This window comes from Schistocerca nitens, chromosome 1 (assembly GCF_023898315.1).
Source record: "Schistocerca nitens isolate TAMUIC-IGC-003100 chromosome 1, iqSchNite1.1, whole genome shotgun sequence".
NCBI classification, from domain to species: domain Eukaryota; kingdom Metazoa; phylum Arthropoda; class Insecta; order Orthoptera; family Acrididae; genus Schistocerca; species Schistocerca nitens.
The window spans coordinates 536,618,749-537,195,464 of record NC_064614.1 but is presented as its reverse complement, the minus strand read 5'-3'; the positions used below and the strand labels follow the sequence as shown (position 1 = coordinate 537,195,464).

General features: G+C 43.2%; 1 long non-coding RNA gene and 2 other non-coding genes across 4 annotated transcripts; 2 read left to right on the top strand and 1 right to left on the bottom strand.

Moving 5' to 3' along the window:
* Nucleotides 1-96,293: 96,293 nt before the first annotated feature.
* LOC126236306 (uncharacterized) lies at nt 96,294-520,256 on the bottom strand. 2 transcript variants are annotated; one of them, XR_007544891.1, is made up of 3 exons: nt 520,188-520,256; nt 99,777-99,992; nt 96,294-96,554 (listed from the first exon to the last, which is right to left on the bottom strand). It is a non-coding gene; the product is annotated as an uncharacterized LOC126236306 (long non-coding RNA). The 2 variants fall into 2 exon arrangements; XR_007544893.1 differs by lacking the exon at nt 520,188-520,256 and adding an exon at nt 288,355-288,435.
* Trnas-cga (transfer RNA serine (anticodon CGA)) lies at nt 385,795-385,869 on the top strand. The gene has a single exon. It is a non-coding gene; the product is annotated as a tRNA-Ser (tRNA).
* Trnal-caa (transfer RNA leucine (anticodon CAA)) lies at nt 386,096-386,170 on the top strand. The gene has a single exon. It is a non-coding gene; the product is annotated as a tRNA-Leu (tRNA).
* Nucleotides 520,257-576,716: the final 56,460 nt, after the last annotated feature.

The following is a 576,716-nucleotide window of genomic DNA, read 5'->3' as shown; positions in this document are numbered from 1 at the left end:
GAAGATGATCACTATGGGATTGAAAATCGATTTTGTTGTCAACAAACCATCAAAATTACGGCGAACGCGGACCTTCCTTCTAATTTCACGTATTTGGTCATTGTGCACACAGCACTCTATGCAGTCGTCAGTCAATGGTTTAAAATTAATGGAAATGGAAAATTATGTACCTCATAAATCGCAGAAAAGATGTATTCTATGGCTTCAATGTTAATGACTGACACCTGGAATCATTCAGCTGATACAAATACCTTAGTCTAATAATTTGTGGGTATGTGAAGTGGGATGGCCATACAAATTTTGTTGTAGATAAAGCAGGGGGCAGACTGCGGTTGATTGATGGGAGACTGGGAAAATGCAATGTCTACAAAAGAGATTGCTTAGAAAATATCTAGCCTAAAGTATTACTGACGTTTGTCCGGCTGTAACATATAAGTCTAACAGTGGATACTGAACGTATGCGAAGAAGCACAGCACGAATGATGACAGTTCGTTCGACTTGCGGAAGAGTGCCATAGAAATGCTAAGAAACTTGACCTGGTTGACGCTTGAAGATTCTACATCTACATCTACATCTACATCTACATCTACATCTATACTCCGCAGGCCACCCAACGGTGTGTGGCGGAGGGCACTTCACGTGCCACTGTCATTACCTCCCTTTTCTGTTCCAGTCGCGTATGGTTCGCGGGAAGAACGACTGTCGGAAAACCTCCGTGCGCGCTTGAATCTCTCTAATTTTACATTCGTGATCTCCTCGGGAGGTATAAGTAGGGGGAAGCAATATATTCGATACCTCATCCAGAAACGCACCCTCTCGAAACCTGGACAGCAAGCTACACCGCGATGCAGAGCGCCTCTCTTGCAGAGTCTGCCACTTGAGTTTGCTAAACATCTCCGTCAACCCGATCTGGTACGGATCCCACACTGATGAGCAATACTCAAGTATAGGTCGAACGAGTGTTTTGAAAGCCATCTCCTTTGTTGATGGACTACATTTTCTAAGGACTCTCCCAATGAATGTCAACCTGGTACCCGCCTTACCAACAATTAATTTTATATGATCATTCAACTTCAAATCGTTCCGCAAGCATACTCCCAGATATTTTACAGAAGTAACTGCTACCAGTGTTTTTTCCGCTATCATATAATCATACAATAAAGGATCCTTCTTTCTATGTATTCGCAATACATTACATTTGTCTATGTTAAGGGTCAGTAGGCACTCCCTGCACCAAGTGCCTATCCGCTGCAGATCTTCCTGCATTTCGCTACAATTTTTTAAAGCTGCAACTTCTCTGTACACTACAGCATCATCCGCGAAAAGCCGCATGGAACTTCCGACACTATGTACTAGGTCATTTATATATATTGTGAAAAGCAAAGGTCCCATAACACTCCCCTGTGGCACGCCAGAGATTACTTTAACGTCTGTAGACATCTCTCCATTGAGAACAACATGCTGTGTTCTGTTTGCTAAAAACTCTTCAATCCAGCCACACAGCTGGTCTGATATTCCGTAGGCTCTTACTTTGTTTATCAGGCGATAGTGCGGAACTGTATCGAACGCCTTCCGGAAGTCAAGGAAAATAGCATCTACCTGGGATCCTGTATCTAATATTTTCTGGGTCTCATGAACAAATAAAGCGAGTTGGGTCTCACACGATCGCTGTTTCCGGAATCCATGTTGATTCCTACAGAGTAGATTCTGGGTTTCCAAAAGCGACATGATACTGGAGCAAAAAACATGTTCTAAAATTCTACAACAGATCGACGTCAGAGATATAGGTCTACAGTTTTGCGCATCTGCTCGACGACCCTTCTTGAAGACTGGGACTACCTGCGCTCTTTTCCAATCATTTGGAACCTTCCGTTCCTCTAGAGACTTGCGGTACACGGCTGTTAGAAGGGGGGCAAGTTCTTTCGCGTACTGTGTGTAGAATCGAATTGCTATCCCGTCAGGTCCAGTGGACTTTCCTCTGTTGAGTGATTGCACTTGCTTTTCTATTCCTTGGACACTTATTTCGATGTCAGCCATTTTTTCGTTTGTGCGAGGATTTAGGGAAGGAACTGCAATGCGGTCTTCCTCCGTGAAACAGCTTTAAAAAAAGGTGTTTAGTATTTCGGCTTTACGCGTGTCATCCTCTGTTTCAATGCCATCATCATCCCGGAGTGTCTGGATATGCTGTGTCGAGCCACTTACTGATTTAACGTAAGGCCAGAACTTCTAGGATTTTCTGTCAAGTCGGTACGTAGAATTTTACTTTCGAATTCACTGAACGCTTCACGCATAGCCCTCCTTGCGCTAACTTTGACATCGTTTAGCTTCTGTTTGTCTGAGAGGTTTTGGCTGCGTTTAAACTTGGAGTGAAGCTCTCTTTGCTTTCGCAGTAGTTTCCTAACTTTGTTGTTGAACCACGGTGGGTTTTTCCCGTCCCTCACAGTTTTACTCGGCACGTACCTGTCTAAAACGCATTTTACGATTGCCTTGAACGTTTTCCATAAACACTCAACATTGCCAGTGTCGGAACAGAAATTTTCGTTTTGATCTGTTAGGTAGTCTGATATCTGCCTTCTATTACTCTTGCTAAACAGATAAACCTTCCTCCCTTTTTTTATATTCATATTAACTTCCATATTCAGGGATGCTGCAACGGCCTTATGATCACTGATTCCCTGTTCTGCACTTACAGAGTCGAAAAGTTCGGGTCTGATTGTTATCAGTAGGTCCAAGATGTTATCTCCACGAGTCGGTTCTCTGTTTAATTGCTCGAGGTAATTTTCGGATAGTGCACTCAGTATAATGTCACTCGATGCTCTGTCCCTACCACCAGTCCTTAATATCTGAGTGTCCCAGTCTATATCTGGTAAATTGAAATCTCCACCTAAGACTATAACATGCTGAGAAAATTTATGTGAGATGTATTCCAAATTTTCTCTCAGTTGTTCTGCCACTAATGTTGCTGAGTCGGGAGGTCTGTAAAAGGAGCCAATTATTAACCTAGCTCGGTTGTTGAGTGTAACCTCCACCCATAATAATTCACAGGAACTATCCACTTCTACTTCACTACAGGATAAACTACTACTAACAGCGACAAACACGCCACCACCGGTTGCATGCAATCTATCCTTTCTAAACACCGTCTGTGCCTTTGTAAAAATTTCGGCAGAATTTATCTCTGGCTTCAGCCAGCTTTCTGTACCTATAACGATTTCAGTTTCGGTGCTTTCTATCAGCGCTTGAAGTTCCGGTACTTTACCAATGCAGCTTCGACAGTTTACAATTACAATACCGATTGCTGCTTGGTCCCCGCATGTCCTGACTTTGCCCCGCACCCTTTGAGGCTGTTGCCCTTTCTGTACTTCCCCGAGGCCATCTAACCTAAAAAACCGCCCAGTCCACGCCACACAACCCCTGCTACCCGTGTAGCCGCTTGCTGCGTGTAGTGGACTCCTGACCTATCCAGCGAAACCTGAAACCCCACCACCCTATGGCGCAAGTCGAGGAATCTGCAGCCCACACGGTCGCAGAACCGTCTCAGCCTCTGATTCAGACCCTCCACTCGGCTCTGTACCAAAGGTCCGCAGTCAGTCCTGTCGACGATGCTGCAGATGGTGAGCTCTGCTTTCATCCCGCTAGCGAGACTGGCAGTCTTCACCAAATCAGATAGCCGCCGGAAGTCAGAGAGGATTTCCTCCGATCCATAGCGACACACATCATTGGTGCCGACATGAGCGACCACCTGCAGATGGGTGCACCCTGTACCCTTCATGGCATCCGGAAGGACCCTTTCCACATCTGGAATGACTCCCCCCGGTATGCACACGGAGTGCACATTGGTTTTCTTCCCCTCTTTTGCTGCCATTTCCCTAAGGGGCCCCATTATGCGACTGACGTTGGAGCTCCCAACTACCAGTAAGTCCACCCTCTGCGACCGCCCGGATCTTGAAGACTGAGGGTCAGCCTCTGGAACAGGACAAGCAACCATGTCCGGCCGAAGATCAGTATCAGCCTGAGACAGAGCCTGAAACCGGTTCGTCAGACAAACTGGAGAGGCCTTCCGTTCAGCCCTCCGGAATGTCTTTCGCCTCCTGCCACACCTCGAGACGACCTCCCACTCTACCACAAGTGAGGGATCAGCCTCAATGTGGGCAGTATCCCGGGCAGCCACAGTCGTAGTCCGATCGGGGGATGCGTGGGACGAACTGGCCGTCCCCGACAAACCCCCATCCGGACCCCCACAGTGATGCCCATTGGCAACAGCCTCAAGCTGTGTGACCGAAGCCAACACTGCCTGAAGCTCGGAGCGAAGGGATGCCAACTCAGCCTGCATCCGAACACAGCAGTTGCAGTCTCTATCCATGCTAAAAACTGTTGTGCAAAGAACGTCTGAACTAATCTACAGAGAGCACAAACAAATCGACACAAAATTTAAACGGTTATTAAAATAAAAGATTACCTAGTAAATGCAGTAATGCTGCTACTTGTGCACTGCTGACACACTGCTCGGCGGCGGAATGAGACTATGCGATTTTACACTATTCAGGTACTAAAACGCGATGCTACAACTCTAAAATACTATAATACGCCCGAAATTTATGAATTAAACAAGTACCAAAAACACGCAAAGAAATTAAGAATTAAACTATGTAACAAATAAGTGAGCTAAGAGTATACGACTTGCTGCTGGCAGCTGCTTATCCAACGGCGGCAGATAGCTAATTAGTCCGTGAATTACTACTGTGTAACAAAGTTTGAAGAAGCACCATTAAGTGAGAAATCTAGAAAAGTCGGGATTAGATTAAATACAGTAGGTACAGAGGCATTTAAGCAATTATTCTTCCAGTGCTCCATACACGTCTGGAACGTTAAGGAAGTGTAACATGTGGCACAATGCTAAGAACCCAGTCCGACGCAGGTAACTGTGGTTTGCAGAGTTTGTACGTAGATAGATGTAGAATGAATCTCAATACACAAGTAGGACTGTAAAAGTAACGACTAAATTTTTTACCGCATGTATCCCGTACTATCGAGACACACAAGTATTCGTTCCTCGTTACTTTCGTACGATTGTTGACATAAACCGCACATTGTTTTATTTCCTGACTCTCAGCTCCAAAAATGAAGGAAAAAAGAAAAGATGGAAACCATTTGCTTCTTTTCCACTAAATGATGATTGCTCGCATTCGGGAGAACGACAATTCAAATCCGCGTTCGGCCATCCTGATTTAGGTTTTCCGTGTCTTCCCTAAGTCGCTTCAGGGAAATGCCGGGATGGTTCCTTCTAAAGGTCACGGCCGATATTCTTCCCCATCCTTCCCTAATCCGAGCTTCCGCTCCGTCTTTAATGACCTCGTAATCGACTGGACGTTAAATAGTAATCTCCCCCTGCTCCATGATGATTACATTACACAGAGACAAAACGTATTAAATTATTGGTAATGCAAACACATATGAATAAAAGGGATAATGAGTAATTGTAAACTAGAACTAATCTCTCCACTCAGTTCATCACAATCCAGTTTTACAATCGATCTGGACACTTTGTACGAAACGTTGGTAGTTCGAAGTAGTTGATGCCGGAGAAATACTGTTCCCGAACAAGTTATTAACGCCATTTATTGGTTACGTACGGCGTTTGAATTCACAGGACCAGTGAAACGTATCCGAGAGTAAGTAATTGAAAGCTTACTAATACTACCTACGCAGCTCGAGTCGGACACGAACTGCATGCGGGGAAGAAAACATGGCGTGTCACATAATGTACTCGCCATTTCGTATCACTACCGAGTAGGCTCGCTGATGAGAAATTGTAGGTTTTCTAAAATTGCCGAATCGGTACAAACTGCGTGCATGGAAGAAGGCATGCGAGTAAGGGAACGTTTACATGTCGAGTCCGCTGAGGATAGTGAACTGGAGGAATACGAAAGCTACTCATTCCACCGGAGTCTGACTCGATCTGCCTGCAAGGAAGGAAAACTTGGAGTGACAAAACGTTTCAGACAATAACGAAACGATGCTTACAAAGTCGTGACGCATTCTTTACTCAGTAACGAATGCAACAGCATCATACAGAAAGCAATATGATAATACATCTCACGTCACAAATACTATGATAGGCGAACAGAGTATTGTAATGGGAAGAAAACATTTTGCGACCAATAAGTCGAATTGTCGCTCTTAAATTTCAGATGCCGCTTCCAAGAATTTTGACTGGGAAAATAATCGATCGGCGCGAGTGGGCGGCTGTGGCTGGGGGTTCGCCTGTGTTAGCGGCTAACCCGCCGCACACGTAACTACCGTACTGTCGGCTCCACCGCAGCACATCAAGCGCTAACGAACTGTACCGGAAAACTTTGTAGCTTCCTGTTGACACTTTTGGAGGTGGCGAGAGGGTAAAATGGAGACTGGGATATGGTGGTTTCAGACGTACGAGCTTTCGTTTGCAGATTTCAGATGATACTCTAGATTTTTTTGTCACTTTTTTTCAAAGAGACCAACAAATGCAGGAGGCAGCGACGGCCGGAACGTGTCAGAGGGCACGTAGCAGATGAGCGGCGGAGAGCTTTTTGCGAAATTTATGGCTGCGTTTTTGGCGTCCGCGGGCGCTGCAGTTGTCAGGCGCTTGTTGGCGCTAATCTCGGCGTGTCGCGAACCGCCGTGAAATACCGGCGCGGTCGCCATCTGCCACGCGCACGCCCCTCGGGGACCCTCTGCAGAGGGCCGCGTCCAAAAAAGGCCGGGCGCAAATCTTGCAAAAAACGCGATTGCCGTGTACAGCCCGCGGCCAAGTGGTCGCCGCCGAATAGCGGCTCCGCTGGCGTGCGGGATTTTTATCACCGAGCGCGACACGGAGAGTGGCCGAGTTAACAACGCACTGTAAAGCACTGCGACAGCGACAGCGCTCCTGTGTCATTTCCAGTGCGAGGCGCGCTCGCTGATAGGGCGGGGCGGCCTGGCTCCCACCAGCCGTGGCGCCCGGCGCCAGCAGCAGCTCGAAAAATTACCGTTCCGTGACACGTGCACGTTCACTGCAATTCTGAAACAGCAGACTTAAAATTGAAATGGAGAGTAGACAGCGTAGATCCCTACCCAATTTGAGAAAGTTTGTTGCTTTGTGAGTTCTCACTCGTCACGTTATTCTGTCTTCCTTGACAGGCTCGATTATCGAAAGGTGCATCAGAGCATAGCCCTTGGGCACTTCCTGGAATGTGATAACACTCCTGTCTAATTGTTCACACAATTTAGAATTTTATTTCTGTTATTATTGTAGCTATTCTGTTAGCACGTTCATAAATACTTTGATCCAAAATTAGTTTCATCATCGCAGTGTTATCACACAAAACTTGCTGCGTCCTTTCTACCTTTTCCTGACCTTGCAATCTCTTTTTTCCATCGTTTATCCTGACGTACAAGGTCCACTGTTTTCATGATTTGAAAAATTTATTTTAATTTTGTGGTTGGACGCTCTACCTACCGCCACAGCAGTCAGTTAACCTAAGAGAAGCAAATCGTGTGCACCATCTGAAGGTGAATCGTGTAGGCTTTGTTCTGTGTGTTGTATCGTACTTTAACTGCTTGTATATTTCAGCGTAACTACTCCGTCAGGGGTTGGCACGATGGTTGAATGGCTCTGAGCACTACGGGACTTAACTTGTGAGGTCATCAGTCCACTAGAACTTTTGAAGTACTTAAACCTAACTAAGCTAAGGACATCACACACATCCATGCCCGAGGCAGGATTCGAACCTGCGACCGTAGCGGTCGCGCAGTTCCAGAGTGTAGCGCCTAGAACCGCTCGGCCACTCCGGCCGGCTGGCACGATGGCTGCGATGATATCTGTGAAGACGCCGAGAGGTGACTTCGCTGTGAAGATTTGTCACTCCACTCCCCATCACTGAGCTTTCATTCATCTTTGGCCTCCGTCTTCCGCAACGATTCTCAGCAAAGTAAATTGAAAAATCATCGCCATTAACACATGACAGAGGTACGGGGCCGGCCAGTGTGGCCGAGCGGTTCTAGGCGTGTCAGTTTGGAACCGCGAGACCTCTACGGTAGCAGGTTCGAATCCTGCCTCGGGCATGGATGTGTGTGATGTCATTAGGTTAGTTAGGTTTAAGTAGTTCTACGTTCTAGGGGACTGATGACCTAAGACGTTAAGTCCTATTGTGCTCAGAGCCATTTGAACCATTTTTGAAGGGGTACTGGGTCGCCACCAGACGTCGTCTGGAAGATTGTTACTTCGAAGTAAGTTTAGTAGGTTATCATAATAACAATTCAAAATACTTAAATAACTTGTCAATTAAACTTTATACCAGCATCTGGGGGCCTTGATGAATCGAAATCAAACAACACAAAAAGATTATTCAACTTTTATCTACATCTATATGATTTCTCAGCATTTCACAGTTAAGTGCCTAGCAGAGGGTTCATCGAACCACTTGTACACTATTTTTCTACCGTGACGCACTCGAACAGCGTGCAGGAAAAACGAACACTTAAATTTTTCCGTGCGAGCTCTGATTTCTCTTAATGTTATTACGATGATCGTTTCTCCATATTTAGATGGGTGCCAACAAAATATTTTCGCATTCAGAGGAGAAATTAGGTGGTTGAAAATTTTGTGAAAAGATCTCGCCGCAACGAAAAACACCTTTATTTATAAATGATTGTCACTCCAACTCACTTATCGTATCCGTGACAGTCTCCCCCCTGTTTCGCGATGGTACGAAACTAGTTACCTTTCTTTGGGCTTTTTCGACGTCCTCCGTCAATCCTGTGTGGTAAGAATCCCACAACGCACAGCAACAGTGTAGCAGAGGACGGACAAGTGTAGTGTATGCTTTATCGGATTGTTGCATCTCATAAGTGTTCTGCCAATAAGAGGCAATCTTTGGTTCGCTTTACCCACAACATTAACTATGTGATCGTTTCAAATTAAGTTGTTCATAACTGTAATCAGAAAATTTTTAGTTAAATCGACAGGCTGTAGATTGGTGTGATTTATCGTATTACCTAAATTTAATGGATTCGTTTTAGTACTCATGTCAGTGACCTCACACTCTTCCTTATTTACGGTCAGCTGCCGCGGCTCGTAACATACAGACATCTTGTCTAACTCATTTTTCAGTTGGTGTTGATCTTCTGATGACTGTACTAGACTTGAAATGACAGCATCAACTGCAAACAATCTGTGAGAGCTGCTTAGATTGTCTCTTAAGTAATTTATACAGACTAGGAAAAGCAGAGGAACTATAATATTGCTTTGGGGAACGCGAGATATCACTTCTCCTTTACTCGACGATTTTCTGTCAGTTACTACGAATTGTGATCTTTCTGACAGGAAATCCCGAATCCAGTCTCACAACTGAGACGGTACTCCATAGGTGCGCAATTTGAAGTCGTTTGTGAGAAACGGTGTTGGTTCAAATGGCTCTGAGTACTATGGGACTTAACTTCTGAGGTCATCAGTCCCCTAGAACTTAGAACTACTTAAACCTAACTAACCTAAGGACATCACACACATCCATGCCCGAGGCAGGATTCGAACCTGTGACCATAGCGGTCGCGCGGTTACAGACTGTAGCGCCTAGAAACTTTGTCAAAAGGCATCTGGAAATCATGTGAAATCAGTTTAAGATCTTCTTCTCGATAGTAGTCATTTCGTAATGCGAAAAGCGGTAGTTCTGTTGCACACGAGTGATATTTTCTGAATCAGTGTTGACAGTGCGTCAATAGACCATTACCTTCGAGGTAATTGATAATGTTCTAACACAGCACATGTTCCAAAATCCTACTGCAAATTTATAACAATGATATGGGTCTGTAATTCAAGGGATTACTCCTGTTTCATTTCTCGTGTATTGGTTCGATCTGTGCAATTTTCCATTCTTAAGGTCTAACACACATTACACTATACCTATGAACTAATTCTGCACTACGTGCAAGACACTTATTCTATTAATATTATTTCTATTACTGCCTGGCCCACCTGATACCACCTCATACTACCATGTGCTGCAGTGAAGCGCGGGTTATTCCCAGTTTAGTTCATCGCGAAGTGACCGATTTATGCCTCGTCTCTCCTCCTGTCCTCCTATGGTACAAAGTGGGAGATTCTGGCTAATGAGGAGCGTAGCTTCTGGGTGTTGCTTGAATTTTTTGAGAGTGGTGCCTTGCGATTCGCACAGGCGCCTACGACGGCTGAGTTCGGTCACGTGAAATCGCTAGCAGCCGTCAAAAGAACCGGACGCTTCTCTGGTCTCGCTTGGTGACAGGGGCGTGTCTCAGTGCCAACCTGGCGGGCGCGCATCGCCGACCGGTTGGAAACACCACCCCCCACCCCACACCTCTATAATGTGTAGGAGTTGTTTGTCTGGTTTCGTGTCGTAGGATATTTTGAGACTCAAAGCTCAATATGGTGTCTAGTCATCTTGCAACGACATAACGGCCCAATTTGATATCATGAAACCTACTAATCTCGATCTCTGAAAACGGTCTCTGACCACCATCCACTTACTACCTCACGACCTAACCATTTAAGAAAATTGGGTGTTCTCCTACACGCAGTTAACTAGTTAAACTTGTGTGGTATCATTAATTGAATAATCGCTCTCCTTTATAAATTACGGTCGCCTTTTTTATTGATTAGTTTATTTGAAACTACATGCTGCAGATGGAAAGGTTGTATAATCAACTATTACTGATTTGAGCCCTGCAGCTCAGCTTGCTTCGAATTTCTGGGTTCTGTCTATCCTTCGTTTTTTCGCTTCTGAGACGTTCTTAATTGGTTGGAGGCTCTCGCCTCGCGGCGGCAGTTTGATTTCAGCGATTGTGGCCGTGAGAGGGCGCGATCAGCAGTACGGCAGATGGAGTGACTGATGCAGAACAGTTGGATGGAGCGGCTCTGGCCGAACGGAAGTGGCGACCACCAGAACGGACAGTAGGAGGATCGTAGTTTTTCAAAACGAAAGGCACTGGGGTGTTTACTTTCGATTGAAGGGGATCATAGTCCGCCCGGGTGTCCGCAGCTCGTGGTCTAGTGCTAATGTTGCTACCTCTGGATCACGGGGTCCCGGGTTCGATTTCCGGACGGGTTGGGGATTTTCTCTGCCCGGAGACTGGGTGTTTGTGTTGCCCTCATGATTTCATCATCATCCTCATCATTTGTGACCGTGAAAAAATTGGGACTTTGTACAGGCGCTGGTGACCGCGCAGTCGAGCGCCCTACAAACCAAACATCATCATCATAGTCCGCCCTGGTCGCTTTCCCACTGCTTAGTGATCTTCTTTAACGTCTGTTATTTGCTGGAGAGGCTGCAGTACTGTGATCTTGGACAAGAATTTTTATTTTAGTTACAAACTCTGAATGATGGCTTAGCTGTTCGTTTGCGTGAATTCCCAAAAGAATGAGCCTGGATTGTGTAGCCTTGGTGGCAGATGTTTCGTATTTATTCAACTAATCTGAAGGCCCACCCGGTGTTCTGTTCTAGACATTTCCTGACATCTTCAGGGTAATAGGTGTGTACCATTAACCTCCCCTTGAACTGTGCAAGTTGCTCTTCTCTTCGGAGTTGGTCTAAGTTGCGCGGCTGTTTGGTTTAACCTTTGTCGGGGACCCCTTGAGCTATTCTGGGACTCTGTTACGTTTCTCTTGTGTTTTGGTGCGATACGGCCACGTGGGATTTCGGGCCTAAGTTTCTGCCCGTCGACTTTCGAGACCCTTGTAGCTCGGTGCCTCCATATTGACTGTGGTTTTAAAAAAGCACTGTGCTATTTTGCGCCAGACTTATATTCCCATCCAATGTGTGTTTATTGAAACTACTTCTCGACTAGTGGCATGAAACCAGCCGTTAACACACGCCTTGGTGTGTTCTAGTTTTACCGGCGTTAGGGCCACGCCTTGCAGAAGACGGCGCCGATCTGATGGTGTGGAGGGACGCCTGGACCTGCGACAACCGAGGGACGAAGGCTCGGCTAAAGGCTCACGCAATCAAGAGTTACGTAAAGCAGTTATACACAACTGAAAGCTTACTTCGAAGGTGTATGTTGGGGGTGTCTCTCAAATAGTTGTTTCTTTCTTAAATTGTTAGTACCTTAATAATTTTCCCGTTGTTGGTTTAACTGAAAAAAATTGTAAGATTTTATTAAATACAGTGGATTTACTAAGACCTTAATACTGTAAAGCAATCATGAATAATTGATAGTTTTCCTTGAAAGTATATGTTGAGGGTGTTTCCGAAACGCTAGAGTTTCTTATATGGGTGATACCATAATAAAAAATTCCGTTGCTTTTTAACTGAGAGAAAAATGTAAGTTTTGATGGTTATACTTCTTTTAAGAATTGGGTAACTGTGAACCTTTCTGAAGCGCTTGGGTTGGTCTGTAGTTTATGCTACGTGTTTCTTTATCTAAATTATATTTATTACAATACAGGGAATGTTTTGCTATGGAAAAATTTTGGGTCGTGTTCAAATGATGTGTGTAAACTAAAGGGTAAGAGATGTTTTCCCTGACTCTTACCTAGCCGTCCGAAGTACCCTTGGTCTTGTTTCTTAACCTGTTATTACGTTTTGTTTGAGCATGTCATTATTCTTAAATAATGAAAAGCAGGAGAGCTAATTTGGTTGTTTTTATTTGCTCACAGAATTCAAAAACTAATCACTGAAATACTTTACAGTGTTACGGTATATTGATAATTTTTATTTATGGAACGTCTGACAGCAACTGAATAAAACACAATTTTAGTGCCATACGCGTTTCGCCTTTATTTTCTACAAGGCATCATCAGTGGCAGGTTGCGTAGACAGTTTCTTACATTGCATTAAAACAAGCGTTCAGTGCATAGTGCTGTGGAATGTGGAAAAAACAGCAAATTGGCGTTCATAGGAAGAAGAACAACACCGAAAATGCAACAGGAGCGTAATATGTAAGAAACTGTCTACGCAACCTGCCACTGAGGATGCCTTGCAGAAAATAAAGGCGAAACGCGTATGGCACTAAAATTGTGTTTTATTAAGTCGCTGTCAGACGGTCCATAAATAAAAATTATCAATATACCGTAATATTACACACAACTGAGGAAGACAGGACCACAAAAGTTGAAGATGACTTTACAGTGTGTCTAGACCAAGACCTAGCTCCAACATACAGTCGGAATCCGAGGTACCCAGACTCTGTAAAGCGGCCGTTGACTAACAATCCACTTCCAACCTGTGTGACCTTCTTCTCCAGTATCTAGTCGTACGCTGGGGACAGTGCGGAACATGCATATCCAGCAAATACGAGAGCTGCTACTTACCATTAAATGTTCCACCTGAATTTTAGTGTAGCTGACATCTTAAATGTGTTCTTTGATTCGACAATTCTGACTCAAATTGTATTTAATGAAGCTAGCTTCAGCTTTTAAAGTGACTTCTAAAACTGTGTAAGGAAGCATGAGATCAGAATGCTTTATTAAAATTTAATGTGCATTGAGACATGGGAACATAGTGTCATTGTACTCTAACTGAAGTTTAATCATTTACCAAGCAAAAAGACGGTATGTACCTTGCTGAATATTTCACTATAGATTCAACAGTTCACTGTAACTATTTATGCATTGCCAAAATAAAATGCTGAAGCTACAATCACTTAAACTGCGGAGACTGTTTGATTTTTACTATTACTTGATCGCTGTCGACAAATTGATACTGACACTTTATCATTAACCTAGCGGTTTTTACTGACTCTAAAATTTGTAAAATTTTTTACTGTTTACAGTCTTAAAGCAATTGTGTTAAACTTCATTAGCAATCTGTGGGTAATTCTTTAAAGAGAAAAAAACTTAACAACTAATGAAATTTCTGCTTAGCTGCAATTTGCATGAAAATGCTGTAAGACGAAGGGGCCATTTGTATACAATTTAAAAACTTTTCTTATGTCTTGACCACACTTCTATTATTTCCTGGAAATACACCTTTTGATATTCCATCATTTTCAAAGGCTATAAAATATAACACAAAACTAGTATAAAAATGTAACATATTTTCACGTCTTCTGATAAAAGTTTTGTGTTGTATTTTATAGCCTTTGAAAACCACGGAATGTTTCGATGTGTAAGGCGTTTTTGGAAATAATAAAAGTGTGGTCAAGAGGTAAGAAAAGTTTTTAAAATTTCTGCTTACTTTTACATTGTGAAATAGCTTTGATTACATGAATTATTAATGTTACTGCGAAAGCTGTAAATTGGCAACAAATACTGCAGTAAAACTTTTCTTACTTCGCTGTCCAGCTAAATGTTTACCCAATGGAAGCAAAACATCCTATTCTGATTTAATTGATGCTATATACACATTACTATACTATTTGGCTAAAGGCCTTTGAGGTGTGAAAGCTCTGCGCTAAATTGAAATACATCCAGTCTGTAAAAATTCACTGTTACCAAGTACTGTAAGCATTACTGATTTTACTTTTACAAGCAGATAAATAACGTTCCCTATACGCAGGCATAGAGTTATTACGATTGATAGGTAGTTTTTCAGAAACAAACACTATCTTTCATTCACTTGTTATTGCAAACAAACAAATATTGTGTTTCACCCTTTTACGTACAGTTTACAAAAAAAGGAAAGTAAACGATATTTAGATCTGGCCTTATCAAGCCAATGGTAGACAACTTACTGCTCAGGTAGTGGGCATTTTTTATATGTGGCTCCATTTGCTTTCGAGCACGTACAAAAAACTGATTCCACTCCTCTTGAAGTACGTGATCTGAGATATTTATTAGAAGCTGGGAAATAATATTTGGGGCAGAACAATTTTCTTGAATACTCTGCCCTAATTTTCTTCTCGCTTCACACCTTCGAGAAGCCACACACTTACAATGACACACTTTATTAAACTTTACACACGTAAGTCATACTTTATCCAGAAATTAACATTACTTGTCACCGATCTGTGTTTCTCTAAGTCGGTGTAGGACACTTTCAACATGACACCGACTGTGTCTTTGTTCCTTTTTACATAGCAGCGCTCACGTTAAGCTCTGACGCGATCCCCATCTCCAGTGCTTTAGCGTCACAGATGTGATACAATCAATGTCGATGGAGGGAAACTTTCCATGAGCTTTTACAAAGTTATCTTCTTTGAGATATCATTCAGTAAGTTCAGTTAACAAAGCTATTACACAAACATTTGCAATATTCATTAGAGAATTGCATAGAAAAATATAAACGGAAATAATTTAAAAAAATATTAAAAAACTTTTTTGAAGATACTTTATGTTTTTTTTTTTTTTTTTGATAGCAGATTTTTATATATCATCTGTCCCTTAACGTATTCCTTCTCACTACCAAATTAAATCAGTTATGTGTAATATTTTCTGAATCAGAGGGGAGCAAACACGTAAACGAGCCTAAACCGCCCAAAATATACTCCAAGGATTATCGGCGTAGCAGATCAACATTCGTCAATCCACCGCGTAGTTCTATCCGGGTCTGGCTGAGCCTCCTGTCTCGTAAGGAAGAGCGCTGCGCGTTTGATTTTCTTCTTCTTTTTTTTATAACGATGTTTAATTAGCGCTTTAAGCCCACCTCGCAAAGGACAATAGAAAAGTAGGACTAACGCTACAGGGCACCGCCAATTGTGACGCCACCAAACAAAAATAAACCTATCCCTCTTCAGGTGTCGCCGTCCTAACTAAATCTAAACCTCCTACCCCCTCCACCTAAGAAAAGTAAGATAACTAAAAACGGCAATCGTTCGACGGCCAATCCTTAAGGGCGACAGGAATGAGTAATAGATCCCAAAGCCCACGAAACAAAGATTTTGTTTCGTTTTATTTGTTCGTTGGCGTGTACGTGTAGGTGCACATTACTGTGGAAGGTGATCATGGATGAGTCAAGAAATGGGGAGACGGGGCACACCCCAATAGGGTGTGGGGGTGAGGTGAGGGTCAAGAAAAACGCTCTGGAGGTATGCAGTAAGTTTCGTCGGCACTGGGGCGATCGGGTGAGCGTACTGTGAGCGATCACAACTCGATTCCAGAAGTCAAGGATCGTGAGTGGATCGCTGCGAAAGAGGTATTGTAAAGCCTGTTCCCGAAACCAGAAAAATGTGTGGTGTTTCGTAAGAGGGAGTGTGAGGTCTGGTGCAACAGCAGGAACTTCGGGGTAGCCGTCGTTGCCGGGGCGCGGACGTAACAGCCCACGATGCCTTTGATGAGGACTCAAACGTCTCATTTCAGGAGGTACGTCAGTTTAAGCTACACGAGCAGTCCACCGGTACCTTAGCTTGCAGCTGCCATCACTTAATCCTCTCTCCTGCACTGGAATATCACTTCCTTTGTCGCATGATTTCGGTGGGTCTTCTTCTGTTTCTTCTTTGTATTGCAACATACTAGAGGTTATAATCTTTCGGTAAGGGTTTCATCAGTATTTATAAGACTTCTTATTTTTTCGTTGATATTTCTTGCAGTATTTTTACCCAAATTACACGTCTAAGACCGTCTATTTCTAGGGCTTCTAGTTTTCTTTTCACTATTTTTCAGTCTCTAGGTCTCTGGTCCATCTGTACTACTCGCCTTACAATTTGCGTTAGTATATTAAGTTTTGTATTTACTTTTATTTTACAGAACTGAAACAACGGGAAGAGAATTTGGCTATATTTAATCGGTTATGCGATTCTGTATTGCACGTCTTTCTTGTTCCTCCTGTCTTCTGGTATAAAGATTCCAAGGTACAAATATTGCTAATGTATATTAATAACTGTGCTTTCCAATTCCGGATGTTCCGTACTTTTACTTTGAAGTATTCCATTCTTCCGACATTTAGAGCTAGACGTCATCTTGAATATTCCACAATTAACCATCGCATCAAGTAATTACATCTTTGTCGAAAGCAATCACAATCGTTAACGATCAAGGGAAGGTGTAAATAATGTTCATCGACCCCAATATTAATCTTTTCACACTTCTTTCTGTGAATCATACGAGCGTCTTAGATCTAAGTTTTAACCAAGGTTGGTGACAAAGCACATCCATATTCAAAATAATTTGTTTACTTTAAACGATTTAGATAATTTGTTGCTTGTCTCCACATAAATTACTGATTCGACTTACGTTGGACTCGTTTCAAATTTATGAAAGACTACGAATAATCTGTTAAGTGGACGTTCGTGTTTCGTTCTAATTGTTTCTCAGTTATCTGTTTTACGTAAAACATAAACCCAAGCAAGGTCTGCCAGCTTGGAAACCTGTTTGCGTCTCGTTATATTGTATTTGGTATTTTAAAAAAATATTCTGCCCTGCTATTTCCCTAAAAATTTAATGATACTAATGCCTCTGTAGCTGGAACACTGCTTCCTGTTGCCCCGTTATAAACTGAGACTCCTCTCAAAACTATTCTCGAGTGTTCCAACACTGTTATTATGGACATTCTGAATACAGATACGTCAGGAATGGTGTAGAAAAACTGTCCTATCTCGACCTCGAAGGTTTCAGCAGCAGGCACGATCACACACACGACTGAATAGGGCCATAATTGTTTTCGTAATGGATTAAGGAAAATTATGACTGTGACGTAATAGTAAGGAAGGATTTGTAGCCAACAGATACTAGTTAGGCTGTCAAATTTATTTTATTATCCTTTACCGGCCTCGAGAGTTTTCACCCCAATCAAGGAAAAAGAACTTCAATTTCACTACATACAACATATAACAATCCTGATGTTTGCTCTCGGTACTCGCAGCTTTGTCTCTACATCTACATCTACATCCATACTCCGAAAGCCACCCGTCGGTGTGTGGCGGAGGGTACTTTGAGTACCTCTATCGGTTCTCCCTTCTATTCCAGTCTCGTATTGTTCGCGGAAAGAAAGCCCGTGTGGGCTCTAATCTCTCTGATTTAATCCTCATGGTCTCTTCGCGAGGTATACGTAGGAGGGAGCAATATACTGCTTGACTCCTCAGTGAAGGTATGTTCTCGAAACTTCAACAAAAGCCCGTACCGAGCTACTGAGCGTGTCTCCTGCAAAGTCTTGCACTGGAGTTTATCTATCATCTCCGTAACGCTTTTGGGATTACTAAATGATCCTGTAACGAAGCGCGCTGCTCTCTGTTGGATCTTTTCTATCTCTTCTATCAACACTATCTGGTACGGACCCCACACTGGTGAGCAATATTCAAGCAGTGGGTGAACAAGTCGCTTCTTACAGTCGTGGCTACTGAAACGTTAACACTCTTGGAAAACAGTTTATACGTCTGATATATATGTTACACAAGTTATGGTAAAGACATGAAAGGAAAAGTTGAGAATATTGAGAACAAACACAAGGGCTCCTATTTCTTTTAAGAAACACCTTTCGTAAATGAGTGTGAAGACAGCCGAAAGCGATAAAAACTAATAAAGCAAATATGATAGCCAAGTAGTGACTGGTTGATGCAAATCCTTCCTCAGTAAATGAGGGAAGACTGAAATTGTTTTCTATGCTCGTCGATCCGGAAGGGTTCGCAGACGACATGCTTAGGAATTGCAGTAAATCTTCCAACAGCTATGTTCCGTCAGTATCTTAGTTCATTGCATAATCAGTCTAGGAATGTTACATTAAAAATCCAGATGCCCTTAAATAACGGCGATGTCGTCCTTCATACAATATGTAGTAACGTCGTGGAAGGGCTCTTTCAAAATTATGTAATTCCTGATGATGATTGCCTATCAATAGACAGCAACAAGCGAATTATCTGTCATATAAAGTGCTCAGAGCCACAGAACAAAGATGCTTAGTCGTATCGTCCGTTGCGCCATCACAGGTAGTAGAGAAGCAGAAATAACAACGAGTACCTATGAAAATATAAACTCCTACAGTACCCTTATGTCTGTCCACATTTACAAGTATGAAGGTAGTTGGTTGCTCAAAGCTATACTTGGTGGTGCGGCGTCCATCTTTACATCCTTCGATGAGGAAATTCTAGTCGATCTGTGCAGCTCTCGATATGTTGCATTCCAAAAACATTACTGGTACTGACTGTAAACTGTGATACTTGCGCTACTTGTGACTTAAGTATACTTATCTCCACTGCTGAGAGGTGATCGTAATGTTCTGGATGGCGTCCAAAATAAATTACTCAGTGTCACCATCATTGCCACACATTCTGAACATCGCATTGACCTTATCTGGCTACAAGATACAGACAGTGGTTTTTCAAGCAAAAACAAACTTATGAAGCTTAGTCTTCTGGTGTACTAAATTTACTTAAACGATTCCAAGATTCCTTATAAGACCATCTGATGAAGGTCAGAGTACAGACTCGATTAAAAAGCATGTCTCCTCTAATAAAGGTATATTACATTTCGTGTTCACCGTTGTTCTGTTACGAACTGGAAATGAACTTATTTTGTAGCTGCTCCTGAGCACTAAATGCCACCCTATAGCAGTATAGCCTGGAATGTTCTTTGTCCCGAGACTAAAAATTATCCGCCCTCTTCCCTGCGGTTCTCTTGTGATGCAAAGCGGTGACTCTGCCTTTGCAAATTAAGACGCACCGCCTTGGCGGAGCGCTTCGCGCGTATTGTTCTCCGGCCGCTGTGTGGGGGCGCACAGCGTCCTGCAGTCTGCTTGCCGTCCACGTCTACAGCTCCAGGGGTGTAGCGCTTCCATCTGGAGAAATCCCGCCGTTCAGTGCGGTAACAGAACTGCAATCTTGGTCATATTCGTAAATTGTAGGGATTTACGAGGGTGTGCTGAAATGTAATACATCCTAATTTTTTATGTGAAAATTCTTACACCTTTTTAGATAAAACAAACGTTATTAACAGTCTACATCTTTATTGTTCATGTCTACATATTTATTTCTCAATGTAGTGACCCTGTCGACGAACAAATTTCTCGAGATCAGTATGTTGATATTATCGTTGTAGAATGTTTGACTTCGTTGCCGGAGCTACAACCTCACCTCTTCTTGTTTAGTGAAATCCTCGTAGGTGTAATTTAAGTTTTGAAACAGTTGAATTTCGGACGGGGCCAAGACGAGAGTGTATGTGGGATGATCGTTGACAGTGAACCCAGGCCGTCGGATTGCAGCAAATGGCGCGGCACTCGCGCGGACTGGCGTTGTCATGCTGGTGGAGAGGGTGCGCCTTGTGTGGAGAAACTCAGCATTTGAAACTCGATTACAGCACGCTGTTTCTCAAGCGCCGACATAGTTTCGCTAAGGAACCACTTTACATCCTACAATTCGGAGCCCTTTAGAGCGCCGTGGAGAGGGCTGCAAGAATGTAGACATGAAGAATGAAGATGTATAGTGCTAACAGAATTTGTTTTGTTTAAGAACCCTTAACAGTTTTCACAGAAAAAATTCGGAGGTTCTGGTTACTCTTGTGCTTGAAGGCGTAACTGGCCTCAGCCTCTCAATTATTGTCATTATGACGTAAAACCTGTTAGCTTTTGTCTCGGGTTCTTCACCGACACCTGCTTAGTGATAAATGATTTTTATGGCATTTCGCCAGTAAGAGGTGCGAGATGGAATGTGTTCTAAGTACTGCACGAATTGCATAAATGCCGCAACACCAAGCACTCGACACGACCCTTCTGCCGTACGTCCCCAGTGTGACGGACAGAATCGGCAGTGCCATGAGCAAACATTACGTAATGACTATTTACAAACTACCAAAAAGATCAGGAATGTACTGCATAACGTGTATATGTGGAAAATCGTTGAATATAAACGGTATTGCGGGTTGGGAGAAGTGGGGAAATCGGGCGTGCCGAAGCATGCGCTCTGAATGAGTGCCCACATTTTAAAATTCGCCGACTTGCGGGTTCTTTCTCTAGAAAAGGGCTACCGCGCTAGTTTGTTCAGGAAAGCTACACAAATTCACAAACATGACAATAGTTCATCTACAGCTACATGGATACTCTGCAAATCACACTTAAGTGCCTGGCAGAGGGTTCATGAAACCACCTTCATAATACACTCCTGGAAATTGAAATAAGAACACCGAGAATTCATTGTCCCAGGAAGGGGAAACTTTATTGACACATTCCTGGGGTCAGATACATCACATGATCACACTGACAGAACCACAGGCACATAGACACAGGCAACAGAGCATGCACAATGTCGGCACTAGTACAGTGTATATCCACCTTTCGCAGCAATGCAGGCTGCTATTCTCCCATGGAGACGATCGTAGAGATGCTGGATGTAGTCCTGTGGAACGGCTTGCCATGCCATTTCCACCTGGCGCCTCAGTTGGACCAGCGTTCGTGCGGGACGTGCAGACCGCGTGAGACGACGCTTCATCCAGTCCCAAACATGCTCAATGGGGGACAGATCCGGAGATCTTGCTGGCCAGGGTAGTTGACTTACACCTTCTAGAGCACGTTGGGTGGCACGGGATACATGCGGACGTGCATTGTCCTGTTGGAACAGCAAGTTGCCTTGCCGGTCTAGGAATGGTAGAACGATGGGTTCGATGACGGTTTGGATGTACCGTGCACTATTCAGTGTCCCCTCGATGATCACCAGTGGTGTACGGCCAGTGTAGGAGATCGCTCCCCACATCATGATGCCGGGTGTTGGCCCTGTGTGCCTCGGTCGTATGCAGTCCTGATTGTGGCGCTCACCTGCACGGCGCCAAACACGCATACGACCATCATTGGCACCGAGGCAGAAGCGACTCTCATCGCTGAAGACGACACGTCTCCATTCGTCCCTCCATTCACGCCTGTCGCGACACCACTGGAGGCGGGCTGCACGATGTTGGGGCGTGAGCGGAAGACGGCCTAACGGTGTGCGGGACCGTAGCCCAGCTTCATGGAGACGGTTGCGAATGGTCCTCGCCGATACCCCAGGAGCAACAGTGTCCCTAATTTGCTGGGAAGTGGCGGTGCGGTCCCCTACGGCACTGCGTAGGATCCTACGGTCTTGGCGTGCATCCGTGCGTCGCTGCGGTCCGGTCCCAGGTCGACGGGCACGTGTACCTTCCGCCGACCACTGGCGACAACATCGATGTACTGTGGAGACCTCACGCCCCACGTGTTGAGCAATTCGGCGGTACGTCCACCCGGCCTCCCGCATGCCCACTATACGCCCTCGCTCAAAGTCCGTCAACTGCACATACGGTTCACGTCCACGCTGTCGCGGCATGCTACCAGTGTTAAAGACTGCGATGCAGCTCCGTATGCCACGGCAAACTGGCTGACACTGACGGCGGCGGTGCACAAATGCTGCGCAGCTAGCGCCATTCGACGGCCAACACCGCGGTTCCTGGTGTGTCCGCTGTGCCGTGCGTGTGATCATTGCTTGTACAGCCCTCTCGCAGTGTCCGGAGCAAGTATGGTGGGTCTGACACACCGGTGTCAATGTGTTCTTTTTTCCATTTCCAGGAGTGTGGTTCTCTATTATTCCAATCTCGAACAGTGCCCGGAAAAAACGAACACCTACATCTTCCCATGCGAGCTCTGATTTTCCTTATTTTATTATGATGATCATGTCTCGCTATGTAGGTCGGCGTCAACAAAATATTTTCGCATTCGGAGGAGAATGTTGGTGATTGAAATTTCGTGAGGAGATTCCACAGCAACGAGAAACGTCTTTGTTTTGATGATGTCCACTCCAAATCCTTTATCAGTGACACTTTCTCCCCTATTTCGCGATAATACAAAACGTACTGCTCTGCTCTGAACTTTCTCGATGTACTCCGTTAATACTATCTCGTAAGGATCCCAAACCGCGCAACAGTACTCCAAAAGAGGACGGACAAGCGTAGTGTAGGCAACCTCGTTAGTAGATCTGTTACATTTTCTGAGTGTTCTGCCAATCTGCTAAGAGTATCCTACGACTTCCACATCGCTGGCAACGGGTTATACACAATGCTGGTGACTACTCTGCAGGTCAGCATTGCTTTGAAACACGTATCTATATTGTACGAGCTGTAAATAAATAGTTGCCACTATTAAAGTTCCAACCCTAACATAAGCACAGCTGTACTCCTTACTCCCACTTCTAAATTATCTACATTAATCAAAGATAGCCGTTCTTACATTTCATTAAGCTTTCAGGTGGCGATATCTCACGATCTTCAAAGAAGCCCTATACTTTCTCTTCCCATTCCACTTTCAATGTGTTATCTTAACAGCCCGTGTTTTGCCTGCCTGCAGTTTGTTCCATAATGCCAGTTCTTCCAGACTCTGCCAAAAACGGCGGGCATCTCTTGGCTACACGCAGCTTGCTAAAAAACATTGTTGTTCTTGCACAACCTGGATATACCGAGTGATCAAAAAGTCAGTATAAATTTCAAAATTTAATAAACCTCGGAATAATGTAGATAGAGAGGTAAAAATTGACACACAGTCTTGGAATGAGTTGAGGTTTTATTAGAACAAAAAAAAAAAACAAAGTTCACTAATTGTCCGACAGATGATGGCGCTGGACAGCAAAACGTCAGTAACTGCGCATGACAATCGTGTATAAAAGGAGCTGTAATGAAAGAGAGAATCAGATGCGCCAGCAGTCGCAGCATGTTGACGTTACTTGAAAAGGCGCTTTTAGTGAACTTGTATTATCGGAATGGGGAATGTGCTAGTTCAGCGTTACGATTCTATTGTCATAGGAAGGGGATTAGAACGGGTAAAGGTCCGTTGACAAATGCAGCTGTGGCGAGAATGATTTCAAAGTTCGAAGTCACGGGTTGTTTGGACGATAGACCCCGTAGTGGCCGACCGAGCACAAGGCGTAATGCTGCTGAGACAGTTCAGGAAGAAATAGAGACTGTAGCGGGTTTGTCTATGCACGGAGAAGTCAGCGCTCGTTCAGTCGCACGTCGCACCGGCATTCCATACACTACTGTTTGATTGGCACTTAGGCGTACCCTCCGATGCTATCCGTACAAAAGTCATCGGCATCATGAACCGTTACCTGGCGATTTAGTGAAGCGGAGGGCATTTGCGGTGTGGGCGTTTCAAAAGATGGCGGAAGATGACAATTGGTTAAGTAACGTGTTGTGGACCGACGGAGCTCATTTCACGCTCCGAGGGTCTGTCAACGCCCACAACTGCAGAATTTGGGCTACCGAAAATCCTAGAACTGTCGTGGAAACTCCATTGCACGACGATAAAGTCACGGTATGGGTTGGATTTGCCACATCTACCGTTATCGGGCCTTTTTTCTTCGAGGAAATGCGTGATTCTGGTTTTGTAACTGCTACCGTGAGGGGTGAGAGGTACGCCGATATGTTACAGAATCGCATCATCCCCAGCCTGGCTGATAAACACCTGCTGGAACGTAGACGTTGCAGGATGGCGCTCCACACCATATTGCTAGACGCGTGAAAGATCTCTTGCGCGCATTGTTTGGTGATGATCGTGTGCTCAGCCGCCGCTTTCGACATGCTTGGCCTCCCAGGTCCCCAGACCTCAGTCCGTACGATTATTGGCTTTGGGGTTACCTGAAGTCGCAAGTGTATCGTGATCGACCGACATCTCTAGGGACGCTGAAAGACATCATCCGACGCCAATGCCTCACCATAACTCCGGACATGCTTTACAGAGCTGTTCACAACATTATTCCTCGACTACAGCTATTGTTGAGGAATGATGGTGGACATATTAAGCATTTCCTGTAAAGAACGTCATCTTTGCTTTGTCTTACTTTGTTATGCTAATTATTGCTATTCTGATCACATGAAGCGCCATCTGTCGGACATTTTTTGAACTTTTGTGTTTTTTTGGTTCTAATAAAACCCCATGTCATTCCAAGCATGTGAGTCAATTTGTACCTCTCTATCTATATTATTCTGTGATTTATTCAGTTTTCAAATTTATACTGACTTTTTGATCACCCGGTATAATCTGTATTGCGTGACGTAGGTGGCGTTCGTTCTTCCAACGCGCTGTCCGGCCCAACTGCCTGTTGCGGTCCTTTGCACGTGTGCGAGTGGGACTTCTGCAAATTCTGTTTTGCGGCGGGGGGGGGGGGGAGGGGGGGCGGAGGGGGGGGGGTCGCGGTGGCGGATGGGGCGGGGGCAGGTTCCCTGCCGGGTTTATTGCCCTACAGCGCATCCCCTTGTCCACAGCCAATTGTAATCTGCTTTCATAGAGGCTTCTTACTTGGGCAGACATGCAGATGGACATAGCAAATTGCAATCTAAATAGTTAAGTATTGGCAATCACTGGTATTGATTAATAATTAATTTTCTGCTGGGGATTAATTTATTACGATTTGATACAACTCTCCTTTCGGATTTTACATAAGTTGTAGGAAAGTTTAGAACTATCATACTACTTAAGACGTCCATGATTGAATTAGACTTTTATTTTTTGAAGGGTATCATCTTCACGCCAGTGACTGTTGTAAGTTTTTATTACACTATTGCAATTGCAGCCTTAGGCCACTATTAAGTGATATTATGCCAGGTACAAACGTTATGGTCGACAGTGGAGTGTGGAGAAGAGACTGTCGACCCCAGGATGACAGTGTGAGCTGCAGTGCTTAACGAGCATCCATCAGCAGGTGTGCCTGCAAGACCACTTTTCTTACAATCCTTACTGAGTGTATAAAACCGATTACTAAGATTATAACAGGGATGATCTAAAGGATGTATGAGTTTCTTTTTCACAGCAGCAATATCTTGACTCCAAATTATTATGATAGGTATGATTGCTTTCTATCATGAGAGGGAATGAGCACCTACATTCTTTTGATTTCTGACATGGAAGGCGGTGATTTCCTTCGACCGCATAAGAAATTGGTACAAAGACCAAAGTATATCATTTGTGTAGACTATGCATCCTGCTTAACGGGAACACAATGGCTGTGTTGTAAGTAAAATTGTTCAATTGCATTTTTTCAGTCTCGGGTCGCACAGTGGTATCATAATTGGTTTCGACATCTTAGAAAGTCATCAACAGATGAGTTGAATGTGTTACATAGTAACTCATCATAGTATGGTGAATATCCTACGTAGTAATTCGTCACTGTATGGTGAATACAGCAAGCGATAACTCGTATTGGTACGGTGAGTATGTTACGCAGTAGCTTGTCACAGTACTATTACGAGTTACTATGTAACATACTCACGTTGTGTGTCGATGACTTTCGAAGAATTCGAAACCGGTTATGATGCCACTATGAGACCCAACGCTGAATAAAATTTAATAAAATTTTTTTTGTGTAGTTCTTGTATTTCGGAGAAGAATCTTTCAGTTTATTGTTTACCTAAAAAAATGGCTTAACGTTTCATTAGCATCCTTCAAACTTTTCTCGAGAATGTTAAAAGGGTTCTTTCAATAGGCCACGACAGATTCCACTGCCCTGTAATTCAGGTGCTTAGCATTTCGCCATAATGCTCGTGTAATCGATAGGCCGTTAAATTATCCTGTTATTATGATTCCCTGTTAACGGACGGGTGGAAATCGCCCTCTTACAGGCGCAGACAATCGGTCTCCTCTGTAGATGTAGCACTTCACGGCGACGTGGAACAATCGGTTGTTTAGGTATTCGTAGCTTAAAGTGTGGAAGTCTTATTGGCAGGTGTCATCTGAACGAAGTAAATACTTAAATATGTTCGTATTTTCAGTAGCATGTTTCAAGTGAAAACTTATAACAAGGTAGTGCCTCATTAGTGGATCTTTTTGGGAAGTGTGATAGGACCGCTGTTGTTCTCTGTATAGGTAAATGATTTGGCTGACAAGCTGTGCAGCAATCTGCGGTCTTTGCTGATGATGCCGTGGTGTTCGGTAAGGTGTCGAAGCTGAGTGACTGTAGGAAGATACAAGACGAATCAGGCAAAATTTCCTGTTGATGTGATGAATGGCAGTTCTCCCTAAATGCGGAACAATGTAAGTTAATGCGGATGAGTACGAAGATCAAACCTTTAATGCTCGGATATAGTATCACTAGTGTCCTGCTTGACATAGTCAAGTCGTTTAAATATCTGGGCGTAGCGCTGCAAAGCGGTATGAAGTGGAACCAGCATGTGAGACCTGTGGTAGGGAAGGCCAATGGGCGACTTCAGTTTATTGGGACAATTTTAGGAAAGAGCAGCTCACCTGGAAAGGAGACTGCTTGTAGGACGCTGGTGCGACCTATTCTTAAGTACTGCTCGAGTGTTTGGGATCAGTATCAGACATCGAAGCAATACAGAAGCAGGCTGATAGATTTGTTGTAGGTTTGAACAACACGTAAGTGTTACAGAGATGTTTCGGGAACTCAAATGGGAATTCCTGGATGGAAGGTGACGGTCTTTTCGAGAAACACTATTGAGAAAATTTAGAGAACCGGCATCTGAAGCTGACTCCCGAACGATTCTGCTGTCGCCAACATACAATGTGCGTAAGGATCACAAAGATAAGATACGAGAAATTAGGGCTCATACGGAGGCAGACAGACAGTCGTTTCTCCCTCGTTCTATTTGCGAGTGGAGCAGGAAACGAAATGACAAGTGGTGACACAGGGTACCCTCCGCCATGCACCGTGCGGTGGCTTGAGGAGTATATATGTAGAGGAGTTGACGTGATGAATGCCGATCTATATATAAAAGATTGCAGGCTGCCGTAGATCATAGCCGGGAAATACTAGGGCAGCTTTTGGAATAGGTGCTATCGTAAAAGAGCCGGCAGAACTAACCAGAAGGGGAATGGTTGCTGACAGGCGCCTATAACGTACCGTTAAGTCTGAAATATGCCAGCGCCCTTTGTTATCGCCAGCAGTCAATACGGGGCTCTAGACATAGACAAATGAGGAGAGGATGACGGTACAATAGAGAGAACAACACCATTAAACCCTGCAAGCCCGACTGTTTAAGCAATTGAACTTTCACGTATGAAACAGCTTTGGAAGCTAACATCCCCAAAGATATTCGGGCTCACATGCGATTCCTATTCGGCGAAATGCCTTGGCTCAAACTCGTCTAGAGGTTGAACCGCACGTGTCGCATTACACGCCCTAAATGGGACACTTGTGACCCTTTGGTTAAATTGTCTGGCTTATGGCAAGTTTGCGAAGTTATGCAAGTTAATATAACATATAATAACAGTAATAATAATAACGGGAAGTAAATTAACGACCCATAAATGATGTAGGCCACACAGTTGCGATGTGGTTAGAATTATGTTTATTCCAATCGAGCGCGTATCCATTTGACACAGTTCGATCATCCACAATCTCATCGTGAATTAAAAGTCCAACACTCCACCTCGTTAACTACGCGAAAATTTGGAGTTCACACCAGAAGCGCGGCTGCTCACTGCTCAGAGACTAAGTCCCGCGATACTACACAATGCGAAATTTTCTAAGTCGTTTCACTTCCTAGCTACCTAGAGACCGACTGCCCGCTTTCGCGTCTCAATCCGAGCTGTACGCTTTGGTGTCTCCAGCCGAACTGTCCGCTTTCGCGTCTGCACCAGCACTCCCCCTGCCCGTCCCCTACCGCGTTTCCCACACTCCGAATATCCTCGCTCAACTGACTAGGGCAGTTCCCTTTCCTGAAGCCGCCCATTTGGTTCAAAATGGTTCAAATGGCTCTGAGCACTATGGGACTTAATTTCTGTGGTCATCAGTCCCCTAGAACTTAGAACTACTTAAACGTAACTAACCTAAGGACAGCACACACATCCATGCCCGAGGCAGGATTAGAACCTGCGACCGTAGCAGTCGCGCGGTTCCGGACTGCGCGCTTAGAACCGCTAGACCACCACGGCCGGCCCGCCCATTTGATTGGCTACAGCTTATTCTACATTATTTTAAATTTTAACATATTTAAATAATCAAAGCTTGATCTCTTTCACGTTCTAAATAAAGTAACAATAATATCCATGCCGGCCGAAGTGGCCGTGCGGTTAAAGACGCTGCAGTCTGGAACCGCAAGACCGCTACGGTCGCAGGTTCGAATCCTGCCTCGGGCATGGATGTTTGTGATGTCCTTAGGTTAGTTAGGTTTAACTAGTTCTAAGTTCTAGGGGACTAATGACCTCAGCAGTTGAGTCCCATAGTGCTCAGAGCCATTTTGAATAATATCCATTTCATAATAAAAGTTTAATTGTCTTACATAAAACCAATACAGTTTCCTTCTTAACTTTGAATGTCACGGTCAGTAGCCTTGCACAAATGTGCTTTCTGATAAATAAATTAAGAACAAAAGTAATTATTATGGATTAAACTTTACAACAAATATTCTATTACCTAATGGTTCGCCGGCCGGGGTGACCGAGCGGTTCTAGGCGCTACAGTCTGGAACCGCGCTACCGCTACCGTCGCAGATTCGAATCCTGCCTCGGGCATGGATGTGTGTGATGTCCTTAGGTTAGTTAGGTTTAAGTAGTTCTAAGTTCTAGGGGCTGATGACCTCAGAAGTTACGTCCCATAGTGCTCAGAGCCATTTGAACCTAATGTTTCAATAAGATGTCACGCTGTCATCGTTCAATGTTTTTGTGTGGAGGAAATGATGAACTGATGCTGAACTGAAACATACTGATAATTAAAATTTACTATATTTTTTAAACAAATAAAGTTACAGAGTTGACATTACAACATTTGTCATTTTAATGATGCTCTTCTATCTGAAATATCGATCTTTAAGATCAACCAAAGCGTTCAGATTTTAGCATTCATGTCTTTCTTACAAAACTTGTTAATTTCCCTTAAGAGTAAATCCTAAACTATTATAGATATGAACAATATTCAAGTTTTATCGGGATTACCATGAAAATGTATGGACGATGGCAGATTAAAATCACTGTGGCTTGATTCCCTGCACTACTACAGAATTAAATAGTTTTCATAGATGTTTCCCTTTATGGCCAATCTTAGGTCCACCATATTTAACACTGCTTCGTCTCCTTGGCCACAAACGACTTCCCTATGACATAGGTTCTCATCTGTATCACTCGCACACTACAGCGCTTAGGCCTCAATAGCAAATAGACACCTGTGAGTTTCCCCATCTCGTTGTGAATCTGCACCCTTTGTGGCACGCAGATTTGGACGACAGGGTTCGTTTCACAATTCCTGTAGGCTGACTCTTTCGGCCATATACTTAAATCAGAGCGCAATGCTCGTTAAATCAAAGCTTCAAACGTCTGATGAGTTAATGTGTTACATATTTTACTTTAAGCAAGTAAGCGAGAAAGAGGTTTAGAAATGGTAGAAATTATATTTCAAGTTTGTTGGAAGTCGCTCATTATCAAACTCTGGATGGGTATAGACTTATTAATTTGTGCTCCATTTTAAGCAAAAGTAAAAAGAGGAAGTAATGTGTCTTGCGCATCTCGCTGTTTACGTCATCATATCTCCCAAACGCTGTGCTGTGCAATGGTATAATTTTGGAGATAATGAACAAAATATTCTCAATTTACAAGCCACGTCATTTCGAATAAAAGAATTGAGCTTTCGTTGGTCACCTCCGCCATCGTCGTCAGGAGGGGCCAGCGCCACGTTTTAAACTGAAGTCCGTTGCTTTCGAAATGATGTAAACTAGGAGGATTTTATTCAGGCATGCCGATGCAAAAGGCTCTGAGTGCATATGTGAATACTGCCTGCAAAAAGTGTGGGTTTGTAGTAAAGAAGTGGTAAATCTGAATCCCATACTTTACCCTGAAGTTTTACTACATAAGCGATAAAGTTCTTCCTCTCATCATTTTGGGAGTGCCATGGAGAAAATGTGTCGTAAAGGTTTGAAATTATGTGTAAACTTTCTTACATGTTACTAGGTGCTCTCATTCTCAAATACCGGACGAATATGGTATGGGTACTTTTGCATGATGTGTTATGCTCGGGGCCAGTGCTTGGGGTGCCTCTGCTTGGGGTGCCAAGTTGACAGGGGTACCAAGGGTACGACAACTGTAAAATTTCTATGACGGATATACGCTACTGGCCATTAAAACTGCTACACCAAGAAAAAATGCAGATGATAAACGGGTATTCATTGGACAAATAAATTATACTAGAACTGATATGTGATTACATTTTCACGCAATTTGGGTGCATAGATCCTGAGAAATCAGTACCCAGAACAACCACCTCTGGCCGTAATAACGACCTTGATACGCCTGGGCATTGAGTCAAACGGAGCTTGGATGGCCCATGCAGCTTCAACACGATACCACAGTTCATCAGGAGTAGTGGCTGGCGTATTGTGACGAGCCAGTGGCTCGCCCACAATTGACCAGACGTTTTCAATTGGTGAGAGATCTGGAGAATGTGCTGGCCAGGGCAGTAGTCAAACATTTTCTGTATGCAGAAAGGCCCGCACAGGACCTGCAACATGCGGTCGTGCATTATCCTGCTGAAATGTAGGGTTTCGCAGGGATCGAATGAAGGGCAGAGCCACGGGTCGTAACACATCTGAAATGTAACGTCCATTGTTCAAAGTGCCGTCAATGCGAACAAGAGGTGACCGAGACGTGTAACCAATGGCACCCCATACCGTCACGCCGGATGATACGTCAGTACGGCGATGACGAATACACGCTTCCAATGTGCGTTCACCGCGATGTCGCCAAACACGGATGCGACCATCATGATGCTGTAAACAGAACCTGCATTCATCCGAAAAAATGACATTTTGCCATTCGTGCACCCAGGTTCGTCGTTGAGTACACCATCGCAGGCACTCCTGTCTGTGATGCAACGTCAAGAGTAACCACAGCCATGGTCTCCGAGCTGATAGTCCATGCTGCTGCAAATGTCATCGAACTGTTCGTGCAGATGGTTGTTGTCTTGCAAACATCCCCATCTGTTGACTCAGGGATCGATACGTGGCTGCACGATCCGTCACAGCCATGCGGATATGATGCCTGTCATCTCGACTGCTAGTGATATTAGGCCATTTGGATCCAGCACGGCGTTCCGTATTATTCTCCTGAACCCACCGATTCCATATTCTGCTAACAGTCATTGGATCTCGACCAACGCGAGCAGCAATGTCGCGATACGATAAACCGCAATCGCGATAGGCTACAATCCGACCTTTATCAAAGTCGGAAACGTGATGGTACGCATTTCCCCTCCTTACACGAGGCATCACAACAGCGTTTCACCAGGCAACGCCAGTCAACTGCTGTTTATGTGTGAGAAATCGGTTGGAAACTTTCCTCATGTCAGCACGTTGTAGGTGTCGCCACCGGCGCCAACCTTGTGTGAATGCTCTGGAAAGCTAATCATTTACATATCACAGCATCTTCTTTCTGTCGGTTAAATTTCGCGTCTGTAGCACGTCATCTTCGTGGTGCAGCAATTTTAATGGCCAGTAGTGTATCATAACTAGTAGCGTCCACTTTGGACGCCAAGCTGAGATGAGTGCAAGGGACGCCGAAGTGCAAGATATGTATACTGTGTATTCACTTTTAGTACCGAAGGCTGACACGGGCAAGTGTACGAATGAAAAGGGGGACGGGTGAGAGGGCACCAAATGATAAATCACTTGTGTGGAAAAATTTTCTGCAACCATCCATGGTTACGGTGCTTCAAGACATTGTGACATTGCTGTCACATATCACTAAGAGATATCATTTCATTCTTTTGCCACTATTTCATGGGTGTTTTATTGTGAGTACTGGACATATTTGCTAAGGCGGAAAGCTTTGTGTTTTTCTTGCTGGCAAGGTGCACTCCTGGCATGATCTCAAGTTCCTGTTTGTTGACAGAAGGCAGTCAGTGAATCTCCGCAAAGGTGAGCTTCCCCAGGAAGATTGACAGTTTTCGCGGAAACAGGACAGTAGCACATTTCGCGCTTTTGTGTGTAGAGCTGAAACCTGTTCATGTTGAGAGAATATTGGAGAATGACATTTTTGCCTTTTCTGCATGAACGTCAATGGACAAGAAGCGCAGTACTGCCTGGCCAACATGAGTGTATGGAGAAGCCGACCAATCGAGGAGACACTGCTGTAGGCTTCTAGGCTGGTTGTGTTTGTTAATGTACATTTTGCATACTAAGGAAAATAAATTTCTGTTGTGTTCCCCTGTTTTTTCATGAAATAAGCCACATTCTCGTCTGCGACAGCGCTGCGTCATTCGCTCCACGTAGAGTATTTCGAAAAGCAGGGAGTTGAGGAGGGAGTACTAAGATTTGTGGCTTTTCATCTCCTGGCCACCATTTCGGGCTGATGGGCGCAAACTTTCCTTATTTTGGGGAAGTGTAAGAGTCACAATCTTCAGTAGTGAGATCCATATTCTGAGAAGCTCGCTTCGAGCGTTTTCTCGTACACAACTTGAGTTGCCGATTTGAGTTTTAATTTGGGAAGTTGTCTAATCAACTCTGCTTTGCAAGCTATCCACATAAGGATATCTTGTTACATTTTAAGCATCTTGTTGCTTTCAAGTAACACAAACTTGAAGTAGATCTAGGGTGTCGCAACTTTAGAGATTATGAGTTACTACATTAAGAGCGAACCTCTATATGGCAAGTACTTGATAAAGTTCCAGAGCGCCTTAGATGACATTTGAAGCGAATTAATTGTGGACGTTAGTATAGTATCTTAATCTAACCATTGTCATTGTTTTCAAATGATCGTAAGAAATGGTGTAGGGTGTACATAAGCCCCGAGTTCCTGATACATAAACGTGAAAGAGAAGTGTAAAACTTGTGAAAGGTGCTCTTGAAAAATGTCACTGTGCCGCATATGATGGATTTCCGACGTCAGAATTAATGAATTCTGACAAATGATTTAAACATTACTTGACTTCTGAACAGGAGCGTGGAAACTGTGGCTTCTTGAAATCGCTATTGAAACTTGTAACAGTCTTTGAGCAGGAATTAAAACAAGTTTTTTGATGAACGAGGAATTTAGACGTGTTCAGAGAAAGGTAAAGCAGTTTATGCTTTATGATCTTGAAGGAATTGTCCAGTGAGATGGAGCTGCATAAGACTTTAAACATGTTCGAAGAAAGGAAAACAATTAATGATTTTACTTATGGACATGAAGGAATAATCATGCCGGACGGAGCTGTACACGGAACAAGATAGTGTAACAGCTGTTTTTTGTGACGAATGTATGCAAAGACTACGTAGAAAATGCACGAGATCAGATATAAGTTGACCAAGACTGATCTATTCATTCTCTATGGTAACACTTGCCGCGCATCAGAAGTGTAACTGAAGGCCTATGCGAACAGTACTGCCCAGCCACGAGGCATTCATGCTTCTACTTACTCAATCAATCGAGAGGTGAACTGAGATTGTACCTTCCTTGGAACAGCAAATTTTCCCGTACTTTGTATCGTTTTCACCGAGAAGGATATTGAAGGACTGTAAAGGGACACTGTAAAATAAATGGGAAAGAAAATAGACAAAAATTGTGTGCATTATTTACGAAATAATCCGTGCATGTGTTACACGCCTCAGCGGCCTAATGCTTATAATGTCAGTTATTAAAGAGGTGCTTCAATTAGATCCTGATTAGTAAATACAAAATACAACGACATTATTATAGAAGCCTTTTTATGGGCATATATCTTCGTTCACACAAATATTACTTGTTATTTTAAACCATTCAAGTAATGAACTGTCTTATGAATTTCAAGTTGTTAAATTTTTACTCTCCTACATAAATCAAATTTGTGGTTCACATGCCGGTTTTGATGTATTCTCGGTCCGCAAATCCAGAGAAAACATTGGTATAGAGAAGAAACTGCCATTAGCAATTCACTCACAATCATAGTAAATATCAACCATGAACTGCCGAGAGTTTGCAAAATAGAGATATTACTTTCTGAAGCGAAATGTCTTGTTCTGACTTCCTCGTACTCGCAGAGGGAAACGAAAACGCACTGTCTAACTGGTGGCGAGTAATTGTTTGAACTAAGTCGGCGCCGAGGAGATGAAAATTTTGGCGACGTCTATTATTAGAAACACGGAATAATCTAGGCGTGAAATGCGGCGGCATCGCGGCCGTTGCATATTCATCCCACGGGGAAGTATGCAAATGGAAAGAGCGGAGCAGACTAAGGCTGCGAACATAATGTGGAACAGATGTGCCTCGGCGGGCGGCAGCCAACTTCTTGTAAAGTTTTCACTACCAGCCGGAGCAGCGCCGGGGGGACGCGCACTTTTACACGCACAAAAGAAATTTAATATCTGTTGATTAATTAGCGAAAGCGGTTTCATCACCCCAGCGGCCCACCCTTCCGGAGCATCCCGATATTATATCTTCGGTCCTACTTTGAAAGTGTGATTTATTTTTTATGCATGCAAATGAATGCGTCTCCGCTTTTGTAATTCAATAAATTTGCTGCTCGTCACTCAGTGTGCTCCCCTCGGCGCTGTGACAGGCCGCGAACGTTGTTGATGGAAATGGCACCAGATGTCTCCGCTGCGCCGCTCCTGCGCCTCTCTTTTTTTCGCAGGGAAGCCTGCCCCCCCTCCTCCCCCCCTCCTCCACTGCTGCTGAGGACCGACGGACGTCATCGGCTGCCACCGCTTCCTCCGGTATTAATATTGGGGAGTTAATAACGGAGCCTGTGCGCTGTTTACCATCGATTGCCGACCGCCTAATGAATGTGCAATGCAATGAGAGAGTTGGCCGGCCGCTACAGGCTGCGGGCCGTCACTCAACTGCGAAGCCCTTGTTTCACTGGCTGCCACCGGCTGCATCTGGAGCTGCTACTGATTCCTGGCACGAGGTACACATGATCACCTTCACCAAGTGTTTGTGACATTCGAGAGCAGCTGTTGCTTCCGTCATAAACCCTAAGGTTGCCTAGGGCTGATAGCTATCTCCTTCATTTCAAGATAAAATGGTTCAAATGGCTCTGAGCACTATGGGACTTAACGTCTGAGGTCATCAGTCCCCTAGAACTTAGAACTACTTAAACCTAACTAACCTAAGGACATCACACACATCCATGCCCGAGGCAGGATTCGAACCTGCGACCGTAGCGGTCGCGCGGTTCCAGACTGAAGCGCCTAGAACCGCTCGGCCACCCCGGCCGGCCATTTCAAGATAATTACTGCATCCAATGCTTTATATTCTCATATCTACGTTTACCTCTTCGATTCTTTCCTCCCTGCCATGCCTTCTCCTAAAGTATTCAGCAATGACTCACGTCGTAACATGAGTCCAACCATTCTATCTCTTCCTTTCATCATGGAATACTTCTAGATAAGCTCAAGTACTGTGGTATGAATGGGACAGCGCTCAAATGGTTTAAATCATACCTAAGTGGAAGCGTGCAGAAAGTTGAAATAAGCAGTTCACATAATATGCAAAAAAACAGGTGATTTCTCAAACTGGGCAACAATCAAGAATGGGGTGCCGCAAGGTTCGGTCTATGGTCCTCTGCTGTTCTTAATATAGATTAATGACTTGCCATTCTATATTCACGAAGATGCAAAGCTATTACTTTTTGCAGATGATACAAGTATAGCTATCACACCCAACAGACAAGAATTAACTGGTGAAATCGTAAACGATGTTTTTCAGAAAATCATGAAGTGGTTCTCTGCAAATGGGCTCTCATTAAACTTTGACAAAACACAGTACATACAGTTCCACAATGTAAATGGAATGACACCATTAATAAATATAGACTTCGATCAGAAATCGGTAGCTAAGGTAGAATATTCATAATTTCTAGGTGTATGCATTGATGAGGGGTTGAACTGAAGAAAACACACTGAAGATCTGCTGAGTTCAGCAACTTATGCTATTAGGGTCATTGCAAATTTGGCGATATACATCTCAGCAAATTATCTTACCACACCTATTTTCATTCTCTACTTTCGTATGGCATCATATTCTGGAGTAACTCATCATTAAGTAAAAGAGTGTTCATTGCACAAAGGCGTGTAATCAGAATAATTGCTGGAGCTCATCCAAGATCATCCTGCAGACACTTATTTAAAGGGCTAGAGATCTTCACTGTAACCTCACAATATATATATTCAGTTATGAAATTTATTATTAACAATCCGAACGAATTCAGAAGTAATAGCAGTGTACATGGCTACAACACTAGGAGAAAGGATGATCTTCACTAATTAAGGTTAAATCTAACTTTAGCTCAGAAGGGGGTAAATTATGCTGCCACAAGTCTTTGGTCACTTACCTAATAGCATCAAAAGTCTAACAGATAGCCATATAGCATTTAAAAGGAAATTAAAAGAATTTCTTAATGGCAACTCCTTCTACTCGTTAGATGAATTTTTGGATATAGTAAGAGTAATTTCCCCAGCACCCAACAAAAATAATTAAAAATATTGTGTCATGTAATATTTTGAGTAATGTAATATCTTGTATAGACACCTTTTATTAACCTGACGCGTTCCACATGATTACGAAGTGTCGTATTCATGATCTATGGAACAAGTACTAATCTAATCTATGTTCTTCATTAGACATTTTATTATCTACATGTGGTCATCAAACATTTTTGGTCAAGAGCCAATACTGACATTGTGGGGCAGCACCTCAGGCCGCATATGTACCGATCTTAGTATTAATTACATAAATTCTTTCAAGTTTTGTTGCCTTCTTATTGGCACTTTATTAATTCGTTATACGTATATCACGACAACCTCGTTTCTGCAATTTTTCCTTCTTCGTGATCCTCGAATGACGGTACAATTTTTCCCAAAAATGTGTGATAAAAATTAATTTGCTTACGTCTATAGACGTAAGCTGGAAAGTATCAATAAAACATCAGCAAAAAATTGGAAGAATTAATATGTATAATATGTCGTTCTTCGACCTAATACGCGCTGTGGGCCCATCAGTAAAGAAACTTTTGTATTACTACTAACTCGTAATCTACATAAAACAGTATCATGTGAGTCCCATCAGACTACCTATAGTAAGTAAGCGTTAAATTGGCTGTCTTCCCCCAAATACCGGTTATTAAATGTCGGCACCACTCAGAACAATTCGTGTCGACTGTGCGCTGACATTGCTGCCACTCTCCGCAGCCTCGAAGTTGTGACACTGTAATTGCTTGACAAAGTTGTTATGTCTGTGTGAGCAGATGATTGATTAATAACAGCAACTTTACTTACATCTAAGTGTATTACGCAGCACGAGACAGGTTCATAAATATTTTTTAAATGTTTAAAATTTAATTTTCCTTCTACTCCTTGCGTTATATTACAACTGCCTTAATTTAATTTGATATTTCTTGCTACACCTATGTACTGTATTTGAAGACGACACTCTGTAATAATCCGTATTATTTCCGTTTGAGATTTGTTCCATAGCAGCTGAGCGGTGCGCGTGAGGCACAGCCGTTACAGTCACTAGACGACACGCAATAAAACATTCCCCCTCTCACATCCTCTAGCCTCGCAGTAGCTGTGCCTCCTAACCCTCTGAGCCTGAGCACGGGATAGGGTGCCAATGCGCAGTGAATAGTTTTCGTTCAAAGCACTGGGCGAATTCATTCCTTTGTTCGGAAGGGGAGGCCACCACTTGTTTTCGGCCAGTCGGCAACACACTACGATGACAGAATAGAGGCGCATGTCCTTGCAGTCTTTCTCAAATGATTTTACAGAAATCATGAGATAAAAAATTTCATTTCTGCACTTTATAGTTTTATATGTCAGCTCCATGATGGAGCGCCCATCATGTCGTTAATGGTTACAGTTATTGTGATATTTGCACTGAAGTAACACTACGCGAAGTTCGAAAAAGTTTGGAACGAAGTCGCTATGATTTTGCGTCTGGTGCATATTAGATAATAGGTTGCTGTGTATGAAATTTAGCTAACACAATGAATTTTTCTTCAGACTTGGGTGGACGTCTTGAGAAAATTTATCTGATGTAGCACATTCACTTGTGACCATGCCTGCCAGCAACAAAGCCATAATGAAATATCCACAACATTCATCATACTTCATAAATGGTTTGAGATATCGAAATGAGATTTTGGCAAATGATAGCACACATATAGGAGAGTATTTTGCCGTAGAGTTATTATGCGAAACTGCACTATCTACTGCGTTATTCCACGACCTACAGATTTTTTAGACGAAAAATGTAGTTTTTAAAGGCCATCAGTAGTTGGTGAAACGAGAAATCCTGCGCGTTTTGGAACAAAATAAGTGAAGACATTACATGTCTATTTTTGTACCGAGGACGTGCTTTTTCATAACCTTGCTTATCCTCAGTTCGTCAATAAAATTAATGAATCTCTGTTTCAGAAATCTCTGGCTATTCCGTCTGCGCCGCATGTTAGTGACGTGACATTATTTAAACTCTGTTGTGTTTTGACAAAAGAAGCAAATTTTAACGTGGCTGCAAGAGAAATGTATGTTTCACTCAAAATTCGCCAATGATGACGTTTCTCTGCAAGTTACAAATGGTTAACAAATCAGGTGAAAACAAATCGCTGTTTTGTTGCATTTTCAGCGGAATTCCTTTTAGATGCTAACCAAAGCAGTGGTGATAGTACATCTTTTTGAATGGGCATGCAGGCGCCCCTCTTAATTTTTACAAAAAATGTGAGTGTAGGCTTCCGTTCAGAACATCACTTCCCCTCCAGTGCTCGGCATTTCTCCTTCATCGCCCGCCCACAACCTCCACCACCACCACCACTCTCCCCACGCATGCTCTGCCGACTACGCATCTACCGGCCATGTTATTCTGCATCGGCTATTTTGCTTACCTCCGTATCCAGAAACGTCAGTTTAGCCTTTGTTAGTATTTTTGTTTGTTACTGAGCAATGAAAACTACACTGATAAGAAGCTCGTAACACTGACGTTTTTGGATTTTGCCGTTGGCTGCAAGGCGCATAATTATTACCATAAACTTTGGCTGAGAGCCACGGGCCGTACAATTTAGAGCTCTGCATCCGACGTTTATGCTCGCTCGAATGTAGTTCCTCGTAAGTCCGGCAGAAGTCGATACAGGTGCTTTGGGCTGGGGGAGCAGCTGTACTCGACTTTCTTGAAGCTCGTTCGAGCGTCTCACGCTCGAACTGCCCGGCTTTCTACCACAGCAATCTAAGCGTCGCTCAGTTTCCCGCTCTAGGATCACGGTACATAAGATGAAGGATATTATTAGAAATAATATATCCTGAGTGCGAAAGACGATGATCCTAACCTTATCTGCGAGAAATTTTCATTAGTGACTGATAAGGATGTCCGCTACATGTGCTTTCTCCTTACGGATCCGCCATCACACATTTGAAGCACATGTCTTCAGAACACGACGAAGTGTAAGTTGTGAAGCATTTACAGTTCCGTTGTAAGCTACGGTAATTAAAAAGGTGCGTAGAAATGTGTGTAAGGGACCTTCGAGGAAAAAGGAAAGAAGATTATGTTTCCGTCCTAGAAACGGAGCATAAGCTCAGTTGTGTCAAGGATGGGGAACAAAATAGGCCGTGCCTTTTCAAAGCAACCACCCCGGCATTTTCCTGGAGCAATTTAGGGAAACCAAGGAAATATGGATGGCCGAATGCAGGTTTGAACTTTCGTCCTCCCGAATGCGAGTCCGATGTGTTAACCAGTGCGCTGCCTCGCCCAGTAAAGAGGTCTTCGTCCATGTACATTAATATTAGTTGTAGGATTTCGCGCTTTATGTGTAGAGCTTGTAAACGCCGGTACAGAATTCGTACATGTAGGCGTCTCCAGCATTTTGGCTCATTTTACGACAGTATCAGGAAACAGTGAAAGATAAGCCAATGAAATATGGGAGAGTATTATACCCAGCATTATCCAGGCCATAGGCGCGAATACATAAGAATGTACAGCGGATATGTGACCGATACGTATAGAAAAATGTGTAATATATCTATTACTATGTATTTTGTTTATCAAGATTGGTTACTGCAAAATATGATATTGGTGACAACTCTCTTTTCTAAGAAGAAAAAAAAATGGGGAATTTATTGATAACTATGTTGAAGAAACATTACGCAAAATGTCAGGAGTAACTCCCCAGCATTTTAATACGATTTCATCTGTCACTGGCCGATACTGTAATATATGCAATACACTGTACCCCTTTAGCATTATACATACATTACACATGTTTTGAACACAGTTACGAACCAGATTTCCGATGACGATTATCTGATAAATGAGGTTACTGTAGTTAATACCGCGACTTATGCCGTTGACAGACAGTCCCTTCCATGAAGAAAACTTCGATACAGACAAGCATGAAACAAGGAACGGAGAGTAGGCGAAACTTTGTTTAGAATGCTACAATCTTTAGTTAGGCAGTACGATAAAATCATGGAAATGCTTCTGGGGGGAGAGGGGAGGGGGCAGGTGTCTCTGACAAACTTACTGGTTACGACAACAATACTGCAAAAGAACTCGTGTCATTTTTAGAGCCATCCAAAGATATAGTAGGAATGCTGGAAGGCGAGAAGTATCGAGCCGTAAAGTTTTTTTTTATCTCTTTGTGTCAGTTCGTTTGTTATGGGTGCACAAACTGAAAAGTCATTGTAGTATAGGACCCCAAGAGGAACGTTTAGTTTACTGTGACTGAGTTTTCTTGTGTCCAGCAAATGAAAAGTGCACTTACTGCAAAACGCTAGTTTCAGTGTCACCGGTATTTTGGCAGTACAGTATCGTCTATAAACTGTAGATACTATGAATTTTGAAAGAGTGCTGTCTGCGTGTCATAGAGGAGAAAGTAGAAAGTTGTACGTTGCACAGAATACTAACATTTCTGTGGTCGCCCTTCTGATTACTGAGAATTATATGTGTGACAGAGTGGAGACGTCAAAATTTAATTTTAATAATAATAATTATTTAACATAGGTAGTCAAATATGTAAAGAAACATCAGTTCCTGTGAAGCTAGGACAGATCATAACGTGCATTAGTATCTTACTGTGTTTTTGCGATGGCTGTAAATATTTATTCGGGGCTGCTGAGCGAATGTCCGCCGTGTTTAGCAACCAAAAAAGTCTCTGTTTCCGGAGTGACTAGACCGTGGCCCACACAGTGCTCAATCTGTCGATGACGTTGACTTTGATTTAACCGGAATGGACAGTGGAGACGACGACTATCGGCATGAGAGATGACAGCGTAACCGTAGTCTCTTTCCCATGCTATCTAATTTAGCGAGGAGAATGTTTTGTGTTGCAGCCTCAGCTGCGACTAGCTATAGAAATTCCAGTGCGGCATGGAAGTTTATCTCGCCCGAACGAAGCAGACTTGATCCGAAACGACTCGATTCATCGTAATTACGGTAAGAGGGAATAATTCGGAGATAATTTTTTTCCTGTCGGATATCTAAGTTCTTAGGTAATCAAGTTCACATACGTAGATTTGAATCAATAAAGCATATGGCGCCATAAAAAAACACGAATTTGATTTTAATTACCATCATTAGAACAGATGATAGTTAGATACAGTCCCTATCAACCTCCAAACAATTTCCAAATTTTCTTTATTGCATAAGGCAAGCTATTTTCTCTTATCCAATACAATCATGTCGCGATTAGACGCTATGATCCAAAAATATACTACAGCTTACCTAAACTGATGCGAGTATAGTTCCATCAGCTGCAGGCACGCAGAGCCTCCACGTTTGCAGACGTCTAGCAAGAATACTTGAATGGGACCGCAGGCGGCCCGCGGGCCGCAGTTTGACGACCGCAGCTCTAACACCTCCCGATATCCCCACAATGGATGCCATGTGCAGTTTATCCGCTACCATATTGATGAACAGACCACCGCAGTAGTAATTTCCTTTTAAGAGCGAGCCTCCAGGCGCGTTCTTGCGAAGTCACTAAGTCAAACAATCCCTTACCACCCACCGCTCGGAATTACAACGGGAGGCCACAACATTGGGATCACGGATTTACTTCAAACTTTGTACTCCTTCACTAGGCCATTAAAACGACATAACATGCAAGTTGTAAGGTGCACTACTCTGGAAATTCCGAGAAAATCGCAAGAGAAGTTTTGGGCGTCCTATTATGTGGCTTACGTATCTGTGCGTACGGGCCGGACGTTAGAGGTCATGGTGGTGAAATGATTAGCGTTAGAACTTCCTATGCCGAACGTGAGAGAAGCAACGGTTCGACTCCCACTCAGACTTAATTACTAATCCGTTTTTTTCATCACATGGTCATACTATTCAATTTATATGACGTCTGAAAGATGTTGGTGTTGAGGTCTTCAGTCCAAAGACTGATTTGATGCAGCTCTTCATGTTACTCTATCCTGTGCAGGCCTCTTCATCCCCCAGTAACTACCGCAACGTACATCCTTCTGAATCTGTTTAGTGTATTCATCTCTTGCGGTTAAAGGCGCTGCAGTCTGGAACCGCAAGACCGCTACGGTCGCAGGTTCGAATCCTGCCTCGGGCATGGATGTTTGTGATGTCCTTAGGTTAGTTAGGTTTAACTAGTTCTAAGTTCTAGGGGACTAATGACCTCAGCAGTTGAGTCCCATAGTGCTCAGAGCCATTTGAACCATCTCTTGGTATCCCTCTCCGATTTTTATCCTCCACGCTTCCCTCAAGTTCTAAATTGGTGATCCCTTGATGCCTCAGAACATGTCCCACCAATCGATCCCTTCTTCAAGTTGTGCCACGAATTCCTCTTCTCCCCAGTTCTGTTCAGTATCTTCTCATTAGTTACGTGATCTACCCATTTAATCTTCAGCAGTCTTCTGCAGCACCACATTCCCTAGCTTCTATTCTTTTCTTGTTTAAACTGTTTTTCGTCCATATTTCTCATCCGTACGTGGCTATGCTCCATACAAATACTTTCAGGAAAGACTTCCTGACACTTAAATCTGTACTCGATGTCAAAAAATTTCTCTTCTTCAGGAACGCTTTCCTTGCCGGTGCCAGTCTTCATTTTTTATCCTCTCTACTTCGAACATCCTGTTATTTGGCTACCCAAATAGCAAAACTCATCTACTACTTTACCTCATTTCCTTATCCAATTCCCTCAGTATCGCCTGATTTAATTCGACTACTTTCCATTATCCTTGTTTTGCTGTTGTTGATGTTCATCTTACAGCCTGCTTTCAATACACTGTCCATACCATTCAACTGTTTTTCGAAGTCCTTAGAGGTCTCTGGCAAAATTACAATGTCATCGGCAAACCTCAAGTTTTCGATTTCTTCTCTTTGGATTTTAATTCCTACTCGAAATTTTTCTTTGGTTTCCTTTACTGCTTCTTCAATATACAGATTGAATAACACCGGGGATAGGCTACAACCCTGCCTCACTCCCTTCTCAACCATTGCTTCCCTTTCGTATCCCTCGACTCTTATAACTGCCTTCTGGTTTCTGTACAAATTATCAATAGCATTTCGTTCCCTGTATTTTACCCTTGCCACCTTCGGAATTTGAAAGAGAGTATTCCAGTCAACATTGTCAAAAACTTTCTCTAAATCTACAAATGCTATAAACATAGGTTTGCCTTTCCTTGACCTAGCTTCAATGTCGTAGGCTCAGTATTGTCTCGCGTGTTCATACATCTCTTCGGAATTCAAACTGATCTTCCCCAAGGCAGGCTTCTACCAGTTTTTCCATTCTTCTGTAAAGGTTTCGTGTTAGCATTTTGCAGCCGTGACTTATTAAACTGATAGTTCGCTAATTTTCACACCTGTCAACACCTGTTTTCTTTGGAATTCGGATTATTACATTCTTCTTGGAGTCTGAAGGTATTTCTCATACATCCTGCCCACCAGATGGTAGAGTTTTGTCAAGACTGGCTCTCCCAAGGCTATCAGCAGTTCTAACGGAATGTCGACTACTTCTGGGGCCTTGTTTCTACTTAAGTCCTTCGGAGCTCTGTCAAATTCTTCACGCAGTGTCATATCTCTCGTCTCATCTTCATCTACGTCCTCTTCTATTTCCATAATATGGCCCTCAAGTGCATCTCCCATGCATAGACCTTCTGTACACTCCATCCACCTTTCTGCTTTCCCTTCTTTGCTTAGGACTGGTTTATCATTTGAGCTCTTGATACTCCTAAAGTGGTTCTCTTTTCTCCAAATGTTTCTTTTAATTTTTCTGTAGGCGGCATATATCTTACTCTTATAGATATATGCTTTTACATCTTACCTTTGTCCTCTAGCCATTCCTGCTTAGACGTTTTGCACTTCCTGCCGATCTCATTTTTGAAATGTTTGTATTCCTTTTCACCTGCTTCATTTACTGCATTTTTATGTTTTATCGTATCATCAATTAAATTCGATATTTTTTGTGTTACCTAAGGATTTCTACTAGCCCTCGTCTTTTTACCTACACTACTGGCCATTAAAATTGCTACACCACGAAGATGACATGCTAAAGACGCGAAATTTAACCCACAGGAAGAAGATGCTGTGATATGCAAATGATTAGCTTTTCAGAGCATTCACACAAGATTGGCGCCGGTGGCGACACCTGCAACGTGCTGACATGAGGAAAGTTCCCAACCGATTTGTCATATACAAACAGCAGTTGACCGGCGTTGCCTGGTGAAACGTTGTTGTGGTGCCTCATGTAAGGAGGAGAAATGCGTACCATCACGTTTCCGACTTTGATAAAGGTCGGATTGTAGCCTATCGCGATTGCTGTGTATCGTATCGCGATATTACTGCTCGCGTTGGTCGAGATCCAATAACTGTTAGCAGAATATGGAATCGGTGGGTTTAGGAGGGTAATGCGGAACGCCGTGCTGGATCCCAACGTCCTCGTATCACTAGCAGTCGAGACGACAGGCATCTTATCCGCATGGCTGTAACGGATCGTGCAGCCACGTCTCGATCCCTGAGTCAACAGATGGGGACGTTTGCAAGACAACAACCATCTGCACGAACAGTTCGACGACGTTTGCAGCAGCATGGACTATCAGCTCGGAGACCATAGCTGTGGTTACTCTTGACGTTGCATCACAGACAGGAGTGCCTGCGATGATGTACTCAACGACGAACCTGGGTGCACGAATGGCAAAATGTCATTTTTTCTGATGAATGCAGGTTATGTTTACAGCATCATGATGGTCGCATCCGTGTTTGGCGACATCGCGGTGAACGCACATTGGAAGCGTGTATTCGTCATCGCCGTACTGACGTATCATCGGGCGTGACGGTATGGGGTGCCATTGGTTACACGTCTCGGTCACCTCTTGTTCGCATTGACGGCACTTTGAACAATGGACGTTACATTTCAGATGTGTTACGACCCGTGGCTCTACCCTTCATGCCGGCCGCCGTGGTCTAGCGGTTCTAGGCGCTCAGTCAGGAGCCGCGCGACTGCTACGGTCGCAGGTTCGAATCCTGCCTCGGGCATGGATGTGTGTGATGTCCTTAGGTTAGTTAGGTTTAAGTAGTTCTAAGTTCTAGGGGACTTATGACCACAGATGTTGAGTCCCATAGTGCTCAGAGCCATTTGAACCAATCTACCCTTCATTCGATCCCTGCGAAACCCTACATTTCAGCAGGATAATGCACGACCGCATGTTGCAGGTCCTGTACGGGCCCTTCTGGATACAGAAAATGTTCGACTGCTGCCCTGGCCAGCACATTATCCAGATCTCTCACCAATTGAAAACATCTGGTCAATGGTGGGCGAGCCACTGGCTCGTCACAATACGCCAGTCACTACTCTTGATCAACTGTGGTATCGTGTTGTAGCTGCATGGGCAGCTATACCTGTACACGCCATCCAAGCTCTGTTTGACTCAATGCCCATGCGTATCAAGGCCGTTATTACGGCAGAGGCGGTTGTTCTGGGTACTGATTTCTCAGGATCTATGCACCCAAATTGCGTGAAAATGTAATCACATGTCAGTTCTAGTATAATATATTTGTCCAATGAATACCCGTTTATCATCTGCATTTCTTCTTGGTGTAACAATTTTAATGGCCAGTAGTGTACTTGAAACTTCCTGGCAGATTAAAACTGTGTGCCCGACCGAGACTCGAACTCGGGACCTTTGCCTTTCGCGGGCAAGTGCTCTACCAACTGAGCTACCGAAGCACGACTCACGCCCGGTACTCACAGCTTTACTTCTGCCAGTATCTCGTCTCCTACCTTCCAAACTTTACAGAAGCCCTCCTGCGAAACTTGCAGAACTAGCACTCCTGAAAGAAAGGATATAGCGGAGACATGGCTTAGCCACAGCCTGGGGGATGTTTCCAGAATGAGATTTTCACTCTGCAGCGGAGTGTGCGCTGATATGAAACTTCCTGGCAGATTAAAACTGTGTGCCCGACCGAGACTCGAACTCGGGACCTTTGCCTTTCGCGGGCAAGTGCTCTACCAACTGAGCTACCGAAGCACGACTCACGCCCGGTCCCGAGTTCGAGTCTCGGTCGGGCACACAGTTTTAATCTGCCAGGAAGTTTCATATCAGCGCACACTCCGCTGCAGAGTGAAAATCTCATTCTGGAAAGTAGTGTACTTGATTCTCTGCTGCCTTCACTATTTCATCTCTCAAAGTTACCCATTCTTCTTCTAATGCATTTCTTTCCTTTTTTCTTGTCAATCGTTCCCTAATGTCCCCTCTGAAACTCTCTACAACCTATAGTTCTGTCAGTTTGTCCAGGTCCCATCTCCTTAAATTCCTACCTTTTTGCAGTTTCGTCAATTTTAATCTACAGTTCACAACCAATACATTGTGATCAGACTCCATATCTGCCCCTGTAAATGTCTTACAATTTAAAGCCTGGTTCCTAAATCTCTGTCTTACCTTTATATAATCAATATGAAACCGTTCGGTGTCTCCAGGTCTCTTCCACATATACAACCTTCTTTCATGGTTCTTGAACTAAGTGTTAGCTATGATTAAGTTATGCTCTATGCAAAGTTCTACCGAGTGGCTTGCTCTTTCATTCCTTACCCCAGTCAGTATTCACCAACTACTTTTTCTTGTCTTCGTTTTCCTACTATTGAATTCCAGCCACAATGAATATTAAATTTTCGTCTCGCTTCAATATCTGAATGATATCTTTTATCTCATAACACATTTTTTCAGTTTCTTCGTCATTTGCGGAGCTAGTTGGCATATAAACTTGTACTACTGTGGTAGGCGTGGGCTTCGTGTCTATCTTGCTACAATAATGCGTTCCCTCTTGTGTTCGTAGTAGCTTACCCGTGCTACAATTTTTTTATTCATTATTAAATCCACTCCTGTATTACCCCTATTTGATTTTGTATTTATAGCCCTGTATTCACCTGATCAAAAGTCTTCTTCTTCCTGCCACCGAACTTCACTAATTCCCACGATATCTAACTTCAACCTATCCATTTCCCTTTTTAAATTTTCTAACCTACCTTCCCGATTAAGGGATCTGGCATTCCACGCTCCGATTCGTAGAACGCCAGTTTTGTTTCTCCTGATAACGACGTCTTCCTGATTAGTCCCCCCCCCCCCCCCCCCCCCCCCGGAGATCCGAATGGGGGACTATTTTACCTCCGAGATATTTTACCCAAGAGGATGCCATCATCAGTTAACCCTACATTAAAGCAGCATGCCCGCGGGAAAATTTACGGCTGAAGTTTTCCCTTGCTCTCAGATGTTCGCAGTACCAGCGCAGCAATGCTGTTTTGGTTTGTGTTACAAGGCCAGTTCACTCAACTGCCCTTGCAACTACTGAATAGGTTGCTGCCCCTCTTCAGGAACCATATGTTTGTTTGGCCTGTCAACAGATACCTCTCCGGTGGTTGCACCTACGGTACGGCTACCTGTATAGCTGAGGCACGCAAGCCTCCTCTCCAACGGCAAGGTCAATGGTTCATGGGGAGGATTTGAGAGATAATATAATCAAGAAAACCATGTGTATTTACATGAAGTTTCGATTTATGTTTTCCATGTTTGTGTGACAAATTCCATCCTGTAAAGTATGACGTCGAGAGCGCATCCGATGAGTAATTGTACATTTCTCTTGTGGTGTGGGACATTGTGACTTACTGTACGATGACTGATTGTGAATAACGTCATTCGCATCAGTATTTATCGAGGTTTGACTTGGACTTTCTAAGTCCATCCTTCGTCCTTGAAAATTTAATTACAAATAATAAATATTGAAATAATATGAAATTTACTACAACTTCATGAAAATGCACGTGGGTTTTTTCGTTGTATTACCTCTCAAATGTTATATAAATTAAATTATGTGATCAGTAATGAGAAAAATATAGATTAAAGAATAAGTGATAGTGGGATTCAAACCGTTTCGTCGTCCACGACCCTCTCAGAATGCACATATGCTAACCGCTTCACGACAATGACCTCTCTCGACCAGTAGCTTCGCAGAGATACATCAGTTACATAATAGACGCGTAAAACTCCTCTTGGGATTTTCTCGGATTTGTCACCTTACTACTTGCTCATTATGTTGCTTTAATGGCCTATTAAAGGCGCACGGAGTTTGAAGTAAATCCGTGATCCCAACGTCGTGACCTCCCCCTTTTAGTTCTGCAACCTGTTCATACCAACAAATACTGGTATAGATGGATTTTAATGGAAAGTGGATAAACCACAGACGACGTACTCTGTCATTAGTCCGCAGCATTTATTTGTCACTATATACCGTTCATATGTCAGTGCAAGATTTACAGTTCTCAAAAATAATGCCTTGACATCAATTTATAACATATATAATACTTGGAGACATGACAATAAACGTTGTTAAGTTACAGACCTAAACTCTTTGCACAGCTCATTCTGTTATCAATCGACCGATGCAAAAGTGTGAACAGCTACTGCAGTATGGTCGCTGCGACTTCAAACTGATGTCTGTACAATTGGCTGACAGTACGATAGCCACTTGTTCCTATTAGCCTGGTCATTTCGGCAGTGGCACTTTTAATTAAAAAGTGTACTTTCACTGAGATGTTCATCAATGTCTGTTGGCTGCTTCGGTTATGCTGTAAATTATCAAACATTTGGTTTGGCTCCTACAGTGTCGACGTGTCCACGCCTATAGCGCGACGTTTCGATTCCTACGTTTGTTCTCGCGCTGAATCATATGTCTGCCGCTGCAGCTCGTCTGCGGCTACTCTGCCGGTGACTGACCAGGTGTGATTGCGTGTAGAACAGTTCTGCTCACGTCTTTCAATGAAAATAAAAGCGCTGAGGCCGGCTTACTTCAATGTAAAATAAATTTAATAAACTAGCAGGGAAAGACTGTGCTGGTAATGAAGGAAACGTCATGTGATCTTTTTTTTTCATTTTGCATGGGGTTATTTAACCGTGCCTCAGCTGAGTTTTGGAAACATACACATGGATATTAGAGTGTTAATGTGACCACAGGAAGTACACCAAATTTGATACACATTTGTTACGATCTCGTACAAAATATGAACGGGATTATGTATTTGAGGATCTTCATGACAATAAAACGGTAGCACTTGTTGGAACAGGTACTTTCAGCTTCAGAAGGTTTCATAAAAAACTGTTTTGTGAGCCTCCAAGAAATTGCAGAAAAACAGCAAGTGGTTTACATCAATCATTTCTTATGACAGTCTCAGGTAGGGCTACACTTGTCGCCTATCCGATGTTAGTGGGGAGGAGTTTAACAATGATTAGTACGCATTTGTATCGAGGTAATTATCAGTTTCCTGCTTGTTTGAAATTTTTGAAACCAGGGAAAGCTTCTGATTGCTGGTTGAATCACAGCAAAGCATTAACCTTTGTAACAGAATGAAAAGTGCCAATCCTCTGGCCATTCTTCCTTGGTCGGTTTCCATACTCATAGCTTGAAAGCGGAGGATGATACACTGACGTTCCTTACAGGGTCAGAGACACTGGTACTGGCAGTAAATGAACAAAATGAATAAACAAGTTCCTGTTTCATATGCGATTCAGCATCTGATAGAACAAGTGGCTCAGTAACAGACAGAATTTTGGTAACTAAGGGAGCAAAAAAGGGAACAGTCACTTCCTGATACATCCATCCTTTCCACTAGTAAAACCACTGTACTGGTTACCCCATTTTCAAAAAGTTAGGGGTGGATGTGGTTGTAATATTAGACAATTTAGAGACGGATTAGGGAACTGGAATGAGGAACAACTATTGAGTGTAGGCAAGCTAAACTAATAGGAGACGCTAGGACGTATGTTATGTACCACGAAAAGTTGAGGGAAGAACAGTTATTTAATATGTTACGGGAATGATTAGTGGTGAGATCGCAGAGAAAAATTCTCTCTGAATACAACAGTGAGTAACTTAAGGATTTATTTCAAAAGCACAGAGACTCAGTAGAAGGTTTTGTAGACCTTATTCGCAAAATAAATGCCACTATATTTGAGCTCAAAAAGGATGATCATGCTAACAAACCCATTTTGCAGGAAGCCGAACAACCGGCACCAGGTGCATGTTTACGTGAGATACCCTCAGATATTTCACGTAGAGTTCGCATGAAGTTGCTGGAGACTCTTAATGAGGCAGTAGGAAGCACGGCAGCATTAGCAGAGGTAGATGTGGTCACCACGCTATGGGAGAAGAAGATAATGTGCAATGCAGATATTAATTCTTAATTGTAAGATCGTCACCAGTGTCTGTTTCTTCAGACATTGTTAAAAATATTAGAAGCCTCGACAGGCAATATGACTATCGTAATTCTAAGGTTGAATATGTCTGCCTCCTTGAAATCCTGTGGCGGGAATCCAAGTAAAGTTGAGAGCGATGGGGTTGTAGACAGTATGACATATGGAACTTAGTGTCGATCCTGGAAGTGTGCTTGGATAGCCAAAGTGGGTAACGCAATCACTCACAGGAAGAGGGAAAGCCGGTTTCGAGCCCCTGTGCAGAACAAATTTCTATGTTGATTTGCGACTCCATGTTGTCTTGTGCACTACGACCAGATAACAGGTATACTTGAAAAAAGAGACAGCATTGGTCGTATATTTTTTACTATTGCAAAATCGATTTTCTGTCACTGAGTGACCATCTTCAGTGCTATATTGTATAACTTAAATTGGGATGCACTGTTGTCACTAAGCTTACGGCAATCACATAGACTCTGTCTATACGACCAATGCTGTCTCTTTTTTCAAATTTCTATGTGTCACCAATAAGTAATACCTTCACAGTTAATATCGGAAAGAATCCGCAGTTGCAAATAATATGAATACGAAGTGTAACTATAGAAAGCGGCAATGTTGGAGGTACAAGTCTTTAAGTCACTCTGAGTGAAATTGTAATAGCACGAACTCACAGAAAGAGGGAAGATCGTCTCAGGTTGGGCCGCATCCACTTCCGTTAAATGGGGAAGAGAGTGTTGTGTCCACTGTATAGCGCTCCCAGTAACAGTTAACAAAGGTCACGTATGTGCTCGAATCAGTTTTCTGACCAGTTATATGAAAGGTAAGTGTAAATTCTTATCACATACAGGATCTCAGTTATCTATAATAACTAAGAGCGGCATAGGTGAGGTCATGCAGAGTCACTTGGTTCAACAGTGATAAGTTTCTCAGTAGGTGGAAGTAACTTCTGGGTTAATGCAGAAGTCCTACCTATAATTGGCAGTGGCTATGAAATCCTTCTTGGGTTAGATCTCCTAGTTGTGTATCACATCAAGGTTGACTTGGAATGGCGCATAGTGGAATTAGATGAAGCAATGTTTCATCGTGGCTCTGCAGCCACAAAACCATTACTGTTGCAAGGAGCACCCAAGTCGTTGGACGGGCCACCAAAACGGCGTGTAAGGCCTCTTAAAGTCAACTGGTCAGATGTAATAGGGCAAGATACTGGAAGGTTAAACTGGATTGATGTAGGAGCTGCTCTGCTGGTGAATTCTGTGTATATTGCAGAACATTTATCTGGAAATCAAGAACTGAAAGTGGAATTTTCTTTCACGGTGTAGTTTACTCAAGATATGGTAAATTGAAGGAAATAAAATAGTGCCTGTCAGTATTTACAACTTTAGAATGGAAAAAACACCCTGGTAGCTAACTTAGAAATATTAGGTGATGACAAATTGGACAGGAATTTTACATCATACTATTCAACACCTGGACAGTCTGTCAGTTTGTTTACACTAAGAGAAAAAGTAGCACATCTAGAGGGACAAGACAAGTGGAACATGGAGAAACTGTTAGATGAATTTATATGCTTATTTGATCCTCCTGAATCGTTGCATACCACACCACTAACCCAGCATTATATTCCCACTGTAAATGAAGATCTTGCCTATAAGAAACCATACAGAGCCCAGCAACAACTACAGCCTGTCATGGACGAATTTATGTCACCGACTTCAAGATGGAACCATAGAATCAAATAATAGCCCCTGGTCAGCACACATTGTCATCACTACAAAAAATCTCCAGGTAACAGCAAAGCATATAGGTTCTGTTGCAACTGCTGCTATTTCAAGCACGTCAAATATAACAGAAACCATAGATAATCTGTGTAAGTGTCGTTATTTTGCAATTATGGACCATTAAAATGGGTACCATCAGTCAGAGGTAAAGCATCAAGATCATCCAAAAACAGCATTCTCAGTGCCCTCTGGGGAAAGCGAGTGTTAGATAGTGTATTGTGAGCATTAAAACGGAAGCAATGAATGGTCTATTTTGATGATATAATTGTGTTCTCCAAAGATATCCAGGAACACATAGCGCGTTTACGCCACGTATTTGACATCTGCATGCACTAATGGGTTGGGGGATAGGATGCTGTGAGAACAGTTTGACAGAACACTGAAAACACCTAAGTGGAATCAGGGCCCCTGGAGTAGTGACATTCCTTTAGAACTACTGGTATCCTTGAGAGAGCCAGCCATAACAAAATTATCCCATCTGCTACGCAAGATGTATGAGACAGGCGAAATATCTTTAGACCTGACTAAGAATTTAATAATTCTAATTCCAAACAAAGCAGGTGCTGACAAGTGTGAATCTCACCGAACTGTCAATTTAATAAGTCATGGTTACAAAATAATGACTCGAATTACTTATAGATAAAAAAAGGAAAAATTGGTAGGAGCTGACCTCGGGGAAGATCAGTTTGGTTTCCAGAGAAATATAGGAACACACTAGGCAATTTGACAGAAATGACTTCTCTCATAAGATAGGTAAAAGAAAGTCAAACTTATTTTAACAGCATTTATAGAATTAGAGAAAGTTTTTGACAGTAATTACTGGAATAAACTCTTTGAAATTCTGAAGGTAACAGCATAAAATAAGGGGAGTGAAAGGCTATTTATTTATTTAACACGATCATCAGACCCACTCTTACATCAGACCAGGGTTTCACAGATACAGTATCATTTTTACATCATAGATACCTAAGAAATAACAGTTATCATACGACAAACAGCACTAAAATGATTTAAGTTCCTACAGAGACAATGTGAGTAATTAATACAGACTGTGAACTGATACAGTTAATACTGACAGCACTTCTACTACTACTACTGCTGCTGCTGCTGTGACTAACAATGATACTACTACTACTACAACTAATAATAATAATAATGAAAGAAGATTGTATAGGGGCGACGAGTGCCTACAGGAACAAGTGCAGTCATTATTATTGCTCCAGTAGATATGTCATTAACTAACTTCTGAAGCTGGAGGTATTATTCAGTTCTCTAATATAGCGTGCGAGGTTAATCCAGAATCAGTTTCCTGCTACTGAGAAGGACTTCGAGAAAGTGGCTGAATGATGGAGTGGTACAGAAAGGGTTGGATGTTTCTGCTATGTTGTTGAGACAAGGGCAGTAAGGTCAAGTGGAGATTTGAGGCACAGTGTACATTGATAAGACAGTAGAGAAGACATTCGCTGTATGTATGATGGTGAAGTATGATCACAGATGTAACGAACACAGGTGTTTGTAATCAGTTCCAGATGCCATGAACTTTCCTGAGAAAGACCTTGAAGGATAATGTCATGGTAATTAATCTTTGGAAGTATAAGTGTTTGTACAAGGTTTTTTTTTCAGTTCAATAGCAAAGAGGTTTTTATATTTTTTTAGGATATGGAAGATGCTGATGCCTTCTTGCACATTGCAGTTATGTGCTCAGTTCAGTTTGGTTTTCGTCTGTTATTACTGCTAGACTCTTTGTTGAGGTAGAGAACTTAAAATTTGTTCCATTTAGGATTAAAGATGGTAGGGATTTCCGACATTTCGGGCTAATGAGCGTCTAATGACCACTTAGGTTTTGGGTAGGTTACGTTTTAACCCTATATTCTGTGCCAATGTAGATAGTGCACGGAGGTCGGTAGAGAGATTCTCGATAGCTGTCTTCAGATTTCTTGGTTTTTCACTTATATACAAACAGAGGTTATCAGCGGAGATGTGGTATTTGCAGTAGGACAAAACTGATGACACAGCGTTGACATACAATGAAAACAGTATAGGACCTAATACCGAACCCTGAGGGATGCCTTATAATACCTGCCTCCATTGTGAATTTATGGTGCTGGACATGACACATTGCTGGCGAGGCGTCAGCTAGTGAGAGACACCATTGTCACTGCACATGGCGAGCAATTTAGGCAGCTAAGTTTGGCAAGTAATATGTCGAAGCCGACATTGTCAAAGGCTTTGCTGAAGTCTAAGACGCACGTATCAAGCTTCAGATCACCTGTTACTTTTATTGAGGCAGACGTTGGGCTGCGATGTTTACTGAAACCAGATGGGTCTAGCGGGTTTTTGTAGTTGGGTAGTTTGTTAGGTGGTTGTGAACTATACATTGTAAGAAGTGTAACAGAGTCAAACATCGGCAATACGAAACATCGGTAAAAGAAATGTAGGGTGCAGCCGTATACTGCGCAAACACTGCGTAAAGACTATTTATAAACCGACAAAGAAGATCAAAGACTGTCTCAGATCGGCAAAGGAGAAAAGGTACCCACTTGCTACCCATGAAACATACCGCATACCATTCGCATGCGAAAAAGTTTATGTTGGAATGACTGGACGATTAATCAGTTCCAGGATCACAGAAAATAAGCGGCATTGCAGGCCGGGGCAGGTGGAGAAATCGACCGTGGCAGAGCACGCCGTAGAGAAGAGCTTTCACAAACGCTTGTTCAGAGAATCTATAGAAATACACAAACATGAGAATAGCTTCAACAAGAAAGAAGGAAGCCTCTAGACGAACGGATCCTGGATTCCCCTACTGAAGGGAACGACCGTTGCAGGCAGCAAGAAGAGAACCATACCGGAAGTGACCACAGAAAAGCCCTTGGACGTTGGTGAGACAGGTAAAGATAACTCACGGCGCGGGCTCATCTCCAGTCCACTACCAGCAATGGAAAGTGAAGTTCTGACAATGCCAGCCACTGGCGCTGACGCAACGTCAGAAAAATCATCAAACAAACGTCGATCGAAGAACCCGAGACAGAAGCCAACAGGCAGTTCATCAACAAGTGGCCACGAAAGCCTTAACAATTTTATATAGTGTAAGGTCTGGGACAGTGCACGATGAATGCAAATAGTTTGGTAATCAAAGGGTGCTGTGGCGATGTCAATTTTAGGTAGTGGATCAACTAGTCCCTGTCAAGGAAAATATTTATGGTTAAGGACTGCTTGAAGATATCAGTTATAGTGGACGGTAATGAGTCAATAATAAGCTTCAGTTTTTGGAGTGTGATGCAGTGGTCTCCAGTGTACACTGATGTGATACACATGATGGCTTTTTCGATGGTACTGCAAGTAACATGCTTTAGACAGAATTTTTCGTGGCTACAATCGTTTACCCCGCCAGACGTAATCAACGAGTCTCTGATTCGTCAGCTGTTCAGTTCTGGCTGTCGGTAATGTGAAGTGCCGGTTCAGTTCTTCAGCCTAGACTGTGGGGTCAGCTGAAGCTTTTACAACGCCTGTACCAATACCACACAGGTTTTTCTGTGGGACAGCTGGTCTATTTCTGTTATCGATTAATAGTAGAAGTAGTAGCTTTATTTATCCGTAGATCTCTTTTTACAAGGATCTAGGACATGTCAAAGTATTTACAAATTTAGTTCAATTTAAAATAAGCTAATTCGTACACACATATACGATGGCCGTTCAGAAAGTAACCTCCGGTTGATTTAAAAAAATACACCAAGTTAAATAAAAATATTTTAATATATACATCTTACAACTACATCTTTGCACTATTTTTCTACATAGTCTCCATAGCGATTGAGGCACTTATCGTATCTCTTCACAAGCTTTGAAATTCCTTCTGCATAAAAATCACCCGCTTGTGCCTGGAGCCAGCCTGTGACCGCATCTTTGAGCTCTTCGTCGTCATCAAACCGCTGTGACCCGAGCCATTTCTTCAAATGCATGAAGAGGTGATAATCACTTGGCGCCAGGTCTGGGCTGTAAGGTGGATGGTTGATAACGTCCCACTTGAAGGACTCAAGAAGGGCCGTTGTTCTGCGAGCAGAGTGAGGACTTTTTTATTGTTTCACAGTACACGTCTTGATTAATGGTCGTACCACGTTCCATGAATTCAACCAACAACACCCCTTTGGCATCCCAAAACACCGTTGCCATCAGTTTTCTGGCAGAAAAATCTTGCGAGGCTTTTCTTGGTTTGGTAGGCGAATTTGAATGTGCCCACATCTTTGATTGTTCTTTTGTCTCAGGGTTCACGTACTTAATCCAGGTTTCGTCACCGGTCACGATTCTGTTTAACAATGGTTCTCCTTCGTCCTCATAACGTGACAGAAAGTCTAATGCAGAGGCCATTCTTTGAGTTTTGTGGTGGTCGGTAAGAATTTTGGGCACCCATCGTGCACAGAACTTACGGTAACCCAATCTTGCTGTCACTATCTCGTACAAGAGAGTCTTAGAAATCTGTGGAAAACCAGTAGACAACTCCGACATTGAGAAACGTCGATTTTCACGAACTTTTGCATCAACTGTCTGAACGAGTTCGTCAGTCACCAATGATGGTCTACCACTCCTCTCTTCATCATGAACGTTTTCTCGTCCACTTTTAAATAAACGTACCCATTCACGGACAACTCCTTCACTCATAACTCTTGGTCCGTAGACGACACAAAGCTCACGATGAATAGCTGCTGCAGAATATCCTTTGGCTGTAAAAAACCTTATGACAGCACGCACTTCACATTTGGCGGGTTTTCTATTGCAGCACACATTTCAAACTGCCACAAAAACTAAACTAGCGCAGGTACGACGTTCACTCGACCACGGCTTGATGCCGACAGACCTGTTGAGTGCGTGAACGCACAGATGGCGTCGCTACTCCCCCCACAACCCGCACTGTGACCAATCGGAGGTTACTTTCTGAACCGCCCTCGTATTTACAGACTTCTTGTTAGAGACAATCATTAGATTTACTCCTGGTATACAAGACTTTTTTACAAATAACTTATTAAATAATATAATGCCACATTGTTCACTCATATCTCACTATCAGTAACTGCACACTCTACACACACATTGTTTCATAACACTTCTCTCACTACACACACACACACACACTTACACACACACTGGTGATCTCTGGGCCCTTTTCTGTAACGCAACTTCCCATTTGCTATCCTGAAAAACTGAGTCAGCATCCCTCCATAATGAGGGATATGCTGAGATCAGAAAAAGGAAAAAGTGTTAGTATTCTGCCACAAATACCTTGGGGGTAAGTATTTCTAGAAAGGAAAAAAAGAAGGAAGAAACATAAAGTGAAGGTGTTATGTGGAATGTTGGATATTTTATAATCATTATTATTATTATTTATTTGAATAACATTTTTTATCAAACCCCTACTCTGTTTTAGCTAAGTAATCCTTCAGTGTATAAAATGTATTGAATAACAGGTACTTTTTAGCTGCCTTTTTAAATGGGTGTATTTTTGCAATTTCTTTAATCTCTTTAAGTAATTTAATGTACAGTTTTATTCCTTGGTAGAAAATGCTGTTTTGAGTTTTATGTTTATTTTTTTCTTGGTAAATTTAAGTTGAATCTATCACTTGTTGCATGGTCATGGACAAAGCTCTTTGTACAGTAATTACCAATGTTATTTTTGATGTGTACAACTGACTGGTAATTGTATTCACATGGAGCAATTAAAATCCCCAGGGTTCTGAACTGATCTTTACAATGAGCTCGACTATTTTTGGTTATTATTCTTATGGCTCTTTTCTGGAGTTTGAAAATTGTGTTTATATTTTGTGCATTTGCTCCACAAAAAAGAATGCCATAGCTAAGAATTGAGTGTACATATGAACAATACGTAACTAAAAGACACTGCATGTTACACACTGATGATAGGATTCTACGGGCATAACATCCTGATGACATTCTGTTTGCAAGTACCTTTCTGTGTTCACACCACTTCAACTGAGAATCAATATTCATTCCTAGAAATTTTGCATTTGTTATACAGTCTACAGAGGTGCCATCGACATTTAATTTAACATTGCAATTTTTCCTCTTCAAACTGAAATTCATGCCATTAGTTTTCTTTATGTTCAAAGTTACTAGACCATCAGAGGTGATGGTCCAGATTGCTGTACACACAGGTACCTCTAAAATCCACTAGCACGACCTCTTGCATTGATGCATACCTGTATTCGCCGGGGCATACTGTCCACAAGTTCATCAAGGCACTGTTGGTCCAGATTGTCCCACTCCTCAACTGCGATTCAGCGTAGATCCCTCAGAGTGGTTGGTGGGTCACCTCGTCCGTAAACATCCCTTTTCAATCTATCCCAGGCATGTTCTATAGGGTTCATGTCTGGAGAAGATGCTGGCCACTCTACTCGAGCGATGTCGATGTCCTGAAGGAAGTCATTCACAAGATGTGCACGATGGGGGAGCGAACTGTCGACCATGAAGACGAATGCCTCGCCAATATGCTGCCGATATGGTCGGAGGACGGCATTCACGTATCGTACAGCCGTTACGGCGCCTTTCATGACCACCAGCGGCGTACGTCGGCCCCACGTAATGCCACCTTAAAACAGCAGGGAACCTCCACTTTGCTGCACTTAGACAGTGTGTCTAAGGTGTTCAGCCTGACCGGATTGCCTCTACACATGTCTCCGACGATTGTCTGATTGAAGGCATATGCGACACTCATCGGTGAAGAGAATGTGATGCCAATTCTGAGCGGGCCATTCGGCATGTTGTTGGGCCCATCTGTACAGCGCTGCATGGTGTCGTGGTTGCAAAGATGGACTTCGCCATGGACGTCGAGAGTGAAGTTGCGCATCAGGCAGCCTATTGCGCACGGTTTGAGTCGTAACACGAGTCCTGTGGCTGCACGAAAAACATTATTCAACATGGTGGCGTTGCTGTCAGCGTTCCTCCGAGCCTTAATCCTTAGGTAGCGGTCATCCACTGCAACAGTAGCCCTTGGGCGGCCTGAGCGAGGCATGTCATCGACAGTTCCTGTCTCTCTGTATCTCCTCCATGTCCGAACAACATCGCTTTGGTTCACTTCGAGACGCCTGGACACTTCCGTTGTTGAGAACCCTTCCTGGCACAAATTAACAATGTGGACCCGATCGAACCGCGGTATTGACCGTCCAGGCATTGTCGAACCACAGACAATACGAACCGTGTATCTCCTTCCTGGTGGAATGACTGGAACTGATCGGCTGTCGGACCCCCTACGTCCAATAGGCGCTGCTCATGCATGATTGTATACATCTTTGGGCGGGTTTAGTGACATCTCTGAACAGTCAAAGGGACTGTGTCTGTGATGCAATATCCACAGTCAACGTCTATCTTCAGGAGTTCTGGGAACTTTTTTTGAAGTGTGTAGTTGAGTAAGTTACAGCTTGTACTGAAACAACATGGCAGTTATAAGAGTTGAAGGGCATGAGAGGGAAGCAATGGTTGAGAAGAGAGTGAGACTGGGTTGTAATCTATCCCAGGGTTATTCAGTGTGTACATTGAGCGGGCTGTGAAGGAAGCCAAGGAGAAATTTGGAGAAGAAATTAAAGTTTAGGGAGAGGGAAATTTTTTTCATGTTTGACGACATTGTAATTCTGACGGAGATGGCAAAGGACATGGAAGAGCAGTTAAGTGGAATGGACATTGTGTTAAAAGGAGGATATAATATGGATATCAACAATAGCAAAACAAGGATAATGGAATGTAGTCAAATTAAATCGGGGGAATATCAGGGAAAAAGAGTGAGAAGAAAAAGGTTAGGCAAGAACAGGAAGACAGTCCTGCTGAACAGACCGTTGTGGTCGAGTGGCTTTAGGCCCTTCAGTCCGGAACCGCGCGGTTGCTACGGTCCCAGGTTCGAATCCTGCCTTGGGCATGGATGTGTGTGATGTCCTTAGGTTACTTAGGTTTAAGTATTTCTAAGTCTAGGGGACTGATGACCTCAGATGTTAAGTCCCATAGTGCTTAGAGCCATTTGAACCATTTGAGTCCTGCTGATATCCCGACACGTTGCTATTCATTTTGGCAAACTAGCAACAATAATAAACTGACAGCAGAATTTCCTCTTCCTTTAGCGTGGGCTCTACCCCAGGATGAGAAGAAGCAGTTCCAGAGTCGGGCATCGTGCTCTAGTCGAAAAGGAAAAGGAACACGGTAAGCTTCATCATAATAAGTCTAATATCCTGTTGAAGGGTGACAAAAGGCCTCAAGGTACACTTTCTAACAAGTGGTGTCTAGTTTACACGGCAATCAGGCAGACTATTAGCGGACCCCAAGGTTAGATTGCAATATTTGGGCTCTGGGGAACGCAATACAGCGGTTAGAAGAACATACGACAAATTACATTGCATGACAAATAATCAGAGAAGTTTCAGTGATATGCAGGGAGATGCCAGTTTCCGCAATCAGCTTTTGTATGTCATCAGAAACAGCTGCATCAGACTATGGAGTTATCCTGCAAGTGCGACAAAAAAGAAGTTGGTTAGATGCAGGCGGTCGAACCTTGTAAAAAATTTTCTGAACAATGGGAGGATCTAGGCTTTACAACAGGTGCAGGTGGATTTAGATGGTGACCAGGAAACGGTGGACTAACACTCTACTCAGCTCTCTCTGGAAAAACACGTAGTAAACTATACCAGACAGCTGCGCGCTTTGCCCACAAACCAGATTCAGGAGCAACAGATACAGAGAATCACGACTTGGGCACCCTGTGGAACCGTCTGGATGACATAGGCACGCAGCTAATGGCAAAAATTACGAGGGTGTGTTGAAAAGTAGTGCCTCCGAATTTTTTATGTGAGAACTCTTAATGCTTTTTAAATAAAACAGACATTATTAACATTCAACATTTTTATTCTTCGTATCTACATATATTCTTCATATCTACGTATATCTGCCTGCTAGAGGGCTCCGAGTTGCAGCGTATGACATTGCGGTTGTTTGTAACGTTACTATGTCGATGCGTGAGAAACAGCATGCTGTAATCGGGTTTCGAATCCGAAGAGTTCGTCCACACATGGGGCACATTCTTCTTCAGCGTGACAATTGCAGACCACACACAAGAGCTGCAACATCCGCAGCATCCCGACGTTTTGGATGCACTGTCATTGAGTGTCCTCCATACAGTCCCCATCAGATTTTCATCTGTTTTCAGAATTTTATGAACATCTTCGAGGACGTCAGTTTTATTGTGATGAAGCGGTGCAACCAGAGATGATGTCGAGGCTCTGTCAACAAACATTTTAAAGCGACGGTATCAATAAACTGCTGTCTCGTTGCTAGAAATATGTTCGTTACCAGGATGACTATGTTGAGGAATCAATATATAGACACGAAGAATAGAAATGTAGAATGTTAATAACGTTTGTTTTATTTAATAAGATTTAAGAGTTTTCACATAAAAAATTCGGAGGCACTACCTTTCAGCACGCTCTCATACTTCGCAACTTTCCTAACAGTATTGTAGACGAGCTCATTAAGACCACGGAACTGCAGAAAACTCTGTTACAAGCTGATCGCGGACATTTGACACCTTTGCTGCTACAACCGGACAATTCCTAGAAAGAGTACGAAAAAACCAAACTGATGCACGTGTTACGTTGTCCATGCGCACCCCGTAGCGTGGAAAGACCTACAAAAGTTCGCCTAGTTGAAACAACACGAAATACTACTGGCGACCCCGAACAGGCAATCGCATGCCCTTCTCTCCACGCAGGAACTACGATACTGCTGGGCCGGTCTGGGCCAGTCACGATCAGCCTTGCAAAAAAGGTACATACTGTTCTCAAGTGATGTGAGCGTACCTTATTTTATTCCCGGAAATCTGGGATAGAATGCCCGACAAATTAATTACAGGCAAAACAAAATGTTTCCAAAAAGTAGGGCTATAATGGTTATACTCTGTAGCAAACCGAGCAGGCAACATTTGCACCTATTACAAGCAAGGTCGACAAAATAGCACACAACGAAGAGATTTATAACGTCAGGGGTTGATCAGTGGTATCCAATGTGATATATCAGAACTGAACTTCCCACCACCCGTCACCATAACAGGAACTATTAGCCTGAATCTAGGCGCTACAGTCTGGAACCGCGCGACCGCTACGGTCGCAGGTTCGAATCCTGCCTCGGGCATGGATGTGTGTGATGTCCTTAGGTTAGTTAGGTTTAAGTAATTCTAAGTTCTAGGGGACTGATGACCTCAGATGTTAAGTCCCATAGTGCTCAGAGCCATTACCCTGAATTTTACCCACATATCGATTTATGTACCCGACCTACGCCTCGAAATTCTACTTTCGAAAACCTAACTTATCTAAATCACACATTAGCACAGACTCTTCTTGCCTCGATAGACCAAATGTTAGCTCTGGAGACCGGTTGCATACCGATGGAGCACCTTCTAGGCCACTTACAAAAGTACCGTATTAATCATCATCAATAACTAGTAACTACAGGAGACTCAGCCTCGGCTGCGTGCATGATTTTAGCAGTAATAGGAATTATATATTACCAGTTCAAGCGAAAAGTAGCCCAAATCCCATCCCTACCAACGGCCAGTCTGCAGTTTCAAACCAGTCAGAACGACACCACCAAAAAGCAGTTTGATGAAGGACAAAGTGAAGCAAGAACAAAGATATCTGTGTATAAATAAATGCTGGTGAAGTTGGACAGAAAGCCCGTCAGCAATCGAACAGCTGGCAGTTATGTGACGTTCAATCTGTGCTGCTCAGTACCGTGCCGAAGACGCAGACGCATTTACCGCCACCGGGACACGAACCCCGTCCTGCTGCCTAAGCATCTGGACGCCAAGACAGCCCCGCATTTCGCCGCCGTCCCAGGTGTACGACCGAGGCATTCGCCAAATCCAAACCGTTCCATCAGATTGCCACAGGGTATAGCGTGAAAAAAATGGTTCAAATGGCTCTGAGCACTATGGGACTTAACATCGGAGGTCATCAGTCCCCTAGAACTTAGAACTACTTAAACCTAACTAATCTAAGGACATCACACACATCCATGCCCGAGGCAGGGTTCGAACCTGCGATTGTAGTGGTCGCGTGGTTCCAGACTGAAGCGACTAGAACCGCTCGGCTACAACGGCCGGCGGTATAGCGTGATTTATAATTCCAAATCACCTGTTTTCACTCATCTACTGCCCAGCGAAGTCGCTCTTTGCACCAGTCAAGTACCGTTCAGCATTGACCTAGACAAAATTTCAAGTTGGTGTGATGAATGGCAGCTAGCTCTAAACGTGGAAAAATTGTAAATTAATGCTGATACGAAGAACAAACCTGTAATATTCGGATCCAGTATTACTAGCGTTCTGCTTGGCACTGTCAGATCGTCAAGTATCTGGGCGTAACGTTGTAAAGCGATATGAAATGGAACGAGCATGTGAGAACTGTATTCTTCCTAAAGGCGAATGGTCAACTCTGGTATATTGAGAGAATTTTAGGAAATAGTGGCTCATCTGTAAAGGGGACCGCATATAGGACGCTTGTGTGACTTATTCTTGTGTACTGCTGGAGTGTTTGGGATCCGTATCCGTAGAAGGTCAGATTGAAGGAAGACATCGAAGCAATTCAGAGGCGGGCTGATAGATTTGTTACCGGTAAGTTCGATCAACATGTTAGTGTTACGGAGATGTTATGGGAAGTTTCTCGACCATTGTTCTCCATTCTCTAACTGTCTAGGCAGTCATTGTGCTGGCTGTACTGCTGGTAACACTTTGTAAAATGGTTCAAAAGGCTCTGAGCACTATGGGACTTAACATCTGTGGTCATCAGTCCCATAGAACGTAGAACTACTTAAACCTAACTAACCTAAGAACATCACACACATCCATGCCGGCCGAAGTGGCCGTGCGGTTAAAGGCGCTGCAGCCTGGAACCGCGTGATCGCTACGGTCGCAGGTTCGAATCCTGCCTCGGGCATGGATGTTTGTGATGTCATTAGGTTAGTTAGGTTTCGCTAGTTCTAAGTTCTAGGGGACTAATGACCTCAGCAGTTGAGTCCCATAGTGCTCAGAACCATTTGAACACATCCATGCCCGAGACAGGATTCGAACCTGCGACCGTAGCGCTCCCGCAGTTCCAGACTGAAGCGCCTAGGACCGCACGGCCACACCGGCCGGCTAACACTTTGTAACTCGCGCGCGATGTTTTTCTGCTGATTTAACGCAGTTATTTTGTAACCACTCTCTGTAATGTTCGACGGTCCCTGTCCGTCAGTACCTTTAAGCCGTCGGCACACGGACCGTGCTGTCGAACGTTAACGTTGAGCGTGCCAAGTTCAACGTGCTGCTGAACGCTCAGGAACGATGCCAGTTGTGCATAGGGTACGTGGGCCCAAGGTGGTATACGCGATCGCAACGCACTCCAGCGGCAGTTCTGGGATTTTTCTAGTTCGTAAACCACACTGTTTACTCAACAGGCTGCGTAAAATTCCCACGTTAGCTCTATTAAATCGCACATTTCCTCCATTGTTCATATCCTAGTCACGTTGTTCTATATGTAATATACACAAATAAAAACTTTAACATCGATGTACACCTTTTAAGACAAAAAGGAAAGTACCATGTCCAATCAATAAGGACAGAGGCTTGGCTCAAATGGTTCAAATGCCTCTGAGCACTATGGGACTTAGACAGAGGCTTATGAACGTTCCATTACAAACAGTGCGACCTAATTATCCAATAGTTCTTCACATAAGATAAACACTATGTTATCTTCCCCACATTTTAGTAAAACCTTAAAGTCGTTCTTACTTGATCACTGTTCCTACCCAGTACCAGAACCTTTACAACATGTAAATCACGAAACTCAAAAGAAAAAGGAACAAAAAATATCTTTATGCAAGTAGCGCAAACTGTCCTGTAGATTAAGCCAATTAAAGAAACTCACTCCTCAAAAAAAAAAAAAAAAAAAAAAAAGAGTGAACTTATACTTACATAACGTCAAATATTGTAGTATATACTTACATTAAACTAATATTGAAGCATCAGAACCTATTGTACACGCGAATATTATGATATTATGAAACATTTAGACTCAGCGAGATGCGAACCATCATCAGATTACGTATCCCGTCTTGAATCATCAACGCTACTGACTACGCTAAAGTGACAACAATTCAATTATGGCCCTCTTATAAGATCATGCCACTTGCTAAAAGCTTTAATCGTAGAAGTTACAATAATTCTTTTGTCACGAATATGTCTCTCGTTATTTTATTGCAACGAATCAAGCAGTTAACAACAGGTTTTCGAATGATTCTCAGTTTGCTGGTGCTCAGAAACGACATTTATACGTGTAGGCTTGAACTGAATGCCAATGTGGCGCCTCACAGCTCAGTGCTGAAGAGAGATGGCTTGCATGTGACGTAGGTGGCGTCGTGCCATCTGATTGGTCAACGCTCAGACGCACGCTCAGGATATCTGACGAGCTAGATACTGCTCTGCACGTTCGGAAAGACTCCCGAACGTGCTATTCCACGCTATGACGTCAGAAACTCGGCACGCTCAACGCTCAACGTTCGGATGCACGGTCCCTGCCCGTCAGTACCTTAGCTCTGCCTGGTGTTGGTCTGGCTGTGGTTGTTCCTTCGCGTTTCCAGTTCTCAGTCATGTCTCCTACAGTCGATATGGGCAGCTTTAAAAGGGTTGAAATGTTACACACGTGACATCTAATGACTAGACCACATTCGAACTCTCCTGGACGACCCAAACGCTGTTGGCGCTTCTCTGCTGACAGCAGAGTACTCCCTGCCTCCTTTTATTCTGGGGGGTCCGTCTCTCCTGGCATCTACCGCTCAATTTCGCATTTCATAGGGGTGCCCGGATACTTTTGATCATATAGTATATACGATCATAAGACGTGTTCGTACTTCTACAGCAGACTAACGTTAGTAATAGAGGACTGTTGTCAGGCGCACGCCTCCCGACTCTCCGTTAAAACTCATCGAACGATGTACTGCAACTGCAAGATTGTGGCGTCTCATTCGAGAGAACGACGGCTCATAAGCCCATCCGGCAATCCAGTTTTACGGGATGGATCCACTGAAAAGTCATAGCCAGTTTTGTTTCCCACCTTTTCGCAGTCTACGCTTGTGCTTCGTCTTTAATGTGAATCAAGAACTGATAGGTCTCTGCAGTTACCTGTGACCATGCCGAGTGCAGTGCTTCGCACCATAGACGTCTGCAGAGTGGGGCCAAGTGAGGCTGCTCGCCCCCTCCTGGGATCTGGGCTGCAGACTACTTGTTCATTACAGAATTTTCCGGAATCTCTCGATTAGACTAAATCGCAGATTTAACACTGCCAAGCACGACCGGAAATACCGTGACTTTAAGTTGCATTTACTTGTCTGTCGTTTTACTCGCGAGAAGTTGTGCCGTATTCTTGATGCGGACACAGTTTTGGCGCTGTATTGCGCTTGAGGTATGTCTGTGCATTAAAAAAGTGTGTGAGTTGACAGAGACCCTCTCGGATCTGCCCTAGTTTAAACAGAAAGTGGTTTTATGACTTTCTGACGTTTCCCACATTCATCTAATTGAATACTTGCGCTGGAATTCACTTCACGAAAGCACCCAAAAAGTAGCATTCTGTTCAACTTTAAATATGCCAATCAGTATAAAACGCGAAAGGCATAAAAATAATCCAATACAGCGAACACGTATGTTCACGCATATGTTCACTTGGGTCAAGATATGAAAAATTTAGACTCCAGAGAGGTGCCTTTATGTCTGTATCGTACTTTTCCAGTCATATGTAGACATTCTAGTTGTTTGATGACGTATGCTGTCTGGTTCAATGACAGTGACTCTGATGAAGGCTGTCTGCAACAACAACCGAAACGTCAATAGTTTTATCACACATAACGAGGTCCCACATCCACAAGAGTTTTAGTGAAGAGTACGCTGGCAGCAATCTCGTAGACCACGCTCTTGTACTTCTCTGTGGAAAACGCTTACTCATCTGAAAGCGAACTTCCGTCTTAATGATATTCGACACGGTAATGGGTTATTGATTATCATCGTATCGGATACAGCTAACTGCGGTGAGTAGATTCTGTCTGCAACGTCGTATTCAGTCTCTGACTATGCCATTTGTTTTCTTATTTTTGTGAAGCTCCTCGTTCCAGTAGCTACCCGATGTCGCAGTTACGAGCTTTCGGCGACTCACTCAAACTTCGCGTGACTCGGCAACGTTAAGTATTGCACATTTCGTAGCCCAGCGGAACTGACTGTTTATCTTTTCTTAACGTTGATAGTAATACAAAACAAGAGCGATACAGAAACAGTTACAACACATATACACCAACGAGCGCTTTGGTTGAGAACAAAACGATTTGTCACTTAGATGGAACTCATTACTTTGCTTCAGCTAAATTACATACAAGATTCTAAAACGACGTAGCACCAGAAGACTTGTGCTAGCATCAAGTTTTCCAAATAGGCGACAACACACCAGTGGAGACGTCCAGTTTAGAGCCAGCATAATTATCTTCCGCAATTCTTACAAAATCCACCGTAAGGAAACTGTTCAGGTAGGAATGCCTCAAATTATTGGAGGAAAGCAACGAATTTCTGCGACAGCATTGGCAGTACCACATCGACAACGATGAATGCGCGTAAGGCCAACGAGAATCTGGTTTAGGTACAAATCGAGAGAGAGTGAAACGAGGCAACAAATAATTTGGGATGTTCATCCTTATTTGTATGACTGAACGATCATCTGCGCCTATTTTCGTCAGCATACTTAAAAGCGTTACTAGCTTCAGTAACTTGTTCTTTCCAGTACATCCATCTACTTACATCGGGATTTCCGTGGAATTGCAAAGAATGCAGTGCCGTCAGTTAAGAAAAGTTCGGAGGGCTATTGTTTCCTGAGGAGTAGCGAACAACTTCGTGGACAGAAGGAGGGAAAAAAGTAAGGGTGGAGCATGGAGCATCCCGCTACCTCCTGGGCCACAGAAGACGGTGCACTGCCAGCGTTCGACAGGGCCGGAGTAGAGGAAGGGCCGTAGGCTTCCCGAAGAAACTGTTTCGTGATTCGCCTGAGGTGATTAGGGATATTGTGTAATACCTAACTCCAGGTATCAGGAGAGGACTCGGACTCTCGACCATGATTTTCCACAGCGCGACATGAATGCGGTAACTAGATTGCTAAACACCTTCCCCTCTCCCCCTGTCTCCTTCCTTACGCCAGAAAACAGCATCCTTAGTTTACGATGAGGAATTTCTGCATTTTTGACAGTTTTAGTCATCATTGATAGATTTTCAGTAAACCGAGGAAGTTGTTTTTCTTCTCCAAAACTAACTTTCCCATATGTTGAGTTTAGCCTGTGTGGCCAAAAATTTAAACAGAAGTACAGCGAGAGTTTGTTGTTGATACAGTGTACGTAACTATTTATTTTCTAGCAGTTGCTTCTCGTTGTTAATTTGTATCTTGACTCGTTACATACCCCTGACGATTCTTCTTTATAGTGTGACCTACGGCACAAAGTACATGAATAAATGAATGGGAATATATGGAACTGAGTTTTGTACACAACCTAGTCTGGTTTAAGTAATGTTTCGTGAATCATTTACATTTATTGGAAGTGTTTCAGAGGAAATATTTAGAAATATTTGCACCCGACTAAGCAACTTACGTTTATATCCTTTCGGTCGCAGGAAGAAATTTCAGCTGAAAGAACAATGAAAAGGAACACTGATTCGCTTTGTCTTCTTTGCAACCAATTGTGTAATCTGATGGGTATATTTAAGTTGTTTCAACAGATTTGGTGTGAAAGTATTTAGTATGTTATTTATTTTTGTGCGATTTAAAATTGCACCACATTCGCACAAAGTAGATGGCACCTACACTCATTTAGCTCATCGTGAAATAAGTCTAACTGTAACGCTGAACAGATAAAGGCCGTCGGCGTGTTATGTCAAATGAATACTGCACGGTCTAAATGGCACAGTTGTCTGAAAACATGTCGGGGACTGCTTCGCTCTCCAAAATGAATGTAATACTTATATTGTATGAATAATTTTTTCGCTTGTAGGGACAACTTTTATTTGCGGAATAAAACTTCTGCTCGGTCTACATCATGATGAAAAGTTTATCGAAATGTAATGTAATGAGATAAAAATACAAGCAATGTAAAACTAATTGAGCGCTTTGCTGCAATGAATATCTGTAAAATACTAAGCTGAATTGAAAACAAAATCTCCAAGTGAATTTAGAAACTTTGTGTACAACCGACAGTATTTCCACTGATAGTGTTGAAGTTGTTGTTGTGGTCTTCAGTGCGAAGACTCGTTTGGTGCAACTCTCCACGCAAGCCTGTTCTTCTCTGCATTTATTACTAAAATATTTATCAATTTTAATCTGCTTACTGCATTCGCCTCTTGGTTCAAAATGGCTCTGAGCACTATGGGACTTAACATCTGAGGTCATCAGTCCCCTAGAACTTAGAACTACTTAAACATAACTAACCTAAGGACATCACACATATCCATGCCAGAGGCAGGATTCGAACATGCGACAGTAGCGCTTGCGCGTTTCTAGACTGGAGCACCTAGAACCGCTCGGTCACAGAGGCCGGCCAGCCTCTTGGTCTCCTTCTACGACTTTACCCCGTCCGCGACTCCTCCCTACAATACTAAATTGATGATTCCTTGATGTCTCAGTGTCTCAGAACGTGATCAACGGTTTCCTTCTGTTAGTCAAGCTGCGGCAGAAATTTCCTTCTCTCCAGCCTTATTCAGTACTTTATTAGTTACGTGATTTAAGCATCCGATTTTCAGCATTCTTCTGTAACACCACATATCAAAGGCTTCTATTCTCTTCTTATCTGAACTGCTTACCGTCCACGTTTCACTTCCGTACAAAGCTACTCTCCAGACGAATACTTTCAGAAAAATACTTTCTAACACTTAAATTTATATTTGATGTTAATAAAGTTCACTTCTACAGAAACGCTTCTCTCGCCGTTGCAAGACAACATTTTATGTGCTCTGTACTTCGGCCATCATCAGTTATCTTGCTGCCAAAATAGTAAAACTCACCTACTACTTTTTTAAGCGTCTTGCTTCCTAATCTGATTCTCTTAGCATCGCCTGGTTCAATTCGACTGCTTTCAATTACCATCATTTTGTTTTTGTTGATGTTCGTCTTATATCCTCCTTTCAAGACAATTTCTATTCCGTTCAACTGCCCTTTCAACTCCTTTGCTGTTTCTGACAGAGTTACAATGTCATCGGCAAACTTCTAAGTTTTTAATTCTTCTGCATGGACTTTAATTCCTTATTCAATTTTTTTTTGTTTCCTGTACCGCTTGCTCCATGTACAGATAGAATTAAATCGGAGATAGGCTACAATCCAGTCTCATTTCCTTCTTCCCTTTCATGTCCTTCGACTCTTACAGCTACCGTCTGGTATCTGTACAAGTTTAATGTAACCTTTCGCTCCCTGTATTATACCTCCGTTACCATCAGAATGTCAAAGAATGTATTCGAGTCGATACTGTCAAAAGCTTTGTCTAAGTCTACGAATGTAATGGACATAGGTTTGGCTTTCTTTAACTTATCTTTTGAGTTAAGTCGTAGACTCAGTGTTGCCTCGTGTGTTTCTACATTTCTTTAGAACTTAAACTCACCTCCCCGAGGTCGGCTTCTAACAGTTTTTCCATTCACCTGTAAATAATTCATGTCAGTATTTTACAACCATGACTTTTTAAACTGACAGTTCGATAAAATTCACACCTACCAGCATTTACTTTCTTTGGAAAAGGAGTTATCATATTCTTCTTGTAATAATCTTAAGACAAGTGAATTAAAAATGACTAATATCAAAAACAGCTGAAATATGAAATGCGAATAATCAGTGAAACACGACGCGCTAAAAGCATAATTTCCACGTAACGTAAAATTGTACAGTAATTCTGTATTACATTGTATTTAAATGGTCGAATGAGATTGAAACACGAGTGTAAATAACGCTCATAGCAAAATGGTGATAAAATACATACGAAACTCGTGTACAATAATGAAAAGAACGGTATTTACTTAATTTACGAACGTTGACAGAAAAATTAAAAGAACAGACCTTTAAAAATAAGATGCAAGCAGATAATAAAGTACAATTATTTGTCGCTTTAGATTTCTAGGGAAGAAAGAATAAATGAGTTTCATAAACATGCAATTACAAGAGATCGTGCAACATTTTTTTTTCTTATTCTTAGCGTTGTGATGCCTTAAGCGTAGTATACTGTTCTTTGAGATAATAAAGCTGTCTGCATTCGTCAAAAAAGACATATGGGCGAGGACACCCTGCAACCACTTCTTGCTGGTGACGGCTGTAACCAGTCAAGTTGTATCGCTTCAAGCTACTGCCGGCCGCGCAGACATCTGATGTTCCACGTGCCTGTGTAGTTGCGTCCGTAACTGCTAGATGGCAGGAGAGGCATTGATCCGGCTCCGTACATGACGCATCGAATGACAAGCAGTGTGCCGAGTGTAATGCAAGAAACATTGAGTGCTACTACGCTGTGTCCAACTATTGATACCGGTTTTCAAATATTTGATGCAACTATTTCATCACGTCTACGAGCTATCACAGATTTATACCGACCGTATTACTATGGCGAGTGAAGTCGCGCTAGTGCGCCTTGCTATTCGTCCACCTTCAAATGTGCGGTCGTTGCGACAGTAGCAAGTTGAGGCGAAAATAGTTGATTAATTGCTGTAGACGGGATTAATAGGGGAAAAAAATCCACTACTGCCGTTATCTGAGTGTCGTATCTTCCCTGCGTACTTTCCAAAGAACAGAATGAGGTTCCAAATAATGAAAAAATAAAAACTAAGGAAAAGTAACATACAAAGGTATACTAAATTCATTCGTCATCACTAGACATTCAAAAATGTCGAGTCGGTAATGAGAGTGATAAGACGGTTTCTTGCTGACAAATATGGAACTTCATAGAACAACAAAATAAATCGTTTATATTTGACAAGATGATCTCCATGTCAATGCAAATATTATCAGTTGTGAGGTTCCGCGAATATAGTTTACAATTTCGGCTGAATTCTGAACAAAAGCAACGAAAATGATTTTTACACACGAACTGAAAAGCCCTGAAAGAAGAAAGTGCTATTAAAGATCAATCATTTGTGAGTCAAGATCATTTATATGTAATTGAGTTGGGTAATGGGAAGATACATTGTTTAAAATGGCCAGGCACACAGTTGCTAGGACTGAAATTAAACACTGGTGAATGAATTTTGAAAACACAGTCTGCCAAAGCGTTTTTTATTATTATTCAATCACTAACATTACGTTAGCTGTGTTACTGGAATTTAAAGCAGAATTTTTTTACAAAATCTATTGTTCCATTTTTTGCGGGCCATCCAATTCTTCACTAAGAAAAATAATCACAGGTCGTATTAGCGACTACGCCTTAAAAAATTCTTAAAAGCCTTTCGCCTCATGAAAATATTTCCTCATACAAAATGGCACTTGATTCCAAAATTTAAGATTACAAAATTTAACATTCTAGACTGAAAACTGTATCTCACATTTATTCACATTAATTAAAATTATTTGCCAGTCCCCAGACCGAGTCATTGCTAGATGCCCTCCAGTAAGCCGGCCGGGATGGCCGAGCGGTTCTAGGCACTACAGTTTGGAACCAAGCGACCACTCCCGCCGCAGGTTCGAATCCTGCCTCGGGCATGGATGTGTGTGATGTCCTTAGGTTAGTTAGGTTTAATTAGTTCTAAGTTCTAGGGGACTGATGACCTCAGAAGTTAAGTCCCATAGAGCTCAGAGCCATTTTTTTCCCCTCCAGTAACAAAATTTTTCTCCTCTATAGCAGATAGCAGGGAGGATTTTTACAGCTTGAAAGCTATTTGTGGATGTCATGCTATGCTTCTAGTAGCGATGAGCTTCTTTCTCAAAGGTTGTGGACAGAGATAACCGATCAGTTTTCTTCTGTTTATACTCCAGTTGTCTATTACTTTTAAGTTAATGAAACTTTCTTTCAACAGATGACAAAATTAACTGAAATTCAAAATACTCAAAGTGTTTACGCATTACAAAAATTAAGGGTGCGACTATTTCTTAGCGTGGTCATGAAACGTACCAATAATAAATGTCTTTATGGTCATAACTACTGAATTTTTGGTGCTTGTCAAGAACTATTCCTCGCTTGGTCTTCATGTTCGTATAATTTATTCAGCTATGGTTCCACCGGTTCTAAATTGAAACTAGATCTCCGATTTAATACGTCTCTACTATGCGGAAAAACATCTCTGTCTGAAAGAGACCTAACTTGCTTCTCCTCAGTTTTCGACACTGTTGTTTCTAGTACTATTTTGACTCAGACAAAACTTAAAAGTGTATGTCTATGATATAATTCTATTGAAGCCGTCACTCTTTTTCATAAATCTAAGATCAATCGTGACCATTCGATCTATTCATAATAATTACGAATGCAAACACACGATACTTATAATACTGCAGTATGTTAAACAGTGTCGTGTCCATTTTCATTCATAACGTATAAAATACTCTACCAAGAACGGACGGAATAGTCAATCAAAACTATTCTTAATCGATTTTTTCAGATGAAAACTTCTTTCTAAAGTATAACATGATGTTTTACGTAATAGAAGTTGCTTCAGATGTAACATAACAGCCTCTGTTGGCTGTTGGGTTAACATTATATGTCTTTTCCCTTATCAGCCTTTTCAGCTGTACTTCCTTTATCAACTTTATTTGTGTGTTTCAGGCTTCCGTACTTAATTTATCTTACTGACATTATCCCGAGATTTACTGACATGTACTGGAATTGAGAACCACCTCTTATTCGCTGCGCCATAGTGGATTTTCAAAGGTGGCTTCCACGGACTGATCGTGCCGAGTTAGAAACGAGAACACTCCTCATATTATCTTCGAAATTTTTTTTTTAGAAAAGACTTTTGAAGCAAATGAGGTATTTGATCGAAGCATGAAGCCATAAAACTTAGATTCTGACAATTAGTTTTACTTAAAAGAGGATGCTTTAATTACTATAGATTAATTAAAATATCTATAAGGATACAAAAATAGCTCTGGTAATTCTTTGCTTAGACAAACATCCAGTTCCAGTTTTGTTGTCCTTGAGCGTTTGATACATATCACAGTAACATTGTTTGACATCTATTTTGGAATTTTTCTAGTGATTTTTGTTTTTGTATGTCTTCAGCTATTCCAATTCTCTTTCAGCCCAATTCAGTCAATATTTTATAACGCGATTTGTGTGCAAACATAACCGGCTATTTTCAAGGGATTCCCATTGTAATTTAGATGCACTGAATTATCCACGTCATTGATCGTCAGAATAGCTTAAAACATGTGAAACTTATACTTGTACCGTAATTGTGACGTAGGGCCTGTTTGACGCTATGGGAATGTCGTCACATGTCGTCAGAATAAAAAATTTGGAAATTTGTGGTAAGGTCTTATGGGACCATACTGCTGAAGTCATCGGTCCCTAAGCTTACGCACTACTTAATCTAACTTAAAGTAACTTACGCTAAGGACAACACACACACATGCCCGAGGGAGGACTCGAACCTTCGACGGCGGAAGCCGCGCGTATCTTGTACTGAGCGCCAACGAACAAACATTACTCAAAGTTTTTTTCTTATTTATAACGTTAAGATAGCGTCAAACATAAAATGATTCTTTGGACGTGAACAACCAACGATTGCAAGATAAGTATTTCGACAGGGTTTGTGGGTTTGGGATTCTACGTACATTGATAGTGAGATCTCGTATTAATGCCATTTAAAACAAATATCGGTAAATCTCAGTAGTATCATACAGCTGGAGCCTTATGAGGATTGCAAAATAACGATGGTCATTGAGTAGAAGGAAGTTGAGAGTTTAACGTTAAGACGATCGCAAGGTCATTAAAGAGACAACACATGCTCTAGTAGGAGAAGACATTCGCGCGAATCAATTTGACCAAACATCTAGATATCTTGTCGTAGATCGCAATGCGAGTTGAACACAGGACAGACAAAGATACCTATCGCAGTAGCCACAGGGCAGATTCTTAATCTGCAGGAGAAGGTTGGGTAAAGTGGAAACAGTGGGAAAAGCGGCTATTGTATACCTGTTGCGCTGTACAATGCTGTTGCCTGCCAAAAAGTGGTCAGAGTGGTTTTAATATACACCATCTTTGATCTCAGTGAGTTGGACAGAGTAAGCTAGTTCCATTATTTCTTAGGAAAATTTTTCCTGTTTTGATGTAAGGTAAGCCATTTTCGTTATTCTCCTTAACACAGTTATACATAGAGCAATACGTTTTTACAATACTAATGTTTAAACAACAATTGTTGGCTTATGTATTTAGTTTCTTTTTGTTTCTTTCGGTTTGATAGTTGTATCTGTGAATCACAAATGCCGGTAACTTTCCTTTTTAATCCGTTTGCCCAAATGACAATTACTTAGTTCCATATATCACGCATAATGCTACAGATTGATTTCTGTATTCCGTCATTTTACCCTTTTGCGACGATTTTGAATTAATTAATTAATTTTAAAACTATCTCTGTTTTATTTGGAATAATACAAAAAAGGCTTTTGAAAAAGGTCTGCTACAATCGCTTGGTATTGTCTTAGGTACTAGGGGATCAAGATGTCCAGAAAGCAGAGCAACGAACATGGGACCCTTTTGGGACGGAATATGCGAGTGAGATGGTGAATAATGATAAGTTCCTTTTTCTTGCAGCAGCAAAGCAATGTGATGTTTCACGTAACACGCTGAGCAGAAGAGTTCTAAGAAAAAAAAAAGATGCAGTAAGTGATATAGAAAGGCGTTCAATGAAGAACAAAATATCCTTAACCATTTTTTGAAATGTAAATGTGATTTAATGAATTTACAGTGAATGGTTTAAGAAGATTATTGTTTCAGTTGGCGGAGCGGAACAAAATACATCATTTTTACAGTAATAACCTTGTACGGAAAAGCGGCCAGGGTCTGTAGCCCATGACTCCAGAACGTAGGGAACAGTAGACTCCACGTAAGCTTTCAGAAGAATGGATATAATTCCTATATAATGTTTTATTTATCACTTAGAATGTTTCTTGCGATACTTTATTACACAGATTCAAAATCTGTAAGCGACAAGCTTCTGTCAATAACCATAGCTGGGTGAAAATTCAATTTACCTTAGAGTGGCCACTTAACCGCACATTCCCCTACATGCTTTCCACTTGACAGTGCCCTCTTGTATTCTGTTGGTGATGGCTATGTGCATTAATGTATCTTTTACCATAGAGAACCAAACTAGACAGAGGCTGACCTAGAAAGGCACTGATTACATGTAGGCAAGATATCGTTGTTGTTTCTGCGTCTTTGAATGTGAAGGTGCATGTATGTTTTTATTACAGCTCTATTTACATGTTGCTAAAATAATGTAGTAATAGTCGAAGAAAGCTGAATGTCTAGGAATCGTCACCCTGCGATCTTACCTCCCTTCCTGGATCTTACAATTGTGGTCGACCTTTGCTCTCATCTCTCGCATGTTAAGTAACTCAGCTTGTCAGACGACGCGTCAATATGATCGCAGGCAGCTGGAGGCAGTGTTGCCACAACAAACACTCCGTGTAGCGACGGCGTTAACGTTATCCCGCCGGCATCGGCGAACAACATTAACATATTGATTGGTTGGCAGCTCAGGCCGAGAACCGCGCTCCCTAGGCGCCATTTTCTCGCACGCGTTTGCTGCCTGCGATAAATATTCCATTTCCCCGCCTCCTGTGTTCCTGTTATTCTTTGTGGCGAGCAGATTGCGGAATGTAGCGTGTCGTACAGAGCGTTTTATTGGAGCGTGCCATGTTTGAACACTGGCAGATTATCATACGAGTACACACCTTGTTATCCAACTTTCGACTGGTGAGTGATTGATAAGCTTGCGAAAGCGTTTTAGTTCTACTCAACCAAAATTCACCGACAATTCTAACTTCAAGCCGTCCTTTGTGCTTTGCGTCGAGAATGAAACTATTTAATCTTAAAATCGATCCTTCAAACATTTTATGTTCTAGTATATGACGGCTGTTCCTGACAAAGATCTGACTGAGAAACTGGAGAAGCCGCTTCAATCTGGGAAAGAGACTGACTGACAGTTTCTCTTGGGTGTGATGATGCCAGTGAGAGCTTTGTCCTCTTTGGCCACATTCTAGAGCCTCAGACAATGATCTCACTGAACACCTTATATTTTACTTGAATGTCTCAAATGTGGTTCGCTTACTGAATAAATGTTAGTTCTACTTTGGATAATATGTTGTTTTTAATGTCTGCGTCTACACTAACTGGTCAAAAGTATCCTGACACTGATTAGTGGATAGTAATATGGGGCGTGTCCACCCTTCGACTGTATTACGGCTTGAACTCTCTTGCGGATACTTTCAGTGAAGTATCTGAATGTCTTTGGAGGGAAGGCAACCCGTTCTTCGTTAATGTCTGAGCCAGAGAAGTTATGTACGCTGGAGCCTAGAGCGATATAGACTTTCTAACTCATCACAAAGGTGTTCTATTGGGTTCAGGTCGGCTCTATGAACAGGTCACTACGTTTCAGGAATGTTACTCTCCAAGCACTATTGCCTCAAAAGTGCTGCTTTATGGCAGCGTGCGTTGTAATGCTGATGCGAACACTCATCGACTCCGAACTGTTTCTGTCGCCGTGGCTGCAGTGCTACAGAGACAATACAGCGAGCTACAAGCGACAGGGTGCGGGTGAAAAATAAGACGCGGATACAAATAATCGGAGCCTGGGAAACAACCTTTTCTCTTATGGTACACTTCTACAATGTTAGAAAACGGGCAGTCGTACTGCCTCCGCGACTCAAACCATCATAAAGCGAAGGCATAAACAGAATAAAAGAGCATGTAGTAGTGAATCACATTTCTGCACAATTTGTGCTTAAAACAATAGGGAGAAAATAAATAATAACAATAATGTTAGGAGAAGGATACATTGCTATTCACCGTAACGACACCCCGTTGAGTTCCAGGCACAAAGGGAACACTGTCACACATCACAGCTTTCGGCCAAAGTCCTCTTCAGCAAAAAACACACACATATCCACACAAGCAAGAACACCTAATGCACACAATGACTGCTACCACCAGCAGCTTCGACTGCCTTGATTGTGTGAATGTGTCTGTGTTTGCCTTGCTGAAGAAGGCTACTGGCAACTCAACAGGTCGTCTTTACGGTGAGTAGCAATCTATCCTTTTCCTAATACTGTTGATATCTCAGCCTGAAATTCCCATTGTTTCGCACTCCGTCTTCAGGCCACGAGTGGACTACCGGGACCATCCGACCGCCGTGTCATCCTTAGTGGAGGATGCGGATAGGAGGGGCGTGGGGTCAGCACACCGCTATCCCGGTCGTTATGATGGTATTCTTGACCGAAGCCGCTACTATTCGGTCGAGTAGCTCCTCAATTGGCATCACGAGGCTGAGTGCACCCCGAAAAATGGCAGCAGCGCATGGCGGCCTGGATGGTCACCCATCCAAGTGCCGACCACGCCCGACAGCGCTTAACCTACGGTGAACTCACGGGAACCGGTGTATCCACTGCGGCAAGGCCGTTGCCCTCCATTGTTTGGAGGAAATATATTGATGTGACAAGATCTACCTATAGATAGTGCCATGCGGAAGTTGTCGTACTTGATCAACAGTCGTAACGCACATGCCGTAAGAGAGGCTGGTAGAGCTATATAGGATGATGTAAAATTCGGAGGCGGTGGTGTTATGGTGTGGTTGTGTTTTTCATGGAGGGGGCTTGCACCCCTTGTTGTTTTGCGTGGCGCTATCACAGTGCTGGCCAACATTGGTGTTTTAAGCACCTACTTGTTCCCACTGTTGAAGAACAATTCGGGGATGGCAATTGCATCTTTCAACACGATCGAGCACCCGTTCATAATGCACGGCCTGTGGGAGAGTGGTTGCACGACAATAACATCCCTGTAATGGACTGGCTCCACAGAGTCCTGACCTGAATCCAATAGAACGCCTTTGTATGTTTTGGTACGCCAACTTTGTGCGTTCTGACCTGAATCCTATAGAACACCTGTGTATGTTTTGGAACGCCGACTTCGTGCCAGGCCTCACCGACCGACATCGACACCTCTCCTCAGTGCAGCACTCCGTGAAGAATGGGCTGCCATTCCCCAAGAAACCTTCCAGCACCTGATTAAACGTGTGCCTGCGAGAGTGGATGCTGTCATCAAGGCTAAGGGTGGGCCAACACCATATTGAATTCCAGCATTACCGATGGAGGGCGCCACGAAATTGTAAGTCATTTTCAGCCAGGTTTCCGGATACTTTTGATCACATGGTCTAGCTAGTTGTTCTTACATTAGTAATAGCCAATAGGAAATGTGTAAGAAGCGCTGTGCTGGGGAAAAGATTGTAATACTGTAACTAACTTTCAGTCACTTGGTCACTATGTTATACTCCAAATTTGTAGCCTATCTTCAGAAAATTGACAGGAAAGGATTGTCAGAGGAATAATGACTCGATACAGATTTTTGCGTGCATTATTGCGGGAGTCCACGGCAATCGTTTATACAAGTGCAAATACCAGAAAAATTTTCAAAAAATGTTCCATATTGGAATCTGAATACTCACTCTTTTGGCTTTAAATACGAGCGAAGTCCAGAAAGTAATTCAACAATTTTTTTGTTAAAACAGGTTGGTTTCATCAGTATTTCAATACACCGTATTATTCCCCACTCTTTTGACTACAAAACCCTATTTTTCAACATTGTCTCCATTCAATGAGACGGCCTGACCCCACCTTTTGGAAGGGCCTGTGTGGCCGCGTGGTAGCCTTCTATTCGTCGACGTCGGAGCCAACGTCTTGCTGCCTCAATAAACTCCCCATCCATCATCCACGTACTGCTTCCTGCGGGGTGCCTCATTCATTGGGCCAAACAGGGGGAAGATCCGGGCTGTACGGTGGATGAGGAAGAACAGTTCAATGAAGTTTTGTGAAATACTCTCGGGTGCGCAGACTTCTGTGAGGCCTTGTGTTGCCAAAAGGAGAAGTTTGTTTGTAGTTTTGAGGTGACTAACAAGCTGAAGTCGTTTCCTCAATTTCCTGAGGGTATCACAGTACAGTTCAGAGTTGATAGTTGCACCACGAGTGATGGCAATAAACAGAATAGCCCTTCAGAGTCCAGGAAGACCATCGCCGTGACTTTACTGGCTGAGTGTGCAGGTTTTCTTCGGAAGAGAAGTTGTGTGGTGCCATTCCAGGGATTGCAGCTTTGTATCTGATTAGAAGTGATGAACCCATGTTTCGTCGCCTGTGATGATGTTCGACAAAAATTTGACACAATCAGCCCTGTAACGCGCAAGCAATTCCGCATAGATGGTCGGTCCTTCGTTGCTCTTTATGGTCTTCTATTACGCGGCAAGGAACCCAGAGGGCACACACTTTTGAGTACCCCAACTGGTGGACGGAGTGTGTCAGCAGTACAAACCAACAGAGTCCTCTAGTGTTGTCCGTCTATCACCTCGAATGAGAGTGTCCGCACGTTCCAACATTGCAGCAGTCACAGCTGAGTGCGGCCGGCCGGCACGCGGGAGATCGGACAGGTTCGTGCGACCTTATTGCGATGACGACAGGCACCGCACCCAGCGAATTACCGTGCCTTTGTTCACTGTCAGGTCTGCACAGACATTCTGCAAGCATCTACGAATACCTGAGATGCTTTGATTTTCCGCTAAGAGAAACTCAATGACAGCTATCGGCTTGGAACGCACCTGCCGTACAGACACCATTTTGAAGGCTACAATAGCGCCATCACCTGCTGTAACTTCTTGAAACTGTAGGGGATGAAGCAAGAATATTCCACTACGTCCCACAAAAGATTCCTCATTTTTTAAACCGAAGATGGCCGAGAAAAAAAAGTGTTTCTTTACTTATTGAATGCAATTTAGTTGGACAGATGGGATTATGTACGAGGTATGTCCACAAAGTAAGTTCCGTTTGGTTATATAAAACAAACGCGTACAGATACAGGAAAAATATTTATTGTAGAAAAATCTACAACTGCTAAACTACTTTTCTACATTCTTCCGAAATTTTGTAGGCACTTGTCATAGCGTCGCACAAGTTTTTGTATGCCTTCTTCATAGAAGGTTGCCGCCTGTGTATTCAACCATGTGGTAACATGGTCTTTCAGCTCGTCATCATCGTTGAAGTGTTGACCACCAAGGACAGATTTTAGGTGCAAGAAGAGATGAAAGTCGCTGGGAGCGTGGTCCGAGCTGTACGGAGGATGATCATACGCGTCCCAGTGAGATTCCCGTAAGAGTTGTTTGGTCACATTCGCTGTGTGAGGTCGTGCTCTTGATCACGTCCTTCATTGAACAGCATGACACATCTTCTAACCATTGAATCACTAATAACATTTTGTCCATAAACCTTGCAGATTTGCCGATGAATTTCCTTTGGTTTAACTTTCTTTGCATTTAGAAAACGAATCACGGATCTGATTTCACACGCGGCGGCATTTTCAATGACGGCTGACATTACAAAGAAGCACTACTGTTAATTATAACTGACTGTTGCAGAATGTGGCATGATTATGATGAGTCACTTCTGCAGTTGTTGTATGCTTATACGTTTAGTCAATAACATGAATTTGTTATTAGTTGTTTCAAAATGTGCGCTACAGGCCTCAGAGCGTTCTCTTAATTCACATAATTAAAGGACCGGAGAATAGCACAATGGCTGCTTTGGAATACTGTAGAGTGGTGTCGAACTGTTACGGGCGGTCACGTGGCCCACCACCGCTGATGTAAGTCCTGGCAGTGAAGTGGTGTGTATATGCCAGTCAGTGCGACGGGGTTAGCGCACTCGGTAGACGGGGAGACTTTACGAATGGCAGAGAGAAGATAATTGTGGCCGGACGTGCCTATGTCAGTAATGTTTCCAGATTTGCTGGTGAATGTACGCTGGCTGTCCAACGTATCCACAAGCATTCGTAGCCATGTGACATGACTTAAAAAGAGTGGCAGTAAAAAAAGGATTCGGAGATGCATGCCACGTCTTTTCAGTGACGATCGGTTTCAAACTCGACAGGAACTACTGCTGTCAGTGAGTGTGGGTCCACCATTGCGAAACGAACTGCATATAAAGGACGTCTGGAGTCGGATACATCACAGAAGGCCGTTGCTCACAGCGGCACATGAAGCTGTATAACGACAATTGGTCAAACAATACGGAAACTAGACAATGCCAGACTGGAGGCATGTGCTTGTATTCTGGTCCAAGTCATGATTTTGCCTCCTTTCAACCGATGCAAGAGGAATGGTTCACCACTCGCCACCATATAACATGATGTAATAACAGTGGTCATAAAAAGATTCTAAGCAAAGCGCAGTTTATGGATTTAAATTAGCTCAGAGCTGTTTCTATGTTTCTGAGTTGTTATGATGATGATGATGATGTCCCATACTCCAGGAGGTACGGAACGGGACCGATGACCGTAGCAGTCTGGTCCCTTTAATGCCACAAACCAACCAACCAGCTACGGAACGATGCGGGAGACCCGTACCGCCGACTAGGCAAGGTCCTAGCGGAGGTGGTTTGCCATTGCCTTCCTTCGACCATAATGGGGATGAATGATGATGATGAAAACAACAAGACCCAGTCACCTCGAGGCTACGAATGCTTGTGGATACGGGATGCCGTGCGCGGGAAGCGAGAACGCTACCGGAAGCCCACGAGCCGAGGACTGGGGTTGTTATAGTACTCTGAATTGGACGCCCTGATTCAGTTTACCATGAACATGAACCAGGAAGTTGATATAGCATTCCCGGTGACCAAGTGTTGCCCTTTATTCTACTTCTTCATCACGAGCATGCTGTGGACACGCCAGCCTACCACACTGACAATAATTATTCACAGAACAGCACGAACACGTTCCTGGTTTGACGAACACTCAGTCAACACATCGCACCTCGACGAATCTGCTAAATCACCCGATATTAGCCCTATGTAAAATGCCTACGACGTTTGGAACAGCGGTTCGAACGTAGCTGTCAGCACGCTTGAAATTTGTTACATGTGCAGGATCTAATCATCAATGAGTAACTTCAGCTGATCATGGTATACGGGTACTGAAGGAACTTGTGGACGCTCTTCCTCAACAAAATGAACCCATTATCAAGGTTAGAGGCAATGTTACATTGTACTGACAACATGTTTCCTGGGTGTGATTATTCTTTATCCAATGTTCTTAACTTAGAACAGCTTTGTACTTGAGATACTAAAAAAAAACGTTACGTATTCCATTTAAATATCTGACAGTTTATCGAACTTTTTTACAATCTGTGTGTGCCTCATAATTACTCAATAGGTCTAGGACTCTTCTGCCCCTTGGCCCTTCGTGAACCTTTTATTTGATTCTACTGTGTTCTTCAAGAGATGCCATCTTTGTCACTGTTTCTGTCTTTGTGACTTTACTCTCCTACCCCCATGAACCATGGACCTTGCCGTTGGTGGGGAGGCTTGCGTGCCTCAGCGATACAGATGGCCGTACCGTAGGTGCAACCACAACGGAGGGGTATCTGTTGAGAGGCCAGACAAACGTGTGGTTCCTGAAGAGGGGCAGCAGCCTTTTCAGTAGTTGCAGGGGCAACAGTCTGGATGATTGACTGATCTGGCCTTGTAACATTAACCAAAACGGCCTTGCTGTGCTGGTACTGCGAACGGCTGAAAGCAAGGGGAAACTACAGCCGTAATTTTTCCCGAGGGCATGCAGCTTTACTGTATGGTTAAATGTGATGGCGTCCTCTTGGGTAAAATATTCCGGAGGTAAAATAGTCCCCCATTCCGATCTCCGGGCGGGGACTACTCAAGAGGACGTCATTATCAGGAGAAAGAAAACTGGCGTTCTACAGATCGGAGCGTGGAATGTCAGATCCCTTAATCGGACAGGTAGGTTAGAAAATTTAAAAAGGGAAATGGATAGGTTGAAGTTAGATATAGTGGGAATTAGTGAAGTTCGGTGACAGGAGGAACAAGACTTTTGGTCAGGTGAATACAGGGTTATAAATACAAAATCAAATAGGGGTAATGCAGGAGTAGGTTTGATAATGAATAAAAAAATAGGAGTGCGGGTAAGCTACTACCAACAGCATAGTGAACGCATTATTGTGGCCAAGATAGACACGAAGCCTATGCCTACTACATAGTACAAGTTTATATGCCAACTAGCTCTGCAGATGATGAAGACATTGATGAAATTTATGATGAGATAAAAGAAATTATTCAGGTAGTGAAGGGAGACGAAAATTTAATAGTCATGGGTGACTGGAATTCGAGAGTAGGAAAAGGGAGGGAAGGAAACATAGTGGGCGAATATGGATTGGGGGAGAGAAATGAAACAGGAAGCCGTCTGGTAGAATTTTGCACAGAGCATAACTTAATCATAGCTAACACTTGGTTCAAGAATCATAAAAGAAGATTGTATACATGGAAGAATCCTGGAGATACTAGAAAGTATCAGATAGCGTATATAATGGTAAGACAGAGATTTAAGAACCAGGTTGTAAATTGTGAGACATTTCCAGGGGCAGATGTGGACTCTGACCACAATCTATTAGTTACGAACTGTAGATTAAAACTGAAGAAACTGCAAAAAGGTGGGAATTTAAGGAGATGGGACCTGGATAAACCGACTAAACCAGAGGTTGTACAGAGTTTCAGGGAGAGCATAAGGGAACAATTGACAGGAATGTGGGAAAGAAATACAGTAGAAGAAGAATGGGTAGCTCTGAGGGATGAAGTAGTGAAGGCAGCAGAGGATCAAATAGGTAAAAAGATCAGGGCTAGTAGAAATCCTTGGGTAACAGAAGAAATATTGAATTTAATTTATGAAAGGAGAAAATATAAAAACGCAGTAAATAAAGCAGGCAAAAAGGAATACAAACGTCTCGAAAATGAGATCGACAGGAAGTGTAAAATGGCTAAGCAGGGATGGCTAGAGGACAAATGTAAGGATGTAGAGGCTTATCTCACTAGGGTGGAGAAAAGAGAGCCACTTGTATGAATATCAAGAGCACAGATGGGAACCCAGTTCTAAGCAAAGAAGGGAAAGCAGAAAGGTGGAAGGAGTATATAGAGGGTCTATACAAGGGCGATGTACTTGAGGACAATATTATGGAAATTGAAGAGGATGTAGATGAAGATGAAATGGGAGATACGATATTGCGTGAAGAGTTTGACAGAGCACTGAAAGACCTGAGTCGAAACAAGGATTAGACAACATTCCGTTAGAACTACTGACTGCCTTGGGAGAGCCAGTCCTGACAAAACTCTACCATCTGGTGAGCAAGACGTATGAGACAGGCGAAATTCTCTCAGGCTTCAAGAAGAATATAATAATTCCAATCCCAAAGAAAGCAGGTGTTGACAGATGTGAAAATTACCGAACAATCAGTTTAATAAGTCACAGCTGCAAAATACTAACGCGAATTCTTTACAGACGAATGGAAAAACTGGTAGAAGTCGACCTCGGGGAAGATCAGTTTGGATTCCGCAGAAATGTTGGAACACGTGAGGCAATACTGACCCTACGGCTTATCTTAGAAGCTAGATTAAGGAAAGGCAAACCTACATTTCTGGCATTTGTAGACTTAGAGAAAGCTTTTGCCAATGTTGAATGGAATACTCTCTTTCATATTCTAAAGGTGGCAGGGGTAAAATACAGGGAGCGAAGAGCTATTTACAATTTGTACAGAAACCAGATGGCAGTTATAAGAGCCGAGGGGCATGAAAGGGAAGCAGTGGTTGGGAAAGGAGTGAGACAGGGTTGTAGCCTCTCCCCGATGTTATTCAATCTGTATATTGAGCAAGCAGTATAGGAAACAAAAGAAAAATTCGGAGTAGGTATTAAAATTCATGGAGAAGAAGTAAAAACTTTGAGGTTTGCCGATGACATTGTAATTCTGTCAGAGACAGCAAAGGACTTGGAAGAGCAGTTAAACGGAATGGACAGTGTCTTGAAAGGAGGATATAAGATGAACATCAACAAAAGCAAAACGAGGATAATGGAATGTAGTCGAATTAGGTCGGGTGATGCTGAGGGAACTAGATTAGGAAATGTGACACTTAAAGCAATAAAGGAATTTTGCTGTTTGGGGAGCAAAATAACTGATGATGGTCGAAGTAGAGAGGGTATAAAATGTAGACTGGCAATGGCAAGGAAAGCGTTTCTGAAGAAGAGAAATTTGTTAACATCGGGTATAGATTTAAGTGTGAGGAAGTCGTTTCTGAAAGTATTTGTATGGAGAATAGCCATGTATGGAAGTGAAACATGGACGATAAATAGTTTGGACAAGAAGAGAATAGAAGCTTTCGAAATGTGGTGCTACAGAAGAATGCTGAAGGTTTGATGGTTAGATCACATAACTAATGAGGAGGTACTGAATAGAATTGGGGAGGAGAGGAATTTGTGGCATAACTTGACAAGAAGAAGGGATCGTTTGGTAGGACATGTTCTGAGGCATCAAGGGATCACAAATTTAGCATTGGAGGGCAGCCTGGAGGGTAAAAATCGTAGAGGGAGACCAAGAGATGAATACACTAAGCAGATTCAGAAGGATGTAGGTTGCAGTAAGTACTGGGATGTGAAGAAGCTTGCACAGGATAGAGTAGCATGGAGAGCTGCATCAAACCAGTCTCAGGACTGAAGACAACAACAACAACAACGACTTTACTCTGGCAGTGGGCGAAGCAGAGCTCAGAAAGTTCCGTCTGACAGAAGAATCCATGCATCTAGAGGTAGACAGTGACGAAAATGGAAGATACTTCAGCGCAAACACTTCGACTGAACGCTGCCAAACTGATTCACCAATATTTTCATGCTTGTGGGATATGTTGATTAAAATTTCACTCTTCATTGATTTTGTTTTCAGTATTTTTAGTACAGAAATAGCCATGCATACGGATGGCCAGTAGTGTGAGTACATGGTGGGTATTTGACGTCTCTAACGGCCCTGAACTTATAACTTTAGCGTCTGCTACAGCTATACCATAACCTCGAAACTGGAGGCAATTTGCAAAACAGAATTATTTTGTTAGAGTAATAATGGTATAAAGCAACAGATCAGTGTTACCCTCTGAGAGGAATTTTGTTATGTTGACCGTGTTGTACCTAACGGAGGTGGCTTATCGGAAATGAAAGTTAGGATTACGTAAATGTTTGAACAGTAACAAACAAAATTTTGCCTAATTGCACTGTTTAACTGATAATGGAAAACGGTCGCCAGCCTAATTAGGCAAGAGAAAGATTAACATTCTCGTTTAAGAAAGTAGTTATTAGTATCTTTAATGGATAAATACACCCTATACTTTGTCACACGCGAGTGCAATGAACTCTGACACATACATATGTTTACGGTAAGATTGAAACTAACAGTTAGAGCAGCACAAACTATTTGCAAAATTATAACAGGTACAGAAAAACACTATCACTTTCAGGGCTTATACAAACTGAATGGTCTTTATAACGTTATTATTACTATTCACTGCAGAATCATTAATTGGATATAGGTTAAGTCTCTCTCGGTTAAATACTTTACTATTTAAAATGAAAGTTAATTGGAATGCACTAACAGGTTGCTTCTCACTATCATTTGAATAAAGAAATTATAGTTTTCATAATTAGTCGTCTTCCCATTACTTGTTACCCAGCATTAACACAATAGACAAACTGTGGATCCTGTTATATTATTAATATGCACTTCCAATACACAAGAGAGAGAAACACTTAGCAAACATGAGTATATAACTTTTCACAACTGCAGTTTTCCACTTTTACTACATTGAGAGACAAAATTAACATATGTGTAAGATACTGACTCACCTTCTGCGATTTACAACAGGCAGTAATGTGATCATTCATCAAGCAAAACTTTATAAGCCTCAATCTTAAGAACTTTTAATTTTGAAGTTGGCATCAGCACATTAATAAGCAGTTTTACTGGGAAAATTATTTTCAGCAAGCTACATTAATTTTAACTTTCTTTTTTTTACTATGTTCAAGAGGCATCGATTAGCAAAACACTGGGATTTATTGTTATTTCGGTAGGGACACTCGGTAATCACTTTAGTTCAAACGGAGAGGAACCTGAGAGGTGTTATGATGAGGAGAAAAATCAAGGTAGGTACATAAATTCAGATATAAATTACCTTATATTTGAGCACATTAGCACATCCATTAAGCTGATCCTTCACTGTACATCATTATAGTATCACGTTACAGTGATTGCGCAACGTGGTGGCAACTGCATGTTGGTAGGTGGATTCGCAGACAGAATTGCTGGACTCTGTCATTTCTTGGTGGCGACGACAGATACAAATTCCAGAATAGTTCCAGCTATTTATCTATCCATCCGAGGCATTGGAAAGTAGCAGAAAAAGCCTCTTTCGGAACCAGAACAATATGTCACTTTTACATGGCAGTGCACAGTTTGGTAGCTCGTCCCCGACTCGTAGTTCGTCCCCGACTGACTCTTGTTCCACCTTTTCTACATAAGCCAACCACAATCTGCGCGCGCTACACAGTTCCGTTCCCGAGGGGAACCACTACACCTTTTACATACGACTAACTAAGAACCCTAAGTGAGGATCAGCAGTTTACATAACAGTAAACAATCATTTTAAACAAAACAGAACATTTGCACATATAGACATTTCTACAAAAAATTATTCACACAAAATTACAATTATATACAGTAAGTTTTGTTCCCTCCAAATGGGACAAAGCATTTAGTAGACAGATACACTACTTTGCATAGAACCAAACCATGACATCAAAGTTTTAATAAAGAAAAGAGTATACAATTTTATGTTATCGATTCAAATAAACACATTTACAGATGCTCAATGTTATAACATTAAACCAAAGCAAAACGCAAAATAAATCCGTAGAGTATTAGAGCTATGGTGTTACAAACTCTTCAGGTGGAGAAGGAGTACGTGCACGTACAGCTTTCCCCCATCCATCAAACTCTGAGAAAGGTCAGTTCATTGGCATGAGGGACGCGGGAGCATCATGTTTGCTGTAATGCAGTTGGCCGGTTCTAGCGAATAGACAGATGAAGAAAGATAAATTTGGGTAGAGATTACAGGCAGAGTATCACCACGCACAATTGGGAACAGATTAGTGGAAGCTGGGTTGAAATCTGGAGTTGCTATGCGTCGTTTGACGCTGGCACCACACTATAGACAACAGAGACTTCCATACAGTGCAACCAGAATCAGCTGGGACATCGTGCCATTATGTGGCTTTTAGCGATGAATGTTAGGTTTGGGCTATCAGATCGATGGCAAAGTGCCCGTTGATGACCTTCTCTAAGGGCACAGATACAGCGGTTATCGAGGCCCATACCTTTCTACCTGTAACTCCTGGAATCATTGGTGGGCTGTTGCTTTTGGATATGATAACAAGGCTGACTTGGGAATTGTTAAAAGTGGGCTGAATGATCGTCAGTGTGTGACAAGAACGGGAATCCCTATTGTCATATCTTTAAAGACTGAGGCACAAAATGGCGTATTCCAGCAAGATAATGCAAGACCCATCATTGGCTTGTCCTGTTTCCTGATTTATTACCCACAGGGCACGTATGGGACGTGATGGAAAGTCGTATACTTTCGTACCACACCCTAAGTAAAAATCTTCACGAACTGACTCAGCATATATTTCATGCATTGCAAGAAATTGCTCAGTGTAATGTTCACAGATTGTTTGCGTCCATTTCACAATGACCACAAATGTGTATTCCTGCCCTTGTGGATTACTCCTCATATTGATGTTGACGGACATGAGTTCATAATGGAATGAAGGATTAATCATATAATATGCGTATGTGATGAACATATTCACAAAATATGATAAATAACGGACTGGTGCCTCTTTTTTCCATTTCCGTCATGTACTTTGTACTTGTGGTGCTCCTTATCATATGATGATAATAGTTTGCTCTATCAAGTTGGTATGATGGATTACGTTAACAAATACTGAGTAGAAAATGCTCATCTCTACTGGGTAAAGACGGTTGCTTGTGTTTTTATCTACCGAAATAGATTTGGTACGTATAAAGGTGTCATATTCGTGGGGGTATATTACATGTATGCAACTATTTGAAGGCAGTTTGTTTTGTTTTGTGAAGCATCTTCAGTGGCGATTTCCAGTGCTGTTAGTCCATCTGTGTGGTCCTGGAGATGAGTTCATTAGTCTCCATGCTCCAGGTGGCCGATTTATGGCGGTCATTCAACCACATCTGATTAAACAAAATGTAAAGGGCAAGCGATGTATCCGATGCGTTTAATCAGATGTGGCTGAAAGACCGCCAGAAATCGGCCAACTGGAGTATGGAAACTAATGAGCACATCTCCAGGACCACACACATGGGCTAACAGCGCTGGAAATCGCCGCTGAAGATGATTCACAAATAAAAGAAGAGAAACGCGTGTGGCAGTAAACAAACTGCCTTCAGTTAGTCGCATTGACGGAATATACCTCCACGACGTTTGAAGCAAGGCGGAAAAACGAAAAAAATGACAAAAATTTCATATTTGTGGTGATAACCACTCTATTTGTCAACAGTGCCTGGAATAATCTGAAGCCATAAAAAATAGTCGTAAGTGTCATTTTCACGTCAGTTCTCAGATTTATGTTCGATTACATACGCAAAAGGCTTCTAAATGAAAACATTCTCTTTCTAAGGATTTATCGTTAACACAATACTTTTTCCCTAGGTCTCATGATCCTATTCGGGTTAGCAACACTAGAGAAAATCATTCTGTTCACACAGAGATGACGAATTTACCCAAAGAATATTCGTTGTTTGTTCCTAACAAGATTTATTGCAGGAATTTCGTTGTTGCTCTTAATTCGTTGAGTTTGCTTAAAGTTATTTGTCTTCATCCCTAGACCGACCAACGTGGCGCGCCCGCATCTCGTGGTCGTGCGGTAGCGTTCTCGCTTCCCACGCCCGGGTTCCCGGGTTCGATTCCCGGCGGGGTCAGGGATTTTCTCTGCCTCGTGATGGCTGGGTGTTGTGTGCTGTCCCTAGGTTAGTTAGGTTTAAGTAGTTCTAAGCTCTAGGGGACTGATGACCATAGCTGTTAAGTCCCATAGTGCTCAGAGCCATTTGAACCAACGTGGCGCATTCGGAAAAACGCTATTCAGATCCCTGCTCAGTCTTCCAGATTTGGGCTTCTTAAGTCTCTTAAGGTTAAAGCCGCCATGGTTCCTTTGAAAAGGTTATGGGTGATTTCTTTCGTCATCCTTGTCCTTTTCAAGCTGGTGCTCCGTCTCTAATGACTTCATCGTCGACAGAAGGTTAAGCGCAAACCACCCTTCTTCTTTTACACAGAAACTCATGTCTAAAGTCTATCTTTTTCATCTACACCCATAGAGGAGAAATATCTATGGAGTGCATATATAGATCCGTAAAGAACACTTTTAGCCGCTAACATACTTATATTGCCTACGAAGCCCGATGACTACGGCACGGTGTAAGTTCTGCTCGCCAGCGCTCTGCGGATTTTTAATGTGGTTACGTTGGTACAGACAGATTCCGCTCTAAAATACCGTGGATTTTGTACACGCGTTTCATAGGGCTGTTAATAATTTATTTTTGATATCTGGAATAATATTGACTTACATTTTTCAACAGACAGATATGCCGTAGCCCAGATGTCGTAAACTGTAGGAAAAGAAGGGATAGCTTGAGTCTCCGTTAAAATAAATTGGTCTGTGGGACACAGCGAAGTGGCTTTCGGCTACGGTGAAGTGGTAGTGTACCGAAGCATTTCAAATTTAGGGCTATAGCATTCAAGAAATTAGTTATTTACCATACATTTAAATAATTTTAGGAACAAAATTTTTCTGGTTTTACTTTCTGATTATATATGCTTAATCTTCGTTCATCCTCAGGGAAGCTAAAATATTAATTGCGAACACTCAGTCTTTGTGTAAAGCATAATATTACTACAGTTTGCTTATGGAGACTATTTTAAAATAAGAACAATGGTTTGGAAATCGAATAATCCAGAAGTAATGACAGTCGTATATAAATCTTATCATCCCGGAATTTATAGTCATTCAGCGGATTGACTGGCAGCATTCTCCGACACTACTGATTTTATCTGGCATCTATCTCATAAATATAAGGCCCCACAGTCACATTCGTTAGTTCTACAACATTAACTCTGTTACTCTTTGTCTCTGTATTTTTAGCACATAAAGCGCCCTTTGGTAGTATAATAACTGTAATTAGACCTTTGAATTTCTTAGCTAAAAAAAAACTTTTTCTCCTTTAACGTATTTCGATTTGAATTTGCAGTAACAGATGTTCACAGTTTACGTTGGTAATAAATAAATGTGTAAAAACGTGCTTCGCAGCATTAGTGTTATGGGCCTTGCAAAAATGTAATCAAACAGCGTTATACTGAACTGGCGTAACAGTTCCGGGTTTTAGTTGGCGACTTGCACAATTATTACGATATGCGCACTCCATAGATATTCCAACAACGTGTAATATTGATATAAGCAATTATAGCTGAAATAAGGAATCTCTGCAGACTGCAAGTCAATGGTAGTACTGTGTTGTTTGTTTCTCGTGGTTGGTAATGATTCCTTGACTAAGTCGTTAGAATACCTTTTATATCTCTATTTTCTGTGTAGCTTCCATTTTTCTTCTCCGCTTAAAACCACAGTTATAATCGAAATTCAGTTCACGCTTTCCTGTACCCGCAACCGAATGGACATTCCGTTCCAAAGCTTCAAAGTGAGACTTTTTTTCCGTTGTCCTCGTTTTGTCTTTTCCTGTTTCATCAGCTGGTAAGTTGTTTCTAATACTTTTTTTTACGTTAAGTGCATGAAAAGATCTAGCTCTTATTGAACCGTTTGCTTCTGTTTAGTGGTAGGCCTGTCTTACATTTTGCTGCTCTGGTACTTTGTCTTCAACAATGTAAACCCTAGTGCTTTGTCTACCAGTAACATTGTAGTAAAAGAGTATTTTTATTTCGGAAGCTGTAACAAACTTAGGAATTTTTAGGAAACATACGTTATATTTTACCGCATTGATTGCTTATCTCCGAAACAGAGTTCTTTGTCCGTTGCCCAGTTAATTCATCTTCAAGGAAAGGTTAGGATTTCAGGGTTGTAGAGGGTTGTTTACGGAATGTGGAATAAATTATTTCACGTTTGCTTTCTTACGTTTACATACATAAATATTACCGATGTTTGATGTAGTGAAATGTTCTTAATGTGTTGTGAAATATTTTTTAGTCCGTAAACTTCGGGGCGCAACAAGTATGTGTATAATCAGCTTCAAAACATTGATCGAAATTTAAATACGAGACTACTAAAAGTCGTTAACTTTCTCCCAAGAAACGCATTTGCAGGCAAATTGTTTCAGAGGTACGTGAAAAGTTGTAACTTACTACATCAGAAATCTCAGACAACTCCATATTTGAACCATCTCGAAGTTTACCCTTTGATTTTTTTGGTTCAAGCAATAGCCTACCTGCCTATTTCCACGGAATTGTTGCAAATACGTCTCGACACTGAATGTGGGATGTATTTTGAAATGTATTGTGAAATGTATTGTGTAACGATGCATGATTCACCACTATTATAACTTTTACCAGTAGTGAAAATACTGCAATGAATGACTGTGCGAGCTTAAAAAATGTACTAAAGTTTCATGTGATAATGATGTGTTGACAGCAATAGTCTATTGAAACGAAGTATAAGGCGCAGCTGACAGTCATTAATACTGTTGTCATAGCATAAATGGTGTATAGTAGCAGAAAAAACTCAAACGACTCGCATTTCATACGACAGCCATGCGTGTTTGTATTATAAAGGAAAAAGCAACAGAATGCAGAGGGGCAAATATGAGAGTATGATAAAAAAAAGACAGCTTATACAGATCAACCCGATAATTACATTAAGTAAAGGGCACTACGGGAAATCTAAATCTGGATGGTCGGGCGCATGTCTAAATCATACTTCTCCCGTCAACTAACAAGCAGTCGAAGTTCTTCTTCAGACATCAATTACTGGTCCAGAAGGATATCTTGCTACACCTCTTTCTTCTTACATATATAAGAGGCAGACAAATGAAAGCGATACGGATGAAAAAAGTAAATAACCAGTTTATTATTTCAAAAGTAATCACCATAACTAATAATACAATTACCCCACTCTGAGAAGACGGTCAATGCCTTCTTGGAAAAACATTTGGTGTTGCCTACGGAACCACTATTGCACCCCAAACGGGCACCTCTTCGTCCGAAGCCAATCGACTGCCACTAATGTCTTTCTCCTGGGCTCCAGAAATATGGAAATCACATGGGGAGAAATTGAGACTGTTTGGAGGATGTATAAGGTCTTCCTAGCTAAAATTCTGCAGCCTAGTCGAAACAATCTTGGCATCATGTGGACGGGCATTATCTTATTACAGAATAATTCTGTCGGTCAATATTCCTGGGCGTTTGGACTTGATAGCGCGTTTCAATTTTTGCAGAGCATCCAAGCACCGCTGTGCATCAACTGTGGCACCTTGTTCCAAAAAAGTCAGTGAGCAGGGAGTTGACGGTCGGCGCCATTGTGTTACAGGATAATGTCCGCCCACATGTGCCCGCATGTTGCCAAGGTTGTTTCGAATACATTCCAGACATTTCGCTGGGAAGCACTTACACATCGTCCATACAGTCTTGATTTCTCCCCATGGGATTTCCCATATTTTTTGGAGCCCTGAATGAAGAAATTCGTAGTCGTCCATTTGCTTCTGACGAAGATGTCCACGCTTGGGTACAATCATGTTCCGTAGGCGAAGGAAAGCATTTTTCCATGAAGGCATTGGACGTTTTGTCTCACATGTGTTAAATGTATTAACAGTTATGGTGATTACTTTCGAATCGATAGTGAATTTACTTACTTTTCCATCTGTCTCCTTTCCATTTGATTGCCCCTTATACTTAAACCGTATCTCTGGACCGAGCTTGTTACTCTTTTGTATCTGCAGAATCACTGTTGTGTTTGGAATGTTGGGTTAGTCCACCAGCAGACCCTTTCAAATTCTTTATTAGTGTGAAGTATCATGTATTTTACTATCTTTAATATGTGTAAAGGCCGACGAACTGATTTCTTAGGATGTTCCTGTCCTTTGAAGTCTTCAGATTACGGGAACGTTAATACAAAAGAATGTTTTGCTGCTGCCATTTCAGAGAACATTCTCCGTTTCATTTACACAGCGACGGCTATAGGCCAGCAATTTCAGTGAGACCTGCAACAAAAAAAAACCTTGCTTAGTTTTCTGGCAGTATAGAACAAAATAACATTGTTTTATCTTACTATAAAAGCTATGAATAGAGTTTAAATTGCACGAGTTTCAAATAATTGAAAAGCTACTCGGACGTTCTGTATATTTCTTTCTTTGCTTAAGATTACAAATCATTATTGGTCTTGACGCTAATCTAAGGTTTTTTTTGTTCACTGTTACAAATCGTAACAGCCATAACTTACATGTAATAAATTTCGTTCTTGTACCTATTATAATTTTAACATATGGACTGTTCACAGTTCTGTAGCAGATACCTACATTTATTTTTGGTAACGTAGTTTTTCCTGAGAACGTAAACATATGTTCTGTATAGACAGACAGCTTCGTTGATCCTGATTTCATTCCCTAATATGTTATTTGTACGCGAGCCATTAGATACTGAATATCTCAGTTTCTGTGTATTATGCTCGCTCTCATTTTCCGTCACAAAACTTTTTTTCAGTTGTTTTATCCTTAGTTTTTTCTCGGAACACTACATGACATTAATGATAAAAACCGAGTAATAATGAGTCGTTAGCTTCTAATACTTCTTCAATTCTGCGATTTTTTGTTCTTAAACGGTGTAAAAATTTTCTTGCTGGCCACCAATTTTTAGTGTAAAATACTCTGAGAAGCCTCTATATCTAAAAGGCCACATTCTGTAAACGATAAGAATGCTGTATTCCTCTCTTCTGTTGTCGATACATGTCATTCGTTAAGCATTTAATTTCGTTTATTTGTTTACTTGCTTGCTTAGCGTGGGTTGGATTAGGACCTTAAGAAACTACTTCCAAAAATGTTTAGTCACCATTACAGAGCTTATATTGCTCTATCATATTTTAATTAACTAAACAAATAATGTTTTTATCTGTATTCGTTGTAATCGTTTCGATAATTTATATGAATATATTATAATATAAATACATAAATACACTTGATGATGGAGATTTTGTTGAAACCCGTGGTCGAAGTAAATAAATTGTGAATGGTGACAGCTATCTTCTTGATTCGTTTGATAACAACTCAGGTTAACAAATTCTTCAATTATTTCAAAATGAAATGAAGAAGAATGAAGTTATAAAGCTACGGTTAATTTAAACTGTAGAATAAATAATTTACTAAGGGCTGACGTAAGATTTAGTATTGGAACGTAATTCAAATTTGTTGCTCTCCTTTCCTTCTCGCATCATCCAGTGGGGAGTCAACGTTGTAGGGTCACAATTCTGCATGTACCTGTTTATGGTCGCGTGCGCCACAGTATTCGTGTCGTTTCGTGCTGCTTGCACGTTTGCACTCTCTTGTTTCTCGTGTCTCGTACGACGCCATTTTCACCTTGCGTGGAGATAAACTGATAAAAAATGTATGCGGTAAACTGCTTCACGTATGTTTCTGGCTTTTGAACACTTTCAAGTTTCTAGCATTGTCGTGTGTATTCCTGCAGTTGGCTGTTACTGCGTCTCTTGGTGTCTCGGCTTCCCCAGCGCCTTAAATGAAACTGATTTTGCACAAAATTTCCATACAGGATCTGTCCCAGGTGCTAGACGTTTGTCACACCATTTACGGGCGATCTATTTGCTTTTACGTGTATTTAAATCAGTACGTCTGTGTTTGCGATAGTGAGACAGCATACAATGCTACTACAAGACAGGTTGGTTACATTTAACGAAACGATACACCTCACTTACAATTCTTTAAAAATTTTAACATCCTCTGTTGTCAGATAACTGTTTAAATCGTAATGTCATTGCAAATGGATTCAGAGCGCTACATCCACTACTCAGAAGTAGTTTACTCCCTCGTTCAGCAGAAAATAACTCTGGAGACGACATACCATGGCTAATAACTAGCGAGTTAGGAAGAAGGAAATTAGTTTTACAACTCGTTTTGGCTTATTCCGTTGTGTTTATCATCTACTTGCCGATGGTCCGTGTAACAGGATGTACAGAAAGTAGTACTAAGCTCAAATGAGGAAGGGGAGGAGGAGGAGGTCAATTTGTGAGTTTAAATGATCTTCTTCTCAGTGAGAAAGCACAATATTAAACACTGCACGTTAGTACTCCATTAGGTTGTAATGCTAATTTTATAGTAGACAAGCATAATATATTCTCAAAAAGAAAGTGGGCAAATCATAATGCATAGATTTTTTATAGCTACGGTATTCCCACCTTAAATAAACTCTATGATTTAATCGGTTCTTAATGCCCTTTCACTGCATACCACCACGCTACACGACTTCTAATTTTTGTCCATGTCTTACTGTGGAAGGTCTACTATTCAAAGAATGGATATAAGGAGGTAATTAACCATACAGTTAATGTAAAGTGGAAAAACAGGAACTTGTTTAACCGAGCTACGTTTGTATCTCTCAGCTCTCAGCGAAGAGTGAACATACTGAACCCTTATGAATTGTAATCAAAGTTTCCAATCCTTTAATTTCTCATTTTAGTCAAAGCACACAGCAAACAGCTTCGAGAATCAATATTAAATACACCAAAAATGTGAAATATATAGCGCTTACGCATAAGTAAATATGTATAAAATAGGAAGCTTCTTCCTTAAAACAGTCACCATAGCTTATTGTACAAAAGCTTCCATCAGACTGAAACTACCACATAAAGTCTACGATGTTCTAGAAAATTCATTAGATCTGGAGAGTATGCAACAAACTTTGCAGTATGTTCCTAATAGAACAGACTGGGCTCAACGTCCGACTCACTTTGAGAACCAATAATAAAGTTGCGTTGAGTGTACACCAAACTCGTGCGAAGCACAAGAAAAGAAACACAGAACATCGAAGTGATCCATATAGCCCGAAAGGGACGTTTCCTGGACGTACTGAAGAGGCCTGAAATATTCGCCCACCAATTAAAAGAACCATACAACCTGAACTGCTTAACGCTGATACGAATATGCTGGGACCATACCCAACAGTGGGGGTTAAGCTGTGATCTTTACACGAACCTGACTCTCTGCCTCTCTCTCTCTTCTCTCTCTTTCTTTCTCTCTCTCTCTCTCCTCTCTCTCTCTCTCTCTCTTTCTCTCTCATTCTCTCTCTCTCTCTCTCTCTCTCTCGTCGCAAACCGATATAAATAGACACATCAAAGGCGCAGGACTGAAATGTTATTTGTAAGATTCTCCGTTATTTAATTTTGATTTTGTATACCATTCAAAATTTAATCTTAGTACCTGTTTAGTCTTAGACGGAGCGACTGTAATCTCGACGTAGGCCTACAAAATGCAGGTGGTGACACCACCAAAATTCATCGTATTATGTGTGTCTCCATCCTCTGTAAATTCTCCACTGACATTCTTTGTTCCAGCATCCGCAGCAGTTAACTGACTGGTATCAACAGGAATAAAGCATCATCCACGGCATTAGTATCTTCACCAGCAACAGCAACTCTGGAACAAAACAGAACATTACACTCATCAATTCATAGGATCAAAGACTATGATATAAACCTATCTATCAATTCGCATATCATAACCATCGAACGAATATCTTCTATTTACTTCCTTAACCTTCTAATATCATCGCAATAAATTGTATAGCTATGGCTGAAGAGCAGAAATACCTGCTGCCGGCTCGCCCCGAAAGAAGAATGGAATACCAATAGTGGACACTCCACTCAGCACTAGTTACTCCGCAACTACCATGGTGGTGAGTACGAGGTGCATTCAAGTTCTAAGGCCTCCGATTTTTTTTTCTCCGGACTGGAAAGAGATAGATACATGCGCATTGTTTTAAAATGAGGCCGCGTTCATTGTCAATACGTCCCAGAGATGGCAGCACTGTACGGAAGATGGAATTTTACCGCCAGCGGCGAGAATGAGAACTGTTTTAAATACTTAAAATGGTGACGTTTTCCTTACTTGAACAGCGTGCAATCATTCGTTTTTTGAATTTGCATGGTGTGAAACCAATTGAAATTCATCGACAGTTGAAGGAGACATGTGGTGATGGAGTTATGGATGTGTCGAAAGTGCGTTCGTGGGTGCGACAGTTTAATGAAGGCAGAACATCGTGTGACAACAAACCGAAACAACTTCGGGCTTGCACAAGCCGGTCTGACGACATGATCGAGAAAGTGGAGAGAATTGTTTTGGGGGATCGCCGAATGACTGTTGAACAGATCGCCTCCAGAGTTGGCATGTCTGTGGGTTCTGTGCAAACAATCCTGCATCACGACCTGAAAATGCGAAAAATGTCATCCAGGTGGGTGCCACAAATGCTGACAGGCGACCACATGGCTGCCCGTGTGGCATGTTGCCAAGCAACGCGCAACGACAGAATGAATGGGACTTTCTTTTCGTCGGTTGTGGCAATGGATGAGACGTGGATGCCATTTTTCAATCCTGAAACAAAGCGCCAGTCAGCTCAATGGAAGCACACAGTTCCACCGCCACCAAAAAAATTTCGGGTAACCGCCAGTGCTGAACAAATGATGTCCCATGTTCTGGGACAGCGAGGGCGTAATCCTTACCCATTGCGTTCCAAAGGGCACTACGGTAACAGGTGCATCCTACGAAAATGTTTTGAAGAACAAATTCCTTCCTGCACTGCAACAAAAACGTCCGGGAAGGGCTGTGTGTGTGCTGCTTCACCAAGGCAACGCACCCGCACATCGAGCTAACGTTACGCAACAGTTTCTTCGTGATAACAACTTTGAAGTGATTCCTCATGCTCCCTACTCACCTGACCTGGCTCCTAGTGACTTTTGGCTTTTTCCAACAATGAAAGACACTCTCCGTGGCCGCACATTCACCAGCCGTGCTGCTATTGCCTCAGCGATTTTCCAGTGGTCAAAATAGACTCCTAAAGAAGCCTTCGCCGCTGTCATGGAATCATGGCGTCAGCGTTGTGAAAAATGTGTACGTCTGCAGGGCGATTACGTCGAGAAGTAACGCCAGTTTCATCGATTTCGGGTGAGTAGTTAATTAGAAAAAAAATCGGAGGTCTTAGAACTTGAATGCACCTCGTACAATGCTGCACTTGACCAGATGTGTGTATTACTTTAGTTACTTACGATCACACTCAGCACGCCTTTTATCTATTTTCAACAGATCCGAAGATCTTCAGTAGCTGAATGAAAGCGCTAATCAGTTTAAGAAAAGTGTGACGTTAGACTGTGGTGAAAGACATTTCAGCTCTCATACCTATTATGCGTCTCTAATACAAGGCGCCGATTTCATGGTCTAAGATAATATTCTATATTATTTGACGTCTTCTTAAAGATAGCCGAAACGTTTTCGAACTAATGGTTGCGCAGTTCTTACAAGATCTTTCTGTTACCAGTTTCTAAATTTTATATCACGTTACATTCCGTTGTGTGAGATCATCAACTACCTTGTGCATGGGTACACAGCAATAATAAGTGTTCTGAATACACACGAACCCATTGTGAGGACGTTGTGATACTGAATCCATGTATATACCATTTGGGAAATGATGTGTAATCAAGTGGAATGTAAGAGGGCTGGAACTTTAATAGTGGCAACTATTTATTTACAGCGTACAAAATAGAGTGTTCAAAGTTTTACCGACCTTCAGAGTAGTCACCAGCATTGTGTATAACCCGTTGCCAGCGATGTGGAAGTCGCAGGATATTCTCAGCAGTGCCAGCTGTGTTGACAGTTCGAGCGGCGCGGTCTATTGCCCGACGAATTTGTAGCAGTTCTGAAGCGAATGCCGTGAAGTGTTTTCTTCAGTTTAGAAATCGAGTTGTACTTACGAGGGCTTAAGTCATGGAAGAGCAGTATGTGGTATAGCTCTTAACAACCTTAGCAGTCAAACAAATCAGTAACAGCTTACACTGTACGTGCTTGAGCATCGTCCTGCAAAATGATAGTCAGGTCCTGCAGAAAGTGTCATCGCTTCTGTCTCTATTGTGTTCATTTTTGGAACACAACCTACGACCAACATAGAGACAGAAGTGATGACACTTTCTGCAGGACCTGACTATCATTTTGCAGGACAATGCTCAAGCACGTACAATGCAAGCTGTTTCTGATTTGTTTCACTGATGGGGCTTCTAAGTGTTATACCACCTACTCTACTCCCCTGACTTAAGTCCTCGTGAGTTCAACTCGATTTCTAAACTGAAGGAAACACTTCAACGCATTCGTCGGGCAATATACCGCCCCGCTGGAACTGTCAACACAGCTGGCACTGCTAAGAGTATCCTACGACTTCCACCTCGCTGACAACGGGTTATACACAAAGCTGGTGACTTCTTTGAAGGTCAGTTTCCACTATTAAAGTTCCAACCCTCGTATTTATCGGTGTCTTCCGCATTAACTCGTACTCGCACCCACCTTGTATCAACCTATGTAGCTAGTGATGAGTGGTTGTTCTTTACTTTTGTTTGTACTGGCATGCTGTTGCCGTAGTCGCGAAACGTAGATGAATCTTTGAATTTTGAAGCACTGCTTGCTTGTCAAAATCTGCTAATTGTCTGCAAGTGATATAAAAATTAGAAATTTTAAACAGCCGAAGGTGACAAAATCGTTTAAACCTTCAAAAACCCTTCTGTGAAGGTTAATTTACACAGCAATGCCAGATACGTGTTAAGAAAGGGATGTGATCGAACGCGTTTGTGAATCTGTAGCGCGAGGGGATGGTCAGAGCTATTGTGCCACCAGCTTCAGTATCAAATACCGCCAGAAGAAAACTAATTTAAGATTGACGACTGTTGGAAGTCTTACTGGTTGAGATTAGCTACGCACGTTTGTCGTTCACGAAACGATAATTTTATCTCATAGCGAACAGGTCTGTTCCGTTAACGCCGTATTAAATAGGAAGTTCGAAAAGGCACGTGGCTTGATCTTGGAGAATCTGGCAGGAAGGAAAGAACGGATGGGAGGGTCGAACTGGAGGGAGGAAGAAGCCCCGTAACGACGATCCACATAAATCCGCGGCCAAATTGTGGGGTACGGCCGCCGCGTGGCAATAACTCAGGGCCGGCTGATGGCTAAATTGAATGAAGGGCGTTAGCGGCGGGGGGTACGGCACCTGTGCTTCCACGGGCTGTCTCTACTCCTGCCAGCGCTGCACCGCTGCTCCACTGTACAGCTCACTTCACTCCTACTGAGGATAAATTTGTTTGTTCGTTTGCTGCATGAAGTTCGTGTGTTGTCGTCTACATGCTATGACGGACCTGCATTAATGATATAACTAACAATAATAGTTACACTAAGAAAATCATGTACAAGTATGGTATTCAGTCACAATTCGTGTTTACATTATTGTTTTAAACTAACTGGACGAAACGTTAGAGCCAGTACAGATGCGCTCACCAAAAACTACGGTTCGGTAGTTTTGGTAAGTACATAAATGACGTCGTAAATGGTAGGACTACCAGTAGTATTGGTAGCACTGGCATGGAAAGAAACACAAATGAATGTGAGAGAGACGAACTGGGAGCCAACGACTTCTCTGTGTTTTGTTTGTTTTTTGTTTGGTTTGCACATAATTAGAACCGCACATTGTTCACTTCAGTCCATTTTGTACTTTACGTCCTTAAAAGCTATATACTGCATATTATAAGAAAAAATAGCTGCTGACATAACTTATGTGCTCTTATATAACCAAAATAATTACTTTTGATGCAAGTACTGTTTACATGCACAAACACAAAAAATCTATATAATTGTTTTTGTTATTTTGTACTCAATAGAAAGTTCTTCATCATGATCAAAGGCAAGAGTTTCCTGTTATAACTGCGAAAGTTTTTTTAGCAGTAACAGAAACGTGTTTTATATAAGCTCAATGAAGTATTGAACTGATATTTGATATGTTTCTATTTTCTATTTTTTCAATTTTATCTTTTTTAAGAAAATTTAGTTTTCCAGCACTATATCATAAATCAGTGTTTCTTTATTTTTACTACAACATCCCTCTGTTTCAAATTACAAATCAACAGTTTCGAATAAAACCCGAACTAATCAATGACAGTGTCAATTTTGCTATAAATTCAGTTTTTTAAGTAACAGGCAAGAGGATAACTATGTTGAACAAAAATGTTCTATAGGTCGAAAGGTCCTTTATATAGCCACAATCAGTTTTTAGACCGTTCTCCGATTCCGGTTTCTAGCGTAATATAGTAAGACACTCATTGCATGCACAAACGAAGTGATCGAAATGAGATAACGCCTGATAGGTATGCAAGACATCTAACATACAGGTAAAGCGGTTAAGATCTTAACTGGCCAACTCTACTAGGGAAACTACCTCAGTCTATACTTACTTACGATAGTCTACAGTAGGCTGCGGTAACTTTACGATTCTAGGCACCCACTGTGCACAGATGGATCATTAAGTCTTTACAGATGGGGCAGCGATCGAGTCTCGTGTTCAACCGCACGTACGCTGCCTCTGCGTGAACATAAGGCAGAAATGATCGTTGAGACATTTATGATACAAGCCGCATTGTGCCTAAACATGGGTCAGTGTAAGGACATGACAGTATAACGCAAAGGGGCAATCTTGTTTCGCCGTGCTCATGGCCATACGGCGTGTGAAGTAGCTGCATTCGTTGTTGTTTCTCGGCGGACTGTTCATCGCATGTACTAGCTGTGGTGCAATACATGTCGCCACGAAACCCCACGTCAGACTTATTGTCGAAATAGATCCTGACTGAGATGGACGGGAGACGCGTTTCACGGCTTGTGAATAAAAATAGCTTTCACTCAAGAGGCCATTGCTCACACAGCCACATAAAGAAGAGACGACAACAGCAAAGTTCTTCCCTCTGAAAGTGACTCGTTTTCTGAACACTTCCACAGCCTTTTACATTTCGGGTGGTCTGCATAATCACCTGACGTGAATCCAATAGAGAGCCTACGTGACAGCGGGTAAAATGCTGTTATCAGCATTCCCGCAGTTTGGTGAATGCTACGTTCCTGTATAACATTACGGACGTACTTCCTAACCCAATCAACTCGGTTATCTAGTCCAGAGGCGGAACTACGCGGTATTAAATGATTACTGTAATGATTTGTCAAGGGGTGACTAACTTTTTGTCCGGTGGTCTTACAATAATGACATGAGTGATTACAATTCAGCTTGTGGGTTTTGCAGCCTGTAACTGCTTATAATCGAAGAACTGGTGTCTGAGGGAACAGTGAAACTTGCAGTTATAATGAAGAAAGACACTGTCTGAGTCACCTGGCATGTTTTATTAAGAAAAACGGATTATAATCTGTGATACACGGCATCTTCTGATCGATACATCTAATAATTACGAAGCGAGGATTTTTAATCTTAATCGTAGCCCTGCTGATATACTCCGCTTCGCAGTAACGTGGTGTACGGATCTGAGGATGATATGTATCACAGGTGTAGACATGTTATCCTAGTAAAACATACTAAGTGGCCCAGCCTTCATTATTATTACTACTTAATCTAAAAGGTATAAACTATACCGAAAACTGAAGAAATGTAACTAAAAGATGATGACAAAAGAGAAAGAATGCAAAATAGAAGGAGATATAGCCTAAGTCCCATGGAAGATACCTTGGGTTGTGCCCTTAGGATATACTCGTACATCGTGCCTTCACTCACGGCTAGTTTCCAACATTCCATTGCCGGCCGCGGTGGTCTAGCGGTTCTAGGCGCGCAGTCCGGAACCGCGCGACTGCTACGGTCGCAGGTTCGAATCCTGCCTCGGGCATGGATGTGTGTGATGTCCTTAGGTTAGTTAGGTTTAAGTAGTTCTAAGTTCTAGGGGACTGATGACCATAGATGTTAAGTCCCATAGTGCTCAGAACCATTTGAACCAACATTCCATTACTATTACTCTTCTATGCAGGTATGGCTAAGTCTCATCTTACAGTTGTTTTAGCACTTATAAGGAGACACACGAAGTGCAGCTGTTTTCCTCCTAGATAAATTAACAGCATACAACCACCGAATGAAGACGAAACAGGGTACCACGCTGACAGCGCGCCTACAGGTAAAAAGAGTTCAGTGCACGCTGGCCGCCGTACCATTCCCATTACGGTCACCGTATCTTATAAAACATTTATTATGGGTTTGGGGTTTGCTGTTCCAATTCTAATTAACTTCTTTTCAGAGCAGTAGCGAACTTCGTCTTACGTAAAGTGATGAAACCATCTGTATCTCTTCTGTTGTGCCGGATGAGATGGCCAAGACGTTAAGACGCAACACTGTATTCGGAAGTAGCGGAATTCGAAAATCCGTACGTTTTATTGATTTAAATTTCTTCCTCAGCGACTACCACCAGGAGCGTTCCTTTAACACGACACAGGTCTATTACTCACCCCATCTTTTACAGACGAGCTAGAGCTGATTCTGCCACGACGACACCTAATAGTCTCATTTTCCTAAATCCCTCCGTCAGTGGTGGTGCTTTTCATTGGCACAGAATTGCATTTGAATTATACTGGAACACAGACTTTCGGATTATTCAGTCACACTAAAATGCTGTCATTTGGCCTTCTTGAATTCGAAATACTCTTATCTGATATCCATACTAACGTGTCAGAGATTCGAAGAACGCGCAGTTAGAAACTTAACGAGCAAAGAAATTCCTTGCTACTACTTCCGAAAGCAGCCAATATCTGCATCGTCTCCATTGCAACACGAATTTGACTAACTTAGTTACAAGGAATTAAACTGCATTTCATTTTTCAAGATTCTTAAAGGTTCAGATCATGGCCTTATCGCTCCATGCCTTTTCTAACTTATTGCGGTAAGTGCCTATCTCAGCAGATGGTGCAAATGTTGCGTTTTTTTCTGCAAAATCTGCCTCCCAAACAAACGCCATAAAATCCTTTCTTCAGACCAATTGCGTTTTTTGGGTGACTTATTTCTGATGGACCATTAGAGAATGTGACATGTAACAGTTCGTGAGTAATGCCCTTTCAAGGCCAGGGTCAGCACTCGATTTTAATGTGTCAGGCAATTACACAACAGTACACACTCCACTCTAAGGTGAAACACTCAATCTGTGACGTTAATAAGGTATCTGCATTATTGGACTCCTTCAAGTTTTCGCAGAATTCTTTGCTAGTGTTAATGTTTTCAGGTAATGAGTAATGAGCAGCTGAGAAAGCGAAATAACTTCATAATGATAAATTCTAGGTAGGCTAATCTCTCTCGGGTTGCATTTTAACTATAATTTCTTCGGCAAGATGCGTCACTCCACACATGCTATTGACTACAAGGCAAATTCTATTTAGGCGAGAAGAATGACTCAGTCTTAACGACAGCACTCACTCTGTGAGGCACACAACAGACAGGGCAGCAAGCAATGGCCTTCTGTGCAGTCCCCGTGGTTACAATTAGGCTGCTCTCAGGCATAACCAGCTCAACGTCTTGATAACGCAAGAAAAAGCAAAGATAGCGAACAATGTCGTCACCAGCAAAATTGGAACTCATAACTTCTGCTGACTTTGCAGTTTACGTTATCTATATTTACAACGATATGCAGCGGATTATGTCTAGTATTATTGACAAATCAGCTTAAACCATACACAGGCCTGGAGTTACCTTCTCACACGTGAGTCGCACCGCGTTTCATTCCACCGGGAAATATTGCTGAGCGCAGGTTGCGGCGTTACATTTGTACCAACACCGCTTTACCGATACATTGGCGAAGAAGGTGTAGATACTTCAAAGTTTTCCCCATACGACCAAAGCACCTTGACCATCGTCGAACAACATTCTCGCTACGAAATTGCCTTTTGGTATGCTGCGGTAAATGGAAGATGACTTGCAATAGGATCAGAGGAATTCATAAGAATTTATGCGTGAAGTGGGTTGAATTTTGTTAGTCTGTTATATCGATGCAATAAACTTTTAACAGTTACACAAAACGAGCTGAAATTTGAACTGAGTGATTTTAGACACCTCTTGACAGAAAATGACATGCTCATGTGACCAGTCTGCTCGATTTCAGTTTATCCGGAACAGCAAATGCAAGGAAAGCAAACTTTCAACGGTGTTGGCTAGCGCTTTGGATTCCTCTGATGAAATCAATCGGCCCTAAAATCATTAAAATTATTAGCGTTCTATGTTAGGCCATTAAAAGTTATCTGATGTATGATCGACTGAAGCTATGAAATACAACAGATCAACCTCGAAATACGACTTTTGCGTATCAAAGAAACCTTGATTTAACTCTTAATCTTTATACGTCGCGAAGAAGGGCAACATACATAACCAAACAAGAATTAGCACGAATCGAAAACAGCACATTGGTCAAGCCAAATATGATTTACACAAGGTTTTCACACTTGTCGAAGTTAGCTGTAATTTTTTATAGTCCTCAGTCTGCCTTATAATTTATCGAGAACTTTATGGCATGATCACGGAAAAATAAACCTTCTGTCCTTTCATTACTTTTCTCCTTTCTTCTTCTTACCTTGCAATTTTGGCCTCAATCACAGTCATTCATACAATTTACCAGTTGTTTTCTTTCCCTAATCGGTTATGTTCTTATATCTCTCAGTTTAATCGGTTTCCTCTGCCTTCTTCGTGCTCACCGATATCACAGCTCGTAGTCCGTATTTGCCCTTCTTAAACCTTGTACAGCTGATAAATAATAATAATAATGTCGTGTGACGATGGCCTCCCGTCGGATAGACCGCTCGCCTGGTGCAAGTCTTTCGCTTTGACCGCACTTCGGCGACTTGCGCGTCGATGGGAATGAAAATGATGATGATTAGGACAACACAACATCCAGTCCCTGAGCGGAGAAAATCTCCGCCCCAGCCGGGACTCGAACCTGGGCCCTTAGGATTGACAGTCCGTCGCGCTGACCACTCAGCTACCGGTGGCGGACCACAACTGATAATGCCAATAAACGTTAGTATTTCATCTATAATCGCACAGTGACAAATTTCTGTATGCTACCTTGTTAAATATAAGATAGGACCTGTTACACTAACTGCGTCAGGTAAAACACAAGAATGCGTGAATAATAATAATAATAAATTCATTTTATGTCTCAGTCTCTTTACTTTTGCGTCAACTGCTACCTTTAATTTGTGGTCCGTATTCCAGCTTTATATTTTCATGTAACATTTTCTCTTTAGCGATACAGGTCTCGCCATCATCCACGCAGCTAATTTCAGATGGCCTAGCAAATTCTTTAACATCTTGTCTCTTTATGGGTCTGAGTTCCTTCGGACTTCTCTAACTCTCTCTTCCCATCACCTCTCATTATTGTATTTAATATTTTTTCATCTCTTTCACATAATAATTTCCTCGATCCTGAACACCCCGCATTTTAATAAATCCGACGTCCGTACTTCCTTTACTTCACATATTCTTGTTATCTCAGATCTCTAGCAAACAGACTGCATCTTTTGGTCTCGTAGAATCTTTTTTTATTCAGCCCTCGATAACTCCTCACGTAGAAATCCAAGTGATGAATAATTTTACTTCGGAATTTCTTTAGATTTGAAGAGAGATGAGACAATTACGAGGTTACGATGAACAAAGAATTATTAATGTACTAAATGTCTTCGTTAAAAATATTTTGTTACCTTCTGTATCCCTTTGCTTTTCAGCTTATGATCACTGTTAACTCTTCCACGTTTTCAGCATTTTGCCAACCTAACGACAAATAATGCTGTTAATCTCTGTCTGCTTCTGCTGTATCTAATTTGTCTCCTGACTTGAAATTCAGAGCATCTGCTGGTTGAGGGACATGATCTTTCATGGGGCTTAATTCCAGAGCATATTTTTTCTTTCATAAGGTAATACTTCAATTTACGGTCACACATAAAACACACTCAGACACTTCATCATTGTCTGTGTGATGATGTGTGGCTCTTTTATATGTATGTAGGGACCTCTGTCTGCCAAGCTGTCAAATCCTAAACAACAACTAGGCAACGATACGTCACACTCATATAGTAGCAACAGCTAGTGTGTATATGATTCCGTGTACTTATTGGCCAAATATCCATCGAGATCACGAAGAGTAATGTTAACACTTGCTTTCAAGAACATAAAAGGAACAGTCACTTCAGATAAACTACTAAATCGGGCGCAGCAGAATATACTTTTTAAAACGCAGACTATGAAAGTGAATTTAGTGAAACTAGTGTTTTAACTAAGAAAATGCATTATCGTGCTCACCTGCATACGAAGGCAACAGATGAAGTAACTAAATAAATGAAATAGTCGTAATGCAAAGGATGAAAGAAACTGACTTACATGACTATGTACGAGGGGCGTTCAGAAAGTAAGCTCCGATCGGTCGCGAAATGGAAACGACTATGAAAATCCGATAAAGCTTTGCACAGATGTGTTGGGTAGTGTCTCTAGTATAACCCCAGTTAGCATCACGTCGCTCTTCTCATTTCTGAGCTCGCAGTGAGTGCGTAAAGATGTCTAGAAAATAGTGTCTGCCGCCAAGTACGAGGGCCTGGTGAGAAATTTCGCCTGAAGCTATGCAGCTAACATTACATAACTGTCGTGCTGTTTCTTCTTCAAGACAATTCTCAGCCGCATTCTGCAGGGGCAATGAAGATGCTCCTGCATCGTTTTCAAATGGAAATGTGAGATTACCCACAATACAGTCCGCAATTGTCTCCCCCTGAGTTTCATCTCTGGTCACATGAACCGCTGTCTTTGAAGACAACATTTTGACACAGACAACGAGGTGTAGGCCAGCGTGGAGAATTGGCGGAAAGCACTGGCGGCTGCCTTCTATGATGAGGCTATGGAAAAGTTGGTACAACGCTATGACAAAAGTCTAAGTCAGAACGGCGACTACGTAGAGAAGTAGCTTAAAGGTGTAGCTAATTGTTACAAGTAAAACATTTCTGATGTTCACTGTGGTTTCAATTTGGCAATCAATCGGAGCTTACTTTCTGAACAGGCCTCGTAACATGAGCGAAACTGGACTGAGACAGACTGATCAAGACACATATACGTTCTCTACAATAGAACTATGTTTAAATTAAATGGCTAATATTTTATACAAACAAACTCAATGTTGTCCCTTTTCACCTACGAGCCACAGATGGTTGTGTTTGGTCAATGTACACAGCGAAAACACCATCTGAGTGCAACAAATTAGGTATAGAACAGGTTATATTTGTTGTTTGTGGGTAACTAAACCAGAGAAAAGTTGTAGGACAGTTAAGAGATCTTGAAATCTAAGCCAAGTTTAATACAAAAGATTTTTATTTGTGCCCTGTTCTACTCCTTGTTATATTAGAGCGCAGTCATAGCTGGGTGACACATCAAATAGAACGCTTTTTCAAAATCTGTAAAGGCAAGGAAATAGGTAGATGGTTCTTATTTGTTCTATTAAATGTTTCATGGAGAGTGAAGATATGATCGATTGTACTAAATCTGTGCAGAACCCAGCTTGCTCAATGGGTTGAACCAGGCCAAGTGTATCGCTCAGTCTAGTAACCAAAATTACAGTGAAAATTTTGTACAGTATGGACAGAAAGCTGATAGGCTCGTAGTTCTTTTTATCTTTAGTACTGAATTTATTGCGTATTAGGATTATTTTGGCTTTGCTCCAATCTCTTGATAATATTCCACTGTAAAATCTAAATGCTTTACAGAACCCTCATCAATCACCTTTAAAATATCGACTGACAGATCATGACTTCCTGGAGCACTTCCTTTTTTCATCTTTTCTGTAGTATGTTTGACTTCTGAGGGGAGAATTTCTAAGATTTCGTAGACCGGAGCATCCAGTTCGTCTAGGATTAAGGCATCCTCATTGATTTTACTATAGTCTACAAGTTACCATAAAAATAGTCAATACAGTCAAATGTTTATTTCTTATTCGTAATTCGGCTTTCACCTGTGTTAAACGAAATTAACTAATTCTTTCCAATCATAAGCTTCCGCTTGGCCATTTTTAAATGAGATTTATTTTAAAGACTGGCTTTCAGCATATTTTCTTCATATTTCTTGACGTCCTCTATCACGCACTTTCTCAGAGCCTTGCACACTTCTATAAATTCTATCTTATCTTTGTTTGTTTCTTCTTTTATTTTTGTTCTGTTGTCCATCAGATTCGTCAGCTTCTTTTGTTAATTTTGAGATTTACACTAGCCACCCCCTTCCCCTGCTGTTGTGATTAGTACCTTCGACATGTCATATGCATTACGTTCTTTTAACTTTCTCTTAATTATTTCTTTATTTCTTGAAATTATTCTTTCCTCTTCCTCTTTTCGTTCCTCGAGATTTAAAATTTTTTCTTTAATTAGTTTCAGTCTTTCATATTTTGTATTCACTTAAAATCTTGTTCTTATTAGCGATGGTCACTCTTTCTACCGAACATTTCGAGGACTGTTGGTACGAATGAATTCTATCTCATTTTTGCTTCATAGTTAGGAGCCTTCCAAGTCAATTTGGGACTAGCATTCTGCAAACTGAACAAATCTCTCAGCTGTGTCATTTCTTTAACTCATTCCATTTTTATCAATAACTGAATCACCTTCCATATATGTTCCAACTTTGGCATTAAAGACACCAGTTATGAATCGCTCTTTATGAAAAGTTTCTTTCAGACCATCAGAAGGATTTTATCTCTTCACCGGCTTCGGATTTCGTGACAAAACAGTTCCTATCCGGAGATCTGAATGCGAGGCCAATTTAACTGCGGAACATTTTATTTTACTCTCTGAAAGGTGAGAAGCATAATCGCCACGGTCGCTTCAGAGCTGACTGGCGATCTAATTTTCTAGGCCACCCTAACACGGGGTACAGACGCCGCCCATGCTGCTAGTTTTGGTCTGCTCAGGGTATTTCATTTCCCCGGTGGCACCGATGTCTGCCCAGGTTTTTCACGATCCATCACTTGGGGAGGCACACGGTGAAGGACTAGCAACCCCACACGGGACGTTGTATTCAATAAATAAAATCTTATTACTGTAACATTCTTCCTAGTATTTTTTGACTAAAGACGCACGTTGTACATACAGTTTCATAAACCTTTCGCCTTCTAGCTACCCTGTAACGTGCGTCTTTTATGAGACTTTCTCTGTTACATCATTTCCAGCGAAGTCTTTTAATTCTCAATCTACGATGGAGACCTTCCCTCCGCGGTGGCTTCGGAGCTTCCGAGAGCGAGGTCGTGTATCGGCGCAAGAAGGAACAAATCAAAACGCCGTAAGCTTCTCTTTCTAAGTTACGACCATCGGCGTAGCCCCCCGCCCACGAAACACGGAAAGACATAAAACATCCATAAGAAGCGTACACGGTCCGGGGCTTGTTCGTAAGCCGCGGCCGGCTGTTCCCGGCGAGGGGAACAATAAAACGTGGCCGCACAGGTGCCGGTAGAGGGGGAAGGGGGGGGGGGGCAGCGGGGAGTGGACGCTGCGCTGACGCTGATCCGTCCGTGCGGCTCGTGGACCGTCCCAATGGCTTACGTGCGCCTGACGTCTAGGCTCAGCTGGTTGCTACTGTTAAACTCGCAGCACACTCAACATTACCAGGTGACATTCGTCGCTACGGGAGAACAACAATGTTTTCAGTTTGGCATGTTTCTTTAATGCCTATTTGTGAAATAGTTTTTACTGCTTCAGTAACTTTTTTACTATCATTTAATTAGCACGACGCGTTTCGGCAGCATGCTGCTATCATCTGGTACATTTCAATTAAATTTACGTTGTCTTCATCTGAAGTTCATTTGCTGTGTGTGCCAGTGATGTTATGTATCGACATCCAATCCTGTACAGAAAGATAAATTTATTTTTAGTGCGTATATTAAATGATCTTCATGTATAGAAAATTTCTTTAAAAAATTACATTTTTGTTGGACATTTAGTTGACTGGCACACACAGAATTGTGACAAGCACATGACAGTCTAACATTTTCCCATACAGATGTTTACATCTTTTCAAAGAGTCTTAACTGATAAGAGAAACTAGTTTGTATCGCCAAGATAGTGATATACAGTGAAGATGAAACCTCGTCTATCTAGTTGTATTTATGTCATGGCATATATTAGACAATATGATTAATTGGCAAAGACGACTTTTTATTGTTAAAGACAATATGTTCAATAAAATAAGCCATCAACATAGGAGAAGTTTTTGGAGAAATTAATATTGTTGCTTTCAGACTTATAATTTAGTAACACGCTGCAATGTACTGTGCCATAATGAAAATCTTTAATTCTTCGTATAACTCCATTTGGTGTTTCGTGTCCATTTTATGTAATATATATATCATTCACGATGTCATGAAGTGGGTGGCCAGTGTCCTTTAGGTTGGTGGCTGCTCCTGATTTATTGTAATTGTTTGTGTGGTGTACAATTATATGTTCGTTGTGTTATAACTTATGTGAAGAATTAGAAATTTTCATTCACGACACAGGGCATGGTACCAAGTTATTAAATGATAAGCTAGAAAGCAACAATACTAATTTTTCAAAAACTTCTGCAATTTGAATGTTTATTTTATGGAAAACATTGCGTTTAAAAATAAAAAATTGTCTTTACCACTGAATCATATTTTCTAACATGTGCCATGATATAAATACTTCTAGGTGTAAGAGGTTTCACTTTCACTGTGTATTACTATTGTCTTAACCAAGTAATCATACTGTCTAATATGTCCCATAACATTAATGCATCTGCGTAGAAAGGTTTCATCTTCACTGTATATTTCTATCTGACAAATTCAAGGTAGTTTATCTTAGCAGTTGAGAATGTTTGGAACCAAAAATACATCTGTATGTAAAAGTGTTAAGCTGTGATATGTTTATCACTGTGCTCTGTGCGTCAGACAACTACAGTCAACGGCGAATATGATTTTCTTTAAGAAAAACTAAATTTGCAATCTAAATTTACGTAAATGCGCTAAAGAAATGATCTAAACACGTGAATCAGTTAATATACGCAGTAAAAATGTATTAATCTTTCTCTAGAGAATTGTAAGTCGATACGTAATCTTACTGACACACTCACGAAATGAAGATAATCACTTCAGATTAATACAGTATAATATAAATGTAACTGGAATCCACCTGATGATGGTTTCATGTTGCTGAAATGCGTCATGGTAATTAAATATTAGTAAACAAGTGGCTGAAGCAGCACAAATTATTTCATAACTTAACAATACAATCGCAGTCATCAAAACATTCTATGTAAAATAGATAAACTGATGTTTAAGATGCCCTTTTGATATCATCAAATTATTCCAGAGTGTCTCTTCATCACAAATACGGCGCGGGATAAGGATAATCAGTCATAAATTTTCAATTATTTCCTATCACGGACCAGTGTTCGGTGTATCACTATGCCCCAGAGAGAAGGTGTAAAGCAGCAGTGAAAAGTAGATTTACCACTGACGAGAAAGGCCAGGACAAATCCCAATCGAGCAAGGTATGATGCCAGTAGATTATGCTTATAAGAGGCAAACTGTCACAGGAACATACTACCGAAATCTGCAAACGAGGCTACAGGTGGCCGTCCAGATGAAGGGGCACGGGAAGCTGTCAAGGGAAATTTGATTTCAGTACACGACAGCTCCACAACAGTTACACATGCTGCTTCTTTGGGCTATCAAATTTTGCCTCATCCCCCTCCCCCCCCCCCCCCCGCCCCCTCTTATTCTCCTGGCTTGGCGCCGAGTGACATCTTCGTCTTTCGTGGGATGTAGAAACCACTGCGTGGCAACTTTTCCAGAATGTCTGCGAGATGGAACGATTCTTGAACACCCAAAATGTAGATTTCTACAGCAAGTTCCCGCCAATCCATTTATCACTGTGAAAACTGCGTCGCACTGAAGAATGAATATGTCAAGAAGGTCTAACACCACCAAGTTTTTTGGTCGCAGTTTGATTTTTTCGAGGTGATAACAAAAATTTCATACCTAACCGTCCTGCATTGCCAAGTTCAGTTATTGACATTGAAACGTCCCCTTAGAAAAATTTATGAATTATTGTACTGATAAACCTCTACGTTATTTGATTTTCAAACAGCTGAGCAAAACTGAACGTGCACAGACATTTCTCTCTTTACTTATTCAGATCATCAATAAACTGACACACAATATTTTTAGCACAACGCAATCTGACTTTCAATAATCCCTACAAAAGAATGGCCCTGACTAACAATAACCTATACCTTTCATGAATCACTTACCTCAAAAAAATCCTCGTTACTCGAACTACTGCAATATAGCTAGCGCCAATACTGCCAACTAAATAAAAGATTCTAACAACTGAAGTCACTAACTACTGATAGGCATACTTAGCAAATGAAAGATTTTGATAGAGAACAAACAATGTATTTACCTTAATAGTGTTCAAAAGTCATCAGTTCATGACATCCAGTCTAACAAATTTACTGTCTCTGATGGACACACGTCCAGATCATCCGCTCTCAAAACTCCGCCATCTCTCTTCCCACAACCACCACTGCTGGCGGTTCACTTCCAACTGCGCAACGCTACGCGCTGTTAACAGCCAACTGCCCAACACTACAATAGCAAATTACAACAATGCAAACCAGCCACAGACTGCACACAGCACAGTCAGTGATTTTCATATAGAGCGCTACGTGGCGTTACCAACATATAAACCTAAACAGCCTACTTACAACATTCCCTGATAGCATGTAGTGTAACCACTCTCTGCGTCATTTACAGGAGGTGGACGAACAGCAACGGACTCAATCAACCTCAGTAAAAAGCTCACGAAAGTGAGCACATCGCCGGCCGCGGTGGTCTAGCGGTTCTAGGCGCTCAGTCCGGAACCGCGCGACTGCTACGGTCGCAGGTTCGAATCCTGCCTCGGGCATGGATGTGTGTGATGTCCTTAGGTTAGTTAGGTTTAAATAGTTCTAAGTTCTAGGGGACTGATGATCACAGATGTTAAGTCCCATAGTGCTCAGAGCCCAGTGAGCACATACAATGAATGTAATACAGAACTCATCTCATACAGACACTGATGTTTTCTATTCGAAGAGAAACATTGCCAAACTGACAGTGGCGAATAAGCTATCTAAGAAGCAAACGAGCAATGAAGCTGTCTAAGAAGTAAACGACAGCCGATAGGTGGCGATAGCATTGACAGTGGAAATGAAGTCATAGGGTAACTTTACAAACAACTACACATTATAGTGAACTACATGTCACAACATCGTAAACTACTTGACAAAGATATATTTATGCTAATTTTATGGCTCATATATTGACAGTAGGTAAAATTTACAAAGCACGATGTAAACATTAAACCGATATAGATCGAAAATGAAATATAATTTGTGAAAGAATAAGTTTACAGCTATCGCAAAACAAAAAGTTACACAAGTGTCACAAAATGTAGTAATATTACAATAGTCGAACATATAATAAATGACATAGAGCAGAATCATTTAGGAGAGCCTAAATGTAAGTACGAAATTTACTGAAAATTCCGTGTATGGATTATTAAGATGCATACTTATGTTGTTATGTTCTTACTTCCTATTATTAATTTCCTTGTGCACTTTATTCCACAGCTTCAGCTCAATGATGAAATTTTGACACCCTTAATGCTTAATAAAGAACTGAGCGATCAAGACCTTTCTATGTTTCGGAGTTGTGCCAAATCCGATTGGTCGCCTGCCTCATCATGGATGTATTTCTCAGTTGGTTGATTTGGGGCGGAAAGAATCGAAGAACGAGATCATATGTCCCACTGGATTACGGAAGGAAGTCGGCTGTGCCCTTTCAAAGGAACCATCCGGGTATTTGCCTGGAGCGACTTAAGGAAATCACGGGAAACCTAAATCTGGAGGGCCGGACGCGGGTTTGAACCGTCTTCGTCCCGAATCGAGTCCGTGTGCTATCCACTGCGCCACCTCATCCGCTGCTAACAGTGGAAACAGGAGTGGCACCACAATATCGTGGTTCTGTGCACAGCATCACGAGGTACATATCCGTGTGTGGTGGGCCTGGGCAGAACGAACGTGCCACACTGGATTCGTCTTCGTAATGCCGGCCCAGCGCCTGACATGATCGTAGTGGCATTGTGTATAGAAATCGATCACTCAGGTTCGCAAACCTGGTAACTGCGACAACAGCTGTTTCATTCCAAAAGTGTGAAAGCTGATGGTTGTGCCCTGTATCAGTGGTCTCCGTGACGTTATTTTTCAACAAATTAACGGAGAATCGCAATTGCCCCTGCTATCCTGACCACGTCGACTGTTAATCTGGCGAGCACATTCACCAGATCAGTCACCCATTGAAAACATCTAGTTGTGGGTTGTCTTCTGATTAGTACATCACTATCCAGCCATTACTGTTAATGATCGCTGGCATAAGGTAGAAGGCAATAACGTACACGTATGTGGCATCTAAACTCATTTTGCCTCGATGCATAGCCGGACTAGTGACGTCGTTGCTACCAAAGTTGACAGCTCTGTGTACTAAATTTCGCAACTGTTCACACTGAAATCATCTACAAATTCTATCGTGCACTGCCCCTGCTATAAACACTGCAATAAGCAAGATTTCGTTATTTTCTCTCTATACTGGTGATGAAAAAAAAAATGTTATCTACTCATCTGAAGCTAGAAAACAGTCACAAGGATGTATACTACAGCCATCAACGTTAAGAGACGGATTTCATATTGACTCTTGAAATTCACGTGCGTTATACATATTCGCTGAGTAGCACGATTCTGATGAATTTAACGTATAACATCCTAATCAAATTTTAAATTATGTCATATTTCTTTTGTGTCAAAAAATCCATTTCCTGATCTGATGTAAAATTAACATAAGAAATCAGTAACTGCAAAAGCATTGTGTGTGTGTGTGTGTGTGTGTGTGTGTGTGTGTGTGTGTGTGTGTGTGTGGGTTTGTTAAGCGTTAACAATAAATTTTTCACATGACACGACGAAACTGATTTATTTTTCTTCGTTTAGAGTTTCCCAGTCTTCATTCGTTTCCAGTCTGTCCCCGTTATTAATACCTTTAAACTCGTCCTTAGCTTTTCTTTTGGCGGAAATAGTAGTGGGATCGTACTTATGATTCTTCCTAACAATCGCACAGTCAAGATGTTAACGTTTGCATGTTTTTCCTATGTCGCAATCCACGTCGTTCCAGAAATTTCATTCAGACTATCTCAAAATCTGTTTGACGGTAACGTGTCTCCGAGATTCTCTCCACTTTTACGCGAGACTAGCTATTTCTTGTTCCGAAGTTTCAGGCCCTCTTCAATTCGGTTTATACTCTGTATTTTCTCTAGAATTCTCCTTTCTGTGTCGTCTACCTTCTCCAGCGAACAGTTGATGAGAAGGAAATCATTAACTTACCTCAATGCTGCTTTGAAAACCGCATTTCAGGTCGTGCGTTCGTCAACTTTAAAGTGTTTGGTCAATCCGTAATCTTCTATTCTTTTTGAAATCAGTCTTCCGCGAGTTTATTTCTGCTCTGTGTTTCATTAAGAATCTTGAATTTTTCCAGTGTTTCGATCCTTATTAGCCCCTTTTCTAAAAAATATTGCTACGTATATGTTGCCCATCGTGACTTTGATGTTTCATGTTGAGATCATACAGGGCTTGGATAAATATGGGAACGCCGAGAGAAGTGCACGATGAACATAAATGCAGCTGCTAGCGAAGCCTGCAGGTTGAGCTGTTGCATTTGGCTACGAACGGCACCTGTACGACGTGCTCAATTCATTGCAAATGTCAGCCGTGGTCAGAACAGTGTTCTGTGTGGCTGTGAGTGCACTATGTCGGGGCTAGGTGAAGTCGCACGTGGCCATATTATTGGTGCTGGTATGGTGGGTACTCCTATAACTAAGGTAGCCCAAGTGTTTTATGTTTCAAGAGAGGACATATCGAAGATATATACTGCATACAGGGAAATCAGGAAAGCATTATCCGCTAAGTCACAACGCGGACGACACACGATTGTTGAGTATTGTGACGAAAAACGAGAGGACAACAGCTGCAAAAGTCACTACAAAATTGAATGTCACATTCGCAAACGCTGCCAGCATCAAAACAACACGAGGGGGCTCCATAAGCGGGGAACTGCTTGACGAGCTGGGATTACAAATCCACTCATCAGTGATGCAAATGCTCGTAATGGGACAACTTGGTGCCGAAACCGTAGAACCTGGACTATGGAGTAATGGAAGAAAGTAATTTGGCCGGATGAGTCTTGTTTCACACAGTTTCCAGCTTCTGGCCGAGTTTACGTCCCTAGAGTGAAACACGGCGAGGGTTCGGCGATGATTTGGGCAGGCACGTTGTGGTGGTCCGTAGGCCCCATGGCTACTCTGCAAGGTCACCTCACTGCAGAGGATTATCAGAATTAACTGAACATTTAGTCTGATCAAGTCCATCCCGTGGTACAATTTGTTCCCCAACAGTGATGTGTTACACGACGACAGGGCTCGTCTTCACGCAGCTCGCATTGCCCAGCACAGGTTTTGTGAGCACGAGGATGAGTTGTCGCATCCCCCCCCCCCAGGCAACCATAGTCACAGGATCTAATATTATTGAGCCGTTGTGATCTAGTTTGAAGAGATTGGAGCAGGTTTACCTTACCCTGTATCATCATTACCTGAAATTACCACTATTTTGCGGAAACAATGCTATAAGATAGCCCTGAAAACTGTACAGGGCCTGTATTTATCTACTTAGAGACGATTGGAAGCTCCAGAATTAGATTTTCACGCTGCAGCGGAGTGTGCGCTGATATGAAACTTCCTGGCAGATTAAAACTGTGTGCCGGACCGAGACTCGAACTCGGGACCAACTGAGTTACCCAAGCACGACTCACAGCTTTACTTCTGCCAGTATCTCGTCTCCTACCTTCCAAACTTTACAGAAGCTCTCCTGCGCAGGAGAGCTTCTGTAAAGTTTGGAAGGTAGGAGACGAGATAATGGCAGAAGTAAAGCTGTGAGGACGGGGCGTGACTTGTGCTTGGGTAGCTCAGTTGGTAGAGAACTTGCCGCGAAAGGCAAAGGTCCCGAGTTCGAGTCTCGGTCCGGCACACAGTTTTAATCTGCCAGGAAGTTCGATTGAAAGCTCTTTTGAATGCCAGTGGGTTTCCTACCCCGTATTAAGTATGATTATGTATTGTGGTTTTTGTATTTCCATAATTTTGGGCACACCGCCAGTGTGTTCCGTTTGTATGCCGATGTAAGAGTTTAATTTGAATAGCGCTTCACTTTACGTTGTCGATAATACAATAGAGTCGTGTGCGAAAGCAGACCAACCAGCTTTAAAGAAACATTTTGGTTTTTGCTGAGGTAGATTAATGCTTTTGCTTCTTGACTTTTGCTTTTTGAATTTCAATTCTCACTTTACTCCACGGCACAGTGGGAAATGGCGCGAAGATCTGTCAACGAGGCGCTGGACAGGTACGCTTCTCGCAAGATATATCGTGCCCGCCAGATGTGGACGCAGTTACAGCCCACTTAGCGCAGGTGAGAGTCGCCACCTCACAGGTGGCCGTGGCCGTGGCCGTGGCCGGCCGCCGCGGGCGCCGCTTTATTGGGCCCTCAGTAAAGGAGCAGTGCGTGTGCCACTGCATTAATGGACCACCCGCGGCTGCTGCCGCTGCCCAGTGCCCACCCCTTCCCCTCTTAGACACGTCTGCTCCCGCATTCGCCTGACAGACCGGGCCGCTAACGCATGCTACCTGGTGCTAGTCGTGTCGGATCCAGGCGGTAGGAGAAACTGCCATCAAGAGAGCATGGCGGCAACAACGTTTCTCTTGCCCTTTTCACTTGCGACACAAGTACTGTCTCTGGCGTTGCGCGGCAACCAGTGCTCTCGCAGGTACGCTGTGACGAGCGCATGACGTTCTGGGTGGTTGCACAGAGTGTGTGGCAGGTGATATTTCGCTTTTAGCCGAGAATAAACTAGAAGATATAAACAAAAGAGTTTTCTTGCATCAGGGAGTGAATTATTGTATCACTACCCGTTTAGAAGGTTCAGACCATCAGGTGGAGAATTACCTAGGTACGTTCTTGATATGCACTCACAACACAGAAGCCTTTTACAGTAGCAGGCCAAGTGCAAAACAGGGCATGCTTGGTCTTTTGCTGATGATGAAAAGGGTTTTCCAGAAACAGCACTGCAACGTGAACTATGCACTTAGAGCTAAAGCAGAACCATATAAATGCTAATCTTTGTCTGTGATCCTCACTGTTTCCTGCCATTATCAAAGATAATATACGTATGAGAGATTGAGCTATATTTACATTAAGTAACAAGATAACTGGTAGGTGCAGCTGACATAGTTTTGGTGTTTAATGCACTACATCAACATCCACATGGATACTCTGCAAATCACATTTAAGTGCCTGGTAGGGGGTTCATCGAACCACCTTCACAATTCTCTATTACTCCAATCTCGTCCAGCGCGCGGAAAGAACGAACGCCTATATCTTTCCGTACGAGCTCTGATTTCCCTTATTTTATCGTGGTGATCGCTTCTCCCTATGTAGGTCGGCGCCAACAAAATATTTTCGCATTAGGAGGAGAAAGATGGTGATTGAAATTTCGTGAGAATATTCCGTAGCAAGGAAAAAGACCTTTTTAAAAATTTTGTCCAGCCCAAATCTTGTATTATTCCAGTGACACCTATCCCATATCTCGCTATAATAAAAACGTGCTGCCTTCTTTGAACTTTTTCGATGTACTCCGTCACTCCTATCTGGTAAGGAACCCACACCGCGCAGCAGTATTCTAATAGAGGACCGACAAGCGTAGTGTAGGCAGTCTTCTTAGTAGATCTGTTACATTTTCTAAGCGTCTGCAAACAAAACGCAGTCTTTGGTTAGCCTTCCCCACAACATTTTCTGTGTGTTCCTTCAAATTTACGTTGTTCGTAATTGCAATTCCTACGTATTTAGTTGAATTTACTGCATTTATATTTGACTGATTTATAGTGTAACCGAAGTTTGACGGATTCCTTTAAGCACTCATGTGGATGACCTCACACTTTTCGTTATTTAGGGTCAACTGCCAATTTTCGCACCATTCAGCTATCTTTTCTAAATCTTTTGCAATTTGTTTTCATCTTCTGATGACTTTATTAGTCGATAAACGACAGCGTCATCTGCAAACAACCTAAGACGGCTGCTCAGATTGTCTCCAAAATCGTTTATAAAGAACAGCAAAGGGCCCATAACACTACCTTGGCGAACACCAGATATCACTTCTGTTTTCCTCGATGACTCTCCGTCAGTTACTACGATCTGTGACCTCTCTGACAGGAAGTCACAAATCCAGTCACATAACTGAGACGATATTCCATGAGCACCCAATTTCACTACAGTGTCCAAAGCCTTTTGGAAATCCAGAAATACGGAATCGATCTGAAATCCCTTGTTAATAGCACCCAACACTTGAAACGTCTTAGAAAAATTAATGAATTCAGTGCTGATAAACCTCTGACGTTATTTGCTTTTCAAACAGCTGAGCAAAACTGAACGTTCTCAGACATTACTCTCTTTACTTATTCTGATCAACACTAAACTGATACACAATATTTTTATCGCAACGCAATCTGACTTTCAATAATCCCTACAAAAGAATGGCCCCGATTAACATTAAACTATACCTTTCACAAATCACTTACCTCAGAAAAATCTTCGTTACTCGAACTACTGCAATACAGCGAGCGCCACTACTGCCAGCTAAATAAAAGATTCAAACTACGGAAGGCACTAACTACTGATAGGCATAGTTAGCAAATGAAAGATTTTAATAGAGAACAAACAATGTATTTACCCTAATAGTCATAATATATATAGCAGTTCATGACATCCAGTCTTACAAATTTCAAAACTCCGCCATCTCCCTCGCCACATCCACCACTGCTGGCGGCTCACCTCCAACTGCACAACGCTACACGCTGTTAACATCCAACTGCCCAACACTACAATAGCCAACAACAATGCAAACCAGCCACAGACTGCACACAGCACAGCCAGTGATTTTCATACACAGCGCTACGTGGCGTTACCAATAAGAAAACCTAAACAGCCTACTTACACACTTCATGCGAATAAAGAGCTAGTTGTGTTTCACAAGAATGATGTTTTCTAACCCGATGTTGACTGTGTGTCAATAGACCGTTTTCTTCGAGGTAATTCATAATGTTCGAACACAATATATGTTCCAGAATCCTGCTGCATATTGAAGTTAATGATTTGGACCTGTAATTTAGTGGATTACTCCTACTACCTTTCTTGAATATTGGTGTGACCTGTGCAACTTTCCAGTCTTTGGGTACGGATCTTTCGTCGAGCGAACGGTTGTATATGATTGTCAAGTGTGGAGCATATGCATCAGCATACTCTGAAAGGAACCTAATAGGTATACAGTCTGGACCAGAAGACTTGCTTTTATTAAGTGATTTAAGTTGCTTCACTACTCCGAGAATGTTTACTTCTACGTTACTCATGTGGACAGCTGTTCTTGATTCGAATTCTGGAATATTTACTTCGTCTTCTTTTGTGAAGGCATTTCGGAAGGCTGTGTTTAGTAACTCTGCTTTGGCAGTACTGTCTTCGATAGTATCACCATTGTTATCGCTCAGAGAAGGCATTGATTGTTTCTTGCCGCTAACATACTTTACATACGAGCAGAATCTCTTTGGATTTTCTGCCAGGTTTCGAGACAAAGTTTCGTTGTGGAAACCGTTATAAACATCTCGCATTGAAGTCCGCCCTAAATTTCGAGCTTCTGTAAAAGATCTCTAGTCTTTGGGATTTTGCGTCTGTTTAAATTGTTTCTGCAACAGTGTTCTGACCCGTTTTGTGTACCAAAGAGGATCAGCTCCGTCGTTTGTTAATTTATTTGGTATAAATCTCTCAATTACTGTAGATACTATTTCTCTGAATTAAAGCCACATCTGGTCTACACTTATATCATTAATGTGGAAGGAGTGGAGATTGTCTCTCAGGAAGGCGTCAAGTGAATTTCTATGTGATTTTTTGAATAGGTATATTTTTCGTCTATTTTTGGAGGATTTGAGGGTTACAATATTCAGTCTTGCTACGACAACCCTGTGTTCACTAATCCCTGTATCCGTTTTGATGCTCGCTTTTAACTCAGAGTTATTTTTTGCTAAGAGATCGAGTGTGTTTTCACAACAGTTTACTATTCGCGTCGGCTCATGAACTAACTGCTCGAAATAATTTTCAGAGAATGCGCTTAGCATAATTTCGGATGATTTTTATGCGTACCTCCGGAATTAAACATGTATTTTCGCCAACATATCGAGGGTAAATTAAAGTCACCACCAACTATAATTGCATGAGTCGGGTACGTGTTTGAAATCAAACTCAAGTTTTCTTTGAACCTTTCAGCAACTGTATCATCTGAATTGGGAGGTCGGTAAAAGGATCCAATTATTATTTTATTCCGGTTGCCAACAATGATATCTGCCCATATTAACTCACAGGAACTACCTACATCAATTTCACGATAAGATAAACTACTTCTAACAGCAACGAACACGCCACCGCCAACCGTATTTAGCCTATCCTTTCTGAACACCGATAGGTTCTTCGCAAAAATTTCGGCTGAGCTTACTCCGGCTTCAGCCACCTTTCAGTGTCTGTAACGATTTGAGCATCAGTGCTTTCTATTAGCGCTTGGAGCTCTGTTAGTTTCCCAACTCAGCTACGACAATTTACGACTGTTATACCGACGGTTCCTGTATCTACATTCTTCCTATGTTGGACCTGCACCCGAGACTGAAGCCCTTTTTGTATTTCCCCGAGACTCTCTAACCTAAAGAACCGCCCAGTCCACACCACACAGCCCCTGCTAGACATGTAGCTGTTTCCTGCGAGTAGTGTACTCCTGACCTATTCAATGGAACCCGAAACCCAACCACGCTATGGTGCAAATCGAGGAATCTGCAGCCTACACGGTCTCAGAACGCCTCAGGCTCAGATCCAGGCCCTCGACTCGGCTCTGTGCCAGAGGCCCGCAATCGTTCCTCTCGACTGTGCTGCAAATGGTAAGCTCTGCTTTTATCTCGCAAGCGAGGCTGGTGCCTTTACCAGTTACGTTAGCTGCTTGAAAGCTGGGAGAATTTCTTCTGATCCAAAGTGACACACATCATTGGTACCGACGTGAGCACCTGCAGTTGGCTGCACCCTGTGCTCTTTATGGCATCCGGGAGAACCCGTTCCACATCTGGAATGACTCCACCCGGTATGCACATGGAGTGCACATTCGTTTTCGTCAGTCAAACCGGGGACGCCTTCTGTGCGGCCGCCTGGGAAGTCTTTCGCCACCTGATAAGCCCCAGGGCTACCTTCCACTCGAGTACAGGTGAGGGGTCAACCTCAGTGCGAGCAGTAACTGGGCTGTCTACTGATGAGGACCGATCGGAGGACTCTGCCGTGCTGGACGTCCGTTGGATCCCCACGGCCGGCCCACAACAGTGGTGCCCATCAACTGCAGCCTCAGGCTGTGTAACCGAAGCCATCACAGCCTGAAGACGTGAGCGAAGTGTCACCAACTCGGCTCGCATTCGCACACAACTGTCGCAGTCTCTGTCCATTCCAAAGACCGTGGAAAACTAAACTATGCAGATAAACGTACTATCAGCACGTGCTGCGCAACTCTGCTGTAAACCCTGACGAAAACGCAGAAACTGTGTCTAATAAATTAGATTAACACGTAGAGGTTCAAAAACCTAACTACTGAAGCACTCAGGTGAAACTAAATAATTCGCCCATAATGAGGAACTTGTAATATGTCACAAAATCGATTTACTTTGCGACGCAAACGAGAACGCGAGAACTGTGACTATTAGATATTAAATAAACATGCAGAAACACAAGAAACTAAACTATTAAAGCACACAGATGATATTACAAAACTCGCTCCTGGTTAGGAACTCGTAAAAGTCACAAAATCGGTTATTTCCCTGTTGCTGCTTGTGTCACGGCCGGCTGCTGTTGCCTGCCCAATGTCTAGAAAAAACAGAAGAGTTCGAACGACTAGGGATAGGACATACATATTTAAAGGGCATATACATTAGTATGCTCTGCAGAGCTGATTAGCATTTCAGCCACCTCGGTTCAACACGTGTCCTGTTGCCTAGTAGTCGGCCCTCATAACTTGTTCCATCTGTGATGGCATCTACGCATATAAGGCGCGAATGGCGTCCTATGGTGTAGCCGTCCATACTGCAGTCACTTGGTTACAAAGTTTATTTCTGGTGGTTGGCAGCACTGCACCTGTCGTTTCACCATATACCACACGTTTTCGATTGGCTACGAGTCCGGTCACACCAAGAAGGCACTTGTTCGAGGACGTGCATCGTCTTGCTGAAAAATGGCGTCTGGCGTGTTGTGCAGAAAGGGTATGGCGCATGCAGTCACTGAGATGTCACTCCCCATGTCTGCGGCGAACCAAAACGCGGGCTTAATTTTCAAACAAATGAACCTGGATCTGTCCGAAAACACTTATCTGATGTCATTCCTATTCCCAGTGACGTCGTTCCATACACCATTTCCGTCTAGCTTGTTTCTGCACATTTGTCAACGTAGGAGGAGAGATGGACGGTGCGCTCATACCCCATGCCGTAATAAACGGCAACAGACTATCACACCTGACAATGTACAATGTTTTACACTGCCCCACTGCTGCGTCAGAGCCGAGAAAGACGCAGATCTGTCCTGCAATGCCATTAGATTGAGGTGTCGATCTTCTCTCGGGGGGGGGGGGGGGGGGGTTAGCTAGGTGGTGCGACCTGACGCACCTCGTTGTTTCTACGGTCTTCCGTGAACCATTCTGCACACACCCGTCGTTGCACTGCCAAATCACTTTGTCCCACAAGAACAGCAGTTTTCTGAATGGCTGCCTCACATTCTCTCGCGCCAATAATGCGCCCTCTTTCAAACTCACTGACTTGAGGGTACGATTTGCGCATACGTCTGCGAGGCATCCTGCATGTCTGATCAAGTCACACTGATCCATTACCTTCGGTTTATCCGAATCTGCGGAAAAAATTAATATTTGGCTCAACATTTGTAAAATCCTAATTCCTCTATCTCAAACCCCACCCTATGGGGAGAGAGGGAGAGTTTTATATTAGCGAATCAAAATATACGAAGTAAATAAGTATCTTTTATTCATCCGCAACCATTTTCCACGCAAAAATGAGAACATCAATTTTCTTGAATTACAGCGCCAACTACCAAGAATCAAAACAAATGTTTAAGACAAAATGTACGTAGTTTTTTTATGTAAAATCTGATTCTGCATTAAAAAATGGGGGCTCCCATTTGAAATTTTAAAGTTGCCTCCCGCCCCACCCCAGGGGGCTGTGGTGGCGGGCTAATCTTAGCACCAGCAGATGACCCCCTCGAAAATAATCAATTTTGGATTCTACACGCTTTTTCGTGTGAAGATTATTTTTCGAATTATTCTGGTTTGTCAACTTAAAATTTATGTATGCTGGCACTACGTAAGGCATATCCCAGTCATTACGATAGCTAAAGCTTTGTTTTTTGTTGACTCAATCACTTGTTGCGAGACAATCATAACCGTTTTTAACCACAACTGACATCTTTAGATGCTACAGTAGCAAAATAAAAAGCTTGCATTAATACCTTAAGACAAGTAAAAATATTTACACTATGTCTGCATATGAGTTAAGTTGTTGTTGTTGTTGTGGTCTTCAGTCCTGAGACTGGTTTGATGCAGCTCTCCATGCTACTCTATCCTGTGCAAGCTTCTTCATCTCCCAGTACCTACTGCAACCTACATCCTTCTGAATCTGCTTAGTGTATTGATCTCTTGGTCTCCCTCTACGATTTTTACCCTCCACGCTGCCCTCCAATGCTAAATTTGTGATCCCATGATGCCTCAAAACATGTCCTACCAACCGATCCCTTCTTCTCGTCAAGTTGTGCCACAAACTTCTCTTCTCCCCAATCCTATTCAATACCTCCTCATTAGTTACGTGATCTACCCACCTTATCTTCAGCATTCTTCTGTAGCACCACATTTCGAAAGCTTCTATTCTCTTCTTGTCCAAACTGGTTATCGTCCATGTTTCACTTCCATACATGGCTACACTCCATACAAATACTTTCAGAAACGACTTCCTGACACTTAAATCTATACTCGATATTAACAAATTTCTCTTCTTCAGAAACGATTTCCTTGCCATTGCCAGTCTACATTTTATATCATCTCCACTTCGACCATCATCAGTTATTTTGCTCCCTAAATAGCAAAACTCCTTTACTACTTTAAGTGTCTCATTTCCTAATCCAATCCCCTCAGCATCACCCGATTCAACCCGACTACATTCCATTATCCTCGTTTTGCTTTTGTTGATGTTCATCTTATATCCTCCTTTCAAGACACTGTCCATTCCGTTCAACTGCTCTTCCAAGTCCTTTGCTGTCTCTGACAGAATTACAATGTCATCGGCGAACCTCAAAATTTTTACTTCTTCTCCATGAATTTTAATACCTACTCCGAATTTTTCTTTTGTTTCCTTTACTGCTTGCTCAATATACAGATTGAATAACATCGGGGAGAGGCTACAACCCTGTCTCACTCCTTTCCCAACCACTGCTTCCCTTTCATGTCCATCGACTCTTACAACTGCCATCTGGTTTCTGTACAAATTGTAAATAGCCTTTCGCTCCCTGTATTTTACCCCTGCCACCTTTAGAATTTGAAAGAGAGTATTCCATTCAACATTGGCAAAAGCTTTCTCTAAGTCTACAGATGCTAGAAACGTAGGTTTGCCTTTTCTCAATCTTTCTTCTAAGATAAGTCGTAAGGTTAGTATTGCCTCACGTGTTCCAACATTTCTACGGAATCCAAACTGATCTTCCCCGAGGTCCGCTTCTTCCAGTTTTTCCATTCGTCTGTAAAGAATTCGCGTTAGTATTTTGCAGCTGTGACTTATTAAACTGATAGTTCGGTAATTTTCACATCTGTCAACACCTGCTTTCTTTGGGATTGGAATTATTATATTCTTCTTGAAGTCTGTGGGTACTTCGCCTGTCTCATACATCTTGTTCACCAGATGGTAGAGTTTTGTCATGACTGGCTCTCCCAAGGCTGTCAGTAGTTCTAATGGAATGTTGTCTACTCCCGGGGCCTTGTTTCGACTCAGGTCTTTCAGTGCTCTGTCAAACTCTTCACGCAGTATCTTATCTCCCATTTCATCTTCATTTTCATCTACATCCTCTTCCATTTCCATAATATTGTCCTCAAGTACATCGCCTTTGTATAAACCCTCTATATACTCCTTCCACCTTTCTGCCTTCCCTTCTTTGCTTAGAACTGGGTTGCCATCTGAGCTCTTGATATTCATACAAGTGGTTCTCTTCTCTCCAAAGGTCTCTTTAATTTTCCTGTAGGCAGTATCTATCTTACCCCTAGTGAGACAAGCCTCTACATCCTTACATTTGTCCTCTAGCCATCCCTGCTTAGCCATTTTGCACTTCCTGTCGATCTCATTTTTGAGATGTTTGTATTCCTTTTTGCCTGCTTCATTTACTGCCTTTTTATATTTTCTCCTTTCATCAATTAAATTCAATATTTCTTCTGTTACCCAAGGATTTCTATTAGCCCTCGTCTTTTTACCTACTTGATCCTCTGCTGCCTTCACTACTTCATCCCTCAGAGCTACCCATTCTTCTTCTACTGTATTTCTTTCCCCCATTCCTGTCAATTGTTCCCTTATGCTCTCCCTGAAACTCTCTACAACCTCTGGTTCTTTCAGTTTATCCAGGTCCCATCTCCTTAAATTGCCACCTTTTTGCAGTTTCTTCAGTTTCAATCTGCAGTTCAGAATCCACATCTGCCCCTGGAAATGTCTTACAATTTAAAACCTGGTTCCTAAATCTCTGTCTTACCATTATATAATCTATCTGATACCTTTTAGTATCTCCAGGATTCTTCCAGGTATACAACCTTCTTTTATGATTCTTGAACCAAGTGTTAGCTATGATTAAGTTATGCTCTGTGCAAAATTCTACAAGGCGGCTTCCTCTTTCATTTCTTCCCCCCAATCCATATTCACCTACTATGTTTCCTTCTCTCCCTTTTCCTACTGACGAATTCCAGTCACCCATGACTATTAAATTTTCGTCTCCCTTCACTACCTGAATAATTTCTTTTATCTCGTCATACATTTCATCAATTTCTTCATCATCTGCAGAGCTAGTTGGCATATAAACTTGTACTACTGTAGTAGGCATAGGCTTTGTGTCTATCTTGGCCACAATAATGCGTTCACTATGCTGTTTGTAGTAGCTAACTCGCACTTCTATTTTTTTATTCATTATTAAACCTACTCCTGCATTACCCCTATTTGATTTTGTATTTATAAATCTGTATTCACCTGACCAAAAGTCTTGTTCCTCCTGCCACCGAACTTCACTAATTCCCACTATATCTAACTTTAACCTATCCATTTCCCTTTTTAAATTTTCTAATCTACCTGCCCGATTAAGGGATCTGACATTCCACCCTCCGATCCGTAGAACGCCAGTTTTCTTTCTCCTGATAACGACATCCTCTTGAGTAGTCCCCGCCCGGAGATCCGAATGGGGGACTATTTTACCTCCGGAATATTTTACCCAAGAGGACGCCATCATCATTTAATCATACAGTAAAGCTGCATGTCCTCGGGAAAAATTACGGCTGTAGTTTCCCCTTGCTTTCAGCCGTTCGCAGTACCAGCACAGCAAGGCCGTTTTGGTTAATGTTACAAGGCCAGATCAGTCAATCATCCAGACTGTTGCCCCTGCAACTACTGAAAAGGCTGCTGCCCCTCTTCAGGAACCACATGTTTGTCTGGCCTCTCAACAGATACCCCTCCGTTGTGGTTGCACCTACGGTACGGCCATCTGTATCGCTGAGGCACGCAAGCCTCCCCACCAACGGCAAGGTCCATGGTTCATGGGGGGATGAGTTAAGTAGAGTGCTACATCTGGATCATACCTATGGGCGGCATCTGGTGAACAAATGTTCATGAGCTATAAAACTCACCATAATACCAAAAACCAGGGAACTATGTTGAAACAACTAAGTGTACTTTTCCTTCCGTATTTGTGTACTAGAGACGTGTGTTCTCTATAAGACAGTCTTTACTTGCGAAAACCATAAAATATGAGATATTTCCGGTAATATTTCAATCATTTATCAGTAAATGTAAAATTAGAATACAGGTCGTTAAAGTAGTAAAACCATGGTTGGAACAGAGTAAGATCTTTACAATATTGTAATTTTGCCGTATATTACGGTTTTCATTAGTGAATATTGTCTTATAGAGAAAGCGCGCATCTAGCGCAAAGAGTAGGAAAGGATACGTACACATAGTTGTATCTACATAATTCCCTGACTTTTGCTTTTATGTTTAGCATCTAGCGCAAAGAGTAGGAAAGGATACGTACACATAGTTGTATCTACATAATTCCCTGACTTTTGCTTTTATGTTTAGTATGACAATGAAAGAACATTTGTTCACTACATGCAGCCCGTATGATCCACGTGTATTTTAAGAGCACTTTTTTTTATATTGTAGCATCTGAAGATGCTCACTGTGGGCAGAAAATAGTTATGATTGCGCCATAAAAAGCGATTGTGTCCAAAATTAAAAAAAACTTAGTCATCCGAAAACATTTGACCCCTAAGAGAGTGAGTAGGGGCGGAGAGGGAGTACACTGTAAAAATAATAAAAAATAATTGACATTAATCTGAAATCTACATTGTTCGGGGTCGCTAGGCTGTTGTGTGAGAGTTAAGACGACATCTATGGGTACCTCCGGTTGATCAGTAAGTAAATAAAAACAGCCATAACGGAAGTATAAAAGGCCATCTACTGGAAGAGTATAAATGTTCACACTCGCCACGTAACAGGAATTAGTCAAAGCATTTGTGTGGTTGCACGAAAATAGTATTACGTAAGTTTACGTGCACGTTTCTTGGAGACAGCGAAATTCTGAGTTCCACTTGCACTTCGTTCTGCTAGCGGATTCTTTTTAGCGGAGACAGACTTGATGTGGTGAGTGATATTCATGTGGACTGTAGTTGTTGTAAGTTCTTCCAACCTGTGACAGAAGTTATTGAAACGTCAGAACGCTGTTCCCATTTTTCTCAAACGCCGTGGTTCTCTGAGAAAGACAGAATGTTATTATGGGCAGCATGTGTTGGGTTACAGAGAATATAAAACATGAGTAACACACAATTTCTAATTATCGAGTATTTTTCTCACACTTTGAGTCAGTTAGATTGCTCTATGGGGATAGTTTCTTGTTCTATCCCGCCAGCTTCAGAAACGTACTGGAGTGGTAATTTACAAATAGCATTGTGCTCAACAGCTTAATGGCTTCACAGAATCGAATAGCAACCGCCCCAGCAACAAGTCACACAACTTGTTCCTTACCTTCCGCCTTCACCAGTCAGAGCAGACTGACAATACTCCGTCTTTAGTTCGCACTGACGCTGTCTACATACACTAAAGTTACCATGCACTGTAAGATATCTCTGACAGAGTGGAAAACATCCACACATAAGTGCGATACAAAACGAATCTGTAGCCTACTTTAAATTTTTAAGGCCCGCATCTCGTGGTCGTGCGGTAGCGTTCTCGCTTCCCACGCCCGGGTTCCCGGGTTCGATTCCCGGCGGGGTCAGGGATTTTCTCTGCCTCCTGATGGCTGGGTGTTGTGTGCTGTCCTTAGGTTAGTTAGGTTTAAGTAGTTCTAAGTTCTAGGGGACTTATGACCACAGCAGTTGAGTCCCATAGTGCTCAGAGCCATTTGAACAATTTTTTAAATTTTTAAAGCCCGTATTATTATTTCAAGCATTCTTTAATGTACGGAAAAGAGACATCCAGAATGAGAATTTCACTCTGAAGCGGAGTGTGCGCTAATATGAAACTTCCTGGCAGATTAAAACTGTGTGCCGGACCGAAACTCGAACTCGGGGCCTTTGCCTTTTGTGTGCAAGTGCTCAATCATCTGAGCTACCCGTCCCCAGAGCTTCAATTCTGCCAGTACCTCGTCTCCTACCTTCCAAACCTCACAGATGTTGTTCTGCGAATCGTGAAGAACTAGCACTCCTGGAAGGAGGTCCCGAGTTCGAGTATCGGTCCGGCACAGAATTTTAATCTACCAGGAAGTTTCATATCGGCGCACACTCCGCTGCAGAGTGAAATTCTCACTCTGGAAACATCCCCCAGGTTGTGGCTAAGCCATGTCTGCCCAATATCCTTCGTTCCAGGAGTGTTAGTTCTGCTTGGTTCGCAGAAGAACTTCTGTGAAGTCTGGAAGGTAGGAGAAAAGATACTGGCAGAACTGGAGCTGTGGGGACGGGTCGTGAGTCGTGCTTGGGTAGCTCAGATGGTAGAGCACTTGCCCGCGAAATGTAAAGGCTCCGAGTTCGAGTCTCAGTCCGGCACACAGTTTTAATCTGCTAGGAAGTTTCAAAAGAGAAATGTTTTAAAAAATTACACAATACATTTCCGTGGTTAATTAAAATCCAGTTTTACACTTAACACCATTTAAACATGCTCCTCTAGTGATTTCAGTTGGGTCGTCTACAGCAAGGGGAGCTTATCACATTTTAAGCTGAATAAGTAGACCACATTTGATAAATACACTATGTGATCAAAAGTATGCGGACACCTGGCTGAAAATTACTTACAAGTTCGTGGCGCCCTCCATCGGCAATGCTGGAATTCAGTATGGTGTGGGCCCTTCCTTATCCTTGATAACAGCTTCCACTATCGCAGGCATACGTTCAGTCAGGTGGTGAAATGTTTCTTGGGGAATGGCAGCCCATTCTTCACGGAGTGCTCCACTGTGGAGAGGTATCGATGTCGGTCGGTGAGACCTGGCACGAAGTCGGTGTTCCAAAACATCCCAAAGGTGTTCTATAGGATTCAGGTCAGGACTCTGTGTACGCCAGTCCATTACAGGGATGTTATTGTCATGTAACCACTCCGCCGCAGGCCGTGCCTTATGAACAGGTGCTCGATCGTGTTGACAGATCAACCGCCTTTCCCGAATTGCTCTTCGACAGTGGGAAGCAAGAAGGTGCTTAACACATCAATGTAGGCCTGTGTTATGATAGTGCCGAACAAAACAACAAGGGGTTCAAGCCCCCTCGATGAAAAACACGACCACACCATAACACCATCACCTCCGAATTTTACTGTTGGCACTACACTCTCTGGCAGATGACGTTCACCGGACATTCACCATACTCACACCCTGCTATCGGATCGCCACATTGTGTACCGTGATTCGTCACTCCACACAACGATTTCCACTGTTCGAACGTCCAATATTTACGCTCCGTACACAAAGCAAGGCGTCGTTTGGCATTTAGCGTGATGTGTGGCTGATGAGCAGCCTCTCGACCATGTAATACACGTTTTCTCACTTGCCGCCTGTCATAATACTTGCAGTGGATCCTGATGCAGTTGGGAATTCCTGTGTGATGGTCTGGATAGATATCTGCCTATTACACATTACGACCCTCTTCAACTGTGGGTGGTCTCTGTCAGTCAACAGACGAGGTCGGCCTATATGTTTTTGTGCTGTACGTGTCCCATCACGTTTCCACTCCACTATCACATCGGAAACAGTGGACCTAGGGATGTTTAGGAGTGTGGAAATCTCGCGTACAGACGTATGACACAAGTGACACCCAATCACGTGACGCTTTCGAAGTCCGTGAGTTCCTCGGAACACCCTGTTCTGCTCTCTCACGATGTCTAACGACTTCTGAGGTCGCTGATATGAAGTTCCTGGCAGTAGGTGGCAGCACAATGCACCTGATATGAAAAACGTATGTTTTTGTGGGTGTTCGTATACTTTTGATCATATAGTGTATACCAAGCGAAAACCTTATTTATACGAATAGTGCTACTCAATACAATAATTTGCCAAGGGGGCGGTGTGTTGTTTGACTTTTTATTGGTGAATACACTGCGGTGGACATTTATGATGTGTCAAAGTTGTGTGCTAGTGCGTCTTTCGCAGACAACGAGTTGTTAAACTATGCTTTTCGTGCGCATCTGATGGGACTGACCCAAAGCTTTAGCTCGCCATCACCTCCCGGTTTTGCGGACAGCTTGAATTTGTTAAGAGGGAATGACAGCGTCACGGACGAAAATATTGCCCAAATTCAAGATTTTTTTCTCCGTACTAGAATGTAGTAGACAAATGGGGTTTGATGCAATGAATAAAGCATACATGGTCATTTTTGGACCCTTCTTGTTTGGTAAAAAAAAATACTAAATGTCAACATAAAAAAATATCTGGTACGATGAACTGAAGAGAATTCAGTTTGTTTCAAGAGAGACCAAAAACCATTAAAATCGGATGAAAATTGTAGATTGGGCGACGACAACTATGCCGAAAATAATGGTTTTGATAAAAACAAGTTTAAAGCGTGACAAGTATTTATCATACAAAAAGGGGACAAACCTTGAAACTTAAGGAATAGCATCGATGCCTGGTCCATTATAACTGCTACTTTGACCTGACAAGCCCTCATTTTCGTCCTCAAAGCCCTTTTCGTCGCTAATCGCATCACCGCTGGCGTCTCTATTTTCACAGAATCGACCCATTTCATCGCCGATTTTGATTTGAAGGGCATTTGCCACGTGCATTAACGCAGTATGGCCTACACAGAACAGACATATGGCCAAATTTGATGCAATGTTGATATTTTCTCTTCGACTGGATGTTAGTTTTTGAGCGTATAACCAAAAAAACTGTGATAAAACTGAAAAGTCTGTAAGCGGTTATCGCAGTTCTCAATATATATCCCAATTCATGTGCACGAATATTCCTTTCCGCTGCATGTACAGCGCTGTCATCATGTTCTATTTGGTAACGATTCATTACTTTAAATCATTTAAAACCGTCACTACTTCTAGATTTCACTATACTTCGAGATCCTTTCTTATCCATTTTTGGCGATTTGAATATAAAAAATACGAAACAAAGCTGATTTTCACTTTATGCCGAACAATAAAAATCACTCGCCTCTGAATGACACCGACCGACGCTGTCTCAGCCATGAAACAGCTGACTGAGCGTCTACCACGGGGTAGTGTACTGTGTTTTCGAGACACTGGTAACATTTGCACCATGATAATCAGTCCTAAGCCGGCCGGAGTGGCCGAGCGGTTCTGGGCACTACAGTCTGGAACCGCGCGACCGCTATGGTCGCAGGTTCGAATCCTGCCTCGGGCATGGATGTGTGTGACGTCCTTAGGTTGGTTAGGTTTAAGTAGTTCTAAGTTCTAGGGGACTGATGACCTCAGAAGTTAAGTCCCATAGTGCTCAGAGCCATTTGAACCATTTAATCAGTCCTAAACACGTCACGGATGCAACAGAGCGACGGACCGAGCGTGAGCGCGGAACAGGTTCTCGGACGCAGAGGCGTGCCGTGCACGCTCGGCTTCAAACGCTCACAGAATCTTTACTCTTTGGAGTTCGCGCATAATATTTTGGGGAATAGCTCTTCAATGCATATACGTTCTAATTCAGTAAAAAAAGCTTTTGAGTTTTTTCAGCTGTCGCTCTGTCGTTCCCCCTTAACAACGTTCGCGATAGCTAGAATACCTTTATGTTCTAGGTCGAAGAAAAATGGTACGCGAATGGTTGATGAACGTTCTCTGCTGTTATATAAGAGTAATATTAAAAGTGATTTTTTGCTTATAGTGGGTACAATTGAAACATCACCGTAGTGAGAAAAGAACAGAACACAAACCACTAAAACAGCTGCGATTCTGACAGAATCGTAAGCAATAATGGGTTCATCATCGTCAGCAGCAGTAATCATGTGATAGCCACTCCTGGACAGGGAGCTGTTCTGGAGTTTTCCTTCCGTTACGGTCTTCAGGAACACGCATCCACGTTGCTCTCTTCAGCTTGTCTGATACGAACCACTCACGTTCCATTACATCGACACCTTGTTCTTTCTTTTACTTCATAGAATCCAGGAAAGACCTTCTTTAGTCCGTCATCGACCTATTCGCCAGGCTCGCTTATCGGTATGACATTGCCCTTCCATTGACCTAGGTACATAAACTGATTCGGCTGGAAAGGGTGTCATACCCAAGTCGTCGTGTCCTCTCCTGAGCCAAGCTGGCCCAGAATTGGTCCTTGACATCTTGGATACTGACGCTGGGAGAGGGTCATTTTCCCTCTTGACTGAGGAACTGTTTGAATGAGAAGAAGCGGCTTCAAGGTGAATAAAACGGACAACAGCCGGAAGAGCGGTGTGCTGATTCCATCCCTCCTCCATAGCGGATCGAATGACGGCATTGGCAGAAGATGACACGGCGGTCGGTCGGTACCAACTGACCCATCAGGGCCAGAGCGCGCAGTTTTTCTCTGCTTTCATGGCTAATACACTCTGAGACTAGAAACAGGAAAAAAGCCACGCCACGAATGAATTATCGGAATGGGGCGGCAATTGGCAGATGTGATGCACAAACAAATGATTACAATTTCAGAAAAAATAGATGATTTATTCAAGAGGGAGGACGTCAATAACATGTTGGTCCACCTCTGGCCTTATGCAAAATGTTATTCAGCTTTGCACTGACTGATACAGTTGTTGGATGTCCTCCTAAGGGATATCGTGCCAGATTCTGTCCAATTGGCGCGCTAAATAGGCGAAATTTCAAGCTGGTTGGAGCACTATGCCCATCATGCTTCAAATGTTTTCAGTAAGGGAGAGATCTGGCGACCTTGCAGTCCAAGGTGGGGTTTGGCAATCATGAAGACAAGCAGTAGAAACTCTCACCGTTTGCGGGCGAGCATTATGTTACGGAAATGTAAGCCCAGATGATTTGCCAGGAAGCGCAACCAAAGAGGGCGTAAAATATCGTCGACATATAGCTGTGCTGGAAGGAAGCTGCGGATGAGAACTAAAGGGGTCCTGATATGAAACGAAATGTCACCCCAGACTACCACTCCAGTATGCCTGTCGGTGTGGCGAGCAACCAACAGGTTCGTATCCCACCGTCATACGGAGCATCTCCAGACACGTCGTCACTGGTTATAGGGGCTGACTTCGAAGCGGGACTCATCACTGAAGACAATTCTACATCAGTAAATGAGATTCCAAGCAGAATGTGCCTGACACCATTGAGAACGGTATTGTTGGTGCACAAAAGTCAATGGTAGTCAGCGCAAGGGACACCATGAGCTCAGTCCACTTTCTGCGAGCCACTTATTAATGGTCTTTGTGGTGACTGAAGCACCAGTTGTACGTCGGATCGATGTTAATGATGAATCTGGGGCTGTGAGTGCCTCTCTCACGATAGCTCGGTCCTTACGTTCTACACCTACATCTACATCTACATCTACATCTACATGGATACTCTGCAAATCACATTCAAGTGCCTGGCAGAGGGTTCATCGAACCACCTTCACAATTCTCTATTATTCCAATCTCGTATAGCGCGCGGAAAGAATGAACACCTATATCATTCCGTACAAGCTCTGATTTCCCTTATTTTCTGTCCTCTTTCTAGGTCGACCGTTTTTTTCTTGGCTCCTGTTCGGGCGTGGTTCATCCATTCCTGCCGACATCATCGAATTGTGGCACCGCACCTACTGAAATGCCGAGCGATACGCCGATTACTCCAACTGGCTTCTTTAAGCACACCGACACGTCATCTCTCAAATGCGGACATCTGCGTATGTTGTCTCCATACTCAGTCTGTCAGATCACTAATAGGTGATATTACCACCCATACTCACGGGGAAGCTGTAAGGCAATCAGTCATATTTGCGTCATTAAAGCCTCCATACTTTTCTGCTGTTTTTGCTGTTTAGGTCGATTAGGCAGCACCATTTTCATCAGTGTATGCTACTCCTATAAGAAATCTTATAATACTGCGATTGCGAAAAATTGGAGAAATAAGAAACTGCATGGATGTACAAAAAGAAATATCCACACACCATATAGAAAGAGCGCCATTTCTGTACTCAATATGTATAAATGATTCAGGTATTGCTATGTCCGAAGCAAAAAATCATCTTGGTAAGTTATATGACTGACGCTGCTGTTTTATACAACTGTAAATGTCGTGTGACTAGGGTCTCTCGTTGGGTAGACCGTTTGCCGGGTGGAAGTCTTCCGCTATGACGCCGCTTCAGCGACTTGCGCATCGATGGGGATGAAATGATGATGATTAGGACAACACAACGCCCAGTCTCCGACCCGCCGGGAATCGAACCCGGGTCCTTAGGGTTGACAGTCTGTCGCGCTGACCATGTTTTTTTTTTTTTTTATCTCATTTTGTTCGCAATTGATCGTTGTACTTGTTCGGGGCGAATGTCCTATGACACTTGTTCAAGTTCAGCGTTGATCCTCTCAGTTCTTTTATTACAGAGGGCAGCTAACTCTCTGACCGAACACGCTGAGCTACCGTACCAGCACCAGCTACCGGGCTCAACTGTCATCGTACACCTACATCTTCGTTATAACTCTGCAGTTCACACTTAAGTGCCTTGCAGAGAGTTCATCGAACAATTTCCACACTATTTTTGTACCATTCTACTTCCTAGCAACTCGCTGGAAAATCGAACATTAAATCTTTTCGCGCGAGCTCTAATTTCTCTTATTTTGTTATAATGGTCATTGCTTCTTATGAAGTGGGTGTAAACAGAATATTTTCGCATTCGGAGGAGAAGGATGGTGATTGAAATTTCGTGAAAAGGTCTCGTTGCAACGAAGGTCTTTGTTTCAATGATTTCCACAGCTCGCATTTCATGTCCATGACACTCTCTTCTCAAATTCGCGATAATACAAAACGAGGTAACTTCTTTTGAACTTTTTCGATGTCCTCCGTCAGTCGTATCTCTTACTGCTCCGTACAGCGCAGCAATACTCCAGAAGAGCAAGGACAAGCGCGGTATTGGCAGTTTATTTAGGAAACCTGTTGCATCTCCTAAATGTTCTGCCAATATAGTCGAAATTTAAGGAATTCCTATTAGTATTCACGAGGATGATATCACAGTTTTCCTTATTCAAGGTAAATTGTCGCCTTTCGCATCATACAGGTATCTTGTCTAATTTAATTAGCAATCATTAAATTATTGCACAAATTGTAGAGAACTTTTAGTTGCTGCTGATTTCCGGAAGACTGTTAAGATTTATCAGTTCTTACGGAGACATATAGAGACTGCATGCTGGCTTTCAGTGGCGCTTCGGGACGTTAAAAGTAGAATGTTCTATAACTGTGTTCTGTGTTCCACAGTAATTATAAGTCAGGATCAGTAATTATAAGTCCACAAAATCGCAGCGGGATGTTTGTATTAGAACACGATGGTCACAGCCAGGAACATTTTCCAGAAGCAATTTGGATAACAGAAAGTGTCCATTGTCACCTGCGGCGGGCGGTTATTTCGGGAAAACCCGCCGACAGCGAAAAGGCGGACGAGTGGAGCACGCGCCACCCTGCGTGCCGAGCGGGCGCCCGTTCTATCACGTAAATGGCAAAAAACGATGCCAGGATAAGGTGGCCGGCCTGTTAATCCGCTAGCTTCGTACTCACATTCGTATTAACGCAATACAAATACCAGACAACATTAATGAAAGATTTAGTGCGCGACAATGTACATTTCGAGAATGCGGCGAGCGTGCGTCATGCGACGTGACATGCCGCCGGCGGCGTGTCCCTTACCCGCATGCGCCTTTCAAACAAGATCGATGTGTCAGATAGCCGCGGCACGGCGCCGCCCCCGCCCCCAGCCGCCATTTCCGCTTCTATCTCGCCGCCAATAAAACGAATTTCATACGCGCCGCTTCCATTACTGCCCGCTGCCGGCGGTGCTTTCCGTCCCGAGATAGCGCCGATTAATACTATTCCACAGATCGGAAGATCTCGAACGCCCGACCGACACCCGAGTGAAAACAGGTCGGTCGAGCCACTCGCCAGTTCGTGACAGCTGTGCTGAAATGCTCTGACCGTAATTTCTGCCTGCGATATCAGCAGGAACTCGAAGCTTCGGTGTGGCGTTTAGTGTGCTGAAATTGTTTGGAACGGAGAATAAACTACTGCTCGTACGTCCAGGCGCTGTACAATTAATTCATAGACTACAGGTAGCAAAAATATACCTTGTCTCTATGATGTAACTGCAAGCAGCTAAAACATTCTAATCACTTACAATCGGACAGATCTGAAAGGAGTGATACTCGAGGCTATCTCAATTTTCGATGAATGAAATACTGTTTTAGTTCATATCGGGGTACCACGAGTGGTGCATTGTAAACAGAGAAAGACGGAAAGAGATTAACCAAAAGAAAGAAAACCACGCAAAAGTTAATATTGGAACAAAAATAGAAAAAAATTCTCCCATAGACAACACTGAATTAGATTTGTTTTTTGGAGAGGTCTGTCCAGAAAAACACAATTTTATCTTTTTCCTCCACAGACGTTTCGCTGAAGTTTCGGTATAGTCAGTGTGCTTTTATTTTCTTTCTCTTGAACAGTAAAAATGTTCTTTACTACTTGTACATATAAAAATTTGAGATTTTAAGACAGTATTTACAAATCTGAAAAACAGACAAAGACACAGACATGTTACCAAATGCTATGTTTCTATGTTTTTTTATTGTACAGGAAAACCACTGCATGTGGTAGCAACGTACATATACAAAACTTGGTCTGTTTTACAAATTTATAAATACCGTCTTAAAAATGTTCAAATGTGTGTGAAATCTTATGGGACTTAACTGCTAAGGTCCCGCCGGGACCAGCCGCACAATCTATGACTGCAGCGCCCTAGAAATACCGTCTTAAAAACTTAAATTATATATATATATATATATATATATATATATATATATATATATTAAAGAGCATTATTCCTGTTTAATAGAAAGAAAATAAAAGCCCACTGATGATGCTGAAACTTCAGCGAAACATGTCTGAGAAACAGAGGAAAAGATAAAACTGTGTTTTTCCAAGGTGGACCCCGTCAAAAAACAAATCTATTTGTAAGCAAACACGGACTGAAGAGCTTCAACTTCAAGCCTATAATGAAAGTCGAAATAGTCATCAGTTCGTTACAGTGCTACATGCATACGCCCCCCTGCAATGTTTCTTTCCCTTGAGGTGATAACTAAGAAATTAGATTTTGGAGTATGTAATTAAACAGACGTGACGTAAGCCAAAGAATGATGGATATGGTACTTCATTAAACGTATCTACTATGCTGAGGCTTTCTACCACAAGTAATTGCTCTAGTCCCAGGGCCGGCTTTAGGTCACGCCGGGTCCATGGCGTGGGAATCCTGTTCAGCTATATGTACTCTTCGTTTAATGAATTATTTTTATTTCGTACATTATGTGAATTTTAAATTGAATAAAAATGATTTCACTCATTAAGCACTAACACATATTTGCTAATTTAGTATTATTATTTGATCAACGTAATAAACATTAGTCAAGGCACTGAAACTAAACGTCACTGCTGACTTCTTAGCTCCTTTTACATAGTAAGAAAAGGCACTGTTTAGACTAGTAATAAATAGTTACATGTCACTTCTTGTTTTTTGTCGCTTCCAAACAAGAAAGTTGTTGACAGGCTAACGTTCAAAAGCACTAAGCCAGCTAAATTATCGCTAACCTTGATTCACACGAATAGCAGTCGAACTTCACGTCGTATGGCGTGAATATACAAATAATTATTAGCTTTGTTAAAAATGTAAATGAAATAATACAATTTGACAGTATTATGGCGCAAGCTCGTGAAAATGCACAGCGTCAGATAGTAACGGAAAACTCTTGTGCCAATTTTGTAGTGTGTAAAAATAGTTTAATGCTCGAGAGTACATTCAGTTTTTATGTCAACGATCTATTGTTCACAGTGTTTTAAAAGTACCACACAATCATGCGCACGTAATCCTAAACGGTATTGTTGTTTTCAGTTCGAGACTGCGCTTAGTTTTCCCTCAAAAAGACGGACATTGTGGCTCTTACAGTACAGGTCGTGTGGCAGGCACTGCGTGTGCTATTCGCCACTATTTTGTGTACATTTAGAGAAGACAGTAAGCTTCAGACGGAAAGAACATTCAGTATGATCTATGGAACGATGCATACAGATAACCAGCGTGCAACGATCCACAGTGTCACCGATGTATCGTAAATAATGTTTCACAGCATTTCTTGCCGGGTTGACAACAGCTGTTGCCTGATCGTGAGCGGCGACAATTAGCACGACTTGTCAGAAGCAATCATCGAGCCACTTCGGCTAACTGACATCCTAATTTAACACAGGAACTAAAACACGTTTTCCCACAGGACAGAGTGAACGGGTGAGGAGGTGAGGAGCGCTAATTAGCTTCCATGTGATATCGGAGCTAAAGTCGCAGTGGAATGTTACTGTCCAGGCAACAACAAGGAAATGACGCATTTTATAGCAGAAATCGCTCATTGAACGTAGAGGGCTAGAGCAGACGCGCCGAATTCCAGTTCTTTGGAGATTATACTCGCCTTCGGATACGATCATATAAGCCATGGCTTACAGTTATAAGGGAGTTATTGTATATGCTAGGTGTGGTGTGTGGGTAGGGAAAACTCCCGTGGGGTATTCAGCTTTATAACGTGCTATCTGCCGGCCACTACGTAGGGCTATTGCTGGTCATACGTAATGGACACGGATTCTACTGATAAGTTAACAGAACTTGTTCAGATATGTTTCACGAATGTTCTGATACAAGTAACACAGGGTCTGCAGTGCTTCATTACCAAGTAATTGTACTTGGTACCTTTATATCTGTAACTGCCGAATGTATCTGATAAATAAAGGCTAATACCTGGTGGTCATGACGAAGTGTAGCGCGCTTTCTTCTTTTCGACCCCACGCTTAGGCTCTGTACTGTTCAATGTTGTCTTATTTTGTTTCGACCTGTCTTGATGTTCACAGTCAACAGATGCGGCTGCGATATACTCCTTCTGATGTCATGCAGACAGTCCTTCGATATTCCTACAAACCTGAGCGGCGGGACTGTTACATCTGTTGATATGGTGGGGCGTACCCATAATCCGTCAATTTACACTTTTGCTTGAACAGATATTCTCTTAAACAGTTCTGTGCAGCTCAGGGACACATATTCAAAAATATTTTAAGAAAAGTAGCTGGGAGCTGTAAATTTTGTAAGTTTCGCAGAAAGGACAACACAGTCTTCCTAACGAAGTGCGTGACTGATCTATTTGCCAGAATCCCAGATGTTCGATGTTTGACTTTACCGTAAAATTAATCAGTAGCAATCTGCCGGTTTTGAATATTTACACCAAATCATTCAGCTAACATTCACAAAAACCTTTGAAAATCTGCAGATGGACTTCATATCCATCCATACTACAATAAAATCCATGGACGCTGAAAATACTTCCATATTCATCCAGTACGACGCGCCGCGCCTAGGACGACAAATACACTCCTGGAAATGGAAAAAAGAACACATTGACACCGGTGTGTCAGACCCACCATACTTGCTCCGGACACTGCGAGAGGGCTGTACAAGCAATGATCACACGCACGGCACAGCGGACACACCAGGAACCGCGGTGTTGGCCGTCGAATGGCGCTAGGTGCGCAGCATTTGTGCACCGCCGCCGTCAGTGTCAGCCAGTTTGCCGTGGCATACGGAGCTCCATCGCAGTCTTTAACACTGGTAGCATGCCGCGACAGCGTGGACGTGAACCGTATGTGCAGTTGACGGACTTTGAGCGAGGGCGTATAGTGGGCATGCGGGAGGCCGGGTGGACGTACCGCCGAATTGCTCAACACGTGGGGCGTGAGGTCTCCACAGTACATCGATGTTGTCGCCAGTGGTCGGCGGAAGGTGCACGTGCCCGTCGACCTGGGACCGGACCGCAGCGACGCACGGATGCACGCCAAGACCGTAGGATCCTACGCAGTGCCGTAGGGGACCGCACCGCCACTTCCCAGCAAATTAGGGACACTGTTGCTCCTGGGGTATCGGCGAGGACCATTCGCAACCGTCTCCATGAAGCTGGGCTACGGTCCCGCACACCGTAGGGCCGTCTTCCGCTCACGCCCCAACATCGTGCAGCCCGCCTCCAGTGGTGTCGCGACAGGCGTGAATGGAGGGACGAATGGAGACGTGTCGTCTTCAGCGATGAGAGTCGCTTCTGCCTTGGTGCCAATGATGGTCGTATGCGTGTTTGGCGCCGTGCAGGTGAGCGCCACAATCAGGACTGCATACGACCGAGGCACACAGGGCCAACACCCGGCATCATGGTGTGGGGAGCGATCTCCTACACTGGCCGTACACCACTGGTGATCGTCGAGGGGACACTGGATGAAGCGTCGTCTCACGCGGTCTGCACGTCCAGCACGAACGCTGGTCCAACTGAGGCGCCAGGTGGAAATGGCTTGGCAAGCCGTTCCACAGGACTACATCCAGCATCTCTACGATCGTCTCCATGGGAGAATAGCAGCCTGCATTGCTGCGAAAGGTGGATATACACTGTACTAGTGCCGACATTGTGCATGCTCTGTTGCCTGTGTCTATGTGCGTGTGGTTCTGTCAGTGTGATCATGTGATGTATCTGACCCCAGGAATGTGTCAATAAAGTTTCCCCTTCCTGGGACAATGAATTCACGGTGTTCTTATTTCAATGTCCAGGAGTGTATATATATATACTTCTTTTGATGCTTGTTACATGCTGTTAGAAACGATCGTCGGATCCCCGCATTCATCCAAGTTATCGAGCGTTTGTGGGATGTGAGGGAGAAGGTTGTTCAGAAAACTGTGCCAAAAAATACCTTGAAGCTGTTGCCTTATACTGAAACTCCTAAGCCGTACTGTGCAATGAGGCACACGGAGATCATGCGATGCGTTTTATCAACCTCTGGTTCACCTGTCCCTGAGATGTCAGCAATATTGGAGGAACCATCGTTAATATGGGAACTCGTGGCTGTCACACCACCTTCAAACATTCTTAATTGTGCTCACTTGACTGAGTTGAGTGCGTTCCACTTCTTTCGACGAGGGAAAGTTCTTGGCAGTACTAAGTGTCAAAATCGGACATTTCGTATGATCGTTCGACAGGCTGACCACACAGATAGAAACCCTATAGATATCGTATAAAATATTCTAATTTATATGAAATATTTTTATATAGGGTATCCCAAACGGCAAAATTATACAAATGGCTGAGGATTGTAAGCTGAGCACTCTGAAATAAAGAACAAAAAATCGGAAATGAATATCACATCAGGCTAAACAAATAAATAAATAAATCAAAATAAATAATATTTCAGCGAGCATGAGATCTTGAATGAGCATTGGGTGTGAGGCACATGTTTGTAAACTTGTTATGTATTTCCATCGCCGCCGGGCTGGTGATATCTTCAAAAACAACACACAATCTGAAAGTTGTCTGTTAAATCGCATCTTTCAATATTCAGTTTTACTATTTCTAAATTTCGATTACGCCGCGCACTAGGTATCTCAGAATTACCGCAGAGATGATTCTGTACCCAATATCGACTACAAAACACTAGCTATCTTCGGAATGGAGTCTGGTGAAGGTTCACGGAAAGCACGCTTTGCAGTTCCTGATGAAAGGGGTAATGAAAGCTCTGTCCGCTCACAACGGACGGAGGGACTAGCTTTTGAATAATTACTCTAGTGTGTTCTGTAGTTCGGGGTTGAATACGGCCTGTAGCTAAGTTGCTGTTTGGTAAGATGGTTTCATGTAATTGTGTTGTGCGTGGGCACTGCACATCTACAATACGGTTTCGTTAGTAATTTATGACGTACTTGCTTTTCATTGCTAACTTTTTAAGTATCCACGTTGCGAAATTGCTATTATTCTCGCGAGTTGACTTGTTTTTTCATGCTTCGTTACCGTCTTCTTGGTTCATTGTGAGAGTAGCAGTTAGGAGTCGTAGTACAGAATCTGGCTTAACTCAATTAGTCCGAAGGGTATACCAGTCCATATACCAGTCCACTTAGACACTCTTCCTAGCAATGAAATTTTTTTAAACGGTTTTCGATTTGTATGGAATTCTGTTTATATGCTGATTACATTTTGAACTTCACTTTGCACGTGTTGCCATTGTTCTAATGAGACGTATATTAGAATGTTTACCTGCTTTTTTGAAATCGGTTGCCGCCCGGGATTAGCCGATCAATCTAAGGCGCTGCAGTCATGGACTGTGCGGCTGGTCCCGGTGGAGGTTCGAGTCCTCCCTCGAGCATGGGTGTGTGTGTTTGTCCTTAGGATAATTTAGGTTAAGTAGTGTGTAAGCTTAGGGACTGATGACCTTAGTAGTTAAGTCCCATAAGATTTCACACACATTTGAACATTTTTTTAAAAATCGGTTACATGAAGTGTGTCTAAATATGCCCTCTCATTTAAATTTCCCTGGTCATTTAGTTGTATTTAGACGCATTGGCGTCACTTGTAATCCTTAGCCATTATACGATCGCACAGAGTAAAACACAACTCTAGACACCAATATTTTGTGTATTCTACAGTTTTCGAATGGTATTTCACACTACCATCCACTATTCTGAATATTGTGTATCCCGCTCTCAGCGTGTGTTTTCCGCAGATAAGGTAACTCGTGACGATGTTCCAGGTTACAGAGACCCTATTCTTTGTTCCACATAAGTGTGTGCATCCAATGCATTGTATTCGAGTGTTATTATTTGTCAACTGGCTGCAAGCCAGGTTGTTAAAAGACATTGATTCTTGTTCTGACATGTTAGCGATGATTTTTCACATTCACTTAAATTCAACGTCCTTTGGTTGCGTCTGCTATTAATCTTTGCCCTTTTAAAGTAAATGTGAACCGCTCAGGTAAATTTCTTTTATGATTTTGTAGTCCGCCGCCGTAGCTGAGTGGACACCGCACCGGCTTGTCATGTCGGCGGTCCCGGGTTCGATTCCAGGCTGAGTTGGAGATTTTGTCCGCTCAGGGACTGGGTGTTTGTGTCGTCTTCATCACCATCTTTTCATCCTCGTCCTCCCGCAAGCCGCTGAAGTAGCATCACCTCAAAAGACTTGCACCAGGCGATCAGGTCTACCCGCCGGGAGGCTCTCGCCACACATTTCATTTCATCATATTGTAGTCAGTTTACGGTCCTGAAATTGATGGATGGGTCAAAACACCGTACTTAAAACGGCGTAGCTTCTCAGATCAGGATTTACTTACACAATTAACCGAATCTTAAGCTGAGCAGTACGCTTAGAAATAGAATGTGATGTGTTCACAGTGAATTGCTGTGCTCTTGGCTGTTACATAAAGACATAGTATGAACGCAAACAGGAAGTGAAGACGTACAGATTATTACGGTCCTAGCTGCCTGTCTCTAGTACACACGGCGATTTGAGGCAGTGGGATACATTTTATGCGATGCTGTAACTCAGATACTGAGACCAGCGATCTCCACTTTGAGCGATTGTAGGGAGTTTCAGTTGTTGCTGTAAGGGGTAAGTTGTTTACGTCAATTAAAAAGCCTAATAGTCAATTCCAAACATTATTTACTTCCCTAAAGTTCACTATCTTTATTACTTGATCCTAAAGTTTCGGGGCATCCATATGTAATTGTCCAGGTGGTAAATATATTTTAATGCTGTGGAATAATATCAGTTGTCAACACGTTACGATTAGTATTCTTCATAGTGTCACGTCATTCTGAGCTCTTTTTGTGACAGTTGGCACCGGGTTTAATGTTTGCGGAAACGTAAACCTGAGGATGTTTAAAATAACAATCCATTCCTAAGGAAAATCTGCCTGTTGCAGAGAAATCAGTTGTCACTGGATTCCCAATAGATATGATATCAGAATATATCACGTAACAGCAGGCGTAATGATCCCAGATACAGGAGCTATCGTTCGGATTCGAACAGACACTGTTCTTAGTTAACTTCTTAGTGGTTACATATCAAATGCACAGAAACCTTCTCTGGATCAAAAATGGCTCAAATGGCTCTGAGCACTATGCGACTCAACTGCTGAGGTCATCAGTCCCCTAGAACTTACAACTGCTTAAACCTAACTAACCTAAGGACACCACACACATTCATGCCCGAGGCAGGATTCGAACCTGCGACCGTAGCGGTCGCGCAGTTCCAGACTGTAGCGCCTAGAACCGCTCGGCCACCTCGGCCGGCTTATGCCGATCTGCAGAGAGAGCGCTATAAAACAAAGCGTCATTGAACACATTAAAATGGTAGTAAAAATTTGTTTGAAAATATGTATTTTGTAAAGTTTGTAAAGGAATGAATCAGTTACGTAAGAGCACGGTTTCAGTGCCCTTGTATAATATGCGTTGCGTGTGGTATACGTCCTGTTTCCTTTCAGCTCCCCATTTGCTATTGTCGCGTCTACACGCCTTTTGTACACGGTTGCTGTATGACACAAGGGTACTAGCACGGCTTTCGAACATTTTACAGAGAGTTAGGGCAACGTGCTATTTTTTAAGTTATTCATAATTTACTTCTGTCACGTAGCTGACGCATTTTAGCCGATTGTGCATAAATTTATTTAAATGAAAGTAGTATCAGTTTTAGATAGGAATCTAGAAATGTGGATGGATGCAGCATGCTGTGGATAACGGCTATGTCCTTATGGCAGGATGTTATGCTAAGTGAAGTGTTGAAACGAGTACCCATTTTCCTGAATGCTCAACTACGGTGAAGCCCAGCAAGATGGCTAGTCTGGATCGAACTTCGAATTACGAACGTATAGCTACTCAGTTCAGACTTTGTTTCTAAGTAATATTTAATGAACTTGGGTATTTTATCCAGGGTCTGCCTATGTGACTTTAACTGTAATGATTTGCCTTGAATAAACTGGGTGGCTTTTATTGATACTGTCGTTTGTAGTTGCTGTATTTATTTGGCATGAAATACAGCACACTGTGACTGCAACGACAACAGCTGTGCTACAGGAGCATTATTTTCTGGGCCATGTGCAGTTCGACGCTAGGATTGTGGTGACTGCTTTGCCTCGTGGTATCCATGAAAAATGCAATCCAATACATTTTAGCCAGCTTAGACCCGCACACACACACACACACACACACACACACACACACACACACATATACAAACAATAGTATTTAGGTGGAATGGTTCGACAGTTTATGTAATCAGTAGTGAGCGTTTTTGGTCCCCCTTCCTCCCTCTCTTCACCCCATCCTCTTTCACTATCTCCCCGCACAAAAATGTCTCGGTCAACTAGCATCATGTCAGAAATCCAGCCTTTAGCCGGCCGCTATGACCGAGCGGTTCTAGGCGCTTCAGTCCGGAACAGCGCTGCTGCTACCGTTGCAGGTTCGAATCCTGCCTCGGGCATGGCTGTGTGTGATGTTCTTAGGTTAGTTAGGTTTAAGTAGTTCTAAGTCTAGGGGACTGATGACCTCAGATGTTAAGTCCCATAGTGCTTGGAGCCATTTGAACCTGCCTTTAGAAGATACTCACCATTTTCTTCGTTAGCTCCTGACGGATCTTGAACACACAAAAATATATTATTTTAGCCAACTTTACGCTTCTAGTCCCTTATACCAGATTAAGTTCTAATTGCTTTTAAACGAATCCGAGCGCGTCCACAGACTGACCAGAGTGTGAATGAGAATGCAGAAACTCGAATTTAGAGCAAAATGGAGAAGACCATGTGCAAACGAGAATAAATATATCGGCTTTTACGGGATAGAAAATCAGTGACAGCGCACAACACCTAAACGAGCCTGCTGTGTCGAACTTCGAGGACCGGAGATCGTATAGGAAACGAAAGATGTTAGACGACATAAAAATCAGCTTGTGTCTATCACGTTTTCTGATCGCTGATCAATATAATGTAGTTCAGCGAGTAGATTGCCCGAATACACTCGGCTACTTTAGACACGCCCGCAGACAAGCCGAGTTCTGGAAAGGTAGGGAGGAAGTGGGCAGCCCGCGTGTGACGTCCGTGCACGGCTGCCTCTCGAGTCGCGCCGTTTCTGACAGAACGCTCCCCCGAGCTTCCCTGTTTCTTCGTGTTTCGCTGTTAATTACGCGCCGATAACATCGTAATTGGCCTTCGTGAGAAGCAATGTAACCGGTCCTGCTCGACACACAAACGGCTGCGGGAAACGAAGCGGAGCGCAGTCGAGCCGTCTTGCGAGTTTCCTCCACCGGCTATAAAGGGCCAGAATTTTGTAGTCCATTAGACGTTATATCTTCCGCTGATACTGCGCGCGCTCTCGCGGCGTAAACTTATCACAGGTAGTTTTTTCACCGTCGCAGAGCACGCGATGACGAGACGGTTCTCCCGCGATATCAAAGATTATACTGCTTAAACCTGTGTTAAAATAAAAAATTATGCTACGCAATTCATAATGATTTAGTGTCGGATGTGAAGAATTTGAGGCTCACACAACTGCAATTTCTTTTCAGTTACTAACAAGATGATTGTTTTCCTTTTTCGCCTCTACAGTTATCTGTCTTAGTCAAGGATAGGAAGCTTAAGCGTGTTTGTTTGTAAATGAAGAACACGGCACAGGTTACGTACGCTAAATCTATGTCGTAGCGGTGGTGCAAATGACTGAATAAAAAGGACAGTTTCACTAAAAAATACGACAACGAAGTCCGAATCACAGCTCTGTCATGGAATGAACTGCTCAGAAAGGTTGCCAATGTATACCTACGAACGTCGTAAGGAGCATACCTCTTGACGCAACTTGTGCAGGAAGAACGACTGTCATTACTACGAAGTCAAATCTATTGCTCAGTATTTCACAGAGAAATAATATATCTTGAGAATAGTTTTATTTTGTTAGATAATTTTGATGTGATTCTTTTAATGTACAGTGCAGACGAGAAGAAATTAGTAGCTTAAAACACGAAATACCGCTAGCAAAATTATGCAGGCCCTACTGCTGAACACATAAGAATCTCCAAACTGTAAATACAATGACGTAGAAGCCTAACGGAATTGTAAGTTAAAGTACAGATTGTTTACCTCAAATGTCTAAATAATACAGGACGTCCTAACAGCACTGTAAAGAGTAAGAAAGGTGTCCCGTCGACGATGAGATCGTTAGAGACAGAGCACAAGTTGAGATTACTCATGGATGAGGAGAAACATCAGTCGTGCCTGTTTTAAAGGTTCCATTCCATTTAGATCGCCAAATAGGGAATTGCACCTCGCTCCGCCGGTCACGAGTCCAGTAGTTGAACCATTGCTTGTTAGATAGCAGCCCCTGGACCATACGTCACTGAAACACATCTACAGTCACGACGAAATCCTACATTAGTTTCAATTGTTGAGCGTGAGCAGGATCCTTTTCATCTCATTAAATGTTCAACTTATTTAGTTAAATGTTCAAACTGGTAAATCGAATATCGTTTTTTCTTTTGCTGTAAACGACCTCTACTCCAACAGTCGGATGCCAGTTCCCGCTTACATTATTTAACTTGCGATGACTCCGGTAAACGTACTCTGATCCATAGATAACATATCCATAACAGATGTTACCAATTCTATAGCTTCGAATTTTCATAAGACATACGTTCTTCAGATCTAGGTTGAATGTTCAGCTACTGACAATAGAAACTCCCCATCGCACCCCTTCAGATTTAGTTGCAAAATGGCACAGTGGAAAGCCCGTCAAAAACTGAACGCAGATCAAGCATGAAGACAGGAAGAAGGTATACTGAACTGTGAAGAAGCAGAACAGAAACATTCCAAGGTGATGGTGGGTTGAATGCTCAAGTATTGACAAGAGAAACTTCTCATCGCACTCCTCTCAAATTTAGTTGCAAAATCGCCCAGTGGATAGCCCGTCGAAAACTGAAGATAGTTGAAGGATGAAGACCGGAAGATGGTGTACTGAACTGTGAAAAAAGAAGCAAAATAGAAACAGCGAACAGTGGAAGGTAAAGGTGTACAACATCGAGCGTAATGGCAAAACCATTGCGTCGTGGTTGCGTGGTCATGGTGTTGGACTACAAAGCGGGAGATCGATGTTCAAATTACTCCCATTACCCTTTTCTGACAAAATTATGAACTACACATTTCGTCAATGAAATATCTGTTCTCCTTCTATAGTCTTGGGAATTGTCGTACTATACACTGGCTATAGAATATGAGTCATGTGGAAAGAACAGTAAATGTGATGAATAGTGAGAGCTGGCGACATGTCGCAAAGACCTCTTACTGAAAGCAAAAATAACAAATAAACTGGTGTGAACTCTGTTACAACAAAGGAGTTCAAGAGTCAAAACTTCAAAAAGGAACACAAGATTCATAACATGAGGTACGTACTTAGAACAAATAGGAGGTACGTAGTCATGAGGTCCCTTCCTTACGACTCGCTGTTGTTATCATAGCGTAGATGATAGCGCATGAGACTGCTCAGCCTTTGGCTCGGCTTCGAGTCTAACCGTAAAATAAGGTGAATCCGATCAAGTGGTGTCAATCCGATCATTTACCGGTTTTTCCACGTTTGGATAACTGAGCGTAGCATTTTAACAATTACATTACAGTTGACGATTGTCGTCAATGCTTGACTAATCTATCAACAACAATGGCGTGTTTGAGTGCGCGCAACTACCAAATCGCATTGTCAGTAGGTGTGTGATTCTTATGCTACACTCGTGTAGTCAACACAACAGTGCAAAAACTTTTGAGGTGCATGTTACTTCCGAAGTGTATCTGGTATGTTGCAATATTATTGCTTGCATATAAACGTCATAAGTGATACAGTTTCGTTTTTTGTTCATTGCTAATACTGCTTAGTCACTATGCAGGCCTAATTACAAAATTGCAATTTGTCGCGTGAATCTGATCATACGAGTATACCAAAAGGCTTTGGGACCAACACGGAAATCTAACTACAAACCAGAATTTCTTCTAAATACGGTGAAAGCTGTCAAATCAGGAAAATTAAACATCTGGAAAGCTTCAGAGCAATACGCAGTTCCCTTTCCACATTAAATGACAAACCCAAGGAAAGGTACAAACACAAAATAGGTAGCCAAGCATACCTCAATGTAATACTCGTCTTATAGTGTGAAACCTTTAACAAAAGACTACAGCTCGTAATGGCTAGGTTATGATAGCATTTTACATTTTTAAATTCGGCCAGTACTTACAGTAAATATAGGAAACCATATTTTGTTGCCTCTGGGAGCATTTAGATAGGCAACTTGCATTCACTAAGGGGTTCACAATGCTGCAACAAAGATTTTTTATTCCTTACCAGTGATATAAAGTGCCTGATAAACAGCAAAGTAAAATTTGAAAACAAACTGGTGCGTAAGAGATACTAACTCCCATCTGTATATCTTTTCCTTTTTGGAAAAGAATTAGACATGTTCAGACTGTAACCATAAGTACAAATTAATTTGCAATGTGAATTTAAAATGTCTCGTTCCACATCATTATGATCTATCGTACAAAATGATTCATGGAACATGAAACTAACTGACTAACAGGGACCTGGTGACCATGGCTAGGGTTAGCCTTTTTGAAAGTCACTAACGATCTTATTTTTTATAAACACATCTCGACTTTTTTATTTTATTCGCTACCGACGTGAGCAGAGCGGTTGATATAGAACTCGGCTCGTCGATTAACTCGTTTCTCTTCAGCCAGACATCATAAAACTGTAAATGGCATGGGTCTTCACAGCTGGTAATAATTATTAATTTCGAATTCCATTGTTTGCCGTAAAATTAATGGACCTGGGGGTTGGCGGAGGAGTAGGAGATTGGTATTAATTTAAATTAGTACCTGGGGAAAAAGTGTATCAGACAAAAATATGTAAGCCATATGAATATTCTTGTATCTACTTTTATGTGTCAAAGAAAAAAAAAACCTGACTGACGTTTACATGTCTCGGAGATCTGCGCCCAACAATAAATCTGGGATTGGAAAAATAAGCTTTATGCTTGTGAAAAGACAGACGGGATATATTTGCAAAGATAATAATTACTGTTTCTGTGCGCCACAGTATCACTACCAATGATGTTAGTCTGGTTATTGATCAGTCAGTGACATTAGCTACACTCCTTTTATAATTTACAGCAAACGAGTGTCTCATTCTGAGAATATAAAACCTCCTATTTTGAAAAAATTCCCAGTTTTTCTCAGTACCACCGGGATTTTGAAACAGAGAGGAATTACTTAGTTTCGTCCTTTGTTCTGTGTTGAACGGTCTGTGACGGAAGGTTGGGAGGGGTGCAAGCTGATCAACTTTGACGCCAGCGTGACAACTCATAAAAATAATTTTTTTCATGTTTGTATGATGGGAACAACACTCACAATCAGTTCAAAAATGGTTCAAATGGCTCTGAGCACTATGGGACTTAACTTCTGAGGTCATCAGTCCCTTAGAACTTAGAACTACTTAAGCCTAACTAACCTAAGGACATCACACACATCAATGCCCGATGCAGGATTCGAACCTGCGACCGCAGCGGTCGCGTGGTTCCAGACACTAGCGCCTAGAACCGCTCGGCACTCCGGCCGGCTCACAATCAGTGTTATGGCCATTGGGGCTCATCGGTCTCGTCTTAACTAATGGAACACAAAGACAGGTATTTAGAATTGTTCGTTCACACAACGATAAAAGCGCGGCGATTTTTGAAGAACCCTCATCAATATACAAGCAATAAACTTACAGTTACCTGCAGTCATCGGTACTCTATGTCAAGTACTTGGCAAAATTTTGTGTGCACTTAGAGAATTCATGTTTTACCGCCAATTAACAGAGTAAACTGTGTAGCAAAATCACTACATCTTACTTGTAGAACTCCCGAACAATACCATATAGTTCCACGAGAGTTATAAGTATCACACTGGAGTGGTAAGTTATCGCAAATGTAAGCTGAACCGCACATTAGAAAAACTGAATGAAAGTGAAGACTTTTCCCATCGCCAGTAGCACTTGACAAGCAAACACTACACAAGGAAGTGTACGGTACACTTTAAGATTAGTGTGCCCCCAATATCTTCGTGAACCATAGAATGAGGAAACAGTAGAAGAATGTTTAAACTACGTTCAACCGAAAGAAAGTTGTGTGCTGTCTTTGGTAGCTTCTTCAGCTGCTTTCGGATTAATGACCGTGTACTTCTGGATTCTTTGAGGATCCGAATCTGTCTCTAAAAAGCTCAATTTTGTAGCCTTTATCTGGACTTAAACACAAGAGAACATTTTATGCGAGACCCATTTCGTTATGTTACCCAGATCACAGATATTAATTAGTCATGCACAAATTGTGTTTAAAAACACAAGTGACTACTGGGAAAAATATTTAAACATTTCTTTTTTTAGTTCTACAGATTTCAAATATATGTATCCGTCACAAGTTGCAACTTTTTCTTATGAAAGGGTAACATTGTTGTAAGGCAATCTTTTTTATAGTTCTTATGCGTTTGGTATGAATAAATATAACTCTTCACGTTTCGCGACACATAGGATAGACTTAACAGACAATTCATTTGACCCTCTCGAGCCTAAATTTTATGTTGCATTAAAAAAAATTGAAATTTTATTTTTGACTTGTAAATTCTTCTAGCAGTACATTTAACATGATTTAAATTTTTTTAATTAGTGCAATTTTTTATAACGGGCTAGACGGACCCAATACTCTTTATCCTCTTGGTGCTTCCCTCTAGTGATTCAGGACACACACTAGAATGCAGTGGTGCCATGTGGAAGCACTGGGCTTGTGGAACCAGTGGTCTTTCGTAGATATTGCAGAAACATCTGAATCCTTTACTGGGTCCAAATGGATCCACTGCGCTGAAAAGGTTAGAAACTGACCTGTGCATGAATAGAGTATTTATGTGATGTATTTCAACTTCATTAATGTTTTCTATTGCACTAAAGAAGCACTCAAGAATAAGAAAATGGTACATAAATTGAAAGCGAGATAGAAAATACGATTTTACATCAATTCTGCTGCTGAGAAATGTGCGCTTGCAGGCCATTGAACAGTGTAATATGCTGTATAGGAATTTTTATTTGCGTAAATTTCACGTGCAAGTGACAAGTGAAACAGTACTGTAAGGTACCGATACAGACGCTAAACTGTCCTCAACCAGAAGGTTTACGTGACTCATGAGAGGGGCACAGGAATATTTGTACACGATATTTGTAAATACTCGTTACAAACTCTTAGGCCATGATGAGGTCACCGAGACGGTACCTGAGTAGAAACACATGGGCAGAGGCAAAGCACTTCCCTATTACAAGAAACAATGTAACTAATTAATAGTGTGCTAACCACGTGGCCCTTTACCTCCTCTTTCGCGAATCGGCCCGTACGCTGTCTAGTTGCGAGTAGCAAGGGCACAGGTTGCTACATTAATGAATAACTTGCACATTCGTGGGACTTTTCCAATGAATCTATTAGTCGTATATCTTTACGCACCTATATTTATATGCTCGTTGTACCTTAAATGTTCCGAATGGCTACACAGACGTATGTACTTGGCAGTTGCAGTTTATTCCAATGGCTGATTTGATGTGGTATGATTAAGCGATTCCGTCCCCTATTTATGTCTTGTTAAATTGAGGATCAGCGGACGGTATTTGGTGACGTGCAAGTCCTCTGGAATTTCACAACTATTTTCTCATGATGCTATCTGCCTGCATAAAGGTACATAGTCCGAGAATAATTACCAGATAACTCTCTAGCAGCTCATTTACAGCCGATCGTTGGATTAACGCATTGCGAGGATGTTTTACGGGAATCGTACATTGCAAATAATTGCAATTAGAGCTAAACCATGTAGGATCGTTGACGGACATGCAATGATAGTTAATAAATGCTGCATCAATCAAATTTCTCTTTGATGCAGCCTCTAGGAATGGGCAATTTGTCGAGAGTTTATCAGTTATCGTAGACTCCCCGCAATACAGATTACCCAAAAAATTCTTGTTTCCTGTATACTTGTCACCTACCAAATAATTTTAATACTCGTATTTTGATCTCTTTAAAACATGCTTTGGAAGAATCTAGGACATTTACGACTGTAGGTGTTTAACGGCTCCAATCGTTGCGTTTCAGTCATAGTGACGACACTTTTTCGTCGCAAGATAAATTGTTGGTAATATGGTAATACCACAGTAAATCTAAAAATGGTTCTGTACATTGTAGACTAAGTGAAACCCGCTGTAATCGCTTTAGCCAAATGGCTGACCAGCCATGTACACAAACTGGCAGCGTGATAAATTTTGCACCAGGTGTGGAGCACGGAAGAGCAGCTTTCTGGTCGATTGGCGGTTTCTAACGGACGGCAGCGGAAGACCGGTTTGACGACAACGTCACTGGTGATCGGGAGACATTCCTGCACCCCTCGTGGCTACACGCGATAAGAACAGCATTCCAAATAAAATTAGACCCAACTTTGTCACTGCAGGTTTCGTGTCTCCCTACAAACGCGCTGCGTAATTACAGTAATGCACTACAACCACTTTCCCACACTGTCTTTGTGACGCTTTGTGTCTGTCCGTTCTTCGTGCTGATAGAGGACCAGCGGCGTACCAATCGTCACACTAATGACTACAAAATTTCAGTCGGATCCACTACTTCAGTATTACAAGGGAAATAACGATACCCAAATAACTTTGTGTTATATCCTCGGTGGCAATAGCATTCCTGATCCTTACGCTTGAAGTCGGTTGTATATCCTTATACGTTTCCAGAAACATCTCAATATGACGTTAATTTTCAATGCAAGCTATTGAAATTTTTCTTAGAGTTCACTAGGCTGTTGACGCTATCGTTCAACATGTAAACACTAGATTCAGAGTTCAAATACGTCGTTAATGATAAACAGAATATTCTCGCAACATACTGCGCTACAAGCCTACGGGAAAATATAAATAATGAAGCATCTGATACGGAGTTCATAAACACAGTATTTGTTCCGCTCTTATTCTAATCAACGTCGGGGACCTGTTAAACACTTAAATAGTATATCAAACATCTGTTTTTGCTTAAGGTATATCTAAGCTGACAAGAGATCAGAATTCAGAAATATAAATTATCCTTAACATAGTACTTCAACATCTAACGGATAATGATATTCAGTTTCAGGTGAAGTGACAGATAGCGACAGCTCGGGTTTATGTCGTGTTAGGTGACCGTGTCGCTGCTTTACCTTGGTTAATCTTTCTACATTGTCGCACACCATACAACGTTAACAAACACCAACCATGGTACAGATTTAGTGCTTGACTGACAGACTCGATTCATTCTCCTCAGCCTTCAAGACATTAGCTTCAAGATGGCAAGAGAGAAATCAGATGTAGCATAGAGGGCAGATTACTAATACTTGCCAAAAATTTGTCGTGGTAGCTAACGTAAACAGGAGCTATTGTTTAGACGTATGCAGGTCAGACATAGGACAGGATACTGTGGCGATAAGCTCTGCCGGATACTGCCAAGTTTCACTAGGGGTATAATAATAAAATTACGGGAATCTTGAGTTCTTGTACGAAAGTCTTATTCATAATCCATGCATATCACGAAAACCTGATGTTTCAAATAAACTTCCTAGTAATAACGAAGTATGATTTTTAATTATTTCGTTTAAGTATGGTTCAGGTGTGAGCGGACACAATATGTAAAATAGCAGCTGGTTCTCCATAAGGTTGAGCTCAGGTAAAATTAAGGGACACAGATGCTATAACTCACAAATCTGTCTTAAGCGAGTGGTATACAGGTGCTAGGAGATGCCATTTTGTATAACCACTACAAGCAGTGTTCTATATAGCTAAAATATAGATTCACTATAAATCTATAAGATAAAAACAAATAGGTAGCCATCTCATTACCCTTTCATACGTATCATAAAACATCGTTAGTTTCATTGGCGTCCACAGAAATTAATACAAGAGTAGGCAAGTTTATATAATTTCCATGTTTGACATGATTCGGTGAATTTGAGGTTGTAAATTCAGTAGGAACAGTACAAAATATCTTGTATCTCAAAGTACTGCTAGGTATCCAATTAAGACGACAATTTACCTATACAATTTGTAGTAATAAATTGTTGATGGCGTTCAGCAACCAGACACAAATTGGTTTAGTTTACTTTATTTAAAAATATCGTTACCGGTTTCGAATTTATACAGTTCATCAGACTTTTTCATGCTTTCATCAAAACATATGATACAATGGTATACTGCTGAGTTGCCCTAGGATAAAACAATAGTTCACAGCTATGAAACTGTAACAAAGATGGTAGCGCTACAGATTTGTGTCGGAACGAAACTTACGTCAAATGTCCGTCTGGAGAATTTGTTTTTGGAGTTTTCTTTCGATGAATATCCGCCTCCATACCTGAGCAGTCAACGCGGCAGAATGACTTGCGAGCGCCCAGATCCGATTCCCGGCAGCGTTGGAGGTTTCCTTCGCTCGAGGGCTGGGTGTTGTGTTGTCTTCATCATTAGCTATTTCATATTAATCGACAAGTGGTGCCAACTAAAAAAGACTTGCACCAGCAGACCGGCCTACCGGACGGAGGCTCCAGCCACACGCACATTTAATTTAATTTCATTTCCGGCAAATTATATACGCAAAGATGATTGTATTTTCACCGTTACATACGTCATTTGCATTATGAAACACATTCGATTGGTCACATGACGAAATTCAAACGTGCACTGCATTTTTGACTTACAACTTATGAAAACAAATGCAGTTTTTGACGGAAGCATGAAAAGCATTTTAAGATGAATTGTATGGATTTGAAACCGGTAACGATACTTTTTAAATAAAATAACCTGAAACTTATTTGTGGCTGGTTGCTGTACACCATCAACAGTTTATTTCCTATGACAGCCACGGTCTCCAAGCACGTCTTTAAGTGACAAAATTACGTATCCAATTAGTATTTTCAGGTAGGTTAACTTGATACCGAAATGGTAAGCATATTTCATTAATTAATACTAAGTACATATTTTTATAGTATTGTTATGGATATGAATACTACCAGTTTGATTCAGCTATCTGGTTATACACCCTTCTTATTACTAAACCACTGTTGCCAAAGATTTATCACAAAAACAATTTTCATTCATATACCAATAATGTTAGGCTACCACCAAAAATTAAAAGTCTAAAATTAATAAAAATCTGAATAGAAAAACTGGATAGCGACAAAAATAATCAGAAAAATTGCTAAACCAATACTCATCAAAGCGAAGAAACAGAAATAAACGTTAAAAACCTAAGTATTTCCCACTGCGCTCGTTGGTGTAAATCTGTAATTGCCAGCAGCAATCGTGAGTATTTTTTTTTACAGACGTAAGGCTTACATCTCAAATTTCAAGAAGGATGTGCAATATGATGTGATGTGTTTCTGATACTCTTTAACCAAGGAAAAGTTGTGTTGTTAGTCGTTATGTACAGAGTAAATAGGCAACAAGTTTTTGTAACTTCCTGTTGAGATTCTGTGGAAATGAGTTATGCCTTATGTAGGCGTCGTATGATGGTAGCTTCATGTTTGGTTCTTACGTAAATTAGTCTGTAAACATTATGACAAAATTATACTAATTGTTGGTTTTATGTAGATTGGAGTTTATTTATGGTAAATACGTGTACTCCAAACTACATGTGATTTTCTGAAATAATTCAACATTCGTATCACGTATAGGAATAGTACTTGCAGAGTCCAGATGTAATTCAGGTGCCAGCCGTGATGACCTGGATATGTAGCTTGAGAAAATGGAGTAATCTGCAGCTATGAGTGTCTGGCTGGTTAACGAGAACAGGTTAACGGTGATTCAGACCAATACAATAAAAAAGAAACAGCTTTTTCTGGTTCATACGAGCGGAAAACAATGTACGAATAAATGATGTTGGTACTTACACAGATATAGATACCGTAAGAAAGCTGCGAGTTTGTCATCGTAGCAAGTGCTGTTACTGATTTATATCGTGGCAACTACTTATTTACAGCTCTTAAAAAACAGATACGTGTTTCAAAGTTTTACTGACCTTCAAAGTAGTCACCAGCATTGTGTATAACCCGTTGCCAGCGATGTGGAAGTCGTAGGATACTCTTAGCAGTGCCAGTTGTGTTGACGGTTCAAGCGGCGCAGTATATTGCCCGACGAATTTGTAGCAGTTCTGAAGCGAATGCCGTGAAGTGTTTCCTTCAGTTTAGAAATCGAGTTGAACTCACGAGGGCTTAAGTCAGGGGAGTGCAATAGGTGGTATAGCACTTAGTAGCCCCATCAGTCAAACAAATCAGTACTGTACGTCCTTGAGCATTGTCCTGCAAAATGATGGTCAGGTTCTGCAGAAAGTGTCATCACTTCTGTCTCTAAGCTGGTCGTAGGTTATGTTCCAAAAGTGAACAGCATAGAGACAGAAATGATGACACTTTCTGCAGGACCTGACCATCATTTTGCAGGACAATGCTCAAGGACGTACAGTGCAAGCTGTTGCTGATTTGTTTGACTGATGGGGCTACTAAGTGCTATACCACCTATTACACTCCCCTGACTTAAGCCCTCGTGAGTTCAACTCGATTTCTAAACTGAAGGAAACACTTCACGTCATTCGCTTCAGAACTGCTACAAATTTGTCGGGCAATAGACCGCGCTGCTCGAACTGTCAACACAACTGGCACTGCTAAGAGTATCCTACGACTTCCAAATTGTGACAACGAGTTATACACAATGATGGTGACTGCTTTGAAGGTCAGTAAAAGTTTGAAGCACGTATCTATTTTGTACGTGCTGTAAATAAATAGTTGCCACTATTAAAGATCCAACCCCCGTATATATATATATATATATATATATATATATATATATATATATCCATCCCTATATAATTATTTTTACCAATATCGTACAAAGCTCTCGGATGCTTTCTTATTATTCAGACTAATGTTCTGACATTCATTTTATCTGCGGCCATCAATAAAACATACAATTCATCGTAATACTACCTACCTACGACTATACAAGATAATCGTTAAACAGAGAAATGTTGTTACGTTTCAAGTGAGGTGCAGTCAACAGTAACTACTGCTTAGAGCTATCGGCTAAGATCATGAGGTTAAGTCAAGTATGAGTTGATTTATCAATGGACTAAGCGTTTAAAGAAGTAAAAGTGTCGCTGCGAAAGTTTGTTTGCCGTTTTCTAATTGCTACTGAAATATTAGATATTAAATCTCGCTCCACAAATCGCTAAGACTCCTAGATTTACAGTTATGTCTAAACGTGTCAGGAGCGAGTTTCCTGGCAATCTCACTAACGAACAAAGTTAATATTGTGATTTCTCACATACACATGAGAAAGCAATAAAGTAGTCTCACATCCGACAACTGTAATTTACTTGTTCGACAGCTACGTGAGGTAGTTTCACATGATAATTATACGGCTTTGTGGAATCTGCTCGATCAACACCAAACCGGTTTGTGTCGCACTGCTGCAGATCGAGCAGGATTATTTCCAGAACAGTTTTAACCTGCCTTAGCTTCTAGGACCTTTCATTTTATGTAACAAACGACTTATACAGTTCATTAAATAAAAAAAGTATAAATCTTTTTCTGCTCAGACCGCAGTTATGAGTATACGATTACAGCACGATGACCAGTTTCGGGTGTTTACTTCAATCACCCTCAGATCTCTAAAGAAATGGAAGAAAAGTAGCCTAATAAACTATTGCACAGTAGCGTAGGATATAAAACAATATATAACAGCTGAATAAATTATATCGGCAGAGCCAAATGCAATAGTGAAAGCGAACATGTAATAGATCCACTTAACTGTAGTGTATAAGTGACATGTTACTGCTTTTAAGATGAAATGCTGGCAAAATCGTAAATAAGTGATGAACATGCATTTAAAGACAATATCATTGACTGTAATAATGCAGTGAAATGAATTCTTATTTTTGGCCAAGAAAACTACAACAGTACGTAACTAAAAACTTCATGAGCGAGCCAGGTTGTAAACCTCTCGAAAGAATTTGAAACCAGAAATTCTTAAAAATCTTATAACTAAATTCAAGTAAATTTTAAAATTGTAAAAATAACAAGAGAATGAAATTAAAATTACGAGGTAAGGAAGCTGTCTCATATAGTTAACAACATGGCTTATGTAGAAGACAAATCCTACATAATTTTCGCTTGATAAAAAACATTAAAGTACAGAATGGCGCAAAAAAATATAAGTAGCATATCATAATCTCGCAAGATGACGATAATAAAGAAGGAAAATTGCCAGCTACATTAGTAAAACTTACATCTCATGCCCTCGATTTGCAATTGGACAGCAAGTATCCTAGTGAGAAAAGTATATTCAACAATACAACAATTTTCAGCTGTTCCATAGGTATAAACATTCTCACTTATGATTTGATAATAAAACTGTGTCATTAACGGTCATAAAATAAGGGAAAATACCATACCCTGACTTACAAAGGAGTTATCCAGCATGGCGAATAAAACAATTATCTTTATAAGATGTACACAAGTTGAAGATTAAAAGTAAAGTGCCATAAGTCTAACCTCCCGGCAAGACACGTCAAAAGTAAATGAATTATGCAAGGGCTCCTACTGGGCAACTTAAGTAGCCAACAAGGCAGACAGGTAGCGCGGAAGCGCTTGCATTCACGAAGATTGACACAACAAATAATTAATTGTATCGTATGTGAAATGCCTATGCAAAAGAACATAGTAATGACGAATAAAAATGAAGGTAGTATTCAATTTATACATAATGCAATATCACAATGGAATCGTTACCAAAGACAACCGGAGATCGAAACATCATCAATAAAATATAGGTATGCAAGAGAAGTAGAATGCCAGATAGCCGGGTTATAACTAACGGGAATTACTGTGTTATTGTTCATGCAATTTTGCAATAAGCTAAAATATCCGTCGGGATGTGGCGATAGATGATGATGAATGGCACCTTCTCGCGTGAAGCAGCAAGAGTTCCGCTATTCTGATTTTTTACATAATTTTTTTAATAATTTACATTAAGATCGCCATTTCCTCCCTTACAACGTCAGGCTTCGCTGACTGTTTTAAATGTTGTACCATTGTCAGCTGGTAACACCCTCAAGGATATGATAATTCCTATGATATTTCTCTAACAAAAGATATAAAATGAAAGAAATAAATCAAACTAATCATTCCTTGAAGCTTTTAAAACGCAAAATGTGACTCTTAGGTAAATCTTAGGTAGACAGTAAAGTAATTACGAAGGAACAACAACTTACCATCAGAAAATATGGGGGAAGGAAACGGACTTGACGTGAAGTTATAAAGAGAAAAGGGGAAAGTCTAAATAGTGGGACTGTTTTCGTTTGTACTTACTTGTTTACTGCAATAAGGATAACATTAGCTAGCGCAACAATGAGGGGTGCATTGTAAACGATGCAGAGCAGTACACTGCTACTTGCGTCTGAAGGAAACAGGTGGAGATATTTTTTGACTTAGGACACGTGGATTATCGAAAAGATCGAAAGGTAAGCGTAATTTTTTGTTACCAATTTTATTCTACTTTCCGTAGAAGGCATTCGCAATAACAACAAAGAAAGAGGTAGAAAGTATTTTGTGTTTCCGATAGTTCAAATATTCTTCACGCGTATATTTCGCTTATTTGATTATATTGCTACACAACCCGTGCTCCCAAGTGTGATGTAAAAATATTATTCTCCTTTCGACGATTATAATATAACACTATATAACATTAATAGTAATGGTCAAACTATTTGTTGCGTTTTAGTGCTATTTCTTTATTCATTGTTTACATATATCACTTGATTAATATTTGCTGCTAAAAGCAATCAATAAACAATGTAAAATGCTTAGTCGATGTTAGACTGGATTAGTTCCGTATTTATCACGTACATCCGTCCTGTTAAAACACATGACCCCCCCCCCCCCCCCCACCATCACCAATGTAGGTTTTTAAAATCTGTCTTCCGTAATACACAGACATAGTTCAGCGCCTATGAAACATCTTTTGTGACTCTTACTGGAAATTTATATGCAAATACTATACAATTAAATGATTATTTGATTATATTACATCTGCCTGATGTAGTTTGGTCCTAAAACAAAATAATAAAATTCGAAATCATTTGAAATGTAGAACAAAAGCAAACTGGTGCTTTTCATTTATTATGAAATAATGTTACTTCTACAGAACTGAAATGGGAACTAAACACTATGAGACATCAGCAAACGTGTGTAGGTAACCAGAAGAGAGAAAAAGCTTTCTTATTTCGCAAAAAGCAAGGATATAGAAACCAGATTCATCTTCGTACATACTTATTTAAATATGAGCTTCAGCATGATGATTAGCATAAGACCACGTATGATATTCTCTTCTAAAGTTGTTTTCCTTTATCATATAACGAGTTCACCTCTATTTTTATTTTTTTCTGAATTGTAAGTTTTTGTTTGAATTACGTACATATATTTCTAATTTTTGCTAAAGAAAATACAGGGAGACACAAGTGTGAATGAATAAAACAAGTATGTGTTCCTGTCAGTGACTGCCGTAAAAGTAAGCAACAATTCACGGCATCTCTTATCATGAACTATATTCTGTACCTCTACAAAAATAAAATACATGAAATACAGCAAATATAAACCTGTCAGGAAGCAAATTAAAAAAAAATGTAGTGTGGAAATGTGCCGTCAGGAAAATATCTTCTTGGCGATGAACTTCAAAATGGTTCAAATGGCTCTGAGCACTATGGGACTTAAGGCGACGAACTCCTCTTCATTAGTTACGGTACGATAATTTGCCACAAATAATCTCTGTATCCAAAATACCTTGCGATTGAAATATACATTACTCTTAAATCATCTTTATGAGCTAACAACTTACAAATTCCATCCTTGAATTACCACTTATTAAAATAACGAGTATCATTTCTGGAGACTTCTTCGATATCGATAATAATTTGATTCGTCCAACTGATACATCTGATTGAAGAACATTTTAGACATGGTTTGGACAATTATTGTAATAAAATAGCCGAATGTTTCCATTCACCGAAAAGTGTGGAAGTTGTAACTACCAACTAAGCTGAACCAGTGTCAAAGGTATCACAGTACTTGATATTTCACTTTTCCTGTAAAATAGTACAAACAGCCAGGCTTACGATTATACGCCTGTGTGTTTCACGTTTCTGAGAACAGATGGACCGTTGAGAAGCAATTTATAATAGTTTTTATTCTGATGTTCATCTTTTTACGTGTCACTGGTAAGTAAATGATTAAGCACGTACATTGTGTAACTCAATCTTTCATCCGGACCTGAATGTGTTGGCTTATTTCTATAGGTGCTATTGAGACGTACTGAGATACTGAGCCAGGATGCCTCGTCCTTCCTCACGAGTGTACCTGTAGTTTGTGGCTGACTATGATCTAAGTTTCGGCAGTTTAGTGATGTTTTTGTGTTCTAATGAATGTTTAGCTTAGAGGAGTGTAGAGGGTGTCATCTGTTGCCCGCCCCTCTCAAGTAAGACCAAGGAGAAAGTTGGGCTTAACGCCCAGATCACACGGATGGACCATTTATTTGGCCTCCTTCCATGAGAATTTCGGTGTGAGTGGAGTTTAATTCAGGATATGGAACTACGGTCTGTGTTCAAGAAACGTCCATCACTACCCCTCTTCTGCCCAAATCGAGCGAAATTCATTGTACCATCGAACCAGCTGCCTTAGGGTCTGGCGAGACGGCACCGGTACCAATTAAGGTACTCGCTTACAGAGATAGATACTCGTAATCCACTACCAACTTCTTCAGTACCTGATTATGATTGTGGTTTGAATCCTGTAAAACTCGGGATATTAATTTTGAAATCGCATGTTCGTAAGCAAGAAATTTTTTTGTTCTACTGGACTGAATCAGTTGTATGTTTTAGAAGAGCTTTATTCGTTTCAACGATGACTTGTTTAGATCATTTACAGCGCGTCTCCGCCGAGCGGTCTAAGGCGCTGCAGTCATGGACTGTGCGGCTGGTCCCGGCGGAGGTTCGAGTTCTCCCTCGGGTGTGTGTGTTTGTCCTTAGGATAATTTAGGTTAAGTAGTGTGTAAGCTTAGGGACTGATGACCTTAGCAGTTAAGTCCCATAAGATTTCACACACATTTGAACATTTTTGAACAGCGCGTCTCCAGACTGTTTCCGTACAGTATGAATATTTTGTGTGGATCGTGCACGCTACATAAACCTAACATTACGAAAAATTTTGACGTAAGTTCGTATTGTAACTACCCTAGACCATAGGAGCACACATCGCGGCCCAGACCACTGACCTTACACAGATTAACGACTGAAATTTGTATTAATCTTTCTTAGCAGGCTGTTCGTGTTCGAGAAAGGTGCCACATTTAAGCGCGAGCTTGTTGTAAATGCAGACGCGATAAACCGTTTCGCAGCAACAAACAACTTAGCTTATCACTTGTTGGGGATATTTACAATTCAGCAGGCACCTATTGTGAGGAAATGCGAGGTTCTTCCAACACATGTGGCTAATTGCTGTCTTTCTAGTACAATCAATATATCAGTACATCGGCAGAGTTTCTTAGACTCCAATGCATAAAATGCGTAAAGTTTACCAATTACCGTGCTGTAAGGAACTTCTAAGGCAATTTGTATTACAAGTACAGGGTTACTATTAGCGTTTTATCTTCTTGTTGTTTAAAAAAGATTCATCCGATTCCACATGACTATTTCTTTTACATGAATATAGATAAATACTGGATGGATTTTAAACTGCACATCGAAACCAGAAGTTCAGCGTGATGTCAGTTGTCAACTTTAAACTGTCAACTCATATGGTTGCCAGGAGTGGTCCACTTGTTGCACCTAGCAACAAAAAGTATTGTGCGTTCTCCGTTTGTATCATTAGAAGCCACTCGCTTGTCCTCACGGTACGCGATTTTGTGACTTTTTTTTATGGAGGTTCGTGGATGATTCCCTTTATGGCCTGGTCATTCGAAAAAATTTCAGTGAACTGCGACGCCGCACAGCAACTACACTGAATGCAGCAGCTCCAGAAATGCTCGCAAGAGAATGCGAAGGTGTGTGACTACCGTCTGGAAGTTCGACGCTGCGCTGTTAGATGCGCCATGTCACAGACTGCGTGGCCCCTCCCGCCGGAGGTTCGAGACCTCCCTCAGGCATGGGTGTGCGTGTTGTTCTTAACATAAGTTAGTTTGAGTTAGTTTAAGTAGTGTGTAAGTCTAGGGACCGATGACCTAAGCAGTTTGGTCCCTTAGAAATTCACACATATTTGGACATATTTATCAGAAGTTCGACGTCCCTCCGGTGGACAGCACATTGAACATTTGTGAGAGATAAAAACAAACTTTGATCCTAAATGTAATTATATGAGGATGTGCTGAAAAGTAATGCGTCCAAATTGTTATGTGATAAATCTTAAAGCTTTTGAAATAAAACAAACATTATTAACATTTTAAATCTTTTTTTTTTTCCTTTATTGAATTTCAATTCCCCCCGAAGGGGGCGGGCTGGCAGCAGCTTAGTATGCCGCTCTTCAGCCTACAGACTGTGTTAGAAAGATGAAGAGAATAAATAATAAAAACAGGCGATAAAATCGGAGACTTAAAGAGTAACATGGCGAAAAGAAATCGTGGAACTTAAAACAAAGAACAGAGGGATGATGACGCTAAGAAAACACATACAAAGCAGACAGGTAAAACAATAGACAGACAATTAAAAAAAAAAAAAAACACGGCGACAGTCTGGTTTCCGTTCGCAAAAGACATAAAATTCACACCCAGCGACAGCATGGTTTCTGTTCGCAACACGAGAAAGACGAACAACACTGAACAGTCACTGGAACACTGCACTAAAAAGTTGTCAAATGTGACAGACCACAGCCGAGAGCAGGTGGGGGGAAACTGGACAGATGATGGGAAAATAAAAAAGGGGGGGAGCCGGGAAAGGAGCTGATGGAGGATGAGGACCCATAAGAGGGGTGGGGGGCGCTGGGCAGACGCGACAGGGAGTGGGGTAGGCAGAGGAGGGGAATACAAGACTCGGGGGGGGGGGACAAGGGAGGTAGGGAGAGGTTTAGTGGGGAGAAAACAGGACGGAAGGGGGGAAGAGGGAGCCCAGGGAAAGGACATAGGAAAGCAGGGGGAGTAAGGATCAAAGTTGATAGGAGGGATAAATGGAGGGAGAGAGGGCATCATCCGGGAGGGGGAGTTGATAGAAGCCACCTTGGGAAAGGAGTAAATCTTTATTCTTTTTTTTTTTTTTTTTTTTTTCCTTTAGTGAATTTCAATTCCCCCCCGAAGGGGGCGGGCTGGCAGCAGCTTAGCATGCCGCTCTTCAGCCGACAGATTTTGTGACAAAGATCAAGAGAACAAATAATAACAAAACAGGCGATAAAAACGGAGACTTAGAGAGTAACAAGGCGAAAAGAAATCGTGGAACTTAAAACAACAACATAGGGATGATGATGCTAATAAAAATACATACGAAGCAGACAGGGAAAACAATAGACAATTAAAAAACACGGCGACAGTCTGGATTCTGTTCGCAAAAGACATAAAATTCACACCTAGCGACAGCATGGTTTCTGTTCGCAACACGAGAAAGACAAACAACACTGAATAGTCACTGGAACACTGCACTAAAAAAGTTGGCAAATGTGACACCACAGTCGAGAGCAGGTGGGGGGAAACTGGACAGAAGATGGGAAAACAAAAGAAAGGGGGGAAAGGAGAGTAAAAGCGAAGGGGGGAACCGGGAAAGGAGCTGATGCAGGATGAGGACCCAGAAGAGGGGTGGGGGGCAGACGCGACAGGGAGTGGGGCAGGCAGAGGAGGGGAATACAAAAGGACTGGGGGGGAGAAGGGAGGTAGGGAGAGGTTTGGTTTAGTGGGGAGAAAACAGGACGGAAGGGGGGGGGGAAGAGGGAGCCCAGGGAAAGGACAGAGGAAAGGAGGGGGAGTGAGGATCAGAGTTGATAGGAAGGATAAATGGAGGGAGAGAGGGCATCATCTGGGAGGGGGAGTTGACGGAAGCCACCTTGGGAAAGGAGATGGAGGGTGTAGAGATGGAGGGTAGGGGGGACACAACGGTGAAAACGTGGCAGGGGGCGGGGAATCTTTATTCTTTGTGTCTACGTATTTATTTCTCAACACAGTCACACTGGTAACGAGCACATTTCTCTTGACGGGAGACCATTTCGTTGATACCGTCACCCTAGAACTTTTGACTCATTTGACGGAGCCACAGTTGCTTGTACCGCTTCATCACTATTAAAGTGAAGTCCTCGATGGTGTTCTTTAAGTTGTGGGAACAAATGAAAATCGGATCGGGACTGTGTGGAGGATGATCGACGACAGTGAACCCAATGCGTCGGATTGCTGCAGATGTCGCAGCGCTCGTGTGTGGTGTGGCATTGTCACGCTGAAAGAGAGGATGCTCCATGTGAGGTCGAATTCGAAGCTCGACCACAGAACACTGTTCCTGACGCACCGACACAACTACATTACCTACCGCCATGTTACACGCTAGAATTCGGAGCCCTCTATCGGCAGAGGGCTGCGAATAAGTAGATATAAAGAATAAACATGTAGAAAGTTAAGGATGTTTGTTTTATTTAAAAAGCCTTAAGAATTTTCACATAAAAAATCGTAGCCATTACTTTTCAGCACGCCCTTGTGAGAAGTAGCACGAGGTTGTTGGTGGAAGCATGTAGAGGATGCGCCCTTGTGAAGTCAAATGGTTATTTTGAATATGAAAAGATTGTATTGCTATGCACAGCTTAAAAATTTTACCACATTTCTATATTCAGTCAAAGATAGCCTTGAAAAATCGGACGAATCTTTCTGAACGTGCAAACTGTGCCACACGCGCCGTTAGTCGGGTACATCGACCAAACTGAATGTGGTTTTTAGGCTGTTTTCCGCACACATTTGAACAAGCCTCCATTAGTTCCGTTTCACGCCTTAAAAACACACTATAATTAAATTTAATGTAAGCGCAGGAGAGAATACACGGAACACTTGTTCATCCACTGCTTGAATACTGCTCACCAGTGTGGGATCCGTACCAGATAGGGTTGATAGAAGAGATAGAGAAGATCCGACGGAGAGTAGCGCGCTTTGTTACAGGATTATTTAGTAATCGCGTAAGCGTTACGGAGATGATAGATAAACTCCAGTGGAAGACTCTGCAAGAGAGACGCTCAGTAGCTCGGTACGGGCTTTTATTGAAGTTTTGAGAACATACCTTCACCGTGGAGTCAAGCAGTATATTGCTCCCACCCACGTGTATCTCGCGAAGAAACCATGACGATAAAATCAGAGAAATTAGAGCCCACACAGTGGCATACTGACAATCTTTCTTTTCACGAACAATACGAGACTGGAATAGAAGGGAGAACCGATAGAGGTACTCAAAGTACCCTCCGCCACACACCATCAGGTAGCTTGCGGAGTATGGATGTAGATGTAGAACTGCAGACGATGCAAAGGACTGTCGCTGCCAAAACATGCGTCATAAAACGCAATGACTTGGCGGTACAAACGTTGAAGAATATTTCTCTTGAAGGGCCACGCGGTGTGTCCGAGCGGTTCTAGGCACTTCCGTCCGGAACCGCGCTGCTGCTACGGTCGCAGGTTCGAATCCTGTCGGGGGCATGGATGTGTGTGATGTCGTTAGGTTAGTTAGGTTTAAGTAGTGCTAAGTCTAGGGGACTGATGACCTTAGACGTTAAGACCCATAGTGCCATTTTAACGATTTTTTGAAGTGCCACGGTATATTTTATTCATCGTTGACTTCAAACATAATGTAAATAAACTGACGGCGCAGCACGCTCAACAACTGGTCGGTTGCATGCATCTACTCCAGATGTAGTGGAACTGGTAAGGGGTCCTAGTAATCTAGTAGTTATTTCGTTGTTGTTCTAGCGTGAATGACAGTGAGGCACGTTTCACCATGTTGAATGCTTAATCTATATTCTTTCAGATATCATTAGATACTGCTGTCATTATTACTCGTGTGGTATTGTCATTCTTACGTGTGAAGTTGCTTTGTGTTCGATGGCGAAACAACATAGGCGCGGCAAACAGTTAAAAAGCCGCAAGAAACAGGTGGTCCTTAGTGTGTGCCCAGATTTGCCATCTATTATTTCATTATTGTCGCTAACTGTACTCTGTGGAATTTGAAGTTAGACTGTTTCCCTGCTGTACATCTTTCTTCTGAATTACATATACAGGTAATTTGACGTTAGGTTCTTCGTTTGCTACAATAATTTAATGCAGTCGTTTGTGGCTCACTGGTTCAGTGGTCAAGTGTCACAAAAATGATCTAAAGGTCTCGGTTTCGATACCCGGTCAGTTTATGATTTTTATCTGTCACTTTTCACCTGTTTTACCGCTGAAAATGTTTGTAAATGAGAAAAATTCCGAGCTGCACTGCGATTTGGAATCCACATTAAACTGCAGGTCTCCTTGTGAGTAGCTAAGTCAATTTAAACGTCGGAGATAGGAAACGGAATACCATCTCTAATAGGACCATGCCTAGTAAACTACTTTGGTATTTAACCCAGCCTTCGGGGTGTCCTCGCCTGGCACGGAACCCAGAAGCTGCAGTGCAAAACGTATCAGCCGGCAAGGCGACGTGCGAGTCGCGAGACTGCAGCATGAACGTGCTGCAATAATCGTACGCGGCTGTACTCCACAGGGTGTAATTTGTTTTCCGCGTGGAGAGTCCATTGAGTAACAACAAACACGGAAGAATATACAGCACATTTTTTACTTTCATGTTAAACTTACGGTATACAGAGTGTTCGGAAATTCCTTTTAGAAACTTTAGTGACTTGTAGAGGAGAGTGAGTACATAATATTTTGAATAGGAACCCATGTCCGGAAACGTACCGTTACGTTCTACGAGAGTTTCAGTTCAGATGTGTAACGTGACCACGTCAGCCGAGGCAAGAGTTGTCTCAGAACTGTTTGTCCTGGTATGCACTAGGTTAGAGAGGATGACGTGTATTACGTATGGCCGAGGCCCACGAGAAAGACGGGCCACGGCGCGTACGGTACGTCACGTAGGTAGGCCTGAGCTCGTTCGCTCAACTCATCAAACAAAATGCGTTTCTAAGTCTTTTAACTCGCAAATGGGTGTGTACGTACTAACGATAATTGCATCTTCCCCTGGAATCTGCTATTATGAAGTCTTACTGATCACTAATCGTACTATAAAATTTAAGATCAATTCTTGACATACGAGGTATAATGATAATACGCAGTTACGAGTTAAAAGATGCAGAAGCGCAGCTCGTCTGCTGAATTGAGCGAGCGAAGCCGGCCGGAGTGGCCGTGCGGTTCTAGGCGCTACAGTCTGGAACCGAACGACCGCTCCGGTCGCAGGTTCGAATCCTGCCTCGGGCATGGATGTATGTGATGTCCTTAGGTTCGTTAGGTTTAATTAGTTCTAAGTTCTAGACGACTGATGACCTCAGAAGTTAAGTCGCAAAGTGCTCAGAGCCATTTGAACTATTTTGAGCGAGCGAGCTGGCTCTGCCTATCTCCGTGACGCACGCGGCACGACTTGTTTTTCTCGTGAGTTTCGCGTCAGACGGTCACGTGATGTCAAGTGGGATGGAGAGCGTGTACCGGAACATGCTTTGTAGGTACAATGACTGTAACAACGTTGGTGCTCGCTGCATCGAGCCACTGTTGTAACGCATCGGTACTGTTCTGTGCGTACAGTATGCTGGGTTCTTTTCTGTTTTGGAATAATGTGAACATGTAATATTTAAGTGTTAATACAAACAAATGTGCATAAGTAATAATGGATGTTTCGTTATCTTTCCTTTCAAATTGTAACCTAATAATTGTACTGCGTCATGCCTAATGCAGTTCTTCAAGCAGACGTGGATGAGCTAAACATCTGAATTGAAACCATCATAGAACTGAAGAGGTACGTTTCGGAACAAGTGTTCCTATTCAAAATACAGGGTGTATCAAAAACAATCATCCGATTTAAAAAATCATAACTATTATGTTAATCAAACTATGAAAAATCCAGCATGGAACGTAACAGTATTATGACGACTGTCACGAATAAAACTTTCGGCCAGTGAAGCCTTTGTGCGTGAACAACATAGTGTTGGAAAGAGCAAACTCGCGAGATGTACATGGTTCCCGCTAGGTAGCAGCAGTATGCGCCCGCCTCAGTTCCAATAAAAACGGTGTCGGGACAACAGAAAGCGTTTTGCGCAGTGCGGGTCAGTAATAACTGTTAAGCGTGACTTTCGTACTAGTACGGTGTGGAACCTCCTACAGCACAGAGCATTAGACGTTGGCATGAACAATTCCGAAACACAGGTTGTTTGAGTAAAGGAAAATTGCCGGGCCCTCCTCGAGTGTCTGACACAGACGTTGAACGCATCCGCCATAGTTTCACAAGGAGTCCGCAGAAATCCGTTCGCCGTGCAGCTCGACAGCTCAACATGCCATCTGGTGCGTGTTTCGTCGACGTTTACACATGAAACCGTACAAAATTCAGCCATTGCAAGCTCTTCGTGAGAGTGACAAACAACAACGTGTGGAGTTCTGTAATTTCGTTCTTGGCAAGATGGAGGATGACAGTTTTCTTCCACGCTTAGTGTTTAGTGACGATGCAACATTCCATTTAAATTTAGGCGTGAACTGTCATAATGTGAGAATATGGGGCACGGAACAACCACATGAAGTTGTACAACATGGGAGGGACTCTCCAAAATTTAACATGTTTTGTGCAGTTTCATCGGAAAAGGTGTTACAGGAAGCACATATCTCGATGCTTCAGAACTTTCTTTTCCCACACTTGGAGACTGATTCGAACGACTTCTTTTAGCAACAAGATGGGCACCGCCACACTGTGATGTGAAAGTGTGGGAATTTGTAAATCAAAGGATTACTGAAAGATAGCAATGATATCGGGCGTATGACACTGGTGGCCGGGAGACCCCCCGCGTGGCGGTTCGGCCGCCGCTCCACAAGTTCTTTAACGCCACTACGGTGACTTCCTCACTCGGATGAAATAATGATGAAAGACACACACAACACCCAGTCATCTCGAGGCAGAGAAAATCCCTGACCCCACCGGGAATCGAACCCGGGAGCCCGTGCGCAGGAAGCGAGAACGCTACCGCAAGACCACGAGCCGCGTACTACTGAACGATGGATCGGTAGAACTGGACCAAACGCTTCAGCCTTAAATTACTGGGCTCCAAGGTCACTGGACCTGACTCTGTGTGATTACTTCTTGTGGGCGTTTATGATAGACTCTGTTTATGTGCCTTCATTACCAACAACAATGAATGAACTGAGACATCGCATAACAGCAGCTGTGGAAGCTGCAACTCAAGACGTGCTCGTTGCAGTGTGGGAACAATATGAATACCGCATTGAGATATGCCATGCATCTCAAGGGGGCATATTGAACACCTGTCAAAAGGTATGAAAAAAAAAAGGTTTTTGAGTTTCCCGTTCATCAAAAAACAAAATTCAGAAATACAGACGTGCCAAATCGGATGATTTTTTTTTTGTTACACCCTGTACATATTGTGTACCTCTACAAGTCCGCCGGCCGTGGTGGCCGAGCGGTTCTAGGCGGTCTGGAACCGCGCTGCTGTTACGGTCGCAGGTTCGAATCCTGCCTCGGGCATGGATGTGTGTGATGTCCTTAGGTTAGTTAGGTTTAAGTAGTTCTAAAGTCTAGGGGACTGATGACCTCAGCTATTAAGTCCCATAGTGCTGAGAGCCATCTACATCTACATCTACATGATTACTCTGCAATTCACATTTAAGTGCGTGGCAGAGGGTTCATCGAACCACAATCATACTATCTCTCTACCATTCCACTCTCGAACAGTGCGCGGTAAAAACGAACACCTAAACCTTTCTGTTCGAGCTCTGTTTTCTCTTATTTTATTTAGATGATCTTTCCTACCTATGTAGGTTGGGCTCAACAAAATATTTTTGCATTCGGAAGAGAAAGTTGGTGACTGAAATTTCGTAAATAGATGTCGCCGTGACGGAAAATGTCTTTGCTTTAATGACTTCCATCCCAACTCGCGTATCATATCTGCCAAACTCTCTCCCCTATTACGTGATAATACAAAACGAGCTGCCCTTTTTTGCTCCCTTTCGATGTCCTCCGTCAATCCCACCTGGTAAGGATCCCTCACCGCTCAGCAATATTATAACAGAGGACGAACGAGTGTACTGTAAGCTGTCTCTTTAGTGGACTTGTTGCATCTTCTAAGTGTCCTGCCAATGAAACGCAACCTTTGGCTCGCCTTCCCCACAATATTATCTATGTGGTCTTTCCAAGTGAAGTTGATCGTAATTTTTACACCCAGGTACTTAGTTGAATTGACAGCCTTGAGAATTGTACTATTTATCGAGTAATCGAATTCCAACGGATTTCTTTTGTAACTCATGTGGATCAACTCACACTTTTCGTTATTTAGCGTCAACTGCCACCTGCCACACCATACAGCAATCTTTTCTAAATCGCTTTGCAACTGATACTGGTCTTCGGATGACCTTACTAGACAAGTCTTAGAACTTTGTAACAGTAATTTCCGAACACCCTGTCTGTAATATCTTGGGTGTTGACAGGGACTACGACCTGCTGCTTGAGGGACAGCCGATCGCAGTGGCGGGACAGATGAGGGGGCAGCTGTTTGTGTGGCAGCGGCAGCACGCGAGTCTGGCCAGCGGCCCGGTCGAGCGGCAAAAAGAGCGTCGGGCCGCAGACAGCCTAAACGATGACAATTACGCGCCAGCGGCTAATTACACCGTTCGCAGCCTGCAGTCACGTCGGAAACGAAGCCGCGGCTGACACCCAAAGTGCCAGGTCGGACTTCGGCGACAGCGCCCGCGCCACGCGAAAGAGCCGCAGCTGCCAACTCCGACGCCGGGTTCCGGGAAACCAGCATCGCCCGCCGCCGCTTCCGTCACTCCGTGTGATATCGCGGCGATAAACAGCTTCAGACGCGAGTAGTTGTTATTATCTCTCTACACTGTTCTGCGTCCTAATCGCTGGCTTCCACAGATCATAAAAATTTATGAAATACAAAGGAAATTTTTATCGGCTGCGTAGGATTTATTTTAAATTTATTATGCCGGACCAGTATTGAACAACAGACTGTTTCGGACAGAATTACAATGTCATTGGTAAAGCTTTTAACCTTATCCCTGAACTTTAATTTCCTTCCCAGATTTATTCCCTGTTTGCCTTACTGCTTGCTTAGTGCACAGATTGAATAAAACTGGGGACGGGTTACCGATCTATCCCACTCCCTTCTCAATCACTGCTTCCGTTTCACGTCCTTCGACTCTTATATCTGCAATGTGCTTCCTGTACAAGTTGTAAGAACCCTTTTAAAAAATGGTTAAAATGGCTCTAAGCACGGCCGGCCGGAGTGGCCGTGCCGTTCTAGGCGCAACAGTCTGGAACCGCGTGACCACTACGGTCGCAGGTTCGAATCCTGCCTCGGGCATGGATGTGTGTGATGTCCTTAGGTTGGTTAGGTTTAAGTAGTTCTAAGTTCTAGGGGACTGATGACCACATCAGTTAAGTCCCATAGTGCTCAGAGCCATTTTGCTCTATGCACTATGGGACTTAGCATCTGTGGTCATCAACCCCCTAGAACTTAGAACTACTAAAACCTAACTAAGAACATCACACACATCCATACCCGAGGCAGGATTCGAACCCGCGACCGTAGCAGCAGCGCGGTTCCGACTGAAGCGCCTAGAACCTCTCGGCCACAGCGACCGCCAAGTACCCTTTCGTTTCCTGCATTTTATCCGTACTATCTTCAAAATGTCGTTGAGTCTATTCCAGTCTACATTGTCAATAGCACTCTGTAGCTCTACAAATGCTACAAGGGTAGGTTTGCCTTTCGTTAACCTTCATTCTAAAATAAGTAGTAGGGTCAGTGTTCCATCGCTCGTTTCTATATTTCTCCACAAATCCTTTAGGAATCCTCCATTTTGCCAGATTCCAGGGCATGAGTTTCAGAACAGACATGTTTTGCAGTCTACGTTAACATATTTCATTAGTATGCCTCCAATACAAATGTTTCTACATCATAATTGTCTCATTTGTCTCCATTTATATAGGATGCACACACTAAAGGCACGTTTAATCACCACATATAGCAACACACGGTATTTGAACACTTTAATTAGCGTTTTCACGGCAGCATAGTTACTGCGAGGACTCCTCGAGAAAACTCAAGACAATTTTTCTGCAGTCTTCTCAGGATGCTGTTGTCTGTTCAAAATGGTTCAAATGGCTCTGAGCACTATGGGACTTAACTGATGTGGTCATCAGTCCCCTAGAACTTAGAACTATTTAAACCTAACTAACCTAAGGACATCACACACATCCATGCCCGAGGCAGGATTCGAACCTGCGACCGCAGCGGTCACGCAGTTGCAGACTGTAGCGCCTTTAACCGCTTGGCCACACCGGCCGGCTCTGTTGGCTGTGATTTGTCTAAATACCAATTAGATAGGTCGTAGATATAATCAGCTATATGTCTGTAAATATAGGCGTTAAAATATCATTATTTGAGTAAATATTAATCGAAAGGTTAGATACGGTTCGATGAGCAAATGAACTGCATTGTGAGATATATGAAATTCGAACTGGAATGATTAAATGACAATTCATGTACTGAATATTTTCTTTCATTTTGATGTTGCTTGTGTATGTTTCTCTGAGCTCTTAGATCACTGACAAGTTTTTGTTATTAAATAATTTAGTAGATATGTGAGGACATCATCAATACAAAGATGTGCTTTTTTAAACACTGTGCATTGTTTTCATAAAACCAAACTGGAAGAATACGAAGTTGTCATGCTTAGAGTCCTAATTAATGCCACGCCAGTCAGATGTAGAGTCAATTGTAATTATACAAGAATAGGTCCTATATAATAGCACTGAAACAAACACGTTCAGTCGTGACACATTTTCGTAGCGTCTTCGGCTATTAAGTGCCAAGATCTCTTGGACTTTCTTAAAATCCCATCAGTAAATTTCCGGCGCACTGCAGCTGTTCATCACATTATTCCACATCTTCAAGAAATTTTCGTAATCGGAGACACATGATAGTCTCTAATATTAGGAGCGAGAACAATCATTTCCGTTTGCTCACCATTAATGAAGTCCCATACTGTGTTTTTCTTTAATCCAATGTAGAACTACTATATGAACATAAACGAAACACGAATTCCTTGTTGTGAAACTTAAAATTATCGCACGATTCGAAAGGCAATAAGCTCCGCTCGTCCATTTACCAGGCCCAACACACGACGTATTAGCAATTCAGATTTCTTCCCCTAGTTTCATCCGATTTTATTCTCAATAAACTGGCAAAACAGCCTCTTTGGGGTTTTATTTATTACTTATACAACACAAACAATGCGTGGCAGGTGTTTTCAAAGGTTCTTCTTGAATTTTTGTACTTTCATAGTCGTTTTGGCTCAATGACTGCTCTCACAATTGTGGAATAGACTAAAGAACTTCGGAGATGAAATAAACAATTCCTTAATTTCAGAATAGTCTTGAATATGGGGAACGAAAGCTTGTTTTCTCATGGACGTGATATTTACAGCAAGTATCAAGTCTTAACAATGGTAACTCATTTCAGTAATTACCGTTTACAGCGTTGAAACTAACGGCAAAAATAAACCGAATAGTGGGAGCAGTCGCGAATGTGAGAAATCCCAAACAACGAGAAAAGAAAAAGCTTTTCAACAAACGTCGGTATCTAAAATTAATGGTAAGTACTGGCTTCAAAAAATCTGAATAGCTAGAAACTATATGTAGACAGAGGACAAATCTTCTGCAGCGAAAAATCCCAGAATAAAATGATAAATCTAATCTCTCTTGAATACCTTATATTTTTCGAGCTTTTTAGTTCTTTAAATTTGTGATCTATTATCACGTCACACAGTTCTCAGTTGGTAGACAGTACCGCAATTTCGCGGCAGAATACTACGGAAAACCTGTTTGAAGGGACATATCCTACCTTCGCTAAGCTGTTCCAACCTTCCATTGGATCTCGTTTACAAATGTATGTCTATAGAGTCAAGGGTAGTCATTTCAATGTTTTCACTACGTACAAGTACGAATAGTTTAGCCCTGACGACGTCTTGTGTGCACTGTGTGCTACGTACCGATTATGACACATGGCACTGTATTTACTTTCATCATAAAAACCCTAGCAAGAAAAGTATGTGTTGGATTCGACACAAATTTTTCCATGCTGCTGCTACCGTTATGGAGATTAGCGAATGTTCCAATATTTCCATTACTCTATTACAGTAATATCTAACCTTCTTTTATCAATTATTATATGTAGAAACAGGAATGCGGATCACACGGCTTCTTGCGGCGGACGTACAGAATCATAGAAGGCCAATATTCCTTTACTGCAAATATTTGCTCTACGTTACGTAGATATGTAATTGCCGCTCTGTCTGAACACGTGCACGTGGTGACTACATAAAAGACAGGCAATTCGCACTTTCAGTGATCATTTTCGGAGTATCAATTTCTACCTATCTATTTTTATTTTTCTGACTGATTCACGAAGAGATTTGTATAAAAAAGATTATTCAAAACAGGTTATACGGTGCAACAGGTAGTAGCTCCGAGCTCTTCTGTACAAGTTTCAATCTGAGTTAAAGACTTATACATAAAATGAGCAACAAAATTGACGTTGATGTTATTTTTAACAATATATCCACCTGAATTTCCTATTACTCTGTCCCTGCATTGCTTCATTAGCATCAGCGAAATCTGCAGAACATGATGCTGATGCCAGGGTAACGTTATGTAACTTCTTTAATAGGCAGCTTCAGAAAGGTCGAGTGGCTGTGGAAAAAATGAGACGGTGCCTAAACTTTGCAAATGTATCCTAAACAATAGTCTATATATTAGTTTGTGTTACGTTTACTGTTCCTTGCTAAATAAGGGAAAGTAGTAAGTTTATAAACACGGAAATTGGTAACGCAGTAACTCACAGCGTGTCTTTAATGCATTTCACAAAGATTTTTTAAAATTCTATTTGTGGCCCTCGGACATAATCTACTCAGTGATACATGATGTGCTACAATTTAACTGATGTAATGTCCAATCACACAAACACGTCAACCCCTGAGTCATGTAGAATATTTACACTGTTTGAAAACATAGAAATTCCGTCAAGTGTTCAGCAGCTAAAAAACAGTATCTACATTTATACAGTGACACAGCATGCTTTATAAGTATTTGCTCTATATTTACAGTGTTTGCATAAAAATAGCGTTAAAAATTTAATTACTATCACGTTTACAACAGTTTATGATTAAAAATTGTCGCAGTGACAGAAATATGTATGCAACAATTTGCTACACGCTTAGTATCAGATGAATAACATTTCGCTCGACAAAGCACTCACAGGTTTTAATAATAATGATTTTGAGTATTTTCTTTACTAGCAGTAATAAGTAAATATCAGAGCCCACGTAAGACTATAGAATAAAATTAAACAAAGTAGTAGTATCTCGCAGTGAACAAAAAATTCTGATTTATTGCTGATAAATTTAAAGGAATGACGCAGTTAATATTTGTAGCCGTTCTTTTCCAGCTGCTAATTCAATGTTATTTACCACCTAGATAAACAGAAATCTTAACCATATTTTAAAACTGAGCTTTTATTATTGTTTTTACCAAACATACAATTGCATTAGCAACTTCAGTGTTCTACAAAGAAATAAAAGAGATAATTGTTATAATAAAAATGTATTGTTGTATGATATGTAATGTTTTCTGGCAGATTATGTAGGTTATCTTAATATTTACACTACAAAATGATTAAGGGGACATTATATGTCCTATGTTGCCAGTGTTAAATTTTCACACTCTGTGGACCACTACCTTAGAAAGTTTTTTTAGACACCAACTTCCAATTTCCCATTATTAATGAATGAACTTTTTTTACACACTGAACCAGAATTCTGAAAAAAATTGTAATATGGGATGCGTAATCATATTTTTCTCAAATCTTTAAGTTTTCTGGCAGAATTGTATATATATATTCCATTATTCTAGTTCCATATGTGTTACGTCTTATTCGTGGTATGCTATGAAATTCCATGTTTCAGTCTTCAGTAATTTTTAAATTAACGGATCATTTATAGCAAATACAGAAATTCCAAGCTACGGAGGGTTCAAAGTTTTTTTAACTAGAAACCTTTACTCAGACTTACAGTACTGACTTCTTCATGCTCTACAACTGTCCTGACCCACATTCTCTGCCCCCCTGCAGTGTCACAGTCGCCCAGTGCTTGCCTTCTTCTTTTCTTTATTGCTGCTTTTGTCGTTTGTTGAGCAGCGAACTCTACTTGGCCTAATCGGAGCACATCCGGCTCTCGCAGTTCTCTGTATGTATTCTGCCCTTATCTCGCTTCTATCTCCTCCAGAACCTTTCCACCGTTAAAAGTTATTGCAGCACGAGAAACTGCTAATTTTAGAGTCATGAGCTAACTACAGACAAAGGAAAAGAATGATAAGCTGGAAATGTATCTAGATTACCAGAATGTTTAGCTTGTGTGTACTCACACCAAGCACTATAGGTCATAGTCACTTCAGTAACATTGTTCTGGTTATTTACACTTTCTTCACTGTTTGCACACGCTTTTTCTACAAAATCAGACACAAATTCATGCGTGACGTATGTTAACCGCAAATTTGCGTTACTCAAACATACTTTTAAGCTTAGTCATTTCACATACTGCACGTATAAAAGAACAACATGTGCAGGTACACTACAGAAATCGTTGGGTAGCACACTATTTTCAAAGAAACTATTGCCAGAATCAAAGGACTGATTTGTTTACTCTTAATGCCAAGATCTGAGGTGCGACAGCGGCAGCAGAACAAGGCAGTTCACAGCTTTCTAGACTGTGTGGTTTCCAAGATGTGACTTCAATTTTGTCGGTGTACATGAAATGGTGAAAATTGTCAGCCACATAATAAATTTAAAAGTATTATTTGAATATCTTAACATTGTCTGTTGTTAGCGTATGACATACCAAAATGTTCGGGAAAGTCTTAAGTCCATTATGGATTAGAAGACAAAATGTCAAATTTAATCGAATTTGACATACAATCTCCCATTAAGATGCTACCCTAATAATAATAATAATAATATAATAACAGAAACAGGCAAAATGTTATTGCGGTGAAGACTATACTGAGAAACAGCAGAAAGATAAACTAAAATCAATTTCCCATAATTTGCCAACGTAGTATTTTTTGCTCCGTCGTACGCAAGAAGCAAACGTCTAGCAGGTGTTTCAGTAGATTTGTTCCTTATTTGGGTTGACAAGAGAGAGACGTAATGTAGCCGCTAGACAGGTACGGCACTCGCTAGAAGCATGACGATAGCCGTCAGAGTAAATAATTCTACCTTTACACCTCCTTTGAAGACGGTAAACTTGCTTACTTACCGGAATATATTTAATGGAAAACTAAAAGCAGTGCCTGTTACAGTGCTCTTGAAATTTTTAATCTGCATAGCTGTGGCATAGAGGCAGTTTTATGTTTTGCACAACGTTAATTTTTGAATCTCTGGTTATTTTGAAAGACCTCGGCAATATGACGAAAAAACGGGACTAAAAGTTTGTGTACCTGATCTTAAGACGACTACTGTAAATGGAGATTTGAAGAAGAATTGCTGCATTGCAGCTACATCTACAGATACATCTACGGTAGTCACCTTGCAGAGGTAGCGAACGTGCCCTGTATCATTCCGCCCCCCTTCCTATACCATTCTAGGAAGGTACTCTGGGAGAATGACTGTTGTTCAGCTTCCGTATCAGCTGAAATTTCTCTGCTTTTACACTCATGGGCGTTTCACGAGCTATATGAGGAACGAAGTATCCCGTGATGAAACGTGTGGCCGTTCTTTCAATATTCTCTATTTTCTCAATTCAACGTACCTAGTGACGGCTCTAGACTAACGAGCAGTACTCAGGAGACGGTTCAACGACGGTTTTAATCGAGGACATTTTCTTACGGTTCTTTGAACGAATCTGTCTGACATATTTCTTTCTTACAGCTTGTTTTATGTCGTCATTCAGGTTCCTAGATGTTTGTTGTGAATATTTTGAACAATTGATCGCAAAACGTGTAATGAAACATTAATGAGTCCTACTGCTTGTTTTTGTACAGTATGTAACACTCGTTTACGTCGCTCGTCAACTACGTCACTGCACCAAAATTTTATCATTTCCACATCTTCCTGCACGTTGCTATAACTTTCTGACATTTTGAATTTCTTATGTGCAACAACGTTGTTAGCGAACGGCCTCATTTACCTTCTGACGTTATTCACCGGCTCATTTATATATTATCTGTCTTTTCTGAGAGTTATTTGATATTCATTGCAAATGCATCTGGGCTTTGAGTAGCTCGAATTTTACCCTAGTAGGCAAATATTGCAAGTGAAGAGATTGTTTTTATATTAGTAACCTAGATTTTTAGTCAATGTGACGAGTCGATAAAATTGTAATCTACATCTACATCTACATCTACATCTACATGGATACTCATAACATTTAAGTGCCTGGCAGAGGGTTCATCGAACCACCTTCACAATTCTCTATTATTCCAATCTCGTACAGCGCGCGGAAAGAATGAACACCTATATCTTTCCGTACGAGCACTGATTTCCCTTATTTTATCGTGGTGATCGCAACGAAAAACGCCTTTGTTTTAATGATGTCCATCCCAAATCCTGTATCATTTCAGTGACACTCTCTCCCATATTTCGCGATAATACAAAACGTGCTGCCTTTCTTTGATCTTTTTAGTGTACTCCGTCAGTCCTATCTGGCAAGGATCCTACACCGTGCAGCAGTATTCTAAAAGAGGACGGACAAGCGTAGTGTAGGCAATCTCCTTAGTAGGTGTGTTACATTTTCTAAGTGTCCTGCCAATAAAACGCAGTCTTTGGTTAGCCTTCCCCACAACATTTTCTATGTGTTCTTTCCAATTTAAGTTGTTCGTAATTTTAATACTTAGGTATTTAGTTGAATTTATGGCTTTTAGATTAGACTGATTTATCGTGTAACCGAAGTTTAGCGAGTTCCTTTTAGTACTCGTGTGAATGACCTCACAATTTTCGTTATTTGGTGTCAACTGCCACTTTTCGCACCATTCAGATATTTTTTCTAAATCGTTTTGCAGTTTGTTTTGATCTTCTGATGACTTTATGAGCCGATAAACGACAGCGTCATCTGCAAACAACCGAAGACGGCTGCTCAGATTGTCTCCCAAATCGTTTATATAGATAAGGAACAGCAAAGGGCCTGAAATCACTTCTGTTTTACTCGATGACTTTCCGTCAATTACTACGAACCTCTTTGACAGTAAATCGCAAATCCAGTCACATAACTGAGACGGTATTAATGATGTCAAAACAGTAGCTACTGCAATCTGCGGCGGTTAATTATGTTATAAACCATGTAGTCCACGGTAGTACAAAGAAAAAAATGAGAAAAATGATAATTTTCCGGACACAGATGAGTAAATAAGTATTTTGTATCTAAAAAAATGTGCTGCAGTAGCAAAATTACAAAAACGATTCTGGAAAATGTAAACTCCATTCACAGTGAAAATTTGAATTTATCTTTGCCTTACATGTTTCACGTGACTATTCTCAATAATTAAACGGAAAGTTTTATATCTTAGAGATAAACAAACGCTGGAACTTATTGTAAGATAAATTGAAATTTGAGGTAAAGACGTATTGCTGCTGACATTTCCTGCTTAATGTTTACACATTTAGGATACTCCTTGAGGACGTTACAGACAAATTTGTTTCTGAGGGAAAAATAAACTGACACCAGCGTTTTATCTTTTTGTAAGTCGCTTGCGTTAACCCTTGACTAACTCGTAAACTATAATGGAGCAAGTAATGAAACCAAAAAGGCGGATATCAATGGATAATCATTTCATTCTCTTTCCAAGTCTGATGTAATGTTTAGCATTCACTCATTTCAAGAAGCCTTCAAAATCTCCTGCACTTACTGTAAATCGTTCAGAAGCGCTTGGAAGACAATACTTCGTGCACAATTTGCATACCAGAAAGCCGAAGAGAGCGGGACAAACGGTGCGAGAGAAAGAGCAGAGGTGGGGCCGAAAGCGATTAAAAGAACTGAAAGAGAAGCTACTGCACAATGACATGCAAACACCACCTAAATATAACAACAGTCTTTTGTTTGTCTAGAAACAATTTGTACAGGAATATTGAGCATCCTTTTAATGAGGGATCCGAGCAACCACTGATGTGAGGAATTTTCTAGACTTGCTGCCTAATTGTCTATTTCGCTTGATATTGATTAAGTCTAAAGATTGTGATGTATTAGATACATCTGTGTACTGCTGCTAGCGGTGACAGTTTATTGACATTATGTGTTGCATAAATACATGGATACACGCTTGGAACTTGTTTTGTTTATCTTCAGGTGTGTTTGCATACGAATTAAAAATTGTTCAAATATGCTAGATTCTTAAGTAGAGTTATCCATAAAACTGTGAAATGTTAAACAACGCTGAATAAACAGTTTTAGGGAGGCAGAAGGGAAAGGTCGGAGACGATGGCTAGTAGAAGGACTTGGCCTAGTAGTCACTTGTTTTTGATATTATGGTGCAGGGCTCGGCGTGTTGCATTTTAGTGACTGAACATTTGAACAATCCAGACTACGTCACAATTTCTAGAGTTAGTGCTACACGTATCCGAGGCATAATTTTATGCATTCACAATGGCAGTACTACGCAAATCTACTGGCTTAGAAACGAGATCTTATACCACCACCACCACCACCACCACCATAACAACAACAACACAAGTAGCAACAAAAAAAGCAAGAGTGGGTTTTGTTTTCTCTCTCCTTCCTCAACAGAATATTTGAAGTAGACAATCAATTAATGATATTTTTGTAGATCTTGTAGTCTGTGTGCAACACACGCGTTGTTAATAGAACAACCTATTTCATAAATCGGAGGCGATGTTCTTGGAAAGCATGCTACGGTGTCAATAATGTTTTTCGTGCATCGGACAGTGAGTTTATTCACACTTCGAATGCTGTGGAAGTTAACACATCATATTTATTTCTCTGCCTCGTGATGGCTGGGTGTTGTGTGCTGTCCTTAGGTTAGTTAGGTTTAAGTAGTTCTAAGTTCTAGGGGACTTATGACCACAGCAGTTGAGTCCCATAGTGCTCAGAGCCATTTGAACCATTTCACATCATATTTAAATATCATATAAACTGCCACAGCACAAAAAAGACGGTAGTTAATTCTTGAAACGCAATTTGATGATACACAAGAAACGTTTCTGGTGTACTAATGGCATTATTACTGCTCAAAATATCATGGAAATGCGTTGTCATGTGTTGCAATAAAGCATAACATGAACATTGGGTGTAATGTGACTGGTAGGACATACAAGTTTGTTTCGCGATTATTCTCTATGGGGTATCTGAAGGGACGGATAACTTGAGACATTATCAGTGTAAAAAAGCAGTCAGCTATGAGATTTGCTTACCAAATGAGAGCGGCGAACTGCTGATAACGGTAGGCATGCGCACGTGTTGAAGTTCTCGGCACAGGGAAACTGTTACGCAACGGGCAGGGATGGTCGGCACTCCTCAGCGCGGGCGTAATCTCGAGCACGGCCAGAGGCCATTGGCCATAGACAAGTGAGTGGCTGGCCATCGCGGGAGCCACTTCCGGCACCCGGCGGCGGGGGCGGGAACGTCACTTCCGGAGTGGGCGGCTCTGCCACGGGACGCCGCCTCCTTTACGCTCGAATGCGGCCGGGGGCCAGGCACGGCCAGGTGGGACAACACGAGCTGTACGAGTGCCTACGTCCGAGGCCTGCGACCGCTTCTAGCTGCGTAACAGGCGCTGCGGTGCTGAATATTTACGGTACGGTTTCAGTACGAACTTCTGATGAAAAAGTAGAAACCGTGTTATATTGTGCACTCCATTCGGATTACATCAAGCAGAGGAGGACGTTATGATGGGCAGTAAAAACTACACTACTGGCCTTTGAAATTGCTACACAAGAAGAAATACAGATGAAAAACGGGTATTCATGAGACAAATATATTATACTGGAAATGACATGTGATTACATTTTCACGCAATTTGGGTGCATAGATCCTGAGAAATCAGTATCCAGAACAACCACCTGTGGTCATAATAACGGCCTTGATACGCCTGGGCATTGCGTCAAACAGAGCTTGGATGGCGTGTACAGGTACAGCTGCCCATGCAGCTTCAACACGATACCATAGTTCATCAACAGTAGTGACTGGCGTATTGTGACGAGCCAATTGCTCGGCCACCATTGACCAGATATTTTCAATTAATCAGAGATCTGGAGAATGTACTGGCCAGGGCAGCAGTCGAACATTTTCTGTATCCAGAAAGGCCCGTACAGGACCTGCAACATGCGGTCGTGCATTATCTTGCTGAAATGTAGGGTTTCGCAGGGATCGAATGAAGGGTAGAGCCATGGGTCGTAACACATCTGAAATGTAACGTCCACTGTTCAAAGTACCGTCAGTGCAAACAAGAGGTGACCGAGGCGTGTAACCAGTGACACCCCATACCATCACCCTGGGTGATACGCCATTATGGCGATGACGAATACACGCTTCCAATGTTCGTTCGCCGCGATGTCGCCAAACCCGGATGCGATCATCATGATACTGTAAACAGAACGTGGATTCATCCGAAAAAATGACGTTTTGCCATTCGTGCACCCAGGTTCGTCGCTGAGTACACCATCGCAGGCGCTCCTGTCTGTGATGCATCGTCAAGGGTAACCACAGCCATGGTCTCCGAGCTGATAGTCCATGCTGCTGCAAACGTCGTCGAACTGTTCGTGCAGATGGTTGTTGTCTTTCAAACTTCCCCATCTGTTGATTCAGGGATCGAGACGTGCCTGCACGATCCGTTACAGTCATGCGGATAAGATGCCTGTCGTCTCCATTGTTAGTGATACGAGGCCGTTGGGATCCAGCACGGCGTTCCGTATTACCCTCCTGAACCCACCGATTCCATGTTCTGCTAACAATCATTGGCTCTCGACCAACGCGATACGATAAACTGCAAACGGGATAGGTTACAATCCGACTTTTATCAAAGTCGGAAACGTGATGGCACGCATTTCTCCTCCTTAGACGAGGCATCACAACAACGTTTCACCAGGCAACGTCGGTCAACTGCTGTTTGTGTATGAGAAATCGGTTGGAAAGTTTCCTCGAGTCAGCACGTTGTAGGTGTCGCCACCGGCGCCAACCTTGTGTGAATGCTCTGAAAAGCTAATCATTTGCATATCAGAGCATCTACTTCCTGTCGGTTAAATTTCGCGTCTGAAGCACGTCATCTTCGTGGTGTAGCAATTTTAATGGCCAGTAGTGTATTAACACTCTTCAACAATATTACGAGGATTGACCAGAAAGTAATACACCGCATTTTTTCTTCAACATTTCTTTATTGAACATAATGAGAATTACACACACGAAAGAATGGTGTTTTATCCACACGTCTTATTTTTCCACGTAATCTCCATCCGTTCTATGGCCGTCTTGCAGCGTGAAACAAGGGTTCGTATGCCCTGTCGGCACCAATCCTTGTCCTGGTAGCGGAGCCAGTGCTTCGCTGTGTCAATCACCTCCTCATCGTCCTCAAAATGTCTTCTACGAATGGAATCCTTTAATGGCCCAAACAAGTGGAAGTCCGTGGGCGTTATAGGTCAGGTGTGACAGCCGTGGATGGTCTCCCGACCGCTGCAAATCGTGGAGCTCCGCCGAACCACCTTCTGATGACCTCACCCTCTGTACTCGGCGATTAACTGTAGTTCTGTCGACAGCAGATGCTCCATAGACTTTGCACAAGCGTTTATGAATCTTCCCCGTAGTTTTTTCCTTCTCTGCAATGAGAAATTCAGTGACGGCACCTACAGACGTCATTTTGAAACTGTCCTGCAGCTACGCTATCTGTCGGAAGTGACGGAAACTTGTCGCGCTCACTCAGGAGATTTGAAATAATACACACGTAACGTTTCGGATTCGTAGGATTGTTTTCAGGTGAGAAAAAAATGCGGCAGAGTTCTTTCTGGGCAACCCTCGTACTTTAAACACAACTTACTTTCAAAATGGTTGTACGAATGCTTAATTTTCGAGCTTTCTGAAATTTCCAGTCTTGGAGATTGAGCTAGCATCAAAATATAGCTTTTGTACCACATCATACACATAAATAAACATCAAGGAGAGAGACTAGTAACAAAAGACACGGCACTACACTTTGCATTTATTTTGAAAATATAATTATCTTAACATCTACTGATGCTTACAAGACGGTTGTATTTTAGAATACTTGTTTATAAAACATTTCCCAAGAAGGGACACGTTTTTAGAGTGATTTCTTTCATGTCTGTACTTGTTTCAGAAGAGAGAGTATTTTCGTAAGCTGTCTTAACACGTCCCTGTGATCTAGGAACAAACTTTCGCCGTCTTCCGTTAAATGTTCAGGCGATTGATATCCTTCCATTACAATTAGAAGTAACAAGTTTCTTGTGGTGACCATTATTTGCAGCAGTTGTACATAAATTGTAGTAAGGTATATTACAAGAGAAACGCCTTTTGCGTGCTGCACATCCATTTTTTAAATTTTTTATGGATCCAGAAGCGTTTCGCCCTTTTAATAAGGTATCTTCAGTGGGTGTCGTGGAATACCATACGATTTTTTCGTTGTTACACATTGACTGTAGGTTTAAAAACAATTCATGTGCGTTTTATTATAATAATATGGAGAGGTACTCACAATAAAGCATGTAATGCACTATTTGAAAAGCATGCAGTTTCTCTCATGTGGAAAACGGTTGAAAGCTTCCACTTTTTCATGTAATCAGTGTGCTTTTGTTACGTAACATTTCAACTGCCATTTAAAAGTCTAGTGTCATTTCTCTAGCAAGTGTTGCCAACTTCCCGGTTATTGCTTTCACTTGTTTTCTGTCTGACTGCGAGTTGAGGAAAGCTTGTGTCTCCAGCGCACAGTGTGTGTGTGTGTGTGTGTGTGTGTGTGTGTGTGTGTGTGTGTTTGTGTTTATCAATACATTTTTAAGGAGATGAATGGGATTTATATGTCATCTATTGAGATGTTTATCTGTTATATAATTAATTAATGTGAACAGTGAGTGATTAGTGATATTCAGATAGTCATGTAGTAGTAGTTTCTCCTCGCCTTTGTTTTCTGTATGAGATAATTTTCTTGTAAATAAAATAACAAATATCTTCAATAGACAAGGCATAAAAATAGCATTCAAAACACAATTCAGTCCAAAAATACGTACCAAAAATAACAAAAGTCACAGACTGACACCCACACTGATGCCAGAAAGCAGGCTGTACCAACTGCTAGGCAACACTTAGTGACTAAAACTGTGTAGGGTGAACAGGCAGAACATTCGACACCCGATACAAATAACAAATCAAAAACTGGAAGTATGCAACAAGACATTTAACTTTTGCAGAACATTAAAGAGGAATGAATCACAAGCCAGCTGCAAGACAGAATGACACGAAAGCAGTTACAATAAATAATGATGGGCACCTGCTAATATTACAAAAGAATTATTACTTATACAGAATAAAGGCAGAAAAGAAACTGCTGCTAAATAACCAAGTAAATACCTAACCTCTCATTTTTTATATTAGTTGATTATTCAGTAGACAAATATACAAACATTCCAATACGTGACCACAAATCCCATTCCTCTCCTTTGAAAAAGAAATTACACACACAAAAACACACACACACACACACACACACACACACACACACACACAGAAACTATCAACAACACACGTACAATCAGACAAAAAACAAATTGAAACAAAATCTGGGAAGATGCAACACTTACAATATAAATGACACTCTAGACATGAAAATGGCAGTTGAAATGTTATATTGCGAAATTACGGTGACTACACGATACTGAGGAGGCTTTCAACCCGTTTTTCACATGAGGGAAAGCTGCATGGTTTTCAAATAATGAATTAGTCCCTTTTCTGTGAGTATCTGTCCATATATTACACAAAAAAGTCCATGAAATATCTTAAAATCTGCAACCTATATGTAACAATGAAAAAATAGTTTAATATTCCAGGACACCCACTGAAGATACCTTGTTATAAAAGCGAAACGCATCTGGGTGCATAAATAAAATATAATATTATCGTGCTGCATGCAGAAGGCGATTTCCTTGTAAACTAGTTTAATTTATAATTAGAAGTATAGAAGTAGGTGATTGCTTTAAGGCACATCTACACAGATGAGTAAAAATGGATTTATTTCACTATCTATCCCAACTGAGTGATTTCATAACCACTGGCAACAAATGCTTCATATTTACGGCACATAATTATAAATTTTAATAAAAAATGTGATACATAAACTCCGGAGCGGAACAGTACACTTAAGTTATTCTGAGAGACTGCTATTTCACTTGCAAATTGATGAACACGCTCAAGTGTCTAATCGATTATCAGGCTTGTCTATAGAACTCAATTTCAGATCTTTTATGCAGAAGTCCCCAGTCAACCCAGATGTCATTTGTAATACACCTATTAGTTTTAGTTTCTTTTCAAAACTTAAGACGCACCTAGTGTTTTGCTCAGTTTGCGAACAGTTTTCTGATACAAAGACACTAAACTCTGGCAAAGCCCGAACGCAGCCGAAAGTTGTCACAAAAACGTAAACGATTATCGTAAGCATGGAGTCTACAACTGCAGCCTATTGGATGAGTACTCTGCCGTAACCTGCAGGATTTCCAAGTAGCGCTCGACCTGGCGCGCCACAGCCTTCGTGACGTCACGCGGGCTGCCTGTCAGTTGGCGTGAGGCCTGTACCCCACTGGCTACGGCAGAGCGTCCCACGGGCTCCTAACAGCTGTCCAAGACTCAGTGTATCTGACTACGATCTGACATACCGCTTGACAAAGAACAGCCCAATCCTTTATGATTACCTGTGTTTAGTAAGGCTTGTGGAGCAACAATTATCGACCTGTCTTTCACTACAAGGCAGTAAAGGCGAACAGATAAAGATTAACGATGGTGTAACAAATTACATGAAAAGGGGGTGCCCAAATTTCTATACCGATGTTTCCAAAACACATGAAAGAGTTGGTTGTACTTATTTTTTGGCGTTCATGGGCATCCTCAGAGATTAATCCAATAGGGTGCAAGATTATGAAAGTGCCAGTTTTTATGCAAATGCTTATATGAGTTTCAGAACATTCGTGCTCTAACAACTAAATTTGGTAGAAAGCTCACAGAAGTTACTTTATGTCAAATGGCTGATTGATATCTACTCAATATTTTAATGTAGATTGCTTTGATACCTAAATGCTAAGCATGCTTCATTAATGTATGCTGAGTTATATGTTATATTTATACTTTAATATATGAATGCCACCTTTTTGATTTAATGACCTGGAATTACATTAAATCCAGCATTCCAACCAGTTATTAACAATAAGACCTTCTTATTCATATTCCACTGGTACGAGGTTTACACGCAAAATTGAACATCCGAAGCAGAAAAAGATCAGAATGATTGATAACATCCTATTGGATAGCAACATAAATAATTAACAAAATGCCACGGTAATTCTAATTAATGTGGAGAAAGATGAAATAAAGTAATAAGAAAAACTGTTACCCCACTGCCTTTCGATTTATAACATTTGTGATTCCATTTTGGAACACATACTCTATTCTAAAATTATGAATTACCTCAAAGAAAACGATTTAATCACAAGCATACAACACGGGTTCAGAAAATACTGTTGTGGTGAAAAACAATCAACTCAGTATTCTCACGAAGTAGTGAGTGCTATCAACAGGGGATGTCAAACTGATTTCACATTTTCAGATTTCCAAAAGGTTTTTGATACAGGTCCTTACTTCTCACTTCTTATCAAATTGAGTGCCTATAGAATATCGTTCCTGTTGAGCAAATGGATTCGTGACTTACTGTCATCGAGCAAAACAGAAGTAATACCTAGCGTTCCCCATCGAAATGCTATTCCTAATCTATATAAATGACTGAACACCCCTCTCGGACTGTTTGCAAAATTATCAGGTGATCAAAACCAATTGAAAAATAATTAACACACACACTTACACACACACATACACACATGGGGTCACAATCATTAAAACAAAGGCGTTTTTCGTTGCGGCAGCATCTCATCATGAAATTTCAATCACCATCTTTCTCCTCTGAATGTGATTTTGTTTAGCTCCCGCCTACATAAGGATAAACGATCACAATAAAATAAGAGGAATCAGAGCTCGCACGGAAAGATTTAAATGTTTGTCTTTCCCGCGGAGTGTTCGAGAGCGCAACGATAGAGAAATAACTAAAAGGTAGTTCGATAAATGGTCTGCCATGAACTTAATTGTAAATTTCTGAGTAGTCATGTAGATGTAGATTCAACAGTTACCTTCAAATCTGACAATTTACAAGCGGCCTTCAATAAGTTCAATAAGTAACGCAACACTTTTTTTTTTTTGTAAAAATAGATTGGTTTCATTCAGGATCCCGATATACCATATTATTCCCCACTTCTCTGGCTACAAAACCCTATTTTTCAACATAATTTTCGTTCAGTGCGATGGTCTTAGACCACCTTACTGGGAGGGCCTAAATGCACGAATGGTACATCTCTATTGGTCGACGTCGTAATCTTTCTGCATCAATAACCTCCCTGTCATTCATGCGCTGCTTCTCGTGGAGTGCATCCTCCATTGTACGAACAGATGGAAATTAGAATTGCGAGATCTGGGCTGTAGGGTGGATGGGGAATAATAGTCCATTGAAGTTTTGTGATCTGTTTTCGGGTGTGCAGACTTGTGTGAGGCCTTGTATTGTCATGGAAGGGGAGAAGTCCGTTTGCATTTTTGTGTCGCGACCACGTAGACGCCGATTCTTCAAGTTCCTGAGGGGAACAAAATACACCTCGGAGTTGGAATCAAGAGGGAGCATATCAAACAGCATAACTAACCCCTTCAGAGTCCCAGAAGACGGTCACCATGGTTATACCGGCTGAGGGTGCGCGTCTCTGAACTTTTCCTTCGGAGGAAAAGTGGTGTGGTGCTACTCCATGGATTGCCGTTTTGTTTGCGGTTCGAAGTGATGAACCCATGTTTCATCACCTGTCACGATGTTCAACAAAAATTTGGCATAATCAACACCGTTACGCTCAAACAATTTCGCGCAAATGGTCCTTCGTTGCCACAGGAAAAGAAATGAGTACTAGTGCTAGAAGGTGCTCCCTGCCATGCACCATACGGTGGCTTGCGGAGTGCGTATGTAGCCGTAGATGTAGATGCAGATGTAGAAATGATTCTACCGACCTTCACAAGCACATTATTTTACCTTCTGTTTGAAGGTGCTTATAAGGTGGAAGCAAATTCTAGCTGTTGACATGAACCCTATAGTTTTCTGCTACTCTTCTTTAATTGAAAGATAGTAAAAGTATTTTGTCAGGTATGTGAATGAAAGAAAAAATGAGCCGTTTTACGAGAGATTCGTAGATAAGTACAATTAGTATTTACTCAATGGACCATTTACTGGTTATATGGACAATGAAATGAATTCACCAGTTGCAGTCTATTTAAATCCATAAAATATTTTCGGATTTCAAGCCGCGTCAGTTCGAATAAAATTCTCGCATTTTTTATGGCTATCTCCGCCACCGGAAGCTCGAGTATTTTATTCGAATTGACGCGGCTTGAAAGCCGAGAATATTTTACGCAGCCAGGCCACCGCGAAAGACTGAGGCCCATATTTGAATGCAGTCATGTTTAACCCTGGCGGCATGCTGATGAGTTTATGTGGCAATAATAACATTTTCTATTAAAAATAAGTAATGTATAGTTGTTTTCCACTACATAAGTTACAAGGCTCTAAACAGACTTAGATAACTGTGACATTGAGCTTCCCTCCTGTCAGTTTTCATCATTAGGTAAGTCATCAAAGGCTTTGATAGTATTTTTGTCTCTTTTTAAGGTATAGTAAAATTTAATGGTTCAAAAATATGGTTCAAATGGCTCTGAGCACTATGGGACTTAACATCTGAAGTCATCAGTCCCCTAGAACTTATAACTACTTAAACCTAACTAACCTAAGGACATCACACACATCCATGTTCGAGGAAGGATTCGAACCTGCAACCGTAGCAGCAGCGCGGTTCTGGACTGAAGCGCCTAGAACAGCTTGGCCACCACGGCCGGCTAAAACTTAATGTAGGCCGTTTGTTTCTTCTAGTATTGTACCGCGTGGGTACAACTGAAGTGCAGCTGCACAATACTTGTGGCGTGCACAAGGGGATTTTTTAGATTAGGTTCCTCCCCGCGGGAAACAAACCGTTGGCCTGAAAAATTATCAGTTCATGTCACTGATGTGGGTGTGCCAACTGTAAAAATTGTTAGTTCGCCTAAACAGCTCATTCCAAATGATTTAAATATGCTACATATCATGCTAGTAAATAGTCGAAGTGTCTGTAGCAAGATCCCCGAGTTACTCTCTGAAATAAACTGTAGCAATGCCAATATTGTATTAGGTACCAAAGCTGATTGAAACCAGACATAAAGATCAGTGAAATTTTGAACTGGGATTGGACAGAGTTTAGGAAGGATAGGACTGATGCTATGGGAGGTGGTGTGTTCATTGCAGTTAAAAGCTGTTTAAACGCAGTTGAGATCGATACTGGGTGGACTGTGAAATAGTCTGGATAAAGCTGTCAATCAGACAAGGATTGACCATTTATTAGGATGTTTTTATAGACCACCTGTATACGCAACAAACGTCGCAGAACGTTTCAGGGAAAGTGTTGAGTACATAGGAAATAAATATTCAAATTATTCATTAGTTAAAGGTGGAGACTTTAATCTGGCACCCATTGACTTGGGAAATTACACATTTATCACAGGGGGCAGAAGCAAAGACTCATGTGAAGTTGTTCTTCGAGCGCTCTCAACATACAACCTTGAGCACTTGGTTAGGAAACCAACTCGAGATGGGAACATATTAGATATCTGGGTGACAAACAGACCTGATCTTTTTGAGGAAGTTAATCTAGTAGAAGGTATTGCGACCATAATGTTATTGTGGCTTCTATGTCAGTGGAAGTTGCAAAAAAACTGAAGAAACAGCGTGGATTTTTCTTGTTTGGGAAAGCAAATAAAAGTGTCATTAATGAATATCTTCACAGTCAGCTCCAAGCATTCACCGCTGGACACAAAGATATTGAACACCTTTGGTCGGTATTTAAAGGTATTGTCCACCATGTGCTAGAGAAGTATGTGCCTAGCAAAAAGTATAGGGGGGGGGGGGGGGGAAGATCCACCTTGGTACAACAAATATATTACGAAGCTGCTGAGAAAGCAGGCAGTTTTGCACAGTCGTTTTAAACGTAGTCACTGCCCCGCTGACAAACAGAAATTATGCGAAATGAAAGCGGCTGTCAAAAGGTCAATGAGAGATTCTCTTAACGAATTTGAAAGTAATATATTATCTGCAAAATCTAAAAATAACCCCAAAAGCATCTATGAACGCTACAAATAATTCAATACCTTCTCTCGCTGACAGTACGGGCAATGTTACGAGATGATAAACAGAAGGCCGAAATTCTAAACCTAGCTTTCACAAACTCGTTTACGGTAGAGGACTGCAGCACCATTCCCCGTTTCATTTGTCGAACAAACGCAAGGATGGCTGACATAATGTTTAGTGTATTTGGGATTGTAAAACAGTTATAGGTGGAGACTTTAATCTGGCACCCATTGACTGGGAAAATTACACGTTTATCACAGGGGGCAGAAGCAAAGACTCATGTGAAGTTGTTCTAGGAGCGCTCTCAACATACAACCTTAGACGCCAGGAAGGCATCTGGCCCAGACGGTATCCCCATAAGATTATATATTGACTATGCTACAAATATAGCACCATTCTTATCCATCATCTGTCAGAGAGCATTGGAACAGCGGAAAGTTCCACGGGACTGGAAGAAGGCCCAGGTCATAGAAATCTATAAAAAGGGGAGAAAATCGGATGCACATAATTACCGGCCAATTGCACTGACATTGATTTGTTGTAGAATCATGGAATGCATTTTATGTTCAGAGATAATGACCTTTCTAGACTCTGAGAAGCTCATCTGCAGAAACCAGCACGGTTTTAGGAAACAGCGGTTATGCGAGACACAGCTGGCCCTCTTTGTGCACGATATACAACAGGCTCTAGATACCGGGTCCCAGGTTGATGCCATATTTCTCGACTTTCGAAAGGCGTTCGACTCAGTTCCGCACTGTCGCTTGCTACAAAAAGTGCGCGCTTACGGTTTATCCTATGACTTATGCGGTTGGGTAGAATGTTTTCTAACAGACAGAGAGCAGTATGTTGTCCTGAGTGGGGTGATTTCAACAAAAACAAGCGTAACTTCAGGTGTGTCCCAGGGCAGCGTAATAGGTCCGCTGCTTTTTACGATTTACATAAACGATCTGGTTGATGGTATTGGCAGCGGCCTTAGACTGTTTGCCGATGATGCTGCAGTCCACAGGAAAGTCTACACGAAATCTATGAACAAATCAATGAGGATTTGCAGAAAATAAATGCGTGGTGTAATGACTGGCAGTTATCTCTCAATATTAGTAAGTGTAACCTACTGCGTATAACAAGGCGAAAATCCCCATTAGCGTATGAGTACAAAATAAATGACCAGTCTTTGGAAGCGGTAACATCACTCAAGTATCTGGGTGTGACTATTCGAAATGAGCCGGCCGCGGTGGTCTAGCGGTTCTAGGCGCTCAGTCCGGAACCGCGCGGCTGCTACGGTCGCAGGTTCGAATCCTGCCTCGGGCATGGATGTGTGTGATGTCCTTAGGTTAGTTAGGTTTAAGTAGTTCTTAGTTCTAGGGGACTGATGACCACAGAAGTTAAGTCCCATAGTGCTCAGAGCCATTTGAACCATTTGATCTCAAATGGAATGATCAGATTACACAAGTAACGGGCAAGGCGAACTCTAAATTGCCGTTTATTGGTAGAATCCTAAAGCGATGCAGTCCTTCAACAAATGAAATTGCTTAAAATACGTTAGTACGTCCAGTCTTAGAGTATTGTTCGTCTGTATGGGACTCTTACCAGTTGGGACTGATTTAAGAGACTGAGAAGGTCCAAAGAAGAGCGGCAATATTCGTGACTGATACATTTAGCCATCGCGAGAGCGTTACAAATCTCGTAGATAGTTTGAAGTGGGACACACTTGCAGATAGACGACGCGCTAAACGGAAGGGACTGCTCACAAAATTCCGAAATCCGATCTTCCGCTAGGATGTAGAGCATATATTATTACCACCAGCTTTCAAATGGAGCAATGATCACCATTCAAAGATATGGGAAATTAGAGCTAGTACTGAGGCGTCCAGACACATCCCACGCGCGATCCGTGAGTGGAACAGGGGTGGGGGTGTGTGTGTGAAAGGGGGGGGGGGAAGTGGGTGAATATGACTTTGGCGCAAATTGTGCCCTCTGCCACACACTGCTTGGTGGCTAGCGGAGTATAGACGCTAACGGAGGTAAGTTGTGGGCTGTAATTATCATATGCAGCAAAACTTCGTAGATACGCTAATTCGTCAAGGTGGTACCGGTTTACGCTGGAATACAACCGTTCCAGTTTTTGCCAAGTGCAAAGCTGGCGCTGTGCGACCTTCACGTGCCGTTCCTAACACATTACATATGGAAACATAACGAGATTTTCACTCTGCAGCGGAGTGTGCGCTGATATGAAACTTCCTGGCAGATTAAAACTGTGTCCCGGACTCGAGCTCTGGACCTGTGCCTTTCGTGGGCAAGTGCTCTACCATCCGAGTTACCCAATCACGACTCACGGTCCGTCCTCACAAGTTTGGAAGGGAGGAGGCGAGATACTGGCAGAAGTAAAGCTGCGAGGACGGGCCGTGAGTCGTGCTTGGGTAACTCGGATGGTAGAGCACTTGCCCACGAAAGGCACAAGTCCCGAGTTCGATTCTCTGTCCGGCACACAGTTTTAATCTGCCAGAGAGGTTCATATGAAAACATGTCTATATGTCTTTCTTGCATTCACAGTGCCAGATTTGTACCTGGTGTGGTCAAAGCTGGAACTATTTTTTTTCGCAATGTAAATCAGTTCCGCATTAAGGCATAAGAATATCTACCAAGTTTTGCTGCCAAAAGACAATTACTGCCCCCTGGACCTCTGAGTTATTACACTTTAAGTATACCCATCCAGTATTTATGGACATAATCATTCCTCCTGAATTTTTACTAGGTCATTTGAAACATATTCCATCATCAAATGAGCCTGAGAGAGCAACGCTATTACTCTTGCGACACTCCTTTGTACAACGTAAACTTTTTTCTAGCTTGATTAAGCCTTAATATAATATTACAACGCTAATGTATGAAAGTAAGCAATGTTTACTTGATGATTTTTAAAATCGAGTGTTCGTATTAACTGCATTTTTTGTTTGTTTTCTTTTTAAGCCCCCTCAATATATATACGTAATGATTTGGAAGACTTTTGTTGTATATATATTTCTTGATAATGTAATGACTTTATCAGCGACTCTGTATCCAATGTGAAGAACTGCATATGTCGTGTAGACACCTAATGCAACACCGGCGTACGCGTCATGTTTCTGTTATGGAGCCTTTCAGAGAAAAAATATACACTTTCTGAACTCTGGAGTAAAATTTTTTGTGAAGAAAAGTTGTAGATAGGATTTTGCACTGTAGCTGAGATAACAAGACAAGGAAAATTTCTAGAGAAGTAGTCAGTAAGCATGTAGTCCCACATTTGCGTTGGGAACTGAGAATCCAACATCTTAGGAGCGGCCTTGCTGCGTCTTATTCACAAAATTGGCTACAAACTCTTATTGAGAACGATATTTAAGATTGCTGAAAGTCTAATAACTCCTTCCGCTCCACGGACGCAAGAAATACGGACAGGTCATTATGGATGAGACACGCGAAGCAATATCGGAGAAGGGGCAGAGTGCAGGAATCGAAGGCCTGGCTCTTGTCCGACGACAGCCAATATAGGAGAGGCAGCGGCCGCGGCGCTCGGTGCTACCCCGCCTCCGACAACCAGCCTGAAAGTAATACCAGCCGACTAGCAAATGAGCAAGTTTCTCCGCCGCTCGGCGCCAATAAAAGAGACTCCTCCTCCATCTTTCTTTCCCCCTTTTTCTTCCAAAGACAGGGGGGCCGAGGGGAAAAAGTTGAGTTGATAATTTCATGGCTATTCGAGTTCATGCCAAATCATTTTTCAAGTTTTTCCGCAGTCGCCTGGTGAAGGGCCCTCTTTCTTCCACCCCGGCTTCTCCGCCACGTTCCTCTTCTTTTTGCTGGATGCTCGGTCTCCGGACTCCCTGTTGGCGGGTTTAAGCGGTTGGTAAAATGTGTCGCCAAACGCAGAGCCTCAGTATAATTGACGATGGGCCGCCACACACAATTAGGGGGCTTTCCCACCAGACTCGTTCCCGTAAGCAAGTGCTAGCTCCACTTACGTCATGTAACTTTTCTTACGTCACATACCTCTCTGCACTTGCATCAAAGCGAGAGCTATCATTCACTGTCTGAACCTCTGATTAATGTTCTGACAAAGGGGGATGTCTTATATTCTTGCTTATGCGCGAGTAGCTCATATGCTGCTCCTAATGATGGACGGTCATTCGATATTCTAGAACCAGTGATCTGTTAATATTAACACAATTTTAACACATGTATGCGGTGGCTACTTTTTGAGTGCGCTGAGTACAGTACACGGTGCCTGCTCGCGTTTCTATAACGTTTCTCGTAGCTCAAAAACACCAGTATTGCAAAATTACGTATTGGAACAACACTCTCATGTACACCGTTCTCCATAATTCTCTCAGACACGAATGATGAAAAACCAGCAATAAAACATAGACAAGCAGTATTTTAATGAACATTCGTGATATACACTGCTAATGTCCGGTATGTTATCGAATCCACTCGGTGACAGACGTTTATAAAATGTACCCCTCCCCATACACACCCACACCCACACCCACACACACACCCACACACCCACCCAAAACCACACACACACACACACACACACACACACACACACACACCTCACTGGAACGTGCTAGAAAACTGCTGAGAGTTCTGCAGTGTCCGTAATACAGCAATATGAAGAAATACAGTGAATAATAGACTTATGTTACTATTACGAAAATTATATACCTAACGGAACTTTCCAGAAACATTATCCATTGAACAGTAGTTAATAATAATGATTTTAATTCCCAAAATGAAAGTTAAGTTGCAAACCAATGAACTAAGCTATAAAATAAAAATAATTCTCATATTATTTCTTTCTAAACTACAGTTACATTCTTGTGCTTATGTTAAGAATTTAAGAGATGATATAAAGTTCCCGATACTGAGCGATGAAAGACATTCATATAAGACGAGCAAGGGGAACGTGATCACTAAACACAGCTGCCTGGCATCGGAAATTCATCATACTAAGTTTCACCGGAAATTAACGTGTATATTATCAACACCTCAAACAAAGACGTATGACAGATATAACGCATAAGGTATTTTGGAAAATTGTCCCCTGTAACTAACAAGGTTCCCCATAAATTCCATGTTATAATGTTATGTCGTCTGGTAATTACCGATAAATGAGAAAATACGACATCTGAAAGCACCATGCACCCATACAGCACCAGAAATGAAGTTGGCCTATCGAAGAACTGATTATTGCATCTTTGGAAATGAGTGCAAATTCTACACTAAATTGTAACATCGACAGATGAGCGATGCAATCGTCTTGATGATCGCGAAAAGGGTATGAAGAAATACGTAGTGAATACGGAATGACCTTGTTACTGCTAATAAAATTCAATTAGTTTCTCTGCAGTAGAATAGTTTGGATTTTGATACCCCTAAAATCGCCGCTGTTTGCCGCTATTAAAGTACGCAAGTGTCTTTTAAAATATTCCACAGAGATTTTCCCTCCCGCGAAGAGTCAATGCTTAACAACGATTCTTGATTGGAATTAGAAATCGCCAGTCACCACGTTTACGTCTCCTGTTAACATTTCTACGTATCGAACCACTCAGGCGCCAAGCACTCGATTCTTTTATCTGCCGCGCTTTGTACTATGTCGCAGAAGGGACTTTTCCATTAGAGAGCCCCTGCTTTCTGGTCCGCCTGGCGACAAAACAGCTTCGCGGGCGAAGTCACCGCAGCTGTTAATACGGTCCGAGACAGAATCCGCTGATCCTTATCTCCGCTCTCTCCCGATTCCATTTATTTCAGGCCTCGCCAAAGCCACGGTCGCCTCCTCTGCTGTAAATTGCGATCCAGAGGGCAATCTGAGCCCGCGTGTTCTGCAGATACCTGCAGTCGCATGGTTTCTCTCGCATTCGGAGACCTGATAAATCGGATAATATAGCATTCGACCGCGTAAGACAAGGACATAATAAACGGTCGAAAGGCCATTTATTTACGGGGTGCACAGTTATGAATCGTTTTGTAACTTCATACACTTCTGTATATTGAAGTTAACATGTCGATGGCAATCAGTAATTACGGATGGAGCGGTTAAATACTGATGAGATTGAAGGAAATAATCTGCGAAGCGTTGTCGAATGATCAACTCTCGGCAGCCTCACAGAAATGAAAGAAAATTCGAATTATAGTAGCTAGGCAATGATTACATCTAATTGTCGGCTTGGAACATTTTCAGTTTTGTTGCTATTTTGACTTACTCGATGGATATTACAGGTTTAGAAACATCCTTTTTCCAACTGGTCTAATATTTTAAAATATTATGTAAAGAATGATGTGTTGCATTTATATTTGATTTCAATTAGCTAGAAACGTGAATATTATGCAAAGCAAAACGAACTTAAAGTAGTTTACCTCTACAATTTCAGTATTGGAAGGATTTATGTTACCACGTTGTGCCAAGAAAACATGAAGATAACGAGTGGAAGCTTTTCTGTCTGATACAATTTTTATGAGTGGATGTTGGACACTTTCTGGGTTTCAAAAATAAAATACAGAAGAAATTCTCGATAACTTATAACGAAACAAGCACCACTGTAATGTTGTTACTTTAAGTTGTTCTGCAAGCGGTGCTAATATTCAAGACAATAAAAGCGGGTTAAAAGCTGTGAGCTATCTGGGGAAGTTAACAATGCATTAATGAGCAACTGTTTCACCAGGTATCCAGTCTAGTTTACCAAATTCCCAACCAGACTAACATTAATTATAATCTTTTAGTAGTCATCTTACGATAACCGGTGATATAAAGAGAATTTAAATAAAAAGAAATAAATCAGTTTATATTTCGACATTTATTATAACGTTAATCATTGTTTCGTTAAAATTTCAGCATATTAAACTTGATTCTTAACTAAACTGGTGCCTTATTTAGGATTGTGAAAATGTGAGTTTGTAATCTTACGGAACACATCAAATATGGAGCCAAGATTGGGAGACTGCATACAACACTGCATTCATAAAATAACACACGAAGAACGTTGAAACATATGCAAGAGGAAATTAACCACAACCAACCGATTCAATTATCACCCAATAAAGTTACGTTCGTAGCGCAATCCTGTTCGTCATGAAATTACCACACACTGGTATACTAAATTCATACTAACTCTCTGTGAAATCTTCCCGAAAAGAATAGCTGAGGGCTACTTTGATAGTTACACTACATGCTTCACGTGGTCAACTTGGTTTACACAAAGAGCGTAACTCCACAATAATTTTTATAATTAAAATAAATTACATCGAAACACCAATTACAAACGAAAAACCTCGAACTGGCTACTATCGTCTTACTATTAACCTGATGGGTCAAACAATTGTATAAGCACGTGGTACTGGTCACAAAGCACACCCCACATGGGTTGGACATAAAGAAAAGTTGCTATATTGAAAAATATTGTCAAGACGAGACGTTATAATCTCACGCACATTCGCATTTAAGACTGATGATCTTAGAGTTACTGATCAAGACGTGGTTCCACTTTCCTCACAAAGTAGTGACAAGCAACTACTGGAATATATTCTGAAGTTCACACTCGAAATACACTGCGTTGCAATTTAAGATAACATTAGATATTTTAGATCCAAACCTGAAATAAAGGTGATTAAATTTTCAGTTAGTCTGAACTTAAAAAATCGATTGTCCTACGGACTTAGCAGAGACGCGCTTAGCCGGAGACCTTACCACTTCAGACGTTCGCCGCGGACAGACTGCCGTGGGTCTCTCCTGAGGGGTGCCTCACAAATACAAACGTAAGTGGCCAGAGAGGCAGCTTCCTATAGCAACATGACAAGGGACGGACGGGACCATACTAAGAATAGAAACATCTTTGCTTTTAGAAAGCGTAGCTACCTGTTCCGATGGTGGTCCTAGTGTTCTCTAGCAGACAAGCTTGTCTGGTACCATCAAGCATGCAACTAGAAATACATTTGCTCATTCATTCTTTCACACAGAAGGGAAGGGGGATGACAGTATCTTATCATATACAGTATATAAAAGAAAGCGGATGTAGGTTCCGTATGAGACTGTGTGACATGAATTACATATAAACTGTGTTTTAAAGTGTAGTAGCGTGACAGATCGTTCTTATTTATGTGTAAAAGTAACACGTTTCACTGCTCAGTCTCCTCCCAGATAGAAACACCACAGTAAATTTAGAAGTGGAATGTATGCCGTAAATGACAACAGATTTAAGAAATTAACATGGAAGGAATCCAACAGAGACCTTTCACCACTCTCGTAGTGAACTGTTTTGGTTATGGTCCTAGTTAAAAAAAAAGTACTACTAAAACATCAGTGGATCGTACAAGTTTGTTTCATATCCATTCATAATTAGTTTGTATTATTGAAGCGTATTCGAACAAACTTTATTACTGTGAGAAAGTGCACAGGCTTTGGTAAATTACCATATACTAGGGTTGGAACTTAAATAGTGGCAATATTTATTCACAACCGACAAAAAGAGTTACATGTTAGAACCTGTTATCGTCCTCCAAAGTAGTCACCAGCGTTGTGTAGAACCTGTTGCCAGCGATGTGGAAGGCGTAGTATACCGTTAGCAGAGCCTGTTCTGTTGATGATGCGCGTGGAGCGGTCTACTGCCTGTTGAATCTCTGCAACAGTTCTGAAGCGAATGCCACGAAGTGGTCCCTTCATCTTCGGAATCAAAGCAAAGTCACGAGGACTTAAGCCGTATTACTGTTCGTTTTTGGGGCATCACCTACGACCAGCTTTGCGAAAGAAGTGGCGACACTTGTAGCACAACCCACCTATCATTTTGCACGAAAATGCGCGGCCGCATACAGCAGAAGCTGTGGCTGCTCTGTTCGGTCGATGGGACTGAGAAGTACTGTACCATCCACCATACTCTCCGGACTTAAGTCCTTCTGACTTTGATTTTTACAATAGTAATATGAAACAAATTGTAAATAGGAAATGTAGCTTATAGCACTGAGTTGAAGTGTTACAAAAGGATGTGACACCTTATTCGCGTTGCCTCTAATATGATTTTTCAAAACTTGCTGTAATTCAGTTGCTATTTTAGACCGGCACGGCAAGAAGTAGAGAGAAAACAATAAAATAGCAGTTTGTTCACAACCGTTAAATTCTGAAGTTATTCAGTCCGTAGTATAATAGGAAGATTATTCAGTATAATGGATTGAATGCATTAGTTTTTGTATGATAAAGAAAAAAATACGTAACTGCTTGTAGTATTGGTAACTGAAGTAAAATTTGATAAAGAGCAGCCAAACGTCTTCTCCGAACGTAGGTCATCCAGCAAACTGGCGGTCCATTAGGCAGTACAGTTCTTTAATAGCAGCGGTCCTCTTGGAAATGGTGTGCCATTTTACATTCCACAGGTCCTTGAAACTACTCACTTTTCAATTTCGTGGGACTTAAAGTGTGATGTGAAATTCGAATTACGATTAAATTTGACTTTTCTGACCATTTTAATGGTTAGTAGTTGCAAGTGCGCTAATAGTCGGAAAATAATGTAGGACAAACAGGGAAATGAAAAACAGAATTCTGGACAATTGGCGTTGTTTTAAGAATCAGAATCGCCATGCTGCATGTCACAGCACCCCATAAAATGAATACGTATTATTGCGTCTTCATTATTTCTTTCGTACCACATTTTTCATTACTGATGCCAGGAAATTCCCGGATCATACAACGACGTCCCTTCTTGTTTTTGTAACATCATTGTCTGAAGTGAGAAACTCGTAACATGTGTCCCGTTGGGTTTCAATGTATGTGAAAAGTAGACTGGAAAGAAATAACACGACGTATAAAAGTGTAGTCATGGCACTCGCATATTTTCCTTGTCACGATTTATTTCAAAGACGGCCTTCCATGAACGGCTCAATATTTTATCTGTTATACACTTCTGCTTGAGGAATTTTTTTGGATTTACGTTGTTTGAATGATTCTGTTACAAAGCAGAAATTTCATTCCGTAACACATGAAACGTGCAGTCACGAAGAGACTCATGCTTGTTTTTTATAAAAGAGTCACTATTGTCACGAATACTCTCCTTGCATTAATATTAATATTTTCAGGAAGATGTGGAACAGTGCACACGGTGCAACAAAATTTAAGAGTATAGACACATAAAAGAACGAAAAGAACACAAATTTTGCTTAGTCTCTTCGACTGTAGGAGAAGCCAACATTTTACAAAGTCTTAGAATATCATTTAAGGTCTACACGAATTCTGAAACTTCTTATAGCAATAAGAACAGAATTGTCAAAGCAGACTACGTTCTGCTTCGTTTCTTTTCCTAAAAAAATATGAAATGAGTACATTTTACTTGAAAAGTATTCGGCAGATCACAGGTATGAATAGTAAACTACATTTTTTATCAAGTTCCAATTCTCGGTTGTTCCACTCTGCGGTATATTTTTTGAGGTAGCATGTGCATGCCGGAATGACCAGATGTGTCTATACCATTGTCATACTTTAGTGATCGCTTCCTTCTGACGTCCTGTGGTAAACGCAATAGTGTGTTAGTCCTCCAGCATATTAGTAAAAGTTGAATAATGTTTAAAGTTGTTGCGGCTCTCTGTTATACGAACACAACCTACTGACGTATTGCCGTGTCATCCTCTTCTGCGAATGATTTGGAGGGCGTCTCATGTAGTATCAGTCGTGAGGGTTTTGTCCCCCAGTCTGTAAAAACGAAACCCTTATAGTACGCTTTCTTACCATCTGTCTGTCTGTTCGACTATTAAGAAAGCTTATTCTCAGGAACGAGTAGATGTACTGTATCAAGTTGAAATTTATCACACATTAAGATCTATGGTGTAAAGATTTTAAGCTTCTAAGTTAATCAAATCAAAAGATACGACCATTTATGTCACATTATTATACTCGCGAACTCACTCATCAAAACTTATAGGGTACTTCCCATTGACCTAGAATTATGAAATTCGACAAGAAGCAAGAACAAGTAAAGGAAAAAATATGAATTCTTGGTTTTTAGTTATATAACAAGCAAAAATATTTTTTGTCGTTTTTTTATCCGTCTGTCTGTTTGTCTGTCCGTCTGTTAATACTCTTTTTCTCTGGAACAGTGTAGCGTATTAAGTTCAAATTTATATCACATGCTAATTATACGTTTCCGTTTGGGTGCGCAAAATTTTAAACTTCGAAGTCAGTGCAATCAAAAGATACGGCCATTTACGTCGCATACTTTTATACTCGAAAACTCGCTGATCAAAGCCTATGGGATACTTCCCGTTGATCTAGAATCATGAAATTTGGCAAGAAGCAAGGTTTCACAGAACAGGTAAAGGAAAAAAAACCGAAATTGTTAATTTGTAATTATATCACACGAGAAAAATATTTATTTTTTCATCTGTTATCCGACTTTACACTTGAAATTAAAACGTCTTCGAAAGCCTTGGACTCCATGGGATCGATATCTTGCTAGTCTCAGTGTCGATAACAGGCAAAAATCGTCAGTATCCTCGATACCCGGAATGGATAAACTGCCCGCTTAAGTAATTAAGTTTCTACGGAAACTTCATTGTGCGAATACTACTCGCACCTGGCCAGATTTTTTTTTAAATTTTCTTATGGTCTTTCTCGACGTATGAGTCCATCCACGCTAAAGTGTTTCCCTGGGAAAGGTGGTTTTTTCGAGGAAGCAGCTTCTTGATTTCTGTCTTGTGTATGGTGACTGATAACAGTACTTTTGGTCTAAGGTCGCTCTATGGCAGCTGGGCAGTGGGGCTTCTCCAGTGGTATACAAGTTGACTTAAGGCAGTCTCCCATGATGCTGTCCGTCCCATTAATTCCTAATTCCATCTTGGTGAGACAAAAACAGAGTAATGTTCATTTCGCTGTTTGGTACATCTTGACACACGTATTCGAGGCACCAGTTCCTAACACAGTCTTGAGTGTTCGATCCTGACATATTTTTGCTCCAATTATTAGGATAATGATTACTCTCTTAATATCAGTTTCAGCTAAATCATTCTATAGTTCTCTCTGAAAACCCAGGTAGAGAACGTTCTTCGTCCTTGCCTGCCTGCGACAGTGCTCTGTCTGAAAGAATCTTGATGGACGCGAGAACATGCATGGAAACACTATAATCTCCTCCTTTGAAAATCTTTTTATCTATAACCATCTCGCTACCGTTTGTGTTGTACTACTGGTGCCTCTTGCGAAGCTCTGTAGTTAACGCTAGCCAGTGATATACTTAGGCATTACCATCAGTATCCGCAAGCACAGTAGGAACTGCGTCTTTCATAACGTGCAGTGTTAGAAAAAAAGTAATATTATGAATATTTTTCAGAAATCCTCGTATACCTTTAAAAACAACACATTTGTCGTCTGAAAATATCAGAAGGCGAATGCTTCGGAAAAAGCCTCTTATACTACTATTCACGTCAAAATGTTGGTAATTTTCTACTTGTTTCATTATTTTTAAACGTAGGATTCTATTTTTATAGCGCAGAAGTAATCATCATGCATCAGTCGTGCACAGGTTCCAGTATTTGTGACAGCTGACATGCACACGGTACAAAACATATAGCAATCATAAGTTTTAAAACCATGTTCAGTGCGCAAGGTCTCAAAACAAATGTGTGCTTATAATATTAAACTTCTTATCATTATTATTAAAAATACTTCGTTATTTTTATAGTAGCTAGGCAGTAATAATGGAGTAGTGTCTCACGAATAACGAACAAGAGTTTATATTTCTCCTGTCGTAATTTGTTAATACCCGACGTTGTGTCGAGAGACTGTTTGTTGAAAGAACTGCAGCCAGTTTTGGGCTTTCTAAAATTAACTCGTTCGCGGGCGGCTGAATTCTGTTTGGGAGCTTTTCTCACGTCCTGAACTGGGACACCTTAATGCCACGTTGACATCAGAATGGCTTCTCACTATAATCTGCTTCACGCAGCATCCATTATTCATTTATTTTGAATATTCATGGTGTCCGCTTTTAACGTAAAATACGGTTAATCACCTCCAATGAATGTCGGGGAATTTCTCAGCGTTCTGGGCCCGCATATTTCAGTCCGTCATCTCCGAGAATTCTTAAAATTTGTTATGCATTTATGTAAGAAGGAATTGCTGCGCTAGGCTATTTGTCCTGGGAACTAGTTCTGTACGAGTGTAATACGGCTTTAAACAGCAATGTTCGCGTTTACACGCGAGACGTCCGTAGATTGCATCTAGACATGCGAATGTGCCGAGGAAGTGTTCGCATGCTTATAATTGACGCTTCGCAGAATGACGGATTGCGCCTTTGTACACGTTAAGGTAGCAATGGAAGTATGTAAATGCATGGTAATCACAACAAAATACGCTCTACATCACTCTCTTTGCCAGAACACTGGTGTTTCATAATAACCGCTCTAAGATTCGTATCTCTATTGTAAGTATGGATCAATATTTCATTCTCGCTGAGGACAAAGAGTCGGGAGAACTTTACAACTGGCCTGAGATACTTTTATCAAAGTTTACACTTGCCGTTATACATTGAAGAGCCAAAGAAGTTGATACGCCTGCCTAATATAATGTAGGGCCCTCGCGAGCACGCAGAAGCGCCGCAACGCCACTTGGCATGGACTCGAATAATGTCTGAAGTAGTGCTGGAGGGAAATGACGCCATGAATACTGCAGGACGCTCCATAAATCCGTAAGCGTTGCAAGGCATCCGAGATATGCTGAATAATGTTCATTTCTGGGAGTTTGGTGGCCAGCAGAAGTGTTTAAACTCAGATGAATGTTCCTGGAGCCACTCTGTAGCAATTCTGGGTGTGAGGGGTGTCGCATTGTCGTGCTGGAATTACCCAAGTCCGTCCGAATGCGCAATGGACATGAATGTATGCAGGTGGTCAGACAGGATGCTTACGTACGTGTCACCTGTCAGAATCGTATCTAGACTGTCAGGGATCCCATATCACTCCAACTGTACACGTCCGACACCATTACAGAGCCTCCACCAGCTTGAAAAGTCCCACGCTGATATTCAGGGTCCATGCATTCATGAGATTGTCTCCATACCCGTACACGTCCATCCGCTCGATACAATTTCAAACGAGACTCGCCCGACCAGGCAACATGTTTCCAGTCATCAGCAGTCCTATGCTGGTGCTGACAGGCCCAGGCGTGTAGTCATCAAGGGTACACGAGTGGGCCTTCGGCTTCGAAAGCCCATATCGATGATGTTTCGTTGAATGGTTTCACGCTGACACTTGCTGATGGCCCAGCATTGAAATCTGCAGCAATTTGCTGAATGATTGCACTTGCGTCACGTTGAAAGATTCTTCTTTTCAGTCGTCGTTGGTCCCGTTATTGCATGATCTGTTTTCCGGCCGCACCGGTGTCGAAGGTTTGTTGTTTTACGTGAGTCTTTATATTTACGGCAGATTCGTGAAATGGTCATACGGCAAAATCCCCACTTCATCGCTACCTCGGAGACGCTGTGCCGCCTTCGACCGAGCGCCGTCTACAACACCACGTTCAGACTCTCTTAAATTTTGATAACCTGCCATTGTAGCAGCAGTAAACGATCTAACAACTGCACCAGACACTTGATGACTAATATAGGCATTGCCAACCGCAGCGCCGTGTTCTGCCTGTTTATATATCCTTGTATTTGAATGTGCTTGGCTATACCAGTTTCTTTGGCACTTCAGTGCAGTTTCAGTAGTTTCATTGTTTTTCGGTCAGCGCAAGGTCAAGCTTTCAGTAAGTAGATTAACACGTTACAAACGATCTTCTTTCTTCCGTACGCCACAACATTATGCACACAAAAATATATTTTTATTACATAAACCAAATTATTTCACCAGAAACGAACAACACTTTTGCACCCTATGAGTGAAATCTACGTAATTGGTGCAAAAAGCCGGACGCTGTGGCCGAGCGGTTCTAGGCGCTTCAGTCCGGAAGCACTCGGCTGCTGCGGTCGCGAATCCTGCCTCGATCATGGATGTGTGTGATGTCCTTGGTTAATTAGGTTTACGTAGTTCTACGTTTAGAGGACTGATGACCTCAGTCCGCAGCTCGTGGTCGTGCGGTAGCGTTCTCGCTTCCCGCGCCCGGGTTCCCGGGTTCGATTCCCGGCGGGGTCAGGGATTTTTCTCTGCCTCGTGATGACTGGGTGTTGTGTGATGTCCTTAGGTTAGTTAGGTTTAAGTAGTTCTAAGTTCTAGGGGACCATAGATGTTAAGTCCCATAGTGCTCAGAGCCATTTGAACCATTTTTTTGATGACCTCAGATGTTAAGTCCCATAGTGCTTAGATCCATTTGAACCATTTTTTGGTGCAAAAACGTTACTTCAACATAAGTACTCCACAAACTGTGTTACTGTGGATCGAACAGTGAGCTGTCGTTGGGTTTGGTTGAAGCTGTAACTGGTTGTAGTACGAATTGTACTAATCCTTATTATGAGTGCAGATGGCGTACAAAAATTAGTTGCATGAGCGATTTTGCAGCTTTTTTTTGATAATTTCTTCACCATGTTTCATTTCACCCATAGGCGTATGGGTGAGATGGACCACTATAATGGGAGAGACGGACCACATAAAAACAGCTATACATGAAGAGAAGAGTAAATTAAAATTTCATTTGTTTGTGTGAAATATGTTGTAGTGAATAACGAACCTGATATTACGTATTTTATTCCAAAATAATGTTATGTGTCTGTTGTACAACTCGACTGAGCATTGGCTTTTAATGAGTTGTTGGTTCTGTTCAAGCATTATCCTTTCTTTCTCTCACCAAAGAAATTACACTTATTACCAAATGTGACCATAGTGAACAGGCAACACAGTGAATCCAATCGTAATTGTCATTGATTTCGTAATAGATTTCATCATAGCCAACAAATTTATCCTCATCTCATTCATGAAAGTTTTTTCCTTAATCTTTACAACTTCTGCACCTGGTGAGGTGTATGCTGTATTTTTCTTACTAAAACTGTAAAGAAAGATACGAATAAGAAAAGAAAGGATACAAAAATGCAGAAGAAGACCAACAAAGGGAAATACTATTGAAGAAAAAAAACAGACTGAAGAAGCTCAGTATTTTCAGCAGAGCTTAGCTCTTTCGATACAGTTGCTGCCATCTTCTTAAAATTCATCGTTTTATCAACAGAAGAAAAAGTTGACATTTCTTACAAAAGTTTTGTGTTTGTTGCCTTAGGAGTAGTCAGTTTTGAGATGATAATCTTGAAAGTTTTGGGTTTAGTAGGAGTGGACTCCGAAGTTGTGTCAGTAAAGGAATTTGACGTGTGCAGATAACTCTGCTCTTTTGATGTGCTTCGTATAAGTAGGTCTTTTGATGAGCTTAGAAGTGGTTGGTTGGCCTGTGTACAAGATTCTGCTCTTCCATTTGTTGGTATAGGAGTGCCTTGAGACAAGCAAGTGTAGTCTGAGACTGCGGCCATCTTCAGTCAGATTATTGCACATGCCTTAAAGCTAGATTCAATTATACTCCAGCGCTCTCACATTAAAATATGCGGTTCATCTCTCCCGTTTGTGTGGGAAAGATGGGGCAGCCCGACTTCCATCTGTAGACAGCAAACACAGTGGCCATTTTATATTAGTTTCATGTCTACACATTTGTCAAGCTCGCAGTAAAAAAGCTGCATCAATATTGCGCAAACTAAGACTTAACACTAAATTATGTAACTACTCGACAAAACTTTTCGACTTACCGGAACACAGAATGTGATTTAGCTCCAGAACTAACACGAAAATAACAGCAATATTTCTGCACCACGTTTGTTCACAAAAGAACTTCCTCACAAGTGGCGAGAGCTGCTCTCTAGAGGTGCATTTGTGAAACATGCCGCTGGTCTCACTTACCTAGTGGTCCAACTCTCCCGGATTTACCCTATACAGCTAGTTGTTTTAGGATATGTATTTGTGTGATAAGACTTCAATAAAACTTGTATCATCAATAATAGTTTTTCCCCGTCAAAAGATATGGTAAATGTTATCTTTAACATTCAGTGCATTTTTCTTCTGATCAGGAAGTTCGGCTATCTCCCATCTCCACCTATGCACCACAACATACAAACAATTTGAACCATTTTGTTTAAAGAACGGAAACATACAGAATAAGTCTGACGTCATTTATACATATTTGGTACATGCTACACAATTTACCTTCTGTCATGAAACTGAAAGGACGCTTGTGACGGAAGGAACGGAATTCGTTACGGTGATAACGATAAATCTACTGTGGGTGCGTTGGCATATTGCGCTTGCCCAGAAATCAAGAATAACGCAACATAAAACAGCAAATGGTCTTCTGAAGCGTTGGTAGTCAATACATTGCGCACACCTTGTAGAGCAGGTGAATTCGGTTTCCCTCTAGATTGCTACAAAACCGTTACTAAATGCGTTCGGGAATTCAGCTGCCGGATGTTTGAGAGTGCGTTACCTCGTATGCGATAAGTCTAATCGCTGAAGCAGACTCGTATAAATAATTAATGTCTCTGTTAATTGACGTAGCAAGAGAGACCCAGACTCACTTGCGTCTACATTTTAGAATACAAAACGAAGCTGCTGAGTGATTCATGGCTTTAGTGAGTCAATGTACAACAGAAAAACTCACAGCCTCGGTGTTAGGAATTCGGATACTCTTCAACTGCAGTCTTAATGAACTTGGTGTTACGCCATCTTCCTTAGTGTGTTAACCTATTCTACATGTTGCATTAGAGGTCGGGAGTGGGCCAGTTCGTTACATCAAAAATTCACTGTCAATACGATTGAGACTGAAGGACAAAGAACAAGCTCACGACAAACCAGAAGGAAAAAAAGATGTCACTGATAATTTCAACAACAGTCACGACAAGGAAGACAACGGAAACAGCCTCTATCTCGGGCCAAGTAAAAGAACAAAGAGCATACAACTCACGGCAACCAACGGTCGCACTCAATGTATATGGAAATCTGAATAAAGAAATGAAGATAAAAGCTCCAGTACAATTAACTGGACCACTGAAATGGAAGCTGAGGTGGGAAATCAGGCATCGACAACCAACGAATCATGTTAAACGTTTGAGACCGGAAATGATGGCGACGAATTTCATCGAATCAGCCCTGAGTCATTGCGGCGAAAAATCAATATTGTATGCAAGTATATTTCATGAAATGCAAGTTATTGTAGCAACGAATTTTGTCCAAGCGAACATGTGCAACTATACAGGAAAGAGGAACAAAAGCTTCGCATGTTGACGTCGAAGTCCACATGAAACGAAAAATACTGACTTGAAAAATTTCCTGTATAATTTTGACTCCGGTATTGCTGTATTACAGGAGGTAATGATCCCATATCTAAACATTTAATGAAATTTTAAATGTGACTGTCAGTACCTTTGTCAACTATGTGATCAATGTAAGAGTAACAGACTCAATTGAGGAATACAAATCTTACGCTGAAACTGAACTCTAAAAGGCTTACAGCAACAGACAACATAAAATAAACTTTAGCTACATATTAAAGATAATATTTCATAAGCAATGAATAGGTTAATATTGTAATCAAATTGGAATAGGGCATAAATACTGTTACAAGGAATATTGAAAAAAAGGAACGTAAAATTACTTTTAACTGTTCCATTCAATGATTTCATCTGTGCAAAGAATATTTCCAAAATCCATGAACTACGTGCGCTTCATATTTTTCATTTGCTGTTACATCTGCTTAACTATTTTGTGTAGGTGGTTTGACACTTTTCTGATTCACGTCAGTTCAACAGCATGCACTAAGGACTTCACAAGAAGAAGCAATACAGGAAGAAGCAATGTTGTTTATTTATATTTTATTTAGTCATTTATCTGAACAATATAACCTAAAATAGAATGAAATAAGTTGTGTTATTTATGTTATTTGCTCTTTTTAAAGAGCACAAGCAAAACAGTTTCTTTTTATGGAGCTACAATTATTTTAAGAACAAGAATTTAATGTAATTGTAGCATTTATTTACCTGAAAAAGTTATTGTTTATTTTTATGAAAAAGCAATAGCGTTATTATCAAAAAGCAAGAATTTATATTTGCCGTACGTTTTCTTTCTGATAATCAACCACAAAAGAACTCATTCTTTTTATGAAGAGAAAAATATGTTTAACGGCATATAAAGCCACACCAAGATGGAAAAAATTGGAGAGTGCAAGAAAGGGAAGAAGGGGGGTGGGGGGGGGGAAGGGAAGTCTTTAAAAATGATCAGCATAGCTGACTACTGTGCGGACGATCGGGATTAGATTCCCGGTACTGCCAGGACACTGTTGTTGGTATCAAGACTGGAATCAGCGCACTCAGCCTCATGATACCAACCGAGAAGCTACTTGAATGAGAGGTTGCGGTTGCGGTGTCTGGGAAATGATAACAGTCAGGAACATTATGTGTGACGTACGCCCATCCATACCGGATACGAATGACGACAGTGGCAGCCGATCGGTCCCCCTATACACCAATAAAAATAATTAATTTTGAAACAAAGTATTGTAACAAAAGAACGGTGGTTTAAAATTTGGGAATACAGAGCAAAACACAGCAAAACACTATGAACATAATACACTGACGGAAAAAAAATCGCAACACCAAGGAGTTGTGCGACATAAAGAAAGTTGGTACGCGTGTTTCTACATCATATTTCGCCCCAATTGCATAACAAAATAAAAATCAGGTTTGTATTAAATACAACCGTAACGGTCTTGAGCGTTAGTTAGCACTGAGACTGGACGTGGTGAGCTTGTGTTAGCCAGGAACGCCGTTAAGGCGACAAAGACGCCATTATCAGCATCTCAATGAGTTTGAAAGAGGTCGTGTAACAGGGCTACTAGAATCTGAATGTTCCTTCCGCGATATTGCAGAAAAACTTGGCGGGAATGTAGTCAATCTACATGACTGCTGGCAGTGGTGATCACGAGAATGTACGGTCGCAAGAAGACCGGGCTCCTAAGGGCCACGTGGCACTATCGAGAGGGAAGACCACTGCGTTCGGCTTATGGTTCTGGCGCGTGGTACTGCATCTGCAACAGCAATCTGAGCAGCAGTTCGCACCACAGTGACACAACGAACTGCTGCAAATCGGGTACTTCAATGACTGCTTCAAGCCAGACGCCCCGTAGAGTACATTCCATTGACCTCAAGCTGCAGCCATTTTCAACTTCAGTGGTGTCAAGCGAGAAGGGCTGGGTGTAGGTCTGTTGTGTTTTCTGACGAAAGCTGGTTCTGCCTCGGTGCCAATGGGGGCAGGGTGTTGGTTAGAAGGAAGCCAGTTGAGGGCCTGCAATAAACCTATCTGAATGCTAGATACACTGGACCTACACCTTGAGCTATGGATAGTGGTGCGATTTCGTATGACACCAGGAGCACTCTCATGGTTATCCCACACATCCTGAATGCAAATTTGTTCGTCAGTCTGGTGATGCGAGCTATTGTGCTGCCCTTCATGAACACTATTCCAGGGGAATTTTCCAACAGGATAACGCTCGCCCACATACAGCTGTTGGAACCCATCATAGTTTACAGAGTGTAGACTTATGCCTTGTCCTGTTGAATCACCAAATCTGTCTCCAATCGAGCACATCGGACGACAACTCCAGTGTCATTCACAAACAGCATTAACCGTCCCTTTATTGACCGACCACGTGCAAGAGGCATGGAACTACATCTCAAAAACTGACATCGGGCACCTGTAAAACACAATGCATGCACGTCTGCATGCTTGCATTCAACATCCTGGCGGTTACACCGGTTATTAATATATCAGGATTTCACTTTTGCAATGACTTACGTCACGCTTACATTAATCTGTGATCTTGCAACGTAAATCTCTTGAATATGTTAGCAAGACGAATGTATTCCTGAAATTTCGTAACCTTCATTAATTATTTTTTGGTGTTGCGATTTTTTCCGTCAGTACGTAACGTCAAAAAAAACTTAATTAATCTATATAAATAAAAATCAGTTGCCACATGTATGAAAGATCATCACTCGAGAACGGCTAGACCGATCTGGCTGATATTTCTTTTGTTGTGTTCGTAATTGTCAGGATAAGGTTTGTATGTAAGCAAATTTTTGGAAAATCCACCGCGAAATTCGGATTTGCAGATGATGTGCCACTTCGCCAATAGTTAATCGTCTGTCTTAGAGAATCATTTCACGTGAACGTTCAATGGTTTCTTCATTTGTGGCGGTAAACGGTCGTCCGGCTCCTTCATCGTGCGTGATACCTGTGCGACCATATCTGAATTTTTCAATCCATTCTTAGACACTCCGTTGTGGCAAAACACTGTTCCTGTACTGTACCGAAAGTCTTCAAGTCTTCGATGAATTTCCGCCCCTGATACGCCTTCCGACCACAAAAAACGGATCACTGAACGTTGCTCCGCTGTCTCTCTGGTGCAGAGAGACAGCGGAGCAGCCATGACTAACAGCACAGCAGCGAAAACGAAACTAACCTAGCAGCTTGAAAATTGCAAAGATATAACAACAAACAAATACAGCACGCGTCATCAACGTAAACTGACAGTACTACCAAAATAAACAAAAATATAACTAAATTGCGAATAATAATTGACTTACCCCCGTTTGTAGTCAAGTTCGACTCGCTCAGTTGGAGCTTACACATAAGATAATGTGGAGCGTCGACAAAACAGACGGCCAAACGTGACAATTGGAACTGAACGTTTGGCGTTCAGATACGAGCCGACTGTCTATTACTCCGCGGGTGTGTTGGTCGACTTCGGAACAATGAACAATGTTTGTCAAATTTACAATGCTTTGAGGTTTCGACAAAAACAGTCAGAATTTCGTAGTTCGGAGCTATTTTTAACATAAAACAGGAAATTTGTGTTTACTGCTCACTTTATAATCCTACATGTTCGTAGATTAAAACAATACGAAATACCGTCATTAAAGCAACTATCCTCACAGATACAGCAGCTGGAAAGCTCTCTCTCATATCCCGTGTACTAATGATACCAACCGATTTACCCATTAATTTTCTATTTCCAATCAAGATTCCGTTTCCAATAACAATAAATAAGGTCAGAGAGAGGAGGAGGAGGAGATGGACAGAGAAGGGGGGAGGAAATGGATGTGAAGAAGGAGGAGGAGCATATGGACCGGCAGTTGAGGGAGAAGGAGATGCATAGAGAGAAAGTGGGTTAAGAGATGGGCAGGAGGGTGTGGGGATAAGGTGATGAACAGAGATTGGGGGAGGAGAGGGAGAGGGACAAATGGTGGGGGCTGGAGGGGAGGGATAGAGAGGTGGGGCAGAAGGAAAGTTGGACGTATATGCAGTTCCCATACATATTTAGTAGTTGTGAAGCATTGGAAATTTGAAATTTGTGGTAAGTTCCTAATGGACCAAACTGCTGCGGTCATCGGTCCCTAGGATTACACACTACGTAATCTAATTTAAACTAACTTACGGTAAGGACAATACATGCATTCATGCCCGAGGGAGGACTCGAACCACCGACGGGGGCAGCCGCGCGAACCGTGGCAAAGCGCCCCAGACCGTGCGGTTACCCAGCGCGGCTGCGAAACATTGCCGGGTTCGTTAGTCATCAATAAATTCATAATTACTGATGCTTGGATTTCCTTTGATTACAAGAAACAAGTATGGAACACACGAAAAAAAGCGATAACGCAAAATAAGTCGATTCGAGAGATTGAATCACATGTAAAAAGAGGAGAGTATTCAAAATTTCCATACTGCCCACAGATTCCGGTAACTAAGAGAGTTACATGCCCGAAAGAACAGACACCACGCATTCATATAACAGGAAATGCCCTGTAGGCTTTAGCGAATGAGTTTGCAGTATCAAAATATATGACACCAATGGCTGCGTCTTTTGACTGTATTGACTAAGAAGCCAACATTTATTAGTTCACAAAGGGACCATAGACAATAGTACGTGACACAAATTTCAACTTGACATGTCTACCCGTTGCAGAGAAAAGGGATTTTGAAAAGTCGGACAGACAGACAGACGGACTGTAAAGTGATTCTGTGAGGATCCCGTTTTTACTGATTGAGGTACGGTAGAGAATATGGCAGAGGAGACGGTGCTGGTCCCTGATAGTTTTTCGACAGACAACAGCCATCACCTTAACAGAGCACAGTGGTCACGTTAGAGCGCTGTAGGCGGTGTAGAACTGATACCAGGCGGACGTGCTACGCTCTACCGCTGACCGAGTCCGATAGTATGGGCGTGTGAACGTGTCTGTCGGCTCTGTGGAATCAGCGCAGTAAGGTAGGTCGACGTGGAGGCGTGACAGAATGTCGGCAAGGTGTTACCGTCTTTGGACGTGTCTATGGCCGCATGGTGAACGAAGCTGCTCAATTCGTTGGGGTTTCAATGCGGACTGTTCAACGTGTTTACAGGGAATGCTGTAGCACTCGCAGCTATGTAACATGACGTGAGGACAGTGGTCACAGAAAGAGCCTAAGCGACAGGAAAGAAAGAAGTTTTTCAGAAATTGTCAAAGACTATCAGTTTCCACCCTGGCAGAAGTTGTTGCTGTGGGTAAATGCAGGTCCGTCTCAAACAGTTTCCAAGGGAATATCACGAAGCGAACTGCATACAGTTGGTATCGGGTACCTGCAGAAGGCCACTACTCACAGCGACAAATAAAACCGACATGTTCTACGGCCCAAATAGCACACAAATTAAACCGTAGCTGATGGAGGTGACGAGTCGCGTTATTGCCCACTTAAAATGACTGAGTCCAGTGAGTCGTTTAACACGTCGTGTGTGGAGGGTGTATCTCACCTCGGAGGTAGTTGTGTGACATTTTATAAGTGTCACTCGTTCCATTGCTTGTGTCCCTTCACTGAAGTTGCCGTGATCATGAACCAGTACATTTATTTCGACATTCTTGCTGACCAAGTTTTGCATTTTCTTGTATATCATCATGATGAATATTCTGTGGGCACTCCCGTCTTCCTGGTTTGACGAACACTCAAGCACCCTATAGTATCCTATAGCCCACTAAATAAACGGTTATTTATCTCATATAAAGAGTGTGGCTTTGTTTGAAATGGCGGCTGAAACGTAGCAATCAACATGCCCTAAATTTGGTAACTCTACGGGATCTGATAACCAGTGAATGGCTTCATCTGGATATGGCATAGGGTAAAACGTAGCAATCAACATGCCAACGATTTGCGAACTCTACGTGACTTAAACATCAATGAGTGGTTTCATCTGGATATGGTATACCTGAAGAAACTTGTGGACCCTCTCCCTCGCCCAACTGAAGCAATTATCTAGGCTAGAGGCGTGGTCACACGGTATGAGCATGAGGTCTCATCGGGGTGGTTCGTTTTTTTTTTTTTTTTTGTCCGTTCAGCTTATTTTCTGTGTTACGAACAGGAAAAGATTGGTTAGCTGCTACTCGCTGCTTCCTTGCCGCCTTTAGCTTCTGGATAAGTTGTACCCACGTCCCCGAACGGGATGGCACCAAACAAAAACTTCATTTTAATCGCTGGTTACCATCTTCAATAATATAATGAAATCAAAAACAGAAAATATTGTATTTTCTCTAGGAAGTGTTCCAGAGCTTCTGAATACACTCCTGGAAATTGAAATAAGAACACCGTGAATTCATTGTCCCAGGAAGGGGAAACTTTATTGACACATTCCTGGGGTCAGATACATCACATGATCACACTGACAGAACCACAGGCACATAGACACAGGCAACAGAGCATGCACAATGTCGGCACTAGTACAGTGTATATCCACCTTTCGCAGCAATGCAGGCTGCTATTCTCCCATGGAGACGATCGTAGAGATGCTGGATGTAGTCCTTTGGAACGGCTTGCCATGCCATTTCCACCTGGCGCCTCAGTTGGACCAGCGTTCGTGCTGGACGTGCAGACCGCGTGAGACGACGCTTCATCCAGTCCCAAACATGCTCAATGGGGGACAGATCCGGAGATCTTGCTGGCCAGGGTAGTTGACTTACACCTTCTAGAGCACGTTGGGTGGCACGGGATACATGCGGACGTGCATTGTCCTGTTGGAACAGCAAGGTCCCTTGCCGGTCTAGGAATGGTAGAACGATGGGTTCGATGACGGTTTGGATGTACCGTGCAGTATTCAGTGTCCCCTCGACGATCACCAGTGGTGTACGGCCAGTGTAGGAGATCGCTCCCCACACCATGATGCCGGGTGTTGGCCCTGTGTGCCTCGGTCGTATGCAGTCCTGATTGTGGCGCTCACCTGCACGGCGCCAAACACGCATACGACCATCATTGGCACCAAGGCAGAAGCGACTCTCATCGCTGAAGACGACACGTCTCCATTCGTCCCTCCATTCACGCCTGTCGCGACACCACTGGAGGCGGTCTGCACGATGTTGGGGCGTGAGCGGAAGAAGGCCTAACGGTGTGCGGGACCGTAGCCCAGCTTCATGGAGACGGTTGCGAATGGTCCTCGCCGATACCCCAGGAGCAACAGTGTCCCTAATTTGCTGGGAAGTGGCGGTGCGGTCCCCTACGGCACTGCGTGGGATCCTACGGTCTTGGCGTGCATCCGTGCGTCGCTGCGGTCCGGTCCCAGGTCGACGGGCACGTGCACCTTCCGCCGACCACTGGCGACAACATCGATGTACTGTGGAGACCTCACGCCCCACGTGTTGAGCAATTCGGCGGTACGTCCACCCGGCCTCCCGCATGCCCACTATACGCCCTCGCTCAAAGTCCGTCAACTGCACATACGGTTGACGTCCACGCTGTCGCGGCATGCTACCAGTGTTAAAGACTGCGATGGAGCTCCGTATGCCACGGCAAACTGGCTGACACTGACGGCGGCGGTGCACAAATGCTGCGCAGCTAGCGCCATTCGACGGCCAACACCGCGGTTCCTGGTGTGTCCGCTGTGCCGTGCGTGTGATCATTGCTTGTACAGCCCTCCCGCAGTGTCCGGAGCAAGTATGGTGGGTCTGACACACCGGTGTCAATGTGTTCTTTTTTCCATTTCCAGGAGTGTATTTAAAGTCACTCTATTGTCACGCCGAACTTTGGCGACGCCGCTCGGAATACACACAACTACAGTTGTAAAACTACCGTTCGCTAAGGTGAACTATCGTAAGTAAGCGTAAATTACGGTGGTTTTCCTAGTAGCTTTGGTCAGTTAGGATCGCAGCTGCGTTACCTGTACGTTAGGCGTGATGCGTGCTTCTCTGGTGTTACCTCATTCCGCTCGCTTTGTTTGCATATGCGATCAGTGTCTTACTACATTCCTCTAGAAACCGGAAGCGGTGAACCGTTTGGCTACTGATTGAGAACATATAAAAGATCACGTAACTTACGGAATATTTCTGTACTACGTTGTTATCCTTTCCTTTTGTCTACTACTTAAAAATAAACAGTTTTTATAGTAAAATTGAAAATATCAGTGTTTAATTCACATTTTATTCGGAAGTTGTTGATTTGTAACTTGAAACAGAGGGACGTTGTAGTAAAAATAAAAAAAATGCAATACAAGTTTATCATACAGCGATAGCAAAAGACGTTTCCCCAAAGATAAAGTACACTAACAGAAACTCAAAAGAAAAACATATCAAACATCGCTTCAGTACTTGGGCGAGCTTATATAAAACATGTTTCTGTCATCGCTAAACAACTCTCGCACTTATCAGTAATAACAGAAAACTCTTGCCTTTGATCATGATGAAGTACGTTCTACTGAGTAGAAAATAACAATAATAATTGATAGACATTTTTAATGCTGGTGCATGTGAACTGTACTTGCAGCAAAAGTAACTGCTTTATTTGCGTTAAAGCATTGAAGTTAGGTGGTTAACTAACTTGTTACTTATAAAATGCAATTTGCATTTTTAAGGATATGAAATATACAGTGGACTAACGCTCAAATATGTGCGATTCTAATTATGTGCAAAACAAACAAACAAAAAACAAAAGGAAGTCGTCGGCCTCCAGTTTCTCTCTCACACGTTCATTTATGTTTCTTTCCCTGCCAATATTATCGGTAGTCCTTCCATTCAATACGTCATTGATGCACGTACCGTAACTGCTGAACTCTACACACAATAGATGCAGCGGTGTGGTTGTCAGCTGCTTATCTTTAGTTAGCTGATAGTAGACAGATTTTCAGGAAAATCTAAATGTATAACGAAAATTCAGGATCCTTCGAAGTATGTGTACTGCGTTTGTAATAGAAGACAAGAAACATAATTCAACTAATGTGGTAATTGAGTCCAGCTGCGAAAAACTATGGTAACAAACAGCAATTAAGGATGGGATAGAAGTTGTATTTGCGTCCTTCATCAACCACCAGACATAGCTACAGAAATAAAACACAACGTCAGAAAAGAACTCACTTCCCTAGTATGTATGTATCCAGGTTTTGCTGTAATACATGGAGATTTCAACCATTCCACAAATGACAGGCAAACTACAACATCGTCTGTTGTATTTATGATATTGGCGTGTTTGTATAAAATCTTCCATGTGGCAAAAACTTTGTGGTGTATGACTGGTTCAGATGGTTCAAAAAAATGGCTCTGAGCACTATGGGACTTAACATCTATGGTCATCAGTCCCCTAGAACTTAGAACTACTTAAACCTAACTAACCTAAGGACATCACACAACACCCAGCCATCACGAGGCAGAGAAAATCCCTGACCCCGCCGGGAATCGAACCCGGGAACCCGGGCGTGGGAAGCGAGAACGCTACCGCACGACCACGAGATGCGGGCTCAGATGGTTCAAATGGCTCTAAGCAATATGGGAATTAACATCTGAGGTCGTCAGTCCTCTAGAATTAGAACTACTTAAACCCGACTAACCAAAGGACATCACACACATCCATGCCCGAGGTAGGATTCGAACGTGCGACTGTAGCAGCAGAGCGGTTCCGGGATAAGCGCCCAGAACCGCCCAGCCACAGCTTCCGGCTGTATGACTGGTTCTTTACAGTATGTGGATATGTATACATGAAAAAAGTGCTTTATATACTCTTCACTATTTTGTGAACACAGGCAGTAAACATTGCAACATAATGACGCGGGATTTTCGACGGCACAACCACACCAAGCAACTCTCACAAGGAGGAGTAAGGAGCCGAAAGCTAATGTGAACATCAACAAATGTGCATCCAAACGGGGGCAGCTGCCTGAAGATGAAACTGTCGATCAGAAACGAGTCACGGCGTTATTTTTGCGAATTAACAGTATTGTTAATAATGGCTGGTTGCTATTTTCTTTTTTACAAGGGTCAGCGTTTATTTTCTATGCAGTCAGTATCAAACTGTCAGTTTTTGACAAAATAGCACACTTCATTACCTAGCAATAAATGAAATATACTTTTGTTAGTTTTTCGAGAAAAGCGTTCCAGTTTAGATTAGCGATCAAATAGAGTATTATTAGTGGTTATGCTACTTTTACGCCAGTCTTCAAATTGTTGAGTACCGCTTTCATATACAGAAATCAACACTGCTCATTTTAATACGGGATTCAAGACTGTATTAAAGTATAAAATGTCATATTATTTCTCTTTACACAGAGGAAGAAATCTCTCTGACAGGAGAGGGGGTGGGGAGGGGGGTGGGGAGGAGCAGATGAAAATTATTATTTCTTTAACGTTGTTGCAAATGCTTAGCAAAACGGCATAATGTGTGACTCAAATTACCTCGTAACAATTGTACGTTAGCTATTAGTACCACAGGGTTATGTTAAGGAGCCTGTATTCTGAATGTAACGTTTGTCAAGTCTTTCATATTGAATACATGAAATGTATTCACAGCTGCGAATGCGATCAACCATCAGCTCTACAAGAGAATGACGACAATGAAAGTTTGTGCCGCACTAGGACACGAACCTGGATTTCCCATTTTACGCGAGTGGTCGCCCTAACTGCATTGGGTGACCATGCTCGACTCACGGCCAGACCCAAACATCCATGTGCCGCCGTTCCTGCATCACAAACTGCACTTGTATACTTACTGTGATTCCCGTGTGGGGCCCGCCAGACTGGCCGAGCGGTTCTAGGCGCTCCAGTCCGGAACCGCGCGACCGCTACGGTCGAAGGTTCAATTCCAGCCTCGGGCATGGATGTGTGTGATGTCCTTTGGTTAGTTAGGTTTAAGTAGCTCTCAGTTCTAGGGTACTGATGACCTCAGAAGTTAAGTCCCATAGTGCTTAGAACCATTTCAACCATTATTTTTCCATGTGGGGAAGGACATTTTAAGGGAAAGTCGCTGCCTTGTATTGGTTGATAAATACGATATTGCAATGCCTGTGCTGTCCGAAGGAACATTGCATTGTACTTCTTAAAGACTCAGGCACTACAATAACGTTTTCGTGTGGAAGACTAGGTACAATAAAATCGGAGGGAAGACATGGCCACAGAAGAGAGTTGCACGGCACTACGATATCGTTTTCGTGTGGAAGACTAGGTATATTAAAATCGGAGGGAAAACATGGCCGCAGAAGAGACTTGCACGGCACTACGATATCGTTTTCGTGTGGAAGACTAGGTGTATTAAAATCGGAGGGAAGACATGGCCACAGAAGAGAGTTGCATGGCACTACGATATCGTTTTCGTGTGGAAGACTAGGTATATTAAAATCGGAGGGAAGACATGGCTGCAGAAGAGATTTGCACGGCACTACGATATCGTTTTCGTGTGGAAGAATAGGTATATTAAAATCGGAGGGAAGACATGGCCACAGAAGAGAGTTGCACGGCACTACGATATCGTTTTCGTGTGGAAGACTAGGTATATAAAAAATCGGAGGGAAGACATGGCCGCAGAAGAGAGTTGCACGACACTACGATATCGTTTTCGTGTGGAAGACTAGGTATATTAAAATCGGAGGGAAGACATGGCCACAGAAGAGAGTTGCACGGCACTACGATATCGTTTTCGTGTGGAAGACTAGGTATATTAAAATCGGAGGGAAGACATGGCCGCAGAAGAGAGTTACACGGTACTACGATATCGTTTTCGTGTGGAAGACTAGGTATATCAAAATCGGAGGGAAGACATGGCCGCAGAAGAGAGTTGCACGGCACTACGATATCGTTTTCGTGTGGAAGACTAGGTATATTAAAATCGGAGGGAAGACATGGCCGCAGAAGAGAGTTGCACGACACTACGATATCGTTTTCGTGTGGAAGACTAGGTATATTAAAATCGGAGGGAAGACATGGCCACAGAAGAGAGTTGCACGGCACTACGATATCGTTTTCGTGTGGAAGACTAGGTATATTAAAATCGGAGGGAAGACATGGCCGCAGAAGAGAGTTACACGGTACTACGATATCGTTTTCGTGTGGAAGACTAGGTATATCAAAATCGGAGGGAAGACATGGCCGCAGAAGAGAGTTGCACGGCACTACGATATCGTTTTCGTGTGGAAGATTAGGTATATTAAAATCGGAGGGAAGACATGGCCCCAGAAGTGAGTTGCACGGCACTACGATATCGTTTTCGTGTGGAAGACTAGGTATATTAAAATCGGAGGGAAGACATGGCCGCAGAAGAGAGTTGCACGACACTACGATATCGTCTTCGTGTGGAAGACTAGGTATATTAAAATCGGAGGGAAGACATGGCCACAGAAGAGAGTTGCACGGCACTACGATATCGTTTTCGTGTGGAAGACTAGGTATATTAAAATCAGAGGGAAGACATGGCCGCAGAAGGGAGTTGCACGGCACTACGATATCGTTTTCGTGTGGAAGACTAGGTATATTAAAATCGGAGGGAAGACATGACCGCAGAAGAGAGTTGCATGGCACTACGATATCGTTTTCGTGTGGAAGACTAGGTATATTAAAATCGGAGGGAAGACATGGCCGCAGAAGAGAGTTGCACGGCACTACGATATCGTTTTCGTGTGGAAGACTAGGTATATTAAAATCGGAGGAAAGACATGGCCGCAGAAGAGAGTTGCACGGCACTACGATATCGTTTTCGTGTGGAAGACTAGGTATATTAAAATCGGAAGGAAGACATGGCTGCAGAAGAGAGTTGCATGGCACTACCATATCGTTTTCGTGTGGAAGAATAGGTATATTAAAATCGGAGGGAAGACATGGCCGCAGAAGAGAGTTGCACGGCACTACGATATCGTTTTCGTGTGGAAGAATAGGTATATTAAAATCGGAGGGAAGACATGGCCGCAGAAGAGAGTTGCACGGCACTACGATATCGTTTTCGTGTGGGAGACTAGGTATATTAAAATCGGAGGGAAGACATGGCCGCAGAAGAGAGTTGCACGGCACTACGATATCGTTTTCGTGTGGAAGACTAGGTATATTAAAATCGGAAGGGAAGACATGACCACAGAAGGGAGTTGCACGGCACTACGATATCGTTTTCGTGTGGAAGACTAGGTATATTAAAATCGGAGGGAAGACATGGTCGCAGAAGAGAGTTGCACAGCACTACGATATCGTTTTCGTGTGGAAGACTAGGTATATTAAAATCGGAGGGAAGACATGGCCACAGAAGAGAGTTGCACGGCACTACGATATCGTTTTCGTGTGGAAGACTAGGTATATTAAAATCGGAGGGAAGACATGGCCGCAGAAGAGAGTTGCACGACACTACGATATCGTTTTCGTGTGGAAGACTAGGTATATTAAAATCGGAGGGAAGACATGGCCACAGAAGAGAGTTGCACGGCACTACGATACCGTTTTCGTGTGGAAGACTAGGTATATTAAAATCGGAGGGAAGACATGGCCGCAGAAGAGAGTTACACGGTACTACGATATCGTTTTCGTGTGGAAGACTAGGTATATTAAAATCGAAGGGAAGACATGGCCGCAGAAGAGAGTTGCACGGCACTACGATATCGTTTTCGTGTGGAAGATTAGGTATATTAAAATCGGAGGGAAGACATGGCCCCAGAAGTGAGTTGCACGGCACTACGATATCGTTTTCGTGTGGAAGACTAGGTATATTAAAATCGGAGGGAAGGCATGGCCCCAGAAGTGAGTTGCACGGCACTACGATATCGTCTTCGTGTGGAAGACTAGGTATATTAAAGTCGGAGGGAAGACATGGCCGCAGAAGAGAGTTGCACGGCACTACGATATCGTTTTCGTGTGGAAGACTAGGTATATTAAAATCAGAGGGAAGACATGGCCGCAGAAGGGAGTTGCACGGCACTACGATATCGTTTTCGTGTGGAAGACTAGGTATATTAAAATCGGAGGGAAGACATGACCGCAGAAGAGAGTTGCATGGCACTACGATATCGTTTTCGTGTGGAAGACTAGGTATATTAAAATCGGAGGGACGACATGGCCGCAGAAGAGAGTTGCACGGCACTACGATATCGTTTTCGTGTGGAAGACTAGGTACATTAAAATCGGAGGAAAGACATGGCCGCAGAAGAGAGTTGCACGGCACTACGATATCGTTTTCGTGTGGAAGACTAGGTATATTAAAATCGGAAGGAAGACATGGCTGCAGAAGAGAGTTGCATGGCACTACCATATCGTTTTCGTGTGGAAGAATAGGTATATTAAAATCGGAGGGAAGACATGGCCGCAGAAGAGAGTTGCACGGCACTACGATATCGTTTTCGTGTGGAAGAATAGGTATATTAAAATCGGAGGGAAGACATGGCCGCAGAAGAGAGTTGCACGGCACTACGATATCGTTTTCGTGTGGGAGACTAGGTATATTAAAATCGGAGGGAAGACATGGCCGCAGAAGAGAGTTGCACGGCACTACGATATCGTTTTCGTGTGGAAGACTAGGTATATTAAAATCGGAGGGACGACATGACCACAGAAGGGAGTTGCACGGCACTACGATATCGTTTTCGTGTGGAAGACTAGGTATATTAAAATCGGAGGGAAGACATGGTCGCAGAAGAGAGTTGCACAGCACTACGATATCGTTTTCGTGTGGAAGACTAGGTATATTAAAATCGGAGGGAAGACATGGCCGCAGAAGAGAGTTGCACGGCACTACGTTATCGTTTTCGTGTGGAAGACTATGTATATTAAAATCGGAGGGAAGACGTGGCCGCAGAAGAGAGTTGCACGGCACTACGATATCGTTTTCGTGTGGAAGACTGGGTATATTAAAATCGGAGGGAAGACATGGCCGCAGAAGAGAGTTGCACGGCACTACGATATCGTTTTCGTGTGGAAGACTAGGTATATTAAAATCGGAGGGAAGACATGGCCGCAGAAGAGAGTTGCACGGCACTACGATATCGTTTTCGTGTGGAAGACTAGGTATATTAAAATCGGAGGGAATACATGGCCGCAGAAGAGAGTTGCACGGCACTACCATATCGTTTTCGTGTGGAAGACTAGGTATATTAAAATCGGTAGGAAGAAATGGCCGCAGAAGAGAGTTGCACGGCACTACGATATCGTTTTCGTGTGGAAGACTAGGTATATTAAAATCGGAGGGAAGACATGGCCGCAGAAGAGAGTTGCACGGCACTACGATATCGTTTTCGTGTGGAAGACTAGGTATATTAAAATCGGAGGGAAGACATGGCCGCAGAAGAGAGTTGCACGGCAATACAATATCGTTTTCGTGTGGAAGACTAGGTATATTAAAATCGGAGGGAAGACATGGCCGCAGAAGAGAGTTGCACGGCACTACGATATCGTTTTCGTGTGGAAGACTAGGTATATTAAAATTGGAGGGAAGACATGGCCGCAGAAGAGAGTTGCACGGCACTACGATATCGTTTTCGTGTGGAAGAATAGGTATATTAAAATCGGAGGGAAGACATGACTGCAGAAGAGAGTTGCACGGCACTACGATATCGTTTTCGTGTGGAAGACTAGGTATATTAAAATCGGAGGGAAGAAATGGCCACAGAAGAGAGTTGCACGGCATTACGATATCGTTTTTGTGTGGAAGACTAGGTATATTGAAATCGGAGGGAAGACATGACCGCAGAAGAGAGTTGCACGGCACTACGATATCGTTTTCATGTGGAAGACTAGTTATATTGAAATCGGAGGGAAGACATGACCGCAGAAGAGAGTTGCACGGCACTACAATATCGTTTTCATGTGGAAGACTAGGTATATTAAAATCGGAGGGAAGACATGGCCGCAGAAGAGAGTTGCATGGCACTACGATATCGTTTTCGTATGGAAGACTAGGTATATTAAAATCGGAGGGAAGACATGGCCGCAGAAGAGAGTTGCACGGCACTACGATATCGTTTTCGTGTGGAGGAGTAGGTATATTAAAATCGGAGGGAAGACATGGCCGCAGAAGAGAGTTGCACGGCACTACGATATTGTTTTCGTGTGGAAGACTAGGTATATTAAAATCGGAGGGAAGACATGACCGCAGAAGAGAGTTGCACGGCACTACGATATCGTTTTCGTGTGGAAGACTAAGTATATTAAAATCAGAGGGAAGACATGGCCGCAGAAGAGAGTTGCACGGCACTACGATATCGTTTTCGTGTGGAAGACTAGGTATATTAAGATCGGAGGGAAGACATGACCGCAGAAGAGAGTTGCATGGCACTACAATATCGTTTTCGTGTGGAAGACTAGGTATATTAAAATCAGAGGGAAGACATGGCCGCAGAAGAGAGTTGCACGGCACTACGATATCGTTTTCGTGTGGAAGACTAGGTATATTAAAATCGGAGGGAAGACATGGCCGCAGGAGAGAGTTGCACGGCACTACGATATCGTTTTCGTGTGGAGGAGTAGGTATATTAAAATCGGAGGGAAGACATGACTGCAGAAGAGAGTTGCACGGCACTACGATATCGTTTTCGTGTGGAGGAGTAGGTATATTAAAATCGGAGGGAAGACATGGCCGCAGAAGAGAGTTGCACGGCACTACGATATCGTTTTCGTGTGGAAGACTAGGTATATTAAAATCGGAGGGAAGACATGGCCGCAGAAGAGAGTTGCACGGCACTACGATATCGTTTTCGTGTGGAAGACTAGGTATATTAAAATCGGAGGGAAGACATGGCCGCAGAAGAGAGTTGCACATTCTTGTGGCATCTGTCTGACACAGGCCAGCAGACATGGGTTAGAAAGTACAGAGTTGGTCGTTAGGGCGAGTGAGACGGGCCGGCTCGGCCCTCCCGCGAGGCGCCACAGCAGCACATAATGCGGCGCGCGCCTGAAGAGCCGTCCGTGGGCTGGGCGCAGATAAGCGCTGCCGCATTAGCATATCACGCCCGCACACTGGTCGCCTCTGCCCGCTGCGGCGCGCAGCTCGGCTGCACGCACTGCCCCGCTCTCCTGCCTACGTCCGTACTCTGCTAGCCACTGTCCAGTCCACGCCAGAGGCAGCTTCTCATAGCACCAGTTATTAGATCTTCTCCCCGTTCCATCCACGTAAGAAAAGAGAGAAGGACGATTACTCTGAGCGCGCTGTAATTACTCTGACCTTGTCTTCGCAATCCCTACGGAAGCGATACGTAGGGGGTTGTAATATATTCCTATTCCTATTCCTGAAAGTCTTGATCCATGATTTGGGAAACGTACTGGCTGGGTTTTTAGATGAACTATGTTTTCGGAATCCACGCTGCTTGGCATGGAGGAGGTCACTGTCGTCGACGGAACTCGTTATGTTCGATTCATCAGTTAAAGCTTGTTCTTAAACTCTGAAAGTAGTTTTCTCGGAATAGTTTGCGTCAGTCTTCATACGTCTGCCAGTTCATTTTCTTCAGCGTAACGGAGACTACACGAAACGAGAGACATCATTCGGATTTGTACCGAATTCCACTGAACAGCGATATGTTAATGCCTGACACTTTCCTATGGGTCAGAAAAGCGCTGCCCTTCTTTGTATAAGTTCAGTATCCCCTGTTACTCTTTTCCGGTATGGATCCTACACTGCTGAGCAGTAGTCTAGGATGGGTCGCTTGAGAGTTTTGTAAGCACTATCCTTTGCAGAACGATTGCATCTCCCTAGTATTCTACGAATGTGTCTAGTATGCCAGTAGTCTAGGATGGGTCGCTTGAGAATTTTGTAAGCACTATCCTTTGCAGAGCGATTGCATCTCCCTAGTATTCTACGCATGAGTCTAGTATGCCAGTAGTCTAGGATGGGTCGCTTGAGAGTTTTGTAAGCACTATCCTTTGCAGAACGATTGCATCTCCCTAGTATTCTACGAATGAGTCTAGTATGCCACCTGCTTTACCCACTACTGAGCCTAGTAATCGTTCCATTTCATATCCGTGTGTGTGTGAAATCCTATGGGACTTAACTGCTAAGGTCATCAGTCCCTAAGCTTACACACTATTTAACCTAAATTATCCTAAGGACAAACACACACACTCATGCCCGAGGGAGGACTCGAACCTCCGCCGGGATCAGCCGCACAGTCTATGACTGCAGCGCCTTAGACTGCTCGGCTAAATTTCATATCCGTATAAATTGCTACAGCCAGATATTTGTATAAGTTGACCGACTCCAGTTATGACTCAGTGATGTTGCAGTCATACAATACTACGTCTTTTCGTTTTGTGAAGTGCACAGATTTACATTTACGAACATTTAAAAGCAAGTTGCCGATCTTTGCATCACTTTGAAATCTCATTAAGATCCGACTGAACATATTTTTTTTCAAACAGTACTTCATTATAGATAACTCCAGCGTCTCCGAAAAACCTGTGGTTGCTGTTAATATTGTCTGCAAGGTAATTAATATACAACACGAACAGTAAGAATCCCAACACACTTCAGTGGCACACAACCGAAGTTACTCCTACATTTGTCAATGACGCTCTGTTTAAGAAAATATGCTGTCTGCTACACATCAGAGATCTTCGTTGCAGACACAAATTTCTATTGGTATCCCATACGATCGTGTTTTGATAACGACGATAGTTGTGGTGCTGAGTCAACTGCTTTTCGAAGTCAATACACACTGGGTCTAACTGACAGTCTAGCTTTCGGGCTGTAATGTATGAAACCTGCAGGATGGTTTCAGATGATCGATGTTTTCGGAATCCACGCTGGTTGACATGGATGAGGTCATTGTTCTCGAGATACGTTATTACGTTCGAGCTCAGTCGCGCCGTAGTTTTGTGGATCACTTCTGGTCCACTTGACTGCACGTTGGACTTTCTTCCAACTATTGGAAGGTCATTGAACCTTAACATATAAACGGTCAAATCCCGTGCTAATATTATGTTTAATAAATCTTGTTTGACTAGCAAATGAATTCCTAATTATGTCAGATATATCGTTAACAAAACAGCGCATATCACCAGTGCTTGGTTTCGGAAGATAGCTTTTTTCTACATACATAACAAAAAAACTTAATACATTGAAGGAAAAAATCGCAACACCAAAAAATAATTAATATAGGATAACGAAATTGTGGAAGTACTTTTATCTAGGTAACATATGCAAGTAATTAACATTGCAAGATCACAGGTTAATGTAAGCTCGAGATACGCGATTGAAAATGTGAAATGCTGGTACATTAATAACCATTTTAACCTGTAGAATGTTGAATGCAAGCACGAAAACGTGCATGCATCGTGTTGTACAGGTGCTGGATATCACTTTGTGGGATGGGGTTCCATACCTCTTCCACTTGGTCTGTCAACAAAGGGGCGGTTGAGTTGTCGTCCGATGACGTCCCATATGTGCTCTGTTTGGAGACACGCCTGGTGATCGAGCATTCTAACACAACATCTCTAACTCTGTAGAGCATGTTGGGTCACAACAGCGGTCTTCAGGTGAGTGTTATCCTGTTGGAAAACACTCACTGGAATTGTGTTCATGAATGGCTGCATAACAAATCGAATCAGCAGACTGAAGTATAAATTTGCAGTCACGATGTGTGGGATAACCATTACGGTCCTCCTGCTGTCATACGAAATTGTACCCCAGACTATAACTCCAGATGCATGTCCAGCGTGTCTAGCACGCAGAGAGGTTGGTTGCAGGCCCTGAATTAGACTCCTCCTAAGCAACACACTGCCATCACCGGCACCGAGGCAGAACCACCTTTCATCAGAAAACACAACAGACCTCCATTCTGATCTTCAATGAGCTCTCGCTTGACAGCACTGAAGTCGCAAATAGCGGCGGTTTGGAGTCAGTGGAATGTACGCAACAGAGCGTCTGGCTCGGAGCTGTCCTTGAAATAACCGATTTGTAACTGTTCGTTGTGTCACTTTTGTGCCAACTGCTGCTCAGATTGTTGCTGCTGGTGCAGTACGATGTACCAGAGCAATAGGGCGAACGCAATTGTCTCCCCCCTTGGTAGTGCCACGTAGCCCTCTGGAACCCGATCTTCTTGTGACTGTACATTCTCGTAACCACCGCCGCTAGCAGTCATGTACGGTGGCTGCGTTACTACCAAGTCTTTCCGCAGTATCGCAGAAGGAACATCCAGCTTCTCGTCCCCCTATTACAAGACTACGTTCAAACTCAGAGAGATGTTGATAACGGCGTCTTCGACTCCTTAAAGGCATTCTTGACTAACATCAACACACCACGTTCAACTAAGTAATGCTTAAGGCAGTTACAGCGTGTATTTAAAGCAAACATGATTTGCATCCTCATAGCGGCGCTACTAGCTGAGTAGACATCTTTTAGATGTGCAAATACGCCTACCAACTTTCGGTTATGTTGCACAACTCCTTCTCGGTGTTACGTTTTTTTCCGCCAGTGTATGTACTGGGAAGAGTTTTTCATCGAGGGATACAGTATAGTGTGGCTAAAAGATGGGTTAGCTTAGCCGGAAACTCGGTATAGAATCTGACAGGGATTCCATAGTGCCCTGGGGCTTTGTTCAATTTTAGCGGCTTTAGCTGTTCCTCTACACCAATGACAGTAATTTGTATGTTACTCGTCTTTCCACTGCTGCGAGAATGAAATTGGGGAAATATTCCAGGGTTTTCGTTTGTGAAGGAACATTTCAAAACGGACTTCAGCGTTTTTGCTTTTGCTTTGTTATTCTCATTCAGTCCTGTCTCATCCGCGAGTGACTGGATGCTTACTTTGGTGCCACTAACCGTCTTTACATGCAACACGAATTTCATTGGATTTTAAGAGCAAGACGGATAGAAGGAACTATGTCGAGCAGCGAAACGGAGACTACGCGAAATCAGGATTGGCTCTGAACCGCACGTGTAGCGATGTGTAAGCTAGCAGTGACCGCTAGTGGGCAGCTACACAAGAAGCAGCCATGATGTTTTCATAATCATCTCGACAGCATCAAGGTGCGACTGTTAAACTTAGTGATGGTGTTATTAGCCCTCTACATATTTACCTTTCTATGCGACATATTTTTTTCCAAAATGGATAGCTCGGTGTAACCCATAGATGTAATATTCTACATTTTGGCTGTTCAGGTAACGTTCCAGCCCGAAAATCACCTAGTCGTCATTTTGGAAATGTCTGTCACGCTGTGGTTTCTTCAGCTGACAAAAGAATAAGAAGTCATTGGGTACCATCTCATCACAATACAAGACACAGAGAGGCAGCACATGTGACTATGTACTGTGCAGAATGAGCTGGGGCTAGTCGTGGACCCAAAACGTCGCCTTGGGCAGCTTCTTGCGACGATTCGCGCCTTGAAAGCTTTACGTAACAGGTTAGGAAATTTCGATAGTATGCTCCTGTGAAGGTTTGCCTCTTACAAGCGTAATCTGTTGGCACCAGAACATGGCTGTCCCTTATAACCTCAGCATCACCTTCCCCGATCATGGTTGAATTTTCGGCTTTTTAGTCCGTGGTGGAGCCACGCGTTTCTTTAGCTTTCTCTGTTGCTATGTCTCGCGGCCATATTGATTCATCTGGAACTCGCACATGATGCGTTGGCGACTAAAGAAGGCATCCGGATTGGTCCGATACAGCTGGAACTTTTACGCTGCTGTTTCGGTTCGGAGAACTTCTTGAATGTGTGCGAGCGGTCGCAGAACACAGTGGGCGGCGACCTTTATCATGTTCAAAATGTAATGCAAGATGTTGAAAACTGATCCACGACTGATTTTCATGTTTTACAGTTTCGACTCACTTATGATACGCCAGTCTCCGAGCACCAGATCCTTCACTTCCACTGAAATACCCGGTTTTCCTAAGTGGGATGGTCTGACACTTCCTTCTTCATCATTCAAAATTTGCCGCGCGGAGTGGCCGCGTGGTTTGAGGAGTAATGTCACGGATTGCGCAGCCCCTTCCTGCCGGAGGTTCGAGTCCTCCCTCGGGCATGGATGTGTGTGTTGTTCTTAGCATAAGTTAGTTTAAGTATTGTGTAAGTCTAGGGACCGATGACCTCAGCAGTTTGGTCCCTTAGGAATTCACACACACACGCACATACAAACATTGAAACTTTTTTGGCCTCACTGCAAGCGTCTGTCCAACATAATCATTGTACCATATGATGGTGCATTATTGCCGTACACTTCCACCAACACTGCATTGATTGCTTCAGCGTTGTTCCCCTTCAAATAATAAAAAAAAAAGAACTACCGCACGATAATCCACTAAATCGGTGATTGCATGGTTTTTTTCCCGGGTCCTCTAACGGTGAGCTATGTACTGTTTCGCGCGGATTTCAATATATACATGGGCTGGAGACATATACTTACACATAGCAAAAAAATTACTGACCCAACTTTATTTTCTCGAGATGATAATTAAAACTTCCTTCGTATGTTTTCCGACATATTCGTAGAATATGTGGCGTCGTCCGCGGAACGAGGTGTCGTGCAGAAAGTTGGTACCTCAAGACGGCACTGCAAGTAAGACAGTCGGTGCCGAGAGGAGCAACAAATCGGAGACGTCAACGTAGACGCGCCAACACACCGGAAAGTCATTCATATCCAACTGCAGTGCCTCTCACCTCACTCTCTTTGCTGTCAGCGATCAATCTCAATCATTGTTTCGACGACAGTATCGTCGTAGTACAGATCCGGCTGCGTGTCACTAGAACAGTTATACTGAACATTATGTCATGTTAAAGACAATTAGATTCTGATGGGAAACTATTATTCTGTAACGAAGTGCTAAATGTTATGTGTTGGCGACAGAATCAGTTTCATTTAATCTGTGTGAAGACTACTTGTTTCAATAGTTAAGTATTTACCTTGTTCCAGTTTTAATAAATAACTAATAATGTGTGTGCATGTTGAAGTAACCTGTCGAACGCCTTCTGAACAAGGCTTGCTACAATACGCCGTAGAATCTGGTACTGATTCTTCTGTTTCCAAAAGAAAATGTGAATCAGAGCGTCACGCGTGCTCAGATAGATCTCCTGATGTAGATTTGTCCACCAAAGGAACCGTTTGGGCTCGAAATAAGGTTCAACACGGTTACTTAATTCATCTTGCTTCTGACATAGTTTAAACTGTACTGACCTTCCAATGAGATGTACGTATAGTATAGCAATATTTTGTTTTGAATGACTTCTTAAGGGTCCTGTATCATAGTTTTAAACTAGGAAAACTGTTACAGAATCTCTGTGAAATATGAAATGGTTCTTTGACAGCAGACAGCAGTGTGCAATGGACAGGAAACGCATACCCTTCCCAAGAGATGGATTAGCAGTATCATATATTTGAACGCAAATGCTAATCAAATCTCCTGAACACAAAACACACTGATGAGGCAATCCTTACGACCACCTCTCACTGCGAGATTGAGTGCCACCTGGCGGCGTTTTGGCATGTCACGCGGTAAGGGAAGTATAAGAGCGGAGCAGAGACGAATGGGAAATCATCCTTCTGACGACACAGGCCGCGAATGATGAAATACACTGCCTTAAACGACTCTGTGAAATGACAGACTGTTATCGCTTTGCTCCTGGGAACTCAACTCTGGGGAACTACTGTTCGCGTACTAACTATCATGAGCATCTATGGAAAGTGGTTTATGGACGGTGAAACCACAAGAAGACGACAAGCTGCTGGAAGTCCACGCCTCATCACAGTACGTGGAAGTCGCAGGTTTTCCCGCATTGTAAAGCAGCATAGGCGGCGATGTATGGCAGATCTGACGACAAGGTACAATCCTGGCCCAGGCACGTACGTTTCGGAACTCATCGTTCAGCGCACAGTGTTGAACATGTTGCTCCGCAGCTGACGACCCCTATGCTTTCCAATCTAGACCCAGTGATATCGTCAGTTAGTACTTCAGCGGACACAGGATCATCAAGATAGGACCGACGGTCACTGGAAATGTGTCACCTGGTCGGATGAATCACGATTCTTGTTACACTAGTCGATGGTAGTGTCAACATACGCCGTCATCTAAGTGAACGGCTGTTGGTAGGACATTCACATGAGATTTCATTAGGACCTGTCGTAGTAATCGAAGGCACCATAACAACCGTGAACTATGTGAACAAATGTAGCGGACCACCGCCATCCCTTCATGCTAGATGTCTTCCCAGAACGCGATGCCATCTCCTAGCAGAATAACAGTCAGTGTCACAAAGTCAGAATCGTGCTTCAGTGGTCTCAACCGTGCAGACATTTGGTGTCACATACTTCCGAAAACCTGTTAAGGACTTACCGAACTCACACCAAGCAGAATTGCTGCTGTATGTTGCGTTCCAAAGGTGGACCAATGTTTTGCCTCATCAGCTTAAGTTTCATTCCATGATTTTTAATTGGTAACGATTTCCAGAGAATTAACGTTTTCTAACTACACTGTCCAGGCACATTAATGTCACTGAAACGCCCTGCTAACCCGCAGGACAGGACAGGTAGTTCAAATTGTGGAAAGGGGCCAAAATAAGGGGCTGTCAGTTACACTCGAACATACAACTTTATTATTTGATCAAACATTACAAGAGCCCAAAAAAATTTTTTTTCAACACACAGCTTTAATCTTTGGGACTTAATTACCGGCTGAAAGCCACTTTAATTTAAAAACGGCTGAAGGCCAAATACTTAAAACGCAAGCATAATCACAAATTTAAAAGGCAAGTCTTATCTTACAACAGTTCTTTATTTAGGCTAAAGACCCAAAGAATCAGAGAATTTCAGAGCAAACAATTTGAATTCAAAATCGGCTGAAAGCCGAATACTTAAGGCTAAACAACATTACATTAAAAAAAAAGCCTTACATAAAACAGCTCTAAACTAGGCAAAACTCAATCCAAACAGAAATTTAAAAGGCAAAGCCTTATTTTAAAACAGTTCTTTAGTTAGGCTGAAGGCCCAAAGAATTTGACACTTCAAGAGCAAACAAGTGAAATTCAGATCGGCTGAAGGTCTAACACTTAAAACTCTATAACATTAATTTTTTGTAAATACCAAAGACGTTACGTGCAACAGTTCTTTAAATTAGGCTGAATGCCTTAAGTGCAGAACAACTGAAACTCAAATCGGCTGAACGCCCAACACTTAAAATTCAACAACATTCAACTCTTTAAAATGCCAACGGTCTTACGTCAAATTGTTCTTTAAATTAGGCTGAAGGCCTAAAGAATCTTACGTCTTAAGGCCAAAACAACGTTGATTTAAAAAAAGCGGCTAGAGGCCATATAAGTACAAAAAAACAAGAACAAATAAAAAAAGGCGGTACACCCAAGGGCGCTCAGATGTTCGAGGGTTGGCCTGGAATTCAAACACTACCGCTCGCTCAGGTGAGACAGGCAGCCGGGCCAACCATTCACAATCCGACGACAACTCAACCGACCGACAGTCAACGGACCCACCGACAAGATAACTTCCACTTCACCCGACCAGGGCACAACAGGGAGTTCAACGGAACAACGTAGAAGATATTGGCGCCCAAAACCAATCATACATGGAGCTGTCAAACTACACACTGTGCTGGACAGCAACAACACAATGGGGAAACTACACTACCTGAAATTTACGTCAACGGCCATGGCAGGTAACCGGCACGTTAACGGCCACAAGACAGAAGATTCCGCTGGTGTACTTCAAATAACCAAATACAGCGGAAATCCACCGGAGGGTGGCTAGAATTTTCCACCTTGAAAATCACATTGTTCCTCGCGAGAATATCCCAACAGCCGACAACGAACTCCAAACGACACAATGTGAACAGTCTTGACTTGCCGGTAGATTAAATCAAAACTCAACTTTCGTGTCCAGAGTCGGTAAGCCACGGACCTCGTAGCAAATGGGAACATCCCTCACACACTCCGACACTACGTAGAGACCGCCAGCTGCCGCGGCCAAACTACGTCCCGCTGAGAATTCCTCGCTGCTCCACGGCAACCGGCCGACTGCCCAGGCCCGGAAACGGTGAAAGGACCAAGTATACGTCGGCCGATGAGACGACCAACCGAACGACCAACCATCGGTCGTCCCGCTCCAATCACCCTCCGCCGGACAGTTCATGTGTGTCGCCAGCGGTCGGCGAGCACTGGCTGTCGGCACCTCAGCGGCGCTCCGTCCCCAGACTTCATTGGTGCTGCGTCCCGACTGCACTGCTGGTCCGTCCCGAACTGACTGCCAGGCACACAACGACCCGGAAATACTATCGACCGCTGCAGAGATGGTACGACAGTGCACTTATCGATACGCGCTGCTGCTGCTGCTCATTGGCAAGTAAGGCAGGAAGTTAGTGACGCCAGTAAATGGAATAAAAAAACGAGGCGACAGTACCGTAATAGAAGACGACAAACAAAAATGGGATAAACGCGAGCCGTGCACGGCTGAGTGACCATCTGTCAAAAATCTGAACAACCACCTTTTGCAGGGCGGATCACTGTGAGACGTGCAGGATGAGAGTCAATGACGTCATGAATGTATCGATAGGGACGTGGAGCCATGCTGACTCCATTCGAGGTGGTCCTACATTTTCTTGATTTGGGTTTAGTGGCCAGAGCAGTAAGGTAAAATCATTCTGGTGCTCTTCGAATCGCACACGTGCACTTCGAGCTGCCTGACACGTCGCATTGTCCTGCTGGTATCTGCCATTGTGGCGAGGAAAAACAAACTGCATGCTGGGGTGGTCATGTTCCCCAAGGATATATGCATACTTATGAATGTATTGTGCCGTCCGGAATGACGAGATCATCAAGGGAATGCCCTCCGTTCTGGACCCTTTCGATGATTGTTGCAGAGAGTTTGTTTTCAGACGTTCCACTCCGTACACGCCAACGACCATCTGTCTGGTGGAACACAAAACGTGATTCATCTGAAAAGACCACCTGTCGCCACTGCGTGTGTTGTGTCCGACTTCTTGGACACTGAGGTGGCTAGCAATAATACAGTTAATCAGAACATTCTGAATAAGTAATTCTTAATTATTTACGACACAAAATACCTCTGCTCGCCAGACTCTACTGTAGCTATGAGACACCACACATGTAGTTGCGGGTCAGAACACACTAAAGAGCCACGGTTACTGAGTGACAATTGATACAAGTGCAGAATGGCCGTACTGTGGCTTGACTGCAATCACTAGGAAACACAAGTTCGCAGACACTTGTTGACAAAATTCTGACAGCATTGGCGAGCGGGCACAGTTCACAGTAGACGGAAATCTCCTCATTCCCCGAAGGTTGATACGGGCTGTGTCACGGCGAGTAGGCAGCACAACGACGTTACTCTGACAGGAACTTTCTGGAAGTGGGCAGGATCGAACTGCCCTCCTGGCCTCTGGCGACGCTATATAAGGGCAGGGGAGCGGCATTGGCGCCTCGGAACTACGGGAGGCACGGCTTCGTCCTTGCATCTCATTGGCGCCTCGTGACACCGCTTTCCAGTGCAGTATCTCTGCCGTGGTCGATACTTCTTGCACCGCTCTCTGTACTCAACGACACCGCACAGTGGACGTCCAGTAGCGGTACTGACGTGCAAATTCCACCCTTTGTCGCCGACGAATAGCAGCGAGGGTTCATGAAACAGGAGCCTCCTGTGGAGGCACATACGCAGCAACATTCGCTCAATGCTCGTTGAGGAGACATTTTTGGTAGCCTATTGGTTCACCTGGTCGGTCAGTTGCCCCGCATTTGCACGTCTATTCGTCTGTACACATCTCCGTAGCCGCCATTCATCCCTGTCATCTACGGCCCGAGACGCCCCACAGTTGCCTCGACGTCAGTTTTGGATAGCTTCATTTTGCAGTGCACGATTATTTTAACCGTGGTGATGCTCGAACCGTTTAGAAACTTAACCTTTTCGGAAATGCTTCCACCATTGTCCCGAAAGCCAATGATCATGCTCTTTTGGACGTCAGATATATCACCCCATTTCCGATTTGCGACAATGACTGCGCTTTTTTCCTCCTCACCTGCCATCTCTGAGTGGTTATTGTACCGGGTGATCAAAAAGTCAGTATAAATTTGAAAACTTAATAAACCACGGAATAATGTAGATAGAGAGGTAAAAATTGACACACATGCTTGGAATGACATGGGGTATTATTAGACCCCCAAAAAAAAGTATTACTAGACGCGTGAAAGATCTCTTGCGCGCGTCGTTTGGTGATGATCGTGTGCTCAGCCGTCACTTTCGTCATGCTTGGCCTCCCAGGTCACCAGACCTCAGTCCGTGCGATTATTGGCTTTGGGGTTACCTGAAGTCGCAAGTGTATCGTGATCAACCGACATCTCTAGGGATGCTGAAAGACAACATCCGACGCCAATGCCTCACCATAACTCCGGACATGCTTTACAGTGCTGTTCACAACATTATTCCTCGACTACAGCTACTCTTGAGGGATGATGGTGGACATATTGAGCATTTCCTGTAAAGAACGTCATCTTCGATTTGTCTTACTTTGTTATGCTAATTATTGCTATTCTGATCAGATGAAGCGCCATCTGTCGGACATTTTTTGAACGTTTGTATGTTTTTGGTTCTAATAAAACCCCATGTCATTCCAAGCGTGTGTGTCAATTTGTACCTCTCTCTCTACATTATTCCGGATTTATTCAGTTTTCAAATTTATACTGACTTTTTGATCACCCGGTACTTTGACGTCGAATAAAGGCGGTGGTCACATTAACGTGGCTGGATATTATAACACCATAACTTACTATGATAATGCAACATACAAACTAATTTTCAGTATGTACTGCCTTAACTACTTACTAAGAACTACGTCGTTCCATTTTGCTTGCATTCTACGTTAAACACTACGAAGTGTATTAACAATAACAATTACTATTATTATTATTATTATTGCCTTCGGCATGAGGTTTCTAAAATGTGTGTAACTGAACTGCACTTCCTAAAAGATATCACCTGTTTCTAGACCTCTGGAATTAGCATAATGATCCTAGACTAAGGATATTGAGGTCTATGAGTTGTCCTTGATGACAATATTTCAAGACTTAGTGATCAAGAGTTCGGTTACAATTCGACGTCAGTCAAGGCTCAGTCTGCCCGCAGCAGTTCTGTCTTCGATACCAACAATTTTCTCTTACAACGTGTTGCTATAAAAGGGAAATCGAAGGAGTGCACTTGTACTCATCCTACGAAACATACTAAAATTAGTAATCCATATTCTGCGAAGGAATATTTACGGAGGTCAAAGAAATGTTCTCAATATTCCCCATAGTGCTCTCAGAGGTGAATCCAGACTTTCATGTCCTACAACGAGAATTCGTCTCGTGATCGATGGCAGGTTTACAGGTAGAATGACACAGTCACAGGCTCGGAGCGGCTTTTAATATTTAATTGAAATAAAAGTTTGTAAATTTTCTGTGTAATACTGAGAGTAAAGTTTATTGCAACTCTTTGCTACAAATTTCGCTTGATATATAGTTTGTAGCGGAGCAAGGGTGGAGGCTGTGGAAATGTGTAGCAGTCAGTCTGAAAGACGGCTCCCTATCAACAGATTTTCATGAGGGCATCCACGTATTCTCCGACAGACGCCTTTAAATTTCTTTACGACCCAACTTTTGTACGACCTAAACCGAACGGTTGCAAATCCGATACTACTTTCAATAAGAGAAGAAACTTGACATTCGGTAGCCCTGTTGCCATCTTTTAGCGGCGAAGTATTAAAGGCTGCTGAAACACTGAGTGAAACCCATAGCTACTAGAACTCTGAGGTGTTACCATAGAAAAGCAAACAAAATATCGTTTCGTGGTTAGTCGAGATCAGCACAATTAAACTGGTCTTGTCTGACCGAAGGGACTGTGGTACCGCGGCGATGAATTCGCTCGAGCTCAGACTGACTAAATAAGGACACAAATCGTGGAGAAATACTCAAGATTAATTCGTTGGAGACTCTGGTAAGCGCTCTCGTTCTGCTGAAACCCATAACTTTTTGTTTTTAATTTAATTTTTTTTGGGAGTATGTTCACAGTAAATCGAACTATTCCTACAACTGGTGTTTATTGTTTGCTCTTCTCTCATCGCTTCTTAACGTTACCTGCACATATTTAATCGATGTGTCAGTGTCTACACATTTTTCATCAAGGTTTAATTCAATTACTTTTAACGTTTTCTTCTGCTGATGTTTTTTATCCCTGCGTTCTGACGTTTTTGCGGTGAGCTGCCGTTTGTTACTTCGAATAAAAACATCATTTAATTCGCCTCCGAATTACTTGAACGTTAACCAGCCATGTTACCTCGCTAATGACGACACCCCCGTCAGTGGATAATCTTAGAATCCTGTTCACCTGTCTGACAACCTGAAGGTATTCGTGGTCCTGGAGGAATATCCGACGTTACGTTTGTTTCTGATAATCGGTCGGCATCGCGAATCATGCACTCGGTTTCACACGTCAAGGATTCGGCGAGGCAATCGCATCTTTGAGAAGATACTCGGTACTTATTTGCCATCAGTCGACGGTATGATTATTCGGTGTCGACACCTGTGAGGTGTCTAGCAAGCAATACGTTAGAGTTCCGAGCAGACTTTTAGAGTGAACCTTTCTTCTCCAAGAACAGTCATCACGATAAGACCTAGAAAACGTTTCAAAACGCTGCGCAAGATAAACGTTAGGGTTATTAGTCTTTAAATCAACGCATCCTTTATTATTAGTGACAGAGACCAGCCGTATTTTACAATTACCTGACACTCCTAGATGCGTAGGAGATATATTCGTATGACAAATGAATCTAACAGGAATTCGACCGGGCACTGCCGCGTTATTAATATGGAGCACCTGTGATTGTTCTCTGGGAAGGTACTGTGCTTATTCAAAGGCTACATCTTCACTAGCTTATGACGTATTCAGCCAGTGTTGTTGTAACGTGATATCCATTTTTAACGATCTTATGAAAGCGGAAAAGTTTCAATATTATCTTGATTGTCTTCTGTTTCCGCAACAAAAAGTCGTCGAATAACTGGATGGACACTTTAAATCCTCTAGCCGAATTTGTGGATGGTGAAATCTTTTTGAGTTTCTCAGAAAGATCACTGCTAATGCCTGGCTGTGAAAGTTGCTATAGACGTCTTGTATACTACTTCTTCTGTATGCGTAAACTACAACGACATCTGCATCTATACACCTCAAGCCACTTTACGGTGTCTGACAGTGGGTAATGCTGGTCCAACTAGCTTTTGTATCTCGGCAGCTCTGCATTTACTGTTGACCTCGGAATGCACTGATATACGCTTCCTCAATATTTGACGAGTGTTTATTTTAGACTAATTCTGGCGTGTTTCGTTCATTATTACCTAGTTTGACTAACGCTAAACAATGAACTAAATTATGAAATTTGGACAACGTCTTAATTACAAGAATTTTTGGGTGGAAAAGTGAAGACCACAGAGAAATGTCTGTCTTCGACAAGCACCATTGCTATAATGGTTTCATTAACACTTGTTCGATACTCACTGTATTCTCCACGTTATTACAATATGGAAATGAAGTGCCACTGAATTTCTGCTTCAGGTGGATCAGGGGCCTTCGGAAAAAAAAAAAACGTAGTTCACATCATAAATTGTGCGACTAGTGTCAGACAGATTGTTATCTGCTGCTTTAAGCCGATGCGAGATGGCCTTCGCATTGGTTTCGAGTGCGGTAGCGTTCTCGCTTCCCACGCCCGGGTTCCCGGGTTCGATTCCCGGCGGGGTCAGGGATTTTCTCTGCCTCGTGATGACTGGGTGTTGTGTGCTGTCCTTAGGTTAGTTAGGTTTAAGCAGTTCTACGTTCTAGGGGACTGATGACCATAGATGTTAAGTCCCATAGTGCTCAGAGCCATTTGAACCATTGGTTTCGAATATGGAACATACCTCTGTTGGAAAACAGTCTGAGACGATACTGTTCCAGATACAGCACTGCGAACCGTGAAAACGACTATACTTGAGAAAGAAGGAAATAAAAGAATATGCACTGCTCTTGATTTTTCCTGTTGCCAAACTTCCTACGAAATAATTGTTATTCCAGGAATTGCATTGGTTCAAATGGTTCAAATGGCTCTGAGCACTATGGGACTTAACCTCTTAGGTCATCAGTCCCCTAGAACTTAGAACTAGTTAAACCTAACTAACCTAAGGACATCACACACATCCATGCCCGAGGCAGGATTAGAACCTGCGACCGTAGCAGTCGCGCGGTTCCGGACTGCGCGCCTAGAACCGTGAGACCACCGCGGCCGGCGAATTGCATTGGTAGGACATTTGAAAAACGTAAGTTTCAAACTTAAAAGATACTGTAGGAATAATTGTTACTTCTGATCTCGTTATTCGAAACGGTTTCCGGTAGCGGAAAACATTTGTCCTTGCAAAATATTCAGACGGGCTTGGAAATACCAATAAGAAAAGAATCTAGGAGAGCCTCCAACAACTTTTGGGAGTTCTCCCAGAGACGTTAGACTTCTTGGTACATTCAGATATGCTGTAATTACCATAACCGGCTATTCCAAGGACCAGCGGCAAGTTTTTAATTCGTGTGCTCACGAAGGCGAGCAGCATGAAAGGAAAATGTTAATTATGCGCCCACCTACCGCTATGGATTAGACTGTCGCTTTCTGTCACTGTCATTTTTCCGTGCGGGTACAGTGAGGCAAATTAAAAAAGAAAAGAGACGCACTAGCGCGGTAGACCCGCGATCTTCGAAAATTCAATTTACACTGTAATAACAAGCTTCGTGCCTCGGTACATGTTACATGGTGAACGAAGAGTACCAGTAGATGGATTAAAAGTCTGCTACTAGTCCTTTGTTTTAAATTTTCTGCTCGTCAACAAAGAAAAAGTGCCAATTACGACATTCATTGACAAGTAACCAAGAGCACCAAATTAACTGTTTAATGTTAAACGCGTACCGCATACTTCAGGTATGTTGATAACGTTTTGTGATTGTAGGTGGGTTAAGATCTTTTCTGGGCGAATCTCAGTTTAGTTTTCTTGTTACTGGCCATAAATCATCCACAAACCAGTCGCAAATGATTCACACATTCACATTAGGATTAATGTATTTATGTTAATATTTGACGTTTCAGTTTTAGGCCTATAACGACGGTACTGTACAAGACATTATTTTGTTTCACCTAAAGCATGGCAGCATCGGTTTACAAAGTTCATGATAAAGGTATACGGAAGAAAAACTGAATTAGGAAATTCTCTGTAGAATAACAGCGCTTAATTCCGTTTTTCACCCTGATGACAACGGATGCTGGAGGTGGTATGGACCAACTAGAAACCGAAAATACTGGGAAGAAAGACTGGTCCATGACAGTGCAACAGCCGAAGATGGCTCGAACACAGGTTGTCGGCAGTATCTCATATTTGCTTAGATACGCTGGGATCCGCTAATCTAGACGGCGGGTTAAGTACCCACGTGTCCGTAATGTGTGTATTGTGCAACTCCACTGAAGAGCCAAAGAAACTGATACTCCTGCTAATATCGTTAGGGCCCCCGCGAGCACGCAAGAGTGTCGTAACACGACGTGGCATGGACTCGACTAATATCTGAAGTAGTGGTAGAGGGAACTGACACCATAAATCCTGCAGGGCTGCCCATCAATCAGTAAGAGTACGAGGGAGCGGAGATCTCTTCTGAACAACATGTTGCAAGGCATCCCAGATATGCTCAATAATGTTCATGTCTGGAGAGTTTGGTGGCCAACAGAAAAGTTTAAACTCTGTTACTGGATCCACTCTGCAGCAACTCTGGACGTATGAGGTGTCGCATTGTCCTGCTGGAATTGTCCAAGTCCGTCGAAATGCACAATGGGCTTGAATGGATGGATGTGATCAGACAGGATGCTTACTTATGTGTCACCTGTCAGAGTCCCATCTAGACGTATCAGCGGTCCCATATCATTCCAACAGCACACTCCCTGCACCATTACAGAGCCTCGAACAGCTTGAACAGATCCCTACTGACATGCAGGGTCCATGGATCCATGAGGTTGTCTCCATACCCGTACACGTCCATCCACTCGATACAATTTGAAACGAGACTCGTGCGACCAGGCAACATGTTTCCAGTCATCAATAGTCCAATGTAGTTGTTGACGGGTCCAGGCGAGGCGTAAAGCTTTGTGTCGTGCAGTCATCCAAAAAATGGTTCAAATGGCTCTAAGCACTACGGGACTTAACATATGAGGTCATCAATCCCCTAGACTTAGAACTACTTAAACCTAACTAACCTAAGGACATCACACACATCCATGCCCGAGGCAGGATTCGAACCTGCGACCGTAGCAGCAGCGAGGTTCCGGACTGAAGCGCCTAGAACCGCTCGGCCACAACGGCCTGCTTGCAGTCATCAAGGGTACACTAGTGGGCCTTCGGCTCCGAAAGCCCATATAAATTATGTTTCGTTGAATGGTTCGCACCCTGACACATTTTGATGGCCTAGCATTGAAATCGGCAACAATTTGCGGAAGGGTTGCACTTCTGCCACGTTGAACAATTCTCTTCAGTCGTCGTTGGTCGAGTACTTGCAGGATATTTTTCCGACCGCAGCGATGTCGGAGGTTTGTTGTTTTACTGGGTTCTTGATATTCACGGTAGACTCATGAAATGGTCATACGGGAAAATCCCCACTTAATCGCTACCTCGGAGATGCTGTGTCCCATCGCTCGTTCGCCGACTATAGCACCACGTTCAAACTCAAATCTTGATAACCTGCCATTGTAGCAGCAGTAATCGATCTAAGAACTGCGCCAGACACTTGTTGTCTTGTGCAGGTGTTGCCGATCGCAGCGCTGTAATCTGCTTGTTTACATAACACTTTATTTGAATACGCACGACTATACCAGTTTCTTTGGGGCTTCAGTGTAACATAATTAGAAATACGAAGTGAAGTCTTTCTCTGAACTTGGTGAAACGGAAGGGATTAGGGAGAGGAAGTGACTACTAACGAGCAAATAGGGGCCGTTATTTATTAGCAGGTCTATGTATGTTTCAATCGTTCGTCTGTATGAGACGCTGACAGCTGGATCAAGGCTACCAGTTACTTTCACGTGAACTGCCCCTGACACTTTTGCCATGCTATCGGGTTCCTGACCGTTCCCTGGCGACCATTTATCTCGGTATCCCGTGGCTGACAGTCGAGTGCTGTTCTCGAAGAGGACAGTTGTAAGTAGGCTCTTTAGGTTTTTATGTTGGTAACGTCACGTAGCGCTTTGTATGAAAATCACTGACTGTGCTGTGTGCAGTCTGTGGCTGGTTGGCATTGTTGGAATATTCGCTATTGTAGTGTTGAGCATTTGGATGTGAACTGTGCGTAACGTTGCGCAGTTGGAGGTGAGCCGCCAGCAGTAGTGGATGTTGGGAGAGAGATGGCGGAGTTTTGAGAGCGGATGATCTGGATGTGTGTCCATCAGAAAGAGCAAATTTGTAAGACTGGATGTCATGAACTGATATATATGTGATGACTTTTGAACACTATTAAGGTAAATACATTGTTTGTTCTCTATCAAAATCTTTCATTTGCTAACTATGCCTATCAGTAGTTAGTGCCTTCAGTAGTTAGAATCTTTTATTTAGCTGGCAGTATTGGCGCTCGCTGTATTGCAGTAGTTCGAGTAACGAAGATTTTTGTGAGGTAAGTGCTTCATGAATGGTATAGGTTATTGTTAGTCAGGCCATTCTTTAGTGGGAATTATTGAAAGTCAGATTGCGTTGCGCTAAAAATATTGTGTGTCAGTTTAGTGTTGATCAGAATAAGTAAATAGAGAAATGTCTGAGTACGTTCAGTTTTGCTCAGCCGTTTGAAAATCAAATAACGTGAGGGGTTTACCAGCACAGTCATACATAAATTTTTCTAAGGGGACGTTTCACAGTGACTTCAGTAACCGTAGCTAGGAGACGGCTCATTCAACTGGCGACTGAGGTGTGCCTTGTGGGCGTTTATTTGCTTCTTAACAAATGGAGTTAGCTGATAGCCACAGCTGTTAGCCACACGCCGACAATGGCAAGTTACAATTTATTCTACCGCGGCGGCCTCATTAGATCGAGAAACTTTCAATACATCCTTGTCTAGGTCGCCTGTGTGACTCGGAAGAAGCGAGTCTTATATGCCAGATTCCAATAATCTGAACGACGTCAATTGTTCGAAGACCCTCTGTCTTACCAGTCTTAATTGTGACTGTCACCAGACATCCATGATATAAGTTTGATGCCATTGTCTCACGTGTCATGTAGAAGAACTTCTTTCAGCGAGGAAAATAGGCCAGTACTTAATAACAGCTCTCTCTTACCGACGTTCTCGTCAATTTAACTAACGACTGTACGGAGAGAGAGCAATTGCAATATGCGGTAATTATATAACTTCTCACTTCTTCTCCGGGTGCTAGACTAATTAAAGAATTTCCGAGTTGCTAATGGTTTGATATTAATTTGGAATGAGACATCGAAGCCGAACTGAAAGTATTACCCGGAAAAAGTCAGATGTTGTCATAACTTGATCGTTATTGTGCAATTTACTTCGTGCAGTAATGATCGGCAGAAATAAAATATATACAAAATAATACGGAAACTAGATAGTGAAAGTTTTGTCCGAAATGGTGAATTAATTTTGACTCTGTTTGGAAATTGCTGTAAACGAACTGTCGCCAGCTCACTTAGTGTGAGCGAAATCAATTAAAACTCTTGACTTTGAAATTAAATTACGTTACTATTGTAGCATGTTGGCGGGCGTGGACATTCGCACAGGCACTGACTCGTGCTCGTTATCAGAACGCAACGATCACCCAGAAAAATTTCAGCCATGGACAAAAACAAACTTGCAACTACTTCATGAAATTAATTAATGGTTGCTTTACTTGCTGAACACCTCTCGACTGTGTTCTACATATAGCAGAACAAGAACAGACCATATTACTTATTCAGCAATATAACACCTAGAGGACGTATAACGTACTTAAAGTTCCATATACAGGGTGTTACAAAAAGGTACGGCCAAACTTTCAGGAAACATTCCTCACACACAAATAAAGAAAAGATGTTATGTGGACATGTGTCCGGAAACGCTTAATTTCCATGTTAGAGCTCATTTTAGTTTCATCAGTATGTACTGTACTTCTTCGATTAACCGCCAGTTTGCCCAATTGAAGGAAGGTAAAGTTGACTTCGGTGCTTGTGTTGACATGCGACTCATTGCTCTACAGTACTAGCATCAAGCACATCAGTACGTAGCATCAACAGGTTAGTGTTCATCACGAACGTGGTTTTGCAGTCAGTGCAATGTTTACAAATGCGGAGTTGGCAGATGCCCATTTGATGTATGGATTAGCACGGGGCAATAGCCGTGGCGCGGTACGTTTGTATCGAGTCAGATTTCCATAACGAAGGTGTCCCGACAGGAAGACATCGAAGCATTTGATCGGCGTCTTAGGGAGCACGGAACATTCCAGCCTATGACTCGTGACTGGGGAAGACCTAGAACGACGAGGACACCTGCAATGGACGAGGCAATTCTTCGTGCAGTTGATGATAACCCTAATGTCAGCGTCAGAGAAGTTGCTGCTGTACAAGGTTACGTTGACCACGTCACTGTATGGAGAGTGCTACGGGAGAACCTGTTGTTTCCGTACCATGTACAGCGTGTGCAGGCAGTATCAGCAGCTGATTGGCCTCCACGGGTACACTTCTGCGAATGGTCCATCCAACAATGTGTCAATCCTCATTGCAGTGCAAATGTTCTCTTTACGGATGAGGCTTCATTCCAACATGATCAAACTGTAAATATTCACAATCAACATGTGTGGGCTGACGAGAATCCGCACGCAATTGTGCAATCACGTCATCATCACAGATTTTCTGTGAACGTTTGGACAGGCATTGTTGGTGATGTCTTGATTGGGCCCCATGTTCTTCCACCTACGCTCAATGGAGCACGTTATCATGATTCATTCGGGATACTCTACCTGTGCTGCTAGAACATGTGCCTTTACAAGTACGACACAACATGTGGTTCATGCACGATGGAGCTCCTGCACATTTCAGTCGAAGTGTTTGTACGCTTCTCAACAACAGATTCGGTGACCGATGGATTGATAGGCTCGCAGCTGAGGTCAGGCTTGACAACGCTGGACCTATCCATTTATGGTAATAAGTTCACGAAGCAAGATTCTCAGTGTTTCCATAACGAATAAAGAGCACGAGGGACATACGAATAATAAGTCTAAGCATTGTATGCCTCTGTATATGCTCTTTAGATATGTTACTCTGAGACGCAATATTTTCATTGTATGCGAAAATTTTCATAATGACACGAGAGTAGAAATAATTTTCAAAATGTGTGCAACATATTTTGCTGAATTAAACAAAATTTTGAATTACTGTAGCAGTAAATATCTGTAACAAATATATCAACTCTGGATATTATCTGTGCAAAATACCTGGCTGTCTGTATGGCGAAAATTCTGACTGTATGGCGCAAGTTGATGACCAATAAACGAATAAAAATACAGTGCTGTCAGACGATGACTAGAGTCTTTCTGTTGTGGGGTGGTCTCAAGTCACCCTCGGCGACATCATTCTGATAGTGATATCTGGTATCAAGGATGTCTATTGTAAGAGTTATTGTATTGAGTGTGGATCCAAGAGTACTGGATAGATAATCTGACTGCATTTCCGGCAGTGGACTTTGCGATGAGTGACGTCAACGTGGTGTTTCCGATCACAAATATTTTCGCTGCGGGTTTTCCGACGTTGTAATAATACGACCATCCCGTCACATTTTATTCAGACTTAGGCCCGGGTATACACATAGAACAGAGGCATTTTGAAATATTTTTCATTTTTATTTATTCCTAACTTTTTCTTTTTGCAAATGATTAAACTTTTTGTCTTATTTTATGAATTTTAATTTCTCGCTGTTTTGTAAGAAAGCTTTATTGAGCAGTTTTTGTTTCCATACGGCAACCTTCAACAGCGTTCGTGGTCCTGTGCCGCGGGTTAAAAACGCTCCACATTTCAAATGGTATGTAGTACCATATTTTCCATCCATTGATTGTCTGCCAAACGCGTGATCTTAATTTCATTGCGCATTTCCACCATTATTACCATCCACAAAATGGTTCAAATGGCTCTGAGCACTATGGGACTTAACGTCTGAGGTCATCAGTCCCCTAGAAAAAAATGGTTCAAATGGCTCTGAGCACTATGGGACGCAACTGCTGTGGTCATCAGTCCCCTAGAACTTAGAACTACTTAAACCTAACTAACCTAAGGACATCACACGCAGCCATGCCCGAGGCAGGATTCGAACCTGCGACCGTAGCAGTCGCACGGTTCCGGACTGCGCGCCTAGAACCGCGAGACCACCGCGGCCGGCTTACCATCCACACTTCATAACACTGTTCAGGGGAATATGTGCCACTGCAGAACACATGCGGCTAAACAACAGGAATTCCCCTCTACCGTTACATCCCTCCCTCAATCCCAGTTCTTGTATATCCTTCTATAGATATTTATTGAAGTGAAACTTGCAACTGGAAAGGGGTGTTTCGGGAAATATTGTTTTCACAGTCTTAATTGTAGCCACTTGAAAGTCTAACGCTGCTGCTTTCGGCGCCCACCTCTCGGTGACCAGTATTCAGGTCAAAAGCCTCTAAAACACTGAGCATCACTGATAGCGACAACGAAGCAAAATTTAGACTAGTTCCTTGCTTCCTCGTGAACAAGAAGTGAATGCAAAAGTATTTGACAAGAACTTGCGCCAGTAAATTCTACAAATGTTCCCACAAATTCAAGTCTGCTGACTCCGCCCGACTTCAGGACGCAGTTCCCTGGAATCCGTCAGCGACTGGCGCCCTGCTAAGCCCAACGGCTACGCTGCCACTGGCACTGCCGCCGACTCTCCACAGAGCTCCGCTAATGCGTATAGAAGTATTTTAATTAGACTTCCCACAAACCGCGGAGACACACAGACGGGCGGATCCGGAAAAGCACTCAATTTTAATTGAAACTCGTTTCCGGCTGGCGATGAATACTAATAAAGAGATCGCTGAAGTAAGAGCTAATATTTTTTTGTGTTGTATTTACTTGTCATTGTGCCGGCCGGCGCGCGCTCTGCTCTCCGTTGCTCGCTCCCTCCCTCGCTTCCGCTGTCTCTCTTCCTTTCTGCCCGATAACAACTTGGTCGATTCCATTATAACAGATCCTACATAAATTAAATTTGCCGGACTGGCGTGCTGGCGGGCGAGCGCGGTGCAAGTCGGCTCAGCAAATATTTGAGTTGGCGCAATAAAAAGCCCAGCGCGCTGTCCGCCCGCGCAGATTACAGACGCGCCGCTGCCATAATGGCGGAGCTCTTTCTGCCTCGCAGCTAATCAAATCGCATAAAAGAATTATTCCGGGTGTCGGCCGGCGGATTTCCGCAGCTTCCCATTCATTAGCCGCGGCCGGCCGGCCGGAGCGGCCTTCAGCCACCAAACTGCTCACCCGATTACCGTAATTGTATCTTTTGTTTCGGCGTAATTACATTCGTTATTTCGCTGACAATGAGCCGAGGCGTCTGTGACTTCGTCGCCAGTCGAAAACGCAAAAACAACCGGAGTCGCTCAGCAACGGTCGCTGAGCGAGTGCCCGTTACTGCCATGAGAATTGCGTCATTCTCACGAAACGCAATCAGCACCCTTTCATTCGATAACTCCATTTTCAGCTGTAACTGTAGAAACGCGTGATGCTCTTTGACAATGAAAGTACTCTGAAAAATAGGTTGACGTAGTACGTGAAGAAAACGTTTTCGTGAAGTGGATATGCGAATGTGGAGATCCAGACTTGAAAGTATCCGAATGTAATTTCTCAAAATGGCATCTAGCTGCCAAATGATTTATATACACTACTGTTCGTAAAAAGTGAAACACTCTAATGCAGTGGTCTGCAACACGCCACGAAAAGAGGTCGTGTAGAATAGCAGAACCTCACTACTGGCCATTAAAATTGCTACACCACGAAGATGACGTGCTACAGACGCGAAATTTAACCGACAGGAAGAGGATGCTGTGATATGCAAATGATTAGCTTTTCAGAGCATTCACACGAGGTTGGCACCCGGTGGCGACACCTACAACGTGCTGACACGAGGAAAGTTTCCAACCGATTTCTCTTACACCAACAGCAGTTGACCGGCGTTGCCTGGTGAAACGTTATTATGTGCCTCGTGTAAGGAGGAGAAATGCGTACTATCACGTTTCCGACTTTGATAAAGGTCGGATTGTAGCCCATCGCGATTGCGGTTTATCGTGTCGCGACTTTCCTGTTCGCGTTGGTCGAGATCCAATGACTGTTAGCAGAATATGGAGTCGGTGGGTTCAGGAAGGTAATACGGAACGCCATGCTGGATCCCAACGGCCTCGTATCACTAGAAGTCGAGATGACAGGCATCTTATCCGCTTGGCTGTAATGGATCGTGCAGCCACGTCTCGATCCCTGAGTCAACAGATGGGGACGTTTGCAAGACAACAACCGTCTGCACGAACAGTTCGACAACGTTTGCAGCAGCATGGACTATCAGCTCGGAGACCATGGCTGCGGTTACCCTTGACGCTGCGTTACAGACAGGAGCGCCTGCGATGGTGTACTCGACGACGAACCTGGGTGCACGAATGGCAAAACGTCATTTTTTCGGATGAATCCAGTTTCTGTTCACAGCATCATGATGGTCGCATTCGGGTTTGGCGACATCGCGGTGAATGCACATTGGAAGCGTGTATTCGTCATCGCCATACTGGCGTATCACCCGGCGTGATGGTATGGGGTGCCATTGGTTACACGTCTCGGTCACCTCTTGTTCGCATTGACGGCACTTTGAACAGTGGACGTTACATTTCAGATGTGTTACGACCCGTGGCTCTACCCTTAATTCGATCCCTGCGAAACCCTACATTTCAGCAGGATAATGCACGACCGCATGTTACAGGTCCTGTAGGGCCTTTCTGGATACAGAAAATGTCGGACTGCTGCTATGGTTAGCACATTCTCCAGATTTCTCGTCAATTGAAAACGACTGGTGAATGGTGGCCGATCAACTGGCTCGTCACAATACGCCAGTCACTACTCTTGATGAACTGTGGTATCGTGTTGAAACTGCATTGGCAGCTGTACCTGTACACGCCACCCAAGCTCTGACTCAATGGCCAAGCGTATCAAGGCCGTTATTACGGCCAGAGGTGATTGTTCTGGGTACTGATTTCTCAGGATCTATGCACCCAAATTGCGTGAAAATGTAATTACATGTCAATTCTAGTATAATATATTTGCCCAATGAATACCCGTTTATCATCTGCATTTCTTCTTGGTGTAGCAATTTTAATGGCCAGTAGTGTATAATAAGTTTTAAATGGCAGATAGGTGGTGTGCACGTAGGCGCATCAGCGCCCTCGTGTAGGTGACCGGACAGGTCAGCGTTAAGCGACGCTCAGTCGGTACGGAACCGTCATGCAAAGAGGAAACGTGTAACCAGGTGCCACTGTGTCTCGCCGACGTAACAGGGTATAATATCGGCATCTGAGTGCGTTCGAGCGAGACAGAATAACCGTCTCTGCGAGGCGCGTCTATCGTTTCGCGAAATTGCGGCTCGTACACGGCATCCTGCTTTAACAGTGAGGCGTATGTGGAACCAGTGGAGAGTAGAGGGCCGTTCACTGTGCCGACAGCGTACCGAACCACACAATGTGAACACAGCGTCACATGACCATCATGGCCACTTGGCCGTAACAGACAGAACACCTCCGTCCACAGTGTTGGCACGACGTTGACGCACTATAACGGGTGTGAACATATCTGCCTCGACGGTGGGTGTGAACATATCTGCCTCGACGGTGGGTGTGAACATATCTGCCTCGACGGTTCGAGGCCGTTTTTGGCAAGCTGGACTGGTGGCACGCATGCTATTGCTTCGACTTCCAGAATCCACCAACGCTGCAGTCTGCAAAGGGGACGTGAACGCCGACTCTGACGTGCTGAGTGGCAGAATGTAGTGTTTACCGACGAGGCTCACTTCAATTTGCTTTACAGTGATGGCCGCGTACGCGTTTGAATCTGCCGTGGTGAATGCAATGGTGTAGGCTTTACTGCTGAGCGGCATAGCGGACTAACAATTTGTGTGATGGTTTGGGGCACTATTGTCTATGACACGTGATCTCACCTCGTACGTCTTGAGAGCAAACTGAACGGCAACCGCTACATCAAGGACATTTTGTAGAATGAGGCACTGCCCCTCCTGCAGGACGTTCCACATGCCATACTGAAGCGGGACAACGCCGGACCGTATGTGGCGAGGAATGTGAAAGCCTTCTTTGCAGAACGACTGGCACCACTGCGTCCCTGGCGTGCCCGTTCACCTGACATGTCACCAATAGAATACGTCTGGAATTTGGTCTGTCGGCAACTTGTTTATCTAGGTCTTCCTGCACCACAGTTGACGCTTTGTGGACATGCCTACAAAACCACGTGGCAGGATATTCCCCAGCAGCATATTCAGGCTTTGATTCCACGTCACGAAGACTAGCGTCTCTGTTCGCAGCACGTGGTGGCGCTACTCCGTACTGAATTTCCACAGTCACAGTTCATGTACAGCTCTGTAATACTAATATTTGTGTAGTGTGGAAGAAATTTCATTGCGATCACATCTCTCGCTCTTGATGTTTCACTTTTTCGAAATATACTGTAGTAACTGGAAATGGTTTATTCTATTATACTTGACATGGTACAGGTTAGTGGTTACTCATTCTACCAGCAACGGGGTAAGGTGGATGATCAAAAGATTTTCCAAGAATGAATATCGACTTTAACGTCCTGTCATGGCGGGGTCGGTGGAGAACAAGCTTGGATCGGAGAAGAATGCGGAGGGAAATCGAACGTGTCCTTTTCAAGTCAACCGTTCTGGCGAACTGTGGGTAACCTAGATCTGACTCGTAAACGGCATAAATCTTCACTCTGGTTCCTTTCATAAAGATTTCGTAGTATGTTATTGGTTTCGGTATTATGCACTCCTATCTTCGTACGTCTGTATTTTTTTCTTTGGCCTTTATTCCGTCTGTTAAGAGACTTTCCAGATTTTATTTTAATTTTTTAACTTTGTGCCTGATGCCCTTCCTAATGCTGCAGTCCTCAAGGTAACCTAAGTCATAAAAGTCGCCATCTGTGTGTGAAACGTATGATATTTGTTTTGTGTGTTGTCGTTTTTTAACTGTTTAGGTAACGTATTCTCTGAAGTGGAATTTTGGAATCAACTCGGCATCTGCCTGAACAATCTTGGGAAACCACCTATAAACCACGCTGAAGACGGCCAATGTCACGGTCATTAGTTCGCTGCAAGGATTCGACTCGGGTCTGTACCAGCTACCCGTCTCCAAGCTAGCGTGCTATGCTTTACAAGTATACTAAACGAGCAGGTCACTTTCAGATGTCTATATAGTTGTTCTGAGTAATCGGAACCCACACGTCATCCAGAACAAAATGCCCTTCAAAATCATCTGTAAGCGTATATTATGCAAGTAATAAGTCCATCACCATCATTTATTGCACATTAACAGGCCATTTAGGCCCAGGACATAAGACAAAAAATATACAGTACATAAACATAAAACATTACGAAATGATCACCATATCCAGTTCACGAACCATGACAGAATAGCATCGTTATCAGATAAAAATTGATTAAATGTGTTTGCCCCGTTACTTATATCTCGAATATCATTAATACTGGCTGTTGGATCTGCTTCTTCCATGGTCACTAACTTTCTGATTTACAGACGATCTCTTGGACGTCTACCAGCTGGCTGATTTGTTAATACTTTGTCAGCGAGAGAACCTACTAATAAGTCCTCCATTAGAAATTGGAAATTAGTCTCTTTACCTGTGCTGACTGTTTGATTTTAACGTCAATTTCGAAATCTGTGAATACCTTTTCCATCTGGATGACGCTTATGGATTACAATTAATCAGTACATTGACATCTGAACATGGTATTACACAATTCCGAATTCGATAATGCATTATGAATATCTCAAATTAAAGACACCTGAGTGGAAATTTATTCCTATTATGTTGTTGTTGTTGTTGTGGTCTTCAGTCTTGAGACTGGTTTGATGCAGCTCTCCATGCTACTCTATCCTGTCCAAGCTTCTTCAACTCCCAATACGTACTGCAGCCTACATCCTTCTGAATCTGTTTAGTGTATTTATCTCTTGGTCTTCCTCTACGATTTTTACCCTCCACGCTGCCCTCCAATACTAAATTGGTGAACCCTTGATGCTTCAGAACATGTCCTATCAACCGATCCCTTCTTCTTGCCAAGTTGTGCCACAAACTCCTCTTCTCCCCAATCCTATTCAATACTTCCTCATTAGTTACGTGGTCTACTCACCTAATCTTCGGCATTCTTCTGTAGCACCACACTTCAAAGGCTTCTATTCTCGTCTTGTCCGAACTGTTTATCGTCCATGTTTCACTTCCATACATGGCTACACTCCATACAAATACTTTCAGAAACGACTTCCTGACATTTAAATCTATACTCCATGTTAACAAATTTCTCTTCTTCAGAAACGCTTTCCTTGCCATTGCCAGTCTACATTTTATATCTTCTCTACTTCGACCATCATCAGTTACTTTGCTCCCCAAATAGCAAAACTCATTTACTACTTTAAGTGTCTCATTTCCTAATCTAATTCCCTCAGCATCGCCCGACTTCATTCGACTACATTCCATTATCCTCGTTTTGCTTTTGTTGATGTTCATCTTATATCCTCCCTTCAAGACACTGTTCATTCCGTTCACAGCTCTTCCAAGTCCTTTGCTGTCTCTGACAGAATTACAACGTCATCGGCGAACCTTAAAGTTTTTATTTCTTCTCCATGGATTTTAATACCTACTCCGAATTTTTCTTTTGTTTCCTTTACTGCTTGCTCAATATACAGATTGAATAACATCGGGGAGAGGCTGCAACCCTGTCTCACTCCCTTCCCAACCACTGCTTCCCTTTCATGTCCCTCGACTCTTATAACTGCCATCTGGTTTTTGTACAAATTGTAAATAGCCTTTCGCTCCCTGGATTTTACCCCTGCCACCTTCAGAATTTGAAAGAGATTATTCCAGTCAACATTGTCAAAAGCTTTCTCCAAGTCTACAAATGCTAGAAACGTAGGTTTGCCTTTTCTTAATCTAGCTTCTAAGATAAGTCGTAGGGTCAGTATTGCCTCACGTGTTCCCATATTTCTACGGAATCCAAACTGATATTCCCCGAGGTCGGCTTCTACCAGTTTTTCCATTCGTCTGTACAGAATTCGCGTTAGTATTTTGCAGCCGTGACTTATTAAACTGACAGTTCGGTAATTTTCACATCTGTCAACGCCTGCTTTCTTTGGGATTGGAATTATTATATTCTTCTTGAAGTCTGAGGGTATTTCGCCTGTCTCGTACATTTTGCTCACCAGATGGTAGAGTTTTGTCAGGACTGGCTCTCCCAAGGCTGTCAGTAGTTCTAATGGAATGTTGTCTACTCCCGGGGCCTTGTTCCTATTATACGATGAATAAAATGCAACTGAAAGCTCCACCAGGTCGATCTGAATAGATGGAGTGTACAAAACTAAATCTGGATACCCTAGCGGGAATTTGAACCTCCATCCTTCTGAAGGTGCATCCAGTGTTTTAGCAATGTGCTATCTAACTCTATTCGTTTCTCCACCTCTCCTACGTAATTGATTAGTGACAACTTCGAAGCTGTGTAAGAACAAATATCTTCCCCGAGCTCCATTACTTGCATTAGCTCTGCATCCTCAATAGGCAGACTATTGCATGCTGCATGGCAAACTGCCTCTGAATTGTCAAGGGCTGACACATTGAGCTACACGCTATATTCAGTCTAAAAACCTGTTACTCGGGATACTTTAGGAAAAAGTTAATTCTCGATAAAACAGAGCGGATCCCCAGACAATGGGGACGTTAACCTTGTTTACAAAACCGCAAACGCAGTAGCCTGTTAACGTACTCGCCAGCGGAAATCCGGCCAGATACAATCCATAACTCGTTTTTTTTTGGTCAACTTTTGGGGCCCGGTAAGCGTTGTCCGTTCCTTGATACCGTTTTTATCTCTCAATTTATGTCAAACAGCTATCTCACTTTCCGTCTAGTTTACCGCTGGAATGAATCACAATTATCCTTACTTGCAAATACGTTATCAGCAAACGTACACAGAGAATGGAAGAATTTAACTCACGAGGTGTTGGTACATTGTTGTAACACATAAAGTCTCGTCGGATGCGTCTCCGAATAGCATTAACGTTGATTACCTCTTTATCAGTTTGAGATTGTTAAACTGATAGACCTAACGATTCCTCCCTCTCAGACCGTCTCTACAACGGGATGCTCTGATCTGGAATCAAGCGACTTCGAGAGTGTCTCTTTTAGCATGTTGTTTGCTGTCCAACTTGAAAACAGTGTTCTGATAATTACCCCAAAATAGTCTTCTACATTAAAATGCTCGGTCGACAATGGAGAAAGCAGTGCTTTCTTCCTTACTCCTACTTATACAATAATTTTATCTTGGAACTCTTCCATTTGGTTGCTGACATTCGAAGTTCACCTTTTAGTGTTTTGTTTACTAACAGCCGCTCACACAGTTGCAGATGACATGATGTTCCCTGAGTAAAAACGGCAACAAAAAAGCGCACAGAAAATATGTCGCAAACAATAATTCTCAAAAACATGCTGTAACATACAGTAAATAAGGTAGTATGAAAGTATCCATAGAAAACTATATTTCAAAAAACGAATAGTAAAAATGTAATAATGTGTCACTGTGTTTGTATAACAATGCCATTTGCTGCATGTTTTAGATTAAAAAACCCACTGATGATGCTGATATTTGTCGCCGACACTAGGTTGGGAAAATAAAGAAATAACGAATAACAAGGTGTTTTACATCAAGGTGGACTCGATTTCTGATATTGTTGTTTCTGCTTATACTTCTACATATTTTTTCGCGCTGTATAAGACATCTCATTACGTTCCAGCGTGTATGATATTTCAGAGTTCTTCCTCTTCTATGATAAGTGGAAGGTACATAGATTATGTCATCATAACAGTATCCAATCAATGATTGACATACACCATTAAGACTAGAGTCTGTCAACAAAAATTCAGAATATGTTTGAAGTCAGAACAATTATTTTAATTATTCGTGGACTCGCGAGGCAGACGTTATGGCACTATGCCACGTAAATCCACGAAACTCACTTTGATTCTTATTCCGTTACTTCGGAATTCTTAGATATGCGTATTGATACACACTGCCTGAACCTGAATTAAGACATCGTGTATAATCTGATTTCACTTCCTCCACACCAATGAAACCGCTGTGTCGCCCATGAAATCCCACAAGTGCTTAGTGGAAGTAAGAATATGTGCTCGGGCTGACCGGTGCCATTCTGTGTGGTCTGCTGCACCACAACGCTGCTGCTGATGCTCTGTGTAACTGGTCGCTGTATTCAGGTCTTGCCTCAACTATCAGTCTTTCACTGCCCTCTAAACACGTGCCGAATATTCGTTGACTGTTCATGCTGACAAACTCTGTTTGAACGAAGGATAATGCCTACTCACGCATCGATCTACTGGGACTCTGTGATAAAAGAAGCAGATGAAATTAGACTTCATGAAAATAATTTTAATAGAGACACCGGCTATGCACTTAGTGTACTTGACAAACAAAGAGCGCAGAGGAAGACTGCCCGCAGTTTACCGCCTGATGCGAGGATTGGCGCAGCAAGCAATGAGCTCAAACAAAATCTATCGACCAACCTCAGTAAGCGCCATTTTCGTGTATACACCATGACGTACACATCCTATCAAATGCCGTCGTGTGGATATAAAATTGGAAGCCTGGCCAGTTCATGAAAGTCAATTTTTGCCCCTGACGATGATGTTGAATGCAATCGAAGATGGTTCAAATGGCTCTGAGCACTATGGGACTTAACTTCTTAAGTCATCAGACCCCTAGAACTTAGAACTACTTAAACCTAACTAACCTAAGGACATCTCACACATCCATGCCCGAGGCAGGATTCAAACCTGCGACCGTAGCGGTCATGCGGTTCCCGACTGTAGCGCCTAGATCAGCTCGGCCACTCCGGCCGGTTTGACTGCAATCACCAAATGCTTGGAATCTCATCTGAATTTGACGCGACAAGTAAACAGAAAACTTTTTATGCAAGGACTCCATCGCGAAAAACTTCGTAGCCACAAATTCTGATGCACCTTAAGTACGTAGATCACTAATGCAGGACAAGCATAGTCATTTGTGAGGTCAGTGCACTCGCTATGCTTGACGCCAAGGTTAGTCCTACGTAGAACATCTAAGTAAGCCTTTAGTTTCCTTGTCAACATCAATATCTCACTACAGTTTAATGATTTGCCTTTAGTCTGGGATCGACATGGTACCACACAATCGACTTTAGGAGTTGGAAAAGTAAACATATTTCGGTTTGGTGAATTAACATGTCCTCAGAATTGTACTTCGTAATTACTGGGAGTGAAAGAAAGCGATCCTTCTGGTTTTCTCGCTGTAATTTACTCCGGACCCTCATTTTGAACCTACTTCCAAAGTAAATGAAAAAGTTGGGCGACAAACGGCATGTATGCAGAGCTAAACTGCAAAAATTCTTAATTCTATTGGAGAAACAAATTTCTCGCACTAAATTAATTTACTGCACTACAGTATATATTGACAATTTATAGCTTCAGCCTTACTTATAAGCTAGTAGAAAACGGCAGACGCGCCATGAAAAAGGAAATTGGTGGAGGGGAGTATAGTATCCGGGTTAGTAAACATTGCAGGAATTCCAGGGAAGGCTCGAAAGAACACTTTTAATGCAACGTAGTTGATTTTAGCACCGTTGTATCGTGTCTCCGCCGGAGGCCGGATGGTTGTTTCGAAGTGCGTAACTCGGTGGGGTAGGGTGTCACTCTTGTATAAGCGTTGTTGGTTATCCATGGAAGGTAACATATTTTTGTACAGGAAATGCTCTATCTCACTTCGTTCTTATTAGCCACGAGATACACGATACAGACAGCGGAATAATTTAAAAAAAATATTTTGATAAATAATTCCTTAAGCTTGCTGAACAGTGTTTAACTTCGTTTATCTTCAGACATTTCCACGTAAGTGCGTAACCATTCCTGTAACACCACGGTTGGTAGGTGGAAAGTAGGAGACGAGGTACTGGCGGAAGTAAAGCTGTGAAGAAGGGTCTTGAGTGGTGGTTCGATAGCTCAGTCGGCACGGTAGGTCAGCTTGTCTAGCAAAAAAAAAAAAAAAAAAAAAAAAAAAAAAAAAAAAAAAAAAAAAAAACCGGAGTGAAGGGATCAGCAACGAACTTCAACGGATGTCATGTGACGTCCGCTACGACCAAATGCCAAAAAAAAGTTGGTAGAGCACTTGCCCGCGAAAGGCAAAGGTCCCGAGTTCGAATCTCAGTCCGCCACACAGTTTTAATATGCCAGGACGTTTCATCCCTGTAGCACCTTTATATTACTTCAGTCGGTTGTTTTACATTGGTAATAGCAGACTTTCAGAATTTCTTCGACATGCTTCTTTAATCTGACTTGATGGATGATCCCAAAATTTCGAGCAATACTGAATTGTATCTCGCACATGTGTCTTGTATGTGATCTCCTTTGCCATTACAGTGCCCATCTCAGAATTCTCCAAATAAACCTAAGTCTTGTATTTGCTTCCCTATAACTGAGTTTATTCGCACACATTCGCCCCACTTTAAAGAAATATACGGGAGCTCTGAATGCAGTAAACTGGTAGGAAACAGCAAAAGGCAGAATGCAGTGGAGAGTATTGGTGATGAACTGTGTAGTCTACAGGGCCAGCGACCGATGGAGATGTAAGAAAGTATTCAATCGACATGGATACCAGGGCGTAGCTCGAATACTGAACCGAAAATGTATCAGATTATTTTTATTATACTCTCTCACAGTGCCAACTACGAATCAAGGGGTCTCTGGTTCGGCCAGTGGCCAGTCCTAGGATTTTAATCTGTCTCATTTCACTTCATTTATCCTCTTCTAATGTTTTTTACGTGAAAAACGTCGAGCTGTACCATGCTTCAGAGTCCACGTTACACCGTACGTCATCCTATAACTTGCATTGTAAACCAACTCGAACGTAAGACGAAGGCAACGGGATACTGCCTCGAATAGGACCATGTCTAGCGAGGAAATATCGTGTTCGAAACAGCCTACTGATCGATGAAAACTTTTTCACCACGTTATCTTGTAATAATTCATACTTAAGGTACGCTTCCAATCATAACACCAAATTAATGTACAGTTCTGGCAAAGATGTCTTGAATTTCAGGGCTGAATAAATTGTGCATACAACTGAGTCGTCAACAAACGCTCAATGAGTACCACCTAAGGAATCTGCGACACCTGCCTAGAAATGAAAAGTGTTATTGGACTGTTTTTGGGAACAGTTATGCACCCTATGTAAATTCATACAAATTCATAGTAGAGACCCACACTCAATCTGAATAATTAATTACTATCGGAGAAATGAATTGATGTTAAATTTACAAGTAGTTGTCAGTTTCCATAGAAATGTAAAACAGATTTGCGTGCTGGCTGGAAGTAAAGGAATGTTATGGAAGCTGACTGGGCGTCACGGGCGCAGAGCCAAGCGCTGGAACAGCCAGGGACCCTGCTGAGTCCTCCTTGGAAGTCCAGCGAGGGGAGCCAGTCGTTGCCACAGCAGGGCCCAGCACGCGTCTTTGTGACGCGCCATGGCGCGGCTGTGCGGATGGACAGCAGTTAGGACATCCTATAGTGACTATTTGCGCATGTTTTACGAGGTGGAGTGAGGAGGAATTTTTAGCCGAACATTGGAACGAAGCTTTTGGGAAGGATGTTGGAGCTTGCTACCTTGCAGATGAAAAGAGAGCCCCGAGGTAGGCTTTCATCTACATCTACATCTGCATGGATACTCTGCAAATCAGATTTAAGTGCCTGGCAGAGGGTTCATCGAACCACCTTCACAATTCTCCGTTATTCCAATCTCGTATAGCGCGAGGGAAGAATGAACACCTATATGTTTCCGTACGAGCTCTGATTTCCCTTATTTTATCGTGGTGATGATTCTGCCCTATGTAGGTCGGTGTCAACAAAATATTTTCGCATTCGGAGGAGAAAGTTGGTGATTGGAATTTTGTGAGAAGATTCCGTCACAACGAAAAACGCCTTTCTCTTAATGATTTCCAGCCCAAATCCCGTATCATTTCTGTGACACTCTCTCCCATATTTCGCGATAATACAAAACGTGCTGCCTTTCTTTGAACTTTTTCGATGTACTCCGTCAGTCCTACCTGGTAGGTAACCCACACCGGGCAGCAGTATTCTAAAAGAGGACAGACAAGTGTAGTGTAGGCAGTCTCCTTAGTAGATCTGTTACAATTTCTACGTGTCCTGCCAATAAAACGCAGCCTTTGGTTAGCCTTCCCCACAACATTTTCTATGTCTTCTTTCCAATTTAAGTTGTTCGTAATTCTAATACCTAGGTATTTAGTTGAATTTACGGCTTTTAGATTAGACTGATTTATCGTGTAACCGAAGTTTAACGAGTTCCTTTTAGCACTCATGTGGATGACCTCACACTGTAGTGGTTAAATAAAAAAGAAAAAGAGAAGAAAAGAAAAGGTTGAAAATATGGGAAGAAAAGGTGAATAAAAAGGGGGTTTTAAAATCGTTAATGACTGTGAAAAAAGGGAAAGAATGAAATGCAAATAGGACTTCGTATTACAGAAAAGTTATCGGACTTCGTGATTCGGAAAAGCTACTGTTGGGGAGGTCCTTGTGGCGTTTCTGAGCAAAAGTCAAACCAATTTCCACTACAAAAATTATTTGAAAAAAAAAAACAGAGAATAACAAATGTGACTAACAGGGGGAAATGGCGTAGATAAGAGTTCATCCTTTACCATGTTAACATGTGTTCTCGCGTGCTGCGTCCAGGTCTTCAAAAATCTCCTACTTCACTTCAGCTGCTCCGAAATCTTGCAATCGTCCAGGAATCACTAATTTATACAAATTAAATCCATTTTGATATTGAATGCAGTGTATTTTACGATGCTGCTTCCATATAAACTTCCACAATTAATAAGTTTTTTCGCCTTCATCCGACCAAGACTAGCTAATAGTTTTTACGTCTGAATTAAGCTTCCGCTCTCGAGAGACAATAGACGGATGGAAAGCAAAAAAAGAGTTACAATTTTAGTATTTTCTCTGCCGTCGAGCGCTCATACCGCTGCGACGGTATAATTCATATCTGAGGGAACGAGTGTAGCGCGGCGAAATTCAAAGTCCCGCTACAACACTTTTCGTTATTTAAGGCTAACTGCCACTTTTCGCACTATTCAGATATTTTTTAAAAATCGTTTTGCAGTTTGTTTTGATCTTCTAATGACTTTATTAGTCGATAAACGACAGCGTCATCTGCAAACAACCGAAGACGGCTGCTCAGATTGTCTCCCAAATCGTTTATATAGATAAACTGTGAAACCCCGCTGAAGGTGTAGCTCTTACAGAAAAGTTTGTTTAAGAACATAAAACCTCGTTTGGAGAACTGTTGCGCAGTGTGGGATCTTTACCAGATATAATTAACGGAGTATATCGAGAAAGTTCAAATAAAGACAGCACGTTTTATACTATCGAGAAATAAGGGAGAGAGTGTCATGGGCATGATATGGATTTGGGGTGGAAATCAGTAAAAAACAAAGGAGTTTTTCGTTGCGGAGAGCTTCTCACGAAATTTCAATTATCATGTTTCGGCTCCGAATGCGAAAATATTTTGTTGACGCCGATCTACATAGTGAAGAACAAACATCATAATAAAATGAGGGAAATCAGAGCTTGCACGGAAAGATACTGGTGTTCTTTTTCTCTGCGCGCTGTTCGAGAGTGAAATAATAGACAATTAGTTTAAAGGTAGATGTATGAACCCTCTGCCAGGCACTTAAGTGTGATTTTTAGAGTAACCATGTAGATGTGGATGTAGATGATTATGAAATCTGTGTGCCTCCGTGAGTCCATTACTAGCGAGATAACGCCTGTGAATAATATAAGATGCATTTCATGTATGAGATAGTTCCTAAACTTTTATTTTTATTACTGTCACCGTTTCTTCATTACAGAATATACACATATATACGCACAATATGTTAACAGGTTACTGTTTAAATTTGACAATCAGATCGCTGCACTTGGTGCCACTTTGCGCAGATCTTCCAGAAATCTTTAAAAGCATGGACTGGACAATTCTTAACATTACGTCTTACTGTCTGTTCTTGTGTTCTAGAGTCGCACGTATCACTTTCACAATAACCTCACATCTCCATAATGTGGCCGTACAATCATTGTCCCGTTCAGACTAGTTGAGTATCGACCATTAAAGGCGGAAGATCAACCTTCATCATTGAACTTTGAATTAGTTTGGCATTCTGAGATGGATGATCATTCCAGCGTCTATTCTATTTCTTGGTAACAACAAAAATTTCTGTGACCTCAAGATCAACGCGTTGTGGCTTGCGTGACTTCAGACGATCAGCTAATAAATTCTGGAAAGCGAGATTCAGAACAGTTTTCTTATGAGACTTTGTCTTCTTTTGAATTTAAACCTTGTAAAATTTTCTTCGGAGATCCAGAGGAACAATAGAACAGCAACAACTGAATGGGAGGCGATTTAACAGTGCCAGCAACGATTGACAAAGTCCCATTCGGACTAAATCTATCTTAGTAGTTTGTGCGTTGTTTTTCCATTCAGTGGACAGAAAAAAAAATGGCTCTGAGCACTATGGGACTTAACTTCTAAGGTCATCAGTCCCCTAGAACTTAGAACTAATTAAACGTAACTAACCTAAGGCCATCTCACACATCCATGCCCGAGGCAGGATTCGAACCTGCGACCGTAGCGGTCGCGCGGTTCCAGACTGTAGCGCCTAGAACCGCTCGGCCACCACGGCCGGCAGTGGACAGCAGATTGTATCTGAGTACACAAGTGAAGCTTCAGCATCTCGTAGCGTATCTATACTTTTTACGTAGTTGTTTCTGGCTACTTTTTGGAGTAAATTTACTCTTGATCCTAGCTTGTTTGGTAGGCTTGTGCAGTACTGATTAAATGACAGTATCCGATCACTGGTAACACTAAACATTTACGGAATACTTATAGGGAACTTAGACGATATAAAACAAATAGAGATATATTGGTGTGATCTGTGTCTCACTTGGGTTTGGGGGAGTCTCCATAAGAAAAAGTACTCATTCAGTATTGTCAGAACACTTGGGAGTTTATTCTCACAATGCTGCATGTCTTTGTTCGGACGTGTTAATGGCAAGTCGTCTGCATACTGAGTTTGCTTGGAGGCAACAGCTGTCTTGTCGTTGACTTAGAAATTTAACAGAATATGTGCCAGTACTGATCCCTGTGGCAGCCTATTGTTCAGGGTTCTCCATCTGCGAGATTTTCCATTTAGAAAAACTAAAAACCGTCCATCAGAGAGCATGTAGTGTAGTAGTCATAAGCTATATAACATGGGTGTTTGAGGCATCAGACCATCTCTTCATATTGGAACGTAATATACCGTCAGATCTTCGAAAGCTGCACCGAATTGAAGCATCTGTTGAAATCTAGATTGAATCACTGTTGTAAGCGTTAGCACCCGACAGGAATATCAACGGTTTTTCTGAAGCGATCCTGATTAACGGGGAGTATTTTATCGTGACCTAAATACACTGGTACACTGGACACAAAGTGTCACTGCTGTTTCAATGAAACTTGGACGATACATAGAAGGAGTTACTGCAGTATGGTACAGAACGTAGCTGAGAGAAATGCGGAATCAGATTAACAGAAATGACATTTTTGTTCAAAGAAAATAATTGCACTGAAGTCACGGCGATGCATGATGGTCCTCTGGACATTACAAAAACCGGGACATGGTAGTTAACAGGGTATGTTATCATCATGGACAGCAGTGCATAATCTGCAACATGCTTCCTTGCAGGGCATAAGGTTGATCAGCAGTTTTTGTGGCAGTGTAAGGTGCCAGGATTTGGGCACTTACACGTTAGCTTTCCACCATTAGTATTAATAATAATTCAGAAAAACCGTTGATATTCCTGTCGGGTGCTAACGCTTACAACAGTGATTCAATCTAGATTTCAACAGATGCTTCAATTCGGTGCAGCTTTCGTAGATCTGACGATAGATTACGTTCCAATATGAACAGATGGTCTGATACCTCAAACAACCATGTTATATAGCTTATGACAACTACACTACATGCTCTCTGATAATAAAGCAAGAGCATTAGGTCAAGACTCTCGAGTAGTATTCCCTGCATGTCTGCTTGATTAAGTTACTAACTTAAAGCATTGGTGAAAAGTGTCGAAGTCGAGAATTGTGGAACATAAAGTCTGCAGTTGGCCGCAGCTAGCCGGGCCGCTTGACCGGCAGGTAGTAGTCACCGGAAACGCGGGACAATACGGCGCCTCTGCGGCAAGCACGGCCTCCAGAGCCACCTTTGCTGGGCAGCACGTGACGAAGACGGGAATTTCGTTTGCCTAGGGGTGATATGACCGACACGATCATTGGGTAGAATCTCAAAAATGGCGTTGGAGGGATTTCGGCGCATTTAGAGCGTTCGACATCGGCCGAAACTGAGTATTCTTCCGCCGCGTTTTCGTACGCCTGGAAGACGGGAGAATTTTGGAGAGGGGTCTTCGCCTTCAGCCATCGAGCGGTACGGCCTTGGAGACGGCGTCTTGGCCATCGTCTTCGAAGGGAGCGGACTTTGACGTCGGCGAGTTAGGACGCATCCCGAGAGGTCTAAGGCGCGAATCGTTCATCTGTGCAGAATAGTGCAGAGAGGGATTGTTCTCGTATTCGAGTTACAGGTTTTGTCAAAAGAAACTTGGCATCTGAATTCTAACTTGCAGAATTTGTGCTGACCTGTACGGTGGAAGTTTGAGAAGCAACTTTCAATTGAGATTACCTCATACTGGAGGTGCTGTGATTCGGAGACGGCAGAGCCATCCGAATTATCGGTATCTTCAATACAGGGCCAGTTTGAGTGATTGCCTTCACCATAGGTGTAGGATTTCGAGCATTTTTTTAGGTCTACACGACGAGGTTCAGGGCGGAGATAAACGGTCTGTATAGCAGCATTGCACCAACGCGCGTTCCATGCAGAGTTCTGCGCTTAGAAGCGAGATTTTCACCAACGTTCAACCACTTCCAACAACTTATCTAGTATTCTTGATCTTCTAGTTATCCTTGCGAGGTGCCGAGTATTCATCAACGTAGCTGCCGGTAATTGCGACGCGTATTTGAAAATTAGTTAATGTGCCATTCTCAGGAGTGCGTGGGTGGTCAAAGAAATTCACATTTTTGTAAATTTTGTCAGTTGTGGGAAATATCAAAATTAAATGCCAGTATTACAATCGAACTATCGACTTCATTGTACCTAGCATTTAACCTGTCCCAGTAAGCTTTACATGTGCCCTAGTCGCTGCACAGCTTGCCCAGAGGGGAAGGAAAGATCTTCGATCTTCTATGTCAGCGACGGACAAATAAGCTTACAGTAGGCGATCCATTCCTCCACCAGAGCGACTGACAACTGATGGGTGGTCGTTGATGCATTCGGACGTGCTGAAATACGTCCCCTCAATATATGCAACGCATGCTCGATGGGATTTAAGTCCAGGGGAATGGGGCACTAGTTCATTCTCTCTTTCCAAGAGTTCCTCGATCTAAGCTCTTTGATGTGATCGCGTATTGTCAGCATAAAAATGAAATCAGATTCTCATTCTTAATAATAATAATGTTGACACAAATGCAATTACATCCTTTCAGTGTGTTTTCGATAAAATCTGGAAAGAAGAAGAGATCCCCACAGAATGGAGAACAGCTCTCATCCACCCTAACCACAAGAAAGGTTTGAAGACAGACCCCAACAATTACAGAGGAATGTCACTGCTGGATATAACATACAAGATTCTTTCTAAAATCCATTTGAACAGGGCCGATCCACAATTGGACTCGCAAATCGGGGAATACCAGGGAGGTTTTAGGAAGGGTAGATCATGTTCGGAACAAATACTAAACCTCAAAAACATCGTGGCATAGCAAAAATCAAGGGCAAAGACATACGTAATCTCCTTCATTGATTTAAAGAAAGCATATGATTCGATTGATAGAGAATCTCTGCTATCAGTCCTGGAAGAAATGGGTTTGGATAAGAAAACAACTAATATTATAAAAGCGACCCTTAGAAATACATTTGCGAAAGTTAAATTTATGGGCGAATTATCGGTAACCTTTGAAATAAAAACGGGAGTTCGACAGGAAGATGGGCTCTCGCCGTTGCTGTTCAATTGTGCGCTTGAGAAAGTAGTCAGAGAACGGAACACAAATATTAAGAGTGGTATAAGACAGGGCTGCAAAAAGAAGAACCTTAAAGTAATTTGCATTGCTTTTGCAGATGATGTGGCCCTGTTTGCTGAAACAATGAAAGGAGCACGGGAGCAAATCCATCAACTAAAAAAACAAGCAGATAAAATAGGTCTTCACATCTCCTTTGAAAAAACTAAGATATTGACAAACATCAAGCACTCATGTAAATACTTCAAAGTTCAAGAACAAAAGATTGAAATAGTAAAGGAATTCAAATATCTCGGAGAATGGATTAGTTGGAATGCTGGGGAAAGCAAAGTTATCGAATCCAGAAAAAATAAACTTGAATTGGCCTTAAAACTAACAAAAATACATACAACAAAAAATCCCTTTCGTGGGGGTCCAAAATTACACATTACAAGACAGTGATTAAGCCAGAAGCACTGTATGCAGCAGAAACACTAAACATGAACTTCAAAGGCCAAATGGAGAAACTTGAGCTAAAAGAAAGAAAAATTTTAAGAAAAATCGTAGGACCAAAATTTCAAGACAATAAGATTATATACATCAAAAATGAAACTCTCTACAAGAAGGTCATCTCCTCAGAATGAATTCAAGCAGATTAACCAAACAAATCTTTGACTTTTTCCGTAACCGCAAAACGAAACCCAACTGGTTTAAAGAAACTGAGAAAGACCTAGTGGAATTAAAGATTTCAGAAAATTCACTTATCGATCGAACAGCTAAAGTAATTACTAAAGATGAAAACATAACGGAGTGAGCGCGCCGCGGGCGGAGGGTATTTAAATCGGCCGCCGCCGCGACCGAACCCAGTTCCCCCTGAGCAGCCATAGTATACGGATCTCCGTGCCGGCATGTTCACAGGAGCTCAGTCCGTCAGTTCACCTGATGATGGCGACATGTATATCGCCGAAATATTGCGCCCGTTGGACACTGTAGACCGGCGGTACACCCGTGGATACTTTGAGTATCTTACATGTAACTTATCTTTAATCAATATTCTATCGGCAATAACTGTATTTCGTAAGTGAAATTCTTCCTTCTGAAAATATCGTTCTACATTTTATTTTCGACAAATGCGAAGGTATTTTCTTCTTCTTTTGACAAAAAAAAATCATCATCATCATTTAAGACTGATTATGCCTTTCAGCGCTCAGTCTAGAGCATAGTCCCCCTTATAAAATTCCTCCATGATCTCCTATTCAGTGCTAACGTTGGTGCCTCTTCTGATGTTAAGCCTATTACTTCAAAATCATTCTTAACCGAATCCAGGTAGCTTCTCCTTGGTCTACCCCGACTCCTCCTATCCTCTACTGCTGAACCCACGACTCTCTTGGGTAACCTTGCTTCTCGCGTGCGTGTAATATGACCCCATCATCTAAGCCTGTTCGCCCTGACTGCTACATCTATAGAGTTCATTCCCAGTTTTTCTTTGATTTCCTCATTGTGGACACCCTCCTGCCATTGTTCCCATCTACTAGTACCTGCAATCATCCTAGCTACTTAAATAAAAATCGTGTCTGTTATATCGTTGCTTAATCAGGCAATTTAGATATCCGCGTTGAAACAGCAACACTGTAGGTTTCGGTGCCGTTCTACGGCAGACTCCCAGCGGGCGAAATTTCGCGCCTCGTACAGCGCAGACAGCGTGTGGCGCGCGGTGGCCGTCGTAAAACAGAGGCGGCACGGCGGCCCAGATAAATGCAAATGCCGGCGTCCGGGCCCCGGGCCGCCTCCCGTGCCCTGTCCTCTTCATTTCGCCGCTCCGCCGGGTATTGATTTGTATCTGCAATCAATCTCCCGGTCGGGCGAGGGGGCGCGCCCGCCCGGCTGCGAGTCTCTCGTCTTCTTTCCGAGTGCCATCCGCGGGCCATTTGTATTCTTCTGCCCGCCGGATCAGGAACGCCGCTCGATGCGGTTCTCTCTTTCCCGATTAGAAGAATCCTCGATACAAAGAGAATGCTCATTTGGAATACGGGAGCAGTTGTCGGAAGTTTGAACGACGATTTGGCGTAGCCGCGGCCGGGGCCTGCTTTGGAAAGCAGAGCAAATAAGCAGCCGGGAGAGAGGCCGCACCGCACCGCACCGTCTTTCCCAGCCCCGACTGCACCCTAGACGGAGACGGAGCGCTGCTTTTACTTGGCCGCGTAAAGCCCGTGCTTTATGGCGTCGCCTCCCAGCCGCTGCTGCTGCCAGATGTCGAGTGGCCGTCCCAGAGCCGCACTCCACGCGAGGGGAGCCAAAGCACAGGCCGGTGACGGCTGAAAGAAAGTTAAATATCGCACGAGCGCCACGTCCTTATTCCTTCCAAGAACACGAGTACTTGTTAGGAAGGTTGTGTCGTTATGTCGTGTCACGGCATATTTATTGTTGACTCTACAACATCTACGAGGCCTGTTTTTTAAGTAAGTACCGTTTTGCAATTAAAAAAAGACGTGCTTAGATAGCTCAATAATTTTATTTTTACGTGAAAGCCTGTACCTTAATCTACTTTTCTACATAATTTCCGTCAATACTGAGGCACTTATCATAACGTTGTACCAGTTTTTGAATACCCTCCTCATAGAAGTCTGCCGCCTGACTTGTTAACCACTGCATCGCCCCTGTTTTGACTTCTTCATCGTCTTGAAGACGCTGACATCCCAGATGTTTCTTCAAATGCAGGATGTAATGGTACTTGAATTACGTAACCATTACGGCACCTCAACTTAACCTCTCGATACCAGCAATATTATACTGTGTTTCTGTAAAGTAGTAAACATGTTTCTGCGACAACATTCAGATTTGATTTCATTAATGTAGAGGTACTTTGATACATCAATATGTTTATATTGCAATGATATTATTCTTATGTCTTTTGTCGCTATGATCTTTGACGTACTTGTAACTCTGATTTTTGGGCGCGTAGCCGATTATTAGTTAGAGAGCTGGACCTTGAGAAAGTCTTGGACGTTATGTTGGAAAGACGCAAATTGTAGCCAGCTTATAAAATGTGAACTTTAGCTGTGAGGAAGATGTTTTCAAGTATGTTTTGCATTGTAAAGTGATGTTTTGTCTGTTACTTGATATTGCAACAAAAGCAATAAAAAGGAAGTGTAACTTAAATTCGGAGTGCTGGTTATTTTTTTACATCACAATTGTGCTAACTTTGAAAGGTTTAATCTTCAAGAATGGTTTGTGAAGCGCATCTATAAAACTTTTGAATATAGCAGAATAAAACCTAGGCCTCTTTGCATCCGAGCTTGGAATCATCACCACCTAGATTTTCGACGATTGAGCCATGATTTTACAAAGAGACCAGCGTGGGAAACACGAAAAGATGAGTGCCTCGTTTATTCATTATTACGTGAAATTACTTTATTAACTGTGCTCTAATGACACCTGCTACATAATAACTATGTTGTTGCCCGAAAATGCAGTATTTAACAGCGTGAGCAACACCACAATCATTATTAAATTTTGACCGTTGTTGTGGTAGGTTTGTTAGAAGGAACAGATGGTAGTCACTGGGCGCAAGATCGGGGCTGTACGGAGGATGATCTAGAGTTTCCTATCGAAAAGATGTGATGAGATCTTTGGTCTGTTTCGCCAAATGCGGACGGGCATTGTCTTGCAGCAAAACGATGCCCTTGCTCAACTTCCATGGACTGTTGCTTTGGTTCTGGTGTGACGTAGGCCACCCATGTTTCATCGGCTGTAACAATTTTGTTTAAGAAATCATCACCGTCGTTGTGGTACCGCTCAAGGAAAGTCAATGCACTGTCTAAACGTTTGGTTTTGTGCACTTCCATCTACATTTTCGGTACCCAACGTGCGCACAATTTTCGGTAATTCAAGTTCAAATGGCTCTGAGCACTATGGGACTTAACATCTGAGGTCATCAGTCCCCTAGAACTTAGAACTACTTAAACCTAACTAACCTAAGGACATCACACACATCCATGCCCGAGGCAGGATTCTAACCTGCGACCGTAGCGGTCACGCGGTTCCAGACTGAAGCGCCTAGAACCGCACGGCCACACTGGCCGGCGCCCGTACTTCACAGTCGGCGGGACTCACGATTATCGGAGGCATCTTAAACCCTCAGTACACAACGTAAACAAAGAAGAATCAGATTGTAATGGCGTCAGTGCGTAGATTAAGGTACAGGTTTTCATGTAAAAATAAAATTATTGAGATATCTTAGCACGTCTTTTTTTAATTGAAAAACGGTTTTTACTTAAAATCCACGCCTCGTATAATGGCAAGACAACATGGAAACGCAATTTTTCCTGCTGCATACCTTGACAGTACTGATTCAACAGTAGTATGCCTTTAGCTCCCTGTAGCCTTTCGCCTTTACTACGTAGTCTTTCGCCCTTACTGTTCAGTGTGCACATCGACAAAGCGATGACAGAAATAAAAGAAAGATTCATGAGTAGAATTAAAATTCAGGGTAAAAGAATATCAATGATAAGATTTGCCGATGACATTGGTATCCTCAATCAAAATGAGGAAGAGTTGCAGTATCTTTGAAATGGAACGAACAGTTTAATGAGATTACGGATGTCGTGGGATCCACATATGCACATATACACGTGCCAGTAGTATTGCGCGCACAAGGTATAAAAAGGCAGTGCATTGGCGGTGCTGTCATTTGCCCTCAGGTGATTCATGTGGAAAGGTTCCCGCACAACGGGAACTAATACACTTTGAACACGGAGTGGTAGTTGGAGCTAGACGCATGGGACATTCAGTTTCGGAATTCCTTAAGGAATTCAATATTCCGAGATCTGCAGTGTCAAGAGTCTGCCGAGAATATCAAATTTCAGGCGTTACCTCTCACCATGGACAACGGAGAGGCAGACAGCCTTCACTTCAAGACCGAGAGCAGAGGCGTTTGAGTAGAGTTGTCAGTGCTAAAGACAAGCAATACAGCGTGAAATAATCGCAGAAAGCAGTGTACGACGAACGTATCCGTTAGGACAGTAGCGAAATTTGGGGGTAGTGGGCTTTGACTACAGACGACCGACGGGAGTGCCTTTGCTAATACCACGACATCGCCTGTAGCGCCTCTCCTTAGCTCGTGACTATATCGGTTGGACGCTAGTCGACCGGAAAATCATGACTTCGTCAGATAGTAAGAGCTGATGGTAGAGTTCGAGTGTGGTACAGAACCCACGAGCCAAGGACCCAAGTTGTCAACAAGGCACTGTGCAACCTGGTGGTGGGTCCACCATCAATGGACTGGGTCCTCTGGTCTAACAGAACCGATCATTGATTGGAAATGGTTACGTTCAGCTACTTGTCCCAAAACAATGATGGAATTCTTATGGATGACATTGCGCCATGTCACTGGGCCACAATTGTTCGCGATTGGTTCGAAGAACATTCTGAAAAATTCGGGCCAATGATGTGGCCACCCAGATTGCCCGATATGAACCCCATCAAACATTTATGGGACATAATCGAGAGGTCAGTTCGTGCACAAATTGCTGCACTGGCAACACTTTCGCAATTATGGACGGCTAAAGAGGCACAATGGCTCATTGTATCTGTAGGGGACATCCAACGACTTGTTGAGTCCATGCATCGTCGAGCTGCTGCACAACGTCATACAAAAGGAGGTCCGATACGATATTGGGAAGTATCGTACTAATTTCGTCACTTCAGTGTAGTCTATCTTTATCCACACTTACAGCTAATGGTCGTTACACGAAATCCTTTCTATCATCGAAAGACAACACTTCCCTGGCGCAACAAGACCGACAGCGAACGATCCTATAGTGCTGCCAATCCTCTCTAATAAATGGTTTGTGCATACGGGTCATATAACGCTTCCTTGGGACACACTCCATGTTAATTTCGATTATGCAGAAAATTCTCCGTCAGATGTGACATACTAGGTTCTATTAGTCACTTATTGAACGAGCCAGTCGGATATCTGAAAATACCTTGATTATTGTCGACGACGTGGTACAGTATCGAGCGCTTTTCGGAAACTTAGGAGGACAGAGTCTTTCTGTTTACCTACATCTACTACATGTGCGATAATAACCCTGGATTGGGTGTGTGGGGGTGGTGGATTGGGTGGATTGCTGTGGGCTGTTGTGGGGTTGTGAACCAGTGAGGGCTACGGCGTTTCTAGGGCCCCGGTTTAATACACATGTGAGATAACGTGTGTGAATAAAGCAAGCTAAATTTCACACTGTGGTTTTACTTGAATTCACACTGACTTTTTTTTGTATAAGTTTCTTTTCGTTAAACAATATATCCTAGGATCCTGAAACTCTTCAAAGTCAGCCATTTTGTACTAAAATTCCGTGCATCAATTATTTGTCCTTTTTATAAACAGAAGTGACCTGTATTCCTTCCCATTCACGTGGAAGTAAAAGTATTCGCAAGAGACTCTCTATAAATACACTGCCCAGTTTCATTAATGTGATCTCCTGTCAGAAGTCTGAATAACCATCTTTTGCAGCGCGAACCACTGCGAGACGTGCAGAAAAAGTCAGTGAGGTTCTGGAAGGTACCGACAGGGGTGTGGAGCCGTGCCGACTCAAATGCTGTGCTCAGCTACGCTAGGTTTCTCAGTTGAGGAATCATGGCGCGAAGAGATTGGTCGACGTGGTCCCACAGATAGTCGATAGGAATTAAATCCGGGGAGTCTGGTAGCCAGGCAAGTTCGGTGAACTACTGGTGCTCTTCGAACCACGCACGTACACTATGAACTGTGTGATACGTTGCATTGCCCTGATAGCAGATGACATCGTGCCGGGGAAAAACAAACTGCATGTAGGAGTGGACATGACCCACAAGGGTAGATGCATACTTGTATTGATCCATTGTGCCTCACAAAATGACGAGATCACCCAGGAAATTCCACAGAAAGATTCCCCAGATCACGACGCTCCCTGCTTTTGCTTCCAGGCGTATCACGTCGCACACGCCAACGCCCACCTGTCCGATGGAGCATGAAACGTGATTCTTCTGAAAAGACCACATGTCGCCAGTCAGTGGACGTTCAGTTTCGGTACCGGCTTGCAAATTTCAGCCTTCTTCGCCGATTAAGCATGGGTGCATAGAGGAGGCGCCTGCTGCGAAGGCCCATGTGCAAAGACGTTCTCTGAAAGATCGTTGAGGAGACGCTGTTGGTGGCCCCATGTTTCATCTGGGCGGTTAGTTCCTCAATATTTGCACACCTACTCGCCTGTACGCACCTTCGCAGCCGCCTTTCTCCGTTGTCATCTATGCTCGTGGTGCAGCACAGTTGCCTCAGCGCCGGTTTTGGATAGCTTATTTTACCAACACAGTGACACATGAACAGTTTACAGACTTATCTGTTTCGGAAATTCTTCCACCCTTGGTCCGAAAGCCAGGGACCATGCCCTTTCGTACGTCAGATAAATCGGTTTCTGGAGTACAACGACTGCAATGTTTTCGGCGTCTTCCCCGACACGCTTTATATACCCTCCACTGCTAGTGCTGGCACCTGCCATCTGTGAGAGGTTGTTGCACGCTGACGTCGGAATTAGGCGGTAGTCACATTAACGCACTAGGAATTGTAAGTTTTGCAAGATACAAATGAAAGTCGGAGCATTGAACTCTGCATCATGGCAGCAATCTTATCGTTATTCTCACAGATAAGGTGATAAGCAAGTGTAGACGAGACATAAAAGCTTCCGTCCACAATCAACAACGATTTGGAAACCAACAATCGTACGAAATTCAGCTTGCCTTATATATTCTCTTAAGCAAAAACACGATGTATAAGTCCAAGAGCGTAAACTTGGCATCAGTTACAACAAAGTATGGCAACACCACAGAAGTTAAATACCAGGTGAAATTACTGGAAACACTAGCTACGAAAGAGTGGCTAACAAAACACGTGCAGAAAAAGTACGTAAAGCCTACACAGTTACCTGGAATATATACAACAAAAAACTGCTGTCCATTAGAGCCAAATTTTGTCACTCTGCTACAGTCCTTCTTACAGAAGCACACTACACAACGGTGATGTCGTAATGAATTACCAACGTCAAAGATATCGAGAAACTAGAACGAAACAGATTGAGAAAAATATTTGACCCAAAATTCTATATGGTATCTGGAGGCCCAAAAGCTCACTTGCATAGAAAAGACGTACGAAACCCTAGTGTCATAGAGCACGATTGGATGACTCTTGTTTGACGAAGAAAATCTTCCACATCAACGGAACCCTACAGTCCAAAATACGCTGACTGTTTGACACCCAAAGTGACCTCACAGAAATCAGTACTGACCGACTGCCGATTACACGAACTACATATAGACACAAAATCAGTACACATAATTTCATGCCTAAGAAGCAAGAGAAGGTATTTGAAATTTAAAAACGCGTGGACGTAAGTGATAAGAGAGGCCCAAAATGAAAGGATGAGGGAATTTTGGGAAGATGAGAAGAACAGGCAAGACAATGCTAAGTAATGGTTCCACATGCTCTTCAGAGGGCGAAACGAAGTATATATACGACCCAAATCATTAACAATAACTGCTTAATAGCGTGTTGGTACATCTTTGAAACGTAGTACAACAGAATTTCTGAGTGATATGGATACAGTGAATCCTTGGTAGGTTTCCGGAGGTATATGGCACTGGATGTTTGCCCACAGGTTACGTAATTGTCGTGGGCGCGAAGCTGGCGACCGGCAGCATCTCATAGGTGTTCCATCGGGATGACATCAGAAGAATTTGGTGGTCAAGACATCAGTGTCATTTCACAATCATGCTCTTAAAACCACTGCAGAACCATTCTAGGCTCGTGACATGGACAGTTATCCTGCTTGAAGATGTCACGCTGTCGGTGAGGACATCGAACATAAAAGGATGGATGTGGTATGTAATAATCTTCGCGTAGACGACACTGTCTTAGTGCCTTCGAGTACTGTCGCAGGTCCCATGGACGCTAACGTGAATGTCTTACATGGCATAATACTGGCCCTATCGACCGACGTCTGAGCGCGATGTATGTTCACTTGGATGACGACGTATGTGGACACGAACATTGACGTGGTTTGACAAGAAACGTGATTCATCTCAGTTGGTTCACGGCCCAAATTCGATGATCCCGTACCCACTACAATCGTAACTGGCTACGCCGTTCGGTCAGCGTGGGAACAACTAAGGGTATTCTACTGTTGAGCCCCACGTCAAGAATGGGCGCCCAATGGTGCTCTCTGAAACACTTGTTCCTGCACCAGCACTGTAGTCTGTCGTCAGCACTGTAGCCTATCCTACTTTACAGCCTGGACAACCCTCCTACCTCTACGTTCGGTGATGAGGTGCGGATATCTAACACCTTGTGGTCCATTTGTGGTTTCATCGTCCTTCATCTACTTCCCACAGATGCTCACGCTGGACCCGCTGTTCGTTCCCAGTCGTCGGGTCATAACAATCTGACCTTCATCAAAGTCGCTTATGTCAGTGTAGTGGCCCGTAGTGCCGCTATAACGATTCCTCACTGATCTGTGCTACGTTTACTTGCTTTCCTTATCACATTACGTGCCTACAGTACCACAGAATGGATTCAGTCTCATGGTAATCAGTGGAGATACTGCTTGGTTTGATCTGTGCTTCTGTATTTCTCTTATTCTGTGCCTTCGCGATCGTGATGGAACACCTAATTTGGAGGAATAATTTTTTTTACTATCTAGTTGAGCCTCTATGGGCTGCGTGATAGCCAACTTCACTCTAGTGTCCTGGTCTTGCTCTTATTCCAGCTTTGACTTCTTGCCAGTATCAACTGAGCCCACCAAGAAGTGCCTGTTTATGCTCTTCAGATAATGATCCTCTCCGTCTTTTGGACGTTGATGCCATTTTAAAACCTTGGTAGTTGTTCATCAATCTTCTAAATTTGTTCCTGTCAGTAATTTCTCTCTCTGAGATACCAATCTGTTAAAGATTTTTTTCACATTCTTCGAACCATCTTGGCCTTGTTTTCTTAGATCGGATGAAACTTCATATACTTTTTGTTAGTCGATCACCGTCCATCCTCATGAGATGACCGTAAAATAGCAATCGTCTCTTCCTAATGGATGCTGTGCTAGGTTATGTCTTGCTGTGCAAGTCCACATTTGCTCTCATTCGCCATTGTCCATCAACCTATCTATTACCCAGGATTTTCCTTAATATCTTACGCTGTCGCTTTTACAGCCACTGAGATTGACCTTTTCTATTCATGGTCAAAGTTTCGGTCGCATAAAAGCTCTCAGGTTTTAAACTGTATTATAATGTCGGAACTTGCCCCCTATACTCATAGACTTTTGTTATAGATATTCTTTGTCAGTTGATATGCTTGGTTTAACTTCCTCATCCTGACATTAATTGCTTCTTCTTCTAATCCATTCTCCTGGATTACTTCACCGAGATACTTGAAATTCTTAACTCGTTCGATTTTTCCCAGATTGGTCATCATCCATTCAGGTCCATCACAGATGTTCGTCATATATTTTGTCTTTTGAATAGAGATCTGGAGTCCAACTTTTTCAGCAATTTCTGACAGCTTATTGATCTTGTTGACTGCTGACTCTACGTTGTTAGCAAAAATGGCCAGGTCATCCGCAAAGACCAAGCAGCCACGTTGTTCTTGGGACCAAGTCTGAACCGCTCTTCATTTGTTTCTTCTTGGGCTAACAACTTTCTCCACTCTCGAATCACCTTTTCCAAGACGCATTTGAAAAGGAGTGGGGATAGTCCATCTCCTTGTCTTACGCCCGTTCTGATTGTAAAGGGTTCTGATATCTCACCCATAAATTTTATTATTGACAGTGTGTTAGTGAGAGTTTGTTTGATGAGCTTTCTTGAAGTATCATCCACCCCAAACTCTTCGAAAATATTCATTAATGCCTGTCGGAGGAAGAAATATTTTTTCACACTACGGTTTCTATAACGCTCTCGTTCAGCTTAAATGAACTCGTAGTGAAGACTCAGGGATACGTATATCTCTTTCGTTAATCTTACTTGGTAAGAGCCCTACACCAAAGAACAGTACTCAAGAAACTATCGAACGAGTATTATCTAATCGAACTTCTTCGTACAAGAATTACACTTGCTTGGAATTCCTGGTCTAAATCTCGTCTATCTGCTGATTTATTTGGCGGTAGAGCTGCAGACGTTGTCTAATAGGTCATTTATATGTATCGTGAACAGTGGTGGTCCTATCACACTATCTTGCAATACGCTCAGCTGGTGACTCCAGTGAATGGAAAGCACTCAATCTGGCGGCCCGTGTGCTGTCACTCACACACACACACACATCATATGCGCCCTTTGTTCTTTGTTTGTTTTATATGGAGTTTTTGTGATAGGATGTACTGCTTTGGCAGCGCTGAATCTCACCTGTTGTTCGTGATGGAGGTTGTCACTGTGACACTGATGCTGTTGTCATTCTATTGGCCCTCTTATGAACACGCCACCGACAACTGCCGTCAGCTTCAGTATTCTCTTCGTCTTCAAATCCCACATACCCGATTGTAGGAGCAAGGACATGATTTTCTACCTGGAACAGAGATGATGGCATTGATGAAATTTGATTTCATTATGTTGATAATGTTGCACAGTGACGTAAGTCAAATATAGCTCTGAGCACTATGGGACTTAACTTCTGAGGTCATCAGTCCCCTAGAACTTAGAACTACCTAAACCTAACTAACCTAAGGACATCACACACATCCATGCCCGAGGCAGGATTCGAACCTGCGACTGTAGCGGTCGCGCGGTTCCAGACTGTAGCGCCTAGAAGCGCTCGACCACTCCGGCCGGCGACGTAAGTCAACAACTGACTTGATGTGTGCTGTAATTTTGTTTCGACACCATTTTAAATAAACAGGAATACCAAATTGTCGCAGTTTTGTTTTGGCCGATTTTGGCAATGAATAATCATCCAACTCTGGAATATTCATATGGTGTTTCCTTTTTTAGTTTTCAATAGTTAGCAAAGGGATGGCTGAATTCAATCGTGGCCGCACTGCTTTTGAATATAATCCACGCGAAGCATGTTCTAAAACTTCAGAGTCTGAGAGAAACCTCAAGAGAGTGCATAAAATATTACTGTACGGTGGTCAATTATATATGACCCTATAGGCATATCAGAAGACAGAGCGCTGTACGATTTAGCCTACATCAGGAATTTATTCTGAATAATTTCGCTCAAGATTGATGCCACAGTTTTCGAATGCTGATAAACGTATGTAAAATGCTAAACTGTTTATCTCTGCTATAACCGGACCATTTAAGAAGAATGAGTCTGTTGTACGCAGATATCTTACTGTGTACGAGATTTGGGTCTATCACTTCATCTCATAAATGAGACTGAAGTGTAAGCTTTGGGTTGAAGTCGGTCACCCTGCACCAGAAAATGCAAAGTAAATTTACTCTATCGGAATTATAATATTTTTTCGGATGTAAAAGAGTTACGCTTTGTGGACTAGTCTGCTGGATCAACAGAATGAAAACTTACGTGAGAGGATTCCGAAGTGAGAACAATATCGTATTTCATGAGGACAAGGCCTCTGTCCACAAAGGTGTTTTGTCTGTGGCTCTCTTGATGTTCAGGTTCATGACAACACTTTTTCTTTTCTTTTTCCGTAAGAGTTCTCGAAATAGTGTTGCTAGTCCTATGCAAAAAACCAATTCTAGGCCGTCAGAGGAGAGGAAACTGATAAATTAAAAGCCAAGACATAATTACTTATTTACACATTGCAAAATCAGCAACTAAGAGTTTTCCTAGTTTGTGAAAGCTGATAATATTAATTAACCAATGTTGTGTCTTGAATACGTTTGGAGCCCATTGCTGTCATAGTTCTCAGAGCTTCTAGAATCCTCTTCAGATTCCTGAATTAATTCATTTAATCCTTCCCTTCCCGTCTCTTTCAAGAAATTTAATCACCCCCCCCCCCCCCCCCCCCCCCCCGCTCACTCCCGTCTGATCACGTTTGCGTTTGGTGCTCGCCAAAACTCTCTCCCAAGTTTTCTTCTGGCAGGCTGATACAGTCCTCTGAGTCAGTCGTCTGCGGGCCTTAAATCCTCAGTATGTGATGTGCCGTAATAGGTTTGCTCCTGGACTTGGCGACAACTGACGTTGCGGCTTTCCTATCGTTCTCTCTTTCTGGCACCACAGAATGTGTCATAAGGCATTCACTCTTTACACCATATTTACTGAGTACATTTGGTGCTGGTATGAAGCTGGAGTGATTGATCTACAGATGTGTGAAATTATAAAGTTCAGTCTGGCCATCAACGGGCGTTAGCCGGGTGATACTGATACACTCTCTCCCAACCACTTTAACCTATCTTTCGGCCTCTTACTGGCTCTCCCAGATGATCATGTTGGCCCCTATAATGATGAGATGCGTCAACGCTGCTCTCTTTGCTGACCAATCCTTCTGTTTGCCAAAATTAAAGGAAATTGCAGATCGCACGAAATTGCACCCCAGAGCGACATTTGTTCTGGAAACCATGGGCTCCAGATTAACGACAGGGAACGCTAACGGTTGGTTGTGGACGGGACAAGGAATGATGGTTGACGCTAAGTTGACATTCAAAACTAGAAAAGGCGTCTTTCAACTGATTTCTGTGGGGGACTAGTTTATTTACCTGGGACTGCAATTTTCTACTTGTGAGTGCAGCCACTTTCGCCAGAGTCGGTAAGGCGAGGATCAGTTTCAGTTTCTCTCACGTGCGCTAATAAAACTATCCTGTGGCTTCACACCTTGATGACCGTGATTATTCAAGGCATCAACCCAGGCCTGCCTTTTTGCAGGAGTCGCGCGGGATTAGCCAAGCGGTCTGAGGCGCTGCGCCGGCCGTTGTGGCCGTGCGGTTCTAGGCGCTTGAGTCTGGAACCGCGTGACCGTTCTAGGGGACTGATGACCTCAGATGTTAAGTCCCATAGTGCTCAGAGCCATATGAACCATTTTTTTTTAAGGCGCTGCAGTCATGGACTGTGCGGCTGGTCCTGGCGGAGATTCGAGTCCTCCCTCGGGCATGGGTGTGTGTGTTTGTCCTTAGGATAATTTAGGTTAAGCAGTGTGTAAGCTTAGGGACTGATGACGTTAGCAGTTAAGTCCCATAAGATTTCACACACATTTGAACATTTTAATTCTGTCTTCCTTTTTTTTTTTTTTTTTTTTTTTCAAGAGTGCTTGTTGAGGTGCTGTCAACATTTGATGTTTACATGTGCAGAGCCATAGTATCTTGACTAGCATTGTCATTCTCCCATTGCCTTCTGTGGCTAGGCAAGCAGCCATCCTGCCATCTTGGCCGTCTGCTTAGGTTGATGAATCAATTTGTCAGCACGCAGGCGTTGTGAGTTCTCGAAGACGAGTTGTCACGGAGGGTTGTAGAGCATGGAATTAGGAAGCATAAGTGGCATTTGCGATGAAATTATGGCTTAAATCGTAACAGCAACCCCAACAGACCGACTACAACGGTGGATGGTCTTGCTCTCACAAGGTCTATTCACACGCCAGGGCAACACACAGTTCTACGCTAGACTCTTCATCAGCGGCGGCGACTTGTATCATGGCTGCGACAGCAGGATTAACTAACACGTGGCTAGAACTTATACGGGGTGTTACAAAAAGGTATGGCCAAACTTTCAGGAAACATTCCTCACACAAAAAGAAAGAAAATATGTTATGTGAACATTTGTCCGGAAACGCTCACTTTCCATGTTAGAACTCATTTTATTACTTCTCTTCAAATCACATTAATCATGGAATGGAAACACACAGCAACAGAACGTACCAGCGTGACTTCAAACACTTTGTTACAGGAAATGTTCAAAATGTCCTCCGTTAGCGAGGATACATGCATCCACCCTCCGTCGCATGGAATCCCTGATGCGCTGATGCAGCCCTGGAGAATGGCGTATCACAGCCGTCCACAATATGAGCACGAAGAGTCTCTACATTAGGTACCGGGGTTGCGTAGACAAGACCTTTCAAATGCCCCCATAAATGAAAGTCAAGAGGTTGAAGTCAGGAGAGCGTGGAGGCCACGGAATTGGTCCGCATCTACCAATCCATCGGTCACCGAATCTGTTGTTGAGAAGCGTACGTACACTTCGACTGAAATGTGCAGGAGCTCCATCGTGCATGAACCACATGTTGTGTCGTACTTGTAAAGGCACATCTTCTAGCAGCACAGGTAGAGTATCCCGTATGAAATCATGATAACGTGCTCCATGGAGCGTAGGTGGAAGAACATGGGGCCCAATCAAGACATCTACAACAATTCCTGCCCAAACGTTCACAGAAAATCCGAAGTAAGAGTGATTTCAGGTGTGCCGCAGGGTAGTGTCATAGGACCGTTGCTATTCACAATATACATAAATGACCTTGTGGATGACATCAGAAGTTCACTGAGGCTTTTTTCAGATGTTGCTGTGGTGTATCGAGAGGTTGTAACAATGGAAAAGTGTACTGAAATGCAGGAGGATCTGCAGCGAATTGACGCATGGTGCAGGGAATGGCAATTGAATCTCAATGTAGACAAGTGTAATGTGCTGCGAATACATAGAAAGATAGATCCCTTATCATTTAGCTACAAAACAGCAGGTCAGCAACTGGAAGCAGTTAATTCCATAAATTATCTGGGAGTACGCATTAGGAGTGATTTAAAATGGAATGATCATATAAAGTTGATCGTTGGTAAAGCAGATGCCAGACTGAGATTCATTGGAAGAATCCTAAGGAAATGCAATCCGAAAACAAAGGAAGTAGGTTACAGTACGCTTGTTCGCCCACTGCTTGAATACTGCTCAGGTGTGGGATCCGTACCAGATAGGGTTGATAGAAGAGATAGAGAAGATCCAACGGAGAGCAGCGCGCTTCGTTACAGGATCATTTAGTAATCGTGAAAGCGTTACGGAGATGATAGATAAACTCCATTGGAAGACTCTGCAGGAGAGACGGTCAGTAGCTCGGTACGGGCTTTTGTTAAAGTTTCGAGAACGTACCTTCACCGAAGAGTCAAGCAGTATATTGCTCCCTCCTACGTATATCTCGCGAAGAGACCATGAGGATAAAATCAGAGAGATTAGAGCCCACACAGTAGCATACCAATAATCCTTCTTTCCACGAACAATACGAGACTGGAATAGAAGGGTGAACCGATAGAGGTACTCAAGGTACCCTCCGCCACACACCGTCAGGTGGCTTGCGGAGTATGGATGTAGATGTAGATGTAAACTGAACAATTGCGTGCGAATTCTCGTCAGCCCACACATGTTGATTGTGAAAATTTACAATTTGATCACGTTGGAATGAAGCCTCATCCGTAAAGAGAACATTTGCACTGAAATGAGGATTGACACATTGTTGGATGAACCATTCGCTGAAGTGTACCCGTGGAGGCCAATCAGCTGCTGATAGTGCCTGCACACCCTGTACATGGTACTGGTTCTCCCGTAGCACTCTCCATACAGTGACGTGGTCAACTTTACCTTGTACAGCAGCAACTTCTCCGACGCTGACATTAGGGTTATCGTCAACTGCACGAAGAATTGCCTCGTCCATTGCAGGTGTCATCGTTGTTCTAGGTCTTCCCCAGTCGCGAGTCATAGGCTGGAATGTTCCGTTCTCCCTAAGACGCCGATCAATTGCTTCGAACGTCTTCCTGTCGGGACACCTTCGTTCTGGAAATCTGTCTCGACACAAGCGTACCGCGCCACGGCTATTGCCCCGTGCTAATCCATACATCAAATGGGCATCTGCCAACTCCGCATTTGTAAACATTGCACTGACAGCAAAACCACGTTCGTGATGAACACTAAGCTGTTGATGCTACGTACTGATGTGCTTGATGCTAGTACTGTAGAGCAATGAGTCGCATGTCAACACAAGCACCGAAGTCAACTTTACCTTCCTTCAATTGGGTCAACTGGCGGTGAATCGAGGAAGTACAGTACATACTGACGAAACTAAAATAAGCTCTAACATGGAAATTAAGCGTTTCCGGACACATGTCCTCATTACATCTTTTCTTTATTAGTGTGTGAGGAATGTTTCTTGAAAGTTTGGCCGTACCTTTTTGTAACACCCTGTATAGGTACTTACAGTGACAAGTCCTTGGTTTGCTGCCAGGCCACCTGGAACGCTGCAAGTTCTTCAATCCTTCCTCATGGCGGTTTTTTATTGGGTGATTTAAAGTCTTACGTATTTGTTTTCGTTTCACAGTAAACTGAAGCTGATTACATCGCATTGTGTTCCTAATTAAAATTTATTGCGTGTATTGTACTCTTTGAATTGGATTGTAAATATGTTGCTCGCATGTGAAATATTGGATGAGGTAAATGATTTAATATTTGTTTTTGTTTTACATAAAACAGAAACTGGTTTCGTGATATGGTGTTCTCTAAGCACTATGGGACTTAACATCTGAGGTCATCAGTCCCCTAGACTTAGAACTACTTAAACCTAACTAATCTAAGGACATCACACACATCCATGCCCGAGGTAGGATTGGAACCTGCGACCGTAGCAGCCGCGTGATTCCCGAATGAAGTGCCTACAGCCGCTCGGTCACAGCGGCCGGCTATGGTGTTCTGTGGATGCATGTAATACATTTGTTCCTCCTTACAAAATCCGTGAGTGATCTGATCGATTCAAACGCGTTGCAAGTATGTTGGTCGTATTCTACTTTATTTTTGTTCGCATCCATTTTCCATAGTGTCTCGAATTTGATGGAGAACTCCACGTTAGTAGCTTTTGACAGAATTGATGTTCATCTTTACTACGTCTTGTCACGGAATGAGTAAGTGATTGTGATTTGGATGATGTTGCTTGTTGTCACTGAGTATGCTTTGTAGTCTTAGGGACTGCAGCATTCTTCTTTGTCAACGCTAAAAATGCTATAACAGGTATGCAAATGTGTTCACACGTTATTAACAGGTACCATAGACAATAAATTTTAGCGGAAATCAATGTACTTTAATTATCCTTCAATTCCAATGAAAATTTTGGAGGTCTCCATTAAATGCGAGGTAGTACGGAAAAGGCAGATGCAAACAAAAAGTAAGCAGAATACGAGCAATGCAGGGTGGTCCATTGATCGTGACCGGGCCAAATATCTCACGAAATAAGCGTCAAACGCAAAAACTACAAAGAACGAAACTTGTCTAGCTTGAAGGGGGAAACCAGATGGCGCTATGGTTGGCCCGCTAGATGGCGCTGTCATAGGTCAAACGGATACAGATTTACGCACATTTCTGCTATTTTCAAATTTAACTGCCAAGCCACTTAGAACACTACTGTCGTTCCGTATTGAAACATGGGCTGTGCATCTCTTACATTTTGATATTTTCGTGTTCCGTGGAATTAACGCCCAGCCGATTCAGAGAGAGTACAGTGTAGGTAGGAGATAGACTGCAACAGTGAGGAGGTTACAAAAACACGTTGCCCAGTCCAGCTTCTGGAACCATGGGCTGCTGTGGAGTGGCATGACGTCTTGGCTGCCTCTAGTGGCCTTTGGGTAGCTCCACTTCTGAACGTCAGAGGGTGCCTGGAAGCTGGTGACCATGACAGTATTTGATAATGCTGCCCCCATAGCAAACACTCATGCCGTAGGCGAATTTATTGATACCAACGAAAGTCACAGGTGGAAGATGGAGGCCTGTGAAAAGTGGGCTGTCCACAAGGAGCTTAGAGGCAGAAACACGTTAGTTCAACACCACTATCTCCTGGCGGAGGATGTGGTCAGCAGCCCTAGCAAGTAGCCTGAAACCATTCGACCTTACGAGAAGTGAGCTGGTGACGATTGTATCGAGGGTCCTTCTGGGCAACATTGTGGCTGCTCATCGGTTAGCTACAATGATTCTCACGTACATAATGCCACGGATTGGCGTTGAATGTCAACCGGAGCTTGTGTCACAGGCGCAATACGCTATTTTTTTACACTGGGTTAACGTGTACTATACTTATCTAAAACTGATGTACGAATGCAGACGCAAGCGATGAATGGAAATTTGTGCAAAGGCCGGGATTCGAATCCGGGTCTCCTGCTCACAAAGCAGATGTGCTAACCACTACGCTGGTCTGGCACAGTAGCTTCGAACAAGCGCGTGGACTACCCCAGCATGCCTCCGTCCTCACCCTCCTCAGTTAAAGTTCCCATTGACGACTCAGCCCACTTGGTGTCCTAACCTCTCCCCCCCCCCCCATCCCCCCCCCACCACCATAAATTCGAACAGCATTGCAGAGGCTCTGGAATAGCACCTCAGCGTCCAAAAGAAACGAGAGATCCTTCCTGAATCCAAGACACAGATGCTTTAATCAAATGAAATCATGTGGTTCCACAGACCTTTTCATGTCTCAGACAATTGTGACGTGTAGTCAGACTGAAGTGATGAATAAAACTTTATACGAAGGCCGGAATTCGAACCTGGATCTCCTGCTTACTAGGCAGATGCGCTAATCACTACGCCACCCTGACCCTAGCACATATCCCTCCCTCCACGGAGGCATGCTAGGGTAGTCCGTGCAATTGTGCAAAGTCACTGAGTCAGGGTGGTGGAGTGATTAGCGCAACCGCCTAATGAGCAGGACACCCAGTTTCGAATCCTGGCCTTCGTACAAATTTTCATTTGTCGCTTCAGTGGCCATATACACATCACAGATGTCTGAGACTTGAAAATGTCTCTGAAAGCATATAGTTTCATGTGTAAAATTGTGTATTCTTTCTTGTGATGTATTGTTAAACCAGAATAAGGAGATTTATACGGTTTCTCCTCACGGGAAAAACGTTGGACAAAGTGCAGTGACTTTAAATACGAATCGGTCACAAAATTTCACCCGCAGGCTGAAAAATTCTTGTCCTCGACTCTGAATCCCGTAACCGTTTTGTTGATGGTCCTGTTCCTTTCAACTGCTGCTAGCAGCGTAATGTCCTACGCGTTCCGGTAGCCGCCTTGACGGGATGGGGAGGAGGTCGGAGGTGGCTCTGCCGCCGCAGTAAGCTGAAGGTTGCAGCGTGGTGTGCTTGAGTCACAGTTGACACTCCGCGCGGCGTGCTGGGTATCCGTGTCCGAGCGGGCGGCGCTAATGGATGGCCTAGGATTAGCGGCACGTGCCCCAAAAAGTAAACCACCCCGCACCCCGGCGCGCCCCACGCAGCGCCGCTCGCCGCTATTCATGAAGGCGTTGAGTCAGGCGCAGCCCCGCCGGATTGGTCCTCTCCGCCGGCTCTGACGTGGTCTCCTGCCGCTCCGCAACGCAGCCTTTGTACTTGGTTGTGTTTCGCCAACGTGTTCCGAGGCACTGTTTGCTGCACTCTTGATATCTTATTTGTTGGGTGGTGTGGAAAGCTACGCATGCAAATCTCAGTTATTAGATATTAGGAATGGAGTTGAATCTCTCTATAAGACGATCTTGTACGTGAACAGTGTTTAGTTTGTACATTTGAGAGTTTTCTGCTATACAGAGAAGAAAAGCGGTCTCGCAAACAGCTTCTGAAACGGCAATGATGGACATTTGGGTAGAATAATTAAGACGTAATAGATCGTCTAGAAAGTATATTAAAAAACTGACACTATCAGTGAACAATGTTGAAAGCTCATTTTGATTTCTCCTAGACAGCGTTCAGTTACGAACAAGAAATCTATGTCATCTTTACTGAGGGAAAATGGATGGTTTGTCCTCTATTAAAAATAAAGAACGGAAATTTTTGTGATATAACTGTATATTACGAAAACGTTTGTCTTTCATCAAAAACGGATGAAGAAGCGTCTTTTGGCAAATCTATATGCTAATCATCTCGCCAGAAATGGGCTACCACTTGCTGAAAAGCGCAGATCCTGATACAGGTAAGGTCCGGCTTTCTAAATAATCAGTCGTTAACCCCACTTTCTTTTTTTTTTTACGTAGAACAGACATTTATCAATACCCTTACGATTATTGCACATAGTAACATCACTATAAAATTTAACATTTAAATGTATAACAGAGAAATTTTGCCTTGTGCTATGTCTCGGGTTCCTTCCATCATATGAATGAAAGCTCAGCACTCTGGAACATTTCAGTCTTAACTGATCACTACTGCGGCTATCTTTTTTACTGTGAAGCATCTACTGTTCTGACAATGTGATGCATAAGATATTTCCCTCAAGTTACTAATAACTGGCAGTGACTGGGAAAGGTGGCGCTTCAGTCCTATCGCTCTTTTATCTGGTGTGCATGATACATAAGGCTGACGAAATAGCCTCAGACTTCAAGAAGAATGTGATAACTCCAATTCCAAAGTATTCAGGTGCTGACAGGTGTGAATAGTGTCGGATTATCAGTTCAATAAATCTTTGTTCCGAAGCACTGGCACGAGTTATTTACAGAAGACAGGAAAAAACTGGCAGAAACCGACCTGGGGAAATATCAGTCTGGATTCTGGAGGAATGTAGAAAACACACGAGACAGCAGTCAACCTACGATTTATCTTAGAAAACAGGCTGAAGAAAGACCAGTCTACGTTTATATCACTTTCAGATTTAGAGAAAGCTCTTGACAATGTAAGTAACACCGAATGTTAATTTCCAATCACGAAATTTATGCTACAAAAGTTGATTCTAAACTAAAAAGAGAGAAAAACACGACAAATTGTAACTACCACATAGTACTTTTATTATATGTATAAAAATAAACATGTATTACAGGCCATTGAAGATGCTTCACAAATAAAAGAATCGAAACGTGTATAGCAATAAACAATGATGATGACGACATGTATGATCGCCAAAATATTGTGCCCGTTGGACACTGTAGACCGGCAGTACACCCGTGGATATTTTGATTATCAAATACGCCGGGAGAAACTCAAGAATCACAATAAACAAACTGTCTTCAGTTAGTTGCATATTTGGAACATACCTCCACAAATGTTGACTAGATTTCACTCTTTGAAATTTTGAAAGCAGCAAGGATAAAACACATGGAGAGAAAGAAACGAGACTGCTATTGTAAGAGTCGAAGGATATGATATACATTATGTGGAATGAGCAAGCAGTTAAATGAAACCAAGAAGAAGTTTGGAAAGGGAATTGAGTTCAGAGAGGGCAAATAAAAACGGTTGCCGACGACACTGTAATTCTGTCGGAAGCAGCAAAAGGTTAGGAAGAGCTGTTCAATGGAATGGACAGTGTTCTAATAGGACCAGGGTGGTCCCAAGTGTTTTGACCTTTTAGTAGACCACGATGACGATGCGAGTGGTTGACGAGGCAGCAGGTACGAAGAAACAGTTCTCCAAACGTCGTGGAAACATAAAGGCAGAGAAAATGATAACTGGTTTTCCTTAGCACAGTACATCAGACATAGCAGTCAGTGGCGGGTGTTGTTCCTCGGTGGCGTTATTTGCTTGGCTCAGTACGCGGCAGCAGGAGACAGACCCTGCACGAAGACTCAAGGCTAGCGAGACAGTCATGGAAGAAGCGAAGTCAGCACCACAACGGCGCAGGAACTATCGGACTTACCGACGCCAAGCACGCGGCGATAGCAAACTCCGGCTTAAGCTGATCACGTCGTTAGGTGCAGGTGCAGCAAGCAGCCAGTAGCCAATAGCTCACAGGAGGCGCGGTGCAGGAGCCACTGAAGTCCGATCTGAGAACCAGGGAACCCAGAAAGCGTTCTGGAGTCGACTGATGTCCAGCAGTAGTAGGCTCCCAGCCGGGACTCGTCAGCTCCCAGCAACACCAGAACGAGACGATATCCCTGAACTAGCAAAATGGTTCAAATGGCTCTGAGCACTATGGGACTCAACTGCTGAGGTCATTAGTCCCCTAGAACTTAGAACTAGTTAAACCTAACTAACCTAAGGACATCACAAACATCCATGCCCGAGGCAGGATTCGAACCTGCGACCGTAGCGGTCTTGCGGTTCCAGACTGCAGCGCCTTTAACCACACGGCCACTTCGGCCGGCCCTGAACTAGCAGCCAGCGGAGGCACCGTCTAGTTCAAGTTGAGACGATACGTCCCACTTGGTGCTGAGCACTTCTCGGTGTGGACTGCGGTCGGTGACAGGTAGCTGCTTCGCTGGGGCAGTCAGTATTTATGGTCATTCGACTTGGCTCTGTTATGGCAGGATGTCACTTTTGTTCACGTAGTTCACGGAACCAGTGCACTGCCAGGCTCAGGAAAGGTGTAATTCAGGTCACCACTGCAGTGGCCCAGGTCTCGTAACATGTCGTGTTGTCAATGTTCCAGCCCTGGTAGCAGGTGACAGCGCCTAGTGTGTGGTAACCGACCTCACTTCTGTGCTTAAACGGAGGCTCCAGTCGTGGTAGCTCAGCACCTTCCATCTTCTACAAGAGAATGTGGTAGTCAGCTTTCTGGCTTGCCTGGCCTCAAGTTACAGATGTTGTTTTGGAAAGGTCGTGGCGTAAGAGTGTTATGAAAAGAGGTTATAAGATGATAGCAACAAAAGAAAAACAAGGGCAATGGAATGTAGTTGAGTCACATCATGTTATGCTCAGGTGGTTAGATTAGAAAATGACACACTAAAAACATTAGTAAGATTGCTTTTGAGCTACAAAGTAACTGATGGCGGCTGAAGTAGAGAGCATATTCACATGAAGTGCTGAGTGCTATTGACAAGGGATTTCAGATCGATTCCGTATTTTTGGGTTTCCGGAAGGCATTTGACACTGTACCACACAAGATCGTAGTAAAATTGCGTGCTTATGGAATATCGTCTCAGTTATGTGACTGGATCTGTGATTTCCTGTCAGAGAGGTCACAGTTCGTATTAAATGACGGAAAATCATCGAGTAAGACAGAAGTGATTTCTGGCGTCCCCAAAGGTAGTAGGCCCTTTGCTGTTCCTTATCTATATAAACGATTTGGGAGATAATCTGAGCAGCCGTCTTCAGTTGTTTGCAGATGACGCTGTCGTTTATCGACTAATAAAGTCATCAGAAGATCAAAACAAAATGCAAAACGATTTAGGAAAAATATCTGAATGGTGCGAAAAGTGGCAGTTGACCTTAAATAACGAAAAGTGTGAGTTCATCCACCTAAGTGCTAAAAGGAACTCTTTAAACTTCGGTTACACGATAAATCAGTCTAATCTAAAATCCGTAAATTCAACTAAATACCTAGATATTACAATTACGAACAACTTAAATTGGAACACATAGAAAATGTTGTGGGGAAGGCTAACCGAAGACTGCATTTTATTGGCAGGACACTTAGAAAAAGACTTACTAAGGAGACTGCCTACGCTACACTTGTCCGTCCTCTTTTAGAATACTGCTGCGCGGTGTGGGATCCTTACCAGATAGGTCTGACGGAGTACATCGAAAAAGTTCAAAGAAAGACAGCATGTTTTGTATTATCTCGAAATATGGGAGAGTCTCATAGAAATGATACAGGATTTGGGATGGGAATCACGAAAAGAAAGGCGTTTTCCGTTGCGACGGAATCTTCTACGAAATTTCAATCACCAACTTTCTCCTCCGAATGCGAAAATGTCTTGTTGACACCGGCTTACATAGGGAGGAACGATCACCATGATAAAATAAGGGAAATCGGAGCTCGTACGGAAAGATATAGGCGTTCATTCTTTCTTCGCGCTATAGAAGAATGGAATAATAGAGAATTGTGAAGGCGGTTCGATGAACCCTCTGCCAAGCACTTAAATGTGATTTGCAGAGTACCCATGTAGATGTAGGTAGATGTAGATGCATATAAAATGTAGACTACATGTAACAAGATAACCATATCAGAAAAAGATATAACATATATTAAGTGTTAGCAAGTCTCTTCTGAAGGCATTTTAAATGAAGCGCCAAAGAAACTAGTATAGACACGGTTATTCAAATTCAGAGATACGTAAACAGGTAGAGTACGGGGCTGCGGTCGGCAACGCCTATATAAACCAACAAGTATCTGGCGAAGTTGTTAGATCGATTACTGGTGCTACAATGGCAGGTTATCAAGATTTAAATGAGTTTGAACGTGGTGTTATAGTCGGCGCACGGGCGATGGGACAGAGCCTCTCCGAGGTAGCGATGAAGTGTTGATTTTCCCGTACAATCATTTCACGAGTGTACCGTCAATATCAGGAATCCGGTGAAACATAAAATCTCTGACATCGCTGCGGCCAGAAAAAGATCCTGCAAGAACGGGACCAAAGACGACTGAAGAGAATCGTTCAACGTGACAGAAGTGCAACCCTTCCGCAAATTGCTGCAGATTTCAGTGCTGGGCCATCAACAAGTGTCAGCGTGCGAACCAGTCAACGAAACATCATCGATATGGGCTTTCGGAGCCGAAGACCACTCGCCTATCCTTGATGACTACACGAGACAAAGCTTTACACCTCGCCTGGGCCCGTCAACACCTACGTTCGACTATTGATGACTGGAAACATGTTGCCTGGTCGGACGAGTTTCGTTTCAAATTATATCGAGGGGCTGGAGGTGTACGGGTATGGAGACAACCTCATGAATCCATGGACCCTGGATGTCAGCTGGGGATTGTACAAGCTGGTGGAGGCTCTGTAATGGCGAGGGGCGTGTGCAGTTAGAGTGACATGGGACCTCTGATACGACTCTGACAGGTGACATGTACGTAAGCATCTTGTCTGATTACCGGCATCCATTCATCTCCATTGTGCATTTCGACGGACTAGGGCAATTTCAGCAGGATAATGCGACACCCCACACGTCCAGAATTGCTACAGAGTGGCTCCAGCAACACTCTTCTGAGTTTAAACAATTCCGCTATCCACAAAACTCCTCAGACATGAACATTATTGAGCATATTTGGGATGGCTTGCAACGTGCTGTTCAGAAGATGTCCCCACGCCGTCATACTCTTACGGATTTATGGACAGGCCTGAAGGATTCATGGTGTCAGTTCCCTACAGCACTACTTCAGACGATAGTCGAGTTCATGTCACGTCGTGTTGCGGCACTTGTGCGTGCTCGCGGGGCTCCTACACGATATTAGAGAGGTGTATCAGTTTCTTTGGCACTTCAGTGTATTTGGAGTGTAGCCTTGTATCGAAGTTAAATGTGTAGAATAATGGAGCGCCGTCAACAAACTAGCAGTTCAACAGCAACAATTACGGAAGGAATAATAAGTGGCTGGGCACCAAGGGGTAGGCATGCCAGCTTTAGCAACAGGGCTGTTCAAACATCGCAAGACGGAATAGGCCCAGCGCCTCAATTCAGCTATCGTGGCAGTTTAACTGTGAACACTTACATCTGTTTAACCACTATACCCAGTATGTAATCAGATGCCGAAAGAAAGATACTTAGTACCACTAAAAAAAAAAAAAAAAAAAAAAACCTAATTTATTCACGAAATAGAAAAAATACGAGATATTGGGCTTGTTCTTTGTTATGTGTTTTTCATCGGATGTAAGTAGAGAGGTCCAAATTACCGTCACTCCATGAAAATTTAGGTTTTTCATGATTTTACTAAGCTGCTTGAGACAAACGCCTGGATGACACCTTTCTAGAGGGGACGGCCAATTTCCTTCCTCAACAGTCTTAAAACCGAACTTGTGTTCTGTAGCTAATGATTTCGTTGTCGACGGGACTTTAAAACCTAATACTCTTTCGTTTTTAAGTTCTCCTGCCATATTCTCCCGTCAGTCGGCCCTATATGCTCGTTATTTTTACTTAATACGAGGGGCGTTCGATAAGTAATGCAACATTTTTTTATTAGTCAATTTCGGTTTCAAAAATATGGAATTCATTCTGCGACATCGTGGAATATTCGCGCTTCATTCCCTTATAGTTTTAAGGCGTTTCGGTAAGTGGCCGCGCTATACGTGCCCTTCAAACTGGCCCCTGTAACGGAGGTGCGTTCCAAGCGGAGAGCTGTCATAGAGTTTCTTCTGACGGAAAACCAGAGCATCGCCGATATTCATAAGCGCTTACAGAATGTCTAAGGAGACCTGAAAATGAACAAAAGCACGGCGAGGCGTTGGGCGAGACGTCTGTCATCATCGTAAAAAGGTGACAGTGCACAACTGGACGTCTTTGTTGGTAGTGCTGACACGCTTGGGAACTCAAAGTTGTGTACTTGCTGTGTTCCTCGCCGCCTAACAGAAGACCATAAAGGGAACATCTAGGGGAACTGCTTGCGCATTACGAGTCCAATCGTGACAACTTTTGTCGATCATCGTCACAGGCAATGAAACAAGGTTTCACCACTTCAAACTGGAAACGAAACAGCAATCCATGGAGTGTTGTCGGCCGCTGTGGCCCTGCGGTTCTAGGCGCTTCAGTCTGGAAAGGCGCTGCTGCTATGGTCGCAGGTTCGAATCCTGCCTCGGGCAAGGATGTGTGTGATATCATTAAGTTAGTTAGGTTTAAGTAACTCTAAGTCCAGGGGACTGATGACCTGAGATGTTAAGTCCCATAGTGCTCAGAGCCATTTGAACCATGGAGTGGCGCCACACCACCTTTCCACTTCCGGCTTCCATCTGCTTGGCCCATTGAAGCATGCACTCCGCGATAAGCGGTACACGGATGATGGGGATTATTGATATAGCTCAGATGTCGACCAGCAGAGTGGCACAAGGCGGGCATACAGGCTCTCCCAGTAAGGTGGCGTACGGCCATCGTATTGAACAGTATTATGTTGATAAATAAAGATTTGTAGCTAAAAGAGTGGGGATTAATATGGTGTATTGGAAAATGAACCTACTTTCAGAAAAAAAATGTGTTCCATTGCTTATTGAACGCGCCTCATGTACATCCAAAAAGTCCTCAGGAGTCCTCTTATAGTCTGTACAAGTATTTTCTAAGCAATAAATTCCCAGTCGATATAATGAATTTCCCTTACTATTTTATCACTTTTACCCTAGATCAGGATAAACGGACATCAGGAGCGTTCGTCAGTGTAAATGCTTCAGGTTTTGCCAGCCGTTGCAAACAATTCGGTGCCACAGTACCAGCCTTAATGCCGTTATTGCCGAATGTTGTCTGTATCGTAGTGTTGTGTTTCTGTGCTGCAAAGAACAGACCGTTTGAGTTTGCGTAAAAAATTGAGGGGGGTCGACGAAAGAAAGTGCTAATTCTTGGTTTTGCGAGTATTAGTTTGATCATGGTATTAGTTGTGTATTTGAAAGCACAACGTGCCGGTAACAAGCACTTCAATTTTTACCTGAAGAGAAAACCGGCATCCACATAAATGATTTGATCTAAAAAAATGGCTCTAAGCACTATGGGACTTAACATCTGAGGTCATCAGTCCCTTGCACTTAGAACTACTTAAACGTAACCAACCTAAGGACGTCATACACATCCGTGTCCGAGGCAGGATACGAACCTGCGACTGTAGCAGCAGCGCGGTTCCGGACTGAAGCGCCTACAACCGTTCGGTCACATCGGCCGGCTTATTTGATCTTATTGTCTTTAATCAACATATAACATTCAACAACGCCAAATTGCCGTTTCGTCGGTTAAGACTTTCTTCTGACGTCCACTTCAATTAAATACTGTTCACCTCCGCGGGGTAGTTTTAAATCCAAAGTTGCTGTAAAGGAAGAACAATTTTTTTTCCGTTGGAAGCATTTCAGTAGGAATGTGGTAGTAACTTACTGTGCTCCTGTTCACTGGCCGCGACAGTGTAATAACATCCACGACGCGCGGCCGCTCGCCCCCCACCGACCATAAAATAAAACGTGAACAGACAGTACCTACAACTAAGCTTATATGATAGTTAAATTTCACACCCTCAATCATTCACCACCACTCGAACTACTTCCTGACGACTTGTCTAACGAAGACCTAAAGGGTTAATATTTCTTATCAAATGTTGGCAGGAGGACGAGATGTGGTGAATTGATAGAGGACTCTCATCTATCCCCACCATGACTAGCCCTTCGACGAACTTCAAACAAGGGGGCGAGCTATCTAGCGATCATATTTCATCAAATCCAATATTTCCTTTGGACACATTGTGTTGTCTTTGTAAAAAGACATCTTCCCTACAATATATTTTTGTCATCAGTCTTCTGACTGGTTTGATGCAGCCCGCCACGACTTCTCCTCTTGTGCCTACCTCTCCATCCAAGAGCAGCACGTATATTCCGCGTCCTCGATTATGTATTGGATATATTCCAGTATTTGTCTTTAGCTACAGTTTTGTTCTCTACGGTTCACTGAAGTCTATGGAAGCTATTCCCTAACGTTTTAGCACATATCCTATCATCTTGACCCTTCTTTCAGGTAGTGTTTAGTGTTTCCCGCACATTCCTTTTCTCGTCGATTCTGAGGAGGATCTCTCATTCCTTATCTTATCAGTCCATTACCTTCCAGCATCATCACATCTGAAACGCTTCGATTCTCTGCTCCCTTGGTATTCCCACAGCCCATGAGACATTGCCATAAAGTTCTATGCTCTATATGTATTTTCTGAGAAATTTATTCCTCAAATAACATGTTTCATACAGCTATACATGTTGTAGCCAGGAATGACCTCTTTACCTGTGCTGAGCTGCTTCCTGTGATCTCCTCTCTTTGTCCATCATCCGTTACTTTTATTACTGGGTAGAAAATTCTTTCACTTAAAACACTACGTGGTCTCCAATTTTGATGGGAAGTTTATAGCTAGTCACATTTCTGCTAGTGCCGATTACTTTCGTCTTTCTTTGCTATCTGTCCACATTCGGTGTTCACTTATCACGTTTCGTAGATCGCGTCAAGTTTTACATTAACAGAAGAATTCTAGACACTTGATCTATACACTGAATCTATATGGTCCTACTTACCTCTATGCTGCTTATACTACTTATCTCTAAATTTGTTTTCTTGCATTTAATTAAAATAGGTCAAATCATACATCGTTGTTGATTAGCGTATCAAATTAAAGCTGAGCCATTTTACAGCCACCTCTGACTCCTCTTAAAGTGAAACATGCACAATGCTTAATTTATTGTTCATTAGAGAATTGCCTTGACATGTGTCAACTGAAGTGAGCTATATTTGTCTGCAAACTAGCGATGGAAATAAAATATTTCATAAACTAAATGATAGCAGCTGTCATTTGTATTTACAATTAATTTTGCACTTCACAAAACGAAAACATGTAGAATCCTATTATACCACCGATCCACTGTTGGAATTAGTGAACTAGACCATTTGCCTCTGTGTGTCATTTGGAGATATGAAATGGAACCATCACATAGGCTGGACCATAGGCAAAACAGGTGATAGACGTTGGTTCATTGGAAGAATGCCGGAGAACTGCAATGACTCTGCAAGGGAGATTGCTTACAAAATACTCGTGCGACCCATCCTACAATATTGCGTGTCTTGGACCTGTACCAATGGCTCAGAGGGGATACTGAAAGTATACAAAGAAGGGCACCAGGAACGGTGAAAGGTTTGTCTGATACATGGGAGAGCGGCACGGAAACGCTGAACGAGCTAAACTGGCAGACGCTTGAAGACTGACGCAAACTGTTCCGTGAAAACCTGCTCAGTAAGTTCAAAGGATCAACTTTAAGTGATGAATCTGGATTGTATTACAACCCGCTACAAATAACTGCAGTAGGGACTACGAAGACAATATTATATTAAGTTCAACACGCATAGAGGAGTCCAGGCAGTCATTCATCCCGCATTCCATACGTGAAAGAAACGGCAAAAAGCCCTAACAACTGGTACAATGGAGAGCGCCTTGTACCTTGTACTACACAGTGTTTGCAGTGTGAGAGTGTGTAGATGTTTTTTTTTTTTTTTCCATTCAAACAGTCGTGTGATTGTTCCTGACTTAATCTGAGGATAGCAATGTCGTCCGCAAATAGTATCATTGTTGTCCTTTCCACGCGAATGCCACACCTAAATGTAAAGACAGTCTTTCATTCTTAATCTTCCCTCTTGGTTCTTGTGCATGTTGCATATTACTTGCCTCTCCCTGAAGCTTATCAGGGTTTTTCTGCGGTCCGTTGTGTCCGAGCTGTGCTAGGCGCATCTGTCCGGAACCGCGCTGCTGCTACGGTCGCAGGTTCGAATCCTGCCTCGGGTATGGATGTGTGTGGTGTCCTTAGGTTAGTTAGGTTTAAGTAGTTCTAAGTCTAGGGGACTGATGACCTCAGATGTTAAGTTCAATAGTGCTTAGAGCCATTTGAACCATTTTCAGGGTTTTTCTGAGAACAAACAATTTTCACAATTTTATGTGGTCGAACCCTTTTTTTAGTTCGACAGATCCTATGTCTTGATCCCACTTTTTGACTAAAGCATCAGGGATATGAAAATTGTTACAGATGTGCGGCGGGCAGAGGTGTCAGTATATTCCGTGTGTGGTGAGGAACTGGCAGCTGCAGGCGGGCTATGGGGAGGCTGTCTGGTGGGGAGGCGAGCGCATCGCGTGACTGCGGGCCACGCCCCCTGACGTTCCCGCGCACGCCAGCAGGCCGCATCGCGGCATTGGGCCCACGTGGCCGCGATCTTCCACTATGACGCGCGCACTCTAGGAGACCCTCGGGGCGAAGGTGGCTGATTGAGGAGTCGGCGGAAGTCACTGACATCGACCAGTATTGCGTGCATTTTGGCCGCTGGCAGCCTTATCTGGTAGATATCTTGACTGTTTGTTGCTCCGTAGAAAGTAAATATTTGTTGAGTAACACCTTGTAAAACCCATCAGCTGCATTTAAACTGGTTTTCGAGTGTAGAACCCATCGTCAGTTGCATCTGATATAACGTGCATACTGTCATGTAGGACAGATTTCATACATAGTTATGACTAGATTTTAAATATCCGCGTGGTTGTATGGTTTCCAGATGAACATCGATTTGAACATGACAAGAAATTTATAACTATCGCGAACGTAATTTATATAGAGATACGTATTGTGTAAGAAAACTTAGGTTCCTAGTGTTGTGTGTGTGTTTGTGTGAAGTCCACTAACTTATGCTAAGAACAACACACACACACACACACACACACACCCATGCCCGTGGGAGGACTCGTATCTCGGCGGGAGTACCCGCGCAATTCGTGGCATGGCGCCTCTAACCGCGCGGTCACTCCGCGTGGCTAGTGTTATGCATACGGTTGGTGTGCTAAAGATACTGACATGCGTAAAATTGTTTGTTGTCTGCTGACGATGAGTTCTACATCCGAATACCAATTTGACTACTAAACATTTTAAATGAAGTTCATGCGTTTACAAGATGTGCTTTAGCAGTTATCTAGTAAACAACACTGTGTTTAGAGTAGCTACGTCTACAAATGTAATGAGAGACTGTAAATATAGATAAATGTAAATTAATGCAGATGAATAGGAAAAAGAATCCCGTAATGTTTGAATACTCCATTAGTAGAGTAGCGTTTGACACTGTCATGTCGATTAATTATATGGGCTTAACATTGCAGAGCGATATGGAGTGGGACAAGCATGTAATGGCAGTTGTGGGGAAGGCGGATAGTCGTCTTCGGTTCATTGGTAGAATTTAGGGAAGATGTGGTTCATCTGTAAAGGAGACCGCTTATAAAACACTAACACGATCTATTCTTGAGTACTGCCCGAGCGTTTGGGATCCCTATCAGGTCGGATTGAGGGAGGACATAGAAGCAATTCAGAGGCGGGCTGCTAGATTTGTTACTGGTGGGTTTGATCATAACGCGAGTGTTACGGAAATGCTTCAGGAACTCGGGTGGGAGTCTCTGCAGGAAAGGAGGCGCTCTCTTCGTGAATTGCTACTGAGGAAATTTAGAGAACCAGCATTTGAGGCTGACTGCAGTGCAGTTTTACTGCCGCCAACTTATATTTCGCGGAAAGACCACAAAGATAAGATAAGAGAGATTAGGGCTCGTACAGGGGCATATAGGCAGTCATTTTTCCCTCGTTCTGTTTGGGAGTGGAACAGGGAGAGAAGATGCTAGTTGTGGTACGAGGTACCCTCCGCCACGCACCGTATGGTGGATTGCGGAGTATCTATGTAGATGTAGATGTAGATGTAGATGTAGAGACGGGGAGCTCGCTCACTACTGCAGATGACGTGGTAAATGGCTCCCCGACTGTCAGTGGAATTAAAACTAGGAAGTTATTACTTCAAGCTCTTTGTCGTTCATAAGTTATTCTATCGTTTAGGTGTTCATAGGTCTCTGCTGTAATTGTCGTATTTCCTTACGTGCTGGCACCTCCTTAGCTGCCTAGAAGCAGTGGGCGTCCGGTGGAGTTTAGTCGCTACAGCCTTCTACCGACTGCGCGAATGTGTCTGCAGACAGCGCTGATAGTGTGTAAAACACTCGCGCCGCCTTTCAGAACCTGCACGGATGCCACGTACCTGGGTGACTCTGGGCAGTCTCGCAGCAGTTACGGCACAAGATGAGAGGGGGACGCGGAGTTAATGGTCGCTTTATGTTGTGTGCAATTTAATTGAATATTGTGAGGTCTTGCCCACTCGTCTCATATAGGGTGCATAAGGGATGCTGCGTTCTCGGAATGCTATACAACAGTTCAAGCAAATAACGTTAGTAGTTTTATTTCAGTAAAGCAGATTGACAAAACTTAACTTTGAAATAACAATGGTATCGCAAGCGATGAGCGATATGCAACATAAATCCAAGTCTTTTGCTGTATATAATGTCCATACAAGTTTGACACACAGTTTGTGGATCACTAATAACTGTTCTGCAAGTGCCGGTCTACAACTGCGCTAATCCTGTCCGCTGATGTCCGGCCGAGGCTTGCAGGAGAGGTGCTTATATCAACTTCGGCTAGATGCCGCTCCTATCGTGGTGACGTCCTGGTCAGTGCGCTATTGGCTGACGTCGTTTCACCGCCTTCTCTTCTCTTACGTTCTTCACCTTCGTTCCGGCGTTTGTGGTTACCCCAGAACAAATATCGTCTTGTGTATTAACATTTTCGAAATGCTGAACACACTTGTGTGCAAGGTCCTTAAAACGCTCAGCAAAGTGCTTGCATAAGCGAACCGGTAAAGTCGCATGTGGCTAGACGCACGACGAAGTGTGCGTCAGTACTGTTCACACAGAGATCGAGCTATCACAGCGTTGAGCGCTATAAGGTGATCTGTAATTCTTGCTTTCTCTGAGGCTGCTCCATTACATGCTGTGGTTGTAAAGAAGACAGAGAAAAGGAAACTTACATTATAGGTGAAAAAAATCGATGAGCAGACGGAAGAAGAGCGATTGCATGACATTTCTTCGAAAATAACTTCTTTTGCAGTTCGTATAATCGTTTCAAAGTCGATTGAGAAAGAATGAGGATAATTAGCTATTCGTATTGAACTCATGCAATAGAAATTAAGGAGGCAGGACACTGTGATAAAGTTATTCCTTCTTCCAAGAAGTTATTGGTTATTCTAAGGTTCCATGCCACTGGTACATCGAAGTCTGTCAAAAAACTTCAATTTTGGTACGTGAACATCCTCTCTGCCAGCAGCACTTTTTGTTTCAAATCTTAATGTCATGTCTTTCTCGGCCCTACTATGAAAGCAGACCTTTTATTTCCTTTTTAAATTCCTCCGCTGCCGTCTGCAGCGTACACTCGTTTAACGTACAACATGCTTCGTTTAATACTGTCACGTTTGCTCCAGTTGCGATAATCTTTACTTCTGATATCGGGAAAACACGGCTTCAGTCCATGACATTCAATTAAAACACTCGCATGTTCTTTGCGCGGAATAACCTCCTTTATTCTCGAAATCGTTTTGTCAGTGCGTCGCGGGGACTAGTGTAGCACTTCAGCGTCTGAAAGCACACGTGTGCGTCGAGTCAACGTTTCGGCTTTTACCGACACCATTCATGCGACATCGTATGAACTTTCACGCATGGATATAGACTTGCTGTCGGTTTGAAGCAACGTGCAGCAGCAACGTGGTGGCAGGAGGGGGGGGGGGGGAGGGGGGATAATAGGCTTCGGCAGTCTGCGCAGCTCCACCGACTGTTATTGTGCACATACCGACTCTGATGACCTCGTTGTCGACGGGACATCAAACACTAATCTTCCTTTTTTCTTCTTCTGCGCTAAGAGAAACGTGTAAATAGACACATGAGTTGACAGCTGTCGAAAAGCAGTAAGTACGAGTAGAGATCATTCTATTTCAACCGAGTCAGCTACTTCGTCAGCTACATCGCCGAGAGTAGTCTTTTAATGCTCTGGCAGTGCTGGAAACTGAGCTGAGCTACCTCACCTTAGCGTACTGAGAGATTTGTAGAGAGAAGTGGGTCTTCCGGAGCCATTCCCTATAGCTGCAAACGTGTCGGTCGATAATCCACGTCGTAGGATTCCGAAAAAGCGAAACTCGAGTTTTAGGAAGTGCTTACTGATGGAAAACTGGATCGGATTTTTCCTTTAACGGCTAAGGCAAACGAAATATGCCCTTTCGTATGGAACCGTTTTCATGGTAAATTCCTGAAGGTGCTAGAGTTACAAGATTACAAACGTTAGAGAATTGATCCTACACCAATTAGCACTAATAAACACCCTCATATTTGACGAGAACTCTCCTCGTTAGTGGTACCTTGAAATAAAACCATGTTTTTTTAGAGAGCACGGCAGTAATTGTGTTACGTTTAATCGAGATACGGTTGTCTACCGCCGTTGAAGATGATGTGAGTGCGCTTTATGACGGTAATGATTCAGAGATACATAGTTCGATAAAGGAATTAGAAAAAAGTAACATTTCATCGCAAGAATTTGCACTACTAGAGAAAAAGGGGCGGGGAGTGACTTGTTAATTCTTATCGGGGCAAGATATGTGATAACGTCATGAGTTAAGTCTAAACAGTCTGCAGTGTCTCGTGGTGTGAAAATACGAGTTACCGATGATGGGCGTACCTATTGAGACCCTTTTGTTACTATTTAATAACATAAACTGTGCGAGTTGGCACGGATGTGAAGAACTGGACTCGTATGTGGGAGAAGCAGGGCTAAAGTACTTGTCCACGTATCCTGATCTGAACTGCTTTAGTTTCCCTACATGAATTGGGGAAAATTCCGGTGGGTTGCCACAAATGAAGCCACGGTTGATTTTCTTCCCTACTTTATCCAATGCAAGCTTGTACTCCACCTTGACATCGAAGACATAGGAAATTTGCTTTTTCATTTGGGGTAGTATTCATGGTAAATTCTTAAGGGTGCTCGAGTTTAAAGGTCACAAACTTTGGATAATCGGTCATACGCCAATAATCAATAATCAAACATCAACCTACCTTTTTTATGAAGACGAGGGATGTTTTCCGGCAGACAGTTTCACCCTCTCAACTCTCGCATCATCATCATCATCATCATCATCATCATCATCACACACATAAACAACATTGTACTCCACATGCTTTCATCGCGGTCGTTTAAGCTAATAACTTACAACAAACACAAAACTCTTACACCTGTCAAAGAAAATAAGAAAGGAATCACTTTAAAAATTGAGGGGCTGAACCTACTGCTTGGAATGCGCTAGACAATTGTGCAATACGACATTGGTTACCATTCAAGTTTTATTTGGAATTCCGGTGACAGCAAAAGAAAGCATTTATATTTTGTTTGCATATTTTGTTGGTCGATGTAAATTCACTACTCATTTGAATCATCGTCTGTATTAATGAATGAATTTTCATTAGGTGCTTCAATAGTAGCAGTCTGATGGAAACTCATTTTTCATCTGCGTATCACTTATCGCTGACCAGTATAAGTCAAGACTTCTAAATCACTCTAACCGTCTTCTTCCGAAGGTAAGTTTTAGGTTTCTAACAAGCGCTTTTCCACGCGTCGATCGAAAGGACACGAGAAGTCGTAGCACTGAAGGATGATAAAGAACACTTTACAGTCGAGCTGCAGACTGCGGTTAGTGGCTCCGGCACATCCAGCGAGCGGCGAGATGTATGGCGGGCAGTAACTGTTGAGCAGTGTCCGGCGCAAAGTGGCTGAGTCAGCGCCGCGACGGAAGCGGAAGGCCGGCAATCAGCGCCCTTGTCCGCTCCCCGGTCCAGGCGTTCCTTCCCAGACGCTCTCCCTCCTGCTCTCCGGAACCCGACAAACGACGCAAAGTAAAGAGGCCGGAAGAGTCGTAGACATAAGCAATCAAACGGAAGGATGGCCCTCTCCCTTTTTAAATGTATCTCGAACAGTTATTTTGGATTGTGGTAAATGTTGATAGCGGGTTGCTTCTTAACGAGCTCCTAAGTTCTCGGCACAATATGGGCCTTCTGAGTAAGATTGTTCGCTGACTGCAAGAAGTACATCTGTCCGTAATTCCGTAATTGCAAGAGCGTACAGCTTTGTGGCTTGCACAGTGTGTTCTTCTCTCCTCCCTCCTTTAGTAAAATGCATGCAAGATGACTCCATTACCGAGAACGGTGGTGCAGTGCTTAAGAAATTCGACTTGTATCCGTGACGATGAGAGTTCAGATACATGTGTGCTGGACCAGAGCTCGGAATCTTCCCTTACGCGCTCATTGCTCATACCGAGCTATCTTTTACAGCTTCGACTGCTCCATTCTCTTTACGTCCAATTCTTTTCGTCATTTTTGTCCGTTCAGTCATGTCCACTTCGGTCATAACCTCGGTGTCAACGACTTTCCTTTAAACACTGCAATATTGTGTAACTGTTTCGGGATGCTAAAATATATCCATACGTGAGCAGTTCTTCAGTTACATGTTAGCGTTGCGTAACGTCGTACAATCCCAACAGGGACGCAAATCATATGCCTTTCATTTTCCTATACAAGTTTATGCTAGAGTACAAAGCAGCGGTAAACAAGAATAGATGATAATACAACGGTTAGCAAAGAACACAAAGAGAGAACAACTTTGGGACTACACATTGCTACCCTCGACAGCGTTTTACATGCAGTAAATTACCATTCCTTTCTTCCAAGATTCCCATGATTTTTTTTTTTTGTAACCGAATGGCTTGAATAACAGTGTGAAATGTTTAGCTTGCGTAATTTTGTTTTCTTATTGTTGACAAAAGGTATGGAGTGCAAGATTTAAATAGGCTGAATTTATTGGCACAGAGCTTATTCTTCTTGAAATGGATGAAAATGGACGCCTAGTTTAACATAGCCGTAGGTGGCTAGATATCCAGAAACTGTGACTAGCGTTTCCATTCCATAAGGTGTTTTGGAGATCTTTGGGGTTAAAAAAGAAAGGAAGGGAGATTACAGTGTAACATCCCGTCGACAGCGACTTTATTAGAGACGGAGCATAAGTTAGGATCACAAAAAGATTGCGAAGGAAATCGGCTGTGCCCTTTTTAAACACAGTGTCGAAAAGAACAATTGAAAACTGCCATTTCTCCTCTTCTAACTGGCCGAATTCTGGAGAGCGTAATATTTTTGTCAACTATGTTGCCGCTGGGTGCCTCTACATCAGCTACTACCGTCTTGATAATGAGACTGACATACATTGATGTTTATAAAAGTTCCGATTCAGCGCTATAAGCATGAAACAGAATCCCGGTGACACTCAATAACGGCCATTGTCGACGAACTTCCGACGTTAGTGGGATGTATCGCCCGCTGACAATAGTGATCCCATTATGCATAGTGTTGAGACCGAACATTACGAGTCACGTTTACGGATGGTCGGGACCATGCTGAATTTCCGAGGCAGTACAGTATTTCTTTCAGCGTAATGTGTATCGTAACAATGTAGTACGGATAACTGTTCTCGGAATTATGTGTTATGTTTGACTTTATTTGAATAATAATAGAAATAAAAGGATAGGAGCGGATGAAAAATACAACAAGCTCTCCTCACTTAACACTAAGGCGGCTGTTGAACTTACAGACAAAATTCTATTCGACAGTCTCTATGAAGTCTCGCTTACTTCACTTCATGCCAGACAATGTGAGGAAGTTCAGGATTTGACGTCTCGTACATGAGACGAGAAAAATATTCAAGACTCTTACATCATTTAAATCAGTTTCAGTTCTCCGTAATACAGAACAGTTGCAACATGTGCTGCGAAATCGTAGAACATAGTATATAATATAAGATCACTTTCTGCCTCTCCTCCTACCACCCTCCCAGCTCTCTTTCTCGCATCCCCCCCAAACACACACACACACACACACACACACACACACACACACACACACACACACAGAAGGACCAGTGTCATCAGAGAGAGTGACTGTGTGCTACATGTTGCGGTATGACGCTGAACAAATACAGGTTGATTCAGGTGCCCCTACTTAAGTCATTTTATGCAATCCGCAATGTTATATCTGGCCTAAAAAACCAAGCGTGAGATTTTCATATTCTGTCGTTCGCAAAGCGCAAACCATTAGACCTACAGAGAAAACGAACACAACCTTCTTGTAGAAAATAGAATGTATTTAATTTTGTACTGGGACACGTTTTAGCGGAAGGCCACGGTTTGCGAGTTTTTCAAGAAAAACGTACAAAAGTGAGCCTCCATTCCCACACCCATCGCTCACCAATCAGGGTTTTAGTGTGTTGTCCGTGGCACTCCCTCCTACCACTGTACACTAATTTCTCACAACACGAACTATTTTCGATATTCCACCTTTTTTGGTCTCTAATGATTTGGCTGTTACGCCACCACCATAGTCGGCTATTTCGTTAACATAAATTACTTTCAACGTGTCCATAAGGGTAAAGAAAGAAAAAAAATGGCTCTGAGCACTATGGGACTCAACTTCTGAAGTCATTAGTCCCCTAGAACTTAGAACTAGTTAAACCTAACTAACCTAAGGACATCACAAACATCCATGCCCGAGGCAGGATTCGAACCTGCGACCGTAGCGGTCTTGCGGTTCCAGACTGCAGCGCCTTTAACCGCACGGCCACTTCGGCCGGCGGTAAAGAAAGAAAAACGAATTTTGTAAACTTTTTGCTAAAACTAATTACGTTAACAATTCGAGCCAAACTTAAACATTACAAGCACAGTAGTCTCGTAGTCAGAAGGTCTGACACATACAACAATGTAATTGTTAGTTTATGATCTTAAAATTCACAAAACTGTTAGCTTAGATTTACAAAAACGTCAATTATTCAATTTGTAAGTGATCGACTAACCCGGTGGTGCAATAAAACCAGACACTGAAGACTAAAAGAAGTCGACTGTGGGAAATAATTCGCGGCGTCCCAAATTTTTGTATCGTTGTAGGAAGGTGTGTCACGAACAACACTAGAAATCCTGAATGGTGGAGGCTGAGTGTGCGAGTGTGTTTGAAAGTCACTTTCGTACGTTTTTGTTGAATAACTCAAAAAGTATGGCCTCTAGAGAAAACTTCTCCAAGTACAAAAGGTCCTGTTCATTTCTTCTGTAGGAATAATATTTTGCGCGTAGCGAGCGAGAGAAAATGAAAACCTCGCACGAGGTTTTTGAAGGCCAGGTATAACATTTTGGGGTGCACAAAACGACATTGGTAGAGGCAGCTAAATCACCCTGTATAAGTCTATTAGCCGATCATTGTAGAATCTGACCAGGAAAAAATGGGTGTTTGGTGATGCGGAAAACACAGTAGAGTTTATATTTTTCAAAGGGAATCGTCTGAAAGCAGAATAAAGGGCCTGGAAATAATGGACATGACGTAATTCAGACCTGACCAGTTTCATTACAGGAACTGAATGCTCTTGGTCAGGCTGCATTCGGTGAAAATTTGATGTTCCTCACGAGTGACCATATCAATTCAGAATTACCATACTGTATTGTCACTTGGAAGAGGTTCTCAAGGACACACCTGCGTCTAGATTCTTCTTGTTTGGGGTTGCAAGAACAAATTCAATATAATCACTTTTGCCACAAGAATTTCACAATGCTTTCTGCTTACTTTTAGTGAGAAATAGGATAAGAGCATAATATTATTGTTTGCGGTTCCCAAAACGGTATAGAAAGCCCTCTTTTTTCATGGAATGTAGGCCTTCGATGTAAACACAGCAGATGCTCACGTGAGCTGTCCGGATCTAAGGACAAGGGATGGAGCAGTCTCGTTTCTCAGCGTGGGCTTGTCGGGTTTACAGGTCATCAGGAGCGCTCCATTGATGCGGGCAGGTGCCTTAACAGCCGCCGATATGAGGGCGGGCGTGATTCATGCCGGCGATTACCTGCCTCCTGTAATAAACACGGCGGCCGCGCCGGCTGCGAGGAGGCGCGTAACAAAGGCCCTGTCAGTGCCGGCCGTCCTGCCACGCAGTTGCCCGCTATCCTCAACGGCCGCGTCTTCATCCGAGCCTCCTGTAATGGCCGCTCCGAAACGTTTCCCTACGTCCTTTTTTTTTCAGATGAATTTGCCATACTACGCAGGGCAGGCTTGGGCAAATGCCCTATTATCGGCGCGGGCGCCTGTGAGCACCCACACTGCTTGCCCACAAGTGCCGTCAGCCCCTTCAACATGTCTGCTAACACCGCTCATTTGTTAGCGATGGCTGCACAGCAAAACGGGCCTCTTTACTTCGTGTCGTTATTGTTGTCGGTGTCGAAGTCTGTTTGGGATTCGCGGTAGGACAAAATTAGTGAGAGAAAAATGGCTGAGGACGAGCTCAAATCCTCAAAACGAAAATCGGTTAAATCTCTATGCTTCAACCGGCAGTGGGAAGAAGATTATTTTCTATTGAAACACAGATCGGCTCTCTGGGTCTGTTTCGTAATGCTGTTTTATCGGGATGGAATAAGTACAGTGTGACGAGACATTTACAACTCCTCCATGAGAAATTCGTGATCACTTTGAATGCCAAGGACAAGAAGGCTAAACTACTCGAGACAAAACAGAAAAGAAAGAAAGAGGAAAGTTCATATACATGTATGGCATTTCCTGGAAATGTCTTTTAAAAGACGTTATGTGGTTTTAACCTTTCTATTTTACCTCTCCGTTTTGACGTATTTACAGGGACAGAAACATCTCATTCACAATGATGGTGCATTGAGAGTGCACCATCACACATCTAGTAAAATAACCGAAACAGCACGTCCCTTCAGCGATGGATAATTTGTTAAAGAGAGTTTTGTTGCTGCCCCAACAGTCTTCTGTCTAGCGACTCTTTCGCTCTTCGAAATAGTTCTTGTTTCACGGAGAACAGTCTGCAGACGCACTAAAGATGTCGCGAACAAAGTGGAAACGCAACTGAAACATAAGACTAAAGATTTTGTTTCTTTTTTCCTTGGTTTTGGATGAAAGCACGGATGTAACAGATGTTGCTCAGCTTGCTGTATTTGTGAGAGGTGCTGACGCTGAGTTCAGAGGAAACATTATTGACAAATATGACCTTTGTTGGAAAAACTTTCATTGATTGTAACAGGTGAAACTCCTGCAGTGGTTGGTCATAAGCCTGGTTAGTTACTTTGATAAGGAACAAGTCAAAGAGTTGGCATCTAGCAGGAAATACCAGCGATACTCTGTGTCCTACATCGCGCTAATCTGCTGGCTAAATGTGCTAAAATAAGTGGTGTCGTGGGCGTTGTTGTAAAAAGAATTAATAACAAGAGAGCGCACGGTTGGGACATTGGCAGTTTAAGTCCTACCTGGCAGAGATGGGGTATGATTAAGGTGATGTGCCATATTTTTGTGAAGTACGCTGGTTGGGTGGAGGTGTTGTTTTAGAACGATTTATCAATCTGCAAAAAAGACGTGCAAAGTCTTATATTAAGAGTTGAGTCATGAAAACGTGCGTCATAGCATAAATTCACTTAATTTTAATTAGGGCAGAAATGGTATAAGATAACTATTATTCTTCTTCTTCATTCGACGGCAGTTTTATGTAACAGTAGATTGGTCATTAAGACAACACTTCAGAAAATGCTTTGCACATGTTACACTATGTCGTAAGTATTGATTGCATTGTCGTACTAAAATAATTACGACCGTACAAAGAATACTAACGTGACTACAAACTCGAGCGTCAGCTGTCAATCGTGTATTATCGACAGTTTTCAGTCCTGTTTGCGAGTAACAGAATGCGAGTTGCGCGCGCATCCTGCCCCTAAACGATAAAAAATGTCCACAGCGCCCGGGGGCAGCTCTGATGTAGAGAGTTTGAGAAGAAATAGTGCGAAATGTAACAAGTTCAGTTCATTATCTTGTGTCGCACGTAGATAGAAACCACAACGAGTGCTGAGGCTAGAGAATAAGCGAAGCGGGAAATGAAAACCTAGTCATTAGAGAGGAAGCACATCCTAAACATAAGGAGAATACATTTATGAAAAAAATAAATTTGTTAACATCAAATATAAATTTCAGTGTTAGGAAGTCTTTTCTGAAGGTATTTGTCTGGAATATAACCTTCTAAGCAAGTGAAACGTGGACGATGAACAGTCCAGACTAGAAGAAAATATAAGCGTTTGAAATGTGGTGCTACAGGAGAATGCTGAAGATTCTTTGGACAGATCGGATAACTGATAGGGAGGTACTGAATAGCGCTGGGGAGAAAAGAAATTTATGGCACAGCTTACTGCATGAAGAGATCAGTTGATAGAATACATCGTGAGGCATCAATGAATCGTCAATTTAGCAATGGAGGGAAGTGTTGGGGATAAAAATCGCAGAGGAAGTCTGAGGTTTGTGTACAGCAAACAGGTTCAAATGCATGTAGACTGCAACAGTTAGGTAGAGATGAAGAGGCTTGTACAGGATACACTAGCCTGGAGAGTTGCATTAGATCCGATTTAAGACTGAAGATCACAACATCGGAGGGAAATGGAAGAGATATTTTCAGCGAAATCATCTTGGTGCTCGCCTTAAGCGATAAAGGAAACTGATGAAAACTTAAATCTCAGAGGTTGACAAGTGGCCTGAATCCTGAGTTTCCGGAATGTAAATTCATTGTGTTAACGGTCAAAAACAATATCAAAAATGACGCCATGAGCATATTTGAATCAAGTATAATTTACAATATTTAAGATCAAGAATAACTTATAATATTTCATTTCACTGCAAAATTTAGCAAAGCATCACAATCTCTATAAAAAAGTGATTCAGAATAAATGAGACTTTATTATGGATTCAGCCGCTGCAGGTCATGAAAGAATAGCAAAGAAGGAACGTCTTCATTTTTTCGTGTGAATACTATTTATAGATACACTAATGAAACGACACAGCTCGCTGAAAACTAAAAAAAGAAAAGTAAACAAAACGAAAACCAGAATGAATCAAAGTAAAACCAACACTGCTCAAGTTTTTCGAGAGGGATTATTTGTTTTTCGAGAGGGATTACTTGTCGCAACTGAGCGTGTAAATAGTGAAACGTCCGCGAAGATCACAAAAAAGTGCTAGTGTGCATAATACTAACTGAATGAAGGCTGTAGATGTTCTATTGTAGTGGTATAGTTAACATGAGTAGTAATTATGATGTGGGAACGTTTTCTCATCTGGAAAAAAGTCTAGACCGAAATAGACACCACAAAGCCACATTGGTGAAACAGTGGAATAACTTGTGCCGCGAATGTTGATTTCCTGTGAGGGACTGTCCTACCAAACATTCCTGGTAGCCTCTGTCATTGCTAGAGTGCCGGCGCCACCCTCTATCACTCTGTCTTTATCATCGCGCCGTTCTGTACGCCATATTTGGTGGTCCCCAGGATCCACCTACGTGTAGTAGGCAGTAACTCGGTACTCGATTAGGTCAATAAATCTTTAGCTTTTTATCGATGTGTGATATTTGTCACCCAGCGTTATTGATGGACTCGGTGCTTCTACACTGTCTTGCAAGTCTAACGCAGTAAAGACCATACGCAGTCAGGGTTATGCTCATCATAACGCCAAGAGAATAATAAGATTAATATTATTTCTCAGTAAAAAAGAAAAACAAGATTAGTACTATTTCCAATATTGGAGTAAAGCAACTGTAAACCCAACCTTTACAAAAAATTCCAAATATTGTTATGAAAAATTATAACTTTTTAAATAAACATGCTAAAAATTTGTGGTACATAACAGTACGTAGAATAATAAAGTTATCTGAGGTACTACAGCCAAACTTAATACTGAATCTAAAAATCTTGACATTCCATTTGCGAAACTCTCAAAATAAGAACAGATGTTAGTTTACTAGTGATTAAAATCTTTGTCCAAAGGTGTTTGAGGAAGCCAACAAGAGTCTTCTAGGATATTCTAGTAAAAAAAGTTAAACATTGTATAAAAATGTAAAATCCTTATTTGAAAATCTTGGTTTGTTTTAAACTGACAATAAAATGCACACAAGAGAATAAATTATGAAGTCATAGATAAATAGAAAGGTTATTCATAAATTGCGATGCTTGAATACTAGCATACTTTTGTCTCTAGTAATCAATCAGTAACAAGTGCTAATAAAGATAATTTTGGAAAAAGACTGATATGATTTAAATACGACAACCATGACAGTTGAAAGAAATAATATGGAGACTTTATAATTAAAAGGAAGTTATAATCTAGCATAAGAAAAACAAAGTAGGATAAAGACAATTGAGAACAACTAAAGACTGAGAAAGATACTAAATTACATGTCCACTGCTGTGTCACTAGTAGATTACAGAGAAAATGTACAACGATATGACATGTACAAATACGTTTGTTTTTGGTTTCTTTTTTTTCCTTTATGTATTGCTCGGAGAGCTCGAAATTGTCTTTACCACTTAATATGTGGTGGGTACCATTAAAGTACAAATTGCAGTTAGAAAGTTTTACTGACATAGACTCTGTCGTAACTGGTGAGAATATGCAGGCTGACTGACTGACTTTTCCATAACCAGCCATTATTGCTCGGTTTGGCACTGTATAACACCTCAAACACTGTATAATGGAATGGCACATTGAAGCCGAAATCATGATTGTGTAAGTGCAAATGGTTCAAATGACTCTGAGCACTATGGGACTTAACTTCTGAGGCCATCAGTCCCCTAAAACTTAGAACTAATTAAACGTAACTAACCTAAAGACATCACATACATCCATGCCTCCAGTCACAAAATTTTTTTATATTAGTTAAATTACTTAAACTGTTATTCAGTGCATTGTAAAGATACGTATGGCGTCTACATTCATTATATTTTTTGGATGATCATTTGTCAGTATCAGAGTTGTCATGACGTCATAATCAATGCATAGGCTCTGTTTTTTCATCGTCGTAGCTCATGCTTAATTTTCGATCTCTTCGTGTGATACTGACCAACGAGGAACACTTGCAACTTCTTTAAGCAATGTCAAAACGACCCTCGGAAGTCATTTTGGGACTCAGGCGCTCTGTGCCAACAGGATGGATATATGGTAGAAACCCAAGAGCTTTAGAAACAGAAAATAGTTTCACAATATCGTAGATACAACCAGCTGTTGGGCAGAAGATCTTGCGGAGACAGTGAGTCCATCATCAATTAACGCTAATAAATTTCTCACTTTGCCATGTCTCTCCAGGATATCTGCCATTATGTAAATAGTGCTGCCAAATTACTTGACGACTCGCTGATAAAAAAAATGGGCTAGCAGTATCGTGTCACCTATCACATGTAATAACTTACAAACATGTACAGAAATTTGCGCTGCAGATGAAGTTGGGAGAGCTTGCGGTATTACTATTTGGGCTGCTCGAGTCTTGGGACCAATCTATGACTTGCAACAGACGAGGTATGCCCACATCAGACGTAAGCTTCCGAGACTAGAACACGCGATAAATGTTATCCATATCGTATGATTTGATCTAATTTGCCTCGGAAGCGTACTATCAACTGTCAAGACCGCAGTAATACGGAAGGACAGGGACGTTTATCTTATAAATGTCATGAAGAAAGCGGTTACGCTAAACCTGTACGAGGACGCGAGGTGCAGCATGCACTTACTAATTGCCAATTGCAGTGCATCCAACAGTATATGGGACACATCTAATCTTACACAGAATGTCTGTAACGTATCATGGACTATTGTGCAAATCATCGTATAACGAGACGATGAATACGTCGCAATATAGTTACAAAACAAGTTACTGTAATTGAGCTGTTGTTTGCTATTTTTTCCTCGATAATCCAAAAAAGTTACTGTTGTCCGTCCCCTGACGTCTTGTTATGATTATTGACCATTATGTGCTCTGATTGTATCTGTACAAATTAGGCTTCACTATCAGAGGTACAACTTATCTAATAAGCTGACGACTGTGTGGTCTGTTCACAAAATGTCAAAAACATAGCTATAATAAAAATAAAAACACGAGACTGTAGATTACGGCTTGTGACAACACCAGTAGTGCTGTCACAGACCTTCAATAACATGAAAAGTGATCCAACTTGTTCTCGTAAAACAAACGAGGGCGCTCCTTGTTGTTTTGGCTTTGTCTATGTTCGACGCAATGGGACTATGTATGGTACAGTGTGAACTGGGTGGAGAGAACGACAGCATCTGTGGCACAGATAACTACTAAAGCCGAACGCAAACACAGCAGATACTCTCCGACATCTCGGATTTGTAGATGATCGATGTGCGTACGCCGATTACATGGATAAATTCCATACGGCCACGTGCTGCCATAGCAGTGTAAACAACGCAGGTCTGCGACTTAATACGTCACTCTGAGAAATGAAGCCTTATCATGCATGCACCATGGACTCAGTGACGGCTGTAATAGCAAGGCAGTAGCGTTTTAATAGATAAGATATGAGTTTATGTGTAGACAAGAACAATGGATGCTACGCTTTTGGAAAAAAAACCACTCTTAACGATGATAATGGGAAAACACAAAAGTGGCTCAGTAGCATTAAGGCAGTTTAACAGTAGATAACAGGCAGTACCACTATTATTATAGTAGGAGCAACTCCGCGGACAACACAAAAAGACACCAAAACCAGTTCTGATACGGAAAATAAAGAATTTAACAGGAAAAATAACGCACAGCTCACAGAAACATTAAAAGGGGATGTTTACTCAACTAAATTTAACAACTAAACAAACACCATCTAACTTTAAAAAGTCCGGTTTCCATTTAGCTACTCGTCGACATCAAAATCAATCGAGGGTGGGAACACAAGATGTCATGCCCTTTCAAACGAATAGTTCCCGCATTCAGCGGATGCGATTTGGGGAAACAGTGAGAAATCTCAATTATTATTTCAGGAGGCGGCTCTGATTCTCGAATATAAATGAAGATTCTCAACGATTGTGCCAACGTACGCTGTAGTCTTCGGAAAGAGTCACTTGCTACAGAAAAGACTTACCAGAATAAAAACGCAGATCCCGAATATCCACTGTGTCACAGTAATTGTTCTTCTTTACTGCTACTAACAATTATGTTACGAAACCTCTTGATAGATAAAAGCTGTGTACCGATCTCAGAACCTCTTCAACTAAGATGTTCGGGAGCAACTCGGGACCTGCCTTAGCTGCAACTCTGTGAGAAACACTCACTCTGCAATTAATCTACGGCTTGTGGTGTAGTCAAAAGTTTTAATTGCGTGACAAATGAGCTATTTTCGTACTTTTTGACGGCTCAGTTTTCCCGTAGTAGCGACCCTGTGAAGAGTAAACTGTGGCAGTATTCACCAAGTTACATACATTACGTGATTAAAAATATCCAGGCACCTATTAATGTATAATAATTTTTTCATAATGCGGGTCCACAGTCATAATATATTTATTTAAACTCAGTACCGCCACTGGACTGTTGTTTATTTGCAGTGTTACATTTACACGTACCCAGCCGGGGTGACAGAGCGGTTCTAGGCGCTACAGTCTGGAACCGCCCGACCGCTACGGTCGCAGGTTCGAATCCTGCCTCGGGCATGGATGTATGTGATGTCCTTAGGTTAGTTACGTTTAATTAGTTCTAAGTTTTAGGGGACTGATGGCCTCAGAAGTTAAGTCCCATAGTGCTCAGAGCCATTTGAACCATTTGCACTTACACAATCATGATTTCGGCTTCAAAGTGCCATGCCATTATACAGTGTTTGAGGTGTTATACAGTGCCTAAGTTGGCATACTGTCGTATTTAAAATGCACTATTAGTCCCGTTGTCTAAGGGTCGATATTTCTGGTAAAGCCTACTGCTTTGTTTCATCACTGAGTATACCATCTTGACAGGATGGTATATTCAGTGATGAAATACGACAGTATGCCATCTTAGGCACTGTATAACACCTCAAACACTTGATAATGGCACTTTGAAGCCGAAATCATGATTGTGTAAGTGTAAATGTAACACTGCAAATAAACAACAGTCTAATGGCGGTACTGACTTTAAAGAAACCTATTAATATGACGTGTGTCAAACCTTCGCATTTATGAAGGCTTGAACTGTGCTGGGGACATTTTGAATGAGGCGTCTGATATCCCAGGAGAGATGGCAGCCCGTTCTCCCTCAAGGGCTGAAACCAGTAAAGGTTGTGATGTTGGACGATGGTGTCTGGAGCGAAGTCGACATTCCAGTTCATCTCAAATGTGTTCCATTGAAGTATGGTCTGGACTATGGGAAGACCAGTTTATTTCAGGAAGAATGACCATAAAGCATTGGCTCACAGATGCTGCTTTATGACAGCGTATATTGTCGTGCTAATAGAGTCATCGTTTCCTAACTGTTCCTCTACTGTACGCAGTACACGTTACTGTAAGATGCTTTTAGCGTTTGTTAAGTGCAATAAGGGAACCGCACCTTAACCACGGAAACCACCCGAACCTTCCACCTTATTGCTAGGCACATAGCGTAATTCATCATAACAAACCACTCGTTTACAGGCACCTACAGTCCAATGGCGTCGCTCTTACCATCATCCCGGGCCTCACTTAGCGTTGACTACAGAAATGTGTGGGCTGCTAGACCATTGTACCGAATTCCTTTTAATTCCCTACGCACAATCAGTGTGCTAGCTGGGCTGCTGGAAGCACTTTGGAATCGACGAGTGATTCCTTCCGCTGATTTCGTGCGATTATTTACGACAACCCTCCGGAATGCACTACGGTCCCTACCCGTCAGTACATGAGGTCCGACTGGTTTATGTTTAGCTGTGGTTGTTCCTTCGCGTCTCCACTTCATAATAATACCGCCAACAGACGACCTGAGCAGCTTTAGCACGACTGAAATATCCATGATGGATTTGTTACTCAAGTGACTTCTATTGACCAGCCCACGTTCTAACAAGGGAACCTCCCTATCGCACCCCCCTCAGATTTAGTTGTAAGTTGGCACAGTGGATAGGCCTTGAAAAACTGAACACAGATCAATCGAGAAAACAGGAAGAAGTTGTGTGGAAGTATGAAAAATATAAGCAAAATATACAAACTGAGTAGTCCATGCGGAAGATAGGCAACATGAATGATTGTATAAACTAAAAAGTGCCGTGGTCCCGTGGTTAGCGTGAGCAGGTGCGGGACGAGAGGTCCTTGGTGCAATTCTTCCCTCGTGTGAAAATTTTACTTTCTTTATTTTCTCAAAATTATGATCTGTCCGTTCGTTCATTGACGTCTCTGTTCACTGTAGTAAGTTTAGTGTCTGTATTTTTCGACTGCACAGCAAAACCGTGCGATTAGTAGACATGCCTCTCCAATGGAAACCGAAAACATTTGATCGCAAAGTCATAGGTCAACCGATTCCTCCACAGGAAAACACGTCTGATATATTCTATACGACACTGGTGACGGCATGTGCGTCACATGACAGGAATATGTTGTCGACCCACCTAACTTGTACACTTGGCGAATGGGTAAAAAGATTCTTCTACCTTGCCCCATTTAGGTTTTGTTGTGGATGTGATAATCACTCCCAAAAAAGTGATGAAAACATAAGCGTTTGTCACATAAACTGCAACAAATTAATGCAACAGTTTCACAGTCGCACAGTTTTCCCTGTGCTCTGTCAAAACATATGTTTTTAACGTTTTCAAATTTTTCCGTGTGTAGACCGTCAAATCCTGCATATGTCCAAGCAAATCTGAACATGTCCTGGAATTTTGGAGAGCGAAGTTGATTATGTTCGAGTGCATGAACTTTGATAATTGTCTGAAAATAAAAAATTAAACTTTTCACTCGAGGGAAGACTTGAACCAAGGACCTCTCGTTCCGCAGCAGCTCACACTAACCACGGGACCACGGCGCTCTTTACGTCACATTATCCTTGATATTGGCTATCTTACGCATGGACTACTCATTTTGTATATTTTGCTTATTTTTTTCATACTTCCACACAACTTCTTCCTGTTTTCTCGATTGATCTGTGTTGTTTTTCAAGGCCTATCCACTGAGCCAACTTATAACTAAATCTGAAGGGGGTGCGATGGGGAGGTTCCCTTGTAAGTACTGAGGTCCGCCGGCCAACCCATTCCGATGTTACTGCTTGTAGGCTGCCAACACAACAATCCCCGTCTCTACATCACATAGGGACGTCCGGATGCTTTTGATCAGACAGCGCACGTTACTTATACGTTACCCCAGTACGAGACTGCTTGACATGTCTGCGTATGGTATGCGCCTGGCGCGCATCATTCGAGATGTGGGGAAGATGAACCGCATTGCGAAGACATCTGTATGAAATTACGCGTGGCCTTATTATTAGCAGATCAGAGGATGGTCACGGTCTCTGCGAGGATTTTAAAGAATTAAAATACGTCCGTAGTCTCATCTCTCAGCTTTGTAGGAGATTCCATGAAGAAGGAAGCAATGAAGGGCAGTTTGGGAAGGTTGATCATGTGGTGCAAACAGGCTCCAGGGTCATTTCTTCGCCTTGCATGCTAAAAGATTTTTAAGTAGAGTTGTAGCAGCAGTCTTTGAGTCGTACACCTTCCGTCAGAGGGTGCATCAGCGGCTTCTAGGAGATACAATGTATGATTGGCCATCGCACATGCATTGCATCATACACACAAGCTCCAAGTGGCCAGGATGAATGTTGTGTCTAGCGTACAGTGAGTGAACTCAAGAACAGTGCGATATTTCTCTGTTCAAGGAAGAGTCGTGGTTGAACCTGGAGAGTGGTCATTTCTGTCTGTTCAAGTGATACGCCCTGGGTCTTCCATTAGATTAGATGTCAGCGTGCAATTGAAGAATCTCCATTTCCGTTAAGTGGCAATTAGCGCACGGTCTACGCCTGAAATGACGATCCACACCACATTGAGAGACTCAACAGTCTACGCTTGTCCTTTCCAATATTGGAGAAACAGAGGAGTCTACTAAACAATTACGCATGTTGTTGGGACGATCTAATATTGTAATTTGTAATATTAGAAGTCAGAATAGCTTGATTTGAAATAGTTTATTTCATGGCCAGTTTCGATAGTAACTAGCTATCATCTTTAGATTCTCAGGTCTCCCAGAAATATAACTGCATGTCAGTCTCGTCGACATGCTGAGATCACGCTCCAGTTTCAATAATTCAGCTCCACACCGGTTTGTCAAACGTCTAAAACTTGCTAAGTGAAATATCTAGTCTTCCTGAGTTGACGTCGACGTATCATCTTCACTGATCACCTATTTCTGCTCCTGTACTCCTCATTGGCGCTATGGATATTTTATTTAGCAAGTTTTATTTGTTTGACAAACTAATGAGGAGCTGCATTATTTAAGTGGAGCATGCTCTCACTATGTCGACTAGAGTGATGTGTATTTATATTTCTGGGAGATCTCAGAATCTGAAGATAACAGCAAGTTACTGTCGAAACTGGTCATAAAATAAACTATTTCACATCAAGCGGTCTTGGCTTCTAACATTAAAAATTACTCTGCTAACAATTGAGAATGCAAAATTACTTTTGTCTCGGTAACGCAGACGACTGTACGTGGCGATTTTACATGCTTATAAGAGTGTCACAAAGAGCTTTCCGAAAAAAAGGAGCAGGAACCATGTAACTCAGGGGAAGGGTTCTTATTTTTGACCAGTGTAGTTGATTTATATCTTATACTCACTATGTAATGGGACGCTCTTTTCTAACTTGACCCTTTTTTTATGGAAGTCGCCGATACCAGGATTAATACCGAATCTGGTATAGGTGAACATTCTCGGCAGTTTCATTGAAGGAGTTTCATTTGATTTTGCGTGCTATGTATTGTATTTCAGACTGGCGTGTGTAAGGGGAAATCAACTTGTTACACTCTGTATGTACGGTTCAAATTATTCTTCTTTTAGAAGTATTTGAAATTACGAAATATTTGGCCTACTTAAAATTCATACTATTATTTACGCAATCTGACGATATTTATTAAATTTATTTCTGGACTCATTTATAAAATAATGATATAATTTGGTAAAGATTCTTCCTTTGTCAAGAAAATTTGTAAAACCTTTTACTTTGTAAACTCTTTGGAATACTGTGAGTGCCGCAGAATGTAAGTAATATTGCGCCTGCCTCTGATGGAATCAAACGTGTTTTTGAGTGCGTCACTAATAATGTAATTGGTGGTGTGATAGAAGTGGAAATTGTGAAGACGGTGTGATATTTAATAATGTGACAAAGAATAAAATTCAAGAAAAATAAAGGCAAATCTTCATCAGTTATTTAGTCATCAGCAACCCACAACGTTAAATCAAAATTTCAGCAGCAAGAATGTACCCCTAGACACGATAACAGCTGCCAACAACAAGAGAAAACGAATATAAGTAAAAACTTTTTCTTTTGTATATCTTACGCCTCTCAACGCTTTAAAAATTTGTGTAGAGAGAGAGAATTTTAGTAGTGATGTGCGGGAACAACTAGAAACATAAATTTCAGCGCATTTCAGTTAAGGTGAACTGGTGACCAAGTTCCACGCCGGCTGTATGAAGGCGGAATAGGACCATCAACTACCGTCTAGTCTTCCGCTCAGCTTTATGAAGTATCGTACCTGCCACGGTTCTTTCGCTAGACACTCCGTGATTACTCCAATTCTGCCGAATGAGACTGTTGTGCGTCGTGCACAGTGCCTGCCAGCTACCTTGTCGACGCGGCAATGTTTTGGCGGACACGCGCAGCGCTGACAAGGAGGGGGCGCGCGGCCCCAGATGTAGAACAGAACGCAAGAGAAAGGGGCGGCGCGCGGCCGCGGAATCAAAACTTGTCCATTAGCCGCTCCGCCCCTCCAGCCGCTCTTTTTCAGCTGGGCAGACAAGAGAAACTCTTTTCAACTATCGACGAGGGACAATCAGCGGCGGGCAGAATCGATACACCGCCACACGGCCGCCGCCGCCGCCGCCCCAGCACAGCCGCAGCTGTCTTACTCGGTTGGCTGCCCGTTTTAAACTTCGGAGTATCCGGCTGCGCCACAAATTCTACGGGAACGCAGGCTCGACCACGAGATGTCACCAGTAGTCCTATGCAGAAAGTCCCCAGGACATACACAGTTGTCAGCTATACCTATAATTCCTTTTAAATACACTATGTGATCAAAAGTATCCGGACACCTGGGTGAAAATGACTTCCAAATTTGTGGCGCCCAGCATCGGTAATGCTGGAATTCAATATGGTGTTGGCCCACCCTTAGTCCTGATGACAGCTTCCACTCTCGCAGGCATACGTTCAATCAGGTGATGGAAGGTTTCCTGGGGAATGGCAGCCCATTCTTCACGGAGTGCTGCACCGAGGAGAGGTATCGGTGTAGGTCGGTGAGGCCTGGCACGAAGTCGGCGTCCCAGAGATGTAATATAGGATTCAGCTCAGGACTCTGTAGAGGCCAGTCCATTACAGGGATGTTATTGTCGTGTAACCACTCCGCCACAGACCGCGAATTATGAACAGGTGCTCGGTAGTGTTGAAAGATGCAATCGCCATCCCCGAATTGCTCTTCAATAGTGGGAAGCAAAAAGGTGCTTAAAACATCAATGTAGGCCTGTGCTGTGATAGTGCCAGACAAAACAACAAGAGGTACAAGCCCCCTTCACGAAAAACACGACCACACCATTACACCACCGCCTCTGAACTTTACTGTTGGTACTACACACACTGGCAAATGACGTTCACCGGGCAGTCGCCATACCCACACCCTGCCATCGGATCGCCCCATTGTGTACCGTGATTCGCCATTCTTCACAACGTTTTTCCACTGTTGAATCGTCCAATGTTCACGCTCCTTACACTAAGCGAGGAGTCGTTTGGCATTTACCGGCGTGATGTGTGGCTTATGAGCAGCCGCTTGACCATGGAATCTAAGTTTTCTCACCACACGCCTGTCATAGTACTTGCAGTGGATCCTGATGCAGTTTGGAATTACTGTTTGACGGCCTGAATAGATGTCTGCCTATTGTACATTACGAGCCTCTTCAACTGTCGGCGGTCTCTATCAGTCACAGACGAGGTCGGTCCGTACGTTTTTGTGCTGTACATGTTCCTTCACGTTTCCACTTCACTATCACATCGGAAACAGTGGACCTAGGGATGTTTAGGAGTGTGGAAATCTCGCGTACCGACGTATGACACTAGTGACACGCAATCACCTGACCACGCTCGAAGTCCGTGAGTTCCGCGGAGCACCCGAATCTGCTCTCTCACGATGTCTAATGACTACTGATGTCGCTGATATGGAGTATCTGGCAGTAGGTGGCAGCACAATGCACCTAATATGAAAAAGTATGTTTTTGGGGGTGTAGCATTAACTCGAGCCTCCAGATTTCAGATCCACAACTCCCGTGGATATACTTGTCCTTTGCTATTCAAGGTTAGTTGATTGAGCTGCTTTTCAATTTCATAAATTACGAACAGAAGCTTTGAATAACATTTTTTTATTGTGGCTTAAAAAACACGTGTTCGACCGGTTCTTTAGCTTTGACCATCAGTTTGCTGGATTAATAGCAGAGACCAGGGGAAACTTGCGAAACTTTCGCACTTCTATAGTTTTAAGTAGTGTCAGTATTTGAAATAAGGGTTGTTGTTGTTATTGTTGTTGTGGTCTTCAGTCCGTATACTGACGTTTAATGCATCTCTCCATGCTATTCTACCCTGTGCAAGCCTCTTCATCTTCAAATAACTGTTGCAGCCTACATCTTTCTGAATCTGCTTACTGTATTCATCTCTTGGTCTCCCTGGACGATGTTTACCCCCCACGCTTCCCTCCGGTACTAAACTTGTGATCCCGTGATGTCTCAGAATGTGCCCTATCAACCGATCATTTCTTTTGGTCAAGTTGTGTCACAAATTTCTTGTCTCCCTAGTTCTATTCAGTATTTCATTATTAGTCACGTGATTGAACCATCTAATCTTTGGCATTCTTCTGTAGCACCACATTTCAAAAGACTCTAATTCTCTTTTTGTTTAAAATGTTTATCGTCCGTGTTTCACTTCCATACATGGCTACGTTCCAGACAAATACCATGAGAAAAGACTTCCTCACATTTAAATCTATATGCGATGTTAAGGAATTTCTCTTCTTCAGAAATATTTATCTTGCCATTGCAGGTCTACATCTTTTACCCTATCTACTTCAGCCATCATCATTTATTTTGCTGCCCAAATAACAAAACTCATCTACTACTTTATGTGTCTCGTTTCTTAATATCATTCCTTTAGCTTCGCCTGATTTAATTCAACTACATTTCATTATCTTTGTTTTGATTTTTTTGACGGTCATCTTTTATCCTCTTCTCAAGACACTGTTCATTCCGTTCAACTGCTCTTCCAAATCCTTTGCTGTCTCTGAAAGAATTGCAATGTCATCGGGAAATCTCAAAGTTTTTATTTTTTTCTCCATTCCTTTTGGTGTCCTTTACTGTTTGATCAATGTAAATATTGAATAATATCGAGGATAGGCTACAACCCTGTCTCACTCCCTTTTCAACCACTACCTCCCTTTCATGCCTCTCAACTCTTATAACTGCAGTCTGGTTTCTGTATAACATTTCGCTTCTTGTATTTTACCCCTGCTGATTAAGAATTTCAATGAGAGTATTCCAGTCAACAGTTTTAAAAGCTTTCTGTAACTACGCAAATTTTGTAAATGTAGATTTGTATTTCCTTATTCTGTCTTCTAAGATAAGTCTTAGAGTCATTATCGCCATGCGTGTTCCAGCCTTTTTCCGGTCTCGAAACTGATCTTCCCCGAAGCCGACTTTTATCAGTTTTTCATTCTTCTGTGAAGAATTCTTGTTAGTATTTTGCAACCATGACTTATTGAACTGATAGTTCGCTAGTTTTCACACTTGTCAGTAACTGCTTTCTTCGGAATTGGAATTACTACATTCTTCTTGTGGTCTGAGGGTATTTCCCTGGTCTTGCACATCAGGTGGCAGAGTTTTGTCATGGCTCGCTCTCCCAAGGCTATCACTAATTCTGACGAAATATCGTCTACTCCAGGGGCCTTGTTTCGACTTAGGTCTTTCAGATCTTTGCCAAATTTTTCTCTCAGTACCATATCTCCCATCTCATCTTCATCTATGTCCACTTTCCTTTACGTAATATTGCTTTCAACTTCATCTCCCTTGTATGGACCCTCTATGTACTCCTTCCACCTTTCAGCTTCCGCTTCTTTGCTTAGGACTGGATTAACACCTAAGCTCTTGCTATTCATACAGGTGCTTCTCCTTTCAACAAAGACCTCTTTAATTTTCCTGTAGGTGGTATCTAACTTTCCCCTAATAAATTATGCTTCTAAATCCTTACATTTTTCCTCTAGTCTTTCTTGCTTAGCAATTTTTCAGTTCCTGTCAGGGTCATTTTTAAACGTTTGTATTCCCTTTCGCTTACTTCATTTCCTGCATTTTTAAATTGTCTCCTTTCCTCAATTAACTTCAATTTATCTTGTGTTAGCCAAGTATTTCTACTAGGCCTTGTCGTTTTACCTATTTGCTCCTCTGCTGCCTTCAGTATTTGATCTCTTTAAGCTACCCATTCTTCTTCTACCGTATTCCTTCTCTTGTTCTAGTCAATTCTCTATCTGAAACTCTCGACAACTTCTGGGTCTTTCAACTTATCCAGGTCCCATCTCTTTAATTTCCTGCCTTTCTCCAATTTCTTCAGTTTTATCCTACAGTTTATAACCAATAAATTGTGACCCGAGATCACATCTGCTCCTGGAAATGTATTACAGTTTAAAATCTGGTCCCTAAATCTTTGTCTAACCATTAAGTAGTTAAATCGAAACCTTCCGGTGTCTTCAGATCTCTTCCACGTAAATAATCTTTCTTTATAATTCTTAAGCCATATGTCAGAGATGATTAAATTATGCTCTGCGCAAAATTCTATCAGGCGGCTTCCTCTTTCAATCCTTTCCCCCCAGTACATATTCACCTACTCTTTTTCCCTCTCTTCCTTTTCCTGTTGTCGAACTCCAGTCCCCCCATCACAATTAAATTTTCGTCTCCTTTAACTATTTGAATAATTTCTTTTATCTCATCACGCATTTCTTCAATCTCTTCATCAAGCGTAGTCGTTGTGATAAGGGTAGTTGTGGGACTGGAGATGAAACATCTTTAAAAATTAACCGAACGATGTGAAATAATAGTCATGAATTTATGGTACATCCCTGTATATACATTTCGGAAAGTTTGTTGCGGCTTATACGACGGACAGTGATTAGGGCCTGTCAGTAGTGCCACATAACCCATAACTCTGAATCGACAAACGTTTTCAGTTACAGTATGCACGTCAGGCCGTAGTAGCAATAGGTAAATCACAATATAGGCGAGAGTGACAAATATGTTTCAGGTTTCAGAAAGGATATTCGTTTAGAAAAGTCAGGCAGAGATAAAAGACTACCGCAGTGCTCACTCTTATTATATCTGACAGTGCTTTATATGAATTATTCAGTTAAGTAGTACTTCAAAGCAAATAAATGATATTTGTAAGTTAATACGGAAAGGAAGTCTCTTATTCGTGATCAGTAAGTTAGCTTCGTAAAATATAGGTAATGAAACGGGGCATCCATTATGCCCTTCTGCCTACGATAGTTAAAAGTCTGTTTTATGTTAAAATTTTCGTCAAATAGTGTGTTTTAGCGCAAAATCGGTATGCAATATCAGAAGCTGGTTAAAACACCTTTCTAAATATACGTCATTAATCCCTGTAGAATTACTATGTGTTGAGGTAAAGGGATGTTGGCTTGAGAAATAATATATATGATATGAAAGATCCAGCGATGAGCAGTACATTTCGCCTCTCAGCCATTTGATCAGGGAGACAGTGATACGGAAATACTCAACAGACGTTCAAGAGAGGGATTCTGCGTCACGGACAGGTTTAGCCTACTACTGAACTTCCGAGAGTACGTCCCGGAAAGTTCGGCCAGTGTATTACTTGCCGGCTGGAGTGGCCGTGCGGTTCTGGGCGCTACAGTCTGGAGACAAGCGACCGCTACGGTCGCAGGTTCGAATCCTGCCTCGGGCATGGATGTGTGTGATGTCCTTAGGTTAGTTAGGTTTAATTAGTTCTAAGTTCTAGGCGACTGATGACCTCAGAAGTTAAGTCGCATAGTGCTCAGAGCCATTTGAACCATATATTACTTGTTCCCACATAAAACTCACGAATTGACAACAGCGAGAAAATCAGAGAAATTAGAGCTCATATGGATGTTTGCAGACAATCTTTCCTCCTATACACCATCCGTGAATGGAACAGGGAAAGCAGAAAAAGAGAGTTCTACGAGAAGTAGCCTCCGCGACACACCATAAGACAGGTTGCAGAATACGGATATCGAAGCAGATCAGGTAACCAACTATCCTACAACAATTAATAATCAATACAAACACACTACGGAGGCACACAGATCGTGGATCACTTTGCAGTAAAACTGGCTAGCATAGATAGGACGCTCACTCAGTCATTAGTATTTTTAGTACGTGTGACAGGGGCGACAGATGTGGAAGACACCTTCATCTTTCAATGGAATTTAAGAGAGGTAGTGCAACATTTGAATAAGTTTTCTCATAACACAGCACAGCCACTTTTATTAGTATATCATTTTAGCTGAATGATCCCTTGAGGCTGTTCAGCCACCATTTCGGGAAAATTTTGTGTTCCAGACGCATTAGCAACTTTGTTGCATGCAAGACTTTTGTTTAAGCATATCTGTTTAGTGTATTTCTCTGTTACGAGTGCGTCCAGAACGTAATTGTACGTTGTTGATAGCGAAGTTAGGGGATGAAGTTCAGAAACCCATGTAACCTACTTTCAAATAGCATCAAATGAGCCACGTATCATAACGTTATCATCCGACATACGGACAGCCATCAACAGCTCCATAATGAGAGACATTGCTGTTTTGTTTGGAGTTTAACAGTCGAAAGCACCACCGATTTTTGTGATCAGAACCTGTACCGCACCACGTCTCTTCCGTTTGGGAACGATTTAATAGTGATGATAGCGTCTTCCATAGCATGGATTGAACGTCACCAGCTCCGGGTCAAGGCTACTGAAGGATTGGAGAAACGTTCAGTTCTCTGATAAGCAGTGAATCATGTTATATCATCCGACGTCCGTTGTGGATACTCCACGTGGTACATCTTGTTCGTCTACGAGAGTCAGCTGAGGTTCAAACACAAAGCGGTTGTCATAGTGTGTTTCATTCTGCATACAGATTTTGTTGCGGACGAGTCCCACAAAAGGCCCAATTATGCTGCAATATGCCGTCAGAATTTGTATTTGTAATTTCTCACCCATCGCAGCCTTGTGGTTTACCGTACTGTCACAGATATTCCCATGAGATTGTACCAGTAAAGGATAATCATATTGTTTACAGTGCATACAATAGGAACTGCTAGCTTCATTACTATTATTTTCAATATTATTAATAGATTTTACCAGGTATTAAAGCTATTCGCTGCAGAATGAACGATTCTGAGCGGTCTGCCCTCTCACATAATTTTCCAATTCTTACTCTGTCAAACGCAGCCTTAAAGAAAGTTTAGTTACACGAACCAAAAACAAGGTTTGTAAGATAATGGACAGTCAAAAGTTTAATCTCTGTAATTCAAAGATAGTTACACGCCAATAATCGGAAATATAAGAAGTACATATAGAAAAAAACAACGTCTGTAGACGCCTGGATTAGGTTGACTCAGCTGTAACATTTAGACAGATGCGGAAAATGAAGTACGGCATGATATTTTACGAGTTACGACGGTTTGTTTTGGCTCCTTATGCGTCGTGTTACGGTACTGTGACGCTGTAATTTCAATGTCTGCTAGGACCACAGACATGTATCTACAGAAAAACAAAAATTAATTTCGTAGCTTTATTTTTTCGAGGTAGCTGTTAAGTATTTGTGATTACCTCAAGTATCTGACGTAGAGGTAACATTGCGTTAATTGCGGCAAGTATTTAACAGTATAGAACGGATTTTCGATTGCTGCTATTTTCTGCAGAGCACCAACATAAAATTCACGTAGGGATTGTTCGTAACGGAGGTGTTTCCTGACGAGAGGGGAGCTTCGGTAACCGGTGGGCCGAGCCTCGAAGCCCAGTCGCGTCAGAGGCGGTTCAGGGCTCGAGCTGCACGCCACGCCGTTCCACACTTATCTGCTGCAGGGACTCCGAGGGAACGGTCGGCAGGATGGCCCCGTGTTTGTCCAGCGAGGATCCGACGAGTGTTGGGGTAATATTTGAGCCCGTAACTAATTTCCTGTGGCTGCGCCGACCATATGGCGCCGCGCTCTCGGCCCCGTTCGGAGTGCTATTTTGATAGCAATTAAACCGCATTAGATAGGTGATGATGCGAGGGACATATGCTGCGGTGTCTGCCCCGGTGATTGATGGCTGCCGACCCGCTTATCGTGCCCGAAAGACGCCTCCCGGGCCGGCAGCGGACGGCGGACGGTAGAGCTGGGCCTTCGGGCCAGCATCGGAGTCCGCGCCCTGCGCACAGCTGTCGCAAAAAGCGGATTCCCGCTCGTCGGAAAGCAGATAGTGCCCCTAAACGGGCGTATGGCGCCAGTTTTCCGTGTTTACTCGCAGGTTATCCGGTTTACATTCGGACGTCCTCGTTAGATCGACACCAGAGAGCAACTCGTCACATGTCAACGTCGCAGCTGAGTGCCTGTCGTAACTGAATGCTTGAAAGTGCGACATGATGCGCAGTATTTGCCTACGAAATTATGCCGATAATTTCCCTGCAACTGTAAACTTACGTAATTGCACCGTTCCTTGTTAATCAATGCTCCGCGACAGTCTGGGATTACTGCTTGACGGTTTTACTAAAGAGAAACCTATACCTGTCTTCGCATATTTTCGATTATCCTTATACGATATTTATATAGGTTCTACGAACACTTATGTATTGGATAGTACCTCATAAGCTCCATTAATCACTTTGGTTGTCGACTTCTGTTGTGCTAAACACGATAAACGGCATTATTGGTTTCACTCATTTGACTTTCAGGGGTAAAAGCAGAATGGGGGCGGGGGTGGGGACTGGGGGTAAAAGAATGTAAGGGAACTGCATTATCTTCTGTCCTTCGTAGGGGTGTGTAGGTGGAGGGAAGTGTGACTTTCGCTTCCTCTGCTCTTTTAAATTACTATTACCACCAGAATTTAAACTGACAAGTTTACATGCAGAACGCACATACTTACACGTAGCCAGATTGTATAGAAGTTCTTGATACAAACTAAGTAAATAGATCTCATTAGTATACACCGAATCCACAAAGAGAGTGTGTATAATATTATTACAAGATAAACAAATAGAATATTAAGCATACTTTACTGCTAGGCAAATTTGATATAAATTTTGGAGATTGTTTCAGTATGTACCTTTACTTAATTAATGTGGTTTTGCTACATATTAATCTCACTGTTCCTTCTACATCACCTCAAAAGGAGCACGCGCTCTGTTAGATCATCGTGTAGGGAGCTCCTCAGTTGGTCGACCAGCTTGGCGATCTCACTTGAAGCAGCTAGGGAACAGGCCGCCTGTCATATAGATAACCCGCGCAACGCAGTGCTACGTGTTCTTCACACGCCACGACAGCACGAGTAGCTGATGAAGACCAACACATCATCGTTACCCTTGAAAATCTCCGTCCAATCTACGTTTCACATGCACGCTACCCTTGAAATGTTGCAAAATTCTTCCTCAATATTTTCACATGATTGAAAGCTCTTCTAGTGTAAAATGGACCATCTACGATTAGAAAAACCTGCGCCTGAGAGACAACTATCACAGTATTTTGGAGTGCGCTTCAGTGTTCTTAAAATGATTACAACGGCGTGTTTGCAATACTGAGTTTGTTAACAAGGTAATACGGCGTAAACTGTCCTAGAAATAATTGCATTATAATATCGTGATTTATTAGTTTAGAAAGTAGAAAGCCCGTGATGTGGTGACGAAGTATCGGAGTGTAGTGTAATAAAGTGCTGCAAGTTTGTTGAGCTTCTTTGTTTCATGATCTTAGCTGTTTTGAGTTTTAAATTACGTTATTCGAAATCCATATAAACTTTTTGGTTCGGTACACCAGTTTAGAGCAAGGACATGCCTAATAAAGTGATATATTGTTGAGATTAACCTACGGACTCATGACGGTTTTGCTTACTTCTTTTTTCACTACCCTATCAGACAGAATGCCAATGTGATCATTCCAGTCGTAGTTGTTTAGGCCATCGATATTGTGGACATTATCAGATTCAATTTTCGTTCTGTCCGAAACGGAAAATTCACAATAATTATGTTTTACCAGATTTTATTTGTGCGTAGAGACATGGTTATTTAATGCGCAAACTCTTAAAAACTTAGGATGGCCCAGCAAACATGGAAGAATGTTTAGGAATTACCACGAGAGATAGGAAAACAACAAATAAATGGATCTGGGAACGGGCTGTGGCCTGCGGCTGTGACAGTAATAAGAATGAAGTCGAGGTTGTCGTGATATGTACCTAGATGGCCTAAAAGAAGGTGAGGTAGATAATGAAGGTGAGGTAGATGGCATTAGAAAACGTGCAAGAGCTACAATGTTGTGTGTGGCTCATGCAGTGCGGGGAGAAACGTGATCAAGTACAGAATGATTAGCTTGATTATTTTTCGGGATTGACGTTGACTTTCAAAATTCATGCAGAGGAATGTTGGAATACGAAACCGCAAAGTAAGAGACTCTCAGGATATATTAGAACATGGATGAAATACCAAGTACGTTCTACATATATCGAAGTTGTTGACCTCAAATGTTTTAATGAGAAGCTGATTACGCTTTGCTTCGGTTTGATAATGATAAAAATAAACAGCTTTTGGTCAGCTGCAATGAAGTTTCCTCAAATTAAAGCGTAACTTAAATAGATATCAAACATTATGTCCACTCGGTTTCGTAATCATCAAAGACTGATGCTTGGTAACATCGCCTTGAAGTGTGGAGAAAAGACACTGTTCCTCCAACCATTTGCTGCATCGCATTTAATATTTGATTATACGTTGTACCAATAGTTACTTTTGTAAAGTAGGATCTGTTATTTAAAGCAATGTATTGGTTAAAAGCATCGCATTTGAAGTATATTGCGTGGGTATGTTATATTACTTCAAACGAGATTAGGACAGGTAAAAAGTGAATTTTCTCGTGTTCTTGTATACAGTTTTAAAAGAATTAATGTCGTCAGAAGACACATATACACTGAAGAATTATTTTATTAACTACAGAACTTCAGAGGAAGATAGTATTTTCTACACACATCAAAATAAGTTTTGCATCCTAGTGCAGTGGAATGGTTTCCATTACACCTGACATCTCGCCAGCAAAGCATCGTTTTTGGGACCACAAAGTCGAAACAGAGACAACTAGTATAAGGCATCTGCCAGGCTTCGGTATTAGGCCCATTAATCTTCTTACTGCACGTCAATGACGTGTCGTCAGTTCCGCTCCAGTGTGAATACGACATTTATGATGATGAACTTTACTTACGCGCAAGTGCAAAACAAATCAATTCGAAGGCAAATATCGAGAATATCCATCCAAAATTCAATCAGTCTTAGATGGTCACCCTAGGCTGCTTAGCTCGATTTACGGAATCCCTATAGTCTTTAATCGTAAATGGGACGAATATAAATTCCTATTCCTCAGTAAAAAGTCTAGGAGTAATAACAGATGAAAATCTAAACGGGAATGAACATGTAACTACAATTTTCAAGAAGGAGTCAGCATAACACCACGCTCTATAAAAAATTATGAAGCTCTTTTCCTCTTATTTGAAAAGAGAAACTTGTAAAAAACACTACTACTTAGAACTGTTTGCTTCAGTGATGTTATCCTGCAAGATTTTTCTGCGCTTGTATCTTCTGCTACGATGTATCTCAAACTTCCGACTGTCCGCTAAGTTTTTGAGATCGTATGCACTGTTTTTCTGGTAACATGTAGACATTTTCGTACACTCAGTCTCCTATACCTTTTTACAAACTTATACCTTCCTCATACTTCTTCCTGACCTTAACGCAGTTACCTGAACAACACGGCAGAAACATACATTCCGATCAGAGTAAGATAATTTGTTTCTCAAACCACCACTCAGCTCTCTTCTGTAAGTCATATTCTGTAGCAGGAACTCGACTATGGAGTTATCTCCTCCACTGTATCAGGAAACTAAATAAAATCACCAGCTTCAAAAGATTGCTAATAAGATATCCACCAAAACAACAGTAAAGTACAGTATGTCTCTGTTCTACACACACCGTTTATTCCCTTACAACTAGATGCTCTTCCTTCCCACAAGGTCTTCCTCATTTTCACAAAGCCTTAGCTGAATTTCTCTCTCTGAACTCGGTATATCATAAAATACCACTTTGTGCACAGTTATTTATATTTGTACCTACTACTGTCTCTATTATCATATTTCTAATAGTAGCAATAGTATACTGCTGATATTGTTGCTATTAATTCATTGTTAATACCATTATTGGTTCAAATTGCTCTGAGCACTATAGGACTTAACTTCTAAGGTCATCAGTCCCCTAGAACTTAGAACTACTTAAACCTAACTAACCTAAGGACACCACACACATCCATGGCCGAGGCAGGATTCGAACCTGCGACCGTAGTTAATACCATTATTCCAAACGGCATTAGATAAAGCCAAATAATGTTCAAAACCATTTCAGATTATGTTACTATGATTTCAATACTGTTTATCATGTTAAAAATATTAGCAGTTTGTAAATAAACGTGATGTAAAAAGTATTGTATGTGAAAAACCGTCGTTAGATGTAAGACAGAGCCTAATGTCCGTAATCTGTCCAGGGCTATAAATGAGTAACGTCGGGTGATAAAACGGCCCAAGCAATGTGTCTAACTTACGCCAAGCACTGCCTGCCATTACAGTGGTTTAATTGAATTTGTGCGTGGAAGAACGAGGAAAGTGTGTCATCATCTGATCCGCAGTATACTGACTGTTTCTCTCCAAGGAACAGAAGTAACCACGACAGTTCAAAGACGACTGCATAATTCCAAAACACCATTGCTTAGTGTCCGAACTGCAGATTTTCTGAGATGCAGTAAGTTGCTCAGGTGTGTTGTTATCCTCTTCCGTGTCTCTTGGTTGTGTAGTTTTTTTCTAAACAGTTCTGTGTGCTTGTACCAATCAATTGTCAGTTCACAATACGATAAGAATGCGACTGCTTTTCGGGACAGCTGAAGTTATACAACTATGCTGCAAAGTTGAGAAGTAATAATTTAACATTCTGACTCGTGACATTGTTATCCGATCGGTTACTCTGATGGCAGGATTTCGTCTAGGATACGTGGAGCTTGCCCACTAAGAAGAAGTGCGACGCATGTACCACACGTACGTCAATCGGATGGTTATTTATGATGTATAGTGGAGCTGGCCTGTTTAGTTGTACTTCGATGAGCTACTGCGTACAACATTCAAAAATGTTTCAAATGGCTCTGAGCACTACGGGACTCAACTGCTGTGGTCATAAGTCCCCTAGAACTTAGAACTACTTAAACCTAACCAACCGAAGGACATCTCACACATCCATGCCCAAGGCAGGATTCGAAACTGTGACCGTAGCGGCCGCGCGGTTCCAGACTGTAGTGCCTAGAACCGCTCGGCCACTCCGGCCGGCTGTACGACATTCAAATCATGTGATGACGAACTACTAAAAAATCTATACGGGGAATAATATTATTTGTCTGACCCGAGTCTGAGAAATACAATATCAAAATTCCGTTACATGACGGCGACTGTGTTCCCTACAGATGGTGTGCGTAGGATAAATAACAATTTTTTAAGTGGACAGGGTTTGAAACGGCTCAAGCTATCCTAGGTTCAAAATGGTTCAAATGGCTCTGAGCACTATGGGACTCAACTGCTGTGGTCATAAGTCCCCTAGAACTTAGAACTACTTAAACCTAACTAACCTAAGGACAGCACACAACACCCAGCCATCACGAGGCAGAGAAAATCCCTGACCCCGCCGGGAATCGAACCCGGGAACCCGAGCGTGTGAAGCGAGAACGCTACCGCACGACCACGAGATGCGGGCCTATCCTAGGTTATGATGTTGCTACCGTCAACATGATGACAAAGAGGAAAACAGTGGCTCAAGTATTGCCTGTACTATTACATTCTGAAACGCCCTTTCTGTGCCAGTTACAGCCGAACAGAGCAACGAAATAAAGAATCGCATCTTCCTGCCACACAGTTGTGAAGCTGTGTGAGGAATGGGACAGTATTAATGAAAAGGGCATAACCACGACAGTGAAGATAGCATGCAGATGAGCAGAGTGTCGATGACTGCGAGAAGTAGCGGTCGTGCAACATTGGCGACAGTTATGGCGCCATCGAAACGGGCGACCGCTAGAGCAGTGGCTGCGCCGGGCGTCGGGCCGAACATCTGCTCCGCCGCAAGAACACGGCTTTTCAATAAGCCAGATAAAGGGGCCCGCGCCGTGGCTATATGTTCTCCGTTAATTTCCCCGGCTAATGCATTTTCTATCAGAAACTCGTTTTTCCAGTCGGAGGCCCGGATGCGGGCGACGCACCTGCCGGCAGGAAGCGACCGCTAGCCGCCCACGGACAGCAGACAGATGCCGCACCGCTACTCGCGTGACACCACCTCCACGCAAACACTCTCCCCTGTGACAGCTCCCGGGAACAGGAAGCGGCACCGTCACTGCTGCCAAGAAACACCGGCAGCACGTTCGCTGTTTGGGGGTAACCTAGCAAGATGATAATTACAAAATTATGAAGGCTTTCGTGGCCACTTCTTGACAAACTGCCTGTTGGCTTCTGTCTCGTTTTTTCGGCCTACGGTTGCTTGATGATTTTTTCTGACATTTCACGAGGCCGGCCGGAGTGGTCGAGCGGTTATAGGCGCTACAGTCTGGAACCGCGCGACCGCTACGGTCGCAGTTTCGAATCCTGCCTCGGGCATGGATGTATGTTACGTCCTTAGGTTAGTTAGGTTTAATTAGTTCTTAGTTCTAGGGGACTCATGACCAAAGAAGAGCCATTTGAGCCATTTCGCGAGTACGAATGGCTGGCGTTGTCAAAGGTTCACCCTCCCTTGCTGGTGGGGGACTGCCGTCGAGCTCGAGGCCACAGGTTATATGTACCGGTCGCGCCGACGTAATAACCAGGGAAGAGACCTCGGAAGCTGACACGTGACACGACAGGTAGATATTATCTGCGGACGCGTGCTCGTCTCCAGTCCGCCACCAGCAATGGAGGGTGAAGCTTTGACAATGACAACCACTAGTGCTGGTAAAACGTCCGAAAAATCATCAAGCAAACGTCGGACAAAGAACCCGAGACAGAAGCCAATACAGTTTGCCAAGATGCTAATTGATTGCCCACTTCAGTTAGGTCCCGAGTATCACGCAATGGGCCCATGTATCAGGTTTATGTAAAGAAATTTTAAGCAATGTGAATGGGGGACGCCGACTACATTTGTCAACTTCCAGTATCTCATGCGCCTACTAATTCGCTAACTGTTTTGCCACGATAAGGTTCTCGTGATGCAGTCATTCTGGATGGATCTGTGTCTATTCTTTCTGCTACACTGTTGTCCCGTGCCCATCTCGTCACTGCTGACTCCGCAGTCATTGCACTACAGTGAACTAATTGTGTGATCCGTCAGTATGATGCTTCCATGTCCACCACGCCAATGATTCGACCGTTCTCAAAGTCCGAAAGATGGCAATAAAATTCCCGTGCACATCCTCTGCACATGCTGTGTTGCAAACTCGTTCTGAAAAGTTCTAGTGACGTTAGACACGTCCAATGGACATCAATATTGACACCATTCACCATCTGCAAAAACGACTTTCTTATGCACCGACATTACTGTTAATATGCTCGCATAAGGATGAAATTTTAATGTACCCCACAGGTAAGGAAATACAGCAATATGAGGGAAGCCTTCGTTCGAGATGTTCGTGTTGCACCAATTTACAAAACGCAGGAACATTGTGTCCTATCCGCAAATCAAGAGGTCACATTTGAACTCGGTGAACTCACAATATAGAGAGGTATAAAATAGAATGCCTTCATGGAGGCCATCGGGCAACGGCCTTGCCACAGTGGATACACCGGTTCCCGTGAGATCACCGAAGTTAAGCGCTGTCGGGCGTGGCCGGCGCTTGGATGGGTCACCATCCCGCCGCCACGTGCTGTTGCCATTTTTCGGGGTGCACTCAGCCTCGTGATGCCAATTGAGGAGCTACTCGACCGAATAGTAGCGGCTCCGGTCAAAGAAAACCGTCATAACGACCGGGAGAGCGGTGTGCTGACCCCATGCCCCTCCTATCCGCATCCTCACCTGAGGATGATACGGCGGTCGGATGGTCCCGATGGGTCGCTTGCGGCCTGTAGACGGAGTTAGTTAGTTTAGTTAGTTCATGGAGGCCATCGTAGGTAAAGCAGGTGGAAGACTTCGGTTCATTGATAGCATTCTGTGAAAGTGTAGGCAGTCTATAACTGATGTTGTTTACAAAACATTCGTGCGACTCATTCTAGAATATTGATCAAATGTGTGAAACTCGTACCATATAGCCCGCATATAGGACTAACAGGGGATATTATATGTATACAGAAAAATCGCGAACTTGTTTATAGACTTTATGTCTTCAGTTGACAAATATGCGAATGGTCATAGGATTCTTTGAATCTGGAAGGGTGTCATGGAATCGGTTAAAATTCTGAAATGCTAAATTTTTGAGTATAGGTGTCAACTACCCCACGGAAGCATTCTTGGAAAAATTCAAGTACCGTAATAAGAGACAAATCAGCGGCATCCTATAGCCGCCTGGGTATCGCCCCCGTAGGAACCGTTAAGACATCATCATCATCATCATCATGGTAGTTCTCCAGGTTGTCCGGTCTTCTGCCATCCTCTTCAGGTCCGCATAATTTGCTCTTCCCTTTATGTCGTCTATCATCTTGTATCTCCTTCTTCCTCTCAGTCATCTCCCACAAATCAGCATCTGCTAGAAAGCATTCCCTTCTCAATGAATGTCCCAACCAGTTCGTTTTCCTTTCTCTTATAACCTTCAGCAGACATCTTCTCTCACCAACCCTTTCCAGTACTCTTTCATTACTCACTCTTTCCATCCATCTTATCCTCTTCATTCTCCTACACATCCACATCTCAAATGCTTCTGACTTTTTTCCATCCTCTCGTCTCAGCGTCCATGTTTCTGCCCCATATAGTGCCACACTCCAGACAAAACATTTGCAAAGCCTTTTCCTTAGACTTTTATCTAATTTGCCACATAACAGTCTCCTCTTTCTGTTGAATGTCGCCTTCGCTATGGCAATTACAGTTTTCACATCCTGGTGACATCTCAAGTCTTCTGTAATTGTGCTTCCAAGATATTTAAATGCACTTACTTGGTTACTGGTAGCTTGTCCTATTTTAATATTGGACAGTCTGCGTCTTGTACAGATGACCATACTCCTTGTTTTTCTTGTGTTTATTTGCATCCGGAGAGACAAGAACAGACTAATTACAGAGCGTACAGAGACATTTAAGAAGTCATTCTTCCCGCGCTTCTTACGCGGCTGGAACGGCAATAAAAGTTAATGTGTGATACAATGGGAAGTATCCTCTGTCAAGCAATTCGCTGTGGACTGCAGAGTACTGGATGATAGTGGATGCTGAGGACGCACACGTGAGCGCTCGTTTTGAACGCGAGCATCTGGCAGGCGGGGCGCGGCATTAGTTCATCTCCTGGCAGCCAGGTAATCGGCGGGGCGCACGATACACTGAACAAATGGTGGAACTCCCGACTGCTAAGGTACACACACATGGCAGGAAAGGGGTGTCATGACGAGAACGCTGACTGAAATCAAATGTGTTAACGCTAAAATGTTCATTGCCGCATAGAATATTTTTAAACCGAAGAGCCAAAGAAACTGGTACACCTGCCCAGTATCGTGTAGGGCCTCCGCGAGCACGCAGAAGTGCCGCAACACGACGTTCCGCGGACTCGACTAATGTCTGAAGTAGTGCTGGAGGGTACTGACACCATGGATCCTGCACGGCTATGCATAAATCCGTAAGAGTACGAGGGGGTGGAGATCTCTTCTGAACAGCACGTTGCAAGGCATCCCAGATATGATCAATAATGTTCGTGTCTGGAGAGTGTGGTCGCCAGCGGAAGTGTTTAAACTCAGAAGAGTGTTCTTGGAGCCACTTTGTAGCAATTCTGGACGTGTTGAGTGTCACATTGTCCTGCTGGAATTGCCCAAGTCAGACGGAATGCACAACGGACAGGAATGGATGCAGGTTATCAGGCACGATGTTTACGTACGTGTCACCTGTCGGAGACGTATCAGGGGTCCCATATCACTCCATCTGCACATGCCCTGATCAGTCCCTTGCTGACTTGCAGGGTCCATGTATTCATGAGATTGTCTCTATACCCGTAAACGTCCATCCGCTCGATACAATTTGAAACGAGATTCGTCCGACCAGGCAACATGTTTCTAGTCATCAATAGTCCAATGTCAGTGTTGACGGACCCAGGCGAGGCGTACAGTTTTGTGTCGTTCAGTCATCAAGGCTACACGAGTGGGCCTTCGGTTCCGAAAACCCATATCGATGATGTTTCGGTGAATGGTTCGCACGCTGACACTTGTTGATGGCCCAGCAGTGAAACCTGCAGCTATTTGCTGAAGTTATGTACTTCTGTCACGTAGAACGATTCTCTTCATTCGTCGTTGGGCTCGTTCTTGCAGGATTTTTTTCCAACCGCAGCGACATCAGAGATTTGGTGTTTTACCGAATTCCTGATATTCACGGTACACTCGTGAAATGGTTGTATGGGAAAATCCCCACCTCGGAGATGCTGTGTCCCATCGTTCGTGCGCCGACTATTAACACGACGTTCAAACTCAGGTAAATCTTGATAACATGCCATTGTAGCAGCAGTGACCAATCTAACAACTGCACCTGGCATTTGTTGGTTTATATAGGCGTTGCCGACCGCAGCGCTGTATTCTGCCTGTTTACACATCTCTGTATTTGAATACGCATGTCTATACCAGTTATAAGTCCAAACTACGCACGTTACACCAATATAAATGTCTGTCATTTACACTAATGTCCTTATCAGATGGTGTGAGAACTTCATGTGCTACGAACACAAACGAGTTAACAAATCAAATATACATGTTATACTATTAGCTATAATCACCATGCTTAGATACAATGAATAGTTTCATCGGTAAAAACGATAAATAATTCTGCACCTCAACAAATTAAGCTAGAATACGTAATTTTTCGCAATAACACATATAATGAAGTCACCCCATTATAGGTGTATCAATTACCTGTTTCCTGTCTTAGGATTCTACAATAGCTTCTATGATAGTAATATTTAGATTGGTTAAATCAGCCATTAATATAGGTTTTTGTCAAGAGCATAAAGCGCATGTGTTACAAATTCTGAGGATATCAGGCGCAAAAAAAATCTGAAGACGATTCGGCATAACTACCCACTTAATTTTTTATGTTAACTGATAAAAATATTGTAAAAAGGTGTCAATATGTCTCTTATTAATAATAAGAGGACGAACAGACATAGAACGTAGTTTGTAGGCGGGCTTTCTTTATCCATCTATACATTTTGATGCTGTTTTCACAAATAGGACTGACTCATGAGCAAGGTTTGATTATATAATGTGTAAGTATAGTAATGATGAGTGTGTAATTATGCGGCGTTATCTGTTCTACATTTAATTGACGTTTATAGTGTCATCTCGTGGCAGTGAGTGGAGCTACGAGCTTTTCGTCTAAAGAGGAGGAGACATCTTGGGGGTAAAACAATTAAGCATACAAGCGCCGCAACTCCAGACAGCAGCGAAACTTGACCAGAATCTATAGACATCTATCACTGTATACCTGTAAACATCACCAGATATTATAGATTAAAGGCCCTCATCACGTTTTTCTGTCTGCATCTGAAACCTAGTCTCAGAAACTATTGTAGGGAGCTAAGGCATTCTATTCGTATGTCACTAATACGCTGTCTGACAAAAGAACGAAGCACCCAGAAACTTCGCAGATTGAGTAGGTATGTGATGCTATTTCAGCGACAACAAAATGGAGTTAAACTTACAAAGAACTCGGCAGTACGAGTCCACTTTCCAGTACGACCTTGCACCACCTGTGGCCTGGATTCATGCGCTGTTTCAGTTGGGAAGGGTCTCATAAAGCCATTGTACCCTGAAACAATGTGACCCACAACTATTGTGGTTGGTTCTGTACATGCTGGACGGAGTTGACGTCCGAACTGGCTCCACACATATTCCGCTGGTGACAGATCTGGGGATCTCGCTGGCCACGGCAGTACCTCAAAGTCACGCAAACTATTCATAGCGATGCGTGCCATGTGTGGACGAGCATTATTCTGTTGCGAAAAGGCACCACATACTGTCGCACGAGAGGTAACACATGATGAAGCAGGATGTTCGTAACGTGCCGTTTCCCCGCAATCGCTGTCAGCCGTGACCTGAATTCATATCCGTTACCGCCGGCCGGAGTGGCCGTGCGGTTCTAGGCGCTTCCATCTGGAACCGAGCGACCGCTACGGGTCGCCGGTTCGAATCCTGCCTCGGGCATGGATGTGTGTGATGTCCTTAGGTTAGTTAGGTTTAATTAGTTCTAAGTTCTAGGGGACTGATGATCTCAGAAGTTAAGTCGCATAGTGCTCAGAGCCATTTGAACCATACCCGTTGCCCCCTCCCTCCACCACCTCATGACGCCAGGAGTAACACAACTGTGCCTCTCCAAAACATTGGAAGGACGGGAACTATCCTCAGGTCGACGCCATACGCTGAATACAACGCGACGCCACTCATCTGCGGTCCATGCTTCACGGTCACGATACCACGCCGAACCCAACCGTTTGTGTTGCAGTGTTAACGGTAGCCCACGCATGGGACAGTAATTCGCTCGGCCGGCAGCTACTAGTCCCTGGCTAGTGGTGGGGATGTCACAGGATACTGCAGGGAGTCCATTAGTAATACTCGGGTAGCAGGCACATATGTGAAGCGTTTACTAAGTGCTTGGAGCCCAATGCGGCGATCCGCCCCTATGGTGTTTATACGTGGTCTTAGGGAACCTTGACGATGCGTATGCTAGCTGTCGCGTTTCCATGGAACCCCACAGCGGACCACTGTTACCTCGGAATAGCTTTGAAATCTGGATGTTGCACGTTTCGACCAGCCGGCAAAATGGAGACCCACAATGAAGCTCCTTACAAACTCTGTCAGGTGCTGATAACGCTGTCTCACACGAATATGCCGCCTCTCTGCGTTCTTCACAATGATCACTCAACATCTGACACTGTCCACGCCCCTTATTTCCGTAACCTGGCTCCGTAACAAAACTATACACAAACAATACTAATTCAGTATGGTCACTGTAACTGTCACAGGTTTCACCTAAAATCATTTATGTGTCTACTGATGAAATGTACTTGTAAGAAGTTACATTCACATTCGACCATGTATTCTGGGTGCTCTTTCTTTGTCAGGCAGTGTAGAGCAATTAACGAGGAAGGTTCGTATCTACAATTGATAAGTCGTTCGGCCGTAGATACTTACTACTACCAGCTGTGAAACTGGGTCGAATAGGTAGTAATTTCAGTGCTTATTGTGTGAAATTTGAATGGTAGTAATGGTAATAAATTTTCGTTGTAAGGAACGGGGCAGTGACATCAGTGACACTATGCTGGGAGGTATGGCCAATTAGAATGGGTATGACAGGAAAGATCATTCGAAGCAAAACCGTCTAGGAGACATGGGCTATAAAACTCATACTTTAAGAGCTGCTAGCACTACTTCACGTTTGATATTGTAAAACAATTCTGTTCTACTACGAGCTCTTTGCTTTCTATATTTTGAGAGATGGTAGTATGGACCAAAACAGGCTCTGAAGTGCACACCTTAAGAGTTATTAGGCATTTGTTCATCTTCGCTACCGTCAAACGCATCTGTTCTATTGAACAAGTGCTCATAGCTTTTAAGATATGCATTTTAGAGCCCACGTTTCTTAGACAGTTTTTTCTTGTATTAGTCGATACTACCTCCTCCCAAAATATGGAGGGTAAACAGCTTTCTGTAGGAGATATTTGTTTGACAGCATCGAAGATGAAGTGCTAATAGCTCTCAAATGAGCTCATGTTTACTAGACTTTCTTGCACCAAATGATCGTACCTGTCATCTCCCTGAATCCTAACCATTCCTGCTTGGGCACGCTGCGTAAGCCAGACACACCACGACCGCACTTTGCAGTCATAGCTCGGTGTATTCGCAGTAGCATTTTAGTCTCAGCGGTGTTATGAACGTTCGCCAGTGGGTAGCGTGGAAACAGATTCTAGGCGTATGAGTGTGAAAGACTTTGAACTGTAAGCAATGTTTTGAACTTTGTTTTATTGCATTACTTGCGCCTAACAGATGCTCTCGGACAGCGAGAACTTTAACTTTCGATTGACGTCAGACGCTGTTGTGTGGTGATCTACGCAGAATCATTTCTCTCATAAAATTTTGTAGCCATAACACAACAGTGCCATTTTACCCATAAGCAGCAGCTTTTATCTTCCCTGTATGTTTGATTTCGGATCGCTTACCATGTCACAAAAGCAAACGAGATGTCCCTTCTTGCCCGCATCTCGTGGTCGTGCGGTAGCGTTCTCGCTTCCCACGCCCGGGTTCCCGGGTTCGATTCCCGGCGGGGTCAGGGATTTTCTCTGCCTCGTGATGGCTGGGTGTTGTGTGCTGTCCTTAGGTTAGTTAGGTTTAAGTAGTTCTAAGTTCTAGGGGACTTATGACCACAGCAGTTGAGTCCCATAGTGCTCAGAGCCATTTGAACCATTTTTTTTGTCCCTTCTTGTAATCAGCAGAGGAAATTTCACGTGATAGTCTTTCCGTTTGTTAACGAGACAACGGGTCTCCATGCGATTCTAGGCGCTTCAGTCTGGAACCGCGCGACCGCTACGGTCGCAGTTTCGAATCCAGCATCGGGCATGGATGTGTGTGATGTCCTTAGGTTAGTTAGGTTTAAGTAGTTCTAAGTTCTAGGGGACTGATGACCTCAGATGTTAAGTCCCATAGTGCCCAGAGCCATTTGAACCATTTTTGAACAACGGGTCTAATCATCGTCGCTCGACATACCTTATCGTACGCCGTAGTGCTTTTTAGTGTCCTACGTGGTTTCTTGTTCTGTGTCGCAAGGCGACCAGGAATAGCGTAGAGTATCCTAGGCAGCAGTTATAACTGATGTACAAGACCTACCCATGCGTTTTGCAGCGCTGGCCGCCGGTCGGCTCGGCCTTTGATCTGCGAGTACACAGGCATCAGCTGAAATGAATTGTGGTGCTGGCGCAGTGTCGAGTTGCAGAACCGCCCCCCACACCTGTCCGCGTCCCCCGCGCCGTGTCTGCATTCTGCCCGGCTACACGCGACCCCTGACCCGTCTCTCCGACTTCCTCAGGAACGCCAGCTCCAGCTCCCCGCGGCTCCGCTGTTTACGACCCTCCGGCAGGCCGCCGCCTTGTCCGCCGTGTAGCTAATCGCCTGTATCGCATATTTGCGTCGGTAACTGCTGTTCGCCGGGCTCGGGGAATCCGTGGGAAAGGCGCTTCGATCCGCCTCGAACTCGCGTGTAAACCGTGTTGCGGCAGTCGAAAGGGATCTATTATGTTGCCATGCGCGAGCGTCTTATTCGATTAAATTTCGAGATTAAGGAGTCGCGCTATTTCTCCCTGTCTTCAGGCATCTGTTTCATTTCTTCATGCTGGCTCCGGTATCTGTTTAGATTGTATGCAGAGAGTGAAACTAACTTTGTCTTGCCGTAAATCAGTTTCGTAGTTAACTGGTCAAAGCTGAGACTTCAGAAGACGGCCGTGGTGGCCGAGCAGTTCTAGGCGCTCACTCCGGAACCGCGAGACTGCTACGGTCGCAGGTTCGAATCCTGCCTCTGGCATGGATGTGTGTGATGTCTTTAGGTTAGTTAGGTTTGAGCAGTTCTAAGTTCTAGGGGACTGATGACCACAGATGTTAAGTCCCATAGTGCTCAGAGCCATTAGAACCATTAGACTTCAGAAGAATAACTCTTGCGTAGGACATTAGCCAGCTACGTGAAGCAACAACGAGCATATTACCTTTATGACTGGAGGGCGCTGAAATCTCCAAAACTACATTCGGATTAGACATATTACAATATCTAACTCTCCCTTGAGGCCGAGCCACTACTCTTCATATAGATATGCCTGACATTGTCAAGTTAAGGGGCGATCTTCAGCAAGGTATAAACAGAAGTGCGGCTTCATACACCTAAGATCGCTATCGTACAACATTTATAATGATGACCGGGTTCAACAAACTACGTTGCATTATCAGATCTGTAAACCGTAGATCAACATACTGAAGCACGCTGGAATCAGATGCAAAAGGGGCGTAATACACTTTTACATAAACACGGGCTGTACCATGGAATATAACATACCTCCTGCAGTACAGTTCACTAAATCTTGATCTAATGCGTATTATACTATGTCATATCACAGAACGATACTTCATGAACTTGAAAACAATAGTATAGCAGCAAATCAAGCATAAAGTAACTATTACGTAAAACAACGTACATATTGCACTTATTACACTAACTCATGTTGGTAGATAAGCAGTATGAAGAAGGAAATTCTCAAGTAAACATCACAGATTTTACAACAAGTCACCAGGTGGCGCTGTGATAGTAGTTACATACAAAAAAAAGTTATGTCATATAAAGTATAAAGCCAAACCAACGATCCAAGACCGTTACACTGCAGACATTTTAATAAATAATCTACATCAGCTTCAAATACGAACATTTTAGATTAGGCTTTACCGTGACTGTTATTGACAGTAAATGAAACAACAAGTTTACTGTTACCAGTCACCGTTTTATTTACTTCCACGACGTGTTTCAAAGGTTTAAACCTCCATCGTCGGGAGGATTTACATTAGTTAGTATGACATTTGTGTGTGTGTTGTGTTACGCTTTTTTGGAGGAACTTGTGGCACTGCCTCCAGTGGTCACATGTTCCTTTCGCTGTCGTAACACATCACATGTATACTGTCACGTTTGTAAACAAATATGGCAGACGCCATATTTGTTTACAAATTCTAGAGGTGTAAATTTTTACTAAGGCCTAAAAGATTATTCTTTTAATTATAACTTTGAAGGTTATTAGTTTAGTTAACTTAAGTCCTTAGTATAATGAGATTAAGGTTGATGTTGAGATTAATCCTATTGTTGAAATGACACCATATTTGTTTACAAATGTGACAGTATACATGTGATGTGTTACGACAGCGAAAGGAACATGTGACCACTGGAGGCAGTGCCACAAGTTCCTCCAAAAAAGCGTAACACAACACACACACAAATGTCATACTAACTAATGTAAATCCACCCAATGATGGAGGTTTAAACCTTTGAAACGCGTCGTGGAAGTAAATAAAACGGTGACTGGTAACAGTAAACTTGTTGTTTCATTTTATCTAAATCAGAGCACATTATGATTATTTTGTTATAATAATTTTAAATTAATTTATATAAAATTAAAACCACCTTAAAAAAGATGAAAGAGAGCATTATACCTTCAATATATCGTTTAATACACATGAAGCGAAGCCAGTCATGTGGCACGTTCGTATTATAACACTAGAACATTGTAACAGTAAAACACATCGCTGTTGCTAATGGCAATTCTGAGGGCTTAGTCGAAGATCTTTAAGGAAAACTAAAAAAGAAGTAAGATAACAAGGATAGTGTAAAAAAGCTAAAAGCTAAATTAAAATATATTCCCGTGACATGAAGAGGAAAGTTATCGGACAAAACTGAACGGCACTTCCGGATCTCCGCATTTAAAACTTCCAAGACGCTAATATCTAAGTTAAGACGCAAAACTGAGATGAGTGATGACGAACATGATAGAACGGGGGGTTACAAATTAAATTATGGCGAGTGCAGTGGTTTTTATGTCGGACAGACGCTTAGGTCATTTTTTAAGAGATTTAGAAAACACGCTAGTACTCTTAATAGCACCTCTTTCGGAGATCATCTGAGAGACGGGAAGCATAGCATTACTGATATTCGTCTTAGCATAACAGTCTCAAATGTTCCCAAAGACAAAAGATTAGAGATCTTAGAAAATCTACAAAGTTATAGTTTTAAGAAAGGATCTCCGAACTATTTTTTAAATGACCACTAGAAGTCTAATGGGAAAATTTTATTACTAATTTTGATTGATCTTTTGTGATTTGTTTCTACGAAATTTCCCTTGTCAACATGATGTGTTTCTATAATTTTAGTTGAGGTCCCCTTGCTCATACATTGGGATTGTGGAAAGCCCACACTGGAAAGACATTGTTTTCCCTCTTAGGTTGTCGACATTCATCATAATACTTTGACCTCCAACATTATTTTATGCACTTACGTCATATATCACGTAGACATTGGGCCACACATTGTTGGGTTGTGAGCCTTCTGGTCATATTTTGTTTTTGGTAGTTATTAATTTATAAAATGTACAGAACTATTAAACATTACGACATGACAGGTTTTCGGACTATGCTATTCGTTCCGTTTGTCCCTGACAGTTCCTATTTTACACTTAGACCTCGAGCACTATGCTAGTACCTAAACCTCGAGCTAGAAGTTGATAGCTTAACGTAGTGTGAATTGTATATAGAAAACTACGTGGCCCTGTTTGTATAGCTGTTATGACTGTATGAGTGTTTTTATGAGTACATTAATTGAGTATATTATGTAGCAAATTTTTTTTATTGTATTACATAGCAAGTTTCAGGATTACGCTACTTATTCTTGTGGTCTTGTAATCCCTTTCTTTTATACCAAGAGCTAGAGCACTATATTAGTAACTAAACGTCGAGCTACAAGTTGATGGGGTAAATATTGTAATTTCTATAAAGCCAGGTAAATGATTTCATAGTATGGCTGTTTTATAAGTAATGACATGTTTGTGGTAGTTTTGAGTTCCTTCGTGTTTGCTTAACTACGCCGAGGTACCGAACAACCGTGTATGGTTGTCGAGGCTTCGTGCTGCCTGCATATTATGACTCGCATATTTTTATTGTATTTGTTTTTATAATACGAAAGTGCCTCACGACTGGCTTCGCTACTCGTGTATTAAACGTTATATTGAAGGTAAGTGCTTCCTGTTATGTTTTCAAGGTGTTTTTAAATTTTACATAAATTTATTTCAAATTATTATAACAAAATAAGTGTAACGTACCCTGATTTGGATTATTTATTTTATGTCTGCAGTGTAACATTCTTGGATTGTTGGTTCGTCTTTCTGCTTCTACATCTACATCTACATATATACTCCGCTAGCCACCAAGCGGTGTGTGACGGAGGGCAGAATTCGCGCTAAAGTCATATCCCCCCCCTCTGTTCCACTCGCGGATCGCGCGAGGGAAAAACGACTGTCTGAAAGCCTCAGTATGGTGTAATAATGTATGCTCTACATCCTCGGCGAAGATTGGATTTCGGAATTTAGTGAGCAGCCCCTTCTGTTTAGCGCGTCGTCATTTTGCTAGTGTGCCCCACTTCAAACTTTCTATGAGATTTGTAACCCTCTCGCAATGATAGACCCAACTGGTATGCGTCCCATACAGGCGAACAGTACTCGACTGGACGACCTAACGTATTGTAAGCTATTTCCTTTGTTGAAGGACTGCATCGCTTCAGGATTCTACCAATAAACCGCAACCTAGAGTTCGCCTTACCCGTTACTTGTGTAATCTGATCATTCCATTTGAGATCATTTCGAATAGTCACACCCAGATACTTGACTGATGTTACCGCTTCCAAAGACTGATTATTTATTTTGTACTCATACATTAATGGTGATTTTCGCCTTGTTATACGCAGTAGGTTACACTTACTAATATTGAGAGATTACTGCCAGTCATTACACCACGCATTTATTTTTTGCAAATCCTCATTTGTTTGTTCACAACTTTCGTGTAGACTTTCCTGTAGACTACAGCATCATCAGCAAACAGTCTAAGTCCGCTGCCAATACCATCAACCAGATCGTTAATGTAAATCGTAAAAAGCAGAGGACCTATTACGCTGCCCTGGGGCACACCTGAAGTTACTCTTGTTCGTGTTGAAGCGACCCCGTTCAGGACGACATACTGCTCCCTGTCTGTTATAAAACTTTCTATCTAACCGCATATGTCATCGGATAGATCGTAAGCGCGCACTTTTTGTAGCAAGCGACAGTGCGGAACTGAATCGAACGCCTTTCGAAAGTCGAGAAATATGGCATCAACCTGGGAGCCGCTATCTAGAGCCTGTTGTATATCGTGCACAAAGAGGGCCAGCTGTGTCTCGCATAACCGCTGTTTCCTAAAACCGTGCTGGTTTCTGCAGATGAGCTTCTCAGAGTCTAGAAAGGTCATTATGTCTGAACACAAAATATGTTCCATGATTCTACAACTAATCGATGTCAGTACAATTGGTCGGTAATTATGTGCATCCGATTTTCTACCCTTTTTATAGGTTGCTATGACCTGGGCCTTCTTCCAGTCCCGTGGAACTTTCCTCCGTTCCAATGATCTCTGATAGATGACGGATAAGAATGGCGCATAGTCAACATAAAATCTTACGGGAATACCGTCTGGTCCAGATGCCTTTCTGGCGGCTAAGGATCTTAACTGTTTTACAATCCCAGATACACTAAACACTATGTCAGTCATCCTTTCATTTGTTCGATAATTGAAAGGGGGAATGGTGCTGCAGTCCTCTATCGTAAACGAGTATTTTAAAGCTAGGTTTAGAATTTCGGCCTTCTGTTTATCATCATCAGTTACATTACCCTTACTGTCAGTAAGAGAAGGTATTGAATTATTTTTAGCGTTCATAGATTTTGCGTACGACCAAAATTTTTTGGGGTTATTTTTAGAATCTGCAGATAAAATATTGCTTTCAAATTCGTTAAAAGAGTCTCTCAATGTCCTTCTGACAGCTGCTTTCTTTTCGCATAATTTCTGTTTGTCAGTGTGGCAGTGACTACGTTTAAAACGACTGTGCAAAATTCTCTGCTTTCACAGCAACTTCCTAATATGTTTGTTGTACCAAGGTGGATCATTTCCCTCCCCTATATTTTTGCTAGGCACATACTTCTCTAGCACGTGGTGGACAATACCTTTAAATTCCGATCAAAGATGCTCAATATCTTTGTGTCCCGCGGTGAAAGCTTGGAGCTGACTATGAAGATATTCATTAATGACACTTTTTTTGCTTTCCCAAACAAGAAAACTCTATGCTGTTTATTTGGTTTTTTTGCAACTTCCACTGACATAGAAGCCACGACGACATTATGGTCGCTAATACATTCTTCTAGATTAGCTTCCTCAAAAAGATCAGGTCTGTTTGTCGCCAAGATATCTAATATGTTCCCATCTCCTAACTATTTGCTCAAGGTTGTATACTGAGAGCGCTCCTAGAATAACTTCACACGAGTCTTTGCTTCTGCCCCCTGTCATAAAAGTGTAATTTTCCCAGTAAATGGATGGCAGATTAAAGTCTCCACCTATAACTAATGGATAATTTGGATATTTATTTCCTATGTACTCAAGACTTTCCCTGAAACGTTCTACGACGTTTGTTGCGGATGCTGGTGGCCTATAAAAATATCCTAATACAATGGTCAATCCTTGTCTGATTGACAGCCTTATCCAGACTATTTCACAGTCCGACCCTGTATCGATCTCAACTGCGTTTAAACAGCTTTTAACTGCAATAAACACACCACCTCCTATAGCATCAATCGTATCCTTCATAAACGTTGTCCAATCCGAGTTCAAAATTTCAATGCTATTTATGTCAGGTTTCAACCAGCTTTCGGTACTTGATACAATATTGGCATTGCTACTGTTTATTTCGGAGATTAACTCGGGGATCTTGCTACAGACACTTCGACAATTTACTAACGTGAGATTAAGCATATTTAAATCCTTTGGAATGACCTGTTTAGGCGAACTAACAATTTTTACAGTTGGCACTCCCACATCAGTGTCATGAACTGGTAATTTTTCGGGCCAGCGGTTTGTTTCCCATGGGGAGGAACCTAATCTAAAAATAAAAAAAACCATGTGCACGCCACAAGTTCTGTGCTACCCATGTAGTTTGTAAGACACGACCTTTTTCTTAACTATTACCACAGTGATACCTGGTGACTTGTTGTAACTTCTGTGATGTTTACTTGTGGTTGGTTTAAAGAGGGGGGGGGGGGGGAGGGACCAAACTGCTAGGTCATCCGTCCCTTTACTTGAGAATCTCAGTCTCCATCCTGCTAATGTACCAACATGAGCTTGCATAATCAGTGTAATACGTAAGTTGTTTTATGTAATAATTACTTTATGCTTGACTTACTGATATGCTATTGTTCTCATTTTCGTGAAGTATCGCTCTGTGATATGACACAGTATAATATGCATCTGATCAATATTCGGTTAAATGTACTGCCAGAGGTATGTTATATCGCGTAGTATAGTCAATGTTTATGTAATAGTGTATAACGCCCCTTTACATCTGATGCCAGAGTGCTTCAATATGTTAATCTATGCTTTACAGATCTAATGATGGCAACGTACTTTGCTGAAGCCTGTCATCACAATAAATACTGTACAGTAGCGATTTTGGAAGTATGAAGTTGTACTTCTGTTTCTAGTCTTCAGTAAGCTCCTAGATTGTTCTTAAGTGACATAGAGGATCTTGCTCCATTCCTCCAATCTGGGTTGCTCCTTGAAAGTACCATGACTTAACTCCTATTCTGCCTGTAGCAATCACATAAACAGAACTTTCCATTACGGAGACGGACTATTACTAACGCGAGAAGACAGAGGGTATGACTATAGGACGATGCCATTAAATAAGACAGAACACTGTCAAGTCATATTCCGTGATGTCCACTTACGTCCATGCTCTGTAAACGACAACAGAATGCTTGGCAGAGTATACTCCTGGAAAGGTCATGACTGCTTCTTTTACTTATATTATAATGTTACTAGCTGTATTAATTTTCTTTGACGTGTAGCACAAATTGCAACATCACTAGCGAAGACATTTTAATTCAAAGCTTTTTTAAAGCCTTCTCTACAATAAGCTCCCGATCGTTGCTGCACATTGTCCTCTCAGACTCCTTCTGTAATTGAATAAATGTCATATGTACATGACACCCAATACCGCCATGTGGTCGAAATTGTGGAATAGTAACGAACGAAATAGTTTACTGATGTAACAGACAGCCTTAACGGAACTGTGACGTCTTTTAATCGATGTTTGGTTGCTGTGAATCCTAGTATTTGAAAAATAATGAAACAGCCCCTGAAACCTGAATGCCAATGATTGTCTTAGACAGAAACTTCAATCAGAATCCTCCCTGGACCGGCATGTCACGTATCCTGCTAGTATTTCTGATAAGAACGAAGAAAGAAAGCCGACCGCGGTGGCCACGCGGTTCTAGGCGCTGCAGTCCGGAACCGCGCGACTGCTACGGTCGCAGGTTCGAATACTGCCTCGGGCATGGATGTGTGTGATGTCCTTAGGTTAGTTAGGTTTAAGTGGTTCTAAGTTCTAGGGGACTGATGACCTCAGATGTTAAGTCCCATAGTGCTCAGATCCATTTGAACCATTTGAAGAAAGAAACAAATATGTACGGTCAAGTACTTGGAAAACTTGAATATGTTTTCGACATGGTTATCTCCTTTATCTGCAACAGAATTAACATTTATTTTTCCCCAGCCATCTCGTTATTGGTGTTGAGGTCTCACGCGCGAGCCCACGCACACACACACACACACACACACACACACGCGTGCGCACTGTTGTGGAACTATGTTGCGGAATTTGAAATTGCAACTAATTGGTTCAAATGGCTCTGAGCACTATGGGACTTAACTTCTAAGGTCATCAGTCCCCTAGAACTTAGAACTACTTAAACCTAACTAACCTAAGGACATCACACACATCCATGCCCGAGGCAGGATTCGAACCTGCGACCGTAGCGGCCGCGCGGTTCCAGACTGTAGCGCCTTTAACCGCTGCAACTAATTGATTGCAGACGTTACCGGAAGGGCAGGTACTTAAGACATTATGTTCAACATCTATGAGTAGTTCCTGTCGAACAAAAGGTTATGGCAGTAGCAAGGATTTATGTTAGAGAAACTGCTACAAATATTACGCATGCTGTTGTTGAGTTACATGTAGAAGGAAATAGCACTACTGCAGGTTGCTGGTTAGCTGTGACAGACCTAGAATTTTAATGTACTATGAAAAGAGAAGGCCGGCCGCTGTGACCGAGCGGTTCTAGGCACTTCAGTCCGGAACTGTGCTGCTGCTACGGTCGCAGGTTCGAATCCTGCCTCGGGCATGGATTTGTGTATTGTCCTTAGGTTAGTTAGGTTTAAGTAGTTCTAAGTTCTATGGGACTGATGACCTCAGATGTTAAGTCCCATAGTGCTTAGGGCCATTTGAACCATTTGAAAAGAGAAACAATTTGCCTTACGCGGGACTTTTTTACAAGATTGGTCAAATAATCAAAATTGTTTGCATTATCTTTCGGCTCCGACATTAAGGAAACAAGCAATTTACATGTGAGGACAGATAATCGAGCAAGAGTGGTAGCGTATACGCAGGTCAGTTGCGTCTCCAAGGCCTTCACTCATCTACTTAGTTCCTGCGAAGCAATTGTAGAAGCAGTTTTTGTTGCGCAAATGGGTAATTACCATAATTGTACCACTATGTTTAGAGCATTCTTAATCGGTTGCAAGGATCCACATTATTATTTTTTCAAAGTTAGTTTCTTTACTGTTCCTGGATGTGGCGTCATCGAGATTTTGTTGTAAATTTCGTGTGCAGATTCAGTAGTAAATAGTTTGTCTACTGTTCATTCGTGAGTGTATCAGAAAACAGTAATATGACCGAGAAGTTTCCATGAAAGCACGTAAAATTGCATTTAGCCGCGTCGATGCTGATAAACATAGTTATTAACATGCTTTTTCGAAAGGCTCAAATGGATACGACATACAGTTCTTAGTTAGCAACTATATGAAATTTTGTGCCTGATGTGTAGGCTAGAAAATAACGACTTTCGTATTGTAATCAACGTTTCTATTTGACGGTCGGCTGCACAGCTCAGTTGGGTAAGTTTATGCTGGCTGACCGCTGGTATAAGGGGCAGGCAAATGAAACAAGACAGATGGAAAAAAGTAAGTAAACTGCTCACTATTGCAGAAGTATTCGTCATGACTGTTACTACATTTGTTGCATTGTATGACAAGAAAACCAATGCCTTCATGGAAAAATGATGCCATTGCCTACGGAACCATGACTGTACCCAGACGTACATCTTTTCGTCCGAAGAAAATTGACGGTCACGAATGTCATTTTTCAGGGTTCCAAAAATATGTAAATCGCACGGAGAGAGATCGGGACTGTATGGAAAGGGCATCCCAGTCAAACTTCCGCAGCAATACTGGCAACATGTGGACGAGCATTATCCTGCAATATCATGATGCCATCCGTTAACATTCCAGCGTGTTTGGACTTGATGGCGCGCTTCAGTTTTTGCGAAGTATCCATGTACCATTGTGCGTTAATTGTGGCGCCGTGTTCCAGCAAGGCAATGAGCAGCGGGCCCTTGCAATCAAAGAAAAAAGTCAGCATGACTTTCCCGGAGTTGGCGCACCATATACACCCCCGGAAAAAAGGACTTTGTTGAGTGCTACCAGGGTACAATATGCGCGTACTGAGTAGTTGTGATGTTACTGACTCCTTTGTCACAATCATCAGTAATCAGATGGTGTTCAGGAAGGCAATCTGTTCCTCCTGTATTCTGACTCTGCAGGCAGTAACTGTGCTGAGTTTAGAGGCGAACAGTGTTTACAACACTCATTCTAGGGTGCAACCATGTCCCATCAGACTAATGCGTACCCCAATCGAAGAACTTGAGACATTTCAACGGTGTTGTGGTCGTACGGAAAGCTGGATGGGTGTGTTGACGGATTCTTGCCCCTGTTGGACTTGATGTCAGTAGTGTGTCGTTGCTTTCGTCGGCGGTCTGTGGAACATTTCCACAGCTTTAGACAAGATTGTCGACGTCTGCGTAGTACATGCATATGTCAAGATCGATGCATCGTGCGAGGAGCGGTGGCCCACCGAGCATCGTACTAGGACGAAATCCAGGCACATGTTGCACCTACCGTGTTATCAGATACCATTGGGAACATTCTGCTTGCAGCAGGATGAAGGTCACTGGTGCCCCTGGCCAGGCTACCACTGACGTCACGACACCGCCTCGTATAGAGACTCTACTGTTGTGAAATAGTTGTTAGGAGAGTCAAATGGCGCTCAGTTATCTTCATTTATGAGAGTAGGTTCTGCGTGTATGCGACTGAAGGGCGCGCACACTTGGTGAAGTGTCTACTCCAGAGAGCATTCGCCGACTAACATGGCAGTCTTCATGGTGGGAGGGGGGACTCATCAGTTTACAACTCGCTGTCACATTTGGTGATCTGGTGTATCTGAACTAAACAATGCCCGCTACAGTGCACAGCCACCGGCTGTCATCCCCGCGCTACCGCCAATTGTTCGACAGGAAGGTGACATGCTTTTCCAGGAGGGCAATGCTGCTCCACATCAGGGTGCTGCGACGCAACGTGCTCCTCGTGGTGTACAATACCTGTTCTGGCCAACAGTATCATCAGATCCCTCATCAATTGAACACATATGGGGCATGATAAAACTCGTTCACCAGAGCCATACCATTGACGAATTGCATCAAAAGTCGTGAGATGCTTGGAACAATCTATCGCAGGATGCCATCTGGCACCTGTATGATCGTTTGCATGCGAGAAAACACTGCTGCTTTGTCGCCAGATGGTGGTGCATTGTGTATTGATGCGACTGCTTGGGCATCCTTTACTATGGCAAATGTGTTTCATTTGGTCTGAATTTCTTATCACATAATAAGGTGGAAGGAGTATATAGAGGGTCTATACAAGGGCGATGTACTTGAGGACAATATTATGGAAATGGAAGAGGATGTAGATGAAGATGAAATGGGAGATACGATACTGCGTGAAGAGTTTGACAGAGCACTGAAAGACCTAAGTCGAAACAAGACCGCGGGAGTAAACAACATTCCATTAGAACTACTGACGGCCTTGGGAGAGCCAGTCCTGACAAAACTCTACCATCTGGTGAGCAAGATGTATGAGACAGGCGACATACCCTCAGACTTCAGGAAGAATATAATAATTCCAATCCCAAAGTAAGCAGGTGTTGACAGATGTGAAAATTACCGAAAAATCAGTTTAATAAGCCACAGCTGCAAAATACTAACACGAATTCTTTACAGACGAATGGAAAAACTAGTATAAGCCGACCTCGGGGAAGATCAGTTTGGACTCCGTAGAAATACTGGAAGACGTGAGGCAATACTGACCTTACGACTGACCTTAGAAGAAAGATTGAGGAAAGGCAAACCTACGTTTCTGGCATTTGTAGACTTAGAGAAAGCTTTTGACAATGTTGACTGGAATACTCTCTTTCAAATTCTAAAGGTGACAGGGGTAAAATACAAGGAGCGAAAGGCTATTTACAATTTGTATAGAAACCAGATGGCAGTTATAAGAGTCGAGGGGCATGAAAGGGAAGCAGTGGTTGGGAAGGGAGTGAGACAGGGTTGTAGCCTGTCCCCGATGTTATTCAGTCTGTATATTGAGCAAGCAGTAAAGGAAACAAAAGAAAAATTTGGAGTAGGTATCAAAATCCAGGGAGAAGAAATATAAACTTTGAGGTTCGCCGATGACATTGTAATTCTGTCAGAGACAGCAAAGGACTTGGAAGAGCAGTTGAACGGAATGGACAGTGTCTTGAAAGGAGGATATAAGATGAACATCAACAAATGCAAAACGAGGATAATGGAATGTAGTCGAATTAAGTCGGGTGATGCTGAGGGAATTAGATTAGGAAATGAGACACTTAAAGTAGGAAAGGAGTTTTGCTGTTTGGAGAGCAAAGTAACTGATGATGGTCGAAGTAGAGAGGATATAAAATGTAGACTGGCAATGGCAAGGAAAGCGTTTCTGAAGAAGAGAAATTTGTTAACATCGAGTATAGATTTAAGTGTCAGGAAGTCATTTCTGAAAGTATTTGTATGGTGTGTAGCCATGTATTGAAGTGACTCATGGACGATAAATAGTTTGGACAAGCAGAGAATAGAAGCTTTCGAAATGTGGTGTTACAGAAGAATGCTGAAGATTAGATGGGTAGGTCACATAACTAATGAGGAAGTATTGAATAGGATTGGGGAGAAGAGAAGTTTGTGGCACAACGTGACCAGAAGAAGGGATCGGTTGGTAGGACATGTTCTGAGGCATCAAGGGGTCACCAATTTAGTATTGGAGGGCAGCGTGGAGGGTAAAAATCGTAGAGGGAGACCAAGAGATGAATACACTAAGCATATTCAGAAGGATGTAGGTTGCAGTAGGTACTGGAGATGAAGAAGCTTGCACAGGATAGAGTAGCATGGAGAGCTGCATCAAACCAGTGTCAGGACTGAAGACCACAACAACAACAACAACAATCGTACAACGATGAACTACCTGTAGCCTCACTTGCCAATAAGACAATCTTTTCCATCAGGATGTTCCAAATTTATTTTATTTCATTTTATTTAATTACCGGCAGTGTAGAAGTTCCGCTTGCGTTGGCCTGGAGAGTTGGTGGTTTTCTCCTCCCCGCCAACCGTCATTATTGTTCTGTGTTGATGACTGAACCTTCTCTTGTAACAGACCGTGCTGTTGCTGTATCGTTCGTAACGAAGACTAAACGTAAACGCAATGTTCTTAGCAATTCATAGATATTAAAATAACAGCTCAAGAAAGGTGCTAGAAGAATAAGAGAAAAATCAACAACTGTACGAAGAATATGACTTGGAAATTTGCTGTCTAATATGACGTTAGAAGTTACGGTCAAGGACACTACAGTAGCAAAAGCTGTGAATAAATTCCATCCCTCAGCCGGCCGGGCTGGCCGAGCGGTTCTAGGCGCTACAGTCTGGAACCGCGTGACCGCTACGGTCGCATGTTCGAATCCTGCCTCGGGCATGGATGTGTGTGATGTCCTTAGGTTAGTTAGGTTTAAGTAGTTCTAAGTTCTAGGGGACTGATGACCTCAGAAGTTAAGTCCCATAGTGCTCAGAGCCATTTGAACCATTTTCCTTCCCTCAGATGAGTCCATCACTGCGCGTGAAGAGCTACCAGTCAGTCAGTTTGTTTTCGAATTGCCTGGGCAGATTCTTAATCTGCAGGATTTGAAGAATCAAACCGGGAATATATTCCAGACTGCCTCAAATGTGATATCGATGATCTTGGCTATAAAGTATTGACGAACGATGTCTCATCGGCGGCCAATACCCTTTCGACGACGAGGAAGAGCGTAACGGCAAAGACTGTGCTGAGCAACGACCATCCAGTGAGGAAGTTTTTCACAGTTTTGTGATTAATTCAGTATTTATTTGTGTCATATTTGTATAAACTGACCAATGCAAACGTGCGGCCCTCTGTCATTAGGCTGAGAAACTACCTGCAGGACATGTACGTCTGCTGGTTAGTACTAGGACAAGGCGACAGTGCCTTGCTGTGCAGGGAGGTCAGAATGTAATCGTTGCCGAGCCACTTGGAGTGCTTGAGCCCGGAATACAGGGCTCGCCTAATTATGGCAGTTCATCACTCATGCTGGCGCCGCGCAGCCAGGGCGGAGCGCCGTCTGCGGGCGAAGTCCCGGTCCTTAGCAGTCGAGAACCCATTGTTCTCACTTCCCGACTTAAGACAACGGGCGGCCCATTGTCTTCACTTATTAACTTGGTACAATGTTACAAACTTACTCCGCGGTCCGATGAAAGCGTCTAGCCTCTGTGAAGTGTTGTTAGTCGCATTAAGCTCGGATGCCTCGGCGTCTCTGACGTTGTTAACTTTACACAAAAGGAGCGCGCGCCCCTCGGTAGGAGCTTGTTTGGAAGGAGACGTGCTGGCGACGGTCAACGCAGACGCTATTACCAGCGCGCCAGCAACCTGCAGACACGAATAAGTTTAACGACAACTTTTTGCATAACTGGCTTCTGCAGTCAAAATGTTATTAAAGCGATTAAATGTAAATCTATCAGTTCATATAACAACCCTTCGTGACACTGACAATTAATTTGAAGTTACGTATTTAAGACCTTGCTCCTGCTTGCAACAGCATTTTCTTCTTGGATACAGTGTTTCTGTCTAACATACTGGCAATTCTTACAGTGTGCTACCCACCACTTCGCATGTAAGGATCGCTCTGAGTGTGTGTAGAAGTGTTTATATTCTGGCCCTGCCAGGTAGGTAGCATGAACTGCGAAATTGTTTAGATACCGCAAGAACCGTTATTTGTGGATTGCTGTAGGAATTTCTCTACCAAGTAATTTCATTTAATTAGAGTAGGTAGCGTATTTTTAGAACAAACAGTCCGTTCCCTGCACTCTTATATTGTTTTTATTAGCATTCAGTATAGAAGTGATTTGCTGATTATTAAATTTAAAAACGGACACACTAATCTTAATACGAGTTTCAGATAGTTATAGATGGCGATGCCATGTCTAACATTCTGCATGGTGTCTGTTTGTTCTATATCGTGTCTCCCTACCACCTTCGCGCAACGACGCTCTGAGCGTGTTTTCTTTTTTAGGGAATTGAGTAGTTTGAACCTGGGACCTGTTGCTGGTAAGGAGACGTCAGACCACACATGACACGTAGAGTTCAGAAGAGTTCAGTGAGACTAGCGATGATATAACCAAATACTTAAAGATTTCAGCGTCAGCTCCACTGCACTAGCTGTAAAAGAATCTTAATACTAACTAAATTTAGTGGAAGGGGTTCAAGGCTTTCCTATTTTTTGTTAGCTGGTAAAATAACGTCGAAAAAGCAGTTAAGTTTGTGGTGTCACCGCCAGACACCACACTTGCTAGGTGGTAGCTTAAATCGGCCGCGGTCCATTAGTACTTGTCGGACCCGCGTGTCGCCACTGTCAGGATCGCAGACCGAGCGCCACCACAAGGCAGGTCTCGAGAGACTTACTAGCACTCCCCCCAGTTGTACGACGACGTTGCTAGCGACTACACTGACGAAGCCTTTCTCTCATTTGCCGAGAGACAGTTAGAATAGCCTTCAGCTAAGTCCATGGCTACGACCTAGCAAGGCGCCATTAGCCTTAGATAGCTTGTATCTAAAGAGTCTCACTTGTATCGCCACAATCTCCAGATGTCTCATCAAGAACGATGTATACAAGGATGTATTAAAAGTTAAGTATTCAAGGAGCTACGTACTTTTCTTTATAACATTCATTACGAATCCTGTTTCAGACCTCACTCCATCCTTCGTGAGTTAGCGCGTGCATCTTGGCCGCCTCTTTCAATTAGTGTACGTAGTGTTGGCAAGTCTGCCGACACTACAAAGTTTACCATTGGAAATTTTATTCTACTCAAAAAACATTGTTTATAAATTGAACTATTGATACAAGGAAATTTTTTAATACAGGATGGTAAAAACCAACTGTGTTCAACAAAAATGTGAACGAATATTCCCTGAATGGGTTTCCAAGTTCTACAATGGATCGAAGGATGACCTATGCCATATCACATCTATAATCTAGGTTTAAATTGTTTCACGAAAGAGAAAACTATCAAAATGGTCTACAGTGACCCTCAATCGTCTTTAATTACTTATCTAACTTGTCATAAATTACAGTGGCTGATGTGGCTTCTCAATAACTACTCGTATATAACAGAAAAATCATCGCGTTTCAGATTTTTACTTCAAGTGGCAAATGTGAACACCATGAGCTTTGATTGACGATCGACACTAGTATTACGCAAAAAGGGGGTGTAACAGATGAGACTTCTGCAGTTCTGAGTGAGGCTTTATGCGATGTTATGCAGCATCACGTGCGTTCATTACCTTTTCGGTGTTCGTCAGGGGGCGGCAGACAGCACAGCTCCGCTCACCTCGCCGTCTCAGAAGCAACTCTCTCCTAACTTCTCCTTACTACAATTTACCGAAGTTGGTTTAAAAAAACTATCTGGCTGTGTTTTCATCTGACCAATCAGGGTCTCAATGTTAACCTTAAGCTCCGCCTACAAAAATTCTGTCTATCCAATGAGAAACGTTATACTTTTTGTGGTGGGGCAATGTTTTTAAAGTTTGCAGCGTAACAGACAAGCGAAAAAGTCTCACGCTAAAACTTGCAGCTGGTGTGGTCCTTTTATTGTTATCGTAAGATCTATACTGTTCTTCTGGAGGGCTCTATCTTTTAACATGGGCTGGGGGGTGGTCCTGACGTAACAGAGACGCGAAAAAGTCTCACGCTAAAGCTTGCGGCTGGGGTGGCCCTTTTTGTGTTATCGTAAGACCTATACTGTTCTTCTGGAGTGCTCTAGCTTTTAACATGGGCTGGGGGGTGGTCCTAGCGGTTAGCTGGCGACGTGGGTGTCCGTCCCTTATCGTAGGGCCTTCCAGCTTAACACGGTTCTGCTCTCGGCTTCTGTTCTCGTTTCTCCCCTCGGAACTGCGTCTGTCTCACGGTGCGAAGGTATGACATGCATTTAGACATTCTTGTGTTAGTCTGTGGTATTCCATTTGCTCACTCGTTACTCGTATTACTTTGGTTAATTTAATGTCACGATTTATTCGGTGTTATGTGACATACTACTGGATTTGCTTATCATGTCAGGGTTTTCATGGAAGGTGTTGGATTTGCCTGACACCTTACACATGCTACTCGATAAGTTAAAGCAAACAAATAAAAACAGAAGTAAACTCTGCAGAAATACATTCTACAATATACTGTACTTCAACAACGTTAATTAACGTGCATCTACATACACGGATACTCCACGAATCACATTTAAGTGCCTGGGAGTGGGTCCATCGAACCACCTTCACAATAATTCTCTATTAGTCCAATCTCGAACAGCGCGTGGAAACAACGAACACCTATATCTTTCGGTGCAAGCTCTGATTTGCCTTATTTTATTAAGGTTATCGTTTCTCCCTATGTAGGTCGGCGTCAACAAAACATTTTCGTATTTGGAGGAGAAAGTTGGTGATCGAAATTTCGTGAGAAGATCTCGCCGCAATGAGAAACATCTTTGTTTTAATTACGTGCACCCCAAATCCTGTATCACGTCCGTGACACTCTCTCCCCTTTTTATTTAGCGTATGGCTACTACAGACATATCATAAAATTAAATTACATATACATATGTACATATTGACACACAAGAAACTTATGTTTGTCTTTACAACTGAATATCCAGTCCTTCAATCGAGCGCACTGTATCTGGAGTTGCCAGCAGAAAGTCCTCTTCGGCACCGTGATTGGTTCGAATCCTGCATTCACTGACAATGTGGTGAACAGTCTGGTACGGAGCCCCGCAGTCACAGGGTGGATCAGGCAGCTTCTTCCACTTAAAGAGAGCATCCTTGCACCGGCCATGACCGGTACGGATTCTGTTGAGTGTAGTCCAGGTCTTGCATGGTAGGTCGAATCCACTTGGAAGTTTAGCACCTGAGAAGATGTTATGCAGGCGCACATCTGTCACTGCTTCCCACCGACCTTTCCATTCTTCAAGGGGTTTGAAATCCTTAGCGACCATGTCAGCAGCATCGCACAGAACTGCATGGCGTGATTTCAGTTTCTTACGATTTAAAAGTGGCAAGTCGCTATGCACTGGTAGGTTAGAATTCCTGGAGATCTTGTGGAATTCTCTCATAAGGGCAGTACATCTGCGTAGACCAGGAGGCATTATAGTGGTTAACAGTGGAAGCCAATAAACTGGAGTAGATCTGATTGCGCCAGATATTATGCGCATTGTCGTATTCAGCTGGGTGTCAACAGGCCTTGTATGATGACTGTTCATCCAAACAGGTGCACAATAATCACTTGAGTACACCAAGCCCAGATCCCCTATTTCGCGATAATACAAAACGTGCTACCCTTCTTTGACCTTTTTCAGTGTACTCCGTCAATCCTATCTGGTAAGGATCCCACACCGTGCAGCAGTATTCTAAAATAGGACGTACAAGCGTAGTGTGGGCAGTCTCCATAGTAGATCTGTTGCATTTTCTAAGTGTCCTGCCAATAAAACGCAGTCTTTGGTTTGCCTTCCCCATAACATTTTCTGTGTTCCTTCAAGTTTAAGTTGCTCTTAATTGTAATTCCTAGGTATTAAGTTGAATGTACGGCCTTTAGATTTGGCTGATTTATCCACTTATGTGGATGAACGCACACTTTTCATTATTTAGCGTCAATTGCCAATTTTTGCACCGTACAGACATCTTTGTTGTAAGTGGGCAACTATTCCTAACTGACGTTCAACATTACGATCTTGCTTGGCTGAACGCAACACAAAGAAGCGTTTAATATACTACTCCAAACTAAACACTGATCTGGAGGAAGAGGCACGCTTGTGACAACATAATATGTGAGGTACTCCCTGTGCGACTGCAATGCGTCATTTACTTTTGGTGCACGGTGTGCCATTGGATGTGCGGGACGCTAGGCGACTGCATCTGCTTCGCGCTGCCTGTCAACCTATAAAACTGCTTATTTTTGAATGAAGTGCCGGTCTTACACTCTTACCGAGTTCTTCTCTGAAGCGAAAGACCGTTTCTCCCTAGTATGTCTTTAATGGCTGTGTATACTCACTCGCCTGGTTGGTGGGGCGACGTCGACAGTGATGCTCTAGCAGTTCTCGCAAGAACGTATGAACTAGCACGACTCTTCCAGATCTCTCCACTTGGAGAGTATATAAGACTCTCAGCTTATTTAGTGCAGATCTATTTAGAGTCTATTGTAATCAAAGTGATTAGAGAATAAATATTTCTCCACGCCCCACGGAGCTTTAAGCGCTTCATGTATCAACACAACCTTTCGAAGAGAGAGAGCACTTTGCATATTGCATGTATCGAGCTACCTCTCTGTGAAGAACACTGCCTCCCTCCAAAACTGGAGCTTTCCAACGAAACTGCCACATGCAGGGATCATTTCTCCCACTCTCAAAACATTACTTTCAGCCATCCTGTCTGCTAACTCAACCTCCGTAAAGAAATGACGTAAAGGGAGCAATCAGTCTCCCTTTCCTCGAAATTTTCAGACTGTTCCATGAATGAGAGAGCATACTACGAGAGGCCCAGGCCTTTACTACCTTTCATATACATATGTAGATATCATGAACTGTCCACATGAATGCCATGTCCTGTTTTAACTACGTATCTCTATCTCCGCCTCCGAAAACGCGTACCATCCAATTAGAGTGAACTATGCAGTCGCCTCTCCATTTGGACACCTGATGCAATAAAGGCGCCTTTGACCCCCTGTGGCAAAACTAGTTACGCGACTCTGTTGAGACCCAGATGCGTCCCCGTGATATTTATGACCCATCCCTTTTCTTCGACATTAGTGTGCGACGTGACATTTAAATAAAAATATGGAATCGTGGCTCATCGTCTCCCCATTCCATCTGCGATGCTACTAAATTTTATGTACATGCAAATCGGAAAAGGGATTATTTAGTATAGTATTCCGATCAGCGAAGTACACTCTCATTATCATTTGATATTTTAATATGCAAATTAAGTCTGTTACGCACAAAGTATGTTGTGTGACATATCATTCTAAGCGTATCGTCGAGGAGATGCCCACAGAAGGTGTTAAAATGGACTGTCCCCTTATCTGTTATTCATGGAAGGTGGTAAAAAGTGGGCTGCCACCTTGTATCTGGATGATAGAACGTAACTTTTAAGTGCTTGGTAAACTGCATCAGTTACTCAACTATTAGCGATAAACGTGAACAAAAATCATTGTGTCTAAGAACAGCTATTGCAGCATGATGACAGTTTCTTATTCACAAGAAAAAAAAATAACTCGTGCCGATTACGATCATACACAAGTATAGGTATTTGCATTCAGGTATAAGTCGAAGTTCACAATAGGTTCGCATCATACACTACTGGCCATTAAAATTGTTACACCACCAAGATGGCGTGCTACAGACGCGAAATTTAACCGACAGGAAGAAGATGCTGTGATATGCAAATGATTAGCTTTCCAGAGCATTCACACAAGGTTGACGCCGGTGGCGACACCTACAAAATGCTGACATGAGGAAAGATTCCAACCGATTTCTCATACAAAAACAGCAGTTGACCGGCGTTCCCTGGTGAAAAGTTGTTGTGATGCCAAGTGTAAGGAGGAGAAATGCGTACCATCACGTTTCCGACTTTGATAAAGGTTGGATTGTGGCCTATCGCGATTGCGGTTTATCGTATCGCGACATTGCTGCTCGTGTTGGTCGAGATCCAATGACTGTTAGCAGAATATGGAATCGGTTGGTTCAGGAGGGTAATACGGAACGCCGTGCTGGATCCCAACGGCCTCGTATCACTAGCAGTCGAGGAGATACGCGTCTTATCCGCATGGCTGTAACGGATCGTGCAGCCACGTCTCGATCCCTGAGTCAACAAATGGGGAGGTTTGCAAGACAACAACCATCTGCACGAACAGTTCGACGACGTTTGCAGCAGCATGGCCTATCAGCTCGGAGACCATGGCTGCGGTTACCCTTGACGCTGCATCACAGACAGGAGCGCCTGCGATGGTGTACTCAACGACGAACCTGGGTGCACGAATGGCAAAACTTCATTTTTTCGGATGAATCCAGGTTATGTTTACAGCATCATGATGGTCGCATCCGTGTTTGGCGACATCGCGGTGAACGCACATTGGAAGCGTGTATTCGTCATCGCCATACTGGCGTATCACCCGTCGTGATGGTATGGGGTGCCACTGGTCTCGGTGACCACTTGTTCGCACTGACTGCACTTTGAACAGTGGACGCTACATTTCATATGTGTTACGACCCGTGGCTCTACCCTTCATTCGATCCCTATGAAACCCTACATTTCAGCAGGATAATGCACGACCGCATGTTGCAGGTCCTGTACGGGCCTACATGGATACAGAAAATGTTCGACTGCTGCCCTGGCCAGCACATTCTCGATATCTCTCACCAATTGAAGACGTCTGGTCAATGGTGGCCGAGCAGCTGGCTCGTCACAATACGCCAGTTACTACTCTTGATGAACTGTGGTATCGCGTTGAAGCTGCATGGGCAGCTGTACCTGTACACACCATCCAAGCTGTGTTTGACTCAGTGCCCAGGCGTGTCAAGGCCGTTATTACGGACAGAATTGGTTGTTCTGGGTACCCGTTTATCATCTGCATTTCTTCTTGGTGTAGCAATTTTAATGGCCAGTAGTGTAGATAAATATTCTTAGATGTAATGGATGAACGCATGTCACAGGTACCTAGTTCATTTCCAGTGGTGTTTTGACAACTTTTAAAATTTGTTGATTCTTGACGGCGAGTTCATACAGAGACATAAAAGCACTGAACACCCACCAACTCTTAGTTTTCCTTTCTTATACAGACGGCACTTTTAAAAACTTTGCACAAACTACTAAGTACCGCACTTTTGTACTGTTTCCATATTTGGTTTTGAGCTAAATTTACTGGTTTACTCTACCGTCACTGCAGTACATGGCCCAGTCAGATTGTGACCACTGCCTATGTTCGATGTTAACATGCAACAACCACTCACAGACGGCAGGCAGCAGGGGTATATAACGCCTGTCGGTGGGACGCGGAAAACAGTGCAGTCGTTTTCGTATTGCGGAAAAAGGAGCGATTTATCCGACTTCCAAATGGAATTGATCATTGGCTTTCGGTGCAGGGGCGGAAGCATCTCGAAAAAAGCTAAGTTCGTAAACTGTTCCCGTGCCGCCGTGGTTAAAGTATATCTTGCACGCGACAATGGTGCGATCCAAAACCACCGCCGAGGCAGCTGTGGTGCACCAAGGACCATATATGACAGCTGCGGCGATATGTAAGGGAGAATAGACATGCACTGTTGAGCAACTGACCGCACAGATGAACTAAGAGGCTACCAACAGTGTCTCCTCAACGGACCGTTCAGCTGAATTTGCTGCATATGCGTCTCTGCCGCAGGCGCCTCGTTCATGCAGCCATGCTGACAGCCATTCATCTGCGACGATGGCTGGAATTTGCACGCCAGTACCGCATCTGGACGTCCACTGAGTGGTGACATGTGGCCTTTTCAGATGAATCACGTTTCAGCTCCATCGGATAGGAAGCAAACACCCTGAAACAAACGCCGGGAGAGTCCAGACTGGAGGAGGGAGCATTATGATCTGGTGAATGTTTTCGTGGCATTCCGTGTGGGATCTCGTCATTCCGGAAGTCACTATGGATCAACACAAAGTATGCATCTATCCTTGGGTCTCGTATGTTCACCCCTACATACAGTGTGTTTTTCGCTTGCACAATGGTATCTACCACCAGGGCAGTACAACGTGTCACACGGTTCGCAATGTACTAGCGTGCTTTGAAGAGCACGAGAAAGAATTTACCATTCTCCCCTGGCCACCAAACTCCCCAGACTCGATCCCAATCGAGAGTCTGTGGGACCAACACACTCGAACATTTCGCGCCATGGATCCTGAACAGAGAAATCTATTGCAGATGGCTACGGCAGTGCAGTCGGCATGAATCCACATCCCCGTCCGTCCAGAACCCCACCACGTCTCTTTCTGCAGGTCTTGCATCTGTCCGCGGTACAAAAGGCGGTTATTCAGGCATTCAGAAGGAGATCACCTTAATGTGACTGGACAATGTATAAGCGCCATATTAATGAATCAATCTGCAGCTAGTACTGAACTTATATCTGTACCTTTGAGGAGAAGTCTTATACTTCCCCCATGCCGATAAATACGTCAAGCAGTCTAAATATTTCGCATAACAACCCTCTTGCATCAGCCAAAACAGATAGAAACTGGCTAGTCGAGGGCTTCCCGTATCGCAACGACACACAGCCTTTAGCTAGAAATCTCGAACCGGACAGACATTACCGACATTGTCCTTTAGAGAACAGAGCTCTTCGGTACAACTCTAGCTACTGTCCAAAAGACATAACTATATAAGTGGTCTCATGTTGATGGTCTCAAGTAGGACAAGGCAGGAAAGAGGTCGTCGTGGAGTTTCCCAGAACACGCAAAGGTCTGCAGCTCGTGGTCGTGCGGTAGCGTTCTCGCTTCCCGCGCCCGGGTTCCCGGGTTCGATTCCCGGCGGGGTCAGGGATTTTCTCTGCCTCGTGATGACTGGATGTTGTGTGATGTCCTTAGGTTAGTTAGGTTTAAGTAGTTTTAAGTTCTAGGGGACTGATGACCATAGATGTTAAGTCCCATAGTGCTCAGAGCCATTTGAACCATTTGAACAAACAAAGACAGGGGTCAACGGCAGAGCACCACAGCGCTGTCATAAAGATCTCATGGGGGAGCACTTGCAAACCGCTGAAGCACCCAGGAAACTGTATTAGGAGAAACAAGAGAACTCGTCATTTTACCTTACTATTACTTTGCGTTATATCCTTTCTAACGAAAAAGTCACACTGGCTGACCCAGAAGGTGTTCTCCTTTCCTTACACCTTCACCATACGCTGCAAGTGACTTTTCCCTGTCCTTCCAATTACCGATCGAGATAATGAAACACTGAACCAGCAGTCGTGAGAAACGGGGCTCGAAACGCGTCGCGACAACCATGTGTAGGTTTTCAATGCGTTCCCTAAATCGTTAAGATGACTGCAGGGACGATTCCTGTGAAATCTCTTTCCCATCTTTCTTCAGTCTGAAGGTTTGCTTCCTCAACATTAAAGATGCTAAACCTCAATCATACTAAAATCCAAGTTCGAAGGCGTGTTAGCTAATCAGGTCGCTGGTCATAACGTTCTTTGCGCAAATACTGATTTAGGGGCCTACGTGTTTTAGTCTCTGGAAAAAATGTTACCGTTTAGTGTTTAAAGTTTTAATGTTAAGCTGTATATTTAAATGTGAAATTTTGTATCCGGGTAGTGATTTATTAAATAATATTTCTTCTATTCAGTTTTAGCCAAGCCTGCCAGAATTACAAAGTTGCCTGTGGTGATTATCCACGAGCTGTCTCTTCTTATTATAGATACACTCTCTTCTGAAGAACAACAGCTGCAGCATTCCCGGTAGCACCACTTTTGGTGCAGTCTTAGTGCACAGTCGCGCAATGACTTTACGTGTACAGAAATGATCTAGCTGTATTTGTTAACAGTTTACATACATAGAACACTGCAGTAAATACTTTAAAATTCGATATTAACAACTCATTAAGAAACGATTCAGGCTGATAAAAAGTTTTTGTTTACATCCTCTTCTCAGCATATACAGAGTGAAGTAGTCAGGCTAGTACAAGAGAGATACTTGTAAAAGTGCCCATAATTGATACTACTTCTTGCGGTCGTTTTCTTAACAGTCGTGAGTGATGTTAGCGTGGGATATATCGTTTAGTGTGCTCATCCCCGGATATACTTCCCACTCCTTGAACCGTGCGTCTCTCTCTTTCTTTGGATCGCAGAATTACTGGCTAACCTGTAGCTTGCTAATGTTTTCGTCCCCATATGAGTACTAGTCCAACACTCTGTATAACTGTTGATGCTCTAGTCGTTGCGTACCCCTACGGTTTCACCCTGTGCTGGTGCTTCCAGCGTGCAGCTACAGGTACGTACGCACCACTTGCTGCCTTAGCGGATGCCCCGCTGGCCTGTACTTTTCTTCCAGAAAAGATTTCTTACAGTCTTTCCTCTCTCATTCTTTCCTCGTAACTTTTCATATCATACTTGAAGATTCCTCTGATTTTTTGTTAATATCAATCAGTAGGTCTAATGTATCCATTTTTTTCTCCAGTTTTACGAAAACCAACGTTTTGCATTCACACAATGCCATGCTCATGGCATATAGTGCCACAAACCCCTTAAGCTGCAGGCGAATATTTTATAGCGCCATAGTTCTTTTGTTGGTCAGCGTCATTGTCCTGTGGAAAACTGATGCCTCCGTTACTTCGGCCATCGTATGTGATTTTCCTTCGTAACAACCACAATTCATTCTCGTTTCCTGGTACTGAGTCATCGCCAGTTTTGTGTTTAGTAGCTAAATATTTTTGTTTCTATTACGCTTCAATAGTTACGTCTTATATTTCACTATCGTTAAGTAGATTGTTATTACATTCTCTAGCAGCCAGTTGTAAATTTCTTTTTTTACTTCAGCATAAACGCCTATGAATTATGTAAATATTATCTTTCGAATACGTTCTCGTAATATTTTTACTACCATTCTTATTTTTTTTTCAATTGCTTCATTCTTTCTACACCCTGCAAGGTGAATAACAGTAGTGAGGGGATGTAACCTTGCTTAACGACCTAGATTACAAAGTTTGTTACATCTCTAATGACCTGGTGGTCAACGAGACGTAAAACTTTACAACTCCATTCGCTTGAGGTACTATCACAGTAATTGCGTAATTTCCTAACATCAAGGCTCACATCTAAGAGACCTGTTTATATTATATGTAAGTTGCCCGTTAGTTTTTTTTTTTTTTTTGTTAGATACTGGGTTTCCGGGAATCGTATAAATTTTGCTTCTTGAGAAGTGTTTTTAGAGCTCACAGAATGTTTTTCCCAGATTGTTTGCGTTGTATTACGTCAGGTGGTTTTCTACAATGCCAACAGAAGCCCTTCTGAAATTTTAAAATGCAAATATTAGTAGAAAAGGATCATTCACTCGTGCATGAACAGGGAGTGTAAAAATAAAAACGTGAACAACGGTTAGTGTATTGTGCGGGATGCCAAACCGAACATGTTCACGAGGAAACCACAGCCTGGAAATTCGAAGTTTTGGAGCTGTCAAATGTAAAGTGGATGCCTCGACTTCGACACATCACAGGACCCAAACTAAGTATTTCCGAACATTAGTTCCGTTTTGAAACTTTATCAGTTTACTTTCCTGCTCAAAATGCTATGCGTTCCGCAGGCGCAGTCAGTGTGTTTATTTTACTGTTATGACTAATGCGCTCCATAGATGATTAGGATACGAATCGCAACCGGAAGAAGATCTGACACCATCGTTCTAAAATTTAAACTGCCACAGCGCTTTCCGATCAATGGCTCCCTCTTAAAATATGATCTGTGGATCAAATGGACTTAGCGTAACGGGTTAAAGTAAACCGTTCCGGAAACATTACAAGAGTTCAGTAATTGTTTTACGATGTTTGCAAGTCGCCGTTCTTTAGCACCAGCCTGAGCTATTGCTCATTCAGCTGCATCTTGGATACTAGTTGACATCCTTCGAGTCAGCTCAGCGGGTCCGCGCCCGGGAAAATATATCAGCGACCCTGAAGCCATTGTGTAGTGCTGGCGAACAGGGACCATCGTTATAGGTTTCGCCACCTGAAGACACCTGAGTGTTGAATAGGAGCGTGGGTACCAAGAGGCTCTGGTCCTGTCTTCCCTGCCAAAGTCCAGTGCTGGCAGCACTCTGCGATGTGGTGTTGCTAGAAGACAGTCAGTTCCTCCATCAGTAGACGGTAGGCGGCGAGTAGCATGAAGTGCACCTTTGCTCTATGATGGAGCATTTAGGACATGGATTCACTACAGTATCGTAACCATGGGATCGAGTGCCATTACTGTGAATGTCAATAATCCCAATGATCAACTCATGACGAGAGCTAGAGAAGTGAAGCACTTGGAGCTAGCGTGAGGCTATGACGCGTGGCTCGCTTTCTGATGACTGCATGTGTCTTCCTTATTGTGCTATATTCACTTAACAGGCTGTTAACTGCTGTGTCAGTTCCTCACTACGTGCTCTTGTGGAAGATGTGGAGTTCCTTGCTACATGTGTGACAAACTGACGAATATGCTAGTCTTGCTTCCTTTGGTTTTCTATCGCAGTCTCCTCTCTGCTGAATGGGTATCCTCACCAGATAGTATTGTAATTTGTCGCCGACCTGACCCACTTACGACATACTGGCTCGCTTCTTGCTTCCGCCTCTGTCTCTGGCATGAGTTTTTCCACGGCAATGTGACAGATCTAAATAAAATTTTCTAATTTCTACCCATTTACAATTCTGTGCCATAACAATATTCTTGTGTTTTCACCAGCTGCGACATAGTCGCATATATTGAACGTGATCTAATACTGTCGAATGTTTTTTTATTCCAGTCTTTGATCACAATATCAATTCCTTTGAGGATGACCGGTTTCAGTCAGTAATGGCCATCCTCAGATCTTTTCAACACCATGTCCAAAAGTGACGGTACCATTACTGCCTTATCACTTTAGGACATGTTGCAGGAAAGATCCGAGGATGGTCATTACTGACTGAAACCGGTCATCGTCAAAAGAATTGATATTGTGATCAAAGACTGGAATAAAAACCATTCTTGTGTTTCGTCAGCAACAAGTCCACACCACGGTGTGCGCACATTGCCACGCCGGACATTTGCCACGATTTTACCTGCTCCGAAGGGTTGGGTCCCTTGTCTCCCCCTCCTCCTCCTCCTCCTCCTCCCCCTCCTCAGTCGCCACCCGACCCGCAGTAAAGGTACTTACTGAGTCTTTCCGCTGCTTCTCTTAAGGGGCTCCGGAAAGGCTCAAAATCATGAAAAGTTCAATTTTTACTTTTTTGCGTTTTCTGAATCTGCAGACTATTACCTTTTAATAGGTATATAATTTATTCAATTCCGAAGACTACAACTATTTTTAAATTTTTTTTTGAAATGTGTTCTACATGGGCGTGACCCACTGTGGCGCTGTTAAACTGCTGTCAAATGGTGTTATTATTAACGTCCGTGTTCATCAGGTACATTTTAGTGATGTGAGATAAAGTATGTGTTGTGGCTAACCTGTGATGGTTCAATATATATCGCTGGTGAGATTGTCGATTGTTTCATGTTTATTTACTCTGTCGTTATCTCGAAAATATTCGTAATTAATTCTGTTTCTTGAGTCTCTGTTTTGTTGAAGTATAATAATGAGTAAAAGTAAAGTTATTAGAAATCCTCTGAAGGCTTTTAAGAAAAGGAGAAATGTTGGAAAGCCAAAGGTATTTAGAAATATGGGAATGAAGATAGGTTCTAACATGGTACGAGCGATGCTTGCTTTAGACAAGGAACGCCTTCGGGCTGCAGACAGGGCTGTAAAGAGTCTAGAAATACAAGCAAGAGTAAACAGGAGGAGGAACAAGAGGAAGCTGGAGGAGGAGTTTGCAGAGGATGAAGATAATCCATCCTATGGACCTGGAATGCACTAAAAAGTTAATCCAATCTTTGTCGCTCGATTCCCAAAACTTTTATTTTCTCATACTAATTACATGTTTTCTAAGGATCTTCCAAACATATTTGTTTCAAACTTTCAGTAAATGTTACACAGTACCTTCTGCATAATTTAACACAGCCTTTCTCCAAAAAACTGTATATTTTTGAATATATAAATAAAAAATTGCAAAAAATGTTGTGAATTTTCATTACAATTGAAAAAAAAATCATCTTTAATAACTGAACTAAAATTTTGTAAAATCCCTGTGTTAAGTTGTAGCCCATATTCCAATAAATAATCTGTAAAAAGTTCAACCTCCTACCTCAAATACTTTGTGAGGAAAGATGTAATTTATAAGCGTTATTTTAATATTGCAAGTATAGGGCGTTCCGGAGCCCCTTAACATAGGACCAGAATCTCTATGGATTTTTCGCCACATTTCTAGAGAGAGTTTCGTTGTGGAAACTATTAAATGCATCTCGCATTGAAATCCGCACCAAATTTCGAGCCACAGTAAAACTTCGCCAATCTTGGAGATTTTGCGCTCGTCTAAATTACACGTGCCTTTTTCGGTGCTCCTGCAGCAGCTTTCTATCGCGTTTTGTCTACCATGGGGGATCAGTTCCTTCTGATATTAATTTATTTGGTATGAATCTCTCGAGTGCTGTTGATACTATTTCTTTGAACTTAAGCCACATATGGTCTTCACTGACATAGTTTGGAAGGATTGGAGACTGTCTCTTAGAAAGACGTCAACCGAAGTTTTAGTTGCTTTTATAAATATATATTTCGCGTTTAGTTTTGGTGAATTTCTTTGTTACAGAATTGAGCCTCGCTACGACTGTGTGTTCACTAATTCCTGTACCCGTCATGATGCTGAGGATTATTTGTGGCTAAAAGGTCAAGTGTGTTTTCGCAGCCATTTACAATTTGAATGGCCTCGTGAACTAATCGCTCAAAATGATTTTATAAAAAGCATTTAGAACAATTATGGAAGTTGTTTTCTATCTACAGTAGGGTCTGAAAATATATTTTTGTCGACATACGGAAGGTAGATTGAAGTCACTGCCAACTATAATTTTATGAGTAGGGTAACTATTTGCGATGAGACTCGAGTTTTCTTTGAAATGTTCAGCAACTGTTTCATCTGAGACCGGGGGTTAGTGAAAGGAACCAGTTATTAATTTATTCCGGTTGTCAAATATAACCTCTGTCCATACTAAGTCACAGGAACTAATTGCTTCAATGTCGCTTGTGACACATATTACATTATTTTTCCTTAAGTTGTGCTTCTTGTTTCTGTTGTATTGGATATCATTACAATTACGGCTTTCCCTACAAAACCTAGGATGCTTACTCTGTGACCCTGTAAATATCAGAGCTAAACAATGTAGAACAACAACGTACGGTACAAGCATAGCATTCTGTTTTACTCCATTTGCTTATTTCCAACATTTTTAAATTGTACGTCGACTTTAGATGACATGTCAATCATAGATGTTCTTATCTCTGTTTATGAATGTACTTTCAGTCATGTTTTGAACATTGTCCCGCTACATTTTATCAACGAATGTTTCGCCGCAAGGGATATCAGATTTTAGAGTAAATTAATATGAAGTATGTCGTCCTTCCTTTCAAACATTCACATACCCATTTCTTCTTTCCTTATTGTCTTTTGGGTATGCAGTTGTAGCAATTAAAGTAGGCACAAATGCAGCGATCAAAAAGAAATGGTTAGCGTACATTCGCATTCTGTTTACAGCGTTCCTTTCTTGTTGCTCCCATGGCGATGGACTGTTTCAATCAGTAAGCGTGAAATGAAACTACCGTACAGACAGAGGGATCTATATTTATACTTGGCAGAACTAATTACATACTGACATAATCGTCGGAATTGCTTTCGTTTCCCAAAAGATACAACTATTTCAATTTCGGAAAAGAAGCTTTGTATTTGGCCAAGATGTCGAATAAGGTCCCTTACATACTGGTTGTATCGAGTAAGATGTGGAGACGGCGGTTTGAAAGCGGACAGAAGAAGTACGAGGAAGGGCGTCCCTTACCTGAGGGATCGCTACCTGGCGAAGGGGCAAGTGTGGCAAATGTCCGGCGTGGCAAATGTCCGGCATTCGCACACCACTTTGCTCTGCACCTGGACTGAGAACTTTTGACCTCGTTTTCGTAGAAGTATTACAGAATAACTGTTGGAAATCTTATACGTCACTGCCCACAGTATGGTAGTTGTACTGATATTTAACGTGGACTCCACAAAAAAGAAAAAAAAAGAAAATGTCATAAAAGAGGATGTGTTTCCTGTATGGTCAGAAGGCTAGAAATTTGTAGCTGGCTGCAGCGCTTTCTCTGGCAGGGGGTATTTGTCGCGGCGCGGCCCCGGCTGCTGGCAAACAGATTGGCGGACATGTGCTGCGGGGGCAGCCGAAACGGGAAACATCGGCGGCGCTGTCGCTGTCGCTTTCAATTCGCGGCGGCCATTGCTGGCGTGATTTAAAGGAAAGGGGGCCGGCCTTTTGTGATATTTTTCAGCGACTCGCTGTCCGCGACAATGGCGGCGGGCGCGGCGCGTGGCGGAAGCGGCGCGGGTCGTTAGGAGGCGGAAGCGGGCGTGCGGACTGCGGGGGCGGCCTGGAGCGGCCGGTAACGAGGGCGACGCCACGCAGCGGGCGGCTGGCGGCTGGCGGCGCGCGCAGCGGCACAAACGCCACTTGGCGGTGGCGGCGCCTCATTACCGGCTGCGAGACAATGCAGCCGCCACAAAGGCGGCCCGCTTCCACCGCCCTTAGCACAACCCGACAGCGCCCTGCAAGATCTCGGGCCCGTCTCCGTGGCTCAAAATGCGCCTATAAGCCTGACCCGCACACCCTGGCGTGTTCTGCAAGCGCTCATCTCTCCTGTGCCGTCATTTTCTCAAGCAACCTCTCTAAGAAACTTCCTGGCAGATTAAAACTGTGTGCCGGACCGAGACTCGAACTCTGGACCTTTGTCTTTCGCGGGCAAGTGCTCTACCAACTGAGCTACCCCAGCACGACTCACGCCCCGTCCCCACAGCTTCACTTCTGCCAGTACCTCGTCTCCTACCTTCCAAACTTAACAGAAGTTCTCCTGCGAACCTTGCAGAACTAGCACTCCTGAAAGAAAGGATATTGCGGAGACATGGCTTAGCCACAGCCTAGTTCTGCAAGGTTCGAACTTCTGTAAAGTTTGGAAGTTAGGAGACGAGGTACTGGCAGAGGTGAAGCTGTGAGGACGGGGCGTGAGTCGTGCTTGGGTAGCTCAGTTGGTAGAGCACTTGCCCGCGAAAGGCAAAGGTCCCGAGTTCGAGTCTCGGCCCGGCACACAGTTTTAATCCGCCAGGAAGTTTCATATCAGCGCACACTCTGCTGCAGAGTGAAAATCTCATTCTGGAAACATCCTCCAGGCTGTGGCTAAGCCATGTCTCCGCAATATCCTTTCTTTCAGGAGTGCTAGTTGTGCAAGGTTCGCAGGAGAGCTTCTGTAAAGTTTAGAAGGTAGGAGACGAGGTACTGGCAGAAGTGAAGCTGTGAGGACTGGGCGTAAGTCGTGCTTGGGTAGCTCAGTTGGTAGAGCACTTGCCCGCAAAAGGCAAAGGTCCCGAGTTCGAGTCTCGGTCCGGCAAACAGTTTTAATCTGCCAGGAAGTTTCATATCAGCGCACACTCTGCTGCAGAGTGAAAATCTCATTCTGGAAACCTCTCTAAGAGATAAGAATAATAACAAATGGTGGAGCTAGATCCCGTTGCAGTTTTCCTGTCGCTCGGTTGGTCTGGAGTCGGCCTCTGAGACAGCAGTCTCTGCAATCGTGGTTTTTATTACTTATCGTATGGTTTTACAAGTACACAAAACTGTTGTTGTTGTGGTCTTCAGTCCTGAGACTGGTTTGATGCAGCTCTCCATGCTACTCTATCCTGTGCAAGGTTCTTCATCTCCCAGTACCTACTGCAACCTACATCCTTCTGAATCTGTTTAGTGTATTCATCTCTTGGTCTCCCTCTACGATTTTTACCCTCCACGCTGCCCTCCAATACTAGATTGGTGATCCCTTGATGCCTCAGAATATGCCCTACGAACCGATCCCTTCTTCTAGTCAAGTTGTGCCACAAATTCCTCTTCTCTCCAATTCTGTTCAATACGTCCTCATTAGTTATGTGATCTACCCATCTAATCTTCTGCATTCTTCTATAGCAGTCCGCAGCTCGTGGTCGTGCGGTAGCGTTCTCGCTTCCCGCTCCCGGGTTCCCGGGTTCGATGCCCGGCAGGGTCGGGGATTTTATCTGCCTCGTGATGACTGGGTGTTGTGTGATGTCCTTACGTTAGTTAGGTTTAAATAATTCTAAGTTCCAGGGGACTGATGACCATGGATGTTAAGTCCCATAGTGCTCAGAACCATTTGAACCATTTTTTTCTGTAGCACCACATTTCGAAAGCTTTTATTCTCTTCTTGTCTAAACTATTTATCGTCCACGTTTCACTTCCATCCATAGCTACACTCCATACAAATACCTTCAGAAACGACTTCCTGACACTTAAATCTATACTCGATGTTAACAAATTTCTCTTCCTCAGAAACGCTTTCCTTGCCATTGCCAGTCTACATTTTATGTCTTCTCTACTTCGACCATCATCAGTTATTTTGCTCCCCAAATAGCAAAACTATCTACAATCAAATGGAAACGTCCAAATCTAACAACGAGTCGAGTTCTTTGAGTTACTTGATGTTAAGTTCTCAGCTCACCGTCAAATGCTCGAAGCGGGCAAGCCTTGGCAATGTGACCCATTGTTTGCTCCTCCGCTCCGCTGTCGCATTCTGCAGGTGGGTGGATACTCCACTTCTTCATTGTGTAACCACCTTTTCCTTGCCCTGTCCTAATGCGGTCCAGCCTCGACTACATTGGCGTGGTACTACCAGTCCCCTCGACCTTGCTTGCTGGATCTTGAATCAGTTATGCATTGTCAGTAGGTTGTTCGTTCCTGCGTTGTCCCCATTTGAAGGTCACGTGGCCGGCCGCTATGACCGAGCGGTTCTAGGCGCTACAGTCTGGAACCGCGCTACCGCTACGGTCGCAGGTTCGAATCGTGCCTCGGGCATGGATGTGTGTGATGTCCTTAGGTTAGTCAGGTTTAAGTAGTTCTATGTTCTTGGGGACTGATGACCTCAGATATTCAGTCCCACAATGCTCAGAGCCATTTGAACCATTTTGAAGGTCACGTGAAAAGAAATGATACTTTCTAAATCAACTCAGCGTGATTAGACGATAGTGTTTTCAGACGAGTTGTTAGTGGATCTTGTAAGCCTCATACAAAGGAGAGTTCTTATGATAAGTAATCTTTTTGAGCAAGTTTATGTTATCTGCTTTCCCCTTTAGATCTCACGGAGCATTTTTAGCTACGACAGGCAGCCACTGAATGAGAATAGTTCTGACGTTACCAGTGATAGCTCTCGGGGCTTCATTAAACTGCGCCCCAGTCTTTGTCGTGTGCGCAGCCTTTTCCCACACAGGAGCAAGAAGTTCTTCAGCATATCACACAAGAGCGGTTGCAGAGGAGCGTAGAGTATTGCCGCCTGCATCCCAGCTGCTTCCGGCAAGCTTGTGAAATAGATTTACTCTTGAACCAAGTTTCTTATACAACTTGATGCACTGCTGTTTGAATGTCAAGGGCATGTCCATAATGATTCCTGTTGTTGTTGTTGTGGTCTTCAGTCCTGAGACTGGTTTGATGCAGCTCTCCATGCTTCTCTATCCTGTGCAAGCTTCTTCATCTCCCATTACTTACTGCAACCTACATCCTTCTGAATCGGCTTAGTGTATTCATCTCTTGGTCTCCCTCTACGATTTTTACTCTCCACGCTGCCCTCCAATACTAAATTGGTGATCCCTTGATGCCTCAGAATATGCCCTACCAACCGATCCCTTCTTCTAGTCAAGTTGTGCCACAAACTCCTCTCCTCCCCAATTCTATTCAATACCTCCTCATTAGTTATGTGATCTACCCATCTAATCTTCAGCATTCTTCTGTAACACCACATTTCGAAGCTTCTATTCTCTTCTTGTCCAAACTATTTACCGTCCACGTTTCACTTCCATCCATGGCTACACTCCATACAAATACTTTCAGAAACGACTTCCTGACACTTAAATCTATACTTGATGTTAACAAATTTCTCTTCTTCAGGAACGCTTTCCTTGCCATTGCCAGTCTACATTTTATATCCTCTCTACTTCGACCATCATCCGTTATTTTGCTCCCCAAATAGCAAAACTATCTACAATCAAATGGAAACGTCCAAATCTAACAACGAGTCGAGTTCTTTGAGTTACTTGATGTTAAGTTCTCAGCTCACCGTCAAATGCTCGAAGCGGGCAAGCCTTGGCAATGTGACCCATTGTTTGCTCCTCCGCTCCGCTGTCGCATTCTGCAGGTGGGTGGATACTCCACTTCTTCATTGTGTAACCACCTTTTCCTTGCCCTGTCCTAATGCGGTCCAGCCACGACTACATTTGGTGTGGTACTTCCGTGTCCCCTCGACCTTCTTCACTGGATCTTGAATCAGGTAAGCATTGTCGGGAGGATGTTCGTTCCTGCGTTGCCCCTATTTGAAGGTCACGTAAAAAGATCTGATACTTTCTAAATCAACTCAGCGTGATTAGTATGATGTCAGACGAGGTGTTGGTGGTTGTTGTAAGCCTCATACAAAGGAGGGTTCTTATGATATGTAACCCGTTTGAGCAAGTTTATGTTATCTGCTTTCCGCTTAGATCTTGCGGAGCATTTTTAGCTAAGACAGACAGCCATTGAATGAGAGTAGTTCTGACGTTACCAGCGATAACTCTCATGGCTTCATTAAGGTGCGCATCAGTCTTTGTCGAGTGGTTGCAGCAAAGCGTAGAGTATTGCCGCCTGCATCCCAGCTGCTTCCGGCAAGCTTGTGAAATAGATTTACTCTTGAACCAAGTTTCCTATATAACTTGATGAACTGTTGTTTGAATGTCAAGGGGAGGCCTGTAGTGATTCCTAGATATAATGAATTGCAATTAAGTGGTACATCGATTCCATCGAAAGTCACGTGTAGCTTTCTTTGGGCTTCTTTGTTGCTTAGGAGGAATGCAGTAATCTCAGTTCTATTTGGTTACACTGAAGTCTCAATTTATGAAAGTAATAATACAGTTTCACCAAATCACTTGTCAGCACACTTTCACTGTGAATCAGATCTTTGCTCTGGAACAGTAATGCTAGGTCATCAACTTACTGGATTTTCATGGGGTCCGTGTCTGGAATATCCTGGATATGCAGTTTAAACAGGATGGAGGGAGAACTGATCTCTGAGACAGGCCGTTGTTTATAGTTCTCCATCTGGTAGCTTGTCTGTTCAGGAACACCTCGAAGCATGTCAGAAAGCCTGACGTTAACCAGAAATGCCAGCTTATGGCATGGGATGATTTCAGTAAACTTTAACGTCCATCCCTCTCTCCACACAGTGTCATAAACTGCAGCTAATTTGACACTCGCTGAAATTCAGCTTCTGCTAGATTTGTCAACATTAAAAGATTAAAAGATCTGGTCGCAGCAGCTCCGATGTTTCCTTAGGTCAGCTTGTACGACAGAGGTGATTTGATCAGTGGCCTCTTGAATGCGATTTAGAATAAGCCTATCTAGTAGTTTACATATCATGCTGAGCAGTGATACTGGTCGGTAGTGAGAAGCATCAATTCTGTCTTCGGCTGGTTTTATGATGGCAATTATCTTAGCCCGTTTGAAGAGCTTTGGTAGTTTCCCAGTTCGCAATGTCACTTAAAAATTCAATGAGCCGCAATTTTGTTTCAGGTGAAGTTCCTCATTGAAGAATATCTATCCTGGCGCCGCTTGTGGTATCCGAGGGATTCGCATCTAAAATGTTCAACAGAAAGCCGACACTTGGCAAGAAATTGACGAGACACACGACCTGAGGAAGCGAGGAAGAAGATATCTTTACTTGCTTCATACAGTAGTATATTACTGAGTAGCTTACTACACTGCTCTGTAAGTTTGTGTATGTATGTGAGTATACGTTTTTATCTTCATCACACTGTACACTGAGGCGACAGAGGTCATGTGTTACAGTACCTCCTAACATCATTTTGGACCTCCTTTTGCCTGGTATAATGCAGCAACTCGACGTGGCATGGACCCATCAAGTCGTTGGAAGTCCCCTGCAGATATAATAAGCCATGCTTGATAACCAACGAAAGGATAACCTTCTACTAGTCGGGACCTGAATGTCAAAAGCTTGAACGTGGTAGGGAAGCTAGAAAATCTGAAAAGGGAAATTCAAAGTTTCAATATAGATATAGTACCGCCCAGAGAGACGAAATAGAAAGAAGATAAGGATTTCTGGTCAGATGAATATAGGATAATATCAACAGCAGCAGAAAATGGTACAACGGGAGCAGGATTCGTTATGAATATGAAGGTTGGGCTGAGACTGTGTTATTGTGAACAGTTCAGTGATAGGGTTGTTCTTATCAGAATCGACACCAAACCAACGTCGACACTGATAGTTCAGGTATACATGTCGACGTCGCAAGCTGAAGATAAAGAGAGAGAGAAAGTATATGAGGATATTGATAGGGTAATATACATTACGTAAAGGGAGATGAAACTGTAATAGTCACGGGGGACTGAAATGCAGTTTTAGGGGAAGGAGTACAAGAAGAGGTTACAGGAGAATATGGGCTTGGAATAATGAATAAGAGAGGAGAAAGGCTAAGTGAGTTCAATAATAAGGTACAGCTATTAATAGCGAATACTGTGTTCGAGAACCACATGCGGAGTAGGTATACTTGGGAAAGGCCGAATGATGTGATGAGATTTCATTTAGATTACGTCATGGTCAGAGATTCGGAAATCAAGTACTGTATTGTAAGCCTTACTCAGGAGCAGATACAGACTCAGATCACAATGTAGTAGTGATGAAGAGTAGGCTGAATTCTAAGAAATCAGTCAGGAAGAATCAATAAGAGAAGAAGCGGAATACGGAAGTACTAAGGAATGACGAGATACGCTTGATGTTCTCTACGACTATACAGACAGCAATGAAGAATAGCTCAATAGGCAGTACAGTTGAAGAGGACTTAAAATTTCTAAAAAGGGCAATCACAGAAGTTGGAAAGAAGAACATTGGTACAAAGAAGGTAAGTGCGAAGAAATCATGGGTAACAGAAGAAATACTTCAGCTGATGGATGAATGAATAAAGTCCAAAAATGTTCAGGGAAATTCAGAAATACAGAAATACAACTCAGTGAGGAATGAAATAAATAGGAAGTGCAGGGAATTTAAGACAGAATGGCTGTATGAAATATGTTAAGAATTCGAAAAAGAAATAATTGTCGGAAGGACTGACTCAGTATATAGAAAAGTTAAAACAACCTTCGATGAAATTAAAAGCAAGGGTGGTAACATTAAGAGTGCAATATGTAAAACTCCCCCCCCCCCCCCCCCCCATGAACCATGGACCTTGCCGTTGGTGGGGGGGCTTGCATGCCTCAGCGATACAGATAGCCGTACCGTAGGTGCAACCACAACGGAGGGGTATCTGTTGAGAGGCCAGACAAACGTGTGGTTCCTGAAGAGGGGCAGCAGCCTTTTCAGTAGTTGCAGAGGCAACAGTCTGGATGATTGACTGATCTGGCCTTGTAACACTAACCAAAACGGCCTTGCTGTGCGGGTACTACGAACGGTTGAAAGCAAGGGGAAACTACAGCCGTACTTTTTCCCGAGGGCATGCAGCTTTACTGTATGGTTAATGATGATGGCGTCCTCTTGGGTAAAATATTCCGGAGGTAAAATAGTCCCCCATTCGGATCTCCGGGCGGGGACTACTAAAGACGAGGTTGTTATCAGGAGAAAGAAAACTAGCGTTCTACGGATCGGTAGGTGGAATGTCAGATCCCTTAATCGGGCACGTAGGTTAGAAAATTTAAAAATGGAAATGGATAGGTTAAAGATAGATATAGTGGGAATTAGTGAAGTTTGGTGGCAGGAGTAACAAGACATTTGGTCAGGCGAATACAGGATTATAAATACAAAGTCAAACGGGGGTAATGCAGGAGTAGGTTTAATAATGAAAAAAAAAAAAATAGGAATGCAGGTAAGATACTACAAACAGCATAGTGAACGCATTATTGTGGTCAAGATAGACACGAAGCCCACGCCTACTACAGTAGTACAAGTTTATATGCCAACCAGCTCTGCAGATGACGAACAAATTGAAGGAATGTATGATGAGATAAAAGAAATTATTCAGATAGCGAAGGGAGACGAAAATTTAATAGTCATGGGTGACTGGAATTCGGTAGTAGGAAAAAAGAGGGAAGGAAACGTAGTAGGTGAATATGGACTGGGGGTAAGAAATGAAAGAGGAAGTCCCCTGGTAGAATTTTGCACAGAGCACAACTTAATCATAGCTAACACTTGGTTCAAGAATCATAAAAGAAGGTTGTATACATGGAAGAAGCCTGGAGATACTGACAAATTTCAGATAGATTATATAATGGTAAGGCAGAGATTTAGGAACCAGGTTTTAAATTGTAAGACATTTCCAGGGGCAGATGTGGACTCTGACCACAATCTATTGGTTATGAACTGTAGATTAAAACTGAAGAAACTGCAAAAAGGTGGGAATTTAAGGAAATGGGACCTGGATAAACTGAAAGAACCAGAGGTTGTACAGAGTTTCAGGTAGAGCGTAAGGGAACAAATGGCAGGAATGGGGGAAAGAAATACAGTAGAAGAACAATGGGTAGCTTTGAAGGATGAAGTAGTGAAGGCAGCAGAGGATCAAGTAGGTAAAAAGACGAGGGGTAGTAGAAACCCTTGGGTAACAGAAGAAGTATTGAATTTAATTGATGAAAGGATTAAATAGAAAATGCAGTAAATGAAGCAGGCAAAAAGGAATACAAACGTCTCAAAAATGAGATCCACAGGATGTGCAAAATGGCTAAGCAGGGATGGCTAGAGGATAAATGTAAGTATGTAGAGGCTTATCTCACTAGGGGCAAGATAGATACTGCCTACAGGAAAATTAAAGAGCCCTTTGGAGAAAAGAGAACCACTTGTATGAATATCAAGAGCTCAGATGGAAACCCAGTTCCAAGCAAAGAAGGGAAAGCAGAAATGTGGAAGGAGTATATAGAGGGTCTATACAAGGGCGATGTACTTGAGGACAATATTGTGGAAATGGAAGAGGATGTAGATGAAAATGGAATGGGAGATATGATACTGCGGGAAGAGTTTGACAGAGCACTGAAAGACCTAAGTCGAAACATGGCCCCGGGAGTAGACAACATTCCATTAGAACTACTGGCGGCCTTGGGAGAGCCAGTCCTGACAAAACTCTACCATCTGGTGAGGAAGATGTATGAGACAGGCGAAATACCCTCAGACTTCAAGAAGAATATAATAATTCCAATCCCAAAGAAAGAAGGTGTTGACAGATGTGAAAATTACCGAACTATCAGTTTAATAAGTCACGGCTGCAATATACTAACGCGAATTCTTTACAGACGAATGAAAAACCAGTAGAAGCCGACCTTGGGGAAGATCAGTTTGGATTCCTTAGAAATATTGGAACACGTGAGGCAATACTGACCCTACGGCTTATCTTAGAAGCTAGCATTTGTAGACTTAGAGAAAATTTTGACAATGTTGACTGGAATACTCTCTTTCAAATTCTGAAGGTGGCAGGGGTAAAATATAGGGAGCGAAAGGCTATTTACAATTTGTATAGAAACCAAATGGCAGTTACAAGAGTTGAGGGGCATGAAAGAGAAGCAGTGGTTGGGAAGGGAGTGAGACAGGGCTGTAGCCTCTCCCCGATGTTATTCAATCTGTATATTGAGCAAACAGTGAAGGAAACAAAAGAAAAGTTCGGAGTAGGTATTAAAATCCATGGAGAAGAAATAAAAACTTTGAGGTTTGCCGATGACATTGTAATTCTGTCAGAGACAGCAAAGGACTTGGAAGAGCAGTTGAACGGAATGGATAGTGTCTTGAAAGGAGGATATAAGATGAACATCAAGAAAAGTAAAACGTGGATAATGGTATGTAGGCGAATTAAGTCGGGTGATGCTGAGGGAATTAGATTAGAAAATGAGACACTTAAAGTAGTAAAGGAGTTTTACTATTTGGGGTGCAAAATAACTGATGATGGTCGAAGTAGAGATGATATAAAATGTAGACTGGCAATGGGAAGGAAAGCGTTTCTGAAGAAGAGAAATTTGTTAACATCGAGTATTGATTTAAGTGTTAGGAAGTCGTTTCTGAAAGTATTTGTATGGAGTGTAGCCATGTATGGAAGTGAAACGTGGACGGTAAATAATTTGGACAAGAAGAGAATAGAAGCTTTCGAAATGTGGTATCAGAGAAGAATGCTGAAGATTAGATGGGTAGATCACATAACTAATCAGGAGGTATTGAATAGAATTGGGGAGGAGTTTGTGGCACAACTTGACTAGAAGAAGGGATCGTTTGGTAGGACATGTTCTGAGGCATCAAGGGATCACCAATTTAGTATTGGAGGGCAGCGTGGAGGGTAAAAATCGTAGAGGGAGACCAAGAGATGAATACACCAAGCAGATTCAGAAGGATGTAGGTTGTAGTAGGTACTGGGAGATGAAGAAGCTTGCACAGGATAGAGTAGCATGGAGAGCTGCATCAAACCAGTCTCAGGACTGAAGACCACAACAACAACAACAACAACAACATGTAAAACTCAGTATTCTCAGCAGCTCTTCACACTGAGGCCGGGAATATTGAATTCCCTAATGATTTCCGAAATGGCATATGTCATGCGTGTAGTTCCAACTGCCATTCCAGAAGGTGTATAGTGCTCTGTGTGTGTCAAAAGTGGTACATGGATAGCTGAGTTGTTACAGAGGACTGCCTGTGAAAGTCAAGGTTCTAGGCTTATGATATTTATATTCCAGTCGTGCACACAAGTTTAACTCTCCGGGAAGTTTTGTGAAGTTTTCGTGACTATTACTCAACAATGATTCTAACATTTTGTTTTCCTATAATTCATAGTTTTTATGAACCGATCCGGACTGTCTGAAAGGTGAGTCATAAACGAATCTGCAACTGCCCGCTACTTAGTGTCTGAAGGTAAATAAACTACTGGCCATTAAAATTGCTACACCAAGTAGAAATGGAGATGATAAACGGGTATTCATTGGACAAATATATTATACTACAACTGACCTGTGATTACATTTTCACGTAATTTGGGTGCATAGATCCTGAGAAATCAGTACCCAGAACAACCACCTTGGTACGCCTGGGCATTGAGTCAAACAGAGCTTGGATGGCGTGTACAGGTACAGCTGCCCATGCAGCTTCAACACGCTACCACAGTTCATCAAGAGTAGTGACTGGCGTATTGTGACGAGCCAGCTGCTCGGCCACCATTGACCAGACGTCTTCAATTGGTGAGAGATATCGAGAATGTGCTGGCCAGGGCAGCAGTCGAACATTTTCTGTATCCAGGTAGGCCCGTAGAGGACCTGCAACATGCGGTCGTGCATTATCCTGCTGAAATGTAGGGTTTCGTAGGGATCGAATGAAGGGTAGAGCTACGGGTCGTAACACATATGAAATGTAGCGTCCACTTGTCAAAGTGCAGTCAGTGCGAACAAGTGGTCACCGAGACCAGTGGCACCCCATACCATCACGCCGGGTGATACGCCAGTATGGCGATGACGAATACACGCTTCCAATGTGCGTTCACCGCGATGTCGCCAAACACGGATGCGACTATCATGATGCTGTAAACAGAACCCTGATTAATCCGAAAAAATGACGTTTTGCCATTCGTGCACCCAGGTTTGTCGTTGAGTACACCATCGCAAGTGTTCCTGTCTGTGATGCAGCGACAAGGTTAACCGCAGCCATGGTCTCTGAGCTGATAATCCATGCTGCTGCATACGTCGTCGAAATGTTCGTGCAGATGGTTGTTGTCTTTCAAACGTCCCCATCTGTTGACTCAGGGATCGAGACGTGGCTACACGATCCGTTACAGCCATGCGGTTAAGATGCCTGTCATCTAGACTGCTAGTGATCCGAGGCCGTTGGGATCCAGCACGGCGTCCTTATTACCCTCCTTAACCCACCGATTCCATATTCTGCTGACAGTCATTGGTTCTCGACCAACGCAAGCAGCAATGTCGCGATACGATAAATCGCAATCGTGATAGGCTACAATCCGACATTTATCAAAGTCGGAAACGTGATGGTATGCATTTGTCCTCCTTACACGAGGCATCACAACAACGTTTCACAAGAAAACGCCGGTCAACTGCTGTTTGTGTATGAGAAATCGGTTGGAAACTTTACCGGTGTCAACCTTGTGTGAATGCTCTGAAAAGCTAATCGTTTGTATATCACAGCATCTTCTTCCTGTCGGTCAAATTTCTCGTCTTTAGCACGTCATCTTCGTGGTGTAGCTACTTTAATGGCCAGTAGTGTATTTAGAAGATAGAATATGACAGACTTAACAACTTTCGTGATCTGTGCCTGGATTTGTGTGTGTGTGTTTGTGTGTGTGTGTATGTGTGTATGTGTGTGTGAATTCCTAAGGGACCGAACTGTTGAGGTCATCGGTCCCTAGACTTAAACACTTCTTAAATTAACTTATGCTAAGAACAACAACACACCCCCATGCCCAAGGGAGGACTCGAATCTCTGGCAGGTGGGGCCACGCAATCCGTGACATGGCGCCTTCTAACCAAGCAGCCACTAAGCGTGGATGGAATAAAAAAAAATTATATATATATATATATATATATATATATATATATATATATATATATATATATATATTGAGAGATGGCATGAGCCCCCTCTCATATTTCTATCTTACGATTTTCCTCTCTAATTGCATGCGGTGAAAAGTTGCTATTCCTTCACACGCGGACTTCCCACGCAGCGTCTTTCGACACCCAGGTGGTCCGGTGACAGGCGGGCTCTTCTTATCTTGAAAGGGTAAGCCGACGGGTGTGAGGGAGTCGAGTGAATGCTTTCCAGACGGCGACATTGTCAAAGGACACGCCCGGAGGGGCCTGAAGTAGCGGCTGGGCTAGAGGTTCCGTTACTTCGCAGAAACTTAGCGAAAACACTTTCTGGCGGGCTACCAGCGAGGCGTGGGAATGACTTGTGTTCCCAAGCAGCCTTGGCGCGAAAATTCCCGCGTTTTCTCCTGTGTAGTAACTGTGATTGGCTTGCTCAGGGCATAGCTCCGTGACGTAGCAAAATCGGCGCAGAAATTGGCGCCAAGAATCTCCATTGGTGGAATGGTAGTGCTCCAGCAATAGAGTGGAATTTTCCGCCGGTTTTCGAGTTGCTGATTGGAACGGTTAACCACGGCCGCTGTCGTGGGGGCGGGAATGTTCTGTGTTCGGTTTGTACGGGTGCCCTTGTGGGGAGTCAGCTCTCGCCTTTCAGTCGGAGTAGGTTACAACACTGAGCTCTCGCTGCTCTGGACAGCCTGCCTTCCGTTGGATGTCTAATATACGTTTATTTGATTGTAACTGTTTAACGAAGTTTCTGAAGTTTCGACTTCAACGTAACTTTCCGAGTACAGTTGGCAATTGAGCGTTCTGCGTACAAGGGGCCTATGTTGTCTGTCTTGGGCAGTTTTGGCTGAAGTTGACTGTATCGGAGTTACTGTGTGACTTTGCTTGTGAAAATCAATCACTGTACCGTCAGTGGTTGTGTGGCGAGCCTTCTTCGTCTCCCTCAGAGGCGCATTTGTATTGATAGGAAGTCTTTAGTCTGGAACAACCAGACCAGGACAATTTGTTTCGGGCTATACTCGCGACATTATCATCACCACGACGGGACGTCGAAGCAACCAGCCATCGCTTCCAGTACGCCAGATCGTGTCCTTGCAGCTAAGAAGACAGCTTGGTAATGTACGTCCGCAGCACCGGCAAAGCAGGCATTTTTGCTAGGCGATAATCAGAGCTCAGCAGAGCGCGCCTGTTCGTCTTTTCTAACTTTGTTCTATCTTGGGTGTTGATTGTCTGAGTTCTCACTAATGTAGCAGCAATTAATGTTGGGTTAGCTGTGTGTCTCTCTTAAGATTTGAGTTGCAAGGAATTGGCTCCACATACCACTTCGTCATAAACGTCACAATCTAGTTTAGGAACAACTTCACCTTCACAGCGTTTATTTGAGTATCCAATTTGAGCCAATTTGATGTATTGTAAATGTTTCATGTGCTTTTGTTTATTATTTTGTGTTTAGTCTTAATAAATCATATTGTTATTTTGGACAGAACTTTCAGTCTGTTAATCGGTAGAGCAACCCTATCATTTCTCACTACGTTAATGAAACCTTCCTTTATTTAACTTATTTATCAAATTAAATTATTGCAGGTGCCAAACTCCTTTCTACTCCACTTGGAGGGTTGATTACAGTCAGTTCGCGTATCTTTTTAATCCATGTGCAACAGCAAAAGTCGGAATAGGGGGGGCCTAGAGCATAATTTACATATGTAGATTCTAGAAGAATTTAGTGTTAAATACACTGCTAGCCCCGGCACCTCGCTATATATATATATATATATATATATATATATATATATATATATATATATATATATATATATATATATATATATATATAGGGTGAGTCACCTAACGTTACCGCTGGATATAGTTCGTAAACCACATCAAATACTGACGAATCGATTCCACAGACCGAACGTGAGGAGGGGGGCTAGTGTAATTGGTTAATACAAACCATAAAAAAATGCACGGAAGTATGTTTTTTAACACAAACCTACGTTTTTTTAAATGGAACCCCGTTATTTTTGTTAGCACAGCTGAACATATAAACAAATACGTAATCAGTGCCGTTTGTTGCATTGTAAAATGTTAATTACATCCGGAGATATTGTAACCTAAAGTTGACGCTTGAGTACCACTCCTCCGCTGTTCGATCGTGTGTATCGGAGAGCACCGAATTACGTGGGGATCCAAAGGGAACGGTCATGGGCCTTAGGTACAGAAGAGACTGGAACAGCACATTACGTTCACATGCTAACACCTTTTTGTTGGTCTCTTTCACGCAGAACGTTCATTCAAGCATATGAACTTCTTTGCGACGTTGCTCAAGTCGTACGTCACGTTGGTTGTATGGCGGTTATGTCGTCAAAGAGTCGACGTTTCAGGTGAATGTTGCACTTTGTTGTTTTGCCACAGTTTCATCGTGGAATACCAAGTTTCGTGTCCGCAGCTCGTGGTCGTTCGGTAGCGTTCTCGCTTCCCACGCCCGGGTTCCCGGGTTCGATTCCCGGCGGGGCAGGGATTTTCTCTGCCTCGTGATGACTGGGTGTTGTGTGCTGTCCTTAGGTTAGTTAGGTTTAAGTAGTTTTAAGTTCTAGGGGACTGATGACCATAGATGTTAAGTCCCATAGTGCTCAGAGCCATTTGAACCAAGTTTCGTCATCAGTGATAATTTTTTGCAGAAAAGAATGTCTGTGTTTTGCATTTCAGTCACGTCGCGGCAGTCGTCTACGCGTCGTTGTTGTTATTTTGAAGCAACCTGTGTGGGAGAAACTTTGCAGACACTATTCTCTTCTTGGTAACATTCTGGAGAATGTCTTGAACGCTTGTTTAAGAGACGTTGCTCCATTGCGATATATGACACAACAACGTTGACTCACTAAGGCTGCACGTCTACTGCTTAACACTGCCTGCTCACCACTGAGGGTCGAATGCACATTTGTTGTTTGTAGTTGTTAGTTCAAGCTGACACCGTACTTACGGCGCTGAAGTCGTTAAACGTCTGGAATGAAATTCTGGCCTGACCGTTATGTCCATCTGCGACCTGCGTGAATTGTCAAGTGGTTAACCACAACAGCATCTCACTCCCTCGGATGTGACGTCGAACGAGGTTCTGAAGATGAATAATTCCGTAACTAGCAAACTTTTGCGACATGTACTGGGATTTTGCTGAGTTCGTGTCAGAGTGGAGGAGGTTTCGCACGGTACTGTCTGGAACTGAAATAATCTATTGCATTCAAGACAAGGGATGACTATGGGTGAATGGGTACTTCCTAATGAGTGCCGTTCGATATATAGGGCGTTTGTTTTAACTCCAGACAGTTAAATATTTCGGAAACGAGGCATCGTACGAAAAAAAAAATGTTTTACGTGAAAAGTTTTACTAGTAAAGGGGACATGTTTCCATCCTGACCATCTACGAACCACCTTTCCTGCGTGGGCCGGATCAACCTTGTATTTTCAAATGGGAACCCCCCCTCCCCATTTTTATAGCATATTCGGATTCTAAGCCAAAAAAAATACGTCTGGATTATTTAAACCATTGTTTTCCGTTCGTGGAAGATGGTGGTGTAACCAATAAATGTCAATTGTGGCTGCTTTTGCAATTAAGAATTGACGCATTCTACTCGAAATTTCATTTACGATGTAAATGATGTATAGTTTTGTGTTCTGAAAGTTGGTATCGGTGATGAAACTTTACTTGTGTGTTGCAAAAGTGATTGTGAATATGGCTGCACATTGATATTTCTGGCAAATGAAGTACTTGTATGGCAGCGTAATTTTATGTTCCCTACAGGTTTGATCGTGATGAGTGCACAAACCACCGGAAAGCTTTATTTCAGTGGCCGCCGTCGGACCTTGCCACCCGGGTGAATGATTTCAATGTGTGTTTTCATCCAACTGTCGTAACTGGCATGCTGACTATACGGGGCTACCGGCAGAATATAAACCATAACTATTGTAATAACGCAACATGTCCATGACAGGTGCATGACCGAAATCAAGCAGCCCACTGGTGAGAGCCATGGGGAATCACCGAAATCAAGTATCGCTATGTGAATAGATAACTATTATAGACACGGCGTTGTTCGTTGATCACGCTAAACGTATTTTCTAAGAAGACATTGAAAAGGTATGTCATATTATATTGTACAATCAAATTTTCAGCGCTAAAGTAAATTTCGAACATAAATATCAACAGATGGAACAGAAAGGTTTTCATTCACATCGTAAATGAAATGTGGAGTCAAGTACATCGATTCTTAATCGCAAAAACATGCACACTTGATATTTGTCGAATACAACGCCACCTACCACGAATGAAAAAGAATGGTTTCAGTAAACTGTACGTATTTTTTGGCGTAGAATACGAATATGTTAAAAATGGAGGGTTTCCATTTGAAAAAACAAATTTGAACCCGCCCGTTCTGGGGAGGGGAGGGGGTTTGCTTAGCAAGTGGCCACGTGTAGCATAGGCAGACGTCCCCTTTACTGGTATTAACTTTTCATCTAGAACATTTTTTTTTCGCACGGTGCGTCGTTTTCGAAATATTTAGTTGTCTCAAATTTAAAGAAACACCCTGAATATTAGAGCGATAGTCCGAAACAGTGAGGGCTTTGCTACAGCCGAAAGGATGAGCACACCGTCATTTCGGTGGGAAATGTTGTGGAATGCTCGGAGGGGAAAATGGAAAACAACGAGAGGCCCGAGGAGCGGCGGCAGGTAGTGTCTTTAGTGCGGAGGCGGGCACATCCGTTTGGGCTGAGCGCGCGCCGGCCGTGTCCGGTTAATCCACGCGATCGGCCGGCGCTGCGTTGTTTATAGGCGGGCGAGCAACTAATCAGCGGCGGCCGGCGAGCGGCGCCGTGTCGCGGCTTATCTGGCTCTGCAGCCGGCTCAGGCCAGATTAATGTCCAATCAGGCCGCGCAGCGCCACGCCGAACCTGCACCTGCCGCTGCCGCTGCCGCTGCCTCCACCCTGTCACGTCCCACTGTCACCCGCCGGAGCACGCGCCTCCTCACCTCCTACACGACTGGAGCGAGTCTCGCGAGAAATCGTACCGACCTATAGAGCTGCTTCTTAAGAGCGAGTACACTGGAGTGGCAAAAGTAATGGGGTAGGGTTAAACATACAGGGTGAAAAGTATTTAAACCGACAAACTCTGGGAGGTTGTTGTTGTGGTCTTCAGTCCTGAGACTGGTTTGATGCAGCTCTCCATGCTACCCTATCATGTGCAAGCTTCATCTCCCAGTACTTACTGCAACCCACATCCTTCTGAATCTGCTTAGTGTATTCATCTCTTGGTCTCCTTCTACGATTTTTACCCTCCACGCTGCCCTCCAATGCTAAATTTGTGATCCCTTGATCTTGATGCCTCAGAACATGTCCTACTAACCGGTCCCTTCTTTTTGGCAAGTTGTGCCACATACTGGCTCTGAGCACTATGGGACTTAACTGCTGAGGTCATCAGTCCCCTAGAACTTAGAATTATTTAAAACTAACTAACCTAAGGACACCACACATATCCATGCCCGAGGCAGGATTCGAACCTGCGACCGCAGCGGTCGCGCGGTTCCAGACTGTGGCGCCTAGAACCGCTTGGCTACACCGGCCGGAGTGCCACATACTCCTCTTCTCCCCAATTCTGTTCAATACTTCATCATTAGTTATGTGATCTACCCATCTAATCTTCAACATTCTTCTGTAGCACCACATTTCGAAAGCTTCTATTCTGTTCTTGTCCAAACTATTTATAGTCCATGTTTCACTTCCATACATGGCTACACTCCATACAAATACTTTCAGAAACGACTTCCTGACACTCACATCTATACTCGATGTTAACAAATTTCTCTTCTTCAGAAACGCTTTCCTTGCCATTGCCATTGCTATTGGGAGGTTGTAGGGGACATCAAAACAAATATTTTTCCCTAATGTCATTTTTTCCTATGAAGAGTATTTAAACCGGTAGAGGAAGATTTCTCTGGCAGCGAATTAATTAAACCAACAAACACTTTTCCATTTTTTTATGACCAAGAGACAACAACTAGGTGGAAGATACGGCCCAATTAAACAGTCTCCAACAACACCGACCCACACATTAACGAAGAACCGCACTTGATGAGCGCTAGTAACTGTGGCATGTGGGTTATCCTCACTCCAAACATGCGAATTGTGCATGTTGAAGACTCCATCACGCCCGAACGTTGCTTCATCGGTAAACAGCACAGAGGATGGAAATCTAGGATGCTTTTCACACTGTTCCAGGTTGTTGTATGTTGTTGTAGTCTTCAGTCCTGAGACTGGTTTGATGCAGTTCTCCATGCTACTCTATCCTGTGCAAGCTTCTTCATCTCCCAGTACCTACTGCAACCTACATCCTTCTGAATCTGCTTAGTGTATTGATCTCTTGGTCTCCCTCTACGATTTTTACCCTCCACGCTGCCCTCCAATGCTAAATTGGTGATCCCTTGATGCCTCAAAACATGTCCTACCAACCGATCCCTTCTTCTAGTCAAGTTGTGCCACAAACTTCTCTTCTCCCCAATCCTATTCAATACCTCCTCATTAGTTACGTGATCTACCCACCCTATCTTCAGCATTCTTCTGTAGCACCACATTTCGAAAGCTTCTATTCTCTTCTTGTCCAAACTGGTTATCGTCCATGTTTCACTTCCATACATGGCTACACTCCATACAAATACTTTCAGAAACGACTTCCTGACACTTAAATCTATACTCGATGTTAACAAATTTCTCTTCTTCAGAAACGATTTCCTTGCCATTGCCAGTCTACATTTTATATCCTCTCTACTTCGACTATCATCAGTTATTTTACTCCCTAAATAGCAAAACTCCTTTACTACTTTAAGTGTCTCACTTCCTAATCTAATCCCCTCAGCGTCACCCGATTTAATTAGACTACATTCCATTATCCTCGTTTTGCTTTTGTTGATGTTCATCTTATATCCTCCTTTCAAGACACTGTCCATTCCGTTCAACTGCTCTTTCAAGTCCTTTGCTGTCTCTGACAGAATTACAATGTCATCGGCGAACCTCAAAGTTTTTACTTCTTCTCCATGAATTTTAATACCTACTCCGAAGTTTTCTTTTGTTTCCTTTACTGCTTGCTCAATATACAGATTGAATAACATCGGGGAGAGGCTACAGCCCTGTCTCACTCCTTTCCCAACCACTGCTTCCCTTTCATGTCCCTCGACTCTTATAACTGCCATCTGCTTTCTATACAAATTGTAAATAGCCTTTCGCTCCCTGTATTTTACCCCTGCCACCTTCAGAATTTGAAAGAGAGTATTCCAGTTAACGTTGTCAAAAGCTTTCTCTAAGTCTACAAATGGTACCATTGCGAAAACTGTGATCTCGGTGGATAATCAACTGGTTCCAGGTTGTGGACACGCTGTAAGTGAAATTGACGTAACAATTGCTCTCGAAGGACTGTTCTTACAGTCGTCTGATTCGTCCCCATGTGACGTGCAATTGCACGAGTGCTGATTGAAGGATCCCGCTCCACATGCTGCAAGACAGCTTCCTCAAATTGCAGCGTTCTTACCGTGCGACGGCATCCCTGTCCATGTAATCTGCTAAATGACCTGGTCTCACGCAGACGTTTGTACACAGCATCAAATGTCGTATGATGCAGGATACGGCGATTAGGATATTGTTGTTGATAAACCCACTGTGCAGCTCGTCCGTTGTGGTGCGCTATGTTGTATGCACCAATCATGTCAGTGTACTCACTCCAGGTGTATCGCTCCATTAGTGCACTACTACACTGGTGGACAGCAGCTGCCTACAACTGAAGAGCGTAATACGGCCTCCAACGGTTTAAATAAACCTCGTAGGAAAAAAATGACATTAGGGGAAAATATTTGTTTTGATGTCGCCAACAACCTCCCAGAGTATGACGGTTTAAATACTTTTCGCACTGTATATACAGATGGCAAAACGACTATTCACGTTGGTGTGTAGAATATATGAGTCTGGCGACATACCATCTGACTTTCGGAAAAGCATCATCCACACAATTCCGAAGACGGCAAGAGCTGACAAGTGCGAGAATTATCGCACAATCAGCTTAACAGCTCATGCATCGAAGCTGCTTACAAGAATAATATACAGAAGAATGGAAAAGAAAATTGAGAATGCGCTAGGTGACGATCAGTTTGGTTTTAGGAAAAGTAAAGGGACGAGAGAGGCAATTCTGACGTTACGGCTAATAATGGAAGCAAGGCTAAAGAAAAATCAAGACACTTTCATAGGATTTGTCGACCTGGAAAAAGCGTTCGACAATATAAAATGGTGCAAGCTGTTCGAGATTCTGAAAAAAGTAGGGGTAAGCTATAGGGAGAGACGGGTCATATACAATATGTACAACAACCAAGAGGGAATAATAAGAGTGGACAATCAAGAACGAAGTGCTCGTATTAAGAAGGGTGTAAGACAAGGCTGTAGCCTTTCGCCCCTACTCTTCAATCTGTACATCGAGGAAGCAATGATGGAAATAAAAGAAAGGTTCAGGAGTGGAATTAAAATACAAGGTGAAAGGATATCAATGATACGATTCGCTAATGACGTTGCTATCCTGAGTGAAAGTGAAGAAGAATTAAATGATCTGCTGAACGGAATGAACAGTCTAATGAGTACGCAGTATGGTTTGAGAGTAAATCGGAGAAAGACGAAGGTAATGAAAAGTAGTAGAAATGAGAACAGCGAGAAACTTAACATCAGGATTGATGGTCACGAAGTCAATGAAGTTAAGGAATTCTGCTACCTAGGCAGTAAAATAACCAATGACGGACGGAGCAAGGAGGACATCAAAAGCAGACTCGCTATGGCAAAAAAGGCATTTCTGGCCAAGAGAAGTCTACTAATATCAAATACCGGCCCTAATTTGAGGAAGAAATTTCTGAGGATGTACGTCTGGAGTACAGCATTGTATGGTAGTGAAACATGGACTGTGGGAAAACCGGTACAGAAGAGAATCGAAGCATTTGAGATGGTGCTATAGACGAATGTTGAAAATTAGGTGGACTGATAAGGTAAGGAATGAGGAGGTTCTACGCAGAATCGGAGAGGAAAGGAATATAGGATGATAGGTGCTAAGACATGAGGGAATGACTTCCATGGTACTAGAGGGAGCTGTAGAGGGCAAAAACTGTAGAGGAAGACAGAGATTGGAATACGTCAAGCAAATAAATGAGGACGTAGGTTGCAAGTTCTACTCTGAGATGAAGAGGTTAGCACAGGAAAGGAATTCGTGGCGGGCCGCATCAAACCAGTCAGTAGACTGATGACCAAAAAAAATAAATAAATAAAATAATACAGATGGCAACAGTATCGCATACGCACGGTAAAGAGCAGTGCATTGGCAGAATTGTCTTTTGTACTCAAGTGTTTCATGTGAAAAAGTGTCCGACGTGATTATGCTCGCACGACCGGAATTATGAATGTGGACACGGAGTGGTAGTTGGAGCAAAACGCATGATACACGCTATTTCGTAAATCATTAGGGAATTCAGTATTCCGAGATCCACAGTGTCAAGAGTGTGCCAAGAATACCGAGTTTTACGTATTGCCTCTCACCACTCTCTTCACTTGACGACCTAGATCAGTGGTGTTTGCGTAGTGCTGCCAGTGCTAACAAACAACCAACACTGCTTGAAATGACAACAGAAATTAATTTTGGACCTACGACGAACGTATCCATTAGGACAGTGCGGCGAAATCTAGCATCAAAAGACTACAGCAGCAGACGACCGACGCTGTATATTAGATACAGGCTCCCAGGTAGATGCCATTTTCCTTGACTTCCGGAAGGCGTTCGATACAGTTCCGCACAATGGCCTGATAAACAAAGCGAGAGCCTACGGAATACCAGACCAGCTGTGTGGCTGGATTGAAGAGTTTGTAGCAAACATAACATAGCACGTTGTTCTCAATGGAGAGACGTCTACAGAGGTTAAAGTAACCTCTGGCGTGCCACAGGTGAGTGTTATGGGACCATTGCTTTTCACAATATATATAAATGACCTAGTAGATAGTGTCGGAAGTTCCATGCGGCTTTTCGCGGATGATGCTGTAGTATACAGAGAAGTTGCAGCATTAGAAAATTGCAGCGAAATGCAGGAAGATCTGCAGCGGATAGGTACTTGGTGCAGGGAGTGGTAACTGACCCTTAACATAGGCAAAATGTAATGTATTGCGAATACATTTCAAGAAAGGTCCTTTATTGTATGATTATATGGTAGCGGAACAAAGACTGGTAGCAGTTACTTCTGTAAAATATCTGGGAGTATGCGTACGGAACGATTTGAAGTGGAATGATCATATAAAATTAATTGTTGGTAAGGCGGGTGCCAGGTTGAGATTCATTGGGAGAGTCCTTAGAAAATGTAGTCCATCAACAAAGGAGGTGGCTTACAAAACACTCGTTCGACCTATACTTGAGTATTGCTCATCAGCGTGGGATACGTACCAGGTCGGGTTGACAGAGGAGATATAGAAGATCGGAAGAAGAGCGACGCGTTTCGTCACAGGGTTATTTGGTAAGCGTGATAGCGTTACGGAGATGTTTAGCATCTAAACTCAAGTGGCAGACTCTGCAAGAGAGGCGCTCTGCATCGCGGTGTAGCTTGCTGTCCAGGTTTCGAGAGGGTGCGTTTCTGGATGAGGTATCGAATATATTGCTTCCCCCTACATATACCTCCCGCGGAGATCACGAATGTAAAATTAGAGAGATTTGAGCGCGCACGGAGGATTTCCGGCAGTCGTTCTTCCCGCGAACCATACGCGACTGGAACAGGAAAGGGAGGTAATGACAGTGGCACGTAAAGTGCCCTCCGCCACACACCGTTGGGTGGCTTGCGGAGTATAAATGTAGATGTAGATGTAGTGCCTTTTGTAACGACACGAAATGGCCTGCAGCTCATCTCCTGATCTCGTGCCTTATCGGTTGGACCCTTGACGACTTCAAAACAGTGGCTTAGTCAGATGTGTCCCCGTTTCAGTTGGTAAGAGCTGATGATAGGATTCATATGTGGCGCAGACCCTACGAATCCATGGACTCAAGTTGTCAATAAGACACTCTGCAAGGTGGTGGTGGCTCCATAAAGGTGTGGGGTGTGTTTACATAGACTGACCTCGGTCCTCTGGTTCAACTGAATCTATCACTGACTGGAAATGGCTGTGTTTGACTACTTGGAGACCATTTACAGTCATTGATAGACTCACACTTCCAAAAAATGATGAAGTTTTTATGGATGACGATGCTCCTTATCACTGAGCCGTAGTTGATCGCGACTAGTTTGATGAACATTCTGGGCATTTTCGAGCGAATGATTTGGCCACCCAGATCGCTCGACATGAATCCCAGCGAATATTTATGGCACATAAGCGAGAGGTCAGTTCTATACAAAAACTTGCACCGACAAAGTTCCGCAATTACGGGCGGTAATAAAGGCAGTATGGCTCAGTATTTCTGAGTCCGCGCCACGTCGAGTTGTTGCACTACGCCGCGCAAAAGGAGTCCGACACGACATTAGGAGCTGTCCCATGACTTTTCTCACCTTGGTGTAATACTGTGTGGTATAGACTGTGCAGAGTTAACGACGCAGCCATCTGATGGGGCTGGTGGAGAGATCCACGCCGTTCTACAAAGCTGGACACTAAAACTGCATCACCCTGAAAACGTTATGAAACAAACATTAAAGTGGCATAAAGAGTGTTACTTCCTTGGAAGTCAAATACTGCATATTTAGAATTAAAGTGCAGCTGCTCACAGAGGCCCAGTGTGGGCTGTTATTATGGTAGGGGATGCGAAACTTGGTAGATATTCTAGTCAAGTGCGTTAATGCGGAACCGATTTACGCTGGAAGAAATTAGAAACACGTACAGAAACTTTTTCATACGTTATCGATTAGCAGCGGGACATTGGCAGAATAGGTCAAACAAGTGAGAATGCATATTGTTGATTTTATCAGTAATCGTTACTTACACAATATGTTCAATTTGAGCCCCAGAGATGTGGACGAGATGCTGCATCCGTAAAACGATGTCTTTTATGCAGCAGTTACAGTGAAATCCGAGCAACGTGTTCTTGTATTCTGGTCTTCGGATCACGTGGAGTCCGAACGTGTCCCTGGTAAACGAGTTGTTATAGATAATCCCAGAGCCAAAAGTCAGATCGATTTAAGGTCATACATAAGAAAGAGCTCTGTAGATAGCCCCTTTGTGGAAGGTTGCATTAAGCAGAAGTTTCACTGGGCGAGTGACATGAGATATTGTCACATCCCGCATGAAAGCAGTGGTTTCCACACAGTTGCGCTCTTCCAAAGAAGGAATCACAAAATGGTTCAAATGCCTGTGAGCACTATGGGACTGAACATCTGAGGTCATCAGTCCCCTACAACTTAGAACTACTTAAACCTAACTAACCTAAGAACATCATACACATCCATGCCCGAGGCAGGATTCGAACCCGCGAGCGTCAGGAATCACATCGTGTACAACCAGGTCTCTATAACACGCAGACTTCTTCTCCAAAGAAGAACGGACGAGAATTAAGGTGGTTGTGAATCCATACCGCACAATCAGATACGACGAGTGCAACGACTCTTCGTGCACAACACGCGGTTTAACAGAATTCCAAAATGGGCAGTTCTGTGTATTGACTGTACCTTGTAGTGTAAATTGTGCCACGTCAGTCATCAGCTTTGATCGGTACCAGAAACCGAAGAAAAAATTCAGATCGTTGCTGTACCTTTTGATATTGTTCATGCCATCTTCTTTAAACCGTTAAATGACATCCGGCCTCTACTCAGACCTTTCTGTTGGCGATGATCTCTCACTGCAGCACTGCAATTGCTACCGGGGCACATGAAACAGTTTCACTACTCGCGCACTGTCTCTCTTTGTGATAGTCATATTGTCCACTCACGCCTCAAATGACGGCGTGGATGTCATACACAGTGTACAGCGCCAGATTTGCACCTGGTGGCGACCGACTTTAAAGTTAAATGGCAGCGTTGATGTTTATGGTACGGCCACGCATCTGTCGCACTGTCGGATTATTGTGAATCTAACTTCCAGATAAGTGGCTAACATGCAGGTAGGATATGATTGCTGGGTACTATTTTACAGTGTAAATCGGTTCTGCATTAACGCATTAGCGTATCTACTAAGTTTCGCTGCCGTACGATAATTACAGCCCACACTGGACCTCCGCGGGTAGCTGCACTTTAATTGTAACCAGCCAGTACAAGTATGTCAGCATAAGCTCCCCAAGTGGGTGTGAGAAACACCGTTTACATTCCATACAGGATGGTGTACGATAAGCCACCCGATTGAATTTTGATCTTGGAAGTATACTATTGGGGCAATAGCTTTCAAATTGTGCGCTCAACTTCGTGCAGTTCATGGAAATGACGCCAGATGTCGTTGAGAGTTGATCGCTTCGGTTGCGAGTTCGCCATTTCGGTTTGCCGCTGTGGCGGACAAACGACGGCTGACCGTTGCACAAAGGACGAAGATTGTGTTACTGTTCGCGGCGACGAACAGCGTTACACTGGCACAGAGAAGGTTTCGTGCTCATTTCGGCACACGGTGGGCTACCAGCCGACAGACAATACGCAGATTACATAATAAATTTGAAGGTACTGGTTCTGTTTTTGAGTTTCAGCGGCCACATGCGCGTACCGTACGTTCATCGTTACTCGTAGTCCGAGTAAAACAACAAGAAGAGCCAGTGCCGAGTTGGGAATTTCAGGCCGATCTGTAAAAAGAATTATTCAGTCCGACCTTTGCTTGTATCCATACAAGATGACTGCGGCGCTTAAGATTACTGCGAGAGATAAGGAGCGGAGACTGCAGTTTCCAAGGTGGTCAATCGAGCAAGACCAACAGGCAGTGCTTCACAACACATGGTTTTCTGGCGAAGTTTATTTTTACTTGAACGGTGTTGTGAACAAACAGAACGTTCGATTCTGGGCACGTGAACCTGCGCGAATAATCCACATGAAAGACACCTATGGGGAGAAAGTGTACGTGTGGATCGCGATGTCAAGCCATGGAATCATCGGTCCGTTCTTCTCTGATGCTACAGTAACCGGTGAACGCTATTTATACATGCTGCGAAACCAGTTCTGTCCTCAACTCATGGTCTCATGTCTTCCATTGAAGGAACAATGGTTCATGCAGGACGGAGCACGCCCCCATACTGCCAACGTTGTGATTGATTTCCTACACGAAAGACTTGGCCTTAGGGTATTGTCAAACAGATTTTCAGAACGTCATGCAGGAGGACGAATGTGGCCGCCCCTCAACCCGGACATTAACCCATGTGACTTCTTCCTTTGGGGGTTCCTTAAAGAGAAGGTGTACCACAGAAAACCCGAAAATGCAGTGCAACTTAGGGCCATCATTGTGGAGCTATACCGCGCCATTCCAGAAGATTTGTGTCGGAGAGTCGTCCCAAATGCACGTGTGCGACTGGAGGAAGTTGTAAACCAAAACGGCAGTCATATTGAACACGTGATTCATTAGGCTGCATTTACAAGCTGTATTCTTTACTTCAACATCAATAAATTACAAATCTTGTCAACAACAAATGTGTTATTCATGAAACAAATCAGGTGTCTTATCGTGGGCCACCCTGTATATAAAGAAGGATTAAGCAGTGGGTTTCTCATTCACAAATCTCATCTGAATCGACTTTGTTTGTGGAAAGAAGCAGAAACATCTACTAGCACGTTTTGGAGTTCGACTGCGGCTAGGTCGTGGCCTATAGAGACTGCAGTTTAGCGTTTCATGATATTGCAACCCGGACGCTTTCCTCAGATATACTGGTATAAGGGGTGATTAAAAAGTTTCCGTCTGAAATCCTCACAGTCCAGAACCGGTTCGCCAGTCGGCAAAATCAACTTGAGCGTTGAAGCAGTCATCCCACCAACGCAGCAGGTTGACGATGCCGATTTGGTAAAACACCGTGTCCTGCTGCATGAAGAAGTCAGTAACTGCCTGCTCCACAGGAATCGTTGACCTACCAAGGCCTTTTTTAAGGAACCGAAGGCGTGGCAACCCCAGTGGGGAGTGATCAGCACTATAAGGCGGGCGCTCGAGTGTCACCCAACTCAAGTTGCCGTAACTTCTGCGTTACGACCTTTGCTACGATTTGGTGACGTGCTGTATAATGAAGGAGCATCACCCCTTGTCGCACTGTTTCACAAGGACGTCTACCGGCTTGTTTCCTTCGGCAGCAAAGAAAAGAATAACTTTACTTTGGTCCTATTTGTACTCATCTGGTAATAACGTTACCATAGTTCACGTTTCTGCATTTACGTCACACACGTCGGAAAGACGCGAATGCCAGACTGAACCCTTTCCTATGTGTCAGTGCTTATATACCGCATTGGAGGCGCGCTACGTTGCCTATACACTGCAGCAATGCCGTCAAACAGAAACTTTTTGATCGCCTCTTATATGAAACACATGGCAAAGCCTCAGTAGAGTGTCTAATAATAGCGGAATCGGCTGCTTAAGTGAGTTCAGTGATAGTAACCAAGCACTTATAAACTGATTAACTAAAAAGGCGTTTAAATTAATTAGTTGTGGCCGAGCGGTTCTAGGCGCTTCAGTCCGGAACCGCGCGACTACTACGGTCGCAGGTTCGAATCCTGCCTTGGGCATGGATGTGTGTGATGTCCTTAGGTTAGTTAGGTTTAAATAGCTCTAACCTCTAGGGGACTTGACCTCAGATGTTAAGTTCCATAGTGCTCAGAGCAATTTGATTTTTAACCAGTTAATTTACGTGTTAAAAATAATTTTTCCCGACCAAATGAAACCACCCATGGCTTGCCTGAAGAAAAGGCCATCGAATAGTTTGTGTGTATGTGTGTGTGTGTGTGTTGGGGGGGGGGTTGTAGTAATTTTCAGTCAATTCAGAAAAATAACAAAATGGCGAAAACCAGTAGAAGTTCATGGCTGTTGCTTTTAAATTCAAGCTGCAGCCGCGCCGACACGTGGGGACACCAGTTCTGCCTGTGTCTGGATTGGCGCCACTGCTGGTTTCCCAACGCGAGATACCGAGGTGCTCCACCGATCTCATACCGTTATGTTCTTCGTTGGCTTCACTTCCTTGTTCGTGGTAGTGTAGTAGCGCAATTTTAGTGTAATAATGTGGCTTCCATCACTTGGGAAGCAGCCATCTGTAGACACAGTCAGTTATACTTAAGTTCTTTCACAACAGAACGCCTACGGCGTTATACTGTTCGCCCCGCAAGCAACCACGAATTGTCATTTCATCGATGCTAACGCGGAAACCTTTGTCGCGCTACCCCTGTCTATGTGTTCATATTACGTGACTTTTCGTGGCCAAAAATTTTCTTTCACGATTTTCATTTCCCAGTATACAGGGTGGTTCATTGATCGTGACCGGGCCAAATATCTCACGAAATAAGCGTCAAACGAGAAAACTGCAAAGGTCGAAACTTGTCTAGCTTGAAGAGGTAAACCAGATGGCGCTATGGTTGGCCCACTAGATGGCGCTGCCATAGGTCAAACGGATATCAACTGCGTTTTTTAAAATAGGAACCCCCATTTTTATTACGTATTCGTGTAGTATGTAAAGAAATATGAATGTTTTAGTTGGACCACTTTTTTAGCTTTGTGATAGATGGCGCTGTAATAGTCACAAACATATGGCTCACAATTTTAGACGCACAGTTGGTAACAAAAAAAAAAAAATGGTTCAAATGGCTCTGAGCACTATGGGACTTAACATCTGTGGTCATTAGTCCCCTAGAACTTAGAACTACTTAAACCTAACTAACCTAAGGACATCACACACATCCATGCCCGAGGCAGGATTCGAACCTGCGACCGTAGCAGTCGCGTGGTTCCGGACTGCGCACCTAGAACCGCTAGACCACCGCGGCCGGCACAGTTGGTAACAGGTAGGTTCTTTTAAATTAAAATACAGAACGTAGGTACGTTTGGACATTTTATTTCGGTTGGTCCAATGTGATACATGTACGTTTGTGAACTTATCATTTCGGAGAATACATGGTGTTACAGCGCGATTACCGTTAAATACCAGTTAATGTAATAAATGTTCAAAATGATGTCCGTCAACCTCAATGCATTTGGCAATACATGTAATGACATTCCTCTCAACAGCGAGTAGTTCGCCTTCCTTAATGTTCGCACATGCACTGACAATGCGCTGACGCATGTTGCCAGGCGTTGTCGGTGGATCACGGTAGCAAATATCCTTCAACTTTCCCCACAGAAAGAAATCCGGGAACGTCAGATCTGGTGAACGTGTGGGCCATGGTATGGTGCTTCGACGACCAATCCACCTGTCATTAAATATGCTATTCAATACCGCTTCAACCGCACGTGAGCTATGTGCCGGACATCCATCATGTTGGAAGTACATGCCATTCTGTCATGCAGTGAAACATCTTATAGTAACATCGGTAGAACGTTACGTAGGAAATAAGCATACATTACACCAATTAGATTGCCATCGATAAAATGGGGGGCAATTATCCTTCCTCCCATAATGCCGCACCATACAGTAACCCGCCAAGGTCGTTGATGTTCCACTTGTCGCAGCCATCGTGGATTTTCCGTTGCCCAATAGTGCATATTATGCCGGTTTACGTTACCGCTATTGGTGAATGACGCTTCGTCGCTAAATAGAACGCGTGCAAAAAATCTGTCATCGTCCCGTAATTTCTCTTGTGCCCAGTGGCAGAACTGTACAAGACGTTCAAAGTCGTCGCCATGCAATTCCTGGTGCATAGAAATATGGTACGGGTGCAAGCGATGTTGATGTAGCATTCTCAACACCGACGTTTTTGTGATTCCCGATTCTCGCGCAGTTTGTCTGCTACTGATGTGCGGATTAGCCGCGACAACAGCTATAACACCTACTTGGGCATCATCATTTGTTGCATGTCGTGGTTGACGTTTCACATGTGGCTGAACACTTCCTGTTTCCTTAAATAACGTAACTATCCGGCGAACGGTCCGGACACTTGGATGATGTCGTCCAGGATACCGAACAGCATACATAGCACACGCCTGTTGGGCATTTTGATCACAATAGCCATACATAAACACGATATCGACCTTTTCCGCAACTGGTAAACGGTCCATTTTAACACGAGTAATGTATCACGAAGCAAATACCGCCCGCACTGGCGGAATGTTACGTGACACCAGGTAATTATACATTTGTGACTATTACAGCACCATCTATCACAAAGCGAAAAAAGTGGTCCAACTAAAACATTAATATATCTTTACGTACTACACGAATATGTAATAAAAATGGGGGTTCCTATAAAAAAAAAACGCAGTTGATATCCGTTTGACCTATGGCAGCGCCATCTAGCGGGCCAACCATAGCGCCATCTGCTTTCCCCCTTCAAGCTAGACGAGTTTCGTTCTTTGCAGTGTTTTCGTTTGATGCTTATTTCGTGAGATATTTGGCCCGGTCACTATCAATGGACCACCCTATATATCTCAGTTTTCCGATTGTCACTGTCTCTAGGGACTGGACGACTTATCATTACTTCTCATTTGTTTCTCAATATTTTTCCGTATATTTTTTTTGTCCTACAGCAAGACGACAGTTCGCCAAATATATTATCATCAATATATATGATTTTTTTCCAATTCACTGTGACTTACTGGTTTGTAGTTTGCTTCCTGTCCCGTTCATTAATTAAGTCATTAATACAGGAAATAGAAACAACCACTGTAGGAGAAGAGGGCTGATGTCTCCACGGTTCAGGGAACAGATGACTGGCAGGTGAGAGTGTTTTTATCTGCTGATAGAGAACCAGTTACGGGCAGTAGATCTCACTTTCATCCAATCGATCAGTAATAAATCCCCAAAGGCTGCAATATCGTTGCTCGCACTGGTCGTGATCCCACAGTTGTCACGCGGAAGTTGTATCGATGGGTTCAGGAGGGTTTTTCGCAACACAATGCAGAACCTCAACGGCCTCACGTGACTATCGCCTGAGAGGAGAGACGTACAAGGTGTCCGGGTTAAATGTAGTAACTTGAGACGTAAATCAGATTTTATTGGCGATTTGCTTCTACGTGTATGGTAACTCAAAATGTTTCCTGTATTTGCATGCGGCAGTTATTACATTTTATATTATTGTATGTTGAACGTGGACAACGTGTATTATTCACCCGGCCGTAAGGGATCATACAGGCACTTTACATTCCTTGAGTCAGGATGTGGCAAGTATCAACACAGGTAGTGCGACACTTTATGAGCACTACGGGCTCCCAGCACCTCGAAGATTGCCGCTGCCCTTGACGCAGCAGCATAGTGAGGCGTAGTGACATTGGTGCGTCCAGTGACGACATTAATGGATGCACGTATCCGTGTGTGTCGCTTCTAAGGAAAAACGTTGCAATGAGTGTGATGGTATTGGGTACTAGTGGCTACTCAACAAAATGACTTATCAAAAAAAATGGTTCAAATGGCTCTGAGCACTATGGGACTCAACTGCTGTGGTTATCAGTCACCTAGAACTTAGAACTACTTAAACCTAACTAACCTAAGGACATCACACACATCCATGCCCGAGGCAGGATTCGAACGTGCGACCGTAGCAGTCGCACGCTTCCGGACTGCGCGCCTGGAACCGCGAGACCACCGCGGCCGGCAAAATGACTTATCGTTCGCCTAGTTGGTAAGTTTGACAGCTGCCGTTACATTTTTGACGTTTTACGGACGGTGGTTATGTCCTATCTTCGAAGTCTCCGTGACATCTTTCAGCAAGATAATGCAATACTACATGTTGCCCGTGCAGCCCTGACCTTCCTCGATGTAGTGGGTGTTTGACTGTTGCATCATCCAGCACTTTCTCCAGATGTCTCTCTCAAGCTGCAAAATTATGTTATTGGACAGCATAAAGTTTATGAGATACGACGGCATAATCATTACTTTGCGTGAAAATGAAACTACAGGGTGGAATTCTCTAGATATACAGATGAAATATATGTACTAGTATGAGCAAAGTATGTTAAATGTGTATGAAATATATTTGAGATGCGCATATGCGAGCAAAGTCACAGGTGAAAAGCTCATCCTAAACCCCTCGAACGAATTCAGTCAAATTTGGTAGGCATGTTAGTCTGGAAAGAAGTACTTTAGGGGGTAGAAATACTTTAGGGGGTAGGAACGACCAGCTTCCTATTGTGATGAGTGTGGTAACCTGGAGAGAGAAAGGAGGACGAGGAGTTGGCCAGACAGTGAGGGGGAAGGAGGAGATAGTCACAGACAGGAGCATGAGGAGATGGACTTAGACAGGGGAAGGGGAAATGTACAGAGAGAGGGAAGTGGAGGAGATGGTCAGAGAAAGGAAAGAGGAGGAGATAGAGAAAGGGGGAGGAAGAGACAGGCAGAAGTGGAACGAGGGGACCAAAACAGACAGAGGAGAGGAGGGAATTGATTGAGAAACGGAAGAGGAGGAGTAGACAGAGAGAGGAGAAATGAGAAGATGGACACAGAAATCTAAGGCGAGGTGATGAACAGTGAAAGGGGAGAAGGGACTAGACAGAGAGAGGGAGGAGGAAGAGATGGACAGAGAGATGGGGAGGAAGATGTTGACAAAGAGAGGGGGAGTAGGAGATGGAATTAGAGTGGAAAGGAAGAGAGGGACAGTGGGGGAAGGAGCAGATGGGCAGAGGGGGGAGGAGGAGCAGATTGACAGAGGTAGATCGATAGAGAGAGGAGCGGGAGGAGATGGGCAGAGAGTGGGGGTGAAGGAAGTGGACGGAGAGAGGGGGTAGCGGAGATCAACATAGAGAGGGAGGGGTGGAAGTGATGGACAGGGCTGGGGGGATAGATAGAGAGGACAGAGGAGAGGTGGATAAGGAGAGGGGGATGGACAGATAGAGGGGTTAGGAGAAGATGGTTAGAGAGAGAGAGAAGGAGGGGATGGAAGGAGATAGGGGCAAAAGGAGATGGACAGAGGGAGGGGGAAGAAGAACAGAGAGAGTATCTAATAGAAGATATGAATAAATAAATACCCAGGCAACAGCGGATTTCTCAGTTATTCGAATAATACATGTGGAGGTACTGAATCAGATGTGGGAGAAGAGTTTTATGGCACAACTTGAGTAAAAGAAGGGATCAGTTAACAGGAAACATCCTGAGGCATCAAAGACTTTTCAATCTGGTAATGGATGAAGTTTTTGCAGAGTAAAAACTGTAGAAGGAGACCAAGGCTTGAATACAGTAAGCGGGTTCGAATGTATATAGGATGCGGTAGATAATCACAGATTTATGAAGTTTGCACAGGATAGACTAGCAAGGAGAGTTACACCCAATGAGTCATTTAACTGAGCACCGCAGCAACCACCACAAGGCAGATATAAGCCACCATATTGTAAGACGCTGGCAGAGTGTTGTCGCAATCCTTAGAGATCTGTAATGAACTAGATAGATAATATCAGCGACGACCTCATAATATCGACCGAGCGAGGTGGTGCAGTGGTAAGGCACAAAAGTCGCTTTCAGAAGGATGATGATTCAAGATTCCGCTTGTGGCCTCCCAGCTTTAGGTATCTCACTGTTCCCCTAAATCGACTTAGACATATGGTGAGATGGTTCCTTTTACAAAAGTCGGCTGACTTCCCCCTACATTGTGCTTTAACTACTTCTCTAATGATCTCTTCGTCGACAGGACGTTAAACCACTAGCTTACTTTTTCTTCCTTCAGAATACTGGTGGCGCCGTAGCCGAGAACAGGCGCAACTGAGAACCCTAATATTATTCTAAAGGTTACTATTGTACCAGCAATCACTTACCTTTCAGATGTATGTTTGTTGAGACTCTCTATGCAAAGTGAAGTCAAATTAATCTGTAAATAATGGCTTTCCTCATTCGCCGTTGGTTCAGCTACACACACTGTCGGATATTTGCCGCAGACATCAACTGCATTGAGCCTCCAGTACATGGTTTCTGAGGAAAGTGGAACTTTCGAAACAGCTGTGCTACTGCATCAAAGTCAATTTCTGATGCCCGTATGAGACAAGTCTGTGACACACAAGTAACATTTAAAGCAGCAGGTTTCTGGACGGGATAGAAATAACTACTTTAAAAAGGAAATCGCTCCCCAGAAGCAGCAGTGCTGCGAGACGTGAGCAGACTGGCGCCTTGCGGTGCCCCCCAGATTCGCGCTGAGGCACCTCAAGTAGCATTCTCTCGCGTCAGCTGCTTGGACACCTGTCTGTTGCATCCGCTTTTTGCTCGCTGCTTGTCAGCGACCATTCAACAGCCACCTTGTTCACTTCCGTCTACTTCTTTCCTTCTGCCGCAAACAGAACATGAGTTTCACTTCTAAAGCCTTGTGAAATGTAACGTATAGCATACTATACACTGGGCTCATATCTTGCTGACAGTGGATGTTGCTGTTGTGGCACTCAGTCCGAAGATCTCCACGCACTTCAATGCTCTGCTAGCTTCTTCATCTCCTGATAAGTACTGCAGCCTACTCCCACTTGGCCCTGCTTCCTCTGTTCATCCTTAGCTCTTGCGCTACAACTTTTGCCCTCCACCCTTTCCTTTATTATCAAACTGACTATTCCTTCATGACTCAGGATGTGTCCCATCAACCAACACGCTCTTTTGGTCAAGTTGTGTCATAAATTTCTTTTTGCTCAGTTCGATTCAGTGCCTCCTCATTAGTTCCACTAGTCACTTTCATACAAAGTTACACTCCAGATAAATACCTTCAGAAAATACTTTCTAATACTTAAATTTATATTAGACGCCAACAAATTCCACTTTTTCAAAAGCGATTTTCGTGTTGTATCATCATCAGTTGCTTTGCTGCCCAAATAACGAAGCTCGTCTACTACTTTTCGTGTCTCATTTACTAATCCACTTCCCTCAGCATCACCTGATTTTATTCGACTACATTTTACTACCGTTATTTTACTTTTGTCCATGTTTACCTTAGAATATCTTTACAAGATACTATCCTATGCATTCAGTTACTCTTGCTAGTCATTAGCCGTCTATGATAGAATTACGATGTCATCCGAAAATCACGTTTTTAATTTTTTATTTTTTGTCCCTTACCTTTAATCCACTTCCCAAATTTCTCCCTGGTTTCCTTCACAGCTTACTCAATGTACAGATTGAATAATATCGGGCATACTCTACAAGACTTTCTCACGCCTTTCTCATTAACGGCTTCCCTTTCATGTCCTTCGACTCGTATAACTGCAATCAGGTTTCTGTACAAGTTGTAAATAATCTTTCGATCCCTGAATTATGTCAGCACTAGCTTCAGAATTTCTAAGAATGTATTCCAATAAACATTGTCAAAGCTTTCCCTGAATCTACAAGTGCTGTAACCTTATGTTTGCTGTCTTCAACCTCTTTTCTAAGATAACCCGTAGTGTCAATACTGCCTCGCGTGTTACTACATTTCTCGAGAACCCAAATTAATCATTTTCATGTCTTAATTGCAGGCCACTGCTAGCTTTCCCGTTCTTCTGTAAATAATACGCGTTTGTATTTTGGAAGCATGACCTACTGAACTGATGTGTCGGTAATATTCACACCTGTCAGTATCTGAATTCTTTGACATTCCAGTTTTCACATTTTTCCTGATGTCTGTGGACATTTCGCCTATCCCATATATCTTCCACAACAGGTAAAGTAGTTGTATCACTGCTAGCTCTCCGAAAGATCTCAGTAATTCTAAGAGAATGTAGGCTACTCCAGGGGCCTTGTTTCCACTTAGGTCTTTCAGTACTTCTCGCAGTATCATGTCCTCCAATTCTCTGATTCTACTTCCTCTTTATATAGTATTGTCTTCAGGTTCGTTTCCTTTGTGCAGATTCTCTATATATTCCTTCTAATTCTTCGGTGTTACTGGTATGTACCCGTCTAATGTGCCTTGTGCTTAATTCCTCTCTTTTGGTTTCGGTCACTCGGCCTGAGAACACACCAAACACTCTTGCCTAACATTTAGTTACCATATTAAAAATTCCTGTGTGGCAGTGTAGATAGGTCAGATGAAACAGAAATACGATCCCATTCATATCATCTTCAGATATGACAGATCATCCAAAGAAGGTCAGTTTTCCAGAGTTTGAACTTCTTATCATGCGGACAAGACAACAGAACAGAGCGAGTATGGAGACGTGCTGCTTGAAGATTAGTGTAACATATATAACATTGATATTCAGAGTACTTAAAAGGAAATGTTTGGAAAAATAGCAAACTTTACAGCGAGGGCAAGCCTCTGACTCCCACGTTCTGTAACGAGGCATCGTTTTCCAACGCCTTGTCCCCTACTCGCTTTTTCACCGTCGTACAACCACTTCTCATGGATGCTTGAGGCAGTAGCGTGCACACAGCTGATCATCTTTGCCGTTTGTGAGATGATCGTTCGCAGGCGCTGAGCTGCAAAACTCTGTCTTTTGTCAACGTCGGTTATGTCGGTGGATTTCTCTAGTTGGTACCCGAATCGCCATTAGAATGCTTCGTCTCTGCTCACCTTACATACTTTCATCAATGCGTCACGTGCTCGCACCCACACCACACACCATTCTTTCTCGCGATGGGCAATGGTGGTTCATCAGTGAAGATTGTTCTTGTAGGTTCTATAATATTTCTACGTATCAACACAAAAAATCGGCTCCGTTGTCTATCAGACTGGTGCATAAGTTCATAGCGTTTTGTGCGTAGTGGTCTTCCGATTGATATAGGTTTATTTGTCGATTGTCATTTTTATGTGTATCGTAGTTCACTATTGCTATTTGAGTTTGTATATTGTCATTTTGTGATTTGGAGTTAGTGAGTGGAGCTGTGAACGCTAGAAAATGAAGTACCAAGTGGACAATCGTAACATTTCCGACATATTCTTCTGAGTTCAGTTGAGGGGTGGCTGCAGCGGCATTTTGTGATTTGGAGTTAGTGAGTGGAGCTGTGAACGCTAGAAAATGAAGTACCAAGTGGAGAATCGTAACATTTCCGACATATTCTTCTGAGTTCAGTTGTTGGATGGCTGCAGCGGAAGCAGCCAGAAACATTTGCACGGTGCATGTGGACAATGCCACTGGACAGAGCACGGCGAGAATTTTTTTTATCGTTTTGATATTAATGACAATCTGCGGTCAGGAAGACTTGCAGTGTTTAATGAAGATCTTTTAAACACATTAATCCAATACAGTCCAAACGTAACGATGCATGTCGGTGTACTCGTGAACTGGCAAATTTCGTGAACATTTGCATGCAACAGGGAAGCTTCAAAAATCGGGTGTGTGAGTACCGCATGCTCTAAGCGAAAATCACAGAAAGAAGCGGGTGGCCATATGTCCTTCTCTCCTTGTTTATCATCAGTTGGCTCATGAACAACACCGACCATTCCTATCATTTATCGTTACTGGTGACGAGAAATGGTGTCTTTCTGGTAACATATGGAAACGAAAGGAATGGTTGAGCCGAAACAAAGCATCAGCTCCTCGTAGAAAGACCTGTGCGCATCCACAAAAGATAATGTTATGCATCTAGTGGAACAGCGACGGTGCGGTGTACTGCGAATTCCTTCCCCGACGTGTAACCATCCCTGCTGACATTGATTATCAACAACTAGGACATCTTGCGGACACATTCCAAGAACAACGACCAGGAAAATTGTGTGAAGTGACGCTACTCCACGATAAAGCCCGCTAGACTGACAAAAAACGCTATACAGGAGACGGATTGGGAAGCCATTCCCCACTCACCTTATTTATCTCGTCTTGCTCCCTCAGATTTTCATCTTTTCAGCTCTCTGTCGAAAAGCTGTCAAGGAAATTCCTTTCCGAATGAAAATGCGCTCCGAACATGGTTCGGCGACTTCTTCGCCTCAAAACCACGCGATTTCTAAACACACTGCTGTGGATTGGCCAGAGCGCCAACCCACAATGAGAGGAAGCCGAAAGGCACGCGTTTAAGCTCACGCAGGCTGGTGTGAGGTCTGAACAGGTCAAGTAATGGATACTAGCAAATAAAGTACGTAGCTTCTGGAATACTTAACTTTAATCCATAATTGGTGAACATCGGTCTGACGGTACATGCATCACAAGACAAATAGCAAATGATAATGGCGCCTTGCTAGGTCGTAGCAAATGACGTAGCTGAAGGCTATGCTAACTATCGTCTCGGCAAATGAGAGCGTATTTTGTCAGTGAACTATCGCTAGCAAAGTCGGCTGTACAACTGGGGCGAGTGCTAGGAAGTCTCTCTAGACCTGCCGTGTGGCGGCGCTCGGTCTGCAATCACTGATAGTGGCGACACGCGGGTCCGACGTATACTAACGGACCACGGCCGATTTAGAGGCTACCACCTAGCAAGTGTGGTGTCTGGCGGTGACACCACACACACTGACTCGAAAAATTACCCTAGTTTTGTGTAACACCCCAAGAAACCCGAAAACATAATAAGAATATCATGATAATTTAAAGTAGGGAACAGTGTTATCCTGACAGGTACGACAACTTTGACAATAATATAACACCTTAAAGTTTTGATGAACAATTTCAGTAATTACTGAGTATATCATCATATAAACCCAAAAAAAGAAAGGTTATTTTTAATTAGCTATCAGACATCTTAGTAATAACTGCAAATCAGTACGACGAAAGTTAAGTCCAAAGTAATATGTCGGTCAGAGATAACATTTATTGCGAAAGAGAGTTGTAAACGCGGCGAAATGGAAATTCAATGCGTCTATAATGCTCGATCATGGAAAAAGAGTCTCTTGCTAGCTTGCTTGCTATCAAGTCGAGAGAGAAGGAGCATCGTTTGTTATAGTACTACAAACGGAACGATACGAGATTGTTTCTTTTCAAAAAAAAAAAAAAAGTAATATTGTGTGATAGAGATGCGCGTACTTTGTTCTCAGTTCTTCTGACTTGAGAACTTGAACTGAAGTGATATTCTGATAGTGTACGACGAGTTAATGAACTCTACTTATTGGAGATATTATTGTTGGACGCAAACTTCATCAAAGCGAACAGTTACAACGAAGAATGGACATAGTATCGAAGACTGCAATACCTGATTAGCCTTGAGTAGGAAACATTAATACGACCACACGAAGATAATACAAATACGCCGGTTGTGAAAGCTGTCGTAATTGTCACGATCACCGAACTGAAAAGAATTGTAATTGATCTGATCCATCGGTGTGCGTGTGGTGTGATAATTATAAACTAACTGCTAAGAAGTAACAATAAAAATTGTTCGTCAGTAATGGAAATCTCACGTGTTGGCTTTATCATTAATTGAACTGTGTGATAGTTGATCAAAATTAATTAACTGTGAACATTTTAACTGAAAGAGTGACTTGATGAACATTGAGCATTGAAAGGAGTGTTTTGCCGAAATAAGATTACGACGCACGAAAGCAAGATAGCATTATTGATTATCTCTGGATTTGCGTCGTGCCGTAGTGAACAATTCTACCTAACAACGTAACAACAACTACTGATACTGAACCGCAAATGAATTTTTCCTCGCTCAGTGGTGTGAAACGACGCCGGTGATGAATGATTCACTGCAATAACTAACTAACTAACGGGGCATAGCAAATCATCATAAAACCATAACAGACAATTAAAATCAGCAGTTCGCATCGCTGAGAAGACTGTGCGGACTCGCAAATCGACTTTCATACATTCCGCGAGGAACAATTTTCTTTAGAGATTTTCAGGTGCTGTTCCGCGTTATGCGACGGGGACAACCATCACTGCGCGTTGTGTCTTCGTTCCACCGACCGAGCCGTAGCAGTAGCGGCTCAACATCAACAGCGACAACAAAAAGGGGAGAGGGGGCGTTACATTTGGCAGACTGCTGGATGTCTCAGTTATGTGTATCTGTTGTGTTTATTAAACTTATGGGAAAACGCTACGAACTTATGCACCAGCACAGTAGTTCCAGATTTATTCGCAACGCAGATGCATTTTGGCCTTTCGCGGCGTTGCATTAGCTGATCAGCGGCTGTTACAAGAGTAATTTGTCGCAGACACAGTGGCACAAGTCGGTGCGCACTGATCCTGGCTGCCGCCCGCTGGCTTAATGGAAACCCGCAGCGCACCGATGACTTTGATGTGTGGCCGACATGGTGACGTAACAAATGAGCCGCCTTACTGACGCCCGCGGCCGATCATTAATTGACGCGGGCGGGCACGCCACAGCCCGAAATGGATAGCCCGTCCGCCGAGCGCTTCTGACGCACCGCCCGCCGCGGGTTCGCGCCACTCGCTAGCAGCGTCGGCCAACAGGACACACACTGCACGTAGAAGTATCGCATAGCTGAAAGCTCCTTTGATGTTCCTGCTATGCATAAGGCGAAGGCTACGGATTTTTATACACTACTGGCCATTAAAATTGTTACACCAATAACAAATGCAGATGATAAACAGGTGTTCATTGCACAGGTATATTATACTAGAACTGACAAGTGTTTACATTTTCACGCAATTTTGGTGCATAGATCCTGAGAAATCAGTACGCAGAACAACCACCTTTGGACGTAATAACCGCCTTGATACGCCTGGGCATTGAGTCAAACAGAGCTTGGATGGCGTGTACAGGTACACAGCTGCCCATACAGCTTCGCACCCTACCACAGTTCATCAAGAATAGTGACTGGCGTACTGTGACGAGCCAGTTGCTCAGCCACCATTGATCAGACGTTTTCAATTGGTGAGAGATCTTGAGAATTACTGGCCAGGGCAGCAGTCGAACATTTTCTGTATCCAGGTAGGTCCGTACAGGACCTGCAACATGCGGTCGTGCATTATCCTGCTGAAATGTAGGGTTTCGCAAGGATCGAATGAAGGGTAGAGCCACGGGTCGTAACACTTGCGAAATGTAACGCCCACTGTTCAAAGTGCCTTCAATGCGAACAAGAGGTGACAGAGACGGGCAACCAATGGCACCCCATACCATCACGCCGATGACGAATACACGCTTCCAATCTGTTGACTCAGGGATCGAGACGTGGCTGCACGATCAGTTACAGCCATGCGGATAAGATGCTTGTCATCTCGACTGCTAGTGATACGAGGCCGTTGGGATCCAGCACGGCGTTCCGTATTACCATCCTGAACCCACCGATTCCATATTCTGCTAACAGTCATTGGATCTCGACCAACGCGAGCAGCAATGTCGTGATACGATAAACCGCAGTCGCGATAGGCTACAATCCGACCTTTATCAAAGTCGGAAACGTGATGGTACGCATTTCTCCCCCTTACACGAGGCATCACAACAACGTTTCACCAGGCAACGCTGGTCAACTGCTGTTTGTGTATGAGAAATCGGTTGGAAACTTTCCTCATGTCAGCACGTTGTAGGTGTCGCCACCGGCGCCAACGTTGTGTGAATGCTCTGAAAAGCTACTCATTTGCATATCATAGCATGTTCTTCCTGTCGGTTACATTTCGCTTCTGTAGCACGTCATCTTCGAGGTGTAGCAATTTTAATGGCCAGTAGTGTATTTATTAATGTCAAGTTAAATGAAGAAATGAGGTCCTCCACTCAATCGTTGAGGAAAGGAATATGTGGAAAACAATGACAAACAGCTACAGGATTATAGGAAATGTGTTACGACATTTGGGAATTACTTCAATGGTACTAGAGGGTGTTGTAACGGGAAAAACGGAAGACGGAGATGTATAAGGGCGATTAGAAGGTCTCTGTTCGAAGGCTGTACAATCGAGAATATGTAAGCCAGTCAGGCGAAATCGGCGTGAGAATTGAGGCAGTCATGCTAGGTGATTATACACGTTTGGTAAAACATCGTGTCCTGCTGGGTGAAGAAGTCCGTAACTGTGTGCTGCACATCTTCGTCCGACAGGCACCATCGAGCCATCAAGGCGTTTTTTAAGGGACCGAAGCGTGATGATCGCATGGGGGGGGGGGGGGGGGAGTTCAAGATTGTAAGGCAGAAGACCCACCTGCTGCAGTTTTCCAGGACGTTTCGCCTTAATTGCGAGTCGTAATTTCTGAAGCGTTGCACAGCACCGTTCCAGCGGATGGCTGACTCTTTGAACTTCTTACGACGAGAGGACAATGTATAATGCCACTTCTTTGTCAACGCTTTCGACTCCGTTCCCCAGTGGTGGCACCAGCTTTCGTGATCACGCTGGCATCCCGCGTTGATCAGCGTATTATGTTCAATCGTGACCAGCACAGAACTTAGCTCTCCATTTCACAACGTTAGTTTTCAACAGACTGGCCGGCCCATGCACACTCTTCGTTCTCCGGTGGGTGTCGGTCGGTGTTTGTCCACCGGCAACCAAGAAAATAATAACAGCACATTGGTCCTCTTCGGACGCATTTATACATCTACATCTACATGGATACTCTGCAAACCACATTTAAGTGCCTGGCAGAGGGTTCATCGAACCACCTTTACAATTCTCTATTATTCCAATCTAGTATAGCGAGCGGAATGAACGAACACCTATATCTCTCCGTACGAGCTCTGATTTTCCTTATTTTATCTTGGTGACCGTTCCTCCCTGTGTAAGTCAGTGTCAACAAAATATTTTCGCATTCGGAGGAGAAAGTTGGTGATTGGAATTTCGTGAGAAGATTCCGTCGCAACGAAAAACGCCTTTCTTTTAATGATGTACATCCCAAATCCTGTATCATTTCTGTGACACGTTCTCCCATAATTCGCGATAATACAAAACGTGCTGCCTTTCTTTGAACTTACCGATTTACTCCGTCAGTCCTATCTGGTAAGGATCCCACACCGAGCAGCAGTATTCTAAAAGAGGACGGACAAGCGTAGTGTAGGCAGTCTCCTTAGTAGATCGGTTACATTTCCTAAGTGTCCTGCCAATAAAACGCAGTCTTTGGTTAGCCTTCCCCACAACATTTTCTGTGTGTTCCTTCGAATTTAAGTTGTTCGTAATTGTAATACCTAGGTATTTAGTTGAATTTACGGCTTTTAGATTAGACTGATTTATCGTGTAACCGAAGTTCAACGAGTTCCTTTTAGCACTCATGTGGATGACCTCTCACTTTTCGTTATTTAGGGTCAACTTCCACTTTTCGCACCATTCCGATATTTCTTCTAAATCGTTTTGCAGTTTGTTCTGACCTTCTGATGACTTTATTAGTCGATAAACGACAGCGTCATCTGCAAATAACCGAAGACGGGTGTTCAGATTGTCTCCCAAATCCTTTATATAGATAAAGAGCAGCAAAGGGCCTATAACACTACCTTGGGGAACGCCAGAAATCACTTCTGTTTTACTCGATGACTTTCCGTCAATTACTACGAACCTCTCCGACAGGAAGTCACAGATCCAGTCACATAACTGAGACGATATTCCATAAGCACGCAGTTTCACTACGAGCCGCTTGTGTGGTACAGTGTCAAAAGCCTTCCGGAAATCCAAAAATACGGAATCGATCTGAAATCCCTCAATAGCACTTACCACTTCATGTGAATAAAGAGCTAGTTGTGTAATAATGTTTGGTAATAACGAAGCCATAGTTCCACATTTAGCGCACGCACGTCGGAAAGACACGATCCCACACTTATCTCTTGCCTACAAGTCGGTGCTTGTACACATGCATCGAAGTCACGTTACGTTGCATATGCACTACAACACCACCCTCAAACGTTTGGTGTATTGTTACCAATCCTCATATTGTATTTCATCCTAAACACATGAGGCAACCAGTTGGGGTAAAAGTATATTCAGTTTTTCACATGATTAAGGCCTTCCTTGAAAGAAATTCTAAGAAGAAAAGAAGCCGTACGATGAAACAAGACATGAATCGTTGGAGGCTTAGACCATTCATTTTTTAGTTGACGAACTCAGTCACTTGGCTGCACTTATGATCCCTGCATTTGGGAAAAGAAAAACGTTTGCCTAATCGACCAGAACCATTAAAAATAGCAGCTCTGTCCTTTCATAGAGATAAGTGGATAGTGCAAGCAGGAAACTTAACTCAACTGTAGAGGGATTTTTTTTTTATTTTAGGTACAGTGTCAGCGCACTCCGTCAACTAGCTTGCTTATCTGTAGATAACTTAAGAGTTTCTTGAAGAGAGCAGAAGTGCTACATTCCAAAACAAGAATAGGACTGAACAAGGGCAAAAAGGAGAGACAAGCTACAGACAATCATCTGAGCAGTATTCATGTATCTGAGTTTCGTGAAAAGCTCAACACAATTTTATAATGATAGTTACAAGAACGGAGAGGGGGAAAGTCGATTCACTCAATGCAAAACTGTGATCGAAAAAGAGCTTGAGAACATTTATTGAGTTTTAATTTACCGCAATATGGTAAACCGGATGCAGATAAGGACCACTGGACACTTAGGTGCAAAGGGGAAAATGACACTACACTTGTACACGTAACATCCAGTACGTTCACGAATCTCGATGAAATGAGTTTTCAGGAGGAATGTATGTTGAAGGTTGTAGTCGGAGTGTTTCAAATTATTTGCCCGAGGTTTCTCAACGTGCTTAAGTTACATACATCCGTATTAACCCAATGAATACTGAACCTCCGAAGAAGAGAACGTGGTCTAAACATGAGAAAGGAACGGCCCTTCGCAGCATGGAAAATATGCATCAGTTTATATACACTGACGGAAAAAAATCTCAACACCAAAAAAATTCTTAATGTAGAGTAATGAAATATGGGGAATAATTTTCCTGGGAAATGCAGTTAAGATAATGTTTTTGGTGCGCAGGAGTTTCCATCCGATGATGTCCCAAATGTGCTCGATTGGAGACAGATCTGGTGATCGAGCAGGCAACAGCGGTATGTAGGCCAGAGTTATCCGCTTGGAAAACACCCCTTGGAATGCTGTTCATGAATGGCAGAGCAACAGGCTAAATCATCAGACAGAAAATGTATTGTGAGGGTGCGTGGGATAACGACGAGAGTGCTCCTGCTGTCGTACGAAATCGCGTCCCAGACCATGACTCCAGGTGTAGGTCCAGAGTGTCCAGCACGCAGACAAGTTGGCAGCAGACCCTCAACTGTCCTCCGTGTAAACAACACATGGTCGTCACTGGCACCAGGTCAGCACCGGATTTCATCAGAAAACACAAAAGACACCACCATGCTCCACTGAAGCGGGTTGTTCGGGATCAGTGGAATGTACCCTACAAGGCATCTGGCTTCGAGCTGTCCTTGAAGTAACCGATTTGTAACTGTTCGTTGTGTTATTTTGGCCATCCGGAGCACGGTCTTCTTGCATCATCGTGACCACTGTTGCAAATAATCCTGTACAGCGGATACATTCCTGTCTAGTCTTTTCTCTGCAACATCGCAGAAGCAACATGCAGCTTCTCATAGCCCTATTACTCTACATCGTCCAAATTCAGTAAGTATTGATAATGGTGACTTGACTAACATCAACTCCTCACGTCCAACCTCAAGGGCAGCTGTCACTCAGGACCATTTAAGCGGGTGTTTAAAGCAAACCCGATTTGCATATTATGAGCCTGGCGCGAAATTTTAATAGACATCAACTTTCTGATGTAGAAACACGCCTGACTGTTTTCTTTTATGTCGCAAACCTCCTTCTTGGCGTTGCGATTTTCTTTTCCGATGGAAGACTGTGACTGTGCTATCGTCCTGATTACAGGTAAAAGACAGCTTCCCTCGCCATTCCACTTAAAGGGGGAGGGTAACGGACCCATCTTCCCAGCCACCCTGAGGAAGAACCACGGTACTCATTTGATAGTAGGCTGACTGGTCCTTGGACAGTCCTGGAGAGATTAGCACGAGGAAATATCCAAGCACCTACCCGGGATTGAATAAAGCACCTCGATAGCCTATGTCTAGTGTCCTAGCGCTCTACCTAATACATCACCACGTTCACTCTTTTTTCTCTAAATACAGTTCTTGGTAATATGCTTATTCGCAACCAACCACAATACACACTGATGAAAACCTGAACAGGAAGAAGCATGTTACTGAGAATCTCAAACAATTAAGTTCAGCTACTTTTTTAATTTTGGAAACAAACGTATGAACTTTCTAACATTGCGTATTTCCGCTTAACAAGGCCTTACGGCATAATTTTGTGGGGTAACACATCACTTAGACAGGAAATATTGATTGTACAAAAACCAACAGTAAGAATAGTACACTGAGGCATAAAAAGTCATGGGTTAGCAATGTGCATATATACGTATGTCGGTAGCATCGCGTAACAAGGTATAAAAGGGCAGTGCATTGTCAGAGCCGTCTTTGTTGTCGGATGATTTTTGCAAAACATTTTGCGTCATGATTATAGCCACACGACGGGAATTAGCAGGCTTTGAAAGCGCAATGGTAGTTGGAGTTAGATACAAGGGACATTCCATTTCGGAAATCGTCAAGGCATTCAATGTTTCGAGATCTACAGTGTCAAGAGTCTGCCAATAATATCACATTTCAGACATTAGCTCTCACCCCGGACAATCCAGTGGCGACGGGATTCACTCAACAACCGAGAACAGCGGTGTCTGCGTAGAGTTGTCAGTGGTAACAGACAAGCAGCACTGTGTGAAATAACAGCGGAAACCAAAGTAAAAATGTAAGAAGAACTTATCCGTTAGGACAGTGTAGCGAGATTTGGAGTAAATGGGCTATGGTAGGAGACGACCGACGCGAGTGCCTTTGCTAACTGCAAGATATTGCCTGCAGCACCTCTCCTGGACTAGAGGCAATATCGGTTGGATCCTTGGCGACCGGAAGACCTGGTCTGGTCATGAGTCCCAATTTCAGTAGGTAAGAGCTGACGGTAGTGTTCGAGTGCAGCGCAGACCCTACGAAACCATAGATCCAGGTTTTCAAAAAGAAAGTGTGTAAACTAGTGATGGCTCCATAATCCTGTGGTCTGCGGTTACATGGAAAGGACTGGGTCCTCTGTTCCAGCTGAACCGATCATTGACTGGGAACGGTTATGGCCGGCTACTTGGACACCATTTGCAGCAGTTCATGGACTTCATGTACCAAACGATGGGATTTTTGTGGGTGACAACGCGCCATGTCACTGGGTCACATTTGTTCGTAGCTGGTTTGAAGAACATTCTGGACACTTCGAGCGAATGATTTGGCCATCTACATAGACCGACATGAATCCCATCGAATATTTATGGGACATAATCGAGGTCGTGCACTATATCCTGCACTGGAAACACTTTCGCGGTTATGGACGGCTGCAATGCAGCATGGCACATTATTTCCGCAGGGGACATCCAACGACTTGTTGAGTCATTGGCGCATCGAGATCATGCACCACGACGGGTAAATTGAGGTCCGACACAATGTTACGAGGTATCGCATGACTTTTGTCACCTGAGTATATGTGGTGTTCACCCACGGACGTCATGCAGGTACCTCTTCCAGGCTCTAGGCATTTTAACTTCGCAGCCACAATAGTTGTATTCGCTAATGAAATTTGTCATAAATAATCGAGTGGAACAGTAATATCTACGCCTGCAACACTAGAGAGAAAAAATGACCTTTATTGTTGTTGTTGTTGTGGTCTTCAGTCCTGAAAAAAATACGAGCTTACGGAATATCGGACCAGGTTTGTGATTGGATTCAGGATTTCCTAGAAGAATGAACACAACATGTCATTCTTAACGGTTCAAAATCTGCAGATGTAGAGGTAATTTCGGGAGTACCGCAAGGAAGCGTGATAGGACCTTTATTGTTTACAATATACATAAATGACTTAGTTGACAACATCGGTAGCTCCGTGAGGCTATTTGCAGATGACACGGTTGTCTACAAGAAAGTAGCAACATCAGAAGACTCGTACGTACTCCAGGAAGACCTGCAGAGGATTAATGAATGGTGCGACAGCTGGCAGCTTTCCCTAAACGTAGATAAATGTAATATAATGCGCATACATAGGGGCAGAAATCCATTCCAGTACGATTATGCCATAGGTGCTAAATCATTGGAAGCGGTAACGACCGTAAAATACTTAGGAGTTACTATCCGGAGCGATCTGAAGTGGAATGATCACATAAAACAAATAGTGGGAAAAGCAGGCGCCAGGTTGAGATTCATAGGAAGAATTCTAAGAAAATGTGACTCATCGACGAAAGAAGTAGCTTACAAAACGCTTGTTCGTCCGATTCTTGAGTATTGCTCATCAGTATGGGACCCTTACCAGGTTGGATTAATAGAAGAGATAGACATGATCGAGCGAAAAGCAGCGCGATTCGTCATGGGGACATTTAGTCAGCGCGAGAGCGTTACGGAGATGCTGAACAAGCTCCAGTGGCGGACACTTCAAGAAAGGCGTTACGCAATACGGAGAGGTTTATTATCGAAATTACGAGAGAGCACATTCCGGGAAGAGATGGGCAACATATTACTACCGCCCACATATATCTCGCGTAATGATCACAACGAAAAGATCCGAGAAATTAGAGCAAATACGGAGACTTACAAGCAGTCGTTCTTCCCACGCACAATTCGTGAATGGAACAGGGAAGGGGGGATCAGATAGTGGTACAATAAGTGCCCTCCGCCACACACCGTAAGGTGGCTCGCGGAGTATAGATGTAGATGTAGACTGGTTTGATGCAGCTCTCCATGCTACTCTATCCTGTGCAAGCTACTTCATCTCCCAGTACCTACTGCAACCTACATCCTTCTGAATCTGCTTGGTGTATTCATCTCTTGGTCTCCCTCTACGATTTTTACCCTCCACGCTGCCCTTCAATACTAAATTGGTGATCCCTTGATGCCTCAGAACATGTCCTACCAACCGATCCCTTCTTCTAGTCAAGTTGTGCCACAAACTTCTCTTCTCCCCAATCCTATTCAACACCTCCTCATTAGTTATGTGATCTACCCATCTAATCTTCAGCATTCTTCTGTAGCACCACATTTCGAAAGCTTCTATTCTCTTCTTGTCCAAACTGGTATCGTCCATGTTTCACTTCCATACATGGTTACACTCCATACAAATACTTTCAGAAACGACTCCGTGACACTTAAATCAATACTCGATGTTAACAAATTCCTCTTCTTCAGAAACGCTTTCCTTCCCATTGCCAGTCTACATTTTATATCCTCTCTACTTCGACCATCGTCAGTTATTTTGTTCCCCAAATAGCAAAACTCCTTCACTACTTTAAGTGTCTCATTTCCTAATCTAATTCCCTCAGCATCACCCGACTTAATTCCATTGTTAAAACCGCCAGTGGCTCAGGAAGGAGTTCAGTATGCTGAAACAAAAAGTATCATTTTCCGAATAACATAAAATGTCTGACAAGTAGCGTGGTGGCGCAGTGGTTAGACACTGGACTCGCATTCGGGAGGACGACGGTTCAATCCCGCTTTCGGCCATCCTGATTTAGGTTTCCGTGATTTCCCTAAATCGCTCCAGGCAAATGCCGGGATGGTTCCTCTGAAAGGGCACGGCCGACTTCCTTCCCCATCCTTCCCTAATCCGATGAGACCGATGACCTAGCTGTCTGGTCTCCTTCCCCAAAGAGCCCACCCCAATCCCTCTATTCCATTGAGAAAGTTCTACCTATACTCAGGTACCCAGTAAAAAAAAAAAAAAAAAAAAAAAAAAAAAAAAAAAAAAAAAAAAAAAACCTACTGTTTTAGTAGGACTAAACACAATAGCATGTTCATTAATGTGCTACATCTACATTTACGTGATGACTCTGCTATTCACGATAAAGTGCCTGGCAGAGGGTCCAATGAATATCCTTCAAGCTGTCTTTCTACCGTCCATTCTCGAACGGCGTGCGGGAAAAACGAGCGCTTAAATTTTTCTGTGCGAGCCCTGATTTCTCTTGTTTTATCGTGATGATCATTTCTCCCTATGTAGATGGGTGCCAACAGAATATTTTCGCAATCGGAGGAGAAAACTGGTGATTGAAATTTAATGAGAAGATCCCGTCTCAACGAAAAACGCCTTTGTTTTGATTGTCAGTCCAATTCACGAATCATGTCTGTGGCACTATCTCCACTACTTCGCGATAATACAAAACGTGCTGCCCTTCTTTGTACTTTTTCGATGTCATCCGTCAGTCCCATCTGACGCGGATCCCACACCGCACAGCAATACTCCAGAATAGGGCGGACAATCGTGGTGTAAGCAGTCTCTTTAGTAGACCTGTTGCACCTTCTAAGTGTTCTGCCAATGAATCGCAGTCTTTGGTTGGCTCTGCCCACAACATTATCTATGTGACCGTTCCAGTTTAATTTATTTGTAATTGAAATCCCTAAGTATTTAGTTGAATTTACAGACTTCAGATTTGTGTGACTTATCTCGTAATCGAAATTTAGCTGATTCCTTTTAGTACTCATGTGAATAACTTCACGCTTTTCTTTATTCAGGGTTAGTTTCCACTTTTTGCACGATATAGATATCTTATCTAAATCATTTTGCAATTCGTTTTGGTCATCTGATGACTTTACAAGACGGCAAATGACAGCATCATCTGCAAACAATCTAAGACGGCTACTCAGATATCGTTAATATAGAGTAGGAACAATAGAGGGCATATAACACTTCCCTGGGGAATGAACTGTGACCTTCACAACTGAAGCTATATTCCGTAGGGAAGGTGTTTGGTTAGAAGACGCTTGTGAGAAACGGTGTCTGGAAATCTAAAAATATGGAATCAATTTGACATGCCCTGTCGATAGCACTCATTACTTCATAAGTATAAAGAGCTAGTTGTGTTTAACAAGAACGATATTTTCTAAATATGTGCTGATTGTGTGACAATAAATCATTTTCTTCGAGGTAATTCATAATGTTCGAACACAGTATATGTTCCAAAATCCTACTGCAAATCGACGTTAGTGATATGGGGGCCTGTAATTCAGCGGATTATCTATTTCCCTTTTTGGGTATTGGTGTGATTTGAGCAATTTTCTGGTCTTTAGGTACGGATCTTTCTATGAGCGAGCGATTGTATATAATTGCTAAATATGGAGCTATTATATCAGCATACTCTGAAAGGAACCTGACTGGTAAACAATCTGGACCGGAGGCCTTGCTTTATTAAGTGATTTAAGCCGCTTTGCTACACCGAGGATATCTACTTCTATGTTTATCATTTTGGCAGGTGTTCTTGATTGGAATTCAGGAGTATTTACTTTGTCTTCTTTAGTGAAGGAGTTTTCGAAAACCGTGTTTAATACATTAGTGGCACTTTCATCAGTGACTTCACTGTTGTTATCGCGCAGTGGAGGTATTGATTGCGTCTTGCCACTGGTGTGCTTTATGTGTGATTAGAATTTCTTTGGGTTTTGTGCCAGATTCAGAGACAGAGTTTCGTTGTGGAAATTATTAAAAGCATATGGCATTGAAGCACGCGCTACATTTCGAACTTCTGCAAAACTTTGCCAATCTTGGGGATTTTGCGTTCTTTTAAATTTGGCATGCTTTTTTCGTTGCTTCTGCAACAGCGATCGGTCCCGTTTTGTGTACCATGGGGGATCACTATCATCTCTTATTAATTTATGCGGTTTATATTTCTCATTTGCTGTCGACACTATCTCTTTGAAATCATGCCACATCTTTCCTACGCTTACATGATCAGATCGGAAGGAGTGGAGGCTGTCTCTTAAAAAGACCTTAAGAGCATTCTCATCAGTTTTTTTAAATAGATGTACGTTGCGTTTATTTTTGATGGTTGTGGGTATTACGGTATTCAGCCTAGCAGCAATTGCCTTGTGGTCGCTAATACCTGTATCAATCATGATACTCCCTATTGGTCTTGGATTATTTGTTGCCTTACGCTTCGAGTGGGCTCATGAGCTAATTGTTCAAAATAATTTTCTGAGAAAGCATTCAGTACAATTTCGGATGACGTTCTATGCCTGCCGCCGGCTTTAAACTTATAATTTTTCCAGCAAATCGAGGGTAGATTGACATCACCACCGACTATAATTGTATGAGTGGGGTACCTGTTTCAAATGAGACTCAAGTTTTCTTTGAACTGTTCAGCAACTATATATTCTGAGTCGAAGGGCCGGTAAAACGATACAATTAATAGTTTAGTCTGATTGTCGGGTATAACCCCTACCCATACTATTTCGCAGGAGCTATCTACTTCAATTTCACTACAAGGTAAACTACTTCTGACCGCAATAAATACTCCACCGCCAACTGTATTTAATCTATCCTTTCTGAACACTGTTAGGTTGTTTGGAAAAAAAAAATCGGTCGAACCTATTTCCGTCTTTAGCTGCCGGCCGCGGTGGTCTCGCGGTTCTAGGCGCGCAGTCCGGAACCGTGCGACTGCTACGGTCGCAGGTTCGAATCCTGCCTCGGGCATGGATGTGTGTGATGTCCTTAGGTTAGTTAGGTTTAAGTAGTTCTAAGTTCTAGGGGACTAATGACCACAGCAGTTGAGTCCCATAGTGCTCAGAGCCATTTGAACCATTTTGAACCGTCTTTAGCCAGCTTTCCGTACCTGTAACTATTTGAGCTTCAGTGCTTTCTATTAGAGCTTGGAGCTCTGGTTCTTTTCAATACAGCTACGATAATTTACAACTACAATATCAATTGTTGCTACAACTAGCTTACTGTGTTTTACCTGCCCTCTTTTAGACGGACGCCCTTCCTGTGGTTTCCTGACGCCCTCTAACCTAAAAAACCGCCCAGTCCCTTACAAACAGCCCCCGCCACCAGTGTAGCCGCTTCCTGTGTGTAGTGGACTCCTGAACTATTACGCGGAACCCAGAGACATACCAACGAGTGGCGCAAGTCAAGGAATCTGCAGTTTACACCGTCACAGAACCGTCTGAGTCTCTGATTCAGACTCTCCATTCGGCTCTGAACCAAAGGACCACAGTCGGTTCTACCGACGATGCTGCAGATGGTGATCTCCGCCTTAATCTCGCAAGCAAGATTGGCAGTCTTTACCATTTCCGCTAGTCGCCCGAAACCAGAGAGAATCTCCTTCGATCCCAAACGACACACGTGGTGATACCTCCGTTCTAATTTAACCCATCCTTGCGTGACCTGTTGCAGTCAGCAAGATTGCGCTACTGCTCTTACTACCCGACCTAACTATCGCAGAGGTGTTTTTCCCTTGGCGCAAGCCTTGTCACTTTTTTCCCTCTGCCCTTCACACCGCTATCCTTCGTTCGAATTTCGACCCAATCTATCTCCAGATGAGCGTGTGTTAATGGTTAACCTTAACCAGACGTACGCAAACATCGCAGTACCCACGTCCTGCGAGACCTCACTTTAGTGAAAACTAACCCTAATGAAGAGATGGCAGTAGACCTTTTGTCTTGGCCGTCATTCCGGTGTTTGCGTGGACCATCTCCACCTCTTTTTTACGTGATTGGTACCGACATGAGCCACCACCTGTAGTCGGCTGCACCCTGTGCTCTTCATGGCATCCGGAAGCACCCTTTCCATATCCGGAATGACTCCTCCCGGTATGCACACGGAGTGCACACTGGCTTCTTTCTCCTCCTTTGCAGTCATGTTCCTAAGGGACCCCATTACGCACCTAACGCTGGAACTCCCAACTACCAGCAAACTTATCCTCTGTGAATTCCCAGACCTTGCGGGCAAGGAAGCTTCCTCTGGAACATGGTGGACGACTGCATCCGGCTTAGAGACTTCGTCAGCTACAGATAAATCCCGAAACCTGTTCGTCAAACAAACCGATGAGGCCCTACGATCGGCCCCTCAGAAAGTCTTTCGCTGCCTGCCAGACTTTGGGATGATATTCCAGTCGACCACGGGTGAGGGTACGACTTCAGTGCAGGCAGTACCCGGGGCGGCCACAGCAGTGGACCGATCGGGGGACACGTGGGACGTGCTCGAAATTCCTGGCATTCTCCCCATCAATTCCCTCCCACCCCCCCTCCCCCTACAGTGATGCCCCTTGGCAGCAGTCTCAAGTTGTGTGACGGAAGCCAACATCGTCTGGAGCTGTGCAAAGGTCACAAACTCAGCTCGCATCTTACACAGCAATCACAGTTCCTATTCATTACTGAAGTCACTCCTGTTTGACGTTCATTAAAATATGTAATAAACATAAGGTGCAATCGGCAGGAACTTGTAGTGCTCTCTCACTGAGAGCTATACTTACCAAAACAAACAAAAGCCTGTACGATGCGAGCATCGACACAAGCGTCGATAACAACGGTGGTACTCTACGCTATACTGTTATTAAAATAAAATGTTGTGTCTTGTAAGCACTCAAACACGTAAGAAATTATGAAAATAAATTAATAACTACAGAAATAACTGAAAATAAGTCGCTTCTGTTTGAAACTCGTAAAAATATTAGGAGCAGGAACTCGAGGTGTTCTCTCACTGACGGTCTAACCGACACTGATCATGTAAGCTGATTCGTTCTACATAATTTCGATAAAAGACTTGTTCAAATGTTCTATGGAACTTGCAAATAAATAAAAAAAGGAAGTTTGCTACCCGAGTGTTAAAATGCTATTTAGGATCTTAAAAAAGAAAATAACAGTCCGAACATGAACGATTAGTGGAATTGTTAAGACTTATTAGGGAAAAGGATTCCACTGACGATAAAGCATAAACCATGTGTTACACAATGTTGTGAGGCCAGCAATGACGAACGGAACTATTCATCTCAAGTGAAGAAAACTATCATCCAAAAGAAAGAAATGAGGTCTCTGCGAAAGGATTTTGTTGCAGTAAAAATGAAAGTAATGGACTAGGACATGCGACACGAGGGTCAAGAGAAGTTAAACCTCTGTCAGGTTACAGATGTAGAAGAGGGAATAAAGTGAAAATACGGAGATAAGAGGCTGAAGAGAAGTTAGACCTTCGTCAAGTGATAGATGCAGAAGAGGCGAGAAAGTAAAAATAATGAATGCTCTAGAAAGAGCTACTTCGTGGAAAAACGAGGAAATCTGATGCACGAAAAGAGAGGTGGAGAGCTAGTAGTCGCTGTTAATTTCGCCGCCCCGTCCACTTGTCGTCTGAAAAGACCATCCAGCTGTCCAACTCCGGCAGTTTTTCTTCCCTTCTTTCCCGCCAGAGAGGAGACACAGAGTGCGACATGCAGATGTCCGGAGGGCAGGAGGCTACAACGCTTCTGCACAAACAAGAAAATGAAAAAAAAGAAAAAAATATATAGGTGCCCGCAGGCGGAGTTGCTCTCCGGCGGCCAGTACCGCTGCCGCCTTTGTTTACTTTTCGGCGTACGTAAGTCGCGAGGCGGCCGGCAGGCGACGCGGACGGCGGCGATCGCGCGACTTGTGGCGCCCCGGGGAGCCGGCCAGACATGTGTCGCAATCTGCGCCACTCTGCGCCCCCGCCTCGCCTTCCATTAGGCGGCGGAGTGCCGCCCCCGCGGCCGGCAGTAAAACCCGGCGCAGACAGCCGCCTCCGGCGACACGCGCCGCGGGGGGCGGCGGCGGCGGTGACGGTGGCAGGCTCTTAGCGCTGCGCCTCCACATAATGTCGCGCTCCCGGCCACCTGCGACTCTTACTGCTCCCTCCACTCCTTCAACTGTACTGTCTCTCCTTTAGGTGGCAGATGTTTTACATCTTCCCCCTTTCCTTTCCCTCATGTCGAAACGACATCCGTCAGACTTACCCACCAACAAGATGACTTTCAATCACTCTTTCTCAAAATGTAATTAGTTGTGTAAGTAGGCTGTTTAGGTTTTTTTATTGATAACGCCACCTCAGTATGAAAATCACCGGCTGTGCCGTGTGCAGTCTGTGGCTGCTTTGCATTGTTGTAATACTCAACCATTGTAGTGTTAGGCAGCTGGCTGTGAACAGCTCGTAGCGTTGCGCAGTTGGAGGTGAGCCGCCAGCAGTGGTGGATGTGGGGAGAGAGATGGCGGAGTTTTGTAATTTGTCATGATATCAAGGTAAATACATTGTTTGTTCTCTATTAATATCTTTCATTTGCTAACTATCCCTATCAGTAGTTAGTGCCTTCCATAGTTTGAATCTTTTATTTAGCTGGCAGTAGTGGCGCTCGCTGTATTGCAGTAGCTTGAGCAGCGAAGATTTTTGGTGAGGTAAGTGATTTGTGAGACGTATAGTTTAATGTTAGTCAGGGCCATTCTCTTGTAGAGAATTTTGAAAGTCAGATTGCGTTGCGCTAACAAAATATTGTGTGTTGAAAGTCAGATTGCGTTGCGCTAAAAAATATTGTGTGTCAGTTTAAGCACAGTCGTATGTAAAATTGTTCAAAGGGGACGTTTCAGTTGCTAAGAACTCGTGTGCGTCGAGGGAGGGGAGGAGGGGCTTAAGGCGCAAGAATAAGAATGTAAATAACTAAAATGTAAACTTTCGCGGCCGGAAATGTCATGTCCATTATAATTATCCGGGCTGTTATGCCGTGGTCGGTTGATGAATTCTGTGTCAATTCCCTTTTTATTTTTAACGTTTCGTCCCCGTCTGCGGAGGACATCTTCAAGGGGTCTGTAGCTCGATGGAAGGTCCAACACACCCACTGGCTCGCTGCTGACTGCCGCTAAATTCCGTATCCGCGCGCTCCCGGTCCGAGGCGTGACGTCACGTGTTTTGAAAACGTCAGTGCAATTGGCCGCTGTCCGCTGCCGTCGATCGCCGTTGCCATCATCCAGTGGTAGACGGCTGGTACACATCTTCTTCAACACCGGCATCCATATACCGTTTAATTTCACGCTCTCCTCCTTTCGATTGAAATTATTAGGGTGTTTGGCGATTTCGATTGCCTTCCTGTAGAGCCTTTCGTAATGTCCGCTTGTGGCCGCTAGTGCTTGCGTCTCCTCAAAACGAATATGGTGGTTACCTGGTTGGAAAGCATGCTCCGCAACCGCTGATAGTTCCGTTTCTCCTTTTCTACAATTGCCCTTGTGCTCTTCCAAACGTTTCGAAACAGTTCTTTTAGTGGTACCCACATAAACATCTCCACAGCTGCATGGGATCCTATACACTCCAGCATTTTCCAATGGTTTGCGAGCGTCCTTGGCAGGCTTAAGGTATTCCTGTATCTTCCTGGTGGGCTTGTAAATTACGGTAATAGTCCGCTTCGTCAAGATCCTCCCTATTCTTTCCGTTACATTTTTAACAAACGGCAGGAAAACCTCAGATTTTGCAGTAGCCTGTACGTCACTATGGTTTCTGCGTGGCTGTCTCAACACACGTTTTATTTCGGCGGACGAATATCCGTTCTTCATTAGTGCATTGTGGAGATGTTCCATCCCAGCGTCGAGCAACTCAGGTTCACAAATATTTCTAGCTCTGTCCGCTAACGTCTTGATAACACCCCTCTTCTGTTGTGGGTGGCGGTTGGAATCCCGGTGCAAATAACGGTCCGTGTGCGTGGGTTTGCGGTATGCTGAGTGGCCCAAACTACCATTTTCGTTTCTAAAAACAAGCACATCGAGGAAATGTAAGTTTCCGTCTACCTTCTCCTCCATTGTAAACTGAATTCTCGAGTTTATACTATTCAGATGTTCGTGGAACCGGCTTAGTTCCTCCCTGACATGTCTCCACAGCAGAAACGTGTCATTCGCGTATCGGAACCATACATTTGGTTTTTTGCTGGCAGTACCTATGGCCTGTTCTTCGAATTTATCCATGAAGGAGTTTGCAATTACGGGACTCAGGGGGCTTCCCATAGCCACGCCATCCGTTTGTTCATTGACACAGAATTCATCAACCGACCACGGCATAACAGCCGGGAGAATTATAATGGACAATGTAAATAACGTCACAGTTTTTTTGAGTGATCAGTCTTGCTTGATGTGGCCCACCAGGAATTCCTCTCCATTGCCAACCTCTTCATCTCAGAGTAGCACTTGCAACCTGCTCCTTCAATCATTTGCTATTTGTATTCCAATCTCTGTCTTCCTCTACAGTGTTTACCCTCTACAGCTCCCTCTAGTACCATAGAAGTCATTTCCTCCTGTCTTAACAGATGTCCTATCATTCTGTCCCTTCTCCTTGTCAGTGTTGTTCACACATTCCTTTCCTCTCTGATTCTGCTCACGACCTCCTCATTCTTTACCCTGTCAGTCCACCTAATTTTCAACATTCGTCTATAGCACCACATCTCAAATGCTGCGATTTTTTTCTGTTCCGGTTTTTCCACAGTCCATGTTTCACTACCATACAATGCTGTGCTCCTAACGTACATTCTCAGAAATTTCTTCCTAAAATTATGGCCTATGTTTGATAATAGTAGATTTCTCTTGGCCAGGAATGGCCTTTTTGCCAGTTCTAGTGTGCTTTTGATGTTCTTACTCCGTCCGTCATGAGCAATTTTGCTGCCTAGGTAGTAGAATTTCTTAACTTCATTACTTTGTGACCATCAATCCTGATGTTAAGTTTCTCGCTGTTCTGTCACTTCTCATTACTTTCGTCTTTCTTCTATTTGCTCTCGAGCCATACTCTGTACTCGTTAGAGTGTTCATTCCATTCAGGAGATCCTGTAATTCTTCTTCACTTTCACTCAGGAAAGTAATCTCATTAGCGAATCGTATCATTAATATCCTTTCAACACTATCATAAATTGAGTCCGCCTTGATGCAAAACACCTTGTTATTCGTTTATTTCTTTATTCTCCCAAACTAGTTTCGGCGACAAATATCACCATCAGTGGTTTTTTTTTAATCTAAAACATACAGAAAATAGCATGGTTATACAAACACAGTGGCACATTATTACACTTCTACTATTCGTTTTTTGAAATATAGTTTTCTATGGATACTTTATTACTATCTTATTTATTGTATGTTACAGCATGTTATTGAGAATTATTGTCGCTGTTTGCGACATATTTTCTGTACACTTTTTTTCTGTTGCCGTTTTTACACCTCGAACATCATGTCATCTGCAACTGTGTGAGGGGCTCTTAGTAAACAAAATACTAAAAGGTGAACTTCGTATGTCAGCAATTACACTTGGGGTTGCGTTAGTGTTGTGGAATCCAGTTATTTGGTGTGTACTGAGTTGTTCAAAATGGTTCAAATGGCTCTGAGCACTATGGGACTCAACTGCTGAGGTCATTAGTCCCCTAGAACTTAGAACTAGTTAAACCTAACTAACCTAAGGACATCACAAACATCCATGCCCGAGGCAGGAATCGATCCTGCGACCGTAGCGGTCTTGCGGTTCCAGACTGCAGCGCCTTTAACCGCACGGCCACTTCGGCCGGCACTGAGTTGTTACTTAGCTATTCGTGTACTCACGTTCGTAGGATGGTATGTAGTTGATTCTATACACAAAAAAAAACTTTCGCACTTTGTTTATGATCAAGAATATTACACCATCTTGCTGTTCACGTGTGTCGAAAGAGGTGTACCGCATGTAGCGAGAAAGGCTATGAAAACTGTAGCGCGAATTACGACTTCTGTTCCTTATTTATGTCTCGGTGTGCGATAAGGTAGTATGAAAGTATCCATAGTCTATTAGCTTGTACACATCTCCGCAGTCGTTAATCACCCCTGTCATTTATGGCACTTGGTGTTCTGCGTCACTCGAACAGTTTAAAAACTTAGCCTTTTCGGCTTTCAGTCGCGCGATTGCTAGATCTTCACTCCGAACTGAGCTGCAGGCCAGCGTCTCTAATTTAGGGTATTATAGGTAATTTTTATTTCAATGGCTTCCTTCACTTCATAAATTTTAGAGTACTCCAGTAGTCTACCTGTTGTTGTTTGAGCCAGTGCAGTAATGCGGAGTACTCTTACGTTTTTCCAGTAATTCATTGTTCTTCATGTCACGTTTAAAAGCATGAATGACGTAAGATGTGCTTTAGTAAAAGATATTTTTCTGCTGTGAAGATGGTCTTATGAGTGAAAACGGTCGTGAATAAATTGATTTACAAGACGCTATTGTGTTCATCATGCATGTCAACAAACATTAAAGACGAGATCTTTTCGCGAAATTTCAATCACCAGCTTTCTCCTCTGAATGTGAAAATATTTTACTGTTACCGACCTTCATAGGGAGAGATAATAGTTGTAATAAAATAAGATAAATCAGAGCTCTCACAGAAAGATTTGAGTATTCATTTTTTCCTCGCGCTTTAGAGAGAAATAGACTCAGGGTGGTCCGAAGAACCCGTGCCAGGCACTTAAGTGTGAATTACACAGTAGACCTATAGATGTAGACGTAGAACAGTCTGCAGTGTAGTACTCTGTCAAACGCTTTCCAGAAACCTAGGAATATGAAGTCTTCCTGTTGTCATTTATATTATTATTGGTTAGTTAATTATAAATATTATTTATTATTATAAATAAATATTATTTATTTGGGCTTTTATTTTAATTATTGGTTTAGTTATTGTTTTAGCTGTAGCTTGTTTCCTTATTTCCTTTTATCTTTACTCTCCTGAAAACTTGTAAAGCATAAATATTTAATTTTAATTACCACAAGAGATTAAGAGATGTATTCCTCAGCGGCGATCTCGCGGAAATTCCTCGTTGTTATCTGCTCCACCTGAAATCTCTAAAACCTTTACTCGCTACGCAGATCGTACGGCACAATTGTGTGCTATGTTGTTAGATGAGTCTGGATGATAGGTCCAACAATTTAGCAAGTTAAAGTTTATTAATTCAGAGATAATCTCTCGGCGAATTCTGACCGTGGAAAATGCAGGTTCGCACTATCGTTCCAAACTTCACCTCCGAGCGATCTACGTCTCGTAGTATCCGTACCGTGATAATTAACTAATTTCGGTATGGAGATATACACACCTTGAATACGTGATGTTAGTTATTGGATTTTATTTTTTGCAAAAAAACTATTTGGACATTCACTATACATCATAATGGCGTCTCATAACAGTACACCTTCCATGGACGATTAGCAGAATATCGTGCGAGAATAGAGCTCATATTTCAGGCGGCACGAGGTCGCAAATGCATAACGCAAGAGATATGTGGTTGTCAACGGTTTATGTTTCACAACTAATATCTGCCTTCTGCATCAACGCTTGTGGCGTTCGCATTATAAACATCACACAATAGTCTGTTGTGTACACGATGGAGTTTTGTTACAACTTATGGTTCGCCCTGGTTGTCGAAAGTGGAGTATAACTCAGTATTCGAACTTGAGACATGTGATTAACGGACGTTGCAGCAAGATGTAGTGCCTTGGAAGCCGAACACGTATAGGGAGAAGGGTTTCGCAGCAGGCGTCATTGTAATTGTAAGATATTTATAGCCATGGATAAAGACTTGAGAAGTGGATCTTTCAAACCACAGGCCAAGATCCTCGAGAAAGAATAAATCACAGCGGAGATTTAACAAGACGATGCTGTGTAGTGTAGGAAAAGATTCACCAACAAGCAACCGCCAGCTTTCCCGTGGAATACACACTTCTGACAAGGGAACCTCCCCATCGCACCCCCCTCAGATTTAGATATAAGTTGGCACACTGGATAGGCCTTGAAAAACTGAACACAGATCAATCGAGAAAACAGGAAGAAGTTGTGTGGAACTATGAAAAAATAAGCAAAATATATAAACTGAGTAGTCCATGGGCAAGATAGGCAACATCAAGCCCAAGGGCGCCGTGGTCCCGTGGTTGGCGTGAGCAACTGCGAAACGAGAGGTCCTTGGTTCAAGTCTTCCCTTCAGTCAAAAGTTTAATTTCTTTATTTGCGCAAAGTTATGATTTGTCCGTTCGTTCATTGACGTCTCTGTTCTCTGTAATAAGTTAAGTGTGTGTGTTTTGCGGCCGCACCGGTAAACCGTGCGATTAGTAGACGAAAGGACGTACATCTCCAATGGGAACAGAAAACATTTGATCGCAAGGTCATAGGTCAACCGTAAAACGCGTCTGATATATTCTAACGACACTGGTGACGGCATGTGCGTCACATGACAGGAATATGTTGTCGACCCACCTAACTTGTACACTTGGCGAATGGGTAAAAAGATTCTTCTACCTTATCCGATTTCGGTTTTCTTGTGGATGTGGTAATCACTCCCAAAAAAGTGATGAAAACATAAGAGTTTGTCACATAAAGTGAAAATAAAAAACTAAACTTTTCACTGAAGGTAAGACTTGAACCAAGGACTTCGTTCCGCAGTTGCTCACGCTAACCACGGGACCACGGCGCTCCTGAGTTCGCATTAGCCTTGATGTTGCCTATGTTGCTCATGGACTACTCAGTTTGTATATTTTGTTTATTTTTTCGTAGTTCCACACAACTTCTTCCTGTTTTCTCGATTGATCTGTGTTCAGATTCCAAGGCCTATCCACTGTGCCAATTTATAACTAAATCTGAGGGGGGTGCGATGGGGAGGTTCCCTTGTGAGAGTACCGTATGGGGAGTTCTGGTGGAGCAGCAACACTTGCGTCATAAACAACATGTGCAACCAATGGGTCAAATCATTCTGAAGTCAGTGTTTAGTTCCATCAATGAATTTTGCAGCGCTGAACTGCGGAGCGGAACATCCTGTGCTTCATATTGATCACGGTTTGGCAGCTGTACATGGTGTTTTGCTCGATGGGATACGGTTTTAACACGATTATTCAGCATCCCTCTTCGATATTTATGTCGTGAGCCTCTGAGGAACAGATAACGTAGATTTGCGGTCGTCATTAGACGTGTATGTAACTTTTCGTTTACCCACAGGGAGTGTTTCGCAACAGGGTGTTTCAGATAATGTCTTTTCTCTGTAATTTACAAAAAAATAAGAGAAAGGTGTATAAATTTAAATGGGTAAGCGTAAGAAACGTTATTCTTTCTGCAGGTCCGTGAACATGGTTTCTTTAATTGCGAGACAGTTTTAGAAAAGAGTTACAACATTTTTATAGAAGATTACTAGCTATACCCGGCGAACTTTGTTCCGCCTCTGAAAGTCTTTGTATGTTATAGCTGACCTGGCAAACGTTGTTTTGCCATATAAATAATCTCTAGTCTATAAGAATAATGTATACGTGTAACACGATAGCCGTTGTTGGCGGGAGCTCGTGACACAAACAATAATAATGACTGAAAACTGTGCAGGGAGTGAGAAAAGGCTTAGGGGGAAGTCCGGCAGTATCGGCCACTTTTAGTTCTAGCGTTTCGACGGTAGATCGCGCGGATTAAACAATTGCAGCCGATACACGGCTCGACCATGAGCATACAAACATAGCGGCAATTTCGTGTCGAAACGTGTTCGCCAGCATCATGAATAAGGTCAAGCGCTCACGCATCGATTTTTATCGTACGTAAAAATATTGTACAATTAAATTCTTTCAGAGGAACAAAGGAGAGCATAGAAACTACTTTGTTCCACTAAAAGAATTTGATCGTACGATATATTTCCGTACGATAAAAATCAATGCGTGTGCGCTAGGCCTAAATGTCGGTTTGGTGAATGACGCGTGCTACCTAGTTAAACTTCTCGGTCTAGTTACGTCGATTCAAAGAGGGATATTCGAGTTGTTGCTTTTGGTACGTTTTCTTCAATTACCTATCTATCGAATAGTGAAAGACTATCACCGGTAGACACCTCGCGGGATAACTGATCAAGCGATAATTGATCAGTTATCGACCAGGGTTGAAAATTATCAAATTACTAAAATCGTTATTAAAAAATAGGGGTTGGTGGTAGAAGGGTGAAAATTTAGGGTTGCGTGTATTTTTTAATGCCACATCATAAAAAAATAAAAATAAAAAGTTCTGTCCAAAAAAGAAGAAAAAAATTTTTGGGGTGGACACCCTTATCACTTAGGGGTATGAAAAATAGATTACGACCGATTCTCAGGCCTACCGAATATACATGTAAAATTTCATCAGAATCGATCTAGCCGTTTTGGACGGGTATTTCAACTAACACTGTGACACGAGAATTTTATATATAAGGATTTTTTCTATCATTTAGCTGACACATTTACATCTACAGTACATAATCAAATTAAATTCAGTTTGGGAATTAGAAACGCTTAAGATTTTAGGGATGGGTGCAACATCGACAAAGCGCTTGTTGGTGCTGTTGTGTTCTGATAAAAGGAAGTGGTGATACTAATAGTGAAACTGATGAAAATTGCATGACCTCTGATTCCCAATAAACAGATTCGTTTAGCCGTAACAACTGCTAATTTACTGCTGTCTCGAACGGTGTCAGCATTGAACCCCCATCTCTTCTAGCACGGGTTTCTGACTGCCAAATAAAATAGTTCCAGGGGTACCAGAGGAATTCAGTAGACCAGAAATGCTACGGATCTGATAAGAACTTGCTTCGTATTGTGTGATATGAGGCTTCCCCGGCGTATAAGTTGCTTCAAAGGTTTTTAGGTGTACTGCCGGATCCAATCGTCGAGGGTCCACGATATTTCGGTGAATAACCGTTCCTCCATCATCAGGTGATGCTGGTGAATGATGTCTCTGCTGTGTGCTGGCGGCATTTATGCCTGACGGTCCGTAGTTCGGGCCTCACCGGCCCCGCACCGTGCTGGGTAGTCTGGACATACTGTTGCGGTGTTCCAGGGGGTGCGGGGGTGGGGACGGGAGAGGGAGGGGAGAGGGGGAGTATCAGTTGTCTTCCATCCGCCGTCTTTGTCGCATTTCGCGTCCAAAGGGCGCGTTCTGTTTTGATGGAACTCACTACTGTCCCCCATGTCTTGCTGGATTGGAAGCCCGTGCCTCTGTTGATTAAACTACGAGTCACATGCTATCAGTCACTTGTTTGGAAACTAAGACTCAAAATTTATGGTGGCAGCCAGGCTTTTGTTTGCTGGTAATTCATGTTATGTCCATTTTCAGTGTAGTGCTCTGCTATTGCAGACTTTTCGGACTGCAGTAAACGGGTGTGGCACTCATATTCTGTACATCGTTCCTCGATTGTGCCGATCGTTTGTTCAATATAAATTTTTACGTATTCACACGGAACTTGATACATGATCGGTTTTTTTGAAAACCAGATCGCCTTTCATTGTCCCTCGTATTCTGGATGGTGGGCGGAAAACTGTCGTTATGTGGTATTTTCCCAGTAGTCTACCAATTTTTGATGATACGTTGCCAGCAAACGTTATGAAAGCGGTCTTCTTACCGTCTTCTTCTGTGATTTTTGGCTTCCGTGCCGTTCTTGGGGTTCTTGTGTCGCAGAGCCCTCCGAATCTGTCGTTTGGCGTACCCTTTCTCGTGGCAGATGGATTCCACGTGCCGCAGCTCTGCCGTCAGACTTTGTTCGTCTGAAAAGGAGTATGTCCCGTGTACCAGAGCCTTGAGCATGCTGTTCTGCGAGGGTTAGTGGCTGCTGGAGGCATGGGGATGTACACTCCTGGAAATGGAAAAAAGAACACATTGACACCGGTGTGTCAGACCCACCATACTTGCTCCGGACACTGCGAGAGGGCTGTACAAGCAATGATCACACGCACAGCACAGCGGACACACCAGGAACCGCGGTGTTGGCCGTCGAATGGCGCTAGCTGCGCAGCATTTGTGCACCGCCGCCGTCAGTGTCAGCCAGTTTGCCGTGGCATACGGAGCTCCATCGCAGTCTTTAACACTGGTAGCATGCCGCGACAGCGTGGACGTGAACCGTATGTGCAGTTGACGGACTTTGAGCGAGGGCGTATAGTGGGCATGCGGGAGGCCGGGTGGACGTACAGCCGAATTGCTCAACACGTGGGGCGTGAGGTCTCCACAGTACATCGATGTTGTCGCCAGTGGTCGGCGGAAGGTGCACGTGCCCGTCGACCTGGGACCGGACCGCAGCGACGCACGGATGCACGCCAAGACCGTAGGATCCTACGCAGTGCCGTAGGGGACCGCACCGCCACTTCCCAGCAAATTAGGGACACTGTTGCTCCTGGGGTATCGGCGAGGACCATTCGCAACAGTCTCCATGAAGCTGGGCTACGGTCCCGCGCACCGTTAGGCCGTCTTCCGCTCACGCCCCAACATCGTGCAGCCCGCCTCCAGTGGTGTCGCGACAGGCGTGAATGGAGGGACGAATGGAGACGTGTCGTCTTCAGCGATGAGAGTCGCTTCTGCCTTGGTGCCAATGATGGTCGTATGCGTGTTTGGCGCCGTGCAGGTGAGCGCCACAATCAGGACTGCATACGACCGAGGCACACAGGGCCAACACCCGGCATCATGGTGTGGGGAGCGATCTCCTACACTGGCCGTACACCACTGGTGATCGTCGAGGGGACACTGAATAGTGCACGGTACATCCAAACCGTCATCGAACCCATCGTTCTACCATTCCTAGACCGGCAAGGGAACTTGCTGTTCCAACAGGACAATGCACGTCCGCATGTATCCCGTGCCACCCAACGTGCTCTAGAAGGTGTAAGTCAACTACCCTGGCCAGCAAGATCTCCGGATCTGTTCCCCATTGAGCATGTTTGGGACTGGATGAAGCGTCGTCTCACGCGGTCTGCACGTCCAGCACGAACGCTGGTCCAACTGAGGCGCCAGGTGGAAATGGCATGGCAAGCCGTTCCACAGGACTACATCCAGCATCTCTACGATCGTCTCCATGGGAGAATAGCAGCCTGCATTGCTGCGAAAGGTGGATATACACTGTACTAGTGCCGACATTGTGCATGCTCTGTTGCCTGTGTCTATGTGCCTGTGGTTCTGTCGGTGTGATCATGTGATGTATCTGACCCCAGGAATGTGTCAATAAAGTTTCCCTTTCCTGGGACAATGAATTCACGGTGTTCTTATTTCAATTTCCAGGAGTGTAGTTTCGCACACGTTAGCTTACGGTCTACGGTGTGTGTAAGAGAGCTATCTAGCCTATGCTGAACTATGACATCGAGATAAGGAAGGTTGCCATCTTCTTCTAGTTCCGTGGTGAACCGGATGTTTTTATGATGGAATGTAGATGTTATGAGAATTTCTGTAATTGTTCCGGTTTATATAGGCAGATGACGACAGTGCGTCACACCCACTTACTGCAGCCAAAGAAGTCTGCAGTAGCAGAACACTGCACTGAAAATGGACATAAAACGAATTACCAGCAAACGAAAGTCCTAGGTACCGCCATGAACTTTGGGTCTCAGTTCTCAGAGAAGTGATTCAAATCCGTGTCACTGGTAGTTTAATCATTTAATCAACAGGCCACGGGCTGACAATCCAGCAAGGCATCAGGGACATCGAAACAGAATGCGACATTCGGACGCGAGATGCGACAGAGTCGGCGCGCGGAAGGCAACTGAGACTGCCCTCTGCCCCTCCCTCCCTCCCTCTAACCCCCCCCCCCCCCCCCCCCGCTAATCGCCATAGTAGCATGCCCCAATGCCCCACACCACCGAGAACGTCGTGAGGCCGGCGAGGCCCGAACTCTGGACCGGTAGGCATAAATGCCACCGGCACACAGCAGATATATCATTCAGTCATCAACGCCTGATGATGGAGGAACGGTTATACACGAAATGTCTTGCACCTTCGGCGAGTGGATCCGGCAGTATATCTGAGAACACTGGAAGTTGCGTCGCGTTGTTAAAAAATGAGAGGAAGCATGTTGCAAGTTAATTGCGACTTATCGACACAATGTTGATTAAGCTAGCCTGGAAACTCTTGCCACAGGACAAGACTAAAGAAACAAGTAACTGCAACATGAACGAGCGTTTTGATAACTCGTTCAGCCCCTAATCCCAGAGTAACTACACTGAGAAATCCGTCAAAATGACTAGTAACCGCGAGAATTATTGAGGAGACTGAAACCAAGGCAGGGACAATACAAAGTACTATCAAAAAAGCATGGCTAGCTTCGTCGCGCCTGTCGACTAAGACGCAAACCGTTGTATTTCTACGAATTCTCGACGTAAATAATCGCGGTCGTCTGTTTTGTTACCGAGGACACTGCACCGCAGAATGCGCCCGCCGGCGGAAAGAGTCCCCCATGGTCAATTTGACAGGGTGGAAGTTAGGATTTGTTGCGTCCAGTAAAGCCTCGTCTACGGTCTTGGGATCGTTGGAGTGGTGGCAGTTCGGTGAAAGGGGTCCGCAGCTCGTAGTCCAGTGGCTAGCGTTGCTGCCTCTGGATCACGGGGTCCCGGGTTCGATTCCCGCCCGGGTTGGGGATTTCCTCTGCCGATGGACTGGGTGTTTGTGTTGTCCTCATCGTTTCGTGATCGTGATCATCATTCGTGACAGTGGCTAGATTGGACTGTGTAACAAATTGGACGGAGTAGAACTTGGGACTTTGTAAGGGTTCTGATGACCGCGCAGCTGAGCGTCCCACAAGTCGAACATCATCATCATCATCGGCGAAAGGGGCGATCAGATGAGTGTCCCTGCGCCGGGGGAAATCGTGGCAAGAAATTCAAAGTAACAGCTCGACCAGCCTTTGTGGCTATTTGCCATTTTGCGAATAATTATGGGCCAGGGGACCCGAACGAAACTTCCGCACTTTATAGTTTTAAATAATGACAGTATTTTTAATGAGTGTGGTTGTCGGAATAACCGTAGTGTGTGGAGTAAGGGGAAACATCTTTAAAAATGAACCGAAGGACGTAACATGATAATATTCATGAATTTGTGATACATCGTTTTCTATACATTTCCACGCCTGTTATTTGTAACTTTCGACCGCAAAATTTACATTTACCTGTTGTTGAAGAGATGTTTGATGAGAAATACAAATATAAAATACAAAGAATTGAGTGAATGTCAAATGTATAGGTCAGAACGTAATCTTCGCATCTTACCTGGTACATCACTAAGGCCACAATATCGTGTAACTGTATTAATTGCACATTGTATTTTATGTAGGCACTGTAGGCCTTAGAAGCAATTTGTAAATCACAACACAAGGCGACAATGACATATACGTTTGTCGGGTCGGGAAGTATATTCGTTTAGAAAGATAAACTTGTACGACAGGCAGAGGTAATGGACTACCGCAGTGGTCACGGTTATTATCTTGGCAATGCTGTATATGAATTATCCAGTTAACGAATATTTTAATACAAATAAAATGGTATTTGTAACAAGGTAATATCAAAAGGGAGTCTCCTATTCGTGATTAATAAGTTAGCTTCGTAAAATATAGGTGTGAATCTGAGCTACCATGATGCCCCTTTGCCTACGATAGTGGTCTCTTTCATGTTAAAATTTTTCTCAAATAGTAAGTTTTAGTGCTAAATCGATATTAAATGTCAGAAAACCGTGAAAAAATCTTTCCATTGGGGTACCTCATTCATCCGTGTCCGATTAGGACGTATGGAGAAAAGTTGTTGGCTTGAGAAGCAATATACGAGGTGTCACTAACTATTGCCACCAAGAATAATAACTCCGAAAGTATGATAGGAGCTGAAATTTATTTGGGGCAAAAGTTGCATGGGACAATGGCGGCCATAATATGACGTTGATTTTTTTGTTGCTACGTGGGGTCGCTTCAGATATGTGAAGGTCAACTTTTCTTATTTTATTTATTTTTTTTTAAATGGGATGCTATAGTTTGGAACTTATTTCCTGACAGCGGCTATCGAGACGAATCCAATGATGTGTAACACTAAGGTGGCATGAACGCCCACTTACAGAAGGTGTTCGAAGTAATGACCATTGGTATCAATACAGTGCTGCAATCTTCTTGTCATGGATTGAGTGGTATTCCTTATCACTTCGGCACTTATCGAAGCACATGATCTGACAATTCTCTTTGGAAATTTGGAAATTTGTGGTAAGGTTCTATTGGACCAAACTGTTGAAGTCATCGGTCTCTGCCGGCCGTTGTGACCGAGCGGTTCTAGGCGCTTCAGTCAGAAACCGCGCGACCGCTATGGTCGCAGGTTCGAATCCTGCCTCGGGTATGGATGTGTGTGATGTCCTTAGGTTAGTTAGGTTTAAGTAGTTCTAAGTTGTAATGGACTGATGACCTCAGATGTTTTAAGTCCCATAGTGCTCAGAGCCATTTGAACCATTTTTCATCGGTCCCTATGCTTACACACTAATTAAATTAACTTACGCTAAGGACAACATCCACACCCTTGCCCGAGGGAGTACAAGAACCTCCGACGGGGGGCGGACCCACGCGAACCGTGACAAGGCGCCCAAGACCGCGCGACTACCCCGCTCGGCGATAATTCTCTCTCGCTTGTCTTCAGGTGTAGTTGGAACTCCTTTGTAAACAATTTCTTTTACGAATTCCCACAAGAAAAAGAAAATCTAGAGGCGTCATGTCTGGCGAACGAGCCGGCCACGACACATGTCCGCGTCCAATCCAACATTTGTCCCACAAACCTTTCAGCTGCTAACATATTTTCGGAGTTATTCTAGGTGGGAATAGTTAGTGACTCACCCTGTATGTGATAATTAAACGAAGGCTCGAAAAATTCCTCTGATCGGAGATCTCTAAATGTCGGGGAAAATTAGTTTTATACAATTTAATTAATGATTAATTTCGTCTACTTTAGGAAAATTATTCGGACTGATCCAGGACATACATTAAATGATTCGTAAATCTGCGTTCAATCTCAATCTATCGCTGGAAATACAAATTACATTTTACTGGGCCACTTTCTTGTTATCAGGAAGACTGAAAAGGGCGGCAATCATTACTACTGCACACCTTGTGGTGGGCTAGAGAAAAGTCTCTGCTCCACACACGGTTTAAAGCCGCCTGGGCCTATGGGTTCGGTGACATTAACGCGATTCTTTAGATATCTTCACAAAAGGAAATCTGGCGACCGTGCTGCCCATTTTAACAAAATGTAGGAAGAGGTGCAGAGAGTCGATGCTTGTTGCAGGGATTGCAGGGATCGTATAGTTGACCCTCATAATCTTAGACAAGTTCTGCACGCAAATAGCTGGAAAGACTCCGTGATGTTTCATTACATGAACCATCGTTGGAAACAGTCACAGCTATTAAATATCAGGAAGAAAAATGCTCCCACCGTAGCACAAAAAAGGCGAATATGTCCGGACAGAGTTAGGGCTGTAAGAGAAGGGAGCTAGCATTTCTACCTATGTGGTAGCTTCAAGGACATTTATATCAATATATTTTTACGTACTCTTACTTTTTTACTTGTTAGTGTTAGTACCCATGTCATGTAATATAACGCATCGTGTCAAGTGAAGTAGCATGATACGTGATGTCATGTCGTGCAATATGACACAACGTGTCATTAAAGTTTAGGATGCAAGCATCCTCACTCTGGGATATTTCCTATTAATGATGCACCCCCACTCTCGGATACATCCTATTGTAGATATATCGCACCATCTAGAAACACATAAATTTGTGTCTATTTGATCTTACATCCCTCACCTTACATGTAACAAGAAGTGGATCTAAGACAGCTCAATGCGCTCGGTAAATAGGGTTAAGACGTAAAAAAGCGTGAATATGCCAAGATGTTTTGCTTTAAATGTCTCTGAAGCTGCTAGCTAAGTCGACAAACTAGTTCCCTTCTTTTACATCCTTAACTCTGCTCAGAACATATTCGCCTTTAGTTCTTTTGATTCTTAAATTTTACTCTGCCTTAATTTTGACGTTAGATTTTTGTTGATTCGGTGTAGGTTTTTTTTACTGTCTTTCGGACCATGTTGCTTATATAGTGGCTTTCACAAAACAACACGACGACCATTAATTAATGTACTTGCTACCCTCTTACACAATTTGAACCGAATCGCCCAAGTCTGAAGTATGGCAAGAGGCGCGCGTAAAAAAACAGGTTTTTTGCACATAAAATCGGAATGAAGCTAGGTTTTTGAGAGGGAGTTTTCAATTTCATCGCAAGAATGCATTTATTATTTATTTGATCCATTTTAAACAAATTCCGTGTATTCATTTAATATGTAAGAAGGATTTTTACGTGCTACATTTATCTCGACTTTAAACCATCATATCTTGACAACGGATAAAGATTATTCGATAACAAATTTCCTTTTGACTCTATCTGCCTAACTTCGTGCAAAATTTGAACCGATTCATACCAGTTTAAAATATAGAAGTGGCGCGCTTCTAAAACCTCCCAGAAAAAAGTTAAACATTCGTATCTCCACAACGGACAAAGATTATTGGATAAAGAACATTTCACTTGGACTTTATTCGTTTGAACCGATTCGTCCAAATTTGGAGCACAGGAGTGGCACGCTTTTAACACCTCCCAGAAAAACATGTTTTTATGTACAAGGGCAACTGTTTTTGCACATAAAATCCTAATGGTGCACATACAAATAGTGCCAAGAGCTGAGCATTAATTTCAGCTCAACTGAAATCTTTTGCAAATGGAATTAATTTATTCACACAATTTGCCTCGTAGCAAGTTCCGCTTCGTCTTTCAAACGTTGCTTAGTATACTGTGACATAGCTACAATAAGACAGATGTTGGAATGGCTGTACAAATGGCCGCTGATTCAGCCTAAATCAGAAACTTTGTACCCTGTGTTCCTAACTCAAATAGGAACCGAGCACCAAGACACCCCTGCCACCCAAACTGCGACTCTGCGCGCCTCCTTTTCAGGCATATTCGTTACAAAGCTTCCGCGCTATTAACTATAAGAGTGTATGGCTATAGATATATTTACTGCCACATAAAAATTATCGTAGCCAAGAGCAAAGAGCATATGAGAGGCGGTGAGATTCATTGCAACAATCGTCAGGAAGTGTAGTCCATACACGAAGGAGGCAGTTTAGAAAACCCTCCCTCGACCAATACTTGACAACTGCTAATCAGCCTATGATCGTTGCCAGGTAGTGGAGACGGAGGAAACACAGAGTATAAAGAAAAGGACATAGTGTTTCGTCACGTGCTCGTTTAGTAACCACGAAATCGTCACTGAGATGCTCAGCCCCATTTCAGACGCAACAACATACGCGTTGCGTACATTTAATCATCTTTTCCTATTCAATAATCAATTTAAAAAACCAAATGCTACCAACAAGAGGATGTTGACCTTGATATCACTCGTTTTTTGAGAATTACATTTAGTATGTAAGCAAGTCGTTTAAAATCGCTTCCAGATTTATGATCAGGTAAAAAAAAAAAAGATACGTGCGTCATACCGAGAACTGCATATGCGTATCCTCGTAGAGACGCTTGACTAGCTAGTAAGATGAAATATTTAGTCTGCTAGGAGGAAACGGTAGGAGGACGCCTCTGCAAGACGGATCCCTCTGTCCTCGTCATGGTACTCAGTGAAGGAACCTGGCAGCTGTTTCCAGAGGAAATTTAAGGAAGCGAAGCTAGAGGTACTTTCCCTCTGGAACTATGATTTCATTACAAGTATCGGGTTGTAAAGGGCCGCTGCGAAACTTCTCGCCTGCCGAGGTTGCGTGTATGTTCGTTAATGAAGACTCTCTTGTCGGACAGGCCGCGGGGCGCCTGACCCAAGTCAGCAGCTAATTAGGGGTGCGAAGCACTGCGGCAGTGGCAGCGCCGGAAGTCTGGAGGAGGCTCACCTCGCGGAGGACGCTGGCGTGGCGTGGGCGGAAGCAGCCGCCAGCGGTTACGTCACGCCGACGTCTTCACTGGGCCGGCGCACGCCACGCAGTGGGCGCCAACGAGGCTCACTGCTGGTGGCTGTGCTAAAGTCAAAGCGTTCTCTGCACTGCCTTAAGCATAACGCTAACCTTTGGGGGAAACTGCGCCTAGGAGGTTGCGCACACACACGCACACACACACACACACACACACACACACACGTCTGTGTTTATGTTCAAATAACGCATAAAATGCTCACAACTATTGCTCTAACAAACAAGTACTCACCGTCACCTGTTGTACGACTGTTGAAATGCCTTGCGGACCAGCAGTGGTCCCACTTCCAGAATACCTGTTCTTGCTCTGAATGCTTCCCGAAGTCTTCTGCAGCTCGAATTCATATTTGTCTGCGCATTTATTTCAGAAATAGTAGCGGTCATCCTTTGACCTTACCTACTGGCGATAGACGTCAGTTATCGTACCTCGGCTACTGTCCTTCCTGAAATTTGTGGTCGGAATAGTTTGTTATGTTGGTCAGCCTGGAGCGGCTGAGTGGGAAGTTGACACTTTGACCTTGTCGACACAGAAATGTGTTTTGAAGCACCGTACTCTTGCGAGGATATTGAAGTGACGTGAATGTCCTCATGATGACTTTCCGCTTGATACATCTTAATACCGGTATTTTTCCTCCAGTACAAAATACTAACTTCACGAAGATCTGGTTTCAGTTTTTAGTAACAGGGTGGTGAGTTCCGCCTCCTCCAAAGTTAGTCTTCCATGTCGACGGTATACGATTAAACACCACTTTATCCGCCACCACGACAGTTGTGAAAATGACGATTATTGACCGATATGGGAATCTGATTATTTTTATTCTAGACAGTTGATTCGCACAATAACTATACCGCATATACCTCTTTCTTTTAGTTTAAGAACTACAGAAACCAGCTACTTTTTTCCGTATTTTTATCTTTGCCATTACGCGTTCTCGAAGTCACTCATCTTCATCTGGCGTAATAAATATTCGATCTTCTGTAAATATATCATTAAAACATCAACAAAAAATTGGATGCTGCTGCTTTCCTCTGCAAATTCGCAATTTTCTTTAGCTATTACACATCGCTAGTCGTATATTTACGATACATTGCTCGTTAAGTGTATTTACTTTCTACTCTGCTTGTTGTTATTCTTATTTTCACATTTATAGATGTGGCACAAAAATACTTCCACTTGCGTCTTGCACAAAAACAGCCCAGTATCCACCACGTTCTCGACTGACTTCTTCGTTTACATCTGAAAATTACATCTGTGGTCAGAATTATATTTCGCTTACATGTTCTGAAAGCACCGTTTCTAGTTTTAGCTTCTGTAGAATAAAAATAAGTGACATTGTTTATCATGGATGTGATGAGTACTCTGTACGATTATTGAATAACTGCGTTAGTGACTATTTAATTAGACGATATGGAACCTCACAGTTGGAATGACATTTACACACAATAAAGATATAACAAAGGATTTACATAATGTAGAAGTACTATATGCATTGGACGGTCTCACAACGGATTACGTGTTGTTTTTGTGGTTGCACTTAGTTTATAGTTGTGTGGCGAAATTATCGACATTACTTAGAAGAATTTTGTTTGGTGTCTATGTCTGGTAATTTTGGACGTCATTTGAGGTGGCACATTTCTTACAGAAAGCGGTCGAAGGGCAGCAGCCAAATCTTTGTTTATATCAGTTACAAAGTAGTTAGCTCAAAGGAAACAGCAGGTAGAGTTCCAACTGAGTACAGGCACACTTGACCACAGTGCGAAGGAAAATGCCGGCTGAGAAATATCGAGCGTATTATGTAAACTGAATATGGAAGGGGGAGAAAGGGAAGGAATGGGAAAGGGAGGAAACTGATGATACCAGCTGCATCGGGACTTTATGCAGAATCAGAGGTGACTAGTAAAAATGTGTACTGGACCCTCACTCGATCCCGGCAGTTATTAGGCAGTTGTGTTAACCGCTTCGCGACCGAGACACAGGGTTAATCGCAAAAGCGAGGACTATCTCATTACGCTCCTTGCGCCAGCACCGATCCACAGTCCGTGTCCATATCATCCGTGCTCGCTGATTTTAGATTCCCGCTGGAGGTCGAACGTAAACGTAGATTGGCACTGATGGTTGAGGATTCATCGCCCCTGCATATGAATGCGTGATGTCTGTTCTTTTGGGCATGTCCGAAATAACAGATACTACACCTTCAAATAAATATCTTGTGTACACTGCACATTCTTTTTTGAGACGACGCTGCGTAGTAAGTAGCTTTGACCTACAACGATAACCTTTTCACCTAGATATTGAATTCATTGTTAATAAGGATTTTTCAGTTCGAAAGAAGCTGCACAGTCGTAGCAAGAGAAAGGTTTATGGAAAGCAGGTCTCACTTCCCGTCAGCACCGAATGCAGAGCAGAAATCGGGATCGGAGGCGCGTGTCGGGCTTCAGTGTGGTACCTGTCGGCAGACTGGGGCGCCGTGTGAAGCGGACGTGACCCGCCGCCAGGGGAGGGGCTTAGCTGAGCTTGTATCAGGCTGTCAGCGCAGTGCAGGCTGGCTCTCGCGTCCCGGCGCCGCGCCTTATCCTGGACGTCAGACGTTCGACACTCTGGCGTCACGGCTGAGCCTCACTGACGACCACCGCAACGGCCCGTGTTAGCAGTTAGCCGCCCGCCTGTGACGCATCGAACATCGACACCCTGAATGCGAACCGTGGCGGTCAGAACAGGAGGGGACTGCGCTGCACAACTACATCGATTTACACATCCTCGGTCTTCTACCTAAGAGAGTAAGTATACAATCGGCGCACTAAATCTTCTGCACCGCATAATGTGCCATAATCATGTACTGACTTATCATAACAACATATCAGCTACTTATGAATATTAGGGTCCAACTCCAAGCATATGAAAGATGTGATTTCGTCAACGGAAGTTTTTGATTGGCCTTCTTATACTCTACTGCAGTTTCCATATCCCTGCAGGATATTTCCACATCAGTAGCTTAAATTAACTACGTGGCGCTTTCACCCAGTAAGCCACTGTCCCATCTACCGAACACTGATGCATCCTCTGCGTAGAGTGTCATTGGATGGAGATAATAAAAGGCCATGTGGTGAAAAAATTGCCCCTTTGACCGTTTTATGTTATTAAATACATGGGTAGTTATTTTTGTGGCTGAATATAGGGAACGAAGGAGAAATTTAAAGTAGTTCAACAAACAGAAATAAGGAGATTGAGATCTTCCGATGACCCTATAATTTTGTCAGTAACGGCAGAAGAATGTCGTAATCAGTTGAGGGGAATGGATAATGTCCTAAAGACAGGCTGTGAGATGAATATCAGCAAAGGTAGAACACGGGTAATGCAATGTAAACGTATTAAATTAGGCGATCTGAAGGAAATTTGACTAGAATTGATACACTAACAGTAGCACACTGAAATTTTTATGTAGGTATCACTTAAAAAAAAAAATGTTTCAAATGGCTCTAAGTACTATGGCACTTAACATCTGAGGTCATCAGTCCCCTAGACTTAGAACAACTTAACCTAACTAACCTAAGTACATCACACACATCCACGCCCGAGGCAGGATTCGAACCTGTGACCGTAGCAGCAGCGCGGTGCCGGACTGAAGCGCCTAGAACCGCTCGGCCACAGTGGCCGGCTATCACTTTTCTTTGCCCATATTACGAATTTAAACAAGTGAAAGTGTGATGCCTGCTGCTATCTGTTTTATCGAGAATGGTTGTAGCGTAGTGCATAATGAAAATGAGCGTACGGCATTGTGGGTCGGCAGTCCCACCCGTTCGGGGAAGTTCGGCCGCTGACGGCAAGTACTTATTGCATTCGGCGCCACATTTGGAGACTTGCGCGTCGGAGATGTGGTGAAATGATGATGAGGACAACACAACATCCAGTCTCTGAACGGAGAAAATCTCCTGCCCCAGCCTGGAATCGAACCCAGGCCCCTTGGCGTGGCATTTCGCCGCGCTGACCACTCAGCTAAAGGGGCGGACTCATTTCATTAAAAAAAAAGAAAAGAAAAGGTAGTTACAGGTTATTTATTGCGAGGAGCTTGAAACCAGCCGTAGCACATGGCAAGAGAGCATCCGTCCGACCACAGAAAGCGGGCACTCACATTCCAGAAAAGATGACGTATTTTATCCCTCGGAGGAACCGTTACGGAGAGAGTATCACTATCCCCCCCCCCCTCCCCATCCTAGAGAGCAGTCAGATTTTGAATGGTGAATCATAATTTATGAATTACCACCACAGCGAGTGAGCTGAATAGAAATACTTAATATGAGAGGTATATTTTATAAATGTTACATAATAAGTTAGTATTTGAAACAAAGGGAGGCGGCCTGACTTGTGGTGAAGATCTGGCGAATGCTGATTGGTCCAATTCAAAATCGCGTACCTAAGTGCAAGGCGGATACCAGCCTGCTCAAAGCTGTTAAGCCGGATCTCTCTCTCGGCTGTGATGTGGTACAGGAATTGTAAGTCGCGGGTGCCTCAAGAGATTATTATCTGAATTAATGTTCCATGGAGGTGCGGTAGCACACAAAAATGAGTCTCCAGGATTACCTGCTATTGCCTTAACTGTAGTATTACAGTATTTCTAAGATGCTTCTTTTTTGTGACTATGTGGAATATAGTTATTTATATTAAATGTAGATGAATGTTACTGTGCCTCTTGACACGAAAACGTCGTCATAACTTGTGTAGGATCCGCCAGTTGGTAATAATGGCTATGAAAGCTGAATCACTTCTCTGACATAGAGATGAAAAGCGGCAGATCCTACTTCCTTATTTTATAGGCATTAAAGCCTAGTGGAGATCACGTAATTCAGTATTTAATTTGTTTCTGTTATATTCCAGAGTTACCAGTTGTCAAGCTACAGTTGAGCATTCAGCATACCTCTTAGATGCTAATAAAGTCCGAACCTGGTGATATATACAATGGACAGACCGTTCCCCATAACTTGTGAAATATTACGGAAAAAGAACTAATGAACAACTGGATTTAGACAGGGTAGCCCATTTAAACACGAAATACGTGTTCCATAGCTCAGACTTATACAACGATAAAGGGATTTTATTGACCTACGAAATGAAACCAATCTCACATTACAATCTTGCTCATTATTAAGAAGAATTAACTTGATCCCAGTGAACAATAAAATCTTGCTCATTATTAAGAAAAATTAACTTGATTCCAGTCACTGAATAGAGAAGTCAAATAATAATAGTAAGGTCAACAGTGGTTCAAATGAATTATAAAAAACATGATGAGATCGTGAGAGACAATTGGAGATGAAATTATACAATTAACTACGTCCATGTAAACCCCCAATTATTGCTGAATTAGTTAACAGTTTGAAGACAAGACCAAGAAAGGTACATATAAGCACCAGCTCCCTTGCCTAAGAGCATGTTGAGCTTAACTACGTGGCTACATGAATTAATTAAGGAAAGTCAAGACTCACCCCCCTGGTCACGACGTATGAAAATGTGGCTCATGCTTACCATTGTTCTAATGAGGAAGGTTGCAGTGATAACTGAGAATTACCAATTCAGTCCCAGGATCTAGGATCAGTTATAAGACAAAGTCCTTCCTCCTTATGTCAAGGATGAAAGCATCTCTCTCTCTCTCAAAATGGCTCTGAGCACTATGGGACTTAACTTCTGAGGTCATCAGTCCCCTAGAACTTAGAACCACTTAAACTTAACTAAGCTAAGGACATCACACACATCCATGACCGAGGCAGGATTCGAACCTGCGACCGTAGCGGTCGGGCGGTTCCAGACTGAAGCGCCTAGAACCGCTCGGCCGCTCCGATCGGCGCTCTCTCTCTCTCTCTCTCTCTCTCTCTCTCTCTGAAGGTCCAAGGAGAAGAATTCCCCTCTGGAACGCTTAGGCGAAATGTTCCCCCTTTGGCGATCAAAGACAAAATGTGTATCTGCTATCCTGCTCCAAATCTTGCTGGTTCTGTCAGCAACAGATTCTCATTAGCCAATCGCTGTAGGCCTGATTATCACTGCTAGCATTCAACCGCGATTCTTATACATATTTTAACAACGCGTTTCAAGAGACAATGCTCTCATCATCAGGTTGTAAAATCTATTCATGACATAGATTTTACAACCTGATGATGAGAGCATTGTCTCTTGAAACGCGTTGTTAAAATATGTATAAGAATCGCGGTTGAATGCTAGCAGTGATAATCAGTATAACGACAACTGCTACCTCGACTCCATAATGGATTATATAAAATCGCTGTAGGCCTTTCAAATTCCTACAACAATAGCGCCGACATACTTTCATCTAAAGAATTTGTTGCGATTAACCAGTAATACACATTCCTCCCTTGGAGTGGGGAAGAAAGCAGAAAAGCAGAAATACTCACCCACTATAAGAGTGCTTTCACATTTTGGTCACCAACGGGGACTGCACGCAGAGACTCATGAGTCTTCCTCCCCGTTCCGAAAGTAATGTTGGTAAACCAACCCAGGACTCCCTTGCAAAATTTAAACATCTGCTTTTGCAGATTCTCCTCGCTCTGAATGTGTCCTGTTTCCCCATCTTCTTGCAGATCTGTATCTTTTCTGAAAGCGTTCTTTTCACTGTAGTTCACAGCGCCAGTTTACAACTGGCCGAGTTCGTCCTAGTCCCTCCTGCTGTGGCCGACTATGGGGCGCCGTGGCCGTCCAAAGAATGCCTGTCGCCCATTGCATATCTGCTAGCGACTCTAACGTAAGGGTCACTTGCTGTCTTCTTCATTTCCACACAGACTGACTACGGACCCAGCTTACAGAGAAACATAACACATATGCTTCACCGAAAAAATGAAACTGAAAACTTATTAGGTTCCGTTATATCCGCACATTCATGTGTCGCTTGTAAGTTGATTTAATTTGGAATGGTGAATTATTAATTATTAATCCGACTTCTATCTGTTTGGCCCAATGAAGCATGCAATCCGAGGGTAGCTACACGTGGATGGTGGGGAGGTTATTGACGCAGCAAGAAGAGGGTTCCGACGTCGACCAGTGGAGCGGTACCATGCGGGTATGCAGACCTTCCGAGTAAGGTCGCGCAAAGCGGTCACATTGAACGGAGATTATGTTGAAAAATACGATTTTGCAGACAAATGGAGAATAATATGATATATTGGAATCCTGAATAAAACTAACCTGCTCTCAGAAAATAATGTGTTGCAAGTGTTGCATTACTTACTGAACACCCCACGTAGCTGTGGGACGATGTGGAAAAGATATGGAGGTGCTAAGGTGATAAAGAAGCACGTACTGCGAAAGACAATACATAATCATGGAACAAGATAATACGAGTAACTCCACAAAGTTACGCGCATCTAATAAAATACAGGAATGGAAGATTTATGTACCATATTCCACGTATGTGAATATTTACAGAACTAGCACTAATTTTCATCGGTTCAGAAACGATAAGTCGAAAGGTTAATTGATATACACGTGAAACGTGGCCGTGGCGGTCTAGCAAATAGAGCACTTGATTCCAGCCTTAAGGTTCTGTGATCTACGCCGGACAGGTCCGCGGGCTTTCCTTGTTCCTGTGCCTCCAGAACGGCCACAGGTCCACTCCGGCTGCTATCAAATGACTACCGGGGCAAAAGGGGACATAGCCATGGGACCGCCACCCTCCCCCTCTTAGTGCAGCGGCGAAGAAAGGATGCACTCTACCTACAAATAAAATAACAGCCCGATGTCGAGTTTGTATCACAGACTTAAAAATTTCTTACATACATAGAATGGTTATGTTATATGGATTTTAAGGGGCTACATTTTCCAAGTGAAGCACATTTATAGTAAATGCACAACTTGTTTAGTGGTGAACCATTTGGTAGAGGACGGCACCTATGGAAATACGTTACTTCCTGTTCGTCCACGTCCGAGCTACTTTTCGAACGCTGTCAAGCGCATGTGGCATACTTTTCACTACGAACCTAGAGGCTCTTTACACGACTACTTATTACGACATCTGCCGAGGCTGACTATGAGCAAATTCCATCTGCAAATTGTCTGTAATTTTTGCGGAAAACGTTTCTTTACACGTAGAGAAGTTATCCTGTATACCGAATAAAGAAGATACAGTCTGTAGTTCATTTGTGGTGGCATTGTGTGTGAGTGTTCCACAATGCATTTAAACAACTGACCATTTCAACCAAAAATGACATACATCTTCAGCTGTATGATAAATCTTTATTTCTGATTCAACTAGTTTTGCGGTGTCAGAACCACATCTTTATTCCAAACTATAAGCAGCAGATAACAAAACATTCATTGTCCCATTGTGATAAAACTGTTCAACCGTCAAGAGTTCGGTAGACCAATTTAAAATAAAGCAAAATGTAGGAAACATCATTCAGATACGGGAAAACTATGGTTTAACATCGTCGTGAGAAGATGAGATCCACACTGACCGTCTAGACGAACTGTCAGTTTGTCACAATGGGGCAAAGAATACGGGGTCATCTACGGTTCATCGTTTGGAATAAATTATAAATATTTATCCCTGAAGATGTGGCTCTGATGCTGCGAAACTAGTTGGATCAGAAAAAAACCAAAATCATACAAATGATTTGGTCATACTCATTATGGTTCAGTTGTACAGCTGTGGATGCCCACAATATAGAATTTGCTGGAAACAATACTATTTGAGCAAGACAATCATAGTGTCACTAGGGGGCATGAGTTAGGGTAGAATGTGAGGGATACGTAAATATAACCGAAAATGACCAACGTTAGTGTCTGGTGCCTACTTTCTGGCGTCGCTTTGCAGATTGGCGACGCTATTTAAGGCATTCAATTCAAGTTTTAGTCTTAAGGCACGGATAGAATTCTGTAGAAGCTAATCAGGTGCAGTCTAAATATAATGTTTGGACTACATGAGTTCATAATATTATTCCCACGAATAGTTTTGTGTTGCTTGCTCAAAGGCTGATTCAAAGAGGAATTTATTTTTTCTTGCTTCGTTAAATTGTAATTAAAATTAAGTGAACTTTCCAGTGGTGATAGACAGAACATGGGAAAAATATAAAATAGGAAACACTTCCATAATGCTCTGCAAAATATTTTTCATTTTTAGGGATTCTTCTGTGACTTCTTTTAGAACAGTTTCACATTTAATGTTGAAGAGAAAACAGACTGCTTTTTTGTTATACTAATTTTATTCCCCCCCCCCCCCCCCCCCCGCCCATGAACCATGGACCTTGCCGTTGGTGGGGAGGCTACCGTGCCTCAGCGATACAGATGGCCGTACCATAGGTGCAACCACAACGGAGGGGTATCTGTTGAGAGGCCAGACAAACGTGTGGTTCCTGAAGAGGGGCAGCAGCCTTTTCAGTAGTTGCAGGGGCAACAGTCTGGATGATTGACTTGTAACACTAACCAAACGGCCTTGCTGTGCTGGTACTGCGAAGGGCTGAAAGCAAGGGGAAACTACAGCCGTAATTTTTCCCGAGGGCATGCAGCTTTACTGTATGGTTAAATGATGATGGCGTCCTCTTGGGTAAAATATTCCGGAGGTAAAATAGTCCCCCATTCGGATCTCCGGGCGGGGACTACTCAAGAGGACGTCGTTATCAGGAGAAAGAAAACTGGCGTTCTACGGATCGGAGCGTGGAATGTCAGATCCCTTAATCGGGCAGTTAGGTTAGAAAATTTAAAAATGGAAATGGATAGGTTAAAGTTATATTAGTGGGAATTAGTGAAGTTCGGTGGCAGGAGGAACAATACTTCTGGTCAAGTGAATACAGGGTTATAAATACAAAATCAAAAAGGGCTAATCCAGGAGTAGGTTTAATAATGAATAAAAAAATAGAAGTGCGGGTAAGCTACTACAAACAGCATAGTGAACGTATTATTGTGGCCAAGATAGACACGAAGCCCACGCCTACTACAGTAGTACAAGTTTATATGCCACCTAGCTCTACAGATGACGAAGAAATTGAAGAAATGTATGATAAGATAAAAGAAATTATTCAGATAGTGAAGGGAGACGAAAATTTAATAGTCATGGGTGACTGGAATTCGAGAGTAGGAAAAGGGAGAGAAGGAAACATAGTAGGTGAATATGGATTGGGGGTAAGAAATGAAAGAGGTAGAGTTTTGCACAGAGCATAACTTAATCATAGCTAACACTTGGTTCAAGTATCATAAAAGAAGGTTGTATACATGGAAGAATCCTGGAGATACTGAAAGGTATCAGATAGATTATACAGTGTAATGGTAAGACAGAGATTTAGGAACCAGGTTTTAAATTGTAAGACATTTCCAGGAGCAGATGTGACCTCTGACCACAATCTGTTGGTTATGAACTGTAGATTAAAACTGAAGAAATTGCAAAAAGGTGGGAATTTAAGGAGATGGGACCTGGATAAACTGACCAAACCAGAGGTTGTACAGAGTTTCAGGGAGAGCATAAGGGAGCAATTGACAGGAATGGGGGAAAGAAATACAGTAGAAGAAGAATGGGTAGCTCTGAGAGATGAAGTAGTGAAGGCAGCAGAGGATCAAGTAGGTAAAAAGACGAGGGCTAGTAGAAATCCTTGGGTAACAGAAGAAATATTGAATTTAATTCATGAAAGGAAAAAATATAAAAATGCAGTAAATGAAGCAGGCAAAAAGGAATACAAACGTCTCGAAAATGAGATCGACAAGAAGTGCAAAATGGCTAACCAGGCATGGCTAGAGGACAAATGTAAGGATGTAGAGGCTTATCTCACTAGGGGTAAGATAGATACTGCCTACAGGAAAATTAAAGAGACCTTTGGAGAAAAGAGAGCCACTTGTAGGAATATCAAGAGCTCAGATGGAAATCCAGTTGTAAGCAAAGAAGGGAAAGCAGAAAGGTGGAAGGAGTATATAGAGGGTCTATACAAGGGCGATGTACTTGAGGACAATATTATGGAAATGGAAGAGGATGTAGATGAAGATGAAAATAGGAGATACGATACTGCGTGAAGAGTTTGACAGAGCACTGAAAGACCTGAGTCGAAACAAGGCCCCGGGAGTAGACAAAATTCCATTAGAACTACTGACGGCCTTCGGAGGGCCAGTCCTGACAAAACTCTACCATCTGGTGAGTAAGATGTGTGAGACAGGCGAAATACCCTCAGACTTCAAGAAGAATATAATAATTCCAATCCCAAAGACAGCAGGTGTTGACAGATGTGAAAATTACCGAACTATCAGCTTAATAAGTCACAGCTGCAAAATATTAAAGCGAATTATTTACAGACGAATGGAAAAACTGGTAGAAGCCGACCTCGGGGAATATCAGTTTCGATTCCGTGAGGCAATACTGACCCTACGACTTATCTTAGAAGCTAGATTAAGGAAAGGCAAACCTACGTTTCTAGCATTTGTAGACTTAGAGAAAGCTTTTGACAATGTTGACTGGAATACTGTCTTTCAAATTCTAAAGATGGCAGGGGTAAAATACAGGGAGCGAAAGGCTATTTACAATTTGTACAGAAACCAGATGGCAGTTATTAGAGTCGAGGGACATGAAAGGGAGGCAGTGGTTGGGAAGGGAGTGAGACAGGGTTGTAGCCTCTCCCCGATGCTATTCAATCTGTATATTGAGCAAGCAGTAAAGGAAACAAAAGAAAAGTTCGGAGTAGGTATTAAAATCCATGGAGAAGAAATAAAAACTTTGATGTTCGCCGATGACCTTGTAATTCTGTCAGAGACAGCAAAGGACTTGGAAGAGCAGTTGAACGGAATGGAAAGTATCTTGAAAGGAGGATATAAGATGAACATCAACAAAAGCAAAACAAGGATAATTGAATGTAGTCGAATTAAGTCGGGTGATGCTGAGGGAATTAGATTAGGAAATGAGACACGTAAAGTAGTAAAGGAGTTTTGCTATTTGGGGAGCAAAATAACTGATGATGGTCGAAGAAGAGAGGATATAAAATGTATACTGGCAATGGCAAGGAAAGCGTTTTTGAAGAAGAGAAATTTGTAAACATCGAGTATAGATTTAAGTGTCAGGAAGTCATTTCTGAAAGTATTTGTATGGAGTGTAGCCATGTATGGAAGTGAAACATGGACAATAAATAGTTTAGACTAGAAGAGAATAGAAGCTTTCGAAATGTGGTGCTACAGAAGAATGTTGAAGATTAGTTGGGTATTTCACGTAACTAATGAAGAGGTATTGAATAGGATTGGGGAGAAATTTGTGGCACAACTTGACTAGAAGAAGGGATCGGTTGGTAGGACATGTTCTGAGGCATCAAGGGGTCACAAATTTAGCATTGGAGGGCAGCGTGTACGGTAATAATCGTAGAGGGAGACCAAGAGATGAATACACTAAGCAGATTCAGAAGGATGTAGGTTGCAGTAGGTACTGGGAGATGAAGGAGCTTGCACAGGATAGAGTAGAATGGAGAGCTGCATCAAAGCAGTCTCAGGACTGAAGACCACAACAACAAACAACAATTAATATTTATTTCGGATTAGTTTTCGGCTACCCTCCCAGGGGGAACGCCTTATCGAAGGAATCTTCAGTGCCAGGCGGGAGGGTTTGCGTGTTCCAAAGAAGTGAAGGGCTGTGCCGGCGGTAGTCTTGACAGAGGAGCTAGATATTGGGCAGCGATGTCTCAAAAGGCGTAAGGAAGTCAGCCCTCCTAGGGTTGTAAACCCTAAAAAAATCCATGTCCTCCAGAGAGTGTGTATGGGAGGGGGGGGGTGGGGGCGTGGGGCCAGTAACCCCACACTGTAAAAATGTCGTATTAAGGAATCCCAACAAGAGTCTCGGTTAACGGATGGAACGTACAGAACACTACTTCGAAAAAGAAAAAGTACAACACTTGGTAACAGTAACTTGGAATATACGAACAATGCTGTAACCTGGAAAAATGAAAGAAACAGCGGAAGAGATCATGAAGTTTAAGTACAGTTCTGTGACACAACAAGAAATGAAATGGCAGTGGCAAGGGCAGATGGATACGCCTCAGTATTTTCTGTTCTACGGTGGAAGAGAAAGAAGAACAAGGCAATCTGGAACAGGATTTATAATAACAAAAGAGATTATGAAAATTCTTTTGGAATTTAAACCTATAAATGAAAGCCTCAGTAGACTGAGAATAAAAGGGAAATTCAAGAAAGTAAGAATAATAACAGCATACGCATAAACAGAAAACGCACAAGAGAGAATAAAAGAATAATTTTATGAGGACCGTGAAAGTATATGATGTGAAGTACAAAACTACGATTTCTGCTATTTATGGGTGGCTTTTGATGCACAGGTTGGGCGAAAAGAATGTGGGAGAGTATCAGGAAGATACGCATTCCGTGAAGAAAGCAGTGAAAATAGAGATCTGTTATATCAATTTGGTGCTACAAATAATTTACTCATCAAGAGTATGTGTTCTCCACCCAAAAGAATACACCTTGAAAAATGGAAATCAACTGTAAGTGGAGTAGTTAACCAAATAGACCATGCTGTAATAAAAGCGCGATTTGCCACTTCAGTCATAGATGTACGGAGCTGCAGGCATCAAACTTTGACTCAGACACTATGCTGTAAAAGCGATAATGAGAGAGAAGTTAGCGGCAATACATAAAACTAGGATGGGAGAAAAGCAAATTGGAATATAGCAAAACAGAATGACCCCGAAATTGTAAAAGCATAATGAATAGAAGTTAAAGACGTCCTGACAGGCAGCGAAGAAAACAATCGCAAATCAAGATAGATGGGACAAGATCCAGAAAATGATGAAACAGCCAGCAGAAGAAACAGTTGGGATAAGAAGAAAGGAAAGAAACGAATGGTTTGATGATGAATGTAGTCTAGCAATAGAACATAAGAATGCAACAAGACTGAGAATGCTACAGAGAGAGACAAGAAGAAATGTGGAAGTGTATAAAGAATTAAAGTCTAATGCTCAAAGGATATGTAAGAAAAAGTAAAAAGAATGGCTGAATGAAAAATTTCAAGCGATAGAAGAACTAAAGAAACAGAAGGAAAGAAGAAAATTCTATCATGCAATAGGAAAGATGAGAAAAAATTTTCAAGCAACGGCCAAGCATATAAAAATAGGAATGGTAAGATAATCACAGACGACAAAAATTTTGCTGAAATTAGCAGAATTCTTTTAAGATATGCTCAACACCAACTCTGACTAGGCACTGAGAGATGCATAAGAACAGAAGAAGAATATAGGGGTACGAGAAGATGAAAGGGATGAAGCAAAACGACCAGCAATGCAGGAGGTGGAGTCAGTGACATCTAAGCTGAAAAATAATTGCGCACCTGGTGAAGGTGGGATAGTGTCAGAACTTATAAAATTTGATAGTTATCCTGTAATATGTGTAATACATGCCCTAATAAATAACATAGGGGAAAATGAAATCATGCCTGAGGACTGGAAAACTGGACTAATATGCCCTACATATAAGAAAGGAGAAACGTTAGCTTGTCTAAATTACAGCGACGTAAGTTGATTGAATACAGCCTGCAAGAACTGTATTTTCCGGGGTGCTAAATGAAAGGATAAAGAAGTGTGCTAAAAATATCCTCGGAGAATACCAATGTGGTTTCCGGACAAACAGGGGCACTTCTGACCTATTGCTTGTTGTTAGACAAATGAAGGAGAAATTTTACGAATATGATATATATCACCACTTCCTACTTATTGGTTTTGAATAAGTTTTTGATAGTGTTAACAGGTAAGCATTGTATGACGTACTAAAAGAATTGGACATATGTAACGAGCTAAGAAGATTAGTTGAGTTAACAAAGGCAGAAGTAAAAGTGTACAACAAAATGACCAACAGCTTTAACTTGACAGATGGAATAAAACAGAATGATGGTCTCTCTGCAATCCTGTTCGACTTAGCGCTGCATAGATTGTTACAAGAAATAGAAAAGAGAGATACAATAACGATGAAATCCAGTCAGATATTCATATGTCAAGATGATATTGCAATTGTGGCAATAAATGTAAACACCCTTAAAGAAACATACTTAATAATGAAAGGAGAAGGAACAAAAATTGGAATCACAGTAAAAAAACGCAAGACCAGATACATGGTAACGTCCAGTTCAAAGGCTGGAAGACCACCACATGACCTGAAGGCCTCAAATAAATATTCTAAAGCTGTCAACTGCTTCCATTTTATAGGTGTCCTCTTAGCCATAGATAATAATATGAGGCAATGTATTAGAGAAAGGATACAAGCGGGAAACAGAGGTTATTATGCAAATTTTAAAAATATTCAAGAATTCCCTGATTACAAGATCAACCAAGTTAAGAGCATACTATTCCCTCGTGCGACCAGTTGTTACATATCTGTCAGAAATGCGGCCGATGACTGAAGCAGATATGAACAACCTAAGGGTATTGAAACGAAAATCTTGAGAAGAATTTATGTGCCGTTGAGAGGCCGAGGGTTGGAGAATAAGGCACAACCATGAGATACGAGAGCTTATTCAAGGGAAAGATATAGTGAAATTTGTTAAACCTCAAGGAATACGCTGGTTAGAACACATGGAGAGAATGACAGATGACAAGATGCCCAAACGAATCATGAAACGCAGGCTGTATTCCACCTGAATGAAGAGTCAACTGAGAGGTAGATGACTAGACAATGTCTTGACTAACCTTTTCAGAACTGAGATCCGAGGAAGGAAGAGCAAACAGAAAACAGAGAGATGTAGAGGAAAATTGCTGAGGAGGCCAAGACCCAACAACGGCTTTACTGCCGAAGAAGTAGTAGTTTTCGGCTTGTTACCTCATAGCCAGGCAATAGTGCTTAGGATACGTAGAATTTGAGACAAGGGTACTATAAACACAAACAGAAATTTAGGTCGGGACATCAGGTGAGAAATTTCAAATTGAGCGTTTTGTCATTCAGGTCACGCACCAAACATGTAAAATTACAGTGTTTAATTATAATACACAGATGGATAGTATCGAACACAGTACGTAACAACAACACACAATATTAAAATAAATTGAATAAATACGACACTAAAGGTTGTGAGGAAAAATAAAGTAAGGTGTACAACAATTCTGTAATGATACAGGTTTGTGGGGACGAATGTGATCATTGGGATTGAGATTTGGGAGTATGTGGCTGCTTGATTGGATCGTGTGAAGCTCAACAATGAGTATGTGCTCAGCTACAACTGATCATTTAGAAGTAGGTTGGTGTATTCAGCTAAATGAGTAATGAAGTTAAGTTTTTCCCTTTGTTGGTTGTATGTAGCACTTCTGTGTGGATTTTGTATCTATGACCTAATTATTTTTTTGGATTTTTACCATCAAGTTTTGTATTCAATTATTATTATAGTTACAATGTGTAAAATATTTGACCTAAATTTGTGTGTTACATTATTACTCTTAAAAAGATATAATAAAATATGTTTGATTTTACGCAATAGACGATATGGATTCATATTTTTTTCCGGTAGCAGAGTGATAAAAATATGTGACCACCTATCGCTAGGTGATCAGGTAGTCGTTGATAATTTTTGCTATTCATCAATACATGCAACAGCACGAGGTCATCAGATTTGTAATATCGCTCCGTCTTTGCCGTTTGACTGAATATAGTTCTTCACTTTAGTAAAAAGTTTGCTTTACTGATACCTATCTTCTATCAAATCTCTTTTTTTCTGGTGCAGTGTCTGCGATTCATCGAGGCTTGTACATTCCATCCTTCCTGCAAGTGTTATATTTGTTTTGGTTGTTTTTCTTACGTTATACACCTGCAAACTAGTAACCTCCTGTAGATCTACTAGGAAGGCGTAGACAATATTTAGTTCCAGTGGATATTTAAAGCAATTAAACGTTACACATTGCCGTTCTATGTTCTCTAGACCGTTGTATATAGAATCTCATTTCGTATTCTTCGTACCAGCCGGTTTGGAAAGCCACACATTGGTCTAATATTAAGGCACGTGGTGGCACAGTGGTTTAGTCACATCCTTCGTGCTGGCAGATCTCTCTCATACCGAGTTCTCCATTCTCAACCTGCTGGCTTCGTGCTGGCAGATCTCTCTCATACCGAGTTCTCCATTCTCAACCTGCTGGGAAACGCCAAAGTTCCAAACGATGGAAGTATAGAGTACTAAAAATCCTTAAACAAGTGAAGCCGACAGTGGTGGAAGGTGAAGCTATAGACCGTCAACGATGGGCTGGCATCTGCAGTAGATGTCTGCTCTGTTGTGACTGACGGACCTCGTTTTCTAGTACCCTTATAATGTGTTCATTTATATTTTTCTTTCCTTTTGTAGTGTGGTTATTTCTTTTTTTCTGTGGCAGTCCTTGAAGGCCTGTTAACGCAATAAATGAAGGTGATGATGAGTCTACGTCTCCACGAATTATGGAACTAAATACTAGGTTTATCTTCAGGTACCGCTAACCACTTGCTTATAAGAAAGTTTAAATGAGAAGAAAGGGTTTTGTGCAAGAACTCAGGAAGCTTCGTGATCTATTCGTCGGCAAAAGAACATGAGTAGAAATCACATTGAATCGTTACGGTATATATCTTAAGAGGAAGTACTGAGAGTCAAGTGCTGTAGATCAAGTCTAAAACATACTGCTAAACAAGTATTAGAGTCGTATTTTCCAAATCCCCGAAATTTCTCGTTGCCTCGACAGTGGTACATGAACTTAGAAGAAGTCGCTTTATCTCGATAGCGGTTTGCCTGAAATGGTGCAATGTATGTTCCAAATTTGTCCATCTGTTCCACTGTCTAAGGAGTACACAGAGTAATTACTTATGTGAAACGTTGTTGGAATTCCATTGCCAGTAATGTGCTCATAGTACCGTATTTCTCTATCGGCCAGAAAGTAAAATCTTTAGTCATGTAGACATCACATTAAAAATTAGCGTTGGAAAGGCGACTAACGTCTCCGTTTCAGCAGGAACTGATCGCCCCAATAAAGGAATGAAGTTCTTAAGTGTCCGCAGTTAGGGAGGGTATTAGTGTCTAGTCCAGGAGGCATACATCGTCAGTACACAGCCCAGTCGTGGAGCAGCTGGCAAACAAGTTTAAACCGAGGGAAACCGGTTTCACTGGCGTTCATCATTCTACACGAACCGCTCCGATCTCTGGCCTCAGAGCATTCCAAACGTCTACTCAGATGAAATACCAGCTTAATCATCTGCCTCTTTACCAAGCGCGCTTCTGAGTGATTAATAGCAGCGCTATAATCCATCGTTACTTTTTATTAGATAGTAGATAAATCTCTTGTGGTCATTAAGCATTTGCTACTATTTCATGGTTTCATCTCTGGCTATCATCGAAAAAATAAAAAGTAAACTTACAGTACTGGCTAAACGTTAGTTAAGAAACTACTGGTTTGAGATCTAACTGCTTCAGGAAAATAATACATATCTCTCATCTCTCATTTTATCTTCTTTCGTTATGCGTGGCTGAAAACAACGGATTACGAAATCACACCTACGTGTTCACATTTAGATGATTTTTTATTACGTCTTTAGCATAGCAAGAAAGAGATTACTACAATCGTCTCAGTTTATAAGAAGAGGAGAATTTCAAGTAGAGAACTGCTGAATAATTACGGAATCATCAAACAGTGTATTCACTGCGCATTTTATCCCTACTAAAGCACACGTGTAGAAGAAAACCTATACGCGCCGCAGCTGATAATAACAACTATGCACTGTATTAAAATATTGCAAGTCCAATCGCGAATTCTTAGAATATGTCATTCAGAAGCGTATCATTCATCTACATAGAAGTAAGAACTAAGTGGTTAGAGACAAATGGAATAAAGACAAGATATTAAAGCAAAATGAAAAAGTTAACAATAGAATGAAAGCCAAAAACGTTGGTTGACTGGTGAACAGTGCGTAAATATATTAAATGGTTGGTTACTATTAGAAACAGTATTATATATGACAAAAATGAAAATAAGCGAAACACATCAAAATTCAGTAGTCAAGTACGGCTACCAAATGTCTTCAGTTGTTGGTAACGAATGAAAAACCTGGTGTAATGCAGAGGGAGGAAGGTTCATTCATCTATACGGACATTAGAGGCCGTTGTCTCAGATTGAAGGAAGACGCTTTGAAAAATAACGAAAAGATCCAGTGATTTAAGGAGCCCTTGGAAATCTTTATCAGTAGATGGATGGACTGGTTTTTGAATTGTTATACGTGAAACTGCTGTTACGCGACAAATTAGTAAGGGAATGGGAGAGTAAAATTTTTAAAATACGAACCGCCGACGTTACTCACTCACGCGGAAGTATCAACAGCTGCCGGCCTAGAAGCGCAAACATTTCTACACCATTAATCTTTCAGAAAGGCAGCAACCTCGACACTCTTGAGACTATGAGCGGGCTCAGCAGAAAATCGTCAGAAGTGTGCACATCGAAATGCCTCCGCAAAGTTATGTAACACGAGGTAGGGCGCAATATGGCGTATAAGGCGTTCCACTAAGCTGTAAAGACACTGCAACAATTTTATTAAGCAAATGTCGTGGAGGTCGATCGCTGACGACTTGCGAAGAACAGAACCGATTTGTTCATTACAAATGACATCATAGAGCTGAGTCTCTCCTCGACGACATAAATACTCCACACCCACTAGCCGAGAGCACTTGATCTGTAGGACCGATAGCGTCCGTTTCGTCCGCACTCTACTCTCGGGTTATGGTACGGTAACATTTTGTGCGTGAGATTGTTCTAGTGCTGATCTTACACTTATTGCCTTACAAGAAGATCAGCGATCCGTAGCCATGCCAGTCCATCATCCGTTACTAAAGTCAGCACAGCAGCCAGCACTAATGGAAAGTAAAGACTTCTACCAAATATGGCTTCAGTCCAAGGTAGAATCTCCCCTCAATCCCAGTATCGCACGAGTCTGACAGCCTACCGTACCGGCGGGCGAGGTTCAGTGTTCAGCACATCACGGCATCTGCCTTAGTGGTCCACCTAACGGCACAAAGTAGGCAGTGATCTGGGAGAGATTGACCGCTCTCCAAAACAGCGTAAGAATCAAACGCACATGAGGCGGTCACCATCATCTCCAAGCAGAGCTATCGACGGGGGATGCCTGCCACGCTAACGGGCGGCAAACCCCCGAAACAGGGTGTCGTCGACATCAGCTCCGAGCTGGAGCAGCGTCCGCGGCAGCCTTCAGTTCGCTGTTGGATTAAGTGCATTCCTCTCCAGGTTACGTAGCCACCAGCCATCGCAAAAGACACGTATTCTGATTAATAAAATCTGCTTTGTAGTTTTTGGGGATAATACACTGAGGTGAAAAAAGTCATGCGCTATCAATATGCCCATATATAGGTGGCGGTAGTATCGCGTACACATCGCATAAAAGGGCAGTGCATTTGCGGAGCTATCATTTGTACCCAGATCATTCACGTGAAACGCTTTCCGACGCACGACTGGAACTAACACACTTTGTACGCGAAATGGTAGTTGGAGCTAGACGCGTGGGACATTCCATTTCGGAAATCGTTAGGGAATTCAGTATTTTGAGCTCCACAGTTTCAAGAGTGTGCTGAAAATACCAATTTTCAGGCATGATCTCTCACCGCGGACAGCGCAGTGGCTGTAGGCATCCACTTAACGACCTAGAAAAGCGGTGTTTGCGTTGGGTTGTCAGTGCTAACAGGCCGCTCTCCGTGAAGTAAATGGAGAAATCAATGTGGGACGAACGACGAACGTATCTATTAGAACAGGGTGGCGAAATTTGGCGTTAATGGGCTATGGCAGCAAACTACCGACGCGAGTGTCTTTGTTAACAGCATGATATCGCCAGTAGCGCCTCTCCTGGCATTCTGACCATTCGGTTGGACCCTAGACGACTGAAAAACCGTGGCCTGTTCAAATGGAAATGGAAATGAGCGTTTGGCGTCATTGGCCGGGAGGCCCCTTGCAGGGCAGGTCCGGCCGCCTTTGTGCAGGTCTTATTACATTCGACGCCACATTGGGAGACCTGCGCGCCGGATGGTGATGAAATGATGACGAATACAGCACAAGACCCAGTCCTCGAGCGGAGAAAATTCCCGACCCAGCCGGGAATCGAACCCGGGCCCGTAGGACTGCAATCCGTCACGCTTACCACTCAGCTATCGGGGCGGACGGCTTGGTTAAATGAGTCCTGATTTCACTTGGTAAGAGCTGATGGTAGATTTCGAGTGTGGCGTAGACCCCATCAAGCTATGGACCCTAGATCACAACAAGGGAACAGTGCAGGTGGTGGTGGCTCCATAAACGTGTGGGCTGTGTTTGTACGGAATAGAGTGGCTCCTCTGGGTCACCTGAACCTATCATTGACTGGAAATGGTTATGTTCGGTTACCTGGAGACCATTTTCAGCCTACCGAGCGAGGTGGCGCAGTGGTTAGCACATTAGACTCGCTTTCGGGAGAATGACGGTTCAAACCTGCGTCCGGCCATCCAGATTAATGTTTTCCACGATTTCCAGAAACCGCTCGAGACAAATGCCGGGATAGTTCCTTTGAAAGGGCACGGACGATTTCTTTCCCCATCCTTGACACAATACCAGCTTTTGCTTCGTCTCTAATGACCTCGATGTCGACAGGACCTTAAACCCAACCTTCCTTTCTTCCTTCCGTAGACATTATACATCCAAAGAGCAACGGAACTGTCACGGCGTCATAACTGTTCGCGACTGGTTTGAAGAACATTCTGAACAATCTGAGCGAATGATTTGCCCACCCAAATCGCCCGACATGAATCCCATCGAATATTTACGGAACGTTATCGAGAGTTCATGCACAAAATCCTGTACCGGTTACACATTCGCAATTACGGACGGCTATAGAGGCAGCATGGCTCAATATTTCTGCAGGGGTCTTGCAACGACTTTGTGAGTCAATGCCACTTCGAGTTGCTTCACCACGACGGGAAAAATGAAGTACGACGCATTAAGTGGAACCCCATGACTTTTGTCGCCTGAATGTAATCCTGAATTCTGTTTTATTGCGTCTAATTACGCCAAACAGGTCCACACGTTAGTTCAAATGGTTCAAATGGCTCTGAGCACTATGGGACTTAACACCTGAGGTCATCAGTTCAAATGGTTCAAATGGCTCTGAGCACTATGGGACTTAACATCTATCGTCATCAGTCCCCTAGATCTTAGAACTACTTAAACCTAACCAACCTATCACACACATCCATGCCCGAGGCAGGATTCGAACCTGCGACCGTAGCGGTCACGCGGTTCCAGACTGAAGCGCCTAGAACCGCTCGGCCACACCTTCGGCCCACACGTTAGTAGAAGTTTGGGGGGCGGGGAGGGGGATACAAGTACCAAGAACAAAAGAGTTGTGAATCAGTAAGACATGAATGCTAGAAGTTATCAGTACTATTTAATATAATATATAAATCCAGTTACATGTGAGTGGGGAAGAACTCTGGTAAATAATGGCAAAGTAGACAGTGTGGTTTTAAATATTCTTATTTGCAGTGGTCAGGTTATTCTTAGCTGCTCAGGAGATGATCTGCAGCCTTCAGCGATTAAGCTGGGACAAAACGGTGAAAAATTTTAACCTGGAATTATCAAAAATGGCTCTGAGAACTATGGGACATAACATCTGAGGTCATCAGTCCCCTAGAACTACTGAAACCTAACTAACCTAAGGACATCATACACATCCATGCCCGAGGGAGGATTCGAACCTGCGACCGTAGCAGTCTCGCGGTTCCGGACTGAAGCGCCTAGAACCGCTCGGCCACCGCGGCCGGCTGGAATTATCGGTAGCATAAACAATGTCGATGGGTTTCCAGGAGGAACAACTTTTGAGACCTAAGCTAGCTATGCAGGATAATATTGAAAAAGTACACAGTTTCAATTACTGAAGGGGTATCTTATTCCGAGAAAATGGAAATGAACAACAAAATAAATTTCAAAGAATTTGAGACACTATTGACAGGATGTTAAGGGACGAAACTCAGAGGGAGGAAACCCAGTTCCTTAATCTAACGACAGTCCCCATTTAAACCCATACGACAGGACTTTAGGGAGCAAGTTTCACATGGCGACCCTCTCTAAGACCACTGCGCAGCAAGCAGTATGACACAGTTTTGTCCTTAGTGCTTATTCCATTTCCTAAGTAGGTGTATATTATTCCATCTACCCGTTCTTCTGCAGCTCTCAATGTCCTCCAGCAAATATTCTCTGCCAGAAGAGAGTAGGTCCACATGTTATGGTTGTTCTGCAGAGACTGCTCTGCTGCGGTACGGATAGATGTGCTTCAAAGCGTGAAACTGAAGCGGCGCGGCAACTGGATACGTATTCCAACGTTGAAGTACGCAGAATGGTACGAGCAAAACGTTTAAATTGCATTTTGTTTCACCTCGGAATTGTGGCGGTATATGGACCAAATGCAGTATCACATCCAGTGGTAGCGAAAGGATTCCAACAGTTTGACCGGCCATATAGACTTGGGTGATGCTGACCGAGGCGAAAGGCCATCGACATGGAACACAGACGACAGGGCCCAGACAGCCGAGGAACTGATGCGCAGAATCTGCAGATTTTGCGACGATGAGGACATTTATACAGCGGCTGTCGAAAGGCTCCGTGACCTAGGAACGTTTTCTGGCGTCAGCGAATGGAACGATTGGTATAACGTTGCGACCGATGTTTACAAACAGTATACTAATATGTTGAAAAACAGTGTCATGTGTCTGTGTCACTTTAAAGTGTCGTGTAGCATGCACCACGATTACCTGGGGTGCTATAATTATAATTTTTGAATTTTCCTCGAAGCCGTGGAAATGGAAATGAGCGTTTGGCGTTATTGGCCGGGAGGCCCCCATGCGGGACAGGTCCGGCCGCCTTGGTGCAGGTCTAATTACATTCGACGCTACATTGGGCGACCTGCGCGCCGCATGGGGTTGAAATGATGATGAAGGCAGCACAACACCCAGTCCCTGAGCGGAGAAAATCCCCGATCCAGCCGGGAATCGAACCTGGGCCCGTAGGACGGCAATACGTCACGCTGACCACTCAGCTATTGGGGCGGACCTCGAATCTGTGAGAACAGGACACTAATAACTCGATGAAAGAAGAGGACATCAGAATCTGCTGAGGGGTTGCAGTCTGTACACCCTTGTATTAAAACAGATGTAGGTGAAGGGGATTGAGAATTTTCAGTACAGGTGCTTGTATTGAAAATTGCTCAACAGATTGCAGGATAATAAACTAAATGCGAAAGAACATATTGAACGAAAGAAAAATAACAGAATCCAGATTACATTTAGTTGAGTATAAACCAAAGGACGATGAAATGTTGCAGTCATTTATTGAATCATCTTCTTGATACATATTCTTGAAGGAAATTTCGTATTTTCGGTTGGCAAGGGAAAGCCAAGGCTAAAATAATAGGTATTCAAATATAACAAATACTAAAAAATTGGTAGTAAACAAAGATTACAAGCGCAAAATACAGAATAATCCCGCTATAAGACGTGATATTTAGATCCATAAAGGATATAGAACAGCTTACTATGATATTAGCAAACTCTAGGAGCATCCAAAGAAATGTCCCAGAAATAGCATCACTTATTGAAGGTTACGATGTCTAGGAACAGAAAGTTGCTTGGAACTGGAGGTGAATAGCAACGAAATCCTAAGTTCACATTGAAATGTTTAGGTTAGTCGCCGATAGTGGAGGCGTATTGGTTGCAGTAAAAAAAATCTATCGAGGTCATCACGGATCCCCGATGTGAATTAATCTGAGTGAAATGGTAGAACACCTCGAAGAGAATTTACAGAATATCGTTAATAATTTTCCTTATCATGCTGTTTTAGTAGGGGTGACGTCAACTTTTGAAGTATAGATTTGGAGAATTATGCTATCAAAACTGTTGCCAGAGACAGGGATTTGTTTGACATTATTCTGAATGATCTTGTCCGAAAATTAGTTTGCACAGACAGTTAGAGAACCAGCTCCCGAAGGCAACGTCTTAGACCTACTAGCAACAAGCAGACCTGAACTTATCGGTTAACATAGAGGAATATAGCAGTTATCGCAAGACTGTGAGAGCAACTATGAATACGGGTTTAACAAGGAATATTAAAAAAGGTAGGAAGAAATTTTTGTTTAGCACGTGTGACAGGATATAAACTGCAGGTATCAGAGTAGTCTACATCAAATATTCAGTGATGAGGACGAAGATTTGGAGCACAAACGGAAAAAATTCAAAAGCATCGTTCAATACGCTTTAGAGAAATATGTTCCGAGCAAGGTCTTAAGGGATGGGAATAACCCACCGTGGGTTAATATCCGTGTTAGAAAACTGATCCGTAAACAAAGAGAGCTTCGTCTCAGACTCAAGTGAAGTCAATACCGAGCTGGCAAAGAAAAGCTGAACGAAATGAAAATGAGCGTAAGGAGAGCTTTGAGAGAAGCGTTCAAATATTCTGAAAGTAAAATTTCGTAAACAGGTCTTCGTAAAAATCCTAAAAGGTTTTGGCCTTATGTAAAATCGATAAGAGGTTCGAAATCATCTATTCTTTCGCTCAGATATCATACTGTCACCGAAACGGAAGGTAACAGAAAGAAGGCCGAACTATTGAATTCGGTCTCCCGGAGTTGTTTCACGTCGAAATGGCAGATATTGAGATAACCGATCGTGGAACAGAAAAGCAACTATAATCGCTTAATGGTAAAAAGGCATCAGGATCAGATGAGATAACAAAGATTATGCGAAAGAATTTGCCCCCTTTCTAGCAGCAGTTTCTCGTAGATCGCTGGAGTAAAGAAGGGTACCTAGTGGCTGGGAAAAAGCGCAGGTCTTTCCCGTTTTCAAGAAGGACTCACACAATTATAGGACTATATTGATGACGTCAATCTGTTGTAGAATTATGGACCACATTCACGTATTATGACGTTTTTGGGAAACGTAAATCTCGTGTAAAAACCAACATGGATTCATCAGAGATCCTGCTAAACTCAGCTCGCTGTGTTCCTGCATGAGATACACAGCGCTGTAAAGAACGGCTCTCAGGTTGATGCCCTGTTCCTTGACTCCAAGAAGGCATTTGACACCGTACCGCGCTGTCGTTTAGTGAAAAAAAAGAGCTTATCGAATATCGGATCAGATTTGCGACTGGATCAAGACTTCCTTGGAGTCAGAACTCAACATGTCGCTCTTAAAGGAAGAAAACGACGGGCGTAAAGCTAATTTCTGGAGTACCCCAAGGAAGTATGAAAACTGAAATGTCGTGAGGCGAGGGCCACCCGGCGGGTAGACCTGATAGTCTGATGCAAGTCTGTTGAGGTGACGCCACTTCGGCGACTTGCGCGTCGATGAGGATGAAACGATGATGATGAAGACGACACAAACACCCAGTCCCTCAGCCGGGAATCGAACCCGGGCTCCTCGGCATGACAAGCCGGCGTTCTGTCCACGAAGCTTCGGTGGCGGACCAAGGAAGAGTGTTAGGACCGTTATTGTTAACAGTGTATATAAATGAAATAGTAGAAAGCATTGGATATTCTTTGCAACTGTTTCCAGATGATGCGGTTGTCTATCACAAAGTAGTAACGCCAGAAGACACCATCGATTTGCAGAATGACCCGCAGAAGATTGACGTATGGTTCTGGCAGTTAACCCTGAATCTAAATAAATGTAACATATTGCGCATACATAGGAATAGAAAGTCACTACTGTGCAACTACGCTATTGATGAGAAAATGCTGGAAATAATATCTACCGTAAAATATCTAGATCTACATTAAATTGAATGACGACAGAAAATAAATAGTAGGAAAAGCGGATACCACAATCAGATTCATAGGAAGAATCTTAAGGAAATGTAACTCATCGGCGAAGGAAGTGGCTTAAAAGGCGCTTGTTGGACCGACTCTTGAGTACTGTTCATCGATATGGGATCCTTACCCGGTAGGACTGACAAAAGACATAGAGAAGATCCAAGGAAAAGCTGAGCGTTTCGTTACGGAATCGTTTAGTCGGCGCGAGAGGCTTACCGAGATGCTCGGCAAACACCATAGGCGGTCGTTTACAACGGTAGCATTGTGCATCGCAGAGAGTTTTGCTACCGAAATTTCGAGAGGCGCTTTCCATGAAGAGTCGGACAACGTATTGCTTCCTCATACATACTCCTCACATAATAACTTCGAAGAGAAAATTCCAGAAATTAGAGCCAATACTGAGGGTTGCCGACATCACTCACCTCATACCCCATTTGGAACACGATAGGAACATTCGTTAGTGGTACCAGAATTACCCTCCATTTGTTAAGTATGATGTAGGTAAAGTACACAGCGATTGCCCCAATGACATCTGATACAGATTATGGCCACTACCTTCTGCGTGGCTTTGTACAAGGAGATAGTTCTCGATTTCTCAAAAGTTCTCTGTCGCAGCGCTTAGGTGTCAAACAGTAAAACCATAAGCTTGACAACTTAGAGTACGTTATGGGCTTACAAACAGTTGATTATCCTGACCAGGGCTGGGTGTAAAGCGCTGTTCTAGGAAGTGATATTGCTAGCGGCAAGCTGCAGGCAGGCGGACTCTTCACACGAGATAAACCCGGCACCAGCTTTGCAGCTGCGGAGCCGAGGCGCCAGGCGCCAATACGCTGAGTCGGGTGCGGAGGAAGTTGGCCGGCTGCCTGGAGCGGCGAGCGCACGGAGGCCTTTTCACGGCGCTTTGATTAAGTTTTGCCTCTCCTCCGCCTCGCGCGCTCTCATTTGTTCGACACGGGCGCCTACAAATCCAATACACGGCGCTGCGCAGCGGCAGGCATCTGATAACGCCGACAAAAGGAACCGCCACCGGCGTGCGCCGCGCGCTATCGGCCCCCTGCTTTGTGCGGGCCGCGCCCGCCGCCCCCAGGGAGGCGGTCCGCCTTTCACAGCCCGGCCGCAGGCCTGCATCCATCCTGCCTCCCGCCTCACGCCTCCAGGCGCCGCCAACAAGCGCCGCACCGCGCAGGGCAGTACCGCACTGCTGACAGCACATTTCGTTTCGTCTTTTCTTCTCTCGAAAGGGAACGCGATGTTCTTTCGAAGTCACAGGCAACCAATATTTGTTCTTGACACTGAAGTACTGTCCTTTAGAAATTCCACCGCTTTTCTCTCAGTCATTTTTCTGGTGTGCTCTCTCAGTTCTCCATCCCTTCCCCTCTTCTCAGTCTCTCCTCCTCAGTTTCTATCTGCCTGTCTCTCTGTACCTCTCTCTCCCTCCCCTCTGTGTGCCTCTCTCCTTTCTTTTGCTCTCTGTCTGTCTGCCCCCCCTCTCTCTCTCTCGCTCTCTACGTCCCTGTTTCTCTCTCCCTCTCTGCCACTCTCCCCCTCCTTCCCTTGCTCTCCCTCCCTCCCTCCCTCCCTCCCTCTCTCTCTCTCTCTCTCTCTCTCTCTCTCTCTCTCTCTCTCTCTCTCTCTCTCTCTCACACACACACACACACACAGCGGGATATATATATATATATATATATATATATATATATATATATAATTTGTTTCAGCGTACAGAAATTTAAGAGAGTGGTACACAACAGTTGTTTCAGTTTTGTGTACGACGTATCATCACTGTTGGCTGATGTTTATTACTCGCTTTTACATGTTCTGAAGTCTTCGGGTTTTTCTCTCATTGGTGGCAGAAGTTGTAGTCGAAATAACTTATTTGCCTTCCATTCTTCGCGATTTTCAGGTTTCTGTAAGGTTGATTTTTCTTTTGCTGCATCTGCGTTCTTTGCACTTCACTTTGAGAAATTTCGTACAAGTTTTTTTCACAGCAGTTTTCGTGTGCTTTTACCTCTTTTGCATTTAGCAGTTTACAAAGTGAATGTGCAACCAAGTTTTTCGACTACAACCTCTACTAGCAACGATGGAGAAACCTGTCTACTTCAAAACATCTAAAAAGCGATAATAAATGCCAACCGCTACTGATGATGCTTTGTAAATAAAAGCGAAAAGCACACTCTTCTGTAGTGCGCTTAAGACACAAAGAAAGAACTGATATACTTTTCAGTATGTATGTGTGGCTACTGCGAAGTTGGCTATTACTGAATTATCATTACCGCTGTTCTTTTTCGTAAGCCATCGCCTTTGAAACCTCCAGTCGTGAATTATACGAGGGCTATTCGGGAAGTAAGGAACGATAGGTCGCGAAATGGAAACCACAGGAAAATCAAAACTGTTTTATTTGCAACAGTTAGCTGCAACTTCCAGCTACTTATCGCCATAGTCGCCGATCCGACTTACACGTTTGTCGTAGCGTTGTACCAACTTTCCAATACCCTCGTTATAGAAGGCAACCGCCAGTGCTTTCCTTCAATTCTCTACGCTGGCCTACACTCTCGTTGTCTGTGCCAAAACGTTGTCTTCATAGCCAGCGGTTCATGTGAGCAGAGATGAAACTCAGGGGGAGACAATTACGGGCTGTGTTGTGGGTAATCAAACATTTCCAATTGAAAATGATGCAGGAGCATCTTCATTGCCCCTGCAGAATGCGGTTGAGAATTGTCTTGAAGAAGAAATCGCAAGACAGTTATGTAATGTTGGCTGCACAGCTTCAGGCGAAATTTCTCACCAGGCCCTCGTACTTGGCGGGAGACACTATTATTCTAGGTATATCGGTGTGCTCCCTGTGTGCTCAGAACTAAAAAGAACGACGTAACGTGATCGACGGGCATACTAGAACACTGCCCAACACAACTGTGCAAAACTTCATCGGATGTTTACTGTGGTTTCCATTTCGCGACCGATCGTTCCTTATTGTCCGAATAACCCTTGTATTAACCCACGGGAAATATTGCTCACTAACCTGTGATCCAATCTACAGTCGGAAGACTTTTCACAGATGACAATGAATTTTTTTTATCTTATGTCTAGGGCCCCCCGTTGGGCAGACCGTTCGCCGGGTGCCTGTCTTTTAATTTGATGTCACTTCGGCGACCTGCAGTCGATGAGGATGGAAGGATGATGATGAGGACAGCAGAACACCCAGTCCCTGGGCGGAGAAAATTCCCCGACCCAGCCGGGAATCGAACCTGGGCCCAGAGGATTGACAATCCGTCACGCTGACCATTCAGCTACCGGGGGCGTACAACAGTGAAATGAGATATTTACTCTCCACCACAGGCGTCCGCAGCTTGTGGTCCAGTGGCTAGCGTTGCTGCCTCTGGATCAGGCGGTCGCAGGTTCGATTCCCGGCCGGGTTGGGGATTTTCTCTGCCCAGGGCCTGGGTGTTTGTGACGTCCTCATCATTTCATCATCATCATCATCATCATCATCATCATCATTCGTGATAGTGGCTAGATCGGACTGTTACAAAAAATTCGGACTGTGTAAGGATTGGGACTTTGTACGGGCGCTGATGACCGCGCAGTTGAGCGCCGCACACGAACCAAACATCATCATCATTTACCACTGGCAGCATGTACCTAGGGACCTAAAGTCGCTAGTGAATTTCGCGTTTGCCGCGGAAAAAGGCATTCATTTCTTAGGCTGTGGAATATAAATTTCATAATTTATATTACCAAGTGGGAGGGAAGAGGGGAATTTCCCAAGGCAACATTGGGTTACTCGCTGAGGAAAATAAGAAATCGAGGATGACCCATTTACCACTGGCAGCATGTACCTAGGGACCTAAAGTCGCTAGTGAATTTCGCGTTTGCCGCGGAAAAAGGCATTCATTTCTTAGGCTGTGGAATATAAATTTCATAATTTATATTACCAAGTGGGAGGAAAGAGGGGAATTTCCCAAGGCAACATTGGGTTACTATGCTGAGGAAAATAAGAAATCGAGGATGACCCATTTACCACTGGCAGCATGTACCTAGGGACCTAAAGTCGCTAGTAAATTTCGCGTTTGCCGCGGAAAAAGTCATTCATTTCTCAGGCTGTGGAATATAAATTTCATAATTTATATTACCAAGTGGGAGGGGAGAGGGGAATTTCCCAAGGCAACATTGGGTTACTCGCTGAGGAAAATAAGAAATCGAGGATGACCCAGGAAACGCTGCAGAGAACCGTAAAGCCGGAAACGCCAAGAATTCCTGATCAATAAAGTGAAGAAGAAGAAGAATTTATATTTGACCGGTGAGGAGAGAGGGGATGGCGATATCACTGTTCATGATAACTAGATTGTGACTCTTTGTCAATGGACACGCGTTCCTCGGAAAGCAACACTAATGTATCCTTGAACCACCATGCGATTGAATCGGAACTCGTTCACACCCTCTGCCATCAACAACGCAGATACGACACTATATTTTACAAACGCCTGTAGATTTTCTTGTTCTGATAGACTCACTTAAGTCTCAATACCCGTATGTGACAGCACATTGTGTGAGGCACTAAACTCGCATTACAAAGAAGAGTAGCTCAAATCCTCGTTCAGTCGTACAGACTTAGGTTTTCTGTGGTTTCCTCAATCGGTAAACGAAAATGCTGGAATGGTTCTTTTCAAAAGGACACGGACAGTCCCCCTTCCTTCCATATTCCAATCTTGTGTAACGTCTCTAATGACTGTGCCATCGGTCAGACGTCAAATGCCAAACTCTAATATTTCTTAATAAGCAATACTAATACATCGCTATGGAAAGGTCTCTATATGAGCGAAAGGAGAAACTTTTTGCAACTGGGCAGCTGAATAACTCTGTGGCGACTCGATAACCTTTCCATATGACTCATTATTATCTCTGGATATCTCTGTTTCTTGTGTTAATACCGAAGCTCGCTAGCTGCAACAGACGCAACGCAAGTACTGTACTGTAATACTTGGCAATACGACTGTTTGACAAAAGGTTTCCACTTAGGCCCACCTTATTATGGCGAGATTCCCCCAGAGCCATGCAAGACAAATAGATGCGACGTACAGAAGCTCTGAAAATGATGTTTCGTTTAAGGGCTGACTGACAGCTGGGAAGCATTTTAAGCCCCCCTCCCCCCCTGCCCCTAAAAGGCAATGGGACCTTCTGTTGACCTGAAGCTATTTGGCGATTAAGCAAGGCAAAGATCCACTGTGGATGTACTCATAGACTTTTCTCAACAAAGTCCGGCGTATAAGTCGACAGGGTATTTAGCGCGGGCAATGGCGGGCGCTGAGACAGGAGACGGCATGGGAATGCCACCTGAGTTCACGTGATCCAAGCCTACCATATCCGGCCACTTTTCGAAGTGATATCGAAAAGATTGCCGCTCTGTAACCTAGACTGACAGGATAGGGTTACTTCTTGAAACGACCCAGCTTATCCCGGGCCTGTATGTGTAAGGATGGGTGAGGGAAATGTTGAGGGAGAGGGCAGATTCACGCCGGGGTGTGCAGTTGAACAGTAGTAGTTGTTGTTGTTGTTGTGGTCTTCAGTCCTGAGACTGGTTTGATGCAGCTCTCCATGCTACTCTATCCTGTGCAAGCTTCTTCATCTCCCAGTACCTACTGCAACCTACATCCTTCTGAATCTGCTTAGTGTATTCATCTCTTGGTCTCCACCTACGATTTTTACCCTCCACGCTGCCCTCCAATACTAAATTGGTTATCCCTTGATGCCTCAGAACATGTCCTACCAGCCGATCCCTTCTTCTGGTCAAGTTGTGCCACAAACTCCTCTTCTCTCCAATCCTATTCAGTACCTCCTCATTAGTTATGTGATCTACCCATCTAATCTTAACCATTTTTCTGTAGCACCACATTTCGAAAGCTTCTATTCTCTTCTTGTCCAAACTATTTATCGTCCATGTTTCACTTCCACACATGGCTACAATCCATACAAATACTTTCAGAAATGACTTCCTGACACTTAAATCTATACTCGATGTTAACAAACTTCTCTTCTTCAGAAACGCTTTCCTTGCCATTGCCAGTCTACATTTTATATCCTCTCTACTTCGACCATCATCAGTTATTTTGCTCCCTAAAGAGCAAAACTCCTTTACTACTTTAAGTGTCTCATTTCCTAATCCAATACCCTCAACATCACCCGACTTAATTCGACTACATTCCATTATCCTCGTTTTGCTTTTGTTGCTGTTCATCTTATATCCTCCCTTCAAGACACTGTCCATTCCGTTCAACTGCTCTTCCAAGTCCTTTGCTGTCTCTGACAGAATTACAATGTCATCGGCGAACCTCAAAGTTTTTATTTCGTCTCCATGGATTTTAATACCTACTCCGAATTTTTCTTTTGTTCCCTTTACTGCTTTCTCAATATACAGATTGAATAACATCGGGGAGAGGCTACAACCCTGTCTTACTCCCTTACCAACCACTGCTTCCCTTTCATGTCCCTCGACTCTTATAACTGCCATCTGGTTTCTGTACAAATTGTAAATAGCCTTTCGCTCCCTGTATTTTACCCCTGCCACCTTTAGAATTTGAAAGAGAGTATTCCAGTCAACATTGTCAAAAGCTTTCTCTAAGTCTACAAATGCTAGAAACGTAGGGTTGCCTTTCCTTAATCTTTCTTCTAAGATAAGTCGTAAGGTCAGTATTGCCTCACGTGTTCCAGTATTTCTACGGAATCCAAACTGATCTTCCCCGAGGTCGGCTTCTACTAGTTTTTCCATTCGTCTGTAAAGAATTCGTGTTAGTATTTTGCAGCTGTGGCTTATTAAACTGATTGTTCGGTAATTCTCACATCTGTCAACACCTGCTTTCTTGTACTACAGTAGTAGTACAGGTGCTTATTCAAGCAGCCTCTTACAGCATTTCTGCCGGTCTGGCAGCCACCTGAGTACGTGCGAACGCGGCCAATTGCGGAATGCGCTGACACCCCAGAGGCGAAGAACGAGTGCAACCCGCCCACATCCTCTGGTGTTGCACTGTGTACGCACGCCCACGTGCACTCGTTGTCCCGCATCCCAATGTCACGTGCTTGGTTGCGGTAGCCGACACGAGATGACTCTCCAGTCATCTCGTAGGGGTAGACCAGGAGGGTTGTCCATGACATGTAGGAGGCTTTGGGGGCGCGCCTTCCCCAGCTGGATTGTGGATAACTTGCAGTCCGTCGACCGAAGTCCCTCACATTGCAATAGTTGGCCGGACACCAGCTCCCCGCATTAGTAAAGCTTCCCCAAACCCCGAAGCCGCCATGCCACAGGTATGGCGCGCTTCATGTCGGTACTCTGTGAGTTAATCAGTGGACAGGTAGCTAGCCGATCTTCATCACCTAGTGTCAGTCATGGTTTCAGAGAAATCCAGAAGCCGTCATTCTCTATGGTACAAGATGCAGACAGAATGGTGGCACGCCTGAATGCTTTGAGCGTAAACTCGCTTACTTATACACTTAGAGCTACGCTATTGATGCAGTTCTGCTGCGGGAAGTGGACGGGGGACGGTGGAATTGGAGGGGGGGGGGGAAGAGGGGACGAGTACGTTTGGCATAATATACTTGTCCTGTCAGCTTTTCCTAGCTACCTTTCCCCCCCAGTACGGGTTGCTAGGCCCGGTTAAATTTACAACATATGTGTTTCTTGGTAGTAAGCAAGTGTTCGGAGCTATAGCAGTCTGTTACTTCATTCCTGGTCACATTTTGTTTCGGCGTTAGCGGTTCTATACGCCTCGGCTGTGACCAGTCTCGCAAACCCCGTCTGTCTACAGTGTTCTAACATAAAGTCAACAGTACTGCCAAGTGGGTTACTTGATTAGCAGATAGGTGGCGCTGGCTTCTACTGCCCAGCCGCGGCTGAAAAAAACTTAAAAACATATATATATATATATATATATATATATATATATATATATATATATATATATATATATATAATTTGCGCGCTCTGAAGGAAAGGAGTGTACGAAGAAGAACGTATCTCCCGGCCAGGCTCATTCAACGGATCACTTGGGGTTCTTTTGGAGAGATCATTGTGGGAGCTTTCTAGGGAGAGACGATGGTTCTTGGAGGATTGAGAGAGACGTATTGAGGTCACTGAGAGCGTCATTCCGAGAAGCATTCAGATGGTCATTCTGAGGTTCGTTCTGAGGATTCTTTCAAAAGAAAAAAATGGTTCAAATGGCTCTGAGCACTATGGGACTCAACTGCTGTGGTCATCAGTCCCCTAGAACTTAGAACTACTTAAACCTAACTAACCTAAGGACATCACACACATCCATGCCCGAGGCAGGATTCGAACCTGCGACCGTAGCAGTCGCACGGTTCCGGACTGCGCGCCTAAAACCGCGAGACCACCGCGGCCGGCTCTTTCAAAAGAATTTCATATGAGGTCATGCTACGTGATTTACACGTTCTTTCGAATAGAGCATTTGAAAATGGATGCCAGTCTGTTTTATACTTAGTTTTCAGTCTCTGAGTCTGATGCCAGCATTCAATTCGATGTCCAGTGTCACAAAGCAACATTTTTAGCTTTCATTCCACACTTTTTCTTTAGAATCAATGTTCAGATCCATGAAACAGGACGGTGTTCCCATCACCTGACCTACAATTCCAAACATCACTCAGACGCCGGGACAATAACGCTGGATCGACCGCCTCGTGGTTGTTTTACCTGGAGAACTATTAAGAAGGAAGAGAGGAGCAGGAAATCGGTTAAGCTGCTCTGCCACCTTGCAAAGCTGTGGGTGCATGGAGATAAAAACTGCTGGCTGTCAATCAATGGTAAAGTTACGCCACGTAGACATACCTGGACAGCGATATGTTGTGCCAACATTAGACCAGCAGCCAACATTTTCAGGAACTGCCGATTCCATTATGTGATGAGATAAAATGGCTAATTCCCCTCCCCCTACATGATCAATTACCGACTCGTTTCTACACTCAGTCAAACTGGGGCCGACAGTTTTGTGTTTCTGATTTATGCATAATTTTCTTGTTTTAATGATTCCACTTACTGCATTGTGGAGCCCAGCGAGGAGTAATTCCAAATTCTATTCAAAAGCATTTTGACGCACTCATTAACACATCTATGTGTGCTACCAATATTTCCATGCTTGATTGGACTACTACTATTATCATGTCAGTACTACGTTTCCGTTTACATGACACTATACTTTCCTTAAAATTAATTTGCATTACCTTACGGAATGCTTCCCTTTTCTGTAGGTCACCAGGAGCTGGACTACTGCATCTAGGGGTATGATAAGCAGTACAACTGACACACCACACAGCCATTATTAATGTTTTGCAGAGTCTTGATTTTACTTGTTGTGACATGTTTCTACATTTTAGGACCAGATTTAGCAAGTAACGGCACTACAGTTTTGTCTTATTCCCCGATTCAGTTCATGTTTCTTCAGTAAAAATCGATCCAAGGTATTGGAGTTCTTTTACATATTTATGACTGCGACAGTTCACTGTTAGATGTAGAGAGCTCTGGAGCTTTCCTCATTTACTTTCCGGTACTAATTTGTAGCCTGAATCTCAAAGCCTTTTATTCCAGGGGCTTAATGCATCCCTTCAGTTCTTCGTGTGTGCATGCTGCACTACTGGCCATTAAAATTGCTACACCAAGAAGAAATGCAGACTTGAGTGCTACTGAATTGATATGTTTAGTGCTCAACGTAGGGCTTCGGTTTAAGTACATTCTCAGTTCACTGCCAATGGGGAAATGTCGAGCTTATTAGAGATGAAATTGGCAACATCATACCTGCTACGTCAGACGCAGTGATGGCGTGTATGTGTGACGTATTAGAGCTATGGGCAGATGATATACGATCAGGCTCAGAGGACGTACGACGTCACGGTTAGGGCTCTCCACCTGTTTCTTTCTTCCGCTGCTTGTCTTCAGTTCTCAAAGACTGCCAGTTGCAGCAGCTCTTGTCTTTTCCCAACCATCCGTCTCCTCCTAGGTCTTCCCACTGGTCTGCTGCCTGATAGGATCCAGCCCATTGCTATTTTGGGCCATCTTGTTTCTCCTGTTCTCATAATGAGTCCACCCCCCACAGAAATATTTCGGTTTTCGTCATTTCAACAGGCTAGACTCCTTGTATAATTCTTCTAGTTCTGTACTGCCTTTTCCATTCTCTCGGAGGGGGGTCCCACATTCTTCTTTTTCTTGTGCTGCGCGGGGTCGGCATGATTATTAACGGATTTGACATCGTCAATTTAGGGTGTGGCCGGATGCTCTCACTGTCGCCACCATATTACCCCCATGGACTGAGTACGTGTACACCAACTGTTTGCGAGTAGTTGGGTCCCAGATTGGTTCGTGTAATTTTCTGAGATAATGTGCAGACACCGTTTGGATCACAACTTTTTATTTACTGATCGTCGGTTTTGATCTGCATTGCAGGTTATGTTGAACTCTGGAGCCGCAAAGTGCTGTTTGACAACAGTTGTGTGAAACACAGACTGAAACCGATAGTCGGTAAATAAGAAGTTCTGATCAGGATGGTATTTGTTTATTTATTATAACAAAAGGGTCACAGTTTCTAAGACATGGTGTCAGCTGTCTTTTCCTGAGGACTTTTATCTCTAACGTAAGCAATTGTTTAATGCCTTGTTATTTATTATGTGCTATAGTTTTAACACACATCTGGTGCTGCTAATGTCATGGAACACAATATACACACATCAACAAAAGTTTTGCATCACTAAGATTCCCAGAACTCCTGAAAATAGACGTTGACTGTGGATACTGTATCACATATACAGTCCCTTTGACTGTTCAGAGATGTAACTAAACCCCCCCAAAGATGTAATCAACCATGCATAAGCAGCGTCTTTTAGACAGAGGTGGTCCGACAGCCGATCAGTTCCAGTAATTCCACCAGCGAGGATGTACACGGCTCGTGTTGTCTGTAGTTCACCCATGCCTAGACGGTCAATACCGCGGTTCGATCGCGTCCGCATTGTTACTTTGTGTCAGAAAGGGCTCTCGACAAGGAAAGTGTCTAGGCGTCTCGGAGTAAACCAAAGCGATGTTGTTCGGAGATGGAGGAGACACAGAGAGATAGGAACTGTCGATGACATGCCTCGCTCATGCCACCCAAGGGCTACTACAGCGGTGGATCACCGCTGCCTACGGATTATCGCTCGAAGGATCGCTGACATCAACGCCACCATCTTGAATAAATCTTTTTTTGCATCCACAGGACGTCGTGTTACGACTCAAACTGTGCGCAATAGGCTACATGATGCGCAACTTCACTCCTGACGTCCATGGGAGGTCCATCTTTGCAACCACGACACCATGCATCGCTGTACAGATGGGCCCAACTACATGCCGAATGGACCTCTCAGGATTGGCACCACGTTCTCTCCAATCTTCGGAGACGTGTTTGGAGGCAACTCCGTCAGCCTGAACGCCTTAGACACACTGTCCAGCGAGCGCAGCAAGTTGGAGGTTTCCTGATGTTTTGGGGTAGCATTATGTGGGACCGACGTACGACCCGGGTGGTCATGGAAAGCGCCGTAACGGTTGTACGATACGTGAATGCCATCCTCCGACCGATAGTGCAACCATATCGGCAGCATATTGGCAAGACATTCGTCTTCATGGACTACAATTCGCGCCCCCATCGTGTACATCTTGTGAATGACTTCCTTTAGGATAACTACATCGCTCGACTGGAGTGGCCAGCATGTTCTCCAGACATGAACCCTATCGACCATGCCTAGGATGGATTGAAAAGGGCTGGTTATGGGCAACGTGATCCGCCAACCACTCTGAGGGATCTACACCGAATCGCCGTTGAGGAGTGGGGCAATCTGGACCAACAGTGCCTTGATGAACTTGTGGATAGTATTCCACGACGAAGGCAGGCATGCATCAATGCAAGAGGACTTGCTACTGGGTATTAGAGGTACCGGTGTGTACAGTTATCTGGACCACCACCTGTGGAGGTGTCGCTGTATGGTGGTACAACATGCAATGTGTGGCTTTCAAGGGCAAAAAAAGGGCGGAAACGGTGTTTATATTGATCTCTATTCCAATTTTCTGTACAGGTTCCGAAACTCACCTCTGCTCCAGGCACAGAGGTGCGGAAGGTGTTGGGTTTAGGAGAGCCTACAGTTAAGGAGGTCCTGGCTTTCTCTCAGGCGTTCGAAATGTCGTAGGATGTGACTGAACACTTAAAGGACATAATAGACATAGATCGGTACATTCGGAACTACAGCAAAGGCGTGTTTCAGCGGTGCGCAGGTTCTCCTTCTATCCTAATTGCTACTGAGCACACACTCACAGTCTCTGCCTACACGGACGGGCATGAAGTGTGTCTTGCCGTAAACGAACTCGATTGGCGTCTGTTCTTCGTGGCTATCCGCTTGTCGGACGTGGACGTTGAGTTTTTGGAGATTAATGGTGTCACACCAGTACACAGGCAGGAACTCCCATTCCCAGTAACATTCACATTAAACTGCAAATTCAGCAATAGCCCTTCTGTTTCCAGGTTGATGCTGGGACCCCTATATCTCTTGTGAATCTTGAAACGTATTATCGCCTGGCTTACCAATCTCTTTCTTCACCAATCATCGTTTGGTCGATTACGATAATCAGCCAATTCCTATTAATGGTCAGCTCACGGTCGACATTGAGTGTCAGCAGGTCACGAGCGCAGGCATGTTTCTGGCTGTCGACAGCGCCACGTCCGAAAACAGTTTTGGTCTCGACACATTCACGGTGTTTGGGTTTCTAATTCATGATGCTGAGCATCTTGTTTCTGACTTCACCTGCTCCAGGCGTTGGAAGACCTCTGCCAAGAGTTCTGGTCTCAGTTTTCGCTAGGAATGGGCGCTACAAAAGTTCACGAGGCCCACATCACCTTTAAGCCGAAGGCTTTCCCAGCTTTTGTCATGCTCGGCCCATTCCGTTAGCTCTGCGCCCGGCTGTCAAGGAAGAACTGGATAGGTTGCATGGCCTCGACATCATTAAACCAGTTCCTCCCAGCCAGCGGACTACGCCTCTGCTTGTTATCCGAAAGCCTACAGGAGCGCTTCATTTTTGCGGGGATGTTTAGTCCACCTGTACAGCCCAATTAGTAGAGGATTAATATTCAAGGACTTTGCAAACCATGGCGTCAACGTGGTGTGGTTTCCACCAACAAATATAGTGGATTTTCTCACCTGTTCACCTTTTATCCAGACCTAGGACTGACCATGCACATACGATATAGGCATGTTTAACTGTTTTTTCCATTTTTCTTTTTCCTTTCTACAAGACTACAGCAGCAAATAGTTAAGCTTTTTATCTTATTTTGTGAAATTTAATTTCTCACTCATTTTTCTGTAAGAAAGCCAGAGATTTTGAACATCTTTCATAAATCACCCGAGTCGTTACATATTTTTATAATGTCTTTTAACATTTTGTCAAGATTTACATTTTTTTTTTGAAGAGGCTGGCCAGTGCAATCTTTTTTAAGTTCGGATATAGGTTTTGCTGCTCCCTCCATCGGCTTAATTATCAGAAAGTGCATGTTCAGTTGTTTTAGATTTATTGAGGAGTTTAGTTTCCTATTTTTTAACTTTCGACAGCATTTATGGTCCTCTCTCACTGGTTAAAATCATTCCACATTCCAGTTGATATGTTAGGATTTGCCGTCCACTAACTGACTACATAGTCTGCAAACTGCGTGGCCTTCTCTCCATTGGGCATTTCGTCCATTATTACCAGCCACACTTCATCAGCACTGTTAAGTTAAATACACTCCTGGAAATTGAAATAAGAACACCGTGAATTCATTGTCCCAGGAAGGGGAAACTTTATTGACACATTCCTGGGGTCAGATACATCACATGATCACACTGACAGAACCACAGGCACATAGACACAGGCAACAGAGCATGCACAATGTCGGCACTAGTACAGTGTATATCCACCTTTCGCAGCAATGCAGGCTGCTATTCTCCCATGGAGACGATCGTAGAGATGCTGGATGTAGTCCTGTGGAACGGCTTGCCATGCCATTTCCACCTGGCGCCTCAGTTGGACCAGCGTTCGTGCTGGACGTGCAGACCGCGTGAGACGACGCTTCATCCAGTCCCAAACATGCTCAATGGGGGACAGATCCGGAGATCTTGCTGGCCAGGGTAGTTGACTTACACCTTCTAGAGCACGTTGGGTGGCACGGGATACATGCGGACGTGCATTGTCCTGTTGGAACAGCAAGTTCCCTTGCCGGTCTAGGAATGGTAGAACGATGGGTTCGATGACGGTTTGGATGTACCGTGCACTATTCAGTGTCCCCTCGATGATCACCAGTGGTGTACGGCCAGTGTAGGAGATCGCTCCCCACACCATGATGCCGGGTGTTGGCCCTGTGTGCCTCGGTGGTATGCAGTCCTGATTGTGGCGCTCACCTGCACGGCGCCAAACATGCATACGACCATCATTGGCACCAAGGCAGAAGCGACTCTCATCGCTGAAGACGACACGTCTCCACTCGTCCCTCCATTCACGCCTGTCGCGACACCACTGGAGGCGGGCTGCACGATGTTGGGGCGTGAGCGTAAGACGGCCTAACGGTGTGCGGGACCGTAGCCCAGCTTCATGGAGACGGTTGCGAATGGTCCTCGCCGATACCCCAGGAGCAACAGTGTCCCTAATTTGCTGGGAAGTGGCGGTGCGGTCCCCTACGGCACTGCGTAGGATCCTACGGTCTTGGCGTGCATCCGTGCGTCGCTGCGGTCCGGTCCCAGGTCGACGGGCACGTGCACCTTCCGCCGACCACTGGCGACAACATCGATGTACTGTGGAGACCTCACGCCCCACGTGTTGAGCAATTCGGCGGTACGTCCACCCGGCCTCCCGCATGCCCACTATACGCCCTCGCTCAAAGTCCGTCAACTGCACATACGGTTCACGTCCACGCTGTCGCGGCATGCTTCCAGTGTTAAAGACTGCGATGGAGCTCCGTATGCCACGGCAAACTGGCTGACACTGACGGCGGCGGTGCACAAATGCTGCGCAGCTAGCGCCATTCGACTGCCAACACCGCGGTTCCTGGTGTGTCCGCTGTGCCGTGCGTGTGATCATTGCTTGTACAGCCCTCTCGCAGTGTCCGGAGCAAGTATGGTGGGTCTGACACACCGGTGTCAATGTGTTCTTTTTTCCATTTCCAGGAGTGTATATGCCACTCCAGCACACATGTGACAAAAGGGTCGGATTTCTTTTCTATCCTTGTATTCCTCCGTTAACCCCAGTTCTTGTGTTTTCTTCCATGGACATTGGTTGACGTGAAAACTGAATCCAGAAAGAGATGTTTTGGGGAACACTGTTTTCATGACAGGCGTTTCAAATTCCAACGTTGCGGTTTTCTGTCACCGCCCAGGTGTTTTTGTTCTTCAGTCCGGAAAAATGTCTTTCGTATGTATTTTGCATTTTGTCTGAGAGCAAAGCAAATAAAACAGAAAAACTCTCGTCTCCTCTTCTGTTCTTCCTATATCGACAAGTATTGTGCGCAGTAGTTTGTACTGTTTCTTACAACTGTCAAATGACCCATCAATAGGAAGAATTCCACTTTTACACAGGATTATCTCTACTTCTTCGCAACGAATACCTAGGTACTTTTGTCAGGAACAGACCCATGGTCAGTTTTCAAAGAACTGTTACCTTCAGTTAATTTCAAAATGTCTTTACTCAGTTGAATCTCCGATTAGAGCCAGGGTTGTGGGTAGCCTCCTCTTCTTGCAGTTCACTGGCCAGTCTCCAAGTTTGCATAATTTGGCATATTTATGTCGAAATTTAAATCTTTATCCATCAAATCTTGAAATTCCTTTTTAAAAGTCTGGAAAGGAGGCACTGTCTTTTCTTTTCAGGCTGTTATCCTGCAGTTGCTCATTCAGTTGTTAATCTGCACATCTGTTTCATCATGTGGACAAGAATTTTATCAGTTCTGCCAAATACAATTTTTAAATGGCCTCAGTACATATTCCGTTCGGAATTCTCACACAACCAGTTTTATACTTGTCACATTTTCTCTGCACACGGTAGCAATGACCATCCTTGAAAAACACAGCTTCCCTTTCGTTAATGTAATTATGTCCATTACTTACAGTATATAGAACTCGATTAGCGTAGCAAACTTCACGGAAACGAAGGCTGTCGCGAGGGCACTTCCTGATTGATGGTGGCAACACATCCGCTGCTGGTGAACGACTGACGTAAACCAGAAATGGGCAAGGCTCTGGTCGGAAATCTCACAGTGTAAAACTGGTTGGTCGGAAGTGCCACACTGTCTGTGGCATCAACAAAACGGTCGGAAACGCTACGGCCAGGAAATCCTCATAGACATTACAGGCAGCGTCTCTAACTCAAGAGGTCCAAGGGTACTGTTACAAGTCCGTGACGGTGGCCTTTTCTTCCACCTGCTAGTGTTAACTTCTCTTACCTGTGCATAAAGGTGCCCATTCACAGCTCAACCAGTTGGGTGGTCCTCCCACCAACCACATCCTCAACCCATCTGATTGTATATGGACTCCAGTGAGCACTCAGTGGCCTCTACCTGCTTGCACTGACAGGGCTGGCAGGTAGTGGTCAGAGTAAGCACGAAGGGATTTGCCACCCAAAGCACAGACTCCCACCACACGTGAGCGAGTTGAGGCTGATCCAGCACGTGGACCTCGCCAACCAGAACCGCAACCAATCAAATGTCTGTGGACACCGGTGAGCACTTGGTGGACACTACCTGTCTACACTGACAGTGTGTGGGCTGGCTGGTAGTGGTTGGCACAAGCAGGTAGAGGCTCGTACGTTGAACGACACTCCCAAACGACGGACCCATCCTTGAGTTCATCACCCACACTCAGGCCAATGGGTCGTAACTGACTTGCTCGGTGAGCAGCTCTGCGGACTGCTTTGCCTTTGTATGGAATGTTTAGGAATCCTCCTTGACCAGTGGTCGCAGACCGTGCTCAGCTCGGCAGTCATCTGTCTTACTCCGCACAGCTAATGTGATGCCTTTAACCAACTCGAATACCACTGTACACACGAGAAATGAATGTTTACTGTTCATGGAAAGTGCTCTCTCCCTGCTCGCGCATGCTAAATATACATGTGACTTCTACCAAAATACATAAAAATGCCAAAATATAACAAGAAAATCTGATTATCCAACATCAACAAGACACTTTGCCTACACATCGTATATATCTCAGAAACGCGGGAGTTATCTACCCAATTCGCTCCAATCACAGATTGATCCATTATTGCAACCAGAGTTTATCAGAGCTTTGCATGACTTGTAATCAAACAATGCAAATGGCATAGACAACTTTTCTTCGGACTTCCTCAGATGATTGGGGGAAGTGGTAACCAAGCGACTACACGTTTTGGTTTGAAGAATCTATGAGGCTGAACACATATTATCAGACTATTAGAAAATTGTCATTCACACAATAACGAAGATAGCAAGGACAGGCAAGGGCGAAAGCTATCTTAAAATCAACTTAGCAGCGCATGCATCAAAACTGCTAACGAGATATTATATAGAAGAACGAAAAAGAAAATTGAATATCTGTTACGTGATGCTTAATTTGGCTCTAGGAAAGCTAAAGGCATCAGTAAGAAATTCCTGACATTGGGCTTGATAGTGGAAGCAAACATATGACAAATAAACAAACCTTCATAGGATTTGTCGATCTAGAAAAAGCATTCGTCAGTGTAATATGGTACAAGATGTTCAAAATTCTCAGGAATCCACAGCATGTACAAAAACCAAGAGGGAACAATCACAGTGAAAGACCAAGAACGAAGTGCTAGAATTAAAAAAGGTGTAAGACGGGGATGCAGTCTTTCGCCCCTCTTGTTCAGTCTACGCATTGAAAAAGCAATAACAGAAATAAAAGAAAGCTTCAGGATTGGGATAAAAATTTAGTATGAAAGGATATCAGTGATAAGATACTCTGATGACATTGCTGATCTCAACAAAAGTGAAGAAGCGTTACAGTATCTGTTCAATGGAGTGAACTGTCTGATGAGTAAAGGAAATGGATTGAGAGTAACATGAAGAAAGTACACTGAGGTGACAAGAGTCATGTGATAGCGGTATGCAAATATACAGATGGCGATGATATCGCACACACAAGGTATAAAAGTGCAGAACATGGGCGGAGCTGTTATTTGTGCTCAGGTGATTCATGTGAAAAAGTTTTCGATGTTATTCTGGCTGCAAGACGCGAATTAACAGACTTTGAACGCGGTATGGTAGTTGGAGTTAGACGCATGGTGCATCCTGACCGAGTCCGTTGGACCTTAGACGACTGGAAAACCTTGACCTGGTCGGATGAGTCCCGATTTCACTTGGTAAGAGCTGACAGTAGGGTTCGAGTGAGGCGGAGACCCCACGAAGCCATGGACCCAAGTTATCAACAAGGTACTGTGCTAGTTGGTGGTGGCTCAATAATGGTGTAGGTTGTGTTTATGTGGAGTGGACTGGGTCCTGTGGTTCAACTGTACCTTTCATCGACTGTAAGTGGGATTACAATGCGCCATGTCACAGGGCTACAATTGTTTGCGATTGGTTTGAAGAACACTCCGGACAATTCGAGCGAATGATTTGGCCATCAGGTCGCCCAACATGAATCTCATCGAACATTTGTGGGACGAAGTCGAGAGGTCAGTTCGCACACAACATCCTACGTTGGTAACACTTTCGCGATTATGGGCGGCTATAGAAATGACATGGCTCAACATTTCTGCAACGGACTTCCAAGGACTTGTTGAGTCCATGACACGTCGAGTTGCTGCAGTATACCGGCAATAGATGGTCCGACACGATATTAGCAAGCATTCCATGACTTCTGTCATCTCAATGTAATGAGGAGTAGCAGAAATACGATTAACGATAAACTTAACATCATACGTGGACCTTAGGAAACAGACATAGCAAATGAATTGTGCATCCTTGGAAGAAAAATAACAAGTGACGGACGAAGCAGAGAGATCGTAAAAAGCAGGCTAGCGTAGGCAAAGAGGGATTCCTGGACTAAAAGTAGACTACTGGTATCACACATAGGTATTAATTCTAGGAAGAAATTTCTGAGAAATTGCGTTTGGAGCACAGCATTGTATGGAAGTGAATCATGAACCGTGGGAAACCGGAAAGGAGATAACTGAAGTCTATGGGATGTGGTACTTTTGAAGGATGTCAAAAATTAGGTGAAAAGATAAGAAATGTGGAAGTTCTTAGCACAGTCGACGAGGAAAGGAACATATGTGTATAGAACATTGCAAATGAGAAGGGGTAGAACGTTAGGGTGTGGGTTAATATGCCAGAGAATAACTTCCACGGTACTAGACGAAGCTGTAGAGGGTGTAGACTGTACAGATAGACCGATATTGGAATTTACCTAGTATGAGACGAAGAGTCTGCATAAAAAATCTTTTGACTATAAAAAAAGCTCTATTGTATGTATTTTAACTTCATCTGAGTGAAGAGCGTAATATGGCTGCTGCCAGTCCGCCTGGCCCGTAAGGGAGGAATGAAATGAACAAAAAAAGAAAGAAAAGCGTAAATCAAGTACTGTGTCTATGCCCTTGCACTGAAACAGCTATCGTATCGTTTCTAGGGACTCCTTTTCTCTTGGACTCCTCTTCAGCTGTTTACTTCTGACAACGTAATTGGAACTTGTTCTGCGGACTGGTTTTGGTTCGAGCGCTCTTACTCCAATTTCCTCTTTCGTCTGTGGCTGCTGCACTGCTCTAGGCTTATCATCGTCTTTAGCTGTATACTGTATTTGGTATATCTAAGATGTTATTGTAGTAAACATTTGTTAGTACACGCACCAAAACCGTACGTTAAAATACAGGAAAAGAAGCATTGTGGTGCATTTTGGAAGTACTCTATCCAAGGTGTATTTGTTCTTTCCTCTTCTGTCTTCCCTTAAAGAGGGGCAGGGGGCGGGGGGGGGGGGGAGGTAATACTGGAACAGAAGTTATATATACTGCTTCATTTTTCATTTGTGAAAGGTAAAAGATAAATTAACGTATTAATGCATTACACTGAAGCGCCAAAGAAACTGGTATAGGCACGCGTATTAAAATACAGAGATATATAAACATGCAGAATACGGTGCTGCATTCGGCATCGCCTATATAAGACAACAAGTGCCTGGCGCAGTTGTTAGATCGGTTACTGCTGCTACAATGGCAGGTTATAAAGATATAAGGCAGTGTGAACGAGGTGTTATAGTAGGCGGACGGGCGATGGCACACAGCATCTCTGAGGTAGCGATGAAGAAGGGATTTTCCCGTACGACCATTTCAAGAGTTTACCTGGAATATCAGGAATCGGGTAAAACATCAAATCTTCAACATCGATGCGGCCGGAAAAACATCCTGCAAGAACGGGACCAACGACGACAGAAGAGAATCATTCAACGTGACAGATGTGCAACACTTCCGCAAATTTCTGCTGATTTCAAAGCTGGGCCACCATAGAGTGTCAACGTGCGAACCGTTCGACGAAACATCATCGATATGGATTTTCGGAGCCGAAGGCCAACTCGAGTACCCTTGATACTGCACGACACAAAGCTTTACGCATCTCCTGAGCACGCCGACATCGTCATTAGACTGCTGATGACTGGATACACTAATAGCCATTAAAATTGCTACACCACGAAGATGACGTGCTACAGACGCGAAATTTAACCGACAGGAAGAAGATGCTGTGATATGCAAATGATTAGCTCACCAAAGCATTCACACAAGGTTGGCACCGGTGGCGACACCTACAACGTGCTGACATGAGGAAAGTTTCCAACCGATTTCTCATACACAAACAGCAGTTGATCGGCGTTGCCTGGTGAAATGTTGTTGTGATGCCTCGTGTAAGGAGGAGAAATGCGTACCATCACGTTTCCGACTTTGATAAAGGTCGGATTATAGCCTATCGCGATTGCGATTTATCGTATCGCGTCATTGTTGCTCGTGTTGGTCGAGATCCGCTGACTGTTAGCAGAATATGAAATCGGTGGGTTCAGGAGGGTGATACGGAACGCCGTGCTGGATCCCAACGGCCTCGTATCACTAGCAGTCGAGATGACAGGCATCTTATCCGCATGGCTGTAACGGATCGTGCAGCCACGTCGCGATCCCTGAGTTAACAGTTGGGGACGTTTGCAAGACAACAACCATCTGCACGAACAGTTCGACGGCGTTTGCAGCAGCATGGACTATCAGTTCGAAAACCATGGCTGCGGTTACCCTTGACGCTGAACCACAGACAGGAGCGCCTGCGATGGTGTACCCAACGATGAACCTGGGTGCACGAATGGCAAAACGTCATTTTTTCGGATGAATCCAAGCTCTGTTTACAGCATCATGATAGTCGCATCCGTGTTTGGCGACATCGCGGTGAACGCACATTGGAAGCCTGTATTCGTGATCGCCATACTAGCTTATCATCCGGCGTGATGGTATGGGGTGCCATTGGTTACACGTCTCGGTCACCTCTTGTTCGCATTGACGCCACTTTGAACAGTGGACGTTACATTTCAGATGTGTTACGACCCGTGCCTCTTCCCTTCAGTCGATCCCTACATTTCAGCAGGATAATGCATGACCGCATGTTGCAGCTCCTGTATGGGCCTTTCTGGATACAGAAGATGTTCGGCTGCTGCCCTGGCCAGCACATTCTCCAGATCTCTCACCAATTGAAAACGTCTGGTCAATGGTGGCCGAGAAACTAGCTCGTCACAATACGCCAGTCACTACTCTTGATGAACTGTGGTATCGTGTGGAAGCTGCATGCGCAGCTTTACCTGTACACGCCATCCAAGCTCTGTTTGACTCAATGCCCAGGCGTATCAAGGCCTTTATTACGGCCAGAGGTGGTTGTTCTGGGTACTGATTTCTCAGGATTTATGCACCCAAATTGGGTGAAAATGTAATCACATGCCAGTTCTAGTATAATATATTTGTCCGATGAATATTCGTTTATCATCTGCGTTTCTTCTTGGTGTAGCAATTTTAATGGCCAGTAGTGTATATGTTGCCTGGTTGGACGAGTCTCGTTTCAAATCGCATCGAGCGGATGGACGTCTACAGGTATGGAGACAACCGCATGAATCCATGGACCATGCATGTCAGCAGGGGACTGTTCAAGCTGGTGGAGGCTTGGTATGGTGCGTGTGTAGTTGGAGTGATATGGGACCGCTGATACGCCTAGATACGACTCTGACAGGTGACACGTACGTAAGCATCGTGTCTGATCACCTGCATTCATTCATGTCCACTGTGCATTCCGAAGGACTTAGCCAATTCCAGCAGGACAATGTGATACCCCACACGTCCAGAATTGCTACAGAGTGGCACCAGGAGCAGTCTTCTAAGTTTAAACACTTCCGCTGGCAACCAAACTCCCCACACTTGAACACTATTGAGCTTATGTGGGATGCCTTGCAACGTGCTGTCCAGAAGAGATCTCCACACATTGTAATCTTACGGGTTTATGGGTAGCCGTGTAGGATTCATGGTGTCAGTTCCCTCCAGCACTAATTCAGACATGAGTCGAGCCCATGCCACGTCCTGTTGCGGCACTTCTGCGTGCTCGCGGCGGTCCTACACGATATTGGGCAGATGTACCAGTTTCTTTTGCTCTTCAGTGTAGCGGTCTGCAATCTTTGGTTTAGTCGTGCCCATACATCCGATTGGACAACTCAGACTGTTCGTCTTGCGAAACGAATTCTTTGATAATCACTTTCGTTGCAGTTGCGTGGCACGAGCTTTTACCACATTGAAAGAAACATACACATTTGCCGAAAATGTTCCCCTCAAAAAACATTTCTGCATAATGAAGATTGTTCACTCCCTGTGATAGGTACAGAATTCCATATTATGTTGAGTTCACCGTTTGTCAAATTCCTTCGACCGTCTCCACTGCACTATTACCTCCAATGTACATGACAACTAAGCTTGGATGGAGTATACTGGAGTAGCACCTAGAACAGTCCTTTTGAAGATGTCCGCAGTGGTATTGTCTATTTGCTGGGCCGTCTGCCCCTACTTGCTCATATACGACTCCAGTTTGCTTGTGGTTCCGTGTCGTTGACATGTTACAATACAAATCAGACTGTACAAAAATAAAATCGTCACCCCAGATGGCGAAATTTTTCTGCCTAGTTCGAGTTCAGACAGTGAGTACAGATCATCGGGCGAAGTAGCGGTTGAAAATCTCTACACCAGCTGTTGAAATATTCTGTACAAAAAGGAAATCATCTACGCGGTTGGACATACGCGACCGTATTTTTTTCTAATGACAATGGGAAAAGCTCAGAAATCAAAATCCACAACAATTTATGGAGCGTTAACGCGCAATTTTCTGATATACGGGCTGGTTCTTATTAACGTTTAAATACCCCTTGTTATGTAGATTATGCTGAGACACATAATATAATATAAGATACAAGGATATAAAATGTAGACTGGCAATGGCAAGGAAATCGTTTCTGAAGAAGAGAAATTTGTTAACATCGAGTATAGATTTAAGTGTCAGGAAGTCGTTTCTGAAAGTATTTGTATGGAGTGTAGCCATGTATGGAAGTAAAACATGGACGATAACCAGTTTGGACAAGAAGAGAATAGAAGCTTTCGAAATGTGGTGCTACAGAAGAATGCTGAAGATAAGGTGGGTAGGTCACGTAACTAATGAGGAGGTATTGAATAGGATTGGGGAGAAGGGAAGTTTGTGGCACAACTTGACTAGAAGAAGGGATCGGTTGGTAGGACATGTTTTGAGGCATCAAGGGATCACAAATTTAGCATTGGAGGGCAGCGTGGAGGGTAAAAATCGTGGAGGGAGACCAAGAGATGAATACACTAAGCAGATTCAGAAGGATGTAGGTTGCAGTAGGTACTGGGAGATGAAGAAGCTTGCACAGGATAGAGTAGCATGGAGAGCTGCATCAAACCAGTCTCAGGACTGAAGACCACAACAACAACAACAACAAGATACAAGGGGCTGAAATTGTTGGGAAATACCCAAAAGTTGATGACAAATGTTGAACATGTGACGTCAAGAGGTGACGCACCACGCTGCGCGTGTAGAGGCGGCTTGTCGAGTCTACTCTTGCCGGTAGGAGGCAGTGCTATACATCGCTCCGCATTGCATTATCCGATGTGATACGCTAGTGCTTGTGGCAATACGAGACTACCATGAATAAGTTTATAGTTAACGAGCTTGCAGACATGCATCTATGTTACGGTGCTGCCAATTCCAATGCGCTTGCAGCAAGACGTATTTACGCAGAACGTTTTCCACACTGTGTTCTAACTTCTAACGCTTCGTTCGCTACTGTGGATCGTCGAATGCGTGGAACAGAGACCTTGTACATAATACTGAAGACGAAAAATGTAATGAGGGAAGGAAACACAGTGCTCAGACATGCTGTGTTCTGAAATCAATCTTAATTATCAGGTCAGATCTAACGTATGAAATAATTTTTACTTTGTTGCTATTTGCGAGCACTACCATATCACATCGGTTAACACAAGAACGAAAACATATTGCCTATCGGAGTGATGTGTAGCACTGTCCCCTTCTTGCGAGGGTAGTATCGACAGGCGCAATCAATGCACGTGCGGCAAACTACTTCATCTGTTGACGTCACATGTTCAACATTCGCCATCAACTTTTGGAGTGTTTTCCAACAACTGCGGCCCCATGTGTCGTAACTCAAATTACTTGTCTCTTCGTCATCTACGTCACTTCATGGATTTTTATACGTTAATGAGATTCGCCCTGTATACTATCAGATACTGCGGCATCTACTGTTTATGCATTTGCCCAAATGTTGTGACTTCGATGGAAGGAAAGTGCAGTCATTCTCGGACAGTAGGATTATGGCACTGGTACATACTTGTCTGTATTCATCTGTAGAAGGGACGTTGCATTAGCTCCCGTGTACCCCTGAACTAGGTGAGTACGGCACGAACCTGCAGCGCCTGTAGTGGCCCAAATATCTCCCCCCGCTGCTGCCTAACTGCTGCATACGAGGAAGACAGCTGTTTCTGTGGCGAGGGCGTGGGTTCTGGCGCGGAGCGGTATCGGCAGCTCGGATCGCAGCTGTAAATACGGCATTCTCCATAAGGCCCGCTGACGCGCCCGTGATGGATGGCGGTAAATTACACCAACCCAGACACCGCAGGGCCGCGCCGGACTCTCACTCGAGCGCCAAGACGTCCACTCCGTATTACAACTCCACACGATAGCCGAGATTGGCCGTTCGCGGTTGATGGTTGACTTGACAGTTTTCCGTACTTCAGTCACGCAATTTTCCCTACTTACCTGGACAAACGCCAGGCTGTCCCACTACTCATTCAGCTACGCCATCATTTTCACTGACAGTACAATTGTTCTGGCAAGTTATGCCTCCAAATTTATTCGTCCCCCTGCATCTTGCATTACGTGCACATGCCTCAGTCGATCTACACTCAGTGAAGACGAGAGAGGCTGCATGTAGCAGGAAAAATCACAAAAGGTACCCGGAATCCTGCGACCCACCCATATCAACGTAAATGGCATACTAGTTGGGCGTCACTCAAAAGCATCACCTGTGAGCTTAATATCACTACGCTCCCGCTTTCGAAGAAATTCACGAGAGGTGTTCAATAAAAAATAATGCAACACATTTTTTATTGGCCAGTTTCTGTTGAAAAAATGCGAAATTTGTTGAGGAACATTGTGGAATATTCGCGCATCAGCCCCTATAGTTTCATGAAGTTCCGGGGGTGTCGTGTGTAACGGAGGAAGGTTCCGAGCAGAGAGCTGTCATTCTGTTAGGCATTCTGTTTAGCATCGCAGATATCCATAGGCGCTTGCAGAATGTCTACGGATACTGAGCAGTGACTAAAAGCACGGTGAGTCGTTGGGCGAGGTGTCTGTCATCATTGCAACAACCTCGCGAAAACGTGTCCGATATACAGCGTGCTGGCCTGCCATACATAGCTGTGACTCCTATAATGTTGGAACGTTGGCACACTTTCATTCGAGGTGATCGATGTTTCACAAACACCTCGCTTGCTCAACTCGACGTCTCTGTTGGTAGTGCTGACACTGTCGTCCACCAGATGAGGTGCTCAAAGGTGTGTGATCGCTGGGTTCCTCGCCGCCTAACAGAAAGCCATAAAGAGCAACGACTGATCGTGACAATTATTTGTCGAACATTGTGATAGGCGATGAAACATAGTTTCATCACTTAGAGCCTGAAACAAAACGGCAATCCATGGGGTGGCAGCACACCACCTCTCCGAAGGAAAACTTGAAAGCCCCACCCTCAGGCGGGAAAGTCATGATGAGGTTCTTCTGGGACTCCGAATGGGTTATTCTCTTTGATTGCCTCCCTCATGGTGCAATGATCAACTCTGAAGTGTATTGCGCTACCCTCAGTATACTAAAGAACCGACTATAGCATGTTCCTCGCCACAAAAATGTAAACGAACTTCTCCTTTTCCATGACAACGTAAGGCCTCTCACAAGTCTGCTCAACCGAGAGGAACTCACAAAACTTCATTGGACTGATCTTACTCATCCGCCCTTCAGCCCGGATCTCGTACCTTCCGACTCCCATATGTTTGGCCAAATGCAGTATTCACTTCTCGGAAAACAGTACGTGGATGATGGGGTTACTGGTGCAGAAAGACTTTGGTTACGACGTCGATCAGTAGAGTGGTACCATGTGGGCATACAGGTTCTCACAGTAAGGCGGCGTAATGCCGTCGCACTGAAAGGGGATTGTGTTGAAAAATAGGGTTTTATTGCCAAAAGAGTGAGGAATAATGTGGTGTATTGCGATCCTGAAAAAAGACAACCTGCTTTCACAAAAAAAAGTTACATTACTTATTGAACGCCCCTCTTATACTAAGCGTTATGACGCAGGATTCGTTTCACATCAGACGTAATCGTAAGATAATTGGAAGCTACAGAAATTTTATTATGCATATCAGACCCGGAACATAATAAGTTCCGTGAAATCGTAGAATTAGTGGGTGACCGATGTCACTGATTTCTTTGAAAACATAAGGGAAGTGATCGAAACACGCTAATATAATTTACATCTGATTGGCCTCTGGCTGTTCGTTGAAATCTATGGGTTGCAAGGTTTGGATTCACTTCGTCAAATGTAATGATTTTCGAAGCTGACTAAACACTGATGCTTCAGAGACTGGACATAGTATCACCAAAGTTGTGCAGAGCAAAATATTTATTTTTTTACTATCTCGCTAGACTAACCAGAATAATGATACCATCTACATCTACATCGACACTCACATCTACACCTACATCTACATCTATATCTACATTCCGCAAGCCACTGCGTGCTCTGCGGAGGAGGGTACCCTGTACCAATACTGGTCATTTCCTTTCCTGTTCTAATCGCAAACTTAGCAAGGGAAAAACGACTCTCTACATCCCTCGGTACGAACCCTCATCCCACTTATCTTCACTGTCCTTAAGCGAAATGTATGTTGCCGGTTGTGGAATCGTTCTGCAGTCAGCCTCAAATGCTGATTCTCTAAACTTTCTCAATAGTCTGGAAACATCCCCCAGGCTGTGGCTAAGCCATGTCTCCGCAATATCCTTTCTTTCAGGAGTGCTAGTTCTGCAAGGTTCGCAGGAGAGCTTCTGTAAAGTTTGGAAGGTAGGAGACGAGGTACTGGCAGATGTAAAGCTGTGAGTACCGGGCGTGAGTCGTACTTCGGTAGCTCAGTTGGTAGAGCACTTGCCCAGAAAGGCAAAGGTCCCGAGTTCGAGTCTCGGTCGGGCACACAGTTTTAATCTGCCAGGAAGTTTCTTTCTCAATAGTGTTCATCGAAAAGAACGTCGCCTTCTCTCCAGTTATTCGTTTAACGATAGTGAGCAACAGAACTTGTGGAAATATTCATTTACATCATTTTTACATAATTAATTAATTTTATGTCTTACTGACAACCAAAATATGTACTAGAGTGTGGCAAAGCAGTTAAACATAAATTTCATTTTCGTTATCATAGTTAATTAAACTCGGTAAGCCAGTACACAAAATCGAATAATTTCAAGAAGGGAAATATAATTATAACTACTGAAATGTCCGCCCCCGGTAGCTGAATGGTCAGCGCGACAGAACGTCAATCCTAAGGGCCCGGGTTCGGTTCCCGGTTGGGTCACAGATTTTCTCCGCTCAGGACTGGGTGTTGTGTTGTCCTAATCATTATCATTTCATCGACGCGCAAGGCGTCACATTGAAAGACTTGCACCCGGCGAACTATCTACCCGACGGGAGGCCCTAGTCACACGAGATTTATTATTATTATTATTACTGCTGAAATATGGGCTTGATCCCTTTCTTTATACGTATCTCAGCCGATTCTTGCAAAGAGGCGCAACAATAAGAGCAAAGAACCAGAACGCAATGAAGATCATATTCCTCCCAGACGTGGGAGCAGCTTCTGCAAGAACCTGCCGAGCCCTACCTAAGGAAGGTACCGAGCTCATACTCCTACCGTCTGCAAAAATTAGGAACCTTCTGGGAAAAGTGAAAGATAACCTCGGACTTCGTACACCTGGAGTCTAGAAAGGATTTGGGAAAGACCTCTGTCATCTGCTCACCGAATGCTTTCTGAAGTAGCATTATTGAGGAGGAAATCGAGATGGGAGTGACGACGAATCATAATAATCGAGATAAGGGTTTTGCCTTTGACGTAGCTTCACAAGAGGCTTTGAAGTAATAAGACGTAAGAGGAAGCAGTGTGCACCGCGTGGGGCAGCGGTGGTCGCCCGACTCGGCTTTCCACCTGCGTAAAGAACCGACCAGGCCGCTGTTCAACTGTTGTTGTGCGCTTTATGGGCCGGCGATACCTATCGTCGAAATGTCAAGCTCACACTGCTATCTTACGCTGCAAGAAACAGGTGAAGATTTTGTGAAATCAGCTGATGCTGACAGAATTAGATTGTGGACCGGAAAGAATCGACGCGTTTTGATGTTTGGACTGCAAAACGACTGACAATGGCCAAAATAGAGAGAAAAATAAAAACAGACTGGTAGCAGCAAGAAAAGCATTTCTGAAAAGGACAAATTTGTTAAAGTCGAGTATAAATTTAAATGTTAGGATGCCTTTTCTGAGGTAGTTGTCTGGAGTGTAGCCTTGCGTGGAAGCGAAACGTGGACGACAGGCACTTCAGACAAGAAGAAGATAGAAGCTTTTGAAGGGTGGTGCTATAGAAGAGTGCTAAAGATTATATGGGAAGATCAAATAACAAATATAACAAATCAGGAGTTACTGACTCGACTTAAGGACCAAAAAGAAAAATAATCCAACTGGACTAAAGGACGGGATTGGTTGAAAGGACACATCCCGACACATAAAGTAACCACTAATTTAGTACTGGAGGGCAGTTTGGGGGGTAAAAACCGCGGAGGGAGACCAAGGGATGAATATAGCAAGCAGATTAAGAAGGATGTAGGTTGCAGTAGTTATTCGGAGATGAAGAGGCCCGCACGGGATAGAGTAACTTGGAGAGCTGTATCAAACCAGTCTACAGACTGAAGTGGACAACAAAAACATTTGTCTAAAGGCGTCAACAACAACGATATGATTTAAATATATTGTATTGATTCCATGTAATGCGAGAAAGCAGCGAAAGAACGTACCGAATTTCTGTTTTTCAATTATTCTGTTCCATTTTTTTCTTAGAATGGCAGCTGTCACCACTACCAAGGATTCGCAATTTTTCTCTTGGTCTTATCTGTATATTTACGCACTTCCTCGACAGTTAACCCGTTTTCTATACGCTTCTTGTCACATACTGAAAGTCAGGAAAATGATTTGTATGTTGTTCGTGCAAGGTGGCAACTAAACATAACGCGAAAACCAGTGGGAATGTAAGATAAAGGAGCTTAGTGTTTCGCGTTCCATCGATGACGAAGTTATTATAAACGAAGTTGAACGTCGAGTTGGCAAAGGGTATTGAAAATCGGCCGTGTCCATCTCACTGTTTGCCTTTAGCAATTTGGGGAAACCTAGATCTGGGAGGTTTGAACGGTCATAGTCCGGAATGCAAGTCAGGTCCCTCAACCAATGGCCCACCTCTCACCGTGCGAACAAAAACAACCTGTGCGTGGTCCCGCCGTGCGACGGTTCTGCAGCCTGTGAGAATTCCGCGCCGAAGTGGCCGTGCGGTTAAAGGCGCTGCAGTCTGGAACCGCAAGACCGCTACGGTCGCAGGTTCGAATCCTGCCTCGGGCATGGATGTTTGTGATGTCCTTAGGTTAGTTAGGTTTAACTAGTTCTAAGTTCTAGGGGACTAATGACCTCAGCAGTTGAGTCCCATAGTGCTCAGAGCCATTTGAACCATTTTTTAGAATTCCGCGCGTCCAGTCCCATCCAACAAACAATGGCCTACGTGTATGATGTGTCCGCGTGGTGGAGGTGGTAGTAAGTTCCTATGGGACCAAACTACTGAGGTCATCGGTTCCTAAGCTCACACACTACTTAATCTAACTTAACTTACGCTAAGGACAACACACACGCCCATGCCCGATGGAGGACTCGAACCTCCGACTGGGGGAGTCGCGCGAACCGTGGTAAGGCGCCCTTGGCCGCGCGGCAACCCCGCGCGGCTGTGTCCGCGGATTGCAACGCAATCGAGTGTATAAAGAAAATGTTTAATAAGTAATGTAGCTTCTTACTAATAAATGCTTCTCGTTGCTTCCGCGGTGCTCACCCATCTTCTTTTTCCCTCTATCTCTTCCTCCTTCTTCCTTTCACCCCATTCTCTCTTTATCTCTCTCCCTACCAGTCCTCTGTGTGTGGAAAGGACGGAGGGGGGGGGGGGGGGCTAGGAGGGGGGGGGGGATTGGGCGAGCTCTTGTACACGTTGTGAAAGTTACAGAGAACTGCTATCGTTTGTACAAAAAAGGATAGGTCTGGAGGGGGAAAAGTAAGAGAAATGACGTGACAGGGTCATGGAGACCTCATGAGTGAGATGGTATAAGATTGTCATGATTCCTCTATACTTCATCAGTTAACACCAGGTCAAATTCCGGGCTTGGAACACACCGAGAGAGGTAGCCGACCATGAAAGTTTGACCTGTCACTATGGTGACCTTACTTCAGATACCACCACCCCCGGGCATGGATGTTTGTGTTGTCCTTAGGTTAGTTAGGTTTAAGTAGTTCTAAGTTCTAGGGGACTTATGACCTCAGCAGTTGAGTCCCATAGTGCTCAGAACCATTTGAACCATTTGAACCACTACCCCCAAGCGATTTCGTCTTCTGGGATTTCGTAAACACTAAATGGGAACGCCAAGAAGGTTCCAGAAATAAGATTGCAAGTCCTTTCATCCTCTTGCAGTTATCATCCATTCCCATCCGTTAAAGTTCTTATCCCGTTATTATCAAACCTCTGCTGACACAAGCTCTGAATGTCGTTTCGAGAGAAAGAACTGGCGTTGGTAACTATCCTATTTTCCGCTGTTTTACATTAAGCGACTACAGACACAGCGTCAAACTTAATAGCGGTATTCAGGCGTGTGTCATGATCTTTGACTGCAAAACACGTCGACAAAAATTATTTGCTGGCTGCAGTGCTCATTCTAGTGACCGTGTTAATGTACTGAATAACAAGAGACGGATGGCGCTTCATACAGCTAAAGTATAAGAAGTCGAATAAATACAGGAAAAAAGAACCAACAGATCGTTTTCCAATATTTTTACACTTCTTCCCTTCTCATCCTGTCCCCACAGCTAGAGGTTGCAGTGGCGTCCCACTCTAAACGTGCTTTTATACATTTGGTTGGAATTTTTCCAGGCGGTCCTGCTTTATGTTTCTACGACATCCTTTTCCATCCCCACCCTCAGCCATAGGCGTGCTAGCGATGTCTTACAGTACAGTTATTTATTCCAGACCAGCACAGAATCAGGTAATAATGGCGTGTGACGAGGGCCTCCCGTCGGGTAGACCGCTCGCCTGGTGCAAGTCTTTCGATTTGACGCCACTTCGGCGACTTGCGCGTCGAACAGAATCAGGTATTGCCCGATTACATATTTATTTCAATTCTTATAGTCAGTCGCATCGCTCCCCCTCTTCTTGCCCATCTCCTCTGCCCCACCTTTGAATATCTCCTTTTCCTCCGTTTCTCTGTCCACCTCATCCACCCTCAGTTCTCTGTCCATGTCCGCCTTCTTCTCTCTCAGTCCGTCTGCTACTCGCCCCTCTCTCTGTCCATCTCCTCTTTGCCACTCTGTCCATCTTTTCGATGTCCATCTCCTCCTAACCCCCCTCTGTGTGCCGTTTGTAAGTACATGCAGTGGCATTTGTAGATACGATGTCCTAATTGTGTTGCGAATAGAGTAAGTCTGAAAGAAGTAATAAACTCAAAATTCATGGTTGATGCGCCCGTTTTTCACGCATCTCAGTGTTTCGAACGTCATATCTGCTGAACTATGTGCCGTACAAAGATATAATTTTGCACGTATATTCAGTGCTACACGTGAACACTGTCTGCAAAATGTGTCGCGATTACAGTCAGTAGTCAATAAGTTATGAAGTAAAAAGTCGTTCCTCATGCGAAAGCTTTACAGCGAAAATCTTGTAAGTGATAAGCTGTTTTCCTTTCACCATTTTGTAGGAATTGTAAGCGAGACAAATTTTCATAAAGGAATGAAATGATGTGTAAAGTTTGTTGCTAGTCAAAGCGTGAATAGATTTTTCAAAGAGTAAACATCTTCCCCTGATTCACGTAATATACTTCAAGTCAACAATTATCTTGTACTACGCACTTTCTAAAATAGCCTGTGTTCTTCCTCAGGGCCGGCCGAAGTGGCCGAGCGGTTCTAGGCGCTACAGTCTGGAACCGCGCGACCGCTACGGTCGCAGGTTCGAATCCTGCCTCGGGCATGGATGTGTGTGATGTCCTTAGGTTAGTTAGGTTTAAGTAGTTCTAAGTTCTAGGGGACTGATGACCTCAGAAGTTAAGACCCATAGTGCTGAGAACGATTTGAGCCATTCTTCCTCACGGTTCAGGCTAAACCCTTGTCGTATTTCATCGAAATCTGTTCAGCGCGTTAGTAATAATAAATTTAAACGTCTTGCATGATGCGAGAGTTCTCACGCATCCCAGTGTTTATGACACAATATATCCTGAACTATGATCGTAAAGTGATATAATTTTGCCGGTATATTCAATGGTAATGTGAACGCTATCTTCAAGATGTGTCGAGAATATAGGTAGTAGTAAAGACGCAATAAATTAAAACGTCATGGCTAATGTAAAAATTAACAGCGGAAATGTAATAAAGATAAACTTTTTTTGCCTCCATAATTATGTGGGAACTGTCGGCGAGAGAAAGTTTCGTAAAGTTTTAAAATTATGCGTAAAGTTTGTCTGCAAGTCACTAAGTGCTCTCGGTCTCAAAATACTGGATGAATAAAATCTGGGCGTTGGCGCGTATTGCTCCACACTTCTTTTTCATCCTCAATCTTACTCGTTGAAGGGGTATGTGGTTCTTACCCCTACAACGATTCTTTCCAGACGGTAAGTGATTAGTGTACCTAGTTTGGGTGAAATCGGTCTAGTGGTTTCGGAGGAGATGATCAATATACAAACATACATTCATACATACGTACATTTTTATAACATTTATGAATATCTTTTTTCCGTGACCCGATTTTGATGAGCTAAACCCTCAAGATGTCCGAAATTATACTGCAATTACCTGCGAGAACACATGAAATTTCGTCTAGCAGCTTTGGAGACTAGTGTGTTCAGACAGACAGAGACAACAGTTTTACAGATTTATTGTTAGTGTCGATAGCAACTAATGTGCGTGCCGAGTTTGGTAGAAACTACTTTAAGCGTTGCAGATATATACTGATGTGTAACTGTTTTTTCATCGCTACTTTATCGCTGGACCCGGTCCCCGACCCCTCCCTACTACTAGGAGTGAAGCATAATCGGAACTGCCACAAACGAGGCATGCCACCCAGGAAACTATGAATTTGATATTGATATCGATTGTTATCGAACATAAGGGTGGTTGGGCTAATATTACCCCCAAAGCATTTTTCTACAGAAAGTTAGACAGTTGCATAAATGATGTCGTGAATACATCAAATTTGGTTGTAGCTGGCCTGGCGTTCCTGATTTATGCTTTTGTGCCTCCCCTTTCCAGCCCAACCGTGAGCCATTGGGGTGCTAGGAGTGTCTTACTGTCACAGTAATCAATTGCGGATAGCAAGTGATATGTGTAACAAGTTTGGTTGAGACAGATTCAGTGGTTTAGGAGGAGACGTGGAACGTACACACAGTCATCAAGAGTTCACACACATACACACACACACACATCTAAATATATAGATGGGCCAGATAATAGATAACTTATTTTAAAACCGCACGTAGAAATATTATAATGTCCTATTCCCATAACAGATGGAAGCTTTCTCGAGGCGGTCGCTTGTAAATATTCTGCAACAACGTTAAGCCACGGTTATAGATAAACAGGAAAGTGCGGACAGTGCGGCCGCCGCGTTGCCACGCACGCGCGCTGCTGCGTTACCTGTGAGGGCGGCAGGAGACGCGGAGGCGGCGGCGGCGGTGGCGGCGTGTGGCGGCGAGCAGTGGCGGCGGACCACTGCACCGGCGCGCCGGCCGCAGCCTCGCCGGCCCTGATTGCCGGCCGGCCAGCCGCGTCCCACACACGAACCCGTCCGTCCGTCGTCTTCACGCGGCGGCCTTGGACCACGCACGCACGGCCTCTCTGCAGCCTCCCGTCACGCCGGACCGCGCCGGGCAATCCTCTTCACACATACTGGCAGGGGCGCACGTGGGATGGACAAAAATGTGGAAAAACTGCAAGAAAAGTATGCTCGAATATACACTGAAGGGCCAAAGAAACTGGTACATCTGCCTAATATTGTGTAGGGCCCCCGTGAGCACGTTGAAGTGCCGCAGCACAACGTGGCACGGTCTTGCCTCTGAGCACTATGGGACTTAACTGCTGAGGTCATCCGTCCCCTAGAACTTAGAACTACTTAAACCTAACCAACCTAAGGACATCACACACATCCATACCCGAGGCAGGATTCGAACCTGCGACCGTAGCAGTCCCGCGGTTCCGGACTGAAGCGCCTAGAACCGCTCGGCCACTCCGGCCGGCGGCACGGTCTTGACTAATGCGTGAACTAATACAGCAGGGAACTGACAACATGAATCCTCCAGGGCTGTCTATAAATCGGTAAGAGTACGAGAGGATAGAGACCTCTTGTGATCGGCACGTTGCAAGGCATCCCAGATATCCTCAGTAATGATCAAGTGTTTAAACTCAGAACAATGTTCCTGGACCCACTCTGTAGCAATTCTAGACATGCAGAGTGTCGCATTGTCCTGCTGGAATTGCCCACGTCCGTCGGAATGCAGAGTGGACACGAATGAATGCTTTGTCTGTTAGGCTCATCGAGCTCGAGGCGCAGGCGTCGGCTCGTAGTGGCGTTGGGGCAACTGTGGTGAGACCTATGCCTACTTCGGTGGCCTTGGAATCACATGGAACCCCTGATGTCGCTGCGTCTTCCGGCAGTGAGCATCTTACCGGTCAGCCATCACTCCAGGGTGAATGGCGGACAGTGGTGGGCTCGCGCGTGCCTGGCCGAAAGGCGAAGGTGGGATCTGGCCGCGTGGCAGCTGCCTTACCCCTTTCCAACAGGTACGGGGTGCTTCCTAGTGGTGATGACATCGTTTCCGAGCCACCACAGGATGCCTCGCCTGTTGGGCCAGTGGCCGATTCTCCGGCAAGGTCCCGACAGTCACAGAGGGCGGGCCTATTAGTTATAGGGAGCTCCAACGTTAGGCGGGTTATGAAGCCCCTCAGGAAAATAGCGGGTAGGTCGGGGAAGAATGCCAGTGTGCACTCGGTGTGCTTGCCGGGGGGTCTCGTCCGTAATGTGGAGGAGGCCCTTCCGGCAGCTATTGAACGCACTGGGTGTGACCGGCTGCAGATAGTAGCACATGTCGGAACGAATGACGCCTGCCGCTTGGGTTCTGAGGCCATCCTTGGTTCCTTCCGGCGGCTGGCTGATTTGGTGAAGACAACCAGCATCGCACGCGGAGTGCAAGCTGAGCTTAATATCTGCAGCATAGTGCCCAGAGTCGATCGCGGTCCTCTGGTTTGGAGCCGTGTGGAGGGTCTAAACCAGAGGCTCAGACGACTCTGCGACTATAATGGTTGCAAATTCATCGACCTCCGTTATTGGGTGGAGAACTGTAGGGCCCCCCTAGACAGGTCAGGCGTGCACTACACACCGGAAGCAGCTACTAGGGTAGCAGAGTACGTGTGGCGTGCACACGGGGGTTTTTTAGGTTAGAGGGACACCCCCTTGGGCGAAACGATAAAATACCTGACGGCTTACCAGAGAGAACATCAGCATCGTTGATAAAGAACGTCCGTCCTCAGAGACCAAAAACAGGAAAAGTTAACGTAATATTGGTAAACTGCAGGAGTATCCAGGGCAAGGTTCCTGAATTAGTATCGCTTATTGAAGGAAATATTGCGCATATAGTATTAGGAACGGAAAGTTGGTTAAAACCGGAAGTGAACAGTAACGAAATCCTAGACACAGAATGGAATATATACCGCAAGGATAGGATAAACGCCAATGGTGGAGGAGTATTTATAGCAGTAAAGAATTCAATAATATCCAGTGAAGTTATTAGCGAATGCGAATGTGAAATAATCTGGGTTAAGTTAAGTATCAAAGGTGGGTCAGATATGATAGTCGGATGCTTCTATAGACCACCTGCATCAGCAACCGTAGTAGTTGAGCGCCTCAGAGAGAACCTGCAGAACGTCGTGAAGAAGTTTCGTGATCATACTATTGTAATAGGGGGAGACTTCAATCTACCAGGTATAGAATGGGACAGTCACACAATCAGAACTGGAGCCAGGGACAGAGACTCTTGTGACATTATCCTGACTGCCTTGTCCGAGAATTACTTCGAGCAGATAGTTAGAGAACCAACTCGTGAAGCTAACGTTTTAGACCTCATAGTAACAAATAGACCGGAACTTTTCGACTCCGTGAATGTAGAAGAGGGTATCAGTGATCATAAGTCAGTGGTTGCATCAATGACTACAAGTGTAATAAGAAATGCCAAGAAAGGAAGGAAAATATATTTGCTTAACAAGAGTGATAGGGCACAAATCGCAGAATATCTGAGTGACCACCATCAAACGTTCATTTCTGAGGAAGAGGATGTGGAACAAAAATGGAAAAAATTCGGAAACATCGTCCAGTACGCCTTAGATAAGTTCGTACCGACTAAGGTCCAAAGCGAGGGGAAAGATCCACCGTGGTATAACAATCATGTACGAAAGGTACTACGGAAACAAAGAAAGCTTCATCATAGGTTTAAGAGTAGTCGAATCATAGCTGATAAGGAAAAGCTGAACGAAGCGAAAAAGAGCGTAAAGAGAGCAATGAGAGAAGCATTCAACGAATTCGAACATAAAACATTGGCAAACAATCTAAACAAGAACCCTAAAAAGTTTTGGTCATATGTAAAATCGGTAAGCGGATCTAAATCCCCTATTCAGTCACTCGTTGACCACGATGGCACCGAAACAGAGGACGACCGAAGAAAGGCAGAAATACTGAATTCAGTGTTCCGAAACTGTTTCACTGCGGAAAATCGTAACACGGTCCCTGACTTCAGCCGTCGCACGGACGCCAAAATGGAAAATATTGAAATAAACGATATCGGAATTGAAAAACAACTGCTATCACTTAGTAGCGGAAAAGCATCCGGACCAGACGAGATACCCGTAAGATTCTACAGTGATTATGCTAAAGAACTTGCACCCTTTCTATCAGCAATTTATCGTAGATCTCTGGAAGAACGTAAAGTACCTAGCGACTGGAAGAAAGCGCAGGTCGTTCCCATTTTCAAGAAGGGTCATAAATCAGATGCGAATAATTATAGGCCTATTTCGCTTACGTCAATCTGTTGTAGAATAATGGAACATGTTTTATGTTCTCGTATTATGACGTTCTTAGATAATACAAATCTCCTTCATCATAACCAACATGGATTCCGCAAACAGAGATCATGTGAAACTCAGCTCGCCCTATTTGTCCAAGAAATTCACAGTGCCGTAGACACTGGCGAGCAGATTGATGCCGTATTCCTGGACTTCAGGAAGGCATTTGATACGGTTCCGCACTTACGTTTAGTGAAAAAAATACGAGCTTACGGAATATCGGACCAGGTTTGTGATTGGATTCAGGATTTCCTAGAAGAAAGAACACAACATGTCATTCTTAACGGTTCAAAATCTGCAGATGTAGAGGTAATTTCGGGAGTACCGCAAGGAAGCGTGATAGGACCTTTATTGTTTACAATATACATAAATGACTTAGTTGACAACATCGGTAGCTCCGTGAGGCTATTTGCAGATGACACGGTTGTCTACAAGAAAGTAGCAACATCAGAAGACTCGTACGTACTCCAGGAAGACCTGCAGAGGATTAATGAATGGTGCGACAGCTGGCAGCTTTCCCTAAACGTAGATAAATGTAATATAATGCGCATACATAGGGGCAGAAATCCATTCCAGTACGATTATGCCATAGGTGGTAAATCATTGGAAGCGGTAACGACCGTAAAATACTTAGGAGTTACTATCCGGAGCGATCTGAAGTGGAATGATCACATAAAACAAATAGTGGGAAAAGCAGGCGCCAGGTTGAGATTCATAGGAAGAATTCTAAGAAAATGTGACTCATCGACGAAAGAAGTAGCTTACAAAACGCTTGTTCGTCCGATTCTTGAGTATTGCTCATCAGTATGGGACCCTTACCAGGTTGGATTAATAGAAGAGATAGACATGATCCAGCGAAAAGCAGCGCGATTCGTCATGGGGACATTTAGTCAGCGCGAGAGCGTTACGGAGATGCTGAACAAGCTCCAGTGGCGGACACTTCAAGAAAGGCGTTACGCAATACGGAGAGGTTTATTATCGAAATTACGAGAGAGCACATTCCGGGAAGAGATGGGCAACATATTACTACCGCCCACATATATCTCGCGTAATGATCACAACGAAAAGATCCGAGAAATTAGAGCAAATACGGAGACTTACAAGCAGTCGTTCTTCCCACGCACAATTCGTGAATGGAACAGGGAAGGGGGGATCAGATAGTGGTACAATAAGTACCCTCCGCCACACACCGTAAGGTGGCTCGCGGAGTATAGATGTAGATGTAGAATGAATGCAGGTGACCAGACAGAATGCTTACGTGCGTGCCACTTGTGAGAGTCGTATCTAGAGGTATCAGGGGTCCTATAACACTCCTACTGCACACGCCCCACACCAATGCAGAGCCTCCACCAGCTTAAACAGTCTCCTGCTCACACGCAGGGTCCACGGATTCATGAGGTTGTCTCCACACCCGTACAAGTGCATCGGCTCGATACAATTTGGAAAGAGACTCTCGGAGCAGGCATCATGTTCCCAATCATCAAGAGTCCATTGTGAGTGTTGGCGGGCCCAGCCGAGGCGTGAAGCTTTGTATTGTGCAGTCATCAAGGGTACACAAATGGGCCTTCGGCTCCGAAAGCCCATATCGATGATGTTTCGTTGAATGGTTCGCACGCTGACACTTGTTGATGGCCCAGCATTGATATCTGCAGCAATTTGCGGTAGGGTTGCACTTGTGTCACGTTGAACGGTTCTTCTCAGTCGTCGTTGGTTCCATTCTAGCAGGATCCTTTTCCAGCCGCAGTGATGTCAGAGATTTGATGTTTTACCGGATTCCTGATACTCACGGTACACTCTTGAAATGATCGTACGGAAAAATCCCCAATTCTTCGCTACCTTCAAGATGCTGTGTACTATCCATCAATCGTGCGCCGACTATAACTCCACGTTCGAACTGACTTAAATCTTGATAAGCAGCAGTAACCGATCTACCAACTGCGCCAGACACTTAGCCTATATAGGCATTGGCGACCGCAGCGCCGTATTCTGCCTGTGTACATATCTCCGTATTTGAATACGCATTCCTATACCATTTTCTTTGGCACTTCAATGTATATGCCGATGCTAGCTAAGCGTGCAGATTTCGCTATTCGGACTGTCGAAAAAATATTCAGCACCAAGAATGAGGTGTGCGAGATAATCGAAACCTAGTAGGAGTGTTTCTACATCCGATAGATGACGTCTATTCAAGTTTCGCGTAAGTCGCAAAAGAGTTGTGTTAATAGCGCAACTATGAGGAAGTAAATCAGGTTTGCTGTAAATGCACGCTGTAACAGTCGTCAGCGTTTGTTATCTCTGAGATTGGACAAGATGAATTAATGTTAGTCAAAAATGCCTTTAAGGCGACAAACACGCCATTATCAGCACCTCACTGAATTTGAACGAAGCCGTGTAACAGGGCTTCGAGAAGCCGGATGTTCCTTCAGTGATACTGCAGGCCGGCCGGGGTGGCCGAGCGGTTCTAGGCGCTACAGTCTGGAACCGCGCGACCGCTACGGTCGCAGGTTCGAATCCTGCCTCGAGCATGGATGTGTGTGATGTCCTTAGGTTAGTTAGGTTTAAGTAGTTCTAAGTACTATGGGACTGATGACCTCAGAAGTTAAGTCCCATAGTGCTCAGAGCCATTTGAACCATTTGATACTGCAGAAAAGCTTGGCAGCACTGTACATGATTGCTGACAGTGGTGGTCACGGGAAGGTGCGGTCGCAAGAATACCGGGCTATGGCCAGCCAAGTATCACCTTCGTGGTCGGCGTATGGCCCTGGCGTATCGTACTGAATCTGTAGCAGCAATTCGAGCAGCAGTTGGCACCACAGTGCCACAACGAACTGTTAGGAATTGGTTACTTCGAGGACAGCTCCGAGCCAGACGCACTGCAGCGTGCATCCCAGTGACCCCAAAAGCACTGGAGTTTGCGACTTCAGTGGTGTCGAGCAGAACTCATTGGAGGGCAGAGTGGAGCTCGGTTGAGTTTTCTAATGATAGCTGGTTCTGCCTCGGAGCCAGTGATAGGACATGTGTTGGTTAGAAGGCCATTTTGGGGCCCGCAGCCAACCTGTTTGCGTGCTAGACACAGTGGACTTACGGTCTGTCGTGCGATTTCGTATGACGGCAGGGGCACTCTCGTCGTTATCCCATTCACCCTAACTGCGAAACTGTACACCAGTCTGGTGATCCGATCTGTCATGCTGCCATTCATGAGCAGCATTCCAGGTGGTGTTTTCCATCAGGATAAAGCTCGCTCACATACCGCTGTTGTAATCCAACATGCTCTATAGAGTGTCAACATGTCGCTTTGTTCTACCCTATCACTAGAATTGTCTCCAATCGATGACGTATGGGACGTCACCAGACGACACCCACAGGGTAATCCACAACCCGCATTAAGAGACCCTCTGTTGACTGACCAAGTGGAACAGGCATGGACCCATCCCAAAACTGATGTTCGGCATCTTAAACACACTGCGTGTACGTTCGGTTGCTCGAACTTAACATTCTGACGGGTACACCGGTTATTAATGTACCAGCATTTCACATTTTCAATGGCTTTTCTTGTGAAACTGCAAATTTAATCACTTGAATATGTCACCTAGACAAATGTATTCCCGAAATTTCATTAGTCTTCATTAGTTATTTCTTCATGTAGGGATATTTTCCTCCGCCAGTGTATTTGACCGCGAACGCCACCTGTGCATTGTCCTCAATAGTTTATATGTAAATTGAAGGTGGAAAGGGGAAGAAAGGAAAGAAAAGGGTGGGGATTACGGCTGTCAGGTGTATCGGGATATTACGCGGTATCGGCTGCGACGAGTGAAAATGGGTTCCGGTCCGGCATTCGAACAAAGAATCTCCCACATAATAGGTAGGTGAGGTAACCAGTGCGCCATTCGGGACACAGCAACAGCACGGGCTATCTCGGCATCTCTCAAGGCCGATTCTCATACAGCACCATCAATCCGCAGTCCCTATCTATTTCCTCTATATTCGCTCTCTGAGATTCCCACACGTTGTGGCCGAGCGGTTCTAGGCGCTACAGTCTGGAACCGCGCGACCGCTACGGTCGCAGGTTCGAATCCTGCCTCGGGCATGGATGTGTGTGATGTCCTTAGGTTAGTTCGGTTTAAGTAGTTCTAAGTTCTAGGGGACTGATGACCTCAGAAGTTTAGTCCCATAGTGCTCAGAGCAATTTGAACCATTTTTTGAGGTTCCCACAGGAGGTCGGACGTATTTGTGCATCCGCACTGAAGATGGTGGGTCCATTGCCCAGCTAGGCCAATCAATTTACATGATACCTTTCGGAGATGTCCGAAAGAACAATGCCTTGCATTAATATAATGTCCTCAGTACGTTGCAACTCTTAGTAGTGGACAGAACAGTGTTCTCTGTAGTTGCGAGCTAGGTGTGTTCGAAGGTCGGCAAATTGTTGATGCTCTTATGGCGGGTGCTTCTGTAACCAAGGCAGCCGACGTTTAGGGCGTTATAAGATGCACTGTATCGAAGATTTATACCGCTTACAGGGAAAGCGAAGAAACAGCATCCACAAAGTCACAACGTGTTGAGTGATAGTGACAGATTGTCACTGAAGAGGAGTGTCAATAAAAATAAAGACGATGACGACTGGAACAGTCACTGCGGGAATGAATGTCGCATTCAACCTGTTAGTACCAAAACTATGCGAAGGAAGCTTCGCAAGCTGGGAACCGCTGTTGAACTGAAATTCCAAAACCACTCATCGGTGATGCAAGTGTCCATAACAGGAAAACGTGGTGCCGAAGCCATAAGACCTGGACCATGGAGCACTGGAAGAAAGCCATTTGATCTATCAGTCTGATGTCAGCGCTGTTTCCAGCTTCTGTCCGGTCTTAGGTCCCAAGAGTGAGATAAGGCGGGGGTCTGGTGATGATTTGTGCAGCTATATCGTCGTACTCCACGGGCCCCAAGCGTACTCAGCAAGGTCGCATTACTGACAGCGCTTGTGTGACAGTTGTGAGTAATATGCGGTTTGGACCCTCATAGAGCAGTAACGCTGAAGTTGCCCCAATAGTGGTATTTTTTGAACTTCCAATGACTGAATTTCAGCTGTGCCTTAACTGTTGTCAAGCTCCTGTTTGTTTGTCACGGCACTCATGGAATCGTGAGATGAATTAAGGCATACTGACTGTCTTTGATTTTAGATGCCCTCGACCATTCCTCTTGCCAATCCGATGACAACCGCTTTCTGAGCATGGGTACCACATCTGTGAGAGAAAATTGTGTTTAAAATCTCTATGTAGAGAGGCTTGCTTTGATAGGGCATGTACTTTTTCACTTCCAGGTATCGCAGAGTGGCTTTTCATCCATACCATCACTATGACGCGATAGTTATGCAGACAGTTGGGGTACACATCTTCCGTCAAAGGGAGTGACGGGTTGGCGACAGGAAGTGCATCCGGCTATCCCTTAAAATTGACAATGCCAAATACGTCCATAGCCATGACGGTGCTGATCCGATGCAGGACAAAGCCACAAGAAACAGAAAAACAAAGTTTCATACGTAAGGTCGTGCAGTGTTTCGGTGCGTTCCCCGTTCAGTTTGCGTAGACGATGATTTTCTTCCGTCGTTGCCTGGTTCTCTCGCAATCTAAGTGGTAAACTTTCACGTGTCTTCTCATGTGTTTTCGATTTTTTGACATCTACCGGTAACCGTTTCGTCTTAATCTTCTTTATTTGTGGAAACATAGTTGCATTTCCTCCTAGCGGGGTCCTTAGTGCATCTCGCCGGCATTGCATGTAGGATCTTCTGTGCTGTAGCTGAAAGTAGTTTGCCGTATGGATTATTTCGCCTAAAAAGTCGATCACATCAAAGTGTTCCCGTACGTCACTTTTTTTCTGCAAACTCTGTTCCCACGAACGGAAAATCGTACAGCAGAGACTCGCGTCTTGTAGATGTTGGATGTTAAGTTTCCACTTTGAGGCATGGTCGATTCTACTTCGTTCGTCCTTGTGGGTCATGGGCATCTAATTTCCAAAATTTCTGTGGGTGCATATCGATGGAGAAACGAGGTATGTGTATTCAAAGCGGTTTCGATATATATATTTTTTAAATGATTCCTTTTATTTGTTTGTTGCTAATGTACTACAGGAACTGGTAGAAGCCACATTCTCGGGTCACTTTTTTCTTGACTGAGCATGGTTGTCACTACGTTCAGTATCAGTAATATCCCCCTCCTGTGATGACACTACAAACTTATGACGAATTTACCCATAGCGACTAGCAAACGTGCTGTATGAATTCGAAAGTAAATTAAAGAAGCAATTCTCAACATTGTGTTTAAGCTTTCCACACGCGTCCATTTATCGTGCCACGTTGGAAAATTGCGAAAATTCTTGCCCGCAGGAGAGATTTTGCTCCACGTATCCGGTCAGTAGACCCTCTTCTTTGTACTATTACCACGGTGACGCCCTTGTTTCCAGTTTTTCATTGTTGTAAACACAGTCCTGGAATAACATACTTGTAGCTGTGTGTTGATACTGTTCGAAGATTTACACAATCGGAAGTAAGCTGTGACGAAAATTGTATTGCAGAACCTAGAACCAGTTCAAAGATAACGTACGAGTTGCCGATACGTTTCATATGCTACTTTTAGGTACTATTTCCATATCATTGCGGTTGCACGTTTGAAAGGTAGCGAAAATAACGATAAAAGTCCGTCCCAGATCGAATTTAATTTTCACTGCCAACTTGTAGTAGAAATGAAGAACATCCAGGCTGTGAAACTTCGGAGAAGTGAGCGATGTCCAGAATTCGGAATTGTTATGTACTTTGGAGGAACATTCAAAGTTATATTATTTCTTTGAAAGGGCGTTCGGGGTCCACAAATCCATGCATTAATTGTTCACTATTGTTTTTCATTGTTGTAAACACAGTCCTGGAATAACATAGTTTGAGACTGTAAGTTGTGCTGTAGCTGTATGTTGAGACTGTTCGAAAATTTACGCAATCTCAAGGAGAAGCTGTGATGAAAATTGTATTGCAGAACCTAGAACCAGTTCAAAGAAGAGCAGAGTTCATGGTCGAGTTTCAGATGCTTCAAAACGTATTAGAGCTATGAGTCACAATAAAGACGATGACTGTAAGTGTTCACGTTCGTATTGCTTTGTAAATACAACAAGCACAGAGAGAAATGCATTGATTAAAGAGTTTAATGCAGTAGCATTTTAGCCTACATTGCGCAGGAGGCCAAAAAACAATTCCGATGAAACACAACATCGTAAATTCTCATACAGGTATAAAGTTAGGGTAGTAAGGCATGAGAAGACAGTTAAAATACCAGTTTGTCACGCAGTACTTCTGTCAATCTATGGTAAAAATATCAGTTTGTCACGCAGAACTTGTGTCAATCTATGGCATTACAAACCGGGCCTCATGATTTTGAAACGTTCCCTAGCCACTAGATGGAAAGCATACGTCGAGTCCAGGGGTAAACTTGGTAATAGGCCACACAAACGTAACGCTGAAAGAACAGTCAAAGTTCATGAAAATAAGCAATTGCTCAAACGGCGTACTGCCCATTACAACTTGCATGACAGTAAGAAACTATTTATCTGAAGACCTTAATGCTAAGATGATACATCAGGTGTACTTAAATTTCCGGCCAACCCAGTACGCTGTAAACAATATCGTTTAATTTAATTTTTTTTTTTGATAAATTGTAAGTTTGGGCTACCCTATGACTGATATCTCCAGAATAGAATGAAATTTTCACTCTACAGCGGAGTGTGCGCTGATATGAAACTTTTCCTGGCAGATTAAAACTGTGTGCCGGACCGAGACTCGAACTCGGGACCTTTGCCTTTCGCAGGCAAGTGCTCTACTAACTGAGCTACCCAAGCACGACTCACGCCCCGTCCTCACAGCTTTAAATCCGCCAGTACATCGTCTCCTACCTTCCAAACTTCACAGCTGTGAGGACGGGGCGTGAGTCGTGCTTGGGTAGCTCAGTTGGTAGAGCACTTGCCCGCGAAAGGCAAAGGTCTCGAGTTCGAGTCTCGGTCCGGCACACAGTTTTAATCTTCCAGGAAGTTTCATCTCCAGAATATGTGACAAATTTCAAGCCGATGTTGCTCAAGTTGATTCACAGAAAGTTAGCAATCTCGACGAGCTTTGTCTACAGGTTCTGACTGAGAAGAGAAAATGCTTATGTGTTCAAAATGAACTACACGATAGAAAGGCTGCCACGTAACATGAAATAAAGCAGACTTAACGACGAAACACTACAAAAATCAAACACGGGTTTGCGGTTGCGCTGGATTACCGGAAAAATCACCCACAAGCCAGTATCTCAGCAAGTACTGCGGACGGCAGCTGTCATTTTACTCATATAATGTACATTGCCTTGCTACAGGGAAGTCCGTGTTCAATACCTATGATCATACCATTACAAACAAAGGTTCAGATGAAGTTTCTTCTATGCTTTTGCATTACTGTACGAAGCAGTGTACGTGCGCTCAGCGTATTCTGCGATTCTTGCTCAGGACACAAAAAGAAATGCCGTGTATTTCGTTTCTGTCATTTTTTGGTGCATGCTAAATGAAGGTTTGACCGAATCCGTATAACTTTTCCAGTGAAGTGTCGTTCCTGTCTTGAATGTTGCAAAAATATGGGCCTAATAAATACAAAGACAATACGCGAATCGCCAGATGACTGGCTTCAAGTAATTGAAAATTCAAGACTTCCAGAACCCTTAGTTGCTGTGGACTGTAAGCAACATTTTTTTCTTCAGTGGGGGCAATTTCTGAGTGAAAGATACAAGGAGAAATATCCTTTTGCTAAAAGAAGTATGTCACGGTTACTAGTGACACAGACTGGTAGCCGGCCGCGGTGGTCTCGCGGTTCTAGACGCGCAGTCCGGAACCGTGCGACTGCTACGGTCGCAGGTTCGAATCCTGCCTCGGGCATGGATGTGTGTGATGTCCTTAGGTTAGTTAGGTTTAAGTAGTTCTAAGTTCTAGGGGACTGATAACCACAGCAGTTGAGTCCCATAGTGCTCAGAGCCATTTGAACCATTTGAACAGACGTACACTGCCCCACTTGCGACGGTCATACGTTGATCCATATGAATCATACAAGATCACTGGTGCTCTCAACTTCAAGAATTAGAGGAGAAGCCCTACCTCCACAAGGTCAGCTACAACCTCTAGGCATCCATAAAGAAAAATAAGACGATATGTAAATTTTGAAGCAGTTTTGTGGCCCAGACGCTCAACAGTATTTCAGTTCATTATCAGTCGGCGAAACCCATGATGAAGATGACTGACACAACGTTTCGTAATCTTACAAAGATTGTAACTATGGACTTAGATTTTTTCACCTATTTATATACCGGAATTAATTAATGTTAGCGTTTTGCATTATTAAATAATAACTTGTGTATCATATATAAAGTTGAAAATTTTAGAATAAAACGGGCTCATTATAATAAAGCTCTGACAATAGATTCTATAATTTTAAATTCATTTCAGATATTGTAAGGACTTTGATAGTAAATTTTCCTAAGTCTGTATATTGCTGTATTAATTTTTCACTGTTGTATTGCATTATTTCAAGTAGACGTATTATTATGCCAAGATAAAAGATAACTTTATTGATTATTTCCTGTGTGTCAAGTATAAAAGTATACAATGGTAAAATGTTCAGGTTCAGGAGGAAAGAGTAGTTTCTAAGCTTTTAAATTCATTTACGAATGGGCTTATTTCATTTTTATCTTGCAAATTTTGTGTGTTGAGGTACTAATATATATTTGAATTGTTGCACTGCATAATTGTAAGGGTTTATTACACCATAATATAACAAATAAAGTAAGCAGCAGTTTAGAGAAAATCTACAAATTATTTATAATTAAAATCTGGTAATAGTCCTCAAAGTTTAAAATTTGATTTGCTCAGAATCATCCAACTTGGACTTGGATCATTATTACCATGTATCCTTCATTTAGTTTCTCGGTCAACATTTAAATGAGTGCAATAGCTCTGTATCTTTTGTGTACCACCACTTGTCAGTTCCTGGTCACTTGTCAGCTCTGGTATAGACGTTTAAATCCACTAGTGCTAATATTTTATAATCTGTTTTATTGATGTTTATTGAACGGATGTTACACTCGCGTGGTTCAGTTGCAGATTATGAAAATGTTGCATCACAGTGCTTAAGTGGCATAAAATTTTGATCTCTGAGTTAAGGTGAGCGGTCGAGTTGTCCATTCTTGAAGATATTTCACATTTTCAATCTGACATGTTAGATTCAATCAGCGTATTTTATGCAAAATAAAATGCAAACCACGATAAATATTAGACAAAGAAATGAAAAGCTATCCTTATGTTGACTTATAGAACAATTATAACTGTGAATTGTGTAATTGCTTTCAGATTTGAATTTTTTATTAAATTTCTGGGTCGTCTGCCTAGATATATTTTTCGAGAGTCTCACTGTCGGTGGTGTCTTTCTCATCCCCTGACGTGCTGCATGTGTCGGTAGGGGTGTCGACGGGGCTTGATCAGAAATACCTTTTCCAGACTGCTCGGTGGAGTTATCTTTGTTCATCTGATGCGCGAATCGGGCAGTTTGCGCTTCGTACTCTGCACTACCGCCTCGTCCAGTTGACTGTGTTAGTTTTTAGGCTGTGGCATAAGTTTTCTGTTGTCTTCCGCAAATGCTATTTCGGAGACTTCCATAACTTTAAATGGTTCAAATGGCTCCAAGCACTGTGGGACCTAACATCTGAGGTCATCAGTCCCCTAGACTTAGAACTACTTAAACCTAACTAACCTAAGGACATCACACACATCCATGCCCGAGGCAGGATTGGAACATGCGCCCGTAGCAGCAGCGCGGTTCCGGACGGAAGCGCCTAGAAGCGCTCGTCCACAGAGGCCGGCTCTTCCACAACTTCCACGCCTTTAATAATGATAGAAGTTTGAAAGTTTCGTGGCTATCTGCGCGCTGCGGTTCACGTGTTTGACTGTCTTGTCAGTTGTAGAGTGAACCGCCACCAGAGCGCTTGGCGCGGTCTGATCTGTGACAGCACTAGGCCCCGACTTTCCTGCGATGTCCTCCCTGTATCGGCGGCTGGCTCCCTGCAATAGACCTCCCTGCAGCACACGTCCCTGGGCCAGGGCCGCATATGTTGTTGCACTACTGCCTGCGTTATTCCAAGAAAGTTGTATTGGTTTCCTTTTCGTGCAGTTTGCATATTTATAGTAAAGCGAATTACATATAGCGACTGCCATGGCTCTGCATTGTATGAAATGAAAGCCCCATGTCCAGCCATAGTTATGAACGAGGGGATGTTTTTTCGAATCTGTATGAACGTCTCTGACAATGTTGTCTACTCTACATCTAAATTCGGCACCCCGTTTTACATTCGTTACCGAAAGTACTCTTCCAAAGTGTCCAAAGTATCTCGCAACTGCCTCATATGGGAATTAGGACGGCAAGTTGAAGAGACACACAATTCCAATTTCCGTATCCAGCATGAAATACATTTACGTCACTCAGAGAACCTTCATTATGTCGAAATGACCTCTTTCCACCGATGTCTGTGACCTGTATTTCTCGTCTATGTTGATTTTTATAAACAGAAAATTTTATATGATCCAGTTCGAGTACTACTAGGTTATCCACGGCTACCTTTAATTCTAGATTTACCCATTCGTAAATTTCTTAGCGAGGCGGGTAGGCCACCTTCTTATCAAACAGACACTGAATAGTCGTTGTTTTGTTGGAAGATTCCACTGCACTTACTGAATGCATGCAAACAGAGCGTTCGATGACTATCCTAAGCAGCCAGTTTACACCAGAGAGCACTGGAAAACCACCGTCCCCCGCAGTGAACGGCGCAGACGACACCGAACACTGCCAGCGGTCGAGTACTTCCCCAAATAACGCAAATAATTCGAAGCTTTCAAATGGTTCAAATGGCTCTGAGCACTATGGGACTTAACTTCTTTGGTCACCAGTCCCCTAGAACTTAGAACTACTTAAATCTAACTAACTTAAGGACATCACACACATCCATGCCCGAGGCAGGATTCGAACCTGCGACCGCGGCGGTCGCGCGGTTCCAGACTGTAGCGCCTAGAACCGCTCGGCCACTCCGGCCGGCCAATTCGAAGCTTTCACAGCAGCGGAAATTGATATCGGCTTTCTCAGAACGGCCGTTGCCGCGTGCTGTGTCCTCGCGCTTGAGGTGCCATGTCACGGATTGAGCGTCCCCTCCCTCGGACGAGTATGTGTGAGGTATTCTCAGCATAAGTTAATTTAAGTAGTGTGTAAGTCTAGGGACCGATGACCTCAGCATTTTCGTCCCATAGGAATTCACACACATTTGAACGGTCGTTGCTAGGAGACTGGCCTAGCCCTCCCCTGGTAGCGACAGTCAGCTGTGGACTTGGTTCGGAGCACCCGGCAAGAACTCCTTCGGGGATCAGTCATAACCGACCATGGTTCTTTGTTAATATGTTATCTCATAGTAACTTAAAGAAAACGCTAATTATGTAGCAATGATTTGTCCTTTTTCAGACGAAACGATTAGAGATTTGGCAAAACTTCGTAAACTTTGTGAACCTACAACTAATATCAATTTCTGGATTTGCCTTTTAGTTACACTTCATGTAACGCGAGTCACTACACCAAAACACATTCTTATGCAGATTATGTGCCTAATGTAATGCTGATTGTATTCGAATTATGACTTGATATTTGCGAAGGAAAGTAACTGATCAAGCAATTATAAGCAATCTATTTTCCACAACACAGGAGAAAAGCGAAGAAAAAGTACATCTTAACATACAGTCGACGACAAGATCATTACAGAGGGTGTACAACCTCAAATGAAACGAGTTTGGAAAGAAAATTAAAGTCTAGAAGGAAATTAACAGTGGAATTTCAAAGGACCATCGCAACACTTGCCTTAATCACTTTAAGGTAACAACAGGAAACCTGTGCACTTAGGGCAGGATGTATATCTGAACTTTGATCCTGCTCAGTGCAAATACGGTATGTTAACCATCGCACCAATTTGCTCGCTTACGACCTAAGGTAGCAAAGATCGATGTATGAGTGTCGCCTACGGCATATATTTGATAAATTACAGCAAGGTAACAAAGATCGATGTATGAGTGTCACCTATGACACATATTTGATAAATTGCAGCATTATTATATCGTTCGCGGCCAGATGACTTACAGATTGATATCAAAATAATGGAAATCTTTCTACGAACATAGATAATGTACCGGTAATGATGTACCACGCTCATCACATAATGCGCATATACACTGAAGCGCCAAAGAAACTGACATAGGCATGCGTATTCAAATATAGAGATATGCAAACAGGTAGGATACGGCGCTGCGGCCGGCAACGCCTACACAAGACAACAAGTGTCTGCCGCAGTTGTTAAATTAGTTACTGCTGGTACAATCGCAGGTTTTCAAGATTTAACCGAGTTTGAATGTGGTGTTATAGTCGGCCACAAGCGTTGGAACTCAGGTGCTCCGAGGTGGCGATGAGGCGGGGATTTTCCCCCACGACCATTTCACGAATGTTCCGTGAATATCAGTAATCCAGTAAAACATCAAATCTCCGACACCGCTGCAGCTGGAAAAAGATCCTGCAAGAACTGGAACAACAACGACTGAAGAGAATCATTAAAAGTCGTAGAAATGCTACCTTTCCGCAAATTGCTGCAGATTTCAGGGCTGGGCCATCAACAAGTGTCGGCGTGCGAACCATTCAACGAAACATCATCGAAATGGGCTTTCGGTGTCGAAGGTCAACTCTTGTGCGCTTAATGACTGCACGACAGAAAGCTTTGCGCTTCGCCTGGGCTCGTCAACACCTACATTAGACTATTGATTACTGGAAACATGCTGCCTGGTCGGACGAGTTCCATTTCAAATTGTGTCGAGTGGATTGAAGTGCACGGATATGGAGACAACCTCATGAATCAGCTGGGGACTGTTAAAGCTGGTGGAGTCTCTGTAATGGTGAGGGACGTGTGCAATTAGAGTCACATTGGACCCTCGGTACGACTCTGACAAGTGACACGTACGTAAGCATCCTGTCTGATCACCTGCATCTATTCATGTCCATTGTGGATTCCGACGGACTTGGCCAATTCCAGCAGGACAATGCGAGGCTTCACTGTTCTAGAATTGCTACAGAGTTGCTCCAGGAATACTCTTCTGAATTTCAACACTCCCGCTGGCCACCAAACTCGCCATACATGAACATTATTGAGCAAATCTGGGATGCCTTGCAACGTACTGTTCAGAAGAGATCTCTACCCTCTCGTACTCTTATGGATTTATGGACAGCCCTGCAGGATTCATGTTGTCAGTTCCCTGCTGTATTACTTCAGACATTAGTCAAGACCGTGTCACGTTGTCCTGCGGCACTTCTACGTGCTAGCAGGGCCCTACACGATATCAGGCAGGTATACCAGTTTCGTTGACTCTTCAGTGTAGTACTCATTACATGAATCCAAAATCATTTTGCAGAATACATCTCGAAGGGTTACAGTTAGTTCTGTGGTTGATGATAGGAGATTCAAATGGCTCCAAGCACTATGGGACTTAACATATAAGGTCATCAGTCCCCTAGACTTTAACTACTTAAACCTAGCCGGCCGCGGTGGTCTCGCGGTTCTAGGCGCGCAGTCCGGAACCGTGCGACTGCTACGGTCGCAGGTTCGAATCCTGCCTCGGGCGTGGATGTGTGTGATGTCCTTAGGTTAGTTAGGTTTAAGCAGTTCTAAGTTCTAGGGGACTGATGACCACAGCAGTTGAGTCCCATAGTGCTCAGAGCCATTTGAACCATTTTTTGAACTTAAACCTAACTAACCTAAGGACATCACACACATCCATGCCCGAGGCAGGATTGGAACCTGCGACCGCCGGCCGAAGTGGCCGAGCGGTTCTAGGCGCTACAGTCTGGAACCGCGCGACCGCTACGGTCGCAGGTTCGAATCCTGCCTATGGCATGGATGTGTGTGATGTCCTTAGGTTAGTTAGGTTTAAGTAGTTCTAAGTTCTAGGGGACTGATAACCTCAGTAGTTAAGTCCCATAGTGCTCAGAGCCATTTGAACCATTTTTTTTGAACCTGCGACCGTAGCAGCATCGCGGTTCAGGACTGAAGCGCCTAGAACTGATCATCCTCAGCGGCCGGCTGATGATGGGAGAGGAAATATAAATCTGATTCTCTGATATCTATAGAAGTCGGGAATTGTACGACCGCTGAGGGTAGAATGCCATTCATTCGTGGGTCAGGATATCGTGCCCGCTCCCCTATCCCCGTCTTTCGGGTTTGAGTGGCGGTCATGCAGGTCAAAACCCAGTCAGCAAGAAGTCAGCAGCTGTGTCGAACTGTTTGATTAACAACATGGTACTCAGTACAATGTCGGAGACGAACAGATCCCCGCGTCCTGCAAGCGTGGCCGTCTAGGTTCGAACTGAGGTACACTATGCTACAATGACAGGCTCGGGCGGCAGCGCTAGGCTAACGGCGCCTCGCCCAGTACTGTGGCATATGACGGACGCCACCTGCTGCTGACTCCGCTGCCTGTGGCTGCCACAGTCACAAGGCTCTGAGCGCTGGACGTTGCAGTCTGTGAGTGCAGTGCTGGGGCGGCTGTGATTCAGGGACGCACGGGCGACACGGAACTCCACGTCTCGAAAAATGGATGCCGGTTAAAGAACGATGGCTGTGCAGGGGATGCCGACTGCATAGATGACTCAGTGCGAGAATGATGCTTTGGCGCCCTGTGTGATGTCCTACTGCAACACCATTGCAAATTCTGGCGATGCTCTGTGCGCCGGTGTTGCCAGCTGTGAGAAAACTCCAGTAACAGGTAATTTCGCGCACCCTACAGTACATCTGAAAATACTGTATCAGAAACTTCCTGGCAGATTAAAACTGTGTGCCCGGCCGAGACTCGAACTCGGGACCTTTGCCTTTCGCGGGCAAGTACTCTACCAACTGAGCTACCGAAGCACGACTCACGGCCGGTACTCACAGCTCTACTTCTGCCGGTACCTCGTCTCCTACCTTCCAAACTTTACAGAAGCTCTCCTGCGAACCTTGCAGAACTAGCACTCCTGAAAGAAAGGATATTGCGGAGACATGGCTTAGACACAGCCTGGGGGATGTTTCCAGAATGAGATTTTCACTTGCCCGCGAAAGGCAAAGGTCCCGAGTTCGAGTCTCGGCCGGGCACACAGTTTTAATCTTCCAGGAAGTTTAATATCAGCGCACACTCCGCTGCAGAGTGAAAATCTCATGCTGGAAACATCCCCAGGCTGTGGCTAAGCCATGTCTCCGCAATATCCTTTCTTTCAGGAGTGCTAGTTCTGCAAGGTTCGCAGGAGAGCTTCTGTAAAGTTTGGAAGGTAGGAGACGAGGTACTGGCAGAAGTAGAGCTGTGAGTACCGGCCGTGAGTCGTGCTTCGGTAGCTCAGTTGGTGGAGTACTTGCCCGCGAGAGGCAAAGGTCCCGAGTTCGAGTCTCGGCCGGGCACACAGTTTTAATCTGCCAGGAAGTTTCATATCAGCGCACACTCCGCTGCAGAGTGAAAATCTCATTCTGGATACTGTATCAGGTTTGTAAACGCCTGCCTCAGGTGACTGAATGACCTAAAGAAGTATGTGCATGCTCTTTAACTTACAGCTGGAGTTGATGACATAGCGTCGTCTTAGCGAAATGCTGCGAGTGCATATATTGCTACTGATGCGACGTGTACTGATATCTTCGACAATCGCTGAAATAATGTGTGCAAATGAGGTATCTTTAACATGGCTATCCCTAGAACATACCATCCATCAAACATTCCAGGGAAACCTCGGAAACGACGTAACATCTCAGCAGCATTGTCTGGAAATAATAGCATAAAAAAGTAATTTATTGATGGCAAAAGTGCAATGCATCAAGATTCTTAAAACAGGACCCATGTACTGTGGTGGGAAGGAAGAGCACGGTATCATATAGTGAACAAAGTTACAGGTGCTAATTTCAGAGAAATGCTCAAGAAAATAATTCTACAATCAAGCAGAAAGAGCTTAATAATGAATAAAGTCGCTCAATGACATATGAAGGAAACGACAGCTATCAAATATGTCACTACAGTAGCTTACGTCCAGCGTGGGTTTTCATATAATTCTGACATCCATCCTTAAAATGTTTACTTGGCTAAGTACTTTCTCCACTCAGGGTGCAACATAACCAATTAATCAACAAGTAACTCTGTTTAATAGGAAATACCAAACCTATAACGAGGCGCGGTAATCCATTGAAAACAGTAAACTAAAGATAATCATCATAACGTTGCACCCATTCACCTACATGCTTGCACACCAGGTAGCCTACATGACATCTAACCTGCCTAGTCAATATCACACTCCGTCATCTCAGAATACCATAAAAAAATACGCCATGTGTAGTAAATGAGCAACCAACGCTTCTGTCACGGAAAATGATCAGGTATCAGTTACGTAATTAGCACCATGAGATTATGTGCATAAAAATGATTCGTTTAAACTTGGCTCTAATACTGCAGTACAACTACGGGTGAAACAGTGCCTGTATCACCTTCATCATGCACCTAATAGGACGTGTACAGATTCAAACATCGAAAATCTATGAATTCGATGTAGAAGCGCCTACAAGTGGCTCATTTAAAATTACTCTGTTTAAACAACTTAAAACTTCAGAAAGTGGAAATACATCAACAATACCAATAAAAGAAAATACTAATCTCATTCCTTCTGTCTTAGAATTACCTTTTCTCACGTTACTTTCTATTTAAAAAAGAAATAGCTATGTAAATAAAAATCGGTCACAGCATATATCGAAGATATTCTCTTGAGAATGGCTCTACCTATTTGGTTGATTTTTTTTATGCTCGTAATTATCAGGACAAGATTTTTATGACAGAAAATTTTTGGAAAATCCTTCAGAGAAGTTGGAAATCTGCGTCGTATTTGTGAATGAAAATCTCAATCAAAGAAGTATAACATTCAGTTTGACAGTTCTCCCATCGTATGTTTTCATAACAACGACAAATTCATATTTTGCATAAAAGATCACAATTGAAAGCAATATTTCAGTGTGTTATCGGTGGTGATTTAGTGTTTTGCGAAGATTAAGTTGATGAGTTCGTGGTAATTTGGAATGTTGCAAGCATTCAGTTAATTTCAGTTTGTAGTTTATTTCTCTGGAAAAAATACCACCAGTGAGACTGTAATATCGCGAACCAATACACCATAGCATTTTATTGCAGTAAACTACTTTGCAGTACGGCTCGTAGCTTTGGAGCTGTTGACAGTGATAGAAACAGCAGCTTGTATCTTAGCGTGACTGATTCGCACCCGTCGCTAGCCTAGCCATGGGAAGTGGTAGCTGTGTCAATTTGAGCTACAGACTATTCAGCCCCTAAGAATCTAAACAGACTATATTACATGTTACTCAATTTAGTTAAAAGTCAATATACTGCCCTTTGTTATTAAAAAGAATATTGCGTAAAAATCTCAGCTTTCTAGCTGGCATACTTTTAGAGTTAGAGAAAATTACCTAAAACACCCCAAACCGACACTTGTAAGATTAAAGTCAGCTAGGATTCATAACAGTTTGTCTTTTAATATCATTTGGAGTCATTACTGAAGTTCACAAAATGTTAGGTCAATTTGTTTGAATTTTCATAATTAAAAACGTTAACTATTTTTCATTTTCGTAATATAAAATTCAGAAAAGATAAGTATTTATGTAATGTGTTGTTGTGTGAGTAAATGAGAATGAGTGAGAGTGTGTATGTGGGACATACGAAAAAATTTAATATTATCTCATGTTAAAACATTACGTACCTATGTCATGGGAAAGTGTTAAGCAAGCAAGTTGCAATGAAAACTGTAATTTCCCCGCCGTGCTGATGACGTATGTCCAAGGGTACTTGCTTTTGTAAGAAGGCAGCCAGAACAGCCATTTGCAGAGTAATAGTTTTCCAGTTATTTCATGATTAGATTTCTTTTCGTTTGGTTTCGTTAAACATTTTATTATTATTTGAATAATGAAATGACGTATGTGCATCTGCGAATGTTGATTGACGTAAGACAGTTTTAGCGTGAAAAAGGACTCGAAGGATTGTTTTGATTGGCTGGTCATTTTGAACAACCAATCAGAGTTAAGCATTTCCTACGCATTGCAAGTAGTTATAGGCTCTGGAAGGAGCAGCACTCGGTCAGTCGCTGGCTAGCTATCTGACGTGCAGGTCATGTTGGACGTGTCCGTCTGCATTATGAGTAAAATGAAGAAGTTACTGGTTTCTCGTGTCCGGATTGTATTGCCGTGAAAACAGTTGCATTTACGGACAGATTATGAAAATTTGAGCTTGATGGAGGAATTTATTAGAGAGATAAACGCGAGTGAGCTTTGAGCCTTTGTAAAGTTCCGTGTGGCAAGTTTCATATTCGTCTGTGGAATATTTGGCGAGCACCTTCTTTATTAGAAATTCACTGAAAAAGAACCGAATGCGAAACTCGTACATTGTAGCAGAGTAATGACTGTAAATCGCTTAGTAATTCGTGTCGGACTGAAGTACATCTCTGGCTGCCTTGTGTGTGCACTAGGCTGTATGAACTAATAATAATAATGGCGTGTGACGAGGGCCTCCCGTCGGGTAGACCGCTCGCCTGGTGCAAGTCTTTCGATTTGACGCCACTTCGGCGACTTGCGCGTCGATGGGGATGAAATGATGATGATTAGGACAACACAACACCCAGTCCCTGAGCGGAGAAAATCTCCGACCCAGCCGGGAATCGAACCCGGGCCCTTAGGATTAACAGTCCGTCGCGCTGACCACTCAGCTACCGGGGGCGGACGGCTGTATGAACTGTGAGATGAGGACAGTGATATTATTCATTAATTAAATAGGGGCTGACAGCAAGTGTTTAATTTTGAACCCAAAACCCGGCCAGTGTGGCCGTGCGGTTCTAGTCTGGAACCGCGTGACCGCTACGGTCGCAGGTTCGACTCCTGCCTCGGGCATGGATGTGTGTGATGTCCTTAGGTTAGTTAGGTTTAACTAGTTCTAAGTTATAGGGGACTGATGACCTCGTCCCATAGTGCTCAGAGCCATTAGAACCATTTTGGTAAACTGGGTGCAAGAAAGAACACGCTAAGCTGTGCTGTGAAAATGTGCAGTTTTGTTTACCTTCTCGCACTCATTTCTAACAGAAAACAGGAAATTTTTATCTATGGACAACTTTATGTTTCCACCTGTTCATAGATTGATGATGATGATGAGCGTTTGGCGTCATTGGCCGGGAGGCCCCTCGCGGGGCAGGTCCGGCCGCCATATCGCAGGTCTTATTACAGTCGGCGCCACATTGGGCGACCTGCACGCCGGATGGAGATGAAATGATGATGAACACAACACAACACCCAGTCCCTGAGCGGAGAAAATCTCCGACCCAGCCGGGAATCGAACCCGGGCCCAGAGGTCGGCAATCCGACACGCTGACCACTCAGCTACTGGGGCGGACTGTTCATAGATTAAAACCATGCGAAATACTGTAGTTAAAGCGCCTATCCTCCTAGATCCATCAGCTGGAAAGGTCTCTCTCATACCCCGTGTAGCAATGATTCCAACCAATTTACCCGTTCCTTTTGACTTCTATTCCCAATCAAGGTTCCGTTTACAAGAACAATAAATAAGGTCACAGAGGGAGGGGAGAAGGTAGTGGACAGAGAAAGAAGGAGAAAATAGTTATGAGAGGGGACGTAGAAATGGATATAAAGAAGGGGAAGGATGATATGGGCAGAGACGACGGAGGAAGAGATGCGTAGAAACAGTCGAAACAGTCGATTCTGAAGATTGCCAAGCGCTGTTACGCATAAAATACTTAGAAATTTTTAATGGAGCCACCTGTAGCAGTGCCCGCATATCGTGGTCGTGCTGTAGCGTTCTCGCTTCCCACGCCCGGGTTCCCGGGTTCGATTCCCGGCGGGGTCAGGGATTTTCTCTGCCTCGTGATGGCTGGGTGTTGTGTGATGTCCTTAGGTTAGTTAGGTTTAAGTAGTTCTAAGTTCTAGGGGACTGATGACCATAGATGTTAAGTCCCATAGTGCTGAAAATGGTTCAAATGGCTCTGAGCACTATAGGACTTAACTTCTAAGGTCATCAGTCCCCTAGAACTTAGAACTACTTAAACCTAACTAACCTAAGGACATTACACACATCCATGCCCGAGGCAGGATTCGAACCTGCGACCGTAGAGGTCATGCGGTTCCAGACTGTAGCGCCTTCAACCGCTTGGCCACACCGGCCGGCTCCCATAGTGCTCGGAGCCATTTGAACCATTTGAACCTGTAGCAGTGTGCTTAGCAGTACAGTCTTATAACCGTGAGGCTGTTCAAATGGTTCAAATGGCTCTGAGCACTATGGGACTTAACATCTATGGTGATCAGTCCCCTAGAACTTAGAACTACTTAAACCTAACTAACCTAAGGACATCACACAACACCCAGTCATCACGAGGCAGAGAAACGTGAGGCTGTTAATTCACTTCTCACAAGAAGTAATTTTATTTTAATTTCATGTGCATTCTGAATTTGTTATCTAATTAAAACGTTAATCACCAAATACTGAATCATAATATTTAATAAAAATAGCTTTCTTGTTTTTAATTGTTAATTTATAAAAATGCGAATATTCATAATGAATTAAATTTGGCTCAAAAATAAGTAATATCAAGTAGAAAAGAAAGTACATTTTTTATAACAAGAGATTTGGGGCAGTATTATCATAATAGTAAAACCATATTATTAATATAAATAATTTTTTACTTTTGAATACATTATGGGAGTAGCAGTGATCAATGAGTTACAACTTGAAATGTCCCTTCTTGAATATGAGTGGTGACTTCTGTACACCGACGCGTGTATTTAGGACTTAAGACATTTTTGTCGTCCACAGGCACAAACACACACACACACACACACCACCACCAGCATCAACATCACCACCATCACCACCATCACCACCAATAGTCAAAATAAGCCAAAAAAAAGGGAAGAAATATGTTTAAAATTTCCGGCCAGCCACTTAACGCGGAGTACCATCGAGGAAACGTATCCGGTTTCATCACCAAGTTCCTTTGCTTGGTTATGCTTAGGATAGCGCAATGAACCAACGAGTATCTCAGTTTCAGAACGGCGGCACAGGTGGGCGTGATGGCCTACAGCTGCGTGGACACGCCTGGTGCTGGAGAGCCCCGTGGGGCACTTGTTGGCAGCGCCACGACATGCGGCCGCCAGGGAGGCAGCAGGTGTAGCGACCAGCGAGTGGCGTGCTCCGGCCCGCCCGCCCGTTTCCGTGAGCTGTCCACTGGAGGCGCCTAAGGCGACGCGGCGAGTGTCGCAGCCGCCATTACCTAAATGCGTCGCCACGCCCTGAGATTAGGAGTGTCACCCAGTGCGAGCACTCATACTGATGAGGGCGACAGTTTTATATAAAAGCGGGAAAACTGATGCGCCAGATAGCACCTGTCGCTCCACCACTCTCCGTCATACCCCGACACTGTACACCTCCTGTATCTCATGTTATCTTACGCTTTCCTTACACAACTCTCTGACTCAAAAAGTTTATTATAATTAAACTTTCGCTGCCTGACAGGGCCGCCACGAAAAATGAGCGATCGTAGGGCAACGAAACTGTGTGGAAAACTGGTAAGGACGTGCGGAAGAGAAATAACGAATAAACACTTGAAAGAAAAACATTCTACTTTCCACATGATGGTAACATTTGTTAACTGCGTACCATGTTTACATTCCAGGTTAAAATGTCAAAAGTTGATGAATAATGTAAAGTTTGTACGGATACCATTGTTGGCAATACTTTTAGAACGGTGAAAACTGGAAAACTCAGCTGTCGTGACACAGCTCGTGTACTGCTTGAAAATCGCACATTGCATCCAGCATTGTCAGCCATGGCAACAGTAACTTGTTCAGCAACTTGTGGCGCAATTGGCCGTCGGCCTCTCCCGGGAGCAGTTCCCAAATCGCCAGTTAATTCGAACTTCTGAATCACGTTCTTCAACCCCGGTGTGGAAAGAGGACCTCCTCGTATTCCTTTAGCGCGTCGATACTCTCGAAGAGCAGCAGAACATTTTGACTGTTGTTTTCATAAAACGTCTTCACGGGTAAAGCCCTTTTCACCTTGTCCAGGCCCATGCTGACTGACTTCAGCTGCAACACAGACTGGCGCTTGTGTTGCAGTCCTATCTCGTCGTACCAGTAACGGCGCCTAACGGCAAGTCATGACGCAAATCGTGCAGTGCACAGTGTGGACATCACTCCTATATAATTGGTTATCTATACGGTAAATAAACCGATGGAAAAATCACAGTACCAAAAATTAATTAATGTAGAGGTACGAAAGTTCGGTAGTACTTTTATCTAGGTAACGTATGTATGTAATTAACATTGAAAGACCACTGTTTAATTTAAGTGCAAGATAATCCATTGCAAACGAGAAATGCCGGTACATTAATAACCGTTATTAACTGCCAGAATGTTGAATACAAGTGTGCAAATGTGCTTGCTTTATATTGTACAGGTGGCGTATTTCAGTTTGTGAGATGGAGCTCCATTCCTGTTGCACTCGGTCGGTCAATACATTGACGGTTAATGCTGGTGGTGGATGACGTTGGAGTTGTATCCAATATCAAGTGATCGAGTAGGCGAAGCTAACATGTCGGCACCCTGTACAGCATTTTGGGTTACAACAGTGGTATGTGGGCGAGCGATATCCAGTTGAAAAACACCTCCTAGAACGCTATTGATGAATGGCAGCACAACAGGTCGAATCACCAGACTGATGTACAACTTTGCAGTCACGGTGCATGAGATAACCATGAGAGTGCTGCTTTTGTCATGCGAAATCGCACCCCAGAGAATAACTCCGCGTTTAGGCCCAGTGTGTCAAGCACGCAGGCATGCTGGCTGCAGGTGCTCAACTGGCCTCCTCCTAACGAACACACGGCCATCATTGGTACAAGACAGACCAAGCTTTCATCAGAAAACACAACAGACAACCACTACCCCGCCTCCGATGAGCTCTCGCTTGACATCACTGAAGTCGGTTGTTTGGGGTCAGTGGAATGCACGCTACAGGGCATCTGGCTCGGAGCTGTCCCTGAAGTAACCGATTTGTAACAGTTCGTTGTGTCACTGTGGTGCCAACTGCTGCTCAGAATGCTGCTGCAGATTCCCCGAGCCCCACGCAGAACGCGATGATCGTCTCTTTCGGTAGTGCCAAGTGGCGGTCCGGAGCCCGTTCTCTCTGCGATCGTACATTCTCGTGACCACCGCAGCCAGTAATCATGTACAACGGCTACATTGTTGCAAGATGTTTCTGCAGTATCCCAGAATGAACATCCTGCTTCTCACATCCCTATTACAATACCTCGTTCAGACTCAGTGAGCTGTTCCTAATGGCGTCTTTGTCGCCTTAAAGGTATTCTTGACTAACATCAGCTCACCACGTCAAATCTCAAAGGTAACCAACGCTCACGACTGTCACAGCGTGTATTTACAGCAAACTTGATTTGCATCCTCATAGTGGCGCTACTAGTGCCACTCTTGTGCGACTGGCGCGAAATTTGAATAGACAACATCTTTCCTTTACGTCGTACAACTTCTTCTAGTTGCTGCGATCTTTTTCCATCAGTGTAGTTTTCCGTCTATGCTGGCTCAAGTAACGAAAGTTTCATTATAACCTCCGTTTATTTCAGACCAGCCGGTACCATCATCTTCGGATCACGAATTAGGTGAGAGTTCCATTTGCTGTTGTATTCATAATAGAATCAAATCTTGGAAATTTGATTTTCGCTGCGAATAATTTGTTTTTCATCTTTCAATCGGAAGTTCGTTTATGAAAGGAGGTTCGGTGGGGGATCGGCCTTTCCACATGGCTGTCGTAGTGTTGCTTCAAGTGTTGTTCTTTAAGCGATAGGAAGACATGTCAATTATCAGCTGGTAATAGTAACAACTATTGACTTTTTACTAAAAAACGTTTCCCACGAACGGCTGTGTTGGAAATCGCATACGTCTGTGTACTAAAGATTTTTCATAAGTTTCACCGTTCAAGTAATCTGCTAATAATGTTTTGAAAATGGGAAATGAAGACTCGGGGAGCATATTCACCGTGGATTTTCTTGTTATTTCTACAGATCTCAAGCATTAAATCAAAAATGACCTGAGGAATACAGCAGTTCTCATAAGTATCAGATTAAGTAAGATAAAGCAAACCAAACATAGTCTAAATGTTACAACGTATTAATATGTTATATTCTGACTAGTAAATATTCGAATAAGTTAGAAATTAAGTAAAAAATTCATCTTGGTTGCAGGCACTCACGTGGACGTTAGTTCCAAAACAAAATAATACTTCATTTTATTATATTTCAATTTGATATGTATCCTCTTATATGACGTCAAATGGAAATTCTCGTATGGCGTTATTGGCCGAAAGACCCCACCTGGGGTTGTTAAGCCGCCGCTTCTGCGTCCTGCACGTCCGATGCGACGAGATGGAATCATTAGAATAACACAAACACATTATCCCGAGGAAGAAAATATCTGACCCATCCTGGAATCGAAAGCAGGTCGCCGCGGTCTAGACGCAGCAGCGCTGAACTCTAAACCGCGACACGATGACTACATGGTGACAGGTAGGTCATCATACTTAAAGTGTGTACTAAATCTTATTTGCGCTACATATGTGACCTGCATAATATATGATCACTGCCAGACAGGATTAGTGTGTAGCAATGCTTGGTATTTGCAGATCTGCAATAATGTCTTAGGACTTCAGAGGCTCCGAACAACAGTCCTCATCTGCTGAAAGCATATGGTATATATTTTTTGAAATTTAACGAAATGGAATACTTGGCTTAATAACGCACTCTACCTTCGTTATATGCCAGCAACAAGAAGTTAAAATATTCGTTTATTGGCAATCTTTGGCACAGTAGTCGTTTTTCCCATCAACATGCATCTTTTGTGAGTATAGGCATTTATTTTGAGAAATACGTATTATTTATTCTATATCCGTTATAAAACAGTAAATATATTTATGTAAAAAACAATGCTGTCACATGCCCGAAGATTGATTTGAACACCGCACTGATTTGTTTAACATACTCCTGTTGCCTTCTTCCGGCGTTTGAACTGACGTATAGGAAATTCTATAGTTTAACGTGAGTTGAAAGAAGCGATAGGTGAAAGAAAAGTCCTGGGATCGACTGAAAACTGAGCCTGTAATCTAACGCTTAAATGCTGAACCACTGAATAGATTCTAAAATGTGTTAAAATAAACCTGTTGAATGCTCATTGGCAAGATTCAAACTCCCTAAGTATCTATATGTTGTACCCCTCATATGAATTTAAATTTGACGTATCACTTTGGCATGTCCGAGGCATACAGAGCAAAATGATTATTTACCTTCGATTATAAGATTGCTTTTTATTTCCACAACATTTTCACCATCAAATATCAGATTGGCTGTAGTACTGAAACATATGGTAGAAAAACTCTCGCATACATGATTTCAGCAACGCTGTGATCTGTTTCGTCATATGCTGTACTAAAGAGAAATTATCCTTAATCATACAATATATTTGATTTTTCTTCCTACATGTCGATAACTACGACATTTGCAAGTCTGAATGCCACTTAGAGAGCGACCGAGGAGAGATAATCAGTCACATCGCTCGGACGGGGCCACAGATCAAAGATAGAGCATTGCAGTGAGTGACTGACAGTTTGAATATAGCATTTGAATGTCGTGCCGTTACTGGATTGAATTTTTAATCATCGCCGTTTGTTTGGTACAGGGACAACACGACGAGACGGCCAACTGTTGACAACAAAATATCTAGAAAGAAAAATCACAACGTAAAGAGTTTGACCAATGATTTAATTTTGCTTTACGCTTTCCATATAGCTAAACACATATAACGGAAATCGTGAATAAAATAGAATATCAAAAAGAGCTCAGCAGGCTGGGAAGCGTACACCTGGATTTATTGACAATAAAACCGGAGCACTTATTAGAACGGAGGCCTTCATTTTCACAAGGTTTTGCAGAAGGCACTTTTGCTGTGTTTCAAAGACACGAGAAAGTGTTTAACTCTCCTTATTCATAATAATAAGCGCAGAAAGGATTAGCTTTTATGGTTATCCAACAACTTGCGTTATTCTTATTTCATCGGTAGCTTAGACCCAGTCTCGTCAAATATGAGGAGAAGAAGTGATATGAATGACGGCAGCCGAGATGGAGCATGTTACTTGACTGCCGTCGTTTGGTCGAAGGCATCTATCTATTGGTTACCTCTGCAAACACATTTAAAGTGTATCTCGGTATAAGTGTATATGTGTTTGTATGTGGGTCCCTTATCACTGTATAATTATATATTTTTATTTTTATAATTATATTTTTTATGATTTTGGTTGGGATGGCTTTAAATATTGTGGGCTAGCATGAGACTTTTAATTAACTTATCCGCGATAAAACTCGTACGGACATCGGCTGCCCTGAAGTACGTACGATATAATATTTTTTAAACACAACGCACGACTCACCGCCTTCTAATAAATAGTTTGCGTCAGCGCTGCTATTTAGAGAGGAAAATATGCGTATTCTTAGCAAACTGTAATTATTAATATGCGTCTCAGGGGCTACTGGTTATTTATGTACCAAACTACACAAAGATTAACTGAGAATTTGCTAAGCTTATTGAATGGAATGATTTTCAAGGCAAAACTGGAGAGAATCTCATCTGCCGTTAGGCGGCCAAAATGAAACATCCTGAACTCATTCAGTGCTGTAAATTTTGGTAAATAAATCTACCACTACTCTTTTTAACTTTGAAATTACTGAAAGATCAAAATTGAGAAGTCTCTCGTATTTACATTTAATAACATGAGTTGTCAGCGTAATGGCCGACTAAATTCTGCTAGGGGAGATGAGCTCCCTGCACTACGAAGTCCTGTAAAAATCTTGCTAATCATAATTAATGGTTGCGATCATGAGAGGTTACAACTAAGTCAATAATACACACTTTCTAATAACAATTATAAGTAAATTTTACTAAATTACACCCAAACTTACATTAAATATTATCCAGCGCTACAATGGCGCCCTACCGCTAGACGAAACAAAACAGGAGAGCTGGTTCAATTAAAGCATTGTCTCTGATCTTCATGGCCTATGTTACACAGAGATTATACAAAAACTGTTCTTTTTTAATTACATCGATGTTTGTGATTTTTGGTGGTATTATTTAACTTGCGTTCTTTACTGTTTGTTATACATCGCGCACACGTACACAGTCTTGAAATGATTTATAATTCAAACATCTCATAACAAAAACTTCTTTTCCCTTTCTCCAAATGTCCATTTATGTGACGTACCGTCACAAGTGCCAGTAATTTGTCGTAATTATCGACTAACTGTAAGGAAATGTTCAACAATCTCTATAACATTATTTGTTTCAAAACGTACACTGTTTCAAAAATTACAGCTGGAATCATCTAGTCTATGACAGTTTTAGTTACTCAAGTGGTCCATTCCAACGACAAACAATAATACAGTACAAACCCTTAATTAATATCATACTGGATGACATGTAACACATCTAAAAAGATTACATGTTAAATTTTCGTTATAGTAGACTTTACCATAGGTGGAAGTTGTGTAATCATCTCTTTAATTTTAAGAAGTGAAAACCCATCGAAAAAGAAATTTGAGATTTTATTTGGGTTGAGATACGTAAACTGCTTACATGTAACTTCTTTAAATAATTGCTAATGTTTCTGGCAACATTGTTACAGTTATTGCGCTCCTATGGGTCCTCGCTGTTACTGAGTACACAAAATCAAAACTATTTTCTTCACATTAATTTCCTGTTGCAATAATATTTCTGCTCTAACAACGTACGAGGTTCCCAAAGAGTCTCCGGACACTAGTATTACAATATTCCACATTTATGTACAATTTTGTCGTGAAAATCGCTACTCAGTAAAACGTCATTCGTTTTCCCTAGCTCGAAGACCAAATTAGTTACGGTAGAATAGACTCCATTTTGGATGAGACACTACTTCATTATCTGTATCTTTTAAACGTTAGATTTCTCTCGTGTTGACATTTAGTGAGTACGTGATGTAATGTATACCTCTTTACAACTTCTGATCACGCTGTAATTGCGTAAACATGTAACAAAAGACATTATTAACGAAATGTGCAACAAGCCAATAGAATTGAAGTCGTACTATTAATGACACACAAGTAATGAAATGTGCAACAAGACGACAGAATTGAAGTCGAACTCTTACTATGATTATTTGGATTCAAATTGAAACTGTTGAACTTTTGCATAAAACGTCCACAAAACACTCTGTAAAAGAAATATAATGTACTGTTACAACAATGGCGAGTTACTTGTTTACAACAATTACTTTCCAAAAGCTGTTTCTCGAGATCTTCCTCGAGAATCCTGCAACTTCGAGCTGTCCTTTCGTAATGACCGAAATTGCGTTCTAACAGTAGCAGTGATGACAGAATGTTCGAAGAAGTGACACGTTACCACACTTCGCTCTCTCAGTTACTTGTAATGGATTTGACTTCTCAGGCGTTCATTACTGTCTGTTGAAAGATTATTGAAGCAACGAAACGTCCGGAACATTTCTCTCAAACTGTGTTATGAACTTCACTTCAAATGGAAGGCAACTTATTTCTTTCATGCATTTTATTTCTTGTAGGTACCTATTTGTAATATATGGCCCCAAATATAAGTATTAAAATACAGATTTTACTTCTAACAATTAAGTCACAAGAGTTGTACGCCAAAAGATCGTTTAAGTTAGCAAAAAAGAAAATACTGACATATTTGTATTCTAATACCTGTTTCCACATATATTTAGGTACTGAAATACATAATCTGCTTGTGTCAGATACATCGTAAGAGATTTGTCTAAAAAGTTCGGTCACAAAAATTGCGCTGACAGAAAACTTTTTGTTTTTAAAATAATCTCAGTCGAACGCAATACATCTTTGACAGTGGCGTAGAGCTGCTGGAGATTGTTAGAAAAGGCTTGCTCGGAAAATGTTAGAAGCGCTTATAAAACTAAAACACAATACTTCAGGTTTTTCTGATTTTTTCTTTCCGCGTATTTAAGAGAAATTTCAGATCATTAATATTTATTTTGTTATGTCATTGTCAGTAATAATTATTTGCAATCCCGTAATGCAAATTTATAGCAAATAATTTAAAAACGGTGTTGTAAAGGAATGTAGTAGATACGTAGACAAGGACAGGGTTTATGCTGTGTGTAAAACAATCTCTAACCAAATATAATCTCGGCATGGCACTAGCATCGTTGGTACGCGAGAGCGCAAACACAGAAGCTGCAAGTCGACAGTGAGTGAGTAGCTACGAGAAAGTATGGAAAACTCACTGTGTTAATTTCGTAGTGATAAAATGTTAGGCAAGGCACTATGATAGTATGGGCCACAGTATCATAATGATTTGAGAAGAGTTCAGTTGTCGTTATCAGATCATCACATCGTTTCTACAGCAACTCCACATCAAAGAGAGACCGTGCCCATTTAAAAGTTCAGAAAGTAGAAAACTTACCAGCGTACTAGAACTGGCAACTGAACATTATAGATAATTTGTTACCTTTAAATTTTGTCAGTGTCAATAATTATCCCAAGTTATCACTACCAACAATAGGATGGGGTTCCTATCATTGTAATAAACAAGTGTCACATGAATGAGAACAGTTGCATTTTCAGTTTCTGAAAGAACAAGATAATAAATCTGAAATCTTGTTAGCTCACTGGAAAGCGAAATTTAACTGACATTGTTGATTAGCTTTTGTACATTTAAGTACTTTCATTACCTTTTTGAGAAAGGAATCATTAGTCATTTTCTGGTAAGACTACAGTACATAATTTATTTCAGCAGAGTTATGTAACTTTATATATTTGTCAGCGTGTTGTGTGATTCTTGGCTTTCGCACTTTACGTGTTGCTTATGACGTATTCAGCATTCGTTTATTGTGTTACTCGCAATGAGTTTTTTTATTGAAAAGAAATGTTTAGTAAAACCTGAAAACAGTAAAAATTACAGTGATATAACCTTTCTCTATTATTACCGCGTTATGTGTCAGTTTAGTAATTGAATTTAGATTCTGAAATATTACAAAGTGTTCAGTGTGATGTTAATTGACTTTCAAACATTTTATATTGTATCGCATTTTCAGCCGAGTTTTCTCACATGCATTTATCGTCACTGTTTACAGAAATTTCAGCAATTACTACGTAAATTCGTATTTTGACTCAACATCATAAGTTTCATAACTTCTGGTCAGATACAATGTGACAAGCGTAGTATTTCATTAGGCATCTTCAGTTTTTGTGAAATTTCAGTTCAGAATTAATAACATTCTCGCTAACTACTCAGAATCAGTTGACAAAATTGCGCAATTTTCTAGTTTAGATCTTTGTAAGCGGAGCGTATTTGACTAGTATAATAACTTTGACTGGTATAATAACTTTCAGTATTACGCTTATTCGTATTCTGCTGGTAAAATATTCCTCAGAGTAGATATATTTTACGAAAATAACAGAATATTAGATACACGTGTCACTCTGTTGCTAGGGAGAGTGGATAAATTACATATTGTCATAAATGGTCTTTGGATATCAATCGATATGTAGTAAATGAATTTGTGCTCTGTGGCCACGAAGTTGACATGTTATCGACAGGGTACCGATGAAGAAAACTCAAAGTGTCACATACGAAGTAATGTTGAAGGCCAACAAGCAGCATTTTCTTCTGCGTACTATGGATTGACCTCAGCATGTTGAGGAATATTCTTGTGACTTTTCTAGGACATTGATCTCACCTGAAGAACACTCTTAATCGAAGTGGTTATATATGGAACGTGTTTTATCTAATAGAATTACCTGGAGTGTCAGGAAACTGGTAAAAAAGTGTGAGCGAGATTTATCATTTTTAATTTACTTTTTTTTTACTTCAATTTCCAACGTAAAATTACTCAGTTGAGTTAAATCGATAGTTAAGTAATTTTGTTTGAGAAAATTAGCCTTCTCTGATCAGAGAGGTGGCGATTAAACTTTTACTGTGCAGTCTGACGCGTAATTTTCTGCACGTAAACGGAGCCATGTGGTACTGTAGTTAAGGCCCTGGACTCACACTCCGGAGCGAGGGTTTAAATCACTCGTTCGGCTATCCAGATCGAGGTTTTCCGTCGTTTCCACAACCTTCCTAAGACAAATGCCAGGATGATAGCTTTGAAAAGGATACGGCTGATTTCCTTTCGCATCCTTCCCAATTCTAAGCTTGTTCTCCGTCGCTGATTACCATATTGCAGACAGAACGTAAAAGTCTTAATTTTCCTTCTTTCCTGCAACATATAAGACATACTTCCACGAGAGAACCTCCGCGGGACGAAGCGGCTAGAGTTACGATCTCCACCCACTATGTTTCTGAAATAGCAGTCACAACGGTCAGGAGTTTTCGGTCTGGATGTTTCGAAATTTTAAGACATCTGAGGTCGGCCTACATGCTTTCTAGCCTGTCTGGAAATTTCTTGACAGCAACTGACTCGAATAAGCTGTCGATATAATACTGAGCATTCGAGGAGAAGCCGGCCGAAGTGGCCGTGCGGTTAAAGGCGCTGCAGTCTGGAACCGCAAGACCGCTACGGTCGCAGGTTCGAATCCTGCCTCGGGCATGGATGTTTGTGATGTCCTTAGGTTAGTTAGGTTTAAGTAGTTCTAAGTTCTAGGGGACTAATGACCTCAGCAGTTGAGTCCCATAGTGCTCAGAGCCATTTGAACCATTTGAACCATTCGAGGAGAAGAAGAAACCTGGCAAGCAATACAAACCCTCTCAAAACAGACAAACTAAGCAAAAATAAAGTAAAAGTAAGCACACCGGGCAATGAATTAACCAGTCCCAGAAGACACATCACTAATATCGTGTAATATTGCCTCTATCTCTGATAATGGCCACAATCCGTAGACGAAGGGAGTCCACAAGTTTTTTCGGGTATGCCATATCCAACAGAAGCCAGTCATCAGTGTTTCGATCCTGAAGATATGTCAGTTTACGTTGATGCTGATTGCTTCAATTCACCCGCTGTTCCAAATCGATTATGTGGGATTAAGTGAGGCTAATATAGCGGGCCAATTGAGGTGCGATATGATGCCTGAGGATTCCTCAAACCATGAACGGATGTGTGCCGTTCTGTGAGCAGGGCTGTTGTTATTTTGGGACCTGGGAGGATGCACAAAACACTTATCACTTGATGTAGAAGTAGGGTAGCAAAAGATCACTGATGATGTTGAAATAAACATCCTGGTTCATGTTCACGGTAATATCAAGCAGTGGTCACAAGTAATGGTACAGAAAATAATCCCAAAAACAACGCAGAATCACCTCCGGGATGAACTGGACCGTCCACACACTGGGGATCAACGCCTTGTTGGACCTGAGTGCACTCTGTGGCTGGCATCATTTTAAAGCATACTAAATGGCAGCTCATCGGACCAAATTGCACGGCCCCTAGTCAGCTACCGTCGTTGTTCTTTGTTGTTTGGCCCTCTACAGAAATGCACATTTATTTACCACTGTGAGCATGACTTTTTGCGTAATACGCGACTTGAGACGTCCAATGCACAACAATATTTTCTAGGAAATTGGTTGAGATGCACCTGCATTCACTGATAGCACCATTTCCTGTTGGATTTAAAATCGATTATCACTGACAAAGCGTGACACTCGTTCCGGGCCACTCTCGGTTAGGACCTTTTTATGACCTCTGTTCTCGCGACGTTTTATAGCTGCGGTTGGTGCACCATACCTTGTAGACACGTAAACAGTAAGCTCTGACACACATATAAATCGAAGAATTTCATTCACGGCGTGGTCAGGGCCATGTCCAAACGTGATAGATGGAGTTCTACCATTCTGTCACGTCTCTACATCGACCCATCTTACTGCGCTGATCCCATACAACCGAGCGGCCCACACGAATGACTTCTGTCGACCAACTGGCACCAGTTCTACATCATAGCAGCCCAAAGTGACCTGTGATCCGTTTTCAGCGGATGACTAATATTCTGTATTATCAGCTGACACATTGACACATTGATTTCTTACAGACTTCCGCCATTCATTCTGTTTATTATACACAAGGAGGATAAGAGCTTTGAACAGGATGTGCTCTTCCAGTGCTCCACATGGCTCGAAGAGACGACGGTCATTGCTTCAAAGTACTACCCTGATATCCAGACACAGATATCTCAACTCAAAAGTACATCTGTGGTGTCACTTCGAATGCCATGGAGAGTGCTGCTGGAAATATTGGTACAAATTTCTATGGTAGTCTATCGAACTCTAAGCATATGAGATTCAGGAGCTCCAACTACAGTACCGTTTGGAGAAAATGTAACACCAAGACTGAGAGATGTTATTACAACGAAATTTATTCCATCGATTAGGGACATGAGGCTACACAAATAATTAGATTTGCGGATCTGTATAAGCCCTGTGGCTGTGGTAATTCAGTACTGAGCAGCGCCACTACGTGCTGCAGTCAGAGCAGGTAGCCGTAGTGGCATGGACTCAAAGAGCGCGTGAATGTACTGCTGGGGAATAGTCTGCCATGCGGTTTGTAGGCACCTCCACAAAGCATCAACTGTGTCTGCAGAAGGACCTGACTAGTTGCCGACCGACCATATGCAAGACATGTTCGATGCGCGACGTGTCAGACGAAAGGCAGACTAGGCTTGCACATTCCTCGCCACAAGCAACCGGGCGTTGTCCTGCTGAAATATGGCATATGGAACGACCTGCAACGGACTGTAAAACCTCCCTGATGCAGCCGTGGCTGTTCAGATTGTTCTCAAGACGTAAGAGGCCAGAGCGCATGTTATTTGCAATGACGCCACAAACCATCACACATGGAGTTTGTCCACTATGCCGATCAACAATACAAGCTACCCCCAATTGCGTTCACAACGGCGGCGTCGAACTGTAGGACAAGTTGAAGCGCCTCGTCCGAAAACACTACGTTTTGCAACTCAGTACACCAGTGTCGGTGTTCATGTGCCCATTGCAGTCAGAGGTGGTGATGCGTACTGGTCAGTGGAAGCCGATGCAATAGTATGCGTGCCACGAGGTCATCCCGCAGAAGACAGCGTCGAACCATCGACGCAGAAATGTCTACACCCGTTGCAGTGCTCCAACAGTACGCCAACGGTATGGAAGAAGTTCTTCTGCCTGTTACAGTCAAGTGGACAAGATGACGGTGAAGACGCGATGTGGTCACATTGTGTCATGCAATGCTCTGTCGGCTTCTGTGTTCGGCCCTCTTGGCTCCTAACCTAACATAACCTAACTTAACCTATGTTACCGAATGACAGAAGCGTCTCCCGGAGACCAATCCTTCTGCTCTATTCGAACGCACCCACATGCCGATATTCCACCCTGCGATGTCGGCGAGGCGTAGTGGCCCTTGATTACATATTTCCACTTCATAGGACGACTCCGCACCAACTGAGCGTTCCGTAATGCTGACCCGTGCGCTCACATAAAAGAGGACGCTGTTGGGCCTACGTTCACGCCATTTCTGTGGCATTTTAGTTATTTATTATGGTTCCGCTGTTCTTGGCGTCCTTTGATCGTGGCGTATTTGCAGTCCACAACTTGTGAGTGTTTCACTTCGTACAAAAGTAGCGTAATTATTGTTAGTCAAAATGGTTCAAATGGCTCTGAGCACTATGGGACTTAACATCTATGGTCATCAGTCCCCTAGAACTTAGAACTACTTAAACCTAACTAACCTAAGCACATCACACAACACCCAGTCATCACGAGGCAGAGAAAATCCCTGACCCCGCCGGGAATCGAACCCGGGAACCCGGGCGTGGGAAGCGAGAACGCTACCGCACGACCACGAGCTGCGGACTATTGTTAGTCAACAGAATGTATAGAAAATCTGATTGATTCTGGGAAACTCATTGTAATGGCATCTTGAGGTCAGACAATACAACTAAGCTGAAGGCAGAAAATGTCATACAATGGCAAAGTGTCGGGATGGTTTCGATGCTGCCAGAGACACAGAGATCGCTCATTAAGGACGCAAGACGGTGTTTGGAGACCTGGATGAGACGCCCCTTAGAGCAGGCGGCGCTGTGTTTTGAGCAGAGCGGAGTTCGCCCGGTGCCCAGTGGACTGGGTGTCGCAGCGTGTTAACGAGAAGCCCGAGGCGGCAGCTCTCCTTGTAATTAGCCGGATAATGAGGAGGCGGCCCAGCCAAGAAGACGCGCGGCGCGGCGCGGCACTGTGCGGCGTGTCGCTTTGTGGAGCACAGCGCGGGACACTGCTCCTCCACTGGCTGCGAGCACCAGTAATGAGGTCGAGAAGCGCCGGGCCGGCTGCCCCTCGTCATTGTCAAATGGGCCGACACTTGTAGGCCCGCGGCCAGACAAGGCCGGCCTCGTCATTCGCTTTTCCTTGAGGCCCGCGCTGCCCGTGTCAGCCCGCCTCCTAGGAATGAGTCTCCACTGCTCATTAGCAGCTGCCTCGGTTGTGGCCACCGTTACCTGAAAGGTTTTTCAAATATAGGATGATTCCGTGATGATCTTACAGACTTCCAGGGATGACGGAGAAGGGTAAATGTACAAGGTGTGTTCAATAAGTAATCCAACACATTTTTTTCTTGGCAAGTTTCAGCTTAAAAAAGGCGTAATTTGTTGTAGGACATCGTGAAAAATTCTCGCTTCACCCCCTAGAGGTTCATGAAGTTCCGATAGGTGGCGGCGCTATACGTACCCTTCAAAATGGCGTCTGCAACGGACGTGAGAGCCAAGCAGAGAGCTCTCACTGAGTTTCTTTTGGCGGAAAACCATATCATTGCAGATCTTCATAGGCATTTGCAGAATGTCTACGGAGACCTGGCAGTGACAACAGGCACGGCAGTCTTTGGGAGAGGTGTCTGTCATCGCAACAAGGTCGCGCAACGGCCGCACACTGCTGTGACACCTGCAACGTTGGAACGTCCGGACACTCTCATTCGAGGTGATCTACGGATCACAATCGAACATCTTGATGCTCAACTGGACGTCTCTGTTGGTAGTGTTGACGCACTCTTCCACCAGTTCTGATGCTCAAAGGTGTGTTCCCGCTGGGTTCCTCGTCTCCTAACAGAAGACTGTAAGCGGCAACGAGGCCCCATCTCTGCGGAATAGTCGTTACCGTTACAAGTGGCAGACTCTGCAAGAGAGGCGCTCTGCATCGCGGTGTAGCTTGCTGTCCAGATTTCGAGAGGGTGCGTTTCTGGATGAGGTATCGAATATATTACTTCCCCCTACTTATACCTCCTGAGGAGATCACGAATGTAAAATTAGAGAGATTCCAGCGCGCACGGACGCTTTCCGGCAGTCGTTCTTCCCGCGAACCATACGCGACTGGAACAGGAAAGGGAGGTAATGACAGTGGCACGTAAAGTACCCTCCGCCACACACCGTTGGGTGGCTTGCGGAGTATAAATGTAGATGTAGAAGTGTGATTGTGACAATTTTTTCTCTAAAGTCGTCACAGGCCACGAAACATAGGTTCACCACTTCGAACCGGAAACAAAACGGCAATCCATGGAGTGGTGCCACATCATCTCTCCTCCGAAGCAAAAGTTCAAAGCCGCACCCTCAGCCGATAAAGTCATGGCGATGGTCTACTAGGACTCTGAAGGGGTCATACTGTTTGATTTACTCCCTCATGCCGCAACGAGCAACTCTTAAGTGTAGTGAGCTACACTCAGGTAACTGAAGAAACGACTGTACAGTGTTCGTCGCCACAAAAATTCAAACGAACTTCTCCATAACATCGCAAGGCGTCAAATAAGTCTGCACACCCGAGAGGATCTCACAAAACTACAGTGGACTTTTCTTCCTCATCACAAAATGGATCCCTCTTCGGGAAGCAGTTCGTGGATAATGGGGAAATTATTGTTGCAGCAGGACTGGCACAGACATCGACCAATAGAGTGGTGCCATATCGGCATACAGGCCCTCCCAGTAAGGTGGCGTAGCGCTGTCACTTTGAACTGAGATTGTGTTGAAAAATAGCATTTTGTAGCCTAAAGAGTGGGGAATAACATGGTGCATTGGACTCCTGAATAAAACCAATCTGCTTCCAGAAAAAAAAAGGAAAACTTATTGAACACCGCTCGTGTCAAGATGAGGTAATGGACCCTGGCCCGGTACGACCGGCACGAAAGTTATAAGCGAAAATGGTTCTGACACCTCTGACAGTGGAATACATGTGCTGGCACTGTTGTTGCTAACGCTGTAGGGTAGGCAACTTTCAAAAAATGGTTTAAATGGCTCTGAGCACTATGGGACTTAACATCTTAGGTCATCAGTCCCCTAGAACTTAGAACTACGTAAACCTAACTAACCTAAGGACGTCACACACACCCATGCCCGAGGCAGGATTCGAACCTGCGACCGTAGCAGCCCCGCGGTTCCGGACTGCAGCGCTAGAACCGCGCGGCCACCGCGGCCGGCAGGCAACTTTCAAATGGTTCAAATGGCTCTGAGCACTATGCGACTTAACTTCTGAGGGCATCAGTCGCCTATAACATAGAACTAATTAAACCTAACTAACCTAAGGACAGCACACACATCCATGCCCGATGCAGGATTCGAACCTGCGACCGTAGCAGTCCATGCCTTAAGATCTGTGGGCATTTGTTCAGTAGAAGATACTCGAATGTATTTTACAGCCCCTGTTTACTGGATATTTCTTTCTTATTTTGGTCCATACCACCATCTCTAAGGCTTGCCTACGCTAAATTCTTACCAACAACTGTACTAGTACATGTACACTCCTGGAAATTGAAATAAGAACACCGTGAATTCATTGTCCCAGGAAGGGGAAACTTTATTGACACATTCCTGGGGTCAGATACATCACATAATCACACTGACAGAACCACAGGCACATAGACACAGGCAACAGAGCATGCACAATGTCGGCACTAGTACAGTGTATATCCACCTTTCGCAGCAATGCAGGCTGCTATTCTCCCATGGAGACGATCGTAGAGATGCTGGATGTAGTCCTGTGGAACGGCTTGCCATGCCATTTCCACCTGGCGCCTCAGTTGGACCAGCGTTCGTGCTGGACGTGCAGACCGCGTGAGACGACGCTTCATCCAGTCCCAAACATGCTCAATGGGGGACAGATCCGGAGATCTTGCTGGCCAGGGTAGTTGACTTACACCTTCTAGAGCACGTTGGGTGGCACGGGATACATGCGGACGTGCATTGTCCTGTTGGAACAGCAAGTTCCCTTGCCGGTCTAGGAATGGTAGAACGATGGGTTCGATGACGGTTTGGATGTACCGTGCACTATTCAGTGTCCCCTCGACGATCACCAGTGGTGTACGGCCAGTGTAGGAGATCGCTCCCCACACCATGATGCCGGGTGTTGGCCCTGTGTGCCTCGGTCGTATGCAGTCCTGATTGTGGCGCTCACCTGCACGGCGCCAAACACGCATACGACCATCATTGGCACCAAGGCAGAAGCGACTCTCATCGCTGAAGACGACACGTCTCCATTCGTCCCTCCACTCACGCCTGTCGCGACACCACTGGAGGCGGGCTGCACGATGTTGGGGCGTGAGCGGAAGACGGCCTAACGGTGTGCGGGACCGTAGCCCAGCTTCATGGAGACGGTTGCGAATGGTCCTCGCCGATACCCCAGGAGCAACAGTGTCGCTAATTTGCTGGGAAGTGGCGGTGCGGTCCCCTACGGCACTGCGTAGGATCCTACGGTCTTGGCGTGCATCCGTGCGTCGCTGCGGTCCGGTCCCAGGTCGACGGGCACGTGCACCTTCCGCCGACCACTGGCGACAACATCGATGTACTGTGGAGACCTCACGCCCCACGTGTTGAGCAATTCGGCGGTACGTCCACCCGGCCTCCCGCATGCCCACTATACGCCCTCGCTCAAAGTCCGTCAACTGCACATACGGTTCACGTCCACGCTGTCGCGGCATGCTACCAGTGTTAAAGACTGCGATGGAGCTCCGTATGCCACGGCAAACTGGCTGACACCGACGGCGGCGGTGCACAAATGCTGCGCAGCTAGCGCCATTCGACGGCCAACACCGCGGTTCCTGGTGTGTCCGCTGTGCCGTGCGTGTGATCATTGCTTGTACAGCCCTCTCGCAGTGTCCGGAGCAAGTATGGTGGGTCTGACACACCGGTGTCAATGTGTTCTTTTTTCCATTTCCAGGAGTGTATTTCACCGTCAGCGATGTCAGACCGACGTGCACTTATAGCTTTCGACTAGATCGTTTCCAGACCAATGTCCCTTTCCTCAAATTGTTGCACTTACCCTTCTCCATTACCCATGAAAATTTGTAATATGTCACGGAATCATCCACTTTATCAAACTGAGACTATTCGCATCTCCTGCTTACAAGTCTGAAAAGAATGAAACCTAAACAGTATTTACAAGTACTTAATAGACGCCAGTTATTATGGTGAAAATGCCCTGAACCTCTCGACAGCCCACCTCTATACTGCAAGGATTCAAGTATCCGCCCCTAAACTGATAGAACATTCCTTCTCAGGAAGTACTGGCAAATTTGGAATTGTTCGCCCAGTAGTGTGTGGACACTGCATTTGATATCATGAGGATACTCCCAGTTCGTAGCTGAGTGTTCGCCGTAATGAAACTGCCTGATTGATTACGTGTTCGCTATACCTGGATTCGAACCCACCTTCAGATTCGTGTCGAGCCATCCCGTCACATCTTGTTGTCTGTATGAAAGCTTCACTCTATCAGTACATCTATTTCTTCTTTTCCAAAGCTCTGCTGCAGACATTTCTAGACGACGTTATCTGGGAGTACGCATATAGTGGGCAATGTCGTAACTCTAACAGTATCAACGTACATTCAATAACGTGCATTGCCAAAGGGAAGTCGTTAATTGTGGTTGGTCTATATTAACAACACACTTTCTAAGGAGATACTTACCTGTAGGTAGGGTACGGATCCTGAAAATATCTGTTAGCAAACTCTTACCAAGAGTTTCAATAATGTGTACTACCAAGGGAGCTACTTTATGATCCCCACAAAATAAATAAATAAATTAAGTACAGACTTCGTTAACCGTTACTGACTTCTACTCATAACATACTTTTCAACATATCAACGTTCATTCAAAGATATGGTGTATGTATAGGGTCCATAACCCGACAATATTGAATATGCATTCATTGTAAAATATCACATCATTTTTAACAAAGACTTAAATTTTTCGGTTAACTTTAGCTGAAAATTTATGGAGTCTGGAAAGAGATTTCATTAAGAATAATAAACACTTTTTCACAATTTTAAAATGTAACAAACCTGGATAGATTACAATATTTTGAAAGGTGGGTATAAAGTACCTCCCACCCCCCTTTCCCTTGGTACTGCGAGAGTTAATCATAATCTATGGATTGTTTCCAGACTGAGAGTTTGAGACTGGCCATTATATTTGGCTTGAGTTACAGACCAGTACACACCTTTAAACTGCCAGAAAATTACCTATAAGATTGTACATGTGACTTGGGATGACACTTTTCCAGACAGAAAGAGACTAAATATGGTCTGACTATAATATCGTTTGGGCTAACTCCAATTTACTTGATGACCTCAACAAATACACGACGAGTTTGAAAGTAATGTTCGCAAAGACCAAATATCAGGACATTTAATCTGGTCAGCCTTTAGATGGGAAAACCAATAGCAATAACTAGGCCAGAATTTGACAAATCTGCCAGTTTTCTGCTACTTAACACAGACGCTCACGTTTTAGACATCTATGTGCATTATTCTCCAGAGCAGTCACACTTTGCTGTGATACTCTGCAGCACTAAGGATGACAGTGGCATTTACTGTAGGTCGAGTAGGAGCGATAAATGTTCAAATTTGTGTGAATTTCTAAGGGACCAAACTGCTCAGGTCATCGGTTCCTAGACTTACACACTACTTAAATTAACTTATGCTAAGAACGACACACACACACATGTCTGAGGGAGGACTCGAACCTCCGACGGAAGGGGCCAGACTGTCCGTGACATGGCGCTTCAAACCACGCAGCCACTTCGCGCGTCGAATAGGGGCGAAATTCAAACCCTTGTTCAAGGCAGGAATTTTCACCTAGCAGTTTAATGACAGTGCGTACAGTTCCTCTGGATCACACCGCGCCCTCTATGCCTGACGAGATTCAACCAGGTAGGTGCCAACCCAAGGTCCTCTAGCGAGCTATGGATGATGCTGGTACAGCATAACTCAACGTTGCTCATTTGTTATGTCGATGCAACTGCGTGTTGCTACATTTGATCTAACCACAAGAAAACCCACGGGGCACTAGAAATGTATCCCACAATTTCTCTTTCGTTGGCATAAAATTGCAAATCCTCTACAAAAATGTAGTGTCTATTGAAAATAATATTCGAATATTTAACACTTGCAGCAGAAAACAAATGTGGCCTTTCTCAGATGGATAACACACTGTAAGTAGGCTGTTCAGGTTTTCTTATTGGTAACGCCACGTAGCGCTCTATGCTGTGTGCAGTCTGTGGCTAGTTTGCATTGTTGTCTGCCATTGTAGTGTTGGGCAGCTGAATGTTAACAGTGCGTAGCGTTGCGCAGTTGGAGGTGAGCCGCCAGCAGTGGTGGATGTGGGGAGAGAAACGGCGGAGTTTTGAAATTTGTAGGACTCGATGTCATGAACTGCTATATATATTATGACTTTTGAACACTAGTAAGGTAAATACATTGTTTGTTCTCTATCAAAATCTTTCATTTGCTAACTATGCATATCAGTAGTTAGTGCCTTCAGTAGTTTGAATCTTTTATTTAGCTGGCAGTAGTGGCGCTCGCTGTATTGCAGTAGTTCGAGTAACGAAGATTTTTGGTGAGGTAAGTGATTTGTGAAAGGTATAGGTTAATGTTAGTCAGGGCCATTCTTTTGTAGGGATTTTTGAAAGTCAGATTGCGTTGCGCTAAAAATATTGTGTGTCAGTTTAAACACAGTCATGTATAATTTTTCTAAGGGGACGTTTCAACACTGTTGTGAACGTCAGGTAACACCCAGCCACCGGGAAACAGTCGTGGGGCTAAAGGTTGGGATCGCTGTTTTAGAGTGCCGCATAGCACGCTACCAACTTTAATGTTACTGCAAAACCATAAAACTTAAGTGCTCCGTTCCACGAGACTCAATAACTGTCGCGCGGCGCCCGCAAGCATCCGCTATATGGAGGCTCCCCCGGCTCGGAAATTGCATGCCTGCGCATCCTGGCCGCGTATCCACACAAAACACGTCGATTTACGGATTATCGCGGCGCCCGCCGGATTTTTTTCAGATTAATAAATTCCAGAATTTCAATTATACGGAGTTGGCGTTCCTGGCGCGGCCGCCGGCTCCCCCCTAGGCTCGATCCCGCGGCGGCTTTTAATATTCAGCGCAGGAAACGAATCTGCCATTGTGCGGTCCCTGCCGGGGCGCGGCACGCTGCGGCCTATTGTCGCCTCGGCGCGGCGGCGCGTGTGCTTCCGTGTGGAGGAGACAACACGGGGCGCCTGCCCGGCCCTTACTTAATACACGACACCGAGCACGTACTACACACCGCGCGGGGGCGGGACCCCACACACTCTGCATCGGCCGCCGCGAGAAAGCCGCGGTTCCGGCAAATCCACGTCTATACTCCGCAAACTACAGTAAAGTGCATGGCTAGGGTTACTTCCCATCGTACTTCTTAGCATCGCTACAGGATCATTTAGTAATCGCGAAAGCGTTACGGAGATGATAGATAAACTCCAGTGGAAGACTCTGCAGGAGAGACGCTCAGTAGCTCGGTCGGGCGTTTGTTGAAGTTTCGAGAGCATACCTTCACCGAGGAGTCAAGCAGTATATTGCTCCCGAAGAGACCATGAGGATAAAATGAGAGAGATTAGAGCCCACACGGAGGCATACCGACAATCCTTTCCACGGACAATACGAGACTGGAATAGAAGGGAGAACCGATAGAACTACTCAAGGTACCCTCCACCACACACCGTCAGGTGGCTTGAGGAATATGGATGTAGATGTAGGCTTCTTCCTGTTTCATTCCTATAATTAGTCTTATTTTGTCTTCGCAATATAAGTGCATTTTGTAACGTATTCACCATGATGAAGGTGCGTACCCGATGATACACAAAAGAAAGGCTGCCTTCACCGCGCTGTAAGTTTCACGTCGCTGCCTGTCTTGGAGCTCATTGTCTAGAAGGTACTTCCTTAGACGAATACGCAGCTAATTACTTCCAACTCCCCCCATATGCGGTTTTCCCGGTTATGATTACAAGCTATTTACGTTCATCTATTGATCTTCACAGCGATGACACATGTTTATGTAGTTGAACAGAATTGCCTCGGCACGTATACGTTAAGTAATAATCCATTTTCAATAATACCCGTGATATAACACAAACAAACAAACGTTCACTGCCAAAACTATGAGCATTGAGAGAATAGATATTTACTGACTTGGTAGTTTGCAGGTAAACAGAATGTTCAGTCTAGCATGCAGGCTCTAGGGAGTTTCCTCAACGTCTCTACAGATATGGCCCCTCTGCCGGTGACTGACAGTTCTTTCTGGAAATGAAAGCATTTATTTTATGTCATATGGGAGCTTACTTTCCGGACCATCCTCAAGTAGAGTATTTCAAGATTTGATTAAAGTAAACAAACTTTAAAAGATAAATAAGAATGGCTATAAAATAATAGTATATATCCCGTGGGACTTGGTTGGGTGAATGCACTATATGAGACACGTTTCCTATTATCGTGACACTAAGATATTACTATTTATTTATTAATATGAATTTCTAAAAAGCGGGGATCCGGAAATAGCGGATAACCTACTTCATAACCTTAATGCAACCAGACGAATTAGGTGGACAGAGACATTTGAGTCACCCAATTTTGGAACATCAAGTAGAAAAGCATGGTCATTACTAAGGAAGTGGGATGGAAACAAAGTTAAAGTAAGGAAACACTCATGTAGAAGCTTATAGGATTGCATCAAATCTACTGTCCACATCAAGAACACCAAGAGATAAAATTCATTCAAGGTACATCAGACGCAAACTTACATTGCTCAAAAAGAATACGAACGAACAACCTGACTTGTCAAGAACTTTCTATACACCTGAAATTTCTGCTGCTCTTAAAACTCTAAAACCCGGAAAGGCACCGGGAAGTGACGAAATCCACCCAGAATTTCTTCTGCATAGTGGGAACTACGCAAAAAAAAAAAAAAAAAAAAAAAAAAACATGGCTGGCGGATTTCTTCTCTTACACTATGTCTGGTTCAGTCCCACAAAAAATGAAGAAATCAAAATCATTTCCATACTCAAGTCCAGCAAGGCACCAGACCAGCCTAAGAACTATCGCCCAGTCGCACTATTGAGTTTCCCATTCTCATCACGGCCAGGACTCTCTGTGCTGTGATGAGAATGGGACGTCTTGATCTTAGTCTTTTTCGCTCCGCGGGGATTACGTCGTCCATTTCTGAAAGGTCGGTGTTATTAGCAATCTTCTGGTATCTTTCTATCAGGAGACGGAATGTGGCTCAAGATAGGTAGCCAGTATGTGGGAGTAGATCGTATTGACCCACTAACAATGTGCATGGCCTCATTAAGATGTACGTGCATCTTTTTCACGTGTGGACTATAAAGCCAGACAGGCGCACAGTAGTCTGCTGCTGAGTGTACCAAGCTGAGTGCCGATACCCAGAAACTGTCTGCTGATGATTCCCAACGAGAACTGCAGAGTTTATGGACACTGTTGTTTCTGGTTTTGAGTTTAGCCGATGTTCGTTTCAAGTGCTCCTTAAAAGAAAATGTCCTATCTAACGTGATCCCAAGGTATTTTGGGTGCATATTTTGATGAAGTTTGTCTCCTTCAAAATAGACATAGAGGGCTCTGTGTGCCAATCTATTCGACAGATGAAAACATGAAACTTCTGTTTGTATTTGAGTGTGATTGTAACCTCCATTTGCGGAAATAGTGGCTTAGGATATGTAGATCAGAAGTTAGTCTTTCTTCAGTTATCGTATGGCAATACATATACAAAGACTACAAAATTACTATATGTCGCATTTAAGTACAGCTGTCCAGCACAGAATAACATAAATAATAACAGATGTAGATGGATATCAAGGTCTTTTATGTATTTTACATCACTCGTCACTGTGACGAAATCTTCGAACGGACAATGGTAGGCAGGTGCGGGACATGTCGATATAATATCAGCAACTGTCAGTCACAGAATGGTGAAGAAAATTTGCCTCACGTGCAGAAAGTGTCTGCACATCGTCCATGGATCGTTCGGATGCGGTTCAAGATAGTCCAAACTGCCCGAGGGTGGCCGAATACACATCCGAATGGGCCATGGACGATGTGCAGACACTCTCTACAAGTGAGGCAAATTTTCTTCACCATTCTCTAACTGTGGGGCGTAACGACTGATATTACATCGATATGTCCCGCCCGTGCCTACAAGGGTCCTTTCGAATATTTCGTCATAGTGACGAGTGATGTTGTAAAATACATAAAAGACCTTGATATCCATCTATAGCTGTTATTATTTGTGTTATTTTGTGCTGGACAGCTGTGCTTAAATGTGATGAGTAGTAATTTTGTAATCTTTGTATATGTATTGCCATACGATAAATAAATAAATAAATAATTTAATCTGATCGTATTAGGTTCTTCAGGCCCTCTCTTACGCTGAATCAGGCTTTTACATATACAGTATTTGTTACATCATAGTTACTTAATAAATGACAATAATTTTAATACGATAAATAGTAATAAAATGGTACTAACATAATTAAAATGTCTGAGTAACACTGACTAAGAACTAATGACGTTAATACTAGCGGTGACTACTTTAACTGGTTTTCCTGCTAATAATAATAATAATAATAATAATAGTGGTAGTAGCACATAAAATACCTATATATTCGTGTAAAAATAATATTTTTGTAAAAGAACGAGTTCTGGGGCAGCTGAAATGCTTTTTACTGGCTCTAAAATTCATCTTTCTAAATCCGTTCGAATTACCACTCAGTTCTGATGATCATGATTATATCATTGAATTGATTAACGCATAGTAATAGTTAGAGGAAGTTGCGTGCCCAACATGGCTCAAACACGTGATTGTATCAAGGCAGATCCACAAATCCCTCGCGCTGATAACCCCAGCGTTTAGCGCCCTGAAGCTCCTTCCACAAATTCCACATTGTTTTTCCGCAGACGCAGATCACTCAGGAGTACAGCTTATGATTCTCCACAGACTGTTTTTAATGCAAGTCAGTAGCTGATGCCTAAGAGGCAGCGGGGTGTGATAAAAGTGAGAGACAATGACGCCACTCTTATACTTGCCACGAAGTGAAACATGTTTCGTCAATAGCGTATTCTGCCACAGAGTTCAGCCTTTAAGAGAAATTAGTCCTCATGCCATGCGAATGCCCACATTTTCTTCCTTATCGATCGATGTATCATTATGTGGGTGCACCTGTCTCAGACTTCATTGTTGCTTCAGTTAACATGTGATGTTTCAATTACAAGAGAGAACAGATTGATGATTCTATCACACATTAAGTCTTTCGGCAGTTACGTTTATGAGGCAACCAGCCCGCATGTGCGGGCTATTTACTTGATCAACGGATTAATCAGGCCTCTGATGTGCCAACGATTTTCCTGAAAACCTGAATCTTTTACTGGGGAACGCTCATCGACGGTAGTTTAAACGTAAGGGTAACACTGATCATACTCTAGCATTAATTAATATTGCGCAGCGCCTGTTCCGGAATATATGCAGAAGCCTACGGATAGTACGTGAACTTCCGACTTCAGATCAGCTGTTATAATCTTTCCATGCGTCTACGGGAGTTAGCAAAAAAACGGTGTGCAAGTAACATTCTCCTATCTGTACGTTACGTGGCTTTAGATAAGTTCTCTGTGCCCATACGAAGTTCTGCCATGGGGCATTGCCTCACTCTTACTCTACAGTGAAAAACAGAAGTATTAAAATAGTTTGAGTAGCCGCCACTGCGTTTTAATTCAAAGTCTATAAAAGCTGTTTCAAATATACACTGAAAGCGAAGATTTTAATATTGTCGCGAGCCGTGCTGCAGTGTGACGTTATGGTTGGCATCAATGGCTGGCGTGTTGCAGAGCGCCTGTTCAACTCCGACCACCAGCAACTACTTGCTGTTTAGTATTCATCATCTCTAGAAGACACTTTTAACAATTTATGTTTGTAACATTTGTATGTTCTGAGATATTCCACGTCTGTATAAATATCAGCATACTGGAATATTTGATGTACACTCCTGGAAATTGAAATAAGAACACCGTGAATTCATTGTCACAGGAAGGGGAAACTTTATTGACACATTCCTGGGGTCAGATACATCACATGATCACACTGACAGAACCACAGGCACATAGACACAGGCAACAGAGCATGCACAATGTCGGCACTAGTACAGTGTATATCCACCTTTCGCAGCAATGCAGGCTGCTATTCTCCCATGGAGACGATCGTAGAGATGCTGGATGTAGTCCTGTGGAACGGCTTGCCATGCCATTTCCACCTGGCGCCTCAGTTGGACCAGCGTTCGTGCTGGACGTGCAGACCGCGTGAGACGACGCTTCATCCAGTCCCAAACATGCTCAATGGGGGACAGATCCGGAAATCTTGCTGGCCAGGGTAGTTGACTTACACCTTCTAGAGCACGTTGGGTGGCACGGGATACATGCGGACGTGCATTGTCCTGTTGGAACAGCAAGTTCCCTTGCCGGTCTAGGAATGGTAGAACGATGGGTTCGATGACGGTTTGGATGTACCGTGCACTATTCAGTGTCCCCTCGACGATCACCAGTGGTGTACGGCCAGTGTAGGAGATTGCTCCCCACACCATGATGCCGGGTGTTGGCCCTGTGTGCCTCGGTCGTATGCAGTCCTGATTGTGGCGCTCACCTGCACGGCGCCAAACACGCATACGACCATCATTGGCACCAAGGCAGAAGCGACTCTCATCGCTGAAGACGACACGTCTCCATTCGTCCCTCCATTCACGCCTGTCGCGACACCACTTGAGGCGGGCTGCACGATGTTGGGGCGTGAGCGGAAGACGGCCTAACGGTGTGCGGGACCGTAGCCCAGCTTCATGGAGACGGTTGCGAATGGTCCTCGCCGATACCCCAGGAGCAACAGTGTCCCTAATTTGCTGGGAAGTGGCGGTGCGGTCCCCTACGGCACTGCGTAGGATCCTACGGTCTTGGCGTGCATCCGTGCGTCGCTGCGGTCCGGTCCCAGGTCGACGGGCACGTGCACCTTCCGCCGACCACTGGCGACAACATCGATGTACTGTGGAGACCTCACGCCCCACGTGTTGAGCAGTTCGGCGGTACGTCCACCCGGCCTCCCGCATGCCCACTATACGCCCTCGCTCAAAGTCCGTCAACTGCACATACGGTTCACGTCCACGCTGTCGCGGCATGCTACCAGTGTTAAAGACTGCGATGGAGCTCCGTATGCCACGGCAAACTGGCTGACACTGACGGCGGCGGTGCACAAATGCTGCGCAGCTAGCGCCATTCGACGGCCAACACCGCGGTTCCTGGTGTGTCCGCTGTGCCGTGCGTGTGATCATTGCTTGTACAGCCCTCTCGCAGTGTCCGGAGCAAGTATGGTGGGTCTGACACACCGGTGTCAATGTGTTCTTTTTTCCATTTCCAGGAGTGTATAAATAAACAGCAGCACTTCCCGTCCGAGAGGTCAGTTCTGTTCTGGCTGTATCTTGGTGTCGGTCCGAACGCGCTTTCCGTTCTAAGTTTCTAATTCATTGACGACTCTACCTTCACGTTTTGACTTGATTGTGGTTTCAACGTGACAGTGTTTCACGGTGACTTGGGATACTTTAAAACCTCTACTTCACCGTGGCTCCAATTAGGCAACATACAATCTGTCGCCTACACGGACAGGAACCGGAATAAAAGCTGTATATCGTTCCGAATATCTGTATATTCAGGATACAGACAGATTACAAAACAGCAGTAAGCACATCAGGTATCCGTCAGCGTTTTCCGGAGCCGCTGGTCGGGACCCGACGAAATGGATGAAAGGATTTTACCGAGTCGCCAAACACAACAAGTGGGATGACGTGCAAAAGAGAATTTTGACTTGGACGATCCACACCAACAGTGGCTTGAGAACAGCAGCTGGGACAAATTACAGGCCCAATTGAAGAAAACGCCCAGCGGCAATAAGCACAAAGCCAGCTTAGCGGAAGACCAACCGTAGAACAGGACCCAGCGCCATACGAAACCACACAGTCATACATACACAATGTTGTGTCCTTATATCAAATCGCGAATCCGAATATATATCTCGCACGTGATAAAAGGCGTCGCAGATGTACCAAGTTCAGGTGGTTAACGAAGAATTCATCAAGTGATGCCAGCAATCGAGGAAATGCAATAGAAAGTAGTATGACAGATTGCCGAAATTCGTCCCTACGGCACCTGTGGAATACCACTATCAGCCGTCGACCCTTATACACCAGGTAGACAGAAATGTCGGAGAGAGTACACAGGAGACAGCAGCCATGAATGTCGACCCCGTACGTCGAAGGAGAGATGTATCACTCTCTAGCGCCAATTTCCGCCATCAGCCGAACGCCCCAGGAAGAACGGACTCGGCAAACTCGGACTTATGCCGCAGCTATCAAACGACTATCCAGCACCCGATCACTGCAGGCACAACCAATTCCTACGCCAACTATAGCGGCCTGTAGAAGGACAGGTATTTGGAGGGCAGAGGACAGCAAGCCTGGGTATTTCCAGCGCGGATTCGCATTTGAGAGGACGACGGTTCAAGTTCGCGTCCGGCCATCCAAATTTAGGTTTTACCTGATTTCCTTAAATCGCTGCAGGAAAATCCTAGGATGGTTCCTTTGAAAGGGCTGGGCTGATTTCCTTCTTCACCCTTAAAACAATCCGAGTTTCTGCTCCGTCTCTTTTCTTCCACTGTGGTCGGACACGTTGTACGGTAATGCAGAGAAAAAAGACGACTTCTAGAAGGCTACTGTGTGGCCAGACGCCAATCGCTACAACAGTTCTGTTCACATCAGGCAACTGCAGACGATTACAGTCGACCGGTGGGACAGAGCCCGTCGCCATACCCTGGGCCAAGTCGCTCCGCAGCACGCCTTAGCCGTTCCCCGTCCCCATATAGAAATACCAGCTGCTCATCCAGCCGCCGACTTCAGGAAAACTGAGCCAGGTGGCCATTTATGGAGGTAAGTCAGATGAAAATCCTCCATGTGCGACAATCTCCTTAGAAGATCTCATTGAAGTCATCATCGACGGCCTGCGCTAGTCGAGTCAATGACTTACTTTTCTGCAGTGTCAGATGCTTATCGTCGTCAGATAAAGAAGACTATATTCCGTTATACGAAAACGATTGTGCTGAATGGGAAATACGTCCAGCCAGCAGGGACATGTATTCAAGAATAATTATCATTGACAGAACACAGCCCTTCGAATATGTCTTTTTAACAGGTTATAGTCATGACGTTATTCTCAAATGAGACTTCTTGCGTGCATCAGATGCAGTCATATACTGTGGATGATCAGAGCTCCAGACTGACGAAGCTGTTCCAACAACCACACTTCACAAAGATTGCTCTGGGCTGTAGTTTGCCGTTCAGGACGTTGTTAGCCCGCCATAGTCAGCGAGATGAGTCCCAGTCATCATCGAGATATCCATTTAAACTGTAAAGCTGTTAGCGACTGCATAAAAGCTACTCAGGCTCACAAAAGAAATCTACGTGTCAATGTCGATCATAAAAATTGTAGGTGGTCAAGGACAACTCTGGATCACTAATTGTCACGAACAACCAAATCTCGCCGGCCGGTGTGGCCGAGCGGTTCTAGGCGCTTCAGTCTGGAACCGCGCGACCGCTACGGTCGCAGGTTCGAATCCTGCCTCGGACATGGACGTGTGTGATGTCCTTAGGTTAGTTAGGTTTAAGTAGTTCTAATTTCTAGGGGACTGGTGACCTCAGATGTTAAGTCCCATAGTGCTCAGAGCCATTTGAACCATTTTTTGAACCAAATCTCATCCCTAAAGATTCATAGTCCGGGAATGGTAGCTTAGTGCCATCAATGAAGGAATAACGTCAGCGAGTGACAGCGATTCTGCATCAATTTTTGGATGTTTTCAGATCTGGAATAGAGAAAAGACGGACAGAGATCCATTGTTAAACAACATATCAATACTGGGTTCCACCCACCAAACAGCCAGTACTCATTTGAGTTGCTAGTTGCAAGTTGAATGACGGATGATCTAGGAATAAGGGGAGAAGTTGCTCCAAGGTGACGTCATTGAATCTTTAGAGAGTCTTTGGTCCTCTCCTGTGGTCATTGTGAGGAAGAAGGACGATACATGACATTGCTGCGTTGACTGCCAAGGACCACACAAAATCACAAAGAAGGATGTCTATCTATTACCGCACAGTGGTGATGCCCTAGACTGTTCGAAGGAGTAAAGTATATCTCAACTATGGATATCAAGTGGTTACTGGCAAATCGAGGCTGACGAGGCTGTCCCGGAACATATTCTCTACGTAACTCCTGAAGGCCTCTACAAGTGCAAAATTATGCTGTTTCAACTGTGCAACGTCCCAACCACCTTCAAATGTTTCATGGACAGTCTACTTCGACACGTTGAGTGGATAACGTATCTGTGATACCTGGAAGACATTATCTTCTTTTTAGAGACATTTTGTCATCTAAGCCGCCTGTTAATCA